General features: G+C 43.0%; 1 protein-coding gene and 1 pseudogene across 2 annotated transcripts; both read right to left on the reverse strand.

The window, feature by feature from the left end:
- Positions 1–12147: 12147 nt before the first annotated feature.
- On the reverse strand, positions 12148–265790 carry LOC124621842 (LIRP). 2 transcript variants are annotated; one of them, XM_047147287.1, is made up of 3 exons: positions 265741–265790; positions 19624–19831; positions 12148–12631 (listed from the first exon to the last, which is right to left on the reverse strand). In XM_047147287.1, exons 2-3 carry the CDS (start codon positions 19829–19831, stop codon positions 12408–12410), a joined length of 432 nt encoding a protein of 143 aa, XP_047003243.1. In that variant the 5' UTR covers positions 265741–265790; the 3' UTR covers positions 12148–12407. The 2 variants fall into 2 exon arrangements, with proteins under 2 accessions (XP_047003243.1, XP_047003242.1); XM_047147286.1 differs by lacking the exon at positions 265741–265790 and adding an exon at positions 71159–71321.
- Positions 265791–285932: 20142 nt separating this feature from the next.
- Positions 285933–286050, reverse strand: LOC124623414 (annotated as a pseudogene).
- Between the last annotated feature and the right edge of the window lie 290666 nt (positions 286051–576716).

The raw sequence follows: 576716 nt of genomic DNA on the forward strand, positions 1-576716 counted from the left end.
GTCGTGGTCCATGAAACTCTTCAGCTCCTAACGTTTCGTCCAGAGCTGTGCTGGACATCTTCAGAGGGGTGTTTCTCCTCCGGCAAGACTCACCGGAGGAGAAACACCCCTCTGAAGATGTCCAGCGCAGCTCTGGACGAAACATTAGGAGCTGAAGAGTTTCATGGACCACGACCTTACATTCCAGAATGTTTACCAGAAGATATGTCATCCGGTCATGAAAGCTTTCATACTATAAACATGCCTTGGTGCACGGCCAGCACATCTTGGCACAGCGCTACACCGTCCGGGTTATCTGGATACTTCCCACGGACACCAACCTATCAGAACTCCGAAGATGGGAAGTTGCCCTTCAATATATCCTCTCTTCCCATTACCCACCAAGTCTCAACCTCCGCTAATTTCAAGTTGCCTCCGCTCGTATCTCACCTGTCATTCAATAACATCTTTGCCTCTGTACTTCCTCCTCGACTGACATCTCTACCCAAACTCTTTGCCTTTACATATGTCTGCTTGTGTCTGTTATGTGCGGATGGATATGTGTGTGTGTGCAAGTGTATACCTGTCCCTTTTTCCCCCAACATAAGTCTTTCCGCTCCCGGGATGGGAATAACCACTTACCTTTCCCTTAAAACCCACATCCTTTCGTCTTTCCCTCTCCTTCCCTCTTTCCTGATGAAGCAACCGTGGGTTGCGAAAGCTTGAAATTTGTGTTTGTTATTGTTATTGTTTATATCAACGTACCAATGCTTTCATTTGGTAAGTTACAGAATCTTCGTTTTTAGATGCAGTTTTCCCACGTGGAATGTTATATATATATATATATAAACAAAGATGATGAGACTTACCAAACAAAAGCGCTGGCAGGTCGATAGGCACACACACACACACACACACACACACACACACACACACACACACATATCAGTTGGTTCTAGTGAGAAAACAGTTTTACATGGATTTGTGAAGTGCTTGTTAAAAGCTTCATAGATCTGCGTAGGTTCCAAAACAGTTTCACCTGCAACTACTAGTTCGAGTTTTGTTTTTCTGCCTTTTTTGATACCTATTTTAATGCCTTAGACTTACTTTTAGCATTTGAAATTTAATTATTATTTGCCAATTTTTTGGCTTGTATGACTGCTTTATCGAAGATTTTGTTTATATTGCTTTACATAATTTAAGAATGCTGGGTCTAGATTGGCTTTTGTCTCCATATGAAATTCTCTTTTCCTCACGCTTGAAATCTGAATACTCTTCATTATCCATAATCCCCTCTTAGATTTTTGTAGTTATAAAAGGAAAGCATTTATTGAACACCATCAAGAAGACCTCCAGAAAGTTAATGAAATCTTTATTTACTGACTGCACACACTTGCTCTGAATGTGAGTTATGCACGTACCATGACCTTCAAGAAGAGAGAAGTATTGTGAAAACATATTTTAAAAAATGCAAATAGAATTATTTTATTAAATTTATCTAATATTATCTTCTAAAAACAACATTACTTAACTTGATTTTGACTGAAAATGTTTCCATCACTTAATTCAGGGAGTGCTTTAGATTTGGGGGCGGGTTTTTTAGTTGCTCAAGAACTGAACTTAATCAAGGTTTCATCTAAAAAACCATAAATTGTTCTTAGGTATACACTATTTTTATTCATTATTGATCATAACACATATTTTCAATATCCACATTGTTAACAACACAATATTCATCTCAAGATAATTCATCATAAATGATGAAAGTCACCTGTTCACCTGTAACTGCTGTGCTGTACATGACATTTCACACAGTTGTCACTGCTTAAATGTATGTCACCCTGTATTATCCATTGTCATAATGTACAAGTTTCATTTTCTTTCAGTTACTATACTTTCATTTTACATGATATGGTTTCTATAGCAAATCAAATGGTTTTGTACTTGTACAGTGTTTAGTAACAGGCTTTAGTGGCTAAAAATTTACTTTAATTGTATAATTTTGTAAAACCATGGTTCTTGTCTTTATACACTGTACCAAGATGACGTAATAAGTTTTATAATAAAATAAGGATATGGGCAATTTGATGTTCAAATGCGCATGAAAACAGCATGTACCCAGAAATAAATATTTATGTTGCCAAATAAAAACGCATACTATAACAGAAGTCTCTGCTTCCATTATAGCTCTCAGCTAGAATATGTAAGTAATTTGATACCATAATGGATATATTCCCAAGAGAATCTATAAGTAAATCATAAACGTTTTCAGACCTGCTGTTTCAATACATGTTTGCAAAATCGTCTGAAATCTCCTGTTTTTGGATGTATGTAAAGAAAGAGTGGTAAGGTGTTTGGTGGTTGGAAAATCCCTATGGGTTTTTACACCACTTAATGGGAAAGACATACTTGCTTCACACACAATGGCTCCTTCACATAGCAGTGTAAGGCACGGTAATTTTGACACATGGGTGTGGTGGTAATTTTATTCAATGTATGATTCTGTAGACAAAATGTAAGCTTATACTGTACAATTATTTTCATCACAGATCTTCATTGCAAAAACCACATCCTCTACACTGCAAATATTTTGTCACATGCACTTTCTCGATCAAAATAAAGCATGAGAACAAAATATACCAGTAGTTGGTTAACTGTATGAAATTAACTAGCAGATCAGGCCATTTATGTCACATTCTTCTCAAAGGAGTCCATGAACTGCTGCAACACTCATTTTGAAACAAATAAAGAAACAAATCAACAGCTAAAATTCACTACATTATGGGTAGAATGTAAGGTTGACAGATATCAATGTCTGGTAGTGGCCAGGCAAATAAAAATAATGTCCTAAAGTCTGCCAATCTACCACTTCAGAGCTATGGGCCTAGAGGTCAAGAAGAATTGTTCAAATTGTACATGGAGATGCACCTTTGAAGTGAGCCACGTCTTTGCCAAACAAGATTAGAATCTGGTAATCCTGAAGCTATTGTGGTCGCCATACGACAGCAGAATCTCCACTAGCATTGTGCATGTCTGACACCTGGCCAGGGGCACCAGCAAGTTTTCTTGTCAGTAGGGCAAAAACATTTCCCCCATAAATGCAAATTAGGAAGTTTGAGAACTGTTGATATCTGCTCAGTATACAGGGTGGTCCATTGATAGTGACCGGGCCAAATATCTCACGAAATAAACATCAAACGAAAGAACTACAAAGAACGAAACTCGTATAGCTTGAAGGGGGAAACCAGATGGCGCTATGGTTGGCCTGCTAGATGGCGCTGCCATACGTCAAACGGATATCAACTGCGTTTATTTAAATAGGAACCCCCATTTTTTATTACATATTCGTGTAGTACGTAAAGAATTATGAAGGTTTTAGTTGGACCACTTTTTTCGCTTTGTGATAGATGGCGCTGTAATAGTCACAAACGTATAAGTACGTGGTATCACATAACACTCCACCATTGCGGACGGTATTTGCTTCGCGATACATTACCCGTATTAAAATGGACCGTTTACCAATTTCGGAGAAGGTCGATATCGTGTTGATGTATGGCTATTGTGATCAAAATGCCCAACGGGCGTGTGCTATGTATGCTGCTTGGTAACCTGGACGACATCATCCAAGTGTCCGAACCGTTCGCCGGATAGTTATGTTATTTAAGAAAACACGAAGTGTTCAGCCACATGTGAAATGTCAACCACGACCTGCAACAAATGATGACGTCCCCGGATTTCTTTCTGTGGGGAAAGTTGAAGGATATTTGCTACCGTGATCCACCGGCAATGCCTGACAACATGCGTCAGCACATTGTCAATGCATGTGCGAACATTACAGAAGGCGAACTACTCACTGTTGAGAGGAATTGCCAAATGCATTGAAATTGACGGACATCATTTTGAGCATTTATTGCATTAATGTGGTATTTACAAGTAATCACGCTGTAACAGCATGCGTTCTCAGAAAAGATAAATTCACAAAGGTACTTGTATTACATTGGAACAACCGAAATAAAATGTTCATACGTACCAACGTTCTGTATTTTAATTTAAAAAACCTATCTGTTACCAACGGTTCGTCTAAAATTGTGAGCCATATTTTTGTGACTGTTACAGCATCATCTATCACAAAGCGAAAAAAGTGGTCCAACTAAAACACCATATTTCTTTACGTACTGCACGAATATGTAATAAAAAATGGGGGTTCCTATTTTTAAAATAACGCAGTTGATATCCGTTTGACGTATGGCAGCGCCATCTAGCATGCCAACCATAGCGCCATTTGGTTTCCCCCTTCGAGCAAGACAAGTTTCGTTCTTTGTAGTTTTTTCGTTTGACGCTTATTTCGTGAGATATTTGGCCCGGTCGCTATCAGTGGACCACCCTGTATACAGGATGTTTCAAAATTACACCGACAAACATCAGCGGCTTATGGAAGGTGTCTTGAGGAATAAAATGACCACAGGAACCCTTGACAAAAAACGTCATCCAATGACGCTACAGAGCATCAAAGGGATAGGCGGTGGATGACGGTTCTGGATGCAGGTTTTTATCCGGAGTTTATTTTTCTCCTGGAACCCTCTACAATCTCCAAGTGTATTTCAGCATGCAGGAGAAAAATAAATTTCGGATGGAAATCCATGTCCGAAAGAGTCACACATCAAGGCAACACAGCATTGCTTTCGTAGGCGGTAAGGGCTGTTTACGCAGCAGCTAGCTCCATCTTTTCGACTAGCGATCGTGACCATCAGTTGCGATACCGGTTCAAAAATGGTTCAAATGGCTCTGAGCACTATGGGACTGAACGTCTATGGTCATCAGTCCCCTAGAACTTAGAACTACTCAAACCTAACAAACCTAAGGTCATCACACACATCCATGCCCGAGGCAGGATTCGAACCTGCGACCGTAGCAGTCGCGCGGCTCCGGACTGAGCGCCTAGAAGCGCTAGACCACCGCGGCCGGCGCGATACCGGTAACTGAATAACAAACAACATTGTGAGACGTTCTACTTAGGGTCGGACAGTGTACAGTCACATTTGCTGCGTGAGGCGTGGCCTAGGTGGCAGGCAGCGACGTCTATAACTACGGCGTTTTGTAGTGTCATTGGACGATTTTTACAGACAAGGGTTCGTATTCTCAACTTCTTCATCAAAATACCCTCTAAAATCCCCCATAGTTTGTCAGTATTGTTACATAACACCCTGTACGTATTGCAAACGATATTTGTTTACAACTTATCACGGCGGTGTAGAGAAACGAGACAAGCAATTTGATATAAGACACTTGTGGTCTATCAAGTGGGGAACTACCACAAACTGGTGGCAGGCATATTGTGCGCATGTTCGTGATGGATCGGTCTGCTACATCACGAACCATATCACAACAAAATCGGTCTTCTGCGCAACGAGGAATGTCCGCAAGTACCATTGGACTCTTTTGCTGCAGAGTTGACTGTCCGCAAGGCATCCGTTTCAGCGTTTGCTACTGGGTCAACGCTACAAGCGTTTGTGCCTGCCGGCCGGGGTAGCCGAGCGGTTCCAGGCGCTACAGTCCGGGACCGCGCGACCGCTACGGTCGCAGGTTCGAATCCTGCCTCGGGCATGGATGTGTGTGATGTCCTTGGGTTAGTTAGGTTTAAGTAGTTCTAAGTCTAGGGGACTGATGATCTCAGATGTTAAGTCCCATAGTGCTTGGAGCCATTCTTTTGTTCTACCTGTTTGACCTATGTATCTGCCTTCACAAGTGTTACACTGTATTTGATATATACCTGCTTTCTGGTATATCCCTCTGTTTTTGTCAGTTTAGGGGTGTATTTTTGTACAGATTTGTCTGTTGTGTATGCTATGTTTATTGGCTGGTTCAAATGGCTCTGAGCACTATGGGACTCAACTGCTGAGGTCATTAGTCCCCTAGAACTTAGAACTAGTTAAACCTAACTAACCTAAGGACATCACACACTTCCATGCCCGAGGCAGGATTCGAACCTGCGACCGTAGCGGTCTCGCGGTTCCAGACTGCAGCGCCAGAACCGCGCGGCCACTTCGGCCGGCTGCTATGTTTATTCCCTGTCTTTTGAAAATGATGGTGATTTTATGGATGAGTTTGTGTTTGACTGTCATTGTGTACCATCTTGTGTTTTCTTTCATCTTTTCTGATTATCCTGTGTAGTCGTTATGGGACTGCGTTTTTGTGTTTGCTTCTGTTGTGTTGTTGTCTGTGGTTTGGTGCTTTCTACTTTTATTTTACTTTTAATTTTGTTGTTTAGCTTTGTGACTGTGCTATTATTGTAACTATTATTTTATTCTAGCTGCTTTATTGTGTCCAGTTCTTTTCGGTAGCTTTCTTTGGTGAGTGGTGCTGTGTTGAGTCTATGGAGCTTGTGTCGAAGTGCTGCTTGCTTTTGTGCGTGTGGGTGGTTCTAGGATTGGGGAATGATAATGTCCGTTGCTGTGGTTTTATGGTAAATTTCAAACATATACTTATTGCTTTGTTTTTTTATTGTTATAGTCGGAAAGTTAATCTGGTTGTTCTGTTCTCTTTCAATTGTGAATTTTATATTTTGTGTATCTTGTTGATGTCAGTACGTAGTTTTCTCAATTTTTGTTTGTGGTTCATCTATTAAGCAAAGGATGTCATCCATATACCTGAACCCATATAATATGTCGTATTCTTTTGCTACTATTTTTGTGAAAATGATCTGTTCAATGTGGTTTACAAAAATATTTGCCTAGGTTCCTGAAACAGGGGACCCAGTTGACATTGTTTTTATCGACGAATCCCGACTGTGCGTGCACCACCACGATGGTCGGATTAGAGTCTGGAGACATCATGGTGAGAGACTGTTGAACTGTTGCGTTACACTTCGTCGTTCTGCTCCTTAGTGGTCCTGCACGCGGTATGACGGTTTGGGGTGGTACGGGATTCCACTCCCGCAGTCCGTAGTACGCATCGCCGGTAGACTAACCAGCCAGCGTTATATGTCTTAAGTGTTGAGCTAGCCGACGGCCATATTGCAACACAATAGTGCGCGACCACACGTAGCAGGCAATGTTTAAGACTTCGTCGCTCATTGGATTGCATTGATGCCTTGGCCTCGTCGTTCTCCCGATCTCTGACCTATCGAAAACGTCTGGTCGATGACCTGCGACGATTGGCCCGGGTTACACTACCTGCTTCTATACCACGTCAACTTTGGCAATACGTGGAAACAACATGGACTGCTATACCCCAACAACATTTCAGATACTCTTTGATTCAATGTCGAGATGTGTAGTAGCAGTTATAGCCAGTAATGGTGACAACACTCAACAGTGGTTTCATCATCTTCTTCACTTCACATGGGGCCGTATTCCCAGTCATGTGGTCTTTGTGCAAAGTGTTATCTCCCAATTCAATTTGTCTGTAATATCTCTGGTCCTTCTTGGGGTTCGTTTTGGTTGGCCAGCAGAATATGTATGATGGGGTATTACTCAGTGGTAGAGTATTTGACAATATAATTACTAGCATAACCATCATAAATGAAGACCCGTCCTTGCAGATACGTATAGAAACATAACGATGGATATCCACGTAGGTAAGCAACGGGCCGATTCTGATACGCGCAGGAACGTCGCATTTTCTCAATGTTTGTGCAGATACTTTTAAAAGCTTCAAATTGTGACAGAGTCCTCCAGCTCTAACATATCAAATGAAATCAAATTGCAGTTTATTTACTTACTAAAGAAATCCTGGGTATTCTTTTTCATAGCTTCTCCAAATTACTCCAGATAAATGCTGAGATGATTGCTACTAAAAGCCCAAGGTAGAAACCTTCCTTTCGTCCTTCCTTTGCCATCTAGTTTCTTTTTCTTCTTCCGTAGCAAATTTTACTGCGGAGATCGCTTGGAAGTTTCCCATTTCATTTAATTTACTTTTAACTTCATTGTTTAATCTTATGAAACATTTATGCCTACTGCTTCATTTCTCTTTCTTGCAATCTTCCGTTTGATGATGCCACGCAGCAAGAATTTCTTCAAGATGTTTTCCTTATTCTTATTATTCCCGGCACATTTTTGACGCAATTGATAGCTTTGCATTCTGTCACTCTGTTTCGATTTTAAAAATTTTCACACCACAATCTCATTTTAAAACTATACAAGAATTGTTAATCTTTCTTACAAACAGTCCGCGATGCACTACCATTAGTAATAAACTCCAGAAAAAACACTAAATACTTTTTACTGTCATTAAACTTGGCATATTCTTTTCGTATAGACATCTTACTTGTTTCCTCGACACAGCTTCCGTTTTCCAGTGCTAAAGTCCCCAAGTGTCGAAAAGATTTTACCTGTTCTATGCTCTTTCCTTCCAGTGACACTTTGGAGGAAACTTATGCTTGCGGATTTTTGTATTTTTCGTTTTTCGTACATTTATCTTCATTATATTTGTTATAATTTGTGAAACGAAGTATATTTTAAAGTTGTGTATCAATTATTAACATAATTGTTATCAGTTTCATCGTTGTGACAAAGTCTTGCAGTGTATGAAGTTCTTATTTTATATGGTTGAAAACATAATACCTCAGCGAATAGGAAAGTAAAATTTCAACAGATGTGTTTCGTTTCGGCTCCAAGGCCACAAATCATTCGCTTTACCGCATGAGATCGTTCGAGCACTAGCTTTCCTGAGAGAAACGTCAGAGGGAACCAGCTACCGTATGGTTAGACTTGTCTTTCGCATTTAATAAAGCAAAATTCTTCAAATATGTTACGAAACTATCATCAAAGAAAATCGTTTTCAGTGGACGATGATTAGAGTCTGAAATCAACCTCAAATTTGTTGGCTGGTTTAGAAAAGGACATACTAGTCTGCAAGCTTACTGCAACATAAAAAAAAAATGTATCATCCAACATGGATCATCAAGTTGTAGCATACCATTCTAGAAGAAAAGCTCATATGAGTTTTCTTAAAATGAAAGAGGACTAGTTTTCGCTAAAAAACATTTTTTGCCTTTACAGGTCCCCAAAAGAAAGAAATGAAAGTTGCTAGTACAAGTAAAATAGAAACCCAACCAACCAGTAAGATAGAAGCAAGAACTGAAATTTCAAGCAAGAACTGAGACAGTTGGTGCTTATATGCCAAAACGTGCTCGACGAATAGTTCACTCATTTCGTATAAGAGTCAATTTTACAAAAGCCGTAGCAATTTGGGCTTTGAATGATGTAAACAGTAAGTTTTCATTGGATTCATGTTCAAATTATGGAAAGACATTGAAACTGATGTTCCCGAACAGTTCAGATGCTTCTCGCTTCAAAATGAGTGCAACATTGAAACTGATGTTCCCGAACAGTTTAGACGCTTCTCCGTTCAAAATGAGTGCAACAAAGTGCAAAATATATTCGCATTATAAATTAAAGTCCCCTGAATCGTTAGTCTCTCTGATGTTCAGGCTAATCTCATGAACTGCTGTAGCGATTCTGGTACTGTTTTCATTAACAGATATAGTGATCCATGAGGAAGGTTTGTGTACGTAATTTATGGCCTGTAGTAATTATGAGTGTGTTCTCTTGGTTATTTGCGTAAATATTATGTTTTATTTTTACATTGGTTACCTGTAAACATTCTTTGTTCCATATTTGGTTGACGTTTGGAGTGACATCTCGTGTTAATGATGGGAGATACGAGCTGCTCAGCTCGAGAGGAGGCTGTATCCGGCGGAAAAGCAGTAAACTAAACAGCTGCCGCAACTCCAGAGAGCGGCGAGGCTTCACCAAACTCTGTACATACTATAAATTAAAGATCCCTGCCGCGTTTTTGTGTCTGTGTGTGAATGCTAATCCCAGGAACTACTGTTGTGATTTTGAAAAGGTTTCACTAATAGGTAGACTGATTCATGAGGAGACTTTTGTGTATATCACTACATATTATTCATATACTCAAGTGTCCAATTGTGGATAGCTTGTGCTACCCATGTGTAGCGGAGGAGGGTCGCTGGTACTTTATAAGCTCTGGCTACATTCCCAATTTTTGTAATGAACAAAAAAATAGGTTGCATCAATGTGATGACTTTGTGCTATGTTTTGATGAGTCATTGTGGAGTTTATTCATGTTAATGGGAATAGAGTTCGCTCAGAGTATTTTAACAGTGTGGTTTCAGGCAGAGCTACTGCACAAGATTTACTTTAATAGTTGCGTTGCAGTATTCAACCGTTAGATCCAAACAACTGTTTTTCTTAGAAAGTGCTTAATACAGAGTGACAATTATTGAAAGATATGAAATAAAATCGTCATTACTTCTGAATGGTTTGCATTAGGACGTTCAAACTGCACGGCTGGCCACGGGGTATGATGGGAATTAGTATGCGCATGCACTTTGGTTCAGCAGTGAAATTACAATGAAATGAACACCCTTAGCTGCTTTCAGGCGTTGACATACGCCAACGGGGACGGATGAAAATGTGTGCCCCGACCGAGACTCGAACCCGGGATCTCCTGCTTGCATAGCAGACGCTCTATCCATCTGAGCCACCGAGGACACAGAGGATAGCGTGATCGCAGGGATTTATCTCTGGCACCCCTCCCGCGAAACCCACATTCTCAACGTATTGTCCCGCAGTACATTCGTAGTGCCCCCGCCCATTAGACTCATTACTCGCGGCGCGTTGCCGATTCCCGTAAGAGTTCGGGCATTGTTTGTGCATTCGCACAGAAGAAGAAGATGGTCAAGTGGCCGGTGCGCCTTAACTATGTATATATACTAAGATGGTATCTGTTCTTTTGGACGTGTCCGAAAGAACAGATACCATCTTAGTATATATTTAGCAGTGAAGCCCACTTTCATTTGGGTGGGTTCGTCAATAAGCAATGGCGCATTTGGGGGACTGAGAATCCGCAGTTCGCGATCCAGAAGTCTCTTCTCCCTCAATGGGTGACGGTGTGGTGTGGAATGTCCTGTGACGGGATAATCGGTGTAATATTCTTTGATGGCAAGGTGACCATCGAACAGCACGTGAAGGTTCATCCCCGTTCATCCCCGTTATCCAAAGTGACGCTGCTTTCGAAAAGATGTGGTTCATGCAAGACGGAGCTCGACCCCATCGATGTAAGCGTTTGATACCCTGGAGGAGCACTCTGCGGACCGCATTCTGACTGTGTGGTATCCATAGGCCACTGGCATGGGCCTCGATTGGCTGCCATATTCTCCGGATCAGAACACATGCGACTCCTTTTTATGGCCCTGAGCACTATGGGACTTAACATCTGAGGTCATCAGTCCCCTAGAACTTAGAACTACTTAAACCTAGCTAACCAAAGGACATCACACGTATCCATGCCCGAGGCAGGATTCGAACCTGCGACCGTAGCAGTCGCACGGTTCCAGACTGAAGCACCTAGAACCGCTCGGCCACACCGGCCGGCTCCTTTTTATGGGGCTATATTAAAGACAAAGTGTAGAGCATTAACCCCAAAACCATTGCTGAGTTGAGAAAAGCCATTCAGCAGGTCAGGATGTCATCTACAGCATCGATGTTCGGACGCTTCAGCGGACCATGCAGAATTTCACTATTCGTCTGCGCCACATCATCGCCAGTGCTGGCAGGCATATCGAACGTGTCACAACCTGAATCCGAATATCTGTAGTGACGTTTACGTGTTGAATAAAGTGTGTGCACCCCAGAGATTGCAACTGATTTACGATTTTTTATATAATTCAATAATTGGCACCCTGTAAGTGCATGTACTGTCCGCAGCTCGTGGTCTCGCGGTAGCGTTCTCGCTTCCCGAGCACGGGTTCCCGACTTCGAATCCCGGCGGGGTCAGGGATTTTTCCTGTCTCGAGATGACTGGGTGTTGCGTCGTCTTCATCATCATCATTAATCCCCATTACGGTCGGAGGAAGGCAATGGCAAACCACCTCCACTAGGACCTTGCCTCGTAAGGCGCGCCGTTCCCCTACGCTCTGTAAAGAAGTATGGGACTTCATCATCATCATCAAGCGCATGTATTAAGAGCGGAGAGGCAGCGAAGATTTATTTATTTATTTATTCGTGGAAAATCAGAGAAATCAATATCAAAACAGAAGTGTAAATCACGCTGTACAAAAGTCAGGGAACAGGAGAGGTAAGAAACATACAGAACATTTTTTTTTTATTGTGCACATGTAAGTTTATTTTCACGAGTTTTGAACGCTTTTTTTTGTACCAACTTTCGTCTTACGAATCACATGAAACGTATACAATTTGCAGTAAAAACAAATGCGAAATAAGAAGAATAATACTGATCGGAAGCGCGGGCGCCACCTCGAGAGGCGAGCGCGGCTTCGGCCGGCCCCCCTGCCGCCGGCAGCTGGCCTCGCGGTCTGGCCCGCCCCGGCGTGCAGGGACAATAAATAAGTGGCGCACGGCACGGCGGTGGAGCGGCGGCGGCGGCGGCGACGGTGGCGGCGACTACCGGCGGCCGCAGTACGTCTGCAGCTCGCTGATGCTGCAGCTCTTGCGGCAGCACTCGTCGAAGACGCCGCGCGTGCGCCGCCGGAAGACGGCGGCCGTCAGCAGGCCCCCCGCGCTCGGCCGCGCCAGCACGGGGTACGGCGGCAGCGCCGGCGCCTCCACCTCCTCGTCGGCCGACTGCCCGCTCCAGTAGTTGTCTTCAGACTCCGCGTCCGACACATCTGCAACACGACCGCGTCACCATCACAACCCGTGTCCACCTAGTGCCTTACCCTACAGTAACTAACAAGGAAATTTCGCGGAAAAGATAACGCGAGATTAGCGGTTTTTACGGAAATAAGGCGAATCTTTACGAGGTATCGTGAAATCTATAATTTTGCCGCGTAAAAATGTTTAAAATCTGAGGACGACAGTTTACTGATATGTCCATTATAATTATCGGGGCTGTTATACCGTGGTCGGTTGATGAATTCTGTGTCAATTCCCAACGTTTGTCCCCGTCTGCAGGAGCCATCTTCAAGGCGTCTTAGCTCGATGGATGGTCCAACACACCCACTGGCTCGCTACTGACTGCTGCTAAATTCCGTGTCCACGCGCTCCCGCGCCGCGGCGTGACGTCACGTGTTTTGAAAACGTCAGTGCAATTGGCCGCTGTCCGTTGCCGTCGATCGCCGTTGCCATCACCCAGTGGTGGACGAGTGGTACACATCTTCTTTAACGCCGGCATCATTATACCGTTTAATTTCACGCCCTCCTCCTTTCGATTGAAATTATTAGGATGTTTAGCGATTTCAGTTGCCTCCCTGTAGAGCCTTTCGTAATATCCGCTTGTGGCCGTTAGTACTCGCGTCTCCTCGAAACGATATTCACAACTGACAGCTGTTGAATGTCACGAGTGGATTTTGTCCGATTTGGTAGCTGCGGGGTCAGCGCAGCTACTTGGCAACCGAAACGGTTCTATTCCTGGCCAGGTCGTAGATTTTCTCCGCTCGAGAACTGGGCCTTGTGTTGTTCTTACGTTCGTATCGTCGTAACTGACAAGAAAATCGTCTCTAGTATGCTATCATATCGTCTTTCGTTACAGAGATAGCTGAATGGCAGCGACCCGAAACCCAATAAAAAAAGAGACTTGCATTTTTAATTATGTTCTTGTATAATCTTAAAATGACTTCAGTTTCCGGTTAATGAACTTCGATGTGACGACGAAAATGGCACCGAAACTGGAAAGAAAACCACATCGAACCTGCCAAATAACAGCGAATACGACAAAAAACAACTGAATATGGCAAACTGCAACAGGGAATTTGGCAAGAGATCGATATCGAATTTGGTGAAAAAACACCAAATCCCGCAAAAAAGCAATGAATTTGGTAAAAAAAACGACATCGAATTACGTAAAAAACAAAAAACTGAATTTAGTAGAAAAAAACGCCGCAAATGGAAAAAAATAACGCCCAATTTGACAAAATAAACACCAGATGGGAGACAGAAAAACAAGGGATACGGGTCAGGTAACTACACCACTGGCCATTAAAATTGCTACACCAAGAAGAAATGCAGATGATAAACGGGTATTCATTGGACAAATATATTAAACTAGAACTGACATGTGATTACACTTTCACGCAATTTGGGTGCATAGATCCTGAGAAATCAGTACCCAGAACAACCACCTTTGGCAATAATAACGGCATTGATAAGCCTGGGCATTGAGTCAAACGGAGTTTGGATGGCGTGTACAGGTACACCTGCTCATGCAGCTTCAACACGATACCACAGTTCATCAAGAGTAGTGACTGGAGTATTGTGACGAGCCAGTTGCTCGGGCACCATTGACCAGACGTTCTCAGTTGGTGAGAGATCTGGAGAATGTGCTGGCCAGGGCAGCAGTCGAACATTTTCTGTATCCAGAAAGGCCCGTACAGGACCTACAACATGAGGTCGTGCATTATCCTGCTGAAGTGTAGGGTTTCGCAGGGATCGAATGAAGAGTAGAACCACGGGTCGTAACACATCTGGAATGTAACGTCCACTGTTCAAAGTGTCGTCAATGCGAACAAGAGGTGACCGAAACGTGTAACCAATGGCACCCCATACCATCATGCAGGGTGATACGCCAGTATGGCGATGACGAATACACGCTTCCAATATGCGTTCACCGCGATGTCGCCAAACACGGATGCGACCATCATGATGCTGTAAACAGAACCTGGATTCATCCGAAAAAATGACGTTTTGCCATTCGTGCACCCAGGTTCGTCGTTGAGTACACCATCGCAGGCACTCCTGTCTGTGATGCAGCGTCAAGGGTAACCGCAGCCATGGTCTCCGAGCTGATAGTCCACGCTACTGCAAACGTCGACGAACTATTCGTGCAGATCGTTGTTGTCTTGCAAACGTCCCCATCTGTTGACTCAGGAATCGAGACGTTGCCTCACGATCCATTACAGCCATGCGGATAAGATGCCTGTCATCTCGACTGCTAGTGATACGAGGCCGTTGGGATCCAGCACGGCGTTCCGTATTACCCTCCTGAAGCTACTGATTCCATATTCTGCTAACAATCATTGGATTTCGACCGACGCGAGAAGCAATGTCGCGATACGATAAAGCGCAATCGCGATAGGCTACAATCCAACCTTTATCAAAATAGAAAACGTGATGGTACGCATTTCTCCTCCTTACACGAGGCATCACAACAATGTTTCACCAGGCAACGCCGGTCAACTGCTGTTTGTGTATGAGAAATCGGTTGGAAACTTTCCTCATGTCAGCAGGTTGTAGGTGTCGCCACCGTCGCCAACCTTGTGTGAATGCTCTGAAAAGCTAATAATTTGCATATCACAGCATCTTCTTCCTGTCGGTTAAATTTCGTGTCTGTAGCACCTCATCTTCGTGGTGTAGCAATTTTAATGGCCAATAGTGTATAATTTTGCCGTGTAAAAATGTTTAAATCTGAGGACGACAGTTTACTGATATTCACAACTCACAGCTGTTGAATGTCACGAGTGGATTTTTTCCGAATCTGCCAAATAACAGCGAATACGATAGTAAAACCATTGAATATGGCAAAATGCAACAGGGATTTGGCAAGAGAACCATATCGAATTTGGTAAAAAAATCACCAAATCTGACAAAAAGCATTGAATTTGGTAAAAACACATCATCGAATCAGGTAAAAAAACAAAATACTGAATTTAGTAAAAAATAACACCGAATTTGGAAAAAAATAATGCCAAATTTGGCAAAATAACCACCAAATAGGAGACAGGAAAAGAAGGGGTAGGGACGAGATTCCAAATAAGGTAACTACTATACTACCAGGACCGTCCAATAAGTAAAGTAACACCTTTTTTTCTCCGTCGATTCCGGTTGAAAAAAAAAAATGCGGAATTTGTTGCGGGACATCGTGCAATATTTCCATTTCATCCCCTATGGTTTCAGGAAGTTCCGTTAGGTGGCGGCGCTACACGCAGCCTTGACGATTGCGTCTCTAATGGAGGTGCGTACCAAATAGAGAGCAGTCACTGAGTTTGTTGTGACGGAAAACCGGAGCATCGCAGATATTCATAGGCGCTTGTAGAATTTCTACGGAGACTTGGCAGCGAACAAAAGCACGGTGTGTCGTTGGGCGAGGCGTCTGTCATCATCACAATAAGGTAGCGCGAACCTGACCGATCTGCCGTGTGCCGGCCGGCGGCACCTAGCTGTGACTCCTGCAATGCTAGAACGTGCGGACACTCTCATTCGACATAGTAAAATGGAACACCTGCAGCCGTCCTTCCGATGTTATTTATTATACAGCTACCAGCTTCGGTGATTCAATACACCATATTCTGGCCTTAATGGACGCTGAGAAGATAAACTCCAATCCTATCAGTGGCCAATATCTATGAACTGGTTTCCATAGACTATCGTAAGAACAGTGTTGTGCCTGCAACTATTAACTACCAGCTCTCGCTGTTATAGTTGTCTGTGGAAACCAGTTCATAGATGTTGGTCATTGATACGACTGTGTATACGATTGTAGTTCACCCGCTCATCGTCAATTAAGGCTTGAAGATGGTGTACTGAATCACCGAAACTGGTAGCTATATAATAAACAACATCGAAAGTGTCTTCATGGGGAAACACAGAACGCAGATGAAAGCCTAAATAGCGCCGCCACCTAACGGAACTTCATGATACCATAGGGGCTGAAACGGAAATATTGCAAGATGTTGCACAACAAATTCCGCATTTTCTTCAACCGAAACCGAGCGAGAAAAAAAAGTGTTACATTATTTATTGGACGCTCCTCGTAATATTGTAGTTACCTTACTTCAAATGTCTAAGGCGCTACAGTCATGGACTGTGCGGCTGATCCCGGTGGAGGTTCGAGTCCTCCCTCGGGCATGGGTGTGTGTGTTTGTCCTTAGGGTAATTTAGCTTAAGTAGTGTGTAAGCATAGGGACTGATGATCTTAGCAGTTAAGTCCCTTAAGATTTCACATACATTTGAACATTTTTTGAACTTCAAATCTCCTCCCTACCCCTTCTTTTTCTGTCTCCCATTTGGTGGTTATTTTGCCAAATTCGGCATTATTTTTTTCCAAATTCGGCGTTATTTTTTTACTAAATTCAGTTTTTTGTTTTTTTACCTGTTTCGATGTTGTATTTTTACCAAATTCAATGCTTTTTTTGCCAGATTTGGTGTTTTTTTACCAAATTCAGTATCGTTCTCTTGCCAAATTCCCTGTTGCATTTTGCCATAGTCAGTGGTTTTTTGTCGTATTCGCTGTTATTTGGCAGATTCGATGTGGTTTTTTTCCATTTTCGGTGCTATTTTCCTCGTCACATCGAAGTTCATTAACCAGGAACTGAACTGTCATTTTAAGATTATACACGAACAGAATTAAAAATGCAATTCTTTTTTTATTGCGTTTCGGGTCGCTCCCATTCAGCGATCTCAGTAACGAAAAGACGATATGATAGCATACTGGAGACGATTTTCTTGTCAGTTACGACGATACGAACATAAGAACAACACAACACCCAGTTCACGAGCGGAGAAAATCTTTAAACTGCATTTTCTGTGTTTTATGTATTTTGCATTTTCAGAAGCCTTTTTTCAAGAGGTAGGCCTATATGAGCTAATGCTATAAAATTTGGAGGAGCTGTTCAAAACATGTCGCTGTCTCATTGGAACAGAGGTATATAATATCCTTTAAATAAATTCTGCAAATGTTTGCAAAGAAATATGTGTTTTTGAGTGTACAAATTTTTTTTTGTGATTTTGAGTGCACAAAAGATGTACGAGACAGGCGAAATTCCCTCAGACTTCAAGAAGAACATAATAATTCGAATCCCAAAGAAAGCAGATGTTGACAGATGTGAAAATTACCGAACTATCAGTTTAATAAGCCACAGCTGCAAAATACTAACGCGAATTCTTTACAGACGAATGGAAAAACTAGTAGAAGCCGACCTCGGGGAAGATCAGTTTGGATTCCGTAGAAATATTGGAACACGTGAGTCAATACTGTCCCTACGACTTATCTTAGAAGCTAGATTAAGGAAAGGCAAACCTACGTTTCTAGCATTTGTAGACTTAGAGAAAGCTTTTGACAGTGTTGACTGGAATACTCTCTTTCAAATTATGAAGGTGGCAGGGGTAAAATACAGGGAGCGAAAGGCTATTTACAATTTGTACAGAAACCAGATGGCAGTTATAAGAGTCGAGGGACATGAAAGGGAAGCAGTAGTTGGGAAAGGAGTGAGACAGGGTTGTAGCCTCTCCCCGATGTTATTCAATCTTTATATTGAGCAAGCAGTAAAGGAAACAAAAGAAAAATTCGGAGTAGGTATTGAAATGAAATGAAAAGATCGTATGGCATTGTTGGCCGGGAGGCTCCATGCGGGGACGTTCGGCCGCCGCATTGCAAGTCCTTTTTAGTTGACGCCACTTCGGCGACTTGCAAGTCAATGATGATGAAATGATGATGAAGAACACACAACACCCAGTCATCACGAAATAAAAACTTTGAGATTCGCCGATAACATTGTAATTCTGTCAGAGATAGCAAAGGACGCGGAAGAGCAGTTGAACGGAATGGATAGTGTCTTGAAGGGAGGATATAAGCTGGACATCAACAAAAGCAAAACGAGGATAATGGAATGTAGTCGAATTAAGTCGGGTGATACTGAGGGAATTATATTAGGAAATGAGACACTTAAAGTAGTAAAGGAGTTTTGCTATTTGGGGAGGAAAATAACTGATAATGGTAAAAGTAGAGAGGATATAAAATGTAGACTGGCAATGGCAAGGAAAGTGTTTCTGAAGAAGAGAAATTTGTTAACATCGAGTATAGATTTAACTGTCTGGAAGTCATTTCTGAAAGTATTTGTATGGAGTGTAGCCATGTATGGAAGTGGAACATGGACGATAAATAGTTTGGACAAGAAGAGAATAGAAGCTTTCGAAATGTGGTGCTACAGAAGAATGCTGAAGTTTAGATGGGTAGATCACATAAGTAATGAGGAGGTATTGAATAGGATTGGGGAGAAGAGACGTTTGTGGCAGAACTTGACTAGAAGAAGGGATTGGTTGGTAGGACATGTTTTGAGGCATCAAGGGATCACCAATTTAGTATTGGAGGGCAGCGTGGAGGGTAAAAATCGTAAAGGCGGACCAAGAGATGAATACACTAAGCAGATTCAAAAGGATGTAGGTTGCAGTAGGTACTGGGAGATGAAGAAGCTTGCACAGGATAGAATAGCAAGGAGAGCTGCATCAAACCAGTCTCAGGACTGAAGACCACACCAACGAGTGCACAAAATTCAAACTTTGTAAATAATGAAACTGTGAACAGAAATCTGTCTGTGCAGTTCAGTGATCTTACGACCCTCATAGAACTCTACAATAATATTTTTAAATTGAGTACATTATTGGAAATTCAGTTATGGCTTTTTATAAAGAGGCATTGAAAAATTTATGGATCAGTATTTGTAGCAAACTACTCCTCCAGGCTCTTTTACTATATTTTTGCATTAAAATACAGTCCTTTGCTTTGCATATGTAAGAGAAATTTCATCATTATAACTGTGGCTAGAAAGGTGTTTTATCGAAATGTTTACATTTTGGGTAGCGTCCCCCCTTTAGACACAACTGCGACACACCTTGAGGAAAGAGACCATTCACCCCGGGCTGTGTAAGAGTGCTGGCAGGTGCTCACCTTGGGAAGCCTTCTTGAACATGGTGTTGTAGTTGCCACGGCAGACGATCTTGAGCGCGTTGGAGAGCTTCTCGCCGCAGTAGCGGGCCACCGGCTGCGGCGCGCCGCTGCGCTTGGGCGACAGGAGGAACAGGTCGGACTGCGCCTGCGTGGCCGTGCACAGGCACACTGCCAGCACGGCGAGCAGTCGGAGGCACAGCTTCCACATCTGCAACACACAGGCGCGCCCGCGCGTTACTCGCCGTCCGCGGTCACAGAGCACTGAGAGGGAGCTACAACCAGATAAGCACCCGCCCAGGTAGCCGCGCACTTTAACGTGACAGCTTCCGGGGCGGGGAGGTACGCGACCCCCGGAGCGAATCAACCCGTCTGATTGAAGGCGAGGGTTCGCTGCGCTGGCCGGCCTGGATGTGGTTTTTAGGCGGTTTTCCACATCCCACAAGGTGAATACCGGGCTGGTTCCCACATTCCGCCTCAGATACATGCTACACAAACATTTAGAACAATTTCTCACACTTGCACGCAGAATTTACTCTATAGGTGGACTGAAAGGGTACTGTGCTTCTATTCTGGAGGGTGAATAAGAGACCTTAGCTGTCTGGTCTCCTCGAACCCTTACTCAGCACCAGTATTAGTAGACACGTGCAGGCAAATCTTGTACGGACATTGGTGAACAAAGAGTGGCAACCAGTGTAGCAGAGTCTTGTATTGGCTATAGCTGAATTGTTGAGTTTCCACAAGAGGTCCACTTCATCTCTGGTAGTAAGGACTATCTGTCATATCTTCACGGTTAATTATCTAAAACTTGCATAAATTTCAGAGAAAACTTAAAGTGGCGCCTCATTTTATTGTCTTATCAGTGGTCTGCAATATAGTATGGAGAGGAGGTATGATATTGAAGTTTCTTCGTGTAGTTCCTCACAAACCAATCGCTCGCCTAATCGAGAGTGTGTTAAATGACCAAGTGTTCCAAGTATATGGTTCAAATGGTTCTGAGCACTATGGGACTTAACTTCTAAGGTCATCAGTTCCCTAGAAATTAGAACTACTTAAAGCTAACTAACCTAAGGACATCACACACATTCACGCCCGAGACAGGATTCGAATCTGCGACCGTAACGGTCTCGCGGTTCCAGACTGTAGCGCCTACAATCGCTCGGCCACACCGGCCGGAGTTCCAAGTACACATAGCATCTGCTTCACAAGAAAACAAAAGTATGGCCTTCCACAAGGATCAGTCCTCTGCCTACTTTTATTCAGCTTGTAGACTGTCTGATCAAAAATATCAGGACACCGCAAACGATGCAGAATTGCCTACTAGACGTCTCGAGAGGAGGATCGGCCACTATGAAGGAAAGCAGGGAGTATTGTGTTGCGAGCAGAGGAGCTGAGACGGTGCGTCAGGAGCGGTCAGGGACTTCGAACGTGGACTTCTCATCGGATGCCGCCTGAGTAACAAATTCATCGAGGATATTTTTGCTCTTCTAATGCTGCCCAAATCGACTGTTGGTGATATGATTGTGAAGTGAAATCGTGAAGGGACATCCAAAACTAAATCACCAGGCAGACGTCGTGTACTGACGGACAGGAAACGTCGAGCATCGCGGTGGGTCACTGCAAAATATCGGGGGGGGGGGGGGGGGGGGGGAGGTCCACCGGGAGCCGAACCGCACAATAAACAATAACCCTGGGTTCGCTGTGGGGCTGCAGAGGAGTGAAGTGGACTACGGCAGTCGTCGTGGGGTTGTGGACCACTGCGGCTGCGGCGGGGACGGAGCCTCTCCATTGTTTCTAGTACCCGGTTAACATACAACATACAAGACAATCTTCTTCCAAACAACAAAATTCAAATACGATTTCTGAATGACAAATCCGCTGCGCAGTTTTTCATTATGTACAGAAAGGAGATGGAACTACTCCCTTTTTTTTTGCGATTGCACTAAAATGGCAATTTGTACCCATCGGATGTTTTTAACATGACGCCTGCACGGTGTTGCTACGTTAATGGTCACTAGTGTAGTTGGCAGGGCACGAAGTAGAAGACCCGTTTGCAGACTGCAGGGGCGACGGCGGGCGCTTCGAGGGGGCTCTGGCGGGTCCCCCGTGCCGCGGCGTCTCCCGAAGTGCCTCCGAAGGTCGCCGTAATTGCCTGCAGGGGGACCACGTGGCGGGGGCCCGGCCAGCTCCGCGCGCCGCCACACGCCTCACCTTGCACCGCTCCTTTCCGACAACTGCGCCAATTGCCCGTTCGCGGAATGCTTCAGCCGCTGGCCCCCCTCTGACGTCAAACTTTCGCCGTTCCTTTGTGTGACCACGCCGGCCTCTCTTTGTCTTCAAAAATTCGGGCTTTTGTAATACCACACCATCAAAGAATGCCCATATCATGTTAATATAAAAGAATACTCACTGAATTATGAAGGGTAATATCAAAAACTAACACGAGTTATTTACTGACGAATGGAAAAACTGGTAGAAGCCGACCTCGGGGAAGATCAGTTTGGATTCCGTGGAAATGTTGGAACACGTGAGGCAGTAATGACCCTACGACTTATCTTAGAAAATAGATTAAGGAAAGGCAAACCTACGTTTCTAGCATTTGTAGACTTGGAGACAACATTTGACAATGTTGGCTGGAATACTCTCTTTCGAATTCTGAAGGTGGCAGCGATAAAATAAAGGGAGCGAAAGGAAATTTACAAAAAAATGGTTCATATGGATCTGAGCACTATGAGACTTAACATCTGAGGTCATCACCCCTAGAACTTAAAACTATTTAAACCTAACTAACCTAAGGACATCACACACATCCATGCCCGAGGCAGGATTCGAACCTGTGACCATAGCGGTCGCGCGGTTCCAGACTGAAGCGCCTAGAACCGCTCGGCCACGCCGGCTGGCGGAAATTTACAAATTGTACAGAAACCAGATGGCAATTATAAGCTTCGAGGGGCATGAAAGGGAAGCAGTGGTTGGGAAGGGAGTGAGACAGGGTTGTAGGCTATCCCCGATGTTATTCAATCTGTATATTGAGCAAGCAGTAAAGGAAACAAAAGAAGAATTCGGAGTAGGAATTAAAATCCATGGAGAAGAAATAAAAACTTTGAGGTTCGCCGATGACATTGTAATTCTGTCAGAGACAGCAAAGGACCTGGAAGAGCAGCTGAACTGAACGGTTAGTGTCTTGAAAGGAGGATATAAGATGATCATCAACAAAAGTAAAACGAGGATAATGGAATGTAGTCGAATTAAATCGAGTGATGCTGCGGGAATGAGATTAGGAAATGAGACACTTAAAGCAGTAAATGAGTTTTGCTATTTGGGGAGAAAAATAACTGATGATGGTCGAAATAGAGAGGATATAAAATGTAGACTGGCAATGGCAAGGAAAGCGTTTCTGAAGAAGAGAAATTTGTTAACATCGAGTATAGATTTAAGTGTCAGGAAGTCGTTTCTTAAAGTATTTATATGGAATGTAGCCATGTAGGGAAGTGAAACATGGACGATAAATAGTTTAGACAAGAAGAGAATAGAAGCTTTCGGAATGTGGTGCTATAGAAGAATGCTGAAGATTAGATGGGTAGATCACATAACTAATGAGGAGGTATTGAATAGAATTTTGGAGAAGAGAAATTTGTGGCGCAACTTGACCAGAAAAAGGGATCGGTTGGTAGGGCATATTCTGAGGCATCAAGGGATCACCAATTTAGTATTGGAGGGTAGCGTGGAGGGTAAAAATAGTAGAGGGGGACTAAGAGATGAATACACTAAACGGATTCACAAGGATGTAGGTTGCAGTAGGTACTGGGAGATGAAGAAGCTTGTACAGGATAGAGTAGCATGGAGAGCTGAATCAAACCAGTCTCTGGACTGAAGACCACCACCACCACAACAACAACAACATATCAAAAAGGAAACAGTTCCCGATCTTCTGCAAAACATTGTTTCTATGATCACGAACCGGCTATTGGATTCTTAGTTCACTGTCAGGCGACAATCAATTTCGCAATCACAAATAAAATGACGCGCGACTATTTAGATATTAAGGTTTGTGGGGGTTAAGCCCCATGTGGGGTAAAAACCCACACAGAGTTTTTAAACTGACTGTCATCGATTAGTAGATGACCACTACGTGACGGGTTTGTCTTGAAGTAACTTATTGTTCCATGAAAGTTCATCTCGGCAGGTTGCTTAAGTTTGTTTTTTACTACTTACACATAACTTTGCTAATATTTTTACTTGAAAATTGTACAGTGTAGGGGTTCGAAAGAAGAATCAGCGAATTGCCCGTTGACACTACTGTATGTAAGCGCGGAAATAATTGTTCTAGTTGGTCCCCAAAATCAACTGTGGCGCATTTCTCAGAAAAATGGCGTAAGGGGGCAGATCCCCACAAGTATTTTGAACTAAATTCCCACGGCTCCAACAATGTGACGGCAGTTCTTCTGTGATAACCCTCTAACGGATGACATTCAACACACACTGTGAGAGGTTATCTCACCTGAATTCCACTGTCTAAAATAAAGATTTATGGGAAACATTTCGTCGAATCATTGAAATCTGTGCTTCTAATGTCGACACCCAATAAAGAACGAATGGGAGAAGCGTGCATAGGAAACGAAAAGCTTGTACTGGGAAGAAAAGACGTGGCAAACAAAGAAAAGTGCGTGCTATAGAAACAAAACGACGCAAGCGAGATTTTATTATATCAGTCTTAAAAAATGAAGAAAGGGGTCAAACAGACAGTTGATTATTCTTCAGAGACAGATTAACGCTGCTTATATCATGACAGTAGGTCAGATTACTTCATGTTTAGCGAAGAAGTACCCGAAGAAGGCGAAGAAGAAGTGCCTGGGTTTTCAAGAAGAGTCAGAGGACCTACAAGTTACACACACTATTTACTACGTACCTACATAGCTTAGCATCATTAATTCAACTTTTACGGGTTACGCTACTTATCCTCCTTTTGTGAAGAAGAAAGTTTTATTTTTGTATAAGTCTTTTTAAGCATTATTTTCAAATTTACGAGACATTTCAGTTCAGTATTGTGTTGGGTAATTTGGCTACAGTTCAACAATTTTTAAAAAGAGTTAGTTCAAATGTTTTTATTATGCAGTCATCAATTTTTATCCACGTTTATCTTATGTTAGGCAAAGTGATACATTGCGAGGCTTTACCCCATTTTGTTGGACAAAAAACACAATTTTTGATTTAACTAAACTGTAAGTTTCTCTGTAATTAATAATCAGCCAGAGATATGACTTCAATATGAAATTTCCCCTCATGGGCTACAGTATTAGAAAAACTAAACATTATGGGGATTTATCTTATACATTACTTGTATGGAGTATAGCCATGTATGGAAGTGAAACATGGACGACAACTAGTTTAGAGAAGAAGAGAATAGAAACTTTCGAAATGTGGTGCTACAGAAGAATGTTGGAGATTGGATGGGTAGATCACGTAACTAATGAGGGTGTACTGAACAAAATTGGGGAGAAGAGGAATTTGTGGCACAACTTTACCAGAAGAAGGAATCGGTTGGTTGGACATGTTCTGAGGCGTCAAGAGATCGCCAATTTAGTATTGGAGGGCAGCGTGGAGGGTAAAAATCATAGAAGGAGACCAAGAGGTGAATGCACTGAGCAGATTCAGAAGGATGTAGGTTGCAATAGTTACTTGGAGATGAAGAAGCTTGTGCAGGATCGAGTAGCATGGAGAGCTGCATCAGACCAGTCTCTAGATTCAGATTCAGATTCAGACTGAAGACCACAACACAAACAGCACATCTTATACATGATTTGTAACCGGACTTCGTTTTCTCTGTTAGCTACGAGAAGTTGACCTTTAACAGTAAATGTTGTTGTTAGGTGATGTAATAGGTTAAAAGCATGGTGGAAACCTATTTCTTTTAGCCATTTTCTCCAAATATCATGAACATAGATATTAAATGTCAAGACCTAGACCTAAGAGAAATTTTAATAAAAGACCAGAAAATAGGAAGAGAGAATGAATTCAGCTTATTGGATACATCGTCTGTTTCACAGATGAAAACGGCGTCCCGAAAAAAAACCTGAAATATTCAGTTACATTACTGGAGCCATATAGAGAACACTGGATAAAGAAGCGAGGAAAGAAACTGTAATAAAGTTCTACAAAGGAGTGACAGTACCAACTGTAGAGTACGGCAGTGACATTTGGACAATGAGAACGGGAAACCAACAAACATTGCAATCTGTCGAATGAGACTTTTGAAAAAAAGTAGCTGTATGCAGAATATCTGATATAATAACGAATACAACAATCACACAAGAACTAGGACGTTAAAGCACAGATGAGTTTAGAAATAAGCGGAGAGACAATGTCACAAGAATGAATGAAAATAGAAAGCCCAATATAATAATGAATTATCGACATTGGTAAGATCGAAGGGTCAAGAGAGATGTGTAGATACCAAGAAGAAACTAACCACATACAATTGGGGCATCGAGCAAGAGCATATAACAAGTAAATACGAACACTTGAAGAAGGAGGAAGCACTACATAAAAAAAAGACTGGGTTGGAGCTACGCTCCTTGTTCAGTTATATGTGTTGTGTGACTTTACCTTCTCTTTCAATAATCTTCTGAGTGTATCAGTAATATCACAGACAAGTGTATCATCAGGAGTGCCCCAGGGAAATGTGAAATGATAGCTATTATTTTCAGTATAGGCTACATAAATCATCTGGCGGACTGAGTGAGCAGCAATCAACGACTGTTTGTTGATGATGCTGTGCTGTACTGGAAGGTGTTCTCGTTGAGTAACTGTAGGAGGATGCAAGATGGTTTAGAAAAAATTTCTAGTTGGTACGATGAATCGCAGCTAGCTCTAAATGTAGAAAAACGTAAGTTAATGCACATGAGTAGGAAAAAGCAACCGGTAATGTTCGAATTCAGCATTAGTAGTGTTCTGGTTGACACAGTCACTTCGATTAAAGATCTAGTCCTAACTTTGCAAAGTGATATGAAATTGAACGAGCATGTAAGGATTTTAATAGGGAAGGCGAATGGTCGACTTGGGTTTATTGGGAGAATTTTAGGAAAGTGTGGTTCATCCGTAAAGAAAACCGCATATAGGGAACTAGTGCGAACCATTATTGAGCACCGCCCGAGTGTTTGGAATCAAAGAAATTCAGAGTCTGGCCGCTAGACTTGTTACCTATAGCGTCGAACAAACGCAAATATTGTGGAGATGCTTCGAGAACTCAAATGAGAATTCCTGGAGGGCGACGTTCTTTTCGAAGAACATTATTGCGAAAATTTAAAGAAACGGTAATTGAAGCTGACTGAAGAACGGATTCTACTATCGCCAACGCAGATTTCGACGAACGAGAACGAAGGTAATAGACTTTAGGAGTAGTACGGAGGCACATAGTCGTTTTTCACTCACTCTATTTGCGAATGGAATACGAAACAATTTCTTTTCAGTTTTTATTGGCTTTCGGGCCGTGCCCACTCAACCATCTCAATATTGGAATATGAATTATGACGGTATGAACGTAAGGACAATACACCACCCAGTCGCAGAGCAGACAAAATCTGCAAGCCGGCCAGGAATCGAACCCGGTCCCCTTCATTTCATTTAGCAATCCGCTTCGCTGACTGCGCAGCTAGGAAAGTAAATAACTAGTAGTGGTATAGGGTAGCCTCTACCATCCACCGAAACGGTGGCTTGCGGACTATGTATGTGGGTGTAGATAAGTAATACATGTCTAGTCGCACGTCGTTGTGCCTTTGGCTGCGACATACGGTTGTCACTTGACGATCCCCTAAGAAGCCCATAGCCGCTTCGTAATCAAATAAATATTTTGCAGAACATCAATAAAGTGTTCCTCCACTTAATATTGTTATCCGGTTCTGTTAAGCACTGACGGAAAATTCAGTTAATGTTCTGCATCCACATCTACATGGATACTCTGCAAATCACGCTTAAGTGCCTGGCAGTAGGTTCATCGCACCACCTTCAAAATAATTATTACTCCAATCTCGAGCAGCACGTGGAAAAAACGCAAACCGACATCTTTCCGTGCGAGCTCCTATTTCCCTTATTTTGTGATCATGATCGTTTCTACCTATGCAGGTCGCTATCAGCAAAATATTTTCGCATCTGGAGGAGAAAGTTGGATATTGAAATTTCGGGAGAAGATTCCGCCGCAACGAAAGACGACTTAGTATCATGTCAGTGACACTCTCTCCCCTATTTCTCGATAATGCGAATCGTACTGCTCTTTTTGAACTTTCTTGATGTAGTCCGTTAATACCGTCTGCTAAGGACCTCCAAAAGAGGATGGAGAAGCGTAGTGTAGCCAGTCTCTTTAGTAGATTTGTTGCATCTTCAAAGTGTTCTGCCAATAAATAGCAGTCTTTGGTTCACCTTCCCCACAACACTCTCTATGTGTTATTTCCAATGAAGTTGTTCGTAATTGTAATTCCTATGTATTTAGTTGAATTTACGGCCGTTAGATTTGACTGATTTATCGTGTAACCGAAGTGTAACGGATTCCTTTTAGTACTGATGTGGATGACTTCACACTTTTCATTATTGTCAATTGTCAATTTTCGCACCATACAGATATCTTTTCTAAATCGTTTTGCAATTTGGTTTTGCTGATGACTTTACTAGACGGTAAACGACAGCATCATCTGCAAACAACTGAAGACGGCTGCTCAGATTGTCTCCTAAATCGTTTATATAGGCATGGAACAGCAGAGGGCCTATAACACTGCCTTGGAGAACGCCAGAAATAACTTTTGTCTTACTCAGTGACTTTCCGTCAGTTACTACGAACTGTGACATCTCTGACAGGAAATCACGAATCTAGCCACATAAATGAGACGATATTCCATAAACACGCAATTTCACTACAAGCCGCTTGTGTGGTACAATGTTAAAAGCCTAAAGGAAATCTAGAAACACGGAATCAGTTTGAATCCCTTACTGATAGAACTCAACACTTCGTATGAGTAAAGAGCTAGTTGTGTTTCACAAGAACAATGTTTTCTAAATCGGTGTTGACTGTTTGTCAATAGACTGTTCTCTTCGAGGTAATTCCTAATATTCGAACACAATACATGTTCCGAAACCCTGCTGCATATCGACGTTAATGTTATGAGCCTGTAATTTTGTGGACTGCTCCTACTGCCGTTCTTGAATATTGGTGTAATCTATGTAACTTTCTAGTCTTTGGGTACGGATGTTTCGTCGAGTGCGCAGTTGTGTATGATTAAGTATGGAGCTATTGCATCAGCATATTCTGAAAGGAACCTAATTAGCGTACAGTCTGGACCGAAAGACCAGCTTTTATTAAGCAGAAGAAGTGCCACAACCCACCACATCTGGGTTTGCACGCTTAAATAATCGAAGACGAATGACAGAATCGTTCCTTTGAAAAGAGCATGACCGATTTCTTTCCCCGTCCTTTGTAATCTGAGCTCTTGGATCCGTAAACTATTCCCTTACTTTCTTTTTTGTGGTTTAGCCTATACGATCTGGTCTCATTCAGTTCTATGCGAAATATCGGCAATGCTGAAGGAAGACCTCTGATGACATCGACACATGGAGCAGCCAGTGTCCATGAATACGCAGCGCTCTACATACTCGCTAGAAGTGAAAGGGAAGACAGTCGCAGTGAAAACTGCAAAGAACACGCGCCAGCCGATCCAGGTTGTGGCAGAGCGCCGAGATTCGAATGGAAGTCACGCAGAGCACGCTCATGTGAAAGTGTTCGTGAGGATGTTCTGCACGGATGGCCACCGCTGACCCGATTACCGGGGACGCCTACTCCGCACAATGGCTATGGGGGCAACAGCATCCTCACGTGACTCTTTTCGATGTCCACTCTTGACACAGAAAGCTCTCCGTTATCAGTTTATGCATCGTTGAAGAAACGTCATAGTTCCATCACCAAGAGCTGTTAATAACGATAAATGATAAGACTCAAAAGTAAGTAATCCCTCCGGGAGTCGATCCCGTGACGTGTCGATTTCCGCGCACCCAAGTATAAAAAAAGTGTCATATATGGTCATACCATTTGATCACATTGACTTACAAGATTAAAATATATACACCGCTATCGGAACTTAGTATTTTGCATAAATTTCAGTTTGATTCCTCTACCCATTCTGCCAAACGCTTTCTTGAGACACCCGCCTGTTATTCGCTCCAAACGTCTCCGAGGAAATCGTGTCAAAATACAGTGTATTAAAAGCCTTTGCGGTCGAATTTACATTTACAATGTGTTTAAAAGAGTGTCACGTAATCCTATAGGGAGTTGTATTGGTCGAAATTTACAGTCCACGGATATACTGACGGTTCGTACTTTTCAATGGGCACAAAACAGTCGGCACAACCATTGACTATTCGATAAACTAATACGCCGGGAGCAAATAAAGATCATAAACACTTAGGTTTAAAGTGACACATGCAAGTTACACCTTATAGCAACAAATCATATTTATAGAGTCGATGCACAGTGACGACAACCACTTTCCGTGCATGCATTATAACGTAATCTGTTGAGAGAACTAATCTTTGTTTTTTTCTTGTCCAGTTACTTGCGCAGTTTATTATTATATGAATATAACTGCAGATCCATCAGCAAACTGCACTCTGTATTCATTAAGGTGTACATTTGATAGTCAATCTTCTTATCCCCTAAAATTCAATTGGGTAAGCAGTTGTTTCTTGAAAACGTTGTCTATCACGCTATGATTTGAATGACCCTGTTTCCATCTATCGACGGCGGCAAATTTCTGCCGATTGGGACGAAAATTATTATTATATCAGTAAATTCATTCGGTTCCGGTTTTCCGGGCATAATATCCTGCTGCACCATACATTATACTGTGGTACAAAAGTCATGGGATACCTCCAAATTTCGTATCGGCCCCCCTTTCGCCCGGTAGCAGCCTGACCTGGCATGGACTCAACATGTCGCTGGAAGCCCCCTGCAGCCGTCCGCTTTGGCCGAGCGGTTCTAGGCGCTTCAGTCCGGAACCGCGCTGCTGCTACGGATGCAGGTTCGAATCCTGCCTCGGGCATGTATGTGTGTGATGTCTTTAGGTTTATGTAGTTCTAAATCTAGGGGACTGTTGACCTCAGATGTTCAGTCCCATAGTGCTCAGAGCCATTTGAACCTTTTTTTTTAAGTCCCCTGCAGAAATACTGAGCCATGCTTCATCTATAACTGCGAAAGCGTTGACGGTGTAAGATTTTTTGCTCGAACTGATCTCTCTAATATGTCCCATAAATGTTTGATGGGATTCACAATGGGCGATACGGGTGACCAAATCATTCGCTCGAATTGTACAGAATGATCTTCAAACCAAACGCGAACAATTGTGTCCCGGTGACATTGCGCATTGTCATCCATAAAAATTCCATGGTTGTTTGGGATCATGAAGTCCTTGGGTGGCTGAAAATGGTCACAATGTAGGAGATCATAATTTATAGTCGGTGATCGGTTCTGTTGGACCAGAGGATCCGGCCCAGTCCATGTCAACACGGCCCACACCGTTATGGAGCCACCACCAGTTTGCGCAGTGCCTTGTTGACAACTTGGGTTCATGAGTTCACGGGGTCTGCGGAACACTCGAACGCTACCAGCATCTCTTACCAACTGAAATCGGGATTCATCTGACCATACCACGTTTTTCCAGTCGTCTAGGATCTAACTGATATGATCATAAGCTCAGGAGAGGCGCTGCAGGCAATGTCGTGCTGTCAGCAAAGGTACTCGCTCCGGTCGTCTGCTGCTATAGCCCATTAACGCCAAATTTCGCCGCTCTGTACGTTCGTCGTGTATCCAGTATTGATTTCTGTAGTTATTTCAAGCAGCGTCGCTTGTGTGTTAGCACAGCCAACTCTACGTAAGCTCCGTTCCTCTTGATCGTTAAGCTGCTGTCGGTCTTTAAGTTAAAGCGTCGGCCACTGCGTTGTCCGTGGTGAGAGGTAATGTCTGAAATTCTCGGCACACTCTTGACACTGTGTATCTCGGAATATTGAATTCTCTAACGATTTCCGAAATGTAATTTCCCATGCGTCAAGCTCCAACTACCATTCCGCATTCAAAGTCTGTTAATTCTCGTCGTTCAGCCATAGTACCTTCGGAAATCTTTTTAAAATGGTGGAAACGTCTCTGAGCACTATGGGACTTAACATCTGAAGTCATCAGTCCCCTAGAACTTAGAACTACTTAAACCTAGCTAACCTAAGGAGATCACAAACACATCCATGCCCGAGGCAGGATTCGAACCTGCGACCGTAGTGGTCACGCGGCTCCAGACTGAAGCGCCTAGAACTGCTCGGCCAAAACTTTTCACATGAGTCACCTGGGTACAAATGAGAGCTCCCGTAATGCACTGCCCGTTTATGTCACGTCTACCCGATACTACCGCCGTGTGCATATCGCTATCCCATGACTTTTGTCACCTCAGTGTAACTGCATGTCTGGTAATTCTAACAAGTAACGCTCCACTTTCGGCACCTATCATCAACAGTAAAACTGTGGTGAGCCCCACCTAGGAAACACCACAGGCTGTTCAGTATTTTTTTCCCAAACTAACTGCACTAACGTAGTGTAATATTTCTGGGTTATTCAGCCATCATATTAGGCTCCAGGAAGCTATTCCCAGGGCAGTGGAGAAGCAAGAAGCATAGAGATGACGCAATGTGGGATGAGGTACTGGTGACAGATGTTAGATTCGGTACCATTCCCGTGAGAAAGACCGCCTGCATGATGCTGCTGCTCTGTGATTGGCTGCTGTGTTCGGCGGTAGGGAGCCAAAACGTTAAACTTTAGTTGCTATTATTAATTAAACCTGTCATGCAAATTACTTCATTTTCTAAATAAACATCTCTCAACAGCCAGCTATCAGTCAGTCATTTCAAAATTATTAAAATCAAAGTAATACTAAAACAAAAGACTGACGATATTACTGCCGATGCACTTCGGGGGCGTTCGGGTCACGCCTTGCTGGCTTGGCGCGCGACGTGTCTCGGGAAGTCCGGCTCTCCAGTTCTGACCGTTCCAGTAGACAGACATGTTGTCTGTGGCAGGATGTAAATAATGTTATTTTAGCCAGTTATAATGACTGTGGAATGATATGTTCAATACGTTGTGATCAAGAATAGTTTCTCGTGTCTATATCAATGAAAACGCGAGTGGCATCCCAAATGAGTTATAGTTTATTCGTAGCAGCAGTTCCTTGCGAAGTTAATTTCAGCCTCAAGAAAAAGAATCCACGACCTGCGTGCTGTTTTCTGCGCTGGGGACATCATCATCATGAAGACAGCAGGTTAGTGAAGTGTACAAGAACTTATGCATTCCACACAGGGCAGTGGAAACAACTAGACACCTCACGTGTACTGCATGCACAGTACAAATGTGCTCAGTGACACGTCATCTGCAGTAATGCAGAGGAGATAAAGAAGGATGAAAGTATTAACACTATATCACTTTTATTCCTTTTTTTCTTGCCCTAGTAGACTCGGCAGGCAGGTGCTTGCTACGAAATTTAGGCAGTTTACAAGCTAGGAAATCGCACACATTGCACATTCCAGACATCGTTCTGCCGGAAATATTCATTTCTGATGACTTCTTCCTTATCTCAAGATATTCTGTTTATAGAACTCTACAGACTGCACGATTTCGGCCCTCGAGATTTAGAACATCCTGTGTGTTCGGATGTAGAATATTTGTGGTGAGCGATGCCGTTTCCAAAACAGTGTGATGTGCGACAGCGTTTGGCGGCAGCACAGGCGGGCGCTGCAGCTGTCATCCCTGCGGTTTTCGGCGGACGCTGGTCCCGCGACCGCCGCCTCCGTGTGGTCGGCCGACGCAGAAATAGGTCGCGGGTTCAAGAGTTCGCGCGGCTCCTCTGCTCCCATTGCTGCAGAGCGGCGTCCCGTCGACAACCGTACGACTGACTGCCTCCGCTCACGAGCAGCCGAGAGAAGCTGCCTCCGCGATTATAAGACAACGGTTCACGTAGGAGTCAAGGCAAAGAAGACAGTTACTCTGTTACAAGCACTTCATTCCTGGAGCTTGTTTCCTGACTCACTGTAATGCACCAACGTCTTCCTTTGTTATCCACATTACGAAGGGGTACGCAAAAAAAAAGAAGTTGACATTGCCGTGGGGGGAGCTTGTGTAGTACACGTTTCTATCGCTAGGTGTGCATAGCGTAACTCATTGCCAGTTCAATGCCGCCTGCGTTGCCGACCTGGCTTATTATGTTCATCTGCAGTGTTTGTTTTTGCTAGCGCTGGTTTGTTCTTGTTTCGTTTTTTATGATGGCAAGTTTAAGTGAACAACGTGAAGTTTCGCAAGATCACTCTATGGATAAAACGCAAGTGGACGAGTGATTTGCTCAATTTAAAAATGGCGAAATGTCGATTGATGATAAACCTCGTTCTGGGCGCCCATCAACTGTCCGAATCGAAGAAAATATTGAAGAAATTCGAGAGCTTGTGCTCACAGACCGTTTTAATAAGTTTTAAGAAGATTGTACACATGTATTTGTCAAAAAAGACCCGATTTGTTTGCAGAAGGAGACTTGCTCTTCCAACACGACAACACACCTGCACAGACAGACAGCTCTGAATGGTGGGCTCCATGTGGTTCCCAACTTGTGCAGCGACCGTAAACCATAAAATTACCAAATAAGCAGCAACCAGTCGCAAAATCATGTTTTCTTTATTTACTTTTGCAAATCGATTTGAACTGATTAACAGCCATCATCGGTGCTTTCAACGAATATATGCCCTGAGAAGTAATACTGTCTTAAGCAGAGGTCAAACATAAAGTTATGTTTGACCTCTGCTTAAGACAGTGTTACTACTCAGTTATGTTTGACCTCTGCTTAAGACAGTGTTACTACTCAATTATGTTTGACCTCTGCTTAAGACAGTGTTACTACTCAGCTATGTTTGACCTCTGCTTAAGACAGTGTTACTACTCAATTATGTTTGACCTCTGCTTAAGACAGTGTTACTACTCAATTATGTTTGACCTCTGCTTAAGACAGTGTTACTACTCAGTTATGTCTGACCTCTGCTTAAGACAGTGTTACTACTCAATTATGTTTGACCTCTGCTTAAGACAGTGTTACTACTCAGTTATGTTTGACCTCTGCTTAAGACAGTGTTACTACTCAATTATGTTTGACCTCTGCTTAAGACAGTGTTACTACTCAGGGAACATGTTCGTTGAAAGCACCGATGATGGCTGTTGATCAGTTCAAACCGATTTGCAAAAGTAAGTAAAGAAAACATGATTTTGCGACTGGTTACTACTTATTTGGTAATTTTACAGCCAACTCTGTTAGACAGTTTGTGGCTACAACTGGCATGGTTCGCTACCCCACGCACCTTACACACCTGACCTGGTCAGTGTGACTTTTTCTTCTTTCTACGCATGAAAAGGGGCATGAAAGGACACCGATTTGATAACATTGAAGAAGTTAAGAAAAAACGAGGGAGGAGCTGTCAGCCATTTCTAAAGATGACTGCAAAAAATGTTTCGAATAGTGGAAGCACCGGTGCGACGAACGTATTAGTTTTAATGGAGAGTATTTTGAAAGGTATTAGGTTGTATTGTAAAAAATTTGAAAATACATAGCTTTTAAAAAACAATTCCCTTTTTTGGGTACCCCTTCCTATAATGTATTTTGAGAACGAAAATCTCTGCTATAAAACTGATCGTGGATTCCGCAAATAAAGATCTTACGAAATGCAGCTCTTTCTGTTCGTCCGTCACATACACAGTGCGGTAGACAAAGGCGCTCAGGTTGTGTAGTGTCCCTCGGCGATTTTTATGGACAGTGCGTGTGCAGTGCATATAGAAAACGTGAATAACATAAAAAAATCAAGACTTCAGAGACATTTATGAAGAAATGTACAATTATTATTTACTAAAAACTGCAACGTAATTACTCTGATGAGAAAAAGACCTTATCGCTGATAATTAATATCGCAGTAAAAAATATATTGAAATAAAATATTTATATCTTTGTGTAACTATATATAAGATGAACAAAACAAATCGATCTTCTTCTGCTTCCTTTGTTATACAGAGATTGTGTGTATCGCTTAACGCTTGCAGATGTTGTTATTGTTTTCTCTTCTAGACGATGTTAAGGTGTGTATGTAAATTATTGCTTAAAATACTTGTATAAAAACAGCTCATGTTATTATTTCAAGATAATGCAAGCACCTCATCTTAATGTTTCACTTGAAGAGAGAGATTAATTAGTATTTTTCAGCTGCTACGACGCCCAAAAGCCGTTATCGCTGACTGGCAACAATTGGCCGCCATTACGCGACAAATTTAAATATTATGTTATTTTGCAATTTTCATTCACAGCAGAGGCTACGAAATCATTTCAAATCCTTATTTAACTTGAGTTTGAGTATTTCAGTAATTCAAATTTGCGAGAGGGCAGATGTTTTCAGCGATACCATTTTGGCTGATATGTGAAATCTGGCCTGGACTTTATTTCGTGAAATGATGAACGTAGGGAGCCTGGCGCTAATCTAAAATAAAATCAAACATTTATTTGGCCTCCTACAAAGTATTCAGCTTATAATGGTCTTACCTACGCAATGAAAATAATTAATGTTAAATTCTCATCGTATGTAGTTTAAAGTAAGGAAACATTATAGTTGATACCGTAATCTTCGACTTCCATAAGGTCCGATACAGTTCCTGTCACTTAGTGAATAAAATCGGAGCTTATCAAATGTCGGGCCAAATTTGTGATGGGATTCAGGACTTTCTTGAAGACAGAACTTATCGTTCTTATCAGAACAAAACCGACAGATGTAAAAGTAATTTCGGGATTGCCCCAAGGGAACGTTATCTTATGACCGTTACTGCTTATAATTTATAAAGGGTGTTTCCTGATGATGAAACAAACTTTCAGAGATGACGGAGGAGGGTAAGTGTATAGGTTTGAGCGGGCCGTGTGGTCGAGCGGTTTTAGGCGCTTCAGTCTGGAACTGCGCTGCTGCTACGGTCGCAGGTTCGAATCCTGCCTCAGGCATGGATGTGTGTGATGTCCTTAGATTAGTTAGGTTTAAGTAGTTCTAAGTTCTAGGGGACTGATCACCTCTGATGTTAAGTCCCTTAGTGCTCAGAGCCATTTGAACTATTAGTATCGGTTAGAAGTAAGAGAATATTGTGCGGGAATATTCGAGTCGAAGGTTATGAACGACAGTCGTTCTGATACTTTTGACAGTGGAATACATGTACTGTACTTCTGTTTCTAAAATTGTACAGTACGCAATCCCGACGAGCAAGTAGGTGTAGAGCAGTTTCCGTCAAACTTTTTGGCTCAAGACCCAATATTGACACATTGTGGTGGCACCTCGGGAACCGTGTCTACCGATCCTATTATTAGCAGGTGACCTACATAAATTAGAATGTTACGAACCCCCAATAGATTAGCTATATTAAGGGCGCGATAAGTTGGCTGCCATTCGGAACACGTCGTGTCGACTATCCTCTGTTTCAGATTGCTGCCAACCTCAGCGATCTGACGGGTATGGCACTATAGTTCTGGTGTGAAGTACTGTTCGCTTTAATATATTTGTGAATGACTTTGAGTAGCAATAATAATTGTACTTGGATCGAAATGCGCGCTTGAACCAGCGAAGTGTCAACGCATGCGAAAAACAGACCAGAGTTAAGAAATCCGTGTCAGGTGTTAGGCGGATTAATGATGTCACACTGGCACCAAATTTCATCACAATTCTGCCCACCGCCATTTTGGACGAGTCACATGACTTATTACCAACATTTCGCTCCTTCAAGTGACGCCTCTGCGATGGAGGTCAGAACCGCGACACCTAACGTTGTCAGTCCGGAACCGCGCGACCGCTACGATCGCAGGTTCGAATCCTGCCTCGGGCATGGATCTGTGTGTTGTCCTTAGGTTACTTAGGTTTAAGTAGTTCTCAGTTCTAGGGGAATGATGACCTCAGAGGTTAAGTCCCATAGTGCTCAGAGCCATTTGAACCATTTTTGAACCTAACGTTGAAATCACGGTGTTTTGTTATACGAGGAAAACATTTCAGATACACCGCCACTTAGAATCGATGCTAAAAGGCTTTAGGGGGTGGCATAAAGGGTGTGAATTAAATAATCCTTTCCTTGAAAAGTTCATTCTCAAACGTTTCGCGGTCGGAAACGAAAGTTTGCTGTGCGATGAGTATCATGAAGACGTTCTTGACAATCTTTGATACTGCTGACATCTATACGTAGAAATTTCCGGGCGGGAAGGAGCGCCGGTCCCCGGCACGAATCCGCCCGGCGGATGTGTGTCGAGGTTCGGTGAACCGGCCAGTCTGTGGATGGTTTTTAGGCGGTTTTCCATCTGCCTCGGCGAATGCGGGCTGGTTCCCTTTATTCCGCCCCAGTTACATATGTCGGCGATTGCTGCGCAAACAAGTTCTCCACGTACGCGTACACCACCAGTACCCTACCACGTAAACATAGGGGTTACACTCGTCTGGTATGAGACGTTCCCTGGGTGGTCCATCGGGGGCCGGACCGCACAATAACCTTGGGTTCGGTGTGGGGCGGTGGAGAGGTGAAGTGGACTGCGGTAGTCGTCGTGGGGTTGTGGACCACTGCGGCTGCGGCGGGGACGGAGCCTCTCCGTCGTTTCTAGGTCCCCAGTTAACATACAATACAATACGCAGCAAAGACTTTTTATCTTTATTTTTGTAGTGTACGTTTCTTTCCTGACGTTTGAGGGAATGGGGTGGACTATTGCAGAGCTTTGCTAACGTCCTTTTATAAGAGAAAGGTTATTCCAGGATATCTTATCGTACCTTTGACTTATTTGTTGACCTTTATTATGGCAGAATGATATCTTATTCTTTCCGGAGGACCGAGCGAGGTGGCGTATTGATTAGCACACTGAACTCGAATTCGGGAGAACGACGGTTCAAATCTGTGTCCCGCCCTCCAGATATAGATTTTTCTTGATTTTTCTAATTCGCTCCAGGCAAATGCCGGGATGATTCCTTTGAAAGGGAACGGCCGATTTCCTACCCCATACCTGATACAATTCGAGCTTGTGCTCCGCCCCTAATGACCTCGGTGTCGACGGGACGCAATCTTCTTTCCGTCTTTCTTTTCTTTTCGTAGGGGTTCGCTTGTCTAGTTAGCTGGACACTGGCGTTTGTTGGAGGCATTCATTTGTGTTGTAGCTATACCACAATGACTGGTGGTGGTTGAAGGGAACTAATATCATAGGCCGTCGTGTAGGTATTAAATACTGCAAATTTTTGACGGTGCTGTACCATTATTGTAAGTGTACTATTGTTTAGTTGTTCTAAGTAAATAAGATGATGTACAGATCATGTGCTTCAGTAAGTATTAAGTAATTAAAGCATTTCTTGTGAGAAGCTGTTTTACTGTTGTAGTTTTAAACTATCTGCTGAATTGTAGGTTAATTATTCCAGTGAGCGTTCAAGAGCTGAGCGGAGTGAAACCTGCATTGCAAATGAAAGTCTCGCTAGCAGGTACAGTAAGAACAGCTGATAGTGTTATTTGTATGTGAGCACGGTCATCAAAATGTATGCTTATTAAATCCAGAGCATTCTGCCTTTGACGTCCTGCTTTTGTACTCAGCAGACAGGCCGTAAAACGTTCAAATCCGTTTTCATATTTAGAAGTCATTCAGTATGTTACTGGAAGCCACTGTATCGGGCAGTTTCAAATATTCGTCTCATGTTGGCGCTTTCAAATATAAAGATTAGTTTGACAAAGCTTCCTGTGATATTTATGTTACAGTTTACTTTCATCTGCGTGAAGCTCTCGTGACTCTTTTTATTATTTAGAGTTATTAAAAGACTGTTCAACTGTCTATTATTCAAGAAAGGAAGTAACATCCAATTTTCAGACGAAGCAGTGTTTAGTAATTTGTAACTACCTCTGTTACTTATTTTCAGCTTTATGCTACATCGTCCCACAGTGATTGTGCAAAACAGCTTTCACCTGTATTAGAAGCAGAGCGCACACGTTCTTGTTCCTTCACCATCCAATTTGTGAGCAACGCAATGTGTGCTTGAAAGAAAATGATTAGGTGCGAAATAATTTGTGTCTAGCATATTCTTAAACATAAAAGGCCACGCGCTCACACACAAACACACACACACACACACACACACACACACATACACACACACACACACACACACGCAGATCCTTCATACTAATACAGGTTTCCCAGGAGGAATGGTCAGTATCCAGGGATATGACAAGAACGATCATTCGAAGCAAAAAATCCTAGTAAACATGAGCTCGAAAATGCAGACCTTAGGAGCTATGAGCAGTTTTTCATTTTCGATACTGTTAAACATCTCTTCTACTGCAAGGTCTTTGCTTTCCATATGTTGGAAGGAGGCAGAGTGGACCAAAACAAGTTTGTTGTTTAGTAAACACGGGCTCTGAAAAGCATAACCTTAAGAGGTAAGAGCACTTGTTCAGTAGGGGAGATGTGTTTCGCAGTATAGAAGATGGAGAAGTGCTCATAGCACTTGAGGTATGCATTTAGAGCCCATGTTTACTACACATTTTTTTTGTTACGAATGAACGTTCCTGTCGTTTCCCTGAATATTGACCGTTCCTCCTGGGACCACCTTCTACACCTGCCATATGCGAAATGTAGTTCCTATTACCCCTAGTAGGCCTGTTCCCCTACGCAAGCCGCCTCCTGTAGAAGCCACTTCTTCCGTCAAGTCTGTGTGTTCACTTGTCGCACCTACTTTCTAGCCACTGACTCAGTGCGGGAGATCAGAGCGTTTGAAGCATGAACATTCAGTAGCGATTCTAACACTGGAATGATGTGTGATTCAATAGTTAGGCCGTATCAGAGGGAGACGCCTTATCGAGTGGAGAGTGGAGCCCTCTTCCTTCGAGGGCCAAGGGGCAAAGGGCAGGCTCGGAAGCGGCCTTTCCCAGCAGCTCGCTGCACTATAAATATACTTCCTATCTGGCGGCGGTAACGTCCTTGTTACGGAAGTCAATGTCCTTTCAGCAAACACTTCCGGGTCAAATAGCGAAGGCTAGGAAAATAGCGAGATTCTATATATTTATAGTATTTGTAAAACCACAACTTACAGCAGTGTGAGGCAGAGGAAAACGCAAAAGCAACGGTAATAATTACAAGATTTGTCTTCCACCTCGCACAGCTCTTGTCCATTACTCATTTGTCTTAAAAATGTATTTCACATGTACACATTAAAGTGAGTGCTACCCTGTAAATAATAAAGATGGTAAAAGCAACATAGATAAACATCTATATCAAACTGGAGGAGACAGCGTAAGTTGTGGGGCGCGTGCTGGCATCAGAACTGTTTGCCTTTTTTTCCCACTCCATTCAGGGATGTTGGGCTTTCAAAACGAAGGTAAAGGTTCTCGGTTGATTTCAGTATGCATGGTACGTTGTCTTCCTTAGACTTGATAACCGACTGACTCAGCAATTTGTATGTGAACTACAGTTTAACGGGTAGGTGAACTTCTCCATATTACCAGAGATGGAAAACAAATTATGCGCTAAAAAATTATGAAATCCTATGTCGGACAGAGTGTCGAACTCCCCATCCACGAGCTGTAGCGTGACACTCGCCCATTGATACAAACCAATCCACACTCGGCCTCTCAGTTTATCGTTGTGATCTTTATCACCAAAAGACGTGCGATCGTGAGGGAAGTAAAGTGTTCAGTCACTTCCTTTTTTCAGTTATATTTCTTTCCGTTCCGCGATTTTTACCGCACGTGGTTGATCCTTAGTTGGATTTGTCATTCACAGATGAGAGGAGATTTTCCATTTGCTATCTGAATGCTTGTGGTTTACAGAAATGCCTCCCACTATACCGTCAAATCCAAAGTTGAAACGGCTCTGAGCACTATGGGACTTAAATTCTGAGGTGATCAGTCCCCTAGAATTTAGAACTACTTAAACCTAACTAATCTAAGGACATCACACAGATCCATGCCCGAGGCAGGATTCGAACCTGCGACCGTAGCGGTCACGCGGTTCCAGACTGTAGCGCCTAGAACCGCTCGGCCACACCTGCCGGCTCACGTTTATCAGAAGTCGCTGGTTCCAGTACCGACTCGGTCGTGTTTCTTTTATTTTGTACGTGCAGTTACTGTGTGTGTGATCTGTACTAGTTTCAGGATCCGAACTGGAGTGTAATGACTGCAAATGGAACTATGAGGCATATGAATTGAAGCAATTAAAATTTATAATAGAAATGTGCGACGTTTATATACAAAGACGGCAGTAAAATGGAAATTAGTGAACTGGCTCTAAGGGCTAACACAACAAGAAAAAATACACTAAGTGAGTAGAATCCGAATTCCATGCGAAGCGAACGAGCGATCGCTAAGGTCACTAGACGACATGAAATTGTTATTATTGGCGTTAAATATCGGACAAAATATTTGATCAGGCGAACATGTGTAGTTGATGAAAATATGTACTGGATAAACAGTCCGCTTCAGTTGCCAGTAATTTCTCAATCCATTCCAGTACATGTTTGCCGGCCGGTGTGGCCGTGCGGTTCTAGGCTCTTCAGTCTGGAACCGCGTGACCGTTACGGTCACAGGTTCGAATCCTGCCTCGGGCATGAATGTCTGTGATGTCCTTAGGTTAGGTTTAAGTAGTTCTAAGTTCTAGGGGACTGATGACCACAGATGTTAAGTCCCACAGTGCTCAGAGCCATTTGAACCAGGACTTGAGGCGCCACCACATAATTGTAGAAACATAAATATGTGGTCGTCGGGCCATTCGGTCATGGAGATCACGCTCACGTTAAACAAACTGATGACAGCGTAGGATCAGCAACAACTGCGTCCGCCTGGACAGCACAACACGGAAGTAACTCGGCTTACGAAACCGGAGCAGCGATGTCTCCTTCAGGTATGTCCTCAGTTGACCTCCCTAGATCGAGTGGACTCTGTTTTAATCTTCTCACGAAGAATAAACTCTGAGCAGTGCTCGACGTGATCTGTGCTCTGCGGACGGACCACCCATTTTGCTGTGCATCTCTGTATTACGAGGAGAGTAGAGTGTACCTGAACTTCTACGACGCACTCCGTCAAACCAATTTAGTAAGGACCGCAAGCATTTGAAATTTCCCTAACAGATGCAGCCGATTTATCCAAAATCCTTCCAATAAACTTCCATTCCCTGCTACTGACTTCCGTGTTCCTCCCGCTCCACATCGCCGACTTAAAATGATTAGTAGGTAAAAAAAAAAGTACCAGCTTCCATCAAGCGCTTGTACCTTCATGGATATGCACGTAGATGCTAATTTGGACTTGGTACCACATTAACCCGATTAATCTTAGCACTCTAAAGGGGGAAAATGTTACATTGTTACTAAACCACCGTAAATCTTACTACTACACATTTTATTCAAAAGAAGACATCATTTATATTTTATGCAGTAGGGAATTACAATTATAAGGTATTCTAGGGTATGTCACAAACAAAACTGGTACAAATTGTTCTGTTCCACACTCTATACTGACAATACCAGATTGGCGGGAACGCCAATGGGTGCCCACATCAATCGTAAATTTTACGAGGCTTTAGTACTCTAACTTTTAATAATTACTGCACCTTTTCACCGTGTGAAGACTGGTCGCGGTGGGAAACGAGTAGAGAAAGTCTACAGTAAGTGCCCAGCGGCTGAGCGGCGAACTGCTTCTTGCTTACATCGCAGTAACAAAGCTGAACTGGCTTCGCGAACTCGCAGACGGAAGAGAGATGAGACGGACAGCCGTGTAATTGCAAGCTGCAGCGTATACTTGACCTTGGGGCCGTTTTAAGCGGCGCCATTAGGTACTTGGCAGCTCGTGCGGCAAGAGTGGAAAGTTCTGCTCACTCACTGTCAGAGAGGTTCGGGGCATTTGCCTACTGGCTGTTTACCCAGCAAAGTCAACTGAATTCCCGTAATACTGGAAACAGTGGAGTGTTTATGCCCGAAATCGAGACAGTGAATGCATACACGGCAGACAACTGTGGCCCACTGAACGTCTAGCAACAACTGCACGTCGATCTCCACTGCCATGTTGCAACACTGCTCCTACACTGCCGTTTTGGCAGCACTTATTTTCGTGAACCCATGTCTACTAAAGAAACTAGAAGCACTAGGCATAAAAGAAATAGCTAATGAGTGGTTCCATTCCTGCCTAAGAACAAGCGGGGAAAGGAAGCCCACAACAGATTTTTATAAATATTTAGTGAAAAAATTTTCAAATCGACAACAAATTAAAGTATGTGTTTCTTAGGGGTTGTATAAGGACAAGTTCTATTCTTAATACCCATTGAGGTGACAAAAGTCGAGGGGCAGCGATATGCACATATATGAATAGCGGTAGCTGCGCCTCCAGAAGGCATAAAACGGCATTGCAATGGAGAAGCTGTCATTTGTACTCAGGTGATTATGGCCGCTCGATGGGAATTAACAGACTCTGAAGGTCAAATGGTAGTTGAAGCTAGACGCATGGGACATTCCATTTCAGAAATCATTAGGGGGTTCAATTTTCCGAGATCCACAGTGTCAAGAGGTTTGCCAAGAATACCAAATTTCAGGCATTACCTCTCACCGCGGACAACGCAGTGGCCATCGGCCTTCACGTAACTACCGTGAGCAGCGGCGTTTATGTAGAGTTGTCAGTGCTAACAGACAAGCAACACTGACTGCAATAACAGCAGAAATCACTGTGGGATGTACGACTAACGTTTCCGTCAGGTTAGCGCGGCGAAATTTGCTGTTAATGGGCTGTGGCAGTAGATGACCGACGCGATTGCCTTTGCTAGCAGCATGACATCGCCTGTAGCGCCTCTGCTGGGCTCGCGACCGTAGAGTTCTAGTGTGGCTCAGATCACAGGAAGCGATGGACTCAAGCTGTGAACGACGCTGTGTGCAAGGTGATGGTGGCTCCATAATGATGTGGGCTCTGTTTACATGGAGTGGACTGGGTCCTCTGCTCCAACTGAGCCGATCGCTGACCGGAAATGGTTATGTTCGGTTACTTCGGAACCATTTGTTCCCAAGCAACGAAGAAATTTCTGTGAATAACAATGCATTAAAATTTGTATCAGTTTAGACAAGACTGTATCATCGAAAGTCTTTTCTACATCGAGAGAGACCACAACACTGGCTTAATAATTCTGAGACCTTTTCACACTGTATTCTTAAGCTGTCCTTGCTTTGTTATGAACTGCATTATCCAAAACACATCTGTAACGGTATATTTAATTATATGCGAGCAATTACTGTCTAGGATTAGACCACTATCGGGTCCAAAAACCATCTCACCTACGCATTTGCGTAACTGGAATAACAGTTATAGATGTACATTGTTCCATCATTGATACTGGCTGTATATACGTAACTTTTTGTCCACTTAAACGGAAAAAGATGAGATGGACATAATTTTACGTATTTACAGCCAATATCAGTAATGGAACAATGTACATCTGATAATTTCGTACCTTGGTATATACTTCTCGAGGATAAATGGACATAATGTTATGTATTTACCGCCAATATCAATTGTGGAACAATGTGCATAAGTAACTGTTATTCCAATTACGCAAGTGAATAGCTGAGGTGGTTTTTGACCTGATGATGGTCTGATCGTAGGCTGAAATCGATCGTCTCTAATGAAATATACCGTCAGAGCTGTGTATTGCATAATGCAGTTCTTTACATTCATTAAAGCTGTACAACATTATATCCATAAAATCTTCCTTTGTTTTTCGATTTTCTCTGCTTTTTTTCTAAAACCAAACTGCTCTTCAGCAAGATTTTTATTAACTATTTTTGATATTCTTTTGCTTATGATATTTATCAATATTGTGGAGGTATGGGTTAGCAAAGTTAGTCTACGATAATCATCACATTTGTCTGAAATTATTTCCTCGGATATTCGTGCAAGGACTGATATTTGAAGATCCTCCGGGATTTGTCCTTTTTCATTGATAAACGCATTGTGAACTGTAAACTTGAACTAGGACACACCAGAGATAGCTGTGTATCGTTTTCCAAGGTAGCACCACCAACGATGTTGTTGCAGGCAGTTGCTTCTTAAGCAGCAGGTTAGAAACCCGTGTCACATACGAATTGCTCATTCAAGACGCCGTACCGTCAGCAACATAGCTATGGGCTCCTTTTCTCTAAATACCCAGTTTAGGATGCTGTGTAATTTTGACCCTAAAGTAAATTTTCCAAAATTCGGACTCAGGTTTGCACTGCGGGGGATAAAGCGAACCACTTTATATTGGAACCTGGCGGTGCCTAGTCTAGTGACCACGACTTTTCCTTTACATCAGCGCCGTCAGTTAACTCGACTAATATCAATAAAGTGTGATAACAGCAACGACAGACGATGTCGACGTCGCGCCAGTCGACAGATCGCTGGCTGCTGTAAAACTCCCGACTCCGTCTGTGGCACACAGCGACAGTCCGTGCAGTCACAAGAACATGGTCATTACGCGATGTCTGCTGCCGACAAGGCAGCGGCGATGCAAAAACCGCGGCACGTGGCCAGGGCGAATGAGCTAGACACACACAGGCAGCTCGGTTCTTATCGCACTCCAGCACACTGCCCCGAGACTTTCCAGAGCGTTCTGCAACGCCGCGATATAGGCATACGGACAGAGGTGCCGCTGTCGTTTCCGGCAGCAAAGAGGTTCCAATCCGCGTCTGCAAAAACCGATTTAGGAACTACTTAGTCTCCGTTAACCTTGCTTCTCAACGAGACCTTAGGATTATGTTTGTCTCGTTGCCCTCCTCAGTAAATTTCTAACGCCGTCGATATCGACAAGACGATAAACTCTTGCATTACTTTGTTTTGTAGAAAGTGACGATGTGCCACGAGAAGCATCGCATCACAAAAAAAGGTCATACGACTCCTGCAACAATCATTGTCAATGTAAATGTAAATGTCATGTGACTAGGGCTTCCCGTCGGGTAGACCGTTCGCCGGATGCAAGTCTTTCGATTTGACGCCACTCCGGCGACTTGCGTGTCGATGGGGATGAAATGATGATGATTAGGACAATACAACACCCAGTCCCTGAACGGAGAAAATTTCCGACCCAGCCGGGAATTGAACCCAGGCCCTTGGGACGGACAGTCTGTCGCTCTGACCACTCAGCTGCCGGGAGGCGGACACTGTCAATGATAAAATACGCTACAGTTGTAAAAATTATTTATTTCTAGAAAAGAAAGGACTACCCTTTCTTCAGGACATATGTCCCATCTTCAACTGCATATTAAAATATCAGTCCACAGAGGATGCATAACTATGATTACAATACGTATTTGTATATCCATCCTTCTGATTGGAGATTTTTACGGACGTCGGCCGTTCACTTATGTAACAAAATGGAACACCAATAGCCGTCCTTACGATGTTATTTATTATATTGCTACCAGTTTCGGTCCTTCATTACACCATCTTTAGGCCTTAACTGACGCTGAGGGGGATAGCTCCAGTCGTATAAACGATTCATCAGTGGCCAACATCCACGAACTGGTTTTCCCAGACTACTTCTAACAACGATGGTGTGTCTCCAACCATTAACTTACAGTTGGTAGCGGATGGTCGGAGATACAAAATCGTTGTTACAAGTAGTTTGCGAAAACCAGTTCGTGGATATTTGCGCTGATGAGTCGTTTATACAATTGGAGTTAACACCCTCAGCGTCAGTTAAGATCTAAGGACGGTGTGCTAAAGCACCGCAACTGAAAGCCATATTTTGTTACATGTTACAATACGTTAAAATATGTTAACATTGTGCATCCCTGTCACATGACAAGCAAGAGAATATTCTCTTCAATCCTACGTCTGCCAGAAAGACACTCGCAGAGGACAACGGGACTGGGAGAGGCTTTGTGGAAGACCTACGATTGAAGAGGATATTCTCTTGCATGTCATGTACCAGGGATGCGCTAACATATTTGAAGCTATTGTAACTGAACTCTTACTGGATGATAGGGAGGTCAGGAGGCTAAGGTCACCTAATGTTGAAGATCTATGGAATAATTTACAAACGTGTTGGACTGAGGTATCTGCAAAAGCACTACAAAATCTTATCTCCATATCGCCAAGAGTTTGTGCAGCTGTTCTGAGGACAAAGGGAACTTCCTTTGAAGAGGCTAAGGATAGAGAGAGAATATGTATTTCGCTACTCTGTTTAGTCTGTATGATGTGTTTGTACACTAAGAAAAGTATTTAGTTTTATCATGGGTGATCGAAAATTTGTCCCTGTAATATATATGTGTGTATACATAAAAGATTGTGAGTGTGTTGCAGGGTAGGTTAATGTTAAGAAAAAAGTTCGGTACGTTGTGCAGTTTCCGAGTTAATTGGGATTGGAGTTAGCCAATCAGGGCGTAGCGCGCACACATTCAAGCGGCACGCCAAAAACGGGGTCGTCAAACGTGTTGTACGTTGGTTTCCTAAAACTGAACAAGAGAGCGATACGAAAATTGGACATAGGACGCTAGTAAGGATCAAATCCGAGCGGTTGAGCAGTCTCGTGCTCTACAATCTACTCTATGAGAACAACTGACATGAAAATCAAAATGATGCGACTGTAGAGAACCCTAAACGTATTATTTTGAAGTAGCGAACCAATGGCTGGAAAATAATGTTTATAGTTCACACGGTAGATGTTTCGAATGAGCAGTGCAAGAGTGACAACTGTACGTAAACTTATGTTTCATAAGAAATAATTGCGTACCGCATAGACGTTGGTGGCGCTATCCCGAAAAACAATGTATAATCGTCTGTAATGTGTCCACGGTGGAAGCTGCCACTGTTTACAGCTAGCGACTCTTCTCAGGATATTAGAGACATGCGTTTAATGTACGATGCAGCAAGATTCAGTGTCCGGAAAGCCGAACGGATGAAGAGCGGGAAATTTTGCAAGAGGAGTTGTCTTAACCGGAAGAAATCGATCTCTTTCTATAATATGGGTCGTTCAAGTCACAGTGAGCTGACAACATAGTCGCTGAAGAATTGTTCACTCACAAAATTGTGATGGGGTCGTGTTCGTTCGTGTGGCCGAGGAGACTCATCAATGGACACCCTTAAATAAGCATTTGGAAGAATACTACGCGATGGATACTGGTGGAGCGTCAACGTGTGCTAGCACTGGGAGGGGGGAAATGACTTTGAACACAGACTTTCATTCTGCCAAAGGATTACGTGGTAACACATGCATGAAGGCTAGCGTGTGTATCTTTGAATAGTTACTACGAGGAAAAGTTATTGCTATTTCAAGTAATTTGTTTATGTCAATAAATAAACAAATATTCGTTTCCAGTCACTACTTCCTTATAACGAAGTAAGTTTTACTTACATTAGGTCATCTGCCACTTTTATAGTTTTAACCCTAAAGGTTTGGGCTGCCTTTGGCAAAATGCTTAAGAAGAAATATGTCCGTCTTCTATCTTTGAACTCATGGTCCAACACATTCTATGCGCGTACATATTCGCAATAGCTTGGACGAATATACTCTTTGTAGCGTTGTTTTCTAATGTTCGTACCTCGATCGTATAGCACAGCTGCAGATCCCATACAAATTGGCCTGTTCCGCCGACACGACAAAGGGGATAACGTTTGAGGACTGAATGCACACAAGGGATTACACTAACTGTTTACAGGACCAGAATCGAACTGCAGCAACATTGGTCCTAATATTCTACTTACGTCCTATAACAGTTGTTCGCATATCTGAAAACGGCATTCATTCCCTGCTTTCTTCTGCCTCTCCACTCACATCCTCTTTAGACCTGTCTATTTGTTCCATTTGTGATTCCATAAAACTGCAGGTGTAGATACTTGAATTTCAAGTACCGGGTGATCAAAAAAGTCAGTATAAATTTGAAAACTTAATAAACCACGGAATAATGTACATAGAGAGGTAAAAATTGACACACATGCTTGGAATGACATGGGGTTTTATTAGAACAAAAAAAAACCACCCCATATTGCTAGACGCATGAAAGATCTCTTGCGCGCGTCGTTTGGTGATGATCGTGTGCTCAGCCGCCACTTTCGTCATGCTTGGCCTCCCAGGTCCCCAGACCTCAGTCCGTGCGATTACCGGCTTTGGAGTTACCTGAAGTCGCAAGTGTGTCGTGATCGACCGACATCTCAAGGGATGGTGAAAGACAACATCCGACGCCAATGCCTCACCATAACTCCGGACATGCTTTACAGTGCTGTTCACAACATTATTCCTCTACTTCAGGAATGATGGTGGACATATTGAGCATTTCCTGTAAAGAACATCATCTTTGCTTTTTCTTACTTTGTTATGCTAATTATTGCTATTCTGATCAGATGAAGCGCCATCTGTCGGACATTTTTTGAACGTTTGTATTTTTTTGGTTCTAATAAAACCCCACGTCATTCCAAGCATGTGTGTCAATTTGTACCTCTCTATCTACATTATTCCGTGATTTATTCAGTTTTCAAATTTATGCTGACTTTTTGATCACTCGGCGTATCTTCGATCTATCAATAAATACTTCTAGATAATAACGAATCCATTATTCCGTAGTTAATGTTCATACAATCAAATAAATCCGCCTGAGAGCAGCCAGTTATACTTTTATTCATCTGTCCCTAATATGGATTGCCGGTTCATACCGAGGTAAAACGGATGACATGGATTATCCCACAAGCTTTCCTGTTGGGTCAGCTCGATTAGCCTCATAATTGCCGCTGATATTCTTCAAAAAGCATGCAAATTTGTCAGTGAGGAGGCTAGGCTCTTTCGTACCAGCACACTAGGAAAAGCAAAATCCACCTTGGATAGTTTTGGAATATGGATCGTATAGCTTATGCTGTCCCAGAACTGAAGCTTATCCCGTAGATGATGATGATGATGATGATGATGATGATGATGATGATGAAGAGAGGAGTCAGTACCACCATAAGTTCACATACTTTCGAAACACATTTCTCACAAGCAAAATTCACAAGAATTTCCAACATCTAATCCCTATAGAGAGAGTGGTCCACATGAAATGCTTAAATAAATGCAAAGGAGCCCTCAGACACTTAGCTCTGAGTCTCACATAACACTTGATACCAGTATCGGTGATAACCCAGGCCGTTGGCTTCTCAGGCTTAGTTATCTCCAGCCAAGGTCAATCAACGGCGGGAACCGCCGCGGGGTATGTATCATCATTACAGAACGTCTGGCAACTCAATGATGCATGACCGTCAGCTGTTACCGTTTCCTGCCGTCTTTTGTTCCCCGCACTGCACTTGGGTTGCACCGGGCAACTCAACTGTCTTCTTCTCTGTTACAAACGGGGTCAAAAATTTCAGATTACGTTTTCCCGTTCAAAAACCGAAAGCATGAATTGTATAAAATGTCACCGCTCGTCTCGTGTCTGAGATAAACCCAAGTTTTCGACAGCTTCCACGACCTTTATCGTTGTTACTGATGATGCCAGCAGTGGAAATCGTTGAAAGTCGAAGTTTGTGCTCAAGTCTGACAAGGAAAATAATTTGAGAATGTATTTTACACGCCATATCTCGTAAAGCTAGTTTCAGAACTGCAATTGTTGCTCTGTTAGTTTCAGAACTGCAGTTGTGATTGCAATACCCGTTTTAAAATACGTAAATAAATAAATGAAATGGAAAAGCTCTTAACATAAAATATATGCTTCCATACATACGAGAATTATGGAAGTGTATGTATGTTCTACATTTCCTCCTAAACCACTGATCGATGTCAACAAAACTTGATACACATACCAGTTACTGTCTGGAGAGAACCACTCTGGGTAGAGACTCACCTACCTCTCAAAGGGGTAGGTGTGAAAAAGAAGTGTCTCCCGACGCGCACTACCCAGACTATATTCATCCAGTGTTTGACAAAGAGAGCACTTAGTGACTTGCAACCAACTTTACACCTCCCAACGCCCCCCCCCCCCCCTCCCCCTTCCAAAACGATGAAAGAAGAACAGGTTATCACTTACCACATTTTCGATGTTCATGCAGTGAGACGGCCGCATCGGGCATGGTCTTTTAATTTATTACTTCTTTATCACTAACTCCATTTGCAACACATTTTGCAGACAGTATTCCCATACTTGCAAAAATACATCGCTGTGTGACACACAGTTCAAGAAATATGACGTCATAAATTTTGAGGTGCATGGAAACGAAACTGCAGGGAAATATTCGCTAGAGACAGAAGTCAAACATGTGTACAAATGTGTTAAACATATGTGAATTATACTTGACATGTAAGTGCGTGGGCAGAGACGCAGGTAAAAAGCTCCTCCTAAACCAGAGAATCGATTTCAACCAAACTTGGTACGAATAATACACACTATCTGGAAAGAAATACTTTGGGATGATAACGTGGTGAGAGAGAGAGGGGGGGGGGGGGGGAGGAAATCGACAACAAGGAGAGGGAAGGAGGAGACAGATGGGTGGGAGGGGGAGATGGACAGAGGCGGAGTGGGAAACTGACAGAAACAGTAGAGGAGGAGTAGAAAGAGAGAGGGGAGAGGAAGAGGGGGACCGAGAGGGGGGAAGAATGAAATGGACAGGGAAAGGGAGGAAGAGCAGAAGGACAGAGATAGGGAAAAGGAGGAGATGGATGAGGCAGGGGGAGGGGAAGGGGATTATTTTAGAGTGGTTGACAGAGGAGGGAGGAGGAGATGGACAGATAGATGAGGAGTAAATGGAAAGAAAAAGGAAAGAGGAGGAGAAGCACAGAGGCACGGTGGAGGTAGGGGTGGATAGAGAGAGAGGTATAGAGGAGATGGATTAATACACACCTGGCAACAGTGTACACTCAGACAGTTGGTGTATCTAATGTTCAGTATGCTCTTATAGGTTTAATCGATGTCTTGTTTCTCAAGGGCTGTCAGAGAAGATCTTACACAAACTGAAGCAAAAGCTTACTCAAAATTTCTGCTTCCCAGACAAAGTGATCGATTCAGCACAATTTGTTGACGACTTGCATCTGATCCTATGTGTTATTTGTACTTGTAACGTCAATCTGTAGCTTCCTCTCGTTAAAAGTTAATCTATTTTACTGAAGCGTAAGACCAGTTTGTAGACCAACAAAGAAAATTTGACAAGCTCTCAGATGTCTAGCGGCTAAATGCCCTCCTCTGTCGGCCTATAGTGTATGTGAGATTCCATGTACGTGTGGTAAGGTCTAAACTGAAATTACAAACAGAAAAGTTAATACACATGTAAAGGAACACGACTAGGGGAAGTAGAAAAACGAGGTGTGGTAGAGCATGCTCTTCAATCCGAAAACCACGACATGAAGTATTCCGAAAGCAGAATTTTTTCCCCAATGACGAACTGTTATCCGTGGCTTTATGAGGAAGCCATCGACAGACGGGGACATAATAGGGCTATGAAATTTAATGATGTGTGGACAGTAGCTCTACAGAGTCGATGGATAATTTTTACAGACTGATTTCAATATCTAGGTTCTATCTGTGACAAGGATTATATCTGCCGATCACATCCTATTCTCACGGCATTTATGTCGCTCTCCGACGTCTGTCTCGTTGGCTATAATCAACGGAACCAGAAACACCTCTAAGGGTGTCCAAAGCGGCTCTGGACGAAACGTTAGGAACAAAAAAGTTTTATGGACTACGACCATACAACCCAAAAGATTCACCGGCGACTAAAACAACCGGTGGTCAAAAACTTCATTGTACCCGTATAGTTACTATGTATTCTACCCGGTACCCATGTAGCTCCTCCGAAATCTTTCTTATTCACTTTTCTCGGTTGACTAATTCTGAGAAGAAACACGCAAATTATGTAGACGCGTTACGTCTGAAATATGATACCATTCGACATTTGGGCAGTAGGTGTACACTAAGGTCATGGGGTACCTCGTAATATCGTGTCGGACCTACTTTTGCCCGATGTAGAGCAGCAACCCGACGTGGCATGGACTCAATTCGTTAGACATCATCTGCAGAAATACGGAGCCATGCTGCCTGTATAATTGCGAAAATGTTTTCGGTGCAAGATATCTTGCACCAACTGACCTCTCGATTACGTTCCGTAGATGTTCGATGGGGTTCAGTACGGGCTATCTGGGTGGCTACATCATTCACTCGAATTGTCCAGAATGTTCTTCAAACCAATCGCGAACAATTGTGGCCCTATGACATGGCACATTGGTATCCATAAAAATGAAGTCCTTGACTGGCTGCAAATGGTCTCAAAGTAGCCGAAAATAACTATTTCCAGTCAATGATCGGTTCAGTTGAATCAGAAAACGCAGTCTATTCCATGTAAACACAGTCCACACCATTATGGAGCCACCTCCAGTTTTAACAGTGCTTTGTTGACAACTGGTGCCCATGGCTTCGTGGGATCTGCGCCACACTCGAACCCTACTATCAGCTCTTACCAACAGAAATCGGGACTCATCTGAACAGGCCACGGTTTTCCTGTTGTGTAGGGTACAGCCGATGTGGTCACGAACCCGGAAGAGGCGCTTCTGGCGACGTCGTGCTGTTAGCAAAGGCACTCGCGTTGGTCGTCTGCTGCCATAGCCCGTTAATGCCAAATATCGCAGCACCGTCCTAACGGTTATTTCACGCAGATTTGCTAGTTTGTCAGCGCTCTCGGTCGTTAACTGAAACCCGTCGGTCACTGAGTAGTCCGTTGTGAGAGGTAATGCCTGATCTTTGGTATTCTCGGCACACTCTGGACACTGTGGGTCTCGGAATGTCGAATTCCCAAACGATTTTCGAAACTGAATGTCCCACGCTTTTAGCACCAACTACCACAATGCCTTCAAAGTCTATTAATTCCCGTCATGTGGCCATAACGACATCGGAAACCTTTTCACGTGAATCACCTGAGCACAAATACGGCTCCGCCAGTACACTGTCCTCTAATACCTTGTGTCCGCGCTACTGCCGCCAACTGTATACAGGGTGTTACAGAAAGGTACGGCCAAACTTTCAGGACAGATTCCTCACACACAAATAGAGAAAAGATGTTATGTGGACATGTGTCCAGAAACGCTTAATTTCCATGTTAGATCTCATTTTAGATTCGTCAGTATGTACTGTACTTCCTCGATTCACCGCCAGTTGGCCCGATTGAAGGAAGGTGATGTTGACTTCGGTGCTTGTGTTGACATGCGACTCTTTGCTCTACAGTACTAGCATCAAGCACATCAGTACATAGCATCAACAGGTTAGTGTTCATCACGAACGTGGTTTTGCAGTCAGTGCAATGTTTACAAATGCGCAGTTGGCAGATGCCTATTTGATGTATGGATTAGCACGGGGCAATAGCCGTGGCGCGGTACGTTTGTATCGAGACAGATTTCCAGAACGAAGGTGTCCCGACAGGAAGACGTTCGAAGCAATTGATCGGCGCCTTAGGGAGCACGGAACATTCCAGCCTATGACTCTCGACTGGGGAAGACCTACAGTAGAACGATGAGGACACCTGCAATGGACGAGGCAATTCTTCGTGCAGTTGACGATAACCCTAATGTCAGCGTCAGAGAAGTTGCTGCTGTACAAGGTAACGTTGACCACGTCACTGTATGGAGAGTGCTACGGGAGAACCAGTTGTTTCCGCACCATGTACAGCGTGTGCAGGCACTATCAGCAGCTGATTGGCCTCCACGGGTACACTTCTGCGAATGGTTCATCCAACAATGTGTCAATCCCCATTTCAGTGCAAATGTTCTCTTTACGGATGAGGCTTCATTCCAACGTGATCAAATTGTAAATTTTCACAATCAACATGTGTGGGCTGACGAGAATCCGCACGTAATTGTGCAATCACGTCATCAACACAGATTTTCTGTGAACGTTTGGGCAGGCATTGTTGGTGATGTCTCGATTGGGCCACATGTTCTTCCACCTACGCTCAGTGGAGCACGTTATCATGATTTCATACGGGATACTATACCTGTGCTGCTAGAACATGTGGCTTTACAAGTACGACACAACATGTGGTTCATGCACGATGGAGCTCCTGCACATTTCAGTCGAAGTGTTCGTACGCTTCTCAACAACAGATTCGGTGACCGATGGATTGGTAGAGGAGGACCAATTCCATGGCCTCCACGCTCTCCTGACCTCAACCCTCTTGACTTTCATTTATGGGGGCATTTGAAAGCTCTTGTCTACGCAATCCCGGTACTCTTCGTGTTCGTATTGTGGACGGCTGTGATATAATTTGCCATTCTCCAGGGCTGCATCGGCGCATCAGGGATTCCATGCGACGGAGGGTGGATGCATGTATCCTCGCTAACGGAGGACATTTTGAACATTTCCTGTAACAAAGTGTTTAAAGTCACGCTGGTACGTTCTGTTGCTGTGTGTTTCCATTGCATGATTAATGTGATCTGAAGAGAAGTAATAAAATGAGCTCTAAGATGGAAAGTAAGCGTTTCCGGACACATGTCCACATAACATATTAGCCCCCCAGAGTGGCCGAGCGGTTCTAGGCGCTACAGTCTGGAGCCGCGCGACCACTACGGTCGCAGGTTCGAATCCTGCCTCGGACATGGATGTGTGTGATGTTCTTAGGTTAGTTAGGTTTAAGTCATTCTAAGTTCTAGGGGACTGATGACCTCAGCAGTTAAGTCCCATAGTGCTCAGAGCCATTTGAACCACATCACATATTTTCTTCCTTTGTGTGTGAGGAATGTTTCCTGAAAGTTTGGCCGTACCTTTTTGTAACACCCTGTATGTGCGTGTCGCAAATCCATGACTTTCGTCACGTCAGTGTATGTTGCAGAGCAGAGAATCGGACAGCACGGTGGCGTTGGAGGCGACTGAACTGGCCAAACCGCTGGTGGACGAGGTCAGTGGTCCCGGCCGAGTGCACAATGAAAGTGGTGCCTTGATGGCTATTAACGGAGGCATCTGGCCGTCCGTAGGCGCCCCGGCCAGCTCATATGCTGCTCCAAATAGCGGGGACCAGCGCCGCATGGAGTGCGGGCAGAATCCAACCCGACCAACAAACACTGCTCCCGCACTACTTGCTCCAAGTATCGGCGTGTACGAAGCGTTCATCCACAATTGTATGAATGCTTGGTGTCTGTTCTCCCGGGCATGTTCGAAAGAACGAAGACCACGTATACATATAACTGATATACTTCGATGGAGCATGAATCTACAACCATCAGCGCGGTTGCACAATGATGTTCGACGTTCTTCGGGAATCAAAGTAGCGAGCACGGAGGACATGGATAGGTGGCGCTAGGTGAGAACGTAGGTCGTCTGAGAGGCGTGTCGGGATAGTCCGCGCAAATGCAATAAACGCTGTGTCCAGGTGGCGCAATGGCTGACGCAACTGCTTGGAAAGCAGGAGATCTCGGGTTCAAATTCTAGTCTGGCACACATTAAAAAAAAAAAAATGGTTCAAATGGCTCTGAGCACTATGGGACTTACGTCTGGGGTCATCAGTCCCCTAGAACATAGAACTACTTAAACCTAACTAACCTAAGGACATCACACACATCCATGCCCGAGGCAGGATTCGAACCAGCGAACGTAGCGGTCGCGTGGTTCCAGACTGAAGCGCCTACAACCGTTCGGCACCACCGGCCGGCACACATTTTCACTCACCGCCGCTGATTCCACATGAAATCTCGATGCAGCTGATGTGGTGTCACCGCCAGACACCACACTTGCTAGGTGGTAGTCTTTAAATCGGCCGCGGTACGTTAGTATACGTCGGACCCGCGTTTCGCCACTATCAGTGATTGCAGACCGAACGCCGTCACATGGCAGGTCTAGTCTAGAGAGACTCCCTAGCACTCGACTTTGCTAGCGATGGTTCACTGTCTACATACGCTCTCATTTGCAGAGACGACAGTTTAGCATAGCCTTCAGCTATGTCATTTGCTCCCCTAGTAAGGCGCCATTTTCAGTAACTATGAATGTATTCTGAACAGATAATATTGTGAATCATGTACCGTCAAGAGCGACGTTCATCATTAATGGACTAAAGTTAAGTATCAAACTAATTACGTCCGGTTTTGAATTCTAATTCCTTGTCATGTTCCAGACCTCACGTCAGTATAGTCCTTCCCTCCTCACGCCAGCCCTCGTGAGCTAAAACGCGTGCATTTCGGCCTCCACTAGTAACTCGGTGTTGGCTCTTCTGCCAACACAATAGTTGACATCAACAGTTTCTTTCCTTTTCTTCCTCCCTCCGTCCCTCCCCCACACCTTCAATTTACATAATATGTTCATCTACAAGCAGCTCCTGCGTGGGTCCTTGTCTGTGCTCACGGCAGACTTTGCTTACTCTGCAGTGGACACATATATTTCGTGTTTTGCGATGTTTTCCTACATTTTCTTCCATCGTGGGATTTATGTACGTGTATGTCTCCCACGGAAGCAGTGGTTCAAATGTTTCAAATGGCACTAAGCAATATGGGACTTAATATCTGAGGTCAACGGTCCCCTAGACTTAAGCCTAACTAACCTAAGGACATCACACACATTTAAGCCTGAGGCAGGATTTGAACCTGCGACCGTAGCAGCCACGTGGTTCCGGACTGATGCGGAACAATGCTAGATCGTTACACACTTACAAAATTCCAGAACTGTGCTTATACCAGGGAGATATATATTTTAATTTGCTGTCGCTCGGCTCTTTCCACGCTAGAAATTTGATACTAAAAAGAAACAAAATTGTGGGTTGCTCATCATCCAAATTGTTTATTTATTTAACATATGTATTGCCACATTATTGATACGACTTAATGTAGACTGATTTGGTAGTCTAACTTTGGTCGCCTTTTATAATTTTTACTTTTGATACACAAAGTGCTTCCAGCTACACTAGCAAGCAAAACTTAATGCCAAAAAAATAGTTCAAATGGCTCTGAGCGCTATGGGACTCAACTGCTGTGGTCATAAGTCCCTTAGAACTTAGAACTACTTAAACTTAACTATCCTAAGGACAGCACACAACACCCAGCCATCACGAGGCAGAGAAAATCCCTGACCCCGCCGGGAATCGAACCCGGGAACCCGGGCGTGGGAAGCGAGAACGCTACCGCACAACCAGGAGATGCGGGCACTTAATGACAGAGGTAACTTCCGTGTGATAGGTCACTGACAAGTAACATACACCGATGAAACTTGCATCATACGTAGAAAGAACTGCCAAAGTATAGAACAGAATTTAATTGAAAGAAATATACGACGAGAGAACAAAAATTTCACTTTTATTCAGTGCCGATAATTGTACTAAAGTCACCGCGAGCATGATATTGGTTCCCATCAAAGAAAATATCTCGTATATCCACGAATTATACAGGGTGAACAATGATAAAACAAACAAACTGCAGGGCCAGATTCCTGACTAGAAACGGACGAAAAAAGGCTCTATGAATACGTGTTCGGAAATGGACGGTGTGCGTGCAACGACATCAGATTGTCCCGGAACACAGTACAGAAATGCATCGCATCCACTTTCCAACAGACCATCTGATCAAAGTGGCCTTCATGGGATTGTAGGTGACAGAGATAGTAGCGGCTGTCATTCAGGATACACATAACCGTACTTTCGCTTACGCCATTTGGTGGGCCACTTGCCTGGAACTTCTACTAGGGTTCGTCTCAACATCCTGTAGAACCCGGCCCTCCAACTGTGGTGTACGAACAGTCCTCCACCTCCCTGCATATTCGTCTGTCTGGAAGGACCCACGCTCACGAAAACGCCCAAAAAGGTCTTGAAATATTGTGATGTGGTTGGTGTCGGTGAGGGTACTTGTTTTGGTATAGCAGTGCTGCATCTCGATCGTTTCCGTCTACTGGCCGTACACATACACCATCTCGGCTTGTTCCCGACATGAATACTGGACCATTCTGCGGCTTCCAGTACGATGCGTCAGTCACACGGCCTGCAGAACAAAAGGAACACGCGGCACGTGGTCAGAGAGACTCATTGGTCAGCGCCATCTACCGTGACAACGATGCATTTCCGGACACATGTTCGTATGACCTTGTTTACTCCATTTCCGGTCAGGAACCCGTCCCTGCAATTTGTCGGTTTTATTAACATACACCCTGCCAAGCACGTGGAGAAGATGAGTGACCCAATTCCGAAAAGGACTGCCTTTCTTGGCTATGTGACACGAATGTGTCCAGGAAGGATATCTATAAGACCCTTAACCTACTTCGAAAATAAGAAAACCAAATAGACATGGTTGACAGAAGTTGAAAAAGATCTGCGAGAATTGGAAATTTCTTCCAAATATATTCAGGCTTCCAGAAAAAGTTGAAGTTGAAGACAGGAAAGGCGTGGGCCGGAGAGGAAAAAGAACAACGCCGGAACGAATGCTGGATCAACGGGCAGTAGTCAAAGCTCAGAAAAAGACACATTCGAAATGACGTGGCCCCTAGTTGGTCGAAACGAAGAAAGAAGAAATATGACTGGACTACTGCATATTAAAAATATGGTATTACACTGTTTCATTACACTGTGAGCCTAACATGATTCGTCGTAATTTTTTCAAGTATAGTTAGTGTTCCACAAACGAAATTAATGCATTAATGAAGCCTTCTGTTGTTAGTAAGATCAAAATTTGGAGATTTATGGTAAGGTCTTGTGGGACCAAACTGCCGAGGTCATCGGTCCCTAAGCTTACACACTACTTAATCTAACATAAAATAGCTTACGCTAAGGACAACACACACACCCATGCCCGAGGGAGGACCCGAACCTCCGAGGGAGGGAGCCGCGCGAACCGTGACAAGGCACCCAACCGCTCGGCTACCCCGCGCGGCTTAGTAAGATCAAATTCATATTTAAGTACAAAACAAAGTGAGGATTTTTAACTGAATTTATTTATCTTGTTAAGCGTTTTACGGCTCACAAGGCCATCATCAGTCAACATGCCATCATCGTTAAGGACGGCAATATGCAGGAATAGCACTCTGAAAAATAATAAATTCAGAAGTCGCTGGAAAATTCGTAAGACACGAAACAATGAATTAACTGTAAGATTGCAGAAATGTTACAGTTAAAGTGAATTTTACAACTAATAATCAAACTTCCTGGCAGATTAAAACTGTGTGCGCGACCGAGACTCGAACTCGGGGCCTTTGCCTTTCGCGGGCAAGTGCTCGCAGGAGAGCTTCTGTAAAGTTTGGAAGGTAGGAGACGAATACTGGCAGAAGTAAAGTTGTGAGGACCGGGCGTGAGTCGTGCTTCGGTAGCTCAGTTGGTAAAAAAAAAAAAAAAAAAAAAAAAAAAAAAAAAAAAAAAAAAAAAAGAGAGAGAGAGAGAGAGAGATAGAGCACTTGCCCGCGAAAGGCAAAGGTCCCGAGTTCGAGTCTCGGTTGGGCACACAGATTTAATCTGCCAGAAAGTTTCATATCAGCGCACACTCCGCTGCAGAGTGAAAATCACATTCTGGAAACTAATAATCAGTTTCGTTTTACTGTACGTAGGAGACATCATGTAATGCACTCTTTTTTTTGTCGGTGAAGTCTTTTGGTGTAAGACTTGCTTTTAGGAATCTTATGTAGCGCACGAAGTCTATTGTTAGAAGTTGGTTGGCTGGTTGGTTGTTTGGGGAAGGAGACCAGACAGCGAGGTCATCGGTCTCATCGGATTAGGGAAGGACGGGGAAGGAAGTCGGCCGTGCCCTTTGAAAGGAACCATCCCGCCATTTGCCTGGAGCGATTTAGGGAAATCACGGAAAACCTAAATCAGGATGGCCGGACGCGGGATTGAACCGTCGTCCTCCCGAATGCGAGTCCAGTGTCTAACCACTGGGCCACCTCGCTCGGTCTATTGTTAGAAGTATTTGACACATGTATGAAACGTAAGTCAGAAGTGAATTTACTGTAATTACCACAAAGAAATAGTATGTTTATCTCGAAAAATACTGCAAATGGACACTACATACTGTATATACACTAACAGTAATTATTAAATACGTTATAAAAATTTTTATAGGCCACTGCTACCTAAAAATATTTGCGATACAATGTTCGCTAGAATCCTCCACGAATGTGTGACACTACCAACAGGATTAACATGAGATATCGAAATTTTACAAAGAAAGGAGAGTACAAATTATTCACAGATCTACGCGACGTACGTGATTTGCGACAAAAATGTTCGCCAATCTCAGTTGCTTTGGCACCAGAAGAAACTCAGCAGAAATAGTGAATGTGTTAAGGACATAAACAATAACCTATTTTTGTTGAATAAATCAGCAACCAGTTGCATAAAAGACATATTATTTCTCGACCTGTTTCAGGCACCTAGTGCCCTTCTTCAGAAGATTAGCATTGTCGTATTATTAGTGAGCGTCAAAAACAAACAAGTGTATGCAGCACAATGCTCTAACCATGCGGATAAAAGTGCATGTACAAATACCATATTTGTCCAATAGTACGCTGCATACTCTTGTTTATTTTTGACGCTCGATAACTTTTCCAATAAATACTCTTACATTTACTGAGGATGGACACAGTACTAAAAATCTGTTTGTCGTGAATATCGGGAATCCCTGCAGACACGCAGATGCCACTTACATGATGGTTACTAATGGCATCACGCACAAACTCACAGTTAGACCACCGGCGTTCCTTCCGTTGATAGAACGGACAATGTTTAATACAAGACAAATTAATGATTTATAATATGGCTTTGGAGAGTCTTTGGTGCTATTCGCTAAGGACGCGAATGTATGTAGAGTGGTCACAGGGCTACAAAAACGAGACGATGTCCAGGCGATCTATTATCTGCAGTTTCAGCGTAAGTAAATTTAACGTAAAGCATGAAAATAAAAGAAAAGATCTGAAACTGCTGGTGCCTTTCATTGCTGATCAACCACAGGGATCTGCTACGGGAGTGAAACACAAAGAGGCTTCCAAGAAAGCCATCTATGCCGTAAAGAAATAGGAACTAACCGACGAAGGCTGTCGCTCACAAAATCATCACTCAGACCAATGCTTGAAAACTTTTCTTCCGCGTAAAAGCCAAAACAAACTTGACTTATCAGGACAAGGTCCAAAGAGTAGCTGCTCGATACCTCACACGATTTTTTAATCAGCGTCACGCAAATGCTGAAAAGCCACCAGTGTAAAAAGTTGCGACAAGCACACTAAACATCACGGGATGGACTTCTCTTAATATCCCGAAGAAAATTCGAGTACAGAAGCGTATTACTTCCTGTATATCTGTACAGAGCACTGTAATCTCCACGGAAGAGGATACTTAAGATTTCTTTAATGTTGTTGTTGTTCTGGTCTTCAGTCCTGAGACTGGTTTGATGCAGCTCTCCATGCTACTCTATCCTGTGCAAGCTTCTTCATCTCCCAGTACCTACTGCAACCTACATCCTTCTGAATCTGCTTAGATTTTTTGTTTGTATTCATCTCTTGGTCTCCCTCTACGATTTTTACCCTCCACGCTGCCCTCCAATACTAAATTGGTGACCCCTTGATGCCTCAGAACATGTCCTACCAACCGATCCTCCTTTCAAGACACTGTCCATTCCATTCAACTGCTCTTCCAAGTCCTTTGCTGTCTCTGACAGAATTACAATGTCATCGGCGAACCTCAAAGTTTTTATTTCTTCTCCATGGATTTTAATACCTACTCCGAATTTTTCTTTTGTTTCCTTTACTGCTTGCTCAATATACAGATTGAACAACATCGGGGAGAGGCTACAACCCTGTCTTACTCCCTTCCCAACCACTACTTCCCTTTCAGGTCCCTCGACTCTTATAACTGCCATCTGGTTTCTGTACAAATTGTAAATAGCCTTTCGCTCCCTGTATTTTACCCCTGCCACCTTCAGAATTTGAAAGAGAGTATTCCTGTCAACATTGTCAAAAGCTTTCTCTAAGTCTACAAATGCTAGCACCGTAGGTTTGTCGTTCCTTAATCGTAAGGTCAGTATTGCCTCACGTTTTCCAACATTTCTACGGAATCCAAACTGATCTTCCCCGAGGTTGGCTTCTACTAGTTTTTCCATTCGTCTGTAAAGAATTCGTGTTAGTATTTTGCAGCTGTGACTTATTAAACTGATAGTTCGGTAATTTTCACATATGTCAACACCTGCTTTCTTTGAGATTGGAATTATTAAATTCTTCTTGAAGTCTGAGGGTATGTCGCCTGTTTCATACATCTTGCTCACCAAATGGTAGACTTTTGTCAGGACTGGCTCTCCCAGGGCCGTCAGTAGTTCCAATGGAATGTTGTCTACTCCCGGGGCCTTGTTTCGATTCAGGTCTTTCAGTGCTCTGTCAAACTCTTCACGCAGTATCGTATCTACCATTTCATCTTCATCTACATCCTCTTCCATTTCCATAATATTGTCCTCAAGTACATCGCCATTGTATAGACCCTCTATATACTCCTTCCACCTTTCTGCTTTCCCTTCTTTGCTTAGAACTGGGTTTCCATCGCCGGCCGCGGTGGCCGTGCGGTTCTAGGCGCTCCAATCCGGAGCCTCGCTGCTGCTACGGTCGCAGGTTCGAATCCTGCCTCGGGCATGGGTGTTTGTGATGTCCTTAGGTTAGTTAGGTTTAAGTAGTTCTAAGTTCTAGGGGACTGATGACCACAGCAGTTGAGTCCCATAGTGCTCAGAGCCATTTGAACCATTTGGGTTTACATCTGAGCTCTTAATATTCATAAAAGTCGTTCTCTTACCTCCAAAGATCTCTTTAATTTTCCTGTAGGCAGTATCTATCTTACCCCTAGTGAGATAAGCCTCTACATCCTTACATTTGTCCTCTAGCCATCCCTGCTTAGCCATTTTGCACTTCCTGTCGATCTCATTTTTGAGACGTTTGTATTCCTTTTTGCCTGCTTCATTTACTGCATTTTTATATTTTCTCCTTTCATCAATTAAATTCAATATTTCTTCTGTTACCCAAGGATTTCTACTAGCCCTCGTCTTTTTACCTACTTGACCCTCTGCTGCCTTCACTACTTCATCCCTCAAAGCTACCCATTCTTCTTCTACTGTATTTCTTTCCCCCATTCCTGTCAATTGTTCCCTTATGCTCTCCATGAAACTCTGTACAACCTCTGGTTCTTTCAGTTTATTCAGGTCCCATCTCCTTAAATTCCCACCTTTTTGCAGTTTCTTCAGTTTTAATCTACAGGTCATAATCAATAGATTGTGGTCAGAGTCCACATCTGCCCCTGGAAATGTCTTACAATTTAAAACCTGGTTCCTAAATCTCTGTCTTACCATTATATAATCTATCTGATACCTTTTAGTATCTCCAGGGTTCTTCCATGTGTGCAACCTTCTTTCATGATTCTTAAACCAAGTGTTAGCTATGATTATGTTGTGCTCTGTGCAAAATTCTACCAGGCGGCTTCCTCTTTCATTTCTTAGCCCCAATCCGTATTCACCTACTGCGTTTCCTTCTCTCCCTTTTCCTACACTCGAATTCCAGTCACCCATGACTGTTAAATTTTCGTCTCCCTTCACTATCTGAATAATTTATTTTATTTCATCATACATTTCTTCAATTTCTTCGTCATCTGCAGAGCTAGTTGGCATATAAACTTGTACTACTGTAGTAGGTGTGGGCTTCGTGTCTATCTTGGCCACAATAATGCGTTCACTATGCTGTTTGTAGTAGCTTACCCGCATTCCTATTTTCCTATTCATTATTAAACCTACTCCTGCTTTACCCCTATTTGATTTTGTGTTTATAACCCTGTAGTCACCTGACCAGAAGTCTTGTTCCTCCTGCCACCGAACTTCACTAATTCCCACTATATCTAACTTTAACCTATCCATTTGCCTTTTTAAATTTTCTAACCTACCTGCCCGATTAAGGGATCTGACATTCCACGCTCCGATCCGTAGAACGCCAGTTTTCTTTTTCCTGATAACGACGTCCTCTTGAGTAGTCCCCGCCCGGAGATCCGAATGGGGGACTATTTTACCTCCGGAATATTTTACCCAAGAGGACGCCATCATCATTTGATCATACAGTAAAGCTGCATGCCCTCGGGAAAAATTACGGCTGTAGTTTCCCCTTGCTTTCAGCCGTTCGCAGTACCAGCACAGCAAGGCCGTTTTGGTTATTGTTACAAGGCCAGATCAGTCAATCATCCAGACTGTTGCCCTTGCAACTACTGAAAAGGCTGCTGCCCCTCTTCAGGAACCACACGTTTGTCTGACCTCTCAACAGATACCCCTCTGTTGTGGTTGCACCTACGGTAAGGCTATCTGTATCGCTGAGGCACGCAAGCCTCCCCACCAACGGCAAGGTCCATGGTTCATGGGGGGGGATTTCTTTAATGCAAGGACGAAAATTTGGGAATTGCTTGTGCGTCACTGCGTGACCTATCTTTTTTTATAAATTTTTGCTACATAATCTACATAAAAGGGACATTTAGCTAGCTGAAGACTAGTTGTAGACAAGTCTGAACACCCTTCCTTGGAAGTCGTTATGAAACACTGTATGTTTTTCATCAGATTTGCTATTTCAAAGTTTTATAGCGAAACATAAATCCTCCCACCAAGTAAGCCTGTGACCATTTTCTCTACCTTTCTTAATAAATGCTTGCTGCTCTCAGTCCAACATTACGAGTCCTGCAAACTTGAACATCTACATGCTGTTCAAAATTTTGTAAGAAGTATCTGGGGAGGAATACGGACTATCCCTGGTTTATGGTAAATGAGCAAGTCTATCATTTGCGTTGTCTGCATGTGAGTCTTGAGGAATTAGTGTAATGGAACCTCGTTTATCCGGTCCTATCTGGTTCATGCGCATCTTTTTTTGTATTTTAGTACAGTGACGGTACAATTGTTGGTACTCAGAGGATAATAGAATCAAGAAACTACTGAGAAAATCGTTAAATTTAAATCCAACTAACTGGCATACACAGAGTCTAGTAAGGTGTCAGTTAACAAGTTGACACTGGATTGTACAGTTTATTACAGGTGTAAAATGACACCAGAAAAGGTGAAGGTGGTAGTTTCCATTGACCAAAAGTTAGATGTACTGCATACCATGGATAAAAGAGAATTGTTGAAATATTTTGCTACTCAATTTGGCGTTGAAGCACTGCTAAGATTTCAGGAAGTCCATGCATAGGTTTTATAAATGACTGGCTGCAAAATGATAATGACATTGGCACGGTATGATTTCTGATGACGAAATTATTGCCGTTCGTTCGACAGTAGACAATGATAGTAGTGATGATGGATTAGTTGACGAAATTGGCGCTCAGTCTGAAGAGGTTATGACAAATAAAAAGGTAACAATGCAGCTGGTTAGTTTGGAATGGTTCAAATGGCTCTGAGCACTATGGGACTTAACATCTATGGTCATCAGTCCCCTAGAACTTAGAACTACTTAAACCTAACTAACCTAAGGACATCACAGAACACCCAGTCATCACGAGGCAGAGAAAATCCCTAATTTGGAATGCCAAGCGGGAAGACTACGGCCGAAGTACTCTCTATTGCTTGTGAAATAGCTGCCTAATTGCACATGAATCTAACTCAAAAGAAACTTTCTGATTAATATATATAATACTCACTGCTTTTTTTAATGTCTAGTCTACATTTTTATGAAAAAATGTGTAATTTTTGTCTTTATTTGAAAATAAAAATAACGTATGTGGTATTTAAGACATATCATTTAATTTGTTTCTGGATTTCAAGATCATGCAGATTTGCATTTGTACAGGAGATCGACGGTCCCAGCCAGTTCGGATAAAAAAGTTCTCCCAAAGATTTACAGAGCGTAGTGCCGCAGGCGATAAGACATAAGATTAGTATCCTAGTGTAACTGAGTTCAAACATCTGCTCTGCCATATTGATTTCGGTACTCGAGGCATACCTGCATCAATTGAAGCAAATTCCTTAAAACAGGCCAATATCATTCGCTTGCCTGCTCCAAATGCTCCAGCACTCATTAAATGTAGCCTCCCTTCTTCCTCGTTTTGCGAGTGATTTATTGAACGGTGGACGGAATCAACGCTTTTAGGTTTAGTCAAAAGCAATAATTTACTCTGAGCTACATCACGAAGTAAGGCTGGGACACTCTCCTGAACAAGTATTACTACAATGTTTGGTGTTTGACGTCTATTTGTACAACAGCGCCAGCTGCAAAAGTGTGCAACTGCTAATAATACTTTCCAATGCGCCATTAGCATACTGCGTCAACTGTTGTGATCTTCTCGCTTTTCCCTGAGGCACTCCCGAAATTCCTTTCGTGTGTTTGAATGAGTCACCGTGCAGTGTAACAGGATAATGAATCGCGCTCTGCGTGTCAACAACTCCCCCGTGTGGTCGCGTACCTGCCTAAGCATCTCATACCACATGCGCCTCGCATAATACGCTCTGCAGGACGATTAGAAACTTTTCGAGCGTATATGGAAGAATGTCGGCTATTGCTCTCCCCGCGTAATATCTGCGAATGGGGTGGCAAAGGGGGAAAATAGTGGCGGTTCTATATTTACCCCTCTGTAAGGTAACTTACTGGGTACACTATAGGTCCGAAAGGGTTTTTTCAGTCTTCATGACATTAAATCTGTGTAACGAACTCGGGGCCGAATCCAAACGCTTTCGTAGGAGCTGCGCGCACCAGATTAGCTACCCAATCACGCCTCACTGTCCAACTTACGGTTCAACTCTAGAAATCCCCAGACAGATTAAAAAATTGTTCCCGACCGGGACTCAAACCCATAACATTGCTTTCTGTGGTCAATGGTCGTACAACTAAGCGCAGATGGAAAGAACATTGTCCATGAAACGTTAAGTTCGTCCGCAACAGGGTACTAATCTTCCAGGGAATTTTTTAAGAAAAATACCCTCCGCTACTCAGTGAAATTGTCATTCCGTTGCTTAAATCTACTTATACATTGACCTACATCTGCGTATGTACTTCGAGAGGCACTGGACAGGGCATGGCGGAGGGCAAATCATACCAATGTTATCGATTTTCTTTTCTATTCCGTTTGCGTTTTGAACGATGGTAAAATTGTCTATATGACTCCCTGCACGTCATAATTATTTTTATTTTGTTGCCATGATCTCTACGCAAGATACACTTACGATGGTCTTCTAGTAACAGAAAACTAAAAAAACTAAATTTTGCGATCAGGCCCAGAGCCGAGAAATGCCGACCGACTGCCCTATCATCTTGTGCCATGTGGCGTCTTTCAGGTGAGTAGCACTGTTCAGTAGGCATAATTAGGTCGAAAGCATCCCGTTCCAGTCTCCAACCACGGTAAAATCCCTGGAAGTGCCAGGAATTGAACCTGTGTCCTCCGCGTGGCAGACAGACTGGCTGACCTCTCATAAGGGGACCGCGCGAACTTCTCCACACCTATTTGATTCGGTCTGATAGGCTGCGTACGTAACGACTAAGACTTCAACATACCTAAACAAGAAGACTCAACGCTAATTCGTTTTCGAGCAAGTCGACTCTGAAAATTTCAGGCGTGCTCATATACTTTGTATGGCCGCTCCAAACCAAGGAGTCCGTAGGTGAGCGTGTAATGGCTCCGTTTCACAAGCGCCAGGTCTGGGGATTGAATTTTTTCCGTTCCCACATAATTCTAACTTCATATTTATTATGATGTGATGAGTGAATGAGTAAATTATCAGTATTTAATGATTCATTCATCATTTTCATAATCTTCGTCGTGAAGAAAGGAGAAAAATATTTTTTCGTAAGAAGATTTGAAATAAAAGATAGATACACAAGAACTTTCGGATAGATCAATATAGTCATTTTACTTATATTATTGAATCTACAAGTGTAATGTGTAATCTACGGAGCACTGCAAAAATCATGTGTATGCTAATCATAAAAATATTGAAAACAATAATTATTGCGATGAACAACACGTGTAATGGGCGCCGAATTTTTGGATGTGCATTGTTTTTTCAATCTATCTATCGCGAAAAAAATTTGATTTATATCCATAAACGGTTCTTCGTAATCACGCAGTCTCCTGGCGTACCATGTATATATGTTGTTAGAAACACGTGGGAATGAAAGAAGCAAGTTTCGATCCAGAAATCTAGCGCTTGTGAAAGTCGACTCCTACACGCTGGCCTACGGGCTCCTTGGCTAGGAGAGACCATATAGAAAGATTTTCTCGAAAACGGTTGAGAGTTGCGTCTTCCTGTTCACGTATTTCGCAGTCCCAGTCGTGCCCTACATACGCTGTCAACACGAATCAGATCGATGAGGGGAAGTTCGTATGCTCCCCATGTCAGCTACGGAGGCAGACGTCCTTATAACCGAGCTGGTTCCCAAAATTTAGCGAACAGAATTTGGCGAGAACTATGTCGTCTTTCTTCCAAAAATCCCATTTAACTTGTAAATAACAGATTTCAGCTATCAGTCGTCCTTTTTCAATTTTATTGGCAGATCTGCCAATAAAATTTAGAAAGGACGACTGATAGCTGAAATCTATTATTTACACGTCAATCAATAACAGACGCTGAGTGCGACAGCCTTCTGAATGGAATGTAACTTGATGAATCCCATTTAAGTTCCCCGAACATTATTGTTACAGTTTCGTATTGGCTACACCAACCTGTTACGATCCTAGCAGCGCCCCTCGAAATTTGTTCGATATCTGTTGTCATTTATATTTAAAAACACTCCAAACACGGGGACAGCATTCTAGAATAGGCCACGGTAGTGACTTGTGCGCGGTTTCCTTTACAGATGCATTACATTTTCCCAGAACCCTTCTAACGAATTTAAGTGTTCCATCCACTGATTTTACACGATCGTGCCATTTCATATACCTTTTCACTATTTACCCATGAGTGTCTATGTGATGTGCTCAAGATTTGTCCGAAAGTTCTTATGTATCCATCTTTTATTTCAAATCTTCTTACGAAAAAAGTTTTTTCTCCTTTCTTCAGGACGAAGATTGTGAAAATATTGAATGAATCATTAAATACTAATAACTTACACACTCACTCATCACTCATACTAAATATAATATTAAAATTATGTGGGAACGGAAAAAATTCTATCCCGAGCTGGCAAACATCACGTGCTATTGGGTTCTTTTCCTCCAAGATACACAGCGAACTTCAAACTACAAATGGTTCAAATGGCTCTGTGCACTATGGGACTTAACATCTGAGGTCATCAGTCCCCTTGAACTTAGAACTACTTAAACCTAACTAACCTAAGGACGACACACACATCCATGCCCGAGGCAGGATTCGAACCTGCGACCGTGGCGGTCGGTCGGTTCCAGTCTGAAGCGCCTCTTCGAACTACAAATGTAAATTTAAATGTGGAAATGAGAAGTACTACCTCATGCTAGTTTACAGCCATTAAAAGCTTTGGACGCTCTCCATCCCCACGACTGTTCGAGCATGCTTATGAGGCTCCGGGCACCCAGCTGCAAGGCGCTGCGAACCGCCAAGCTGCGCCTTGCAGCCGGGTTGTCCCGAGAGCGAGGCCGGTCGCTCACCATGTCTGGCGTCTGCAGAGGCTGCGGGTGAGAGGTGTGGTGAGATGAGGAGCTGTCACAGCTTGCAGGAGTGCCGAGTGCCGCCTGGCCGACCAACCCGCGGACTGGCGGCTCCGCCAGACGGCCGCTAGACATGGTCCTCAGCCCCTCCTACGTCGCCAAATCCTCCCCCCTCCGGCGCACGCACCCCACCATCTCTCCTGGCCACGGGCAGGCAGCAGCTCGCGTGGGGACCACAGCACGCCGCGGGCGCATGCACTGCGCTGCCTCGGGGCCCCTCCACTCACTCTCTCACTGAGTGTCGGCAGGACGAGGCGGTCCAGTAGATGCCAGACTGGACCCGTACTCTTCAGGGGCGGAGTTCTCCGTCCCGTCGTCCTGATTTGTTTCTCTGCATAGCTGAAGGGAATGTTGGGATGTTCTTCTTGAACTGGTCACGGCCGGATTCCCTCCTCCGTTCCTGTCCATTGCGTGCTGGCGCCCGTTCTATTCCAAACTCGTTGAAGGGCCATACGCCAGGACCACTTATATTCACCGTGTTAAACATACTGGGTGATCAAAACGTCAGTATAAATTTGAAAACTTAATAAACCACGGAGTAATGTAGACGTTGTTGTTGTTGTGGTCTTCAATCCTGAGACTGGTTTGATGCAGCTCTCCATGCTACTCTATCCTGTGCAAGCTTCTTCATCTCCCAGTACGTACTGCAGCCTACATCCTGCTGAATCTGCTGAGTATATTCATCTCTTGGTCTCCCTCTACGATTTTTACCCTCCACACTGCCCTCCAACATTAAACTGGTGATCCGTTGATGCCTCAGAACATGTCCTACCAACCGATGCCTTCTTCTAGTAAAGTTGTGCCACAAACTCCTCTTCTCCCCAATCCTATTCAGTACCTCCTCATTAGTTATGTGATCTACCCATCTAATCTTCAGCATTCTTCTGTAGCACCACATTTCGAAAGCTTCTATTCTCTTCTTGTCTAAACTATTTATCGTCCATGTTTCACTTCCATACATGGCTACACTCCATACAGATACTTTCAGAAATGACTTCCTGGCACTTAAATCTATACTCGATGTTAACAAATTTATCTTCTTCAGAAACGCTTTCCTTGTCATTGCCAGTCTACATTTTATATCCTCTCTACTTCGACCATCATCAGTTATTTTCCTCCCCAAATAGCAAAACCCCTTTACTACTTTAAGTGTCTCATTTACTAATCTAATTCCCTCAGCATCACCCGACTTAATTCGATTACATTCCATTGTCCTCGTTTTGCTTTTGTTGATGTTCATCTTACATCCTCCTTTCGAGACACTGTCCATTCCGTTCAACTGCTCTTCCAAGTCCTCTGCTGTCCCTGACAGAATTACAATGTCATCGGCGAACCGTAAAGTTTTTATTTCTTCTCCATGGATTTTAATACCTACTCCGAATTTTTCTTTCGTTTCCTTTACTGCTTGCTCAAAATACAGATTGTAGATAGAGAGGTAAAAATCGACGCACATGCTTGGAATGACATGGGGTTTTATTAGAAAAAAAAATACAAAGTTCACAAAATGTCCGACAAATGGCGCGTGAAAGATCTCTTGCGCGTCGTTTGGCGGTCTAAGGCGCTGCAGTCATGGACAGTGTGGCTGGTCCCGGCGGAGGTTCGAGTCCTCCCTCGGGCATGGTTGTGTGTGTTTGTCCTTAGGATAATTTAGGTTAAGTAGTGTGTAAGCTTAGGGGCTGATGACCTTAGCAGCTAAGTACCATAAGATTTGACATACATTTGAACATTTTGAAGAGCGTCGTTTGGTGATGATCGTGTGCTCAGCCGCCACTTTCGTCTTGCTTGGCCTCCCAGGTCCCCAGACCTCAGTCCGTGCAATTATTGGCTTTGGGGTTACCTGAAGTCGCAAGTGTATCGTGATCGACCGACATCTCAAGGGATGGTGAAAGACAACATCCGACGCCAATGCCTCACCATAACTCCGGACATGCTTTACAGTGCTGTTCACAACATTATTCCTCAACTACAGCTATTGTTGAGGAATGATGTTGGACATATTGAGCATTTCCTGTAAAGAACATCATCGTTGGTTTATCTTACTTTGTTATGCTAATTATTGCTATTCTGATCAGATGAAGCGCCATCTGTCGGACATTTTTTGAACGTTTGTATTTTTTTGGTTCTAATAAAACCCCATGTCATTCCAAGCATGTGTGTCAATTTGTACCTCTCTATCTACATTTTTCCGTGATTTATTCAGTTTTCAAATTTATACTGACTTTTTGATCACCTGGTAGATTAAAAGTTGCGGTGTCCGACTTTGCCGGAGATGTTTAGATTGGCCCAGTGCCTTGTTGACACTCGTAGCGAATGCAGTCCCCGTGTAAACTGCAGTCGCTTTAAATTGAATGGCATATTTGAATAACTGGGTGTCAACGGAATGCTACGAATCAATAAATCTTCATCTGTATCAAAAAATGATTATTTGCGCCAGCTGTTGTTACATTTTGCGACAAATATCTGATTGTGTTTTTGGAGACTTCGCCATCCATTGTTTCAGCTCAGTTTTTGCTGTTTCAAGTATGGCTGTGTTTTAGCGCGGCTCGAATTCACATGTGACACAGCATGTGAAGGTTGCTGTGTGTGGACGGGTTACTCCTGTAACCGAAATTGCAGATATGAAGACGGTTCGAGAGGAACCGAAACCGGTCATGTGAATAAACATTTTTGCAATCAGGACGGATTATAAGTATCATTGTATAACCAGTGATTGCGGTATCCCGTCAGACATTATGTTTGTTTTTGCGACTCGAACTGTTAGAACAGTTTACGTCACAGTTCGGGAAACCTCGGGTTCTGTTCGGTCTTTTGACCGGCCCGCGGTCTAGCAACTGTTTTTGGTACTGTACCCACGACCTGCCAAAGCGTTTGTATGGCATAGTGGATTTGAATAATAAAAATAACTCTGAAACATAGACTGAAATATATTCTGCTGTATATGTCGTGTGTAAAAGCGGTAACTAATCAGAATAAGAGTTTGAAATAATGTTTCTGCCAAATTACGATCTTTCGCTCATCCCGCGATCTTGTGGTACTATTTCCAAGACGGGTAGTCCTGATGTAGTTAATTCTCGCGACAGGAGTAATTACGGTTCGTTTACTACGATATATTTCGTTTGTTGAGCATCTAATTCTTCATTCAGGTTTTTCATTATTTCTTCAGAACGTAGAAATTTGAAGCATGTCGATCAAGAAGTTTGAAGTAAATCGTACAAGCACTTTTCGAGATGTTTGAATATACAGGGTGTTACAAAAAGGTACGGCCAAACTTTCAGGAAACATTCCTCACGCACAAAGAAAGAAAATATGTTATGTGGACATGCGTCCACAAACGCTTACTTTCCAAGTTAGAGCTCATTGTATTACTTCTCTTCAAATCACATTAATCATGCAATGGAAACACACAGCAACAGAACGTACCAGCGTGACTTCAAACACTTTGTTACAGGAAATGTTCAAAATGTCCTCCGTTAGCGAGGATACATGCATCCACCCTCCGTCGCATGGAATCCCTGATGCGGTGATGCAGCCCTGGAGAATGGCGTATTGCATCACAGCCGTCCACAATACGAGCACGAAGAGTCTCTACATTTGGTATCGGGGTTGCGTAGACAAGAGCTTTCAAATGCCCCCATAAATGAAAGTGAAGAGGGTTGAGGTCAGGAGAGCGAGGAGGCCATGGAATTGGTCCGCCTCTGCCAATCCATCGGTCACCGAATCTGTTGTTGAGAAGCGTACGAACACTTCGACTGAAATGTGCAGGAGCTCCATCGTGCATGAACCACATGTTGTGTCGTACTTGTAAAGGCATATGTTCTAGCAGCACAGGTAGTGTATCCCGTATGAAATCATGATAACGTGCTCCATTGAGCGTAGGAGGAAGAACATGGGGCCCAATCGAGACATCATCAACGATGCCTGCCCAAACGTTCACAGAAAATCTGTGTTGATAACGTGATTGCACAATTGAGTGCGGATTCTCGTCAGCCCACACATGTTGATTGTGAAAATTTACTATTTGATCACGTTGGAATGAAGCCTCATCCGTAAAGAGAACATTTGCACTGAAATGGGGACTGACACATTGTTGGATGAACCAATCGCCGAAGTGTAACCGTGGAGGCCAATCAGCTGCTGATAGTGCCTGCACACGCTGTACATGGTACGGAAACAACTGGTTCTCCCGTAGCACTCTCCATATGGTGACGTGGTCAACGTTACCTTGTACAGCAGCAACTTCTCTGACGCTGACATTAGGGTTATCGTCAACTGCACGAAGAATTGCCTCGTCCATTACAGGTGTCCTCATCGTTCTACTGTAGGTCTTCCCCAGTCGAGAGTCATAGGCTGGAATGTTCCGTGCTCCCTAAGGCGCCGATCAATTGCTTCGAACGTCTTCCTGTCGGGACACCTTCGTTCTGGAAATCTGTCTCGATACAAACGTACCGCGCCACGGCTATTGTCTCGTGCTAATCCATACATCAAGTGGGCATCTGTCAACTCCGCATTTGTAAACATTGCACTGACTGCAAAACCACGTTCGTGATGAACACTAACCTGTTGATGCTATGTACTGATGTGCTTGATGCTAGTACTGTAGAGCAATGAGTCGCATGTCAACACAAGCACCGAAGCCAACATTACCTTCCTTCAATTGGGCCAACTGGCGGTGAATCGAGGAAGTACAGTACATACTGACGAAACTAAAATGAGCTCTAACATGGAAATTAAGCGTTTCCGGACACATGTCCACATAACATCTTTTCTTTATTTGTGTGTGAGGAATGTTTCCTGAATGTTTGGCCGTACCTTTTAGTAACACCCTGTACATGCATATACGTATAGCGTGTATTAAAAAAATGAGGAACATATAGCCTACGCCGGACCAAAAGTTTATTAGGTGATCGTAAAGAGACTTTTGGTAACAACCTTTCCCCTTTATATATTACACACACATATGTTTCAAGTCAGATTACGAAATCTTACATATAGGGCAATTTTTTTCCGCAGTGTACAAACTCTAGGAATTGATCTATGAGAGGATACGGAACAAGAAAGTTCTAATGAACTTATGCCCGGAAATGCATGGTTTTCATGCTAGAGACCCTTTATTCAATCATACATTGTTACAGAGACTGCGCTCTAATGCGCGCTGTACCATGCAGCCACAGTTGCATCATGTGTTGAAAATGGTTTCCATGTGCCTCAACGCATGCGTATAGGTGCCATAGCATGTTCTGTCTTACACATCCACATCGCCCAGGCTGGATCCGAACAGTGTCGCAGGTAGCATGAATAAACTGATCCAGTGTCTCCGCTCCTGGAATGGGCTCTGCATTCACGATACTTTTGAATTGGCACTATAACCAGTAATCATATGGGCTGACATCCGGTGAACGAGCAGGCCATCCAACTGGACTCCTTCGTCCGATCCATCGACCAAGGAAGACACGGTTGAGATACGTCGGGACGCTGACGGCGAAGTGGGCTGGAGCACCATCATGCAGCAGCCACATAACCTTTCGAATCATCAACGGCACTTCTTCCAGCAGGGGAGGCAAAGTCATCAGCAAGAAATGCCGATGTTTCCAGCCTGTCAGGCGACGTGGAAGGAAGTGGTCGCGAGTTATCCCGGCTCACACATTCCAGCTGCACCGATGCTGATGATTCGCTGTCACCATACCTTGGGGTTCTGCATACTATCCCACAGAACACTGTTATGAAAGTTGAAGATACCACTCCGCGTATGGGTGGCCTCACCTGTGAGTTAGTAGATCGATGACACAAATCCCGGAATCGTGGTAGCCTGGTGAAGAAAAGAGTGATAAAACTTCTCCCGACGTGGAAAGTCTCCGCTAGTAGGCCCTGCACACGCTGTAAGTGATAAGGGTAGTAACAGTTGCCATGGAGAATGTCCCACACGTTCGTTTGGCTTACCCTACACTGGCGGGCCAACCACCGGGTACGGACAAGGTGATCACCTTCCACAGTGTTAATCACATTTTCCTCCAAGTATGGTGTCCGAGCATTCCGGGTACGTCCTTCATAATTTCCTTCTTCCTGAAACGACCGTCTCTCAGACAATGGCGAAACACTATTGCAAACACTGAATGCTGTGGTTGCTGTCGTCTGGTATATGTCTCCTGATACAACCATGCTGCCCGCCGCCCCTTGTCATTGGCCTTTCCGTAAGTAAACACCATGTCGGCAAGCTCTCCATTCGAATACGGAACCATTGTGTACAAGGTGAGTTAGCAAGAGAAGTGAATCGGACACAACATTAGGTCACTTGCATGGAAATATTAAATTTCCGGACATAAGTTCAATAGACCTTTTTTGTTCCGTATCCTCTCACCGATCAATCCCCAGAGATTTTACACGGTGGAAAAAATTACGCTGTAGACAGTGATCTTCCTCTGGTCTAGAAGGTAAAGTGTGCAAAATTTCATGAAGATCGAGATAAAACTGTAGATTTGTATGAATTACAAACAAACAAACGGACACTTTTCTTTATTTATAGGGGTATATACAGACATCTGAAATTTGTAGACATGATATTTTGAACACGAAAATGTTTAGAAATGTGAAATGTGTGTGAAATCTTATCGGACTTAAGTGCTAAGATCATCATTCCCTAAGCTTACACACTACTTAACCTAAATTATCTTAAGGACAAACACACACACCCATGCCCGAGGAGGACTCGAACCTCTGCTGGGATCAGCCGCACAGTCCGAGACTGCAGCGCCTGAGACCACTTTGCTAATCCCGCGCGGCAAAAGTTTTAGAAGTTATACCGAATGAAGACCTCAAGGTTGAAAGTAGCTGCATATTAATAAAGACAATTTTTGTGGTTTGGTGCAACAAACTTTTTTATGAAAGCTACTAGCTGACAAACATGGCATTGGCCAGGTATTCATTTTGCCAATATTCAGTTAGAAACCAAAACAAAATATGAAACACGTTTGTAGCGTAATATCGAAAAACTTTCATTTCCATGTATTCGTGAAAACATCTTTGAAATTATAAAACAGTTTCTGTACGCTGGGCGCAGCTGCTTCGTCTCTCTACAACGCGGTTTTGTAAACGTTTCTATGACAACACTCCCTCATAGATCTATACACAGCTCCAATTTTCGCCTACAGCCTTTTGTGCTTCGGAGTTGAAAGCTATGAAAAGGGCTGCCATGTGCCACGGATTTGCTTAAGTTGTCTCGACTGTGGGAGTGGCTTAGTAGTAAAAAGTAAAGGCATTAAGACTTCATACGTCGTGCGCACTTTTTCACGCATCTCAGTGTTTATGGCGTCGTATCTCCTGAAATGTGTGTGGTCCGTGACATAAATTTGTAGGTGTATCTGGCGACATATGAGGATACTGTCTGCGAAATTTATTGCGAATACAGCAAGTAGCACAGAAGTAATAAAACTAAACGTCATGCATGATGCAACAGTTCTTCACGCATTTCATTGTTTATGACGTCATATCTCTTGAAGAATGACAGGGAGGTGGTTTTTATCCCCACAGATATTGTTGTCTAACAGTAAGGGATATAGGTACCTGTTTTGGCTGAAATCGGTCCAGTGGTTTAGGAGGAGATGTGGAACATACATGCATCCAATTTTATAATATATATAAATGTAACACGGTTATAAGAAGACACTGTATTCGTTTCGGCAGGACACCAGTTCAAATCGCAATCTCACCATCCTGACTGGGCTCTTCCGTGATTTCCTTGACTCCCTGAAGGCAAGTAACGGGATGGTTCCTTTGAAAGGCACGCTGACTTCTTCCCCAATCCGATAATGTGCTCCGTCTCTTGATGATCTCGTTGTGAACAGAATGTTAAACCCAAATTATCCTTCCTTTCAGCAGGAGTTTCGGAAGACCTGCACAGAGCTGATATTCCGTATGTCGACTGACTTAGGGGGCCGGAGAGGGAGGTGCACACGTAAAATCCGAGAATAATGTATAATCGTCAACAAATGTTTTTACGAATGTGGGTCTGCTAGGTGGCAGCTTCTTACGAACTATAGAAGGGGCACAACCGATGAGAATGACCATGGGCTAGTATGACCGGCTTTGGAAGCGGAGTCTCGTGGTAGGAAGAGCTCTGGTCCAGCGGCGCCTAGACGTGGAGTGTCGTAAGTTCCGTGTTAATATACAGACGTTGTCTTTTTAACGCAGCTGCTCGCGATACAGCGGCGGCTGTTGCTAATACCTGCGATTTCGACTTTCGAATTTGTGTGCACAGTGATTTAGTCCCCGCTATTGTTCGATGGCAGCTTTCTTTTGGAGTGGAGCTTTGTTTAGGAATGGATCTGCTGGAGCAGACGTAGGTTGAAACAATACACAGCGAAGTTAGTTTGGTTGCGTATAAACTGTTTGTTTCCGTAGGAAGTTAAAGAAGAGAGGAGGATTAGGATTTGACGTCTCGTCGACGGCGGTATTATTACTGGCTAAATATACAGAAGTTCTTATTGGGGGACAGTATCAAATGTGGAAAAAATAACAAGTACGAGGGCGGATCAAATATAAACGAGATTTTATTTTTTATTTAAATTCATTTATTGAAAAACTCGAGGCAATTACAATTTATTTTTCCACATAGTCTCCTGCTTTGAAAATGCATTTGTCCCAGCGAAAGGTCAGCTTTTTGATGCCCTTATCATAAAAAGAACTGGATCGTGTCATCAGCCAGTTGCGCACGAAGTCTTCCACACTCTCGCCATCTTCAAATCGTCACCCTCCTAGAGCTTCTTTAAGCGGTCCGAATAAATGGAAATCGCAGGGCGATAAGTCCGGGCTGTAAGGAGGATGGTCAAGTGTAGTCCAGTGCTTTTCCTGTAGCTCGGAGACAGCTAGAGCTGCAGTACGGGGTCGCGCATTGTCGTGGAGGAGGATGACCTGTCAAATCGATTTGTCTCGTCTTTTGCGGCGATATGCAACTCTCGCCTTGTTCAACAGTTCGCAGTAGTAATCATCACTGACTGTGCGTCGCTCATGCAAAAAATCAATCAGCAAAATGCCTCGGTGATCGAAAGAAAGGTTGAAAGAACCTTGCCAGCTGACAGCCGAAACTTGGCTTTCATTGGTGCTGCCTCCCCTTTCCTCCACCACTCCTTACTGGCTTGTTTGAATTCTGGAGTGTAGTGGTGAACCCATGTTTCGTCGCAGGTGACGATCCGACTAAAAAATGCATAACTTTTTTTCCGCAAAGCTCGCTGTAAGCGTCCGACAGACCTCCAAATGTCTCAACTACAGATTTTCGGTCAAACCTTTAGGGACCCATCTGGAACACACTTTTCGGAACTGTAGATCGTTTGTGATGATTGCTTAACAGCTCCCATAACTGATTCCGACTTTTTGTGCAATTTATGATACTATCGCCCGTAGATCGTCGTCAATAATGTCTTTAACGGCACGGATGTTTTTGTCTGTGATGCTGATTTTCCACATGCTCTTGTCCTCCCTTGGACTTTTTCTGCCAGGCAAACACATGCGTCCTTGATAATGTTTTATCACCGAACTGTGCAGTCAATCTTTGACAAATTCCCGCCGCTGTAACTCCTTCACGAGCAAGAAATTTGATAATTATGCGTTGCGCAATAGAGGTGTGCACCTGTTGCTCAGACATCGTGAGCGTTACTGACGAAACGGCGGGAAATATCTAACAGCACGCTCTCCTCACTTCAAACGGTCACGCCTAAGCATAGCTGAAGCTCGTGGCCAATCCTACCAACTGTTGATGTTCAGGAACAAAAATCACGTTTATATTTGATCCCTCGTAGTAAATGCTATATAAAGAATTGGATAATGCATAAAAGTTACGCGAAGTTAACACTGCAGAAACGTAAGTAATCGGTATGTATTGTTGTAACAACTGGCGCGGAAATTCAAAACAAAGTCCCTTTGCTGCTTGGTGTTACTCTTTTGACATTGTCTTGTGAAACAGAAAGATTATGCTTGTTTTCAATCTGAATAAATCTTTTCATATTAGCTGTACAGCATCTCGTCGACTTCTCCGATACTCATATTGAACAAACTGTGTAAGCGACGGTTAATAATAAAATCAAATTTATGCCTTTCTCATTTGTTTGACATTTTCTGCCCACATTCCTTTTCAAATCCATTACATACGGAAACATTTATGTACGGCTTTCTTACATTCGCAGCGCGAGATATGCACCTGGTAGTCAAAATTGGAACTAATTTTTCCAGTGTAAATCGATTCCACATCAACGTATTAGAATATCTACGACGTTCCGCTGCCACACAATAATTACAAACCACGGTGGATATCTCTAAGTAACTGCACAGTAATTATAACCATCCGGTAGATACCACCGCCGATGCAAAAGTATGTTCCACTTTTAATGGTTTTTGCCAGAACGGTAAACAATCATGACTTCACAAACTGCGCAGTAAGTAACATTTCAGGGAAAACTCCCATCTATCTCTGACGCTCAAATGAAACTGAATCAGGAAATTTTCAGACAAAATGACTGGTACGCTTATGTTCGATTTTGAAGGTTTGCAATACGAAACACGTGCATCATCACGGTAATAAAATGGAAATGTCGTGTGGCTAGGGCCTCCCGTCGGGTAGACTGTTCGCCTGGTGCAGGTCTTTCGATTTGACGCCACTTCGGCGACCTGCGCGTCGATGGGGATGAAATGATGATGATTAGGACAACACAACACCCAGTCCGTGAGAGGAGAAAATCTCCGACCCAGCCGGGAATCGAACCCGGGCCCTTAGGATTGACAGTCTGTCACGCTGACCACTCAGCTACCGGGGCGGACATCATCACGGTAAGGAGCGCTCCATTCTACTCTGGGTTACAGCCGGGAATCGAACCCGGGCCCTTAGGATTGACAGTCTGTCACGCTGACCACTCAGCTACCGGGGCGGACATCATCACGGTAAGGAGCGCTCCATTCTACTCTGGGTTACAGTCGCTCTCGTAGGGCAATAGCCTACAGTGTGGTCGTTGCAATCATAGCGCGATGCAGCGGCAGCTGTGAAGGATAAGGCGCCAAAGGCGGCGATATGGCGGCTGTGTAGACACAGGATGTCGTCACGGTTAATATGGAAGACTCACCAGACTGGTGTGTTCCGCGGTCGTGTTTTTGTTGGGGTCGAGACAGACGCCTGCGCCACATCGCTCAATATAAACGCGGGTTTGTGGGACGAGTGTATCAGACGTTACGGGGCAAAGCGCGTGTCCTTCTTACGTCTGCTGAGCTAAAACTGCAGGGTGAGTCGGCGAGGTAGCTAGGAAACTGAACTTCTGTTTAGAATCATCGGAGTTCCAATTCCGCCCCTACCTTCCTAGTCTGGATAAATGAATGTCCAGCCAAATGCTCTCTGTGGGGAGTCTGGCTATGTGTCTGACGGCATGTCAGAATAGGCACAATACTCCATACCGGCCGCTGTAGCAGAGCGGTTCTAGGCGCTTCAGTGGGGAACCGCGCTGCTGCTACGGTCGCAGGTTCGAATCCTGCCTCGTGCATGGATGTGTGTGATGTCCTTAGGTTAGTTAGGTTTATGTAGTTCTAAGTTCTAGGGGACTGATGACCTCAGATGTTAAGTCCCAAAGTTCTCAGAGCCATTTGAACCACTTTTGAACAACACTCCAACGTCGGCGTCAACCATCATCGTCATCGTCATCCTTAAGGGTTACGTCATCTGTCCTGCTCCGGTGTAACGGCCTACCACTTTCTAGAGCGTGTCCTGAGGGGAAGTGACATATGCCAGGCAATTTACATCTATCCTCGTCAACCTATTCATGAGTTTCGGCTGTTACATAATAGAAATATTAAAAAATAAAAATAAAATATCAAAATCATATAAAAAAACTTCTAGTAGCGACATTAGCTGTTAACAGTTCCTTTGATACAGGATTATACACGAGTGGTTTCGCGATGATTTAATCGCGTCCTCCGGTGTATCCAGCTATGAAAAATATAAGGAGAATTAGAAAGTATAATAATGGATAAAAATGAGACAATTAAACCAGAAAGGTAGATCAAAATACTCACTTACATAATTTAACGCTGGGTTATTAAAGATACACTGTCTCCAAACGTTCGTATGCCGCTCTTACAGAATCTTTCTTTTAGGTCCATTCTTGTTCCCAGTGCCCATACACACTGCCAGCCCCTGCTGTCATTTGGAATTTTGGATGTTTCATTTTGTAACTACACTACTGGCCATTAAAATTGCTACACCACGAAAATGACATGCGACAGACGCGAAATTTAACCGACAGGAAGAAACTTTTCAGAGCATTCAGACAAGGTTGGTGCCGGTGGCGACACCTACAACGTGCTGACATGAGGAAAATTTCCAACCGATTGCTCATACACAAACAGCAGTTGACCGGCGTTGCCTCGTGAAATGTTGTTGTGATGCCTCGTGTAAGGAGGAGAAATGCGTACCATCACGTTTCCGACTTTGATACAGGTCGGATTGTAGCCTATCGCGATTGCGGTTTATCGTATCGTGACATTGCTGCTCGCGTTGATCGAGATCCAATGACTGTTAGCAGAATATGGAATCGGTGGGTTCAGGAGGGTAGTGCGGAACGCCGTGCTGGATCCCAACGGCCTCGTATCACTAGCAGTCGATATGACAGGCATCTTATCTGCATGTCTGTAATAGATCGTGCAGCCACGCCTCGATCTCTGAGTCAAGAGATGGGGACGTTTGCAAGACAACAACCATCTGCACGAACAGTTCGACAACGTTTGCAGCAGCATGGACTATCAGCTCGGAGACCGTGGCTGCGATTACCCTTGACGCTGCATCACAGACAGGAGCGCCTTCGATGGTGTACCCAACGACGAACCTGGGTGCTCGAATGGCAAAACGTCATTTTTTCGGATGAATCAAGGTTCTTTTTACAGCATCATGATGGTCGCATCCGTGTTTGGCGACATTGCGGTGAATGCACACTGGAAGCGTGTATTCGTCATCGCCTTACTGGCGTATCGCCCGGCGTGATGATATGGGGTGCCATTGGTTACACGTCTCGGTCACCTCTTGTTCGCATTGAGGCACTTTCAACAGTGGACGTTACATTTCAGATGTGTTACGACCCGTGGCTCTACCCTTCATTCGATCCCTGCGAAACTCTCCATTTCAGCAGGATAATGCACGACCGCATGTTGCAGGTCCTGTACAGGCCTTTATGGATACAGAAAATGTTCGACTGCTGCCCTGGCCAGCACATTCTCCAGATCTCTCACCAAATGAAAACGTCTGGTCAACGGTGGCCGAGCAACTGGCTCGTCGCAATATGCCAGTCACTACTCTTGATTAACTGTGGTATCGTGTTGCATCTGCATGGGCAGCTGTACCTGTACACACCATCCAAGCTCTGTTTGACTCAATGACCAGACGTATCAAGGCCGTTATTACGGCCATAGGTGGTTGTTCTGGGTACTGATTTCTCAGGATCTATGCACCCAAATTGCGTGAAAATGTAATCACATGTCAGTTCTAGTATAATATATTTGTCCAATGAATACCCGTTTATCATCTGCATTTCTTCTTGATGTAGCAATTTTAATGGCCAGTAGCGTATTTAATTTAAGCGGTTTTGACAATTCGAGCGCAATCTGATCGAGTCAGCTTTAAAACTATGGACCAAAAGGTAGCTGAAATGGCTCCCCAGACCGTCGCTCACGGTTGTTGGGCCGTATAGCTATCACACCTCTATCCCACCTGTGTTCGGGCCGCCCTGAGCACGCCTTCACTGGTCCTCGGAGCTCAGTCCGAAGCGGGACTCATCACTGAAGACAATTCTACTCCAGTCAATGAGATTCTAGGTCGAAACGACCCAGACAGCGGTGGGATACCAACCTGGCTGTCGCCCACCATACGGCCCGGCATCAAGGTGTGATAGTCTGGAGTGTCATTTCCTTTCATAGCAGCACCCCTTTGACAGACATGTCGGCTCCCTTGTAGCACAGCGGTAAATGGACAGTTTTCTACGCCCTTTTTTGTTGTCCTTCGTGGCAAGTTATTCTAGGTTTACATTTCAGCAAGATAATGCCTGCTCTCACACGGCGAGATTTTCTACTGTTTGTCTTTGTTCTTGCCACACACTGCCTTGGCCAACAAGGTGACCCTATCTCTCCTCAATTGAGAACGCTTGGAGAATTGTGGGCATTGACAATGTAACACACAAACTGGACAGAATTTGGCACTTTATCCCTCAGGAGGGCACCCAACACCCTATCAGTCGACACCAAGTCGAATAACTGCTTGCATAAACATCAGAAGAGGACAAGGTGTTATTGACTTGCTCAATTTGTGAAGCTTTTTCACTTGAATAAATACATTTTTCTGAAATTGTAATCATTTGTTTGCCTGTACAGATACATCAAATCTACTGATTTTCGTCCCATTCGGATAGATGTTTAGCCTTTATTTTATTTCATTTGTTTAGTGTTATCGTGTAAGAAGTTTCATGAGTTGCAACCCAAGAATATCGCATCTAAACGCAGGAAGACCTGCTGACAATCTGAGTTTGGTCCTAGGCTCATTTGTTAAGTAAAAACCTCCCTACCTTTCTTAACATTCATTTTAATACTGGCGGTCATAGGATGCTATTACACTCTCTACTCCTCTACTGTAGAGGAGTTCAGATATATGTGTTACTAGGAGGCCTGAGACGTTACCTTCAGGAGTTGGTTCTCCAACTATTTGCTCGAAATAATTGTCGAAGAAGAAGAAATTCAGGATAATGTCTCACAAATCTATGACTATGATAGCAGTTTTGATAGTATACTCTCCGAATCTATACCTGGCAACCTGATACCACTCCCCGTCCCTGAGGAAAAGGGTTCACTGTCAGAGACAGCAAAGGACTTGGAAGAGCAGTTGACTGGAATGGACAGTGTCTTGAAAGGAGGATATAAGATGAACATCAACAAAAGCAAAACGAGGATAATGGAATGCAGTCGAATTAAATCGGGTGATGCTGAGGGAATTAGATTAGGAAATGAGACACTTAAAGAAGTAAAGGAGTTTTGCTATTTGGAGAGCAAAATAACTGATGATGGTCGAAGTAGAGAGGAAGTAAAATGTAGAGTGGCAATGGCAAGGAAAGCGTTTCTGAAGAAGAGAAATTTGTTATCATCGAGTATAGATTTAAGTGTCAGGAAGTCGTATGGAGTGTAGCCATGTATGGAAGTGAAACATGGACGGTAAATAGTTTGGAGAAGAAGAGAATAAAAGCTTTCTAAATGTGGTGCTACAGAAGAATGCTGAAGATTAGATGTGTAGATCACATAACTAATGAGGAGGTATTGAATAGAATTGGGGAGAAGAGGAGTTTGTGGCACAACTTGTCTAGAAGAAGGGATCGGTTGGTAGGACATGTTCTGAGGCGTCAATGGATCACCAATTTAGTATTGGAGGGCAGCGTGGAGGGTAAAAATCGTAGAGGGAGACCAAGAGATGAATACACTAAGCAGATTCAGAAGGATGTAGGTTGCAGTAACTACTCAGAGATGAAGAAGCTTGCACAGGATGGAGTAGCATGGAGAGCTGCATCAAACTAGTCTCAAGACTGAAGACCACATCAACAACAACTCACGGATAGCGAATGGCGAAAGAAATATTTTTTATGTGATACAATTACAAATTAACAATTTGCGGAATTTTTTCGTTTTCTTTTACTATGAAACCTTGCTTCTTATCCAGTTTCATGATCCTAGGTCAACGGGAAATGCCGTATAGATTTTGCTGATTGAGTTTGCCAGGGTGATTGTTGTTAACGTTTAAAAAAGCACCCGATACTACTTAGATGACGCTGAGACAAGTAATTTACTGATAGTAACAAAAGTCCGGAAGTCTACCGATTTACGTCCCGTTCAGATAATTGCTTCGTGGTGTACCTTTTTTTTTGTCTTAGAGTGCACATTCAAGTGGTAACAAATGTTCAAAAGTGTGTGAAATCTTATGGGACTTAACTACTAAGATCATCAGTCCTTAAGCTTACACACTACTTAACCTAAATTATCCTAAGGACAAACACACACACGCATGCCCGAGGGAGGACTCAAATCTCCACCGGGACCAGCCGCACAGTCCATGACTGCAGCGCCCAAGACCGCTCGGCTAATCCCGCGCGGCTCAAGTGGTAACAGTTGACGGGCATTAGCTAAGTTGTTAAGGAGTGTGTTGTAAATCCTCTTACGTCCCATCTACGTCCTTAGAAGCTTGAGATCGAGATGGTTCGTGTCATCACTGTGAAAATTTCAGTCTCTTTGAAAGTAAACTAATCTTTCGGAAAAGAAATTTGTGATAGCCGGACAGATTTGATCTAGCGACACTTTTCTCTTGGAGGGTTAGTGGTCCATTTGTGCGGATATTAATTTTATAAATGCCGTATTAAAAATGTCTGTGGTCTTAATGCATCCCGGATATTTACATTGGCGGCATTATCCTACAACCTGAATTAGCGTCACCGATTTACGCAGAGCTTCATTTTGTCATTTTTTATTTCTTATTTTCCGAAGCGCTCGGTTGAAATCTCCGTATATCCAGACTGAGATTGTCCGCGATTACCGAAAGTCACTTAAGTCAATTGCTGGCATGGTTCCTTTTGTAGTGGACCAAACACACGGACGTCGAATTTCTTAGTGGGCGGTGACGACATTGCATTCGTATTCCTAGAGATCTCACTAAGTTATCACGTAGTCGTAAATGCAGATTTTAACCGGTCTGGTTGTTGCGGCGTATCGTACCTTACCTTTTGAACACTCCTTAGATAGGCCTCTGTCAATGGACAATGTGACTCGACATACTGGTTCGAGGAAAAGGTAGCAATTTTGAATGTGGATAATCAGATAATTTCTAGCAAAGCGGCTATCAAGATAAGTTTTTTCTTTTAACTTTTAATGGGTACCAGTATCTTGTTTTATATCTGCTGGCAGATTACTGAATGCTTTCAAGCAAAGAATGAAAGCCCCTTATCAACTCTAAATATTGATCTGTGACTCCATGATATTATTGTATGTCTTTTACTGTAGTTGCGTAAATCGAAGTTCATCGAACACTAATGTTTATTAGTCGTAGGAACTATTAAGCTACAAACGTAATGGGAAATTAGTCTAAAATACCAAAATCTTTGAAAAGGGCTCCACAAGACGTTTGAAGTCCCCTTTACACTATAATCTAGCTGGTTGTTTTTTTATTTTACCTACATCACACCATGATAAAATTTCATCTCCAGCCGGAGTTACAGAACCTAAAAGATGAATTGCGTAACTGCTGTAAATGTTCAGTCCAGCTTAGCTCGTTATCCACCCGAAAGAAATGGAATTTTAAATACAGTGTTTCATTTACTGTGTAATCACTAATGCCGTTAAATTATTTTCATTGTTTTGAAAATCCAAATTATGCATCTTCGAGACATTAACACTCGAACTGTTTGCTATGAACTAATCATAGCCTGTCTGGCTATAATCTGATCTTGGTCAGTCTGCCCCTTCATTAATATATGCCATTACAAAAAATTATAACTTTTCGATAATGTTTTAAAGTCACTGAAAGGTAATTTATGTAGACTCAGGAAATGTGTAGAACCATTACATTTTATGTTTCCATATTACAAATTTGCTTTTACCGCTAAGGTGCATTTTGACAATTTGTTCGTCTACATCTACGTGACGACTTTGCAGTTCACTCTTATGAGCCTTGCAGAGGATCCATCGCACCAACTTCAGACTATTTCTGCACTAGTCCACTCCCGAACAGCGCGCGGGGAAAATGAACACAAATCTTTCCATGTGAGCTCTGATTTCTTGAATTTCTCTTACGATGATCATATATCCCTATTCGCTGCAACAAAAAACACTTTTCTGTTTTAATGACTGCAACCCCAACTTGCATATTACATCCGTGACACTCTCTCGCCTCCATTTTCGCGATTATACAAAACGAGCTGTCCTTCTTTGAACTTTTTCGATGTCATCCGTCAGTCGTATCCGTTACGAATCCCACACCGCGCAACAGTACTCCAGAAGAGGATTGACAAGCATAGTGTAGGCAGTCTCTTTGGTAAAACTGTGTTCTGCGAATAAAACGCGGATTTCAGTTCGCCTTCGCCACAACATTACCTATGTGATCGTCCCAGTTTAAGTTGTTCGTAATTGTGATCCTACGTATTTAGTTGAACAGACAGCCTTCTAATTTGTGTGTGTTATCGTCAACCGAAATTTAACGGACTCCTTTCAGTAGTCATGAAGATGACCTCATACTTTTCACTATTTAAGAGTCACTGACACTTGTCGCACCATACAGATATATTGTTTACCAGTGCTATTGCGTAGTGAATGTATTGATTTTGTCTTGCCGCTGGTGTGCTATACATGTCTGTTATGAAAATGTTTTCATTTCTGATGTGAATTTTTTCATCTCTAAAATCAGTGACCTTTCAGGGTCTCAGAAAACACTAACAAGATAAATTTTGTTGATTCGTCTTTCCATAGCACTATTTTTGACGTTATACATATTCTGCATCTTTTTAGCAGCCTTTATAGCGTCTAGTACGGAGTCCGCTTTCTCAAGATTTGGCAAATTTTAATTGTTTATTTTTGTGGCTCGTCCTGAGGCCACATTCGCCAAAGTAAGCTGAGGATCTCGTATGCGCAATCTGTATGGAAATCATGGAAACTGTTTTCTGTGTTGTGGTATTTTAATACAGTAATATCCCGACTTACCGCTACCCCGTTTTACCAAGGCCAGAATTATACGACTCGTGTGTCTGGACGCTGCGCACCGCTATTCCCCCACTCCGCCCACACAGTGTTGGGATTACGACAGGATCTGATCTGTTTCCTGCGGAATCGTTTCATCAACGGAGCTGGCTTTATTGACAGATAGTAACTACATCATCCAAACAAGAGAAGAAAACTATTATCTTTGCAGGATAAAATCAACATTTTAAGAATTTGACGCAAAAATTAAATTTTGTGAGTCTACCGGAATCAACGATCAGAACAATTATAAAAGATTTAAAAAAATTCTCGAAGCTGTGAAAAACGCTCATCTTTGAAGGCAAGAATCTTTATCAACGTCATGGTATCATCGCTCTGATGGAAACAATCTTACAATTAGGATGTCATAATCCAGTAAGAGTGAAAAATTGTCCTGTCGATCAGAACGGTGTGTGGCCTCAAGCTAAGCTGATTTTAGAGAGAGACTGAAAGAAGAAGCAGTGAAGGCGGCTAAAGGTGAAATGGTTAAAGGCAGTAGCGGTTGGTTTAGCCGATTCAACAGTCGTAATTGGCGAAGCATCGCAGGATCTGCGGAGGCTGCAAGCGCTGATAAAAACTACGTCGCGCTACCCAGTGAAACTCAAGGCAATGTTACGAGTAAAAGGAGGTAGCTGTAACAGCCAAACCATATTCAACGTAAATGAAACTGGTTTGCTCTCGAAGAAGATGCCTAAAAAACTTTTATTGTGCGTGAAGAGGAAATGTTTCCAGGTTGTAAATCCGCCAAAAATCGATTGACATTGATGGTTGGCGCAAATGCAGCTGGCAGGCTGGGTACCCGTGATATGTAAGTCGAATGCTAAAGCTTGGGTGACAGCTTCCGTTTTCGAGGACTTGTTTGCGCCTCACTTCATACCTAAAGTCGAACGTTATTGCCAATTAAAACGAATGCCAGTTAAAGTGATACTATTAATAGAGAACACACCAGACCATCCTCCTCTTCCTCTAATAATTAATTTCGATCTACGTATGAAGGCTGTACTTTTGCCACCGAATACAAGCAGCTTGATTCAACCGGTGGACCAGGAAGTCATGAAAACATTTAGCGCATATTACACGAGACGATTGTATGCCCATCTACACGAAACTATGGTATAAAATAACGAGCTCTGTGTTATAGACTTTTAATAGCAATTCAATGCTTTAGATGTCGACAATCTTGGAATGAAATTTTAGAAAAAAAGCTTTAAATCGCGTCTGGAGAAAACTGTGTCCATTTTTTTTTCACCACCGAAACCCAGTTCCTGATCAAATTGATACTGTTATTAAAGAAGTTGTCAATGTTGCCAGACAAATTTCGATGTTTATGGTAATGTTGTTCAAGAACTGCTGGATTTACAGTCAGTAGCTGACTGACACTTGATGAGCTTTATACACTGAAGCGCCAAAGAAAATGGTATAGGCATGCGTATTCAAATACAGAGACATGTAAACAGCAGAATGCGGGGATGCAGTCAGCAACGCCTGCATAAGACAAGTGTCTGGAGCAGTTATTACATCGGTTACTGCTGCTACAATGGCAGGTTATAAAGATTGAGGTGAGCTTGAACGTTGTGTTATAGAAGGCGCACGAGCGATGGAACACATAATTTCCGAGGTAGCGATAAAGTGGGGACTTTGCCGTACGACATTTTACGAGTGTGCTGTGAATAATAGGAATCCGGTAAAACATCAAATCTCCGACAACGCTGCGGCCGGAAAAAGAGCCTGCAAGAACGGGAGCAACAACAACTGAAGAGAGTCGTTCATCGTGACAGAAGTGCAATCTTTCCGCAGATTGCTGCAGATTTCAATGCTGGGCCATTAACAAGTGTCAGCGTGTGAACCATTCAATGAAACATCACATATGGGCTTTCGGAGCTGAAGGCCTGCTCGTGTACCCTTGATGAGTGCACGACACAAAGCTTTACGGCTCGCCTAGGCCTGTCAACACCGACAGTGGATTGTTGATGACTGGAAACATGTTGCCTTGCCGGACGAGTCCCATTTCAAATTGTATCGAGCGGATGGACGTGTACGGGTATGGAGACAATCTCATGGATCCATGGACCCTGCGTGTCAGCAGGGGACTCTTCATGCTGTTGGAGGTTCTGTAATGGTGTAGGGCTTGTGCAGTTGGAGTGATATGCGACCCCTGATACGTCTAGATACATAAAACAGGTGGCACATTCGTAAGCATCATGTCTGATCACCTGCATCCATTCATGTCCTGGCCGGCCGAAGTGGCCGTGCGGTTCTAGGCGCTGCAGTCTGGAACCGCGAGACTGCTACGGTCGCAGGTTCGAATCCTGCCTCGGGCATGGATGTTTGTGATGTCCTTAGGTTAGTTAGGTTTGACTAGTTCTAAGTTCTAGGGGACTAATGACCTGAGAAGTTGAGTCCCATAGTGCTCAGAGCCATTTGAACCATTCATGTCCATTGTGCATTCCGACGGACTTGGGCAATTCCAGCAGGACAGTGTGACACCCCACACGTCCAGAATTGCTACAGAGTGGCTCCAAGAATACTCTTCTGAGTTTAAACAATTCCGCTGGCCACCAAACTCATTATTGAGCATATCTGGGATGCCTTGCAACGTGGTGTTCAAAAGAGATCTTCACCCCCTCATACTCTTACGAGTTTATGGACAGACCTGCAGGACTCATGGAATCATTTCCCTCCAACACTGCTTCAGATATTAGTCGAGCCCATGCCACGTCGTATTGCGGCACTTTGTGTGCTACGGGGAGGGGAGGGGAGGGGGGAGGGGGGAGGGGTGGGCTACACGATATTAGGCAGGAGTACCAGCTTCTTCGGCTCTTCAGTACAGAAATGCGTTCAATCACAAGGTCAAATGAAACCTTCTGCGTGACAATAATTTCGGTTTACATTGTTGCAATACAAAATACTTTACTGTAATATAAGTAATTCTATTATTGAACATTTTATGAAACATTTTTCTTCTAAATTACGTTGTTTTTTTTTTAGCCTCTGGTCCTATTCGAACATAATTTGTATGTATTTATATACAAACTATACTTACATGGTTATCACTCGGTCCCACCTATAGCGTAAATCCTGGTGTTACTGTAGTTTGTGTGTCGTATTCTCTGGGGCGGAGTTTGAGAACAAACAAAGCAATGACGTAAATGAGCTTGGGAAACCGCCTAAAAACCACACTCAGACTGGCTGGTGTACCAGCCCACGGTCGTTAATTCACCGCTCGTATTCGACACGCATCTGGATCAGCTCCCTGTCTCTCAAGATAGCTCGCTGCGTGTTATGCTGTACCAGCCGGTCTGAGAAAATACATGCCTTTAGGGAAGCCAAATTGAGAGTCAGCGTCGGTGCATGAGGTTTCAAATCATACTATTTCTCATGCATACACTTACACATATAAGATACAGATTTTGCTGTCCACCCCTCACGTACTCTCACTCCAGTGAAGTGTGGCATCGCATATAAACTAACTGGAGCAAAACAGCTACCCCGCGGCGGCGCTGGCGAGTGTAACCCGTGCCACAGAGCCCTGTGATCCATCACAAGCCGTCTGCTGGTCACGTCAACCCTCGTCCTTTCCACAACGATTTTTTGTTACTTGGAGAGTCTCAGATATTCCCATGAGGGTAACTGGAAGATATCACAGACAGACGTTAAATACTGCCGGGTCTCGCGACGATTCATTCTTTCTCTTTCACCCGTTAAGAAGGGGAGAGATGGTTACCGGAAGGGGTTTCTGGTTGAGAGCAAAGCAGAGTATTCGCGTCAGGGGCGCCCTACAAGCTATTCAAGTTCACCTGAGCTGCCTGCTGGTTGTATACCTGCACTATACCTGCTTTCCAACAGACCAGATGTAATTTTATGCAGTCCAGTACAATAGCGCCCTCCTTTAACCGCTGTGGACGAGACGTTCCCCACTTTTACTAAAGCTGTTTTTAATGCGCAATGCTTGACAGAGTAACACCCGTTCTGTAGTACGTAGCTCATTCTTCATAGGATATTAATCATCAACTCTTTTGTGCTGAGGCACTAAAGACCGCTGCGTCGAGCGATCCAAACCCATCGCCATCATCTTCACCTTGCGTAGTAAGTATGTATATAAAACGTATAGAGGTTGGACAAAAGAACTGCACCCTCGAGAAAACACTTTCTTTTGTAGCTTGTTTTCTCTCTTAACTGTCTTAGCTACAATTTCGCTATTGCCTCGCACTGTCACAGAAGAATTATGAAACCCCACTACCATTTTTTTGGTTGTAATATCGTGTTCATCTACCGCCGTGCAGCGTCTTAACGATTTGTAACAAGAGAAAATTGTCGAATGCCCGCTTAACAGATATTTCCGTGTAAGCAACTGAAACCCTACTAGTGGTCTCTACGGCTATTGTATCCAGCGTTATTACATCATTAAGAGGTTGTGGAAAAATATGGTCTACAAAGTGCATTAGTGGAAGAAGAAATTATAGTCAGAGACAGGAGGGTACTGAAAGCATTCTGGCATATAATTAGATGACCGCAACCACAAAATTAACTGCTGAATTCCGTCCATGTAATACAATGCCCACAAAGCCTCTGCGGCAGGATCTGCAAAAGAAACAGTCACAGTATAGTTGTTAGCTCAAAAAGTCTTGTAATCCTGGCGAATGCAAGGAAGAGCCAGAGGGGTATAAACAGCACAAAACAAGTACATACCACTAGACAATGGAATCGACTGACTTTGATTGGAGAGTCTGCTTTTAGATAGTTCCCTGCGCATGAAGTGATTGCGTTTGGAAAGCACCAGCGGGAATGGTCTTCTTCCAGCGGTGAAGCGTAGAGGAGATTCTGTAAAGGTTTAGCAGATAAATTTCGGTGTATTCTGTGATGAAACTGAAATAAAAAGTTAGTGGTGATATCTACGAAACGAATAAAGAATACATACAAGTGCACACGAATTGCTCCTTGCAAGTGATTTTGTTTCCTAGACGATAATGACCCTGCTCACACAGTTGTCTGTTGAGATGATCGTGAAGTAATGCATCTTCCTTGGCGTCGACCTTAGCTCTCTCTAGAACCATGAAAGCTTTTCTTTGGTCTCTATACACATGGTACTTATCAGAGTTCCACAGATGATTATTTCTTGCCATTTCTGCGGAGAACCTCGACATTTTTTTTATCTTATCAGTGCACCTAATTTTCGACATTTCAATACAACACCACATCTCAAACGCTTCGATTCTCTTTTGCTCTGGTTTTCCGACTGTTCACGATTCACTACCATACAATGCTGTGCTACAAATCTACATTCTCAGAAAATTATTCGTCAAATTAAGGCCTACGTTTGATACCAGTAGACTTGTCTTAGCTAGGTATGCTCTCTTTTCCTTTGACGGTCTACTGTTTATGTCCTCCTTGCTTCGTCGATTGTGGGTTATGTCTCTTCCAACGTAGCAGAATTCGTTTACTTCGTGATCACAGGATCGTTTAGCTGGCGAGAGAGCGTAACGGAGATGCTAAACAAACTCCATTGTCAGACGTTAGAAGATAGGCTTCGAGCATCGCTGACAGATTTGCTGTTGAAATATCGGTACAGCACTTTTCAGGAGGAGTCGGACAACATATGGCTTCCCCCCGCATACATCACGCTCATTGACCACGAGGAAAAAATTCGAGAAATTAGACCCAATATAGAGGCTTACCGACAATCATTCTTCCCACGCACTATTCGTGAGTGTAAAATGGTTCAAATGGCTCTGAGCACTATGGGACTTAACTTCTGTGGTCATCAGTCCCCTAGAACTACTTAAACCTAACTAACCTAAGGACATCACACACATCCATGCCTGAGGCAGGATTCGAACCTGCGACCGTAGCGTCGTGAGTGCAACAGAGCTTGAGGGCTCAGATAGTGCTACCGATACTACCCTCCACCACACACATTAAGTGGCTTGCGGAGTATGATGTAGCTGTCACCAATTTTGACGTAAAGTTTATTGTAAATCTCATTTCTGCTGCTCCTGATTACTTTCGTTTTTCCTCGATTTATTCTCAATCTGTATTCTGTACTCCTTAGCCTGTTTATTCCATTCATCAGGTGCTGTAATTCTTCTTCACTATTACCGACAATAACAACGTCGTACGAGAATCTTATTGACATCTTTTATGCCTCAATTTTAATCCCACTCTTGAATTTTTCTTTTATTTTCGCCATTTTATAATTGATGTGCAGATTAAACAGTAGGAACGAAAGAGTAGATCGATGTCTTGTATCCTTTGTAACCCAAGCACTTTTTTCTTGTTCTTCGTTTCTTATTGTTCCGTCTTGGACTTTAGGTCGCAATGATAAGAAATATTTATCTCGATCTGAAGGACAAATTATCGACGCAATTCTTTCTTTAATTGCTTTTACTTTCTGAATAAAATGTAGTTAAATCAAGTAATCGGAAATAGTGTATAGATATATTCAACTTGAGCGTGAGTACGCCAGAGGAAACGGTGCTGTCACGGATTAAGAAGAAGTTACGAATAATCTTTGAATAAGATAGGTATATCGCTGAGCTGAACTCTTCTTGTTGTGGTTGTTGAGCCCAGGCAGACGTCACGGACTGTCAGTCGTGTCAGTTAGCTGGGCAGTATGGAGTATGGAGATAGGAGACAATGTCGTCTCGTATTATGTGTAATTGCACTTGTGTGTCCTGTTCTGAAGTTAATGTTAAAAGTGTGTACTTCTATGAAGTGAAGTGATGGCTTACAGAAGAGAAAAATGAGAATCAGAAATTATTTCAAGTTCGGTCCCAAAAGAGCCTTACAGAAAAAGGATCTTGCAACAAAACAAGGGAATGAAGTCCATATAAGTTCACGGTGGCCGAGCTTCTGCACAGCATGCTACGAACAAGTCATACGTCATCGCCTCTTAGACTAAAATAAGAGAAGTTACTGTCGTAACTGATTAGCAAATCTTATAACGATAGAGAACAGTTCCGTATGTTAAAAAATACTCTGTAGGAAGCCAGTTTAAGTAGCTGCGATTGGGAACTAAATGGTAGTATTGTAGGACTGTATCCACAAGTATCACAATATCCAATTCAACATATTTAAATATAGACGTATATCCTCGTTTATATAACCAAATAACATCTATTCATTACTAATTTTTTATAATTTAATTACATTTTTATTAGGTCCTGGTACATTTGCCTGCAGCGTAATCCTATTTTTCTGAGTTATGAACATCTTCCCCCATTTTACATTGTCGGACCCTTTTTCTATGTCGACAGATCCTACGAATTGATATTTCTTAAGTCGGGCTTTCATTATCAAGGGCAACGACAGACCTTCCTCTCTGGTGTCTTTAACTTTTCTAAAGCCTGTTGAGCACCATTTAAAGGATCCTTACGTTTCTTATCCGTTCTTCTGTATATTATATTTGTTAGCAGTTTGGCTACATGAGGTTTTTAACTGATTCTGCGATAGTTCTCGCACTTACCTGTCTTGCTATCTTAATAATTGTGTGGATGACACTTTTCCGAAAGCCTGGTGGTGTACTTCCTAGATTCCACATACCAACTTGAATAGTCTCTTGATTGCCACTTCCTGTAATGATTTTAGAAATTCATAAGGGATGTTATTTGTCCCCTCTGCCTTATTTGATCTTACCTATGTCTACCATACCGACTCCTATTTCTTCTTCGACTATGTCATCAGACAGCCAATCCACAGTGACGGGTAACCGAAAGGCACGCGCTTAAACTCACGCAGGCTGGCGTGAGGTCTGTAACAGGATACGTAATGAATGCTATAAAGAAAAGTACGTAGCTGCTGGAATACTTAACTTTAATCCACAGTTGGTGAACATTGGTCTTGTTACTGTACATGCTTCATTAGATACATAGCAAAGGCTAATTGGCGCCTTGCTAGGTCGTAGCAATTGACGTAGCTGAAGGCTATGCTAACTATCGTCTCGGCAATTGAGAGCGTAATTCTCAGTGAACCTTTCCTAGCAAAGTCGGCTGTACAACTGGGGCGAGTGCCAGTAAGTCTCTCTAGACCTGCCGTGTGGCGGCGCTCGGTCTGCAATTACTGACAGTGGCGACACGCGGGTCCGTCGTATACTAGCGGACCGCGGCCGATTTAAAAGCTACCACCTAGCAAGTGTGGTGTCTGGCGGTGACACCACAACAGGTGCCCATTCCTCTTCAGGTGAACTCCCTACCGCTGTGTCTGCTGATTTAGGAGAGCTTCAAACGTATCTCATCATTGCCGGTACTGCAGTAACCCCTTTCTTTCCATATTCGTTCTTGCGGACGATTCTCTTCAACTTCAATCTACTGTTCATAATTACTAAGAGTGTGATGGGGATGTATACCTGTTCCTGCGGATGCCAATGACTGATTTCAGAATCTCTACCTGACAATTGATGTAATTCAGTTGAAATATTCCTGTGTTCCTGGGGCAGTGATGTATACAAGTGCCCAAATTTCAAGATTCATAAGCGCCATCCTTCAAGAGAACCCTGTTTTGAACATCAAACGTGGTTTTAAATTGTGCTGAGTGAGTGCCCATTTTATTCCGCAGGCTTCACAATTGCTTTAAATAAAAGGAGACCAGAAAGGTCAAGTATCGTTTCGCATCAGAAAAAAATTAATTAAAAAATCAGTATTTAGCAAACTAAGCCTGTATAAATCTGTTTTGTTCTGTCGATATCTCTCGTGAAAATAATATATTGTTTACGGAATATTTAGGCTCCGCGAAACTCGTCTGTTCATATTAATGAAATTCGATAATTTCTCTGCGACTTAGCTCCCCAAACAGATAGTTCTGTTTTTGTGTTCTTTTTTTATGTCGACTGTATGCGAAAAGTCGGTAATTCGCATTCTTTCCTCAGAAGCAAACGGATAAAAGTTCCTCTTTATGCCTACAGCCTTCAGTCCATCTGTGAGCCTTCGCACTTGCTAGCTTTAGAAAATTATCTTTCGTTGGCATCGGCCGTTGTGATCTTAAACACGGATTATATTCTTCTACTAAGCTGGCAGAGTGGGTTCTTACGACGCACCCCATGCTGCTTAGCATGTTTAAACCCACTATTGCCCTATGATATTTGCTTCATGTGGGGCTACAGTCATATAAAACTTACGGAAAGATATAACCACCATTTGCCTGTACGATATGCGTATCATAGTCAAATGGCGGTTATATGTTTCCGTAAATCTTGCGAGTAGTTTCGTGGCGTACCAAAATTTATTGTCAAGCTGCACTGGAATTACTTTCAGAATGGCAGTAATTATGATATGGAGTAAAAGTGACACAACCAACTTAATGATACACAGTGAACATTACGAAGGCATGCAGTGATTTTGGAAATGTAACTACACGGAGTCCAAGAACAGAAAATCGTAGGACATGGGGATGCATTACATGATATAAAAACAGGGAATTCCGTATTTTGACGAACAAGAACGGAAAACTGAAATTTTTTAAAAGGACACAGCAAAAGTGAAAGCTTTACTCCTATTAAAGTATTTCTGAAGATCCGTGTAACACAAATATGATGAAAAGACTTAATATTTCTAAAGAATAGTGTATTACAGTGCTAACTCTGATTGTAAAATTACCTCAAACATTAAATTTAAGAATCTGTGTGAGGATACTTCTCACTGAGTAGAAGAAATTGTCCAGCAGAAAATTCTTTCATTCCAAATGGTTATTAATGTTCTGTGACAGGTTGTTGAAACATCTGTGCCTATTTGGCTGACTCCTTTCCGTACCAACAGGAATATTAGCAAGTGACTTGTGTTAGTTATATGTTTTATGAACAAACATTTCTTATTTATTTTAAAGAAATTACAATTATTTTCAATCGATAACAGCTTACAGTGTATACCTTTGAAGTGTTGCAATGTATGAATATTAATTCTACAGTTATGGGATTTCTCCACAATCATATAAAGTAGTGTTTGTTGTTGGTCTCCTGTAACTCTAACGGTCTGGTGAACTTTTATGTAGCGATGGTATCAGATTGCGGTCCATTAAGCGTCGCCTTCCTTCCTCCGCGACCCACGATTTTCTGTATTGCCCTCTCCGTCACCGCAAATTAATGGCGTATAATGATTCAGTTGATTGCTTTTTAGACAGCTGTAGACAACAAGTCTAAGTTAAGACTCCAAGTTAAGTTTTTCGTGGAACAAATGTATATCTCTCTTATAAACGCGGAAATGTGTAACCCATATGCCATATATGTAGGTGACGACCTTCTTTGGCTACGAGTATGTAATCAATAGCTGAAAAACTTATAAAGGATTGGCATAAGGTATTATTATGTTGTCGTTTAAAGAAAAACCAACGTCTCTCAGGAAAAAAACAGAAAATCGGTGTTTAAAATTTTACTCATAGACTCCCTGTTAACTGGTTTAAATCTGTCTAAACAGGCTCTATTCCTTAATTGCTGCATAATCCCTTCGTTCTTTTCAATCATCCGTTTTGCTTTGCATTTCTGTTCAGGTTCCTCACAATTTGTTTGGATTCTTCGGCTACAGTAAGCGCTCATGTAAGATCTACGGCGTCCGTGTTTCACACACAGTAGCGGTATGGAACAGACAGGTCATGAGAACAGGGTGCCTGTGGATTTTCGTCACAGTTGTGCTACTAGATTCGGCATTTCTGACAGAGAGACTACAGTTCGGAGTAACTCGCGGGAAGTCATCGAATGAAACAGAGGTGATATCTGGGGTTCCCGAAGAAAGCACTGTAGGTCCTCTACATAAACGATTTAGGAGACAATATGAGGGGCTCTCGCAGATTGTTTGAAAATGTTGACGTCGTTTACCGTCCAATAAAGTCATAAAAATATCAAAATGAATTGTAAAATGATTCACGCAAGACATCTGCATGGTGCGAAAAGTGGCGTTTGACAATAAACAATAAAACTGGAAGGTTCTCCACACGAGTACCAAAAAAATCTGTTAAACTTCTGTAACACGATAAGCCACACAAATTTAGAGGCTTTCGATTCATCTAAATTCCTAAGGATTACGATTATGAACAACTTTAACTACAACCACCACATGAAAAATGTTGTGGAAAGGCGAACCAAAGAGTATGCCTTATTGGCTAAACAGTTAGAAGATGCAACAAGTATGCTAAAGAGGTTACCTACATTATGCTTGTCCGTCCTCTTCGGGAATATTGTTGCGCGGTGACACATAGGAAGACAACGAAAAAAAATAACAGCATGTTTTGTATTATCAGGAAATTGGAGAAGAATGTCACGGATGTGATACGTGAACTGGTGTGGCAGTAATTAAAACAAAGGTGGTTTCCTCACCGCGAGATCCTTTAACGAAATTTCAATCAACTTTCTTTTCCGAATACGATTGTATTTTTAACTCATTCCTACATACGGAGAAATGACAATAGTAATAAAAGAAGAGAAATCTTACCTCACACGGAAATATTTAGATGTTCGTTTCTCTGTTGTGCTGCCCGGTTGCGTAAGCCCCTTCCGCCTGCTGGGGTGGCCAAACGGTTCTAGGCGCTACAGTCTGGAACCGCGAGACCGCTACGGTATCAGGTTCGAATCCTGCCTCGGGCATGGATGTGTGTGATGTCCTTAGGTTAGTTAGGTTTAAGTAGTTCTAAGTTCTAGGGGACTGTAGACCTCAGAAGTTAAGTCCCATAGTGGTCAGAGCCATTTGAACCAAGCCAAGCCCCTTCCAACCACGTAAGTATGAATGGCAGAGTAGTCATGTAGATGCGTGTACTCAGCCGAAGCCAGTTCAGTGGTAGAGTGGTAGCGTGTGTGCAGGACCTATCGGCTGGAAGGCGAGTGTTTCTCGCCAGCGCGCCTGGACGCGCCTCGCAAGCAGATGAAGATGGAAAGCGAATCCGCGCGCGTGCGCGCGCGCGCCGACCGGTACTTATGCAATTTCTGTAATCGTCTTAAATCATCCTCTTCCGGTCTCGCCAATTGTGTACGCCGTATTCCGAGAGACAGAAAAAACACGTTAGGACGGCTCCGGCTGCCACCCGGATAGTATGCCTTTCACCGCCTTAGCCGCGCTCTCCAGTCCTGCACGCTGGTTAGTGCAGACTGTGCTGCTCACACACCTACACACTGGTGGAGAAGAGAAGCCAGCAAACGCGAGGGTGCCGTGCTCAAGCCTTTTAACCCTCTCTCAGCATATGGAGCTTCCAATCTGACAGTACTGATCTTGGTGCACTGCACTTTCCCAGAGTCCTTCACGCTAATGTAAGCATTTCTCCATTAGTAGACCCAGAGGAAGCCCACTGCAGCAGTAGCAGAAACGTCGTTTCAGTCTATACGGTACGTGGTTCTACACACACAACAATGTTCAAGTTAACGCTTCCTGCTAGTTCCACAATAACTACACTACTGGCCATTAAAATTGCTACACCACGAAGATGGCATCCTACAGACGCGAAATTTAACCGACAGGAAGAAAATGCTGTGATATGCAAATAATTAGCTTTTCAGAGCATTCAAACAAGGTTGGCGCCGGTGGCGACACCTACAGCGTGCTGACATGAGGAAAGTTTCCAACCGATTTCTCATACACAAACAGCAGTTGACCGGCGTTGCCTGGTGAAACGTTGTTGTAATGGCTCATGTAAGGAGGAGAAATGCGTACCATCACGTTTCCGACTTTGATTAAGGTCGGATTGTAGCCTATCACGATTGCGGTTTATCCTATCGCGACATTGCTGCTCGCGTTGGTCGAGATCCAATGACTGTTAGCAGAATATGGAATAGGTGGATTCAGGAGGGTAATACGGAACGCCGTGCTGGATCACAATGGCCTCATATCACTAACAGTCGAGATGACAAGCATCTTATCTGCATGCCTGTAACGGATCGTGCAGCCACGTCTCGATCCCTGAGTCAACAGAGGGGCATGTTTGCAAGACAACAACCATCTGCACGAACAGTTCGACGACGTTTGCAGCAGCATGGACTATCAGCTCGGAGACCATGGCTGCGGTTACCCTTGACGCTGCATCACACAGAAGCGCCTGCTATGGTGTACTCAACGACGAACCTGGGTGCACGAATGGTAAAACGTCATTTTTTCGAAGGAATCCAGGTTCTGTTTACAGCATCATGATGATCGCATCCGTGTTTGGCGACATCGCGGTGAACGCACATTGGAAGCGTATATTCGCCATCGCCATACTGGCGTATCACCCGGCGTGATGGTATGGATGCCATTGGTTACACGTCACGGTCACCTCTAGTTCGCACTGACGGCACTTTGAACAGTGGACGTTACATTTCAGTTGTGTTACGACCCTTGGTTCTTCCCTTCATTCAATCCCTGCGAAACCCTACATTTCAGCAGGATAATGCACGACCGCATGTTGCAGGTCCTGTACGGGCCTTTCTGGATACAGAAAATGTTCGACTGCTGCCCTGGCCAGCACATTCTCCAGATCTCTCACCGATTGAAAACGTCTGGTCAATGGTGGCCGAGCAACTGGCTCGTCACAATACGCCAGTCACTAGTCTTGATGAACTGTGGTATCGTGTTGAAGCTGCATGGGCAGCTGTACCTGTACACACCATCCAATCTCTGTTTGACTCAATGCCCAGGCGTATCAAGGCCGTTATTACGGCCAGAGGTGGTTGTTCTGGATACTGATTTCTCAAGATCTATGCACCCAAATTGCGTGAAAATGCAATCACATGTCTAGTATAATATATTTGTCCCATGAATACCCGTTTATCATCTGCATTTCTTCTTGGTGTAGCAATTTTAATGGCCAGTAGTATACTTTGAGAATCCTAAGGCCTGTTCCTTCCCCAGATCCGGCATAAGCTGCTTAAGTATTTCGTCACCAGTGACCTACGTGTTGATAAATCTTGCTCGGTTTCGTTACTCTTCTCACCCTCATACAGTGAAGGATTTCACTGCCGATTGTCTTATTTTCTGCTTTATCTTTGTAGCACATCCTGTTTCGAACGCTCCCAAAAACGCCACGTGCAGTGAAGATCGCTTGGGCGACCGCGTAAGGCCGGACACACAGGACGAGTCGAGAAATCGTTAATGAATATGATATCAGGTGACACATTCGGGACCTTCTGATGAGGAACAAACAGTTGCTCTGTCCAAAATTTCCATATCGATTTCATTTCGAAGTATATAAAGATTCATCTGCGAACTAAAGCACCTAAATAATTACAGAAACGAAAGAAATCTTGTAATAGTATTTCCCAACATACAGATGAATCTATATCTCAGATCAGATTTAGACTGCTGTCATTTTGAGACGAGTTAATAAATTGTTCAGTATGGCGGCGACCGTTGAAAAGATTCAAGTTTAAACAGAGCGTATTCTCGGTCTTGAGGCGCACGAAGCGGCTGCGCCAGATTAGGAAATCTCTGGCGCAAAAAGGAAGCGGCAAGTCCTATGGCCAAGCAGGTGACTGGTAGCCGCTTGGCCAATCAGCAAGTTGGCACCAGAACTAGTTTTTTTAACCATAGACATACTAGTGTGAGGTGCCGACCACCTATGGAAACCCGTGAGCAATGCTGCTCTGGTCCATTCTGCAACGCCTTCCTGGAAGATCTACCATCTGCCGCCACGCCCACGACCACCTCTTGTTCATAGGTACGCTCCGCCATGCTCCTGTTAAGTTCAACTGTCGTCACTTAGTGATGCTCGGATTCGATCGCCGTTTAGGTCGTTTGGCGACCGCGAGTATTTCCGACACTACACGAGACCTGCAGCATCCGCCACGTTCTGCCAGCCCTCTCCCCAACCCCCCTCCCCCCCCCCCTCGTCTTGGTTTAGGATTGTCTCTCTGAAATGTTCTCAGATAAACTCGTTTAGTTATAGGTGAATACTGTTTCTATATCTCTTCGTGCGAATGGTCTACGTCACTGCAAACTCCCTTGGTTGAGTATGTCGTTCTATGTTCATTTTAGAATACAGGGTGTTTATAAATGAATATCGGGGTTTTAACTGTTTATAATATTTATTACATTAAACTTACAGTTATGAATGATATGTCAAATGAAAGAGCAACTCAAACTGTTTTACCAAAAACCTTACAAATGTTCGGGCAATGGCCTTGCCGCAGTGGATACACCGGTTCCCGTGAGATCACATTAGAGTTCAGAGCTGTCGGGTTTGGCCGGTACTTGGATGGGTGACCATCTAGGCCGCCCTGCGCTGTTTCCATTTTTCTGGGTGCACTCAGCCTCGTGATGCCAATTGAGGAGCTACTCGACCGAATAGTAGCGGCTCCGGTCACAGAAAGCCTTCATAACGACCGGAAGAGAGGTGTGCTGACCACACGCCCCTCCTATCCGCATCCTCAACTGAGGATGACACGGCGGTCGGATGGTGTCGATGGGCCACTTGTGGCCTGACGACGGAGTGCTATTAATAAATGTTCAATGTGAGCTCCATGTGTCACACGGCACACATCGAGTCTATAGCCGAGTTCTTCCCAAAAGCGTTAAAACCCCGATATTCATTTAGAAACATCTTGTATATTCCTTTGTGTTAGTTTCTAAATCTTTTATCTTGTTGCGATATCTACCACCTACCCCCCTGTTTCCATTCAAATTCCTGCAAGTAGGATCGTATCCCATGCCTTCTCACGGTCTAATATTGGGTAGAATAATAACATGAGGTCCCGTTGGCCTATTGATGTTTCTCTCGCTGGCTAATTGGGACGCGCTCTTTTCATTCAGACCACCTAGTATACGAAAACTGTGGTACCCAGTTTATGTGTGGAGCGCATCTTCTGGGTCGTATGGTCATTACCGATGGAAGTATTTCGTTCCTGACGTTTCGTCCATAGCTACGTTGGACAGCCTCAGAGCTTACAGCTAATCGGCACAAATAATCCTTGTCAAAGATAATGTGAAACTTCTACGACGTCCCCTTTCCACAGTATTTATGTCGCCTTCCGACATACGACCAGCCAGCCTGGAAGGCTCAGAGCCACCAGGAGGCCGCCTTAAAATGGCCAGCATACCTCTGGACGAAATTCCAAAAAGAAAATGTTTCGTGGACCATACAGTCCGCAAGGTTCACCAGCAGATAATTTCTCACCGAGTAATTAACAAAAAAAAGGCTCAAATGGCTCTGAGCACTATGGGACTTAACATCTATGGTCATCAGTCCCCTAGAACTTAGAACTACTTAAACCTAACTAACCTAAGGACATCACACAACACCCAGCCATCACGAGGCAGAGAAAATCCCTGACCCCGCCGGAATCGAACCCGGGAACCCGGGCGTGGGAAGCGAGAACGCTACCGCACGACCACGAGATGCGGGCATTAACAACATAAAAGAGTCTCGACTAAGTCTGTATCCATTAGTTTTTCTCAGTTATGATGAAGCCATTACCATCTAAATATAAGATGCATCATCTGTATGAGTAAACGACCAACGCGGTCAATTGTCCCAGTTGCAGGCTGCCTATCTCACTGTTTCCATGGGCAACAACAATTTGAGTTTCCAGAATTTTTCTTGATAAATGAAGACACGTTCATAGGACTTGTTACCAGGAAAACCGTTCGACAGTAAAAATTATTGCAAGAAGCTCCAAATTCTGAGAAAAATTGGAGTAAGCATTAGGAAAAGACGGCTAATATACAATATGTATCAAAACCAAGAGGGAGCAATAAGACTGGAAGACCAAGAACGAACTACTGGGATTAAAAAGGGTGTAAGACAGGGATGCGGTCTTTTGGCTCTACTCTTCAGTCTATACATCAAAAAATTCAAGAGTGAGATTAAAAAGATATCAACGAAAATATTCGCTGATGACATTGCTACCCACAGTGAAGGCGAAGAAGAATTACAGGATCTGTATAATGGAATGAACAGTCTAATGAGTGCAGAATATGGATTGAGAGTAAATCGAAGAAAGACCAAGGTAATGAGTTGTAATAGAAATGAGAATAGCGAGAAACTTAACATCGAAATTGGTCATAACGAGACAAACTAAGTTAAGGAATTTGCTACCTTGCAAGCAAAATAAACTATGATGGACGAAGCAAGGAGGACATAAAGAGAGACTAGTGCAGGCAAAAATGCCATTCCCCGAAAAGAGAACTCTATTAACATCGAACATAGGCCTTAATGTGAGGAAAAAATTTCTGAAACATACGTTTGGACAACAGCATTGTATTGTACTGAGACGTGGACAGTGGGAAAATCAGAACAGAAGAGAATCGAAGCATTTGAGATGTGATGCTACAGAAGAATGTTGAAAATTGGGTGGACTGGTAATGTAAGGAATGAGGAAGTGGGATATACTCTCAGACGAAGGTGTAGGCACAGGAGAGGAACTTGCGGCGGGCTGCATAAGATCGGTCAGAAAACTAAAAAAATTAAAAAAATTGAGATTCTTGTACGCGAAAGCCTAGGTTTTGCTTAAAGCGGAGCCCACATTTCGATTCTTTAAAGAAGAGGTGGCAGGGGCTTTCTGACATCTACTGAATTTATTTCTGTATACATTTTTTAGTCAACGTGTAAATCCAAATAGTTTGTCAAGAATGGTATCGTCATATTATCTCAATACTTTCGATAAGATTTTCTACCAATCTCACAGGCGTCTGTGCAAGGATATTTGTTCCACTGCCTTCCTTGGAGCGTTCAGCGACAGACAATTTTGGTTCCACCAGTCGTATGTGTTATTTGACCTCCAGGGATCAGAACACACTCTGTCGTTTGGGAACATAGAATGTTGTAAATTCTCGACTAGGCCAAGCCAAAATTATCGTTAGCCCAGTAGAGATGATGCTTGCTTTTTATTTTGTTTTATTTTTAAAAATAATGACATTTAGCTTTTAGGACATACAGTCAGTTTCATACTCTTTTTTTCAGTCACCGTTGCACATTAGACATTGTTTTATTTTATATCGCCTTATATGCATTTGGAAGGTACACTCCAGAAAACGGCACATTAGAAACCAGCAAATACATCTCCTAGTCGGGGCGCGAACCTGCTACGACCATCGTTTTCCGAAAGAGCGAGTTTAACCCAAATTCCTGTTCGCTTGTCTTATTTGGTGGTCACATCATTTACCTGATGCCACATTTCTTAAGGATTCATCTATTTCTCTCAGAAATCATAACTGATTAAGCGAGGTATGCCTCTGTCTTCAGTTTTCCCAGTCCTTTTTCTTTTGTTTTGTTACATTTTGTGTTTACTGCCTACCTGTACGAAACTTAAGTGCAGAAGAATATTTGCTGTTTCTTCCCTGAAAACTGTTTCTGCAAAATATAAAAGTAGGCTTATGTAGGATTAGTAATCACCTTTCTTCTAGTTCTCTCCACCTGAAGTTTTCAACATTAGTTTTACTCTCTCTCGGCTCGTAAACAGCCATTTGCACATTTGCTATCACTTGTTTGTGTATGTTCGTCATCTGTTAGTGCAAGCTGATATCGATCGCACGTATTTGAACTGTACACTGAGGTGACAGAAGTCATTGGATAGTGTTATGCGCAGATACGTGGTAGTACACGTCATAAAAGGCTAGCGTATTGGCGGAGCTATCAATTGTACTCAGATGATTCAAGTGAAACCGTTTCCGAAGTGCTTATTGCCCCACTACAGGAATTAACAGACTTTGAACACGGAATGGTAGATGGAGCTAGACGCATGGGAAATTCCATTTTGGATATCAGTGTTTCGAGATCCATAGTGTCGACAATGTGACGAGAATACCATATTTCAGGCATTACCTCTCACTACGGATGACGTAATGACCGACGGCCTTCACTTAACGACAGAGAGTAGATGCGATGTTTGCTAACAGGCAAAAACCGCTGTGTGAAATAACCGCAGAAATCAATGTGGCTTGCGGCGAAATTTGGTGTCAGTCGGCTATGGCAAATGGAAGACCGTCGCGAATACCTTTGCTAAGAGCACGACATTGTCTGCAACGCCTCTGCTGGACTCGTGACCGTATGTGTTGGACCATAGACGACTGGGAATCGGTGGCCTGGTCAGATGAGTCCGATTTATGTTGGTAAGATCTGATGGTAGGTTTCGAATGTGGTGCATACCCCATGAAGGCGTGGACCCAAGTTGTCAACAAGGTACTGTGCGGGCTGGTGGTGGCTGCGTAGTGGTGAGGGCTGTGTTTTCATGGGATGGACTGGGTCTTCTAGTCCAAGTGAACCGATCATTGACTGGAAATGGTTACGTTCGGCTACTTGGAGACTATTTGCAGCCATTCATGCACTTCATGGTCCCAAACAGCGATGGAATTTGTATGGATGACAATGTGCTATGTCACTGGGGCACTGTTGTACGTGACTGGTTTGAAGAATATTCTGGGGAATTCGAGCCTAATGATTTGACCACTCAGATCGATCGACATGAATCCCATAGAACATTTGTGGGACATAATCTAGAGGTCAGTTCGTGAAAAAAAGTCTGCATGGGCAACACTTTCGCAATTACGGACGGCTATAGAGGCAGCATGGTTGAATATTTCTGCAGAGGACTTCCACCGGCTTGTTAAGTCCCCGTCAAGATGCTGCACTACACCGGGCAAAAGGAGGTATCCCATTACTTGCGTTATCTCAGTGTATTTCAATATGGATTATACATGTGTTTTGTGAGCAGTCGATTTCTTGATACCGCTGTGGACAGAACGTAAAGCGCTTTCATCCTTCTACCATTCCATCACTGCTGTGTCCGCCATCAGATGTGGTATACAGCTACACTCCTGGAAATTGAAATAAGAACACCGTGAATTCATTGTCCCAGGAAGGGGAAACTTTATTGACACATTCCTGGGGTCAGATACATCACATGATCACACTGACAGAACCACAGGCACATAGACACAGGCAACAGAGCATGCACAATGTCGGCACTAGTACAGTGTATATCCGCCTTTCGCAGCAATGCAGGCTGCTATTCTCCCACGGAGACGATCGTAGAGATGCTGGATGTAGTCCTGTGGAACGGCTTGCCATGCCATTTCCACCTGGCGCCTCAGTTGGACCAGCGTTCGTGCTGGACGTGCAGACCGCGTGAGACGACGCTTCATCCAGTCCCAAACATGCTCAGTGGGGGACAGATCCGGAGATCTTGCTGGCCAGGGTAGTTGACTTACACCTTCTAGAGCACGATGGGTGGCACGGGATACATGCGGACGTGCATTGTCCTGTTGGAACAGCAAGTTCCCTTGCCGGTCTAGGAATGGTAGAACGATGGGTTCGATGACGGTTTGGATGTACCGTGCACTATTCAGTGTCTCCTCGACGATCACCAGTGGTGTACGGCCAGTGTAGGAGATCGCTCCCCACACCATGATGCCGCGTGTTGGCCCTGTGTGCCTCGGTCGTATGCAGTCCTGATTGTGGCGCTCACCTGCACGGCGCCAAACACGCATACGACCATCATTGGCACCAAGGCAGAAGCGACTCTCATCGCTGAAGACGACACGTCTCCATTCGTCCCTCCATTCACGCCTGTCGCGACACCACTGGAGGCGGGCTGCACGATGTTGGGGCGTGAGCGGAAGACGGCCTAACGGTGTGCGGGACCGTAGACCAGCTTCATGGAGACGGTTGCGAATGGTCCTCGCCGATACCCCAGGAGCAACAGTGTCCCTAATTTGCTGGGAAGTGGCGGTGCGGTCCCCTACGGCACTGCGTAGGATCCTACGGTCTTGGCGTGCATCCGTGCGTCGCTGCGGTCCGGTCCCAGGTCGACGGGCACGTGCACCTTTCGCCGACCACTGGCGACAACATCGATGTACTGTGGAGACCTCACGCCCCACGTGTTGAGCAATTCGGCGGTACGTCCACCCGGCCTCCCGCATGCCCACTATACGCCCTCGCTCAAAGTCCGTCAGCTGCACATACGGTTCACGTCCACGCTGTCGCGGCATGCTACCAGTGTTAAAGACTGCGATGGAGCTCCGTATGCCACGGGAAACTGGCTGACACTGACGGCGGCGGTGCGCAAATGCTGCGCAGCTAGCGCCATTCGACGGCCAACACCGCGGTTCCTGGTGTGTCCGCTGTGCCGTGCGTGTGATCATTGCTTGTACAGCCCTCTCGCAGTGTCCGGAGCAAGTATGGTGGGTCTGACACACCGGTGTCAATGTGTTCTTTTTTCCATTTCCAGGAGTGTATATAGACAGAGCGTCGCGCGAGTTGCCAGCTAGCCAGGGATATGGCCTAATTACACAAGAGAGGAATCCCGTACTTCAGATTGTCTAAGTACTTCAAACACTTGCGACTGGAGGCATGACCGTCATGTTTGAACTCCTCCATCAGACGAGGATGAAGCTATCGCCATCATCTGCAGCAGCAGCAACCGGCCAATTCTCGCCGTTGCCAGTTCTCTCAGATGCCGCATTCACAGCACATTTTGCAATAGACGTCGAGTGTCACAATGTATATTAGTAACACAGAAAAAATTACTTTCACCGACTGTAGAGTCAGGCAGCAACTACTATAAAATACACAGGTTTTGAGGTTGCTGAGCAACAGTCAAACGATATTTTAGGAACACACCGTCATTCGACTGTTTTATTGGTTATTTAAGTACAACCCGGGCTTAGGCCTTTTATGCCATTTTCAAGTATTTGATTTTATTGGCATAAAGGGCCGAAACCTGGGTTGAACTTAAATAAACAATAAAACAGTCAAACGGCTGTGTGATCCTCGTAGGAACCTGTTAGATAAGTTAGTCATCGTTCAGTCAGTTAGAACTTCAGTGCCACGTCTTTCCAACACCACTCTAAAGCTGGCATCCTTTAATAAATTATTGATAATTGTTACTCATTGTGTTCTCAATGTGTTGCCGACATTGGTTTTGTTTTAGTGCTAAGTAGCCTTATGATGTGGCAGTTGCTGTGTGCAAGCATGCCATCTTTATACAGCCTTCACATTCTTTGGTAGGGGTTCCCTTCCTTCTACCTTTGTGTTGGACACCAAACTTGTTTGGTGAACACAACAGACAGAAAACTGGTTTCCCACTGTTCTGGCAATGGACCATAGCCTGCCATTCGTTTCATTCATAATGTACATGATGATTTCCTTCATATTTGCACTTATGATTACTCGCAGGTATTTGCTCAACTGTGACTGATCAATCGAACACTGAAATGTCACTCACGTTTTGAGAATTACGCGTCTGTTAATTCCTCTTAATTAAGAACTAGTTAGCAATCTTCATCTCCAGCAGATATGTGGACGACCGTGGGTGCTAATGACCTCACTGCCGTGCTTCGAAATATAAACAAAAACTAAATGTCCTTCCTATGCGCGTATCATATCCGAACACAGCACTGGCTCTTCAGCTCATTCTTCTAAAGACGCTGGAACTGGTGCATGGAACTGTGTTTTCATCAGTGGTGGCCCGTCTCAGCGGTGATGTAATGCTTGACTGCCCCATAATAGAGGAGCGACCTCATAATACTCCGCCACAAAGCGAATGGAGTGGCTTCTATCTAGTATACCCACGTCCGAGTCGCAGCCGCCAACGTGTGGTGATGCGGACTGATGGCCTCGAAAGTAGCCACTTCTAATCCTATTGATCGACAAATTTGTCGTTTTCTGCACCAGTAGGCCACTGGTGCAGGAGACGGGGGAGGAGTGAGGGGGAGGAGAGGGTGGCCGGGGGGGGGGGGGCGGGGGGGGGGGGAGGAGGAGATGGGGGGGGGGGGGGGGGAAGGGAAAGTGAAGGTGGAACACAGAGTATTCACCACTGCACAGCGTAAAACTGTTTGCAGAGTGTAGATATAAATGTAGATGCCACAAACTTCATAAACACTGAACTGCGTTTAAACTTATAACTTATTTTTGCTTCTGGACATGTAACTATAAATATTGTTTATAATCAAGTTCTGAGTTAAATAAACTTTAGACTGAATTTGTACTCGTATACTATGTTTCTTAATATGGATACTGTAGTTGCCCATTTATACATTATCGATATTTCTTTGTACGACTGTTTCATAATTTCGAAGACTTTTCACTAATACATGGAAATGAATTTTTTTCGATATTACACTATAAACACAGCTCACTTTTTGGTCTTCGTTTCTAAGAGAAAACTGGTTAAATTAATGCCACGGCGGTGCCGGGTTCGCCAGCTAGTATTGTTGTAAACAAAGGCCTCGTTGCGATCAGAACTATCGCAGAAGGAATTTCAAACCTAAACAGAAATATCCTTTCATAAATGCATTCACGTATGAGCACTGTATCACCGTTTGATAGCTGTACACACTAGCAAATGGGCGACATTGAAGTCAGCATCCCTGGTGTTAAGGAATCATCAAGACAGCAGCTCTTGAGGAAATTCGTTTTAGATATCACACTGAATACTCTGCAGAATTAACCTCTTCTCTGACCCACAACAATCGCAAAGCCCTCAATGCAGCGTGACAGGAAAAGAGCGTACGTCACTACGGTTCATAGGAAACTAAAAGAACGGAGGCACAGATTTACAGAAAAAAATTCCTAGCGTTTGTCTGTTGAAGGTCCATACTTCGTATTATAACCTCGAATATTATGGAGTTACACAAGGAAGAGCAGTTTCTCAGAAAGAATCAGTATGGGTCAAGGAATTAAATTCATATGAAACTCACTTTACGACTGTCTCACGCTTTGTAGTACGAATAATAAACGTAAGTGAACAGCTAGATTCCGGTTCCTACATTCCTGAAAGTATCAGAGTGTTTGACACTATTAACGTAGATACGATCACACGGACTTTCTTTTCAAATTTATATTAGCTAGAAGAATTGGTGACGCGTACAAGCGAGTACTACGAAATGAAAGTAATATCGGATGTGCCCCAAGGAAGCGTAATAGAACTGATACGTTTTCGGATGCTTTCCCACCTTCTTCAGGTGCTTCGAGTTCTTCTGTTGTGTGTTACCGCTGCCTGGACTACAACTATTTTCGTTGGAATGCAAGCACAAGACCGTACCGAGGCCATAGCGAGATACGCCAGCGCCAATGGCACGGCACAGTGGGGCGCAAAATATTATCAAAAAAAGAAAAAAATCTAAGAGAGACGATTTATGAATTTACCAGGAGATGTACGTAGTTACGTGCGTCGTATTTCTACGAGGGGCGTTCGATAAGAGACACATTTTTTTTTCTGAAAGGAGGTTGGTTTTATTCAGGATTCTAATAGATCGTATTATTCCCCACTCTTTTGTCTACAGAACCCTACTTTTCGACGTAACCTCCGTTCAGTATCACTATCTTATGCCATCTTACGGGGAGGACCTCCATGATACCGCCCTACTGGTTGACGACGGAGCCAACGTCTTACTGCATCAGTGATCCACGTACCGCCTGCCGCGGAATGCATCCTTCATTGGGCCAAACAGACGGGAGTCGGATAGAGCGAGATCAGAGCTGTAGGGTGGATGAGGAAGAACAACCGAATGAAGTTTTGTGACCTCCTCCCGGGTGCACAGGCCTGTGAGAGGCTTTCCGTTGTCATGGTGAAGGAGGAAAAAAGTGGTTCAAATGGCTCTGAGCGCTATGCGACTTAACTTCTGAGGTCATCAGTCCCCTAGAACTTAGAACTACTTAAGCCTAACTAACCTAAGGACATCACACACATCCATGCCCGCGGCAGGATTCGAACCTGCGACCGTAGCGATCGCGCGGTTCCAGACTGTAGCGCCTAGAACCGCTCGGCCACTCCGGCCGGCGCGAAGGAGAAGTTTCTTCGATATCTTGAGGTTAGCATTATTCACTTCAGAGTTGATCGTTGCATCATGAGGAAGGCATCAAATAGCATAGCCTCTTCAGAGTGTCAGGAGACCACCGCCATGATTTTATCGGGTGGGGGTGCCGTTTTAAACCTTTTCTTCGGAGGAGAAGTGGTCTGGTGTCACTCGATGGATTGCCGTTTTGTTACCAGTTCGAAGTGGTGAACCCATGTTGCATCTCCTGTGACGACGTTCGACAAATAATTGTCACGATCAGCTTCGTAACGCGCAAGCAGTTCCGCACGTATGGTCCTTCTTTCTCTTTATGGTCTTCTGTTAGGCCGTGAGGAACCCAGCAGGTACACACATCTGAGTCCCCCAATTGATGGACGAGTGTGTCACTGCTACCAATAGCCCCGATAGCTGAGTGGTGCCGGCACGGTAGCTCAGCGTGTTCGGTCAGAGAGCTGGCTGGCCTCTCTAACAATAAAACTGAGTGAGAAGATCAACATCGAACTTGAACGGATGTCATGTGACGTCCGCTACGACGAAATACAACGAACCATAAGGGAAAAAAAAGGTTGGTCAGCGTGACGTATTGATGTCCTACGGACGCGGGTTCGATTCCCAGCTGGGTCGGGGATTTTCTCCGCTCAGGGACTGGGTGTTGTCTTCATCATCATTTCAGCTCCATCCGGCGCGCAGGTCGCCCAATGTGGCGTCGAATGTAATAAGACCTGCATCAAGGCGGCAGGACCTGCCCCGTAAGGGGCCTCCCGGCCAATGACGCCAAACGCTCATTTCCATTTTTTACCAACACAGATGCTCAGTTATGCAGCGAGGTGTTTGACTGTGATCCGTCGATCACGTCGAATGAGTGTGTCCGCACGTTCCAACACTGCAGGAGTCACAGCTGTGGGCGGCCAGCCGGCACGTTGGAAATCTGGCAGATTTGTGTGTCCTTGTTGCTATGATAACAGACGCCTCGCCCAACGATTCTCCGTGCTTTTTTTCACTTCCAGGTCACCATAGACATTTTACAAACACCTATGAATATCTGGTTTTCCTCCAAAAGAAACTCAATGGCAGCTCTGCTTGAAAAGCTTGTCCGTTGCAGACGCCATTTTGAAGGCTACATATGGCGCCGCTACTTATCGGAACTTCATGAAACTGTAGGGACTGAAGCGGGAATTTTCCACGATGTTCCACAACAAATTCAATGTTTTTTTAAACTCATATTGGTAGAGAAAAAAATTGTGTTGCATTACATATTGAACACCCCTTGTATGAAATCGCACTGGACGAAAAATTAGTCACTTCCTGGAGACGTACCGGTAACGCTGTCCCTTACCTTGATAATGGCCTCAGTTCTCTGAGGAAGAGTGTCCACACGTTTCTTTATCAGGTATATATATTCAGCTAAAAGAGTCCAGGGATAACTGGATCCCGCAGAGCTCCCAAAATGCGAGGATGTTAATTGCTAAGTTCCTCCCGCTGTTCCTAGTAGTCATGGTTCAAAAATAGTTCAAATGGGTCTAAGAACTATGGGACTTAACATCTGAGGTCATCAGTCCCATAGACTTATAACTACTTAAACCTAACTAACCTATGGGAATTACACACGTACATGCCCGAGGCAAGATTCGAACCTGCGACCGTAGCAGCAGCGCGGTGCCGGACTGGATCGCCTAGAACCGCTCGGCCACAGGGGCCGCCCAGTAGTCCAGGACATTTTCTGTGAGATTAAAGTCAGACGGCATAGTGGGCCAGTGGAGGTGCGATAGAATGAGTGTTCGTCAAACAAGAAGGTATCCGTGCAGTTTTGTGAAACGTGACCCTTATCTCGGAAGACAGGAATGTCACAGCATTGTCATCATGAAGAACGTGCAGATGGCGACAAGCAAGAGTTAGCAGACATTCGTGTGTCTGTAGAAAAGATCATTGCTAGAAGCATACAGCAACTTTCACCATCATACCCTAGACAAAAATCTTGTCGAGAACTTGAGAAAACTCTGCTCATACGTAAAATCGGTAAGCGGCTCGAAGGCCTCTATCCAGTCTCGCATTGACCGTCTGTTGTAGTAATAGTAGACAGCGAAAGGAAAGCTAAAGTTTTAAATTTCGCGTCGAAGAAATCATTCACGCAGGAGGTTAGTGAAAACATTCCGTCATTTGACCGTCGCACACATGCCAGTGTGGAGGACGTACTAACAGGCATCACTGACGTAGAGAAACAACTGAATGAGCTGAAAATAGATAAGACGCCAGGTCTGGATGGACTGTCAGTTCGGTGTTACTGAGGGCACTCAACGACAATGACCAATTACTTAGGTTTCATTTATCGCGAATTTCTCACCCAGCCTAAAGTGTCAATCGACTTGAAAAAAGTGCAGATTATTCCTGTATATAGGAAGGGTAAAAGAAGAGACCAGCAAAATTAGAGACCAATATCCTCAATATTGATTTGCTGCGGAATTCGTGGACGCATTCTCAGTTAGAACATAATAAATTTCCTTAAGACTGAAAAGTTTCTGTCCACAAATCGGGACTGATTTGGAAATATCCCTAGCGCGGAACTCGCATGATATCCTGCGAACTGTGGATGAAGGGAAACAGGCGAATTCTATATTCGTAGATTTCCGGAAAGCGTTTGATACGGTAACCCACTTCTTCTTCTTCCGTGTCCGGATGCACCAATTATATCTTCCCTTCCCAGTAATTAGCAACGTAGATTGCTTTGTCATTGACTTTCAAAATATCATCTTTAGTGCATGTTATAGACATATCAGGGCAGATCAGTAGGTGGTCCAAGTCCAGTATTGCTCCGCATTCACACCTATCGATATCACTGTAGCCCCATTTAAATAGGTTTGATTTGCACCCAGTTACTCTAGTGCGCAGCCGGTTTAACGACCTCCAAGTTGTAAAAGGTAGTTGAAATCCTGCAGATCCCTCTCAAGTAGTTCCATTGTGGAGTGTGGCACCATTTCTTCCCAGAGAGATAGCTGCCTTGCGACGGGCTTGGTGGCGAGCTCTTCATTAGTTTCCATGAAACTCCTGCGGGATTTCAGCCGGACACGTTGTTTTCGGTGCATATACATCGGGTGTCGAGGATCATTCTTTTGTTTTGATCTTTCGATCTCGGCGGCTACTTGTCTGCGGATAGTGGGTGGTGCTATGCCTATGATGGGGTAAATGATGTCTGTGGGAGTTGGTTTGAGGCATCCTGTGGCAATACGCACAGTTTCGTTTACGGCGACGTCAACTTGCTTAGCGTGGGCAGAGTTCCTCCAAACTGGCGCCGCATATTCCGCAGCTGAGATACTCAGCACCAGACCTGTGGTGCGCAAAACATGTGGTTGAGCTCCCCACGATGGACCTGTTAGCTTCCGCTGTATGTTGTTCCTGGCACAGACCTTTTTTTTAGTGTTGTGACAGTGCTGCTTAAAAGTAAGTGCTCTGTCCAATGTTACTCCCAGGAATTTTGGGCTGTTTGTATGTTTCAGCTCTTCCCCTTGCCACATGACTCGGAGTTTCCGTTTGGCTTGTTTGCTCCTAAGATGGAAGGCGGATACTTGTGATTTACTGGGGTTTGGTTTGAGATTATTGCCGTCGTAATAGGTAGCAAGTTCTGTTAAGGCTCCTGTGAGATTCTCCTCCACTTGTTCAAATGTTTTATCCTGTGTGGCCACTGCTGCATCATCAGCATATATGAACATTCGTGTCTGGTGGCTGATGGGAAGATCATTGGTATAGATGTTAAGTAATATTGGAGCCAAGACACTGCCCTGTGCAAGTCCATTTTTCTGTGTCCTCCATCGGCTGTTTTTAGATTGTAAGGTTACATAGTAGCGTCTGTTCTGTAGCATACATTGCACGCACATAGAAAGCGTGTAGTCCTTAGTGACATTATACACTTTCTGGGTAAGCAACTTATGGTTAACTATGTCATATGCGGCACTGAGATCCAGGAATGCGACCCCAGTTACTTCTCCTCTCTGATAGCCGTCCTCGATGTACTGTGTGAGATTCTGGATTTGGCCACAGCATGATTTTCCTGGTCGGAATCCAGCTTGTTCGTTAATGAGGGCTTTGTCCACATAATCAGCTATGCGTTTGAGGATCATTCGCTCCAGCACTTTAAATAAATGACAAAGCAGTGAGACAGGCCGGAAATTTTTAGCTTCAGCTGGGTCTTTCCCTGGTTTTAGTAACGCAATAACCCGAGCTTTCCTCCGCAGTTTAGGAATTTGCATTGTTGTAATACAGTTATTCATTAGCTCTAGGATCCATGCTTGTACTCCCGGTCCAAAATGTTTAATTTGCTCAGATCTCAGATCGTCGAGGCCAGCGGCCTTATTGTTTTTCAAATCTTTGATGGCATCTTGTAGCTCCTGAATGGAGAACGGGTGAGCTAGGAAGCTAATCTCCTCGTTCAATTTTCTTTTAATTTTGCCATTCCTGATCTTCCTTTTAGTTTTTCCGTTCATGAGTAGTTGGTGACCCACTGGAAACCATTAACGAAGGTCCGTGCATGCGGACTGGGCTCCCAGATATGTGAGTGGTTCGAAGACTTCTTAAGTGGTAGAAACCAGTACGTTGTGTCGGCGGGTTCATCAGAGACACGAGTATCATCAGGAGTGCCCCAGCCAAGTGTGATAGGGCGCTACATTGTCTGCACACAAAAAAGGTTGGACACAAGAGTATGAGCAGCAATCGTACGGCTTTTTGATGATGACGCTGTGTTGCACTGAATGTGTCGTCCTTGAGTGACTGTAGGGGGTACAATATGATTAGGAAAAAATTTCTAATTGTGTGTGTTGAATGGCAGCTTGCTCTAAACGTAGAAAAATGTAAATTGATGCAGATGAATAGGAAAAACAATATCTTAATGTTCATTGGTTGTGTGCTGCTTAACACAGTCCCATCGATTAAATACGAGTAGCTCGGCGTAACGTTGCAAAGCGATCTGAAATGGAACGAGCACGTAAGAGCGGTAGTAGGGAAGGCGAATGGTCGGTCTCAATATGTTTGGAGAATTTTGCGAAAACTTACCTTATCAAGGATACAGCGTACAGAATACCACTGCGATCCTTACTTGAGTGCCACTAGAGAGTTTGGGGTCCCAGGCCAGTCGTATTAAAGGAACAAATCAAGAGACGAGCCGCTAGATTTATTACCGGTAGGTTTGATTAAAACGCAAGTATTACTCAAATGGTAATCGGTGGAGCGAAGACGACGTCCTTTTCGTGAAACACCAATGCGAAAATTTAGAGGATGGTTTTTGAAGCCGACTACAGAACGATTCTGCTACCGCTAACGTACATTTCGCGTGAAGACCACGAAAGTAATAGAAATTAGGGCTTGTACGGAGGCATATAGACAGTTGTTCCCTCGCTCTGTTTGCGAGTGGGACAGAAACGGAAAATGTTTGTGGTACATGGTGCCCTCTATTATGCATCATATGTTGGTTGGCGGACTATGTGTGTGCAGGGGTTATTCGTTTATTAACTTCCGACAGGTCGCTAAACAAAACCACGGTGAAAATCAAAAATGTTTTATTCGCAACAATTAGCTACACCTTTCAGCTAAACCTCTACATAGTCTCCGCTCCGAGTTAAACATTCGTCATAGCATTGCACCAAATTTCCAATACCCTCGCCATACAATGAAGGGCCAGAGAAACTGGTACACCTGCCTAATATCGTGTAGGGCTCCGCGAACACGCAGAAGTGCTGCAACACGAATTGACATGGACTCGACTAATGTCTCAAGTAGTGTTGCAAGGAATTGACACCACGAATCCTGCAGGCCTGTCCATAAATCCCTAAGAGTGCGAGGGGGTGGAGATCTCTTTTGAACAGCATGTTGCAAGGCATCCCAGATATGATCAATAATGTTCATGTCTGGGGAGTCTGGTGGCCAGCGGAAGCGTTTAAACTCATAAGATTATTCCTGGAGCCACTCTGTAGCTATTATGGACGTGTAGGGTGTCGCATTGTCCTGCTGGAATTGCCCAAGTCTGTCAGAATGCACAATGGACATGAATGGATACAGGTGATCAGACAAGATGCTTACGTATATGTCGTCTGTCAGAGTCATACCTAGACGTTTTGGGGGTCCCATGTCACTCCAACAGCACACGCCCCACACCATTACAGAGCTTCCAATAGCTTGAACAGTCCCCTGCTGACATGCAAGGTCATGGATTCATGAGGTAGTCTCCATACCCGTACACGTCCAGCGGCTCGATACAATTTGAAACGACACTAGTACGACCAGGCAAAATGTTTCCAGTCATCAACAGTCCAATGTCGGCGCTGATGGTCCCACGCGAGGTGTAGCGATTTGTGTCGTGCAGTCATCAAGGGTACACGGGAGGGCCTTCGGCTTCGAAAGCCCGTATCGAAGATTTTCGTTGAATGGTTCGCACGCTGACACTTGTTGATGGCCCAGCGATGAAATCTGCAGCAATTTGCAGAAGCACTGCATTTCTGTCACGTTGAACGATTCTCTTCAGTCGCAGTTGACCCAGTTCTTACAGGATCTTTTCCCGGCCCCAGCGATGTCAGAGTTTTGATGTTTTACCGGATTCCTGATATTCACGGTGCACTAGTGAAATGGTCGAACGGGAAAATCCCTACTTCATCGCTACCTCGGAGATACTGTGTTCCATCGCTCGTGCGCCGACTATAAAACCACGTGAAACTCACTTAAATCTTGACAACCTGCCATTGTAGCAGCAGTAACCGAGCTAACAATTGCGCTAGACACTTGTTGTCTTCTATGGGCGTTGCCTGTTTGCTATTTCGGTATTTGAATATTCATGTCAATGCTGTTTCTTTGGTGTTTTACAGTAGAAGCCAGAGGTCTGTGGTTTCCGCCAATTCTCTAAATTGGTTTTTAGACAACATAGTTATGTGGAGATAACAGCGATTAATTTACTTATAATCAGTTATTCAAAATGGCAGTCACAATCGCATTATTTATTTTACCGCCAACCGGCTTCAACCCGCGATGGGGTCATCTTCAGGGCAATTTACACCATTTGGTCGCTCGCTGCCTGTGCACGGTTGGCCTAGTTACCAACCGTGCAAAGGCAGGGTGACGAATTAGCATTGCCCTTTTATACCTTGCTTACGCGAAATTGCAGCCACGTGTTTGTGGGTATCACTATCCGATAACTTCTGTCACCTTGGTATACGGTTCGCGATGCTATCAACTAGACTACGACTTCGACATGGCAGCAGTGTCTCAGCAATATGATAAACACTCTGTTACGGTTGTATGTGCAAATGTCACTATTTGATATACAGGGGGTTTCACAATTCATTGTTACAAGCTTCTATAGGTTGGAGGGCAGACTTAGAAAGTCTAACAAATTAACCAATGTCCTGAAACGTCATCCAGTGACGCTGCAGAGCGTCACAGTTACAGGCACAGGCGCCTTTAAATATATGTACATACAGGGTGATTCCGCGATGATGTTACAGACTTCCTAGGATGACGTAGAAAAACAAATGTATCCGTTCGAGGTAAAGGTCCCCTGTACAGGAAATGAACGAGTCGACAGTTATACGCGAAAGCCGTTCTCATGCCTCTCACCTCGAAATACATATACTGGTGTTATTGTTGCTAAGACTGTAGGGTAGGCAACTTTCAGAAGTCGTAACACGGGAAAAAAAGCAAGAAAAATGTCTGATAAAGATGAGCTGTAAAATACATTCCTTATGAGCTTTGAGCACTTCTTCAATACAGGAGATGTGTTTCGTAATAACGAAGATGAACAAGTGCTCATAGCTTCTCAGGTATGAATTTTAGAGCCCATGTTTACTGGACATGTTTTCTTTGTTTTGGTCTATACTACCACCTATGAGAGTTACCCACCCTACATTCTTAGCAACGACAGTCCCTTTACGCGTATTCCACAGAGAGCCGCCGCTGTGACCGAGCGGTTCTAGGGGCTTCAGCCCGGAACCGCGCTGCCGCTACGATCGCAGGTTCGAATCCCGCCTCGGGCATGGATATGTGTGATGTCCTTAGGTTAGTTAGGTTTTAGTAGTTCTAAGTCTAGGGGACTGACGACCTCAGATGTTAAGTCCCATAGTGTTTAGAGCCATTTGAACCACATTTAGAGATATGACAACGATTTTCGCTGATGACTGTCTACTCGTTCGTTTCCGGTACAGGGATCTTTACCTCAAATTGATACATTTCTCCTTATCCATCATCCTAGAAAGTTGGTAAAATTATTACGAAATGACCCTGTGTATGCATACATTTACAGGTGCCGGCGCCTGAACTTTGACACACTGTAGCGGCGTTAGATGTCGTTCCCGGACATGAGTTAATATGTAAAACTTGATCTACTAAGTTCCCTCTACAACCTCTAGAAGCATGTAACACGAATTGTGAACCACCCAGTATGTGACATATATGTATGATATGTGAAAAATTGTACCAAAAACGATGTGCTTCTGATAGATCATCGCTGTGCCATAGTACTGAAATGGTATACTTTCATAGCACTTGAGTTTTAACACTAAAAGGATTAAATACAGAAGCCTTTAGTTGCTAAAAAGAAGTATCTTATTATATAGAGAAATGTTCCTAAAACAACTCGTTTTCGGGAGATCCTCAATATGATAGGAATTTTAAAATGAGGGTTTCTTTCAAACTCCGCTTAAAGCAGAACACAATTTATTTCATATGTATGTGGTATCTGATCCTGCAGCCACAGTGAATGAAGGATGGTTCCTTTGAAAGGGCACGGCCGACTTCCTTCCCCATCCTTCCCTAATCCGATTGACTAATGACCTCGCTGTTTGGTCCCCTCCCCGAAATCAGTCAATCAACCAAGCAACCACTATGAATTAAGACACGAAGGAACGAAAGACATCAGTTGCCAGTGGGCATTGATTTATATTAATGGAGTAAATTCAAAATTTGTGCCAACTATGATTCGAACCCATGTCTCCTGCTTAGTAGGCAGATGCGCTGTCACAGCGGTCACAGCAACCGCCCTACGTGTCCAAAAGAATAGTTACGGCGATGTCAACCAACGATCTCTTCAGTGCAGATGCACACCAAGGCCGAAGTCTTACCGTAATCGGCGAAACGTCGCGAGTGATGAGACTACAGAGCACAGGCACTACAACAGTAACGTGGGATATTAGTTGAGAATTTGGCTGCCATGGGAGTTGTGCTTGGGTAGTAAGCCGGCACGGTAGCTCAGCATGTTTGGTCAGAGGGTTTAACTGCCCTCTGTAATAAAAAAAACTGAGTTAATTGATTAACAACGAACTTAAACGGATGTCTTACGACGTCCGCCCCGAGCAGATGCAACGAACAAAAGAGAACAAAATGAGATTATTAAAAAAAAAAAAAAAAAGTAGTCCATGTGCTTGTGGTGGCCACTGTGCCCGGATGAGGTAGTGGGCAGAGCATCTACCAAGTATAAGCAGACCCAGGTTCGAATCCAAGTCAAGCACGAATTTTCAACTTGCCCAATTGATTTTTTAAGTTTTAAACATGGCTGCTTGGTCCAGTGACCGTTTATAAATTAAAATTGAAACAAATGAGCCCTCGTTCACAATTTTTTAGTCTTATTAACCAGTTTTCAACACTTCTAAGAGAGCCTTCATCAGAATTTAGACATTTGAAGTGGTATATAACATAATTGCAAATTTATGGGGGAAAAGTTTTATATAAAAAAGTGTAAATACTGTCTAACAATACAAGACAGAGACAGTATTTACATGTCACTTATAAAATAAATAACAGGCCGGAAGGGCTTCAGTCACAAACTATTTAAAAGGAATGTGTGAAGGCGAGCCTCTAAGGGCTGCTCATATCTGTACAGCCACAGGTTGCAACGGACTGAGGCTCCCGCGTTAACAAGTGCGGCAGGTAAACATGACATTGCAGTCAGATCGCCATTTAGTAGCTGCAGGTACAACTTGGCTACTTAACATTCAACTGTAGACAGGCGAAAATTATAATGAATATTGTACAGTACATAATGTGAAAGGAAATATTTAGTTTAACAGTGACAGTGTAAGACGTCGTGGTCTCCTGACCTTCATTGTTTACATATTCTGCCCTCACAATCATATCCCGCACATCAAGACGCTTCATTCGAACCCAAACTAGATAAGATAAAGTCTATGTTGTAAGAATTCATGTAAACGATATGCAAATAACAAGTGCACAACGGGGTTGAAATACTCGAGTCTGGCGTACACACATACATTCTAGACACAATGGTCACAGGAGCTTTTAGATCGAGAAAGGCAGACCATACACCGGGAGGCCGGTCCCTTCAGAGGACTAGTCAACCTCGGCCGCCTGTGGAGCAGACAGCGTGTGCCCGAGTGAAAGGGGGAACGACCCCGTGTTCGGCTTAAAAACAAATTCCGCTACATTGTGTGGGAGCGTCGAACCTACGCATTCTTTACACATAGCACGCAGTTTCAGAGATTTTCACAGGGAGACAGCAAACGCCAAACGCCGATGCTACAGATTTCCAGATTGGTCGCCTTAAACGAAACGTCATTCTCCCGTGTTAGAAGAGCAATGCTGATTGGCAGACGATATTTCTGACGCCTTGAGCTGAAGGAGTAATGGAAGAGACCGAAAGATATACCCCTTCACGTCTGGTGTGGAGAGGTGCCGTTCTGTTGACGCTCTTGGAGCGAGGAACAAGTCTCTCCTCAGTACTTCACTGGGAGAGCACTTCTGTTGAGAGCGAATCGAAATGCGAGTCTATATTGAGTCCTTGCGATTAAGCGTTGTTCACTGTGTTGGCCGACACACTTATTGTGCGGTGTAAATGGACAGAGTTATAGTTAAACGCCTGCGAGCGAATTTTTGAGTGGCATCGCGGTGGACTGGTTATCTGACTGGTGTACCACGCCAATAGTTAGACTAGGGGCAAATAGGAATACTTGACTTCATCAAGGGATAGGGAGAGTTTGATTGGCGAAGGTCAATGCAGATAGAACGAGAGTTATCTTATCTGTCAGCAGCGAGCGGCGCAGACAGCAGTCATCGCAGCTTACGATATTGTGCGCTACAGCTATTGTGAGCCCCATATTTCCTCCACGACAGTACACTTCACTGCATTTCACACGTGACAGCCGCGACCGTACCTAGCAACATTCTAAAGGATAATTATTCAAGTTGAGCAGGTGCGCGTCTCAGCCATTCTGCCAAGTCAATAACAATCTTAAACTTTGTATAGAAATTTCATTAGCGAATCCTATCCTTGAGAGGTAACTTCACATTCCGAAAAGATCCAGGATATGACTTGTTCAATTCATAACTAAAGGTGCCATTGTGATTTCTCAGAATTTTTGCAAAATAAATAATAACTTTCGTTAGTTTCATGTTTTTCTTACACTAACTAGCACTACTCCAGTACCCAAGTATCCCACTAGTTACGTAAGAAATTTTGTGAATTTTTGTGTCATTTCCTTACAGCTGACGAGTGCAGAAGATATTTATTGCTGAAAGTTTTTCAGGCATTTCTCTTTAGAACGTTAGGAGCGTCTGTCTGACTTCTGTAGTAGTGTGGGGGTGGAAATTGCATCTTGCAGGAGCCACAGGGTAAAGGGTACATCTCATACTAATCCGTTGCGCAGAATAACAGAATAGCAGATCAACCCCACGCTCACAACAGATAAAGTAACATTTTGTCTACATCAGACCTTATAACTACAGTTTGAAGCATAAAAACGTCATTATAGAACATACAGAAAGGTCTGAATGACACTGCTTGTAGCAAACGATATAACATGAAATACAGCCAATAAACCTTTTAAAAATGAAAAATTATGAGATGACTTACATGAAAAAAAAAAAAAAAAAAGCATTTCGGTGTACTGCACGAGGAGACCCGAAATTAAATGTCGAGCAACGGCCTTATACCGTTGATATATCTCAATACCCACTGACAGCTAATGTTTAATTCCCTTGTGTCTTGACAGTTTATTTCTCTTCGTTCACTTAGACATTTTTTGAAACCTAGGTGTCAACTTACAGATAGTTGTCGAAACATGTCTGGGTGAATATAAAGAAATGAATTTTTTTGGTAAGGTGGAGTTCTAAAAAACGCAAATTTAAAGACGGAAAAACGTCAGCTGAACCTTCCAACCTGAACGACATGTTCTGTTGCTTTGAAACGGCTTATATTAATGGAAAGTTCTTACAACTAAAAAAAAAAAAAATACAGAGTTAAACTCCATGCAGTATAGCGTCTCCTAAATTCTGCTTGTGACGTAAAACCGATACAGCACCTCATTGGCGACGTACCTCTCCAGGAGACAAAAGTCTGACATGCCAGAATCTTCATTTCACGCATTGTAACGTAGCTGTGTCGTCACCAGCACCTCGCCCACGTGGGTGTTGACGTCCTGTGAGAGGACGGGTTCAGGCGCCTCTGTCAGTGTCCAGAAGTGACGGTAGGTGGGGGGAGTTGCGGCCTACCGGCTCGGTGGAGGCGGCTGTGGCCGCCGCTTCCTGGTGCTGCCCGCCTCATTGAGCAGCAAGTGGTGGCCACTTGAGGGGGAGCGAACGCAGGGGGCGAGGCCAGGCCTGCGCCTTTTGGGGCAGTGGCCGGCGCGCGGCGTGCCCGCGCCCGCGTAATGTCAAGGCTGGCCGCATTATTGCGCGGCGCGGCGGTCTGCCGGCGGCGCGGGCGCCCGCGGGCGGCGCGGCGAGTCACGTGGCCGCGGTTCATCGAGGTCAGTGCCGCGCTCGGCGGCGCCGCCTCCGGCAGTTCCCACCGCCGTCGCCCCTGTGCTGACCACCTTCTGCCCGCTTCAGGAACTACTGTACCGACGTGGAAACACTGCTAAATGTCTGCAGTTCTGGGCGTCGTCGCTTATGCGCATGATCTCGTAATTCTGGTAGACGCTGATACTCGCAATGTGATTGAGGATCGCTCGCGGCTGGCTATTGGTCTGTTAACAAATTGGTGTCAGAAGAGTGGAATGTCTGTTGCGCCACAGAAATCACTATACAGGGTGTTACAAAAAGGTACGGCCAAACTTTCAGGAAACATTCCTCACGCATAAAGAAAGAAAATATGTTATGTGGACATGCGTCCGCAAACGCTTACTTTCCAAGTTAGAGCTCATTGTATTACTTCTCTTCAAATCACATTAATCATGCAATGGAAACACACAGCAACAGAATGTACCAGCGTGACTTCAAACACTTTGTTACAGGAAATGTTCAAAATGTCCTCCGTTAGCGAGGATACATGCATCCACCCTCCGTCGCATGGAATCCCTGATGCGGTGATGCAGCCCTGGAGAATGGCGTATTGCATCACAGCCGTCCACAATACGACCACGAAGAGTCTCTACATTTGGTATCGGGGTTGCGTAGACAAGAGCTTTCAAATGCCCCTATAAATGAAAGTCATGAGGGTTGAGGTCAGGAGAGCGTGGAGGCCATGGAATTGGTCCGCCTCTGCCAATCCATCGGTCACCGAATCTGTTGTTGAGAAGCGTACGAACACTTCGACTGAAATGTGCAGGAGCTCCATCGTGCATGAACCACATGTTGTGTCGTACTTGTAAAGGCACATGTTCCAGCAGCACAGGTAAAGTATCCCGTATGGAATCGTGATAACGTCCTCCATTGAGCGTAGGTGGAAGAACATGGGGCCCAATCAAGACATCACCAACAATGCCAGCCCAAACGTTCACAGAAAATCTGTGTTGATGACGTGATTGCTCAATTGCGTGCGGATTCTCGTCAGCCCACATATGTTGATTGTGAAAATGTGCAATTTGATCACGTTGGAATGAAGCCTGATCCGTAAAGAGAACATTTGCACTGAAATGAGGATTGACACATTGTTGGATGAACTATTCGCAGAAGTGTACCCGTGGAGGCCAATCAGCTGCTGATAGTTCCTGCACACGCTGTACATGATACGGAATGTTCCGTGCTGCCTAAGACGCCGATCAATTGCTTCGAACGTATTCCTGTCCGGACACCTTCGTTCTGGAAATCTGTCTCGATACAAACGTACCGCGCCACGGCTATTGCCCCGTGCTAATCTATACATCAAATGGGCATCTGCCAACTCCGCATTTGTAAACATTGCATTGATTGCAAAACCACGTTCGTGATGAACACTAACCTGTTGATGCTACGTACTGATGTGCTTGATGCTAGTACTGTAGAGCAATGAGTCGCATGTCAACACAAGCACCGAAGTCAACATTACCTTCCTTCAATTGGGCCAACTGGCGGTGAATCGAGGAAGTACAGTACATACCGACGAAACTAAAATGAGCTCTGACATGGAAATTAAGCGTTTCTGGACACATGACCATATAACATCTTTCCTTCATTTGTGTGTGAGGAATGTTTCCTGAAAGTTTGGCCGTATCTTTTTGTAACACCCTGTATATGCTCTTGAAAGGCAAGTTAAATAGGGACCCAATAGTCAAAATTAATCGCCAGATCGTTTCGCGACAGAGATATGACCATTACTTAGGGGTATATCTAGATGAGACATGTAGTTTCATTCCGCGTATCGAGCAAATGACGACTAAGTCCGTAACCATGTTCAACAAATTAATATCAATCGGACAAAGAAGATTCCATTTGCCGTCAAAGGCAATCAGTATTTATCGTAACAGTATATTGGCTCCAATAGTAGGGCACGCATCCAGTGCGTGGACACTCAGGTTAGCTCTGGTGCGGCCTGCCGCTGCTGTCAGGCGAATACAGAGGAATGTTTTGATGAGATGCATTGAGGCATTCAACACCAATCCCACAGATGCACTATTGGTAATCATGGGTCTATGTCCACCAGACTTGATAATAAGGCAGCAAGCAGCCTCCTGTTGGCTGCATAAACAGAACATTGACAAAGTGCAAAATATTATCGGCACTCCTCTGATAAGTGTTAAAGCTATTAAATAAAAATGGTTGACATTCGGCAGCAAGAACGGGATAGGTCTAACACGGGCCGTAGAGTCCATAGATTTCTACCTATGGCAAGGGAAAGACTAAAGAACAAGGTAATGAAGCCGTCGCAGGGCCTAGTTCACTTCCTTACAGGTCATGGTCCGTATCCCACGTACCTGCATAGAATAGGGAAAAGGCCAACACCAGAGTGTGACTGTGGTGCCCACGAGGGATCGTCTGAACACACAGTGTTTGATTGTCTAATATACGAACAGACTGTCTCAGTTGAGAGGCAGCTTCTACAAACAAGGAATGTTGATGAAATATTGACGAATGGCCAATTGTTCAACAATTTCGCAAAACTGATAAACAAAATCTCAAGGGAGGCTCAGCGAGCCTATCTTCCAAGAGAGGTTAAAAGCGTATGTACACTCACGATCTACTGCGCAAATGTAAATATGTAAATATATTGTTTGTTTAAGTTTCTGACTTGTGGTAGCTTGTAGTTGTAGTTATCTCAATATGGTGGTGGAGGGAATAAAAGAATTTTATAATTGGAGTGGCTTTTTTCTAGTAGTAGCGGCCCGCCTCCCCGTGGCTAGGGACGGGCAACTCTCTGGGAGGATTCCAGAGAGGCTAAGAGGCCGTTCATTGATGCATACTGTAATTTTGTTTATTTGCTTGGAAGTGTGGTCATATTAATAAACCACTTTTGTAAAACTAATAGCAAAGTTTCGTGTTAATACACCCACTCAAAAGTGTTAGAAAGTGGCTATATGTACGTATCAATAAAGTGATAGCGTACCACACTAATGTGACAAAGGTCGTGGGATAGCGATACGCAAATATACAGATGGCGGCCATATCGAGAACGCCCGCCATGAAAGGGCAATTCGGTGGCAGAGCAGTCGTATGCGCTCAAGTGATTCAAGCAAAAAGCTTCCCTAGATTTCGGAAATCGTTAGGGAGTTGAATATTCGAGACCCACAGTGTCAAGAGTGTGCCGAGAATACTAAATTTCAGACATTACCTCTAACCACGGAGAACACAGTGACCAACGGCCTTCACTAGAAGACCGAGAACAGCGGGATTTGGGTAGAGTTGTCAGTGCTAACAGGTAAGCAACACTGCGTGAGATATCCGCAGAAATAAATATGAGATGTACGGCGAACACATCCGTTAGCACAGTGCGGCGAATGGCAGCATACGATGGCCGCGAGCGACTTTGCTAACAGCCCGACATTTCTGTAGCGCCTCTCCTGGGCTCGTGACCCTAAACGACTGGAGGACCGTTGGCCACTGTGTTGTCCATGGTGAGAGGTACTGTCCGATATTTAGTATTCTCGGCACACACACTTGAAACTGTGGATCTCGGAATACTCAATTCCCTAAAGATTTCAGAAATCGAATTTGCTCCATAGTGATGTCGGCTGTGTTTACATTTGGTCCTCTGGTCCCACCGAACCGATCGTTGACTTGGAATGGTTATGTTCAGCTACTTGGAGATCATTTGCAGGCATCCATGGACTTCATATTCCCAAAAAATGATGGAATTTTTACGGACGGCAATGCGTCATATCACCGGGCCACAATTGTTCGTTACTGGTTTGAAGAACGTTCTGGACAATTCGAGTGAATGTTTCGGCCATCCAGATCGTCCGGTATGAAGCTCATCGAACGCTTATGGGACATAGTCGACACAAATTCTGCACCGGCAACAGTTCCACAACTATTCACTGCTGTAGACTCAGCATGACACAATATTTCTGCAAGTACTTCCAAGGATGTTTCGAGTCCATGCCACGTCGAGATGCTGGTCTACGTCGGCAAAGGGAGGTGCGATACAATATTAGAAAGTACCCATCACTTTTGTTACCTCAGTGTACATACCGCATTACACTTCCCTAGTACTGTGTCGAGAGACTTGCCTACGTACTCGGCCTAGCAACTTTAGAAGAGAGAAAGGTTATTACATGCGAAAGGGAAAGCGCGCGGGCAGTGTCCGTTTTTAGGGTTCCGCTAAAAACGATGCCCTTACAGCATCACTTCGTTGTCCATCCGTCTATCCGCCTGCTAAGACCCCTCTTTCTGGGAAATGGCTGCAGGTATGAAGTTGAAATTTATGTCTAACACTAACGTCTATTGTCACTTAGCGGAGTAAAAATTAAAGCTTCTGAGTTAGAAGACAGAAGATACGGCCATTTATGTCAAATACGGGGTGGTACTTATAAATGTTTATAAACCCCGAAACGAGGTAGATGACGGTGAGACAAGTGATTTTATGTAAGACACATGGGGCCGCAAATGTCGTGAAGCAGCCAAAAAGTGGACAACAAATGTTGAAAATGTGACGTCACTAGATGCAGTACGTCGGCGCTCGTGCTGCGGTTGAGCTGCAGTTAGGACGCACTGTCACTCATTGCTCCGCTAAACTACTGTGTTTTCGAACGCCTTTTGTGCGTGTGATCCGCTACTAACGTAAAAATTACAAAATTATTGCTCTCGCTGTAGCCAAGCAAAAGCTTTTCGTATTTTGTGTTTCTCTGTCCCTTCGTTTTTTGTTTAGGCTGTCTTGCCCTGAAGGGTAACAAAATTCGGCGTAAAATAATGTCGACATATCTCTGTGCTTTAAGGGCGCTGCGGATGACAACCAAAGGGGTCCTGCTATGAAATGAAAAGGCACCCCAGACCATCAGTCTTGGCTGTCGGGTCTGATGACGATCGACTGTCAGATTGGTATCCCGGACACTGTGGCTCAGTTCGAAGCGAGACACATCTCTGAAGACAATTCTACTCCATTCAATAAGATTCCTGGGGGAATGTGCCCAAAACCACTGCAACCGGGCTTCTTGGTGTACAGAGTCAACGGTGGTCAGCGCTTGGGGTTCCATCAGCGCAGCCTCCTTTCTGTGAGCCGCTTATTAATGGTCCTTGTGGTAACTGAAGCACCAGTTCCACAGCTGATCGGTGATGAGTTCGGGCCTCTGAGAGCTTCGCTGGCGCTTGATCGGTTTTCACTTTCTGTCGCCTCTCTAGGTCGTCCGCTTCTTTCTTGACGCCGGTTACTCCAACCGGCTTCTTTGGACGCAACTGCTCTCTCAAATGCTAGTGCCTATCCGGAAGTGCACGGAATGAAATTCGCGGAGACTTTATGTCCTACTATCGATATGTGGCATGTTTACTATCATTGCCAGTAGCCCGCTGCAGCGTCTCATATTCATCCGTCGGCTGCCAGATTTTATAATTTTGCATTTTGTGTCGATAACCGTATGAATATCAATCGGTGATTGGTTTCCATATTTCCTTCGTGGTACTTCGTTCTTTTTGTCTTAGTCGACGCAGGAGTTGTTTATCGTGCTTCAATTCGAAGCTATCACCTATCAGCAATCACCTTAATTTCAGCTTCACTGCAGCGTGTTACATATACAACAATCCGCCATAGAAACATTTCTTAACTTGCACTTCTGATTCATGTCTTCCACCAACACTTCACCAAAAGTTTTTACGAATTACGCATCTCCTAACACGTAACGAGTCATTTTATCTGAAAGGTCTCACGTTCGAGTTCCGGTCTGGCATTCAGTTTTCATCTGCCGGAAGTTTCAAAGCAGCCAAACGCCGCTGCAGAGTAAATATTCATTCTAGAATCATTTTATCTCTTCGACGCATTATCTTCCATATTTAGCGTTATTTCTCTTTGAATAATGGCAGGGTGTTTTCATTTCTTGGTCGATGAATCCGTATGATATTCAACTGTCCCCTGTAACACTACATTTCAAACACTTTTGATAGTTTATGCTATGTCTTCCTCATTGTTCATGTCTCGCACCCGCATACCTAGGAGTGTGCAACACTCTCCAGGTACATCTGAGGGAGGGAGCGAGGTGGCGCTGTAGTTAGCACGCTGGACTCGCATTCGGGAGGACGCCGGTTCAAATCCGCGTCCAGCCATATTCAGGTTTCCCGTGATTTCCCTAAATCGCTTCATGAAAATGCTGGGGTGGTTCCTTTTGAAAGGGCACGGCCGATTTCCTTCCCTAATCCGATGGGACTGATGACCTCGCAGTTTGGTCCACTCCCCCAAATCAACCAACCAACATCTGAGGGATCCAGCCAAGTCAAAGTAACAGAGGCGGAATTTATTACGTAGATTGACAAGAATTTTTCACTCAGTTACACACACGACCCCTCTTCAAAGCTAAGTTACACTGTTAATACGAATCACCTAATTATTCCACACTTTCAAGAGGTCACTGTAGTAATACAAGCTGTTAACATATTTGGTATCTAAATTTTCATTTCGTCTTAACGGGAACTCAAGGTTTTCTTTCAATATTTTCCGTTGAGGCAGCATCAACTACTCCAAAAGCTCACATTTCAATTAGAAATTAAAGTTCTCCGTGATGTTATTTTTCTAGCCGTCGATGTAACGGAAATGAAGCCGTTTGTATGAGTCCTGTTATACAGTGAAATATTCCACTGTTCTTAGCTTGCTTCACCCACTTGTTGCGCAAAAAATGATTTTAAAAGAAGTGGTGTATATCTTTCTTTATCGGTTCCGTCTCTGAGACGCTTCAGTGAACGCCCTGTAAACCAGGCCTTGTCTTTCTGCCGGCCACATGACCGTCTGTCGATTATGGTTTCTCAGCTCACAGTCTTGTTGCGTAAGCTGTACATCATTATATGCGCTCAAAACTTCCTCAAGCTACACTTTTTAACAGAAGCGTAAGAGTCCCTTTAACAGAGTACGATAGAAGTACCTGTGGATCGCTGTGTCAGGAGGGGGAGTGTTTGAAATATATCACTTATACAATTATTACTCCGATAAAGTGTAACAACAGCTTTTTCGGACAGCACTTATGCTGAACTGGTACAGAAGACATCCACAACTGTGACTGTGGAGTCAGAGTGCATTATTGTTTTTAGGTGTCGACAAAAGAAAACGGCGGTCGTCCCTTTTTAAGTTAAAGGAGATTTAAAAATTTTCAAGGTAATCGTAAAATTTCACAGATATGTGGGTGTTTCAGTATAAGTCCAGACGGACGAGTGTCGTGAGAAACCCCTGTTGAAGAACAGTTGTACAAGGGGGGGTACAGGATTAATCAGAAGCAATAGCGGTTTCCTGTAGACGAGAACCCGAGAATCTTGTTTATGGAACGTGTAAAATCAGTGGTTCGCTAAATCAAAGAAACTGTTGATGTTATGTTATTTATTTTAAAGTTCGCTCAACCAGCTGCACTTACACAGCGTATGACAAACTTTTCTCTTTTTTTGCCTTTTATCTAACCGAAATTTGTCTGTCCTAAAAGTTATCGATACGCTGCGCATAAAATGGGACTTTTCGGGGTTTGTACTTCGGATTCTATTGGTGATAGGAAGGTGGGGTCAAGTGTTATGGGCAGCTCTTGGGTTAGAGATCACCTGTCATTTGCATACTCAACAGAAGGATCGCCTTACTGGAACTATCTTAGAGTACAGGGTCAAAGTCTGAATATTTCACACTTCCTCCAGCTTAGGCAAATGGAGCAAATCGGTTGGTTCTTTCTACGTTATATTCGATCTACGGTGCACCTTAAGGGGCTTATGGAGGCATCATTTAGTTTTGTATCCCGCCTGGAAGGCGGCGCGTGGATCTGCTCCCAAAAACTGAAAGGTTGGCCGAATGACGGAAGCGAGTAGGAGCAGGAGAGGCAAAACACTTCGGTACTGCGTGTAAAATAAGAGATGTTTACTATAGGCAAAAACCAAGTTAATACACTACTGGCCATTAAAATTGCTACGCCAAGAAGAAATGCAGATGATAAAATGGTATTCATCGGACAAATATATTATACTAGAACTGACACGTGATTACATTTTCACGCAATTTGGGTGAATAGATCCTGAGAAATCAGTACCCAGAACAACCACCTCTGGCCGAAATAACGGCCTTGATACGCCTCGGCATTGAGTTAAACGGAGCGTCGATGGCGTGTACAGGTACAGCTGCCCATGCAGATGCAACACGATACCACAGGTCATCAAGAGTAGTGACTGGCATATTGCGACGAGCCAGTTGCTCGGCCACCGTTGACCAGACGTTTTCATTTGGTGAGAGATCTGGAGAATGTGCTGGCCAGGGCAGCAGTCGAACATTTTCTGTATCCATAAAGGCCTGTACAGGACCTGCAACATGCGGTCGTGCATTATCCTGCTGAAATGGAGAGTTTCGCAGGGATCGAATGAAGGGTAGAGCCACGGGTCGTAACACATCTGAAATGTAACGTCCACTGTTCAAAGTGCCTCAATGCGAACAAGAGGTGACCGAGACGTGTAACCAATGGCACCCCGTATCATCACGCCGGGCGATACGCCAGTAAGGCGATGACGAATACACGCTTCCAGTGTGCGTTCACCGCGATGTCGCCAAACACGGTTGTGAGCATCGAGATGCTGTAAACAGAACTTCGATTCATCAAAAAAAAAAGACGTTCTGCCATTCGTGCACCCAGGTTCGTCGTTGAGTACACAATCTCAGGCGCTCCTGTCTGTGATGCACCGTCAAGGGTAACCGTAGCCACGGTCTCCGAGCTGATAGTCCATGCTGCTGCAAACGTCGTCGAACTGTTCGTGCAGATGGTTGTTGTCTTGCAAACGTCCCCATTTATTGACTCAGAGATCGAAACGTGGCTGCACGATCCGTTACAGCCATGCGGATAAGATTCCTGTCATCTCGACTGCTAGTGATACGAGGCCGTTGGGATTCAGCACGGCGTTCCGTATTACCCTCCTGAACCCACCGATTCCATGTTCTGCTAACGGTCATTGGATCTCGACCAACGCGAGCAGCAATGTAATGATACGATAAACCGTAATCGCGATAGGCTACAATCCAACCTTTATCAAAGTCGTAAACGTGATGATACGCATTTCTCCTCCTTACACGAGGCATCACAACAACGTTTCACTAGGCAACGCCGGTCAACTGCTGTTTGTGAATGAGAAATCGGTTGGAAACTTTCCTCATGTCAGCACGTGTTAGGTGTCGCCACCGGCGCCAACCTTATTTGAATGCTCTGAAAAGCTAATCATTTGCATATCACAGCATCTTCTTCCTGTCGGTTAAATTTCGCGTCTGTAGCACGTCATCTTTGTGGTGTAGCAATTTTAATGGCCAGTAGTGTAAATTGTTACATAACTTTGCAATGATGAGCACTTAGGTGTGAAGCCTTAGACCAGCTGTAAGTAGTGCAAAGTCTCTATATGAAGCGAAGTGTCCCGGCCGTCTGCTCTTGATCAAATGGGCTGAATCTGGAGCGCTTTCGTCGGTGTCTGCCGTGGTGCCAACTTAAGAAGTTGCACCTGCGCCGTGGCATCGTAGCTAACGATACCACATTTAGTTCACGGTGGCTCCTGAGAAAACTCGAAGAACTTGTTTCTTGGGTACAAAAACTGAGCCGCGGATTCCAAGAGCATTATAAGCAGAAAATGGCTGTAACTTTTGCGAAGTATTCCTAAGATCACGATCTCGAACAGCACTGAAAATTCTTGATATGTTTCTCCGTTTCTGAGACACAGAGGTCTAAAGTTACCATACTTGTATATGAAAAATACTCACTTAAAATCCGTTGTGAGGCGAAAATGTAGTTTATAAAGTGACGCAGCACGGAGACATATGCTGCACTGAAGCACATGCAAAATTATTGTGCACGTAAAATTCGATCTGAGGTGTAAAATTAGTTTTGCGCTATTTCAGTGTCACATACGAGGGTTGCCCAGAAAGTAGTGCACCAATTTTTTTTTAACATTTCCTTGTTGAACATAATGGGAATTACACACACGAAAGAATTGTGTTTTATCTACACACCCTATTTTTCCACGTTATCTCCATCCCGATTTATGGCCTTCCTCCAGCACGAAACGAGGGTGTGTGTGCCCTGTCGGTACCAATCCTTGTTGCGGTGGCGGAGGCAGTTCTTCACTGTGTGCATCGCCTCCTCATCGTACTCATAATGTCTTCCACAAGTGGCATCCTTTAATGGCCCCAACAACTGGAAGTCCGAGGGGCTAGCTCAGGGCTGTCATGTGTGGCAGCCGTAGATGGTCTGCCCGACCTTTCCACCGAACCACCTTTTGATGACCTCACCTCCTCCCACCCCTCCCTCCCATGCACAGCGACTAACTGTACTTCTGTCGACAGCAGAAGATCCATAGACTTTGCACAAGCGTTTGTGAATATTCCGCACGGTTTCTTTCTCTGCAGTGGGGAATTCAATGACGGCATACGTTGCTTGTAACGCACATCACCTAAGGACGCCATTTTGAAACTGTCCTCCAGCTACGCTATCTGTCGGAGGCGACGAAAACTTTGCGTGCTCGCTCAGGAGACATCAAATAATATATACGTAACGTTACGCATTCGTAGCATTGTTTTCGGCTGAGAAAAAAAAAGTGGTGCCTTACTCTCTGGACAATCCCCGTAAGTAAATCATCACAATTTTACTGACAGATAATGTTCTTTTCGTATGACTGACATGGCCTGCTGCAGGAAGTAAAAGTAGGGAACCAGCGGAAAAGCTCAGACTAAGTGAAAAGTGTAGTGCCAGCTGTCTCATTCTGCCTTGATCAGCAAATTTAAACAGTAACTTTGGCATATGAACATATTCGCGCTTTTTATGCTGAAAGAGGAGACAATGGCAGTGAGAAAGAGACGGAAAAGTAATAAGTTCTGCAAGATAGTAGACGGTGGTTGTGGCATAGAGACGATGGCAATAGGAGAGAAAGATAGGGACAGAGTGGCAGTGGAACATAGTTGACATTGACAGAACAGTGTCAGGGAAAAGGTGAAGGAAACAGTGCCAGGGGAAGTATAAAGAGAACGAGAAAGTGGAAGGGGGTGAGAGGCAGTGATAACGAGAGACAGATTATATGACTGCGACGACGAGGAAGAGAGAGACAGTGACAGTAAGAAGAGAGAGAAGCGGTGAGAACGAATGAATGAGGCACAAGCAGTAAGACAGAGCAAGAGGGTGACAGTGAGAGGAGACAGAAGTAGGACAGGTCGGAGGAGACTGTGTCTGTGAGACAGCAGACAGTGATAGAAACATCAAGAGATAATGACAATGAGTTGGGCTGAATGAGTGAGTGGGAAAGGGCAAGCGGGACTGTGTGAATATGAGCGATGTTCAGCGATGGACTGGTTGGTGTGAGCGAGTTACAGTTACGGGAGCTTATGGAGTGAGATGTGAGTTGTATGGTAAAAAGAGCGCGAATATGTTGTCAAGCCAAAATTAATGGGAAAATTTTTAAAGGTGCTGATGAAAGTCGACGGAGGCAGTTGATACCCCACTTTTCAGTCATAGTCTTTTAATAAGTGGGAAATTATTCGCCTTTTTTGTGCTATGCTAGGAGCGTTGTTCCGCTGGTACTCTACACGTGAAAATAGCGACACAGCTGAAACGTGCAGCAGTGAAAATATGAAATTGTTGTCGTTAAAAACGTCATAATGATTCTAGTATTTTAAAGAGTAATATAGCTGTCCTCTAAAGTGCTTGAATGTACACAGAAACACTAGCGACCCACCTAGCCTTCTCACGGTTAGCACTAAGTATCTACAGGGTGTTACAAAAAGGTACGGCCAAACTTTCAGGAAACATTCCTCACACACAAAGAAAGAAAATATGTTATCTGGACATGTGTCCGGAAACGCTTACTTTCCATGATAGAGCTCATTTTATTACTTCTCTTCAAATCACATTAATCATGCAATGGAAACACACAGCAACTGAACGTACCAGCGTGACTTCAAACACTGTGTTACAGGAAATGTTCAAAATGTCCTCCGTTAGCGAGGATACATGCATCCACCCTCCGTCGCATGGAATCCCTGTTGCGCTGATGCAGCCCTGGAGAATGGCGTATTGTATCACAGCCGTCCACAATACCAACACGAAGAGTCTCTACATTTGGAAACGGGGTTGCGTAGACAAGAGCTTTCAAATGCCCCCATAAATGAAAGTCAAGAGGGTTGAGGTCAGGAGAGCGTGGAGGCCATGGAATTGGTTCGCCTCTACCAATCCATCGGTCACTGAATCTGTTGTTGAGAAGCGTACGAACACATCGACTGAAATGTGCAGGAGCTCCATCGTGCATGAACCACATGTTGTGTCGTACTTGTAAAGGCACATGTTCTAGCAGTACAGGTAGAGTATTCCGTATGAAATCATGATAACGTGCTCCATTGAGCGTAGGTGGAAGAACAGATTGACGAAACTAAAATGAGCTCTAACATGGAAATTAAGCGTTTCCGGACACATGTCCACATAACATCTTTTCTTTATTTGTGTGTGAGGGATGCTTTCTGAAAGTTTGGCCGTACCTTTTTGTAACACCCTGTATAGTCTTGCGTAGTTGTACTAAATTATATACACAAACCATCCTCGTGCATCAGTGTATCTATTGACGGAAACCGTTTCAAAATTCCTACAGTATTTCCTGAGATTGGACTTCACATATAGGCAGACGAACGAGGCAGGCGTACAAATAAGGTAGGTATAGATTCTGGTCAAACTTCGCTGATCTCTCTGGAGTTGCGGTAGCTGTTAATTTACTGCTTGTCTCACCAGATACCGCCTCCTCTGTAGCTGACCAGCTTGTAGATTTTCACGAGATGTCACTCCTAACGCCAATTAAATGTGGAAAGGTTACAATAGCCTCTCATTATTTTTGTATTTATAAACTATACACACAAACCTTCCATGTGAATCAGTCTGTTAGCGAAAGCCATATGAAAATCTCAATAGTAGTTCCTGAGATTTGCCTTGACAGACAGGAAAACGCGACTGGTTCAAATGGTTCAAATGGCTCTGAGCGCTAAGGGACTTAACATCTTAGGTCATCAGTCCCCTAGACTTAGAAATACTCAAACCTAACTAACCTAAGGACATCACACACATCCACGCCCGAGGCAGGATTCTAACCTGCGGCCATAGCAGCAGCGCGGTTCCGGACTGAAGCGCCTAGAACCGCTCGGCCACGGGAGCCGGCAACGCGGCTGGGGGGATTCCATTTATAACATGTGTCGACATCAAATGTAGGAAATTTTATGACTCTGAAAATATTGCGAATCTGCTCCTTTACCTAGAAAAGGGATGGCTATATAATTTAAAATCGAATGTGCTGTAAATAGAATAAGATCACGAAACAAGTAAGTTTCAAAGACCTTCGCACGTGTCTCCTTTTCTCAGCACCAGAGACCTGTTCAAGACATTTCTGCGAAGAGTAGACGCGTGACACATCCAGCCTAACTACATCATAGGAAATAAACGAGGGTCAAAAAGTCACAAAGCAGCCATCGTGGCGCGACCCTGGCCTTGCCGCCGCTTAAGATTCCCTGCTGGAGCGCTGCCCGGCTGATTAAGCCGCTTGGTTCAGCAGCATCGCTCCAATTCTCCCACGTTGCGCCTTGTCTGGCATACAGCGCAGAACACCATTGTTGAATGTTAACTACTTAGCAACTGCTGGAACTGAACGCAAAGTCGTCCATTAACACTGTTCTGCAGTTGCCATCGTGAAGGACGACTTTCTGGCATGTATAAGGCACAAGGTGTAGGTTTATGGCTCTGAGTACTATGGGACTTAACATATGAGGTCATCAGTACCCTAGAACTTAGAACTACTTAAACCATCACAATTTTACTGACAAATAAAGTTCTTTTCTTAGTGACATGGCCTGATGCAGGAAGTAAACGTAGGTAACCAGCGGAAAAGCTCAGAATGTGTGAAAAGTGTCGTGCCAGGTGTCTCATTCTGCCTTAATCAGCAAATTTAAACAGTAATTTTGGTTAAAATTGCTCTGAGCACTATGGGACTTAACATCTGAGGTCATAAGTCCCGTATAACTTAGAACTGCTTAAACTAACTCACCTAAGGACATCACACACATCCATGCCCGAAGCAGGATTCGAACCTGCGATCCTAGCGGTCGCGCGGTTCCACACTGTAGCGCCTAGAACCGCTCGGACACTCCGGCCGGCGATGTGATGTACATGTACAAACAAACAAATGATTGCAATTTCAGAAAACTGAATGATTTATACATGAGAAAGAGCTTCACTAACTGAGCTTCGGTCCACCTCTCGCCATTATACAACCAGTTATTCGCTTTGGCTTTGATTTATAGACGTGATTTTCTCCTGAGGGATATCGTGCCAAATCCTGCCCAACTGGCGCGTTAGATCGTCGAAGTCTCGAGCTGGCTGGAGGGCCCTACCAATAATGTTCCAAACATTCTCAGCTGGCGACCTTCCTGGCCAAGGTAGAGCTTGGCAAGCGCGTAGACAAACACTAGAAACTCACGATTTGTGCAGGCGGGTATGAGCCGTTCGCGGCTCGCGGTCATGCCATTTATTGATCGTCGTCTTGTTTTTATGGTTGTGTCACATCGTTTTATTTTAATTCGATTTACTGGTGCCACTATATTGCTGGTTTGCTTGCTCGTGAGTGGCAGCAGCAGCGCTTACCGCTGGCCACACACGTCAACTGTCCGACGGAAGGAGATTGGAGCGGGGACGACCGCCGTTTGGTCGTTCGGTTGGTCGTCTCATTGGGCGACGTGTATTTCGTGTGCCGGACGTAGGTCGGTTCCTCCCTCGTGCAGAAATGTCGTCGCCGATGGGCAAGAGTTACATCTGCAAAGCCGGCCGGAGTGAACGAGCGGTTCTAGGCGCTACAGTCTGGAACCGCGCGACCGCTACGATCGCAGGTTCGAATCCTGCCTCGGGCATGGATGTGTGTGATATCCTTAGTTTAGTTATAAGTTCTAGGGGACTGATGACCTGAGCAGTTAAGTCCCATAGTGCTCAGAGCCACTTGAACCATTTTTTACCTCTGCAAGGGTGGGTTCGAGCCAGTGTGCCCGGGTCGCCGTGTCTCCGAGTTCCGAACGGACATGGAGCTGAGTCGGGTTGGAGCTGCACTGAGCTACGGACAACCAAGACTCGCCCGACCGTTGCCGACACTCATAACTTGACTGGGGACGGCCTTGGTTGGTCCTTCGGTCTGTCGTCTCTTCGGACGACGTGTATTTGGTCGCCGTCCGCTTATGGAAACTCTGTGTGTGTGTGACTTATCATTTCTCCTTGTTGTTCCACGGTGATTCGTTTTGCTATTGTCGGAGTTCTTGGTGAAAGTGTTTACGTGGAACGGTGTGAAGCTTCAGTGATTTCCACTGAGCAGACGAATGTTGTCTGCGTACTGGAGTAGCCACTCGGTCGCTTGCGACCGAGCAGCGGGTGTGTGTTTCGTGGCCGTGTTGATCCTGTCCGGCACGGTGTGTAGTTCCAAAGCCTTTGTGCCTGTTCATATTTTTGAGTGGTTACTGTGCCTTGGCTGTACTTAGACGCCAGCAGTTGAAGACATCGTGCTGTTGGTTTCTCTGCCCTCGCTGACATTTTGCGTTGTCGTGCCGTTGGTCGGCGGAAGGGAATTGAGTAGGTTGTTGGTCGGTCCTTCAGCCGTCCATGGATCGGGTTGCCGTCCGATTAGTTAATATTACGCTTGGCTGGCTGTCTCACCTAAACCGTTGTTAGAGTTTCCTCCCTAGGCCGACCATGTGAAGTATTTTAAGATTAGACCTTCAGCCGTGTTTTATTTAAAATTCTTGTTTACTCTGTATATAGGCCTTCAGTCGCGTTTGTTTTAAACTCTGTGGCTTTCAGCCCGAATGTGTAAATTCCTGTCTGTAAGGTTTCTGTTTAATTATCTTGAAATCTTAAAATGGCCTTCAGCCGTACTGTGTAAATGCTTAAGGTTTGTCTTTAATTATTTTGAATAACTGTTTGGGCCTTCAGCCGTCAAGATTCAAGTGACTCTGAGCACTATGGGACTTAACATCTTAGGTCATCAGTCCCTTGAACTTAGAACTACTTAAACCTAACTAACCTAAGGACATCACACACATCCATGCCCGAGGCAGGATTCGAACCTGCTACCGTAGCGGTCGCGCGGTTCCAGACTGAAGCGCCTAGAACCGCTCGGCCACCAGCGGCCGGCCTGGTCAAGATATTTCAAGTTTTCTTAAGATGGTTTTCTGTTGCATTGTGTAAATGCCTGTCTTTAAACGTTCCCATATATTATGTGGAAATATTATTGGACTTTCAGCCGAGGGATTCATTTACGTTTTCCTTAATATGGCTTTTAGTCGAAATTTGTAAATGCTTGCCTTTTAAGAATTTCCTTTGCCGATCTGAAATATTATTTGGACCTTCAGCCGAGAAGATATTTTAATTTTACTTAAGTAAGACCTTCAGCCGTTTCTCTAAATCCTTGTGTTTTAAAAGGAATTATTTAAGCAATATTACTGAGAAGTTACTTGGGCCTCAGCCGTGAATTGATCCTTGTGGTTTTAAAGAGAAAACTGTGCATTGGATTTCGAGGAATAAGGTTGTGTGTTCTTGAGTAACTAACAGTAACTGATATTGGCCCCCTTTCAACAACCTGATCCGCTCTGTACTGAGAAACCATATTTAACTTCATGAAATGTAACCTCAGGATGGCTTGCCATGAAGGACAACTGAAGGGGGCACTGAATGTCGTACATATACCTCTATGCTGTAAGGGTGCCGCTGATGACAACTAAAGAGATCCTGCTATGAGAAGAAATGGGACCCCAGACCATCACTGCTAGTTTTCGGACCATAAGGCAGACGACAGTCAGGCTGGTATCCACTTCTCCAGACATATCTTCGTCCTGGTATCTCACTGACGGGAGTAGAATTGTTCTTAGTGATGAGTCCCGCTTCGAACTGAGCCACAGTGAGCAGCAGGTTTCGCATCTGAGACATTCTTGTACCGATAAAATGTCAGTGCTGATTATGAGCAACGATTAAGCCGTCAAGGAGGAAAGTGAGACGCACTCGTAGAAAAAGATCTCTGCCCTTCTCATGGAGATAGAAAATGTTGATAATTCGAAATTAATACGCTGAATGAGATTACCTTGACGTCAGCTGTATCAACAACCAAACAGTGACACATGTTAATTTGTGCGTGGTTGGGGCTGGAACAGATTTCCCAATTACATGTGCTGTCGCCTTAACCACTTCAGCAATCCGTGCAGACTTCGTGGTCCGACCCAAATCCCCACATGCGCACTAATGTTTTAATCATATGTTAACCTGAAGGGCCGGCCGAAGTGGCCGTGCGGTTAAAGGCGCTGGAGTCTGGAACCACAAGACCGCTACGTCGCAGGTTCGAATCCTGCCTCGGGCATGGATGTTTGTGATGTCCTTAGGTTAGTTAGGTTTAACTAGTTCTAAGTTCTAGGGGACTAATGACCTCAGCAGTTGAGTCCCATAGTGCTCAGAGCCATTTGAACCATTTTAACCTGAATTGCCACGACAGTTCTAGGCTTCTAGTGCCACGACACCGAGTGTGATCCAGTAATAATGGACTAAATACCGCTGAAGCGGTTATTAATACCCAAGATGAATACCCTTAGCTGTGGTTGCCCCACCTACAAGGTTGTCTGCAAATTCGAAATATTTCGCACAACTGTGGAACGTCAACAGAGTCTGTTCTTTCAGACATACATACAAGAAATGGTTGAGATTGTTTTAGAATTTTTCTCCTTTTGTGGAGGTGAGGTGCTGCCATTTGAACTCCTTCTCCAAGCAGGGTGAACGGCCTCTGATGTTGTAAGTAGGCTGTTTAGGCTTTTATGTTGGTAACGCCACGTAGCACTCTGTATGAAAATCACTGACTGTGCTGTGTGCAATCTGTGGCTGGTTGGCATTGTTGGAATATTCGCTATTGTAGTGTTCGGCAGTTGGATGTGAACAGAGCGTAGCGTTGGGCAGTTGGAGGTGAGCCGCCAGCAGTGGTGGATGTGGGGAGAGAGATGGCAGAGCTTTGAGAGCGGACGATCTGGACGTGTGTCCGTCAGAAAAAGGAAATTTGTAAGACTGTATGTCATGAACTGATATTTATATACGTATTATGACTTTTGAACACTATTAAGGTAAACACATTGTTTGTTCTCCATCAAAATCTTTCATTTGCTAACCATGCCTATCAGTAGTTAGTGCCTTCAGTAGTTAGAATCTTTTATTTAGGTGGCAGTATTGGTGCTCGCTGTATTGCAGTAGTTCGAGTAGCGAAGATTTTTGTGAAGTAAGTGATTCATGAAAGGTATAGGTTGTTGTTAGTCAGGGCCATTCTTTTGTAGGGATTATTGAAAGTCAGATTGCATTGCGTTAAAAAAATGTTGTGTGCCAGTTTACTGTTGATCAGAATAAGTAAGAGAGAAATGTCTGAGTACGTTCAGTTCTGCTCAGCTGTTTGAAAATCAAATAACGTAAGGGGTTTACCAGCACTGCCATTCTTAATTTTTCTAAGGGGATGTTTCAATGTCGTAGAAGACTCGGGAAGGAACTCTACTGGAATGGGAGATGGCAGGCCGCTTTCTAAGATTTACGGACACCAGAGAGCCATGGATTGGAAGAAATGAAAATATCTTTGAAAAGGGGGAATTTTCGCTAAACTTTTACGTTCAGGGTCAACTGCCACTTGCTGCACCATCCATCAGTCCTCCGTAGGGCCTTCTGCAAACACGAGCAGCTTCTGGCGCTGCTGTCTTCTTGTAAATGCCGTGTGGCTAGGGCCTCCCGTCGGGTAGACCGTTCACCTGGTGCAAGTCTTTCGAGTTGACGCCACCTCAGCGACTTGCGTGTCGGTGGGGATGAAATGATGATGATAAGGACAACACTACACCCAGTCCCTGAGCGGAGAAACTCTCCGAACCAGCCGGTAATCGAACCCGGGCCGTTAGGTATGACATTCCGTCGCGCTGACCACTCAGCTACCAGGACGGACACTGTCTTCTTATAGAAACCACTTCACCTGTGAACAACGAATCTCCAAAGGAATTCAAAAGTAGTTTTACTCACTCATTTAATTTCCAAACGACACTCCATCTCCTTTCTCCAACAGTTTTATTTACACGTCTGTGAGCTCTTCAGTTAAAATCTGCACAACTAAATTTACGCCTGCACGACTTATTTCAGCTGGCGGCGACTTGAATAAAGTGCTAGTAAAAAACACAGTTTGCGCATGGGGGAGCACTGTATTCCCAGGGCGACAATGGTGAGGATACACGTGCAAGATTTCGCTGCTTGCAGAAACGTGGCTTTGATTGGTCGACGTTGCCCTCCCGTTGGCAGCAACACGCTCCTGCGGGCGGGCGGGGGACCCGGAAACGCCGAGCTCGCGGCCAGCGGGAGACGGTGATGGCGGTGTGGGAACCCGGAGCCCGCTGCGGGCAGCGCCGGGGGGCAAATGGATGTTTGACCCTCCGTGGGGTTAGCGGAGGGCGGAACAGCGCACGTGCGCCCTGCCCTGCCCGCTCGCGTGTCGGTACCTCCGAGCCGAGGCGGAAGCTGAGGGCTCCACTTCCGCACATCTGCAGCTGCTTGTTGCCCAGCAGAAGAAAGCCGTGCTCTTCACCTAAAAAAAAAAAATGGTTCAAATGGCGGTCGCGCGGTTCCAGACTGTAGCGCCTAGAACCGCTCGGCCACTTCGGCTGGCTCTTCACCTCAAATCTGTCCTTGCAGGGACGTGTTTCTCACCTCGAAGCATATCAAACATGGTTTCCGTCGTCGTTAGTGCGCGCTCAGAAACGAGCTACAGCATCACGCGGAACGTGCTCCTCATCGAGATTCCCGACCGTGGCGCCCTCCAGCGCCAGTTCTCTGCTATAAAGTTTGTTTACGAAAACGGACACGCCTAAAATTGTTACGTTAGCTCTATTGAACCCCACATTTTCTCCCTTGTCCCTTGCTGTTCAGTCTGTAGTATACATCTATAAGAACTTTAATAACAAACAAAAATGATATAAGACCAAAAGCAATGTTTCATGTCCAGTCAGTAAGATATCAGATTGCAGAATTTCCATTACAGACAGTGGGACACACATTTAAAATATTTTTTTCGTAAGCGTGTGTGTGCGTGTGTATGTACACACATTCACATACAAATTTATTACCGAATGAAAAATTTTTGGATGAATATATAAGTGCCGGCCGCAGTGGCCGAGCGGTTCTAGGCGCTTCAGTCCGGAACCACGCGACGGCTACTGTCGCAGGTTCGAATGCTGCCTCGGGCATGGATGTGCGTGATGTCCTTAGGTTAGTTAGGTTTAGGTAGTTCTGAGTTCTAGGGGACTGATGACCTCAGATATTAAGTCCCATAGTGCTCAGAGCCATTTGAGCCATTTCAATAAACAGGTAAGAGAATCAGGGGATGACGTAGACAACAATCCTGCAGTTCTTTGGTCCGTTTTCTGACATTTTCGCAATATCGAACAAACTCATTCCTGGACGGAGAGTTCTCTTATACGTACGTGGCACTGATGGCCGCGAGGTCCCATCCAGGGAAGTTCGGCTCCTGAGTTGCACCTACTGCTTCAAGTGATGCCACATTGGGCGACTTACGTGTCAGTGATGATGAAATGATGAGGACAACACAACACCCATTCCACAAGCGGAGAAAATCTCCAACCCGGCCGGAATAGAACCTTGGCCCGCTGCATTTTTTAAGTAGAAAACTAGATGTACACTAAGCAGTTTGCGAACCGGCAAAGTTAACAGACTTCAGTTGTGCCTCTGTCCACTGCATTACGGTTGCCAGTCCGAGTCTATGTTTTTTATCTTATGCTTTCCTGAACGCATCGTTATGTTATTAACTGGCAGTTAATTATAATAAATTCTACGTCGAATTACAATGCGCCGGTGACTTGTCATATTTTCATAGCACGCAAGTTACAATAGGAAAAGTCTTTAAAGCGATATACCGTCCCCTGCCATGTTCTTACAAAAAAGGGAATAAAAAATCTCGCGTTTTCGGAATGGCGCTTTAAAATATCTGACGGTATATTCATAACACTTAAGTTATAAAATAAAGACCACCAAATGCGGGTTACAGCTGAAACAACGTAATACAATATATCTCGAACACGTGAGCCCTCCATCCTCCGAGCGGTGTGCGTGAAGCCTACAACAGTTCCGAAAGTCAGATCCTGGTGAAAACTCTACCAGAAAATTCTAAAAGATATGGTGATATGTACAGACGAGCAACGGATCCAGATCATCCATCCAATGTCTTATGGGTCAAGTGTGTGAACTGAAGGGAAAAAAGCCGAAAGATCAAACTCCACATTGAAAGATTTTTTCATGATGACGCTACAATGATTCGATGTTTGACCACTATACAACGAGATGTTGAAACAAGCAGCTCCCAGTACTGGAAAAGAATTAAATCTACTTTGAAATAAGAGGGCATCATGCTCCGACGGAATTCCCGTCAGATTTTACATTGAATGAGCCACGTATCGCTCAAATTTAACTACAGTACGTCGAGCAGCGAAAGAATAAGCAGAAAATAGGGCATATCACTTCTGTTTACGGATGTATCTATATTGCTGTTGTTAGTCTGTTTCAGAATCCTATATACAGAGTGATTCTGTGATGATGGTACAAACATTCAGGGATGATGGCGAATGGTAAATATATCAACTTGAAGTGAGGGACCTTGTCCGAAAACAACCGAATCGAAAGTTATAGTGAAATTCTTTCGGATACCTCTGACAGTGGACCTGAAGCTCTTTGCTTTCCACATTTTGTGAAGAGGCAGTATGGACAAAATTTTAAAAACAGGAGCTGTAAAATGCGTACCTTAAGAGCTACGAGTATTTGCGCAGTGGAAGAGATGTGTTTCACCGTAGCAAAGACGAAAATGTGCTCATACCTCTTAATGTATGCGCTTTACAGCCTGTGTTTATTCGATATTTTTTCTGGTTTTGGTCCATAAAACTGCCTTCCAAACTACGGAAAGCAAAGAGCTTGCAGAGGTATCATAAAGATTTTCGGTTATAACCTTCGGTTCGGACCAGAGTACCTTACTTCAAACTGATACAATTATCCTACTCCATCAATCTGAAAGTTTGTAACATCATGCACTTGTATATATACGATGAACCCGAAATAGACCGACTAAGTCTGAAGGATTGTTCAGGGATATTTTTTTGAGCATTTTGTTGCAAATGGCCGCAGTCGTTATACAGAATGATCATGTGGGCTATGTTCATATTTTCACATCCATTATGCCTGCCAAAAAATAAAAAAATAAAAAAATAAACACCCAGGAGACATGGTTGAATATCAGTGTAGCTTCGTGCACGCACTCAACATCACAACATCGGTGAGCAGGTAAATGATTAGAGCTCCAATTCGCTGTGACGACCACCAGAGTGCACGTGTGTTGTTAGTGTTTAGTGTCATTAGCAGCCCTGGTAGGGTATACAGGGTGAATCACCTAAAACTCGCGGAAGTGGAAAGTGCTATTGATGTGCGGTTTTCACAGAGTGAGTTGGTAGTCAGGGACTCATACTGTTAGCCAACCAACAGATTGTAATAATACTTAGAAAGGGTATTTCCTGTGCAAATGTATACTTTTTAAATGGAAAAGTGTCTATTGACATTAAAAAAACTAAAAGTAGGGTAAATTAGAATGTCAGTGGTGTTTGTTACAGGCTGCTAGCGCAAGTCGTTTACGAAGAATCGTATTTTGAAAACCCCTACCGACACCAGTACAATACCCGTAGCAGTATATACTAAAGAAAGACACAAGTGCATACACTAGTTATGTGGTTTCTGACAGTGACGAGACAATTCACCATCACAGGCTGAGTTCAAAATGACCGCCGGCAGCGGCAGTACACGCTTCCAGTCGGGAATGGAACGACTGCTGCACACGTACTAACATAGCCGAACAGGCTACTGTAATACGTCGTTGCATATCATCGGATGTAGTTGGTATGTCCTTGTAGACAGCCTCTTTCAGTTTTCTCCCCAGAAAAAAAAGTCTACAGGGGTCAAACACGGGGAACGAGCCGGCCAAGGCAAAGGTCCTCTACGTACAATCGAACAATTTGGAAACAATTCGTGAAGACAGGCTGTAGTGCTTCATGCAGTATAGGTTGGACAGCCATCATGTTGGCACCACAGGTTCTTTCTACGCTGTTGAGGAACGTCTTCTTAGCATCCGTGGGAGATGCGCTACTCGTGCCCGTTTAGTGTTCCGTCAACAAAACACGGGCCTGTGAGCTAGTGGTTCACTATCCCACACCAGACGTTTACACTCCGTGGACGCTGACGTTCCACCTGACGAAGCCAACGGGGATTGTCAGCAGACCAATAGTTCATGATTCGGCGGTTTACCTGCTTGAGCACTAAACAAGATATATGACACACCTCGAGTACCTTACCTTAATGCATATGTGCTGAAGTTAACAAGATTCTCATAATCGTTTCCATGCAGCTCTTGACGGAGAAAGATATGATAGGGATGGAACCTATGTCGATGGAGAATGCCTAGGACATTTACCTGACTCGTGACAGTTTCTCTTGCGATTACGCGGGTGCTAACGTGCGGTTCAACTCAACAGCACCAAGAACTTTAATTTCCTTCTCTTCTGTAATCATTTGTTTCCTTCTGTATGTTGTCTACGTGGTACACTAACACTTTCAAGTAACTGGTTGAAGAGATTAATAAATAACTGCCGGCCGGTGTGGCCATGCGGTTCTAGGCTCTTCAGTATCAAACCGCGTGACCGCTACGGTCGCAGGTTCGAATCCTGCCTCGGGCATGGATGTGTCTAATGTCCATAGGTTAGTTAGGTCTACGTAGTTCTAAGTTCTAGGGGACTGATGACCACAGATGTTAAGTCCCATTGTGCTCAGAGCCATTTAATAAATAACTGCCGAGATGGGTGACATCTATTGGGATATCTTGCCGCACACACTACGCAAGAACGAAGTGCATTCTTCCTATACACTCCAAACATCATGAGCATGTCGGCTTTTTCTCCGTTGATAAATCCCATCGTCTAGGCACGACCTTGCTTGTACTGTCGCACACTAACAGACTAGCAAGTCGCAATGCACCCCGTATGCAAACATAACAACATCGTACCCTAGCAACTACGCAGGTTGAGTGATACAAACAGGGGTCGGTATGGGAACTTTTCAAAACACGATATCTCGTAAACGACTCGCACTAGAATCCTGCAAGAAACACCGCTGACATTGTAATTTGCCCTACTTTAGTCAACAGGCATTGTCCTATTTGACAAATGTATGTTTGCACAAAAATACACTTGTATTGTATGTGAACCGGAGGCCTAGAAACGACGGAGAGGCTCCGTCCCCGCCGCAGCCCCAGTGGTCCACAACCCCTTGACGACTACTCCAGTCCACTTCACCCCTCCGCCGTCCCACACCGAACCACTCTTTCAGGGTTATTGTGCGGTTCGGCCCCCGGTGGACCGCCCCCCAGGGAACGTCTCACTCCAGACGGGTGTAACCCCTATGTTTGCGTGGTAGAGTAATGGTGGTGTACGCGTACGTGGAGAACTTATTTGTGCACCAATCGCCGACATAGTGTAGCTAAGGCGGAATAAGGGGAACCAGCCCGCATTCGCCGAGGCAGATGGAAAACCGCATAAAAACAATACACAGACTGGCCGGCTCACCGAACCTCGACACAAGTCTGCCGGGAGGATTCGTGCCGGGGACCAGGCCCTCCTTCCCAATCCGGAAAGCCGTGCATTAGACCGCACGGCAAACCGGGCGGGCTAAAATACACTTTCTAAGTATTATTACAATCTTTTGACTGGCTAACAATACGGGCCCCTGACTACCATTCATTCTGTGAAAACCCTAATCAATAGCACTTTCCATTTCCGCAACATCTGTGGAGCAAGTTTTAGGTGGTTCACCCAGTATAAAGAGCAACAAGTCGTGAATAATCATTGTGATGTTGCGTATTCGTGAGAGACAGCATTATCATTAATGACAGAGTTGGAAAGGGGCTTCATTGTGGGTCTCCACACGGCCGGCTGGTGGAGTGGTGTAATATCCAGATTTGTGGGGCAATCGGATGTCACAATGGCTCGATGTTGGACTGCTCGGAAACGTGATGGCAGACATATTCATCCTCAAGATTTCAGCTGACCACGTCGACCACCACAGGGGAGAGTCACGGTATTATGCAGCAAGCACATAGTCACCCCTGCGTATCTGTGCCTACCATTTGGGAACAAGTAATGTACTCCTGGCAAGATTGTATGTCATCCTACACCATTGGTTGAAGACCAGCAGTAGCTGGACTAGGAAACTAGGCTGCGTAGGCCGCCGTTAACACCACAACACAAACAATTGAATTTGGAGTTTTGCTGTGACAAGAAGGCGTGGACTGCTGATGGTTGCCGTCGCAAAGTTTTCAACGATAATTCGCGGTTCTGTACTACCGCGGATGACCATCGTCGTCGAATATAGCGGCGTTCTGGAAAGAGGTGCCATTCTTCCAATGTTTTGGAGAGGCACAAATGCATTATTGTCGGTATCATGGTGTAGAGAACCGTTGGGTATGACATCAGGTCACTGCTGGTAATGACCGAGGGAACTCCGACAGCTCAACAATATGTCATGGACATCATCAATTGTCACCTCTCATGCGTTAGCATCGTTGTACTAGTTTTCCACAGATGCCACTTGTCCTGTGAAACTGTGCGCGTGATGTTGAGGTACTCTTGCGGCCAGCTAGGGCCCCAGACCTTCCCCCCATAGGACGTGTGTGGAACCAGCCCTGACGTCAACTCCGTCTTAGTTCCAGGATGAAGGATGTCAACGATCGGTTACAAAAGTTATAGCCAACTTCCATCAGGGCAGGATACCAGAGGTTTATGACACGCTTCCCAAATCAATCAGTGCACGCACCCAGGCAAGAGGGAGGGGAGGGTGTGGTACAATGTCATAGTAATAAGAAGTCTCATACTGCCAAGTTCTTTCTAAATTTGACTCGATATTTTGATCACTGAAATAACCATCTCAACCCGTAAAGTTTCAATTCGTTCCCTCCTCCCCTTCTGGGTACTACACCCAGGCAATGTATATCGCCATCGTTGACATGTTGCAGGATCATGTATGAAAGGGATGAGCTGAACTCCACTGACGAAGTTTCGGAGATCGTTCAGGAATAGTTTTTTGAGCATTTTGTTGCAAATGGTGTCGATCGTTACGTATAACGATCACTTGGACCTGGTCCATATTTTCATACCTATGGCCATTAAACGGATAAATGTTTCTAGGGATGGAAGCTCAAGAACTTGTATTCCATGAGACTCCCTTACCATTTTAGAAGACTGCACTTTGTGTGGAAAGAACTATGCGCGTTTATGTATGTAAATGTGCTATCAATGATGCAATATTATTTTTGAATGAAAAAGAAAGCTCTCCATCTTAACGTGTTTTGTAGATAAAAATATTAATAATAAATATATTTCTGTGTAACAGATACCAAGAATAAAACTATGAGTGTATCATGTTATTAAATTTCTATTTAATTGTGTGATAAAGGCTTGGATGAATAAAATGATCACTCTGGTATCAGAACGAGATTTTCACTCTGCAGCAGAGTATGCACTGATATGTAACTTCCTGACAGATTAAAACTGTGTGCCGGACCTGAATTCGAACTCGGGACCTTTGCCTTTCTCGGGCAAGTGCTCTATCAACTGAGCTAGACAAACACGACGCACGACCCGTCCTCGCAGCTGTAATTCTGCCAATACCTCGTCTCCACTGCAGAATGAAAATCTCATTCTGGAAACATCCCCCAGACTGTGTCTCCGCAATACCCTTTCTTTCAGGAGAGCTTCTGTAAAGTTTGGAAGGTAAGAGACGAGATATTGTGCTCAGGTGGTACAACGTGGGATGTACCTTACTCATTGCGAGAAGTCGAACCTAGATAATAAAGCAGATGGAGAGTTTCGTTGTGACTCCTCGCACGGTGTAGCAGCCTTTTTCCCCTTTCCTCTTTTTGTCCCTAGTGCGAAAGGTTGTTCGCAGTTTTTTTGTTTCCCGTCCGATACAAGATGTAGTACCGGTTAATGGTGTTACGGATTCCGCCCTTAGGTTTTATTTAATGGCTTCCTTAGCCTCACACTTTTCGCTTTCTTTTTGCCCTTTGCTGCAACTACACTCCTGGAAATTGAAATAAGAACACCGTGAATTCATTGTCCCAGGAAGGGGAAGCTTTATTGACACATTCCTGGGGTCAGATACATCACATGATCACACTGACAGAACCACAGGCACATAGACACAGGCAACAGAGCATGCACAATGTCGGCACTAGTACAGTGTATATCCACCTTTCGCAGCAATGCAGGCTGCTATTCTCCCATGGAGACGATCGTAGAGATGCTGGATGTAGTCCTGTGGAACGGCTTGCCATGCCATTTCCACCTGGCGCCTCAGTTGGACCAGCGTTCGTGCTGGACGTGCAGACCGCGTGAGACGACGCTTCATCCAGTCCCAAACATGCTCAATGGGGGACAGATCCGGAGATCTTGCTGGCCAGGGTAGTTGACTTACACCTTCTAGAGCACGTTGGGTGGCACGGGATACATGCGGACGTGCATTGTCCTGTTGGAACAGCAAGTTCCCTTGCCTGTCTAGGAATGGTAGAACGATGGGTTCGATGACGGTTTGGATGTACCGTGCACTATTCAGTGTCCCCTCGACGATCACCAGTGGTGTACGGCCAGTGTAGGAGATCGCTCCCCACACCATGATGCCGGGTGTTGGCCCTGTGTGCCTCGGTCGTATGCAGTCCTGATTGTGGCGCTCACCTGCACGGCGCCAAACACACATACGACCATCATTGGCACCAAGGCAGAAGCGACTCTCATCGTTGAAGACGACACGTCTCCATTCGTCCCTCCATTCACGCCTGTCGCGACACCACTGGAGGCGGGCTGCACGATGTTGGGGCGTGAGCGGAAGACGGCCTAACGGTGTGCGGGACCGTAGCCCAGCTTCATGGAGACGGTTGCGAATGGTCCTCGCCGATACCCCAGGAGCAACAGTGTCCCTAATTTGCTAGGAAGTGACGGTGCGGTCCCCTACGGCACTGCGTAGGATCCTACGGTCTTGGCGTGCATCCGTGCGTCGCTGCGGTCCGGTCCCAGGTCGACGGGCACGTGCACCTTCCGCCGACCACTGGCGACAACATCGATGTACTGTGGAGACCTCACGCCCCACGTGTTGAGCAATTCGGCGGTGCACAAATGCTGCGCAGCTAGCGCCATTCGACGGCCAACACCGCGGTTCCTGGTGTGTCCGCTGTGCCGTGCGTGTGATCATTACTTGTACAGCCCTCTCGCAGTGTCCGGAGCAAGTATGGTGGGTCTGACACACCGGTGTCAATGTGTTCTTTTTTCCATTTCCAGGAGTGTATATGTATGTTTTCAGTTATGTGCGTTCCAATTCGACGCAAGGAGTGTACTTATTAGTTTCAGTTACTTACTGCTTAAAGAAAATTAAATAAATAAAATAACAAAAAAAAAACAAGTAACCAAATAAAAATAAATTGAAATTAACATTCAAAACGATAAAACAGTTGCATCCCTTGTACCACACCCTAGGAATGGGAGGGAGGGGACATAGTGGCCCTGCCCGCCTCTCCTCCACCACCCCACGACCTGATCCATTTTCCATAAATAGAAGTGACCAGAGCATTAAAAAAAAAAAAAGAAAAAAAAAGGTAGCGCACTTCCCCGCGGAAGTCCAAGGTCCCGAGTTCGAGTCTCCGTCCAGCACACAGTTTTAATCTGCCAGAAAGTTTCACTCTACTGTCAGCTCTAGAACCTGCTAGACCTTTTTGTACGAGTTAGCTTTTGAAAGCACGATTTTGTTTCAGAACATGTGAGTAAAAAGTATTTGTCGTTGTAATCTCAGTTCATACCTCTCCCTCCATTTGAATATAATTAGGAGGAAATAATTAATTATACGAGTTTCAGGCTTGCTTATGAGTAAATCTCTGACCGGTAAAAATCTTGCTTTCGCTCCCGTACGTATTATTCATATCATAATTAACATTATAAAAGGTCAGTGTTTAACAAAGAATTTACGCAGCATTGAGAATAATAGCGCAGCTGCGTTGGTGGCTATACCGTTTCTCTCTGTGCAACAATATTTATTTATCGGTCATTAAGTACTACAGTTTTATACAAACCACGCTTATTTTTGAGCTAGCCGTGTGTGTTGACAACATAAGTAAGTTGTTACAACCCAACCTAGAACGTTTCCCGGGAATTATTTTCTTATGTAGCAAAATTGATGATTGTTAGTGTATATTATAGCCGCTACTACGAGTATGCGAAATATACGCGACGTCACGACTTATAAGATTTTGATCCACGATCCCAAACGTAACAAGCCGATACTTCTCAAAAAATTCTCCTATGAGAGGAAGAAAGGAAGATTTTGGTTTAAGGCGGAGCATAGGCTCGCTGTGAGGAAGGGATGGGAAATGAAACCGTGTCCCTTCAAAGGAAGGGAAATTAGGGAAAGCCAGATGGCTGGATGGTAATTTGGACCGCCGTGTCACAAGTACAAGTCAAGTGTCTAAAGGCTACACAACTTCGGTCAGCTCTCGTAGGAGACGGGATGTTTCAAAGCATTTGGTGAAGTTACCACCTCCACGACTCCCTTTCTACGGCTAGGCGGTTCCACCAAGCTCGCATAATGTTCTCCACTGTTAGAGAAAGCGAATCTGGAAACGCTGTTAGACAACGCACCGAGCCGCAACTGAAGCTTCACAGAAACTTCAGCGCTCAATTTGCAGCTAGTATGCGCCATTTATAGGCGATCTATGTCCATCATGTATAGCACAGAAGTGGTTGCCTGGATTTGCTTCCTTCTTAAGGCTGCTGTATGTTGTACCGTCCGTCATGTCATCCAGTATCTGGAATCTCTTCCTTCCTCGCTTCCTTTTCCCTTCTACATAACCTTCTAAAACTGTTTCTGTTTCTATCAGTCCGTCATTCTTTCTTAATATATGCCCAATCCAATTTCTTTTTGTTCTCTTTATTACAGCTAGTAACTCTTTTCTCTCCCACTCTTCTCTCTACCTCTTCATTTTTTTCTCTGTCCATTCAACTTATTCTTTCCATCCTTCGCTATGTCCAGATCTCAAAAGCCTCCATTAATGTCTTTCTTCCTCATAGTCCATGTTTCAGCGCCATATAGAAGAACACTCCATACAAGACATTTTATGAGTCTCTTCCTGAGTTCTCTGTCCAGACCGCTGCAGAAAATTCTCCTTTTCTTATAAAACTCCTCTTTTGCCATTGCTACCCTCAGTTTAATCTTCGTGGTGCACTTCCAGTCGGTGTCTATCCTGCTTCCAAGATACTTAAATTTTTGCACCTCTTCTAGTATATCTCCATTCAGTATAATTTTTATTTCCTTATTTCCTCCTAGTGCCAATACTTTTGTTTTGGCTCTGAGCACTATGGGACTTAACATCTTAGGTCATCAGTCCGCTAGAACTTAGAACTACTTAAAACTAACTAACCTAAGGACATCATACACATCCATGCCCGAGGCAGGATTCGAATCTGCGACCGTAGCAGTCCCGCGGTTCCGGGCTGCAGCGCCTAGAAGCGCACGGCCGCCGCGGCCGGCAATACTTTTGTTTTGTTTGTGTTAATTTTCATTCCATATTTTTTTCCGTTAGTTTCAATGGTGTCCACCAAATCCTGTAATTCTTTTTCCCCTGTGGCTAGAAGGACCATGTCATCAGCAAACCTGAAACACCCTACTCTTCTTCCTCCAATTTCTACTCCTTTGTCATCTAATGAGCATTGGTCAATCATATTTTCCAAGTAGAGGTTGAAAAGAGTAGATGATAGACAGCATCCATGTCTTACTCTTTTTCCTAGTCCGATCAAGTTTGTACTTTCTCCTCTCACTTTAATTGAGGCTTTTTGATTAACTGTAAGATATAATGAGTTTACAAGTCTTCTGGTTTTCCAGTCCACTCTCATTTCCCTCATTATAGTCGCCAGCTTGTCCCAAACCACACTGTCAAATGCCTTTTCTAGTTCGATGAAGCACATATAGAGGTCTCTTCTTTTTCAATAAACTTTCTCCCAAGATTCGTAGGAATCCTATTGCATCTCCGGTGCCCGTATTCCGTCTAAAGCAAAACTGCTCCTCGACAAGATTCTCCTCCATTACTTTTTCAAGTCTTTTATTAATTATTCTTAACATCATTTTGGCTGCATGTGAAATGAGGTTGATTGTCCTGTGCTCGGTGCATTTCTTGGTTCCTTGTTTTTTCGGTAATGGAATCATTACTGTTGTCAGAAAGTTCTCAGGCTATTCACCACTGTCATATACTTTATTACATAACTTCAATATTTCTCTTATTCCATTTTGGTTCAAGCATTTTAATATTTCTCCAGGTATCGTATCTGTACCTACCGCTTTGCCATTTTTCGTTGCAGCTAAGGCAGACATTACTTCTTCCATTATGTTAAAGGAGTACTCGTATAATAATTTGTTGTGCCACGGTCGCTTAGATATGCAAAAATATTCATATTACAGGTTTCGGCCGCTTCAGATACTTTTAATCAAATGAAGAGCTTCGTACAGATACATAAACGAAAACAGTTAGGCACTTTGAGCGTGATGAAGCCATTTAACACATTTCTTAAATAGAAGCTTGGCACTCGTTTTAACTCTTCCTAAGGAAGTTCAAATGGCTCTGAGCACTGTGGGACTTAACATCTGAGGCCATCAGTCCCCTAGAACTTAGAACTACTTAAACCTAACTAACCTTAGGACATCACACACATCCATGCCAAAGGCAGGATTCGAGCCTGCGACCGTAGCGCCTAAGGGAGTGAATGACACCCGTCGCAAAAGGCATTTGTCAACGAAGAACAATGTGATGCATCAAGTTTGCAGAAGACCGTTACAAGGATATCATGTGGTGCTTACTAAAATTTTTCGGCATTTTGGATAGATTTTTTCTAGAGTTATAAAATTGTTATCGCACGTCAATAATTCCAAGCTCTTGTAATGGGTATCCGTTGCTGCTCAGAAAATCAGAGTAACGACGGTTGTTTCGACGCAGATATAAACAATTTTATTACTATTGGACCACTTCTTGTTCGAGCTGGGGACCTTTTTCGACTGACTGCCAGTTGACTAATACCAAGTAGTCTGGTTCCTACTCCCTATAAGCAAAAAGTGGATGACGATGTTGCTGATTCTTCAATTAGGCTAATCCTAAGGTTACATCACAACACAGCGAACAGCGCTTGAGGAAACTGTCTGCAGAATGTACGTAGTGTACAAAACACACACAAACACACAGTTCTGAATGTAAGCACGCGGAAGCTGTGAACTAGCATCTGTCTGCAGTCGCAGTTACTTAATGATTTTGTAGTCCTTGACTGATGGTAACGAACCATGAATACAAGTTTCTAGCCGACACCGTTTGAAGTTCCCGATATTAATCACTGGGATGGAGTGAATGATAACCCCATGTGCAGCTGAACAGAAGTCGTTTCTGCGCAGAAGCATTTGGCGTGCGTCCAACGTTTGTTTATGGGACGTAACGACAGATGAACGCCACTGTGTCTAGACTTCACTATTAACGCTCTTAAGTTATCTGGCGACTTCCAGCCACTTGCTGGAATCGGGGGTGATACGGGAAAATGAACAGTGCGTTCTTTGAAATTTCTCACAATTCTCAGACAATATTTCCCACCATTCGCTTCAAGACGACGTGCTTAACGCTTTGAGTCATTGTTTTGTTGAGTATACTTCCACGCCTTGTCGGTCTTCGTTATTTCTGCTCCTTTACCTGAGAGAGCCTTTTTGGATTATTAACAATTTTATAATTTAATACATCAAACACATCGGACACTTCCTTCGGAGAAAATATTTCGACATACCGAATACATTATTTGTTGTGGATATTGACTTTTGGTTGCAAGAACACAGCAATTAGCGTGTGCTTCGGTTTCGTTTCGCAAACGTACACAAACGACAGTTCCATTTGGAGAGCCTCTGTCTCTGCGTTATTTATTTTGCAAGAAGCGCGCGCTTCTTGTTTACAAACATTGACTATTAGTGCTAGGCAGCATTCAGCAGCCCTCCTTTCTGTTGTCAGAATCTCTATAGGGGTTCGTTTGCAGACAAGTGGCATTGTCTAGCGCTTTTCAACTGGCCCCATTAGCGGCTTCGACTGCTGCAGCTTCACGGCGTAAACTTGTTTTCGTCCCCACATGCACCTGTAAAAGCTCATTCTGTGCGCCCTTATAGCGCCGTCGTTCGTGTTTGTCACATTTTGCACGCTTACCAACTGCGAAAGACTTATCGTTTTGTTGTGAAATTCTGGAGGGTCCCTTACCTCATTTTTCCCCTTTTCTGAATCTCTGTTATCGCTGCCCGTGCCCGCTGCGCATCTGAAGTGTTTAGTTCCAAATATTTATCCTCACATGTATTCGTACTACATCGTTCAAAACTCTTTGGGCTAACTGTTCTTCAGCTTCTCGTGTACCCACATAGGCATGTAGCCATCCACCCTGCATTTACATGATGCTACATAGGGCGTTGTACAGAGCGTAGCGCAATATAATTCCTGTTTACTGCTCTCTTCCGTATTTCAGTAATGAATGAATTCATCCCTAACCTGACTCTTTCGTGTTCTTGTCTTCAGTCCTTGAGATTTAACGTACAAGTAGAAGAATCATTTTACACTCTATCACGAAACCTGGATTCCTTATCCTACAATACTGATAGCACCAAACACACGAGCAGTATTCAAGAATAAATTTCAGAAGAGACTCTTACAAGATATCCTTTGTAGGTCGGATATATAGCATAATCTATATAGCATAATCTATATAAACACAGCTATATAAAGAAGAGTCGCTAAGCTGTTACTAAATATGTAGAAAAGTTCTTGACCGATTTGTTTCAAATTATTACACATTACACACACACACACACACACACACACACACACACACACACACACACACATATATATATATATATATATATATATATATATATATCACTCCGAACGTTCATCAGAGTAATGTGTAATAATTTGAAATATATATATATTTCGAATATTTATATATTTACACGATGCTGTAATAGATGTTTGAACGGACATAAGCTATACATTTTTAATACATGTAGTATACAAATATGAATGTAATATAAAAATTTGTATATAAAGTGAAATGTTAGCAAAAATCTCGAAAAGTTCTTGGCCGACTTACTTCAAATCTATACACGATACTCTAATAGACATTCAGACGAACATGTTGTTGTTGTTGTTGTTGTGGTCTTCAGTCCTGAGACTGGTTTGATGCAGCTCTCCATGCTACTCTATCCTGTGCAAGCTTTTTCATCTCCCAGTACCTACTGCAACCTACATCCTTCTGAATCTGCTTAGTGTATTCATCTCTTGGTCTCCCTCTACGATTTTTACCCTCCACGCTGCCCTCCAATATTAAATTGGTGATCCCTTGATGCCTCAGAACATGTCCTACCAACCGATCCCTTCTTCTGGTCAAGTTGTGCCACAAACTTCTCTTCTCCCCAATCCTATTCAATACTTCCTCATTAGTTATGTGATCTACCCATCTAATCTTCAGCATTCTTCTGTAGCACCACATTTCGAAAGCTTCTATTCTCTTCTTGTCCAAACTATTTATCGTCCATGTTTCACTTCCATACATGGCTACACTCCATACGAATACCTTCAGAAATGACTTCCTGACACTTAAATCAATACTGGATGTTAACAAATTTCTCTTCTTCAGAAACGCTTTCCTTGCCATTGCCAGCCTACATTTTATATCCTCTCTACTTCGACCATCATCAGTTATTTTGCTCCCCAAATAGCAAAACTCCTTTACTACTTTAAGTGCCTCATTTCCTAATCTAATTCCCTCAGCATCACCCGACTTAATTAAACTACATTCCATTATCCTTGTTTTGCTTTTGTTGATGTTCATCTTATATCCTCCTTTCAAGACACTATCCATTCCATTCAACTGCTCTTCCAAGTCCTTTGCTGTCTCTGACAGAATTACAATGTCATCGGCGAACCTCAAAGTTTTTATTTCTTCTCCATGAATTTTAATACCTACTCCGAATTTTTCTTTTGTTTCCTTTACTGCTTGCTCAATATACAGATTGAACAACATCGGGGAGAGGCTACAACCCTGTCTTACTCCCTTCCCAACCACTGCTTCCCTTTCATGTCCCTCGACTCTTATAACTACCATCTGGTTTCTGTACAAATTGTAAATAGCCTTTCGCTCCCTGTATTTTACCCCTGCCACCTTTAGAATTTGAAAGAGAGTATTCCAGTCAACATTGTCAAAAGCTTTCTCTAAGTCTACAAATGCTAGAAACGTAGGTTTGCCTTTCCTTAATCTTTCTTCTAAGATAAGTCGTAAGGTCAGTATTGCCTCACGTGTTCCAGTGTTTCTACGGAATCCAAACTGATCTTCCCCGAGGTTGGCTTCTACTAGTTTTTCCATTCGTCTATAAAGAATTCGTGTTAGTATTTTGCAGCTGTGACTTATTAAGCTGATAGTTCGGTAATTTTCACATCTGTCAACACCTGCTTTCTTTGGGATTGGAATTATTATATTCTTCTTGAAGTCTGAGGGTATTTCGCCTGTTTCATACATCTTGCTCACCAGATGGTAGAGTTTTGTCAGGACTGGCTCTCCCACGGCCGTCAGTAGTTCCAATGGAATATTGTCTACTCCGGGGGCCTTGTTTCGACTCAGGTCTTTCAGTGCTCTGTCAAACTCTTCACGCAGTATCGTATCTCCCATTTCATCTTCATCTACATCCTCTTCCATTTCCATAATATTGTCCTCAAGTACATCGCCCTTGTATAGACCCTCTATATACTCCTTCCACCTTTCTGCTTTCCCTTCTTTGCTTAGAACTGGGTTTCCATCTGAGCTCTTGATATTCATACAAGTGGTTCTCTTATCTCCAAAGGTCTCTTTAATTTTTCTGTAGGCGGTATCTATCTTACCCCTAGTGAGATAGGCCTGTACATCCTTACATTTGTCCTCTAGCCATCCCTGCTTAGCCATTTTGCACTTCCTGTCGATCTCATTTTTGAGACGTTTGTATTCCTTTTTGCCTGTTTCACTTACTGCATTTTTATATTTTCTCCTTTCATCAATTAAATTCAATATTTCTTCTGTTACCCAAGGATTTCTACTAGCCCTCGTCTTTTTACCTACTTGATCCTCTGCTGCCTTCACTACTTCATCCCTCAAAGCTACCCATTCTTCTTCTACTGTATTTCCTGTCAATTGCTCCCTTATGCTCTCCCTGAATCTCTGTACAACCTCTGGTTCTTTTAGTTTATTCAGGTCCCATCTCCTTAAATTCCCACCTTTTTGCAGTTTCTTCAGTTTTAACCTACAGGTCATAACCAATAGATTGTGGTCAGAGTCCACATCTGCCCCTGGAAATGTCTTACAATTTAAAACCTGGTTCCTAAATCTCTGTCTTACCATTATATAATCTATCTGATACCTTTTAGTATCTCCAGGGTTCTTCCATGTATACAACCTTCTTTCATGATTCTTAAACCAAGTGTTAGTTATGATTATGTTGTGCTCTGTGCAAAATTCGACCAGGCGGCTTCCTCTTTCATTTCTGTCCCCCAATCCATATTCACCTACTATGTTTCCTTCTCTCCCTTTTCCTACACTCGAATTCCAGTCACCCATGACTATTAAATTTTCGTCTCCCTTCACAATCTGAATAATTTCTTTTATTTCATCATACATTTCTTCAATTTCTTCGTCATCTGCAGAGCTAGTTGGCATATAAACTTGTACTACTGTAGTAGGTGTGGGCTTCGTATCTATCTTGGCCACAATAATGCGTTCACTATGCTGTTTGTAGTAGCTTACCCGCATTCCTATTTTCCTATTCATTATTAAACCTACTCCTGCATTCCCCCTATTTGATTTTGTGTTTATAACCCTGTAGTCACCTGACCAGAAGTCTTGTTCCTCCTGCCACCGAACTTCACTAATTCCCACTATATCTAACTTCAACCTATCCATTTCCCTTTTTAAATTTTCTAACCTACCTGCCCGATTAAGGGATCTGACATTCCACGCTCCGATCCGTAGAACGCCAGTTTTCTTTCTCCTGATAACGACATCCTCTTGAGTAGTCCCCGCCCGGAGATCCGAATGGGGGACTATTTTACCTCCGGAATATTTTACCCAAGAGGACGCCATCATCATGTAATCATACAGTAAAGCTGCATGCCCTCGGGAAAAATTACGGCTGTAGTTTCCCCTTGCTTTCAGCCGTTCGCAGTACCAGCACAGCAAGGCCGTTTTGGTTATTGTTACAAGGCCAGATCAGTCAATCATCCAGACTGTTGCCCTTGCAACTACTGAAAAGGCTGCTGCCCCTCTTCAGGAACCACACGTTTGTCTGGCCTCTCAACAGATACCCCTCCGTTGTGGTTGCACCTACGGTACGGCTATCTGTATCGCTGAGGCACGCAAGCCTCCCCACCAACGGCAAGGTCCATGGTTCATGGGGGGCAGACGAACATAGGTTACTGTATATTTTTTAAACAACAATGTACAGGTTTTCTTTTAAAACGAGCCGGCCGGAGTGGCCTAGCGGTTCTAGGCACTACAGTCTGGAGCCGCGCGACCGCTACGGTCGCAGGTTCGAACCCTGCCTCGGGCATGGATGTGAGTGATATCCTTAGGTTAGTTAGGTTTAAGTAGTTCTAAGTTATAGGGAACTGATGACCTTAGAAGTTAAGTCCCATAGTGCTCAGAGCCATATGAACCATTTTAAAACGAACTGCGAGAAAGTGCTGTACTGTGAAAACATGCAATTTCGTTTTCTTTCTCGCTGTCAGTTTTAACGACGGTAGTCGGACATTTAAACCGTCAGAAAATGTTTCTCACATATACAGGATGATACACGATGTTATTCTACAACTAAAACTAAAGAAAAAAGTTCACGTAAACATAGGTACACAAATGTTGAGTTACGGAGTTACGGCTAATAAAAGATTTTGCCCGAAATTTAGCAACTTCGCTAATACGAAGCAATTGCAAAACTGTACGAAGTTAAAGTAAAGCACGATTTCCATTTATTTTGTTGTTATTGGTTTGGTGAATCTACTAAAACATGTCCTAGACTTGTATCTGCAGTAGTTTTCCAGAACATCCAGAGATACAAAGATTTAGTATACAAGTAAATTTCCATTAAGAATGTAGAAACGCTTATGTCATTGTTGGGAAACGTTAGTGAGTTGTTTCAGTCGTTTCCTAACCTTCAAACGAGTCAGTTTTCTGTATTGTTCAGCGAAAGAGCTTTGTTTTTTCCGGTTTAACATGAATTCACGTGTGCTGTGTTATTAATAAAAGCAGATTATCTGACACATTCTTGTTGTTTGTTGTTGTGGTCTTCAGTCCTGAGACTGGTTTGATGCAGCTCTCCATGCTACTCTATCCTGTGCAAGCTTTTTCATCTCCCAGTACCTACTGCAACCTACATCCTTCTGAATCTGCTTAGTGTATTCATCTCTTGGTCTCCCCCTACGATTTTTACCCTCCACGCTGCCCTCCAATACTAAATTGGTGATCCCTTGATGCCTCAGAACATGTCCTACCAACCGATCCCTTCTTCTGGTCAAGTTGTGCCACAAACTTCTCTTCTCCCCAATCCTATTCAATACTTCCTCATTAGTTATGTGATCTACCCATCTAATCTTCAGCATTCTTCTGTAGCACCACATTTCGAAAGCTTCTATTCTCTTCTTGTCCAAACTATTTATCGTCCATGTTTCACTTCCATACATGGCAACACTCCATACGAATACTTTCAGAAATGACTTCCTGACACCTAAATCAATACTGGATGTTAACAAATTTCTCTTCTTCAGAAACGCTTTCCTTGCCATTGCCAGTCTACATTTTATATCCTCTCTACTTCGACCATCATCAGTTATTTTGCTCCCCAAATAGCAAAACTCCTTTACTACTTTAAGTGCCTCATTTCCTAATCTAATTCCCTCAGCATCACCCGACTTAATTAAACTACATTCCATTATCCTTGTTTTGCTTTTGTTGATGTTCATCTTATATCCTCCTTTCAAGACACTGTCCATTCCATTCAACTGCTCTTCCAAGTCCTTTGCTGTCTCTGACAGAATTACAATGTCATCGGCGAACCTCAAAGTTTTTATTTCTTCTCCATGAATTTTAATACCTACTCCGAATTTTTCTTTTGTTTCCTTTACTGCTTGCTCAATATACAGATTGAACAACATCGGGGACAGGGTACAACCCTGTCTTACTCCCTTCCCAACCACTGCTTCCCTTTCATGTCCCTCGACTCTTATAACTGCCATCTGGTTTCTGTACAAATTGTAAATAGCCTTTCGCTCCCTGTATTTTACCCCTGCCACCTTTAGAATTTGAAAGAGAGTATTCCAGTCAACATTGTCAAAAGCTTTCTCTAAGTCTACAAATGCTAGAAACGTAGGTTTGCCTTTCCTTAATCTTTCTTCTAAGATAAGTCGTAAGGTCAGTATTGCCTCACGTGTTCCAGTGTTTCTACGGAATCCAAACTGATCTTCCCCGAGGTTGGCGTCTACTAGTTTTTCCATTCGTCTGTAAAGAATTCGCGTTAGTATTTTGCAGCTGTGACTTATTAAGCTGATAGTTCGGTAATTTTCACATTTGTCAACACCTGCTTTCTTTGGGATTGGAATTATTATATTCTTCTTGAAGTCTGAGGGTATTTCGCCTGTTTCATACATCTTGCTCACCAGATGGTAGAGTTTCGTCAGGACTGGCTCTCCCACGGCCGTCAGTAGTTCCAATGGAATATTGTCTACTCCAGGGGCCTTGTTTCGACTCAGGTCTTTCAGTGCTCTGTCAAACTCTTCACGCAGTATCGTATCTCCCATTTCATCTTCATCTACATCCTCTTCCATTTCCATAATATTGTCCTCAAGTACATCGCCCTTGTATAGACCCTCTATATACTCCTTCCACCTTTCTGCTTTCCCTTCTTTGCTTAGAACTGGGTTTCCATCTGAGCTCTTGATATTCATACAAGTGGTTCTCTTATCTCCAAAGGTCTCTTTAATTTTCCTGTAGGCGGTATCTATCTTACCCCTAGTGAGATAGGCCTCTACATGCTTACATTTGTCCTCTAGCCATCCCTGCTTAGCCATTTTGCACTTCCTGTCGATCTCATTTTTGAGACGTTTGTATTCCTTTTTGCCTGTTTCACTTACTGCATTTTTATATTTTCTTCTTTCATCAATTAAATTCAATATTTCTTCTGTTACCCAAAGATTTCTACTAGCCTTCGTCTTTTTACCTACTTGATCCTCTGCTGCCTTCACTACTTCATCCCTCAAAGCTACCCATTCTTCTGCTACTGTATTTATTTCCCCCATTCCTGTCAATTGCTCCCTTATGCTCTCCCTGAATCTCTGTACAACCTCTGGTTCTTTTAGTTTATCCAGGTCCCATCTCCTTAAATTCCCGCCTTTTTGCAGTTTCTTCAGTTTTAATCTATATATCATAACCAATAGATTGTGGTCAGAGTCCACATCTGCCCCTGGAAATGTCTTACAATTTAAAACCTGGTTCCTAAATCTCTGTCTTACCATTATATAATCTATCTGATACCTTTTAGTATCTCCAGGGTTCTTCCATGTATACAGCCTTCTATCATGATTCTTAAACCAAGTGTTAGTTATGATTATGTTGTGCTCTGTGCAAAATTCTACCAGGCGGCTTCCTCTTTCATTTCTGTCCCCCAATCCATATTCACCTACTATGTTTCCTTCTCTCCCTTTTCCTACACTCGAATTCCAGTCACCCATGACTATTAAATTTTCATCTCCCTTCACAATCTGAATAATTTCTTTTATTTCATCATACATTTCTTCAATTTCTTCGTCATCTGCAGAGCTAGTTGGCATATAAACTTGTACTACTGTAGTAGGTGTGGGCTTCGTATCTATCTTGGCCACAATAATGCGTTCACTGTGCTGTTTGTAGTAGCTTACCCGCATTCCTATTTTCCTATTCATTATTAAACCTACTCCTGCATTACCCCTATTTGATTTTGTGTTTATAACCCTGTAGTCACCTGACCAGAAGTCTTGTTCCTCCTGCCACCGAACTTCACTAATTCCCACTAAATCTAACTTCAACCTATCCATTTCCCTTTTTAAATTTTCTAACCTACCTGCCCGATTAAGGGATCTGACATTCCACGCTCCGATCCGTAGAACGCCAGTTTTCTTTCTCCTGATAACGACATCCTCTTGAGTAGTCCCCGCCCGGAGATCCGAATGGGGGACTATTTTACCTCCGGAATATTTTACCCAAGAGGACGCCATCATCATGTAATCATACAGTAAAGCTGCATGCCCTCGGGAAAAATTACACATTCTTACAGTTTCAGTTAACGTTATTCCCATTATTTTTCCAAAATTAAATTCTCTACAACGTCTGATGAAAACTTTGTGCAGTTGTCTGGAATTTAAAAAACAAATTGGACCAAGTAGTTAATAAATTAAAAATTTTACGAAGTTACTTGTTTGATTCTCTGGACGTGCAGATACACGTCTGGGTCATGTTTTATTATATTCACCAGATCAGTAACAAAAAAATTAATGGAATCGTGCTTTACTTTAACCTTGTACTGTTTTGCGATGGCTTCATATTAGCGACGTTGCTAAACTTCAGGCAAATTCTTTTATTAGCCAACTCCGTAACTAAACATCGGCGGACCTATGTTTTTAGGAACTTTTTTCTTTAGTTTTATTGTAGAACAACATATTAAAATATTTGCATACATTCGAGAATCACCCTATGTATTCGTTCCCTTTCTATATAATTATAAGCAAAAGTTGTATGCACCACAATGTGCTGTTTTCTTTTCTTCCTCGCAGTCGGTTTTAACAGAAAACAGGAAGATTTCATTTATGGCTTATTGGCTTGTGATTAGAATAGTACTACGGAGTCTGAATCGTCCTAAACTGTATAATCCTAAACGTGTGCAGATTAAAACTTTGCGGAGTACAGTCAGCTACTATCCTCACAGATCTAAAAGCAGGAACGGTCGCCCATTCCCTGAATACTAATGATTCCAACCGATTTACCCTTCCATGTTAAGCAACTTCAGTTCCCAATCAAGGATTCGTTGGCAACAACAATAATCAAGGTTTCAAGTCAGATAGAGGGCGTACAGGGAACAAGCAGTGAAAAGGGGGGAGGGGGAGGAAATGGACAAGGAGAGGGGAAAGGAGATGATGGACCGAGAGAGAGGCAGGAGGAGAAAATGACGTAAGAGAGGGGGAGAGAGGAGGTGGAAAGAGAGAGATGAGACGAAGAGATTAGACGTATATCCAGTTTCCATACATACTTAGCAGTTGCGAAGCACTACCAGGTTCACGAGCTACTACATACACTCTGTTCTTAGCAATGGGATACTTTTTGATGATCAAAGGCACGAAACATGTACTGCACCAAGTGATTTCATCTACAAATCGGATCTGCATATCAGGGAAATCATTAGTACCTGTTTCGCTAGTAATTTTATACATATTCATCGACCTACAGCAATTTTATTCACCATGGAAAGACAAACAAATAACATTTTCTGTCAGGAAATAAAACTAAACAATAATGTTCTCAAGGAGATGGAAAAGATTGCTAAAATAATTTATTTCAAAAGACAACTCAAACGTACTGCGTAAGTGATACATAACATGCAATTAAAGATTACTTATTGGGCTCGGAACAGGCGTTAGGAACGAAAGGGGCCAAGTACAGTACCCTCTCACATACATCATTACAATACATCACCACAATATAATGCTTATACTAACGAATGTACCAAGATCTATAGTGCATGATTGTAACGTCTTGTCATTCTTCTGAGCTCAATATCTCACTTGTCAGTTTTCCAGATGACTTGAATGGAGCACATGGAGACGTACTTGTTCGTTGTCCTGGGGTGTTCTATTGTCCAGTGCAAAACTAACTATGCCTTATACTGCAACTTATCTGGTGAAAATTGCGTGTGATGTAAAGAACATTGTGCTATACTATAGGAACCAACCGAATAAGGCAACGCAGTTTTAAGAAAATGGCTTCTTAATCAGCAATTATGATTTACTTTTTTCCATGGTTTTCCTAAATAATTTCAGGCAGATGTGGTTTTGTTATTGTAAAACGATCTGCATGCTCTGCCCAACTGTTGTAACTTTCCTTGACGGTAGGAAAACCAAGGGCTAAAATATTTTTGGCCGGAAACACCATTTTGACCTCGAGGGTCAACGCACGGTCAGTAAGCCCACGACACCAGCTGAAATTGGCTGTGGGGATCTACCGATATAAATGATAATTGATTTCTATGTAAAGCGGCAATTTTATTACATTTCCCCGAGACACCCTCGAATGTTTTTAATCCTTGAAAAGAGCGTTATTAACAACCGCCTGCAAATATTAGTTAGTTACCACATTGATGAATGTCGAAATTGTTGACATCAATGGTGACATGGATTCTACGAGTCCTTGATGCACAGCTAGAAAAACGTGACTTCGAATATTCAAGTGCATGTCACTCAGTTAGATTAAAAAACTCAGATATTTTTAGTGTGTGAGGTAAATTTAATATCTAACTTTTTAGTAAGATTTTTCAACAACTATGACACGTTATCCTGCACAGTAAATACGACAATTATATTCCATACTATAGCGCGATAGTTGTGTTCGGGTAGTATACTTAATCACTTAACCAAGACCAGAAAGAAATTATGCAATTATAAGCAAACGACATGGCTAAGCATCGGAACTCACCATGTTTTGGAGCTCAGAATGCAGATGCGCTAGATTGTATTTTCTTGTTTATACAAGGGGCGATAGAAAAGTTTCCGTTCGAAAGCCATACTGACCCATTGCTTTCATCCTGGTGGTCACATACAATCTGAAAAGCTTGGAAGGCTGTTGCTGGCTAGGTTGTGCTGACAAATAATTATTAATAAAAATATTCCGTCCGTTGCGCCGCTTACGAATAAATTAGCATTGAACTTAATCAGTCAGGCAGTTGCGCGAGAAAATTTAAGTGGACCGCCAGAGACGAGGCCACCAAACGTGGTCTGCGTTTGGTTTCCTGAAACCGAACAGGACAGTGATAGGAAAATTGAACGTGGGACGCAGTAATGATCGAATCCGAGCCAAAGACTGAGCAGTCTCGTCAGCTATCAACTACGCTACGAGAACAATTAACACTAAATGTATCTGGTACGCCTCTTGAATTTGCGCTCGCAACTGCCTTGTTGGAAACTTCAATTCGGAAATGGCGCAAATCGAATTTTTTCTTAACAATTATTTCTCAGCGGAACCTACCTTGCAACACCCTTACGATATTTTCAGACTGGTTCTAACCACCCTTATGTCAATGTGAGTTTCCCTGGGTGAACAAGTAAATAATAAGTACTTCGCTGCTAATCTCTGTTACTGCGAAGTTATTACCTGGCATATGATTCCTCTCCCGGAAATTGATTAGTAATTGACTTTATTACTATAATTTCACGGTTTTGAACAACGTATACAACAGAATATCTCTACTGCATTATTTTTCCCTGTAATAACCCGAAACGGAAACGTATAAGCTCCTGGAAAAAAGATAATTACACTTCCTGACAAAGATGTGAAACACCCACAATACATAATCGATTTTCATTATAACATCGACCACGTACATAAAATCGGCGAGTAGGTAAATGATAGGGTATACATGATGGTCACGGAGATGCCGCAGTTTTCATGTGAGGCAGCGTTATCGTATGACAGAGTTTGAAAGGGGTATCATTTTAGATCTCCATTTGGCCGACCGGCCGAATCGTTCAGTTTGCAGATTTGTGGAACATTCTGAGGTGACACTGGCCAAAAGATGTGCCTGGAAACGCAGGGGCAGGTCCGAGTATACTCGTCGTCAAGATTCCGGACGACCACGTCTGATCAGCACAAGGGAGGATGACCGTGTCGTGCACAAAGCGCCTCGTAAACCCTTCACTTCTGCGCCTGCCGCCTGAGACCAAGTAATGAACTCCTCTCAACGTTATGTGTCCCCTGCACCGTGCTTAGAGACTAACAGCAATCAGACTAGCGATCGAGCTAGGTGGCGCAGTGGTTAGCACACTGAACTCGCATTCGGGAGGACGACGGTTCAAACCCGCGTCCTGCCATCGTGAGTTGGATTTTCCGTGGTTTCCCTAAATCTCTTCAGGCAAATGCCGGGAGGGTCCCTTAGAAAGGGCACGGCCGACTTCCTTCTCTATCTTTCCCTATTCTGATGGGACTGATGACCAGCTTATTTGGTCCCCTGCCCAAAACCAACCACCCAGCCAGACTAATGATTTCCAATCCCATGCGTAGGCTGCTATTAGCGGTCCAATGAAAACGATTGCGTTGGGAGGGGCATCGTGACCGGGAAACATGGACTGCTCGGTCTGTAATGTGCTCGCGGACGACGCAAAGTTATACTTAATCTTCCTTTATCTCCTTTAGTGGTCCCTAAATGAGTCTTGATACTTCCGCTCGCCGAACGTTGTGGCCGAGCGGTTCTAGGCCCTTCAGTCCGGAAAAGCGCTGCTGCTACGGTCGCAGGTTCGGATCCTACCTCGGGCATGGATGTGTGTGATGTCCTTAGGTTAGATAGGTTTAAGTAGTTCTAAGTCCAGGGGACTGATGGACTCAGATGTTAAGTCCCATAGTGCTCAGAGGCATTTGAACCATTTTACTTCCTCTCATCTGTCATCCGACAGTGGTCCACTGCACACCAAATCCTTCCTCTGAACTTACACTGAAGAGTGAAAAAAACTGGTACACATGCCTAATATCGTATATAGCCTCTCCGAGCACACAGAAGTGCCGCAACGCGACGTGACATCAACTCCACTAATGTCTGAAGTAGTGCTGGAGGGAATTGACACCAATAGTCCTGCAGGGCTGTGCATAAATCCGTAATAGTACGAGGAGGTGGGGATCTCTTCTGAACAGTACGTTGCAAGGCGTCCCAGAGACCCTCAATAACCTTAATGTCTGAGGAGTCTGGCGGTCAGCTTAGGTGTTTAAGCTCAAGAGAGTATTCCTGGAGCCACTCTGTAGCAATTCTGAACATGTGGGGGTTCGCATTGTCCTGCTGGAATTGCCCAAGCCCGTCTGAATGCACAATGGACATGAATGGATGCAGGTGATCAGACAGGGTGCTTACGTACGTGTCATCTGTCAGTCATATCTAGACGTTTCAGTTGTCCCATATCATTCAAGCTGCACACACCCCATACCATTAGAGCTTCCACCAGCTTGAACAGTCCCTTGCTGACTTGCAGGGTCATGGATTCATGAGGTTGTCCCCATACTCGTACACATCCATCCGCTCAATACAATCTGAAACGAGACTCGTCCGAACAGGCAACATGTTTCCACTCATTAACAGTCTAATTTCGGCGTTGACGGGCTCAAAAATGGCTCTAAGCACTATGGGACTTAATATCTGAGGTCATCAGTCCCCTAAACTGAGAACTACTCAAACCTAACTAGCCTATGGACATCACACACATCCATGCTCGACGCAGGATTCGAACCTGCGACTGTAGCAGCAGCGCGGTTCCGAACTGAAGCGCCAAGAACCTTCAGCTCCGAATGCCCATGTCGATGATGTTTCGTTGAATAAATGTCGTGTGGCTAGGGCCTCCCATCGGGTAGACCGTTCGCCTGGTGCAAGTCTTTCGAGTTGACGCCACTGCGGCGACTTGCGTGTCGATGAGGATGAAATGATGATGATAAGGACAACACAACACCCAGTCCCTGAGCGGAGAAAATCTCCGACCCAGCCGGAAATGGAACCCGGGCCGTTAGGTATGACATCCCGTCGCGATGACCACTCAGCTACCAGGGGCGGACTTTCGTTGAATGGTTCGCACGCTGACACTTGTTGATGGTCCAGCATTGAAATACGCAGCAATTTGCGTAAGGGTTGCACTTCTGTCACGTTAAACGATTCTCTTTCGTCGTTGTTGGTGCCGTTCTTGCAGGGTCTTTTTTTCCAGCCGCAGCCATGTCGGAGATTTGATGTTTTGCCGGATTCCTGATAGTGACGGTGTACTCGTGAAATGATCGTACGGGAAGCTCGCCACTTTATCGCCACCTCGGAGACGCTGCGCCCCATCGCTCGTGCGCTGACTGTAACACCACGTTCAGACTCACTTAGTTCTTGACAACCAGCCATTGTAGCAGGAGTAACCGATCTAACAACTGCGCCAGACAAGTGTTGTCTTATATAGGCGTTGCCGACCGCAGCCCCGTATTCTGACTTTTTACTTATCTCTGTATTTGAATACGCATGCCTATACCAGTTTCTTTGGCGCTCCAATGTAGTCGCAACCAGTATTGCTGGTTCTATAATGAATCGGATTCCCTTGATAAAACAACATCAATATGTCTGATTATTTTACAAATGAGCTAACACACTAAACATTTGCCTTTAAGCAAGTAAGTGAGAAAAAGTTTGGTGAAGATTGGTAATTATGCTAAAAGTTCGTTGGAAGTCACTAAGTGCTCTCGTTATGAGCCACTGGATGAATGCGGCATGGGAATCTGTGCTTCATTTCAAGCAAAAGTTACTTTCTCTCGCATCTCCACGTTTACGACTCATATTTCATGAACTATGTCTCGTATACTGATGTAATTTTGCAGTTACATTCAGTGATATATTTGCAAAGTGCGTATCGAGTACAGTCGATAGTAAACAAATAGTAATTTCAAACATATTCCCTGATGTAGAACTTTTATTACGCATCAGTTTAAGCTAAACCATTTTTTGACGCATGTAAATGATTATGACGTAATTTCTCCTGAGCTATGTGTCGCATAATTGTGCAGGTACATTCTGTGGTATCTGTGGATACAGTCTGAAATTTGCTTTGCGAGTAGAGTTAGTAGTAAAGAAGTAATAAAATTAACTTGTCACACCTGATGCTGAAGTTTGACTGATTAAAAGCGAAAATGTAAGAAGCGATGAACTTTTTTTCTTTCATCATTTTGTGACGGGTGACATAGTGAAAAAGTTTCGTAAAGGTTTGAAATTGTGTTATGTTTGTTGGAAGTTGGCGTGCCGACAGTTTGGCTGCCTACAGTTTCTAACTGTACAGCTTTTCAGTATTAAAATTTTAACATTAGATTATATCTGTTAATGAATAGATTATGAAAGTATTTTAAATTTTTGGATTCGGTCAATGATATTGAGTCGAATTTTTGTTGCCCTACGCTGCAACTGGCACCGAATTTCAGGCAGCGGGATTGCGTTTTAGTAATATAGGTACGTCCCCTGCTTCTTCAGCTTGCTTACGGAGGAAACCAAAGGAAGCCATAATCGGATTTATGTTCATGAATCGTAGTCGATAACGATATATCATATTTAGCTATGTTTTAATTATATTACGCAGCTTTTCCTTCTTCGTTCATTTTGCTGTAGTTATACGCTTACATACATTTGTGATACCTATATCTTCACTAATTTCAGAGAGGGCTACGTAACTGTAGAAAAAGTTTGCGATATTTTTATCTTGTCTGAGAGTCAATAGCCTGCTTTTCCTTTCAATACCACAGACAAGGACGCTTTTCTAGTATACGAGGTTCACAGGAATTTATATTGTCCTGAAGAGCTCCGGGACTGATTTTCTCCCTGGTTTATAAGCGACGTCAACGCAGTTTAACTACGGCGACAGTTTGAACTAACAGCTGTAAACAACAGATGTGCATTCCACCAACCAGTTGTGCGCACGACGGAGTGGACGTGCGCCTGCAGTATGTCAGCGCTGTTGTGACACAAATCGCAATGGAGCAACGTCCTTAAATCAAGTGTTCAAGACATTCTCCTGAGTGCTTTGAAGAAGAGAAAATTATGTGCTGAGTTTACCCCGCACAACTTGACGCCCGACCAAAACCAACGACACTTGGACGCCTGCTGCAACCTGACTGAAATAGAAAACGTGGTGAATTTTTTCCTGAAAAAAAAAATGTCAAGGGTGACGAGAATTGTTGTTATTAATATGAACCTACCACGAAACGACAACTTCCAAAAAATAACGTGAAGGGCAACGTTTTCACGACGTAGTCAACATTCAAGCCAATAAGACGCGCGAGTTGAACAACATCCCAAAGAAGGAATATCACGGATTACGATGAAATTTTATGTAAATATTCGCCCATGTCCACAATGAACATTGGTTAAGTTTAACGTTCGTTGAAGCAATTCTGGCCGAGACATGGTCACTTGTTTGACTCCATGCGCGACTTTGCGCAGAGCGTGCTTGAATTTCTGGCGACTTTGAGCTGTTAACACTTCGGGGAATATTGGGAAGAAGGAAATTAAATTTGGCCACCTTGTACAACTCTTTGCGTTCTCTTAAGAATAATTATCATAAGGATTTTACGAGCCATATCCAGCCAGAAAATGTTAGACAACGACGCTCGAAAAAATCGGCGCCGGAAAAAATTTCAGAATTTGGCTTCTTATATTTCGGGGTCTAAATGCTTGACAAACGTGAAGATTGGCGTGTAGTAACCTAACAACACACAGTTCTCACACACAAAATTTCATTTCCGTACCCCTTCCAATACCGAATAAATTTTGAAAAACGATAAGAAATACGATGTTTTCCACCTGATTTTGCAAAAAAACTGTTCTATAAAACAGTCCAAACAGGAGTCATTAGAAATACCATGATTTCAACCACTAAAAAGTGTACTCGATTATCCAACGCGTACCATCAATGCTAGATAATTTGACTCAAAGTTGAGCGCGAAAATAGCTGCACGAAAAAAAGGTGAACTTCGGTTTTCCAGCACTCTACAGATTTGTTGAAAACATGATTATTTTTGTGAGGAAGTTGGCAGTAGGGTGTATTCGACACTTCTTTTATAAAAGTCGTTGTCTAGTAAAGCTTCAAACAAGTCTCATTCGAAACAACGCGTTTTAACCCCCCCCCCACCCCCCACCCCTTAAAAGTAGGTGTAATTTTCAATATGGGCTATCAGCGCTACATAAATTGAGGCAAAGTAGCCGGAAAATCCCACTGCGAGTAAAGTTTTAACTTTGGCTTCTTCTATCTCGTTCACTAAACGCGTGATAAACATGGAACTTCGGTTCAAATGGTTCAAATGGCTCTGAGCACTATGGGACTTAACTTCCATGGTCATTAGTCCCTTAGAACTTAGAACTACTTAAACCTAACTAACCTAAGGACATCACACACATCCATGCCCGAGGTAGGATTTGAACCTGCGACCGTAGCGGTGGAACTTTGGACTCAGCAACTTAACAACATAAGGATGTCAACATAAAATATAATTCGCGTTCTGCTACCGAAATTTCTACAAAATCAGTTCAAACTTTATTTTTTCGTAAAAATTACAAAAATAGGCGACACTCAGTTTGCTTTTAGAAAATCTGTTTTCAACAACTTGTTTAAAACTAATCGGAAAGAACACTTATTCATGCTTTCATTAAACCCCGTTTGGTTTTCCAGCGTGTACTGACAATACCTTAATATGATGGACAAATTTGAGCGAATGTACCATGGCTACAGACTACATGGCAGCAACCTATCGTCCCTATTTCGATGAATGTGCTTTCTGTTTTTGAACTGACAAATAATATCTCACTATATTGCATTGGTCCAAGGTGACTGACAATCATATTGTATGTCAAACATACAGACATCACCTCTCCTGTGATGTCTGCAAGTTTGACATAAAATACTACTGGCAGTATTCTAAGACAAATTGGCTATATCGTTGTGGATAATTTCGACAGGGTTCAGCTTCAAAATAATATTGGATGTTTTTCACTGATCTGTTGTACCCCACATTCAGGATGATGGTTAATAACCGGTAAATGACTAATGGGACAATAGACAGCTAATGGTTAAAATGCATTTTATAGAAGATGTTTAATATTTTTCCTTTCTTTATTTTAATTTATATTTCAAAATTCGTTCGGTGCCTAGAATAAGTTGTTGGTTTCTATAATTATATCACCATTGCTTTTATGATTGCCAGCATCGGTGGACATGTATGAGGGTCATTCAATAATTAAAGGGACAAATTGATCTAGAAAAAAACGTTTATTTTTACAAAACAATCCTTTTTCTACTTTTCAACATAGCTCCCTTGAACATTTACGCACTTGTTCCAACGGGCTACAAGCTTTTTTATTCCGCCTGCAAAGAACTCTTTATCTTGATGTTTAAACCAAACTCCCACAAACCTTTTCACGTCCTCGTTTTTCTGGAATCTCTTCCCACGTAATGCCTCCTTCAGTGCACGAAACGAATGGAAATCAGTAGGTGCTAAATCAGGACTGAAAGGGGGCGAGGCAGTACTTTCTAGCCTATTTTGTCGATGGTTTCTCGGGTTAGTTGAGCAATATCAGGGCTTGCATTGTCTTGCTGGAGACTCACCTCTCTTTCATGCCTGGATTCACGTCGTTTAAAAGCAAATACGGGTAGTATTGGCTGTTCATTGTGCGCTGCTGTTCGAGATAATCGCAAAAAACCGACCTTCAGCATCCCAAAACAACGTCAACATGATTTTTGCTGCTGATGCTTGGTTTTTGAATTTTTTTCTCGACAGGTGAGTTGGTGTGCTTCCACCCCATGCTTTGTCTTTTTGATTCTGGCTCATAACAGTGAACCCAATGTTCATATCAAGTTAAAATTTTGTTGAGGAAGTGCTCACCTTCTCTGTCATAACGTTCCTTTAGCTCTGTGCACATTCTCAACCCTGTTTCCTTGTGTAGTCTCGTCAACTCCTTTGGGATCCGACTCGCACATGTTCTGCGGTACTTCAGCTTGTTACACGTAATGTTAGGAACTGTACCAGTACTAACTTGAACCTTATCAAATATCGTGTCCACAGTCACACGGTTGTGGGCACGAATAATGTCATCAATTCGACTTTGAATTGAGGGAGTTGGAACTGCAACTGGTCGGCAAGAGCGGTGTTCGTCAGTCAATGAGTAGCTCTACCCACTTGTAAAAATTTGCACGATTCGTACAACCTTCACCATAAACTTTAGACGATCTACAGTATATGTTCACTGGTTTCTCGTCTTCAGCAAGTGAAGAACTAATAACAAAACATTGTTCAACCAATGTGGACGTTTCAAGCAGACTCGCCATCTTGAAGTTCATTTTTGAGGTTATAAAAAAACAACGCTTACACATCAGCTGATCAGGGCTCATCCCAGTGATGCCAATTTAAAGCCATAAAAGTGCCAAACTTGCACAACTAACAGTTTTTCCCCAGACCAGTTTCTCTCTTTAATTATTGAAGGACCCTCGTAGATAGCATCTGGCACCCACGTTCATGGGTTTAAAAAGTTGAGATCGATATTTTTATTCTCTCAACAAACAATCGTCCCCGTATCATTTCGTACATAGATGCAGCATGTAAAAGAACCTGACAAGGGGAACATGCACCCAATGGGTCGCCGATTTTACGTTTCACACGGTTTTAGCACATGCTGTTCTAGTGCGATGCGCTCCTCAGTTGCAATCGAGAAACCTTGGTTCATAATTTTACGAGCCATCGATGATGGCCACTCCGAGTGGCAACCCTGGGAACAGTTGAGTCTGGTATTTCAGCCACAGAGACAGCTGCATGCCGGGAGATGTAGTCTTGACGAATTGGTGGAATACTCGAAGCATGCCAATAAACTGCGTAATAGGGGACGTCTTCGTCAGTCGTTGATGGCTCACCTGACTATGACTGGCAGTTACCCAGACGAAATATCGTGGAATGTAATAACATGGAGCACCTACAGCTGTCCTTACGATGTTATTTATTATATGGCTACCAGTTTCGGTGTTGCAATGCACCATCTTCAGGCGTTAACTGATTCTGAAGGGATTGATATTATTCGTATACGCGATTCGTTAGTGGCCAACATCTACAACTGGTCTTCGCAGGCTATCTGTAACAGTGATGTTGTCTTTCCAACATCCAACTATCAAGTACATGAAATCTGTACACCGTGAGTAATGGAAATAATTACAACGAAAGGGAGGTCGTGTCCTCTGGAGGTTGTTCATCGCTATCGGGTTCACAGAAAATATGCTAAACTCCGTTTGCTCATTTAACACGTAAAAAACTTGATCCACTAGAAAATTAAAAATAATGTTAAACAAAGAAAAATCTTAAAATATGTTGGATAAACAAAAGAAGTTTTAGCAGCAACAGTTTTTTCAATAATTATAAAAATTTACTAGTTCCTGAGTAAACAAATATTTAATAGTGCAACTATTTGATAATATAGAGTCACATTTGATACATTCACAAATATTTGTTTTATAAATGCTATTTATGTGTAATTAACAATATAATAGATTCGTATCTTCTTTGAAATACTAACGTCTGTTTATTTATAGAAATGCAGCATCTTCTCATTTAAAATTCTTTGAGTTGCTTTTACAAATGTGCTGTATAATGGAAGGTGTACATATATATCTTTTCATACTGTACTTCACAACCACGTGTCCACTACTAGAAACGGGAAGTTGTTTTTCGATTTGTCTTGGTTTTATAAACTGATATTGCCACTGTGCCCTTACCAGGACCAGAATTAACCTAAATTTGGAGAAAAATGGATGTATACTGTCAAAGCACTTGAAGATGAGGCACCATGGTTCGAAGTCTATAGTGCACTGAAATAAAATCACAATTGTTCCTGAGGGCTGCTGTTCTTTACTTTGTGCGACATTTGATGTTATGTAAACATAGGTGCACTATCTGTCAGGAGCGAGCTTGTTTAATTTTGTGATGTCGACACTGGCCATACTTGCTGGATACGTAGCTTTCCTTTTTGTCTTCCTTCATGTTCATGAATACTGACGTTTTTATTTATTACTTGCACAGGGACACCGGATGGAATTTTACGTTCTAATAGAACTACCTGTAACACAGTAATTTAATGCGCATCCATTTTCGTAAACAAGTTGTGTCGTGTGCGAGCCAAACAAAACCGACGACTGCCCTTGGAGAGCGCTGAGAGCGCAAGATCAGGCTAACCAGCTCGTTGCATGTGTCTCTCATGACGTTGGATTTCCTGTTCAAGTCTACCCCAATGTTGGCAGCTTCGTCGCGCGTGACAACGGCTCGTTAGGGGACGTCCATTACCTTCGTGAGGAGTTTTCTTCAAAATTTAGTTCCCTCTCCCCCCTTGGTGAGATTTCTTGAGATGTAGTGAATCACTCCTCTCATCTGAAGCTTTGACGTCAACTGCGTAGCCAGTTAAAAATATGCAAAAATGAACTTTTTTATTCATTGTAGACATTGATTAAAGCACTTTAATAAAGATTGTATCCCTATCACCTGCAACGAGAGTAAAGATTATCAGCTCCGGATTCCTCTCTACAGGAATTATTCTGCCGATGGTTTTTGCACCAGACCATTACAATTAAGGTATTTCTGTCATGAGTCCTGCTTACCTTTGAAGCAACCTTTATCAGAACTGGCATCAGCAGTCTGAATAATCGTCATATGTTGGCTACAGGCAATCCTCGGGGAGTGATTCAACATCAGTGTGTGGGCAGGGATTCTTGGTGACCACATACTTGGACCGGTTATTATTCCACAACGCCTCGACGGAGGAACTTATCTGGACATCCTGCGAAATACTTTGCCTGTGTCGCTTGAGAAAGTGCCTTTCGCAAGACGATAGGTTATGTAGTTTGTGCATGACGAAGCACGATTCCACTTCCGCATTAGAGTTCGCCGACACCTGAAAAACATCTTCCCCGGACGTTAAATAGAACGCGGAGGCCCTGTAGCTGACCTGGTAGATCACCCGACTTAACCCCCTGGATTTCTACCTCTGGAGGCATCTGAAAAGCGTTGTGTATGATGAACGAGTTCCTAGCGTGCAGTATCTTCAACAGCATGTTCACGATGCCTGTGATGCTATACGGAGAGATGCCAGAACGTGCGAAAGAGTGCGGCAGTCCATTATGCGATGTGTGAACGCGTGCATTGCACCCCATCGTGGCGTGGATGCGATGCAGCTCCGATCTGTGTTCCAGAACGATTAGTTGTCGTTGCATTCACGCCGTCCGTTTCTCGACACATTGTTCGTAGGACGCCTTTTTCTCCATTTCCAATGAGGAATCCGTCCCTGCGGTTTGTCAGTTTTATTAATGTTCACCGTGTATACATTAAAGCTCATTGTAATTTCACTTATTTTGTAGATCGAAGACAAAATTGCTTGTACCTTCGTTTGAAGCTTATCATTATGTAGCGTTTCAGTCTCTCGATTTAAGTGATCAGTAAGAGAACTCTTGTCGGTGAACTTCAACTTAGCATCCTTCCACGAACGATTAACCTCCTGCTCGCACGTCTGTTTAGACTTGTCGGCATGCTGCTCAACATACGCAGTGTAAAAGTTTTGAATCAAATTCACGTTGAACACAATAACATCGGCTGTATGTGCATTACAGCCTATCACGACTGACTCACTGACTGACAGCGATTTTGAACGGCGCAGCATGGGACTCTGTATGAAATCGAACACTTGTGTGGTACTTGTTTCAAATCGCAAGTCTCGTACATACACACGTGTAAAGCATGCACTTCAGTTTAGAGAGGCAGTAAAGACTGGTGGGTGCTTTAATATCGTCTAATCACGGGATTAACTGCGTAAAACAATATGTTGTCCATTATGATGGTAAGGTTATCATTTGTTTTCTGTCATTGTGAATATTTTACCTTTACTGTACTGGGAAAATGATACATAAGCGCGCTGCACGGATAGTGGATAAGATCGTTAACTGTATGTTTAATGTAATATGTGGAGCGCGTATGTTTAATGTAATATGTGGAGCGCTTGGTCGCAAGTCAGCCGTGCAGTGTAACACTTCTTGTTAGAGGCATATTAGCGATCGGTTGAGCTTTAGAGAAGGAGGAGGAGGGAGGAGGAGATTAGCGTTTAACGTCCCGTCGACACCGAGGTCATTAGAGACGGAGCACAAGCTCGGATTACGGAAGGATGGGGAAGGAAATCGGCCGTGCCCTTTCGAAGGAACCATCCCGGCATTTGCCTGAAGTGATCTAGGGAAATCACGGAAAACCTAAATCAGGATGGCCGGACGCGGGATTGAACCGTCGTCCTCCCGAATGCGAGTCCAGTGTGCTAACCACTGCGCCACCTCGCTCGGTTTTAGAGAAGGAGATTTTATGTTTGTGAATCTGGGAGAAAGTACCTGTAACACTTTAATATGGAGATGAAAACTTATTTCCAAAGAAATTTTCTTGAATATATGAATGGAGAAGATTTTTAGAGGAATATTTCAAGGTAACAAATGAATGAAATATTGGCTTGTCAGAACTATTAACTTACGAAAACCTTAGCTCTTAGATAATTAATAATATTCATGATTAGTGTTAATTTGATCTTTTTGTCTTCATTTTGTCGCCAATAACGTAATTGGTTTAAACGTCTGTAATTTTTGTAATGAGGAAATTTTGTAATTTTTAATCTTCTTATGTCGCACAGTCTTTTTTGACAATAACCAAAGTTTAATTCTTCAAGAACGCTTTTCTTTAAAGTGAAACAGTCCTCGATCATTTTTAGTGAAGTTTTAAATACTTTATAGTGTGTGCATAGCACCTTACACCACACTCAGCTACAAATTGTTTCTGACCAGCACAAAAAAATTAGCACTGAATATTTTTTTTTGTTGCTGCATCTGCTGATTTAAACTTTCTTTCGCGTATGTCAGTATGCAGACACAAAACAGAATTTTAAGTAAGAAAAAATGGCTCTGAGCACTATGGGGCTTAACATCTGAGGTCATCAGTGTCCTAGACTTAGAACTACTTAAACCTAACTAACCTAAGGACAGCACATGCATTCATATCCGAGGCAGGATTCGAACCTGCGACCGTAGCAGCAGCGCGGTTCCGGAATGAAGCGCCTAGAACCGCTCGGCCACAACGGCCGGCTATAAGTAAGAGGTAAGTTCCTTCTCTTTCCGGGCAGATTTCACTTTGCATTCTTGTGGGCAACCAGTTAGTACTAAGAACTGTCAGGCGTTGTGCTAAATAAGCGCATTAATTCACAGTGAACTATGAAAGTTATTTTAAACAGTTATTATCTTCTGAGTTGGGCAGTATTATATTTTGTATATATTTCGAGTCTAATATTGCACTTCATGTTACATAACTTTCATAACGTACTTCAGTATTGAGTTTCAGTTAAATAGTTTTCTCTGAGTACACAATTAGTTTCTTTTGGGATTTAGATAGATTCATTTTCATTATTTCAAATTCAGAATTTCACTAAAATTAAGGTTATGTTTTTGCGACACTGTTCACCAGCGCAATACAGGGCCAACCAACACTAAGTGCTGCTTAGCAGTTTAATGCGATATCTTAAGAACACGTTACACGAGGAGGGTGTTTTTGAAAGAGAGTACTCAGTGCTTCATATATACACTGCTGGCTATCCAAAATGCAACATCAAGAAGGACCGGAAATATCACAGCCAAAATGAGTTGGCAGGTAAGACGTTGTACAAAGATCATGTGATTGAAAATACAGCCGCATGTGCACTGAGAAAGATGATGAAATCAGTATTCAGTATGACCACCGTTCATTGGTGGCTATAACAGCTGCTCCATGCTTCGGCATTGCATCAAAGAGGCTCTGGATGTGTTGTTGAGGTACAGCAGTCCATGCTGCTTCCACATATTGCCATAAGCGCTCTTGTGGTAGCATGGGCCAGTTGTTCTGCAAACATCGACCAGACGTTTTCAATAGGCGAGAGATCGGGAGAACAGGGAGGCGAAGTCAGCAGTGTAATCCGATGGACGACGAAGAAGTCTTGAACATTGCGTGCCACGTGTGGTCGCGCAGTGTCCTGCTGCAACGTGGTCGTCAGCAAGCTCCGAGGATATCGGGAGACAACAGGCTCCAACACTTGAGAGACGTAACGCTGGCTGGTTAGTGTACCGGCAGTGCTTACAAGGGAACCTCCCCATCACACCCCCCTCAGATTGTTATATGTTGGCACAGTGGATAGGCCTTGAAAAACCGAACACAGATCAATCGAGAAAACAAGAAGAAGTTGTGTGGAACTATGAAAAAAATAAGCAAAATATACGAACTGAGTAGTCCATGTGTGGCATAAGCAACATAATGGTGTGTCTCAGATGGAGAGCGTCGTGGTCTTGTGGTTAGCGTGGGCACCTGCGGAACTAGAGGTCCTTGGTTCAAGACTTCCGTCAAGCGAATGTCTTAATTATTTATTTCCAGACAATTATCAAAGATCAGGTACTCACACATAATGAACTTCGCTCTCCAAAATTCCAGGACATGTTCAGATTTGCTTGGACATATGCAGGATTTGACGGTCTACGCACGGAAAAATTTGAAAACGTTAAAAACATATGTTTTGACAGAGCACAGGGAAAAGTGTGCGACTGTGAAACGGTTGCATTCATTTGTTGCGGTTTATGTGACAAATTCTTGTGTTTTCATCAGTTTTTTGGGAGTGATTATCACATCCACAAGAAAACCTAAATCGGGCAAGGTAGAAGAATCTCTTTACCCATTCGCCAAGTGTACAAGTTCGGTGGGTCGACAACATATTCCTGTCATGCCGTCACCAGTGTCGTATAGAATATATCAGACGTGTTTTCCTGTGGAGGAATCGGTTGACCTATGACCCTGCGATCAAATGTTTTCGGTTCCCATTGGAGAGGCACGTCCTTTCGTCTACTAATCGCACGGTTTTGCGGTGCGGTCGCAAAACACAGACACTAAACTTATTACAGTGTACAAAGACGTCAATGAACGAACGGACAGATCATAACTTTGCGAAAATAAAGAAAGAAAAATTATTCATACAAGGGAAGATTTGAACCGAGGACCTCTCGTTCCATAGCTGCTCACGCTAACCACGAGACCACGGCGCGCCCGAGCTCCGTCTCTCCTTGATGTTGCCTATCTTTCACATGGACTACTCAGTTTGTATATTTTGCTTATTTTTTTCATAGTTCCACACAACTTCTTCCTGTTTTCTTGATTTACCTGTGTTCAGTTTTTCAAGGCCTATCCACTGTGCCAACTTATAACTAAATCAGAGGGGGGTGCGATGGGGAGGTTCCCTTGTTAGTAAGGGGGTGCGGGAGTGGAATCCAGTATCTCCCAAAACCATAATACCGCGTGCAGCCAACTGTTCAACAGTCTTTCACCACGGTGTCTCCAGACTCGACTTCGACCATCGTGATGGTACGGGCAGAATCGGGATTCCTTGGTAAAAACGATGTTGTTTCATTCGCTTGTCCATATCCGTTGTGCGCCACCATAGCCGACGCTAACACCTGCAGCTTTGACTCAATGGCAAGCGCAGCAACAGATGCCTTGCGAACAGTCCACTCTGTTGCACACGACATCGAATGGCACGTGCTGACACAGCTTGTTGCGCAACAGACCGAATTTGTTGTGATAAGGTCCGTGATGTGGCAGGGCGATCCATCACTGCCACGCGCACAGCACGCCTGTCATCACGCGTAATGGTGCAACGAGGTGGGTACGATCGGTCCCGTCGGTTCATCGTTCCCTTCTGCATCCAGCTCTCACAGGGATCACAGTTGCTTGGTTCGGTTCGACACTTGGTTCCGTTCGACACGATCACCAGCATTTTTCAAAATTTTTTTGGCCTTTGGCATTAACCATTTAACCAGAGAATTATGTAACTACAGATTTAGACACAATACAATATATACAGCATAGAAATTTCAGGATAACTTAGTGGAACACTTGATACCTTCGAACTGCCAACAGTCCATGTATCACGACTTTTTACGCTGGACTCTTTGTGTTTGACAAATAACTGGATATTTGCTTCTTGCAGGGATCGAGAAATACTGACATAGACCATTGCAGTCAGCTGTCGAAACAGGTTCGTCACAGATGTAGGTTGATTATGGACTTGTGAAACTTGCGCCGTTGTCTCTCGTAGCGTGAACATTCTAATATAACGTGGCTGAGGTCTGCAATCTCATCTGGGTGAACTTCGCAGTATGGAGATGGCTGAGCTTCCATCCTACAAAGCTGGGAAGGATAGCAGCTGTGACCCAGCCGGAGTGGTATGAGGTCTAGGTTCAATTGGTTCTGAGCACTATGGGACTTAGCCGCGAGGGTTTAGCCAAGCGGTCTTAGGCGCTGCAGTCATGGACTGTGCAGCTGGTCCCGGCGGAGGTTCGAGTCCTCCCTCGGGGTTGGCTGTGTGTGTTTGTTCTTAGGATAATTTAGGGACTGATGACCTTAGCAGTTAAGTCCCATAAGATTTCACACACATTTGAACATTTCAACTATGGGACTTAACAGCTGTGGTCATCAGTCCCCTAGAACTAAGAACTACTTAAACCTAACTAACCTAAGGACATCACACACATCCATGCCCGAGGCAGGATTCGAACCTGCGAGCGTAGCGGACGCTCGGTTCCGGGCTGAGCGCCTAGAACCGCTCGGCCACCACGGCTGGCTATGAAGTCTAGGTAGCTTGATTTGAGGGAAACAGGTTTTTCGGACATACGCGGCCGTATTGTGACATAATGTCTTCCTTTGAACTGCTGGGAGATCTCCCTCGTCTGTGACCGTTCTTGATGGACCTTTCTCTTTACGCCAGCAGCAAAATCTGTATGTGCAAGGCAAGAGTAATAAGGTTGGGCATCAATCACACTTTGTTTAAACAGGCGGTCCGCCATCTCATTACATGAGTTACCAGAGTGTCCCTTGATCCATAATAACTGGGCAAGTTTATGTTGAGTTTCACACTGTCAGATTAACTTAATTACATTGAGTACATGGCGGTTAGTGTGGGAGCCCCATTGCTGCTTTTCCAAGTTTTTCAGTGTACTCCGCGAATCAGTGACAATAACGATGTGGTCGAAACGGTTTACTGCATATTGAAGGAATTCCTTAATTGGAAGAACTTGGCAGTGAAGACGCTGGCTTTCGTCGCTAGCTCAAACAGCCCAAGATAGTGTATCTCCGCAGAAGTAAACAAAGCCAGTGCCCTTTCTAGTTTTGGAGCCATCAGTGAATATTTTGACCGATGAGGACCACGCTGATGCAATCAGATAGGAAACGTCAGTAGGCATAGTGAAATTTTTATACGATTCTCTGGGCTGATAGAAGAGTGTGGCTCAATAGTTCAGTTCTTCATATTCTGAGATTACCGGTTGCTCTGAAGGATAGCTCGCAGTCCCTGTAGCCAACTATTCTTCCTCGGCCGAACTCCCAAACGAGCTCGAAAGACAGTCATTGTCCTCTGCGAGGCATACTGAAGCTGCTTACGCGAAACAACCTCACCAAAGAATAATTCCAGTACGTCCAGACGACCGTCTTTTCCTCCTTTATATACGTAGCGCTTGCAGGTGGTATTATTAGCGTCTGTGATGTGCACCTGTGCTGAAATGCTTATCACATGCCTCTCTCGTCGCTGTAAACGTATTGTTGTGTACGTAGTTCCGCGTAGTCAGCGCTTACACAACTTTCCCACTAGAGCGCGCCCCGCTAAGAACAACAGCGCAGGCGCAGCGCTCGTCCGTCTCTGCACTACGAGATGGCGCTGCCTTAGAGACGGACCAAATTCTGCTTCCGCCGATCCGCGTATTAATATGTAACGCAGCCAATGAGATTGCTGCTAACGTAGAACCTTTTCTCCTCGCGGATCACACTCGCGCAGTGATACCTGAACGCGCGAGGTATTATAACGAGTGTACAGACCTCCGATGAGTCAGTCTGCATTAGTCTGCACCAGTCTGTACCAGTCTGCATTAGTCTGTACCAGTCTATAGTCAAGTTTCAGTCTGCGCCTAATAAGATTATCATATTCCTGTACATAGCCATGAAGATAAATGTATAGACACTTTGTCAAGTATCAGAGATATGTGAGAATAAGATTAACGTACCAAGACCAAAGGAACTTCCGATTGTGAAGTGTAAATAGCATCCAGAATCAAGTTAAGTAATGTTTATGCTTGTTACTATTTTAATAAATGTGTGTGAAAATTAATCAAGTTCTGTTTAAAGTTGGTCACCGTCAATCTGCTACTCTAAGCGTGCCAGTGGCATTTCTGTCGTCTGACCTAACGGCAGAAGATAAACACGCCACGATAAGACCACGAGACATATTGCTGACACTCGCCTACTTTGTTAGAGCGACAAGTCAAATAATCTGATGGTGTGTATACCGAAGGTCTTACAGTACGCACACCGCACGTATGCTGGAAATTTTATCTCATTTGGATGCTTCTTTCAGGGTGTGTATTTTGGGTTGCCAGCAGTGTAGATAAATTATATAGAAAGCTTACTTAATAAAGTTTGTTATCTGCATCAAAAACTTGATTTGAGGTTTTTATTGCCCCTTTTAAATGAGATTTGGTGAGATTTTGCCGGACCCCTCCCTCCCCCCCAGCCCCTGGCCCGTTGACTTTGAGCTCGCGCAATTAATGGAAGTTCCCTTAATGAGTCAGTTGGAGCGGCTCTGGAGTGGCCGCGGGCAGACGGTGGCGGAGAAGTGCGGTGCGCGCCGGCCGCGGGGTCACAGGGGCTGACCGTGGACCGGCCCCTGCTGGGGGCGGCTGAGGCGGAGGACGCGGCGGGAGGCCAGAAATAGCGCGGGGGCAGCAGGGGTCGCCGGCCACAGATACGGCGGCGCCGCAGAAGCCGGCGGCTCGTGGCTGGCGCAACAGCGAGGGAAGAGCGCAACGGCGGGCGGCGGGGGCGGGGGCGCTAACCCACATACACCGAGCCGCGCGCGGGCGCCGTGGTTTCCCGTGACTCTGCTGCATACATCTCTCCTCAATTTTCAATCTGAAGAGTGTTAGCATACGACTTTGCCGCAGTGGCAACACCTGTTCCCCTCAGATAAACGAAAATATGCGTCGTTGGGCTTGGTTACGCATTGAATGGATCACCATTAGAGACGGCATTTATTGGTGAAACAAATGGTAATAGGTAACTTTCTGGCAGATTAAAACTGTGTGCCGGACCGAGACTCGAACTCGGGAGCTTTGCCTTTCGCGGGCAAATAGCTCTACCAACTAGAAAGATAGATCCCTTATCATTTAGCTACAAAATAGCAGGTCAGCAACTGGAAGCAGTTAATTCCATAAATTACCTGGGAGAACGCATTAGGAGTGGTTTAAAATGGAATGATCATATAAAGTTGATCGTCGGTAAAGCAGATGCCAGACTGAGATTCATTGGAAGAATCCTAAGGAAATGCAATCCGAAAACAAAGGAAGTAGGTTACAGTACGCTTGTTCGCCCACTGTTTGAATACTGCTCAACAGTGTGGGGTCCCTACCAGATAGAGTTGGTAGAAGAGATAGAGAAGATCCAACGGACGGCAGCACGCCTCGTTACAGGATCATTTAGTAATCGCGAAAGCGTTACGGAGATGATAGATAAACTCCAGTGGTTGACTCTGCAGGAGAAACGCTCAGTAGCTCGGTACGGGCCTTTGTTAAAGTTTCTAGAACATACCTTCACCGAAGAGTCAAGCAGTACATTGGTCCCTCCTACGTATATCTCGCGAAGAGACCATAAGGATAAAATCAGAGAGATTAGAGCCCACACAGAAGCATACCGACAATCCTTCTTTCCACGAACAATACGAGACTGGAATAGAAGGGAGAACCGATAGAGGTACTCAAGGTACCTTCCGCCACACACCGTCATATGGCTTGCGGAGAATGATGTAGATGTAGATGAGCTACCCAAGCACGACTGAGGCCCCGTCCTCACAGCTTTAATTCCGCCAGTACCTCGTCTCCTACCATCCAAACTTCACAGAAGCTCTCCTGCTAGGTTCGCAGGAGAGCTTCTGTGAAGTTTGGAAGGTAGGAGACGAGGTACTGGCGGAATTAAAGCTGTGAGGATGGGGCGTGAGTCGTGCTTGGGTCGCACAGTTGGTAGAGCAGTTGCCCGCGAAAGGCAAAGGTCCCGCGTTCGAGTCTCGGTCCGGCACACAGTTTTAATCTGCCAGGAAGTTTCATATCAGCGCACACTCCGCTGTAGAGTGAAAATTTCATTCTAGAAACATCCCCCAGGCTGTGGCTAAGCCATGTCTCCGCAATATCCTTTCTTTCAGGAGTGCTAGTTCTGCTAGGTTCGCAGGAGAGCTTCTGTGAAGTTTGGAAGGTAGGAGACGAGGTACTGGCGGAATTAAAGCTGTGAGGACGGGGCGTGAGTCGTGCTTGGGTTGGATGGTAGAGCACTTACCCGCGGAAGGCAGAGGTCCCGAATTCGAGTCTCGGTCCGGCACACAGTTTTAATCTGCCAGGAAGTTTCATATGAGCGCACACTCCGCTGTAGAGTGAAAATTTCTTTCTAGGAACTGGTTATAGGTTTTGGCCACACTTGCGTAACCTGACTGTCTCTGAAATAACCGCTTTTCGGTTTTTTATTCCTGTTATTTCCTCTAATAGGCGCAGAAATGCACCAAAAACTGAAAAAAATTGTCTCTCAGCTTGGAGACAGATAGACTCAAAATATTAAATTAAACAGGCATATAAATGAAAACCTTGTCCGTCCACTATTCGGCCGGGAGCTGTGACCGAGCGGTTCTAGGCGCTTCAGTCTGGAACCGCGCGACCGCTACGGTCGCAGGTTCGAATCCTGCCTCGGGAATGGATGTGTGTGATTTCCTTAGGTTAGTTAGGTTTAAGTAGTTCTAAGTTCTAGGGTACTGATGACCTCAGATGTTAAGTCCCGTAGTGCTCAGAGCCATTTGAACCATTTGAACCACCATTCGCTGCTTTTCTCGAAAAGTGATACGCGGCTGAATACTACAAAAAACAACCAGTATTCTCTTATTGAGTCCAATTTTTTGAAACTCTGCTCAAAAATACTATCATAATGAGGGATAATATCATTAATGAGCATTACGAACAGTCAGTGCTAAAGGGTGAAAACTGAGGTTGAAGAACTCTGTTTTTCGGGTTAATTTGCCCTTTTTCAAGGCAAATTATATACAGTCAGGCAGCAGATCACCTACTTTCTGTTTTTATTGTATACTTGGAATGAATTGTTAAGTTTATAGCTTATTACTGTTACCATAATTTCCTTTCTCTTTTATTCAAATGGCTCTGAGCACTATGGGACTTAACTTCTGAGGTCATCAGTCCCCTAGAACTTAGAACTACTTAAACCTAACTAACCTAAGGATATCACACACATCCATGCCCGAGGCAGGATTCGAACCTGCGACCGTAGCGGTCGCGCGGTTCCAGACTGTAGCGCCTAGAACCTCTCGGCCATTTCTCTTTTATTGTTTCATGGAAATGACGGATGAATCTTTAATGTTAAAAAGCAAATGAAGCTTAGCATTTCACTGCTATGTAACTTCGTAAAGATATTTCCCGACTAGGGTTGGTGCCATTCTGCAACACAACGGATGGCCGACAACGACAGCGAGAAACTACTGTATAGACCAGGCGGGGGCAACTTTTGCACGTTGCGCGTACATGCGTACCTTAAGCCACTAGACGCGGCAACAGGATTAACATTGTCTCAGCAATGCAGTACCAGTTCTTGCGGCATGTGTTTGTTGCTTGTTCCTGTCCGCAATGTAATTGAAATAGCACTGATCGCTTTTCCCATTTTATGTAATAGCACAATATTTCAAACTAATACAGATTTTACGAATAAATGCTACTCCTTTTTTTAAAATATTTATTTAAAAACGAAAGATTTTAGCATTCTTACTATGGCTACTTGATATTTCCTTTCTTTTACTCGGTTATTAGTAAAAAAAAAAAACCACGTGTTATAACCGAGAACAAACAAATACCGACAAATACCGCTTTTCAGAACTAAAATACCGGCCAGTTTTTCCGATTCCTAGTCACCATCCCGATATGACGAGCGTTGTTGGCAAGCAGGGTGTACTCAGCTCTTGTGAGGTCAATTGAGGAGCTACTTGATTGAGAAGTAGCGACTCTGGTCACGAAAACTGACAGTGGCCGAGAGACCTGTGTGTTGACTACAAGCCCCTCCACATCCGCATCCAGAGACAACTAGTGGCACAGGATGACACGGCGGCCGATCGGTGCCTGGGGTCTTTCGGAGAAGAGTGCTCAGTAGCAGTCCCTCCCCCCTGTTAGTGTATTCGTTTCCCCGTACGCGTCTGTTTCCAGATCATCTCTGATCTACCTAGAACGGTGTTTCCCAACCTGCGGATAAATAACAGCTGAGAAATGAAATTTATGAGAGATAAAAACGAAAGGGTTTGATTGTGTTTCGGTCACGAAACTAAATTATTTATAAAGGATTGCTATTTCGTAATACTGTAAAACTGATTACACAAGTTACCAACAGTTACTCGTTTTTTTACATCTACGTCACATGAGCACTGCGCAGTTCACGCTTAACTGCCTGCCACAGGGTTCATCGAACTACTTTCGGACTGTTTCTCTACCGTTTCACTCACGAAAAGCGAGCGAGAAGAACGAACACGTATATTTTTCCGTGGAAGTTCTGGTTTCTCTTATTCATTACGGTGATCATTTCTCCTGTGTAGGTGTGCGCCAACAAAATACTTTTGCATTCATATGAGAAAGTTGGTGACTGAAATTTCGTGAACAGATCCTGCCGCAACGAAAAACTCATTTGTTTCAATATTGCCACCCCACTTCGCGCATCATACCCCTGGCAATCTTCACATATCTCGCGATAGTACACACATCAAAAAAAGTTTTGCATCACCTCGGTTCCGGAAGTTCCGCAACCTGTACAGAAAATTGGAACAGAGATCAACATAAACATCATTACGCCCTTTTTATTGCTCATGAAAACGACACATATCATGTTTTACCACTATACAGCGAGACCTTCAGAGGCGGTGGGCTAGGTTGCTGTACACACCAGTAGCTCTAATACCCAGTAGCACGTCCTCTTGCATCGATGCATGCCTGTGTTCGTCATGGTATGCTATCCACAAGTTCATCAAGATCCTGTTGGTCCAGATTGCCCCACTCCTCAACGGCGATTCGGCGTAGATCATTCAGAGTGGTTGGTGGGTCACGTCGTGGATCACATAGTCTATGTGATCGCTCGAATTTAAGTTACTCGTAATTGAAATCTCTCGGTATTAGTTGAGCTGGATTTGCGTCATTATCATTAACCGAAATTTAACGGATTCCTTTTAGTACTTAAGTGAATGACAACACACAAACCTTTCATTATTCAGGATAATTTGCCACTTTTCGCGCTATACAGGTACCTTGTCCAAATCATTTTATAGTTTGTAAACGACAGCATCCTATGACCATCCACTGCTAGTGCTGCCACCTGCCCTGTGTGAGTGGTTATTGCACACTGACGTCGAACATACGTCCTCAAGGAGACAGCGATCAACTGAAGAGACCGGAGACTAATTCTGAACTAATACCTGGGACAAGGAGCAAAGGCGCGACTGAACTATGGAGAAACAAGACAGCTTGGAAACGGGAAGAGGAGTCAGGCAAGGATTCTGTCTGTCGCCGAATTTCTTCAACCTCTATGGGGAATGGCTGGTGAGAGAAGCTTTGAATGGATGCGGAAACTTCAGCATACGTGGACGATTTATCAACACCATCAAGCAGATGATCTGGTAGTGGTCGCCAAAAATCAAAGACAACTGGAACACACGATAAACTGCTTGGTGGAAACTGGAAGGAAACACGGCATGGGAATCAACAGTGAGAAATCAAAAGTGCTGCGGATATTGAAACGGGAGATAACTTTGAGAATAACTGTCGACAATCGAGAAGTATAGAATATGATGCAGTTCAAGTACTTGGGAAGCTTGCTGATAGAAAATGCCTACTGCACAAACGAATTCGAGCAAGAGTCGCCATGACCAAAGCCGCATTCAACAAGAAGAGGACTCTGCTGAGTAGGACGTTGAGCTTGGAATGAAGGAAGAAACTGGTGAAGTGCTACATCTGGAGTATTGCACCACGCGGAGCAGAGACGTGGACTGTGAGGAAAATGGAGAAAAAATACAGTTTTGAAATGTGGTGCTGGAGAAGAATAGAGAAGATCGAGTGCACAGATGGAGTGCCAAACGATGATGTACTGAGAAGAATAGGAGAGAAGAAAACTGTTCTGAATACAATTCCTGCCGGCCACTGTGGTCGAGCGGTTCTAGGCGCTTCAGTCTGGAGCCACGCGGCTGCTACGATCGCAGGTTCGAATCCTGCCTCGGGCGTGGCTATGTGTGATGTCCTTATGTTAGTTAGGTTTAAGTATTTCTAAGTCCAGGGGACTGATGACCTCAGATGTTAAGTCCCACAGTGCTTAGAGCCATTTGAACACAATGCTTCAGAGAAAGAACAACTGGATCGGACACACAGGCACGGAGCGCTCATATACGAAGTCATCGAAGGAAAGATCAAAGGAACTGCAGGTCGAGGAAGAAGAAGAATTCAGCATCTGGATGACGTGAAAGCTGGAAGGAGATACAGAAGACTGAAGGAAGAAACAGACGACAGTGAAAATTGGCGTCAGAAATTCTCAGTACGAAGACACGGACATACCACTACACAGAGCAGTGCACAATAATAGTAATAATAATAATAATAATAATACATGGTGGTCACTTTAATGTGTCTGTGTAGAAATCTACAGGCGGTAGTCGTAACTAAATCACCTAGTAAAAAATCAAACTCTGAGCGTGAAACTTAGTGCCAGACCTGCTCTCCTTATTCACCCCTTAATACAACACATTTTTTATAACTATGAATGACTTTGCTATTCGCCTATCGCGATTGCGGTTTATCGCATCGCGACATTGCTGCTCGCGTTGCTCGAGATCCAATGACTGTTAGCAGAATATGGAATCGGTGGGTTCAGGAGGGTAATACGGAACGTCGTACTGGATCCCAATGGCCTCGTATCACTAGCAGTCGAGATGACAGGCATCTTATCCGCATGGCTGTAACGGATCGTGCAGCCACGTCTCGATCTCTGAGTCAACAGATGGGGATGTTTGCAAGACAACAACCATCTGCACGAACAGTTCGACAACGTTTGCGGCAGCATGGACTATCAGCTCGGAGACCATGGCTGCGGTTACCTTTGACGCTGCATCACAGAAAGGAGCCCCTGCGATGGTGTACTCATGAACCTGGGTGCACGAATGGCAAAACGTAATTTTTTCGGATGAATCCAGGTTCTGTTTACAGCATCATGATGGTCGCATCCGTGTTTGGCGACATCGCGGTGAGCGCACATTGGAAGCGTGTATTCGTCATCGCCATACTGGCGTATCACCCGGAGTGATGGTATGGGGTGCCGTTGGTTACACGTGTCGGTCACCTCTTGTTCGCACTGACGGCACTTTGAACAGTGGACGTTACATTTCAGATGTGTTACGATCGGTGGCTCTACCCTTCATTCGACCCCTGCGAAACCCTACATTTCAGCACGATAATGCACGACCGCATGTTGCAGGTCCTGTACGGGCCTTTCTGGATACAGATAATGTTCGACTGCTGCCCTGGCCAGCACATTCTCCAGATCTCTCACCAATTGAAAACGTGTGGTCGACGGTGGCCGAGCAACTGGCTCGTCACAATACGCCAGTCACTACTTTTGATGAACTGTGGTATCGTGTTGAAGCTGCATGGGCAGCTGTACATGTACACGCCATCCAAGGTCTGTTTGACTCAATGCCCAGGCGTATCAAGGCCGTTATTACGGCCAGAGGTGGTTGTTCTGGGTACTGATTTCTCAGGATCTATGCACCCAAATTGCGTGAAAATGTAATCATATGTCAGTACTATTATAATATATTCGTCCAAAGAATACCCGTTTATGATCTGCATTTCTTCTTGGTGTAGCAATTTTAATGGCCTGTAGTGTAATAATAGATGGTCGTCACTTTAATGTGGCTGTGTAGAGAGCTACGGGAGTTGGTCGTAACGAAATCACTTCGTAAAAAATCAAACTCTAAGCATGAAACTTGGTGCCATACCTGCTCTCCTTATTCACCCCTTAATGCAGCACATTTTTCGTAACGAAGAATTGCTTTGCTATTCAGGGAAATTCCAGTCTCGGTAATTATCTCGCCCTCGTTCTCAAAATGGCTGCTACACGATGGTATCTTCATCTGAGGGAAGAGGAATAAATTAATGGGTGTAACGTTAGAGGAATAATAAGTAAGGCAAAATCTGATAGACCAAAGAAGCTGCATGCCCTGTGCTGAATGGGTTGGAACGTTATGGCGGACAGTTTTTCAAGACGCTTAGCTGTCACAGGCAGTCCTAACTCGCAGGAGATTTGCCCGTTGCCAGCAAAATATGTTATGCTCATACAACGACAGTCCTGACAAACACTCAGAATAACCTTGTCCGATACCTGTTTTGGTTGTGGCAGCTCCACAATATTACACTGCTTGCTCTGCTCTTGTCTGTAGAGCAAAATGATGAGATCCAGGACTCGACTCTGGTGACTGGGCGAGAAAAGAAGTCATCTGGAATGGCCCGCCCCATTTCCATTGCTGCCTCGCTTCGGCACGGTTTTTGAATGGGTGTAGCAGTCAAGGTATCCAGTTTGCGCGACTTTGGTCATATTCAAAATATCGAACAAGGTGCTGCAAACTGATCCACAACTAATAATCACTTCTCCCACAATCGTCTCGATTTACATGTATATTCGAACACCAGGGCTTCAACTTCTCTTGTGACTCCCGGTCCATCACAGAGAGAAGATCTGCCACTTCGGCCTTCGTCTTTCAGAAATGCTGAACAACAGTCGAAGCGGCAGCACCGCCTAACCGTTGTGTCACGTTGTTGCTGTACACTCTTACCAGCTTTTGTCCCCTTAGAATGAAGAATACGAGTTACTGGACCATACCCGGTTATTCCGTGGTGATGTTACAAACTCTTAGGGATGATGAGAAAATGTATCAATTTGAGGTAAGGGAGCCCAATCCTGAAACTACTGAATCGAAAGTTATTAGGAGCGTTCAATATGTAACGCAACACATTTTTTCTCGGCCAGTTTCGGTTGGTGGGACATGAGACCCTGTAATTTCATGAAGTTCAGATACGTATCCTTCAAATTGTTGTCTATAACGGAAATAAGTTCCAGGCAGAGAGCTATCATCGAGTTTCTTTTGTCGAAAACTCAGAGCATCGCAGATATTCATAGGCGCTTGCGGAATGTCTACAGAGACCCAGCAGTGAACAAAATCACGGTGAGTCGTCATTATAGCAACAAGGTCGCGCTAACATGTCCGACCTCCCGTGTGCCGTCCGGCTGCACACAGCTGTGATTCCTGTAATGTTGGAACTTGTGGACACTCTCACTCGAGGTGATCGACGGATCACAATGAACCACCTCGCTGCTCAAATGGACGTCTCTATTGGTAGTGCTGACGCACTCATCCACAAGTTGAGGTGGGTCACTCTGAAGTGTTTTGTGCTACCCTCAGGAAATTGAAGAAACGACTTCAGCGTGTTCGTCACCACAAAAATGCAAACGTACTTCTCCTTTTCCATGACTACGCAAGTGCCGGCCATGGTGACCGAGCGGTTCTAGGCGCTACAGTCTGGAACCGCGCGACCGCTACGGTCGCAGGCTCGAATCCTGCCTCGGGCATGGATGTGTGTGATGTCGTTAGGTTAGTTAGGTTTAAGTAGTTCTACGTTCTAGGGGACTGATGACCTCAGAAGTTATGTACCACAGTGTTCAGAGCCATTTGAACCAATTTTTGACTACGCAAGACCTCACACAGGTCTGCGTATCCGAGAGGAGCTCACAAAACTTCATTGGACTCTACCGTCACATCCGCCCTACGGCGTTGATCTCGCACCTTCCGGATTCCATCTGTTTGGCCCAATGAAGGATGCACTCCGAGGGCAGCAACACTTGGATGAAGGGTAGGTTCTTGATGCAGCAAGACGTTGTCTCTGACGTCGACCAGTGGAATGATATCATGTGGGCATACAGGCCCTCTAGTAAGGTGGTGTAAGGCATCTCACTGAACGGAGATAATGTTGGAAACTAGGGCTTTGTAGTCAAAAGAGAGGGGAATAACATCGTTAAATGGAATTTTAAATAAAATCAATCTGCTCTGAGAAAAAAAGTATTGAGTTATCCTCCCGCATATTAATTTGAGGTAAGTGAGCCTGGTCCGGAAACGACCGAGTCGAAAGTTATAAGCGGAAAATCGTTCTCATACCACTGACAGTGGACTACGTGCTCAAGTATTAATGTTGCTAAGACTGTAGGAAAGACAACTGACAGAGGTGGTAATATGGATCAAAAAAAGGAAAAAAGTCCAGTAGACATGGGCTTTCAAATGCATATACCAAGAGTTACATTTGTTCATCTTAGCTATAGTGAAACACGTACGACCGCCCATAGCTCTTCAGTTACGCATTTTAGCGCCCGTATTTATTGGACTTTTTTTTCTTGTTTTGGTCAATGCTGTTCAAAAGTATGGAAACCAAAGTGCCTGGAGTAGAAGGGACGTATTTAACAATAACGAAGATGAACAAGTGTTCAACTGATAAAGTCAGCCCAAAGCTCGAGGCCGATTTTATATGATATGTGTTAACGGTCTAAGAACTTTTAACACTGTGTTCTATATTGGCCTAAAAACCGAAATCAAGATTGTACAAAAGAAAAATACTGAAATATACAATCAAACGGAGTGGTATCCTTTCAAAAAATAAATGTCAGCAGTGATGGTTGCACCTGTAGTTGTTGTTGTGGTCTTCAGTCCTGAGACTGGTTTCATGCAGCTCTCCATGCTAATCTATCCTGTGCAAGCTTCTTCATCTCCCAGTACTTATTGCAACCTACATCCTTCTGAATCTGCTTAGTGTATTCATCTCTTGGCCTCCCTCTACGATTTTTACTCTCCAAGCTGCTCTCCAATGCTAAATTTGTGATCCCTTGTTGCCTCAGGACATGTCCTACCAACCGATCCCTTCTTCTAGTCAAGTTGTGCCATAAACTTCTCTTCTCCCCAATCCTATTCAATACCTCCTCATTAGTTACGTGATTTACCCACCTAATGTGCAACATTCTTCTGTAGCACCACATTTCGAAAGCTTCTATTCTCTTCTTGTCTAAACTATTTATTGTCCATGTTTCACTTCCATACATGGATACACTCCACACAAATACTTTCAGAAACGACTTCCTGACACTTAAATTTATACTCGATGTTAACAAATTTCTCTTCTTCAGAAACGCTTTCCTTGCCATTGCCAGTCTATATTTTATATCCTCTCTACTTCGACCATCATCAGTTATTTTGCTCCCCAAATAGCAAAACTCATTTACTACTTTAAGTGTCTGATTTCCGAATCTAATTCCCTCAGCATCACCCGACTTAATTCGACTACATTCCATTATCCTCGTTTTGATTTTGTTTATGTTCATCTGATATCCTCCTTTCAAGTCACTGTCCATTCCGTTGAACTGCTCTTCCAAGTCCTTTGCTGTCTCTGACAGAATTACAATGTCATCGGCGAACCTCAAAGTTTTTATTTCTTCTCCATGGATTTTAATGCCTACTCCGAACTTTTTTTTTGTTTCCTTTACTGCTTGCTCAATATACAGATTAAATAACATCGGGGAGAGGCTACAACCCTGTCTCACTCCCTTCCCAACCACTGCTTCCCTTTCATGTCCCTCGATTCTTATAACTTCCATCTGGTTTCTGTACAAATTGTAAATAGCCTTTCGCTCCCTGTATTTTACCCCTGCCACCTTCAGAATTTGAAAGAGAGTATTCCAGTCAACATTGTCAAAAGCTTTCTCTAAGTCTACAAATGCTAGAAACGTAGGTTTGCCTTTCCTTAATCTTTCTTCTAAGATAAGTCGTAAGGTCAGTATTGCCTCACGTTTTCCAACATTTCTACGGAATCCAAACTGATCTTCCCCGAGGTCGGCGTCTACCAGTTTTTCAATTCGTCTGTAAATAATTCGTGTTAGTATTTTGCAGCTGTGACTTATTAAACTGATTGTTCGGTAATTTTCACATCTGTCAATACCTGCTTTCTTTGGGATTGGAATTATTATATTCTTGTTGAAGTCTGAGGGTATTTCGTCTGTCTCGTACATATTGCTCACCAGATGGTAGAGTTTTGTCAGGACTGGCTCTCCCAAGGCCGTCAGTAGTTCTAATGGAATGTTGTCTACTCCCGGGGCCTTGTTTCGACTCAGGTCTTTCAGTGCTCTGTCAAACTCTTCACGCAGTATCGTATCTCCCATTTCATCTTCATCCTCTTCCATTTCCATTATATTGTCCTTAAGTACATCGCCCTTGTATAAACCCTGTATATACTCCTTCCACCTTTCTGCTTTCCCCTCTTTGCTTAGAACTGGGTTTCCATCTGAGCTCTTGATATTCATACAAGTGGCTCTCTTTTCTCCAAAGGTCTCTTTAATTTTCCTGTTGGCAGTATCTATCTTACCCCTAGTGAGATAAGCCTCTACATCCTTACATTTGTCCTCTAACAATGCCTGCTTAGCCATTTTGCACTTCCTGTCGATCTCATTTTTGAGACGTTTGTATTCCTTTTTGCCTGCTTCATTTACTGCATTTTTATATTTTCTCCTTTCATCAATTAAATTCAATATTTCTTCTGTTACCCAAGGATTTCTACTAGCCCTCGTCTTTTTACCTACTTGATCCTCTGCTGCCTTCACTACTTCATCCCTCAGAGCTACCCATTCGTCTTCTACTGTATTTCTTTCCCCCATTCTTGTCAATTGTTCCCTTATGCTGTCCCTGAAACTCTGTACAACCTCTGGTTTACTCAGTTTATCCGGGTCCCATCTACTTAAATTCCCACCTTTTTGCAACTTCTTCAGTTTTAATCTACAGTTCATAACCAATAGATTGTGGTCAGAGTCCACATCTGCCCCTGGAAATGTCCTACAATTTAAAACCTGGTTCCTAAATCTCTGTCTTACCATTATATAATCTATCTGATACCTTTTAGTATCTCCAGGATTCTTCCATGTATACAACCTTCTTTTATGATTCTTGAACCAAGTGTTAGCTATGATTAAGTTATGCTCTGTGCAAAGTTCTAACAGACGGCTTCCTCTTTCATTTCTTAGCCCCAATCCATATTCACCTACTATGTTTCCTTCTCTCCCTTTTCCTACTGTCGAATTCCAGTCATCCATGACTATTAAATTTTCGTCTCCCTTCACTACCTGTATAATTTCTTTTATCTCATCATACATTTCTTCAATTTCTTCGTCATCTGCAGAGCTAGTTAGCATATAAACTTGTACTACTGTAGTAGGCATGGGCTTCGTGTCTATCTTGGCCACTATAATACGTTCACTATGCTGTTTGTAGTAGCTTACCCGCACTCCTATTTTTTTTATTCATTATTAAACCTATTCCTGCATTACCCCAATTTGATTTTGTATTTATAACCCTGTATTCACCTGACCAGAAGTCTTGTTCCTCCTGCCACTGAACTTCACTAATTCCCACTATATCTAACTTTAACCTATCCATTTCCCTTTTTAAATTTTCTAACCTACCTGCCCGATTAAGGGATCTGACATTCCACGCTCCGATCCGTAGAATGCCAGTTTTCTTTCTCCTGATAACGACGTCCTCTTGAGTAGTCCCCGCCCGGAGATCCGAATGGGGGACTATTTTACCTCCGGAATATTTTACCCAAGAGGACGCTATCATCATTTAACCATACAGTAAAGCTGCATGCCCTCGGGAAAAATTACGGCTGTAGTTTGCCCTTGCTTTCAGCCGTTCGCAGTACCACAGCAGCAAGGCCGTTTTGGTTAATGTTACAAGGCCAGATCAGTCAATCATCCAGACTGTTGCCCCCGCAACTACTGAAAAGGCTGCTGCCCCTCTTCAGGAACCACACGTTTGTCTGGCCTCTCAACAGATACCCCTCCGTTGTGGTTGCACCTACGGTACGGCTATCTGTATCGTTGAGGCACGCAAGCCTCCCCACCAACGGCAAGGTCCATGGTTCATGGGGGGAGGGGTTGCACCTAGGGGAAGCACGAAGGGGAAGCAATTCGTAGTACAGCACACCGTCATTCTTCCACCAGTTGCTAGATATTATCTCTTGTAGATGCGCGCAGGACTTTGTATAGCGAGTTGCTGATTTGTTTGGGCTCAGCCATTACTTTCTTTTTGTTTTGTTGAATATCACTCTTCTGACTGGTTTGATGCGGCCCCCCACGAATTCCTCTCCTATGCCAACCTCTTCATCCCGGAGTAACACTTGCAACCTACATTCTCAATTATTATCTGGGTGTATTCCAGCCTCTGCCTGATGTCTTAACAGATGTCCTATCATACTGTCCCTTCTCCTTGTCAGTGTTTTCCACATATTCCTTTCCTCTCCAGTTCTGCGGAGAACCTCCTCATTACTCACATTATCAGTCCACGTCTACAGCACAGCATCTCAAATGGTTCGATTCTCATCTGTTTCGGTTTTCCCACAGTCCATGTTTCACTACCATACAATGCTGTACTCCAGACGTACATTCTCAAAAATTTCTTTCTTAAATGAAGGCCTCTGTTTGATACTAGTAGACTTCTCTTGGCCAGGAATGCCCTTTTTGCCAGTGCTAGTCGGTTTCTGATGTCCCCCTTGCTCCGTCCGTCGTTGGTTATTTTGCAGCCTATGTAGTAGAATTCCTTAATTTCATCTATTTCGTGACAATCAATCCTGATGTTAAGTTTCTCGCTGTTCTCAATTCTGCTCCTTCTCATCATTTTCGTCTTCCTTCGACTTACTCTCAATCCATATTCTGTAATCATTAGACTGTTGATTTCATTTAGCAGATCCTGTAATTCTTCTTCACTTTCACTCAGGATACCAATGTCATCAGCGAATCGTATCATTGATATCCTTTCACACTGAATTTTAATTCCACTCCTGAATGTTCCTTTTATTTCCATCACTGATTCTTTGATGTAAAGAATCAGTAGGGGCGAACGATTACATACCTGTCTTACACCATTTTTAAACCGAGCACTTCGTTCTTGGTCATCCACTCTTATTACTCCCTCTTGACTCTTGTAAATATTGTATATTACCCGTCTGTCCCTATTGCTTACCCCTATTTTTCTCAGAATTTCCAAATTTTACATTGTCGAACTCTTTTTCCAGGTCGACAAATCCTACGAACGTGTTTTGACTTTTATTTAGTCTTGCTTCCATTATCAACCGAAACGTCAGAATTGTCTCTCTTCTCGTGCCTTTACGTTTCCTAAAGCCAAACTGATAATTATCTAACACATCCTCAATTTTCTTTTCCGTTCTGCCGTACATTATTTTTGTTAGCAACTTGGATGCATGAGCTGTTAAGCTGATCGTGCGTAAATCTCGCACTTGTCAGATCTTTCAATCTTCGGGATTGTGTGGATAATATTTTTCCGAAAGTCAGATGGTATGTCGCCAGACTCATACATTCTACACACCGACATGAATAGTCGCATTGTTGCCACTTTCCTCAGTTATTTTAGAAATTCTGGTGGAATGTTATCTGTCCCTTCTGTCTTATTTGATCTTAAGTCCTCTGAAGCTCTCTTAAATTCTGATCTAATACCGGATCCCCTATCTCTTCTACATCGACTCTTGTTTCTTCATCTATCACGTCAGAAAAATCTACCTACTCATAGAGGCCTTCAGCATACTCTTTCCACTGTCCACTCTCTCCTCTGCATTTAATATTGAAATTCCCGTTGCACTCCTAATGTTACCACCCTTGCTACCAATTTCACCGAAGGTTGTTTTGACTTTCCTATACGCTGAGTCAGTCCTTCCGATAATCATTTCTTTTTCGATTTCTTCATTTTTTTTCATGCAGCTATTTCGTCTTAGCTTCCCTGCACTTGCTATTTATTTCATTCGTCAGCGACTTGTTTTTCTGTATTCCTGAATTTCCCTGAGCATTTTTGTACTTTCTTCTTTCATCGATCATCTGAAGCATTTCTTCTCCTACCTATGGCTTCTTCGCAGTTACCGTCTTCGTACCTATGATGTTCTTTCCAAATTCTGTGTCTGCCGTTTCTAGAGATGTCCATTCCTTTCCAACTGTACTGTCTACTGAGCTTTATTGCTGTGTCCACAGCCTTGCAGAACTTCAAGCGTATCTCGTCATTCCTTAGTCCTTCCGTACTTAGTACTTATTTGCGTATTGATTCTTCCTGACTAATCTCTTAAACTTCAGCCTACTCTTCACCACTATTACATTGTGATCTGGGTCTATATCTGCTTTTGGGTACGTCTTGCAATCCCTGTCTGATCATGGTTTAATCCAACTGAAATCTTCCAGTATCACCCGGCGTTTTCCAACTATAGCTCCTCCTCTTGTGATTCTTGAACAGAGGATTCGTTATTACTACCTAAAATTTATTACAGAACTCATTCCTTGTCCCAGTCCCATATTTTCCCATAACCTTTTCTTCTATTCCTTCCCCTACAACCGCATTCCCGTCCCTCGCGATTATAGAATTTTCATCTCCCTGTACGCACTGTATTACCCTTTCAGTATCCTCATCTACTTTCTCTGTCTCTCCCCGAGTGAGGTGGCGCAGTGGATAGACACTGGACTCGCATTCGGAAGGACGACGGTTCAATCCCGCGTCCGGCCATCCTGATTTAGGTTTTCCGTGATTTCTCTAAATCGCTCCAGGCAAATGCCGGGATGGTTCCTTTGAAAGGGCACGGCCGACTTCCTTCACAGTCCTTCCCTAATCCAATGAGACCGATGACCTCGCTGTCTGGTCTCCTTCCCCACAGACGTCAACCTCAACCTGTCTCTCCATCTTCATCTTGCGACGTCGGCATTTATACCTGAACTATTCTTGTCCGTGTTGGTTTGCTGTCGATTCTGATACGGACAACCCTATCACAGAACTGTTCGCAGTAACATACTCTCTGCCTTGCCTTCCTATTCATAATGAGTGCTACGCCCGTTATGCCATATTACTCTATACTCATCTGACCAGAAATTCATGTCTTGTTTCCATTTCATTTCACTGACCCCTCCTATAGCTACACGCATGCTCATAAATTAAGGATAATTGCAGAATGTGGTGCCACACAATGTGGCGCTACACAAAACTGGCGCTTATAGCATAGGCACATAGGGAACACACACGACACGGATATGTAAGTCCACGGTATTGGTGATAAGTTGAGAAGACAATTCCGAAACATACGTGCTGCAAAACGCCACTGTTTCTTGCACATGTACCCCAACATCAGTGTGGAATATGATCACCATGCACACGTACACAGGCCTCACAACGGGTTGGCATACTCTGGATCAGGTGGTCGAGCAGCTGCTGGGATATAACCTTCCATTCTTACTCCAGTGCCTGTCGGAGCTCCTGGGGTGTTGTAGGGATTTGAAGACGTGCAGCGATACGTCGACCGAGAGAATCCCAGACGTGCTTGATGGGGTTTAGGTCTGGAGAACAGGAAGGCCACTCCATTCGCCTAATATCTTCTGTTTTAAGGTACTCCTCCATGATGACAGCTCCGTGGGGCCGTGCGTTGTCATCCATCAGGAGGAATGTGGGACCCACTGCACCCCTGAAAAGGCGGACTTACTGATGAGAAATAACGTCCCGATACACCTGACATGTTACAGTTCCTCTGTCAAATATATGCAGGAGTGTACGTGCACCAATCATAGTTCCACCCCACACCATCAAACCACGACCTTCATAAAGGTCCCTTTCAAGGACATTAAGGGATTGGTATCTGGTTCCTGGTTCACACCAGATGAAAACTCGGCGAGAATCGCTGTTCAGACTATACCTGGACTCGTCCGTGAACGTAACCTGGGACCAATGTTCAAATGTGTGTGAAATCTTATGGGACTTAACTGCTAAGGTCATCAGTCCCTAAGCTTACATACTACTTAACCTAAATTATCCTAAGGACAAACAAACAAACATACACACACACACACACACACACACACACACACACACACACACACACACACACACACACACATCCCCGAAGGAGGACTCGAACCTCCGCCGGGACCAGCCTCACAGTCCATGACTGTAGCGCCTGAGACCGCTCGGCTATTCCCGCGCGGCGCCAGTGTTCCAATGACCATCTACTGTGTTCTTGACACCATGCTTTACGGGGTCTCCTGTGACCAGGTGTCAGTGGAATGCACCTTGCAGGTCTCCGGACGAATAGACCACGTCTGTTCAGTTGTCTGTAGACTGTGTGTCTGGAGAGACCTGTTCCAGTGGCTGAGGTAAAGTCCCGAGCAAGATTACCTACAGTACTCCGTGGCAGTTTGCGGGTACTGATGGTGAGATATCGGTTTTCTTGTGGTGTTGTACACTGTGGACGTCCCGTACTGTAGCGCCTGGACAAGTTTTCTGTCTGCTGGAATCGTTGCCATAATCTTGAGATCACACTTTGTGGCACACGGAGGGCCCGTGCTACGACCTGCTGTGTTTGACCAGCCTCTAGTTGCCCTAGTAGTCTACCCCTCGTTACATCATAAATATGTGTTCTTTGAGCCATTTTCAACACACAGTCCCGTCTGAAAACGTCTGCACACTCGCTGCACCGTACTCGGACATGCACCAACACACCTGTGCGTATGTGGACTGTTGCCAGCGCCACCGTGCGACGACCGCAGGTCAAATGCACCACATAGTCATACCCCGAGGTGATTTAAACCGGCAAACTGCCTATCAGAGCGTTGTTTCACCATGTATCAGCATTTTCCTTAATTTATGAGCACGTGTGTATAATGAGCCTTTGTATTTCCCTTTTCAAATTTTCTAGCTTCCCTACCTCGTTTAAGCTTCTGACATTCCTTGCCCCACTTCGTAGAACGTTATGCTGTCGTTGGTTATTCATGTTTCTTCTCGTTGTCACTTCCCTCTTGGCAGTCACCTCTCAGAGATCCGAATGGGGGACTATTCCGGAGTCTTTTGTCAGTGGACAGATCACCATGACACTTCTTCAATTACAGGCCACATGTTCTTTGGACACACGGTACGTGTCTTTAATGCAGTGGTTTCCATTGCCTTCTGCATCCTCATGCCGTTGATCACTGCTGATTCTTCCGCTTTTAGGGCCAGTTTCCCACCCCAAGGAGAAGAGTGCCCTGAATGTCTGTCCGCTCCTCCGCCCTTTTTGACAAGGCCGATGGCAGAACGAGGCCATTTTTCTTCCGTTAGCACAAAGTCATCATTTCTTGTTACCAGTGACAATAAAGCACAGGAATGGTCAGTGTTGTTCACGAGATTTTGGCGACGAGCGAGGAGAGATGTACGTACGGTCACCATCTTATTTTAGTGATTTTCACTCAGAGCATGCGGTGTCCACACACCCGATTTTTTAACCTTCCCCACTGCATGCAGATGTCTCACGATGGTGGAATGATCGCAGTTCATCGCACCTGCCAGTTCTCTAGTACTCTGACGTGGATCGTTGTGGATTAATGCGTTTAAACGTTTTTCATCAAACCCCGGTCTTCCAGAACGTGGGCTGTAACTAATGTCAAAACAATCCTCCTTAAAACGAGACATCCATTTTCTTGCTGTTCTGTGTCCAATGATATTGTCTCCAAACACGGCGCAAACGTTTCTGGCTGCCTCAGCTTCTGTCGCACCGCTATTGAACTCAAACGTAAGAATACGCCTGAAATGTTTGAATTTCTCCAATTGGCACTCCGTTTTCTAGCGCCACAGCTCCACTCACTATCTCCAAATGACAAAATGACAATATGTGAACTTAAATAGTAACAGCGAACTACAAATAAAAATGACAATCGATAAACAAAGCCATAGCAACTAGGATACCCACATCCAAAACAAGAACGTTACGAGCTTATGCACTAAACCAACAATAATAAAGACAATTTTGCAGCCGAGACTGTTTTAGTTCTGAAATAATCATAACCTGCTGCTCCATCAGCTACCCAAAATGGAGTGGAGCAAGTACATTTTTCTTGTTTTGGTCGATACTATCAGCTCTGTAAGTACGATATTGCATTACCTGTGTTGTTCAGAATTACGATGCAGTGTTCCTTGAGATATGCATGCATCTCCAAACGAACAGGCACTACGGTGACCAGCCGTCATAAATTACCTGAAATGTATGCTCCCGTGCACGGGAATATACATAATGGATCTACGAGTGCAGGTTGTAGATGTATAGTCGACGACATATGAAACTTTGGGTCTGGCCGTGAACCACACTCGGGTAGCCTATCTGCGGGCGACCGATCGCGATGAGCAGGAAACCCGAGTTTGAGTCCCGGTCCGGCAAAGATTTTCATTATCGTCATTCCTTTATACGGCTGATGGTTGTGCCTTACAATGTACTTCTATAAATTGTGTACCCCATAATCTTAGCAACGACAATATCGGTATATGTATTCCAGTGTCAGAGATATCAGAACGATTTTCGCTTGTAACTTGCGACTCGGACGTTTCCGGTGCAGGGACTCTTAATTCCAAACTTTCCCCATCATACCTGGAAGTCCGTACCATCTTTACGGTATCATACTGAATATTTTGTGAGAAGTTCGAACCATTTTGTTTTGACTGATTTAGTGGTGTGTTCCGGTACTGCGGTGCTGGGATTTCACTGTGTACTAGGACTGCAAACCTGTGCCTGAAAATAGTCAAAATATTAATTAAGTAACTTTAACTTCCGAGGCGATAGTTCAAATTTTATACACTACTGGCCATTAAAATTGCTACACCATAGAGATGACGTGCTACAGACGCGAAATTTAACCGACAGGAAGAAGATGCTGTGATATGCAAATGATTAGCTTTTCAGAGCATTCACACAAGGTTGGCGCCGGTGGCAACACCCACAACGTGCTGACATGAGGAAAGTTTCCAACCGGTTTCTCATACACAGACAGCAGTTGACCGGCATTGCCTGGTGAAACGTTGTTGTGATGCCTCGTGTAAGGAGGAAACATGCTTACCATCACGTTTCCGACTTCCATAAAGATCGGATTGTAGCCTATCGCCATTGCGGTTTATCGTATCGCGACATTGCTGCTCGCGTTGGTCGAGATCCAATGACTGTTAGCAGAATATGGAATCGGTGGGTTCAGGAGGGTAATACGTAACGCCGAGCTAGATTCCAACGGTCTCGTATCACTAGCAGTCGAGATGACAGGCATCTTATCCGCATGGCTATAACGGATCGTGCAGCCACGTCTCGATCCCTGAGTCAACAGATGGGGACGTTTGCAAGACAACAATCATCCGCACGAACAGTTCGACGACGTTTGCAGCAGCATGGACTATCAGCTCGGAGACCATGGCTGCGGTTACCCTTGGCGCTGCATCACAGACAGGAGCGCCTGCGATGGTGCACCCAACGACGAACCTGGGTGCACGAATCGCAAAAAGTCATTTTTTCGGATGAATCCAGGTTCTGCTTACAACATCATGATGGTCGCATCCGTGTTTGGCGACATCGCGGTGAACGCACATTGGAAGCGTGTATTCGTCATCGCCATACTGGCGTATCACCCGGCATGATTGCATGGGGTGCCATTGGTTACACCTCTCGGTCACCTCTTGTTCGCATTGACGGCACTTTGAATAGTAGACGTTACATTTCAGATGTGTTACGACCCGTGGCTCTACCCTTCATTCGATCCATGCGAAACTCTACATTTCAGCAGGATAATGCACGACCGCATGTTGCAGTTCCTGTACGGGCTTTTCTGAATACAGATAATGTTCGACTGCGGCCCTAGCCAGCACATTCTCCGGATCTCTCACCAATTGAAAACGTCTGGTTAATGGTGGCCGAGCAACTGGCTCGTCACAATACGCCAGTCACTACTCTTGATGAACTGTGATATCGTGTTGAAGCTGCATGGGCAGCTGTACCTGTACACGCCATCCAAGATCTGTTTGATTCAATGCCCAGGCGTATCAAGGCCATTATTACGACCAGAGGTGGTTGTTCTGGGTACTGATTTCTCAGTATCTATGCACCCAAATTACGTGAAAATGTAATCACGTGTCAGTTCTAGTATAATATATTTGTCCAATGAATACCCGTTTATGATCTGCATTTCTTCTTGGTGTAGCAATTTTAATGGCCAGTAGTGTAATTATACCTCACATTGTGTCGAAAGAGAGGGTCGATTAATGAGTGTAAGGAGAGCAATGAGAGAAGCGTTCAATGAGTTTGAAAGTAAGATGTTGTTAACCAACCTGAGTAAAACCCCTAAGAGATTTTGGTCTTATGTAATATCAGTAAGAGGGTCAAAATCATCTATTCATTTTCTCGGCGAGCACACCGGCACTGAAACGGGAGATAAGTGAGAGAAGGTCGAAATACTGAATTCGGTCTTCCGAAGTCGTTTCACCGCGGAAGATCGTAACACTGTCCCTCCTTTCAATCGCCGTACGAGTATCGAAACGGCAGATGTTGAGATAACCGATCGCGAAACCGAAAAGCAGCTACAATCGCTTAATAGTGGAAAGGCTTCAGGACCAGATGAGATATCTATTTCTATAAAGGTTATGCGAAAGAACTTGCTTCCTTTGTAGCAGTAATTTATCGTAGATCGCGTGAGCAACGAAAACTACGTAACGACTGGAAAAAAGTGCAATTCATTCCCGTTTTTAAGAAAGGCCTTAAGACAGATCCACACAATTGTAGACCTATATTGTTGACGTCAATCTGTTGTAGAATTACGGAACATGTTTTATGCTCAAGAATTATGACGTTCTTGGCAAATGAAGATCTCCTCTACAAAAATCAACATGGCTTCCGCAAACAAAGATCCTGCGAAACTCAACTCGCTCTGTTTCTCCATGAGATCCACAGCGCAGTGGTCAATGGTGTTCAGATTGATGGCGTGTCCCCTGATTTCAGTAAGGCATTAGACACCGTCCCGCATTGCCGTTTAGTGAAAAAAATACGAGCTTACGGAGTATCAGAGCAGAACTGTGATTGAATTCAAGACTTTGTTGCGGATAGAACTCAACACGTCTCTCTTAACGGAATTAAATCGACGGAGGTAAAGGTAATATCCGGAGTACCACAGAGAAGTATGTTAGGACCATTGCTGATTAGTCCGCCCAGATAGCTGAGTTGTCAGCGTGACGGATTGCTGTCTTACGAGCCCGGGTTCGACTCCCGGCTGGGTCGGAGATTTTTCTCCGCTCAGCGACTGGGTGTTGTGTTGTCTTCATCATCATTTCATCCCCATCCGGCGCTCAGGTCGCGCAATGTGGCGTCGAATGTAATAAGACTTGCACCAAGGCGGCCGGACCTGCCACGCAAAAGGCCTCCCGGCCAATGACGCCAAACGCTCATTTCCATTTACACAATATTTATAAATGATCTAGTAGAAAGCGTCGGATGCTCTTTAAGGCTATTCGCAGATGATGCAATTGTCTATACCAAAGTAGCAACGGCAGAAGATAGCAAAATTTTTCAGAACGACCTGCAGAGAATTGATGAATGGTGCAAACTCTGGCAGTTGGCCCTGAACGTAAATAAATTAACATATTGCGCATACATAGGAAAAGAAATCCACTACTGTACAGCTACACTATTGATGACAAACAGGTAGAGAGAGCGTCTGCCGTAAAATATCTAGGCCTAACTATACAGAGCGACCTTAAGTGGCGTGACCATATAAAACAGACAGTGGGAAAAGCAGACACCAGACTCAGATTCATCGGAAGAATCTTAACGAAATGTAACTCATCCACGAAAGAAGTGGCTTATAAGGCGCTTGTTCGCCCGACTCTTGAGTACTATTCATCTATCTGGGATCCCTATCAGGTAGGACTGATAGAGGAGACAGAGAAGATCCAACGAAGAGCGACGCGTTTCGTCACGGGATCATTTATCTGGCGAGTGAGCCTTACGGAGATGCTTAACAAACACCACTGGCAGATGTTACAAGAGAGGCGTTGTGCATCACGGAGAGACATACTATTGAAATTCCGGGACAGCATATTTGAGGAGGAGTCAGACAACATATTACTTCCCCCCCCCCCCCCACAAACATCTCGCGTGTTGACCACGAGAAGAAAATTCGCCGGCCAGTGTGGCCGAGCGGTTCTAGGCGCTTCAGTATGGAACCGCGCGAGCGCTACGATCGCAGTTTCGAATCCTGCCTCGGGCATGGATGTGTGTGATGTCCTTAGGTTAGTTAGGTTTAAGTACGAGTAGTTCTAAGTTCTAGAGGACTGATGACCTCAGAAGTTAAGTGCCATAGTGCTCAGAGCCATTTGAACCATTTGAGAAAATTCGAGAAATTAGAACTAATACAGAGGCTTATCGACAATCATTCTTCCCACGCACTATTCGCGAGTGGAACAGGGTTGGAGGGATGAGATAGTGGTACCGAAAGTACCCTCCGCCACACACTATTAGGTGGCTTGCGGAGTATTATGTAGATGTAGATATCTTCTCTTCCATATTATGGGTCGCAGAAATCTTTTTTCACACATTCTTCTAATAATCTCTTCATTTCTGATGACTGTTAGTCTTCTAGATCTTTCCCAACCTCCTCCAGCACAACATTTCAAGTATCTGCAGACGTCTATTGTCGCATGCACCGATTTCCGAAACACAAAAGGCCACACTCCACGCAAAACTCTTAGTAAACCCGCCTTGGTTTCCAGCACTTAGGTTACTTTACGTAAACAGCACCCTTTTTTTTTTATCTGTAAGAGGATGCTCTTGCCTGCGCATTTCTGCTCATTTTGTCGTCCGTGCCTTTACCATCTTAAATAATTTTACTCGTTCTTCTCGAGCACTTAAAGGTATTTGCTTGTCTAAGTGGCATATAATTAACTCTAATGTATATTGTGATACATTAGTGGTTGCGTACCGTAATTTAAGTCTCCTTTACACTGATTTTCATGTTAAACTTCTGTTATAGATATTGTTTTCCGCAGTTTTCGTCTCTTCAATACCAGCGATGTCGAGAACAAATCTACATACGTTCAGAAAAGAGAAATTCCGATCTCTGCCGCCTTTGGGCGATGAAAGAATTCATGGAGACAAGTGAAAATTTTTACCGGACTCAGACCTCCTGCTTACTAGATAGATGTGTTAACCATGTACACCATCTTGGCACAGTGATTAGACGCAACTGCTCGGAATACCCAAGCACGTCTACCCTATTAATCCAAACTTCCATTTGCTGCACACTAGCAAAGTAGCGTCCCCTGGCCCTTTTTCCTCTCTTTGCTCGTCGCATCACGCAAAGCTCCGCACGAGGTCGGGCCAAGGCGTGCTGCGGCCGAATATAGAATACGTTCAGGAAGGAGAAATTCCGACCTCTGCTGTATTCGTGGATTGAAAGAATGCATTGGTGAGAAAAGGAAATCTGTACCAAGGACGGGATTCGAACCGGGATTTCCTAGTATGTAGGCATATGCGCTAACCACTATACTATCATGATACAGTGGCTTTGCACATTTGTATGGACTACCTTAGCACACCCCTCTCCTCAGTCCAAATTTCCATTCACAGCTCAGGCACCAGTCAATTCTCTCACTGCCTGTAAACGGCAGAGAACGGAATTTCTGCTTTCTGAACATATTTTGCGTCCGGCCGTGCGATCAAACACAGAAATGGGGTCTGTTCTTTCGGATATGCCCAAAAGAATAGACACTACTCATATAAATCTTACAATTCTCATTTTCACTCCATTCTCTTCCGTAACCTCTTTGTATTCCCAATGCTGTCATCAACGTAACAATACTGTTGACAGTTTACATCCCTTTTTGTCGGTAAGCTTCAAAATGGCACTGAGCACTATGGGACTTAACATCTATGGTCATCAGTCCCCTAGAACTTAGAACTACTTAAACCTAACTAACCTAAGGACATCACGCAACACCCAGTCATCACGAAGCAGAGAAAATCCCTGACCCCGCCGGGAATCGAACCCGGGAACCCGGGCGCGTGTCTGTAAGCCTCTTGTACTTCACCTTATGTAGATGACGCCTCTTTGGTTTTTATAAAGTTCGTATACAATTCGTTTGTCTCTGAAACTTTGACCAACATTAGTCCCAATATTCATTAATGTGTTCCAGTTGCACCGATTGTTAAGGAGACGAGTGGTACTACACGTTTGCTTGTCGCACTGGAAATCATTCTAAATAGGTTATTCCAGAACAGCTACTTCACGACTGACTTGGAATATTGGTTCTCTAAACCAAACTAACGACGTCTCTCCAGCACAGTGGCGCCCTTTTCTCACAAATCTCACACAAGTTTCCAGAATGAGAGTTTCACTCTGCAGCGGAGTGTTCGCTGATATGAAACTTCCTGGCAGATTAAAACTGTGTGCCGGACCGAGACTCGAACTCGGGACCTTTGTCTTTCGCGGGCAAGTGCTCTACCAGCTGAGCTACCCAAGCACGACTCAGGCCCTGTCCTCACAGCTTTACTTCCGCCAGTACCTCGTCTCCAGGTTTGCAGGAGAGGTTCTGTGAAGTTTGGAAGGTAGGAGAAGCAGTGCTAGTTCTGCAAGGTTCGCAGGAGAGCTTCTGTTAAAAAAGTCTGGAAGGTAGGAGACGAGGTAATGGCGGAAGTAAAGCTGTGAGGACGGGGCCTGAGTCGTGCTTGGGAAGCTCAGTTGGTAGAGCACTTGCCCGCGAAAGGCAAAGGTCCCGTGTTCGAGTCTCGGTCCGGCACACAATTTTAATCTGCCAGGAAGTCTCACACAAGTTCTTTGTACATCTCGGAGACGTTATCGTACTGGTGACATTGAGCCGTTCCAACCCGAGCAGGATGTCTCTGGAGCTACACTGTCACTGATTCCAGGCCTATTTGATGAGTACGCCACGCACAGGAGCAGTACTCCAACGCTAAAGAAAACAGAAAGAATACATTTATTTTATTTCCGCCAATGATCACAGAACTTTTGGTTCATATACTACCGATTTCGGTCAGATCTATGTCGTATATGTTGCAAAACATATCTGAAGATCTTCATTACTTACAGAAACCGGTAGTCTTAGGACCAAACGTTCAGTGACCATTGACGGAAATAAAATAGATTTACTCTATATTTCCTCGATCACTGTTTTAATCCGCAACTATGTTGCAGCTTGTGAAATAAAGAAAGACTTGCGTAAAATTACCGTGTAATGAATGGCATCTCTGAAACCTCTTGACGGAGTTAAACGTAACTTTACTGTTCACGGCAAACGCTCTTACCGACTACGTTATGTAAATGATGTAAGAACAGCTGCTGTTTCGCCATTGCTTTCAGAACTAGCTGGCATAGCACACCTGGGAGAAAGCATATTCCGGAGAAATGGCTGTCACAGCCTATGTGTTGTTTCTAGAAAGAATATTCCGGTCTTCAGCGGAGTGTAGGGTGTTTTCAGACTTCCTGAAAGATTTGAACCGTGTGTCGGAAAGGCCCTGAAGGAACTGTGATTGATAGCTGATATCCTCTGGCGGAATGAGCTTTGCCACGAAAGGCAACGTTATGGATTCTAATCCCGGAACTGGAAGCAGCTTGAATCTAATAGAAAGGTACAAAAGCAAGCGCACTAAACTGTAGCGTATAAGATTCATTCTGGAATGTCAGATCTATTTAAATGCCCACAAAAAAGAGAAAGAAGGCGATAGTATTCGATAAAGTAGACTCGTGGACACCTAGAGCGCCTCCAATCTTCTTAAATACATTGCTCTGTAATAACTATGGAAGGTTAAGATAAAGTAACATAACGTACACTACTGGCCATTAACATTGCTACACTAAGAAGAAATGTAGATGATAAACGGGTATTCATTGGACAAATATATTATACTAGAACTGACATGTGATTACATTTTCACGCAATTTGGGTGCATAGATCCTAAGAAATCAGTATCCAGAACAACCACCTCAGGCCGTAATAACGGCCTTGATATGCCTGGGCATTGAGTCAAACAGAGCTTCGATGGCGTGTACAGGTACAGCTGCCCATGCAGCTTCAACACGATACCACAGATCATCAAGAGTAGTGACTGGCGTATTGTGACGAGCCAGTTGCTCGGCCACCATTGACCAGACGTTTTCAATAGCTGAGAGATCTGGAGAATGAGCTGGCCAGGGCAGTCGTCGCACATTTTCTGTATCCAGAAAGGAACGTACAGGACCTGCAACATGCGGTCGTGCATTATCCTGCTGAAATGTAGGGTTTCGCAGGGATCGAATGAAGGGTAGAGCCACGGGTCGTAACACATCTGAAATGTAACGTCCACTGTTCAAAGTGCCGTCAATGCGAACAAGAGGTTCCGAGACGTGTAACCAGTGGCACCGCATACCATCACGCAAGGTGATACGCCAATATGGCGATGACGAATACACGCTTCCAATCTGCGTTCACCGCGATGTCGCCAAACACGAATGCGACCATCATGATACTGTAAACAGAACCTGGATTCATCTGAAAAAATGAGGTTTTGCCATTCGTGCACCCAGGTTCGTCGTTGAGTACACCATCGCAGGCGCTCCTGTCTGTGATGCAGCGTCAAGGGTAACTGCAGCCATGGTCTCCGATCTGATAGTCCATGCTGCTGCAAATGTCGTCGAACTGTTCGTGCAGATGGTTGTTGTTTCGCAAACGTCCCCATCTGTTGACTCAGGGATCTAGACGTGGCTGCACGATCCGTTACAGCCATCGGATCAGATGCCTGTCATCTCGACTGCTAGTGATAAGGGGCCGTTGGGATCCAGCACGGCGTTCCGTATTACCCTCCTCAACCCACCGATTTCATATTCTGCTAACAGTCATTGGATCTCGACCAACGAGAGCAGCAATGTCACGGTACGATAAATCGCGATCGTGATAGGCTACAATCCGATCTTTATCAAAGTCGGAAACGTGATGGTATGCATTTCTCCTCCTTACACGAGGCATCACAACAACGTTTCACAAGGCATCGCGGGTTTGTGTATGAGAAATCGGTTGGAAACTTTCCTCATGTCAGCACGTTGTAGGTGTCGCCGCCGGCGCCAACCTTGTGTGAGTGCTCTGGAAAGCTAATAATTTGCATATCACAGCATCTTCTTCCTGTCGGTTAAATTTCGCGTCTGTAGCACGTCATCTTCGCGGTGTAGCAATTTTAATCGCCAGTAGTGTATTAACAACTCGGTGGACATGAACTAAAGTGCGTAAGCATGTTGTGAGAGCTCTCCCACAGAATGGCGGACTCGCAGGGTGTGAGGGTAGCGTTAGTAGAGGGCTCAATGGGGCTGAGTCCGTAACACGAGACAGTCGGAGGAATGAGAAAACGTGTCAATCAGCGAGTAATTTCGGTGTACTGTGGTGGTGGTCTTCATTACAAAACGGCCTAGAGCTAACATTTGGACGACTTCATACGGGGAACAAACATCGGGAAATAGGAAGAAGGATGAAGTGTGACGAGTTGGTTCTATTCACAGCATTGTTTCATTAACATGGAGAGCGTTCCGAAGCACAGGCACTGCGGCCCGAAGGATGGGATGTGATCGACCACGTTCAACTGCTGCAGCAAATCACCGCGACACTGTGTAACATGCAGGAAGGGACCTGCGTCAAACAGAGAGCGCAATTTCAAGCACGTTTTATCAGGACTGCAAGGAAAGAAATCTCGCGCTCCACAGAGGTAAGGCGACTGCATGGAGGCGGTCATTTTGCCCGACGACCAGTAAATTATGTTCTGTTGACATCTGCACATCGACGGTATCGGTAGCGATTATGCCAGGGGCGTGGGTACTGGAACAACGGGGAGTTGGGTCACTTGCTCTTCTCGTATGACAGCAGATTCAGTCTGAGTAGCGATTCTGGACGTACTCTTATATGGTAAGAAGTGGAAACACACGCACACAGGAAAAGTGCCGAACATGATCGTTTGGATGGTCGAGGTATTACAGTGTTAGCGCACCAGCCTCCAAATCTTTGAACACGATACATTCACAGGTCAACGTCATTGTGGCACAGCACTCATTTCCCATGTACCCGGACTTCATTTTTATGTATGCCAATGCACGGCGCCATCGAAAAGCGCAGAAGGTTTAGCACTTGGAAGGAGAGGCTATGAACTGGCCTGCCCGTGTTTTGTGGAGATCGTGCTGCCACAAGCAGGCAAATCACGTACAAGATTCGTAGAATACCGTAAAAATTCAATAAAAAGTCCTAGGATTCTGGAATGAGGTTTATCTGACAATGGGGGAATGATTTCAACGACCGCGTACAGCATTTTAAGCGTGGTGGTTGAAGTTGACTGAAATAGCTTTTAAAATCTGATATAATCACGACATCTTATGACATAAATTGGATAAAAATTTAAACCCAGTACTTGTAGGTTAAGAAACAAGAAAATCTCATATGTGAGGAACTATTTCGAATCCCAGTTCATGAACTGCACATCGCATCAATGGAGATATGAGCTGGCCCATTGTCTCTCTTCCTCTCATACCCCCCTCCCCCCCATCTTACTCTAAACAAACCCACACATATACTCTCTCTGTCTGTCTCTCTCTCTCTCTCTCTCTCTCTCTCTCTCTCTCTCACTCACACACACACACACACACACACACACACACACACACACACACACACACACACACACATAGCCGGCCGGAGGGGCCGAGCGGTTCTAGGCGTACAGTCTGCAGCCGCGCTACCGCTACGGTCGCAGGTTCGAATCCTGCCTCGGGCATGGATATGTGTGATATCCTTAGTTTGTTAGGTTTAAGTACTTCCAAGTTCTAGGGGACTGATGACCTCAGAAGTTAAGTCCCATAGTGCTCAGAGCCATTTTGAACCACACATAGATATACAGGGTGAGTCACCTAACATTACCGCCGGATATATTTCGTAAACCACATCAAATACTGACGAATCGATTCCACAGACCGAACGTGAGGACAGGGGCTAGTGCAACTGGTTAATACAAACCATAAAAAAATGCACGGAAGTATGTTTTTTAAGACAAACCTACGTTTTTTTAAATGGAAGCCCGTTAGTTTTGTTAGCACATCTGAACTTATAAACAAATACGTAATCAGTGCCGTTTGTTGCATTGTAAAATGTTAATTACATCCGGAGATATTCTAACCTAAATTTGACGCTTCAGTACCACTCCTCCGCTATTCTATCGTGTGTATCGGAGAGCACCGAATTACGTAGGGATCCAAAGGGAACGGTGATGGACCTTAGGTACAGAAGAGACTGGAACAGCACATTACGTCCACATGCTAACACCTTTTTATTGGTCTTTTTCACTGACGCACATGTACATTACCATGAGGGGTGAGGTTCACGTATACACTTGGTTTCCGTTTTCAATTACGGAGTGGAATAGAGTGTGTCCCGACATGTCAGGCCAATAGATGTACAATGTGGTGGCCATCATTTGCTGCACACAATTGCAATCTCTGGCGTAATGAATGTCGTACACGCCGCAGTACATCTGGTGTAATGTCGCCGCAGGCTGCCACAATACGTTGTTTCATATCCTCTGGGGTTGTAGGCACATCACGGTACACATTCTCCTTTAACGTACCCCACAGAAAGAAGTCCAGAGGTGTAAAATCAGGAGAATGGGCTGGCCAATTTATGTGTCCTCCACGTCCTATGAAACGCCCGTCGAACATCCTGTCAAGGGTCAGCCTAGTGTTAATTGCGGAATGTGCAGGTGCACCATCATGCTGATACCACATACGTCGACGCGTTTCCAGTGGGACATTTTCGAGCAACGTTGGCAGATCATTCTGTAGAAACGCGATGTGTGTTGCAGCTGTTTGGGGCCCTGCAATGAAGTGAGGACCAATGAGGTGGTCGCCAATGATTCCGCACCATACATTTACAGTCCACGGTCGCTTTTGCTCTACCTGTTTGAGCCAGCGAGGATTGTCCACGGACCAGTAATGCATGTTCCGTAGATTCACTGCCCCGTGGTTTGTGAAACCCGCTTCATCGGTAAACAGGTAGAACTGCAACGCATTCTCTGTTAATGCCCATTGACAGAATTGCACTCGATGATTAATGTCATCACCATGTAATTGCTGATGTAGCGACACATGAAACGGGTGAAAGCGGTGACGATGCAGTATGCGCATGACACTACTTTGACTCAGTCCACCGGCTCTTGCAATGTCCCGTGTACTCACGTGTGGGTTCATGGCAACAGCAGCTAACACACCAACTGTACCCGCTTCTCCTGTGACGGGCCTGTTACGGACCCGTTTGCGTGCTATGATCATACCTGTTGCATACAGTTGGCGGTAGATGTTTTGCAATGTGCGGCACGTTGGATGCTCTCTGTCCGGGTACTGTTCTGCTTACACCCTGCAGGCTTCAGCTGCATTTCGTCGACATTCGCCATAGATGAGTATCATCACCGCCTTTTCAGAGTTCGAATACACCATGGTCACAGTTCCTACAACACTACACTATCACAGACGTCTGATAACACGGTGTACTACAGTTGGTCTGCGTGCGGAGACGAATGCAGAATAACAACAGCAGCAAGCGCTACATGCGGACACTGCGACAGCTAGACCAAACCACAACAGTGCACTACAGCCACACTCGTAAACACGGTCGTCATTGTAAACATGTCCCTGCAGATGCTGCTCGCCGACCGTGGCCCGTGTTTGTTACAACACGCAACTGAACGTCGGAGGTTTCAAGCGTCAACTTTAGGTTACAATATCCCCGGATATAATTAACATTTTACAATGCAACAAACGGCACTGATTACATATTTGTTTATATGTTCAGATGTGCTAACAAAACTAACGGGGTTCCATTTAAAAAAACGTAGGTTTGTGTTAAAAAACATACTTCCGTGCATTTATGTATGGTTTGTATTAAACAATTACACTAGCCCCTCTCCTCACGTTCGGTCTGTGGAATCGGTTCGTCGGTATTTGATGTGGTTTACGAAATATATCCAGCGGTAACGTTAGGTGAATCACCCTGTATATACACACACAATTCCACCATCAAATTTCCTGTCGACAAAATAGTTGTACGATTCATTACCACATTCGTTACAACTTTGTCCCTGGTGTGTATCGGTGGATTCACGCTTCATCTACACTCCCATGTCTCCATAGTTCTTCCGAGCTACGCTTTAATTTTTCTAACCACCATTTTGAAATTTACAACCACCGGCATTTCTCGCATGGGCCAATTGCGGAACTGATCGGGAGGCATTCTTCATTCTATGCAGGAGTTCATTCAGGATGTTATGCACCAATTTATATGAGGTGCTTAACACCTCTAGGGTTACAACATGGTGGCATTCTATACGGGTATTATGAATTTTGTCAGTAACCGTAACATGGAGCGCGACATATCTGCAGTTCTCGTAGAACCACCTACAAATTCATCTGTTCCAGAACACACGGGTTGAGCAGCGGCCGACTGTCCTCTTGAACACCCAATAACTCAATTTGTGTATGAGCCTTAGTCGACTCTTTTAAATAAATATATTTTGTCACTGCACAGCGCACGTCTGCATCAGTTCTTGCGGGGCGTGAGACACCGATGAATTCAAACAGCTGCTAGCAATAAACCACGCTTTTACAGCTATATAGAGGCTTGTGACTAACTGGAATAAGCTTAACAACACTCTTGCAGGCTAATAAACATTTCGTACACGGCTGGAGAAATTTACTAGACTCAACAACCCGTCGTAGAAGAAGAGAATGTGAGTCGCGATAAGCAGAAACGGGGACGGATTTTAGCGCCATAGCTGGGAAGAAAATAGATCATGGGTTCAACAGTTGATGACGTCACGTCTGTACTATGAAGGTCTGCGGTGCTATGAGGCCAGGAGGGTTAGGGCTCTAGCACACTCGATGCAGGTCGGAGATAAGGAAACGGGGACGTAGCCCCAGACACATACACGGTTAAAATCTTCCCTTCACAGCTGGGCAGCTGACACAGAAAATCAGCTACGGATCTACAAATACGTCTGCAGAGAGGACATACGCAATAGAGTGAACGTAACTCTTTACTTTGCAACCAGGCTCAAGGGACAACGAGAAGCTGCCAATCGACACTAGTTTAGTGCATAGTATGTGAATTGAAAACGACAGGAAAAGGAGCCCTTGAGCGGCCACAGTGCAACCAATAGAGATACATATCATGCTTATTAAATGATTTAAATCCATCTGACGGTGCATGTATAATCCACTGAATAACGTAGTGGAAATAAAATAAATTGCCTAACAACAAAACTTCAACACCGAGAAGGGAAGGTCGGATGTTAGCGTAACTTCGTACTCGTAAACAGCATCAGCGGACTTGTGAATGATTAGGTAGTCTCCGATGGAACACTGACGGCACAACGGCATGTCATGGACACCCTACTTGCTCATGTGCTAACTCACGTGACCGTATCCTGGGGCCTAATTCAACAGAACAATGCCCGTCAACAAATGGCACGTGATTATTTTCAGCCATAATGGCTATGTTTGTGAACCATGACTGTGTGGGATAATTATTTATTGCAAGTTTCTGCTACCAGTCACTTTTTATTTTATGCTTAATCTAACATAGTGCAACACGTTTCGAACATGTTTTGTTCATCTTCCGGCGTTTATACGTACATACATACATACATAGAGAAATGTTACTTAAAAATTAACAGTGTTAAACTAGATTAATCTAGAACACTTTGTCCATTGTTTTTTACTGTAGCTGCTGGTGTGGCATTTGGATGGAAGGACTCACAATTGACAGTGCCCAGCAGTCAAATATGTACCACTGCCATATTTTGGAATAGTATCTGACAAATTAGCAAGACTATTCAAAAACACAGAAGTAAAAATCAGCTTCAGCACCAACAACAACCTAAGTAGGAAGCTTATTCACAATATAAAACCACCAGATACAAGTCTTGTTGCATCTGGCATTTACAAAATTACCTGGAGCCAATGTAATAAATATTATATCGGCCAAACAGTCAGAAATTTCAGAACCCGATTCAAAGAACATTTAGACTGCTACAGGCTCGATAAATGTAACAAATCAGCATTAGCAACTCACATTAAAGGCACAGGCCACCCTTTGAAAATCGAAGACAACCTCGAAATTTTACACAAAATAGGAAAAAGCAAAAGAATGGATATCATGGAAGAAATGGAAATTTTCATATTTAACACAAAGCATGGAGATAACATTCTTAATGAAATAACCGAATTCAAAAACTCAAAATTCTTCAACAGTCTTAAGCCAGTTCTAGCACAATAGATTCAAGATATGTCAATGTAAATAATTGACTATAAATCTGTCAGTACCAAGATAATCGATACAAAACCTCGATAATCGATACAGACTCACATGCTACAGTCCGCCATCTTGTATTGTGTGTATAACATCGAAGCAACTTCTGTAGTGAATTACGTTGGCAATCAGTGACATAATTATTAAGTGCAATAGTGTAATGTCAATAAATAGCTCCGCCATTACACCAGTAAGGCTAGTGAAGCAGCAAGATTATGAAATTGTAAGTGATCAACTGTCATATAAAAGCCTTTCACACTATTTTCGTAACACATAACTGATGCAAATGTATCTGCATCCTATACAGGCTGTGATATACATAGTCAACCACAAAGAAGAAAACCAGCAGGAGACATTACCGATTCCGATTTCTAGCCATACACTGCCCCCCTCCTTCCACCCAAATGCCACACCAGCAGCCACAGTAAAAAACAATGGACAAAGTGTTCTAGATTAATCCAGTTTAAGACTGTTTATTTTTAAGTAACATGTCTATGTATGTATGTATGTATAAATGCCTGAAGATGAACAAAACATGTTCGAAACGCGTTGCATTATGTTAGATTAAGCATAAAATAAAAAGTGGCTGGTAGCATAAACTTGAAATAAATAAATGGCACGTGTTTCTATGAAGTGTCTGCTGACTTTGTGGTATTCCCATGGCCAGCAAGACACCCAGGCCTCTCTCCCCTGTAGACAGTCCCGGATCTGCGATATTTCCGAACCGAGGCCCCCCCTCCCCTCTCTTGTGTTTGAGATAAGGACATCAAAAACTTAAAAAATCGATTTTTCAAAAATATGTTCATTTTGTAGCGCACAGCTTTCTCAATACTTTGATGTATAAAACGTATATGTTCGAAGAAATGTTGGTTTAAGTGTGACAAAGTGGAGTGTCACGCCTCTTCGCGCAGCATTCTTTTTATCGCACATCATTGTGTTTCGCTCCTTGGAATTCAAACGTGTATATTTTGTAAAGGAAGCCATCAAATCTATAATCAAGACAGTGGAAAATAAAATGTCCTGTGATGCCTCTACTGCTCGCAGCCGGCCGGTTTTCATGCCACCTCTCTTTTCTTTTTTCTTTAAAAAAAGAAAAAAAAACCACTAATACTGGGTGGGATTATTTGTGCCTGGGAGAATGAGAACTCTTCAGAAAACTTGCACTCTTTATTGACTATTAGCTAATAACTTTCTCTTTTGTGCGACATAACATTAAGTATAGGAAACATAAAACCAGCAAAGACCAGAGACTAGTGAAACAGTACACATTTCTTCATTTCTTAGGTCCTAGCATTTTTTTCTCTCTCTAATCTTGCTACACCTTTATACAGCGTGTTTTCCTTTTTGCGAAAGAATCTATTACCTCATCGCAATTCGTCAAACGTTTTGCTACATGAAAAATGAAAATGTCGTTGCCTAATACTTAAAAAGCTGTTAATACGAATAGTACCCAAGACTGGTGTGGTTTCTCGATTTGATTACATCGATTTTGTCGCTGTCTGCTAGATGAAACGAAACAAGCCTTTCCAATATTGCAGTAGTTGTAACCGAGACTGTTTTGGCACAAATTGTCATTTCTATCTACCTCATTTACAGAAATAAAACGACAGAATGTAATTCACGAAGTACCATTATCAAATGCCTACTACAAGCGAAAAGATTTATGTTAGGATACAGTTTCACGTTTCATTCATATGCTCCAGTTTCTCAAGCGTGAGATCCAAAAGTAGTAGTAGTAGTACGAAATTTTTACACGAATTTGGAATCGTCATATTCTTCCATATGATTTGTGTGATGTCCCCGTTTCTTCTCCTTCCTTGTTCCAACAAACTATCTTGTCATCAGTAATTCTGTAACAGTCCCTGTCATTGTCAAAACTTATTCTTTGGTTAACCTCGCTAACCCTGACAGAATTACCGCTCAGTTATTCCTAGTTTATGTTCCGTTTAGGCGTCTTTATGTGTTCATGTAACGCGTGTTCCACGCTATTCCGAAAACAGACCATAAGCGGTTGCTAATTGGGGAGTATTATTAGAGTAGCGATCTGGCAAAAATTTTCTGTTAAAATTTCATTTTATTGGGTACCCCGAGAAGGTAATATTCCTATGTAATCCTTCTTACCTGTTATTTCCCATTAATCGTTTATTTTCACTCCGGTAGTCTGAATCTATGGATTTCGCTAATAATTATAACAACACTTATCATTCGTACACCGAATCGACATCTTAAACATACAGCGTTTGGCATTCGCCCGTTCGGGTTTATTCTGCTCAGCTCATATAGCTCAATCCCCTTTTGTCTGCGGGAAAGTATTTTATTTCTAGATGCGAAGGGAATTCCCCTGGCAGAGACATCACGTACACTATGTACGCATTCAAAAAGCAACATATGATTATTTCAGGAATCAGCTTAAGATGTGTTCAAAAATATCCAAAAACCGACAGGGATGCGTTTCAAAATCATATGAATGATTGATAGAGCAACCAACGTGCGCTCGATGCTAGGCGCTTTGCGAAACAAGTTTTTTTTCTCTCCAAAAACATGATTTTGGCGCCCCCTGAAATTGCCCACCGGGGTAGATACCCCGGATTGTCCCCCTCTCCCCCCTCCCCGCCCCCACCCCCCTAAATCAGGGCCAGCTTATAGAACGTGTGTGGGACCGGCTCGGATGTCAACTCCATCCCATTGCCAGCATCCAGGACAGCAAGTATCAGTTAGAGCGGTTGAGCGCCGACTTGCCTCAGGAGAGAATACAACGACTTATGACACACTTCGGAGCCGAATCAGTGCAAACATCCAAGCCGGAGAGGGAGTAACGTTATACTGATGAGTGGGCTTGTGTTGCCAAGTTATTTGTGAATATGAGTTGACTGTGTAATCACTGTAATAATATCACACACCTCTTAACCTGTGAAGTTTCATTTCGTTTGCTCCTTCCCTTCGAGTGCTTCACTTTTTTCGTCAGCCAACTGTGGTTTCAATTGATAGTCATAACACTCACGTCCAAGTCTAACCTTAATGTTAGAACTTAATGTTACATCTGTTTTTAAATATGGCACAAAGTTCTGGACATACAACCCTAAAACGATATTTTTTCTGGCAGTTATCAAATAACAAATGAGGATATCAGAGCCAAGGGACAATTTATCCAGCAAAATATTGGTTTGCAGTTATAGTCTTCTGCGGCCATTGTCACAGTCAATAAAATACTTCAGGGCATGCGACCGCATTGTCAGTGTGTAAAATTCTCAGACGTTTCGGCCACTGTCGTAAATGGCCTTCCTCAGGTATTTTTGCTAAACACCCTGAGAAAGGCTATTTGCAACGGTGGTCGAAAAGTTGAAAAATTTTACGTATTGACAATGCGGTCACGTACCCTGAAGAATTTTGTAGGCTGCAATTATTTATTTACTAGCGAGTAACCCAGGGTTGGTCAGATATTTTGCAGGTGCATTCGGCAGCATATGTGGATACTGTCTGCAAAAGGCGGTGCGAATGGAATTAATAGCAACGAAGTAATAAATTTAAACGTCATTCATGATGCCGCAGTTTTTTTACGCTTGTCACTGTCCATGACGTCATATTTCCTGAACTATGTGTCACACAATGATATAATTTTGCACTTACATTCAGTGGTGTATGTGGAGACTGTAAAATGTGTCACGTATACAGTTAGTAGTAAAGAAGGAATCAATTATAAAGTCATACTTGATGTGGTACTTTACTACAGTCTTCTTAGGTACGCTTGTGGCCACCTTCCTTCACTCTTCCGTTACTGGACCAAGCGATAGTAGTGTTATCGGGATTCCTTCTCGTTTCATAGGGTCATATACAGTAAAATATTGAGCGAATATCGACAGGAAGCCGGAATAAAGACTAACAAAACATGCACGATATTGAAGTACTAAACGACAAAAAAAAACGAGACCCCGGAAGATCACGGAGAATTGGATAGACTGAGATCGGATCAGGCTAGAGGCTGATTTCTTGGAGTAAACGAAATGACGAAGATTGACATTACTTTCTCTGTAGTAAACTGACGTAGTAGTTCATATACTTTAAAGCTATTCTTGTCAGCCTCCCTAGTTGAGCGGTCAGGGTGCCTATTTGCATTGTGGAGGACCCAATGGTAGGAGGACAGGAATGGGGTGTGCTCAAGGAGCGGGGTGAGGTCAATGAAGGATATTACTTGAACAAGAAGTAGCGGCTCTCCCGGAAAGCTGACAAAGGGCGCGACAGCTGTGTTATGATCCCATCAGCATAGATACCACGTATGGCAGAGAAATTGTGGCCACTGGGCACCGAGTGTGGTCCTGCAAGCAAGGATCCAGGATCGGGTGCGAGGAGGAAGCACAGCATTGTTATGTGGGTTTTGGCAACTGTTAGTGTCAGTCTGTGGATGTCCTGCCTGACGTCACCACTACAGAATTTGTGAAGCCCAGCTGTATGCGTTTGGAACAAATGTCATATTCAAGTAAGAGCATGTTTTCTAAACGTTAGCTTGTAACTGAGCTATGTGGATACCAGCCCGGTATTCATCTCGTTGGATGAGAGAAACTGCCTAAAATCTAAATCCAGTGTGGCTGACTCGCCAGCGTCTGTCATTAATACAAGGGTCGGAAACAATCTCAGGCAGGCTTGCCTCTGGAGCTCCTGGAAGCGGCGCATTAAAGCGCTCGGCTGCCTGAGCGGGTAAAATGTTTAAATAAAATAATAATAATAAATTGTTTGGTTGCTACAAAACGTATAAAACACTTCACTATAACAATAATAGTTGTTCACGGTTACACAGTGAGTTGCTTCAGCATAACTTCCAACAAAATAAGTCAGAAAAAAATACAGTCTTTGAAAATCGTACGTCCGAAAATTTGAGTAGTCCATCTGTCACGCAGTTAAGGACTTTACAGTAACACGCTCTGATAACTTTAATAACGCCGTAATTTGCACAAAATGTGTACACACGAACGGTGTAGCATACTGGAATGTTGACGGTCCGGCAGCAAACCCATGTACGTGAGCAGGCCCTCACACAAATAACTCAAAAGTAGTACGTGTTAAAACCAACTCGTTAATCATACAGGGTGGGGCGGAGGAATTTACTTATTTAGAAATTCAGTTAAAGAAAGTAATGCAGATATATACAGGGTGGCGCACGAAATGTGTCGCCATTGTTTCGTACATAAGTTATGAGTCGCACAACAAATCTCATTGAGCATCTCAACAGCTGTGGCAGTAGAGCCTGGAGAAACAAACGAGTTACGAAGTGACGCGTAATTCACAATATCATTGCTATGAGATGGTGTTTACCGCAGAGCCGACAATGGACGACTAACAAAGCAGTTTGTACGGGAAGCATCAGTAGTGGAAGCAATTTTCCCGAAATGTCCACATGATTTAATGGAACTCAGACTCCCTATTCTTCAATCTTATAGGCAAATCACGGAAGGAATATCCCGCAGGGCTATTGCTAACATCAGAGTTCGCGTGAAGGAAGTTAGGAATCAAAATGCTGGACATATTGGGTATGTATTGCGTTAGAACGATTCTCCATAGAGAGTTTTCCATGGCAGAGTATGTTCCTTTGAGTTGTCTTCACAGTAAAGGATTTATTAAAAAGCAAAATGGTAGCAGATTTCTTACACCGCCCTATATTTAGCCCTCTGAACTGCATCAACTAAAAAATTTCATTTTTGTGTTTACACAGTTTTAAAGATGATATAATGCAGATGGTGGCCATTATTCTCAATACACTGCCTTATTTGCTCCCGGAGGTTTCATTCAACTTCTTCCAGCACATCGAAGGCCATGTTGGCGACGGCTTGACGAATGTTGCTCTTAAAGTGAGTCATGGTCCTAGGACAGTCGTAAACAATTTATTTTATGTAGCCCCATAACAATTAGTCGCAGTGGTCTAAATCAAGCGGTCGTGCTCCCGGTGCAGATCACCCCTAAAGGAGATGAGTCTTCCTGGGAAGTATTGTCACAAAACAGTCATTGACACACTCTCGCTGTGTGTGCTGTCACACAGTCTTTCTGAAAACATGCGTCTCCCACATCTATGAGGTTGAGTGTGTAAGTAGGCTGTTTAGGTTTTCTTATTGGTAACGCCACGTAGCGCTCTATATGAAAAATCACTGGCTGTGCTGTGTGCAGTCTGTGGCTAGTTTGCATTGTTGTCTGCCATTGTAGTGTTGGGCAGCGGCAGCTGGATGTGAACAGCGCGTAGCGTTGGGCAGTTGGAGGTGAGCCGCCAGCAGTGGTGGATGTGGGGAGAGAGATGGCGGAGTTTTGAAATTTGTCATGAACTGCTATATTTATATATGATGATATCAAGGTAAATACATTGTTTGTTCTCTATTAATATCTTTCATTTGCTAACTATCCCTATCAGTAGTTAGTGCCTTCCATAGTTTGAATCTTTTATTTAGCTGGCAGTAGTGGCGCTCGCTGTATTGCAGTAGCTTGAGCAGCGAAGATTTTTGTGAGGTAAGTGATTTGTGAAAGGTATAGTTTAATGTTAGTCAGGGCCATTCTTTTGTAGGGAATTTTGAAAGTCAGATTGCGTTGCGCTAACAAAATTTTGTGTGTCAGTTTAAGCACAGTCGTGTATAATTGTTCAAAGGGGACGTTACAAGTGTTTGCAGGGAAAACTACTAAATCATTTGGATATAACGGTCAGACACTACCGAACCTGCCCGTTCGTTTTCTTCAAAAAATCACGAACTAATTTTTCTGCAGGCGGCAGAGCACACCAAACAGCTACATGTAGAAAATGTAAGGGACTGATGAAGTTGTTTGCGGTTACCAGGACTCCAATAGCGCATGGTATGCTTATTTACAAATCCCTGAGTGACGGGTGTGAGCCTTTTGGTTGATGAAAACAAATGTGTCGTGAGGCATGCCAAGAAGCACCCCGCATCCATTTCCTCGAGGAAAAAAAAAATGCGTGGCTTAAGTTCCTGCACCAATTGTATGGATGAAATCTTTGTTCTTCATTAAGGATTTTTTCATGAAGGATTCTCCTCAACAGCCGCTGCATTCTTATGGGCAGGTCATTGAGCGCACCGCAAGACAGAAAGCCTTACCTGGTCACTATTTAGGAGCGACGTAACTGTTCTTGGAAGCCCAGGATTATTTTTTCTCCACTACTTCCCCTCATATTGTTTACCCATGCAACAACCGAATGCTGGCCAGCAATACGGTCATGAGGCGCTATATTTAAAATGGTACGGAATGCACGTTGCGTGGCGATGATTGGTTGGGACACCGTTAGAAAATTACGCCATGTCGCGTCGATAGTGAACGTGTGCTCCACCTTCGCCCACTTCATGATCCTAATGAAACCAAACGGAGCTATAACTTTACATACCTCTCGAATGTGCCTACCACTTGCCATTTTCCAGACACTTTAGTCTTCATCCAAGTTTATTCCCCAAAGTTAGCGGTGAAGTCTGGAAACTGATATAAGTAGAAATACAAAAGCTTATAGTACTTTTTTTGAGGTTATCATGACCTCAATGCACGCCGACGCAGTTCCTCCCCCCCCCCCCCCCCTCTCGCCAATTTCACCTCACCATTACATCCGTACTTGCCGTACTTGTCCTCTGAGGCTGATAGTTCAAATGACTCTGAGCACTATGAGACTTAACAGCGGAGGTCATCAGTCCCCTAGAACTTAGAATTACTTAATCCTAACTAACCTAAGGCCATCACACACATCCATGCCCGAGGCAGGATTCGAACCTGCGACCGTAGCGGTCGCACGGTTCCAGACTGAAGCGCCTAGAATCGCTCGGTCACTCCGGCCGGCTGGCTGATAGCTGTGCCACTTTTTTTCTTACAGACAATTTCAACATTGATCGTAAATAAAAGTCTCGGCGGTGGTTTCTTATCGTCAGCGAACAATGCAAATGTCAAATAGCGTAAGTGCCAAATCTTACATTTGCCAATAGAATCAAGAAACAGTGTACCTATTACGGATGTGGAACGCAGCAACTGTAATGAGTAAACGTTTCGAGAAATAACTGCAACCAGTTGCCTTTTGTGATGCTTCAGTTTTTACTGGAATAATGAGTGCATATTACTCTGATAATAATGAGCGTAATATAAATACATATATATTGTCACCAACGTCCAATTTTCGATTGCAATAATGAGTACATATTATTCTTGTAAACATCAATGTAATATTACCACGAGGTGCTTTGTGACGGTACCCACCGGTATGCCATACCGGTATCTCTGACGCGAGAAAATCAAGAGTGCAGATTTTGAGATGTGGTACGATACCACTTTTGCTGCAATTGAAGTGATATGAAGAAAATGTTATATTCACACTTTTAAAAAGTTCAGAAAAGCTTTAAAGTAACATTTCAAGAAATCTAAATTTCAAAAACACCCCTGGAAGATCACAGACACGGAACAACTTTTTTTTTTTTACAAACCAAGCAAAAATGACACATCTATCGACTATGTACATTATCTTCATTAATTTATGTATCACTCCAAACTTGTAAAGCTCTGATTGAAGTGCATCAGTACCCCATTCCGCCCTCAGGACCGCCATTGTAGTGCACAGTTAAAATGGCAAATTTCACTGGTGAGTAGCGTGCCCGCTGTGCGTTTCGGTTTCGTGAAATGAACTCTGCAACAACTGTTGGGCGTAAATTTCATACCTAAAACGCTAAAGAATTTCCAAGCAGACCTAAAATTTACTCTTGGGCACAAGAACTTTGTTGAGAGGAATTTTTCACTGCGACATGTTACATCATCATGTCGTCCTCATGTTGATGATTATGTCGAACAGGTTAGGGAGAGCTTTACCCACAGTCCACAAGAATCAACGAGACGTGCTTCTTGCGAGTACTGCGTGGACGTTTACTCTTGACACCATACAGATTCACAAAGGCCGCAGACAAAGTTGCCCGTGGGAAATACTGTGCGGAAGTGTTGCATCGGATAGAGGACGACGAGACGTTTCTGAACACAATAATCTTCAGCGATGAGTCAACATTTCGCATCAGTGGCGTGGTGAATACCCACAAAAAATGGTTCAAATGGCTCTGAGCACTATAGGACTCAACTGCTGTGGTCATCAGTCCCCTAGAACTTAGAACTACTTAAACCTAACTAACCAAAGGACATCACACACATCCATGCCCGAGGCAGGATTCGAACCTGCGACCGTAGCAGCAGCGCGGCTCCGGACTGGAGCGCCTAGAACCGCACGGCCACCACGGCCGGCGAATACCCACAACTTTAGCATATGGGGCAGTGAAAATCCATATGAAACCCCAGAACACGTTCGTGACAGCCCCAGTATTAACTTGTTTTGTGTACTTAGCAAGTTTTCTTCTTCATAGCGAAAACTGTCGCTGGTGCAAATTTTTTAGTTCCACAGGTCGATGAAGATGACCAAGATGACATGGTTTACTACCAGCAAGACGGTACACAACCTCATTTCCTCACAGAAGGAGCCTCGCGTGGTAGCCGTGCGGTCTGAGGCGCCTTGCCGCGATTCGCGCGGCTACCCCCGTCGGAGGAGGTTCGGGTCCTCCCTCGTGCATGGGTCCTTAGGATAAGTTAGTTTAAGTTATATTAAGCAGTGTGTAAGCCAAGGGACCGATGACCTCCGCAGTTTGGTCCCATAGGAACTCACCACGAATTTCAAATTTCCTCACGGAAGTTCGAAGTTTCCTCGATAAAAGCTTCCCAGATTTGTGGATTGGCCGTAAAGAGCCAGTCGCATAGCCACCTCGCTCGCCATACTTGACACCATTGGATTTCTTACTCTGGGGTTTCGTTAAAGAGCGTGTATATGTTCCTCCCCTATCAGACAATTTAGCCGTCCTGAAAACCGAATCTACGCTGTCTTTACACAAGTTATGCCCGATTTGCTGCAACGAGTGCGAGAAGAAATTGTGATTACCGGTGGAATGTTTGCCGCATCACAGATCATAGTCATACAGAACCAAAATGACGCTTTTATGTGAAACTTGAGATTGTTTGCTACAAAATAAAGCATCTACCGATTCTGTAAGTTATCTCAAAAAATTTCTATATCATTTCAAAGCTGTGGAGTCGTTTTTTACTCGCCACATGTGTTTATATATATCTTAATGTGTAGTTTCGAAAATGCGAGTGTTGATCAAAGAAAAGCTCTGCTCCAGCAATAATTCTTTGAATATTATCTTTAGTCACACTCCAATATTTGTTTACATTCTATGAAGCTCGTAGGAGTACCTGTGGCAAAGTTTAGGTACTGCTATAAGTTAAAGTAACTGAATAACAGTTATATTTCACAGAGAAATGTGTGCACAAAGAATAAACACGTGGAAGCTGACAGCTGCAAGTTTTACCTTTAAGTCAATCTTATGTTGTAAATAAATCTTACCACATTCAGTATTTATTTGTTTCGTTTTTCTGTTTTCCCACAGTTACACGATTCACACAAAGTTCCAAATATTCATTGAAAGTGTGTACCATTTGATGATGAGTCTCTAGGCAATTCGAAATCGATCATACTAATAAAAATTGCCGCGCGGGATTAGCCGAGCGGTCTGAGGCGCTGCAGTCATGGACTGCGCGGCTGATCTACATCTACATCTACATCCATACTCCGCAAGCCACCTGACGGTGTGTGGCGGAGGGTACCTTGAGTACCTCTATCGGTTCTCCCTTCTATTCCAGTCTCGTATTGTTCGTGGAAAGAAGGATTGTCGGTATGCCTCTGTGTGGGCTCTAATCTCTCTGATTTTATCCTCATGGTCTCTTCGAGAGATATACGTAGGAGGGAGCAATATACTGCTTGAGTCTTCGGTGAAGGTATGTTCTCGAAACTTCAACAAAAGCCCGTACCGAGCTACTAAGCGTCTGCCCTGCAGAGTCTTCCACTGGAGATTATCTATCATCTCCGTATCGCTTTCGCGATTACTAAATGATCCTGTAACGAAGCACGCTGCTCTCCGTTGGATCTTCTCTATCTCTTCTATCAACCCTATCTGGTACGGATCCCACACTGCTGAGCAGTATTCAAGCAGTGGGTGAACAAGCGTACTGTAACCTACTTCCTTTGTTTTCGGATTGCATTTCCTTAGGATTCTTCCAATGAATCTCAGTCTGGCATCTGCTTTACCGACGATCAACTTTATATGATCATTCCATTTTAAATCACTCCTAATACGTGCTCCCAGATAATTTATGGAATTAACTGCTTCCAGTTGCTGACCTATTTTGTAGCTAAATGATGAGGGATCTATCTTTCTATGTATTCACAGCACATTACACTTGTCTATATCGAGATTCAATTGCCATTCCCTGCACCATGCGTCAATTCGCTGCAGATCCTCCTGCATTTCAGTACAATTTTCCATTGTTAAAACCTGTCGATACATCACAGCATCATCTGCAAAAAGCCTCAGTGAACTTCCGATGTCATCCACAAGGTCATTTATGTACATTGTGAATAGCAACGGTCCTATGACACTCCCCTGCGGCACACCTGAAATCACTCTTACTTCGGAAGACTTCTCTCCATTGAGAATGACACGCTGCGTTCTGTTATCTAGGAACTCTTCAATCCAATCACACAATTGGTCTGATAGTCCATATGCTCTTACTTTGTTTATTAAACGACTGTGGGGAACTGTATCGAACGCCTTGCGGAAGTCAAGAAACACGGCACCTTCCTCGGAACCCGTGTCTATGGCCCTCTGAGTCTCGTGGACGAATAGCGCGAGCTGGGTTTCACACGACCGTCTTTTTCGAAACCCCTGTAGATCCCGGCGGTTCGAGGTTCGAATCCTCCCTCGGGCATGTGTGTGTGTTTGTCCTTAGGATAATGTAGGTTACGTAGTGTGGAGTCGTTAGGGACCGATGACCTTAGCGGTTAAGTCCCATAATAATAATAAAAAAAATTGAAGCATCCCAACTGGTTGCAGGTGTTTCTGGAAGCAATGCATCTCTTTTTGTATCTAACTTATTTGTATCCAAAAAACTGAAAAGCTATTCAGATACCATAGCGTTTTGCTGCTAACCTCATCAGTGCAAATAATGAGACAATTTGGAAAATAAATTGAGGACAATATTTCTGCAGCGTATTTAAAATCAGATATGTCACTTGCATAGATTGGCATTACATGGACTGGTTTCATACCATCAGCTGACTCAACGATCTTGCGTAAATCTTACTTTTCTTCTACTATGAACCATTTTATAATGAACGTTTGAAACATTTGCTCAGTGATCTACAACTATACTGTGCAGACCACTATGAAATGCAAGGCACATGGTAATGCCTCACTGTATTTGTTATTAGGGCTTTTTGAAGTTTTATTCATCTATGGAGCGCATGAAGAATGAATGTTTAAATGTTTCTTTACATGCTGTAATTAATTTTGTCCTCACTTTCTGCATGCGAACTATGTGTAGGGAGTTGCAGCATAATCCTAGAGTCACCATTTACAGACGCTTCTTGAAATTTTGTTAGCAGACTTTCTTGGGACAGTTTCTATCTATTTGCGAGAGCCTACCAGTTCAGCTGTTTCAGCATCTCTGTGACACTCTCCTGCGGCTCAAGCAAGTCTGTGACATTTCGCGCTGCCCTCTCTGTATATGTCCTGCTAGTCGTATTTAGTACGAGACACGCACGCTGGAGCATTGTTCTAGGATGGGTAGCTCGAGTGATTTGTAACCAGTCTCCTTTGTAGACCGATTGCTTTTCCCTAATATTCTATCAATAAACTGAAGTTTCTCATCTGCTTTACGCACAACTGCGTCTATGTGATCATTCCATTTCACATGTCTACCAAGTGCGACATCTAGATGTTTGTATGAGTTTACCGATCCCAACTGTGACTCACTGATATTGTATTCATAATATGCTACATATTTTCGTTTGCCGACGGGTGTGACCGTGCGGTTCTAGGCGCTTCAGTCTGGAACCGAACGACCGCTACGGTCGCCGGTTAGACTCCTGCCTCGGGCATGGATGTGTGTGCTGTCCTTAGGTTAGTTAGGTTTAAGTAGTTCTAAGTCCTAGGGGACTGATGACCTCAGATGTTAAGTCCCATAGTGCTCAGAGCTATTTGAACCATTTTTCTTTTATTTTCGTTTTGTGAAGTGTACAGTTTTACATTTCTGGACGTTTAAAGGAAGTTGCCAGTCTTTCCACCATTTTGAAATCTTATCAAAGTCTGTCTGAATATTTGTGCAGCTTCGTCCGGATTGTACTTCATTGTAGATAACTGCATCATCTGCGAAAAAGTCTGTGGTCACTACTGATACTGTCCGAACACACGTCCCTGGGTAGACCCGAAGTTACTTGATGACACTCCATCCAAGATAAAATACTGCATCATCCTTATCAAGAAATCCTCAATCCATGTCACAAATTTCACCAGATAGCCAGTACGACCGTATTGTTGACACTAAGCGTAGGTGTGGTACTGAGTCAAATACATTTCGGAAATCGAGAAATATTACATCTACCTAACTGCTTTAGTCCATGGTTTTCAGGATGTCATGTAAGAAAAGTGCGAGTTGGGTTTCACATCATCAAATGTGTGTGAATTCCTAAGGGACAAAACTGCCGAGATCATCGGTCCCTTGACTTTTACACTACTTAAACTAACTTATGGTAAGAACAACATACATACCCTTGTCAGAGGAAGCACTCGAACCTCCGGCGCGGCGGGAGGGGCCGCGCGACCACTCCACGCGGTTCATCTACGTTTTCGAACCCCATGCTGGTTGGCACGGAGGAGGTGGTTCTGTTAGAGATACCTCACTGAGTTCAGAAAATGCTCTAAGATTTTAGGACAAATGGATGTCAAGGATACTGTACGGTAGTTTTGTTGATCACTTCTGCTACCCTTCTCGCAGACAGGTATGACCTGAGCTTTCTACCTGCTGCTGGGCACTGCTTTATGTGCGATGTATCTATGACAGATTGTATTTAATAGTGGGGCTAACTCAGCCGCAAATTGGGTACTGACTGTATGGATTCCATCAGACGCTGGGGTTTTGTTCAGTTTTAACGCCACTGACGCTAATATCTAGTTCATCTTGACAGTAGTACGAGGATTAAATTAGTGCAAGACTCCTTTGTAAAGGAACATTTGAAACCAGAGTTAAGTATTTCTGCTTTTAGTTTGCTACTCTGTTTCAATTCTTGCATTGTCAAATGGTTCAAATGGCTCTGAGTACTATGGGACTTAACTTCTGAGGTCATCAGTCCTCTAGAACTTAGAACTACTTAAACCTAACTAACCTAAGGACATCACAAACATCCATGGGCGAGGCAGGATTCGAACCTGCGACCGTAGCGGTCGCGCGGTTCGAGACTATAGCGTCTAGAATCGCTCGTCCACCCAGGCCGGCTCTTGCATTGTCCATGGACTCTTTTCCCCTCTTCATTTTGTTTGGAACTGTTCGTTGCGTTTGGTCTGGGCAGACGACACTTGACATCCTTTTAAAGTTGATCGTTGATTCCTGTACTCATTTTTTTATTACAGAGGGCAACCAGCTGTCTGACCGAACACGCTGAGCTACCCTGCCGGCAGTTTTGGTGCCACTACCGGTCTTTGTATGCGACCAGAATTTCTTTGAGTTTTGTGAAAGATATTTCGACATAGGCTTCACGCATTGCTCTCTTGACTGCCAACCGCGTTTCATCCATCGTCTATCAATAGCCCTGTGCTTTGCAAAACAGCACTGAAAAAGCGTTTTGAGGAAGAATTGCACTTCGAACGTTTGACATTTCCACTTTTCGTATATCCTATGCAGTGGCTCAGTTTCACCACGTTTGCCTCGTAACTTCCCGAGCTGTCGTTAGCATTGCAATGTCCCCTTGAGTTATGTCGCCAGTGTGTTTATGTCTAGCAGACGGCTGTTAGGAAACGCCCAGGGCGGTGCAGCGGACAGGCGTGCAGCGGCAGTAAAGCCACGTGGCTGGCCGCCGGCCACGCCGAGGCGCGTGACGCATTGCGTGAGCTGGGTGCAGCGCGATGACGCTGTGTTTAGCGTCGCCGCCGCCGCCGCGCCGGACTTAAATTTAGAACGGCGCAGCTCGCCGTAACAAAACATGCCGGCGGCCTCTGTGTGTAGCTGCGAGGCCTGTGAGCACCGCCGGCCGTGCCCGCTCGTCACTCGGCGCAGACGTCAACGTGAAAGCCGCGCCCAAACCTACCGTCTTCACAGACTCCACCGCCGCGACCGATCTTATTTGTGCCACGGGTCAAACGGCCTCGCTCTCAAACGACGCCGTCTCCCGTAAACGGTCCGAGACGCCGTTAAATGTTTCTGTTCCTGTTTTCTGTTTAGTTCTGCGGAGGCACTGATGTTATAAGAGTGTGTGTTATATGATGGCCTGCAATACCCCGGAATACTGCGTTCTAAGCCAACAGCTGCGCGTCAAAAATTTAGAAAAAGACCGGAAAAATACAGGATGTGACAGAAAAACGGGCTGTTTTAATCAGTCTCTGAAAGTGGATCTGACAACTCCGAATACGTGTACTACCGGGTGGCTATATTTAAAGTGCAGTTACTCACATGTTGTCGTAGATATTCTAATGCGTTAGTGCGACAGAGGTCTAGTGTCGGCTGTAATTATCGTAGATATCATAATGCATTAATGCCGAACCGATTTACGCTGATATATTTGTTTCAATTTTGGGCACCAGGTACAGATCTGGAGCCATGAATGAAAGAAAGACATATAGAATTGTTTCCACATGTAATGGATTAGGAGACGAGACGTAGGCAGAGAAGGTAAAACAAGTCGGCCGTAGCTGAACACTGTATTACCACCGGACACGCTATGGATTTTTCTGCCACGAAAATCATGGCCCCAGCGGAAACTTTCTGGGATTCAGTATGGCTCAAATGGCTCTGAGCACTATGGGACTTAACATCTATGGTCATCAGTCCCCTAGAACTTAGAACTACTGAAACCTAACTAACCTAAGGACAGCATACAACACCCAGTCATCACGAGGCAGAGAAAATCCCTGACCCCGCCGGGAATCGAACCCGGGAACCCGGACGTGGGAAGCGAGTGGGATTCAGTAATTAAAGAATCTGTGGAGATACGCCTAGCGCAAAATCTTATAAATCGTGATGGCGGTTTTCAACTGGACAAGGCTTGGGACCTGGTGATCTCTCTAATTCCCTCTGAGAGAAGACATTTTATTCATAATGACACGTCTGGCGACATCTGACGTCTGTTTTCAGCGACGCGGGCGCGCATTCCGACAGAAGGCGGACATGTAGTTTTCATCTTTACGCATGCGTCTGCGCGCCACAGATAGAACAGTAGCTCCAGAGGGCGCAGATTTCGATAGAGGACGCTCCTGTGACGGAGGCCAACGCGCATGCGTTTTCGCGCCAATTTTTTGCTATAAAGTTGACTTCGGGAACTTGCAGTCTCCAGTGACGGACACTCACCTGAAGATGGCTGGACGATTGCCAGCCGAAATATCGTGGCAAGAAGTCAACATGATCCGGCTGCAATCCCGAAATCTCATCGAACAATGTAAAACAAGTGAGAAAGGCATAGAGTTGATTTTATTATAAACCACCGATTACACAGTTCATTCAGCGTAAGCATCGGAGACGTCGACGAGATGCTACATCCGCAGAATGACATGATCAACAGTTGGTCGCAGCGGTGGCGGTGGAATCTGAGCAAGGTGATCCTTGTTTACTAGCTTTCAGACCAGATAGAGCGAAAGTGTCTCTGACAAACGCGTTCTTTTACGTATCACCAGAGCCGAAAGTCATAAGGATTCAGCCCAGGTGATCTTGAAAGCTTTGCGCCTGGAAAACTCTCGTGAAAGGTTACGTTAAGCAGACCTTTCACTGGGCGAGATAAATGAAGTGTTAACCATCTTCCACGAAAATGATGGTTTTCACACAGTTCCGCTCTTCCAAACCAGGAATCACATGTTGTGCAAGGGTGTCTCGTTGACGTGAGTACGTCAGGGTACACCCGACAGGACCTCCGGGCGTATTCTCTTCTAACGAGTACGGGAGGTGGTTCTGAATCCACGCCACACACAGTCACATAAGCGGGTTAACAGTAACCCAAATTTGGCAGTTACGGCTTGTCAGATGATAACGTCATACAAACAGTGTACAGCTCCAGATTCGCACATGGTGGCCAAAATTGGAATTAATTATTTTCCAGCGTAAATCGGTTCCGCATTGACGCATTAGCAAATCTACGCTACTGGCCATTAAAATTGCTACACCACGAAGATGACGTGCTACAGACGCGAAATTTAACCGACAGGAAGAAGATGCTGTGATATGCAAATGATTAGCTTTTCAGAGCATTCACACAAGGTTGGCGCCGGTGGCGACACATGCAACGTGCTGACATGAGGAAAGTTTCCAACCGATTTCTCATACACAAACAACAGCTGACCGGCGTTGCCTGGTAAAACGTTGTTGTGATGCCTCGTGTAAGGAGGAGAAATGTGTACCATCACGTTTTCGACTTTGATAAAGGTCGGATTGTAGCCTATTGCGATTGCGGTTTATCGTATCGCGACATAGCTGCTCGCGTTGGTCGAGATACAATGACTGTTAGCAGAATATGGAATCGGTGGGTTCAGGAGGTTAATACGGAACGTCGTGCTGGATCGCAACGGCCTCGTATCACTAGCAGTCGAGATGACAGGCATCTTATCCGCATGGCTGTAACGGATCGTGCAGCCACGTCTCGATCCCTGAGTCAACAGATGGGGACGTTTGCAAGACAACAACCATCTGCACGAACGGTTCGAGGATGTTTGGAGCATGGACTATCAGCTCGGAGACCATGGCTGCGGTTACCCTTGACGCTGCATCACTGACAGGAGCGCCTGCGATGGTGTACTCAACGACGAACCTGGGTGCACAAATGGCAAAACATTTTTTCGGACGAATCCAGGTTCTGTTTACATCATCATGATGGTCACATCCGTGTTTGGCGACATCGCGGTGAACGCACATTGGAAGCGTGTATTCGTCATCGCCATACTCGTACTGGCGTATCACCTTGCGTGATGGTATGGGGTGCCACTAGTTACAGGTGGTTGTTCTGGGTACTGATTTCTCAGGATCTATGCTCCCCAATTGCGTGAAAATGTCATCACATGTCAGTTCTAGTATAATATATTTGTCCAATGAATACCCGTTTATCATCTGCATTTCTTCTTGGTGTAGCAATTTTAAAGGCCAGTAGTGTACCAACGTTCGCTGTTAGTACGATAATTACACCCCCACTGGAGCTCTGTGAGTAGCTGCACTTTTATTACAACCACTCGCTATATTTCAGGTAGGTTAGCCATTTGCTGAGATGCGGCACTAGAGCGGGGCTGAACGTGCTGTGGCTGTGAAGGCCTTCTGCAAAAAATGGTGGCTGTGTTTCTGGCTGCTAGAAGGAAATACCATCGTCATTTCAACTTGAGACGGAACGTTCATGTACAATCGGCCCATGCAGTCGTGTTATGGATGATAAACTTCGAAACAACAGGAACTTCACTTCAGCTGAAATCGCCAAGAAGGCGCGAAAGCTACGACTCACAGGAACGAACAGAGGAGCCGTAAAATGTAACCAACAGTCACAGACATATTGAGGCTATTCTGGGAACGCACTGTTGTAGTTTGTACAGAATTGTACGAAATGATTTAAAATTGCAATCAAATGGTTCAAATGGCTCTTAGCACTATGAGGTCATCAGTCCCCTAGACTTAGAACTACTTAAACGTAAGTAACCTAAGGACATCACAGACATTCATGCCCGTGGCAGGATTCGAACGTGCGACCGTAGCAGCAGCTCGGTTCCGGACTGAAGCGCCTAGAACCGCTCGGTCACAACGGCCGTTTAAAATTGCAATCATATAAGATACGGGTTGTGCAACAGTTAAAAGAAAAGTGGTCGTGAGAAGCTAATGCCTGTCTGTTGAACTGTTTATTGCAGTTATAAACAATGAAGGCTTCTTAAATTTATTATAGGTCAGTGACGAGGGACATTTTCATCTCATGGGTTACGTCAAGAAACAAAGAAAATCCTCTCGAACTCCAGCAACGCCCCTCACACAGCCGGAAAGTCACAGTGGGATTAATCGACCCTTTATTTTTTAGGATGAACGTGGGCGAGCAACCACAGTCATATTTCAGCGGTAGGCTACCATGGCTGACGCGTTCCTCGTACTTGAACTTGAACAGTTTCCTGCAAATGAGTGTTGATTTCAGCAAGATGGGGCTACGTCTCATTATGCTCAAATTTCAATGACAGCAGTGCACACAGTGTTTGGTAACAACGTCATTTCAAAAAATGGGGACATTTTGTGGCCTCCCAAATTTATCGACTTACCCGTCTGTTATTTCTTCTTTTGGGGGTTCCTGAAACGTGCTAGATGTCTACACATAATTTCGGAAATGAAATACACCATTCGTGCAGAAATATTCTTACACGGATGTGTGAACGTGCCATGTGCTATTTACGTCGCAGAGTATTTGCCACCGTAACAATGGTGGCTACCTATAAGACAAGATGGACAGTACGGGAAATGGCACTACACAGGGATTTCATTGTTGTTATTATAAATCCTTTACAATATAATCCTCGGTCTCTTTTTCTGTATCCAAATCCTCCAATTTTTCTGCGTCGTCATGTAGCTGTCTTTACCTTTACGGCAGGAAGCAATAGTTTAGAAACCATTGCACTTGCGAAACTCTGCTCGTCTTTTCTCACCTGATATCCTGTGAACCAGGGATGAAGGACAACGGACAGAGTGAATATTCTTAGATTTCCGGAACGCGTTTGACAAAGTGCCACGCTGCAGATTGTCAACAAAAGAGTGAGCTCACGGAATAGATTCTCAGATATGTGAGAGGCTCGAAGGCATTTTAAGTAATGGAATACAGTACTTTGTCCTTGACAGCGAGTCTTCATCGGAGACAGAGGTGCCCGCGGAGGATACAACGGCCGGTGCGCATTGACAAATTTTCGTCCAAAGCTCTGGGCGAGTTCACTCGTTAGTTTGGAAGGGGAGGCCAACAGTGATTGTCACCTTTCGGCCGGTCGGCGATGACAGAGTTGAGGCGCACGTTCTGCAGTCTTCCTTACTCGATTTTACAGAAACTATTTGTAAAAAATTTCATTTCTGCTTTATTTGTAGCTTTATATGCCCATCATTTCGTTAGTGGTCATTTTTATTGAGATATTTACCTGGAAGTAACACACTGCGCGAAATTCGAAAAAGTTTGCAATGAAAAATAAGGGTCGCTATAATTTTGCGTTTTGTTTATATTAAATAATATGTTACTGCGTATGACATTTAGTTAACATATAGAATTTTTCTTTAGACTTTGGCGGAGGTCTCCAATTGTCACCATTCTTGGGAAAACTAATCTGATGGAGCACACTCATTTGGATCACGCCACGCCAGTGATAAAGCCAGAGTGAAATACCCACAACATTCCTCATATTTAATTAACGGTTTGAGATATCCAAACGAGATTTTGGCAAATGTTGTTGTTGTTGTTGTGGTCTTCAGTCCTGAGACTGGTTTGATGCAGCTCTCCATGCTACTCTATCCTGTGCAAGCTTCTTCATCTCCCAGTACCTACTGCAACTTACATCCTTCTGAATCTGCTTAATGTATTCATCTCTTGGTCTCCCCCTATGATTTTTACCCTCCACGCTGCCCTCCAATACTAAATTGGTGATCCCTTGATGCCTCAGAACATGTCCTACCAACCGATCCCTTCTTCTGGTCAAGTTGTGCCACAAACTTCTCCCCAATCCTATTCAACAGCTCCTCATTAGTTATGTGATCTACCCATCTAATCTTCAGCATTCTTCTGTAGCACCACATTTCAAAAGCTTCTATTCTCTTCTTGTCCAAACTATTTACCGTCCATGTTTCACTTCCATACATGGCTACACTCCATACAAATACTTTCAGAAATAAGTTCCTGACACTTAAATCTATACTCGAAGTTAACAAATTTCTCTTCTTCAGAAACGCTTTCCTTGCCATTGCCAGTCTACATTTTATATCCTCTCTACTTCGTCCACCATCAGTTATTTTGCTCCCCAAATAGCAAAACTCCTTTACTACTTTAAGTGTCTCATTTCCTAATCTGATACCCTCAGTATCACCCGACTTAACTCGACTACATTCCATTATCCTCGTTTTGCTTTTGTTGATGTTCATCTTATATCCTCCCTTCAAGACACCATCCATTCCGTTCAACTACTCTTCCAAGTCCTTTGCTGTCTCTGACAGAATTACAATGTCATCGGCGAACCTCAAAGTTTTTATTTCTTCTCCATGGATTTTAATACCTACTCCAAATTTTTCTTTTGTTTCCTTTACTGCTTGCTCAATATAGAGATTGAATAACATCGGGGAGAGGCTACAACCCTGTCTTACTCCCTTCCCAACCTCTGCTTCCCTTTCATGTCCCTCAACTCTTATAACTGCCATCTGGTTTCTGTACAAGTTGTAAATAGCCTTTCGCTCCCTGTATTTTACCCCTGCCACCTTTAGAATTTGAAAGAGAGTATTCCAGTCAACATTGTCAAAAGCTTTCTCTAAGTCTACAAATGCTAGAAACGTAGGTTTGCCTTTCCTTAATCTTTCTTCTAAGATAAGTCGTAAGGTCAGTATTGCCTCACGTGTTCCAGTATTTCTGTGGAATCCAAACTGATCTTCCCCTTGGTCGGCTTCTACTAGTTTTTCCATTCGTCTGTAAAGAATTCGTGTTAGTACTTTGCAGCTGTGGCTTATTAAACTGATTGTTCGGTAATTTTCACATCTGTCAACACCTGCTTTCTTTGGGATTGGAATTATTTTATTCTTCTTGAAGTCTGAGGGTATTTCGCCTGTTTCATACATCTTGCTCACCAGATGGTAGAGTTTTGTCAGGACTGGCTCTCCCAAGGCCGTCAGTAGTTCCAATGGAATGTTGTCTACTCCGGGGGCCTTGTTTCGACTCAGGTCCTTCAGTGCTCTGTCAAACTCTTCACGCAGTATCGTATCTCCCATTTCATCTTCATCTACATCCTCTTCCATTTCCATAATATTGTCCTCAAGTGCATCGCCCTTGTATAGACCCTCTATATACTCCTTCCACCTTTCTGCTTTCCCTTCTTTGCTTAGAACTGGGTTTCCATCTGAGCTCTTGATGTTCATACATGTGGTTCTCTTATCTCCAAAGGTCTCTTTAATTTTCCTGTAGGCAGTATCTATCTTACCCCTAGTGAGATAAGCCTCTACATCTTTACATGTGTCCTGTAGCCATCCCTGCTCAGCCATTTTGTACCTCCTGTCGATCTCATTTTTGAGACGTTTGTATTTCTTTTTGCCTGCTTCATTTACTGCATTTTTATATTTTCTCCTTTCATCAATTAAATTCAATATTTCTTCTGTTATCCAAGGATTTCTACTAACCCTCTTCTTTTTACCTACTTGATCCTCTGCTGCCTTCACTACTTCATCCCTCAGAGCTACCCATTCTTCTTCTACTGTATTTCTTCCCCCCATTCCTGTCAACTGTTCCCTTATGCTCTCCCTGAAACTTTGTACAACCTCTGGTTCTTTCAGTTTATCCAGGTCCCATCTCCTTAAATTCCCACCTTTTTGCAGTTTCTTCAGTTTTAATCTACAGGTCATAACCAATAGATTGTGGTCAGAGTCCACATCTGCCCCTGGAAATGTCTTACAATTTAAAACCTGGTTCCTAAATCTCTGTCTTACCATTATATAATCTATCTGATATCTTTTAGTATCTCCAGGGTTCTTCCATGTATACAACCTTCTATCATGATTCTTAAACCAAGTGTTAGCTATGATTAAGTTGTGCTCTGTGCAAAATTCTATCAGGCGGCTTCCTCTTTCATTTCTTAGCCCCAATCCATATTCACCTACTACGTTTCCTTCTCTCCCTTTTCCTACGCTCGAATTCCAGTCACCCATGACTATTAAATTTTCGTCTCCCTTCACTATCTGAATAATTTCTTTTATTTCATCATAGATTTCTTCATTTTCTTCGTCATCTGCAGAGCTAGTTGGCATATAAACTTGTACCACTGTAGTAGGCGTGGGCCTCGTATCCATCTTGGCCACAATAATGCGTTCACTATGCTGTTTGTAGTAGCTTACCCGCATTCCTATTTTCCTATTCATTATTAAACCTACTCCTGCATTACCCCTATTTGACTTTGTGTTTATAACCCTGTAGTCACCTGACCAGAAGTCTTGTTCCTCCTGCCACCGAACTTCACTAATTCCCACTATATCTAACTTTAACCTATCCATTTCCCTTTTTAAATTTTCTAACCTACCTGCCCGATTAAGGGATCTGATATTCCACGCTCCGATCCGTAGAACGCCAGTTTTCTTTCTCCTGATAACGACATTCTCTTGAGTAGTCCCCGCCCGGAGATCCGAATGGGGGACTATTTTACCTCCGGAATATTTTACCCAAGAGGACGCCATCATCATTTAATCATACAGTAAAGCTGCATGCCCTCGGGAAAAATTACGGCCGTAGTTTCCCCTTGCTTTCAGCCGTTCGCAGTACCAGCACAGCAAGGCCGTTTTGGTTATTGTTACAAGGCCAGATCAGTCAATCATCCAGACTGTTGCCCTTGCAACTACTGAAAAGGCTGCTGCCCCTCTTCAGGAACCACACGTTTGTCTGGCCTCTCAACAGATACCCCTCCGTTGTGGTTGTACCTACGGTACGGCTATCTGTATCGCTGAGGCACGCAAGCCTCCCCACCAACGGCAAGGTCCATGGTTCATGGGGGGGGGGGGGGGGGGGGGTTTGGCAAATGATAGCACGCAAAGAGGAGAGTATTTTGCCACATGGCTATTATGCAAAAAATTTTATTATCTGTAGTGTTATTCCACCAACTACAGACTTTTTCGATGACTGAATGTAATTCTTAGGAGCGATTGGTAGCTGGTGAAACGAGAAATGATGTGGGTTTCGGAACTACATGAGTAAAGACATTACATGCTTATTTTGTACCGACTATATGCTTTTTCATAAGCTACTGATCTTACTTTTCCTCAGTTCCTCGCTTAATAAACTGAAGAAACCGCTGTTTCAGAATTCTCACACAACTGCGTCTGCACAACATGTTACTAAGGTGACAGTGTGTAAACTCTGCCGGCGGAGTGGCCACGCGGATTGAGGCGCCATGTCGCGGATTGCAGGGCCCCTTCCGATGGAGGTTCGAGTCCTCCCTCGGGCATGGGTGTGTGTGTTGTCTTCCTTCGGCATGGGTGTGTGTGTTGTTCATAGCTTAAGTTAGTTTAAGTAGCGTGTAAGCCTAGGGGCCGATAACCACAGCAGTTTGGTCCCTTAAGAATTAACACACATTTGACCATTTTTTTGTAATCTCCGCTGCGTTTTGGCAAAAGAAGCGAATTGTAATATGGCACCAAGAGAAATGTGTAGGTTTCACTCCAAATTCCCCATTTGTGACGCTTCTCTGAAAGTTTCAAATAGTTAAGAAGCCAAGAGAAAATAAATCGCTGCAGTTTCAGAGGACTTCTTTTTAGGTACTAACCGAAGCGGGGGTGACAGATCTTCTGGAATTCTCACTACGCAAGTGTGGGTGTGGCGTGGCTCCACTTAATATTTACAAAAACTTGAGCTTAGGCTTCAGTTTAGAACAGCACTTCCCCTCCAGCGCTCGGCATTTCCCGTACAGCGTCTGCCCATAACCCCCACCACAGCCACCCTCCCCGCGTTTCCCCTGCCGACTGTGCATCTACCAGCAACGGTATTCTGCGGGGACTTCTGTCGTCAGGATTGCCTCGGTAAAGTATGTTGGCACCACTCTTCAAAAAGTTGAAAATTTGTGGTAAGGTCTTATGGGACCAAACTACTTAGCCCATCGGCCTCTAAGCCTACACACTACTTAATCTAACATAAACTAACTTACGCTATGGACAACACACACACCCATGCCCGAGGGAGGACTCGAACCTCCGAAGGGAGGAGCCGCACGGACCGTCACAAGATGCCCGAGACCGCGCGGATACCCCGCGCGGCGACCACTCTTGTTCTGATCTTTATAAACATGGTGGGGTAAAGCAACGTGCGTATTTGAATTTAGCGCACTGGAGCAATGGCTGCTTCGAGGAGTGTGGGGGTATGCACATTCGAGAGAGTGGGGCGTAAAGTTATAGGACCGCTTGCTTTAACTAGCATCATGGAGTGCACGAACGTGGAGCCCGGCTTCGCTGTCAAAGCATACCTTTCTAACGGTCTATCAATCATCAACACACAAGGTGCATTTCGCACCCATTTCAGTATTGCGTCAAATGGTCGTGTTGCTGGCCGCCAGACGATTTTTTCATGGGTAAACAACTTCAGGGAAACATGAGATGTGACGAAAAAAAAAAAAATGTGCTGCCAGGAACAGCAAGGTCACACCAAAACATTGACAACGAAGGCTTCCTGCTTTGCGATCTCCTCAACGCTCTGCCCGTAAACACGGTTGTCTGCTCGTCCTGTGAGGTGAATAGTTCATGAAGAACTAAAATTTTACCGCTAGAATTCCTGTAGTTGATGCAGAAACCAAATCCAGGCGATTTTGTTCCTCGAGAAGGCACTTCTTGGCTTATTTCTCGACACACTTATTTCCTTCAGTGAAGAGATTCATTTTCATATTTCTGGTTCTGTAAATAAGCGTAACATGCGATATTGGAACCGTAATAGTCCCAAACAATTTCACCAGCGTCCCCTACATTAAAAACTCGTATCTGTTTGGTGCCGCTGTCACAAGTTGGAATAACTGATCCATGCTTTTTGAAGGAAACAAAGGGGTAGTTTCGTTGACTTCTGACCGTTATGTGCACGTGATTCTGTAGTTTTTCCTGTCAATACGGTTCTGGGGTACGTGTGGTGCCAGCAGGACGATGCCACGGCACACACAGCGCGTGTGTTAGGGACTGTTTTGCGGCAACGGCTCCCTCATCTGAGAGGCGACCTGCATTGACCAGTGCGGTCGCCTGATTTAACCCCCTGCGACTATTTTTTGCAGGGCTGTCTAAAATCACCAGTTTACAGCGATCGTCCTAGGACCCTGGCTCACCTGAAAAACAACATTCGTCAAGCTGTCACCAATATACCCGTCGATAAGCTGTGAAGAGTTCTTGATCATATTCTCAGTTCGAATATAATAACTTTCCTTGAGACAGAAAAGCCGGCCGCGGTGGTCTCGCGGTTCTAGGCGCGCAGTCCGGAACCGCGCTACTACTACGGTCGCAGGTTCGAATCCTGCCTCGGGCATGGATGTGTGTGATGTTCTTAGGTTAGTTAGGTTTAAGTAGTTCTAAGTTCTAGGGGACTGATGACCACAGCTGTGAAGTCCCATAGTGCTCAGAGCCATTTGAACCATTTTTTTCATTCTTTTTGAGACAGAAAAGCTTCTGTCCACGAAACAACTCTGTTTTAGGAAGCATCGCTCGTGCGAAACTCAACTTGCCCTATTCTCACATGATATCCTGCGAATTATGGGTGAAGAACTATAGAGGAATATCTCTCTTGAGCATTGCTAGAAAGGCGTATGCAAGGATAATCCTGAAGAGACTGGAAACCTTGGCTGCTCGGATCTACCCTGAGTCACAGTGTGGATTTCGAACTGGCAGAGCCACTAGTGACGTGATATTCACCTTGCGCCAGCTAAAAGAGAAGTGCCGCGAACACAGAGTGCCATTATATGTGGCTTTTGTTGACCTCAACAAAGCCTTTGACACCGTCAGTAGGGAGGGACTATACAGCATATTGGAAAAAATTGCATGTCCCCCAACTTTGCTGTCTTTAATAAGATCTTTTCACGACAATATGCGTGGCTCTGTAATCTTCGATGGCAGTAGATCTAAACCATTCAGAATGAACTGTAGCGTAAGACAAGGCTGTGTGTTGGCACCTACACTTTTTGGAATTTTCCTCTCGGGTCTGCTCCAAGTGGCTTTCGAGAATTGCAGTGTTGGAGTACATCTGCATACTAGAAAAGATGGAAGGCTTTTCAATGTCAGTCTTCTGAAGAGTAAGACAAAGCGCTACGAGATAGTCTCTCATGAACTCCTGTATGCTGATGATGCTGCAATTGTTGCGAACTCCACAGAAGAGCTGCAAGAGCTAGTATCAAGATTTAGTCACTCATACCACCTATTCTCGATGAGTGTAAACAGCAGTAAGGCCGTAATTATGGTTCAGGCTGCTAACACAAAGCCGAATATCACACTAGATGGCACTACTCTGCAAGTCGTAGATAACTTCTGCTATCTTGGATCTACTATAGAATCAAACATGTCTGTTGACAAGGAAATTGCTGCTCGCATTAGAAGAGCTGTGACAACTTTTGGCAAACTCTCTACACGTGTTTGGAAAAACAACAAACTCTCTTTGGACACCAAAATTCTTGTATATCAAACTTGCGTCCTCAGCATCCTTTTGTATGCATCGGAAACATGGACTACCTATGCCAAACAAGAACGTCGCCTTAATGCTTTCCACATGCGGTGCCTGAGATCCATCCTCGGAGTAACGTGGAAGGACCGAGTGACCAACGAAGCAGTGCTATCTAAAACTAACTGCAACAGTATTTCAGCTATCTTGAAGCAGAGACGACGCCGCTTGCTGGGACACGTTCACCGTATGTATCCTGACAGATTACCACGTGAGGTGATGCTTGGAGAGATCTTTATAGCCAAAAGACATGTAGGACGTCCTGTATTGAGGTTCAAGGACTCCTGTAACCGAGATATGGAGAGCTTTGGAATCGACACAAACAGATGGGAGGCACGGGCTAGCATGAGACCAGAGTGGCGTGATGATATATCATTTGGAATGTAGAAGCATGATGAAGGCTTGTTAGACAGATTAAGGCAGAAAAAGCTTCGCAATGCTACCACTGCTCCTGCCTCAGCAGCCAGATACACTTGTGGCAATTGCGGCAAGAGATGCTGTGCTGCCATTGGCTTGACAAGTCATATGAAAAAATGCAACCCATAAACACACAGACACTGCAACAATCATCTACCAAGATGTCGTGGCCAATATATATGGGTGAAGGGCAACAGCCAGATTCCTAAATTTCCGGAAAGCATCTGGCACGGTGTCCCACTGCAGACTGTTACCGAAGGAAAGTACAGAATAGGTTCCCAGATATTGGGTGGCTCGAAGACTTCTTAGATAGCAGTACTCAGTATCTTGTCCTCGAAGGCAAGTGTTCATGAGAGACAAGGGTATCATCAGGAGTGCCCCAGGGAAGTGTGATAGGACCGCTGTGATTTTCTACATATATAAATAAATGATCTGGTGGACACGATGAATAGCAAGCTGCGGCTGTCTGTTGCTGATGCTCTGACATACGGCAAGTATCCTTGTTGAGTGACTGTTAGAGGATACAAGATAACGTACCTAAAATTTCTGGCTGGCGTGATGAATGGCAGCTAGATCTAAATGTAGGAAAACATAAGTAAATGGAGATGAGTAGGAAAAATAAACAATGTTCGAATACAGGATTAGTAGAGTGCTGCTTGACACAGTCAAGTCGATTAAATATCTAGGCGTAACGTTCGAAAGTTATATAAACTGGAACAAGCATGTAAGGATAATAGTAAGGAAGGTGAAATGTCGGCTTCGGTTTATTGGGAGATTTAATATGTCCAACATTTAGCGGCCCTGTCAGCAACTGTATAAATATTAATTTTAGATTAACAATAGCCTCAGTTGCAATGTTTACTTAGATTTACCTAGGTTTCAGTTGGGATAACCCAACCTTCTTCAGAATAAAAGGAACTACAATTTGTCCATAATAGTTTTTGACGTTGTCCATTATGGACAAATCGTACTTCCTTTTATTCTGAAGAAGGTTGGGTTACCCCAACTGAAACCTAGGTAAATCTAGGTAAACATTGCAACTGAGGCCATTGTTAATTTAAAATTAATAATTTATTGGGAGAATTTTAGGAGAGTGTGGTTCATCTATAAAGGCGACTACACATAGGACACTAGTGCTACCCATTCGCAGAAACTGGTCGAGTGTTTGGGATCTGCACCACGTAAACGAAATTGTTCAGCTTGGCAGCTCCTAGAGATACTTCACTCGCGAGTCCAAAATACGCGACACATGTCATAAGGCATACATTCTAAAAGGCGCGTCTAGGAATGTTCATAATAATGTGACTTTCGAGTGTGTCATAAACTGTATGGATTGGAAAAAGGCACAACCAATTACCTTTGAAATATTTATCATCGTACGAGGTTGCGTGTTTTTAGTTGGACCTTCATCTCTCCAGTGGAACTATAGCTGTACTTGTCTCGGAAGGTTACACCTTCGTTGTTCACGCACGTTCTTATTACGATCTAATATTTTACGATTTTATCCTGCAAGAGGACGACGCTGTACCACTCATGAAAAATCGCAGAGGGCGGAGGGTCAATTCGATCTCCCAACACAACTCCACAGGCCATACCTACAATCCTCTCGGGAGGGGAGCTGTTACAGTACTGCTGTCCATGCCGTCATGGAGCTCTCAGCTTGCCGAAAAGAATGACTTTCGCTTGCTAAGGGGTTCACAAGCGTCACCTAAGGGTGTATATACTTCCTTGGTACTTGGGATAATTCCATACGGTAACGACTTTTTTATGCATTAAACTCACAAAGGCATTTCTAGATTACGAACATATGTTAATTTCCGACATAATAATATCTTTTTTCTGGTGTTCGTTTTATTTGTTATTTTTACTGTGTAATGTGTTCCACACTTTGATTAAATCCCTTCAAATGCTTTGAATTATTCTTATTTTTGTGATTTTAGTGTTTACGGGAGCCAGTGTAGGTGACCTTGTTAACCAATATATTCTATACCATGAGAGATTGCTTACAAGGGAACCTCCCCATCGCACCCCCCTCAGATTTAGTTATAAGTTGGCACAGTGGGTAGGCCTTGAAAAACTGAACACAGATCAATCGAGAAAACAGGAAGAAGTCGTGTGGAACTATGAAAAAATAAGCAAAATATACAAACTGAGTAGTCCATGCGTAAGATAGGCAACACGAAGGCTAACGTTAGCACAGCAGCGCCGTGGTCCCGTGGTTAGCGTGAGCAGCTGCGGAACGAGAAGTCCTTGGTTCAAATCCCGCCTCGAATGAAAAGTTTACATTCTTTATTTTCGCAAAGTTATGATCTGTCAGTTCGAGCATTGACGTCTCTGTTCGCTGTAATAAGTTTAGTGTCTGTATTTTGCGACCGCACTGCAAAACCGTGCTATTAGTAGACGAAAGGACGTGCCTCTCCAATGGGAACCGAAAACATTTGATCGCAAGGTCATAGGTCAACCGATTCCTCCACAGGAAAACACGTCTGATATATTCTATACGACACTGGTGACGGCATGTGCGTCACATGACAGGAATATGTTGTCCACCCACCTAACTTGTACACTTGGCGAATGGATAAAAAGATTCTTATACTTTGCCCGATTTAGGTTTTCTTGTGGATATGATAATCACTCCCAAAAAAGTGATGAAAACATAAGAGTTTGTCACATAAACTGAAAATAAAAAAATTAAAGTTTTCACTCGATGGAAGATTTGAACCAAGGACCTTTACTTCCGCAGCTGCTGGCGTTACCACGAGACCACGGCGCTCCTGCAATCCCAGTGTCCTTAATGTTGCCTATCTTCCCATAAACTACTCAGTTTGTATATTTTGCTTATTTTTTCATAGTTCCACACAACTTCTTCCTGTTTTCTCGATTGATCTGTGTTCAGTTTTTCAAGGCCTGTCCACTGTGCCAACTTATAACTAAATCTGAGGGGGGTGCGATGGGGAGGTTCCCTTGTTAGATACTTTGGAAGTATGAGTATGAGATTAGTAACGTTTTGCGAAGTTTGGTTAAATGATTCTTCGGGACCTGAGGGCAGACAGGCTTTCACAGAACTAGAGGGGATGACAGGAGCAAATGAAGCTGCCTCGCTTGGTTGAGGAAAGTCACCTAACCAAACGATGAGTTGGTGTAGGGGCTGTTGTGCAGTTTATAGCAAGGATCCACTGAGGACGGTCGAGATGAAAGCATTCGTTCTGGAAGATGTATTCGTCGTGGGTTGGTAGGTGCAAGGATCATCTTAAGAGAAATACTTCAGCAAATAAACATCTCTCAGCAATACAAAAAACATGGAAAGACAGCTCTTACTAAAGGTTCAGAAGTTGCAAGAGAGTCAGCTACTAGCCTTGTGGACAGTTTTTTAACAACTCTCAGCACCTGTCATACGAGGCTAGCTGGTGGTTGTGAGAGCACTAATTGGTTTGATAGAGGTGACGTGAGAGGAACAGAACACTTAGCAGGTAGTTTTCTATAGAAACTCTTCGTCTGAATAGCCCTCGGAAGGGCCAACGGTACTGATGACCGCTGTGTCATCCTCAGCCGAAGCCACCACCAGATGCGGATATACAGAGGGCATGTGGTGAGCACACCGCTCTCCCAGTCGTTGTCAGCTTTCGTGACCGAAGTCGCTACTCTTCAGTCAAGTAGCTCCTCAATTGGCCTCACATGGGCTGACTGTACCCCGTTTGCCAAGAGTTCTCAGTATATCCGAATGGTGGCCCATCCAAGTGCTGGCGAAACCCGGCAATGCGTTACTTCAGCGACCTGGCGAGAACTGGTATTTCCACTACTACAAAGCCGTTGGCTTTTTTTAGATAAGAGGGGAGGAAATTCAGTTCATTGGCTTCTTGACGTTTTGCCTCTCTTGGCAGGATATTTTAGTAAAGAAACAATCACGCCGTTGTCGCGCTGTAGTAACTTTCGAGAGAAATGTTGGTCGCGTTTTTGTTGCCAGGAAGATGGGAGAAAGCAGCTTTTTACGGACTTGGAAGGTTTGGAATTCGTCGCGAGGTTTGGAGGTGATCAGATCGACGCTCTGCAGGCTGAACCTTCAGGTGGAAGAGCGGCAGCGAGGCGAGGTGCCTCCTCCATTTTGTCCGTATCATGCTGAAGATTATGGTGAACGGCGAACGAAAGTCTGTAGTGCAGATTCGTGATAGGCTTCACTGCCACATGTTCGTCAGTGCATCCTGACATCTTTGGGATTCTTCTCTTCTTCATTGAGATAAGCAGTCATTGTAATCAGCTAAATTTCGATTACGCGATAAGTCACACGAATCTGAAGGCTGTAAATTCAACTAAATACTTAGGGATTAGAATTACAAATAACCTAAATTGGAACGATCACATAGATAATATTGTGGGTAGAGCAAACCAAAGACTGCGATTCATTGGCATAACACTTAGAAGGTGCAACAGGTCTACTAAAGAGACTGCTTACACCACGCTTGTCTGCCCTATTCTGGAGTATTGTTGTGCGGTGTGGGATCCGCATCAGGTGGGACTGACGGATGACATCGAAAAAGTACAAAGAAGGGCAGCTCGTTTTGCATTATCGCGAAATAGAGGAGATAGTGCCACAGACATGATACATGAACTGGAGTGGCAGTCATTAATACAAAGGCGTTTTTCGTTGCGACGGGATCTTCTCATGAAATTTCAAGCAGCAGTTTTCTCCTCCGATTGCGAAAACATTCTGTTGGCACCCACCTACATAGGGATAAATGATCATCACGATAAAATAAGAGAAATCTGGGCTCGCACAGAAAAATTTCAGTACTCGTTTTTCCCCCGTGCCGTTCGAGAGTGGAACGGTAGAGAGACAGCTTGAAGGTGGTTCATTGACCTCTCTACCAGGCACTTTATTGTGAATAGAAGAGTAATCACGTAGATGTAGATGTTATAGTCAGGCTGCGACACATTTCACAGAGTCAGATGGGAGATTATTAAGCGACTCCACCCCATGGAGTAACTTTGTCAACTGATAATCTTAATTTTGTAATTATCATCAGAAAGTATGCCCTGTAATGTTGATGATTTTAAAACTGTTTTGAATGCCTTATGATTCCAAATGCGTTTTTGTAATAAACCACAGTGTGCATTTAAATCTTGAGGTGAGTTCCCCACCTTAATAATCACTGCTAGGACCTAAATAATTTATAGCGTTAGTACATCCGTTGCGTACATCAAATTCGGCACTGAGACTCAAGGGTGTGCCTGATTCACGATTAATTCTGATTCAGTTAAATTCACTTACACACGCGGTTTTGCTACTACTCCGTTTACTACTAGTGCTAAACGCCATTGCTGCCAAAGTGGGAACGACTCTGGCTGAAGTGAGATACGCAATACGTTCTACAGCAACAACTGTTGGTGTGTGTCTGCCTCAGCAGCAGCATGGTCAGCACAACCGATTGCCAAGCTAGGGGCCCGGGTGCGATTCTGGCCGGGTCGGGGATTTTCTTGACTCGAGGCTGGGTATTGTGTTCTTCTTAGGTTCGCATCGTCATAATTGACATTCAACTATTGAGATGACTCAATGGGTAAATTAAAACAAAGGTGTTCGATGGAAAACTGAAAGGGAATTTTGCATTCTATGTGTGCTGACCTCCAGCTCAAGAAAAATAGGAAATGGAAAGAAGGGTGTTGTAAGGGCGACCAGTCTTAACGAGAAAAGTGTTCTGTGTCGACACAGAGTGTGCAATCAAGATAAGCTCCTGAAGCATAGTGCCTCTGCCATTGTAGTAACTGCATGTGGTGATGGGTCGTCAAATGAATACAGGGTACAGCTAGCGTCATTCTAGCCGTGTCTGAGTTTTATCTGTGTAATAAAATATCTTCTCCGTTTTGAAAAAACTACTCGTATAATAATGCCGGATTTGTACACTCCCCTGGATGTGAAATACTTTTTCTGATGAACCAAAAACGTTTCGCTCAAGTTTTATCTTCGGTTGTAGGTTTTTATTCCCGGAAATATGGAACTTCTACAGCGAGGATACAACAACGTATGGAAAAAACACAATTTTTAATCATTTGTTTAATCAGTTAATTATTTTTGCGTCTTAGGTTTCGAATTATTAGCCCGTTGACTAAAATAACCGACAAAGATGTTGTTGGCATAATAGTATGAATATAAAAGGCAAAGAGCTTAAAACCATCAAAAAAATTAATTGAAGACCGCAGCTGTTAAAATGATAAAGGACAGGCGATGACAGACAGAGGCGTTACATGCAAAACGTGGAAAATGATATGCTTCATTCATATTAATCGATAGTTTCACAATAAATTGAGATATTGCAGCTGTATCACAAATTTAAGAATATCGCTAATGGCAACTTTGTCAGGAAGCGTGCATTTAAACACTGTCATAAGCCAGAAGTAGTAACGCATGCTTTTCAGGGACGAGCTCTACGAATAAGATGATGATGTAGATAACTACAACTCATACAAGATTCTGAGCATGTTCGTGAACGCAAATGAGCTTCGAAAGTTGTTACAAATTTGAATACTTATTTAAGATAGTAAACAATGTTAAATTCTGTCCCTTACCATTTTTAACGTTTAAGTTCCAGTGTTGTGTAAAAATATTAAGGGTCACCCTTCACATTGCTTATTTGAATGCATTGCTTGCTAAAATTAATTTCATATTGTGCTGAATCAGACACTAATTTTTGACGTTGTTATACTGTATTATCGCAGAAATGGTTAATGCAAATCGTAGTATGGAACACGTAAATCATTCGGAGCTCTTAAATATGTTTTTGTGAGAGGTTTCGCAGTAAAGCTTTGTTAAGTTACTCACCGACAGGTTAAGTCAATACTAACCCATATTAGGCGCACCCAATTACAAGTAATCGATGTTAAGTATCCATTGATGAATTGTTAAGAACAAAATTTTGGGCTGAGTTTACTATTTTAAAAATATTTCTTAATTGTAGATATATATGAAAACAACGACTTATCTGAATAAGAAATCACACTGCACATGCTTGAAACACGAACTTCTTGTTTGAGACTTCATCGAAACTTTATTGCTTAATTTCTCAAAACAGTCAACTTCTTGCTAACTATTTTTTTATAACTTAGGTCTTCTATTGATAACTGCATCCTTAGTGTTTATGAGAAAGGATTTGCTTATATTTACCTTTTTATGTTCAAATTTTTTTTACATATTTTGGAGTGAACAATGTTACATAATTTGAGTGTCTTGTAGTGTGACGGGTACAAGTGACGGTATGTGCCACCTCTAGTCCTATTAACCAGTTAACTGCGAACAATAGTTACCTTATCAGAGAGAAACAGAATTCAATGTTTATCGCCACACTGCAATATACCACATTTTCTAACCTCCTTTTGACAACAACTCGTGACAGTTTCGTTCAAGACTGTTTAGCATGATGTTATCATGGTTGCTGCATTTTTAGCAGAAGTCACATAGAAACGAAGTTTTCTTTAATCTATAGTCCAGTTTCTTTTATTTTGCCTACAGCTTGCCAGGTTAGATATCCTATTGTGCAGACGTCAGGTCCCTTCCCAAGTGGCGTATAATATGCTTGTACGAGTTGCGTTGAATAAGTAATGTACCACATTTTTTCCTCGGCTAATTTCGGCTGAGAAAATGCAGAATCTGTTGTGGGACATCGTGGCAATGTTCCCGCTTCAGCCCCTACAGTTTTGTGAAGTTCCGACAGCTGGCGGCGCTGTATGTAGTCTTCAAAGGGACGCCTTTAACGGAGGTGTGCTCCAAGGAGTGAGCTGTCACTGAGTTTCTTTTGGCGGAAAACCACAGCATTGCCGATATTCATAGGGGCTTTTAGAATGACAGCGAGACCTTGTCGTGAACAAAAGCATGGTGAGTCGTTGGCCGAGGCGTCTGTCATCATCGCAACTAGGTCGCGCAAACCTGTCCCATCTCCCGCGTGCCGACATGCCGAATACTCGTACAGCTGTGACTCCCGCAGTGTTGGGATGAGTGGACACTCTCATTCGAGGTGACAATGAAACACCTCGCTGCTCAACTGGACGGATCTGATGGTGGTGCTGACATACGAGTCCACCAGTTGGGGTGCTCAAAGGCGTGTGCCGGCTGGGTTTCTCGGTCCTTAGCAGAAGACCGTAAAGAGCAACGAAGGACCATCTGAGGGCAAATGCTCGCACGTACAAGGCTGATCGTGACAATTTTTGTCAAACAAGGATTCATCACTTCGAACCGGAAGCGAAACGGAAATCCATGGATTAGCGCCACATCACCTTTGTAGTAAACGTTCAAAGCCACACCATCAGCCAGTTAAGTCAGAATTCTGGGACTCTAACCGAGTTATTCTGTTTGATGTCCACCCTCACGGTGCAGCGACCAAGTTTGAAGTGTGTCGTGCGACCCTCGGGATATGGAAGAAACGACTTCGTCGTGAAACTTCCTGGCAGATTAAAACTGTGTGCCTGAACGAGACTCGAACTCGGGACCTTGCCTGTCGCGGGCAAGTGCTCCACCAACTGAGCTACCCAAACATGACTCACGCCCCCTCCTCACAGCTTTACTTCTGCCAGTTCCTCGTTTCCTACCTTCCAAACTTTACATTCTGGAAACATCCCCCAGGCTGTGGCTAAGCCGTCTCCGCAGTATCCTTTCTTCCAGGAGTGCTAGTTCTGCAACGTTCGCAGGAGAGCTTCTGTAAAGGGCAAAGGTCCCGAGTTCGAGTCTCGGTCCGGCACACAGTTTTAATCTGCCAGGAAGTTTCATATCAGCGCACACTCCGCTGCAGAGTGAAAATCTCATTCTAGACTTCGTCGTGTTCGTCGCCACAAAAATACAAACGAACTGTTCCTTCTCCATGACAACGCGAGTCGTCACAAAAGTCTGCGCACCCGAGAAGAGCTCTCAAAACTTCATGAACTGTTCTTCCTCATCGACCCCACAAACTGGATGTCGAGCCTGCCGACTCCCAGACGTTTGGCCCAATGAAGGATGCGACCCGCAGGATGCAGTACGCGGATGGTAGGGAGGTGATTGATGCAGCAAGAGGTTGACTCCAACGTCTATCAATGGAGTGGTATCACCCAGGCCCTCCCAGTAAGGTGGCGTAAGGCCGTCGCGTTTGAGCGAAGATTATACTGAAAAATTCGATCTTGTAGTCAAAAGAGTGGGGAATAATAATGTGTATTGTTCAAAATGTGTGTGAAATCTTATGGGAGTTAACTGCTAAGGTCATCAGTCCCTAAGCTTACACACTACTTAACCTAAATTATCCTAAGGACAAACACACACACCCATGCCCGAGGGAGGACTCGAACCTCCGCCAGGACCAGCCCCACAGTCCAGGACGGCAGCGCCATAGACCGCTCGGCTAATCCCGCGTGGCAGTTCTGTATTGGAATCCTAAATAAAACCGTCCTCCTTAACACCTGTTCGAGAAGCGAGCTGCGCCTGCTCGCATGGGGACGGCCTGATGGTGGTACTCGGTAACGAAATCGGCAGCCAGTAGGCGAAAAAAAAAAAAAAAAAAGAAAAGAAAAAGCTGTAGACAAAAGCAAATAATTTCTTAATTTCTCTGATTGTTTGACGACTGTTACGATGGACAATATGTCCCAATTTTGTAAAAGCTACAAAATGTATAAATAAGTATAGCACTTGTGAGGTAACGGGCGAGTTGCGGCGTCCTGGAATTATTCTAAGTTCAGAGTTGGCGGCCACCTCTCCGGCCACGCGGCAGGGACGAGCCTGTTAGCATCCGCGTGGTGCCCCACAACGGCCGGACCACGTGGTCCATCGAGCACATGGCTGGGAATTCCGTGGTGACACTGTGCACCGGGAGGGCCAAAGATGGCGGATTTGTAAAACCGTAATGGCAGACATTTCACAGTTCGTATAGAAATTAATAGTAGCCGGATGAATCATGATACCTCAGAAAGAAACATGCACATTACTATTATTTGCACGACGATTCTGATGGTGTAATCAGATTTTCAGTATATTTATTAGTTTAAAATTTAATATCTGACAGTAAATTATACAAGTAACGCACAGCAACTAATTTCCAAAATTTAAATGCTTCATCCGATTCCGCCCATCGACGTGTCTTTAGAAAGCTATTAGTGTAAACCTAAATTGAGTTGGGGTTGAGTTGTTAGGGGGAAGAGACCAAACAGCGAGGTCATCGGTCTCATCGGATTAGGGAAGGAAGGGGAAGGAAGTCGGCCGTGGCCTTTCAAAGGAACCATCCCGGCATTTGCGTGGAGCGATTTAGGGATATCACGGAAAACCTAAATCAGGATGGCCGGACGCAGGATTGAACCGTCGTCCTCTCGAATGCAAGTCCAGTGAAACCTAAACTGGTATAAATTACAGGCATTTAACTTGAGTAGTACATGAGTGATTGGAGGTCAAAGTGGCCAATTACTATCGATCGCGTCAGGCGATAAATACTCCACAGGTACACGAAAAAACCGTAGCAGCATGCTTATAAGTATATTTATTCATCTATGTCTTAGTTTAAATCCAATATATACTATTCATGAAGAAATTGGTTAAATATTTACTGTATTATAGAAAGCACAGAGGCATAGGCTACTGACCTACCTTTTGTTCTATTCCTTTGATATATTTTTATTTAATTTGTTTATGTATCTAATAATGTGTGTTAGAGCGTGTTTATGGTCCAGCCGTAGGAATATTTATATCATTTCAAGTTATTTAAATGTAAACCCAGTACTTCGGAAGTGTTTTATGTTTGTGAATGTACGTTAGCTTGGAAACGTGGGGGGAGTGCTCTAGCCAATCACAGCGCTCGTTACTTAGAGAGACGTATGGAGGTTGGGGAGGACACGAGGTAGTCCGGAACGGTGCGGCGTTAGGGACAGTCGCACAGGACACGGAGGTGCTTGACGCGACAGCGCGTCGTACAGTCGCGGAAAGGCTTGGACAGTGGAGCAGTTTGCGCGTGGTCGCAAGAGATAGAAATACTTCGGAGTGCCGACTTGTGTACTTTTGAGATTTCCGTGGCTTCTGCAGTGAAGACGTAGTGTGCGTTTAGAAGTGAATATTTCGCGAGCTATGTTGTTGTTCATAACTAATTACGTGCAGTAGGAATCTATTGTTTCCCTGTTATTCAACTTATACTTTATTTAATTGCTGGACCATCGACACCAATAAGTGTTTTGCAGAAATATACCGCATTCTCAAAACCACTTCAACTATCGTACTCATCATTTAAAGTCGTTAAGTTAATACTTGCAGATTTTATTTAACTGCAATATTTCGTGAGGTGCCAGGACATGGGCACTTACACGTTAGCTTACCAACATTAGTATTAATAATAAAGGGACTGGCAAGGGCATCAGCTCATGACTCTATTGAATTATGATAAATATGGGGTACGTCCGCAGCCCGTGGTCGTGCGGTAGCGTTCTCGCTTCCCACGCCCGGGTTCCCGGGTTCGATTCCCGGCGGGGTCAGGGATTTTCTCTGCCTCGTGATGACTGGGTGTTGTGTGATGTCCTTAGGTTAGTTAGGTTTAAGTAGTTCTAAGTTCTAGGGGACTGATGACCATAGCTGTTAAGTCCCATAGTGCTCAGAGCCTTTTAAATATGGGGTACTCTCGAGCAGTACTCCCTGCATGTCTGCATGATTGAGCCACAAACTTAAAGCGTTGGTGAAAAGCGTCGGAAGTTGAGAATTGTGGAACGTAAAGTCTGCAGATGGACGTAGCTCGCCGGGCCGCCGTGGGCGGCAGATAGCGGTCACCGGAAACGCGGGACGATACGGCGCTTTTGGGGATGACCCGGCATCCGGAGCCACCTTTGCTGGGCAACACGTGGCCAAAACGGGAATTTCGTTTGCCTAGGGGCGGTATGACCTACTCGATCATTGGGTAGATCTCAGAAATGCCGCTGGAGGGATTTTGGCGATGATAGAGCGTTCGACATTAGCCGAAACTGAGTTTTCTTCCGCCGCATTTTCGTACGTGTGGAGGACAGGAAAATTGTGGAGAGAGAGAGAGAGGACTTCGCCTTCAGCCATCGAGCGGTATGGACTTGGAGACGGCGTCTTGGCCGTGGTCTCCGAAGGGAGATATACGGTCTGTATCGCAGCATTGCACCAACGCGTGTTCCGTGCAGAGTTCTGCGGTTAGAGCTCTTTGTGTGCTTAGGAGCGAGATTTTCCCCAACGCTCAATCACTTCCAACAACTTACCTAATATTCTTGATCTGGTAGTTATTCTTGTGAGGTGCCGAGTATTTATCAACGTAGCTGCCGGTAATAGGGGCGCGTAATTACGAATTGTTAATGTGCCATTCTCAGGAGTTTGTAGGTGGACAAAGAGATTAACATTTTTTTGTTGTTGTAAATTTTGTCAGTTGTGGGGATTATCAAATTAAAATGCCAATATTACAATCGAATTATCGACTTCATTGTAGCTAGCATTTACCCTGTCCCAGTAAGCTTTACATGTACTCAAGTCACTGCACAGCTTCCCAGACGGGAAGGAAACAAGGTTTGCAGTCTTCTATGTCAGCGATGGACAAATAGGTTTACACATTCATTTGTAAATTTATATGTTACATTCATAATTCGCAACTGCCGAGTGATAGATACCCTCGACCATTCGATTCATGTGTGTATTATTATCGTATACTGTAGACTCAGCAGTATTTGGACTGTAATGCGGCAACTACGTATCCCAGCCCCTAGACGACGAAACCAGCCAAAACTTTTAATATTGCAACTCTGCGTCAGAGAATGCGTAATTAATGGAAAGCGCGCACACTATAACCTACTTAAGTATGCTGGTAAGCGTTACTTCGGGTTTTTCCAATCGTTGTTCACTGAAACAGCCTTGCCCTAGAGCGTCAGCCCACGCACGAGACAAGTACAGGTGGGTTGGGCAGCCAGCGAAGAGTTTCTCACCTCTGTCTGCGGCGGTGGGCGGTGACTGGCGAGCAGACTTCTGGAGGGGCGCAGCGGCGTCTGAGACGACGGGCGGCGGCGTCGGCCCTTTATACGCGAGGGGACGGCGCCAGCCCAGCGCACCTGTCACAACACCGCACCTTAGCGCCTACAGCATCCCCTCCCACGCTCGCCTGTCCTCCAGGTAAGTGCGCTGCTAGTGGGACCGCAACGGCCCAGCCACGCCCTCATTACAGATCGATTGCCGAAGAAGAACATTGACGGTCGTACATTTGGATACATTTTAGCTGCGATCTCCAAACTTAAAAGTTTCTGCACATACGCCTACACCGAAGAGCCGAACCTGAGAGAGAGAGAGAGAGAGAGAGAGAGAGAGAGGGAGAGAGAGTCAAAGAGAGCGAAAGAGAGAAACGACCCTCAACGAAGAAATTGTCCGCTTTGGACGGAAATCGGTAGATGTGATATACATGTGAAACGCCCCCTAAACCCGCTGGGCAGAACAGGTAACAGGATTGTGGAAAGGAAGGGTTGAAGTCAGTTTCTGCTTCTAACTGTCATTTATTGTAATTTAGCAACTCCTTCAAGGCTGAAGGCCTCCAACAAGAAATCTTAACAAGATAAAAATCCAATAAAGATAGCAATAAAATAATTAAAAAAACAACATACGCAAAGTGCAATACATGTGGCTGAGGGCCACAATTAATCTCCAAAATTTTAGAATATATTACCATAGACCTTTCAAGGCGGAAGGCCAACAATAAATCTAAAAAAAAATCATATATTTCATTAAGATAGCAATAAAATAATTTAAAACCCAGAAGGCAACATGTACAAGGTGCAACACAAATGGCTGAGGGCTACAATTAAACTTCAAAATTTTAAAATATATTACCATAATCTTTAAAGGTAGAATGCCATAGTGTTTCAGCTTGAAAGATAAATTTAAAAATTAATTTGCAAAATTTTAAGAAACAAACAATAACCATAAGCCTAAAATTTAAAATAGCTGACAACGGATAATTAAACACCGGTGGCACTCAGAAGACCTCGAGGAAGGTCGGTCTGCCCTCCTTCACTTAGGTGAGGCAGGTGGTGAGCGCAACTATATTTGATCCGTCGCAACCCAACCAGGGGACAGCCACGGACCGACCGACACAACAACTTGCTTCCCACCAATCAGGTCATGAGAATTCAAACAGAAAACGTTACAAACGTGGTAATCCAAAATGGAGTATGAATTAGCTCTCAAAATTACACACCATGTTGGACAGCAACAATAGGTGAGGAAAGGACGCTGCCTGAAATTACGTTAGTGGCCAGGGCAGGTAACCAGAGCACTAACGGCCACAAGGCAGGAAATTCCGCTGGTCCTCAGCAACCGACCGACTCCTGCGAATATCAACAACATCCAAAATAGAAATCAGTGGAAATAACCCCAACTACACACAGAAGCTGACAAACACTTGCACGAATAACTGAACGATACGCAACAGTAAGGATCGGCGAGCCAAAACGCGTCGTCCGGTAGGACGACCAACCGACGATCCACCAAGACGGCGGCCCGGCTCAAGTGATGCGTGGCGGCAATGGTCGGGCGAGCCATGTCGACGCAGACCTCACTGCCGCTCCAACCCGACTGCACTAGTGCCGCATTGCAACTTCCCGACTGGCAGGTCTGGACTGCGCTCCAGACGCGTTCCAACTGACTGGCCGACCCGAACTCGCTATCCGATCTCCCGGCGCGAACTCCGACCAACTAACTGGCAGACCCGAACTCACGTCTAGAACTCGGGACGAACTGCCCCCCGACAGACAACGAGCGGGAAGTAATAGCAATCGAGCAAAGATACTACGAGAGGGGATATATCGATACACTCTGCTAGCGCCGGTCACGGTCAGGCAAAGCAGCAACTCTGTGACAGTAGTAATACAAATTAACGTAGTGAGGTGGAAGTACGTTAAAACAGGGTGCAAAATAGATGATGACGGGAACACTAGCCACGCACGGCCCACAACGAAGAAATTGTCCTAATGGGACGGAAATCGGTAGATGTGATATATGTGTATAGACAAACATTCAGTACAATTCAAGAAAAATTGGGTAATTTATTCCAGAGATAGAACATCACAAACTGAGAAATTCTATAACGCGTCGGTCGCCCCCTGGTCATTATTCAAGCAGTTATTCACCTCGGCATTGACAGGTATGGTTGTTGGATGTCCTATTAAGGGATATCGTGCCAGATTTATTCCAAATGGCGCATTAGATCTTCAACATCCCGAGATGGTTGGGGGGCCCTGCCCATAATGCTCCAAACTTTCTCAATTCGGGAGAGCTCCGGCGACCCTGCTGGCCATGGTAGGATTTAGACTAAGCAGTAGAAACCCTTTCCGTGCGCAGGCGAAAATTATTTTGCTGAAATGTAGGCCCAGACGGCTTGCCACGAAGGATAGCAAAACGTAGCGTAGAATGTACTCGACGTAACGCTGTGCTGTTAAGTGTGCAGAGGACCACAGCCAAAGGGGAGCTATTATGAAATGAAATTGCATCCCAGACCATCACTCCTGTTTATGGGCCATATGGCGGACGACAAACCAAAGACTGCGATTCATTGGCAGAACACTTAGAAGGTGCTACAGGTCTACTAAAAAGACTGCTTACACCACGCTTGTCCGCACTGTTCTGGAGTGCTGCTGTGCGGTGTGGGATCCGCATCAGGTGGGACTGACGGATGACATCGAAAAAGTACAAAGAAGGGCAGCTCGTTTTGTATTATCGCGAAATAGGGGAGATAGTGTCACAGACATGATACGTGAATTGGAGTGGCAATCTCTAAAACAAAGGCGTTTTTCGTTGCGACGGGATCTTCTCATGAAATTTCAATCACCAGTTTTCTCCTCCGATTGCGGAAACATTCTGTTGGCACCCACCTACATAGGCAGAAATGATCATCACGATAAAATAAGAGAAATCAGGGCTCGCACAGAAAAATTTAAGCGCTCTTTTTTCCCGCGTGCCGTTCGAGAGTGAAACGGTAGAGAGACAGCTTGAAGGTGGTTCATTGAACCCTCTGCCAGGCACTTTATTGTGAATAGCAGAGTAATCACCTAGATGTAGATGTAGACAGTCAGGTTGGTGTCCCACCGCTGTCAGGGGACGTCTCTAGACCTGTCTTCGTTGGTCATCGGGCTTCAGTCACTCATCACTGAAGACAGGTCTACTCGGGTCAATGAGAATATACACTCCTGGAAATGGAAAAAAGAACACATTGACACCGGTGTGTCAGACCCACCATACTTGCTTCGGACACTGCGAGAGGGCTGTACAAGCAATGATCACACGCACGGCACAGCGGACACACCAGGAACCGCGGTGTTGGCCGTCGAATGGCGCTAGCTGCGCAGCATTTGTGCACCGCCGCCGTCAGTGTCAGCCAGTTTGCCGTGGCATACGGAGCTCCATCGCAGTCTTTAACACTGGTAGCATGCCGCGACAGCGTGGACGTGAACCGTATGTGCAGTTGACGGACTTTGAGCGAGGGCGTATAGTGGGCATGCGGGAGGCCGGGTGAACGTGCCGCCGAATTGCTCAACACGTGGGGCGTGAGGTCTCCACAGTACATCGATGTTGTCGCCAGTGGTCGGCGGAAGGTGCACGTGCCCGTCGACCTGGGACCGGACCGCAGCGACGCAGGATGCACGCCAAGACGGTAGGATCCTACGCAGTGCCGTAGGGGACCGCACCGCCACTTCCCAGCAAATTAGGGACACTGTTGCTCCTGGGGTATCGGCGAGGACCATTCGCAACCGTCTCCATGAAGCTGGGCTACGGTCCTGCACACCGTTAGGCCGTCTTCCGCTCACGCCCCAACATCGTGCAGCCCGCCTCCAGTGGTGTCGCGACAGGCGTGAATGGAGGGACGAATGGAGACGTGTCGTCTTCAGCGATGAGAGTCGCTTCTGCCTTGGTGCCAATGATGGTCGTATGCGTGTTTGGCGCCGTGCAGGTGAGCGCCACAATCAGGACTGCATACGACCGAGGCACACAGGGCCAACACCCGGCATCATGGTGTGGGGAGCGATCTCCTACACTGGCCGTACACCATTGGTGATCGTCGAGGGGACACTGAATAGTGCACGGTCCATCCAAACCGTCATCGAACCCATCGTTCTGCCATTCCTAGACCGGCAAGGGAACTTGCTGTTCCAACAGGACAATGCACGACCGCATGTATCCCGTGCCACCCAACGTGCTCTAGAAGGTGTAAGCCAACTACCCTGTTCAGCAAGATCTCCGGATCTGTCCCCCATTGAGCATGTTTGGGACTGGATGAAGCGTCGTCTCACGCGGTCTGCACGACCAGCACGAACGCTGGTCCAACTGAGGCGCCAGGTGGAAATGGCATGGCAAGCCGTTCCACAGGACTACATCCAGCATCTCTACGATCGTCTCCATGGGAGAATAGCAGCCTGCATTGCTGCGAAAGGTGGATATACACTGTACTAGTGCCGACATTGTGCATGCTCTGTTGCCTGTGTCTATGTGCCTGTGGTTCTGTCAGTGTGATGTGATGTATCTGACCCCAGGAATGTGTCAATAAAGTTTCCCCTTCCTGGGACAATGAATTCACGGTGTTCTTATTTCAATTTCCAGGAGTGTAGATCGAAGAGTGCCTGGAGACGCTCAAGACAGCGGTGGTATACCTGTCTGACTTTCGCCCGTCATGCGGCTCGACAACTAGGAGTGGTGTTCCGGGATGCCATTTCTGTTCGTAGCAGGACCCATTTGGTTGCCATCCGCGGCACCTGCAGAGCACAGCTGTACGTCGACGATATTCTACGCCCCGATCTGTTGCCCCTCATGGTAAGCCATTCTGGGCTTACATTTCAGCAAGATAATGCCCGCCCACACACAGGAGAGTTTCTACTGCTTCTCTTCGTGCTTGCCCAATCCTACCTTGGCCATCTCGGTTGTCCGATCTCTCCTCAACTGAGAACATTTGGAGCATTATGGGCAGGGCTTTCCAATCATCTCAGGATTTTGCCGCCAGTTGGACGGAATTTGGCACGATATCCCTCAGGACGACATCCGACAACTGTATCAATTAATGCCGAACCGAATAACTGCTTGCGTAAGGGTCAGAGGTGGACCAACGCATTATTGACTTGCTCGATTTGTGATGCTCTTTCTCTTGAATAAATCATCCAGTTTTTCATTTGTTTGTCCTTACACGGACACGATATCTACCGATTTCCGTTCCATTTGGGTAATTCCTTCGTGGAGAGTCGGCTTTTTTCCTTGTTTTTTGGTTGACTTTTGAACACATAACAGCATCGACTGAGTTGCCTGAACTGTACCATTTATCAGATTTTAGTTATTATAGCCTAAACACTAAGTCATAAAATTGTTTACAAATGCATCCCCGACTGCAGAGTTTTGTTGCAGATATATAACTCAAATGTTGGAATTTCTGTCATAAATGACCACACTACGCTTAGTTTTCTAAACATCTGCAAGAGGTAAAAACTAGATATCTGGTTCCCTAATTTGTAACAGCTGGTGCGTGTGTTGAACCATCCTTATGAACTGTATCCTTGAGCTTAAGGACATGTAAACAGTATAAGTTTAAGCAAAAGTTCAACGTTTTGATTCTTACATTACTATTTGCAGACAACGCAGTATTTAGTTTTTCACTCTTTCCCCTCGCCCCCGAACGCTTTGCATGAATCTACATTTTGCATTCCATGATTTTGTTCATTTTTACGGTTCCGTACCACAGTCAGTGAAAATGGAACCCTTGCCGAGCGGTCTGGGCGCTGCAGTCATGGACTGTGCGGCTGCTCCCGGCGGAGGTTCGAGTCCTCCCTCGGGCATGGGTGTGTGTGTTTGTCTTTAGGATAATTTAGGTTAAGTAGTGTGTAAGCTTAGGGACTGATGACCTTAGCAGTTAAGTCCCATAAAATTTCACACACATTTGAACTTTTTTTTTTTTTTTTGAACCCTTAGTGCCATGGAAGTTATTCCGTGATGTCTTAATTCTACCATCTTGTCCCTTCTTCTTGTCAGTACTTTCCTCGCTGATTCTTCGGAGAATCTCCTCATTCCTTACCTAATTTTCTGCAGCATCATATCTCAAATGCTTCGATTTTCTTCCGTTCCGGTTTTCCCAAAGTCCATGTTTTACTACCATACAATGCTGTGCTCGAAACGTACTTTCTGTGAATTTTCTTCCTCAAGTTAAAGGCCATGTTTGATACTAGTAGACTTCTTTTGGGTAGGAACGCCCTCTTTCACAGTGTTAATCTTCCTCTGATGTCCTCCTTGCTCTGTCCATAATTGGTTATTTTGGTTCGTTAACTTCATCAATCCTGATTTTGAATTTCTCGCTATTTCTGCTACTTCTCATTACTTTCACCTTCCTTCAATTTACTCTCAGTCCATATTCTATACTCATTAGACGGTTCATTTAGTTCACGAGATCCAGTAATTCTCCTTTATTTTCACCGAGAATAGAATGACATCAGTGAAAATTATCATTACGGAGCGAGGTCGTGCAGTGATTAACACACTGGACTAGCATTCGGGCGGATGACGATTCAAACCCGTGTCCGGCCATTCTGATTTATGTTTTCCGTGATTTCCCTAAATCGCTTCAGGCAAATACCGGGATGGTTCCTTTGAAAGGGCACGGCCAGCTTCTCTCTCTAATCCAATGGGACAGCTGACCTCGACTGTTTGGTCCTCTCCCACAAATCAACCAACCAATCACTGATATTCTTTCACCTTGAATTTTAATACCACTCTTGAACATTTCTTGTATTTCCGTCATTGCTTCTTCGATATATACACTCCTGGAAATGGAAAAAAGAGCACATTGACACCGGTGTGTCAGACCCACCATACTTGCTCCGGACACTGCGAGAGGGCTGTACAAGCAATGATCACACGCACGGCACAGCGGACACACCAGGAACCGCGGTGTTGGCCGTCGAATGGCGCTAGCTGCGCAGCATTTGTGCACCGCCGCCGTCAGTGTCAGCCAGTTTGCCGTGGCATACGGAGCTCCATCGCAGTCTTTAACACTGGTAGCATGCCGCGACAGCGTGGACGTGAACCGTATGTGCAGTTGACGGACTTTGAGCGAGGGCATCCCTGTATAGTGGGCATGCGGGAGGCCGGGTGGACGTACCGCCGAATTGCTCAACACGTGGGGCGTGAGGTCTCCACAGTACATCGATGTTGTCGCCATTGGTCGGCGGAAGGTGCACGTGCCCGTCGACCTGGGACCGGACCGCAGCGACGCACGGATGCACGCCAAGACCGTAGGATCCTACGCAGTGCCGTAGGGGACCGCACCGCCACTTCCCAGCAAATTAGGGACACTGTTGCTCCTGGGGTATCGGCGAGGACCATTCACAACCGTCTCCATGAAGCTGGGCTACGGTCCTGCACACTGTTAGGCCGTCTTCCGCTCACGCCCCAACATCGTGCAGCCCGCCTCCAGTGGTGTCGCGACAGGCGTGAATGGAGGGACGAATGGAGACGTGTCGTCTTCAGCGATGAGAGTCGCTTCTGCCTTGGTGCCAATGATGGTCGTATGCGTGTTTGGCGCCGTGCAGGTGAGCGCCACAATCAGGACTGCATACGACCGAGGCACACAGGGCCAACACCCGGCATCATGGTGTGGGGAGCGATCTCCTACACTGGCCGTACACCACTGGTGATCGTCGAGGGGACACTGAATAGTGCACGGTACATCCAAACCGTCATCGAACCCATCGTTCTACCATTCCTAGACCGGCAAGGGAACTTGCTGTTCCAACAGGACAATGCACGTCTGCATGTATCCCGTGCCACCCAACGTGCTCTAGAAGGTGTAAGTCAACTACCCTGGCCAGCAAGATCTCCGGATCTGTCCCCCATTGAGCATGTTTGGGACTGGATGAAGCGTCGTCTCACGCGGTCTGCACGTCCAGCACGAACGCTGGTCCAACTGAGGCGCCAGGTGGAAATGGCATCTCAAGCCGTTCCACAGGACTACATCCAGCATCTCTACGATCGTCTCCATGGGAGAATAGCAGCCTGCATTGCTGCGAAAGGTGGATATACACTGTACTAGTGCCGACATTGTGCATGCTCTGCTGCCTGTGTCTATGTGCCTGTGGTTCTGTCAGTGTGATCATGTGATGTATTTGACCCCAGGAATGTGTCAATAAAGTTTCCCCTTCCTGGGACAATGAATTCACGGTGTTCTTATTTCAATTTCCAGGAGTGTAGATTGAACAGTAGGGGCGAAAAACTACATCCCTGTCTTCCACCGTTTTTAATGCAATCACTTTGCTCTCGGTCTCCCAATCTTATTGCTCTCTCTGTTGGCTCTTGTGCATACTATATCACCCATCTTTCCCTATAGCTTACCCCCTTTTTTCCGGAATTTCGAACATCCTGCTCCATTTTACACTGTCGAATGCTTTTTCCAAGTTGACAAATCCTTTGAATGTATCTTGATTTTTCTTTAGTGTTGCTTCCATGTCAACCGCAATGTCATAACTGCCTCTCTGATGCCTCTACCTTTTCTAAAGCCAAACTGATCATCAAACACATCTTCAATTTTCTTTCCTATTCTTCTGTATATGATTCTTGTCAGCAACTTGGATGCACGAGCTGTTAAGATGATTGTACTATAATTCTCGCACTTGTCGGCTCTTGCAATATTCGGAATTGTGTGGATGATGTTTTTCTGTAAGTGAGATGGTATATCGCCAGACTCATACAGTCTACACTCCAACGCGAATAGTCATTTTGTTGCCACTTCACCGAATGGTTTTAGAAATTCTTATGGAATGATATCCATGCCTTCTGTCTTATTCGATCTTAAGTTGTCCAAAGCTCTTTTAAATTCTAATAGTGGATTCCTCATCTCTTCTATTTCGACTCCTGTTTCTTCTTCTATCACGACATCAGACAAGTCTTCCCCCTCATACAAGCCTTCAACGCACTCTTTCCACCCTTCTGATCCCTCCTCTGCATTTCACAGTGGAATTCCCATGGCACTTTTAATGTCACCGCCCTTGGTTTTAATTTCACCCCAGGTTGTTTAAACCTTTCTATATGCTGGGTCAGTTCTTCCTACAACCATTTCTTTTTCGAATTCTTCATGTTCTTCATGCAGCCATTTTTCCTTAGCTTCCCTGCACTTCCCATTTATTTTATTCCTAAGTGACTTGTACTTCCGTATTCCCGAATTTTCCTGATCATTCTTGTGCTTCGTTCTTTCATAAACCAACTGAAGTATTTCTTCTGTTACCCTTGGTTTCTTCATAGCTACCTTCTTTGTACCTATGTTTTCCTTTCAGCTTCTGTGATCGCCCATTTAAAGATGTCCATTCCTTTTCAACTGAACTGCCTATGAGCTATCCTTTATCGCACTATCTACCCCCAGAGAACTTCACACGTTTCTGTTCATTCCTTAGTACTTCTGTATTCCGTGCACTGATTCTTCGTAACTAGTCTCTTAAGATTCAACCTATTCTTTATCATTACTAAACCGTGATTTGAGTCCGTATATACTCTTGGGTACAATCCGGCTTCGGATTTTCTGCCTGACCATGGTGTAATATAAATGAACTTTTCCTGTGTCTTCCGGCCTTTTCCAAGTATACTTTCCCCTCTCGTGATTCTAGAACTGACTATTCGCTATTACTAGCTGAATTAAATTAGTTTTTTTACTCTCTCATTTCTAATACCAAGCCCATATTTTCCTGTAACCCTTTCTTCTACTCCTTCCGCTACAACCGCATTTTAGTCCCCCATGATTATTAGATTTTCATCTCCCTTTACGTACCGGTATTGTATTACTCGTTCAGTATCCTCTTATACTTCTTCGTCTTGCAACGTCATCATGTATACCTGAAGTGTTGTTGTTGACGTTGGTTTGTTGTCAATTCTGATGATAATCCTGTCGCTGAACTGTTCACAGTAACTTATTCTTTGCCCTACCTTGCTCTTCATAGCGAATACTACTCTCATTACACCATTTCCTGCTGCTGTTGGTATTACCCTATATTCGTCTGATCAGAAATAGTTGTCTTCTTCCCATTTCGCTTCACTGACCCTCTCTATAGATTGAGTCTTACCACTTCCCTTTTCAGACTTCCTAACTTTCTTGCCACTTTCAAACTTCTGACTTGCACGCTACGCCAGGTAGAACGTTATCCTTTTGTTGGTTATTCAGTCTTTTCCTCATGGTCACATCCTCCTTGGCTGCCCTCTCCCGGAGATCCCAATGAGGGATTATTCCGGAATCTTTTGCCAGTGAAGAGATCACCATGACACTTTTTCAGTTACAGGTCACATGTCCTGTGGATATACATTATGTGTATTCAGCTCCGTTGTTTCCGTTGCCTTCTGAATCCTCATGCCGTTGATCACTGGTGATTCTTCCGCTTTTATCGGCTGTTTCCCACTCCAAGGACAAGAGAGTGTCCTGAATCTCTGTACGCTCCTCTTCGCTCTTTGATAAGGCCTTTGGGCGAGTTAGAGTGATTTCTTACGCCGGAAGTCTTCGGCCGCCTTTGCTGAAGCTTTTTATTCCAAATTTAAGCTGTGGCGGGGTTTGAAGCGGGAACCGTGGACGTTTTAATTACCAGTCGAAGACATTATCCCCAGACCTCGGGAATCAAGTTAAAATTTGCGTCACATACTAAGATCTGTAGTTCTTGGAAGTGCCATAAATGTAAGCATTAAAGTCAATGGAATCAAAAGATACAGCCATGTATGCCACATATTTTGATACTCGCAAACTTACTCATTAAAGCCTAGAGGATACTTACCGTTGGCCTAGAAACATTAAATTAGGCAAGAAGCAAGGTTTCACAGTAGATGTAGAGGAAAAATGTCTGAAGATTTTTAATTTGTGGTTATATCGCACGAGCAAGTTTTTGTTATCTGACTGATAAGACGCCTTTTTCTCAGAAACGAATAGACGTTTCAAGTTAAAATTTGTTACATGCTACGTCTATGGTCAAATGATCGTGTGAAAAAGTTAAACTCCTAAGTCGACGCCATCATAAGACACAGCCGTTTGTGTCACATTTTTTGACTCTGGCAAACTCTGTCATTAAAACCTATAGAGTCCTTCCCGTTGAAGTACAACCATGAAATTTGGCAAGAAGCTAGGTTTCACAGCACAGATAAATGGAGAAAATTGTAAACTGTAAATTATATCACACGAAAAAATATTTCTATATCACACGAAAAAATATTTCTATTGTAATTTGTTGTCCGACTTCAAAATTAAAATTAGAATATTCTCGAAATCTTGGAAATGCCGGTACCGATAGCTTGCCAGTATCAGTGTCGAGAACACGCAAAGATCAACGAGATTCTCGATTCCCGGGATGGATGATCTCTCTGTATACATAATTAAGTTTGAATGAAACCCTCAGAGAGCGCGTTAACTACTCGCACCCAGCCATTTTTTTCATTCGATCTTCCTCACGCAAATAGCAGTACCACTTCTCCGTTTTACGAGTGAGGTTTGATGGTTCCCTGCAGACTCTCGAAAACACTTCCTTTACTTCGGTTCGCTTTTGTTTTTAGCATGCACTACTTCTCAGCTCACTGGCTCCTTAACTACGCTTTGGATATTGTGTTTGGAGCTTTCATCGTTTCCCTCGGATTCAGCGATATATCTTGGATGGACACCTTTAGCCCACATTTTGCCTATCATAACTTCTGCATTGAAATTATGAAGCAATCCGTATCCTTCTGCGATGTCGAACGCAAGTTCTCTTATTTCCTACACGCTTAAACTGAAAACCATCTTTTCAAATGTAGGACTATGTTCCTCCTAATCATTTCCAGTTTCATTGGAAATCAATTTGCTGTGGTCGAATACCTTTACATCAGTTTCTTGGTTGTTTGGTTGATTTAGGGGGTGGGGACCAAACAGCGAGGTCATCAGTCCCATCGGATTAGGGAAGGATGGGGGAAGGAAGTCGTCCGTGCCCTTCAAAGGAACCATCCCGGCATTTGCCTGAAGCGATTTAGGGAAACCCAGTTTGTATTTTCCATTTTATTTTCAGCATCTCTTTTAATTGTTAGCTGAGGCACGTTTTATATGCACGCCCCTTCATTTAATCCATGATCCCCATTTAACTATACTGCTACATCTAAATATAACTCTCTGTGCTCCATTTCCGTACTGCAGTTTTGTTGTTATACTATAATATAACACAATTGTTTAATTCATAACTCAGCATAAAGAACACATTAGAAAGTTCACCACATCATTTCTAAGCATTATGTTGCCCTTATAGCGCTAAAACGCAATGTTAAAAGCTCACTATACAAGCAAGTTTCTTAAATTGTACCGGTGAAACATCGGCAATTTAGAGCTGTACATTATAGGCAACATCGCCATTCTCTTTTTGTCAGTTTCCTACAAACGAACCACAACGAAAAAAAATTCATGACTGTCTGAAAACTAACATTTTTTTCATGTAGAGGGTGATTATAATTGAACTTCATTAATAACTACCCTGTATACCCATAAACAAAACGTTATGTTGGCACTTACCCTATAACAATGATTTTATTCGCCACGTACACAAAAACTGTGCTGTCTTCAGACGATCTGTTCCTCAACACACAGGGGTCGTAGCTGACAATATGTCTCTAGCACGTTGTTCACGCTGATCTCACTAAATGTTAGAAGTAGTTTATCTTGTCGCGAAATTGAAGTAGATAGTTCCTGTGAGCTAGTATTGACAGAGGTCATTCTTAGCAACCGGAATAAAGCAATTATTGGATCTTTTTACCGACCTCCCAATTCAGATGATACGGTTGCTGAATGGTTCAAAGAAAACTTTGATTCCAAACACGTATCGGACTCACACAATTATAGTTGGTGGTCAGTAGTTTACCGTCGATAAGTTAGCGAAAATACATGTTTAATTCCGGGGTACGCGTAAAACATCGTCCGAAATCGTCCTAAAAGCATTCTCTGAAAATTATTTCGCGCAGTTAGTTCATGAGCCCACGCGAATAGTAAATGGTTGTGAAAACAACAAATAATCTTGAGTTAATAACGAGCATCGAAACGGGTACAGGGATTAGTGAACATGGGGTTGTCGTAACGAGTGTGAACATTGTAACCCCCAAATCCTCCAAAAATAAGCGAAAAATATGCCTTTTAAAAATACAGATAGAAATTCACTTGACGCCTTCCTGAGAGACAATCTCCACTCCTTCCAAATTAACAATGTAAGTGTAGACCGCATGTGGCTTGAATTCTAAGAAATAGTACCGGCAGCAACTGAGAGATCTGTGCCAAATAAATTAACAAACTGACGGAGCTGATCCCCCATGGTACACAAAACGGGTCAGAACACTGTTGCAGAAACGACGAAAAAAACATGCCAAGTTTAAAAAGACGCAAAATCTCCAAGATTGGCGACCTTTTACAGAAGCTCGAAATTTAGCGTCGACTTCAGCGCGAGATGCTTATAATAGTTTGCACAACGAAACTTTGTCTCGGCACCTGGCAGAAAATGCAAAGAGACTTTGGTCATACGTGAAGTATACGAGCGGCAAGATACAGCAACGCCTTCTATGCACGATTGCAATGGCGATACTATCGAAGATAGTGCTGCCAAAGCAGAGTTACTGAACACAGCCTTCCGAAATGCCTTCACCAAAGAAGACGAAGTAAATATAAACTCGAATCAAGAACAGCTGCCAACATAAGTGACATAGAGGCAGATAACCTCGGAGTACTGAAGCAACTTAAATCACTTAATAAAAGCAAGGATCAACAGTGTCCCTAATTTGCTGGGAAGTGGCGGTGCGGTCCCCTACGGCACTGCGTAGGATCCTACGGTCTTGGCGTGCATCCGTGCGTCGCTGCGGTCCGGTCCCAGGTCGACGGGCACGTGCACCTTCCGCCGACCACTGGCGACAACATCGATGTACTGTGGAGACCTCACGCCCCACGTGTTGAGCAATTCGGCGGTACGTCCACCCGGCCTCCCGCATGCCCACTATACGCCCTCGCTCAAAGTCGCGGCATGCTACCAGTGTTAAAGACTGCGATGGAGCTCCGTATGCCACGGCAAACTGGCTGACACTGACGGCGGCGGTGCACAAATGCTGCGCAGCTAGCGCCATTTGACGGCCAACACCGCGGTTCCTGGTGTGTCCGCTGTGCCGTGCGTGTGATCATTGCTTGTACAGCCCTCTCGCAGTGTCCGGAGCAAGTATGGTGGGTCTGACACACCGGTGTCAATGTGTTCTTTTTTCCATTTCCAGGAGTGTATTATGGAGCCACCAGCAGCTTGCACAGTGTCTTGTTGACAATTTGGGCCCGTGGATTCGTGTGGTAAGCACCATACTCGAGCCGTACCATCACCTCTTACCAAATGAAACCGGGACTCATCTGACCAGGCCGCAGTTTTCCAGTCGTCTAGGGTCGCACCCATATAGTCACGAGCCCAGGAGACGCGTAGCATGTGACGATGTGCTGTTAGCACTCGCGTCGGCCGTCTGCTGCCGTAGCTCATTAACGCCAAATTTCGCCGCACTGTCCTAACTGATAAGTTCGTTATACGTCCCACACTGATTTCTGTATTTTTTCTCGCAGTGTCGGTTGTTTGTTAGCACTGACAACTCTACGCAAATGTCACTGCTCTTGGTCCTTAAGTGAAGGCCGTCGGCCGTCGATGGTGAAAGAAGATGCCTGAAATGTGGTACTCTCGGCACACTCTTGACACTGTGGATCTCGGAATACTGAATTCCTTTACGGTTTCCGAAATGGAATGTGCTTCGCGTCTAGCTCCAACTACCAGCCTGCGTTCAGAGTCTAATTCCCTTGGTGCTGCCATAGTCACGTCTGAAACCTTTTCACATGAATCACCTGAATACAAATGACAGCTCCGACAATGCACTGCTCCTTTATACATTCTGTACGTGATACTGTGTATGTCGTATCGCTATCCAATCACTTTTCTACCTCATGTGTAGTCAAGTCTCCGCAGTCCCTGCGACAATGATATATTTGAGGATCTGATACTGGCTGGCATACTGAAGAGAATTACATTCGAGATACCTCATTATGTTTGAGATTCGATTAATTTTTTATGTTTCAAGGCCCGATGATTGTCAAATATATTGGAGATAATTTTGTGGATTGAAACTTCCAGGCAGATTAAAACTGTGTGTCGGACCGAGACTCGAACTCGGGTATTTTGCCTTTCGCAGGGTGAAAATTTCATTCGGGAAACATACCCCGGGCTGTGGCTAAGCCATGTCTCCGCAATATGCTTTATTCCAGGAGCGCTAGTTCTGATAGGTTCGCTGGAGAGCTTCTCTGAAGTCTGGAAGGTAGGAGACGAGGTACTGGCGGAATTAAAGATGTGAGGACGGTTCGTGAGTCGTGCTTGGGTAGCTCAGATGGTAGAGCACTTGCCCGCGAAAAGGCAAATGTCCCAAGTTCGAGTCTCGGTCAGGTACACACTTTCACTCTGCCAAGAAGTTTCATACCAGCCCACACTACGCTGCCGAGTGAAAATTTCGGTATGGAATTTTGTGGGTTATTTCTTGTTGTTGGGTATGATGTGCGGGTAATTTTTTTTTCAAATATTCTTCAATTTTTTTCTAGAGGGATCAATAACTATATTACGCTTGAAAGAGGAGCTAACTCAGTCACAAAATCTGTATAAAATATGACAGGAGTTCCATCGAGTCTTGAAGCTATATTCAAATTAAGCGATTCCAGCTGTTTCTCAACGCCCCTGATTCATGTTTGGAATAGTACGAGAATTAAACTGGGACAGTGCTTCTGACTTTTCCTTTGCAAAGAAACAGTTGAGAACGGAATTTAGCACTGGCATTTGCTTTGGTATTATCACTTGAAATTACTGAGACATACATGGATGACTGGAAACTAATTTTAGTTTCTTCTTATTCTGTTTCTGCAGTTCACACAGTGCCCGCCTGTCTGTTCTTCTTTAACTTTAGATCTACGATCCTTCTTCTACATAATTGGTTCTCAAACAGTTTGGATCTATGTTATTCTTAGACCTTATTTTTAATCGGTATTAACTTCAGTTCCTGTTATCGGATTAAAATGATATATCATGTGAAACTGATGAGAAACTTGCAGACAACATAAATCTTAGACTCCTGCTCCAAAATGTCGCGAAGGAACTCCCACGTTAACCGACAATCGGTATGCATGCATTACGTAATATGTTCCAAAACGCCGCTCATTAAAATAGAATTCTTGCTGGTCTCATTCCTCGGATTCTATTGGTGTTAGAAAGGTAGCATCAAGAGTTCAGAACAGCTCTTAGGCTAGGGACATTTTTACACCCAACAGAAGGATCGTCTTAATGTCACAGGATCAAAGTATCAATACTACACACTCCTCCTGATTAGGCAAATGGAGCAAATATATATATATTTTTTAATGTTATCTACAGTGGGCCTTACGTGCCTTATGGAGGCATTATTAGCTGATGGGCAGTTACATAGCAAATGGCTGAAATTTTTACGATATTTTCATAAGATCCTGATCTCGAACATTTAGCCGGCCGAAGTGGCCGAGCGGTTCTAGGCGCTACAGTTTGGAACCGCGCGACCTCTACGTCGCAGGTTCGAATCCTGCCTCGGGCATGGATGTGTGTGATGTCCTTAGGTTAGTTAGGTTTAAGTAGTTCTAAGTTCTATGGGTCTCATGACCACAGCAGTTAAGTCCCATAGTGCTAAGAGCCATTTGAACCAATTTGATCTCGAGCAACCTTGAAAATTTTGTTGATATTCATATTCGTTTCCGAGGTACAGAGGTTCAAAGTTAGAGTACCTGCACACAAAAAATATGCAGGTAAAGTCTAGTTTGAGGAGAAGGTGTAGTTTACAAAGTGAAGTAGCACTGAGAAGTATGCTGTAAGAAAGAGATTGTATCAGTGAGAAGAGACTGCAGCAAATGGAAGGAATCAATGAATGAGATAAGAGCAGTAAGAAAGAGCAAGATACAGGTACAGTAAGATGAGACAGTAAGAGAGAACGAAAGAGACCGTGACAGTGAAAGTTAAAAAGACACAAAGGGATAATGACAATGAATTGGGCTGAATGAGTGAGTGAAAACAGGAAGTAGGAGTGGACGGGTATAAGCAGCATTCAGCGATTGGCTAGTGGGTGTGAGCGAGTTATAGTTAGGGGAGCTTGTGGGAGTGAGAGGTCACCTGCATGTCAAAACGAGCGCGAATATATTCGCATGCCAAAATTTTTGGAAAAATTTTACAGGTGCTCAGGTAGATAGAGTGAGGCAGCTGGTACCCCACTTTGCAGTCAGAATCTTTTAGTGAACAGGAGCATGTGCTCCGAGAAGAGCATTTCTCCACTCGTCGATGTGTTAGTGTTTTCAGAACCGCACATCAGTAGTTTCTGAACATTCAATTTGAAAGTTGGGTTTTATAAAAAGCTAGTTGCACTCAAAGACATAAAAAATAATTAAAAAAATAAAAAGACGCACCAATAAGGGTATCCGAGTGGGACGGAAATCGGTAGATGTGATGTACATTTACAGACAAACAAAAGGTTACAGTTTCAGAAAAACTGAATGATTTATTCAAGAGAAAGAACTTCACAAACCGTAACGCGTTGATTCAGCTCTGGCAATTATGAAAGCAGTTATTCAGTTTTACATAGACCAACAGAGTTGTTGGCTGTCTTTCTGAAGGATATCGTGCCAAATTATGTCCAGTTGACACTTTAGATTGTAAAATCCCGAGATGGTTGGAGGACCTCACCCATAATGCTCCAAATGACACATTTGGGGAGAGTTCCGACGACCTCGCTGGCCAAGGAAGGGTTTGGCAAGCACGAAGACAAGCTATATAAACTCTTCCCGTATGCGGGTGGACATAGTATTTGCCAAAATATAAGACCAGGAAGGCGTGCCATGAAGGGCAACGAAACGGGGCGTAGAATACCGCCGATGTAGGGCTGTGTTGTAAGGGTGCCGCGGGTGACAACCACAGAGGTCCTGTTGTGAAACGAGGTGGTATCCCAGCCCATCACTCCTGCTTGTTGGGCCGTATCACGTGCGACAGTCAAATTGGTATCCCACCACTGTTCGTGGTGTTCCCAGGCGCGCTTTCGCTGGTCAACGGGGCTCAGTTCGAAGCGGGACTTATTACTGAAGATATCTCCAGTCAATGAGAATCCTGGTCGAAGAAGTGTATAGAGATGCCCCATAGAGCAGTGGGATACCAACCTGACCGCCCCAGCCTTACGGTCCCACAAACATGAGTGATGGTCTGGGGTGTCATTTCTTCTTATAGCAAAAGCTTTTTGGTTGTCATCCGCGACACTCACACCACAGCGGTAAGTCGGCGATATTCTACGCCCTGGTTTGTTCCCCTTCATGGCACGCCATCCTGGTCTTATATTATAGCAACACAATGTCCACCCGCACATGACGAGAGTTTCTACCGCTTGTCTTCGTGCTTGCAAAGCCCTGGAAAGAGGTCGAATCTTTGACATGAGGGACATGGAAGCACCTTACCGACAGATTTCACAGACAACTGGCTGAAGAGCAATGGCTCCAGAAGTCAAGAGTGGTGACAAGATGGGCTCAGGACAACAGAGTAGTGAGGAGAGTAGGTACAGGTCCTTCCGAAAGTACTACGTCACGGGAAGATAGTACGATTATTCAACTACCTATGACGAATAGGCGTGTGACAATAGTTGAAATTCAGACAAAGACTACAGGCAGTGCCACCACGAAACGCCAGAAAAATATTACTGGTGGCTATGCTGAGACCATGAGTTGCCATCCGTAATTTATCGCTGATACCATAGCACAGTCAACAGACACTTACTCTGATAAGTCAAAAGATTATGAGCACTGCCCACCACGACACCGGATGCGGCAGGTGGCTCTGCGGGCACGTGACACGGTAACATAAGTATGTAAACGGAGGAAACACAGACGGGGGATCACGTTAGCAAACATATAGGCTGCAAATGGAATAATCCTATGAGACAATCGACTATGACAAAGGGGAAATTATTATTGCGGAGAGCCTGTGAACGAGTACCTCAAAAACCGCGAAGCTGGTTGCATGTTCAGGTGGTACTGTCGTGAGCATCTACGGGAAGAGGTACAAGGACAGTGAAACTACCACTAGGCACTACATGGTTGGACGTCCACGACTCTTCACAGAAAGTGGGGTTCGGAGTGATCTGTGGCATCTCTGCCGGAAGAGCTCAACGACGGCGCACGCACTAGTGTTTCAAAAAAATGGTTCAAATGGCTCTGAGCACTATGGGACTTAACTTCTGTGGTCATCAGTCCCCTAGAACTTAGAACTACTTAAACCTAACTAACCTAAGGACATCACACACATCCATGCCCGAGGCAGGATTCGAACCTGCGACCGTAGCAGTCGCGCGGTTCCAGACTGAGCGCCTTAACCGCGAGACCACCGCGGCCGGCACACATGTTTTTCGGAGCACACCGTTCATCGTACATTGTTGAACATAGAGCTTTGCTCACTTGTGGACTCAACGAAATCGTCAATTACGACTGCATCGGGCACGAGGCTATCGGGATGCGAACGTCTATCAGTGGAAAACTACCGGCTCTTCGGGTGAATCACATTTTTGCTACATGTGGTCGGAGGTCGTCTCCATAAAAGCCGTCATCGAGGTGAACGGCAGATCGAAACGTGCAGCGCACACGAACGCAAGCTGGTGGGAGCAGTATTATGCTATGGGAGACATTCTCCTGCTCTTGGTTTGGATCTGTGGCAGTAATCGAAGACTTGTTGACTGCTGCGAACCACATGCTTGATCTCTTCCCCGATTGCGATGTCATTTTTCAGCAGTATAACTGTCCGTGTCTCGGAGCCAGAACTGTGCTACAGAGGTTTGAGGAACATGATAGTGAAGCCACGTTGATGTCTAAACTAAAACTAAACTCCGCCCTAACACGCCATGAAGGCCCAACAGTACCGTCCATTCGCCGTGTCATCCTCAGCCACAAGCGTCGCTAGATGCGGATATGGAGGGGCATGTGGTCAGCACACCCCTCTCGCAGCCGTATTTCAGTTTACGAGACCGGAGCCGGTACTTCTCATTCAAGTAGTTCGTCAGTTTGCCTCACAAGGACTGAGTGCACCCCACTTGCCAACAGCGCTCGGCAGCCAGGATGGTCACCCGTCCAAGTGCTAACCCAGACCTACAGCTCTTAACTTTGGTGATCTGACTGGAACCGGTGTTACCACTGCGGTAAGGCCGTTGGCCACGTTGATGTTTAGGCGACGAAATTCACCTAATGTAGATCCTATGGAGCCCATTATTTACGCGGATTACATGCCCAGTGCGTAGACATCTAATGCCACATACCCAGATCACCGAAAGCGCTGTTGGGATGGGGTAGCACTTGGACGAGTGAGCATCCGGTCTGCCAAGCGCTGTTGGCAAGCGGAGTGCACTCAGCCCTTGTGAGGCAAATTAACGAGATACTTGAATGAGAAGTAGCGGCTCCGGTCTCGTAAACTGAAATACCCAACAAACTGCTGGATCCCTGATAAGCAGAATCAGTGATGTATTTTCTTCCAAAGATGGACAAACGACGTATTAAGCAGGTGGTCATACGGTTTTGGCCCATCAGTGTACATGGTGTAGAGCACTAGTCAATTGGGACATTGAGTGGCGTTCTGCCGTGTTCGGCGATGAGTCTCGCTTCTGTTTGTCAGATCTGCGCCAAAGTGTCCATAAGACGGTCTAGGGAAAGGTCTCAGAAAGCTGCGATTCTCTAGACTACTCTACACTACATACATACTCCAAAAGTCAAAACGCGGTGCGTTGTGGGGGGCACCTTGTTCCACTGCTAGTCATTAGCTTTCCTGTTCCACTCATAAATAGAGTGAGAGAATAACGAGTATCTCCGCATGAGACCTAATTTTTCGTATCTTATCTTCGTGGTTCTTATGCGAAATGTAAGTTGCTGGCATAAAAACGCTCTGCAGTCAACTTCAAATACCAGTTCACAAATTTTTCTCAATAGTGTTCCTAGAACATACTTGCGTACTGTTCGAACATATTGGTAACAAATCTAACAGCCCGTCTCTGAATTGCTTCGACGTCTTCCTTTAATAGAACCTGGTGCGGATCCCAAACACTCGAGCAGTTCTCAAGAATAGGTCGCACTAGCGTCCTATATGCGATCTCCTGTACAGATGAACCATACATTCCTATAATACGCCCAATAAACCGAAGTCGACCATTCACTTCCCCTACCGCAGTCCTCACAGGCTCAAATGCAGTGTTCGAACATCACTGTACTGCATTTCGTACTCATCAGCATTAACTTACAGTTTCCTACATTTAGAGCTACATCATCTTGTATCCTCCTACAGTCACTCAGCTGGACGCCTTCCGGTACACCACAGCATCATCAGCAAACAACTGCAGATTGCATCCGACCCTGTCCATCAAGTCCTTAATGTATATAGAAAATACTAGTGATTCTATCACACTTCCCTTGGGCTCCCGGCGAAACCCTTGTCTCCGATGAACACTCGCCGTCGAGCACAACATAGTGGGTCCTAAATGCATAGTCTGTGGAGCTATTTGATGTGACAACAGAAATGATTGTAATTGTTAGATAGAGTCTGAACGCTCGCCAAAATGAGGGAAGAATAACAAATATTGTTGTCATATCGCTTAAGGCCAGGGTACCAATTGGAATATTCTAACAGGATAATGCAAGACCTTACACTACAGTACACCCCGTGACGCCTCGAGGGAAGCACAAATACGTGACCGGCCTGCCCAGTCGCCAGAACACATCTGGGATGCGATGGAAAAACGTTCATATGCGTACCAGCTTCAAGCCAGAAATCTTCACGGACTGACACAACATGTGTTTCCTGTATGGCAAAAAAAAAAAAAAAAAAAAAAAAAAAAAAAAAAAAAAAAAAAAACATCAGGACGTCGTTCGGAGATTGTTCGGCTCCATGCAAGAATAAATACAAGAATGTATTCGGGTTGTGGGGGTCACACATCATACTCTCGCTGGTTATGGACATCAGTTCCGAATGGAATGTAAGTTTAATCAGTTAATATCCTCTGCATGACGAACATCCGAAAAAAGGTTGATAAATATCGAACTGGTGATACATGGTATACTTTTTAAAAGTATACTCTTTTTTAGGGTCGCATTCCTCAGTCGGTAAAAATGGAGCTCTTATAGGATTGTTTTGTTCTGCGTCTGCCTGTCTGCCTGTATATCCGTCTGTTAAGACCCCTTTGTCTCAGGAACGCCTATACGATGGAACCCATAAAACATTGCCTTGTTGTGCGGCTGTCTGTCTTCCTCACTGCCTGTGTATCCGTTTGTTCTTTCTCTCAGGAAGGCTAGCAGCATCAATATCACATACTTAGGTTTACGGTCCCTTGGCTGTGTAAAAAATATACTCGATAGCTCACTCATTAAAACCTATAACTAATAAATTTTGGAAGAAGCAATGTTTACAGCGCAACTAAAGGAAAAAATCCAAAAATTGTTAATCTGTACTTATACCACACGAAAAAAAACTTTCTCTCATTTATTGTTAGCCTGTCTGTCTGTCCGTCTGTTAAGAAACATTTTTATCAGGACCATGTGAACATATCAATTTGAAATTTTTATCACATGTGTGGTGTAAAAAATTTAAACTTCTAAATGAATGCAATCAAAAGAAACGTTCATTTACGTCACATATCTTGATACTCGCAAGCTAACTTATCTAAATCTTGTACTTTCCGTTGACCTAGAGTCATGAAATGTGGCCAGAAGCTGTGTTTAGCAGTACAAGTAAAGGAGAAAATCCGAAAATTGTTCATTTGTAATTAATTATATCACAGAACAAATATTTTTTGTCATTTGTTATTGGACTGTCAGTCTCTCCGCTTGTTAAGATCCCTTCTTGTCAGGAATGACAATAGCAAATACGAGATTACACGAAAAATTTAAACTTAAAACATTCTCGAAGGCTTTAGAATTACTAGGATCGACATCTTGCCAGTATCGATGTCAATAGAAGTCATTCTCGATTATATACATAATTAAGTTGGTACGGAACCTCAGAGCGCGAATCCTATCCGCATTTGGTCAATTTTTTATTTACAAAAAATATTCTGGAAGTTCAATGGAAATGAAGAAAGGATCGTGATTATGAAGTGCAATAAGTAAGTAGTTTGAACTAATTTAGCTAGTAACTATTTAAAGCACAGGAAGACAAAAATGAATCTTTATGTTAACACAGATAGATGTATAAAAAATAGCTACATGATTGACGTAAAACCGGATGTCTACATTAATATGACGATGATATGCTTAGGTGTACACTCAGAAGCTCTGCCTGTGAGTGGACATGTGTCTGCTCCTTCAGCAAGGTCCGAGCAGGCACACGGGGGGAGGGGTTCATTAGTTATTGGGAGCTCCAACGTTAGGCGGGTGATGGAGCCCCTTAGGGAAATAGCGGAAAGGTCGGGGAAGAAGGCCAGTGTTCACTCTGTCTGCTTGCCGGGGGGTCTCATCCGAGATGTGGAGGAGGCCCTACCGGCGGCGATAGAGAGCACTGGGTGCACCCGACTGCAAATTGTTGCTCATGTTGGCACCAATGACTCCTGCCGTCTGGGTTCAGAGGTCATCCTCAGTTCGTACAGGCGGTTGGCGGAGTTGGTGAAGGCGGAAAGCCTCGCTCGCGGGGTGGAATCAGAGCTAACTATTTGTAGTATCGTTCCCAGAACCGATCGCGGTCCTCTGGTTTGGAGCCGAGTGGAAGGCTTAAACCAGAGGCTCAGACGATTCTGCGGAGATCTGGGGTGCAAATTTCTCGACCTCCGCTATCGGGTGGAGAAATGTAGGGTCCCCCTGAATAGGTCAGGCGTGCACTACACGCCGGAAGCGGCTACAAGGGTAGCGGAGTACGTGTGGAGTGCACATGAGGGTTTTTTAGGTTAGAGAATTCCCTCCCTAGGCCCGACAAGACGCCTCCTGAGACGCGGCAAGGTAGGAGTAGGCAAAATGCAACAGGGAATAGCAATATTAATGTGCTAATAGTAAACTTCAGGAGCGTCTATAGAAAGGTCCCAGAACTGCTCTCATTAATAAGCGGTCACAACGCCCATACAGTACTAGGGACAGAAAGTTGGCTGAAACCAGACGTAAACAGTAATGAAATCCTAAACTCAGATTGGAATGTATACCGCAGAGACAGACTGGACAGTGAAGGGGGAGGCGTGTTTATAGCGATAAGAAGTGCAATAGTATCGAAGTAAATTGACGGAGATCCGAAATGTGAAATGATTTGGGTGAAGGTCACGGTTAAAGCAGGCTCAGACATGGTAATTGGATGTCTCTATAGGCCCCCTGGCTCAGCAGCTGTTGTGGCTGAGCACCTGAAGGATAATTTGGAAAATATGTCGAGTAGATTTCCCCACCATGTTATAGTTCTGGGTGGAGATTTTAATTTGCCGGATATAGACTGGGAGGCTCAAACGTTCATAACGGGTGGCAGGGACAAAGAATCCAGTGAAATCTTTTTAAGTGCTTTATCTGAAAGCTACCTTGAGCAGTTAAACAGAGAACCGACTCGTGGCGATAACATATTAGACTTTCCGGTGACAATCAGACCCGAACCATTTGAAACAGTTAACGCAGAACAGGGAATCAGCGATCATAAAGCGGTTACGGCATCGATGATTTCAGCCATAAATAGAAATATTAAAAAAGGTAGGAAGATTTTTCAGTTTAGCAAAAGTGACAAAAAGCAGATTTCAGAGTACCTGACAGCTCGACACAAAAGTTTTGTATCAAATACAGATAGTGTTGAGGATCAGTGGACAAAGTTCAAAACGATCGTACAATATGCGTTAGATGAGTATGTGCCAAGCAAGATCGTAATAGGTGGAAAAGAGCCACCGTGGTACAACAACCGAGTTAGAAAACTGCTGCGGAAGCAAAGGGAACTTCGCAGCAAACATAAACATAGCCAAAGCCTTGCAGACAAACAAAAATTACGCGAAGCGAAATGTAGTGTGAGGAGGGCTATGCGAGAGGCGTTCAATGAATTCGAAAGTAAAGTTCTATGTACTGACTTGGCAGAAAATCCTAAGAAATTTTGGTCTTACGTCAAAGCGGTAGGTGGATCAAAACAAAATGTCCAGACACTCTGTGACCAAAATGGTACTGAAACAGAGGATGACAGACTAAAGGCCGAAATACTAAATGTCTTTTTCCAAAGCTGTTTCACAGAGGAAGACGGCACTGCAGTTCCTTCTCTAGATTGTTGCACAGATGACAAAATGGTAGATACCGAAATAGACGACAGAGAGATAGAGAAACAATTAAAATCGCTCAAAAAAGGAAAGGCCGTTGGACCTGATGGGATACCAGTTCGATTTTACACAGAGTACGCGAAGGAGCTTGCCCCCCTTCTTGCAGCGGTGTACCGTAGGTCTCTAGAAGAGCGTAGCGTTCCAAAGGATTGTAAAAGGGCACAGGTCATCCCCGTTTTCAGGAAGGGAAGTCGAACAGATGTGCAAAACTATAGACCTATATCTCTAACGTCGATCAGTTGTAGAATTTTGGAACACGTGTTATGTTCGAGTATAATGACTTTTCTGGAGACTAGGAATCTACTCTGTAGGAATCAGCATAGGTTTCGAAAAAGACGGTCATGTGAAACCCAGCTCGCGCTATTCGTCCACGAGACTCAGAGGGCCATAGACACGGGTTCACAGGTAGATGCCGTGTTTCTTGACTTCCGCAAGGCGTTCGATACAGTTCCCCACAGTCGTTTAATGAACAAAGTAAGAGCATATGGACTATCAGACCAATTGTGTGATTGGATTGAGGAGTTCCTAGATAACAGAACGCAGCATGTCATTCTCAATGGAGAGAAGTCTTCCGAAGTAAGGGTGATTTCAGGTGTGCCGCAGGGGAGTGTCATAGGACCGTTGCTATTCACAATATACATAAATGACCTGGTGGATGACATCGGAAGTTCACTGAGGCTTTTTGAAGATGATGCTGCGGTGTGTCGAGAGGTTGTAACAACGGAAAATTGTACTGAAATGCAGGAGGATCTGCAGCGAATTGACGCATGGTGCAGGGAATGGCATTTGAATCTCAATGTAGACAAGTGTAATGTGCTGCGAATACATAGAAAGATAGATCCCTTATCATTTAGCTACAAAATAGCAGGTTAGCAACTGGAAGCAGTTAATTCCATAAATTATCTGGGAGTACGCATTAGGAGTGATTTAAAATGGAATGATCATATAAAGTTGATCGTCGGTAAAGCAGATGCCAGACTGAGATTCATTGGAAGAATCCTAAGGAAATGCAATCCGAAAACAAAGGAAGTAGGGTACAGTACGCTTGTTCGCCCACTGCTTGAATACTGCTCAGCAGTGTGGGATCCGTACCAGATACGGTTGATAGAAGAGATAGAGAAGATCCAACGGAGAGCAGCGCGCTTCGTTACAGGATCATTTAGCAATCGCGAAAGCGTTACGGAGATGATGATAGATAAACTCCAGTGGAAGACTCTGCAGGAGAGACGCTCAGTAGCTCGGTACGGGCTTTTGTTAAAGTTTCGAGAACATACCTTCACCGAAGAGTCAAGCAGTGTATTGCTCCCTCCTACGTATATCTCGCGAAGAGACCATGAGGATAAAATCAGAGAGATCAGAGCCCACACAGAAGCATACCGACAATCCTTCTTTCCACGAACAGTACGAGACTGGAATAGAAGGGAGAAGCGATAGAGGTACTCAGGGTACCCTCCGCCGCACACCGTCAGGTGGCTTGCGGAGTATGAATGTAGATGTAGATGTAGATCAGCCGCGCAGTCCATAAAACAAAAAGAGGTTTTAACAATAGAAAAGGCTTTTGCAAATGATTGGGAACTGACGTAAAAATACTACTTACCAAAATTTTGCATGGAAGATAGCAAGAGCGCAATTGATCAAAATTTCTTCCTTCGCAGGCGTTATTTCGTATCAGTGTGTCTGTAAGCGTTGTGTTTTTGTATTTGTTCTCGAGCAGATGATTTGAGGCGTGCCGGTTAGTAGCGTTACGTATGTCTCTGACGGCGAAGGAAGAGGATGAAACCCAGTGCTGAGAAGATTTGTACTGAAAATCCAGTGCCGTCACCTCGTCCACTGACAGCTCAGTCACTGGAAATATTTTGTAACCAGCCTATTAGAATTAATTTCAAATTATCTGACAGAATACATTGAATGTATTGTAATTTCTTCGTGGTCATTTTGATCTTTGTGATGAGAGAGAAATTTACTAGTGTCAGTAAAATCGAATCAGGCGAATGCGAGGGTGTTGCGAGCGCTTTTTCTCAGATTCTCCTTAATGATGTGTTTGCTACACGCTTCTTCTCTCCTGCGAACTGTTGCAGACCGATAGAGTGAAGTGGCGCAAAAATGGCTCTGAGCACTATGGGACTTAACATCTATGGTCATCAGTCCCCTAGAACTTAGAACTACTTAAACCTAACTAACCTAAGGACAGCACACAACACCCAGCCATCACGAGGCAGAGAAAATCCCTGACCCCGCCGGGAATCGAACCCGGGAACCCGGGCGTGGGAAGCGAGAACGCTACCGCACGACCACGAGATGCGGGCGAAGTGGCGCAGTTAAGGCATCAGCTCGCAGGATGACTGACAGCAAACACTAATGTTATTTTTCGTATTCGCAGGAGAGTGGTTCACATACTTCTCTGCTTTATTTTGAGTTTCCACGACGCAGAAGTTTTTGAGGAAAATGGCTGGGTGATTGCTTCGACAATGCCGCGACCGTCTCATATTCCCCTTCGCGTTATTCTCCAAAACAGCATGCAGTGAGTTTCTAATGATTTTCATCCCGTCAAGGAATTAAACTCCGTACCTCCTATTTTTCCCTCCATAGTTGCAAAGTGAACTACGGAAGGCCTAACTCATCTTCTCGTTTGACCGATTGAGGATGCCCTGCTCTTCTGATGTCTTCGATAACGAAAGCAGATTAGCATTTAACCTCCAGCTGACTTCTAGTTCATTAGAGGCGGATTACACGCTCGGTTTGGACAAGCGTAAGATAGATGTTGTTGGTGCGATGTTGTCTTTGAATGAATGGCGGCAACTTTGTAAACTTCCGTACTGAACACACACATTTTATCGAAATTTCGTTTTCTTCGTATGTGTTTCACTGATGTAGAAAGAACCTTCTTTCGCAGGGAATGCAGTCACTGACATAGGTCATTCCTGTGTGTGTAGTATCGCGACAAACCACAACAAAACGCTTTTCATTGCTTATTATCCATGTAATAACAAGAGAACCAGTGATCACAACGCAGTAAGATATTAATGGAATCAATAAAAGATAAATCTTCGCTTATGAAAACACATCTAGAAGAAATAAGTAATAATGTCGCAATCTGATTATGATACCAATATACACAAGCGTCCAGATGCTAGGCACAGTCACTAAATGAAGAAAATCTGTTGAATAGCCTGTCACATGGGTTCGACAACAGTGTCTCAAATGGTAATTAGAAAAAATTCTGAAACCAAACATTACATTTAAAAGAAAATTATAAGATCTTAGCTTCAACAATAAAATATTTAATATTGCCGCAATGAGTGCTGAATGGAGGTGCCGTAGCGGGCAGTGCCGGTGGCTAGTGTACGGCGGGTAATCAGTTAAAACTCGACTACAAGTAATTTTTGTTATTTAATGTTTATCATACGTGGAAAGTTTTAATGTTTGCATATTCTGGAATATTCGATGTTTTTTGCCTCTAAGGATCAGTCAAAACGAAACCCGTGGAAAAAAGTAAGTAAACTGTTTAAAATTTCAAAACTAATCACCGTAACTGACAATACACTTATCCCACTGTGAGACAAGACGGTCAATGCCTTCACGGAAGAATGTTTTGCGGTTGCCTACGGAAACATGAATGTATCCAGGCGTGCATCTCTTCTTCCGAAGCAAATCGGCCGGCCGTAGTGGCCGAGCGGTTCTAGGCGCTACAGTCTGGAGCCGCGCGACCGCTACGGTCGCAGGTTCGAATCCTGCGTCGGACATGGATGTGTGTGATGTTCTTAGGTTAGTTAGGTTTAAGTAGTTCTAAGTTCTAGGGGACTGATGACCTCAGAAGTTAAGTCCCATAGTGCTCAGAGCCATTTTTTTGAAGCAAATCGATCCCACGAATGTCTTTCATATGGGTTCCAAAAGTACGGAAATCGTATGGGGAGAGATCGGGAGAGTATGGAGGACGTATAAGGACTTCGTAACGAAACCTCGGCAGCGTAGTTGAAACAACATTTGTAACATGTGGACCCGCCGACAACCTTTCTCCTGCAGCCTTCTACAGGAGAGGTTGTGCTCTGTCTTTGATACTCTAGGCATCAACTGTATATTAATTTCTACTGTTCCTTCTTTTGGATAGTTTCTATTTCTGAATCTATGCTCAAACTCCTGCAACTATAGAGTTAACGAAGAAGAATACTTCGTGCTATTACCTGTCTTCTCTATTTTTCCTGTTTCTCCCTGGATGAGTGGAAAAATTACTCTGTACCTGTCTTAATTCTTCCAAAGATTTTTATGGAAAATACCTGAGCATCTCTCTCGCAACGACTGCAATAACGAGCTGATACGCTACCAAGCCTTTAAATTCTTAATCCAACTTCTTATTCATATAAAAGATTCGATTGTTGCCGACTGTATTGTGCTCCAACGTTTCTGAATTTACGTAGACGTTTTGCATACTTCTCCAAATAAACTGATTAATTTTCCCTTCCTACATTTAATTTACGTTTCCTTATCACTTAATATAGATCCAAGCATCACGCTCGGACGCACGTCCTCATACAGAAAAAGGTATTAAAATTATTGCCGATATATTAAATTCTGGTTTCATGGAACACTTAGGAGGATTTGAATTTGATTCACAAAAGTTTCGCACAAAATTTGCTTCTGACTTAGTGCATGATATGATCTCTCCTCTCCTTGTTACCCAAATTCTGAGGATAAAATTTTTCTACATCTACATGGATACTCTGCAAATCACATTAAAGTGCCTGGCAGAGGGTTCATCGAACCATCTTCACAATCCTCTATTATTCCAATCTCGTATAGCGCGCGAAAAGATTGAGCACCTATATCTTTCCATACGAGCTCTGATTTGCCTTATTTTATCGTGGTGATCGTTCCTCCCTATGTAGGTCGGTGTCAACAAAATATTTTCGCATTCGGAGGAGAAAGTTGGTGATTGGAATTTCGTGAGAAGATTCTGTCGCAACGAAAAACGCCTTTCTTTTAATGATTTCCAGCCCAAATCCTGTATCATTTCTGTGACACTCTCTCCCATATTTCGCGATAATACAAAACGTGCTACCTTTCTTTTGCGATGTACTCTGTCAGTCCTATCTGGTAAGGATCCCACACCGCGCAGCTCTATTCTAAAAGCTTTCAAATTAGCTACCTACAAGCCGCGGTCCACCAGATTGCTGAGATTTAACGACCTCTGGCACCGAGGCGTATTTTAAATTATGGCCAATTTAAAATACATCCAACTTCGTCACGTGGGCACCTTGGCCATGACATCCGTGCTCTGGGAGAAGAATGATGGAGGCTGGATCTGCGCCAAGAAATATCAGCAGTATTCTAATAGCGGGACAGCAAAGAATGCGAAGGGCAATTCGACGGCATAATGTTTAAAACTGGAGGAATATTTTTAAAGAATTTAAAATTAGGTTAATGTCTTTACGATTGTGTACAGAGGATGACACATAAGAGTTTTTTATCTGAAATATTTCTGACAGGCTGTAAATGATGTTACGTTCTTCTCTGCGAAGACTGTTTTGATGCAGCTCCACGATAGTCTATCCCCTGCAAGCCTCTGCATCTCTATGTAGCTACTGCAGCCTACAACATTTCAACCTGCACTCTTACCCATATTTTTAAATTGACTGCTCCTTTTGTACTTTATGATATTTTCTGTTAGCCAAGTTGTACCATATATTTCTATCGATTCAGAACCTCTTTATTAGTTATTAGATCTACTGATCCAATCAAAAACTTATTTTCTCTTCTTGTCTGTACTGTTTATCGTCCTCGTTTCACTTTCGTACGAGGCTAAAGGATAATAGCTTCATAAAAACTTCCTAACGTTTAGTCTAAATTTGATTTTAACTACTTTCTCTCTTTTAGAAACAATTTTATTGTAATCACCAGTCTGAATTTTATATCCTCTCTACTTTGGCCATCGCCATTTACTTTAGTACCTAAATGGCAAAACTCAACTACTATTTTTAGTTTCTCATTTCATAATATAGATCCTTCAGCATCGCCTGATTTAATTTGACTGCATTCCTTTAAGATTGTTTTACTTTTGCTGATGTACATCTTGCAACCTCTTTTCAAGACACTTGAAAGAGGTACATGTTATGAGAAATGGTTATGAAAGATGTATACCTCATGAGAAATGACAGTATGTTTGGTGTATTGGACTGTTATATAAATTATATAACATGTAATAGTCAGCCAACCAGTTGCACACAATTTTTTTTATAATCACATTAACCAGGTTTCGATAGTTCTAAGACTTCATAAGAATGGTAAAAGTTACCTAGAAAAATATATAAGATGTAAATAATAAGTCGCCGCCTGTGTGACAAGTCCAACGGTTCGGTAGAGTTTCATTCAGATATTCACGGACTTGGCGACTCCAGTGAGTGGGTGTACCGTCTTGTTGAAAAAATGTTTTCCTTGTTAACCCTCGGAAACAATCAGTTTTGTAACATAGGAAGAGACTGTTGGCCGATAAACACATTTTCAGCAAAGAAGAATTGGCCGTAAACAGATGTGTAGGACATCACACAAAACACATTTACTTTCAATGAATCCTGTACATGTTAAGCGTGTGCGTGTGGATTCTGTAGGCCCCAATTTTGAAGACTGTCTTTGTTTACTTTCCTACTAAGTTGGAAAGTCGCTTCATCGCTGAACACGATGCGTTGTGCGGAAGTGTTATCATTACAACATTCTGAAGCTCGTCAGAACATGACATACATTTGCGTTTGTCGTCATGAGGTACAACCCGTCACAGCTGTAACTTGTACCGCTTCATAACCAACAGACGTCTCAATAGACGCCAGATTGTTGCTGTAGGCAGTTGCAACTCCCGACTCATTTTGAAGGACTCTACTGGCAAGCAGTTTGAATTTCTGCAACATTTCCGCCTGAAACACACGGGCGGACAAGACTCTCCTCTATATACACATCCTGTGTCTACAAACTGTCGACACCGTCTGCGAATGTTCCAGCCATTCGAAGGATCAGTTTGGTACCTCAGACTGAAACGTCTTTACACTGTAACCACGGAATTGCTCTTCGCAAATTCGAGAACACGAAATGATTTCTGCTATGGAGTAGCCATTTTGCAACACGTGATTGTAGCCAAGCAAACAAATGCAATGAATATAGACCACTGAGGCGTGGTGCAGTAATCTGTTATTTTGACGACATAATACTTTGTATAAGTATCTTATTTTGGAAACACCCTGTAATATTGAGCAGAGCTCGGGTGAGCGAGGGAAGCAGTTGTCGACCAGAGAGAAAGAAATTGTGTTGTGTGATGGCAGAGTGAGGGGATTTGAAATTTTGTTTGAGATGCTCCTTGATGTGTAGATGAGGATAGATGATTTTTAAGAGGATTGGATACAGAGACAGCTCATTTGGAAAAAAGGTAGTTTGCACTGAAACGCTAGTCAAGTTATTATTGTAGCATAAAGATTTCATTGTGTTTAATAATATCTATGTGATGGTATCCAGGGTGAACCATCAGTCATGTGTTCAATATACTAAATAGTTTCCTCTCACCATTGTTACTTAAAAGTACAGGGTGGTCCAAAAGTCTGGGAACACCCTCACAAAATTCAAATGGAGTAGCAATCAAGGAAACAAAGTCCCTACACACGAGGAACGGGAAGGGGGGAAACTTTATTGGCTATGCCACCAACATGGTGGCCATCTTGAAATCCGCCGTCTTGGATTCAACTCCAAACTTTCAAACGGGAATGTGGTCATGTGACATATCAAACAGATAGAGAATTTCACCAGAAAAACGATGCCGTTGTTATTTTAAACATAGCTTTATTCATTCTCGGGTTATACCCAGTTACATGTGGCAGCGGTGAGACGCTCGGCAGCATGTGTGTTATGTGCCGAAGAGACATTACGCCGATGTTACACAGTGAGACCACCAACAGTCATAGTAATGGCTCGATATGTTGTCCATTATGTTGAATTGTTAATGCCATCCTCCGAACCCAGTCCTGATGAACTTTGACCAACACATCTGGCTGAATTTGACCACACGCGTCAACAATGCGCTACTTTAGATTATGCAAATCCCGTATTTTCACAGAATAAACCAGTGCTTTGACATGACCCCAAAGATAAAAATCCAAAGGAGTCAAATCTGGTGAACGTGGTGGCCACTCCACAGCACCCCTACGACCAATCCACTTTTGGGGGAACTGCACATCCAGGTATGCTCGCACATTGTGCTCATAATGTGGTGGGGCTCCATCATGCTGGAAGAATTCCGGAAATGTCGCGTCCTCCGTTATCAACGAGGGAACCACTTCTTCATTCAATAATCTCAGATAACAGTTGGCTGTTAACGTACCATCAATAAAAAATGGTCCAACGACTTTGGTACCCCACAAACCACACCAGACCATCACTTTTTGTGAGTCGACCGTTTTGGAAGAATCAATCCAGTGCGGATTAGTGTCGGACCAGTATCTGTGATTCTGCTTGTTCACTTCACCATTGATAAAGAAACTGGCTTCATCACTGAACAGCACCTGATAGGGGAAACGTGGGTTTATCTGCAGCTACTGTGTCACCCATTCTGCGAACTGTACCCGGCGGTCTGGGTCATCCTCGTTCAGGTGTCGGAGCAGCTGAATTTTGTATGGGTGCCATTTGTGCTGCGATAAAATTCGCAGTATGGAGGTACGGCTAACCCCACATTCTTGTGATAGGCGACGAGTACTCCGTTGCGGACTCTTCCTAAATGATGCCAACACACTCACTGTTGTTGCTTCATCGGTGGCAGATTTTGGTCTTCCAGCCTTAGGTTTATCTGCGACAGAACCTGTTGCTCGGAATTTGGCCAAAAGCTTGGCAACTGCGCTGTGAGTGATGGGCTGTCTGGTTGGGTGACGACTGTTGAAATCCTCAGCAACGGCCCGTGTTCTTCTTTCTCCTGATATCAAGATGATTTCAATGCTTTATTCATATGTTAAGGACATTTTGTAACCTGTAAATAAAGAAACATTGATTAAAACGTTAGCATGATTAAATGATAAGTAACAGTTAAACACATGAAACATATCAGGCATGGGATAGTCACTTTGCACCGTTTCAGACTCCATTTTCTGACTTCTCAGTACGTGATACTCACACTGCCGAGCGTCCCACTGCTGCCGCAAGTAATTGGCTATAACCCGAGAATGAATAAAGCTATGTTTAAAATAACAACGGCATTGTTTTTCTGGTGAAATTCTCTATCTGTTTGATATGTCACATGACCACATTCCCATTTGAAATTGTGGAGTTGAATCCAAGATGGCGGCTTTCAAGATGGCCGGCATGTTGGTGGCATAGCCTATAAAGTTTCCCCCTTCCCGTTCCTCGTGTGTAGGGACTCTGTTTCCTTGTTAGCTACTCCATTTCGATTTTATCAGGGTGTTTCCGGACTTTTGGACCACCCTGTATTTCATTTAAAAGGGCAAAGAGTGATTTTACATAATTTAAAGGTTGTGTGTTATTTCTATTGTTTTATTCATGGCTGTAATTTTCAGCAACTGTAGTATTCCTTTTTCAAGAAAAAATTCTGTCATCAGCTGCAAATAAAGTTATTGTCTTTACTAATTTTGACAAAATCATTTGTAATCTTCAGAAGCCTACAAAATTAGGGATACCATAAATATTTAGAGCTTGGCTGTATTATTATGTGAAGAATAAAAGGTATATTATAGAAACTTACTTAGTTTAGCAGACAGTCAATATCTTCTTCATAGAAGGATAATGCTGTGGTATGTTCAGAAATTTACATAGCATATGTGTCATTATTTTTATTATTATTATTATTATAAAAATGGACCTTTTAGAAGAATTTGAAATACCGATATATACCGGTATATAAACATTCCCGCCTGAATTCAAAAGATTTGTTGAATGATTAAGCTGCATTAATTTTGGCTGCATATCATATATTAGAATTATGTGTCATGGTTTTTCCAAATTTGTTGTATATAACTTCTTTATAGGCCTTGGTTATATTTTTGTATATGCTTTAATATAAGTTTCTTGTTGCTAGCACAACAGATACATAGATGTGACTCAGTTAGTGTAAATTGTCAAACAGTGTCTAAAATAATCACATACAATTTGTGAATTTCTGAACACACCATAGAATTATTCTTCTATGAAGGAAATATTGACTGCCTGCTAAACAAAATAAGTTTCTGTAATATATGACGTATTAATACTTCGCGTAAATGTACAGTCAATGTCTAAAGATTTATAATATCCCTAATTTTGAAGACTTCTGAAAGTGAGAGATTACTTTGGCAAAACAGGTAAAGATAATAAAACTTATTTGCAACTGATAACTGAAATTTATCATTTTTTTTTTTTTGTGTGTGACGAAGATAAGAGAAAGTTATTGTTCAAGCTTGTTAAAATTTCCTTTATGTTTCATTAAAAGGATTCGATATAACTGCAGAATACTTTCCTTTCGTCATTTATAAACATTTAATGAAGCTTATCCTCAAGCAATAAGTGAAAGACAGATTGGGTTAAACCTGCACAGTTACGCCATGCACTTTTGCATGGACAATGAACCTTATTTTCAGAAAGAGAACAGAAGTTTTATTTACGAAAATAAAATAAAATATTTGAAAAATATGTTACCACCTTCATGTATACACAACCAGTTCCAGTCGTCTGACCATTATCAGGTTCATATATACCAAATGAAATAGAACATTAGTAACATTACAGGCTTAAACTGTCACGAAACTATTAACTTATGTAAATGTTAACATCAACACACACGTAATGGAATGTCACATACTCACATAAAAGTATTCATGCTACTTGTTAAGTGAAATGTAAAATCCTTATCGTCAGGTGATAAAACCGTGAATTATACACTGTGAAAATAAAAGTGAGCTTTGGCTGGCTCATGGTGGTGACGTCCACTCGCGGTCGGAGTGTGTGGTGCTGTTCCCATCGCTACGAGGTCCGTGGGTCACCGATCCTGGGCACGAAAGTTGAGTTTTGACTTAATGTACCAGCAAGTCACGACTGTTCACATTGAGTCGTTTGGATTTTGTTGTCAGCTGTCGGGACATTCCCGCGAGTAACAACGTGTGTTTTCAAGCTGGCAAATTTTAGCCTACTTGGTTATTTTGAATTGAAGTGCATCAGCGGAATCTTCTACCTTGAGGCCGTTAACGTTCCAGTTACCTGCCCTGGCCGTTGACGTAAATTCAAGCAGTGTATTTTCCTCATCGTGTTATCATTGTCCAGCACTAAGTGTAGTTTGACAGCTCAATGCATAATTGGTAGAGGGCGCCAATACCTTCTACGTTGTTCCATTAAACTCCCTGTTGTGTGCTGGTCGGGTGGAGCAGAAGTTATCTTGTCGGTGGGTCCTTTGACTGTCTGTCGGTTGGCGGTTGGGTTGTCGTCGGATCGAGAATGGTTGGGCCGACTGCCTGTCTCACCTAAGCGAGCGTTAGTGTTTGAATTCCAGGCCGACGCTCGGAAACTACTGAGCGCTGTTGGGTGTAATGTCTTTTCTTATTTGTTCTTTGTATTTGTATGGCTTCTAGCCGACTTTTAACTTAAGGTTGTTTTGCCCCTAAGGTGTAAGACTGTTTGGGCCTTCGGCCTAATTAAAGAACTGTTTTAAGATAAGGCCTTTGCCTTTTAAAATTTTAATTTTGGTTTGAATCTTAAGAGATGGGCCTTCAGCCATTTTTTTTAAATTTAAGTTGTTTTGCTCTTAAGGTGTGAAATTGTTTAGGCCTTCAGCCTAATTGAAAGAACTGATTTATGATAAGCCTTTTACCTTTTAAATTTCTGATTTCGATTTGAGTCTTAAGTTATTGGCTTTCAGCCGATCTTAAATTAAAGTGTTCTTGCCCTTAAGGCATGAGATTGTATGGGGTATTCAGCCGGTTATTAAGTTCCAAAAAATAATGCTGTGTGTTTTTTTTTAATTTTGCTTGGCTCTTGTAATGTTTGGTGAAATAAATAAAGTTGTATGTTCGAGTGTAACTGACAGCCGCTTATTTTGGCCCCTTTCCACAATTTAAACTACCTGTCCTGTCCTGCGAGTTTGGCAGGGCGTCTCAGAAAGCATACCATAACACAGTGATGTGACTCTTTACCATAACCACATACCTGAAAACGTAAATGGTCCACACAGGTACAGAGTTACCTGTCATCATATCGTAATCAATTACGTCGTCAGTCTATTAAAACTGTGCTAGGGAGTGTAAACCTTCATGTTAACACTCTAATCGGCGTTAACACCGTGAACAAATTCATAACACGTATAGGCGACTGAAAAGTTGATCAATCTTTACAGGTAGAGTCAAAGATGGTCAAAGAGGTCCACATACGACGATAGTGACTAGAATCTTACGATTACTATCTGTGCGTCGTCTGCTGCGATAAGCACATGTAACAGTCATAATAGGTGTTTTATATGTTGGATGCAATAGCAATTTGGGTGTATTACAACCACAGTTGTGGTGACAGAAAACAAAACGCCAGGAAGTATTGGATTACATGTGTATTCATAGGTATTAGTGTGAAACGAGTACATTAATATGTATACTGTTTCCATCGTAGATTAACTACTATGGGACAGGTCGTACAAATACACACAATGTAGGCCTATGCCTAACCGAATTGTCTAAATATATACACAAAGTGAACATTAACAAAACCGACACACTGCAGGGACGGATTCCTGACTGGAAATGGAGGAAAAATAGTATGAACATGTGTCTGGAAATGCATCTTTGCCACGATGGATGTTGTTATTGTTGTGGTCTTCAGTCCTGAGACTGGTTTGATGCAGCGCTCCATGCTACTCTATCCTGTGCAAGCTTCTTCATCTCCCAGTACCTACTATAGCCTACATCCTTCTGAATCTGCTTAGTGTATTCATCTCACGGTCTCCCTCTACGATTTTTACCCTCCACACTGCCCTCCAATACTAAATTGGTGATCCCTCGATGTCTCAGAACATGTCCTACCAAACGATCCCTTCTCCTAGTCAAGTTGTGCCACAAGCTCCTCTTCTCCCCAATTCTATTCGATACTTCCTCATTAGTTATGTGATCAACCCATCTAATCTTCAGCATTCTTCTGTAGCACTACATTTCGAAAGCTTCTATTCTCTTCTTATCTAAACTATTTATCGTCCACGTTTCACTTCCATACATGGCTACACTCCATACAAATACTTTCAGAAACGACTTCCTGACACCTAAATCTACACTCGATGTTAACAAATTTTTCTTCTTCAGAAACGCTTTCCTTGCCATTACCAGTCTACTTTTTATATCCTCTCTACTTCGACCATCATCAGTTATTTTGCTACCCAAATAGCAAAACTCCTTTACTACTTTGAGTGTCTCATTTCCTAATCTAATTCCCTCGGCATCAACCGACTTAATTCGACTACATTCCATTATACTCGTTTTGCTTTTGTTGATGTTCATCTTATCCCTCCTTTCAAGACACTGTCCATTCCGTTCAGCTGCTCTTCTAAGTCCTTTGCTGTCTCTGACAGAATTACAATGTTATCGGCGAACCTCAAAGTTTTTATTTCTTCTCCATGGTTTTAATACCTACTCCGAACTTTTCTTTTGTTTCCTTTATTGCTTGCTCAATATACAGGTTGAATAACATCGGGGATAGGCTACAACCCTGTCTCACTCCATTTCCAACCACTGCTTCCCTTTCATACCCCTCGACTCTTATAACTGCCATCTGATTTCTGTACAAATTGTAAATAGCCTTTCGCTCTCTGTATTTTACCCCTGCCACCTTCAGAATTTGAAAGAGAGTATTCCAATCAATATTGTCAAAAGCTTTCACTAAGTCTACAAATGCTAGAAACGTAGGTTTGCCTTTCCTAAATCTATATTCTAAGATAAGTCGTAGGGTCAGTATTGACTCACGTGTTCCAACATTTCTATGGAATCCTAACTGATCTTCCCCGACGTCGGCTTCTATCAGTTTTTCCATTCGTCTGTAAAGAATTCCCGTTAGAATTTTGCAGCCGTGACTTATTAAACTGATAGTTCAGTGGATAGCGTTGACGAATGACAGTTCCTCTGACCACATCCTGTGTGTTCTTTGTGTGTTGCAGATTACAAGGATAGTAGCAGTTATCATGCAGGATACACGTAATCGTACTTTGGCGTACACCATATTGACGGGCCACTTGCCTGCAGCTTATACTAGGATTCGTCTCAGTTTCCTGTAGAACCCTGTCGTCCAGATCTGGTGTATGCACAGTCCGCTGCCTCCTTGCACATTCACCTGTCTGAAAGGAGCCATGGGCCCAAAAATGGCTTGAAATGTTGTGTGATGTGGTTGGTGTATGTTAGGGCACTTGTTTTTGTCTATTCGTGCTGCCTCTCGACCATTTGCGTCTGCTTGGCCATATATAAACAGCATCTCGGCTTGTAACGACATGAATACTGGACCATTCTGCTGCTTACAGTATTCTGCGACAGTGACGCAGCCACAAGGGACACACGGCAAGTGGACAGAGGAACTGCCAATCGTCAACGTCAGCTACTGTGGAAATGATGCGCTTCCGGACCCATGTTCATAGCACATTTTTCTTCCATTTCCAGTCAAGAATTTTTTCCTCCATTTCCAATCAGGAATCCGTTCCTGCAGTTTTTTGGTGATATTAATGCTCACCATATATATGTAGCACCCTCAGTTTGATGGACAAATAATTATATATCTTACATATGTTGTACTGTATATACACTCCTGGAAATGGAAAAAAGAACACATTGACACCGGTGTGTCAGACCCACCATACTTGCTCCGGACACTGCGAGAGGGCTGTACAAGCAATGATCACACGCACGGCACAGCGGACACACCAGGAACCGCGGTGTTGGCTGTCGAATGGCGCTGGCTGCGCAGCATTTGTGCACCGCCGCCGTCAGTGTCAGCCAGTTTGCCGTGGCATACGGAGCTCCATCGCAGTCTTTAACACTGGTAGCATGCCGCGACAGCGTGGACGTGAACCGTATGTGCAGCTGACGGACTTTGAGCGAGGGCGTATAGTGGGCATGCGGGAGGCCGGGTGGACGTACCGCCGAATTGCTCAACACGTGGGGCGTGAGGTCTCCACAATACATCGATGTTGTCGCCAGTGGTCGGCGGAAGGTGCACGTGCCCGTCGACCTGGGACCGGACCGCAGCGACGCACGGATGCACGCCAAGACCGTAGGATCCTACGCAGTGCCGTAGGGGACCGCACCGCCACTTCCCAGCAAATTAGGGACACTGTTGCTCCTGGGGTATCGGCGAGGACCATTCGCAACCGTCTCCATGAAGCTGGGCTACGGTCCCGCACACCGTTAGGCCGTCTTCCGCTCACGCCCCAACATCGTGCAGCCCGCCTCCAGTGGTGTCGCGACAGGCGTGAATGGAGGGACGAATGGAGACGTGTCGTCTTCAGCGATGAGAGTCGCTTGTGCCTTGGTACCAATGATGGTCGTATGCGTGTTTGGCGCCGTGCAGGTGAGCGCCACAATCAGGACTGCATACGACCGAGGCACACAGGGCCAACACCCGGCATCATGGTGTGGGGAGCGATCTCCTACACTGGCCGTACACCACTGGTGATCGTCGAGGGGACACTGAATAGTGCACGGTACATCCAAACCGTCATCGAACCCATCGTTCTACCATTCCTAGACCGGCAAGGGAACTTGCTGTTCCAACAGGACAATGCACGTCCGCATGTATCCCGTGCCACCCAACGTGCTCTAGAAGGTGTAAGTCAACTACCCTGGCCAGCAAGATCTCCGGATCTGTCCCCCATTGAGCATGTTTGGGACTGGATGAAGCGTCGTCTCACGCGGTCTGCACGTCCAGCACGAACGCTGGTCCAACTGAGGCGCCAGGTGGAAATGGCATGGCAAGCCGTTCCACAGGACTACATCCAGCATCTCTACGATCGTCTCCATGGGAGAATAGCAGTTTGCATTGCTGCGAAAGGTGGATATACACTGTACTAGTGCCGACATTGTGCATGCTCTGTTGCCTGTGTCTATGTGCCTGTGGTTCTGTCAGTGTGATCATGTGATGTATCTGACCCCAGGAATGTGTCAATAAAGTTTCCCCTTCCTGGGACAATGAATTCACGGTGTTCTTATTTCAATTTCCAGGAGTGTATTTAGACAATTAGTCTACGTGAACATTAGATACATTTGAATATGACTATAGCTCTTTTCACATTAGTGCCTATGAGTACATGTAACCCATTTGACAACAACCCTAGTGTCAGCGTAAGAGCCGGCCGCTGTGACCGAGCGGTTCTAGGCGCTTCGGTCCGGAACCGTGCTGCTGCTACGGTCGCAGGTTCGAATCCTGCCTCGGGCATGGATGTGTGTGATGTCCTTAGGTTAAGTCCCATAGTGCTTAGAGCCATTTGAACCATTTTCCTCCATGCAGTTTGTTTTCTGTGACCGTAACGGCGATTGTAACATGCGCAAATTGCTGTTGGATGTAACACCTATTATGACTATCACATGCATTTATGAGCATCTTTGATTCGACCAGTAAACACTGATCAGCTGTTCAGTCGCATTTGCATTGTATGAATCCATTCACAGCGTAAACGCCGACTACAGTTTTATGAATATCTACACTCCCTAGCACAGTTTTAATAGACTGACGATGCGATATGATGACAGGTAACTCTGTACATATATTATCCATTTACGTCTATCTGGTCGCATCACTGTGTTGTAGACTGAAGAGCCAAAGAAACTGGTACACCTACCTAATATCGTGTAGGGCCCTCACGAACATGCAGAAGTGCCGCAACACAACGTGGTATGGACTAGACTAATGTCTGAAGTACTGCTCGATGGAACTGACACCATGAATCTTGCAGGGCTGTCGATACATCCACAAGAGTACGAGGAGATCGAGATGTCTTCTGAACAGCACGTTGCAAGGCATCCCAGATATGCTCAATAATGTTCATATCTGAGGAGTATGGGGCCCAGCGGAAGTGTTTAAATTCAGAAGAATGTTCCTGGAGCCACTCTGTAGCAATTCTGGACGTGTAGAGTGTCGAATTGTCCTGCTGAAATTGCCCGTCAGAATGCACAGTGGACATGAATGGATGCAAGTGATCAGACAGGATGCTTACGTACGTGTCACCTATGAGAGTCGTATCTAGACGTATAACTGCACACGCCCCACACCATTACAGAGCCTCCACCAGCATGAACAGCCCCTGATAATATGCAGGGTCCATGGATTCATGAGGTTGTCTCCATACCAGTAAACATCCATCCGATCGATACAATTTGAAACGAGACTCGTCAGATCAGGCAACATGTTTCCAGTCATCAAGAGTCCAATGTTGATGTTGACAGGCCCAAGCGCGGCGTCATCAAGAGTACACAAGTAGACTTTCGGCTCCGAAAGCTCATTTCAATGATGTTTCGTTGAATGGTTCACACGCTGACACTTGTTGATGGCCTAGCATTGAAATCTGCCGCAATTTATGGAACGGTTGCACTACTGTCAGACTGAACGAGTCTTTTCAGTTGTCTTTGATCCCATTCTTGAAGGATTTCCTTCTGGCTGCAGCGATGTCAGAGATTTGATGTTTTATGGGATTCATGATATTCACAGTACACTCGTGAAAGGGTCATATGGGAAGATCCCCATTTCATAGCTGCCTCGCACATTCTGTGCCCTATCTCTCGTGCGCCGACTGTAACACCACGTCCAAACTCACTTAAATCTTGATAACCTGCCTTTGTAGTGGCAGTAACCGATATCACAACTGCGCCATTTCTTTCCCTTTATTGCCATTTTATTCCCCTGCCCCACAGGGGCAGGAGTGGGCAGGCAGCGGCAGAACTCGCCGCTCTTCAGCAAAGAGATTACATAAAACTCTACAGGAGAACATTACATATTCGAAGTACGGGGACAAAAGATGTTGAAAAATGTTCAAATGTGTGTGAAATCTTATGGGACTTAACTGCTAAGGTCATCAGTCCCTAAGCTTACACACTACTTAACCTAAGTCATCCTAAGGACAAACACACACACCCATGCCTGAGGGAGGACTCGAACCTCCGCCATTACCAGCTGCACAGTTAATGACTGCAGCGCCTTAGACCGCTCGGCTAATCCTGTGTGGCAAACAAAAGATGAAATGTAATCATGAGAAGGGGGATGCAATTGGAGTAAAATGATACAAAAAAGAAACAGTTTGACGAGGCACATTTTCATAAATTCACATACCGTTAAAATGGCACTCGAAGTAGATGTAGCATGTTAACACTGACGGCACGAACAGCACAATTAAAAACGGCGATCACAGTATGGGACAATGACATAGTACACACACTGCACTGATGTTACATACTCGGCGAACACCAAAACACACCACAGTCACTGCAGTGACATTTGAAGGGTCTGCTATGAGAGGGGAGGTCGGTGAGGAGGGAGAGAGGAAAGAGAGATAGGGGTTGACAGAAAAGGGGGCAGGAAGGGGGGCGGCAAGTGGTGGAGTCGGTAGCACACAGAGGGGCAGGAGTGGGGAGGGAGTGCAAGGACTGGGAAAGGAGATGTGAGAAGGACACAGAGGGGGGAGGGGAAGGAGAGGGAGCCCAGGGGAGGATGGAGGGGAAGAGGAGAGTCAGAATTGGAAGGAAGGATAAATATCGGGGAGAAGCGCTTCATCCGGGACAGGGAGACAGTGGAAGTTCCTTTGTGCAAGGAGGTGGGGGGGGGGTGGAAATGGAGAGAGGATGAACACATCGGTAAAGGCGCGGCAGCAGACGGGGAGTGGAGAGGAATGGATACACCAGGGGGTGAGGGGCACTGAGGTGACCGTTTGTGCAGAGGATACGGATGAGTTCAAGGAGAAGGAGGAATGTGGGAAGGGGATGAGGTCATTGCAGATCCTTGTAGGAGATGGGATACAGAAAGCGAGGCAGAGTGCATGCCGTTCAAGAATTTGGAGGGCTTTATTGAACTACACCACACACTTGTTGTCTTATACAGGCGTTGCCGACCGCAGAGACTTATTCTGCCTGTTTACATATCTCTGTATTTGAATATGCATGTCTATACCAGTTTCTTTGGCGCGCCAGTGTATGAGCTGTGGGGCACAAGCTCCTAAAAATAAAATAAAGAAGGCAATTGGCTGTGCAACGATTTATTGTATAGGTCCTTCACATCCTTGCCTGTGTGCAGACAGAGTAGAGACGAGTTATCCATTGCAAGTTAAGAAATTATTGTAGTGTCTAAGCGAATATTGTGAGATGAAAGGAGGAACAGTTTCCATTTGAAAAATTTACATATAAATTCAGTAGATGCGTTTGTCTAACAGGGCGCATTTTTTTAATACCTAACAGTTATCCATTCTGTGTGATTGTTTCATGAGACAGACGTTCAGTGCTTTATGGATAATCATCATCTATATTCCATCACATATACAGATAGTCAAATGCAGTTTAGATATACTGATATCACGAACATCAAAAGTTATTTGCATAAATATCTTCGTGTTTAAAAGTGGGACAGTGAAAGGTATTCTAGAGCAGACTCTGTAACAGGAATTTAAAAGTTATACAGTTTCCAACTAAAACATAATAGTTGCATCACATCCATTCAATTACAATATTAGAATCGTATTTGGGAAGTTTCACGCTGAACTTTCTGTTCAACTGTTCTTGCAAGTCATTTGCAGTCTCTGATGTAATTTCACTTGATAGCCAAGCGTGTAAGTTTCTTTTTTCTTTTCCCTGAAGTTTTAGTTCCTTATCAAATTTCTCTTTTGTTTCCTTCAGGGCTTTCTCAGTGCACAAATTCAGTAACATCGAGGATAGGCTAGAGCTGTGTCTCACGCCCTTACTCTGCAGAATCGCTAGACGGTTTTATCATTAACTAGCTGACCCGACAGACTTCGTCCTGTCAAAAAGATTTGTAATATGGCAGTTTTTTTGCCTACGTATTTAAAAAAATTCTCCTGAACAGAACCGTCACCCTGGTGATAGGGCGTTGTGAATAAAAAATAATTAAATAAAACATATATAAGGATTTAAAAGTAAGTAATCGCTTTATTGTTAATCATGTGAATCATAATTATTATTATTATCATTGTAGTGCTTTGTGGTATACGATGTTTTTTGTTTGATTACCTGGCGCATAGATAAACAAATCTGATGGTTTTCCAACACGGGAACAGGCAACATACAATTGACCATGTGAGAAACATGGGTTTTCTAGATTAATACCACAAACACTTAATGATTGCCCCTGGGACTTGTTTATAGTCATAGCAAAAGCAAGCCGCACTGGAAACTGTAGTCGTTTAAACTCAAATGGCACATCAGTCGGAATCATTGGGATGCGCGGTATGAGAACATCTTCTCCTTTATACTTTCCTTTGAGTATAGTTGCTTCTATCACATTGTTTAGTAATTTTTTTATCGCTAACCGTGTACCGTTGCAAAGACGCGGTTGGTTGATATTTCGCAACATTATAACCACCGATCCAACCTTTAATTGAAGATTGTGAGGTGGCAATCCTGGCAAATCCAGCGAGTTTAAAAATTCCGGTGGATAGTTGACTACATCATCTTGATTAGTAGCCGAATCAACTGATTTATATATCCTCAATTCGCCTGTAATTTGTTCTTGAATTTTGAAATTTAATTCATTTACATCTATGTTTTTTGCAGCCAGTATAGCTCGTTCGCTCAACCAATCATGGTTTCTGTAATTTTGAGAAACATCTGGAAACACCTTCTGAATAAGTTCATCTTTTGATCGAGTTAACTGACAAAAACTTTGAGGAAAGTTAATGCAGCCAGTCAACATGTCTATAGGAAATTTGCCATTACCAATGTCAATGAGTTGTTTAGAGAATATGTTTCCAGATTGGTCATTTCGCAACTCGACACGCATATTCTTGCTTAAATGAAGTACTTTGACATGTTTCCACAAATTGGAGGACTTTAGACATGCATTGAGTTCATCAGCTGGCGTTGATCGTGGAATCACTGGCAATGTTTGACGAAAATCTCCTGCTAATAAAATCATTGCACCACCAAATCGGTTATTATTGCTCCGTAGATCTTTTAAGGTTCTGTCTAAAGCCTCCAAAGATTTTTTATGTGCCATCGTGCATTCATCCCAAACAATCAATTTACATTGCTGCAAAACCTTTGCCATTGCAGAGTTCTTCGAAACGTTGCAGGTTGGAGTTTCATTGCTTTGCATATTTAATGGCAATTTTAGTGCTGAATGGGCTGTTCGACCACCTTCAAGCAAAGTTGCTGCGATTCCCGACGAAGCGAGTGCAAGTGCAATTTTATTTTGTGAGCGAATTGTTGCTAATATTAGTGAAATCAAAAAAGTTTTTCCTGTACCACCAGGTGCATCTAAGAAGTAAATCCCTCCAGTTTCATCATTTGTTACTTTCATAAGAGTTTCAAATACATACTTCTGTTGTTCAGTTAACAGTGGAAGATTTGTTTGAATTAATTCTTTCAAAGCGTTGAGATCATACAGTTTTTCTCGATGCAACTCTTGGTTAAAAGCGTCATGCATTGGACGATTGGGCGCGGTCAGGCCTAATTGAATTAATAGTTTGTTTGACATTATCAAGCACATGTCCTCAATTGAAATCAATGCTTCATTGTAAATTTCTTCACTGATTTGTATATTTGGATTTCCCATTCTATTCCGTATTTGATACAAAATATCATCACACATATAATCTTTGTACTTGATCCACAAATCAATTGGGTTTGATGGGAAGCATGTAGATATGATTATAGAAAACAATGTTCGTATTTGATGAGCGTGTGATGATATTACAGCATCATTGAGAGTTTGCTCCCAATGAGCATCATTTTCAAGCAATTGCAAACGTTGACAGGCTTCTCTGTAGGATCCACACAATTCACCATGAACAGTTCGTAACTGTTGGAATGATATTGGGCCACATACATTGACTAATAGCAGTCGTAAATAAAAACATTCATCATTGCTTGGATGTACTGAATAAATCCGGCCAATCGCATCGGTGGAATATACATCTGTATATCCTGGAACTGGTTTTCCTTGTTTCCGTCATATAAATCTCCTTGAGGATTGATTCCAGGTATAATATTTTGGCATTTCAGAATATAGCAATGTTTGTGCGAAATGATCATTTTGGCATGTCTCAAAAAAACTGGTTAATGTAGTAGATGGTGGCTGAGCAGCTCTTTGTACTGCGTTCTGTGCTGTAAAATACACTCTTTGTCCATTTTCTAAATGCACAGCTAAGTGAACAACAGAAGGGTGTCTCTCATGAATAGGAAAAGAAAATATTCGCCAAACTGCTTCATTACTACTGACATAGCGGCCCATTTGGTATTGGGTAACTTCATCATTGGAATTCTCTGCACCAATTCCAATCACAGCCATATCACTCCCTTTGGTTACATATTTGCAAATGTATTTAATAGATTTCACTGAATGGCAAGATTCAACGTTGATGTGTGCTTTGAATGTCTTTGATAAAATGGGTGAATATGGAACAATCCAACGATTATCTATTTCAATATCTTGTTGATTTAATTTGACAATTGTTGATTTTCCATTGTCTGCTGTCGATCTGCGACGATACAATGGATAACCGTCATTACCAGTAATTGTTTCCGATATTAATGTCCGTGGATATCGTTTTGAACATTTACCATCCATCATACACGGTGAATTTTGATTAAGAGTTCCACAGGGACCATGTATCATGTTTTTGATAACTACCTCATGCAATCCAGGATCTACTTGTACATTAGGGATTTCAGCTGATATCACTGCATCAACTTCATTTGGCCTTATCTTTTCAACCAACCAAATCAAAATGTGTGCATGTGGCAATCCTCGTTTCTGCCACTCCACAGAATACATCCAGCAGCGTGTCTCACCAAACACATTATGTTTTACGATGAAATCCATTAAAGATTTCAACTTTTGTCTAAAGACTCTGGCTGTAATATCATGACGATCAATGGGTGATTGCCCAGGGAATAACTCCTGCTTGATTTCTATCCATTGCGGATTGCATGTAAATGTGATGAACAAATCTGCTGTACCATAATGACGAACATACGACATGGCATCTTGAGCATATTCGTGCATATGCCGAGGGCTTCCGATGTATGTTGCTGGAAGAATAGTCATCCGACCGACATTCTGTGCATTTCCATCAGTATTAATCGCATCTCGAAGGTGAATATACCCTTCAGATCGGAGTTTGGTTTGATTCAACCTGATGAATGTTAATCTCTCCGTTTCAATTTTTACATACATGTCAACAACATATTTGTGATTTAATCGCCGACATTTCAATATGTGATTTTCTTCATTTTCCCGAATCATTAGGCGGTACGAATAATAGTTCATTGAACTGACTTTTTTGTTGGTTTCAGAACCTGTAAATAGATTTTCTTTTAATAACATTCAAATATAAAATTAAAATACATAATATAATGACTGAGATATTATCACCATAGCTAAATTAATATTTTAGTTACCTGTAATGGGATTTATCATTTTTATTGAGAAATCGTAGCCATCTTCACCTTGCCAAAATATAATGGGATATTGCAGTGCATCATATGAGCGGTGTGTTTCCTTTATACGTTGTAATTGATCATTCCGACGATGTAAAACAATATCACGGGATTCCAAGTTTTCTCCAACTACAATGATAGCAACTTCATCAATAGTTGGTGCATTAAAACGTCTTGTATGTTGACCTGCAGGTGTTTTATCAGCTCTGATTACAATTTTGTGATTATCGGATGGCATCAGATCCAGGGCAGTTTTAAACAATATAATCAATTGATTGTGTTGATGAAATAAAGTTTGTAATTGTTCTACAATAGACCTCTTTACTAAATTGTTATGTGCACAACGCAGATCAATTTCTTGTGGTGAATTGCCCATAAAATAAATTTGCAGGAATTTGTTGTCGCTATCTGACACTGGTAACAGTGAACCTGCTCTGTGATATATTTGCCCTTGTATCTGTAAATAAAATAAAATATTATGGTGTGGTATAAATTAATGGATTGTCAGTGATCAAACTTAAATAATATTTGATCTTAAAAAGTGTATATTTAGTTTGAACTAATATCTATCAAATATAAAATATAATAAAAGTGTCACTGAAACTGAATCACCATATAATATGATGACTAAGTGATATATAAGTGATTAAGAAATTGAAGATTAGTGACACATCTTAACTTTTGTGACAGAAAATTTTGTTCGCTAAAATAATTATGAGTAACTGCTATAATACATACCTTGAAAGTTGGCATAAAATTTTCCCGAACTACATTTGTTGCCCCAAATGAAGTCATTTGAAAGCAATTGTTATATTGTTGGATATGTGTCAAAAAGTGTATAGAATCTGTTCCTATTCCTGAAACCAATGAGTACAATGGTTCTGGTGGTGGGTCCAATGGTATCAATTTCACTTTACCATTTGCGCAACACAATCCATTGGCTTCGTTTTTGTATTTTAATGCCTTACAGTGTGAGCAAACCGAGTTCATAGAACCAATAACAACACATTGGTAGTTACTGTAGTCAATTGACACATCGTAACTGAAAGCAGCTCGATTCAAACTTGCGCAATTATTAGTTGAATGTCGAGCTCGCGCTTCACGCGTTTGTGATATCCGAATTCTTTCACGTTCATTTCCGTCGTCACGTTCTTGTGCCGTACGATTAGATCGGTAATTAGCTTGGTTTGTAGCATTTCTGGTTCTTCTACCTAAATTGCTTCGTCTTATAGCAGGCATATCAAATATAAATTAGTTTTTCACTAATCACGAACTAAACAAACACTAACTAAGTAAACACTCTGCACAAAACACGAATTTGTTTCGTGTATCAGTTGACAAAAGCAAACTCAGTAGATTAGGTCACATACAACTTTTTTTTTTTTTAAATTTTATATGACTTGAAGTCAAATCCTTTTAAGCCGTACGAATTGTAACGCGATTTTTGTTTGACTGATGTAATGACGTGGAAACTGATGCATTTTATCTCGCGTGCCGAAACTAATACAAAAGAAACGCGAGTTTCGGAACGCGACATTAAACTTCTCCAACTATGTATTCCGTGCTCCAACGCACACACGCACGTTGTTTTGATAGATATGATCTTTGACGTTAGGAACACACCTACATTGCTTAGACAACAGTGAGTGCTTGTAATTTAATATGAACTTTATACCATAGCAATAAAGCTCAAATTGACTACGTTTTAGTTACAAATCATTTGTATAGGAAAAAGAAAAGGGCTATTTTTAGGGTTTTTCCAGCAATAATTCTAATTTTTCTCGCCGTAAAAACCATCCTTGAACTTCAACGAACATTTAAAAAAAAGATTTGGCCAAATTGGTCGAGGCGTTGTTGAGTTATGCGCTTACCAACACATTTTGCGATTCATTTTTATATTATAGACAAGACGACAATCGATAGTTAAGTTTTATCTCTGACAAGGTTTATTTATCTCTGCTCATCACGTGTTACTTTAATCACGCCTCCTTTCCTACAGCATTTATGTCGCTCTCGGACGTCCGACCGGTCAGTCGGCAAGCCTCAACAGAGGAGTGCCTCTGAGGATATCCAGCGCAGTCCTGGAGGAAACGTCAGGAACAGAAGAGTTTCTTGGACCACGACCTCATATCCCGAAAGGTTTTCTAGCAGCTATGTCATCCGGTCGTGAAAGCCTTCATTTATGATATTTACCCAGCCATTAGGAAGTACTAATGAAAATAATGTGTATAATTTTATAATTTTTAACATTTTTATGCAGCGACAGCAACTGATATTGTTTGTGTAAGAGTATACAGCTTACAGTTGCAGGTTAACTTTATAGTTTACCTAGGTTTCAACGTTAGTAATAACGTCTTCTTCAGAACATAAAATATTATTTAAATGTTTGCCTAAAACAAGCCATGTCCTACAACTCAACTTTATAAAACTTGATGCATAACAATAAGGTTTTGTCACTTCTATCAAACAAGCTGTAGCAAATTCACTTTAAGCCCGTCGTATGGGCCTCATTGTGTGACTAGAGAATAGTGACTAGTGACTAGTCACACGACGAGGCCCTAACAACGGGCTTAAAGTGAATTTGTTACAGCTTGTTTAATAGAAGTGACAAAACCTTATGCATCAAATTTTATAAAGTTGACTTTGGACATGGCTTCTTTTAGGCAAACATTTAAATAATATTTTATGTTCTGAAGAAGACGTTATTACTAACGTTGAAACCTAGTAAATGATAAAGTTAACCTGCAACTGTAAGCTGTATATTCTTATATAGAAAATAATGTGACAATAACATTTGAAACGCAAGAGAAGCTATGTGCAGCCTGGACCACTTCGTGTGTCGTCACGAATGATGCCTCACGAGGGTGATCCAGCTGGCAGTGAGGGGAGTTTTACCGGCAGCCAGTGAAGTTGTGTATTCGCGGACTAAGTGGTAGCCAGTAAAGGTGTATTTCGTGTCATAAGACTCTAAGCAATTCACACTAGACGTATTTTGGGAAAGGTTTATAGGTTGTTCATTTTTGTATGAAAAGTGTATTTATTGCAGCGTGGATTATTTTGTGCGTAGGTTTGTAGATCGCCTATCTATGTGAACAATCGACTTTGTGACAACTGTGGTTTTCTTATTAGTGATGTAGTGAATGGAGCTGTCACCCTTTTTGAAATTTCGACTTCGTCACTTAATAGTCTGCCTGAGCTTGAATATCGGAGTCACCATTATTAGAAAGTAGTGATTGGAGTATGTGACCAAGAAACGCTGCACGTATCGATCTGCACATGGTACAATAGTTCGGTAGGTTCCTTCATCCAACAATACATACGAATAAAATGTTCTCGGGTTTCCAACCGCGTCAATTGGTTAAAACTATACGAGCTTTCGACCAAGCACTCCTTGGCCATTGTCATGTGTTATGACTGCCAGTGGGCTGTTGGTGTGCCCTTATATACGCTAGCTGCCGGCTGTGACGTCACTGGTGCCCGTGACATTGCCATATATGGGCATGTTTTGAGTCGGCGTTCGATTTGCCCTCTTCAACCGCGCAATCGCTGGATCCCACGCAGCGCTCAGCTGTAAGCCACCGTCTCTATTCAGGGTGTTTGTGGTAATTTTTATTTCAATAGCTTCCTTTATTAAACTGTCCCAGAAGCCGTTAGTGCGAGCCACGACAGAGGTATCGCCAAATTTTCTGTGGTGACCGTTTTCTAACGCATGCTCAGCTAGCGCAGACTCCTCTGGATAGCGTAGGCGATAATACCTCTCATGTTCTTTCCTGCGTTGTTCCACAGTGCGCACTGTTTGTCCGATGTACTTCTGGCCGCACTCGCAAGGTATTTCGTAGACTCCAGGTGTTCTGAGACCTACAGCGTCTTTAACTGGTCTCAGTAATTGACGGACTTTCGTTGGAGGCCTGACGATTGATTTGATCTTGTGTCTTTTCAACAGGTGGCTGATCTTGCCCGACACAGAGGCACAGAATGGCAGCAAACCAAGTTTCTTTTCCTGCTCTTCGTCGTTGGTCTTATTCTGATATTTCCCAGAAATCACTCCTTTCACTTGATGGGTGCTGTAGCCGTTATTTCTGTAAACCTTGCGTAGGTGGCACAGTTCGTGGGGCAGGTTGTCGTCGTCTGATATTACTCTTGCACGATGCACCAATGTTTGTAATACTGTGCGCTTCTGTGCTGGATGATGATTGCTGGTGGCGTGCAGGTAAAGGTCTGTGTGGGTGGGTTTTCTGTAGACGCTGTGGCCAAGACACCCATTTCGTTTACGGTGGACAAGGACGACGAGGAAGTTCAATGCATTATCTTTTTCCACCTCCATGGTGAACTGGATATTACTGTTGATACCATTGAAGTGTTCCAAAAACTCGTCTAATTTCTCGCGTCCGTGTGGCCAAATGACGAACGTGTTGTCAACGTATCGAAAGAAACACTTCGGCTTCAGTGGCGCAGTATCTATGGCAATGTCCTCAAAATTCTCCATGAAGAGGTTTGCAACAGCTGGAGCCAACGGGATACCCATTGCTACGCCGTCTGATCGTAATACTGGCCGTTGTACACGGAGTAGGAGGACGTAAGAGTGTGCCTTCTTCTGGGACAGTTTAATAAAGGAAGCTATTGAAATAAAAATTACCACAAACACCCTGAATAGGGGCGGTGGTTTACAGCTCAGCGCTGCGTGGGATCCAGCGATCGCGCGGTTGAAGAGGGCACATCGAACGCTGACTCAAAACATGCCCATAATGGCAATGACACGGGCACCAGTGACGTCACAGCCGGCAGCTAGCGTATATATGGGCGCACCAACAGCCCACTGGCAGTCATACCACTTGACAATGGCCAAGGAATGTTTGGCCGAAAGCTCGTGTAGTTTTAACCAATTGACGCTGTTGGAAAACCGAGAGCATTTTATTCAATGTTATCGCCGCGAGACTCTGCATTCGTACAATACATACCTTTCACTGGGCTGGGACGACTACCAGGAGTGAAGGGATAAGCTCAGTACTGTTTCCAGAACTGTGATATCTCTTCAGAGGCGTTAAGATCCAATTGCAATCGCCACTCTGGTTGCATTTTCAGTACGGATGAGACCAGTACAATGGACACTCTGGGAACGTTTGTAGGGGAAAATTATTATGCCCAAATGTCGATAAAACCGATGTACTACGAATGACGCCACAGATGTTTGTATCTTTTGAAGGCTACCACACGCGCAGCTGGGACTACGGCACGCTGCAGCGGCAGCTGCTGTGATGACGGCGGGTCACGTTTGGTCGCGTCCCGAGGTCGGGACCCGGCGCGGCCCGTCTGCGCAGCTGGCGGCTCTCTTATCGTGGCGTCGCGTCGCCGTTCTGCGCCGCTGCGTCTCCCGTCCGTCCGCGGTGACCTGCGAGCCAGGAGCCCAGCTGGCCATTACGTGAGCAGCGGCACACGCCGGTGACCGAACGTAAATATCGGCTCCCACATCACCACCAGCTGCTCTAATGATTATGTACTCCCAGACGACTACTTCCGGTTAAGCAACAACATGTATCTTCAGACAATTATTTCCGGTGAAGCAACACCTTCAAATTACAGATTAAAACATTCTTTTTCATTGTTACTGATTTTGTGTGGCGCGCTACAACTTTCACTCCTGTGCAAACCTCTGCATTTCAGAATAGTACCTACAGACTTGCACCCAACTCCTCGAAATTTGCTGGATGTATTCCATTTTCTCCCACAGCTTATTCCCTCTGCAAGTCCTTCCAGAACCATGGCAGTTATTCCCTGATGTCCCATCATCCTGCACTTCATCTTGTGAATGTTTTCTACGCGTTCCTCTCATCGCCGGTTGTGCAGAGAACCTCCTCATTTCTTATCTTATCAGTCAAACTAATTTTCAACATTCTTCTACAGCACTTCGAATGTGTTCTTTTCCACATTTCCCAGATTTCATGACAGAAAACTCAGGAGGATCAGACAGCAGAGGAATGGCCAGTGATGTCCGACTTGCTAGCTGCTGGATGAACTCGGTTGAAAGTCAACCGAAGAGACTCTGGTTCGATTCCCGGCCGGGTTGGAGATTTTCTCCGCTTGGAGCTGTGTGTTGTACGATGCACATCATCAGTGTCTAAATGGCGTCACATGATAAGACTTGCCCCCAGAGGCCAACCGCCACACGACAAATGGTTCAAATGGCTCTGAGCACTATGGGACTTAACATCTGATGTCATCAGTCCCCTAGAACTTAGAACTACTTAAACCTAACTAACCTAAGAACATCACACACATCCATGCCCGAGGCAGGATTCGAACCTGCGACCTTAGCGGTCGCGCGGTTCCAGACTGAAGCGCCTAGAACCGCTCGGCCACATCGGCCGGCCGCCACACGACAGAGAGGAGAGTGAGAGAGTGAGAGAGAGAGAGAGATAGAGATAGAGAGAGAGAGGGGGGGGGAGGGAGAGGGAGAGAGAGCAGTGATGAGAGATCAGTCACTTTTTTTGCATTCTGCTGTGGGGCGACCTCATTACCATTCCTCGATCAATTAAGCACACAATGGACCTAAACAAAATATTCCCTTACTAATTTTGATAAAGTTTGGCAAAACCTACATGTGCTGACAATAGAAATTTTCCCACACAAAGAAGACAATAATAGTGACGCAGTTTCAATCACGCTAGTTACACAGCAACGCAAGTAGCATTTCGACAGCTGAAACTTGATTGAAATGCATAATCTACCCCAACCATGACGACAACTCATGATCTTGTGGTTAGCGTGCTGATTCTCGATCCCGGGGACCCGGGTTCGATTCTCGTCCGGGTCAGGAGTTTTCTCCTCTCAGGACTGGGTATGTGTGTTGTCCTCATCATCGTTTCATCATCATCGACGTGAAAGTCACCTAAGTGATTTCAAATGAAAAGACTTGCAGCAGTCGGCCGAATTCCCCAGAAGGGCATGCCACAAATCCCACATACTCATTTCATTTAATTTCTCCCAACCATGTCAACACAATCATTTACGCATTGTTACTACCCATTCACTCAAAAGAAGTACAGAGTGTAACAAGGAGGTATGGGCAAACTATCAGGGAACATTTCTGACTCATACATCAATAAAATGTGTTTTATTAACATGGGTCCAGAAAAGTACCAGCATTGCATAAAGCGTTTTCTTACCGGTAATGTTCAAAATACTCTCTTGGTTACGTTTGGTTGGAATGTAAAGTAGGTTGTAGTTCTTAGAGTGACCACTAGTGTCTGTTGTTCTAATTGATCGAAGGAAATGTTGACGTGTGAGTGACTTCGTTGCTTTTGTGGACATATGACTAACTTCATTGCTCATAGCATCAAGCACATTAGCATTAGCTGTTTAGTGTTCATCAAGCACTTGCTTGCAGGATAGGGCACTCAAATGCGAAGTTGGCAGATGCTCATTTGCTGTACGAATTAGCAGATACTAATGGCCGAGGTGCTCAACGTTTGTATCTGGAGAGATTTCCAGGACGTCAGTCTTCCTGCAGTTGACAACAACCCTGGGTGTCAGCGTAAGACAGTTACCTGCAACAAGTAATACTGATCACATGACTGAGGAGTGATACACGAGAACCTTCTGTATCCGTGCCATGTACAGCGTGTGCTGGCGTTATCAACAGATGGTTTTCTACCGCTGGTACACTTCTGCGAATGATTCATTCAACTATGTGTCAATACTTATTTTCGTGCAGAAGTATTGTTCGCGGAGGAGGGTCCATTTCAAAAGAGATGATTAATGTGTTGAAGAGGCGTATAAATTGAGCTCTAACGCGGAAATTTCGGGACTCACGTCCATTTCACGTATTTTCTTCCTCTACGTGCGAGGAATGTTACCTGGAAGTTTGGTCATAACTTTTGAATTTGTGTGGGTTATCCATACCAGGAGAATAATTTTTTTTGTTCATTGACGGAGCAGTCAGTCCCAACTAGAGACAACACTATTAAAATGTCACGCCAACTCCAATGGACTTATTATTTACTTTGTGCATACCCGAGGACAGCCAGTTGACTCGTCAGTTTCGTGAGTAAAAATTAGTACCACGAACCTACTTTACTTCCAGGCTTTCAGCCAATCACACGCGGGAGAAGAACGCAAGCAGTATCTCTGGCTTTTCCCGCAACCATTAATGGCACTCCTCTGCAATGTGCTGCTTCCTGCCACAATTTTTCAAAAGTTATTTCCAGCAGGTGCCATGAAGCCCCGGCCATGATGGGAAAGTCACTCGCTTTCATGCCAACGTAGACCCCACCCATAAGCCAATAAGTATTACAAGAAGTCCAACCCACCATCTCTAGACTAGACACAGCCTCCATCCTCTAGACAGTGCAAACCGGCTCTGCTGTTTACAACAGCCAAGAGAATGAGCTCACAAGCATACAATTAATGATGTGCTGAAGTGTTCCAGAAAGTTTCCTTCGTTGCTCTGGCGGTAGTTTGCAGACGCAGGGGAAGCCAGTAATACGGCGGTACAAGAGTGTCCAAGAGTAACCATTCCAAAATAGGATACATACTGGGTCGTAACCGCACGTTGAAATCCGGTACGTACACCAGCTTTTCAAAAGATTGTATCAGAGTGAGAGCCCCAGTTGAAACACCAGCGCTTCAGGCAGTGCACCGTGTAATCATCAGAGCCCGACCTTGTTTCTTTTGACAAGAGCGATCGTACAACGCTTTCCATAAAAGAGAACATCGATTGTAAATATTATTGTGTGAGACAACAATTTGCCTCTTAAGGTCTGCGTTAGCTGTATCGCTTAATGGGAGAAGCTCTCAGACGTTGCTCAGAAAAACGCGACAAGAAAATGCTGGTCGTCCTATATCCTTAAGATCAAACTATTCAGACGGTAGAGGATCTTACCTGAATATTTTGAGACAAAGAACAAATGTGATCTCTCAGACTGAACGTGGAGTTTTTGTTTGTTACTGTGCGTTCACTGCCACACATGCACAAACCGCAGACACCAATATAAATTCTCCATTTAAGGAGACCTAGTAGAGGACGGACGTTCGAAGCTGCGAGACATGGTTGTATTAATTTGGCAGAAATATTTTTTAAGGGTCACTGTGACCCTGGAGTACAAAAATGGTTCAAATGGCTTTGAGCACTATGGGACTTAACATCTGATGTCATCAGTGCCCTAGAACTTAGAACTACTTCAAACTAACTAACCTAAGGACATCACACACATCCATGCCCGAGGCAGGATTCGAACTGCGACCGTAGAGGTCGCGCGGTTCCAGACTGAAGCGCCTAGAACCGCACGGCCACCCGGCCGGCCCTGGAGTACACATTGTGTAACCGTTCAGAGTGCGTAATACATTTATGTGAAAACGGCACATTGAATTGACATTTTACTAATGGAAGATGCTATACGGGAAGCATAGCTAAGAATTCAATCGTGAAAGTGACGTAAGTGACTTTCCTGATGAAAGTGACTCTTAAGTGGAGACACCTATAGCAATTATGGGCAGTGGCGAAACTGATCAGTCTGCCGAATCTTCAGGCAGCGATGAACAAAATACGGTCGTCCACAATAAGTATGGTCATTGTTGGAAAACAGCTGTCCCTATTAAAAGAGGTGGACCAGTTGCGGATAACAGTTAGTCCTTATTTCAAGAGTGTGGAAAAATGAAGGAATGGATTTGTGACCAACTGAGAACATCTCAAAACTTTTGTATAATAAGTGCATTACATTAAATGTACAGCATCTTCATGTAATGAAACTGCAAGTTAAGTCTTTAGATCCGATCACTTTTAAGTTTCGTGGTTGAAAAGCTTCCATGACAGTTTTTACCTAATCTCAAATTTAGGATGCTTCAGAACTAATTTTGATTTAAAAAGTAAATTGTACAGATGAAATAAAACGCCTTTAGCATATCAGAGCCCAATTTCTCTATAAAATATTCTATATTCAGACAGCTTATCTAGCAAATAATTGAGGGTCATTGTGACCGATGTATACAGTTCGTGTGACAATTTCGTAAGTGTACACTACTAGGGTTAATGGTGTGATTTCGGAAGTTCAGCTCAGTTGTTGATTCCATTTTTCTGCATTTTTTACAAAATATCGTGCAGCGAAACGGAACTACAAACTAGGCTGAACATCTTAAAGCCCATCATTAAAGACAATTGGTGAGTAATGAACATCTCAGGTTGTACGAGATCTGTCATGTGGATGTAAGACGTGTTTGTAAGCTACTTATATTTCATTACAAGCAACTACATTAAGATTTTTCATGCATGGGTCCACAGCTTTGGCTCAATTTCTGAATGCTAAAACCATTTTAAATGTCCTCCATAGGCCGTCAATCTTTTACAAAGATAAACTTTATTGCATCGTGTATTGTATTACCAGCCAGTTCCGACCTTTGACCATTTGCTAATGTAGTTGCGTTAATGCAATTCGTGTCATATTTAAAAACTACTTACAAGGAAAACTCCGCATCGCATCCGCCTCATGTTTAGTGGTAAAATGGCCCCATCAGAGACACATCAGACATGAAAACGGGAAGAGGGTTTACTCAACTATGAAAAAGAAAGCAAAATAGAAACACTGAACGGTCCAAGTTTAACAAGTGCAATATTGAGGGACGATGAACATCTGCGGTGTCTGGTTAATCCGGCATGGCACCTCAGCGCGTACGGTCGAAGGGTTACCTATCCTCTGCAATAAAAAACTAAGTAAATGGATCAACCATGAACTTGATCAAGCGTCGTAGGACGTCCCACTCGGAGAAATACAACGACCAATAACGAACGAAATGAGATCAACAATAAAAAAGTGTTGGGGGGGGGGGGGGGGCACCTTGTTGGACTCTAAAGCCGCTGAGCCGCGTTCAAATCTCCCTCGTGCTGTTTTTTTCTTTTTCACATCATGAACTGTCCGTCCCGTCACTGAAATGTTTGCTCTCTTTGTGTAGTCTTGGCAGGTGTCACACTATACTTTGGTTATAGAATATGAGCCATGTCGTAAGAAGAAATTACCGTCGCAAGTAAACGGCATGAGTAGTGAGTTCAGGCGAGGGTCACACAGAAATGAAAATAACAAATAAATAGGTGTGAATTATGCTACAACAAAGGAATTCAAGAGACAAAAGTTCCAAACTGGAAAGCAGTTTCGAAAGCTTTAAATACGTCAGTTTTAACAGAGCACATAGAAACCGTGTGACTGTGAGACTGTTGCGTTCATTTGTTGCAGCTTATGTGACAAACTATTATGTTTTCATCATTTCCTTGGGAGTAATCACATTCCAATTCATCCGGACAGCTACTAGTGGATGTTAATATGATGTGTGCCTACCTTCGCATTTATGAAGGTATTCCATTGGCTTCAGGCCAATCAATTTGGGGAATATTGATGTCCACAAACCATTGCCTCACATGTGCTGTTTTGTGTTAGAGCCGGCCGCGGTGGTCTCGCGGTTACAGGCGCGCAGTCCGGAACCGCGCGACTGCTACGGTCGCAGGTTCGAATCCTGCCTCGGGCATGGATGTGTGTGATGTCCTTAGGTTAGTTAGGTTTAAGTAGTTCTAACTTCTAGGGGACTTATGACCTAAGATGTTGAGTCCCATAGTGCTCAGAGCCATTTGAACCATTTTTTTTGTGTTAGAGTACGCTGCCACACAGAAACAAATAGTTACTGTCTTCGAACTGTTCCTCTATTTTAGACACCACACACTACTGTAAAATAGTTACATATCTTACGCATGTATACTTTTCTTAAGCGCTGTGAGGGACCACATCCTAACCACGAAAAACACCTCCATACCGTCTTTCACTGTAGCCACTACACATTACGGCAGGTAACTTCCTCAAGGCATTCGCCAAAGCCAAGTACTTCCATCACTTTCCACAGGGCATAGCGACTCATCACTCCAGATCGGAAAAGGAGGCATATCTCACATTCACTTTACCAGGCGTAGAAATTAGGTGCGTCGGCAAGAGATTCCTGTCATGTGACTCACATAATGTCAATAGTGTCGTGTATGATACACAACTCATATTTTTGGTGGAGGATTCGGTTGACTTGCCGTCTTGTCAGCAAACGTTTGCGGTTCCCATTCGAAAGCCACTTGCTTTCGCCTCTTAATAGAGTAGTTGTGCAGCATCAACTGTCAGGTCCGTTCCTTACACGTCGCCGTTGAAATGGACGTTATACTACGACACACACACAAATCTGAATATAGGGAAAAAAAGAAAAAAAACTGTATTGAATCGAGGGAGGTTCGAACACAGCTCATCCGCGTGGCAGTCCACTTAACCACGACGCCGTTGCTTTTGAAGCTGCTCTGTATTGTACTTCTTTTCCTTGGACCATTCACTGTTTCTGTTTTGCTTTTTTTTCGTAGTTCAGTACACCTTCTTCCTGTTGTAATGTTTCATTTGTATTCAGTTTTTGTCGAGCTATCCACTGGGGCGTCTTACCCCTAAATCTGAGGGGGGCTGCGATGGGTAGTTTCTCTTGTTAGGACTACGTATGAACAGTTCTCTCTCACACACATCGAAAATCTGCATATATCTTATTGGCATCACGTACTGCTTGTACTAGCTCATCAAAAGTAAACGGTCATCCCTATGATTTGCGGAATTGACCACCAGATGTCACGAGAGGCGAGCCACCCACTATAAAAGGAGGTAGGGAGTATTGTATTGTCAGTAGAGAAGCGGCAACAGCATAATCTGTCGGTCAACAGAACAGTGACTTCGAACGTGGACTAGTCATTGCATGTCACCGGAACAACAAATTCATCAAGGACATTTCAAGTCTTATAAATGTGTCCAAATCGACTGTTGTTAATGTGACCGTGAACTGTACACGTGAAGGAACAGCCACAGCTAACCCAACATGAGGGATGTGCTGACAGACAGCGTTGCGGAGGATGATTATACACTCATGCTCATAAATTAAGGATAACTGCAGAATGTGGTGCCACACAACGTGGCACTACACAAAACTGGAGCTAATAGCATAGGCACATAGGTAATACACACGACACAGATATGTAAGTCCACGGCATTGGTGATAAGTTGAGAAAACCGTCCCGGAACACATGAGCTACAAAACGCCACTGTTTCATGCGCATGTACCCCGACATCAATATAGGATATGATCACCATGCACGCGTACGCAGGCCGCACAACGGGTTGGCATACTCTGGATCAGGTGGTCGAGCAGCTGCTGGGGTATAGCCTCCCATTCCTGCACCTGTGACTGTCTGAGCTCCTGAAGTGTCGTAGGTGTCTGAAGACGTGTAGCGATACGTCGACCGAGAGCATCCCAGACGTGCTCGATGGGGTTTACGTCTGGAGAACAGGCAGGTCGCTCCATTCGCCTGATATCTTCGATGGAAGCTCGATGGTGTCGTGCGTTATCGTTCTCCAGGAGGAAGGTGGGACCCACTGTTCACCTGAAAAGACGGACATACTGGTGCAAAATGACGTCCCGACACACCTCACATGTTACAGTTCCTCTATCAAAGACATGCAGGGGTGTATGTGCACCAATCATAATCCCACCCCATTCCATCAAACCACAACCTCCATACAGGCCCCTTTCAAGGACATTAAGGGGTTGGTATCTGCTTCCTGGTTCACACCAGATGAAAACCCGGCGAGAATCAATGTTCAGACTATACCTGGACTCGTCCATGAACATAACCTGGGACCACTGTTCCAATGACCATGTACTGTGTTCTTGACACCAGGCTTTACGCGCTCTCCTGTGACCAGGGGTCACTGAAATGCACCTTGCAGGTCTCCGGGCGAATAAACCGTGTCTGTTCAGTCGCCTGTAGACTGTGTGTGTGGAGAGAACTGTTCCAGTGACTGCGGTAAGGTCCCGAGCAAGGCTACCTGCAGTACTCCGTGGCCGTCTGCGGGCACTGATGGTGAGATATCGGTCTTCTTGTGGTGTTGTACACTGTAGACGTCCCGTACTGTAGCGTCTGGACACGTTTCCTGTCTGCTGGAATTGTTGCCATAATCTTGAGATCACACTTTGTTGCACACGGAGGGCCTGTGCTACGACCTGCTGTGTTTGACAAGCCTCCAGCGTCGTGGTATTGTACCCCTCATAACGTCATCAGTATGTGTTCTCTGAGCCATTTTCAACACACAGTCACCATTAGCACGTCTGAAAAGGTCTGCACACTTACTCGCTGCACCGTACTCTGACATGCACCAACACACCTCTGCGTATGTGGACTGCTGCCAGCGCCACCGTGCGACGACCGCAGGTCAAATTCACCGCATGGTCATACCCCGAGGTGATTTAAACCCACAAAACGACCACCAGAGCGTTGTTTCACCATGTATCAGCATTATCCTTAATTTATGAGCATGGGTGTAAAAAACAGCATGAAATCAGCGCAAGGAATCACTCGTGAGTTCAAAAATGCTACCAGCGGTGCAGCTAGCACAGAACTGTGCTTGTTGTTGTTGTTGTTGTGCTCTTCAGTCCTGAGACTGGTTTGATGCAGCTGTCCATGCTACTCTATCCTGTGCAAGCTTCTTCATCTCCCAGTACTTACTGCAACCTACATCCTTCTGAATCTGCTTAGTGTGGTCACCTCTTGGTCTCTCTCTATGATTTTTACCTTCCACACTGCCCTCCAATGCTAAATGTTTGATCCCTTGATGCCTCAGAACATGTCCTACCAACCGGTACCTTCTTCTAGTCAAGTTGTGCCACAAACTGTGCTTAGGGAGTAAAAAAGAATCTTCGAACATCTCCTCAAAAGCCACAGTACTAAACAAACCTTGAGGTGATGTGAACAGCGGCGCCGCTGAACATTTAATAATTGAAAACGAGTGATCTGGAGTGATGAGTCGCTATGCCCTGTGGAAAGCGATGGAAGTACTTGGCTTTGGCGAATGCCTTGAGGAAGTTACCTGCCGTAATGTGTAGTGGCTACAGTGAAAGTCGGTATGGAGGTGTTTTTCGTGGTTAGGATGTGGTCCGTCGCAGCGCTTAAGAAAAGTATACATGCGTAAGATATATAAATATTTTTCAGCAGTGTGTGGTGTCTACAATAGAGGAACAGTTCGAAGACAGTGACTATTTGTGTCTGTGTGGCATCGTACTCTGACACAAAACAGCACATGTGAGGCAATGGTTTGAGGACAACAATGTTCCCCAAATTGATTGGCCTGAAGCCAATGGAATACCTTCATAAATGCGAAGGTAGGCACACATCATATTAACATCCACTAGTAGCTGTCCGGATTATTTTAATCATAAATGCGAAGGTAGGTACACATCATATTAACATCCACTAGTAGCTGTCCGGATTATTTTAATCATAAATGCGAAGGTAGGTACACATCATATTAACATCCACTAGTAGCTGTCCGGATTATTTTAATCAGAGAGTGTACAGGAACGCATTGTGTGACACGTCATGCAAGTGAACTGCTGTTAACACACTGCTCCCAAGCCTTTACTTGGAGTATTTAACTAAGATAACTATTGACATTAGTGACGCTAACTGAAATAAATTACACTCATGCTCAGAAGAAACAGAACACCTTGAACGACTACAGATAGGACATTCATATTCACAGGACATGTACATTAGGATGTTATTCAGAAGTGATTAGCGTTTGAAACATGGCGGCTCTTCGGTTCGATGTGAACATCGATATCATGGCGCAACACCACCTATCGGTAAAATGTGTCTGTGGCTTTCGTTGTCGCTATAAATGGCTGGCTCTGAGCGCTATGGGACTTAACATCTATGGTCATCAGTCCCCTAGAACTTAGAACTACTTAAACGTAACTAACCTAAGGACATCACACAACACCCAGTCATCACGAGGCAGAGAAAATCCCTAACCCCGCGGGGAATCGAACCCGGGAACCCGGGCGTGGGAAGCGAGAACGCTACCGCAAGACCACGAGCTGCGGACGTTGTCGCTATAACCCGAAGGCAATGGATCAGCGTGACTTGAGTAAATGCGCAGGATGCTTCGCAGGCATATACGCGAATCGTACCGCCACATCAGTGAGATTGGAAGAGGGCGTATTATTGGCATGAGAGAACGTGATGCATTCATCCGGAAAACTGCTGCTCGTATGGGACGAAGTGTTTCGGCAGTGCAACGGGCGAGTGCAGAGTGGTTCACTGAAGTCGTAGAACACGGCGAGATGGGTCATGTCGAACCACCCAGACAAACCCTCCGAAAAGACCAACACCTCATCCGAATGGTATTGCACGTCAGGTCTGCGTCATCCTCTGCTACGGGGAACAGTGTAACACATCGTCCACTGTCAGGGGTGACAGTCCGTCGCCGTTTATTACGGCATGGGTAGCATGCGCACCGTCCACTTCTCAGCCTACCTTTGACGAATGGGCAGAAACATGCTAGACGGCAGTTGCGTACAGACGACGTCACTAGGGACAGGAATGACAACAAATAGTGTTTTCAGACGAATCCAGGTTCCGTTTGTTCGAAAGAGGGCTGCATTTTGGTTCGCTGCAGACAGAGGAAGCGGCTTCACAATGACTGCTTTCGCAGTAGAAAATGGCTCTGAGCACGATGGGACTCAACTGCTGAGGTCATTAGTCCCCTAGAACTTAGAACTAGTTAAACCTAACTAACCTAACGACATCACAAACATCCAAGCCCGAGGCAGGATTCGAACCTGCGACCGTAGTTTCGCAGTAGACATTCAGTGCCAACTCAAGGCCTTTTGGTGTGCGATACTATTGGGTACAACCACAAATCACAGCTGGTGCATGTCCAGGGCACTGTGACCAGTGTCTCCTGCGTGAATGACATCCTGCAATCCGTAGCTAAATCCTTCCTGCACAACACCCCAGACGCCATTTTTCAGCAAGACAATGCACGACGTGTTGATGCACGAACGCGGGCCTTCTTGGTGTCACTGGATGTCAGCCTTTTCTCCTACCCTGCCAGATCACCAGACTTGTCACCAATCGAGAATGTGTGGGCTATGGAAAAACGACGGGTGCAGCGCTGTGTCACAGTGCCAATCGCTACACACGCACTTGGGAACCAGCTGATTGCAGCATCGACGGCTATACCACTAGACGCAATCAGCTCTTTATACACGTCTACGTCATCTCGCATGGAATAAGTTATCAGGGCCCAGGGTGGACCAAAATGCTTCAAATGGCTCCGTGCACTATGGGACTTAACATCTGAGGTCATCAGTCCCCTAGAACTTAGAACTACTTAAACCTAACTAACCTAAAGACATCACACACATCCATGCCCGAGGCAGGATTCGAACCTGCGACCGTAGCGGTCGTGCGGTTCCGGACTTAAGCTACTAGAACCGCTCGGCCACACCCGCCAGCCAGGGTGGACCCTGTGCTTGCTATGCAACAGGAGACATGCTGAACTGAGGTGACTGAAATAGTAACCATTTATGTAAACATATGTGCATGCCCTGTGAATATGAACGTCATACTCTACTCGTTCAAGGTGTTCTGTTTTTTCTGAACATGAGTGCATATCTGCGATGTGTCCACAGTGGTGTTTACCACATTTTATAGTTCATCTAGTGGTTATCAACTTTGGCGCATTACTTGGTACAGCATTTATCAGAGATGCATTTAATGTGTGGTGCAGCAAGATATAGCCGAACCAATGTGCAGAGAAACGTTTCGCAATAGACGACGTTCAAATTGAAAGAAATTTATCGCCTAGACAGAAGCATGGGAAAGTGGGTCGCTCAAACCACAGAGAGCTGACCAAAACGTTCGACAGCGAATTCGTATAGTAAAATCTGAAGGAAATAGTGTTGGATCAAATGAGCACCCGTCCACATGCACGTGCAATTCACGCTTCTAAGAATGCAACGTGGAAAGTACTGTTGAGCAACAACTACACCGTTATCACAAACAACTTGTATAAGCCGTGGCGACAAATGAATTTGAACCCAGAGCTAAATTTTGGTAATAGATTCACCAAAGCATTACCGCAGTGCCGAACAGGCAACAGTTCAAAGATGAAGCCTTTTTAAATAGTGATTATGTTTTCAATTCCCCAATAGCGATTGTCTGCACTGACCTAGATCACCAGCTACAGTTATCTATGAACGTGTGTGCTAGCACCGAACGAGTTCATTGTTCAGACGATGGACTCATATTCAGAGTAAGGCCTTTCAAAACCCTGTCCAACCATTCTGGTTTAGGTTTTCCATCGTTAACTGATTAAGGGAAATGTCAAAACGGTGCCTGGGAACCGGAAAGGACGACGGTTTATATCCCATCATTTACTAAGACGAGCTTGTGCTCCAACGCCAATCACCTCATCATAGACAGAACGATGAATCCTAATTACTCTTAATTCTTTGTGGGTAGAAGATTGATTAGTAGAACGATATTTGCTGTCACCGAGTTTGAATTGTGCCTATTGCCTGGTGATCATTCCAGGTGTGCTTTTGTAGGCTGCACCTCTTGTTTTTTCTAACCAAATCAGGTTAAGAGTCATGAAGATTATTGGCACATGCACTCACGAAAATAATTAAGCTTGTTAATTTGGACACACAGTCTACAAAGACTCACAACCTGTCTTATCAGTCACTCTCGTCACCAGAGCATATGAAATTGCGGATTGAAACAATCGAATCACCAAAACATCTCAGTACTAATTACTGACATCAGAGGTTTGTGAATGAGGCTAAAAAAGATACAGACAGTGAGAAGGCGCATACAAATTATTGCTGTTAAAGAGTGAAAAACTGAAGCTAATGTTGCGTGATATCTGGAGTAAGCCATACAATTTTCTGAGCGGAAGGATAAGAAAAAGAAAAGAAGCTGAAATCACAGTGCGTAACGCGTGCGCAGAACTGATGGTAATTTCGTCCAGAAGACACTGCGGAGTTTCTTCTGTAAAACGTTCAGCCTGATAATTACAATTCACAGATAATGAGAAAGAAGTGCGCCTTAAATCAGCCGTGAAACTAAAGAACACCGCCGCTTATCCATTTGCGCAAGAGGATGCAACATCGTCAGGGCTAAATTTGACTGAATACGAGTAGAAGCCCACTGGCCAGAAGTTTTCTGTCTCGAGGTATTACATCTCTGTGTGCACTAGCGTTTATTCTACCGTACAGGTTTACTGGTCTCAAGATTTGGCCAAAAATGATATGAAGTGAAACATTGTGCTCACCTGACTAACAGCTAGTTTGTTCACTTTTGGAATACAATACGGTTGCGACTCCTCATGGTATGGATTCGACACGTCCTTCTTGGGTTTCTGGAGGTACACGGCACCAGATGTCTAGGCGTAGGTCAGGCACTTCGAGTAATTTATGGGCGGATGGTTTGTGGACACGCAGTTTAGGCTTGATAGCGTCGCAGTTGTGTTCCACTGGGTTCAGATGAGAAGAATGTGCTGGCGAAGACATATATGTGATTTCCCCATCATGGTTCTTAAACCACTGCAGAACGAATTTTTGAAAACATTTTGAGAAAACAGCGATTAGTTTCACAACAGTTGCAGTTGACAGTATCTGGAAACTGCTTCAGTTTCTGCTCCATTGTATGGTGGCGGTCCATTTTTACCACCTTCCATGGGCACCTCATCAACGAGACGATTCGAGGGGAGGAGGAGGAGATTAATGTTTAATGTCCCGTCGACAACGAGGTCATTAGAGATGGAACACTATCTCGGATCAGGGAAGGATGGGGAAGGACACCGGCCGCGTCCTTTCAAAGGAACCATCCCGGCATACGCCTGAAGCGATTCAGGGAAATCACAGAAACCTAAATCAGGATGGCTGGAGACGATTTGAACCGTCGTCCTCCCGAATGCGAGTTGAATGTGCTACCAATGCGCCACCTCGCTCTGTGAGACGATTCGAATGATATGTCACATGCCATACTTTGGGCGTAACAAACTTAATTTGCATATCAAATGATAAAGAACGTGTACTTGACTGATGAGAATACGGCACTAAGTGGTCCCTTTTCCTATTTTCATGTACATACGCTTTGGTAGCAACGCAGACCTGGAACGGAGAGGAGGGAAGTTTGAAAATTTCCAGGGAAGAGAGATAGCACCCTTTGCGTCATTTCTTTACGGAGGTGAAATTAGCTGATAGGACGACTGAAAGTATTATTTTTAAGAGTGGGAGAAATAATTCCTGCACACAGCAGTTTGGTTGGCAGACTCCAGTATTGGAGGGAGGCAATGTTCTTCACAGAGAGGGGAGAGGTAATTCGATGTATGCAATATGCAGACAAGAAAGAGCTCTTCCTCACCGAATTGCTGTGTTGACAAAGGGAGTGCTTAACGCTCCGTGGAGCATGGAGAGAGATTTGTTCTGTGGTCACCTTGATCACAACGGACTCTAAATAAAGGAGCGTTAAATAACCTGAGTCATGTACATTCTCCTAGTGGAGGGATCGAGAAGAGTCGTTTTAGTTAATACGTTCTTGTGAGAACTGTGAGGACACCACTGTAAATGTCATCCCACCAACCAGGCGAGTATACACAGTCGTCATAGATAGACTAGAGGCAAACACTTTTCTGCCTCACAGAAGAAGTCGGTAAGAGTGGTTAAAAAAAATTGCTCTGAGCACTATGGGACTTAACATCTATGGTCATCAGTCCCCTAGAACTTGGAACTACTTGAACCTAACTAACCTAAGGACATCACACAACACCCAGTCATCACGAGGTACAGAAAATCCCTGACCCCGCCGGGAATCGAACCTGGGAACCCGGGCGTGGGAAGCGAGAACGCTACCGCACGACCACGAACTGCGGAGTCGGCAAGAGTGTATGACTGACACATCAGTCAAGAATAAGCAGTTGTATAGGTTGACAGGCAGCGCGTAGAAGATGCAGTTGTCTGGCGTCATGCACATCCAATGACACACGATGCACTGAAGGTAAATGACACATTGCAATCACGCAGGGAGTATGTTGCGTATGAAATTGTCACAAGCGCGCCTCTTCGTCCAGCTCAGAGTATAGTTTGGAGTAATAAGAATAGTGTACTAAACTCCCCTTCATGTTGTGTTAGGCCAAAGAAAGATCGCAATGTTGAATGTCAGTTAGGAATGGTTGTTCAACTACGTTTATTAACTTCGTTTAAGTATAGTATATTGTTGAATCCATTTCTGCAGAGTTTACACCTGTTCTTGCTTTTTTTTTAACTTACCGAGTAGCAAACCATTGTCATCTGTAAGTATCTGATACTTGTACCAAGATTCATGCGCCCTTTTTTAAAAAGTTATCAGTGAACCATTTCGATTTTGAATCGTTTTGCAAACAACATGATAGTAAAAACAATATGACAGTACAGGGAACGAGTTGTTTCTCCTAAAAATAGCTTACCTACTCTTATCAAATTAAACTGCTTGGTAGAGAAGCTCTTCCAGAAATCCACAAATAACCGTTCTTCTGATGTCTAACCAATTCTGCCATTCATGCTCCCTACCTGGCAGGGCCAGAGCATAAAACACTTCTACACACACTCAGCGCAATCCTTGCGTGCCACGTTGTGGAGAGCGGAGTGTAAGAATCGCCTGTACGCTAGACCGTGGATCGCACACATCAACTTTGGAGTACGATCTGAAGGTGGTCCGCCTTTGGACTGAAACCGATCACTAATAAATCAGATTTGTCCAGTCTAGGCCCTTTTTATAAGTTCGGTGTAGGACGATTTTGGTGGTGTGATATGGACAATTATCCTCCTGGAAGATTGTCAACAAAGAAGGCATGCAGGTAGTCTACAATGATATTCACATGCGCACAGTTGTAATTTTGCCTTTGATTACTATCCCAGGTCTCGTGGAAACCAAGGTGAATGCCGCACACCCTCCACAAAACTCTCTCCACCAACCTGTGCCTGTTAGGCGGTATATGTTTTGAGCAGTTGTTCGTCTGTATGACGGTGTATCGGGACACGACTAACCCTGGTGTAACAAGCAATGCGGTTCATCAGACCAGGTGCCTATCCCATCTATATAAGATCCAGTCTCGATTGTCCCATGCCCACTGCAATTGTAATTGACGGCGTCATTGCGTTTACATTAGAACACGTAGTGGTCGTCTACTGCAAGGTCCCTTGTTCAACAGTGTGCACTGAACCGTATGGTCCGAAACACTTGTGCCTGTATCGACACTAAACTCTGTCAAGTCTGCTATAGATTGCCATCTACCTTGTTTTACAGCGTGTGCAAGCCTCCCACCTCCCCGTTATGTGATGAGGCATCACGCCCAACACCTTGCCCCCTGCTAACGGGTTCATCGTCCTTCCACCACTTTCCAAAGATGGTCATGACTGTGGCACATGAACAGCTGACCGGCTTTGCCAATTCCGAGATGCTCGCTCTCAGACGCTGGGCCATAGCAGTCTGGCCCTTGTCAAAATTCCTTGTCAGTGAATTATTCCTTTTGCGACCCGTGTCGTCAGTAGAATTATTGCCCATTCGTCTCTTGTCTGCATGCCTGCACTCTTGCACTGATTCAATATAGCTGTGGGTGTGATCTCAATGTTTCGCCTCATCCGTACTTTTATATATTTGTTTGACATAGAGTCAGCTATTGGGGGACCAAAGCCACATAGTGACATTATGTCATTTCACAGTAAAAGATAAGAAGGAACATCACCATGAGTGCCCTAGGACACCAGCAGACCATGATTTGTGTTTTATATTTGTGCCATCCAGATGTTCTTTGCCACCTTTTTTGTAAAATGACGCAACATCACTAAGTGCCTTGCAAGCTTGTGAAGATCATGAACATATGTTAATATGTTACAAGATCCGATAATGACAGCACAGATCTCTCGAAACCGGTAATTAATAAAAAGATTTGCAAGTGATCTTGACGAACCTGATTTTTAAGAATATACTTTCATGTTCACTTCTGGCTTGGATGGTCCTGCCTCCGCCACAGTCTATTCTAAACCTAGGGGAGGGAAGTCGTGTACGCCACCTGTCTGTGGGTTATATAATCTTTACTCTGTGTTAACCGTATTTTGATTGCTTGAGTATTGTATTTTCTGTGGCGGAAATTTGAGATTAGCCTAGCATTTACGAAACTGCGCGTAGAAAACCATCTAAAACCCACGCTCTGAGTGGCTGTTGTACTAAACCAACCACCGTTAATTCGTCGTAGAGACTCGATCCGAGATTGCCTTACCTCCTATTATGCAAGCTGGAAGCTGCACATTAAGTTATACGAGTAGGTTCCCTACCTATTATCAGGGGGATCAGAAGCTAATGTCGTATCCACGTATGTCGATATTCGTTTGTCATTAATCTACTCATTGTGTAGCTTACTTCAAAGTCGCAGAAAAGGAATTTCAAGGGTAGAGTGACTTGTTTACTCGTAAAAATAATTAAATGATAATTTTTTTACAGTTTATGATGAAATGGCTAGCCAAATACCAGAAGAGTTACATATCTGGCATCGTATGCTTTTTCAGTTCGCAAGGGTGTGAGTGTGGGGTTGCTATTATGTCATTCTGCGCAACGGATTAATCTGAGATGAACCCATTACCCTGTGGCTGCTGCAAAATGCAATTTCCACCCCCACACTGCTACAGAAGTCAGACAGACGCTCCTAGCGTTCTAAAGAGAAATGTCTGAAAAACTTTCAGCAATAAATATCTTCTGGAGTCGTCCGCTGTAAGGAAATGACACAAAAATTCACAAAATTTCTTACGCAACTAGTGGGATATTTGGGTACTGGAGTTGTGCTAGTTAGTGTAAGAAAAACATGAAACTATCGAAAATTATTATTTATTTTGCAAAAATTCTGAGAAATCACAATGGCACTTTTAGTTATGAACTGAATGCGTTATTTCCTGGTTCTTTTCGGAATGTGAAGTTACCTCGCAAGGATAGGATTCGCTAATGAAATTTCTATACAAAGTTTAAGATTGTTATTGACTTGGCAGAATGCCTGAGAGCCGCGCCTACTCAACTTGAATAATTATCCGCTAGAATGTTGCTAGGTACGGTCGACGCTGTCGCGTGTGAAATACAGTGAAGTGTACTGTTGTGGAGGAAATATGGGGCTCGCAATAGCTGTAGCGCACAATACCGTAAGCTGCGATGACTGCTGTCTGCGCCGCTCGCTGCTGACAAATAAGATAACTCTCGTTCTATCTGGATTGACCTTCGCCAATCAAACTCTCCCTACGCCTTGATGAAGTCAAGGACTCCTGTTCGCCCCTAGTCTAATTATTGGCGTGGTACATAAGTCAGATAACCAGTCCACCGCGATGCCACTCAAAAATTCGCTCGCAGGCGTTTAACTATAACTCTTTCCGTTCACACCGCACAATAAGCGTGGCGGCCAACACAATGAACAATGCTTAATCACAAGGACTCAATATAGAGTCGCACTCTGATTCGCTCTCGACAGAGGTGCTCTCGCAGTGAAGTACTGAGGAGAGACTTGTTCCTCGCTCTTTGAGTACACGTACAAGTGCGCACGCTCTCGTTTCGTGTTCTCGCTCCAAGAGCGACAACGGAGCGGTCCCTCTTCACGTCAGACGTGAAGGAGTATATCTTTCGGTCTCTTCCAATACTCCTTCAGCTCAAGGCGTCAGGAATATCGTCTGCCAATCAGCATTGCTCTTCTAAAACGGGAGAATGACTTTTCGTTTCAGGTGACCAATCCGTAAATCTGTAGCATCGGCGTTTGGCGTTTGCTGTCTCCTTGTGAAAATCCCTGAAACTGCGTGCTATATTTGTAAAGAATGCGTAGGCTGGACGCTCCCATACAATGTAGCGGAATTTGCTTTTAAACCGAACACGGGGCCGTCCTTTCACTCGGGCAAACACTGTCTGCTCTACGGGTGGTCACCGGCCAATGTAGATAGGTTGGGACCGGCCTCCTGGCGTGCGGTTGCTCTCCCGATCTAAAACCTTCGTGTCTTGAATGTGTGTGTGTACGCCAGCCTCGAGTATTTCAACCTCGGTGCGCAATTTACTTATTATTTGCATATCGTTTACATGAATTCATACAACATTGACTTTTATCTTTTCGAGTTTGGGTTCGAATGAAGCGTCTTGATGTGCGGAATATGATCGTGAGGGCGGAAAATGTAAGCTATGAAGGTCAGGAGACCACAACGTCTTACAAAGGTAGTAAAGCAACAGCCGCTACTACACACAATTGCGATATTTATCCAACCGAATTAGACGTTCGTTGACGCCAAAGATCATTTTCTACGTTCAAATCCGGTAATTCTGTTCTTTGCGACTCATTTCGGTCAAGGAGACCAACAACTTTAGACAGTGACATGTTAAGGCCAGATGTGGAGGCAAACCCTTGTCAGACACTCGAGGAATTGTCAAACATTCTTAACCAACCGTGATCGGCCATCCAAGAACATTTGCAGCAGGTTGGTAAAGACTAAGCTGAGCGATCCACCAATGCAACTTATTACTCCAGTGGCACGATACACAAGCGTATTTTGATGTCTTGATCAGTGAAGATGAAAAGTGGGCCCTCTACGATAACCCAATACACAAAAAGCAGAGGCTCTCTGCGAATGAAACAAGCCAGGCTTACACCCTGGAGAGACGCTTTTCTGTGTTTAGTAGAGTAATCGCGGGTTCGTCCATTTTGAAGTGCTGAAATCTGGACAAAGTGTTAAGGCAGGCCTTTACAATGAACAATTGGATCGTGTAAGTCAATCTTTAATTGAAAAGTTCTCAGTCACCGTGAGCAGAAAAGATGTTTTTCTCCGACATGATAATGCAAGACCGCATTATGCAAGACGATCACTGAAGAAAATTACCGAATTGAGGTGAATTTCCTCACCTATTATATTCGCACGATATTGCTCATCGGATATCCATTTACTCCGATCCCTACAACATTTTGTAAGTGCCAAAAATGTGAAAATGTGTGTGATGTCAAATACGCCATTCCAGAATTTAGCACAAAAATCAACTGATTTTTATCGACCCAGTAGAAAATTTGCACACTCGATGGCAAAAGGTTGTCGATAACGAGGGTGATTACACATTAATTAAAATATTGTCAACACTTTATCTGTTTGAATGTAATGTATCAAAACGACATTACTTTCCAGTCCCATAATACATATTACGGCGTATTACTAAGTGGATCATTCGCTGATTAAGTGAATCAAACATGCACTAGGATTTGGATGTAAATGTCGAACTGCCGGAGCAATTATACTAAAAATTGAGAATTAAGCCACTGCAGAATGTAAGAAATGTAAGCTAACTTGTCTCAATAGCCTGCCGCTGTGGCCGAGCGGTTCTAGGCGCTTTAGTCCGGAACCGCGCGACCGCTACGGTCTCAGGTTCGAATCCTACCTCGAGCATGGATGTGTGTGATGTCCTTAGGTTAGTTAGATTTAAATAGTTCTAAGTCTAGCGGACTGATGACCACAGATGTTAAGCCCCATAGTGCTCAGAGCCATTTGAACCATTTGTCTCAATTATTTTTGTTTGCCGATTGTCCCAGCTGTACAACTTTAGTACCATAAAAATATGTAAAGTAAAACACAAAAATGGTAAATTCTTCAGAGTCGTCGAAGACGAGGACTTAGGGAAAAGTAGAGTAATGCCATTCACATTAATGAATATATTGCGCAGAAAGTTTAAAAGTAATAATTTAGAGTATTTTCTTTGAAATGGATACACTTCTGAAGCCATTTATTTGTTTTGGAAGTTTTATCGCCAATGAATCTTTTTGCAGTTGCTCGATGTTTATGAGGAATCAGTTCTTTTATTTTCGAAAGTGAAAAAGGGTTTCATAGGATTCAAGCATGAATTTAGTAAATTGGCCCAAGAATTTTTTGGTAGGGTTTATGCATGAATTCCGTTCCTTGGTCCAAATAAGTCCCAAAACTCAACAGCGATAATGTGAGAAATATGACTGTAGGCGATTGGCAAAAAAGCTATATACAACAGCAATCGTCATAGGCATAAGATATAAATGAGTACCTAACATTTTGTTTGAATAATTAAGAACGGGAAAGCATTTATTGAATTGTGACAACAAGCAGTGAATATTAGAAGCATTTAAAAGGATCCTAACTTTTCCTTTTATTGTTCCGATTAGTTAGCATCATCATTCGTGGATCCAATATTTTATACCAGAAACGCAAAAGCAAGCAATGTCATTCATGTAGGGAAATAGCCGCGTATTAAAAATAGGGAAGTCAGTGTCATTTAAGGGGAGGGTTACTGAGAGAGTCCTCTTTTTGAAATAACGATTCTTTTTATTGATTGCCGTGTCTAGTGCGTCTGCACAAGGCAGGTAGAGGAAGTATATTACTGGATAAAACCAAAGCAACTCACAAATAACGGACAGCTGACTGGCACGAGGGGAAGAGGATTTATTGCCAAACAAGTAGAGTTTGCAGATTCATGGGTGATATCAGAAACTGAGAATGATTTAGGAATATAATAATGAATTAAAGAGGTACACTTTTTGAAAGAAGACGACTTTTGTTTTGTTCAGCTTTCAAATATGTTTCTTTCGTTGCTTCTGAAATATGTATGGGCAAATTTGATGTAGGTTAGGGATGTGTTGACAGTACATTTTGTTTCTGTTTTGATTACATTTCGTGAGCCCTGTGGCTACCAAAATAAATCGACCACCCACCAAGACTAAAGGAAGAACGTAGTTTTCGCACGTTGAGTCACTGCCAAGTAACATAACTCGCAGTTCAAAATGGTTCAAATGGCTCTGATCACTATGGGACATAACATCTGAGGTCATCAGTCCCCTACAACTTAGAACTACTTAAATCGAACTAACCTAAGGACATCACACACATCCATGCCCGAGGCAGGATTCGAACCTGCGACCGTAGCGGTCGTGCAGTTCCAGACTGAAGCGCCTAGAACCGCTCGGCCACACCGGCCCGCTAACTGAAGTGACTGTGACCATACGTAGGAGCTTCTGAAATATACATGTGCAAATTTTATGTAGGTTAGAGATGTGTTGACAGCAGATTTTGTTTTTGTTTTGATTACATTACGTGAGCCCTGTGGCTACCAAAATTAATCGACTGCACACCAAGACTAAAGGAGGAACGAGGAACGTAGTTTTCGCACGTTGAGTCACTGCCAAGTAACATAGCTCGAAGTGACTGAGACCATACGTAGGAGCAACTGTTACATTACGTCACAGAATGTAACTGAAAGAAATTCGCAATGAGAGGAACAGAAATGACACTTTCATTTAAAAACAATTATTGCACTTCAGTTATCGTGAGTTGTTACGGACACCTAGATATTACAAATAGAGGGACATCGTTCTTCGTAGGCTATATAATCATCACAGAGGCAATGCATGCTCTCCAACGTGCTCCCATGCTGGCCAGAAGGTTGGTAATGGGTTCTTGCGGCGGGGCGTTCCATTCTTCCACTAGTGCTGTTGACAACTGCTAAATGCCGGCCGATGTGGCCGAGCGGTTCTAGGCGCTTCAGTCTGGAACCGCGCGACCGCTACGGTCGCAGATTCGAATCCTGCCTCGGGCATGGATGTGTGTGTCGTCCTTAGGTTAGTTAGGTTTAAGTGGTTCTAAGTTCTAGGGGACTGATGACCTCAGATGTTGAGTCCCATAGTGCTCAGAGCCATTTGAACCATTTTGAACAACTGCTAAATGGTCGTTGACGTATGTAGAAGTGCCGTAACAAGTCTCCTAACAACATCCCTTACGTGCTCGATGCGATGTAACTCAGGGGAACGGACAGGCCAGTCCATTCGCCTAATATGCTCTCGTTCCGAGAGCTTCTCCACCTGCGCATTTCTATACCGTAACAGATTGACAGACATCCATATAAATTAGGTAAGGGCCGAAAGCACCCTTGCAATGACCCAATCGTTAGGAACGAGTACAGTGTCACAATAAAGTTGAGAGTATCGAGTTTAAAGCTTTGGAGATCAGTGTGCCCATACATTAAGCCTCCCCATACGATAACACCTGGACCAGCAAGAAAAAGATCATGTAAGACAATATTCCCCGGTGCATTACTTACAATCATATGGCGACGGGTGGGAAGAAGCGCTCTTGGAACGAGAGAAATACACTCCTGGAAATTGAAATAAGAACACCGTGAATTCATTGTCCCAGGAAGGGGAAACTTTTTTGACACATTCCTGGGGTCAGATACATCACATGATCACACTGACAGAACCACAGGCACATAGACACAGGCAACAGAGCATGCACAATGTCGGCACTAGTACAGTGTATATCCACCTTTCGCAGCAATGCAGGCTGCTATTCTCCCATGGAGACGATCGTAGAGATGCTGGATGTAGTCCTGTGGAACGGCTTGCCATGCCATTTCCACCTGGCGCCTCAGTTGGACCAGCGTTCGTGCTGGACGTGCAGACCGCGTGAGACGACGCTTCGTCCAGTCCCAAACATGCTCAATGGGGGACAGATCCGGAGATCTTGCTGGCCAGGGTAGTTGACTTACACCTTCTAGAGCACGTTGGGTGGCACGGGATACATGCGGACGTGCATTGTCCTGTTGGAACAGCAAGTTCCCTTGCCGGTCTAGGAATGGTAGAACGATGGGTTCAATGACGGTTTGGATGTACCGTGCACTATTCAGTGTCCCCTCGACGATCACCAGTGGTGTATGGCCAGTGTAGGAGATCGCTCCCCACACCATGATGCCGGGTGTTGGCCCTGTGTGCCTCGGTCGTATGCAGTCCTGATTGTGGCGCTCACCTGCACGGCGCCAAACACGCATACGACCATCATTGGCACCAAGGCAGAAGCGACTCTCATCGCTGAAGACGACACGTCTCCATTCGTCCCTCCATTCACGCGTGTCGCGACACCACTGGAGGCGGGCTGCACGATATTGGGGCGTGAGCGGAAGACGGCCTAACGATGTGCGGGACCGTAGCCCAGCTTCATGGAGACGGTTGCGAATGGTCCTCGCCGATACCCCAGGAGCAACAGTGTCCCTAATTTGCTGGGAAGTGGCAGTGCGGTCCCCTACGGCACTGCGTAGGATCCTACGGTCTTGGCGTGCATCCGTGCGTCGCTGCGGTCCGGTCCCAGGTCGACGGGCACGTGCACCTTCCGCCGACCACTGGCGACAACATCGATGTACTGTGGAGACCTCACGCCCCACGTGTTGAGCAATTCGGCGGTACGTCCACCCGGCCTCCCGCATGCCCACTATACGCCCTCGCTCAAAGTCCGTCAACTGCACATACGGTTCACGTCCACGCTATCGCGGCATGCTACCAGTGTTAAAGACTGCGGTGGAGCTCCGTATGCCACGGCAAACTGGCTGACACTGACGGCGGCGGTGCACAAATGCTGCGCAGCTAGCACCATTCGACGGCCAACACCGCGGTTCCTGGTGTGTCCGCTGTGCCGGGCGTGTGATCATTGCTTGTACAGCCCTCTCGCAGTGTCCGGAGCAAGTATGGTGGGTCTGACACACCGGTGTCAATGTGTTCTTTTTTCCATTTCCAGGAGTGTATATATAGAGGGTGTTACAAAAAGGTGCGGCCAAACTTTCAGGAAACATTCCTCACATACAAATAAAGAAAAGATGTTATGTGGACATATGTCCGGAAACGGTTAATTCCTTTGTTAGAGCTCATTTTAGTCTCGTCAGTATGTACTGTACTTCCTCGATTCACCGCCAGTTGGCCCAATTGAAGGAAGGTAATGTTGACTTCGGTGCTTGTGTTGACATGCGACTCATTGCTCTACAGTACTATCATCAAGCACATCAGTACGTAGCATCAACAGGTTAGTGTTCATCACGAACGCGGTTTTGCAGTCAGTGCAATGTTTACAAATGCGGAGTTGGCAGACGCCCATTTGATGTATGGATTAGCACGGAGCAATAGCCGTGGCGCGGTACATTTGTATCGAGACAGATTTCCCGAACGAAGGTGCCCCGACAGGAAGACGTTCGAAGCAACTGATCGGCGTCTTAGCGAGCACGGAACATTCCAGCCTATGACTCGCGACTGGGGAAGACCTAGAACGACGAGGACACCTGCAATGGACGAGGCAATTCTTCGTGCAGTTGACGACAACCCTAATGTCAGCATCAGAGAAGTTGCTGCTGTACAAGGTAACGTTGACCACGTCACTGTATGGAGAGTGCTACGGGAGAACCAGTTGTTTCCGTACCGTGTACAGCGTGTGCAGGCACTATCAGCAGCTGATTGGCTTCCACGGGTACACTTCTGCGAATGGTTCATCCAACAATGTGTCAATCCTCATTTCAGTGCAAATGTTCTCTTTACGGATGAGGCTTCATTCCAACGTGATCAAATTGTAAATTTTCACAATCAACATGTGTGGGCTGACGAGAATCCGCTCGCAATGGTGCAATCACGTCATCAACACAGATTTTCTGTGAACGTTTGGGCAGGCATTGTTGATGATGTCTTGATTGGGCCCCATGTTCTTCCAGCTACGCCCAATGGAGCATGTTATCATGATTTCATACGGGATACTCTACCTGTGCTGCTAGAACATGTGCCTTTACAAGTACGACACAACATGTGGTTCATGCACGATGGAGCTCCTGCACATTTCAGTCGAAGTGTTCGTACGCTTCTCAACAACAGATTCGGTGACCGATGGATTGGCAGAGGCGGACCAATTCCATGGCCTCCTCGCTCTCCTGACCTCAACCCTCTTGACTTTCATTTATGGGGGCATTTGAAAGCTCTTGTCTACGCAACCCCGATACCAAATGTAGAGACTCTTCGTGCTCGTATTGTGGACGGCTGTGATACAATACGCCATTCTCCAGGGCTCCATCAGCGCATCAGGGATTCCATGCGACGGAGGGTGGATGCATGTATCCTCGCTAACGGAGGACATTTTGAACATTTCCTGTAACAAAGTGTTTGAAGTCACGCTGGTACGTTCTGTTGCTGTGTAGTTCCATTCCATGATTGATGTGATTTGAAGAGAAGTAATAAAATGAGCTCTAACATGGAAAGTAAGCGTTTCCGGACACATGTCCACATAACATATTTTCTTTCTTTGTGTGTGAGGAATGTTTCCTGAAAGTTTGGCCGTACCTTTATATATATACATATATATATATATATGTGTGTGTGTGTGTGTACGTCTGTGTAGGTGTGTCTGTGTTTGTGTGCTGGTGTGCTGTCTCTCCTAAGAGTCGTCTTTGTCTGGTGTTTCGGTAGATATTTGCAATTTCGTTTTTGCAGTGTAGAGCTCGAGTCAGCCCAGACATATGACACTCAGCACGTCTCTCATGTGACGCCCGTTGTCAACGGAAAGCGTCGGTTTGTTTCCCGTTACAAACAAAGTGATTTTTAACGTGGAATTTTAAATTCCAACTCGTCATAACGGTACCAAATCAGTCCAGCTAGATATTCGTGTAATAGATATGTTTTAAAAGAAATAATAATACACGAAAAATAACGAGTGTTCCAGGAGTTACTAATACGTAAGCAGCGCTGCTGTACGGTGGTGCCGGTGTGGCCGAGCGGTTCTAGGCGCTACAGTCTGCAACCGCGCGACCGCTACGGTCACCGGTTCGAAGCCTGCCTCGGGCATGTATGTGTGTGATGTCCTTGGGCTAGTTAGGTTTAAGTAGTTCTAAGTTCTAGGGGACTGATGACCTTAAAAGTTAAGTCTCATAGTGCTCAGATCCATTTGATTCTTTTCTACGGCGGTAGCAGTCAATGCGGTGCTGTCACTGTTGGAGTACTGGTTATTCTTCGAGTTTCACTGTTCCTGTTAACAAATATGAAAAAAGCAGTATTGTGGTAGATTAACTTACAACCAATCTATGAAATTTGCACGCAAAATTCGGCTTTAAAAGTAACTTTGTTTGTAACGGGCTGTCGCATGAAAGACGCGATGAACAGTATTTGTTTAGGCTGATTGCAGCTACACAGTGTAAAAATAAATTTGCAAACACCGGCCGAAATACCAGAGAAAATGGACCTCAAGACTCTTAGAAGAGACACCTTATATGTATAAAAGGTTGCCAGAAACAGTCTCAAAAGGTTGTAAGGGTGTTGCAGGGGTGGTTGTGCTGAGAAATGATTATGAAGTAGGAGATTCGATACGCTGCACCGTTTCCGAACTATTTAGCATTGAAGTTAGCCAGCCACGTCGTCACCTTTCCTCGAATCAAACAAATATAGATTTTGATAACCTATCTCAAATTTATCACTTCTGATAGATGTGCATTTCAACTGGAATGAGCATTTCAACACGTGGTACCTCATGGACCCACACACGTTTGTGCATTAGCTCCTTTTTCTCGCTTGCAAGTGCTTGAAATTGCGCGCGGAATGACCTGACTGGCTAACTACAATGCTAAATAACTCGGAAGTGGGGCAACCTTTCGAATCTTTTTCTGAACAATTATTTCTCAGCACGACCTCTTCTGCAACATTCTTACAAGCTTTTCAGACTTTTTCTGACAACCCTATTATATACACACAGAAGCGCCAAAGGAACTGGTATAGGCATGAGTACGCAAATACAGAGATTTGTAAACAGGGTGAATACGGTGCTGCAGTCGGCAGCGCCTATACAAGACAAGTGTCTGGCGCAGTTGTTAGAATGGTTACTGCTGCTACAACGGCAGGCTACCAAGATTTAAGTGAGTTTGAATGTGGTGTTATAGTCGGTGCACGAGCGATGGGACACAGCACCTCTGAGGTAGCGATGAAGTGAGGATTTTTCCGTACGAGCATTTCACGAGCGTACCGTGCACCGGTAAAATATCAAATCTCCCACATCGGTGCGACCGGAAAAATATCCTGCAAGAACGGGACCAACGACGACTGAAAAGAACCATTCAACGTGACAGAAGTGCAACCCTTACCCAAATTGCTGCAGATTTCAGTGCTGGATTATCAACAAGTGTCAGCGTGCGAACCATTCAACGAAACATCATCGATATGGGCTTTCGGAGCCGAAGGCCCGCTCGTGCACCCTTGTTGACTGCACGACACAAAGCCTTACACCTCGTCCAGCCCGTCAACACCGTCACTGGATTGTTGATGACTGGAAAAATGTTGCCTGATCAGACGAGTGTCGTTTCAAATTGTATCGATCGGATGGGCATATACTGTTATGGAGACAACCTCATGTATCCATGGATCTTGCGTGTCATCAGGGGACTGTTCGTGTTCATGGAGGCTCTGTAATGGTGTGGGGCGTGTGCAGTTGGAGTGATATCGGACCCTTGATACTTCTAGATACGACTCTGGCAGGGGACACGTACGTAAGCATCCATTCATGTCCGTTGTGCATTCCGACGGACTTGGGCAGTTACAGCAGCATAATGTGACACCCCACACACGTCCAGAATTGCTACAGAGTGGCTCCAGGAACACTCTTCTCAGCTTAAACACTTCATCCGGCCATTAAACTCGCCAGACATGAACATTGTTGAGCATATCTGGGATGCCTTGCAACGTACTCTTCAGAAGAGATCTCTGCCTAATCGTACTCTTAACGGATTTATGGACAGTTTTGTAGGATTCATGGTGTCAGTTCCCTCCAGCATTACTTCATACATTAGTCGAGTCCATGCCATGTCGTGTTGTGGTACTTGTGTGTGCTGGCGGGGGCCCTTCACGATATTAGGCAGGTGTACCAGTTTCTTTGGTTCTTCAAAGAGAGAGAGAGAGAGAGAGAGAGAGAGAGAGAGAGAGAGAAGAGAGAAGAATATACGTCGGAGAGGTGTGTGTTGGTAAGCTACAAGTTCTCGATTCCATTTTTAATTCGCCGCTTGCTGTCGTTCTGCGCAATTTACGAGACGACGCAGTAACACGCATCTTCCCGGGTCAGCTACGCTCCGTTCAATTGCAGCTGATGCCACTAGGCTAGAAAGAGAAAAAAGGAGGGCACGTGGTTAAAGACGAGCATCCGAGTCTGGCGGGAATGAAGCGGAATGCGCGCGCGTTAGCGATCCGTATCGGCGTTACGGGTCACCCTCACTGGCGTCTGTGTGGGACCGACGCCGCGGCGCCCACAGATGGGAAGGGACTCCCAGTGGCGTCGCGTGAGCGCATTCTTCACTGCCAGCCTGCCGCAATTCGACACGAGTAGGCACTCATGCGTCACCGGAAGCCCACACATCCATATCTATATCTACAACTGCATCATCACTCTGAAAACCGCTGTGAGGTCCGTAGCAGAAGGTACTTCCCATTGTATCAGTTACCATGGCCTTTTCACGTTGCATTAACGTTCGGAGCGCGGGAAGAACTATTACTTAATCGCCTCCGTGCGCATGCTGTAGTTACTTTAATCTTGTCTTCATGATCCCAGTGGGAGTGCAGTACGAGCGATTATAGTACAGGGTGGTTATAATGAAAGTACAGGTACTCTCAATGGCCCGGTGAGATCTGTAATTATCGTATGGCAGCGAAACTTGGCAGATAGGCTAGTGCATTACTGCGGAACCCATTTCCCCTGGAAAACACATTATTTCCAGTGGTAGTGTAATGGGACGCGAAATTAAAGCGTCACCCATCCACAAGGATCAGCTCAGTTCGCAGGTAAATATCAGTTTAATTTAGTGTTTTGTTTATGTATTTGTAATATTTTGTTATGTTTGTAGAATATTTAAAGTTTTGTATTTTTGTTTTGTATGTTTCACGTCTGGAGAGAGCAGCGCAACTCGCGGAAACAGCATCTTCACTGCCGGAACCAGAAAGAATATTGCTGGCCACTAGACGTCGCGAGTCAACGGCAAAGAGCGGCAGAAGATCCTGTGACCGGATTGTTGCGTCGAACCTCCAACATTCAAATAAATAAAAATTCGTAATTTTCCATTTTAATGACGTCACGGAATGTTTAGTTCATGTTGTATTTTGTTCAGTTCGGTTTTGCCGAGTCTTATGTTCACATCTGTGACAAGACAATAAAACAGTGTATGCTCTAAAGCTTAAATACGTGTACGAGAATTATTTATGAAGAGTTATATTGAGGAAGAATTATTACTGATTTTTTCCAAGATATTAATTTTCAGAAGAGTTTCATTTCGATTTTTGAATCTTAAAGGTTTTACAGTCTGATTTTAACACGAGAAAAATAAGATAACTTGCAAGAATATAATTTCCAAGAAGAAACAAACGACATCTAAATTTCAAAAGTTTGCGCAAACCAGTTGGACTGAGTGACGTAATTTTGCACAAACGACTCAACTGAAGGTGTTTTAATTACAGTTTCGTGCAAGAATCTTTTATAGAGAACTTTAGAAGAATTTAAATAATTTTTTGAAGTGTTTTGTAACCGACGTAGGTGACGAAGTCTGCACATGGTCATATTTCAAACGAAAATCAATGAGTCATACGCGTCGTTACACTACAGTAGCCACCAGGTGCAAATCTGCCACTGTACGCTGTTTGTATGATGGTATGGCATCCACGCTGTCATTTTACAAGTCATAGCGTGACTGAACAGTATGGCTATCGAGAAGAGAGACAATTCGCTTTTAGTGAAACTGTTTTATGTGAACGATAGCAATTATATTGCTGCATCGAGAGAGTATAGCCTACTGAAAGGTATGAAGAGAGGCACGATGTCATTAAATAGTTTAAGGAAGATTGTAACGAAATTCGAAAACACAGATGAGACTGGCGTGGCATCTGAAAGGGGAAGAGTCCTATCCAGGTGGAAGTCATTGATGAGGCTGTTGTTGCTGTAACTGGCCATGCAGAGAGTGATCTGGGTTGTGCTAGAGCTCGTGCAGTGGTACGAGAATTCTCCACCCTGTGGACAACAGTACGGAAAATCTTGCGCTCTATTTTACACTGGTTACCCGTACAAGATACAGACGGTCAAGCAACTGAATGATCCGCACCAACGTTCTGAAGTTACTCTTTCGTTTATGACACGGTTCGAAGTTGACGAGATTTGGCCGGGCAATATTCCAGGGAGTTATCATGGATGTTTTACACCACAGGATGCAGTGGATACACAGAACCGTCAAATTATGGTTCAAATGGCTCTGAGCACTATGGGACTTAACTTCTGAGGTCATCAGTCCCCTAGAACAACATAAACCTAACTAACCTAAGGACATCACACACATCCATGCCCGAGCCAGGATTCGAACCTGCGACCGTAGCGGTCGCCCGGTTCCAGACTGAAGCGCCTAGAACCGCTCGGTCACTCCGGCCGGCGTCAAATTATGGGTACTGTTAAACCACGTATTGTGCGCGAAAACCATTGCACTAGCCGTATCTGACTATATGGTGTGGATTCACAGGTATCCTTATTCTCGGTCCGTTCTTCTTTGAAGACACTACTCCCAGAGGGCCTGTCGGTTGTGCTGTGTCGTCTGCAAGTTTTCGAGACCTTCTTGTACTCCAACTGATTCCTGCTTTGGAAGAGCGCAACTGTGTGGAGACCACTGTTTTCATGCAAGGTGGGGCAACACTTCATGTCGCTCGCCCAGTGAGATCTGCTTAATGCAACCTTCCACGGACAACGCCTCAGAGGTTTCCCAGATACATGGCCCGCAAAATCACCTGATCTGTATCCATGTGACTTTTGGCTCGGGGGGATATCAAAAAGAACGCGTTTACCAGGGACGTTTTCGTCTCTACCTTACCTGAAGACCAGCTTACAGAAACACGTCGCTCTGATTCCACCGGAACTGCTGCGAGCAACTGTTAACCACGTCGTTTTACGGATGAAGCATCTAGTCGACGTCTCCGTCGCCGATATTGAACAAATTGTGTAAGTGGCGGTTAATTATAAAATCAACGTTATTCCCTTCTCACTTGTTTGACGTTTCCTGCTCACGTCCCGTTACTAATCTACTATGTAAGGGAACCTTTCTATGCACATGTCTTTCTTGCTTTCACAGCGTCAGATTTGCACCTGCTGGCCAAAATTGTTCGTGACCATCAGTCCTGATATTAAGTTTCTCGCTGTTCTCATTTCTACTACTTCTCATTACCTTCGTCTTTCTTCGATTTACTTAATTACCCCTGCTTACAACAACGTGGGCTATAATTACAAAACAGCTAAGCCATATTTAAACGCTCACTTTCCCATCCCGCTTCTACTGCATATTTTATAAGATCGCATATATGTGGTGGTAGATGAAAAGTGTCAGTCTGCTCTCAATTTAACCATTTGTTTTGCTACACATGCTCGTGTTATACTAGTAACCCAAAATAAAGTGCTATAGGACAGAAAAATGTTTGTGTTTCAATTGTTTAATTTTTGAACGAATTAACGGTTAACAGAGACTTTTATTACACAACTAGCTGCCCTCGTATCTGTATCGGGGTAAAGTATTTCCCTTACGACCAATCAAACTATCCACTAATGAGCTAAAACATTATGACGACCTGCTTCATAGCTTGTTTGTCCGTCTTTGGAACGAAATTCATCACTGAATCTGCATATCAAGGATCCGGCAGCTTGTCGGTAGGTTTGTGGAGGTATGTGGCATTAGATCCCTACGCGCAGGTCGTGTGATTTGCGTAAATAAGGGGCTGCTGATTTACGCAAACGGTGCTGGCGCCCGATAGCGACCCAGGTCGGTTCCATTGGAGTTATATCGGGCGGATTTGATCGCAGAGACATCAACATGAGTTCACTATATTGCTCCTCAAACCAATGTAGCACTGTTCAGGCTGCGATATAAGACCAATTACACTGCTCAAAGATGACATCGCCGTCGGGGAAGACAGCAAGCATGAAGGGATGCACGTGATTCGTAGCTGTCTGCGTGTATTCGCTTACTATCACAGGTCCAATACAAGCGCATGAGAATGTTCCCCACAGCATAGCACTGCTCCCACCAGTCTGCGTCTGTGGCGAGCTGCAAATTTGAAGCCACCGTTCACCTAGATGACGGCGTTTGTGGAGAAGACCATCGACCTAGAGTAACAGAAATGCGTTTCATCCAAAGAGGAGTCACGTTTACATTGATTGACGGTCGAGTCCGGATGGTCCTGTGGCCACTGCAGTCGTAATTGTCGATGTCACATGGATCAACATGTGAGCACGAAGAAATGGTTTCTTCCGGAGCGCATTGTTCATCAATGTATGATGAACGGTGTGCTCCGAAACACTTATGCGTGCACCAGCATTGTGCTCTTTCAACAGAGATGCCGCAGAACACCTCTCTCCTACTTCACAGGGCAGACAAGCTCCGAACCCGACGTTCTGTGAAGATTCGTGGACGTCCGACCATTTAGCACTGGTAGTAGCTTCACTGTCCTACCTCTTTCCGTAGATGCTCACGAGAGTAGCACGTAAACATTCAATGAGCTTCGCCATTTTCGAGATACCCGTTCACAGGCTCTACGCAGTAATTATCTGGCGTTTGTCAGACTCGCTTATCTCAATGGATTTCCCCATTTGCACCCTATATCTTCGCTAGAGTGATAGCGCGTCCGTGCCCTCTCCGCTTATATGTATACTTTTGTTACTGGGTCACGTGCTTGCAACGCCATCAGGCGGCATGCAACATAGCGGTGGGCAGTGGTCATAATGTTCTGGCTAATCAGTGTACGTAAGCAATACTGCAAGAGACCTAATAAAGAGAATGAGTTATGTTTTCGAGCCACGAAAGGGTAGTAAATAGATACACTACACTTTTTGTCAACATTCAGTCACACGCAGCTAATCTGTGGGATTATTATTATTACTGTCATTATTATTATGTAAGGCATTGCGCATATATCTGTGTGTGTGTGTGTGTGTTATTTTCCGAGAAAGAGGAACATCATCTAGTAGCCTCAGCGTTGACTATTCTTCAATTTACAAAAATTTTCCCGCCATCTCTTTTTCACAAATGGTACTTACAATCGTTTGCATACATATGTTTCAGCCTTTAGATGTATGTATGGACATTATTTTTTTATAAAATATATATGAGACGAATTGAATTCCTGAAGATAAAATCTGTGAGATGATTTGCACCCAATAATGACCCTGAGTAAAATATTTTTCATATTACAGGTATGCCCTGCTACTGATCTTCAAAAGCTTTCCTTTTCTTTCGAAAGAGCATCTATCCAACACCTGTCATCACGATAACACTTGGTTCAGTCATATCGGATTGGATGCATGCCCATATTTATGGGCTGATAACGAATTCAAATTTCGGGAATTCTGGGTTACATTTTCGACTACGAACTTCAATATATCAGTTTGGCACGAATATTGGACAGGTACTGGCAAAAACTATAGTTCTTCTTATTTAAAATGGGACCAAGATGGCTACATTATATTAAAAATAAGGTGACTTACTGGCGAGTAAAATTTCTTCGTTGTGGCCGTGACTTATCGGGGCGTAAATGTCGTATCCCAATTAGGATCGAATTTACAGATATTATCACTGCGAGAAGATATTTAGAAAATATATTTTAACATTTCTCGAGTGATGAGTTAAGTCAAAGAAGGTTTCTCTTAAGCTTAAGCCAAAGGTAATTGTTAATCTCACACGTGAGATGAACACGAACGTGTTGGAATATGTATTATGCTCGGCTGAGGGTTAATGTACAGAAGAATACTGGATTACGTAGGTAATGATAACAACAGGTTAAGTGTTAAAACAGGAACTAATGAATATTATCAGTTAACAGAATTAAAAAAAGAAAACTCTACTTACCACATTTATGCTTCATTCTCCATCTGTATTTTATAAGACAATCACTGGCAGTATGTTTATGACGTTAATTAAGTAGCTGGAAAAGAATTAAGTACCGGCCATGAAAAACAAGTTTCATCAGAGTTGATTGAATAGCTCGTATCAATAAACAATTAGGTCAATATGCGATGTGTGCAGCGTGCGAATAACTCAAAACAATTGCGTGGAGAACGAAATCTTATCAGTAAAATGCACAGGACGAGAAGCTACGGGGACTCCCCTGAACGGGAAACAGATACCTGGGTGCCGGCTCTCCTTTCCACATAGGAACACGGGTAAGTACCCTCGCAAGTACCTACGGTTGTTAAAGTGGTTCGAGCCTACAGACGTTTTGTATTTTAATTGCAATAGTTAGAAAATGGTGCAAGCTGTTCGAGATTCTGAAAAAAGTAGGGGTAAGCTATAGGGAGAGACGGGTCAAATACAATATGTACAACAACCAAGAGGGAATAATAAGAGTGGACGATCAAGAACGAAGTGCTCGTATTAAGAAGGGTGTAAGACAAGGCTGTAGCCTTTCGCCCCTACTCTTCAATCTGTACATCGAGAAATCAATTATGGAAATAAAAGAAAGCTTCAGGAGTGGAATTAAAATACAAGGTGAAAGGATATCAATGATACGATTCGCTGATGACATTGCTATCCTGAGTGAAAGTGAAGAAGAATTAAATGATCTGCTGAACGGAATGAACAGTCTAATGAGTACACAGTATGGTTTGAGAGTAAATCGGAGAAAGACGAAGGTAATGAGAAGTAGTAGAAATGAGAACAGCGAGAAACTTAACATCAGGATTGATGGTCATGAAGTCAATGAAGTTAAGGAATTCTGCTACCTAGGCAGTAAAATAACCAATGACGCAGCAATAAGGACATCAAAAGCAGACTCGCTATGGCAAAAAAGGCATTTCTGGCCAAGAGAAGTCTACTAATATCAAATACCGGCCTTAATTTGAGGAAGAAATTTCTGAGGATGTACGTCTGGAGTACAGCATTGTACAGTAGTGAAACATGGACTGTGGGAAAACCGGAACAGAAGAGAATCGAAGCCTTTGAGATGTGGTGCTATAGACGAATGTATAAAATTAGGTGGACTGATAAGGTAAGGAATGAGGAGGTTCTACGCAAAATCGGAGAGGAAAGGAATATGTGGAAAACACTGATAAGGAGAAGGGACAGGATGATAGGACATCTGCAAAGACATGAGGGAAAGACTTCCATGGTACTAGAGGGAGCTGTAGAGGGCAAAAACTGTAGAGGAAGACAGAGATTGGAATACGTCAAGCAAATAATTGAGGACGTAGGTTGCAAGTGCTACTCTGAGATGAAGAGGTTAGCACAGGAAAGGAATTCGTGGCGGGCCGCATCAAACCAGTCAGTAGACTGATGGAAAAAAAAAAGAAGTGATGTACGTTACAAGCAATGTGTCGTCATTGAATTTCTCTGGGGAAATACTCACAAACGCTTGTGCAAGGTCTATGGAGCATCTGCTGTCGACAGAGGTACGGTTAGTCGCTGGGCACGGAGGGTGAGGTCATCAGAAGGCGGAGCTCCACGATTTGCAGCGGTAAGGGAGACCATCCACGGCTGTCACACCTGACATGTTGCACGGAGCTGGTGGTGTTGTCATTCGCGAGGACAGACGCATTCGTTGAAGACATTTTGAGGACGATGAGCAGGTGATTCACACCGTGAAGCACTGGCTCCGCCACCAGGACAAGGATTGGTACCGACAGGGCATACACGCCCTTGTTTCGCGCTGGAGGAAGGCCATAGAACGGGATGGAGGTTACGTGAAAAAATAGGGTGTGTACATAAACCACCATTCTTTCGCGTGTGTAAATCTCATTATGTTTAATAAAGAATTGTTGAAGAAAAAAAATGCGATGCATTACTTTATGGGAAACCCTCGTACTTGCACAATGTTGCTTTAATGGCCTAGAAAGGAGTACAAAGTTTGAAGTACATCTGGGATCCCAACGTCGTGGCCTGCCCTTGTCAATTTGTAGTCAGTGTCAAAAAGGTTACACTTGTGTTGGTATTATTGACGACTATTCACGTAAAAATGGATGAGGGAATTTATGCTGCCAGAAAAAAATTGCAACACCCTCAAGGGCAAAGGTCACTTTATCGACAAACATGTGACAGGTATAAGTATATGATAGCATACTCAGACCAAATGAAACATTATGTCACAGTAAATAGCGCCCAAACAGTTGCATAAATACACAGTTCAACTCTCTATGGTCGGAAAGCAGGCGTGTATCTCGGGTGCAAACGATCATAAAGGTACCCAACGGCACCCTGGATAGATTGTCCCAAGCACTTTGCGCCTTTTGTTGCAATCGGCAGTGGTTCTTGCGGAGCCTGGAGAACGGGTTAGCTCCCGCTTCATCACGTCCATACGTGTTCAGAAGGCAAGAGATCTGATGATCTTGCTGGCCAGGAGAGTTGTTGTAGCTGCGAGGAGCACGTTGAGTCTCAGCAGCCGTATGTGGGCGTGCACTAGTCTGCTGAAGAAGCACATCACGTTCCTATCGAAAAAATGACAGAAGCACCGGTATAACAGACTCTGCAATGTAGCGCGCACTGGTCACTTCACACAGCAGAAACGCCAAATGTGACCCCGAGTGAGCCGTGGCTGGCTCATGCTATGCGCTGGATTAAACCTTAATTGCAATTATGTCTTTCTCGCGGTTATCGCGATTATGCTGTTATCCTTTCCTTCCACGGGTGGCAGCAGCAGTGTGTATCGATATTCGCACCTTTGACTATCTTCGACCTGGCGCTTATAGATTTCGGCTGGGCAGTATGCGAGGGGTCTGTCGGTTGGCGTGGAGCAGTGAGGAATTCTCGGCGGCTCGTAGTTTGGCCGGGGCCCGCTGGCGGTCTCTACGCGGTGTCGGGTAGTGTGTGGCTGTTCCCATTGCTACGAAGTCCGTGGCTCACCGACCCTAGACACGAAAGTTGAGTTTTGATTTAACCTACCAGCCAGTCAAGACTGTTCACATTGTGTCGTTATGAGTTCGTTGTCGGCTGTTTGGATATTCCCGCGAGCAACAACGTGGTTTTCAAGTTGGAAAATTCTAGCCACCCTCCAGTGGTTATTTGAATTGAAGTGCACCAGCGGAATCTTCTGCCTTGTGGTCGTTAACGTTCCTGTTACCTGCCCTGGACATTGATGTAAATTTCAGCCAGTGTAGTTTCCTCATCGTGTTGTTGCTGTCAAGCACGGTATGTAGTTTGACAGATCCGTATATGATTGGTTGTGGGCGCCAATATCTTCTACGTTGTTCCGTTGAACTCCCCGTCGTGCTCTGGTCGGGTGAAGTGGAAGTTATCTTGTCGGTGGGTCCGCTGACTGTCGGTCGGTTGGGTTGTCGACGGATCGTGAATGGTTTGGCTGACTGCCTGTCTCACCTAAGCGAGCGTCAATGTTGGAATTACAGGCCGACCCTCGAACATCTGGGCACCCTTGTGTGTACTGCCTTATTTTTTAAAAAATTGTTCTTGTTGTTGGTACTTGTATGGCTTCTAAGCGGTTTTGTGTTTTAAATTAGAGTTGTTTTGCTCTTAAGGCCTTCAGTCTGGTTTGAAGTACTGTTTCACGTAAGCGCTTTGGCTTTTTAATTTTTTTTTGAATTTTTAAGTCTTCGGCCTTCAGCCGATTTGAATTTAACTTGTTTACTTCAGCCTAACTAAAGAGCTGTTTTAAGATAAGGCTTGCCTCTTAAATTTCTGATTATGCTTGCGTTTTAAGTTATTGGCCTTCACCCGTTTTTAAATTAAAGTGGCTTTCAGCCGGTAATTGAGTCCCAAAGATTAAAGCTGTGTGTTTAAAAAAAATTTTTTTTTGGCTCTTGTAATGTTTGATCAGATAATAAAGTTGTATGTCCGAGTGTAACTGACAGCCCCTTATTTTGGCCCCTTTCCACAATTTATTCTATCTGTCCTATCCTGCGGGTTTAGCAGGGAGTTTCAGTGAGTGTAACTGATGGCCCCCTCCCTGCCCACACCATGAAGTCTGGGGATAGAACCTGTGCGTCGTAGGCGAATGTACACTGGGATAATAAACAGTTCACCAGGTTTGCGCCGTACGCGTGTACCTCCATCACTCACGGACTTTCGTCCATCATTTCACGACACCAAAGTGGCTCTGTAGTGGTATCAGTGGTAGCCTGCCCGGAGTCATATATTCGTAATTCTGCTGCAAGCAGACGGTTCCCAATGGTCCCTGATGACACAGCACGTGCAACATCTGCCCAGATTTGGTCCCTGGACGAAGCTTGGTTGGCTACCGCTGCTCACACAATGCGTCGATCATGACGTACGCCTGTACTAAGTGGACTCCAGAACCTGGTCTACAGGTGTGAGAGGGTTCTACTGAACACCGTTGAAAGCAGCGACACACCACGGATACACTATGACCAACATGTTCCACAATCCGTCGACACATCCATCCAGCTTCCATCAGGCGCACAGTGCGACCCCGTCCAAATGGCTGAAGCCGTTCAGCAGGAGAGTGTATTAATCGCTGAGACATTGTTGTACCCTAGAATGAATGTTACAAACATTGTTCATCTCTAAACTCAACCTAGTCACTCTCTGCAGAGTCAAAGCAGACGGTGCACAGGCATGTCTCCTGAGAGCCATCTCATTGCCATGACAGTGACAAATGAATCACTAACACAACAACCCCTTACTATGCTCATATTGTTCCCTCGTGCTACTGAACAGTCCTTGAGGGAGTTGCATTGTCTCAGCAGTGTGTATTAAATTTTCTGCAAAAAAGGAATAAAGTTCAGCATTGTCTCAGAAACGTTAAATATTCTGAAATGTGAAAACACGGCCTCTTAATTTGGCCAGGAGGGAAAACGAGGAAGGGGTAGACCAACGGGGATTTGGCACAGTTCATTCATCGGTACAACATACAGATGTATTTGGAAGAGACTGAATTACATTAAACCCAATTAAGCATTTTATTAAACAACAATTAATTTAAATATTAAACAATAATCAATGATGGCAGAAAATGTGAATTATAACTCGCTCGTAAACACTGCTTGCCAGACCATAAGATGAAAGACTAATGACACAAACTTCATGAGCAGAAGACACCAATAAAAAAATTTAATAAAACTGAACGGGCTTCCTAATAGGCCATTCCAAAAAAGTTCCTATACTAAAATACAAAGTGACCACAGAAGCAGAAAAACAGATTTAAAATCTCATAAAACAGTCATGTTAGCAAAGCTTACAAGGTTCCACAATAATATTCAGGTAATTAAGATTGATATGAAATAAGAATGACCTTGAGACCTCAACCATTAGCAATAACTTTATAAAAAGGGGGCCTCTTTTAATTAACAACTAGATTGTCTCAGAATTATACTAAAATTTGAACTTAGCTTTAAACGGAAGCACTGAAGGCCACGGCTGGGCTTGGGAGAAATAACAGTGCAGATGACGGACAGCGCGAGCCTTCGCTGCCCAAGGCTTGTGCACAAAATCACATAAACAGGCAGCTGTGTGAGCCGACTGCACTCAGAGTGAGTGGGCCTGACAAGGATCGGTAAACAGCAGCGACGTCAGAGCACAAGCTGTCTTAACAAAACTCCCTGCAGCACAAATAAATTCCAATAAGTGCAAGCTCAAGTCAAGGCCAAGATTATAATAAATAATGATTACGCTTCCAATAGTTAATGCAATTTCTTGTGCAGCAATACTCGAAATTTAACAGTCTTCTAAGATAGTCGCAGAAAATTTAAGACACCACTTACAGTTGGCTTAAGCAAATTTCAGAATTAAATGTTTACACCAAATCCTGCTGGAACGAATGCCTGAGCCAGTCCCAGTAGCCTTAAATTCTACGGCTCCTGGGCACGTACACAGTCCAGGCCAAGCTCAGAACGGACAATGTGTCCTAAAACAAACTAAAATTTCCACATAAACCACTTAAATAAAGTAAACATACGATATACATCACTTGAAGCGGAATAAGGAGTACCATAGCGTCAATGAATAAGACACAGTGGAGCCAAGTCCAGAAAAACGGCAATGTTCCGCCAGAGGACAACTACAAATTGAGCACAGCATTTATCCAAAATTTTCAAATTAAATATAAGTCACACGTTTCTTAACACTGACCCTAATAACTTTTGCGCAACTCGGAAGTCGACTTTCACACCAGGAATAGACAACCAGTGATAATATTAAACATCGGCCAATACCTGGTGCCAAATCTGATTGCACCTGAAAATTATTTGCCTCAAGAAGTCGAGAATTAATAACGGGCAGGTAGAAACACTTAACCACGCATAAACACTACAATGCTAACGAACTTCTCAACAAGCTTCCTCGTGGAGGCGGACACTAACCCAAATTAAAGGCGCCCCGGACACTTAAAATTCAAAGATCAATATTTGAATAAGATGCAATATACAAAGGTCTAATTAAAGTATTTAACACACCTTTTTAACACAAATTCTTGCTCATACAATTCAGCCTTCGAGTTCCTTGAGGGCGCGGACTTCAGTGCCAGTAAATAGAACTGAAGAATCAAGAAATTCCGGTAAACATGCCTCTGACAGCTCGACGGGTTTTCGAAATTTACTCCTGAGGTTCCCTGGCACTCGAAGCCGAACACAGACAAACGTGACTCCTGCATATCCTGCATATCCTTCCCAGAGACAGGCAGGTGGCGACAAAAGGCCTCCTTTCCGCTTGGTTGCTGCACTGATACTCCCATCATCATACTAACTGTCATACTGCCCTTGCAGGCCCGGTAAGCCGTCCCTCCAGGCCAAGCCAGAGGGAGTTGCGCTCGCTAAGCAACATCTTGGAGCCAAATATAAGAGCGTATCGATATCGATACAGCACGGCAAGCCGCCGGGGCTGAAATTTCGTTATGTGAATCTGCTAGAACAAAACAAGGGTTTACGAGTTTTCATCCCATCGCGAATGTTCTTAAATATTAATGAATAAAACGAAAGAAAATCAACCAACAGGAATAGAAGTTTCGAAGACGTTAAAGATTACGGACGCTCTGAACGTACCAGGACATCATCAGTCAAATGAAACGTGGAAAAGGTGAAATAAATGATTATGAACGATCGCTGAATTCAAATCAGAGAAGCCACTGATGATGTTCGCATAGCAACTGCCACATGTCATGAAATTTTTCCGGCGTTTTGGATCCTTCGTTGAAACTGGAATTACTATGTTTTCTTGAAGTATGGGAGTATTTCCCCTGTCTCATATATCTTTCACACCAGGTTGTGCAATTTTGTCATGGCTGGCACGTCCAAAGACCTCAGTTATTTTTTGGGACAGTCGCACAATCCAGTGGCTTTTTTTTCTACTGTGGTGCTTCAGTGATGTCAAATTCTTCCCTCGTCACCACATATCCCATCTCATCTTCATCTACTCCGTTTTCCGTTTGTATAATATTGTCTTTAGGTTCATTTCTCTTGTGATGCCCTTTTACATATTCCTTCCACCTCTCAGTTTTCCCACGTTTGTTTAGTACTGATTCTATGTAAAATCGCTAAGCGGGTATAAGGCTCCATCCAGCCTCTCGTTAACCAGTCTGGTGCGGCAGATGAAGGCAACAAAACGAAAGCCGAAGTTTCAAATTTCACTTTTAAGAAATCGTTCACGCAGAAGAACCATAGAAACACACTGTCCCTTGACCATGGAACAGACTCTCTGTATGGAGGGCAGAGTAATAAGCATCCCTGGCGAAACAAATAAGTCGCCAGGCCGGATGGAATCCCAATTTGGTTTTACAAAGAGCACTCTACAGCACTGGCTCCGTAGCTAGTGCGAAGTCCCAAGCGACTGGAAAAAAGCGCAAGTGACTCCTGTATGTAAGAAGAGTAAAAGAACAAACGACCAAAATTACAGACCAATATCCCCAACATCGTTTTGCTATAGAATCCCTGAACATATTCAGAGTTCGAATATAATAAATTTCCTGTAGACCGAGAAGCTTATGTCTACGGCTAGAAAGTATCGCTCATACGAAACTCAGCTTACCCTCTTTTTGCGTGATATACTGCGAACTGTGGATTAAGGGCAACAGTCAGGTTTCATGTTTGTAGATTTCCGGAAAGCTTTTGAGACGATGCCCCACTGCACACTATTAACGAAGGTGGATCATGTGGAATAGGTTTCCAGTTATGTGAGTCAAAAAATGGCTCTGAGGTCATCAGTCTCCTAGAACTTAGAACTTCTTAAACCTAACTAACCTAAGGACATCACACACATCCATGCCCGAGGCAGGATTCGAACCTGCAACCGTAGCGGTCGGGCGGTTCCAGACTGAAGCGCCTAGAACCACTCGACCACACCGGCCGGCAGTTATGTAAGTCGACGAAAATTTATTAAGTAACAGAAGCAAGTATGCTGCCCTCGACAGCGACTGTTCATCAGAGACAAGGGTATCGTCAATACTTCTCCAAGGAAGTGAGACAGGACAACTACTGTTTTCTATGTACATAAATGATCTAGTCGAGTGTGTAGATACCAATCTGCGATTTTTTGCTGATAATGCTGTGGATTACGGGAAGGTGTTGAAGTTGGATGACTGTAGGAGGATACGAGATGACTTAAATAAAATTTCTAGTTCGTTCGATGAATGGCAGCTAGCTCTAAATGTAGAAATATGTAAGTTAACGCGGATGAGTTGGAAAAATAAACCAGTAATGTTCGTATGAGCAATAATAGTATCCTTCTTGACACAGCTATGTCGCATAAATACCTGGGCGGAACGTTGCAAAGCGATATAAAATGGTACGAGTATGTACCACATATAGCACGCAGGTGTGACCTATTCTTGAGCACTGATCGAGTGTTTGGGATCGGTACCATGCCAGATTAAAGGCAGACATCGAGGCAATTCAGATGTGAGCTGCTAGACTTGTTAGCGGTAGGCTCGAAAAACACGCAAACATTACGGAGATGCTTCGGAGATTCAAATGGGAATCCCTGGAGGGAAGGCGACGTTCTTACGAGGAACACTATTGAGAGAACCGATATTTGAAGTTTATTGCAGAAAGATTGCCAACATACATTTCGCGTAAAGACAAAAATGGTTCAAATGGCTCTAAGCACTATGGGACTTAACATCTGAGGTCATCAGTCCCCTAGACTTAGAACTACTTAAACCTAACTAACCTAAGGACATCACACACATCCGTTCCCGAGGCAGGATTCAAACCTGAGACCGTAGCAGCAGCGCGGTTCCGGACTGGAGCGTCTAGAAGCGCTCGGCCTCGCGTAAAGACCACGAAGATAATATGAGAGAAATTATTGCTCATACGGAGGCAAACAGACAGTAGTTTTGCCCTTGGTCTGTTTGCAAGTGCAACAGGAAAGGAAATGACCAGCGGTGGCATAGGATCTCCCCTGGCATGCACGCGCTTACGGAATATATATGTAGATGTAGATGGTTTTCCGTCTGAGCTTTTGATATTCATACAGGAGCTTCTGTTTTCTGTATAGGTCTTTTTAATTTTTCTGTAGTTGTCATCTATCTTTTCCCTATTTGTACATGATTCTACAATCTTGCATGTGCCCTCTAGCCATTACTGCTCCACAATTTTCCAATTTCTGTTTATCTCATGTTTTATATGTCTCTATTCCCTTTCGACTGTCTCATTTACTGCATTTTTACATTTTCTTCTTTCGTCGGATAAATCCAGTATCTCTCGTTTTATCCATGGATTTCCACTGGGTCTTGAGTTTTTACCTACTTGATCCGGTACTGACTTCACTGTCTCAGTGTCTCATTTCTCTTGTGTTTCCTTTCCCTGGTAAGTCGATCGCTGCCTAACTCTCCCCCAGAAACTCTGAATAAACTCTGGATTTTTTCTATTTTGCAAGTCTCATCTCCTTAATTTCCTCCCTTTTTGCAGTTTCTTCAGCTTTAATCTGCAGTTCATAGTTATAAAAATTATGGCCGGAGTTCACATATGTCTCTGGAAATGTCTTGAAGGTTAAGATCTGGCCTCGAAATCATTACATAATCAATTTAAAACCCAGCTCTCTTCCGTTTATAGAACATTCTTATTCTTAAATTATGTGACATGCTCTGCGCAAAATTCTACCACGCGTCGATCTCTTTCATTCCTTTCTCCTTGTCCATTTTCACACTTTTCCTCTCCTTGCTTTTCCTGCTGTCGAATTCCAGCCTCCTATCACAATTAAATATTCAACTCCCTTAACTATCTGTATAATTTCATTTACTTCTTAATACAATGTTTTAATCTCTTCATCGTCTGCAGCAAATAAACTTGAACTAATTTAGTAGGTGCTGACTTTGTGTCTATCTCGGATATAATAACGTGTTCACTGTTCGTATCAGATTACCAGCGTTCCTGTTTTCTTATTCATTATTAGAGACACTCCCGCTTTACTCCTATATTATTTAGTGTTTGTAGCCTGATCTTCCTACCACCACGCTTAGTAGACTCTAGCTATATCTAACTTCAGCCTGTCCCTTTCCCTTTGCAAATTCCGTAACAAACTTACCCGATTAAGGGACCTAAAATTCCAAGCTCGACCCGTAGAATGTCAGTTTTTCTTTTCCTAATAGTGATATACCACAGAATCAAATGAAACTGTGTGGCTGCAGAGAGCTTTTAAAGTCTCAGACATCTATTATGTATAATTACAGGCCAGTATTCGAGCCCACGTCTCCTGTTCACTAGTGGATGTGGTAACCACTACGCCACCCTACCACAGTGGCTCTGAATTACCTGCACCGACTACCCTAGCATGCCTCCCTCCTCAACCCAATTTCAGTCTCCTGCGAAGGAGAGCTTCTGTAAAGTTTGGAAGGTAGGAGAAGAGATACTGGCAGAAGTAAAGCTGTGAGTACCGGGCGTGAGTCGTGCTCGGTAGCTCAGATGGTAGAGCACTTGCCCGCGAAAGGTAAAGGTCCCGAGTTCGAGTCTCGGTCGGGCACACAGTTTTAATCTGCCAGGAAGTTTCATATCAGCGCACACTCCGCTGCAGAGTGAAAATCTCATTCTGGATACATCGTAGATGTTTGAGACTTTAAATCGTCTCTGGACCCATAGAGTTAATTTTATTAAAGTACCTATGTCTGAATTTCAGACTGGAACCCCCGTTTCGTTCGATGCTGAGGTGCTATTCCAATACAGCTGGAGGGCCTCTGCAATGCTGTTTGAGTTTATGGGGAATTCCAGAAGGGCTAAGGAGTGAATGGGAATTTGGATTGAGGAGGTAGGCGTGCTAGGGTAGTTAAGGGTAGTTGTGCAAAGCCACTGTGCCAGGATGGCGTAGTGGTTAGCGCATCTGCCTAGTAAGCAGGAGACCTGGGTTTGAATCCTGGCCATGGTAAAAATTGTCATTCGTCGCTTCAGTCTGTATATACGCATTCTACTGAGTAGTCCTCTCCTGAAGATTAGTTGAGGGCACAGTTTTACCCCCGGAATTTTTTACCCTCGAGAATATCTTTATCATTTAACCAGAAATTACAGCTGTATGCTTTTAATGAAAATAATGGCTGTAGTTTCCCTTTGCTTTCAGCCGTTCCAAGTGTGAGAGCAGTGATACCATGTTAGCTAATGACCAGATCAGTCAGTCAACCGACTGTTGCCCCTGCTACTACTGAAAAGGTTGCTGCTCCTCTTTAGGAACCATGGGTAGTCTGGCCTCTCCACAGATAGCACACCACTGTGTTTTCCTCTGACATCTGTGTCGCTAAGGCACGCAGTGCACCCCACCACGGCAAGGTCCAAAAATTCATGAGGCCTCATGGGAAATAAGGGCGTTATTAACGTGTTGTTAGGTATGTATGACCATGATAAATTGATTTTGTGCAAGTGATGAAAACTGAAGAAATTACGATCTTTCTTCCTACCTTGCTGTGAGCATACCCATATTTGTCGATGGAATGAATACTTTCCCCAAACCGGCAGATAACAGGAATAATCAAACACTGCGCCAGGGCAGCGCCAGTGAATAGAAACTGCGGAGTTATATTGGTTCAAATAGCTCTAAGCACTATTGGACTTAACATCTGAGGTCATCAGTCCCCTAGACTTAGAACTACTTAAACCTAACTAATTTAAGGACATCACACACAGCCACGCCCGAGGCAGGATTCGAATCTGCGACCGTAGCAGCCGCCTAGCTCCCGACTGCAGCGCCTAGAACCGCTGGGCCACAGGGGCTTGCAGCGGAGTTCTAGCAACGCTCCAGCCATCAGCAGAATTGGGGGCAAGTTATGCAAAATTCCCATCAACAAATGATAAAGTGATTTGTAGATCTCCTTGATTTGTAGATCTCTTTGGAATTAGTGAAGTTCGGTGGAAGGAGGAGCAAGACTTCTGGCCTGGTGAATACAGGGTTATAAATACAAAATCAAATAGGGGTAATGCAGGAGTAGGTTTAATAATGAACAAAAAGATAGGAATGCGGGTAAGCTACTACAAACAGCATAGTGAACGCATAATTGTGGCCAAGATAGATACGAAGCCCACGCCTACCACAGTAGTACAAGTTAATATGGAGACAAGCTCCGCAGATGGTGAAGAGATTGATGAAATGTATGATGAGATAAAAGAAATTATTCAGATAGTTAAGGGAGACGAACATTTAATAGTCATGGGTGACTGGAATTCGATAGTAGGAAAAGGGAGAGAAGGAAACGTAGTAGGTGAATATGGAATGGGGGTGAGGAATGAAAGAGGAAGCCACCTAGTAGAATTCTGCACAGAGCGTAACTTAATCATAGCTAGCACTTGGTTCAAGAATCATAAAAGTAAGTTGTATGCATAGAAGAAGCCTGGAGATACTGACAGGTTTCAGATAGATTATATAATGATCAGACAGAGATTTAGGAACCAGGTTTTAAATTGTAAGACACTTCCAGGAGGAGATGTGGACTCTGACCACAATCTATTGGCTATGAACTGTAGATTAAAACTAAAGAAACTGCAAAAAGGTGGGAATTTAAGGGGATGGGACCTGGATAAACTGACAGAACCAGAGGTTGTAGAGAGTTTCAGGGAGAGCATTAGGGAACGATTGACAAGAATGGGTGAAAGAAATACAGTAGAAGAAGAAGAATGGGTAGCTTTGAGGGATGAAGTAGTGAAGGCAGCAGAGGATCAAGTAGGAAAAAAGACGCGGGCTGATAGAAATCCTTGGGTAACAGAAGAAATATTGAATTTAATTGATGAAAGGAGAAAATATAAAAATGCAGTAAATGAAACAGGCAAAAAGGAATACAAACGTCTCAAAAATGAGATCGACAGAAAGTGCAAAATGGCTAAGCAGAGATGGCTAGAGGACAAATGTAAGGATGTAGAGGCTTATCTCACTAGGGGTAAGATAGATAGTGCCTACAGGAAAATTAAAGAGACCTTTGGAGAAAAGAGAGCCACTTGCATGAATATCAAGAGCTCACCCGATGGAAACGCAATTCTAAGCAAAGAAGGGAAAGCAGAAATGTGGAAGGAGTATATACAGGATCTATACAAGGGCGATGTACTTGAGGGCAATGTTATGGAAATGGAAGAGGATGTAGTTGAAGATGAAATGGGAGATATGATACTGCGTGAAGAGTTTGACAGAGTACTGAAAGACCTAAGTCGAAACAAGGCCCCGGGAGTAGACAGCATTCCATGAGAACTACTGTTAGCCTTGGGAGAGCCAGCCCTGACAAAACTCTACCATCTGGTGAGCAAGATGTATAAGACAGGCGAAATGCCCTCAGACTTAAAAAGAATATAATAATTTCAATCCCAAAGAAAGCAGGAGTTGACAGATGTGAAAATTACCGAACTATCAGCTTAATTAGCCACGGCTGCAAAATGCTAACACGAATTCTTTACAGACGAATCGAAAAACTGGTAGAGGCCTACCTCGGGGAAGATCAGTTTGGATTCCGTAGAAATGTTGGAACACGTGAGGCAATACTCACACTACGACTTACCTTAGAAGATAGATTAAGGAAAGGCAAACCTACGTTTCTGGCATTTTTAGACTTAGAGAAAGCTTTTGACAATCTTGACTGGAATACTCTCTTTCAAATTCTGAAGGTGGCAGGTGTAAAATACAGGGAGCGAAAGGCTATTTACAATTTGTACAGAAACCAGATGGCAGGTATAAGAGTGGAGGGGCATGAAAGGGAAGCAGTGGTTGGGAAGGGAGTGAGACAAGGTTGTACCCTATCCCCGATGTTATTCAATCTGTATATTGAGCAAGCAGTAAAGGAAACAAAAGAAAAATTCGGAGGAGGAATAAAAATCCATTGAGAAGAAATTAAAACTCTGAGGTTCGCCGATGACTTTGTAATTCTGTCAGAGACAGCAAAGGACCTGGAAGAGCAGCTGACGGAGGATATAAGGAGGATATAAGATGAACATCAACAAAAGCAAAACGAGGATAATGGAATGTAGTCGAATTAAGTAGGGTGATGCTGAGGGAATTAGATTAGGAAATGAGACACTTAAAGTAGTAAAGGAGTTTTGCTATTTGTGGACCAAAATAACTGATGATGCTCGAAGTAGAGAGGATACAAAATGTAGACTGGCAATGGCAACGAAAGCGTTTCTGAAGAAGAAAAATTAGTTAACATCGAGTATAGATTTAAGTGTCAGGAAGTCGTTTCTGAAAGTATTTGTATGGAGTATAGCCACGTATGGAAGTGAAACGTGGACGATAAGTAGTTTAGACAAGAAGAGAATAAAAGGTTTTGAAATTAGTTGCAACAGAAGAATGCTGAAGATTAGGTGGATGGACCACATAACTAATGAGGAGGTATTGAATAGAATTGGGGAGAAGATGAGTTTGTGGCACAACTTTGACCAGAAGAAGGGAGCGCATGGTAGGACATGTTCTGAGGCATCAAGGGATCATCAATTTAGTATTGGAGGGCAGCGTGGAGGGTAAAAATCGTAGAGGGAGACCAAGAGGTGAATACACTAAGCAGATTTAGAAGGATGTAGGTTGCAGAAGGTACTGGGATACGAAGAAGCTTGCACGGGATAGAGTAGCATGGAGAGCTGCATCAAACCAGTCTCAGGACTGACGACCACAACAACAACATATAGCGCATTTTTTAGTAGTAAGTTTGATGCGGTTGTCATGTCATAAATTGTTAACTGTCTCTGCACGCACACACACACACACACACACACACACACACAAACGCATGCAATGAACGCCTTCTTTTCTCATGTGGTTATCCCACAGAGGCAAGATCTGCCAATAACATGCATTTACAATTACACAGTTATGTTATTTCTGTCTGCGTATCCTCTTCGCGCCGGCCGATGTGGCCGAGTGCTTCTAGGCTCTTCAGTCCGGAACCGCGCTGCTGCTACGGTCGCAGGTTCGAATCCTGCCTCGGGCATGGATGTGTGTGATGTCCATAGGTTAGTTAGGTTTAAGTAGTTCTAAGTCTTAGGGGACTGATGACCTCAGATGTTAAGTTCAATAGTGCTTAGAGCCGCGCTGCAGTCATGGACTGTGCGGTTGGTCCCAGCGGATGTTCGAATCCTCCCTCGGGCATGGGTGTGTGTGTCTGTCCTTAGGATAGTTTAGGTCAAGTAGTGTGTAAGCTTAGGGACTGATGACCTTAGCAGTTAAGTCCCATAAAGTGTCACACGCATTTGAACATTTTCTTAGAGCCATTTGAACATCCGTATGATCTTTACGAATGCAGAGATCATCAGTTACCTGACGGTAGGAGCTCTATGAATCGTGAAAACGTCTTTCTGCGTCTCATCGCGTTGCATCTGCTTGTAAAGCGAAATTCGAGAAAGGAACTGAACATGCTTTCACGAGTGTGAAATCGGACAGAACTCACACATAGGCTGGCCGGCGTACATCAAGGTTCCTTCGCGTATACGCAACTTCCGGGTTTAGCTCACCTTCCAGTCTCTCAAACTAGAGCGTCACAAATTAACACTTTTAAGTTCGACATCCACAGAGAAAAGTAACTGTAGTCCGAGGTGAGAGATTTATTATTTAATCAAGACGTCCGCTGCTAAGAACGAAATTTAAAGTTCCTCACCTACTTAATGCCTGTAAGATAACGCCTTCACGGTGGTGACATGCTTAGGCCGTTACTGTGTCTAAAAAAGTGAGGTCACATCACGCCTCCTGAAGCAGATGTGTCCTCGTTTGCTGTCAGGAGAATAATTCATCATCCTATGTTTAGTTTGGACACATAATAGTCGCTCAGCAAAAAGCCTTGTGTCATTCTGGACTTCCGCACAGCTGTCGTGCGGCGCGATTTTTTTGCGTGTTCCACATTTCTGTTTCGTAGCATGACATGAAGGATTAGCAAACAGCACGAATAGCTCCATCGTCAACGAAATTAAAGTGCTAAATTTAATGCATTATGAGACACAGAAAAGTTACTCCACGTACAGTCACAAGAAAATGAAAAAGAACGCAGCGAATTTAGCGGAAACTCATTCAGAGAATATTTTTTATTAGACCCAGAGAGCTCTAGAAATCAGTATTTGAATTATAGAAAAGCATGTTACACCACCGTCGGATGCTATGAAATTTTGTTAGCATCACTGCTAGTTTCTATTGATACTAATCGACACCAAGCACCTGGATACATACATTAACAGACATTAGTAAAATTATCAGGGACAAAAACTGTACATTATTATAAAACCAAATAATATATTAAAAAGAAGTTTACAGTTACTGGAATTTGTCTATGCATATATGGCATTCCATCTCGCCTATATGAGGCAAGAAACAAGAGATGGACAACAAAACTCAGTACGTGGAATTTAAATATTGTTTACTAGATAAAATATGTCAATAATTTTCAATGCGACAGGATCTGCAGCTGACATTTCTTGAATTATTTCATGATACCTTCAGCTGCCACTCTCTTTATTTCGTGTACGATTGTATCATTTCCGTCTTAGGCCATTTTCAAGTATTTTATGAATGATTATTTAGTAGTATATTATGCCATGTATTTCCTTGCTCCTATTAATGAATTTAATGCTGTTAAAATAAATTAGAGAGGGTTTCCGCTATGTAAAAATCACAAGTGTCACTAATGTATTCATTGTACAATGCTTCCGTTTTAGATACCTGGAAATGGCCTAAGGCCGAAATTATACAAACATACATGAAATAAAGAGAATCGAAGCGGAAGGCATCACGAAATAATTCAAAAAATGTCAATAACATTGTAGCACACTTCATCCAAACCCAGGAGTCTTATAAACTGTTAGAACAACATCACTGTTACACGTCCGAAACACACTGGACAGCCGGCCGCGGTGGCCGAGCGGTTCTAGGCGCTACAGTCCGGAACCGCGAGACTGCTACGGTCGCGGGTTCGTACCCTGCCTTGGGCATGGATGTGTGTGGTGCCTTAGGTTGATTAGGTTTAAGTAGTTCTAAGTTCTAGGGGACTGATGACCTCAGATGTTAAGTCCCATAGTGCTTAGAGCCATTTGAACCACACTGGACAGGACATCAATACCTGTACCCCGTATGTGTTGTAAATGTGAAAGTTTGTGTGTGAGTATGTTTGTTACTCATTCACGCTGAAATAGCTGGACAGATTTGGAAGGAATATGGAATGGAATTAGCTTATACTCTGAATTAATATCTAGGCTAACTTTAAAAATATGTAGTACAAGATATTAATTGATTCGCAGAATATAACGCGAAACGTTATTTGCTTAATACACTGAAGCGCCAAAGAAATTGGTATAGGCATGCACATTCAAATACAGTGATATGTAAACAGGCAGAATACAGCGCAGAGGTCGGCTACGCCTATATGAAACAAGTGTCTGGCACAGTTGTTAGATCGGCTACTGCTGCTACAGTAAAGAAATGAGTTTAAACGTGATGTTGAAGTCGGCACACAAGCGATGGGACAAATCATCTCCGAAGTAGCGGTGACGTACTGGATTTTCCTGTACCACCGTTTCACGAATGTACCGTGAATTTCAGAAAATCGGTAAAACATCAAGTCTCCGACATAGTTGCGGTAGGAAAAAGATCCCGCAAGTACGGGACGAATGTCGGCTGGAGTGGCCGTGCGGTTCTAGGCGCTACAGTCTGGAGCCGAACGAACTCTACGGTCGCAGGTTCGAATCCTGCCTCGGGCATGGATGTGCGTGATGTCCTTAGGTTACTTAGGTTTAATTAGTTCTAAGTTCTAGGCGACTGATGACCTCAGAAGTTAAGTCGCATAGTGCTCAGAGCCATTTGAACCACTTTTTGAACGGGAAGAATGACGACTGAAGAGAATCGTTCAACGTGACAAAAGTGCAACCCTTCCGCAGATTGCGTTGCTGGACCATCAACAAGTGGCAGCGTGTGAATCATTCAACGAAACATCGTCGATATGGGCTTTCGGATCCGAAGGCCCACTCGTGTACCCCTGATGACTGGAAGACACAAAGCCTTACGCCTCGTCTGCGCCCGTCAACGCTGACATTGGACTGTTGACGACTGGAAACATGTTGCCTGGTCGGACGAGTCTCGTTTCAAATTGTATAGAGCGGATGGACATGTACGGGTATGGAGACAACCTCATGAATCTATGGGCCCTACATGTCAAAATGGTTCAAATGGCTCTGAGCACTATGGGACTCAACATCTTAGGTCATAAGTCCCCTAGAACTTAGAACTACTTAAACCTAACTAACCTAAGGACATCACACACACCCATGCCCGAGGCAGGATTCGAACCTGCGACCGTAGCACCTACATGTCAGCAGGGGACTATTCATGTTGGTGGAGGTACTGTAATGAGGTGGGGCGTATGCAGTTGGAGTGACCTCTGATACGTCTAGATACCACTCTGATAGGTGACACGTACGTAAGTACCCTGTCTGATCACCTGCATCCATTCATGTCCATTGTGCTTTCCGAAGGACTTGCGCAATTCCAGCAGGACAATGCGACAGCCCACACGTCCAGAATTGCTACAGAGTGGCTCCAGGAACACTCTTTTGAGTTTAAACACTTCCGCTGGCCACCAGGCTCCCCAGATATGAACATTATTGAGCATTTGGGATGTACTGCAACGTGCTGTTCGGAAGAGATCTCCACCCCCTCGTATTCTTACGGTTTTATGGACAGCCCTGCAGGATCCATGGCGTCACTTTCCTCCAACACTACTTTAGACATTAATCGAGTTCATGCTACGTCATTTTGTGGCATTTCTGCGTGCTCGCGGGACCCTAAACTATCTTACGCAAGCGTACCAGTTTCTATGCCTCTTCCGTGTACGTCCTACATAATACTATTCATCGTAATGAATACAATCCTCAAAGTGTTTAATCCATACTTCTATACAAGCCTATTGCATTTTAGCTACTGAACGTCAGGCGTATCTTACAGCTTCCAAGATGCTTAAAGACTCACGACGGCGGTGTGATTTATGTACTGTACGACAGAGAGACGTCGTGCCTTTACATATAAAACTTGATAGGCTTTTAGTGAGGCTGGATTAGATTATGATATGCGAACGCATCAGCTGGTAACAGGCACTCACGAGAGGACAGATGACGTTGTTGCACGTACAAATATTGTAAAATTTACGCTGCACCGAGCTGGAAATTGCTCATTTTCTTTCTTCCTCGAGTTAGTATATTTGTTACTCCTTCACGCCGAATCGGCTGGTCGATTTGGATGAATTTTGGAGATAGCCCATATCCAACATTAACGCAGAGGCTACCTTTTATTCAGGAAAAAATCACCCTCCATATAGATGGTCAACGTGACTCCTGTTCCCTTGGGATGTGTAATGCGTCTTCCATTGAAGTTAACTATCAAATGGATGAATTAAGTTTAACGTAGAGATTAGTTTTTAGCTGTTTTGCAGATAAAATAAGTATGTAAATAAAACTAGGACAGCAGAATTACTCCTATAGGAGAAAATCGTCACTCAACTGCGTAAAAATGTAGCGTATGCGCACGAAAATATATCGGAGCACGTAGAATGTTTTGGAAATGTATTGATTTCTGTTATTATCGGGATTCTTAGACACTGACTTGGCTTTTCTGTTTTTATATGAATGCTTTATAATTTCTTTGACGATTTGGTTTGCTTCTAGTTTAGAATAATTGATACTGAGAACTTGGATTGTGGAAGCTGAGTTGTGAGCGACCTGTATTCTGTCAGCTTCTCCTACCATCTCAAATTTATTTTTCTTTATTTTCAAGTCGCGCAGTTTGTTGGGCCATAAATGGCTCGCTCCTCAATACATCCAAGAAATATGATAGCGCATACGCTTCGATACTGAGTTTCGGCATTGACATTTCTTTATAAATAATTGTTAACCGACGGTAACACCGCCGGGATCAGCTAGTTAGCTCATAATTACAAGGCAGATGCCTTTTATGCAAATATCGATACCAGCGTAAAAATGCTGCTACCAGAAAACAAAAAATAGCTAATACGCATCTCTTTATTAAAAGACTCGGACTGAAAAGTGGGGTACCAGCTGCCTCATTCCACGTTCCTTAACTTCCCAAGCACCTTTAAAAATTTTCGCAAAAATATTGGTATGCAAACATATTCGCGCTCTTTTCAACATGCAGTTCGTCCCCCACTGCCACAAGCTGCCCTAACTGTAACTCGCTGACACCCACTAGTCCATCGCTTTAAGTCTCTCGTGCCCATCCACTCCCAGTTGCCCATTCTCACTCACTCATTCGGCCCAACTCATTGCCATTATCTCTTCGTGGCACTCCAACTGACACTGTCTCCTGTCTCACAACTGCAGTCACCTTCCTTCTGTCCTACTACTATTCTCACCTCTCACTGCCAATGTTTCCCCCTTGGTCTTACTGCTACTATCTCATTTATTCCTTACAATTGCTGCAATTCTTCCCACTGTCATTATCTCTCTCTTCCTCGTTGTCTTTGTCATAGATTCTCATTATCACCGACTCTCACCCACTTACACTTTCTCCTTCTCTTTGTTCCTCTGTTATTGGAACCGCCTCCTTCACCCTTTTCCTAGCACTGCTCTCTCACTGTATACTATGTTCCACTGCCACTGCGTCCCTCTCTTTCTCCCACACTGCTAATCTCTCCTTCGCTCTTTCTACATCACAACCACTGTCTACTACCTTCCACTAATTATTACTTCCCCGTCTCTTTCCTTCTGCCACTGTCTCTATTCTCTGCATACAAAAGCGCGAATATGTTCGCATGCGAATATTTTTGCGAAAATTTTTTAAGGGGGTCAGAAAGGTGTAATGATGCAGCTGGTACTACAGTCCGAATATTTTACACTACTGGCCATTAAAATTGCTACACCAAGAAGAGACGCAGATCATAAACCGGTATTCATTGGACAAATATATTATACTATAACTGGCATGTGATTACATTTTCACGCAATTGGGGTGCATAGATCCTGAGAAATCAGTACCCAGAACAACCACCTCCGGCCGTAATAACGGCCTTGATACGCCTGGGCATTGAGTCAAACAGAGCTTGGATGGCGAGTATAGGTACAGCTGTCCATGCAGCTTCAACACAATACCACAGTTCATCAAGAGTAGTGACTGGCGTATTGTGACGAGCCAGTTGCTCGGCCACCATTGACCAGACGTTTTCAGTTGGTGAGAGATCTGGAGAATGTGCTGGCCAGGGCAGCAGTCGAACATTTGCTGTATCCAGAAAGGAACGTACAGGACCTGCAACATGCGGTCGTGCATTATCCTGCTGAAATGTAGGGTTTCGCAGGGATCGAATGAAGGGTAGAGCCACGGGTCGTAACACATCTGAAATGTAACGTCCACTGTTCAAATTGCCGTCAATGCGAACAAGAGGTGACGGAGACGTGTAAGCAATGGCACCCCATACCATCACGCCTGGTGATACGCCAGTACGGCGATGACGAATACACGCTTCCAATGTGTGTTCACCGCGATGTCGCCTCGATGCGACCATCATGATGCTATAAACAGGACCGATTCATCCGGAAAAATGACGTTTTGCCATTCCTGCACCCAGGTTCGTCGATGAGTACACCATCGCAGGCGCTCCTGTCTGTGACACAGCGTCAAGGGTAACCGCAGCCATGGCCTCCAAGCTGATAGTCCATGCTACTGCAAACGTCGTCGAACTGTTCCTGCAGATGGTTGTTGTCTTGCAAACGTTCCCACCTGTTGACTCAGGAATCGAGACGTGGCTGCACGATCCGTTACAGCCATGCGGATAAGATGCCTGACATCTCGACTGCTAGTGATACGAGGCCGTTGGGATCCAGCACGACGTTCCGTATTACTCTCCTGAACCCACCGATTCCATATTCTGCTAACAGTCATTGGATCTCGACCAACGCGAGCAGCAATGTCGTGATACGATAAACCGCAATCGCGACAGGATACAATCCGACATTTATCAAAGTCGGAAACGTGATGGTACGCATTTCTCTTCCTTACACGAGGCATCACAACAACGTTTCACCAGGCAACGCCGGTCAGCTGCTGTTTGTGTATGAGAAATCGGTTGGAAACTTTCCTCATGTCAGCACGTTATAGGTGTCGCCACCGGCGCCAACGTTGTGTGAATGCTCTGAAAAGCTAATCATTTGCATATGACAGCATTTTCTTCCTGTCGGTTAAATTTCGCGTCTGTAGCACGTCATCTGCGTGGTGTAGCAATTTTAATGGCCAGTAGTGCAATAAAGAGGAGCATATGTGCCTTTTTTGTGGTCCGATAGGAGAATTTTCCCGTTGGTTCCCTTCTTTTCCCTGACATAGCAGGGCATGTCACTCACGTGAGAAGAACTTGATGCATTAGTAAAATTTTGATAGTTTATTTTTGTGAAAGTGAAATAACGCAAAACTAATTTTATACCTCAGACCGGATTTTACGCCCTCAAAAACTTTGCATGTACTTCAGTACCACAACGTGCAGTACCCAGAACCCTTCTGAAGATAACAGAGACACTTAACACATTGCTCCCTGCTACGTCACTTTATAAATTACGTTTCCGCCTTTCACCGCATCTTAATTGCTTATTTTACTTGCACCAGTAGGGTAACTTTGAACCTCCGTATCTCTGAAACAGGTAAAAATATCTAGAAAATCTGCTGTGCATAGTCGTCATGGAATCCGCGGCTGAGATTTGGTACCAAAAAATCAGGCTTCCAACAATTTTTAAGCCTACAGGTAATACAATTTTGACAAACACCGAATTTACGCAAATGTATTATCCATTCGTTCTTCACGGGTATACCCCTCAATTTAAATGAGGGGATATCATGGATATATCCGTCATCATCAACCATCAATCAATTTATTTAATAATTTTTACGTGCTGTTTTACTTATACAAGTAGTGTAACTTTGAACTTCTATGTTTTGGAAACGGATAAAGAAGTCAAGAAAATTTTCAAGACTGTTAGATATCGAGATCTTAGATATAAATCGTAAAAATTACAGCCATTTGCTGTGTGTAACCGTCTTGGAATCTGCGGCCGGGGATTGGTCCGCTGCTGACTGCGAAAATATGGTGAAAAACGCTTTTTGGGGGGTTTTCTCAGTAGCTGCTCATGAATTTACGCAAATGCATTCATTCATTGACAGTTATATCCGTCAGTTTAATTAAATCACAGGTTTATCACTGGTATATCCGTGATCAGTCAATCAAATTAATTTTTACGTTTACGAGAAGGATAAAAATATCAAGAAGGATAAAAATATCAAGAAATTTCGCAAGGTTGTTCAAGATCAGGATCTTAGGAATGTATCGTCAGAATTTCAGCCATTTGCTGTGTATAGCCATCTTGGAATCCTCGACTGGGTTTTGGTCCGCTGACGACGGCGAAAATACAGTAAAAAACCTTTTTTAAATTTTTTCCGTGAATGGCCCATGGACTAATGGTGCCCCCATAAGTCCTATCAAGCCCACCGTAGGCAACATCAGATGCAAAAAGAACCAACAGATTTGCACCATTTTCCTAAGCTGGAGGAAGTCTGTAATATTCAATTTGACCATGTACTGTAGGCTAGTGACACTAAGACGATCCTTCTATTGGCTATACAAATGGTCCCTAGACCAAGGACTATCCCAAACATTTGATCCTACCTTTTTATCTCCAACAGAACCTGTGATATGAGCACAGGAAAATCTCGTATTTATGTGCGGCGTTTTGGAACATATTGGTAAATATACAGTCTCCTGCCTACCGATTAGTAAAAGATAGAACTTAATCAACAAAGATGCTATACTAACATCGGAATAGGCTGCACACATATTGACCCGCATTTTTTTTTATCTTTACTATTCCAATTTCGTATCTGTCTATTTGAAAACACGTCTTTCACTTAGTTCTCATGCAACTTTTGAGATACATTCATGAGGCAAGAAATAGATTCATTTCACAAAATCTACAAGAAAGACGTTGTATTTGCAATACTATTCCCAAGGGATTTGAAAAATGCGTCTAAAAACTAAAAGAAGGATGCCTTTATTAAATCAAAAATAATGATGAGATCGTAGAAAACTTCATGAAGACCATTTCTATGGTTAAAATTATTTGTCGAGAGGCAAATCAAGACAGAATAAGCTTTGTAGGGGCGTTCTAGGCACATAAGACAAATTGTCTGTCTCATTTGAGCCCATTCTTGTCTCTGATACTACCTGTTAATATAGCTTCATCCCCTTATCTTTTATTCTAGGCATAAACCCTTTTCGATGCATATTTTAAACGGAACTGAAACTAAATTATATAGTTATTGTAACTTTGGTCCCTTTACATCGTGGGCTTATGTTTATATTACCAAAGGGACTCATAGTACTATAACCGCCACAATTGTAAACAAAAATTTTATCATTGTCTAACGTTAAGCATGAAGAACAATAGTAATACTGGAACATATGCTTTAACTCGTGCGGAACGCAACAAACCATATAGTCTTGTAGCCATAGTTGCAGTAAAAATGAAATGAAATGAGGGTTTGGCGTCATTGGCCGGGAAGCCCCTTGCGGGGCAGGTCCGGCCGCCTTGGTGCAGGTCTTATTACATTCGACTCCACACTGGACCTGCGCGCCGAATGGGGATGAAATGATGATGAAGACGACACACCACCTCCCTGAGCGGATAAAATCCCCTACCCAGCCGGGAATCGAACCCGGGCCTGTAAGACGGCAATCCGTTAAGCTGACCACTCAGCTGTCGGGGTGGACACAGTTGCAGTAATATTGCCACAATTTCTTTAGGGACCGATTGGAATATCAACTCAATGTCCACTGTCAAAAGCAGTTATTGTGTAGGGGTGTTCTACAGGCGTAACTAATTACCAATACCTGTAACTGACACACTTGAAAAGGGGGGGAGTGTTTAAAAAGTTTTGCTTGTTCTTTCGATTAAACATCTTCGTTTGGAGTTAGACAGTAAATACCAGTTATCTGGAGACTGTATCTTGACCTGGATCACCTAGGATTTTGTATGTGAGCTTCTAAGTCAGATTCATATCCCAGCGTGTCCATCAAAATTAATATAGTTTCGAGCAATTGAACTCGCCAATTAATTGAAGGATGAAAAGCATTTATTTCACTACAGGTATGTGAGGGAAGAAAGGCAGATGTACTGACAGCATCTGATTTATGCATATACTAAATTACTTCATTACCATTTACTCTCTCTTTCAGTTTCAGGAATCCATTAAGCGTTGTGTACATCAATGCTTCTGAGCATCTTATGAAATGGATTATCGACTGAGGAGGCGCAGTTTTGGAGTACTATTGAATAGCTTGAGGTTCAAAAATCAAAATATTAATTTAGAAAGACGATCCATCTCTCTAACATTGTCCTTATACATTCACGGGGTTCACAGGATACATCATTCGGTAAACATACGTACTCTAGAGTTAAACTTTCGTAACTGGTTCTGTAAATGAACACTTGAACCAAATAAATTGGCAAAACAAATGAGTACACACAAGCTACCACAGTCCGTCTTTTGGAAATGGGAAGCTATGTTAGGGAAAAAACAGGAAGTACTCAATTTATTTATGTACATCCACATGCAGAAAACCAACGATAGTGGCCTTGCACTTATTCCAAAGACCAGACAGCATTCGATAATGTCAGTAATGTGCATCGGGCCTGGGGAGGTATTTTCACAATCAAGACCCAAATGAGAATAGAAACAATTAAATCAACGACTGAAAGAAATTTTCAATATGAATAGGTGATCATTTCGCTCAGTATAGTGTGCCTTACGAAACGATGATCGGATGTACAGATACGAAATGGCGAATTTCGGGAATCATGGTGATGTGGGGTGTGAAAAATCATACTATCTCAAATAAATGCAGAAAATGGAAAATACGTAAAATCATACACATGCGGGTATTCATGGCTCTGAGCACTATGGGACTTAACTTCTGAGGTCATCAGTCCCCTAGAACTTAGAACTGCTTAAACCTAAGGACACCACACACATCCATGCCGGAGGCAGGATTCGAACCTGCGACCGTAGCGCCTAGAACCACTCGGCCACTACGGCCGGCGGTATTCAGTCAATTCAGCACCTCGTTATCTATAGATTGAGCAATATTATTTGGCACTAATAGTGCAATGGAGGGCACAAGATGGACAGAGGGCCACAGCCTGTTCACTTTATCTCCATGAAAATTTAGAAACGGAATACTAGCAGAGATTCCTTTCGTGTACAGGTATTCAGCTGCTGCGAAGAAATCAGAAAATAAATAATGGTGGGGAGGAATGACTCAGCATACAGAAAGGTCAGAACAGTCTTCAGTGAAATTAAAAGCAAGGACGGTAACATTAAGAGTACGGTACAATAGGAATTCCACTGTTAAATGCAGAGGTGAGAGCAGGTAGGTGGAAAAGTACAATGAAGGCCTCTGTGAGGCGGAGGACTTTCCTGATGATATGATAGAAAATTGGAATCGATACAGAAGATACAGTGGAGCCAGTATCAGACTCAGAAGGGACTCTGGAAATAAGTCAGAGGCGGTAGGCAACATTCCCCATCGGAATTTCTAACATCATTGGGGCAAGAGGCGACCAAACGACTATTCAAGTTGGTGTGTAGAATCTATGAGAATGGCGATTTGACAGAAAAATACCATCCACATATTTCTGATGATGCAAGAGCAGGTAAGTGCGAGAAGCATCTCAAAATCAGCTTAATAGCCCATGCACCCAATACACAGAAGAGTGGAAAAGAATATCGAGGATCTGTCTCAAAACTATCAGTTTTGCTTTACGAAAGGTAAAGGCATCGGAAATACAGTTCTGACGTTGCACTTCGTAATACACTCCTGGAAATTGAAATAAGAACACCCTGAATTCATTGTCCCAGGAAGGGGAAACTTTATTGACACATTCCTGGGGTCAGATACATCACATGATCACACTGACAGAACCACAGGCACATAGACACAGGCAACAGAGCATGCACAATGTCGGCACTAGTACAGTGTATATCCACCTTTCGCAGCAATGCAGGCTGCTATTCTCCCATGGAGACGATCGTAGAGATGCTGGATGTAGTCCTGTGGAACGGCTTGCCATGCCATTTCCACCTGGCGCCTCAGTTGGACCAGCGTTCGTGCTGGACGTGCAGACCGCGTGAGACGACGCTTCATCCAGTCCCAAACATGCTCAATGGGGGACAGATCCGGAGATCTTGCTGGCCAGGGTAGTTGACTTACACCTTCTAGAGCACGTTGGGTGGCACGGGATACATGCGGACGTGCATTGTCCTGTTGGAACAGCAAGTTCCCTTGCCGGTCTAGGAATGGTAGAACGATGGGTTCGATGACGGTTTGGATGTACCGTGCACTATTCAGTGTCCCCTCGACGATCACCTGTGGTGTACGGCCAGTGTAGAAGATCGCTCCCCACACCATGATGCCGGGTGTTGGCCCTGTGTGCCTCGGTCGTATGCAGTCCTGATTGTGGCGCTCACCTGCACGGCGCCAAACACGCATACGACCACCATTGGCACCAAGGCAGAAGCGACTCTCATCGCTGAAGACCACACGTCTCCATTCGTCCCTCCATTCACGCCTGTCGCGACACCACTGGAGGCGGGCTGCACGATGTTGGGGCGTGAGCGGAAGACGGCCTAACGGTGTGCGGAACCGTAGCCCAGCTTCATGGAGACGGTTGCGAATGGTCCTCGCCGATACCCCAGGAGCAACAGTGTCCCTAATTTGCTGGGAAGTGGCGGTGCGGTCCCCTACGGCACTGCGTAGGATCCTACGGTCTTGGCGTGCATCCGTGCGTCGCTGCGGTCCGGTCCCAGGTCGACGGGCACGTGCACCTTCCGCCGACCACTGGCGACAACATCGATGTACTGTGAAGACCTCACGCCCCACGTGTTGAGCAATTCGGCGGTACGTCCACCCGGCCTCCCGCATGCCCACTATACGCCCTCGCTCAAAGTCCGTCAACTGCGCATACGGTTCACGTCCACGCTGTCGCGGCATGCTACCAGTGTTAAAGACTGCGATGGAGCTCCGTATGCCAAGGCAAACTGGCTGACACTGACGGCGGCGGTGCACAAATGCTGCGCAGCTAGCGCCATTCGACGGCCTACACCGCGGTTCCTGGTGTGTCCGCTGTGCCGTGCGTGTGATCATTGCTTGTACAGCCCTCTCGCAGTGTCCGGAGCAAGTATGGTGGGTCTGACACACCGGTGTCAATGTGTTCTTTTTTCCATTTCCAGGAGTGTAGAAGCAAGACTGAAGAAAAATGAAGACGCATTCATTTCATATCTCTGAAGCGATACAAGCGCTGTATCGTGTGTGAGATACAAAGGCGAGAGAGTGTGCCGGGAATAAAGAAGATTCTAGATTAATTCATAACTTGGTTAGTAAGGAGTATGTGTCCGAGAAGGCGGTCGTTCAGAGGCTGCTGACGTATACAGGGTAGTCCATTGATCGTGACCGGAGCAAATATCTCGCGAAATGAGCGTCAAAAGGAAAAACTACAAAGACGAAACTTGTCTAGCTTGAAGGGGGAAACCAGATGGCGTTATGGTTGGTCCGCTAAATGGCGCTGCCATAGGTCAAACGGATATCAGCTGCGTTTTTTTAAATAGGAACCCCCGTTTTTTATTACATATTCGTGTAGTACGTAAAGAAATATGAATGTTTTTGTTGGACCACTTTTTCGCTTTGTGATAGATGACGCTGTAATAGTCACAAGCATATGGCTCAAATTTTTAGACGAAAAGTTGGTAACAGATACGTTTTTTTAATTAAAATACAGAACGTACGTACGTTTGAACATTTTATTTCGGTTGTTCCAATGTGATACAAGTACCTTTGTGAACTTATCATTTCTGAGAACGTATCCTGTTACTGCTTGATTATCTGTAAATTCCACATGAATGCAATAAATGCTCAAAATGATGTCCGTCAACCTCAATGCATTTGGTAATACGTGTAACGACATTCCTCTTAACAGCGAATAGTTCGCCTTCCGTAATGTTCGCACATGCATTGAAATGCGCTGACCCATGTTGTCAGGTGTTGTCGGTGGATCACGACAGCAAACATCAAATGGTTCAAATGGCTCTGAGCACTATGGGACTTAACATCTATGGTCATCAGTCCCCTAGAGCTTAGAACTACTTAAACCTAACTAACCTAAGGACATCACACAACACCCATAGCAAACATCCTTCATTTTTCCCCACAGAAAGAAATCCGGGGACGTCAGATCCGGTGAATGTGCGGGGTATCGTATGGTGCTTTGACGAACAATTCACCTGTCATGAAATATGCTATTCAATACCGCTTCAACCGCACGCAAGCTATGTGCCGGACATCCATCACTTTGGGAGTACATCGCCATTCTGTCATGCATTTAAACATCTTGTAGTAACAGCGGTAGAACATTTCGTAGGAAATCAGCATACGTTGCACCATTTAGATTGCCATCGATAAAATGGGGGTCAATTATCCTTCCTCCCATAATGCCGCACCATACATTAACCCGCCAGGGTCGCTGATGTTCCACTTGTCGCAGCCATCGTGGATTTTCCATTGCCCAATAGTGTATATTATGCTGGTTTGCGTTACCGCTGTTGGTGAATGACGCTTCGTCGCTACATAGAACGCGTGCAAAAAATCTGTCGTCGTCCCGTAATTTCTCTTGTGCCCAATGGCAGAGCTGTACACAACGTTTAAAGTCGTCGCCATGCAATTCCTGGTGCATAGATATATGGTACGGGTTCAATCGATGTTGATGTAGCATTCTCAACACCGACGTGTTTGAGATTCCCAATTCTCGCGCAATTTGTCTGGTACTGATGTGCGGATTAGCCGCGACAGCAGCTAAAACACCTACTTGGGCATCATCATTTGTTGACGTTTCACATGTGGCTGAACACTTCCTGTTTCCTTAAGTAACGTAACTATCCGGCGAACGGTCCGGACACTTGGATGATGTCGTCCGGGATACCGAGCAGCGCACATGGCACACGCCCGTTGGGCATTTTGATCACAATACCCATACATCAACACGATACCGACCTTTTCCGCAATTGGTAAACGGTCCATTTTAACACAGGTAATGTATCATGAAGCAAATTCCGTCCGCACTGGCGGAATGTGATGTGATAACACGTAACTACATGTTTGTGACTATTACAGCGCGATCTATCACAAAGCGAAAAAAGTGGTCCAACTAAAACATTCATATTTCTTTACGTGCTACACGAATATGTAATAAAAATGGGGGTTCCTATTTAAAACAACGCAGTTGACATCCGTTTGACCTATGGCAGCGCCATTGTAAGAGTTCCATGATTAAGGAATTTGTTGCTAGCGCACTCGAGCAGATGTAATTTCGATGGATTGCTCGCGCTGCCTGCGATATGTAAGCTATAAGAAAATCTCAGGCCAGAGAGCAGTGTTGTCAGCAGTAAGAACTGTGTAGCAGTAGGAGTAAGTAGCAGGTTGCAGTCTGGTGTATCATGTTGGCTGGGCTGGTCGTGTGGAGCGATGGCGGTGCCTGAGCGTTGTAGTATAAGGTAAAAGCAGCCTCGCGCATATGTAGTGTTGTTATATCAAGTCCCATGTAAATGTTTTAAAAAATCTCTTAATAATAATCTTTCTCATATAAAGTAACTTTTGACAATCATTCATTTCAATTTAAAGAATTTACTAATTTCTCCAATCCATGGTCATCCTGATCACTGTAAAGAAAAATCAGTTATTTCTTTTTATACATGACAAATCTATCGGCCAGCATTGCACTGGGCTGTGCCAGAAAAGTTTAGTTTCATATAGGAGCAGATATATATGCATTATCCGGTGACTTGGCTGAGGTAAGAATTTTCAATTTTATTCAGTATGATCTTTCAGGGCCATGACGCAGCACTGCTGACGTCGAAAATTTACCAGTTTAAATTCACAGTCAATTATTGAAAGGTTGTAAGTGAGTCACATTTTTATTATTACTAGGTTGCGGAATAATAAACTGTTGCTAGGTTACACTAAATGTCAATGCTATCCATATTTTCACTGTTGGGTGGTTACGCTAAATGTGAATATTATTCATATTATTTTATTGTGCGGAGGTTACACTTGTCCACAACCGGCCAGGATCGAATTTTTGTGAGTTTCTAAGAAGTAGTCAGTTAAATATCTGCTCTTATTTACTTAATGTTAAATGGAGTTTGCATCTGGCGCAACGCATTTGCTAACTAGTCACTCCTTCTTTCACAGATCATCGGCAATTTATTGCTCTTTGTTGTAATTGTATTTGTTCCATTTTTGCTTTGTCTTTGTTTGATTTTGTGCTTAACTTTGATTTGTGAAAATGCCGCGAAAAACTGTTAACAGTACATCGCGATGTGCAATGAGTGAAAAAGCCGACTCGAATAATTTGACCGATAATACTACTGACACTCAGTGTAATAGTGATAATCCTTTAATTACAGATAATCAGTGCGTACCGACCACTAGTAATGATTTTAATCCTAATGATGGACAAACTAATTCAATTATGTTCACACTAAATTTAACGACAATTGATGACGCGGCACGTTCCGTTACAATGAACGCTGCCCAGTTTGGCACAACTGATTTGCAAAATTTACGTAGCGAACAGGTAATTGTTTCTAACGAAGGTGAACAATGTACTCAAAATATGTCAGATTTATCTGATTCCGATGTAGTGACCAACAGTGCACATCCGATTGGCAAACCTTGTGAATCAATGACCAAATCGTTACACAAAACGTGACACATGCAGACACACCATCACACAGCACAGAGAATACAGCAGCTAATTTTGACGTGGATCAAGTTATGGCATTATTGCTACAACTTAATGAAAATCTCAAACAACAAATTAATGAAAATCTCAAACAGCAGAATGAAATACTAGACAACCATTTCAATCAACGTAATGAAAATCTCAAACAGTGGAATGAAAAACTAAACAACAATTTCAAACAAATTAATGAAAAACAAGACAAAAATTATAAATAACTTAATGAAAATTTCAAACAGTTGAATGAAGAACACGACAACCTTAATGAATCGAACAAACAACTTAACGGAAGTTTCAACCAGTCGAATGAAAAACACGACAGTTCGTTTAAACAAACTAATGAAAACTTGACAACCCTATTGAACAGCTTAATGAACAGATTACAGCCATTTCCGTGCAATGTAATGATACTCAAGAGCAATTACATGAGAAAATTAAGGCTTGTGCTTGGAATAGTAGTGAAGAGTTACGTAGTACACATGCAGCCACAACAAAATCACTTAGAGGTGAAATTAGTGCGGTTGGTAAACAATGTTCAGAAAACGCAACACAGTTATGCGACGAGTTTAAATTAATGTCAGCAGAACTTTCACACACTCTGGATGCGAAAGTCGATAAGAGATTTGAACAAAAGAACAGCCAAATTGACGAACGTTTTAAAGTGACAGAAATAAAAAATGTTTCAGTCTCTAACACGTCACAGCATATGCCACATCTTGAACATTTGTCACACTCACACAGCCAGTGTAACTTAGGTAATTTAGAGAGAGTACGTGTCTTAGATTCCGAACAGTCACAGACAAACAGATTGTTACACAAACCTGAACCTATTCACTCATGTAGAGACCATAACTTTGATTCCAAGCACTTTCTATTTGTTACGAAATTTATGAATGACAGAAAACAGATTCATGCTGGGGACTGGATACAACAATTTACTTTTGAATTTTCACCGGCATTGCCTGTAATGCAGAAACTAAATTTTATTTGCAGCGCGTAAGTGACCTCAGGGGATTCATTACACTTCGATGAATATGTGCCGTAGCGAGCACAGGGCTCCGAGCTGTAGTAGTGCTATTTCATCTTTAGTTTTCTGCACTGCTGCATTCTCTTTTACTGTCCTTTACATCTGTCAAAACAACTCTTCAACTATCAATCTATCTAGGATTAAGAATGAGTAAAGAAAACCTGATATGACAAGTTTTACCGAAAGTGACAGTTTTCATTAGACACTTGCGAAATGACAAGAAATACCAGCATAACTTTAATAACAGACAAAAGTTTAATTATGAATACCCTCATAATTATCAGCAACAGCAAAGACAGTTTGGCAATAATAGAGGCTTTTCCCCACAACAGCATTAAAACCAGCCGGTTAACATACCTAACCAACAATGTAGTCTGCAAGGTCAACCAATCTTTAATGTTTCGCCGCCTACACGTATAGCGTCAGTTCCACCAAATAGTAACGCACAGCAACAAGGAAATCTCTATGTTCAGAAGACACATCATTTCAATTCCTATCGCAACGCGCCGTATAGTAAAGACTATCATGACAGACGTAAAAGTAATGAGCATACTTTTCAGCGTAACAGTCGGTCTTACCAGCAGCAAAATCATCCGCAACAACAGATTATCATGAATGAACCAGACAGTCGGTATCATCCCGAAACTAATACGTCAGGAAGGAATAACAGAGCAGTACAAATAGTCGAAAAGCCACAGCATCCTCCTGCAAATAAGAGCACGTCAGATAGAATTCGATTATATACAGTACAGGTTGCATCTTCCAGCAACGTAAGCAATACTTTTGACACACAGAACCTTGTTCACGAAAATGTTATTATTTTTGGCGACATCCGAAACACACTTTTGCATGAAAAACCAGTTATACAAAAACCCATTTGCCATCCTGTTATTGAAGTAAATCTTGGATCATCCACATTTTCAGCAGTAATCTATTCACCTATGTCAGTTATAAATGAAGAAACTGTCAACGAATGTAACAAAGATAATACTTATCCTACGTTACCACTAGGCAAATCTAAAGTAAAAGGAGCAGTATCTGGTAAAGGAGTAGATGTAAAACTACAGACACACTTATCATTTTCAATTGCAGGTCATACGTTCCACTCAAATTTTTGGATTGTTCCCTTATTGACAACAGACGTTATTTTAGGTACGAATTTTTTGGTACAACATGACGCAATTATTGACTTTCAGAATTCCTATTTACCGTTAAAGGATGAAAATGTACAACTCGATTCAGAATTTCAGCACGCTTTATCTGCAGAAGAACAAGCAAATAATCGAACAGAGGTCATTTCTACATCGCGTAACATAGACTGTCATTCCACATTGTTCACAGATACGTACGTACACAACTACAATACACCAGACGATGCTGACTATGACGTTAAGCAAAAGATTTCTGATAAAGTAAAACAGAGCAATGCAAATACAGATGACGAACGTACTCAACTACGCAAAATTCTTTTACAGCAAGCTCCAGTTTTTGACAACATTCCTGGTACTATGTCCGGTTTTATGTATGAATTTCAAGTTAAACAGCATGATACATTTAAAGCTAAACACCATCGTGTTCCGAATATCCGTACACAAAATGTTGTAGGAGACACACTATCCCGTTCTCTCAGCAACAATCAGCAAGACATCGCAACCAACTTCTGCCAAGCAAATTTTAGTCTCATGTATATTCAACAAGTTGCATTTCAAATTTTCCTTTCGTCGTCATTACGAGACATAGCACAAGAGCAGAGCAAAGACAATGTGTGGAAAGAAATTAAACACCTTTGAAAGATAGGAGTAATGTTACCATCAGAAACCATTACACCGTATGCAATAACATTCTGTTTCGCCGCTCTCACCCTAACAGCAGCAACTGCTTATTATGCGTTCCTGACGAACTTGTTAATAAATTAATTTGGTATACTCATTTAAGTTACGCACATTACGGAGACAGAAAATGTTTTCTTATACTGAGACAGAACTGTTATTTTGCCAACATGGAAAAACGTATTCGACGAGTTTTAGCTTCATGTAAAATCTGCCAGAAAGGTAAATCAGACACTTCTTCACATATTCCTCCGTTACATCCCATTGTACCGATTAAATTGAGACATATGGCCGCTGTAGATATTTTTGAACCGATTCCCAGATCTAACAGAGGTTTTAGTTACATCTTTGTCGCTGTTGAACTTACTTCGAAATTTGTTACCTTCACTCCGTTACGCAAAGCTACTGCTAAATCTATTTCGAATGCATTTGTAAAACATTTTTTATTTCATGTAGGTCATGTATTGAAAGTAATTTCCGACAATGGATCACAATTTCGATCTGCGGTATGGACACGTATGTTACGAGCTAGAAACATTTCTCCAATCTATATATCCAGGTATCACGCTTCTTTGAACCCTTCTGAACGACTGATGAAAGAAATTGGTAAACTATGTAGAATATACTGCCATAAAAAACATATTGATTGGGATACACACATACTCTCATTCTAGGATGTACTTAACTCCATACCAAATGAATCTAATATGTTATCTCCGACTGTTATATTGAAAAATGTTGAACCACCCAACAAAATTAACGAATTAGTATTTTTTCCTACATCTCGTCGACTACGCCACCATGAAATAATTGACAATGCACTCAACAGCATCAAACGTGCCGCAGAGTGCCGGAGAAGACAGCAAAAACAGGTTTGTACACACCGTGACTTTCACATAGGACAGAAGATATTAGTGCGTACACACTACTTATCCAACAGAGGAAAGAGTAGATGCAATAAATTTGAGCTTCTATACGCAGGTCCATATAGAATTCGCAGCATTCCTCACCCCAATGTAGTACATGTCGGAACTTTGAGAACCAGAAAAAGCAAGGGCAATCACCATATTTCCAATATTAAACCCTTTATTGAATGAACATACTTTATGATTCATCAGACTGTAATGCCATTTCCAGATATTTATATGACCACTTACAATCATCAGTACTAAACATTTATGCGCAATGTATGGAGTATTACAAAACATTATTCGTATGTCATCTTATTACAGTAATCATTGGCATAACATTTAAGCGTAAGTCATCTTGTTACAGTAATCAGTGGCACAGCATTTATAGAGTATAACAAAACGTCATTCATAACTCACCTCATTACAGTAATTATTGGCATCAAGTCATCTAATTACAGTAATTATTAGCATAGCATTTATGCATAAGTCATCTCATTACAGTAATCATTGGCATCATAAGTCATCTCATTACAGTAATTATTGGCACTCATTGGCCAGTTACAAAGCATTTTTATGCATTATTCAGAAGTCATCATTCAAAACAAGAGTTAATTAATGTATAGCATTTATGCATAAGTCATCATATTACAGTAATCATTGGCATCATAAGTCATCTCATTACAGTAATTATTGGCACTCATTGGCCAGTTACAAAGCATTTTTATGCATTATTCAGAACTCATCATTCAAAACAGGAGTTATTGTGTGTACCATCAAGCTGCTAGTGTTTATATATGATATCATGAAAGTGACATAACACATATTTAAATGTAAGACATTGTAACTATTACTCAAGGTCTGTAGTCTGTTATAATACATAGACATAATGGAATCAATTCATCAGAAAAATTTGCATTATATTTAGGACTAGAAATATATCTTAAACTGGTAGCATTATTTAGTTGTATATTGGTAATAGTAGGGACTGGTAATTATCATTTTTTCTTGGCAAGTGTCCGGCAAGGTAAGGTTAGCAGGTCACTTTTCTTGTCGTTATATATCAGACTGTGCACATTTTCCATTTTTGTGCATGTATGATTGTTTTCTAATCGAAAGTAGAATTTCTCTCTGTATGCACCATGAAAGCTTTAAGATACAACAAACACCAGTTGACTTTGACATTTTGCATTACGATCTCAATATCTTGACTATTCTATATTTTTTGCTACTACGTTATGATACTGTGTCTACATTTTTTTGCACTTGAAAACTGTCTTTGTTTTTGACCTCATGCATTTTCTGTCATGCTATGCTGTATGCTTAGTCATATCACTAGAAACAAGTTTTTATTTAATGGGTATACGATTTAAATGCAAGATATTAATCCATATTCATCATTTTCAGAAAGCAATAACGTGTAAAGGAAATAAATTAAACAAACCACCGTGGTTTACTATGAAATGGAAATTTCACCATCAGAATAAACGAAAGAAAGTGCAATACCTTGTCATGAAGAGTAAATGGATCACAATTAACAAGCATTATCAAGAATATACTATACACACTGTATAATAGCAGTCTTAACTAATTATTTGTCTTTCAGAATACGAGGTGATTGATGCAGGCTGTCAGACAGAACTAGACATGTTAATTTCAGTGATGAAATATGCTAGAAGTAAGAATCTCTATACTATAGGACATAATGAATGATAATGAATAGTTGTATGAAGTAAATGGTAATATGAATATTAATAATAAAATGTCTATTTTTTACAGATGATAATAAATGATGATGAATAGTTATATGAAGTATATAGTAATATGAATAATGAAGTTTTTCTGTGCAGATGATGATAATGATGAAGTTATAGTAATATGAATAATGAAGTTTTTCTTTGCAGATGATGATAATGATGAGGTTTATATATTTTGTATTAGTTAGGAGAAGCTATGTAGTTATTTAAGTATTTGTTGCAGTTCCTTTTGACAGTATGTCTTATGTCGCATAGTATAATGGCTGAATGTTTTGGGAAAGACAGCTAGAGTAGATACATATTGAGTACACATTTCATTACCTGTTAATTCGAGGTTTACTACTTTTCAGCATAATATACATTTTCATTTCAGGTCAATAATCCATTTTGTATTTTTTTTCAGGAGAAGCTTTTCATGATATTAATATGCTATAAGCAGTTAGTTATTAAACCTGTTATAGTACTTGCATTTTTTTACCCAGTTGTGTCTATCATTTATGAATGTGATCACATATACTGTACTTGTTTCATAACCTTGCTACAGCTGACTCATGACGAATGACATTATTAATCCTTATTTCCAGCAATAAGTCAAAAGCAAATATTTTCATGCTCCAGCAATTGACTATCGACCCCAATGCACTGCATTGCTAGCACAAAAAAAATTATTACCAGTCCCAACTATTACCAATATAAAACTAAATAATGCTACCAGTTTAAGATATATTTCTAGTCCTAAATATAATGCAAATTTTTCTGATGTATTGATTCCATTATGTCTATGTATTATAACGGACTACAGACTTTGAGTAATAGTTACAATGTCTTACATTTAAATATGTGTTATGTCACTTGCATGATATCATATATAAACACTAGCAGCTTGATGGTACACACAATAACTCCTGTTTTGAATGATGAGTTCTGAATAATGCATAAAAATGCTTTGTAACTGACCAATGAGTGCCAATAATTATTGTAATGAGATGACTTATGATGCCAATGATTACTGTAATGAGATGACTTATGCATAAATGCTGTGCCAATAATTACTGTAATGAGATGACATGATGCCAATAATTACTATAATGAGATGAGTTATGAATAATGTTTTGTTATACTCTATAAATGCTGTGCCACTGATTACTGTAACGAGATGACTTACACATAAATGTTATGCCAATGATTACTGTAAGAAGATGACATATGAATAATGTTTTGTAATACTCCATACATAGCACATAAATGTTTAGTAACCAGCAAAAGAATACCAATAATTATTCAGATCAGTTGATACACTAGTGTAATTCTGAATGATGACTAGCATAAGACTTAATGTATCCTTCACCTTCTGACCTAATTACCAGCAATTACTGCAATATCCCTATGTCCTGTCAATCCTCATGATCATGGAGCACTGTATTTGGTATGTGCACTAATTCCACGTTGATGTAAGTGTATGGATTCTACAAGAATGTGGTGTTGACATATCAAGCTGTCCACCACCTTGAACGATGGAGATGTTATTATGGTCCTACTGTTTGGTGTACCTAATGTACTACCAAAATGATAACATTGAATATTAATACAACATTTCAGTGTCTTGGCTACACTGATAAATACTTCAGGGAAGTGAACTTCAGATTGTCTCACTTGGTGTTGGGTTTCTGTAGAAAGATATGGACTTTCAGTGCAGCTACATGCAACCCACTGTGCTACAACCATGATGGTATCCCTCCCATTCCTTTCCTAGTTCTTGTAAAATGGTAAAGACTTATACAGTGCGTTTAAATTCTTGTAAAATGGTAAAGACTTATACAGTGCATGTGAATTTTATTTCATTTGTTAATGTTTTCAGTTCTTGTAAAAAAATGCTAAACACTTATACAGTGCGTGTGCACTTCATTTCATTTGTTAACATGATCAGTTGTCCTAAATATGCTAAAGATTTATACAGTGCGTGTGCACTTTATGTCATTTGCTAATATATTTTGTACTCATTGCGTATACATTTTGTCATTTCTTAATATGTTCTGAACTCAGTGCATGTGCACTCTATTTCATTTTTAAATACATTCTGCACATTACCAATAATGTATATACTCTGTGACTGTAGACTTAGCAACTAAATGGATTATAGAAAAATTTGTTGCTCATGGCAAGTCCAATTGACTCACCATCGCTGCCAAATTTTTGACCCCCCCCTCCCCCAGTGGAGGGTTATGTAAGAGGTCCATGATTAACGAATTTGTTGCTAGCGCACTCGAGCAGATGTAATTTCGATGGATTGCTCGCGCTGCCTGCGATATGTAAGCTATAAGAGACTCTCAGACCAGACAGCAGTGTTGTCAGCAGTAAGAACTGTGTAGCAGTAGGAGTAAGTAGTAGCTTGCAGTCTGGTGTATCGTGTTGGTCGTGTGGAGCGATGGGGGTGCCTGAGCGTTGTAGTATAAGGTAAAAGCAGCCTCGCGTATATGTAGTATTGTTATATCAAGTCCCATGTAAATGTTTTAAAAAATCTCTTAATAATAATCATTCTCATATAAAGTAACTTTTGACAATCATTCATTTCAATTTAAAGAATTTACTAATTCCTCCAATCCATGGTCATCCTGATCATTGTAAAGAAAACTCAGTTATTTCTTTTTATACATGACAAATCTATCGGCCAGCATTGCACAGGGCTGTGCCAGAAAAGTTTAGTTTCATATAGGAGCAGATGCATCCGCGTTATCTGGCGACTTGGCTGAGGTAAGAATTTTCAATTTTATTCAGTATGATCTTTCAGGGCCATGACGCAGCACTGCTGACGTCGAAAATTTACCAGTTTAGATTCACAGTAAATTATTGAAAGGTTATAAGTGAGTCACATTTTTATTATTACTAGGTTGCGGAATAATAAACTGTTGCTAGGTTACACTAAATGTCAATGCTATCCATATTTTCACTGTTGGGTAGTTACGCTAAATGTGAATATTATTCATATTATTTTATTGTGCGGAGGTTAACCATCTAGTGGGCCAACCATAGCGCCATCTGGTTTCCCCCTTCAAGCTAGACGAGTTTCATTCTTTGTAGTTTATCCGTTTGACGCTTATTTCGTGAGATATTTGGCCCTGTCACTATCAATGGACCACCCTGTATATAAGGCAGATGACAACAGATGTTTCCTCAGCCGTCCTATGCCGCACATATATAAATACAGCCCGAGAGGCAGGAAAAAGGTTCACTTCGCACTCAGCCATTGTAAGATCCGCGTCTGTTAAACGTCGGATTGCGCTCTGCCACGGATTACGTCAGAGACGGGCTGTGGCAAAACTCGTATTTTCTGTAAATTCAGATAGTGACATCGCGAGGACTGTACACCGTCCTGGATCGCTTAGATTTCGCTAAAGTAGCTGTTAGTGTGCCGTCCGTGATAATTAAAAGGCCCGCATCTCGTGGTCGTGCGGTAGCGTTCTCGCTTCCCACGCCCGGGTTCCCAGGTTCGATTCCCGGCGGGGTCAGGGATTTTCTCTGCCTCGTGATGGCTGGGTGTTGTGTGCTGTCCTTAGGTTAGTTAGGTTTAAGTAGTTCTAAGTTCTAGGGGACTGATGACCATAGATGTTAAGTCCCATAGTGCTCAGAGCCATTTTGATAATTAAAAATGCACGCGGCAAGTGGTGAATATTATTTCCACCTTTGTGGCGAGGATTTATTTTGAACATATATTTGAGTATTAGTAGTCAGGGCGAAGGACTCTTTGTAGGAACATACGGTAGAGGTCGCCTCTGAACTGATAATAGCGCTGTTTAAGATAGAAGGATTCACTGACAATTGAACCTAGTGACTTTCGTAGTGCTGCACGTGTGATACTTTTCTGAATATATGTTTGAACTGGAACTTTATACCTTCATTTAAAATCATAGTCCTGATCCCGCTAAATAGAAAGGGAACAGAAACATTTCTTTCAGTGGGCTGGACCAAAATGTGGCCGTGCAGACTGGAGACTAAGATTAGTATGTCCTCCATCGCTTTCTGGCTGACCGCAAAATTAGTTGCCACGCTTGTGTGACAAAGACGGTGAAATTCGACGGCGTACATACTATACGACCATTTATCATAAATAAACCCGCCGCGCCACATGTCGACATAGAAAAATCGTTCTGTAGTGTGAAATTCTGAGGAAAATGTAAGGGATAATATACAATATGTACAAGAATTAGGAGGGAACAACAAGACTGGAAGACCAAGAAAGTAGTGTGCGAACTAAAAGCAGTGTAAAACAGAGGTGCAGTCTTTCTCACCTACTTTTCAATCTATACATTGAAAAACCTATGACGGAAAAAAAAGCGTCAACTATATCCGACATACAAACAAATTTACCTGTAGTAACGTCCGCCTGCTTAGCTGAGCCGCCGGCGCGGTAAGTTAGCGTGTTCGGTCAGAGGGTTAATTGCCCTCTGTAAAAAAAGAAAAAAAAAACGACGAACTTTAACAGCTGTCATGAGACGTCCGCACCGAACAACTGCAACGAACGATGACGAACAACATGAGGTGAAAAAAAAGGCATAATGTGTTTGCTTAGCATGGCTCGGAACCTGGTTCGATTCCCCGGCGGTTGGAAGTTTTGTGCGTTCGTCAAGTGGATGTTGTGCTGTCCTTACCATCACTTCGTGATCAGCGACGCGCAAGTCGCCCAATGTGGCGTCACCTGCAATAAGACTTGCACCTGACCGTCAATGCCACACGAACATTTCATTTTTTTTACCTGTAGTGACATTTGCATCAGCTTCAAAAAATCCATCTGACTGACAAGATATCATTCTCACAAAAACCTCTCGCAAAACATTCCCACGAATGATTCACCTGCACCCAAAAAATTTAAGCACAAACTAAATGGTTCAAATGGCTCTGAGCACTATGGGACTTAACATCTGTGGTCATCAGTCCCCTAGAACTTAGAGCTACTTAAACCTAACTAACCTAAGGACATCACATACATCCATGCCCGAGGCAGGATTCGAACCTGCGACCCGAGCGGTCACGCGGTTCCAGACTGAAGCGCCTTTAACCGCACGGCCACACCGGCCGGCCACAAACTAAACATCACTCATCAGTTTGCACAACACTTCGACATATTCAGTTACCCCCCCCATACTGGTAACATCCACGCCTCAGGTAGCAGTCTGTGAAGATCTTGCCTCGGCTCATAGAGAAAGTAAAAATAAGAAGCCTCTGGGATTTAAGCTAACTTCCTGCACAGTCCCAACCGTGGGAGTCATTGACTTCGTTCCTGCTTAGAGAGAGTCCCTGATTAATTAGGAGACTGAGGAAGATTAATGTGGGATCCAATTCTAATTTAGAGAAAGTAAACAGATTAGTGATCCACAGCGAGATACACTACTGGCCATTAAAATTGGTACACCAAGAGAAATGCAGATGATAAACGGGTATTCATTGGTCAAATATGTATTATACTAGAACTGACAGCCGGCCGCGGTGGTCTAGCGGTTCTAGGCGCTCAGTCCGGAACCGCGCGACTGCTACTGTCGCAGGTTCGAATCCTGCCTCGGGCATGGATGTGTGTGATGTCCTTAGGTTAGTTAGGTTTAAGTAGTTCTAAGTTCTAGGGGACTGATGACCATAGATGTTAAGTCCCATAGTGCTCAGAGCCATTTGAACCATTTAGAACTGACATGTGATTACATTTTCACGCAATTTGGGTGCATAGGTCCTGAGACGTTACTACCCAGAACAACCACCTCTGGCCGTAATAACAGCCTTCATACGCCTGGGCATTGAGTCAAACAGAGCTTGGATGGCGTGTACAGGTACAGCTGCCCATGCAGCTTCAACACGATACCACAGTTCATCAAGAGTAGTGACTGGCGTATTGTGACGAGCCAGTTGCTCGGCCACCATTGAACAGACGTTTTCAATTGGTGAGAGGTCTGGCGAATGTGCTGGCCAGGGCAGCAGTCGAACACTTTCTGTATCCAGAAAGGCCCGTACAGGACCTGCAACATGCGGTCGTGCATTATCCTGCTGAAATGTAGGGTTTCGCAGGGATCGAATGAAGGGTAGAGCCACGGGTCGTAACACATCTGAAATGTAACGTCCACTGTTCAAAGTGCCGTCAACGCGAACAAGAGGTGACCGAGACGTGTAACCAATGGCATCCCATACCATTACGCCGGGAGCTACGCCAGTACGGCAATGACGAATACACGCTTCCAATGTGCGTTCACCGCGATGTCGCCAAACACGGCTGCGACCATCATGATGCTGTAAACAGAACCTGGGTTCATTCGAAAAAGTGGCGTTTTGCCATTCGTGCACCCAGGTTCGTCGTTGAGTACACCATCGCAGGCGCTCCTGTCTATGATGCAGCGTCAAGGGTAACCGCAGCCATGGTCTCCGAGCTGATAGTCCATGCTGCTGCAAACGTCGTCGAACTGTTCCTGCAGATGGTTGTTGTCTTGCAAACGTCCCCATCTGTTGACTCAGGGATCGAGACGTGGCTGCACGATCCGTTACAGCCATGCGGATAAGATGCCTTTCATGTCTACTGCTAGTGATACGAGGCCGTTGGGATCCAGCACGACGTTCCGTATTACCCTCCTGAACCCATCGATTCCATATTCCGCTAACAGTCATTGGATCTCGACCAGCGCGGGCAGCAATGTCGCGATACGATAAACTGCAATGGCGATAGGCTACAATCCGACATTTATCAAAGTCGGAAACGTGATGGTACGTATTTCTCCTCCGTACACGAGGCATCACAACAACGTTTCACCAGACAACGCCGGTCAACTGCTGTTTGTGTATGAGAAATCGGTTGGAAACTTTCCTCATGTCAGCACGTTGTAGGTGTCGCCACCGGCGCCAACGATGTGTGAATGCTCTGAAAAGCTAATCATTTGCATATGACAGCATCTTCTTCCTGTCGGTTAAATTTCGCGTCTGTAGCACGTCATCTTCGTGGTGTAGCGATTTTAATGGCCAGTAGTGTATATTCTGATGAAAATAGATCGCAATCATAAGTTGGAGGAGCATTCACAGTACAGAAAAACACAAACTTCATTGATAAAGACATTAACTGATGGCTAATATTATGTCCAGTCACATTAACGTCACCACCTGTCAAAAACCTCGCTAACCACCTTTTGCACTGCGAGACGTTTAGGATGAGAGGCACTGAGGTTCTGAGAAATATCGACAGAGATGTGGGGCCATGCCGACTTCAGTGCTGTGGCCAGCTGCGCTATGTCTCTCGGTTGAGGATCCATGGAACGAATAGCCCCTTCGGGGTGGTCCCATAGATTATTGATTGGGTTTAAGTTTGAAGAGTTTGGTGGCCAGGGAAGTACAGCATACTCATCCTGTGCTCTTGGAACGAGGCATGTACACTGAGAACTGAGTGACACGTTGCAATGTCCTTTTGGAAGACGCCATTGTGCTGAGGAAAAGGAACCGCATATAGGGACGACATGATCGCGAAGGATTGATGCATTCTTGTGTTGATCCATTGTGCCTTCCGGAATGACGAGATCATACTGGGAATGCCACGAAAATATTCCCCGTACCACAACGCTCCGACGATTGTTGAAGAGTGTTTGCTTTCAGACTTTTCACGCCGTACACGCTAACGGCCATCTGTCTGATGGAGCATGAAACGTTATTCATCTGAAACAGCCACCTCTCGCCAGTCAATGGACATCCAGGTGCAGTACTGGCGTGTGAATTCCCAACTTAACAGCAGTCAGGATATGTGTATGAAGCAGGCGCCTGCTGGGGAGGCCCATACGCAGCAACGTTTGGTAGCCCCTTGGTTCATCTGGACGCTCAGTTACTCAACAGTTGTACGTCTATTCACCCATACACATCTCTGCATCTATTACCCGTGATGGACCGCAGGCCTCAGTGTCAGTTCTGGATAGCGTCCGTTTTCAATGTGCGGTAAAGTTTAACCATGGCGCCATGCGAACATTTTACACAGTTAGCCATTTCGGAAATTCTTTCCCCTTGTTCTGAAAGCCAATGACCATATCCTTTTTGGCTGTCAGATAATTAGCTGTGTCTCCAAATTACAACAACGAGTGCACTGTATTCCGTGACAACCAGACACGCTTTACACTGAGGTGACAAAAGTCATGGGATACTTCCTTACATCGTGTCGGACCTTCTTTAGCAGCCCGTAGTGCAGCACCTCGACATAGCATGGACTCAACAAGCCGTTGTCAGTCCCTTGCACAAATATTGAGCCATACTGCCTCTATATCCATCATATTTGTGAAGGTGTTGCCGGTGCGGAATTTTGTGCACGAGCTGACCTCCCTATTACGTCCCATAAATTTTTTATGGCATTCATGTTTGGTGATCTGGGTGGGCAAATCATTCGCTCGAACTGTCCATAACGTTCTTTAAACCAACCGCGAACAATAGCAGCCCAGTGACACAGCGCATTGCCATCCATAAAAATTCCATCTTTGTTTGGGAGCATGAAGTCCACGAATAGTTGCTAACGGCCCCAAATAGCCGAACATAACCAGGTCCCAATCCATTTCATTTAAACGCAGCCCACATCATTACAGAGCCACTACCGGCTTGCACAGTACCTTGTTGTTAAAATTGGGTCGATGGTTTCGTGGGGTCTGCGCCAATCGCGAACCCTACAGTCAGGTCTTGTCAACTGAAATTGGCACTCAGCTCACCAGACCACGGTTTTCCAGTCGTATACGGTCCAACTTATATGGTCACGTGCCCAGGAGAGACGATGCAAGCGATGACGTGCTGCTAGCGAAGGGACTCGCAACTGTCTTCTGTTTCTATACTCCATTAACTCCAAACTTCGCCACACTACCCTAACGAATAGGTTATTTCACGCAGCCTTGCTTCTCTGTTAGCACTGACAACTCTAGGCACTTACCACTGTTCTCGGTAGTTATGTGGAGGATGACGTCCACTGCTTTGTCCGTGGTGAGAGGTAATGCCTGGAGGTTGGTACTCTAGGCACGCTCTTGACGCTGTGAATTCTCTAACGATTTCCGAAATGTAATGTCCCCTCGCGCGTCTAGGTCTTAGCTACCGTCCCGTGTTCAAAGTCTGTTAATTCCCGTCGTTCGGCCGTAATCACATCAGAAACCTCTTCACATGACCCACCTGAGTTCAAATGACAGCTCCGCCTATGCGTTGCCCTTTCATACCTTGTGTATGCGATACTACCGCCATCCTTATTGTGCATATCGCTATCCCATGACTTTTGTTACTGCAGTGTACATACACTCCACTTCTAGTGCTGCCACCTGCCATCTGTGAGTGGTCACTGCATGTTGACGTCGAACATAGGCGGTGGTCACATTAATGTGACCGGACCGTGTATAATCGACGTAATAGAACACAATAATCTTTACACAAGACCAACCCTACCGCTGACCAATGTACATTACTGGCCATTAAAATTGCTACACCACGAAGATGACGTGCTACAGAGCGAAATTTAGCCGACAGGGAGAAGATGCTGTTATATGCAAATGATTAGCTGCCCTGGCCAGCACATTCTCCAGATCTCTCACCAATAGAAAACGTCTGGTCAATGGTGGCCGAGCAACTGGCTCGTCACAATACGCCAGTCACTACTCTTGATGAACTGTGGTATCGTGTTGAAGCTGCATGGGCAGCTGTCACTGTACACGCCATCCAAGCTCTGTTTGACTCAATGCCCAGGGGTATCAAGGCCGTTATTACGGCCAGAGGTGGTTGTTCTGAGTACTGATTTCTCAGGATATATGCACTCAAATTGCGTGAAAATGTAGTCACATGTCAGTTCTAGTATAATATATTTGTCCAATGAATACCCGTTTATCAACTGCATTTCTTCTTGGTGTAGCAATTTTAATGGCCAGTAGTGTATACTAGCGATCATGCCGCACCAAACACAGATCGAAAATCGGACTTGGAAATTGATTTCCACTGTAGCGTGTGGATCTTCCAGCGACCATGTGTGTTTTTGATTCAATCCCGAGTAAAGATGGCTTCATCGGTGAGTAGCTTAAGGAGATCTTGTCATATAACAGAGAGAATACTAAAGCGATGATATAACGGCTGAGGTGACAAAGGAGGTAGCTGCGGCTACTTGTTACGGCGTCAGTCGCGATTACGGTTTCGACAGAAGTGTGAGGTACTTACGCACCCCGAGTAAAAATGGTGAGGACCTGCTCAAAGCAATGAATAGACCCACTGTGACTATCATACGGGTGACGAGTGTTAAGAGTAAAGAGAGTTCGTGTTAATGTCGGCAGTCGTCTGTCCGGATGGAAGGAAAACAGGATAGTCTGAGACGGCTGTTCTCTGGGCTTTTTGTAGCCTCGGAGTGAGTGCATTCCACTAAGCTACGACCTCTAAAACAGGGCAGTGGCCAAGTATGGAAGTGACCAAGGACATAAGGAACTAACCACGTCGTTTGTGGGTAACGTCTCACGAGACTTGAGACACACGGGACGTCTTTTCAAGTCACATGATACAGCGAAGTGGGAAAGAGCTGTCTGTCGGCCTTAGTGATCGTTCGGTTCACAACCCACGAAGCGAGCATGACGTTCAAAACAATAACATTCGCCTCAATTAGAGAAAATTGGAGCTTACGCTTTTACTTTATGCAGGCTACGTTACGTTGTTTATAAATGTGTGAAGCTCTGTATTCATGTGGACCGGGCTGTGGTTATGGGAGAGATTGAATGTTTGCAAGAATTAATTCCTAAAGTTACTGAAAAAGAGTAACTGTTTTTTTCTTAATACGCCATCAACCCCGAAAACGAGAGCAGAGCAAAGACAATGTGTGGAAAGAAATTAAACACCTTTGAAAGATAGGAGTAATGTTACCATCAGAAACCATTACACCGTATGCAATAACATTCTGTTTCGCCGCTCTCACCCTAACAGCAGCAACTGCTTATTATGCGTTCCTGACGAACTTGTTAATAAATTAATTTGGTATACTCATTTAAGTTACGCACATTACGGAGACAGAAAATGTTTTCTTATACTGAGACAGAACTGTTATTTTGCCAACATGGAAAAACGTATTCGACGAGTTTTAGCTTCATGTAAAATCTGCCAGAAAGGTAAATCAGACACTTCTTCACATATTCCTCCGTTACATCCCATTGTACCGATTAAATTGAGACATATGGCCGCTGTAGATATTTTTGAACCGATTCCCAGATCTAACAGAGGTTTTAGTTACATCTTTGTCGCTGTTGAACTTACTTCGAAATTTGTTACCTTCACTCCGTTACGCAAAGCTACTGCTAAATCTATTTCGAATGCATTTGTAAAACATTTTTTATTTCATGTAGGTCATGTATTGAAAGTAATTTCCGACAATGGATCACAATTTCGATCTGCGGTATGGACACGTATGTTACGAGCTAGAAACATTTCTCCAATCTATATATCCAGGTATCACGCTTCTTTGAACCCTTCTGAACGACTGATGAAAGAAATTGGTAAACTATGTAGAATATACTGCCATAAAAAACATATTGATTGGGATACACACATACTCTCATTCTAGGATGTACTTAACTCCATACCAAATGAATCTAATATGTTATCTCCGACTGTTATATTGAAAAATGTTGAACCACCCAACAAAATTAACGAATTAGTATTTTTTCCTACATCTCGTCGACTACGCCACCATGAAATAATTGACAATGCACTCAACAGCATCAAACGTGCCGCAGAGTGCCGGAGAAGACAGCAAAAACAGGTTTGTACACACCGTGACTTTCACATAGGACAGAAGATATTAGTGCGTACACACTACTTATCCAACAGAGGAAAGAGTAGATGCAATAAATTTGAGCTTCTATACGCAGGTCCATATAGAATTCGCAGCATTCCTCACCCCAATGTAGTACATGTCGGAACTTTGAGAACCAGAAAAAGCAAGGGCAATCACCATATTTCCAATATTAAACCCTTTATTGAATGAACATACTTTATGATTCATCAGACTGTAATGCCATTTCCAGATATTTATATGACCACTTACAATCATCAGTACTAAACATTTATGCGCAATGTATGGAGTATTACAAAACATTATTCGTATGTCATCTTATTACAGTAATCATTGGCATAACATTTAAGCGTAAGTCATCTTGTTACAGTAATCAGTGGCACAGCATTTATAGAGTATAACGAAACGTCATTCATAACTCACCTCATTACAGTAATTATTGGCATCATGTCATCTAATTACAGTAATTATTGGCATAGCATTTATGCATAAGTCATCTCATTACAGTAATCATTGGCATCATAAGTCATCTCATTACAGTAATTATTGGCACTCATTGGCCAGTTACAAAGCATTTTTATGCATTATTCAGAAGTCATCATTCAAAACAAGAGTTAATTAATGGTATAGCATTTATGCATAAGTCATCATATTACAGTAATCATTGGCATCATAAGTCATCTCATTACAGTAATTATTGGCACTCATTGGCCAGTTACAAAGCATTTTTATGCATTATTCAGAACTCATCATTCAAAACAGGAGTTATTGTGTGTACCATCAAGCTGCTAGTGTTTATATATGATATCATGAAAGTGACATAACACATATTTAAATGTAAGACATTGTAACTATTACTCAAGGTCTGTAGTCTGTTATAATACATAGACATAATGGAATCAATACATCAGAAAAATTTGCATTATATTTAGGACTAGAAATATATCTTAAACTGGTAGCATTATTTAGTTGTATATTGGTAATAGTTGGGACTGGTAATTATCATTTTTTCTTGGCAAGTGTCCGGCAAGGTAAGGTTAGCAGGTCACTTTTCTTGTCGTTATATATCAGACTGTGCACATTTTCCATTTTTGTGCATGTATGATTGTTTTCTAATCGAAAGTAGAATTTCTCTCTGTATGCACCATGAAAGCTTTAAGATATAACAAACACCAGTTGACTTTGACATTTTGCATTACGATCTCAATATCTTGACTATTCTATATTTTTTGCTACTACGTTATGATACTGTGTCTACATTTTTTTGCACTTGAAAACTGTCTTTGTTTTTGACCTCATGCATTTTCTGTCATGCTATGCTGTATGCTTAGTCATATCACTAGAAACAAGTTTTTATTTAATGGGTATACGATTTAAATGCAAGATATTAATCCATATTCATCATTTTCAGAAAGCAATAACGTGTAAAGGAAATAAATTAAACAAACCACCGTGGTTTACTATGAAATGGAAATTTCACCATCAGAATAAACGAAAGAAAGTGCAATACCTTGTCATGAAGAGTAAATGGATCACAATTAACAAGCATTATCAAGAATATACTATACACACTGTATAATAGCAGTCTTAACTAATTATTTGTCTTTCAGAATACGAGGTGATTGATGCAGGCTGTCAGACAGAACTAGACATGTTAATTTCAGTGATGAAATATGCTAGAAGTAAGAATCTCTATACTATAGGACATAATGAATGATAATGAATAGTTGTATGAAGTAAATGGTAATATGAATATTAATAATAAAATGTCTATTTTTTACAGATGATAATAAATGATGATGAATAGTTATATGAAGTATATAGTAATATGAATAATGAAGTTTTTCTGTGCAGATGATGATAATGATGAAGTTATAGTAATATGAATAATGAAGTTTTTCTTTGCAGATGATGATAATGATGAGGTTTATATATTTTGTATTAGTTAGGAGAAGCTATGTAGTTATTTAAGTATTTGTTGCAGTTCCTTTTGACAGTATGTCTTATGTCGCATAGTATAATGGCTGAATGTTTTGGGAAAGACAGCTAGAGTAGATACATATTGAGTACACATTTCATTACCTGTTAATTCGAGGTTTACTACTTTTCAGCATAATATACATTTTCATTTCAGGTCAATAATCCATTTTGTATTTTTTTTCAGGAGAAGCTTTTCATGATATTAATATGCTATAAGCAGTTAGTTATTAAACCTGTTATAGTACTTGCATTTTTTTACCCAGTTGTGTCTATCATTTATGAATGTGATCACATATACTGTACTTGTTTCATAACCTTGCTACAGCTGACTCATGACGAATGACATTATTAATCCTTATTTCCAGCAATAAGTCAAAAGCAAATATTTTCATGCTCCAGCAATTGACTATCGACCCCAATGCACTGCATTGCTAGCACAAAAAAAATTATTACCAGTCCCAACTATTACCAATATAAAACTAAATAATGCTACCAGTTTAAGATATATTTCTAGTCCTAAATATAATGCAAATTTTTCTGATGTATTGATTCCATTATGTCTATGTATTATAACGGACTACAGACTTTGAGTAATAGTTACAATGTCTTACATTTAAATATGTGTTATGTCACTTGCATGATATCATATATAAACACTAGCAGCTTGATGGTACACACAATAACTCCTGTTTTGAATGATGAGTTCTGAATAATGCATAAAAATGCTTTGTAACTGACCAATGAGTGCCAATAATTATTGTAATGAGATGACTTATGATGCCAATGATTACTGTAATGAGATGACTTATGCATAAATGCTGTGCCAATAATTACTGTAATGAGATGACATGATGCCAATAATTACTATAATGAGATGAGTTATGAATAATGTTTTGTTATACTCTATAAATGCTGTGCCACTGATTACTGTAACGAGATGACTTACACATAAATGTTATGCCAATGATTACTGTAAGAAGATGACATATGAATAATGTTTTGTAATACTCCATACATAGCACATAAATGTTTAGTAACCAGCAAAAGAATACCAATAATTATTCAGATCAGTTGATACACTAGTGTAATTCTGAATGATGACTAGCATAAGACTTAATGTATCCTTCACCTTCTGACCTAATTACCAGCAATTACTGCAATATCCCTATGTCCTGTCAATCCTCATGATCATGGAGCACTGTATTTGGTATGTGCACTAATTCCACGTTGATGTAAGTGTATGGATTCTACAAGAATGTGGTGTTGACATATCAAGCTGTCCACCACCTTGAACGATGGAGATGTTATTATGGTCCTACTGTTTGGTGTACCTAATGTACTACCAAAATGATAACATTGAATATTAATACAACATTTCAGTGTCTTGGCTACACTGATAAATACTTCAGGGAAGTGAACTTCAGATTGTCTCACTTGGTGTTGGGTTTCTGTAGAAAGATATGGACTTTCAGTGCAGCTACATGCAACCCACTGTGCTACAACCATGATGGTATCCCTCCCATTCCTTTCCTAGTTCTTGTAAAATGGTAAAGACTTATACAGTGCGTTTAAATTCTTGTAAAATGGTAAAGACTTATACAGTGCATGTGAATTTTATTTCATTTGTTAATGTTTTCAGTTCTTGTAAAAAAATGCTAAACACTTATACAGTGCGTGTGCACTTCATTTCATTTGTTAACATGATCAGTTGTCCTAAATATGCTAAAGATTTATACAGTGCGTGTGCACTTTATGTCATTTGCTAATATATTTTGTACTCATTGCGTATACATTTTGTCATTTCTTAATATGTTCTGAACTCAGTGCATGTGCACTCTATTTCATTTTTAAATACATTCTGCACATTACCAATAATGTATATACTCTGTGACTGTAGACTTAGCAACTAAATGGATTATAGAAAAATTTGTTGCTCATGGCAAGTCCAATTGACTCACCATCGCTGCCAAATTTTTGACCCCCCCCTCCCCCAGTGGAGGGTTATGTAAGAGGTCCATGATTAACGAATTTGTTGCTAGCGCACTCGAGCAGATGTAATTTCGATGGATTGCTCGCGCTGCCTGCGATATGTAAGCTATAAGAGACTCTCAGACCAGACAGCAGTGTTGTCAGCAGTAAGAACTGTGTAGCAGTAGGAGTAAGTAGTAGCTTGCAGTCTGGTGTATCGTGTTGGTCGTGTGGAGCGATGGGGGTGCCTGAGCGTTGTAGTATAAGGTAAAAGCAGCCTCGCGTATATGTAGTATTGTTATATCAAGTCCCATGTAAATGTTTTAAAAAATCTCTTAATAATAATCATTCTCATATAAAGTAACTTTTGACAATCATTCATTTCAATTTAAAGAATTTACTAATTCCTCCAATCCATGGTCATCCTGATCATTGTAAAGAAAACTCAGTTATTTCTTTTTATACATGACAAATCTATCGGCCAGCATTGCACAGGGCTGTGCCAGAAAAGTTTAGTTTCATATAGGAGCAGATGCATCCGCGTTATCTGGCGACTTGGCTGAGGTAAGAATTTTCAATTTTATTCAGTATGATCTTTCAGGGCCATGACGCAGCACTGCTGACGTCGAAAATTTACCAGTTTAGATTCACAGTAAATTATTGAAAGGTTATAAGTGAGTCACATTTTTATTATTACTAGGTTGCGGAATAATAAACTGTTGCTAGGTTACACTAAATGTCAATGCTATCCATATTTTCACTGTTGGGTAGTTACGCTAAATGTGAATATTATTCATATTATTTTATTGTGCGGAGGTTAACCATCTAGTGGGCCAACCATAGCGCCATCTGGTTTCCCCCTTCAAGCTAGACGAGTTTCATTCTTTGTAGTTTATCCGTTTGACGCTTATTTCGTGAGATATTTGGCCCTGTCACTATCAATGGACCACCCCGTATATAAGGCAGATGACAACAGATGTTTCCTCAGCCGTCCTATGCCGCACATATATAAATACAGCCCGAGAGGCAGGAAAAAGGTTCACTTCGCACTCAGCCATTGTAAGATCCGCGTCTGTTAAACGTCGGATTGCGCTCTGCCACGGATTACGTCAGAGACGGGCTGTGGCAAAACTCGTATTTTCTGTAAATTCAGATAGTGACATCGCGAGGACTGTACACCGTCCTGGATCGCTTAGATTTCGCTAAAGTAGCTGTTAGTGTGCCGTCCGTGATAATTAAAAGGCCCGCATCTCGTGGTCGTGCGGTAGCGTTCTCGCTTCCCACGCCCGGGTTCCCAGGTTCGATTCCCGGCGGGGTCAGGGATTTTCTCTGCCTCGTGATGGCTGGGTGTTGTGTGCTGTCCTTAGGTTAGTTAGGTTTAAGTAGTTCTAAGTTCTAGGGGACTGATGACCATAGATGTTAAGTCCCATAGTGCTCAGAGCCATTTTGATAATTAAAAATGCACGCGGCAAGTGGTGAATATTATTTCCACCTTTGTGGCGAGGATTTATTTTGAACATATATTTGAGTATTAGTAGTCAGGGCGAAGGACTCTTTGTAGGAACATACGGTAGAGGTCGCCTCTGAACTGATAATAGCGCTGTTTAAGATAGAAGGATTCACTGACAATTGAACCTAGTGACTTTCGTAGTGCTGCACGTGTGATACTTTTCTGAATATATGTTTGAACTGGAACTTTATACCTTCATTTAAAATCATAGTCCTGATCCCGCTAAATAGAAAGGGAACAGAAACATTTCTTTCAGTGGGCTGGACCAAAATGTGGCCGTGCAGACTGGAGACTAAGATTAGTATGTCCTCCATCGCTTTCTGGCTGACCGCAAAATTAGTTGCCACGCTTGTGTGACAAAGACGGTGAAATTCGACGGCGTACATACTATACGACCATTTATCATAAATAAACCCGCCGCGCCACATGTCGACATAGAAAAATCGTTCTGTAGTGTGAAATTCTGAGGAAAATGTAAGGGATAATATACAATATGTACAAGAATTAGGAGGGAACAACAAGACTGGAAGACCAAGAAAGTAGTGTGCGAACTAAAAGCAGTGTAAAACAGAGGTGCAGTCTTTCTCACCTACTTTTCAATCTACACATTGAAAAACCTATGACGGAAAAAAAAGCGTCAACTATATCCGACATACAAACAAATTTACCTGTAGTAACGTCCGCCTGCTTAGCTGAGCCGCCGGCGCGGTAAGTTAGCGTGTTCGGTCAGAGGGTTAACTGCCCTCTGTAAAAAAAGAAAAAAAAAACGACGAACTTTAACAGCTGTCATGAGACGTCCGCACCGAACAACTGCAACGAACGATGACGAACAAAATGAGGTGAAAAAAAAGGCATAATGTGTTTGCTTAGCATGGCTCGGAACCTGGTTCGATTCCCCGGCGGTTGGAAGTTTTGTGCGTTCGTCAAGTGGATGTTGTGCTGTCCTTACCATCACTTCGTGATCAGCGACGCGCAAGTCGCCCAATGTGGCGTCACCTGCAATAAGACTTGCACCTGACCGTCAATGCCACACGAACATTTCATTTTTTTTACCTGTAGTGACATTTGCATCAGCTTCAAAAAATCCATCTGACTGACAAGATATCATTCTCACAAAAACCTCTCGCAAAACATTCCCACGAATGATTCACCTGCACCCAAAAAATTTAAGCACAAACTAAATGGTTCAAATGGCTCTGAGCACTATGGGACTTAACATCTGTGGTCATCAGTCCCCTAGAACTTAGAGCTACTTAAACCTAACTAACCTAAGGACATCACATACATCCATGCCCGAGGCAGGATTCGAACCTGCGACCCGAGCGGTCACGCGGTTCCAGACTGAAGCGCCTTTAACCGCACGGCCACACCGGCCGGCCACAAACTAAACATCACTCATCAGTTTGCACAACACTTCGACATATTCAGTTACCCCCCCCATACTGGTAACATCCACGCCTCAGGTAGCAGTCTGTGAAGATCTTGCCTCGGCTCATAGAGAAAGTAAAAATAAGAAGCCTCTGGGATTTAAGCTAACTTCCTGCACAGTCCCAACCGTGGGAGTCATTGACTTCGTTCCTGCTTAGAGAGAGTCCCTGATTAATTAGGAGACTGAGGAAGATTAATGTGGGATCCAATTCTAATTTAGAGAAAGTAAACAGATTAGTGATCCACAGCGAGATACACTACTGGCCATTAAAATTGGTACACCAAGAGAAATGCAGATGATAAACGGGTATTCATTGGTCAAATATGTATTATACTAGAACTGACAGCCGGCCGCGGTGGTCTAGCGGTTCTAGGCGCTCAGTCCGGAACCGCGCGACTGCTACTGTCGCAGGTTCGAATCCTGCCTCGGGCATGGATGTGTGTGATGTCCTTAGGTTAGTTAGGTTTAAGTAGTTCTAAGTTCTAGGGGACTGATGACCATAGATGTTAAGTCCCATAGTGCTCAGAGCCATTTGAACCATTTAGAACTGACATGTGATTACATTTTCACGCAATTTGGGTGCATAGGTCCTGAGACGTTACTACCCAGAACAACCACCTCTGGCCGTAATAACAGCCTTCATACGCCTGGGCATTGAGTCAAACAGAGCTTGGATGGCGTGTACAGGTACAGCTGCCCATGCAGCTTCAACACGATACCACAGTTCATCAAGAGTAGTGACTGGGGTATTGTGACGAGCCAGTTGCTCGGCCACCATTGAACAGACGTTTTCAATTGGTGAGAGGTCTGGCGAATGTGCTGGCCAGGGCAGCAGTCGAACACTTTCTGTATCCAGAAAGGCCCGTACAGGACCTGCAACATGCGGTCGTGCATTATCCTGCTGAAATGTAGGGTTTCGCAGGGATCGAATGAAGGGTAGAGCCACGGGTCGTAACACATCTGAAATGTAACGTCCACTGTTCAAAGTGCCGTCAACGCGAACAAGAGGTGACCGAGACGTGTAACCAATGGCATCCCATACCATTACGCCGGGAGCTACGCCAGTACGGCAATGACGAATACACGCTTCCAATGTGCGTTCACCGCGATGTCGCCAAACACGGCTGCGACCATCATGATGCTGTAAACAGAACCTGGGTTCATCCGAAAAAGTGGCGTTTTGCCATTCGTGCACCCAGGTTCGTCGTTGAGTACACCATCGCAGGCGCTCCTGTCTATGATGCAGCGTCAAGGGTAACCGCAGCCATGGTCTCCGAGCTGATAGTCCATGCTGCTGCAAACGTCGTCGAACTGTTCCTGCAGATGGTTGTTGTCTTGCAAACGTCCCCATCTGTTGACTCAGGGATCGAGACGTGGCTGCACGATCCGTTACAGCCATGCGGATAAGATGCCTTTCATGTCTACTGCTAGTGATACGAGGCCGTTGGGATCCAGCACGACGTTCCGTATTACCCTCCTGAACCCATCGATTCCATATTCCGCTAACAGTCATTGGATCTCGACCAGCGCGGGCAGCAATGTCGCGATACGATAAACTGCAATGGCGATAGGCTACAATCCGACATTTATCAAAGTCGGAAACGTGATGGTACGTATTTCTCCTCCGTACACGAGGCATCACAACAACGTTTCACCAGACAACGCCGGTCAACTGCTGTTTGTGTATGAGAAATCGGTTGGAAACTTTCCTCATGTCAGCACGTTGTAGGTGTCGCCACCGGCGCCAACGATGTGTGAATGCTCTGAAAAGCTAATCATTTGCATATGACAGCATCTTCTTCCTGTCGGTTAAATTTCGCGTCTGTAGCACGTCATCTTCGTGGTGTAGCGATTTTAATGGCCAGTAGTGTATATTCTGATGAAAATAGATCGCAATCATAAGTTGGAGGAGCATTCACAGTACAGAAAAACACAAACTTCATTGATAAAGACATTAACTGATGGCTAATATTATGTCCAGTCACATTAACGTCACCACCTGTCAAAAACCTCGCTAACCACCTTTTGCACTGCGAGACGTTTAGGATGAGAGGCACTGAGGTTCTGAGAAATATCGACAGAGATGTGGGGCCATGCCGACTTCAGTGCTGTGGCCAGCTGCGCTATGTCTCTCGGTTGAGGATCCATGGAACGAATAGCCCCTTCGGGGTGGTCCCATAGATTATTGATTGGGTTTAAGTTTGAAGAGTTTGGTGGCCAGGGAAGTACAGCATACTCATCCTGTGCTCTTGGAACGAGGCATGTACACTGAGAACTGAGTGACACGTTGCAATGTCCTTTTGGAAGACGCCATTGTGCTGAGGAAAAGGAACCGCATATAGGGACGACATGATCGCGAAGGATTGATGCATTCTTGTGTTGATCCATTGTGCCTTCCGGAATGACGAGATCATACTGGGAATGCCACGAAAATATTCCCCGTACCACAACGCTCCGACGATTGTTGAAGAGTGTTTGCTTTCAGACTTTTCACGCCGTACACGCTAACGGCCATCTGTCTGATGGAGCATGAAACGTTATTCATCTGAAACAGCCACCTCTCGCCAGTCAATGGACATCCAGGTGCAGTACTGGCGTGTGAATTCCCAACTTAACAGCAGTCAGGATATGTGTATGAAGCAGGCGCCTGCTGGGGAGGCCCATACGCAGCAACGTTTGGTAGCCCCTTGGTTCATCTGGACGCTCAGTTACTCAACAGTTGTACGTCTATTCACCCATACACATCTCTGCATCTATTACCCGTGATGGACCGCAGGCCTCAGTGTCAGTTCTGGATAGCGTCCGTTTTCAATGTGCGGTAAAGTTTAACCATGGCGCCATGCGAACATTTTACACAGTTAGCCATTTCGGAAATTCTTTCCCCTTGTTCTGAAAGCCAATGACCATATCCTTTTTGGCTGTCAGATAATTAGCTGTGTCTCCAAATTACAACAACGAGTGCACTGTATTCCGTGACAACCAGACACGCTTTACACTGAGGTGACAAAAGTCATGGGATACTTCCTTACATCGTGTCGGACCTTCTTTAGCAGCCCGTAGTGCAGCACCTCGACATAGCATGGACTCAACAAGCCGTTGTCAGTCCCTTGCACAAATATTGAGCCATACTGCCTCTATATCCATCATATTTGTGAAGGTGTTGCCGGTGCGGAATTTTGTGCACGAGCTGACCTCCCTATTACGTCCCATAAATTTTTTATGGCATTCATGTTTGGTGATCTGGGTGGGCAAATCATTCGCTCGAACTGTCCATAACGTTCTTTAAACCAACCGCGAACAATAGCAGCCCAGTGACACAGCGCATTGCCATCCATAAAAATTCCATCTTTGTTTGGGAGCATGAAGTCCACGAATAGTTGCTAACGGCCCCAAATAGCCGAACATAACCAGGTCCCAATCCATTTCATTTAAACGCAGCCCACATCATTACAGAGCCACTACCGGCTTGCACAGTACCTTGTTGTTAAAATTGGGTCGATGGTTTCGTGGGGTCTGCGCCAATCGCGAACCCTACAGTCAGGTCTTGTCAACTGAAATTGGCACTCAGCTCACCAGACCACGGTTTTCCAGTCGTATACGGTCCAACTTATATGGTCACGTGCCCAGGAGAGACGATGCAAGCGATGACGTGCTGCTAGCGAAGGGACTCGCAACTGTCTTCTGTTTCTATACTCCATTAACTCCAAACTTCGCCACACTACCCTAACGAATAGGTTATTTCACGCAGCCTTGCTTCTCTGTTAGCACTGACAACTCTAGGCACTTACCACTGTTCTCGGTAGTTATGTGGAGGATGACGTCCACTGCTTTGTCCGTGGTGAGAGGTAATGCCTGGAGGTTGGTACTCTAGGCACGCTCTTGACGCTGTGAATTCTCTAACGATTTCCGAAATGTAATGTCCCCTCGCGCGTCTAGGTCTTAGCTACCGTCCCGTGTTCAAAGTCTGTTAATTCCCGTCGTTCGGCCGTAATCACATCAGAAACCTCTTCACATGACCCACCTGAGTTCAAATGACAGCTCCGCCTATGCGTTGCCCTTTCATACCTTGTGTATGCGATACTACCGCCATCCTTATTGTGCATATCGCTATCCCATGACTTTTGTTACTGCAGTGTACATACACTCCACTTCTAGTGCTGCCACCTGCCATCTGTGAGTGGTCACTGCATGTTGACGTCGAACATAGGCGGTGGTCACATTAATGTGACCGGACCGTGTATAATCGACGTAATAGAACACAATAATCTTTACACAAGACCAACCCTACCGCTGACCAATGTACATTACTGGCCATTAAAATTGCTACACCACGAAGATGACGTGCTACAGAGCGAAATTTAGCCGACAGGGAGAAGATGCTGTTATATGCAAATGATTAGCTGCCCTGGCCAGCACATTCTCCAGATCTCTCACCAATAGAAAACGTCTGGTCAATGGTGGCCGAGCAACTGGCTCGTCACAATACGCCAGTCACTACTCTTGATGAACTGTGGTATCGTGTTGAAGCTGCATGGGCAGCTGTCACTGTACACGCCATCCAAGCTCTGTTTGACTCAATGCCCAGGGGTATCAAGGCCGTTATTACGGCCAGAGGTGGTTGTTCTGAGTACTGATTTCTCAGGATATATGCACTCAAATTGCGTGAAAATGTAGTCACATGTCAGTTCTAGTATAATATATTTGTCCAATGAATACCCGTTTATCAACTGCATTTCTTCTTGGTGTAGCAATTTTAATGGCCAGTAGTGTATACTAGCGATCATGCCGCACCAAACACAGATCGAAAATCGGACTTGGAAATTGATTTCCACTGTAGCGTGTGGATCTTCCAGCGACCATGTGTGTTTTTGATTCAATCCCGAGTAAAGATGGCTTCATCGGTGAGTAGCTTAAGGAGATCTTGTCATATAACAGAGAGAATACTAAAGCGATGATATAACGGCTGAGGTGACAAAGGAGGTAGCTGCGGCTACTTGTTACGGCGTCAGTCGCGATTACGGTTTCGACAGAAGTGTGAGGTACTTACGCACCCCGAGTAAAAATGGTGAGGACCTGCTCAAAGCAATGAATAGACCCACTATGACTATCATACGGGTGACGAGTGTTAAGAGTAAAGAGAGTTCGTGTTAATGTCGGCAGTCGTCTGTCCGGATGGAAGGAAAACAGGATAGTCTGAGACGGCTGTTCTCTGGGCTTTTTGTAGCCTCGGAGTGAGTGCATTCCACTAAGCTACGACCTCTAAAACAGGGCAGTGGCCAAGTATGGAAGTGACCAAGGACATAAGGAACTAACCACGTCGTTTGTGGGTAACGTCTCACGAGACTTGAGACACACGGGACGTCTTTTCAAGTCACATGATATAGCGAAGTGGGAAAGAGCTGTCTGTCGGCCTTAGTGATCGTTCGGTTCACAACCCACGAAGCGAGCATGACGTTCAAAACAATAACATTCGCCTCAATTAGAGAAAATTGGAGCTTACGCTTTTACTTTATGCAGGCTACGTTACGTTGTTTATAAATGTGTGAAGCTCTGTATTCATGTGGACCGGGCTGTGGTTATGGGAGAGATTGAATGTTTGCAAGAATTAATTCCTAAAGTTACTGAAAAAGAGTAACTGTTTTTTTCTTAATACGCCATCAACCCCGAAAACGAGACGATCTGCTGTTTTTCAAGGAAAAAAACAAGCCGAAGTCAGCCTGCATTCAATCTAAAAACGTAGATAATTATCAGTGTTCACTACGCAGTCTCAACAATATAAGTTTACTTTTAGACACTATTAAATTTGTTACCCTAGCTGGTATACAATTAGAAAGGGTGGGTAGCCATTCTAGAAGACGAATTAAAGCAGCAGCTTATTTGACTTATGCTCTATGAATAAATACTGTTTCAAGACACCAGCACATTGAGGATCTCTCGAAAACGCCTCGGTATTGGTAGAGTTTGTTGTAAAAATGACGGAAAAACATCATATTGGTGACTAAAGATATGCTTTAACCGAAGTTCTCATCTGGAAAATAAATGTCCCAGAATGAACTAGTTTGTAAATTTTCTTTTGTACCTTATAGATGGCTGAGACCAAGTTATCTTTTTATGTTTTTTTTTTTTTTTTTTTTTTTTTTTTTTTTTTTTTTTTTTTTGGAAACGTGTCAGTCATTTCCGTATTGTGACTCACAAAATTTCACTGGTACTTGTTGATGCATGTCATACGTCATACACTGAAGAGCCAAAGGAACCAGAACTGGCATACCTGCCTTATGTAGTGTAGCCCCTCCCCGCGAGCACACAGAAGTGCCGCAACATGACGTGGCATGGACTCGACTAATGTCTGAAGTAGTACTGGAGGTAACTGACACGATGACTCCTGCAGGGATGTCCACAAATCGGTGGAGGTCTCTTCTGAACAACATTTGGCAAGGTATCCCAGATATGCTCAGTAATGTTCAAGTCTGGAGAGTTTGGTGGGCGCCCACCAATGTGGCCGAGTGGTTCTAGGCGCTTCAGTCCCGAACCGCGCGACCGCTATGGTCGCAGGTTCCAGTCCTGCCTCGGGCATGGATGTGTACGATGTCCTTAGGTTAGTGAGGTTTAAGTAGATCTAAGTTCTAGGAGCCCTTAGTGCTCAGAGCCGTTTGAACCATTTTTATTTATTTTGGTGGACAGCGAAAGCTTTTACATTCTGAAGAGTGTTCCTGGGGCCACCCTGGAGCAATTCTGGACGTGGGGAGGGGGGCCCGTCAGAATGCACGATGGACACGAATGGATGCAGGTGCTCAGACAGGATGCTTACGTACGTGTCACTTGTCCGAGTCCTATCTAGACTTACCAGGGTACCCATATCATTGAAACTGCACACCCCCCACACCATTACAGAGCCTCCACCAGCTTGAATAGCCCCTGCTGACATGCAGGGTCTATAAATTCATGAGGTTGTTTCCATATCCATATACGTCCATCAGCTCTATACAACTTGAAACGAGACTCGTCCGACCAGGCAACAAGTTTCCTGTCATCAACAGTCCAATGTAAGTGTTGGCGGACCTAGGCGAGGCGTTAAGCTTTGTGTCGTGCAGTCATCAGGGGTACACGAGTGGGCCTTCAGCTCCGAAAGCCCATATCTGTGACGTTGCGTTGAATGGTTCGCACGCTGACACTTTTTGATGGTCCAGCACTGAAAGCTGCAGCAGTTTGCGGAAGGATCGCACTTCTGTCACGTTGAACGATTCTCTTCAGTCGTCATAGGTCCCGTGCTTCCAGGATCTTTTTCTGGCCGTGCCGATGTCGAAGATTTGATGTTTTACTATATTTTTGATATTCACGGTACACTCGTGAAATGGTCGTACTTGAAAATTCCCATTTATTGCTACCTCGGAAATGCTGTGTCCCATCGCTCGTGCGCCGACTAAAACAGCACGTTCAAACTTACTTAAATCTTGATAACCTGTCATTGTAGCAGCACTAACCTATCAAACAACTGCGCCAGACACTTGTCTTATACAGGCGTTGCCGACCGCAGAGCCGTATTCTGGCTGTTTATGTATCTCTGTTTTTGAATACGTTCGCCTAAACCAGTTACTTTGGCGCTTCAGTGTAACATGCCCTGCAATGTGGTATTAGTCTGAAGCATGCCATATGAAATGTTAAAGTCGTATTGTTTTTGCGTTTCCCTTGGACGAAATCGGTCGCAATAAATATATAAAATTGAACACAGCAAAGTTAACATGCATTGTTTAAAAAATAATAAGTATGTCCCAGAATCTATTGGAAATGCGAAGGCGAAAAAAAGAAGCGGAAATGGCAGGAAGCGAACCAATTACTTTACATTTACAACTCCACTCCAACAACGATTACACCACGATGCAGAACTGCAGACTTTGTGTTAAAATTTAAATTTTATAAAGGCTCTAGCCACTGATACGCCGTTATGTGATGTTCTATTGTAACAAATAGTACCAAGAACGACGTGTTCTTTATAAACTGTCAACGTGCCGTTGGCTTCAAATGGCATATTTTCATGAAATGCAAGCCACCACATCGAACGCTAACTACAGTCGATAGCACTTCCTGCGGTCTTCGATGCAGCGTGTGACGCCAAAACGACGTTACGTGTGCCTGCGAACTGAGTGAACAGAATGGTACAGACCTTAGTGCCCTCATCTCGAACAATCTAAAAACGGCCATCGTTGTATCCCCGCACCTCCACGAGGAAGAAGAAGGAGCAGTTTGACTCTTTGACTGGTTTGAACGGTTGCTGCCATCTTGAACAAGTTATTAACTCTTCTCAAAATGACTGCAACCGAAATTCAATTTTGGATTTGTGTTCCTCATTACTTCAAGAAATTGTTTTCTACGGTCAGCTCATAGCATAGGGCTTACTTTGCAATTTTTGGTTGAGGAAGCTCGGAATAAATATGACAGCTGTAAAACGAATTCATTCGGAAAGAGTCCAGTATTTGCATTTATATGGACGGATTATTAATTAGTGTCTCTCTCTTCGTTAGAGACTATGCGCGGATAGACTTGAACATGTTACGACATATGGAGAGTCTCGAGAGCGTCACTGTTACAGTTCCACCATAATCCTAAATTTTCAAATCTCAAAACCATATCATTCGAAATGAAAAATTATATCCCTAGCATAAACTCATCCCAGAACATACCCAGAAAATATTCGTCACATTCAGATTTCTAATCTTTCCCAATGCGTAAATTTATTGTCTAATCTTTGGTCCCCAGTCATCCTTGTTACCTTTACACATATAAACATACTCTGTAAAATACAATGAATTGCATTCCTTATTACTCTGTAGCACGTATTAGTTAAAAAACATTCAACAGACTCGATCGCATAAAATATTTCATTGTTTAAGGCAACCGATTTCGACGGACTTTCCTGGCATCTTCAGGACTTAAAAATATTTTTATTGTAAAAGGGTTCATTTTACGTTGAAACCTCACGCAGAGCTGTCAAGTGGATAAAAATCAGCACATTATGAAAGGTTTGTCCCAACTAAAATATTTGAAAACATAAATGACTTTATGCAAATGGACATGTCCATATATATATATATATATATATATATATATATATATATATATATATATATATATATATATATATATATCCCATAGATGCTTGTTACATCACAAAACACATATGGGCGTATGGAAACGGCCCTTTTGCACAACATGCTTTATGTTTTCAAACATTCTACTTATGACAAACATTTTATAAATGTGCTGATTTTTATCCACTTGACAACGTCTCATGAGATTTCAACGTAAAATGAAGACGTTTTAGAGAAATTTTAAGACCAGAAAATGACAGCAGACCCTATTGATACTGCTTGTCTTAAATAAAAGAAATATTTTGTGCGATCTAGGTGGTTGAATGTTTTTTTAGCAAGTAAAAGAGGTTTCGCTTTCAGTACTCTCAAAATGAGTTATTCAATAACACATATTGCGGTTTCTTCCCATTCCCTCAGGAGATGAAGCGCAGGAAGTAGAACCGCATAGATGCGCTGTGACCACTATAATTAGTCCAACCTTACCTCCGAGTTCCCAACTGGAGTGGTATGTTGAGGCTGTAGTATAGGATAATTAAAAAAGGTTCATCCTATTTCACAATATATTTTCGAAGCGAGTGAAGAAAGAAAATCAGAGTGAATTGCTTATGCACACCACTTCAAAATTTTTATTTTCAAAAGAAGAATCCAACTTTACAGCCCAACGATTCTGTGGACAACCATCTAGAACGTAAATGCTGACTTTCTTTATCAGAATTGGTGCAGAACATAGATCTGAAAAATTAACCTTCCAAGGAGCAAGCAATCTTCGTTGTTCACAAAAGACTTATTATTCCTGAGTTCAGAGAATCTCTTCCACCCTTAATTCGAAACAACAGAGAAATACTTATTTCTTCCTCTGCAAAGAATGTGAGGATAATTCTGGATCATCAGTTAGACTGGACTGAACACACAGCGGCAGTCTGAATTAAAGTGTCGCCATCACTTCATTTACTATAGAAATATAAAAAAGTATTTCTTCTCGAGTTTAAAAAGATACTCGTGGAGTCACTAATACTGCCCATCCTTGAACATGCTGATCTTGTTCGTATGAAAGCTCACGAATGCTTATGTGCGATACATTTGTGATTTACGCTATTTCTACCACATCATTCCAACGTATGAACAATTGTCATGGCTTCATGCCGATGGTATCATACTATGTGTCTGCTGTCTCGTCTTCTCAATCACTGCTCCCCTTTCTATTTACCGTCAACACTTACACTACCGTCAGAGCAATATAGGGGAAATACTCGTCCTCAATAAAGTAAAATCTCTCTGTACCACTACACAACACTGCCATTTTCTCTAAATCATTTTCCGTATCAGGAACTGTTCTTTGGAACAATCTTTCTCATAATATTAGGGAAATTAAAATCATTTCAAACTTCAAAAGAAAGCTAATGGACCACCTTCCTACCACAGTAGCTCTCACTTCTGCGGCTCATTCTAATCATCCCTTCACCATCACCACTCCCCCCCCCCCCTCTCCCCTAACTTGACTACAATGTTCTCTATCGAAATTCTCTCTCTTCCTAGCAGCCATTATCTCTTTCGGTTCAGTCTTCTTCTAATACCAAAGAAAGATTCAAAAGTGCTAAACTAATCAGTAATGTTCTTAATGTCTCCATTATTATGTTATTGTTATTAGTCACAATTATTGCTGTTTTTCCATTTATTATTTTTATGAATAATGCAAATTATTATTATCGTGACTGTTTTCAATATTTTTTGTATGTGTTGTTCCTGGTCGAATATAAGAAAGGTCTTTAAGGCTCTAAACTGGTCAGAGAAAACAAGCAATAAATAAATGAATGTCTCCTTTACATTCATACACATACAATCTTGGGCTACGTTTGACAATTACTTTTAGGATCGAAGTTTTCATTTACCTTTCCCAAATGTTCGCTGTCTCTTCCACGTACGCACACATGCACAGCAAACATCCAGGCGAAAACTCGTCCTACCCTTCTGCGAGCACGTCTGGAATTACATCTGATGCTGTGGCTATGCAGAGTCACAGCAGTTGTTGGAATGGGAGGCACGTAATGGTAGTCTTTCACAAACCTCATCGCCCCCCCCCCCCCCCCGCTCACCACTCACCACAAACAAGTCACATACCATGCATGACATCAGGCGATTTAGAGGCCAATGATGCAGTGCGAGATCTATACACATCTTATGCACCCCACACAGATGTAACTGAAATGCACCATTTGAACTGCAAAACCGAAACGCCGTTTTTGCTGTATTGTTGACACCTTGATTCGACACGCATTGGGTAATGAACAAGAGAACACAGTAGCTGCACCTCTCAGATACCTACCAACAACCGTATGAAGCGGCCCTCCACCGTCGCTGACTCAAACTACTGTAATAGGAGGTTGACAGAGGTCACCATCGACGTGATGGAGTCGTAATTCAACTCCAACTCTGGCATCCAAATACGAGAAAGTCCTTCGCATTTTCAGTAACTTTGTCCTCATAGTCCTTGTCCAAATCTTCTTTGAATCACCATGATCAACCATGGAATTCCCACTCATCATTGTAGAAACCGCACCGAACATTCCTGCTCCCAATCCCAGATACACAATCCCTAGATGTGTCTTATCTACAACACTGTTAGGACTCTCACACAGGCCTCCACTGCTAAGCTAATTGTCCCTAAAGCGACACCTCAACCTACAATCTTCACCACTATTGTACTATCTGCAACTGTTCGTGAAGCCTTAGAAATTGCCTTCATTATGTCCATACCAACACCAGCATCAACATCGTCGGCGAAAACTAATCATCGCCATTAACACCACCAGAGAAGTCAACCTCATCCAAGGTAGACCACCTGGTTCAAGCATCTGTAATTTTTAAATATTTCAACTAGCTTTTTGCCTGTGACTATCCACGTGAACGCATGCCACATACATTTCACACACGTACACATTTCGTAAATATTTTACACACTTCACACATACTTCTACACATTTTTCATCTGTATTTGTTGTGTCGCCTGTATACTGAAGAAACCGTTAGATTCTCCGCTATTTTACACCATGGCACCCCAGAGAGGACGTTAAATGCATCTGTAGTATTCAGCCGTGTGGCATGATCTTTGGCCTCGAAACACTGTAAAAATTACTGGTTTACTGCTTTCTTCGCCGGCCGGGGTGACCGAGCGGTTCTAGGCGCTACAGTCCGGAACCGCGCGACCGCTACGGTCGCAGGTTCGAATCCTGCCTCTGGCATGGATGTGTGTGATGTCCTTAGGTTAGTTAGGTTGAAGTAGCTCTAAGTTCTAGGGGACTGATGGCCTCAGAAGTTAAGTCCCATAGTGCTCAGAGCCATTTGAACCATTTTTTTTACTGCTTTCATCATTCTCGTGATGTGGTTGTCGTACAGGGAAAGAAAGACTATTTAGAATCTCTTGAAGATTTGATTACATTGTGTTCGATCGTTAATAAGGATAGATACGATTAAACAGGTCGTTTCTAACTTCTGTTTTTTTTCTGTAAGGCACTACTATCCCAAGAATCTATCACCACAAGGGGCAATAAAGAGCCATAACTTATGTAAACGTCAAAAAATGTCTATATTAACGTGAAGAGCCGCCTGAGGATGAACTTGTCGGTTCGAAACCGGTTACGGCGCTATTTCTGTATTTTATGCCATTATCAGTAGGTGCTGGTTGCTGTCTTCTTCTCTGAAGGAATCAACCTATATAAAAATAAGAGGCAGAGTGCATTTCCTACTATTAAAGTATTCCAAGCCAATCAGTAATAACTGAAATCGTAATTAACAAATAATTGTGCTGCTTCGACATTTTGGCGACTTGCTAAACAATTACGCAATTGTGTGCCGGACCGAGACTCGAACTCGGGACCTTTGCCTTTCGCGGGCAAGTGCTCTACCGACTGAGCTACTCAAGCATGACTCACGTCCCGTCCTCACAGCTTTACTTCTGCCAGTACCTCGTCTCCTACCTTCCAAACTTTGCAGAATCTCTCCTGCGAAGGTTCGCAGGTCAGTCCGCTTTCGGCCGGTGAGCGGCGAGGACGTGTTGTTTACGTCCCGTCCGCAGAGTCGCGAGCGCGCGTGGTTTGTTTACTTCCTCGCCGCAGCTAATACTCGCGTCCGTTAACATTGAGTCGCCATGGCTCATTCGTACAGAAAAGCTACCATCAAGATCAGCTTCCAGCCCGACTACGCACGACCACGAGCCTTTGAAGTCGAACGATTCATCCGTGACGAAGTTCAAATACCAACACAGCACATCATCGGTATCCACCGATCCATCACAGGTAGCGTCGTTTACGTCAAGATGGTCGATGACGAGTTATGTCACGCAGTTGTGAACAGATGCGCGAACACTCTCAAGTTCAAACACTCCGATGGTCACATCGGAGAGGTTACTGTTGACCATGCTGGACTAGGATTACGCACACTAAGAGTCTTCGAACTCCCTTTCGAAGTACCACCGGACGTCGTCACCTCAGCTTTCCGCCCTTATGGGACGGTAATTAGCCACGTGGCCGAAAAATGGAACACCTTCGAGACGTACCAAGTCCTCAACGGCGTCCGACAAGTGAAAATTGAATTAAAGAAACATGTGCCGTCCTACTTAGTCATAGGTGGCTGTCGAGCAATAATAATGTACGACGGCCAACCTCGTACTTGTTCTGGTTGCGGCCAGGAGGGTCATGTCCGCTCGGCGTGTATTCAACGTCGGATTACACAACTTCCATTGCATGACACGACACCACCTCCTACGCTCACGGCCCTCCCCCTCAATTACGCAGAGGTGACACGATCGACCGTCATGACAGACGACAAACCCCTTGGAAGACAGGAAGCGTTAGAATGCACACCTGTCGCCAGTCCTGGATTGACGAACACCATTACAGTGTCTGCACAGATTGAAGAACGCCGCCCATCGACTCCACATGAAAATTCGGACGAGAGAATGGAACTAGACGCTAGGGTTGTACCGACCTCTGCCTTTCTACCTGAGGGGGATGCGATACGGGAACCACAAACTCTTTCGGACACAGAAACCCACGTCCGCAAACAAAGGTCACCGAGAAAACATAAAAAGCGACGTCGCACACCCTCAGACGATTGCCTGCAGCGGACGTCTTCTCCAGTTGACGACCGGACGGCTGAGGAAAATGGATGACACGAGATCGCCCTCACCTTTCACTGTGTCTGATTTTGACAAACCCGATTCTGCTCTCTCGGGCAAACAGATGGCCAGCACAGTGCCTGCCGTTGGTACACAACCGGAAACAACTGCGGTTTCACCCTTAGTCACTCAGCCCACAAGTGTTCTACCGCAGCCACCGTTGACTTACGGACCTTGGGCGGATGACATTGAAGACGATTCTACGGCCGCTGTCGTGTATGAGGAGAGGCGTCTCTCCTTCCACACCTCGGCCCCTCCCGAGTAGCAACAGATGACGGCGCGGACGCGGCCAGCAGATCACAGGCCCCACCTTTTACGGCGACACTGACGGCGGCCCCCACCGCAGGAGACGATCTACAGACCTATCGCTTAACGACCATCAACATTAACACCATTCGGACACGTACGAAGTTGTCGCTGCTCCAAGAAATGCTCAATGCAGCAGACGTTGACATTGTCTTTCTTCAAGAAGTCTTCGTCGCCGATTTCCCAGGTATGTATGGTTATACGGCTCATGTGTCCCACGCCTCGCCAATTGACAGTGGAGTCGCAGTTCTCCTCAGAGAGGGCCTCGAGGCGGACGAAGTCCGATATCTCCCCGATGCTAGAGGAATGGCCGTAATGGGGCAAGGCGTCCGGTTGATCAATGTGTACGCCCCTTCCGGAACGAATCGCCGTCGTGCCCGATCGCTCTTCTTCGCAGAAGGAATAGCACCGCTTTTTCAGGGCAGGCACGATGACTTGGTATTAGGGGGCGATTTCAATTGCACCCAAGCACCTAAAGATCAGCTGCCACGCCATTCACCGTGCCCCGAACTTGGGACATTCATCGGCGATCTCCAGCTAGTAGATACATGGGAACATGTCCGAGGAAATAGACCGGGATACACCCATTTGACGAGACACTCGTCTAGTCACATCGATAGGATTTACGTCTCCCGTTCTCTCGCGGCAACGGTGAGTGACGCGGAGGTGTGGCCAGTAGCCTTTTCTGATCACGAGGCCTATATATGTGCCGTCACCCTTCGTCGCCAACGCGTGTGGCGCAGCCGACATCCCTGGAAATTAAACCTTGCTCATCTCGCTTCTCCGGATTGTCGACGCGCCATCAAAGACACGTGGAGTTCGTGCGTCCGCCGCCTCCCACCGTATCCTACGTCGATTAGTTGGAGGTTAACCTTCGCCAAGCCGGCCCTACGGAGAACCTTTATTACGTATGGTCGTGAGACTGCTGCTTGGAGGCGGCAGACCCTCGATTTTTATTTCACCGTCCTTCGCGAATGCGCCTCCTTGCCACCCACACCGGAACGACAGTTGACAGTTCAGCGTGCGAAAGCACAGATCGTAGCCCATATGAGCCAACACCTCGAAGGGTCGATCGTCTGAGCGCGAACACAAGACAGACTGGCAACGGAACTGGTGGTGGTGGTTAGTGTTTAACGTCCCGTCGACAACGAGGTCATTAGAGACGGAGCGCAAGCTCGGGTTAGGGAAGGATTGGGAAGGAAATCGGCAGTGCCCTTTCAAAGGAACCATCCTGGCATTTGCCTGAAACGATCTAGGGAAATCACGGAAAACCTAAATCAGGATGGCCGGAGACGGGATTGAACCGTCGTTCTCCCGAATGCGAGTCCAGTGTGCTAACCACTGCGCCACCTCGCTCGGTGACCCACCATGTACCACGTCATCCGAGAACGTACACTGCGAAGACGGGCGCTGATACATGCCATCACCACCGAGGACGGCCGTCATCACACCACACAACGCGATATTGCTGCAGCCTTCTTCGACCATTACGCACGACTTTATTCTGCTCAATGTTCCGACCCGACGGCGGTGACAGCAGTCTCACAACTGGTTTACGGCATTGTCCCACATGATTTATCAACTGAATTATTGAACGACATTTCGGAAGACGAAGTTATCGACGCCATCGGTAAAGGAGCGGCGAATAAGTCTCCTGGCCCCGACGGGCTTCCTGTGGAGTTTCCTAGAACTTTCCAGTATTTACTGGCTCCCAAGTTAACAGATATCTGTCGGGAGCTTATGTCCCCCGCGGTGCCGCTCCCTGCGACCTTCGTAGAAAGAATAATTATACCGGTTCACAAACCTAAAGGTGGGGCTCGAATACAAGATTACCGCCCGCTAACACTCGTCAACTGCGACATGAAGATATTCACCAGACTATTAGCAAACCGTCTACGACCGACCCTACCTTACATCATCTCACCAGATCAGACTTCCCTAGGGGGTATCAACAACATCTACACAGCACTGTGTCGATACCGTGACTTAATAGCCTTAGCCAGGGCACGCCGCATCCCGGGAGCGCTGGCATCACTAGATTTTAGCCAAGCTTTTAATCGAGTGGATCACGCGTACCTAACGTTCGTTCTCCAGCACATGCAGTACCCACAGCAATTCACAGACATCGTGATGCGCCTCCTCCGAGGGGCGACTTCCAAAGTGCTCGTTAACGGGCATCTCTCGCAGTCCCTCCCGATTTTCCGCTCCGTGCGACAAGGCTGCCCCTTGTCGACGTTACTATATGCTCTGGCACTGGAACCGGTCCTCTGTGACCTCCGTCAACGCCTCACCGGTCTTACCCTACGTGACGTCACATTTCGCTGTACAGCATATGCAGACGACCTGGTTCTCGTGTTCCGCAATCGCGATGATGTCATCAGAGCACTAGAATGGATTACCACGTACGTTGTGGCTTCCGGCAGCTGTCTCAACGTCGCCAAATCAGTCGCCGTGGCCATAGGAGACGGGTTGACCCCAGCGTGTGTCGAACCCCCTACAGCTTCGTGGCACTATCAAATGTCTCGGAATAGAGTTTCACGACGACATACGGCGCACTGCGGCTCTTAACTACCGACGCTTAGTCTTGGTCTAGTCCATGTCCACGACAGAGCTGTGGCTCTGTATGTTAGCTCACACATCAAGCTGTGGCGCCACCACCCGGAAAGTTTGACAGGCTTGCTGTTCAAGTCCTTAGCTCCACCCTCCCTTATGCCCCCACTACAACTTCGGAAACTTTTACATTGAACACAGCTATGTCCGTATCGCGGTACCACCGACGAAACAGGCGTCGGCGCGGGATATATATCATATCCTACAGCAGACGCGCCCACCAAACATCGTGGAGACCAAAAGTCCTCAGGTTAATTGGAAGGTGGTGTGGAAGACGATTCACGCGGTTACACTGGACACAGCCGTCCTATCACAGTCAATGGTAAACAGATCACCCGATCACGCCTCCACAAGATAAACATGGCGGAATCGCCTCTATGCGTAGACTGCGGGATGCCAGACACGGACGAACACCGTCTCATATGTGGCGCAGCAGAAGACGTATGGCGCTTGCTGCGACAAATTTTGTCGTATTTTCTTCGAGTGACTCTGGAACACATTACACCTCGGCTTCTACTATTTCTGGATAAGCAGTATTTCCCGTGCGCCAAGACCAACGCTGTCACGTGGATCCGTGCGCATGCGGTACACTACTTATTTAACGATGGACCTAAAGATGTATTCGACTTTTGGAACTACCTACAAGAACGTCATTGCAAGATCGTACGGAACCCAAAATACAGAAAGTATTTTTCTAATTACTTAGGGAGTGCCCTACGCGACCCTCCACGCAGCTGGATCATCAACAGGTAGGAGAAGACATACGTGAAGACGTACCTGGATGATGAAGCGTAAGGAGAGTAGCGACACACCCTTCTGCATCATGTATGCAGCACTTTTTTTTTCGTTTCCCCATATACATTCCCTCGGTGTAGGAACGTGCCGAGATATTGTTTTCTGTACTCAGAGCACGATGAGGTGATGAGGTGCTACATACATTTATTTTTGGTGTGGTATAAAGTAAAACCAAATTAAGAATGTATTAAAAACAGTAAATAAAATAAATAAATAAATAATAATTCCCACAAAAGATTTCCCCTTCCCATCCCTGAGTCCTTGATTCCTTGACGGACGAGGGGGACACTGACCAGGTCTCGGGTTACGACCCCTGATCGGTCTGCCTTCCCCGCCCTCCCCCACCCCCTTGAAAAAAAAATTCCCGGCTGGGTCCGTCAAAAAACAGGTCGGTAGAGCACTTGCCCGCGAAAGGCAAAGGTCCCGAGTTCGAGTCTCGGTCCGGCACACAGATTTAATCTGCCAGGAAGTTTCATATCAGCGCACACTCCGCTGCAGAGTGAAAATCTCATTCTGGAATTACGCAATTTATTGTTATTACAAAATTTTGGGAGTTGAACAAGTGACGGAAGTGTGGGCTATTTTCCCACTCAACACAGGCAAAACTGGACGATGTATCGAAGTAGCCGCAAAGTGATGGAAGTTATATAATAATTTTTTCTTTCGTTTTTATTTCATTACTCACTTTTTATTTTCTTCCACTCACTTATGTTTCCTTTACATATATACTTCCTGTCGAGCTTTATTCTATACAGTAGTATATCTACACTCCTGGAAACTGAAGTAAGAGCACCGTGAATTCATTGTCCCAGGAAGGGGAAACTTTATTGACACATTCCTGGGGTCAGATACATCACATGATCACACTGACAGAACCACAGGCACATAGACACAGGCAACAGAGCATGCACAATGTCGGCACTAGTACAGTGTATATCCACCTTTCGCAGCAATGCAGGCTGCTATTCTCCCATGGAGACGATCGTAGAGATGCTGGATGTAGTCCTGTGGAACGGCTTGCCATGCCATTTCCACCTGGCGCCTCAGTTGCACCAGCGTTCGTGCTGGACGTGCAGACCGCGTGAGACGACGCTTCAACCAGTCCCAAACATGCTCAATGGGGTACAGATCCGGAGATCTTGCTGGCCAGGGTAGTTGACTTACACCTTCTAGAGCACGTTGGGTGGCACGGGATACATGCTGACGTGCATTGTCCTGTTGGAACAGCAAGTTCCCTTGCCGGTCTAGGAATGGTAGAACGATGGGTTCGATGACGGTTTGGATGTACCGTGCACTATTCAGTGTCCCCTCGACGATCACCAGTGGTGTACGGCCAGTGTAGGAGATCGCTCCCCACACCATGATGCCGGGTGTTGGCCCTGTGTGCCTCGGTCGTATGCAGTCCTGATTGTGGCGCTCACCTGCACGGCGCCAAACACGCATACGACCATCATTGGCACCAAGGCAGAAGCGACTCTCATCGCTGAAGACGACACGTCTCCATTCGTCCCTCCATTCACGCCTGTCGCGACACCACTGGAGGCGGGCTGCACGATGTTGGGGCGTGAGCGGAAGACGGCCTAACGGTGTGCGGAACCGTAGCCCAGCTTCATGGAGACGGTTGCGAATGGTCCTCGCCGATACCCCAGGAGCAACAGTGTCCCTGATTTGCTGGGAAGTGGTGGTGCGGTCCCCTACGGCACTGCGTAGGATCCTACAGTCTTGGTGTGCATCCGTGCGTCGCTGCGGTCCGGTCCCAGGTCGACGGGCACGTGCACCTTGAAACACGTATGTAACATAGCAGCGATGGCGAGGCATTGTAGCATCTGTGACCAGAGAGTATGCGCTTGACCGCGCGAGTGTTGCGAGCAGTACTCTAGTCAGTAGCAGTCAGTAGTCGTTGCGAGTCTGTAGCTCTGTCTAGTTGAGAGCAGTACTCAGTCTGTAGTCGTCATGCAGAGCGGTCGGTCAGTAGTAGCAGCCCAGTGCGGTTGTGTGATGTAGGCGGTCGGCAACACTGGTCAAGATGAGGAATAAGGTATACTGTTAATTAATATAATCATTAGATAATGAAAAATTTTTTTTTATTGTAATTATTCTCCAACAAGTCTCCCAATAATAATTTTTTTATTTCAAAAGCATTTTTTCAAAAATTTAATTTTTTATTGAACTAAAGATCTCGTTGCACTTCCCATTTCATTCCACTTCTTTTGAAGAAAAAATTTCACTAGAATCACAAAAAAAAAAGAGAATACTATTATTTGCAATGCAGTTCCTCCGAGCGGTGCGCAACAACAAGAGCAGATATGTGACATCTATTTATTCTGAGGTAAGACTGTAATTCTGATTGTTTTACACAGGGCCAAAGACCGATATTTCGGTTTAATTGAAATTTCTTGTCACTGAATGGACTTTAATTTTGAAGGATTTATATTTGAGTCAGATTGCGAATTTCACGTTTTTGTTGCCATTGTCAGTACATTTCATTGTGGGCAGGTTACGCATAGAGCAATGTCCATTAGCATCCCTAAATAATATTGTCAATTATTATAAATTTTGCGGGGAGGTTACACTCGGCTCCCATTTCTATTAAGTATTGTCATGCTTTATTTTTCTTTAAAATTACGGTGGGGAGGTTACACTTGGCGACAATCAGTCCAGGATCGTATTTCGTTGAGAGTCTTTTGAACAACAGTCAGATATCTGCTCTTGTTTGCTTAGATATAGTTAGGATTTAGCGCAACGCTTTTAATAATATTGTGACTTTCTCTCTACAGGTCAACGGCAATTTGTTGCTTTGTTGTATTTGTGTGTTGCTTTTGCATTGTGCTTATTTATTTTTCTGAAAAATTGTGACTATTGTTAAAATGCCGCGAAAGACTGTGAATAGTATATCGCGAGGTATTTTGAATGAAATTACCGACTCGAACAGCGTGACCGATAGTAATTGTGATACGCAACGTAATGATGACAATCCTGCGTTCACTAACAATCAGTGCATTCCAACCACTAATGATGACTTCCACCTTAATGATGAACAAACGAACTCAATTGTCTCGTCTGTTAACTTGACGACAATTGATGACGCAGAATGCTCTATTGTAATGAGCGCTGCAGAGCTTAACACACCCGATTTGGAAAACCCAAGTAACGAACAGACAAATTTGTCTAATGAATATGAACAGATCACACAAAGTAGGGCGGATTTATTTAATTCCGAAACAATGACTGATAGTGTACATTTGACTGGCAAACCTTTTTCTAAAATACAGAATGACCAAATGGTCACACAAAGCGCGACAACTGCAGGTACACCATTAAACAGTACTGAGAATGCAAATGCTACGTATGATTTGAATCAATTTATGGCAATAATGCTACAGTTTAAGAACGACCTTACTGCAAATTCCAAACAACAGAACGAAAAATTAGACAAACAAAGTGAAGATTTTAAACAACTCAGTGAACAGGTCAAACAACAGAACGAGAAACTTGACAATAATGACGAAAATCTCAAACAACTTAGTGAACAGGTCAGACAACAGAATGAAAAATTAGACGACAATTCCAGACAGCTTAGTGAACAAATAAGAGCCGTTGCCGCGCAGTGCCATGACACTAAGGAACAGTTGCGCGTGGAAATTGAGGCTTGTTCACGAAAAAATAGCGAAGAAATAAAGTCTGTTGCGCAAGAATTAAGGGAAATGCAGACAGCCGCAACAGAAACACTCAGAGACGAAATTAGCGAAGTCGCTAAACAATGCTCTGAAAAAGCTACACATTTACGGGACGAGTTTAAAGCAATAACGGTAGAACTTTCGCGCACAATGGACGCAAAGATAGACGCGAAATTCGAACAGCAGAGCACTCAGATTAACGAGCGCTTTAATCAGCACATACAGAACAGTGATACGCGTTTCCGCAAATTTATTCAAGATCAAAACAAAGCAAAACGACAAGTCATGGAAACAATCACTGCACAAAGACAAGAAGACAAACGTAAAATGTTCGCGAAAGCGAAGACGTATGTAGACAATAATATTACTACAGTGTCCGACAAAATTAATACCATAGAACAATTGAACGCGGAATTACGGGATGAAATTTCTGACCTTAAATCAAAAACAGATACACACACAGTAACTATTCAAACAGTGACAGATAGATTCGAACAATTAGATCTAACACAGGATTGTGATGTTATCAAAGGTGATGTTAAAAAACTGAGCGAAACTACGCGCAAGTTGCAAAAACAGATTAATGCGTCTGATTCTAAAACCGATGATCAGGTTAAAATACTGACTGAAAAATGTGATGAATTGGCCAGTCGTATTGATGCTATCGAAAATACTAATGATAATAAATCAGACGATACTGCACCGGTTTCATTTATCCAAACACCTGAATTTCAAAATTTACAGCAGACAATTAATGAGATCGATTCATCTCACAATACGTTACGTAGGAAGTTGTCAAATTTACAACAAGAAGTAACAGAGATCAAAAACATTTCAGTTAATAACATGCCACAACAGACGCCACTTTTTGAACATGAGTCTGACACACGCAGCGTGTATAATGTGAATAATTTACAGAGACTACGCGAAGTAAAATCCGAAAAGCCACGCGACTTAAAATATGAAAAGCTACGCAACTTGAAATCCGAAATGACACAGACGAACAGATTTACACACAAACCTGAACGTGTTATCAAACCGAGTGACGAGAACGTAGATTTCGAGCAATTTGCATTTGTAAGAAAATGTAAAGAACTTAATAATGACAGCGTACAGGTACACGCTTTGCACTGTATACGACAATTTATCTTTGTACATTCACCGCTATTACCTGTAATGCAAAAGCTAGCTTTGAACCAGATGCGACAATTTATTTTTGTATTTTCATCAGCATTACGTATTATGCAGAAACTGGAATTAGCAAGAATACAGCGATCTACTTTTGGAATTTTACCGCTATTGCTTGCAACGCAAAAGCTAAAATTTATTTGCAGTGCGTAAATGACCTCAGGGGATTCATTACGCTTTAATGAATATGTGCCGTAGCGAGCATAGGGCCCCGAGCTGTAGTAGTGCTGTTTCATCTTTAGTTTTCTGCACTGCTGCCTTCTCTTCTACTATCCTTTATATCTATCCAAACTGCTCTTTAACTATTGCTCTACCTAGTATTAAGAATATGTAATGAAAACCGGATATGACAAATCTTTTACCGAATGTGACAATTTTCAGTAGGCACTCCCGTAATGACAATTACCGCCGTAATTTTAATAACAGATAAAATCGTAATCATCAGTATGTGTAAAATTAACAGCAAACGCATTTTTTTTTGTAACAATAGACGTTTTCCACCACAATAGCATGAAAGTCAGCCGCTTAACATATGTAACCAACAATGCAGTCTGCAAGGTTAACCAAACTTTAATGTTTCGCCGCGTGCACGTATAGTCCCAGCTCCAACAAATAGTAACGCACGGCAGCAAAGAAATAACTACGTACAGATAACACACTATTTCAACTCGTATCGCAATGCGCCGTATAGAAATTACTATCATGACAGACGTAAAAAAAATGATGAGCACAATTTTCAGCGTACATTTAATAACAGTCGATCTTATGAGCAGCAACAACATCAGCAACAACAAATAGTCATGAATGAAACAGACAATAGGTGTCATCGATAGCGTAATACGTCAGTAAGAAATAACAGAGCAGTTCAAATAGTCGAAATGCCACAGCATCCTCCCGTAAATAACAGGACGTACGATAGATTTTAACCAGATACAGCACAGATTGCATATTACAGTAACGCAAACATTACTTTTGACACGCAGAATTTTGTTCACGAGAATGTTATTTGAAACATGCTTTGTTGAATGCTCCACTTTTATCGCACCCAGATCTTACCAGAAATTTTTCCATTGCCACCGACAGTTCTAACACCGCTTTAGGCGTACATATTTTTCAGGAAATTGAAGAAGATGGTTCTACAGTAATTAAAAACATCGCATTTGCAAGTCGCATTTTGTCACCTGCTGAACGAAATTACTCCGTTACAGAACTTGAAACATTATGTGTTGTATGGGCTTTTATGAGATTTAGGCACTTTCTTTATGGCAGACATACCACAGTTTACACAGACCATAGAGCCATACAATTTTTGCTTTCAGCCAAATTCACTCACGATAGATTAAGTAGATGGAAACTTTATTTGCAAGAATTTAATTTTACAATAGTTCACATTCCCGGCACACAAAATGTTATAGCAGACGCACTATCGCGTTCTCTCAGCAACAATCAGCAAGACGTAGCAACCCACTTCTGCAAAGCAGATTTCAGTGTCATGTACATTCAGCAAGTCGCATTTGAAAATTTTATTTCATCGTCATTACAGGACATAGCACAAGAGCAAAATAAAGACAATGTGTGGAAAGAAATTAAACACCTTTGGCAAAATAAGAATAATGTTACGATTAGAAACCACTACACTGTACGCAATGACATTCTGTTTCGCCGCTCTCATCCTGACAGCAACATTTGGTTATTATGCATTCCTGACGAACTGGTTAACAAACTAATTTGGTACACTCATTTAAGCTACGCACATTACGGAGCACGAAAATGTTTTCTTATACTGAGACAGAACTGTTATTTTGCCAACATGGAGAAACGTATACGACGAGTTTTAGCGTCTTGTAAAATTTGCCAGAAAGCTAAATCAGACACCACTTCACATATTCCTCCATTATATCCCATTATACCTGTTAAATTAAGACACATGGCCGCAGTAGATATTTTTGGTCCGATTCCCAGAACCAACAGAGGTTTTTGCTACATATTTGTCGCTGTTGAGCTCACTTCAAAATTTGTTACTTTCACTCCATTACGCAAAGCTACTGCTAAAACTGTTTCAAATGCATTTATAAAACATTTTCTATTTCATGTAGGGCATGTAATGAAAGTAATTTCTGACAATGGATCTCAATTTCGTAGTACCATATGGACACGCATGTTACGAGCTAGAAACATTTCTCCGATTTATATATCCAAGTACCACGCTTCTTCGAACCCCTGTGAAAGATTAATGAAAGAAATTGGTAAGCTGTGCCGAATATACTGCCACAAAAGACATATTGATTGGGATACACACATACTCTCATTCCAAGATGTAATTAATTCCATTCCAAATGAATCCACTATGCTATCTCCGACTGTTATACTGAAAAACGTTGAACCACCGAACAAAATTAAAGAATTAATAGAATTCCCCAAAAATCGTCGCCTACGACACCACGAAATAATTGACATTGCGCTGAACAACATCAAACGTGCCGCAGAGCGCCGGAGAAGACAGCAAAAACAGGTTTGTACACGCCGCGACTTTCACGTTGGACAGAAGATACTAGTACGTACACACTATTTATCCAGCAAATTAAAAGGTAAGTGCAGTAAATTTGAACTTCTATACGCAGGTCCATATCGGATTCGCAGCATCCCTCACCCCAATGTTGTACACGTCGAAACTTTGAGAACCAGAAAATCGAAAGGCAATCACCATATCTCAAACATTAAACCGTTTATTGAGTGAAACCACTGTATGATTCAACACACTATGATGCCATTTACTAATGCAATTAATTCACCTGACTAATTACTGATGATTATCGTATTTTTTCTTGGCAAGTGCCCGGCAAGGTAAGGTTAGCAGGTCGCTCTTCTTGTCGTTACACATCAGACCGTGCATATTTTTCCAGATGAATTTACACATTTACGACTATTTCTGCAATTATATTTATGTGACTACTTATTGATGATTATCGTATTTTTTCTTGGCAAGTGCCCGGCAAGGTAAGGTTAGCAGGTCGCTTTTCTTGTCGTTACACATCAGACCGTGCACATTTTCCATTTTTTGTATGTATGACTGTACTCCAGTTTTGTTTGTATGCACTATGAAATAGTTAAGATATAACACACACCAGTCGACTTTGACATTTTTTGTTGCCGTATGACACCTCAAGATCGTGACTGTTTAACATTTTTTTTTTGCTACTGCATTGTATTATTCTGTGTACATTTTTGCATCTGAACACTGTCAACGTCTTTAACATATTACGTTTTCTGTCATGTTATGCTGTATGGCTAATTGTGTCACCATAAACCAGTCATTATTTAGTGGGTATATGATTTAAATGCAAGACATTAATCTCTGTTCATCAATTTCAGAAAGAAATGGTGCGTGTAAGAAATAAATTCAACAGAAATGGGAATTTCACCTACGGAATAAACGAAAGAAGATGCAATAACTTTATGAGGAAGTGTAAATGGAACAGGATTAACAAGCATTAACAAGAATATACTATACTCATCGTAGAATAGCAGTCTTAACTAATTTTTTCTTTCAGAATACAAGGTGATTGATGCAGGCTGTCAGAGAGAACTACACATCTTAGTTTTAGTGATGAAATATGCTAGAGATAAGGAATAGTTATGTAATGAGTAATGAGGTGATTTTTTGCAGATGATAGTGAATACTGATGAATAATGATGAAGGAAATGGTATTATGAATAATGAAGTTTTTCTTTACAGGTGATGATAATGGTGAAGTTATGATGATATGGATAATGAAGTTTTTTTTTCTTTACAGATGAGGATAATGTTGAAGTAATGTATTTATGTTACGTAGTTATTTAAGTATTTGTTGCAGTTTGCTTTGACAGCAGGTGTTATATTGCATAGTAGGATGACGGAAAGTTTTGGAAAGGACAGCTATGGAACACATTTTTATACACATTTCACTACCTGTTAATTCGAAGTTCACTACTTTTCAGCATAGTGTGCGTTTCTTCTTTCAGGTCAATAATCCGTTTTTGTATTTTTTTCCAGGAGAAGTTTTTCATGACACTTACTAAACCTGTTACTTATTATACCTGTTCTAGTACTTGCATTTTTATATTTTTTACCCATTTGTGTTTATCATTTATAAATGTGATCACATGTACTGCCTTGTTACATAATCTTGCTACAGCTGACTCATGACGAATGACGTTACCTATCCTCATTTGCAGCAATAGGTCAAAAGCAAATAGTGTTATGTTTCAGCAATTAATTATCGATCCCAACGCAATGCATTGCTAACAAAAAAAAAAAAAAAAAAAAAAAAAAAAAAAATATAAAATGTATTAACAGTCCCAAATAGTGATACCAGTTTGAGAAAATTCTGAGTAATACTGATCAACTCTGAATAGCATGTCACTTGAGTAATGACCTCTTAATGAGACTATATTCAAAATGATGCTTTGTCACTAGCTAATAACTGCCACTGTTTGTTGTAATGATACTACTTATAATGCTTGTGATTACTAATGATTTGACTGTAATTAACTGATTTTAATAATGCCTTTGTAATGATCTGAATACTACTGAATGAGGAACACTGTTTATTGTAATGAGTACTTGTAATGCCCATGATTATTAATGCTATGACTGTAATTAACTGATTTTTAATAATGACTTCGTAATAATCTGAATAATACTGAATGATGATTTTATTCAATACTTGCTGGCCACTGAGTGCCAATAATTAATGTCACTCCACGAATTGTTATTAATTATGCCATTGATTAGCTCTTGTTTCCAATGTTGATACTTTGTAATTTGAAATGAATGTGACTGTTTAATAATGCTTTATAATTAGGAGAAGGCTAATAATTCTTAATATATTGGAATTTCAAATGATTAATTAACGATGCCATACTTTGTTGTTGGAAATGAATGTGACTGTTTCATAATGCTTTGTAATTAGGAAAAGACTAATGATTCTTAATAGATTGGAATGACACATAATTAATTAACTATGGTACTGTTTAATAATGCTTTGTAATTAATTAAGGCTAATAATTCTTACTATATTGAAATGACAAATGATTAATTAATTAACTGTAATTAGACAAATGATTAATTAACGACAAATGATTAATTAACTGTAATTAGACAAATGATTAATTAACGACAAATGATTAATTAACTGTAATTATACAAATGATTAATTAACTGTAATTAGACAAATGATTAATTAATGACAAATGATTAATTAACTGTAATTGGGAAAAGGCTAATGATTCTTAATTATACTCTGTAACTGGAAAAGAATGCGATTATTTAATAATGCTTTGTAACTAGGAAAAGAAGATTACTGATTCTATGTAAAACAATTAATGAACATTTTTCTGTAATACTACATACATGGTACAGAAATGTTCAATAACTGGGCTATGAATGCCGCACACTACTACTGTAATTGACAATATTATGTGACTTAATGTCCTTCACCTTATGAGCTAACTACCCTGAATTACTGCAATGTCCATTTGTCCTGTTTATCCTAGTGATCATGGAGCACTATCTTTGGTTTTGCACTAATTCTACGTTGGTGTGCCTTGTAAGAGTGTGGTGTTGACACGACATGCTGTCCACCACCGTGAGCAATGAAGACGTTATTATGGTCCCACTCTTTGGTGTACCTAATGTACTGCCAAAATGAAAACATGGAACATTACTACGACAGTTCAGTGTCTTGGCTACACTGATAAATTCTGATGGGAAAAGAACTTCAAGTTGTGTCACTTGGTGTTGTACTTCTGTGGAAAGATATGGACTTTCAGAGCAGCTGTGTGCAATCTAAAGTGCTACAACCATGATGCAATCCTTCCCTTCCCTATCCTGATTCTTGTCACATAAAGAAAAAATTTTTTGGTAACATCATTTATGTTCATAGGTTATACATTTTTCGATTCGCTAAACTCCAGTGTGAGTACACTTATGTCACTGGTCATGATTATTTTTTTTTTGCCATTATGTTTATTTGTTGTGAGAATGCTAAAGACATTTTTCAGTGCATGTCACTTGTCAACATAATATTTTTTGCCAGTCTGTTCATTTGTTCTGAATATGCTAAAGAATTTTCAGTGCCTGTGCACTTTATCTGTCAAATAATTTGTATATACTTTTCTGATTTGCTACTATGTTTTGTACTCACATTTTGTCTTTGTCTGATATATTTTGTACTTAGTGCGTGTGCACAACATATACTTTATGTACTACATCTAATTATTCTTGCCAGTCTGTTTATTTGTTCTGAATATGCTAAAGAATTTTTTTCAGTGCCTGTGCACTTTATCTGTCAAATAATTTGTATATACTTTTCTGATTTGCTACTATGTTTTGTACTCACATTTTGTCTTTGTCTGATATATTTTGTACTTAGTGCGTGTGCACAACATTTACTTTATGTACTACATCTAATTATTCTTGCCAGTCTGTTTATTTGTTCTGCATATGCTAAAGAATTTTTTCAGTGCCTGTGCACTTTATCTGTCAAAAAGTTTGTATATACTTTTTTCTGATTTGCTACTATGTTTAGTATTCACATTTTGTCTTTGTCTGATATATTTTGTACTTAGTGCGTGTGCACAACATTTAAATATTCTGTAAGTTGTAGGATTTCGTTAATTAGAGAAAAATTTTGCCGCGCTTGGCAAGTCCAAATGACTCACCATCGCTGCCAAATTTTTGCCCCCCCAGTGGAGGGTTATGAAACACGTATGTAACATAGCAGCGATGGCGAGGCATTGTAGCATCTGTGACCAGAGAGTATGCGCTTGACCGCGCGAGTGTTGCGAGCAGTACTCTAGTCAGTAGCAGTCAGTAGTCGTTGCGAGTCTGTAGCTCTGTCTAGTTGAGAGCAGTACTCAGTCTGTAGTCGTCATGCAGAGCGGTCGGTCAGTAGTAGCAGCCCAGTGCGGTTGTGTGATGTAGGCGGTCGGCAACACTGGTCAAGATGAGGAATAAGGTATACTGTTAATTAATATAATCATTAGATAATGAAAAATTTTTTTTTATTGTAATTATTCTCCAACAAGTCTCCCAATAATAATTTTTTTATTTCAAAAGCATTTTTTCAAAAATTTAATTTTTTATTGAACTAAAGATCTCGTTGCACTTCCCATTTCATTCCACTTCTTTTGAAGAAAAAATTTCACTAGAATCACAAAAAAAAAAGAGAATACTATTATTTGCAATGCAGTTCCTCCGAGCGGTGCGCAACAACAAGAGCAGATATGTGACATCTATTTATTCTGAGGTAAGACTGTAATTCTGATTGTTTTACACAGGGCCAAAGACCGATATTTCGGTTTAATTGAAATTTCTTGTCACTGAATGGACTTTAATTTTGAAGGATTTATATTTGAGTCAGATTGCGAATTTCACGTTTTTGTTGCCATTGTCAGTACATTTCATTGTGGGCAGGTTACGCATAGAGCAATGTCCATTAGCATCCCTAAATAATATTGTCAATTATTATAAATTTTGCGGGGAGGTTACACTCGGCTCCCATTTCTATTAAGTATTGTCTTTCTTTTTTCTTTAAAATTACGGTGGGGAGGTTACAACCTTCTGCCGACCACTGGCGACAACATCGATGTACTGTGGAGACCTCACGCCCCACGTGTTGAGCAATTCGGCGGTACGTCCACCCGGCCTCCCGCATGCCCACTATACGCCCTCGCTCAAAGTCCGTCAACTGCACATACGGTTCACGTCCACGCTGTCGCGGCATGCTACCAGTGTTAAAGACTGCGATGGAGCTCCGTATGCCACGGCAAACTGGCTGACACTGACGGCGGCGGTGCACAAATGCTGCGCAGCTAGCGCCATTCGACGGCCAACACCGCGGTTCCTGGTGTGTCCGCTGTGCCGTGCGTGTGATCATTGCTTGTACAGCCCTCTCGCAGTGTCCGGAGCAAGTATGGTGGGTCTGACACACCGGTGTCAATGTGTTCTTTTTTCCATTTCCAGGAATGTATATTGCATTATTAGATTAAGAAGAAACGCATACTATTACGTAGAGAATTTTCAGTGTACTGACGTAATGTACGATCTGCTTTAGACACGCAGAGGGTAGGTTTTATGACTGTAATAAATAAACTCCAAGTCAACTAGATAGAGGACCCATACAGGAAGATCGTCTTCCGTCATTTTTAAATGTCACACCTTCTCATTCCCAACCCCACACTTAGTGACAGTAAAGTTATCTTACTCCCATATTCTTTTTATACGAACAATTATACAAATAATACAAATAACGTCATATACACACCACTTTTAGTTGGAATTTATTCAGAAGTTCCTTAGTTTTACTTTTACGTCACCCCTTTCATTTTCACCTCCATCCATAGTGATTGAGATACGCTGATATAGTCTTTGTACCCCTCCCTACCTCTAGGATGAAAGCTCATAGGAACTGTCACCAACGATACTAGCTACGCCGAAAATTATGGAATCGATGCCAATATCGGTCATTATCGAATATTTCTTCATATCTGGACTTCACACCCTCACCCCCATCCCCAGAGGGGTAGGGATATGTTACCCCCACAGTATTTTTAAATAAATAGTGAGTCCTGTATATACAAAATTTGCTTGAAATTGCTCCAGGCACTCGTCAGTTATATTTTATTTCACCCCTTTTAACCCCCCCTCCCTCTCCCACTATCACTCCTATGGGAGCTAGGTAGTTCCTTCAGAGTTTATTTGCTGGTAGTAGTAACGGATATCTGTACCAATTTTGCCTGAAACCGTTCCAGCGTTTTAAGAAAAAATATGGAGCATACATGCAGATATACATATAGAAATACAGTGATTTCTACACTGAAGAGCCAAAGAACTCTTCCGCCAAGGCAACACGTTACCAGTCATCAAAAGTCCAATGTCAGTGTTGACGGGCCCAGGGGAGGCGTAAAGCCCATATCGATGATGTTTCGTTGAATGGTCCCGCGCGAACACGTAGAAGTGCCAAAAAACGACGTGGCATGGACTCGACGAATGTCTGAAGTAGTGCTGGAGAGAACTGACTTCATGAATACTGCAGAGCTGTCCGTAAATACTTAAGAGTACGAGGGGGTTTTCTGAACAGCACCTTGCAAGGTATCCCAGACATGCTCGGCCGGCCAAGGTGACCGAGCGGTTCTAGGCGCTACAGTCTGGAACCGCGTGACCGCTACGGTCGCAGGTTCGAACCTGCCTCGGGCATGGATGTGTGTGATGTCCTTAGGTTAGTTAGGTTTATTTAGTTCTAAGATCCAGGGGACATGACCTCTGAAGTTAAGTCCCATAGTGCTCAGAGCCATTTGAACCAACCAGACATGCTCAATGATGTTCATGTCTGGGGAGTTGGGTGGCCAGCGGAAGTGTTTAAACTCAGAAGAGTGTACCTGGAGCCATTCTGTAGCAATTCTAGACATAGGGGGTGTCGCATTGTCCTGCTGGAATTGCCCAAGTCCGTCGAAATGCACAATGGACATGAATGGATTCAGGTGGTCAGATATGATGCTTGCGTGTGTGTCGCCTATCAGAGGCATATTTAGACGTATCAGGTATCCTATATCACTCCAATTGCAAATGTCTCACACCATTACAGAGCCTCCACCAGCTTGAGCAGTCCCCTACTGACATTCATGAGGTTGTCTCCATACCCGTACACGTTCATCCGGTCGATACAATTTGAAACGAGACTCTTCCGCCAAGGCAACACGTTACCAGTCATCAACAGTCCAATGTCAGTGTTGACGGGCCCAGGGGAGGCGTAAAGCCCATATCGATGATGTTTCGTTGAATGGTTCGCACGATGACACTTGTTGATGGCCCAACATTGAAATCTGCAGCAATTTTCCGAAGGGTTGCGCTTCAGCCATCGTTAGTCCCGTTCTTATCAGTTAAATCTTGATAACCTGCCATTGTAGGAGCAGTAACCGATCTAACAACTGCGCCAGACACCTGATGTCTTATATAGGCGTGTCGATCTTACATATCTCTGTATTTGAATACGCGCGCCAATATCAGTTTCTTTGGTGCTTCAGTTCAAATGGTTCAAATGGCTCTGAGCACTATGGGACTTAACATCTATGGTCATCAGTCCCCTAGAACTTAGAACTACTTAAACCTAACTAACCTAAGGACAGCACACAACACCCAGTCATCACGAGGCAGAGAAAATCCCTGACCCCGCCGGGAATCGAACCCGGGAACCTGGGCGCGGGAAGCGAGAACGCTACCGCACGACCACGAGCTGCGGACAGGGTGCTTCAGTGTATGAATGTTTAGACAGATGATGTTTTGTAATATCTTGCACTAAATCTATGTGGCTGAAGAACATCCACTTTATTACAGGCGACCTGCCCCCAGTAGGAGGAAAGCGATGGCAAAACGAATAAAAAGCAGTAATTTCCTGAGTCGTTACTGTAATAAGATAATGTGGTGTGCACTATATTAAATCGTCATTCACAGGTGATGACGGATCAAATGATGTACATTCCCGTCCATGCTCAAGAGATAATAGTTGCTGCGGACGTATTCTCGAATTAGTCCTATGCTACGGACTGGTTTACGGACGCTTTCGCGTCAGAAGGTACCCTGTTTGCGCACTAGCGGTGTTCTGCACTTGGTGCGAGCAGACACCTTTGCATAATTAAAAACGAGACACAGAGGCGCAGGAGCGGCAGGGCGTTAATAACGCGAGCCAGCATCCGTCTACCTGGCCCTTAATTATGCTTCAGCTCCGATTTGTGTCGCTGCGCGCTGGCGCCCTCTGCCCACGCAGTTGACCTCGCAGCCTCATGCATAACAGCGCCGGGTAATACCTGGTCGTCACTCACGTACAGCCGCTTTCGCCTTTGAAACTGCTAACAATAATAGCTCGATGCAAATGCGTTTCACCACTGCTTTCCATGAATTAGGAGAAAATATCAAAAGCAGTTATAAATCTGGATGTTTAAAGCGACGGAGGCTAAATGTTGTCACTAGCTTCCGAGTTTTCAAGCTACTCAACTTTTCCTCTTCTGGTCGAACGGTGCATCACGATGCCGTGTGTTTAAATCTGGAAACTGCAAAAGACAGATTCAACCTTCGCCGTATGTTCTCTAATAAAAACCATCCATTTGATGTACATTATGAATTTTTCATGCAGCGAAGAACAGCAGAAGTATGAAACTTCTGAAAACTTTAGAAACAAATAAGGATTTAAGAAAGAAATGAACAATGACAGGAAGGACGTAGACAGGATGACAGGATTGAGTCATTGGTAGGGGGGTGGGGGGTGGGGGGTGGGGGGAGGGATCCGATTTGTTAAAGAGCGTTTTAAAAAGGCTCATATTTTTATTATTTCATTCTGGAAACAAATTTATTTGATTTTAATTTTATGTACATAATTTGCTTTTGGGAAGCCTTCATACAAATAGTATGTGGTCCATGAAATTAAGCAAGATTAACTTTTCTTATAAATATTTTTTTGTTCGGCAATACGATAACTTCACTTTATTATCAAGCAAATTAAAATTCTAATGTGATGTATTGCGTCTACGTTAGCAGTACACAGCTCAGTCTTCTAATTAAGGCAGAGAGGAAGAATCTTTGGTTGAATAGCTTATAATGTTAAGCCGTTCAGACCTCTTTGGAAAATATCTGTCTTTCTCCTACTACAGTGTTGTATTTAAATTTCCGTCTTATCTGAAACCAAGACACAATTCCTTCAGCACATTAAAACATTTCAGATACCTCAATTTAGTCTCAAATTTTATTAAAGTATCTTACACTTTATTAAAGTTCTTCAATTTCCGTAAGTGATCATGAACTTATTTTTAAATTATTATTTCAACATTCAATTTCAAACGATAGCAACCAAATTTTATTATAAAACAAAACGGAATACACATATATGAGCTTCAGTTTTAGTATCTTGACACTGATTCACCCATTGATTTCAACTAGGCTTGTAATGTATGTGACCACACAAATGAGTTTGCATTTATCCAAGATAATATGGCTATACAGTATTTGATGCTAATAAACTCCTCTGTGATGTACAACATCCATTGTGGCTCATCTGAAGTTCTTTTACAAACACGTGAGAATTGTGACGGCTAGATTTACTTTCGCAAGAATATTACGAATGAGATATTTCACAGTAGATCATCTTTCTTGCAGCTGAATCTGAATATATGATATATCGCCGTCCCACAAGCGAGCCATCTTTTTGTACAGATACGTAGTACAAAATAACGATCGCTAGCTGCCTTCAGATGCAAATATCGCGGAACTACGAATATTGTCTTACGCAAACCGACTTTAGAGTTAAATACTGTCTGCCCGAGAAATGAACAGCTGTTCCCCACGTCAAAATAAGTACTGTTACAAAGGTAACGAAAAACTTATTTGTTATATAATTGTTTCTACAACTTAAAAACATTACAGTTTGAAGATAATCACAGAACATCTGATAATGCCTCAGTTATTATAGTCTTAAAAGAGCGCGAACAGATTATAGACGGAAGGGGAGGGGAGAATGAGGGCGGAGATGCAGAGCGCAGTCGGCTCGGCCGAATTCAAGCGTCTCGCTGAAAAAATCGTTTAGAAACGGACGAACTACAAAATGCGCTGTCAGCACATGGTCGATCCGCTCTCCACAAACCCCGTGTCGTCATTCCGTATCGGCACTGGTTTACATCACTGATTACTGCCCGGGTGACCGGATTGGGCGATATTTTCTCATTTGGGCCACTAACGGCATAATTTAAGCAAATATTTTAAAGAAATGCAACCATCGGCGTTTCGGCAATTTCTTTGTTGATCAACGCGATTTTTGGGAGACACAGGCAAATCCAATGTATTTTTATGCACTGGTTTTAGTTTAATGTTATTTGTAGTTATGTTTAGCGATCATCTGCCTTGTCAAATACTGGAATAGTGCGACTCCAAAGTTCCACCAGTCTCCAAACAATGACTTCAGTGCTAACATTAAACTGCTACAAATAGGTAATTAGGCTATTACAGTAGTGCGAACGCATTTTTAACTCACCCTATCGCTAGTGGACGAATCAAAATATGTTTTCCTGTTATTTCATGTTACAAACTTACCTATAATGAGAAAACATCACATCACACAGAATAAAATCAATAAACGACAGCACTTACATTAAATTCAACTGCGAATAAGAACTGAACTTATTAATAAAACAACAACTGAGCCCTAGTAGAGCCAACACTGTGCACTAGTTGATCTTGGCTGAAGTATGGATTGACAATAGCTGATAGATCGGTAATTTATTTATTTATGCATTTATTTTACCTGGCAAGATTAGGGCCTTCAGGCCCTCTCTTACACCTAACCAGGCATACTCAGATTGAACGAGTTACAGTTTCTACATAACATTAAGGACATATAACGTATTATACAGTACTGATGTTAAAGAAAAAAAATAGAGATTATAACAGCAGTACAATGATAATTATAACAATAAAAAAGTAATTACAACAATCAAGAATAATAATGATAATAATAATAATAATAATAGTAGTAATGACTATGTATATGAAAGTAAACATACTTTTCTTTTGTGAATGTCAATCCTATTGTTAGATGGGAATTTTCTCGTTATGTTCTTGTAGCTTGTGAGTTATTCTCATCGAGCAGAGACATAAGACGATAGAATGGGGTCAAAGAGATTAGAAGAGGTAGATAGGTTAGAGGAAGAGAAATTGAATGGTAAAATTCGAAGCTGTGATGGAGAGGAGAAGGAAAGAGATGAGAGGGGCACAACAATCGTGGCTATACCGTCCCTAATATGTAAATTTTGAGTTCCCTCTTGAATGTTGAGTGGTTCTGGATAAGACGCAGATCACAGGGGAGCGCGTTCCATAGGCGTATGGCTGAGATGGAGAATGACACGGAGAAAGATTTTGTGTTATGTAAAGGTACAGCCAAGATGCTAGAGGTATCCGATCTGGTATTGCAGTTGTGGAATGATGATAGGTGTTTAATGTGAGAAGATAAGTATTGGGGGCACCAGTGGCTAAGAAATCGATGAAGTAAGCACATCGTGTGGAGATCGCGTGCCTTATGTGGGCGTATCCACCCTAGCTGGGAGTATGAAGGACTGATATGATCATACAACCGAATATTGCACACGTATCTAACGCAAGCATTCATCACCAGCTCGAGGCATCTAGAATTTTATTTGTGCCATGTTGAACTACATCACAGTAGTAAAGATTAGGCAAGACTAGTGTTTGGACTAATTTTTGTTTAACATGGGTTGGAAATATTTTTCTAAATTTTTGAATTGCATGTAGGGAGGAGAGCGATTTCCGGCAAGCTGTGACTGTTTGTTCTTCCCAGTTTAGGTGTTCATCCAAGATTATTCCAAGGTCTTTTACTGTTTTTTGGTATGGTAGTTGGGTACCATTGAGGAGTATTTGAGGGACTGTTTCGCGAAAGTACCGGCTGATTAACTTTGGATGAGATATAAGTATGACCTGGGATTTCTTGGGGTTTAGTTTCAGACCTAGGTTCTGTGCCCATCGAGAAACAGAGCAAAGATCTGCGTTCATACTCGCTACTGCGTCAGCAATGTTCTTGGGGCTTGAACTAATGTACAGTTGGATGTCGTCGGCATATAGATGGTAGTGGCAGGAGTGAATCACTGAAGAAATATCATTAATGTACAGTGAGAAGAGTAATTGACCAAGGACGGAGCCGTGAATCTATCGATGACCTAGTTGACGTTGTATGATTGAAATCAAAATATATATTTGAATTTCATTACAAGACAACTACGTCGTGTTAACTTCGTTTAGGTGATAAGGGGTCCGGACCCTCTGGAACCATCCCCCCACCCCCCTTCCTTTGGCTACGTCCTTGAAGACAGTCCACCAACCCCCGTTAAACTGAGTTCAGTTCATAGCATACAGAAGACACAAATAAAACAAACAGGCCTTGAAGAGCCAAGGTTACCGACTGGCCGCCGTGTCATCCTCAGGACTTAGGCATCACCGGATGCAGATAAGGAGAGGCGTGTGGTCAGCCCACTGCTTTCACGGCAGTCGTCAGTTTTCGTGACCGGTCCACTACTTCTAGATAAACTATCTTCTCAATTGGCCTCATTAGGGCTGAGTGCACCCCGTTTGTCAACAGCGTTCGGTAGACCCAGATGGAGACCCAGCAAAGTCCTAGCCAAGCCCGATAGCGCTTAACTTCGGTGATCTGACGGGAACAGATGTTAAAACTGCGGCGAGTCCGCTCAGGAAAAATTAGTTAAAATTTTATAGTTTCTTTCGGAAGAAGAGTATATTTAACATCATAATATGAAATGTAGAAGCTTCTGTATCAGCTGATATCGCTTTCATGTATGCCGATGGTATCTGCATACACTACCGTATAAAAAATTTCTGGACACACATTGTTGTTGTTGTTGTTGTGGTCTTCAGTCCTGAGACTGGTTTGATGCAGCTCTCCATGCTACTCTATCCTGTGCAAGCTTCTTCATCTCCCAGTACCTACTGCAACCTACATCCTTCAGAATCTGCTTAGTGTATTGATCTCTTGGTCTCCCTCTACGATTTTTACCCTCCACGCTGCCCTCCAATGCTAAATTTGTGATCCCTTGATGCCTCAAAACATGTCCTACCAACCGATCCCTTCTTCTAGTCAAGTTGTGCCACAAACTTCTCTTCTCCCCAATCCTGTTCAATACCTCCTCATTAGTTACGTGATCTACCCACCTTATCTTCAGCATTCTTCTGTAGCACCACATTTCGAAAGCTTCTATTCTCTTCTTGTCCAAACTGGTTATCGTCCATGTTTCACTTCCATACATGGCTACACTCCATACAAATACTTTCAGAAACGACTTCCTGACAATTAAATCTATACTCGATGTTAACAAATTTCTCTTCTTCAGAAACGATTTCCTTGCCATTGCCAGTCTACATTTTATATCCTCTCTACATCGACCATCATCAGTTATTTTACTCCCTAAATAGCAAAACTCCTTTACTACTTTAAGTGTCTCATTACCTAATCTAATCCCCTCAGCATCACCCGATTTAATTTGACTACATTCCATTATCCTCGTTTTGCTTTTGTTGATGTTCATCTTATATCCTCCTTTCAAGACACTGTCCATTCCGTTCAACTGCTCTTCCAAGTCCTTTGCTGTCTCTGACAGAATTACAATGTCATCGGCGAACCTCAAAGTTTTTACTTCTTCTCCATGAATTTTAATACCTACTCCGAATTTTTCTTTTGTTTCCTTTACTGCTTGCTCAATATACAGATTGAATAACATCGGGGAGAGGCTACAACCCTGTCTCACTCCTTTCCCAACCACTGCTTCCCTTTCATGCCCCTCGACTCTTATAACTGCCATCTGGTTTCTGTACAAATTGTAAATAGCCTTTCGCTCCCTGTATTTTACCCCTGCCACCTTCAGAATTTGAAAGACATTAGTGGACATTAATGTGGGGGGGTGTACACCTTTCGCCTTCATGACTGCATAAACTCTGCTGGGGATACTTTCAATAGCGTGTCTGAATGTCTGAGTGTAAGTGGGCGGCTTCTGTGTTAGCAGCGCTATGTACCTCTTTGCATTGGATCTCTGACTGCGCTTTCTTGTAAGAGACTCTGTAACTGGCCGGACTCGTTGTTGGAAGTTAATCGCCAATAGTGTTGGGCAGTTGGAAATAAGTCGCCAGCAGTGATAGAAGTACTGTTGGGCAGTTGGAGATGAACGGCCAGCAGTGATGGATGTTATATACGAGAAGTTAGCATTGATGGAGGGTAGAGGTCTGAAGAGTTAGCGCAGACCAGCGATCTGTACATGTTCGACTTTGAGATTGAATATTATTCATGATTATATACCTTCGTACTAGATGTCAATGACGTTTTATGTTTGTGTCTGAACTGGATGTCACATTATTAAGGTAAAAAATACATTATTTTGTTTGCAACAAACTCTTTCCTTTGCTAACCACATGCCTATTAGTAGTTAGTGGCTTTAGTAATTTGAATCTTTTATTTAGCTGGCAGTATTGACACTCACTGTATTGCAGTAGTTCGCGTAATGAAGATTTTTGTGAGGTAAGTGCTTAATGGAATGTATAGGTCATTGTTAAGATTCCTTTTTAGTTAGGGCCATTCTTTTGAATTATTTTAAGTCAGGCTATCCTTTTTTGAGCAGTCAGTTTTGCGTTGCGCTATAATATTGTGGGTCAGTGTTGACACGATAAGAATAAGTAAAGAGAAAGTAGGTTCACTTGCATTCAATTTCACTCAGCAGTTTAAGTAAAAATATTTAATAAATAAGTATTTTACAGTTTCTTTCGGAAGAAGAGTATACTTATCATCATAATATGAAATGTAGAAGCTTCTGTATCAGCTGATATCGCTTTCATGTATACCGATGGTATGTGCGTACACTACCGTATAAAAAATATCTGGACACACATTAGTGGACATTAATGCGGGGAGTGTTCACCTTTCACCTTCATGAAGGCACGAACTCTGCTGGGGATACTTTCAATGGCGTGTCTGAATGTCTGAGGAGGAACAGCAGCTCATTCTCCCTCAAGAGCCGCAACCAAATTAGGTACTGATTTTGGTCGCTGGGGACTGAGGTCTGGAGCGAAGCAGACGTTCAAACTCATCCTGTAGGTGTTCCACTGACGTAAGGTCGTGACGTTCTAGGCGTATCAGTCCATTTCAGGAATGTTATTGTCTCACAGACAACTAGTTCTGTACTGTTCACAGTAGACAGTGCTATGAAATGTGTTCATATCCGTTCGCATTTACCGTTTTCCTATTCGTAATCAGGAAACCGCACCCTAACTACGGAAAACACACCTGCCCCATACTTCAGTATAGGCACTACACGTGATGCAAAGTAACGTTCCTCAAACATTCTCCGAATCTAAATCCTTTCCTCGGATTGGCTCGGGGTATAGCGAGATTCATCACTCCAAATCGTTCGTTTCCAGTCACTCATCGTCCAATGGCATCATGCTTCACAGTTCCTCAAGGGTCACTAACCACTGACTACAGAAATGCGTCTCTTATGAGGAGCTGCTGGACCACTGTACTTCCTACGCAGAGGCAGCGTGCTTGCTAGACTACTGGTAGCGTTTAAAAACTCAACTCACAAGTGAATCCTGTCGCTGATTTCATGCGATTTTTTACAGTCACTTGCCACTATGCTTTGCGGTTCCTGTCCGTCAGTACAATAGATTTGCCAGCTCTTGGTTTACGTAAGGTTGTTCCTCCGTGTTTCTACTGCACAGTTACTTACCAAAGTCGACTTGGCTAGCCTTAGGAAGGTTGAAATGTCTCTGAGACATGTGTTACACTGGTGACATCCAACGATTAGTACACGTTCGAAATCACTGAGCTCTTCTGACGGGCCCATTCCGCTGTTACTGAATTTCTACTGACAAAAAAATACTCCCCACCTCCATTTAAACTGGCCGGTCCGCCACTCGGGACATATAATGATAAATTGCGCGTTACGTAGGAATGTCCGGCAACTTTTGATCAACTGCTGGTTCTTAAAAAGGGCGTTCAAAGAGTTTTGCACATTTGTCTCCAAATTTTTTATTTTTTTGCAGACGAGAATGATTTTTTGTGAACATACTTGGAACATTTAGCTATAAGTTGATGTATAAAAGTATTTTCTTTTATTTGCAGGTGAGCCGTAAGGGACCGTGAAGTAGAGGTCAGGTTGCGACAACGGCCGTTGATGGAGTTCCTCTTTAAGACCGGCGATGATTCTGCCACATCGATTCACAGGAAGTTGCTCCCTGTTTATGGGCAGGACACAGTGGATCGCAGCAGTATCCAGCGGTGGTTGCAGAGGTTTAAAGAAGGTGATTTCTCTCTACTGGGCATCCACGATGCGGTAGACCATCGACAGCAGTGAGTGATGTGAATAAGGCGACCATTGATCAAATCATCCAAAATGACACATTTGTGACGACACGACAGCTTGCTGAAATGACTCCTTTGTCATTGGGCAGTGTGGTATCACTGGTACAGTCTCTAGGCTACAGATAAATCAGTGCACGTTGGGTTCCTAGATTATTGACAAGAGAAATGGAAACGATGAGGAAGAACGTGTGGGAGGGTCTCATGAAGACTTTTACTAAAGAGTGGAAACAGTGTTTTGATGGCGTCATCACCGAGGATGACACATGATTGTTTTTATCCAACCCTGAGAGCAAAACCCAATCCATGGAGTGGGGTCGTCCGGATTACCCTCGGAAGAAGAAACAAAGACTTTCACGAACAGCAAGCCGAAAGGTGATGGCCTCGTTCTTCTGGGATCAGTGTGGTGTCATTTTCATTGACGTTTTGGAACCTGGCTCCACAATTCATCGGGACCGTTACTGTTTGTCTTTGGACAAGCTACGACGTGCCATCAAGACCTACAGACCACAGCTTCAGGGTCAGCTCGTCAGACTACACTATGACAATTCCAAATCCCATAAAGCCCTTATGGCGCAGGAGAAAATCAGGAAAATGGGTTAGAAAATTGTTCCTCGCCCTCCCTACAGTCCGGACTTGGCTCCGTCTGATTTTTACCTCTTTGGTCGTCTGAAGGCCCACCTGTGCGATAAAACATTTGATAGTGAGAAACACCTTATTTCTTTAATTAAGAGGAGGGTCAGCTTTGGCCGCAATATTGATGGTTTATTGATAGCAAAATCGATTTTTAATCACATAGTGATCATCTTCAGTGCTGTGGTGTACAAATTAAACTCATAGGCACTGGTATCAAGTTATTATCAGTAACCAAAGCTGAGAAACGATCACAATAACTACACCATGACAATGCCAAACCCCATAAAGCCCTTATGAAGCAGGAGAAAATCAGAAAAATGTGTTAGAAAATTGTTTCAATTATTGTGATAGTTTCTCAGCTTTGGTCACTGATAACTTGATACCAGTGCCTATGAGTTTAATTTGTACACCACAACACTGAAGATTATCAGTATGTGCTTAAAAATCGACTTTGCTATCAATAAACTATCAATATTACGGCCAACGCTGACCTTCCTTTTAATTTCACATATAGGGTCGTTGTGCACACAACACTCTATGGAGTCACCAATCAATAACCTTATTTCCTGTGTCAAGTGATGGTGTGAAAGTCAATCCCCAGAATTTTACCAAAGTGCATTTACATTATGGAAAGAACGCTGGGCTAGATGCGTCACAGCTGATGGAAGCTACATTGAGTAGGATCAATGTATAACTAAATGTTCCAAGTATGTTCATAAAAAATTTCATTCTCCTCCCGCAAAAAATAAAAAAAATCGAGACGACTCTGCAAAACTTTTTGAGTGCTCTTCATAAAATTTCAAAGCCAGAAAGGATAGCAAACAACGTAGTTTTACCAACTGCGCATACACAGTACAGCAGAAACAATTAAATTTGTAGGTGATTTGTGGATGTACAGTATGCGGTACTCAGCTCGCGGGGTTATCATTCTGCAGCAAGAATGGCGCTAACCCGGCTGGCCATCGAATCGAACTGAGTAGAGATGATAAATACAGGCAGCCACACCACACTATAACTCTATACCAGATTTTTTTTTAGGCGTAGTGGTTGTAGAGTGGTGAGATGCCTTCCTCTCGAGGACCCATGATCAAATGTTTCCATTGGTGAGCGACCTGCAGAACGTGATAGCCAGGGCAACAGTCGAATATCTTCGATATCGAGATACTCACGATAGCACAGGCAACTTGCACTCTTGCACCACTTGCTTGAAAGAAAGAGTCGCGGAGACTTCGAAAACATGGCACAGCGATCTGGCTTAACACGTCAGAATTGTAAAGGCTACTGTCCAGATCATCTGCGAAGAGGTGATCGAGTGGTGCTGTGTCCCTGTGTTCGCGACGAAGGCAATCTTGCAACATTGGTTCTCCTCGGAGACTCCACGTAAAAAGCGTCCATCGTCGAATATGGCCCTCCTAAATCTTTCCATTTGAAACGTCCCCTTTGAAGAATTATACATGACTGTCCTTAAACTGACACACAATATTTTTTTAGCGCAACGCAATCTGACTTTCAGAAATCCCTACAAAAGAATGGCCCTGACTAACATTAACCTATGCATTTCACAAATCGCTTACCTCACAAAAATCTTCGTTACTCGAACTACTGCAGTACAGCGAGCGCCACTACTACCAGCTAAATAAAAGATTCAAACTACGGAAGGCACTAACTACTGATAGGGATAGTTAGCAAATGAAAGATATTAATAGAGAACAAACAATGTATTTACCTTAATATATATATATATATATATATATATATATATATATATATATATATATATATATATATATATAGCAGTTCACGACAAATTTCTAAACTCCGCCATCTCTCTCCCCACATCCACCACTACTGGCGGCTCACCTCCAACTGCGCAACGCTACGCGCTGTTCACATCCAGCTGCCTAACACTACAATGGCGAGTATTACAACAATGCAAAGCAGCCACAGACTGCACACAGCACAGCCAGTGATTTTCATACAGAGGTGGTGTTACCAATAAGAAAACCTAAACAGCCTATTTACACACTATTTCTTCGGTCATCAGTATACTCTTTGGTTTCATGCGATCCGCAGCCCGCATCTCGTGGTCGTGCGGTAGCGTTCTCGCTTCCCACGCCCGGGTTCCCGGGTTCGATTCCCGGCGGGATCAGCGATTTTCGCTGCCTCGTGATGGCTGGGTGTTGTGTGCTGTCCTTAGGTTAGTTAGGTTTAAGTAGTTCTAAGTTCTAGGGGACTGATGACCATAGACGTTAAGTCCAATAGTGCTCAGAGTCATTTGAACCATTTTGAACCATGCGATCCGCCACGAATTGCTGTCCTGTGCCAGTCTTTTCGTCTCAGAGTAGTGCTTGCACCCTATATCTCCAATTTCGAGAGTGAAGTTTCAGTCTGCAGCGGAAAGTGCGCTGATTTGAAACTTCGTGACAGATAAAAACTGTCCGCCCGACCTGAACTGCAACCTGGGACCTTCGCCCTTCGCGGACAAGTGCTCTGCCGACTGAGCTATCCGAGTACGACTCACCATCCGCACTCACAGCTCTACTTCTGTCATTACCTCACCTCCTGTGGCCATACAGCCTGTATGTACCACACAGGGGTACAGAGGTTGGCACTAGACGTTCCGCTCTTGTCCGACAGCAGCAGCAAAAGGGACCGATGGAGACCAAAGATCGGTCGAACGAGTGCCAGGAACACTGAGCTGAGACAACACGGGCGCCATGGATCTCGTGTTGAAGTCGCCGCCCGACTTCAGCTCTGCCCAGTTCAGAATCTTTAGTCTAGCAGCAGTCACGCATCGTCGTAGATGCAGTAGCCATTGTCCCTAAGAGCGTAGTGCAAGAGTTGACTTACGTTTAAATTCTGTGGAGTGCAAACTGGACGTGAACTGTGACCTGTTCGTGTGTTCATCTATTCCAGGCATTGCACAAGGAGTATAATAAGGATTTCGATGAACACTCTTTGTTCTAAATTGAGTATATTACGAGGGGCGTTCAGTACGTAGTGCAACGCATTTTCTTCCTGAAATCAGGTTGGTTTTATTCAGTATTCCAATACACCATATTATTCCCAACTCTTCTGGCTACAATACCCTATTTTTCAACATAATCTAATTTCAATACGACGGCCGTGCGCCACGTTACAAGGAGGGCTTGTATGCCACTCTACTGGTCCACGTCAGAGCCAACGTCTTGCTACATGAATAACCTCCACATTACCCACGTACTGCCTCCTGCGGAGTGCATCCTTCAGTGGGCAAAACAGGTGGTAGTGGGAAGGTGCGAGATTCCGGCTGTAGGGTCAATTACGATGAACAGTCCAGTTCTGTGAGCTCCTCTCGGGTATGCAGACTTGTGTGAGGTCACACGTTGTCATGCAGAAGGAGAACTTCGTTTGCATTTTTGTGGTGAGGAACACGCTGGAGTTGTTTCTTTAATGTCCTGAGAGTTGAAGAATATACTTCAGAGTTGGTACACTAAAGAGCCAAAGAAACTGGTACACCTGTCTAATATCGTGTATGGCCCCGCAAGCACGCAGACGTGCCGCAACACGCCATGGCGTGGACTCTACTAATGTCTGAAGTAGTGCTGGAGGGAATTGACACCATGAATCCTGCAGGTCTGTTTGTAAATCCATTACGAGGGGGGTGTAGATCTCTTCTGAATAGCGTGTTGCAAGGCATACCAGATATGGTCAATAATGCTCGTGTCTGATGAGTCTGGTGGCCAGCGGAAATGTTGGGACTCAGTAGGGTGTTCCTGCAGCTACTCTCTAGCAATTCTGGACGTGTGGTGTGACGCATTGTCCAGCTGGAATTGCCCAAGTACGTCGGAATGCATAATGGACGTGAATGAATGCATGTGATCAGGCAGGATGTTTACGTACGCGTCACCCTCCAAAGTCATATCTATACGTATCAGGGGTTCCATCTCAATCCAACTGCACACGCCCCACACCGTTACAGAGCCTCCAGAAGCTTGAACATCCCCTCCTGACATGCAGGGTCCATGCATTCATAAGGTTGTCTCCATACCCGTAAAAGTCCTTCCGCTCGATAAAATTTGAAACGAGACCCATCCGACCAGGAAATATGTTTCCAGTCATCAATAGTCCCTTGTCGGTGTTGACGGGCCCAGGCGGGGCGTAAAAAATGGTTCAAATGGCTCTGAGAACTATGGGACTTAACTTCTGAGGTCATCAGTCTCCTAGAACTTAGAACTACTCGAACCTAACTAACCTAAGGACGTCACACATATTCATGCCCGAGGCAGGATTCTAAGCTGCGAACGTAGCGGTCGCGCCGTTCCAGACTGTAGCGCCTACAACCGCTCGGCCACTCCGTCCGGGCGGGGCGTAAAACTTTGTGTTGTGCTGACATCAAAGGTACACGATTGGGCCTTCGGCTCCGAAAGCCCATATCGATGATGTTTCGTCGAATAGTTCGCAAGCTTCCCGATATTCACAGTACATTCGTGAAATCGTTGTACGGAAAATCCCCACTTCATCACTACGTCGGAGATGCTGTGTCCCGTCACCTGTGCGCCGACCATAACACACGTTCAGATTCACTTACGTCTTGATAACCTGGCTATTGTAGCAGCATTAACTGATCTTACAGCTGCGCCAGACATTTGTCTTATACAAGCTTTGCCGACCGCAGTGCCTTATTCGGCCCGTTTGCATCTCTCTGTATTTGAATACTCGTGCTGTGGCGCAACTGCACGGATTTCCGTTTTGTTTCTGATTGGAAGCGACAGATTCGTGTTTCATCGCCAGTTACCACATTCTACAAAAATTGTCACGATCGGCCTGGTAAGCCGCAAGCAATTCCTCATAGATGGCCCTTCGTTGTTCTTTACGGTCTCCTGTTGGCAGGCGCGGAACCCAGGGTGCACACACCTTTGAGCACCCAACTGGTGGACGAGAGTGTCAGCACTACTGTGACGTCTAGTTGAGCGGTGAGGTGTGAGATTGTGATCCACCGGTCGCCTCGAATGAGTGTGTCCGCAAGTTCCAACACTGCAGCAGTCACAGCAGTGTGAGGCCGGCCGGCACGTGGGAGGTCGGAAAGATCTGCTCAACCTTGTGTGGATAATGACAGGTCCTCGCCCGGCGATTCACCGTGGTTTTCCTTAAGGTCATGTCTTCGCAGATATTCTGCAAGCTCCTCCGAATATCTGCTTTTCGCCAAAAGAAACTCATTACCAACAAGTTAAATTGGAAGGAACACATTGAAAATGTTGTGGGGATGGCTGACCAAAGAACGCGTTTTGTTGGCATGAAGATGAACCTGTGGAATCCTTACCAGATGGGACTGACGGAGAACATCGAAAAAGTTCGAAGAAAGGCAGCACGTTTTGTACTATCGTGAAATATGGGAGAGAGTGTCACAGAAATGATACAGGATTTAGGCTGGACATCATTAAATGAAAGGCGTTTTTCGTTACGACGGAATCTTCTCACGAAATTCCAATCACCAATTTTCTTCTCCGAATGTGAAAATATTTTTTTGACAGCGACCTACATAGGGAGGAACGATCACCACGATAAAATGAAATCAGAGCTCGTACGGAAAGATATACAGGATGTTACAAAAAGGTACGGCCAAACTTTCAGGAAACATTCCTCACACACAAATAAAGAAAAGATGTTATGTGGACATGTGTCCGGAAACGCTTAATTTCCATGTTAGAGCTCATTTTAGTTTCGTCACTATGTACTGTACTTCCTCGATTCACCGCCAGTTGGCCCAATTGAAGGAAGGTAATGTTGACTTCGGTGCTTGTGTCGACATGCGACTCATTGCTCTACAGTACTAGCATCAAGCACGTCAGTACGTAGCATCAACAGGTTAGTGTTCATCACGAACGTGGTTTTGCAGTCAGTGCAATGTTTACAAATGCGGAGCTGGCAGATGCCCATTTGATGTATGGATTAGCACGGGGCAATAGCCGTGGCGCGGTACGTTTGTATCGAGACAGATTTCCAGAACGAAGGTGTCCCGGCAGGAAGACGTTCGAAGCAATTGATCGGCGTCTTAGGGAGCACGGAACATTCCAGCCTATGACTAGCGACTGGGGAAGACCTAGATCGACGAGGACACCTGCAATGGACGGTGCAATTCTTCGTGCAGTTGACGATAACCCTAATGTCAGCGTCAGGGAAGTTGCTGCTGTACAAGGTAACGTTGACCACGTCACTGTATGGAGAGTGCTACGGGAGAACCAGTTGTTTCCGTACCATGTACAGCGTGTGCAGGCACTATCAGCAGCTGATTGGCCTCCACGGGTACACTTCTGCGAGTAGTTCATCCAACAATGTGTCAATCCTCATTTCAGTACAAATGTTCTCCTTACGGGTGAGGCTGCATTCCAACGTGATCAAATTGTAATTTTCATAGTCAACATGTGTGGGCTGACGAGAATCCGGACGCAATTGTGCAATCACGTCATCAACACAGATTTTCTGTGATCGTTTGGGCAGGCATTATTGGTAATGTCTTGATTGGTCCCCATGTTCTTCCATCTACGCTCAATGGAGCACGTTATTATGATTTCATACGGGATACTCTACCTGTGCTGCTAGAACATGTGCCTTTACAAGTACGACACAACATGTGGTTCATGTACGATGGAGCTCCTGCACATTTCAGTCTAAGTGTCTGTACGCTTCTCAACAACAGATTCGGTGACCGATGGATTGGTAGAGGCGGACCAATTCCATGGCCTCCACGCTCTCCTGACCTCAATCCTCTTGACTTTCATTTATGAGGGCATTTGAAAGCTCTTGTCTACGCAACCCCAGTACCAAATGTAAAGACTCTTCGTGCTCGTATTGTGGACGGCTGTGATACAATACGCCATTCTCCAGGGCTGCATCAGCGCATCAGGGATTCCATGCGACGGAGGGTGGATGCATGTATTTTGAACATTTCCTGTAACGCTGGTACGTTCTGTTGCTGTGTGTTTCCATTCCATGATTAATGTGGTTTGAAGAGAAGTAATAAAATGAGCTCTAACATATTTTCCGGGACTAGAATTGCTGGAAGAAAGGATATTGCGGAGACATGGCTTATCCATAGTGTCGGGGATTGTTTCCAGAAAAGAATTTTTCCTAAGGTGAACGTAATGCCATTGGGCGGGTCACGAGTCGTGTTTGGATAGTTCATTCAGTAGAGTACTTGCACGCGAAAGGGGAAGTTCCCAGGTTCGCGTCCCGGTCCAGCGCGCAGCATTGATTTTACGTTCTCAGTTGATTTTTGTGTGTATTCTGATCTCTGTCTGCCCCTACAGATTTTCTCTACAAGTCCTGAACTCAATATGTGGCGGGAATTTCATGTTTTACATACTATTGAAGTAGCTATACATGATCGACAATGGATTATAGAAGTATATTCTATAGTAGTGCCCCAGCCTATACGCTGTATCGTGCCCTAAGGCCTCGATTTGGGCCTTGTTACCGTCTCTTTGTCTTCGCTAAGATTTCATTGGTAGGGACCAATGAAATCTTAGCGAAGACAAAGAGACGCTACTCATTCTCAGGAGGAACCTATGGTGTTAAGAGGTTCATACTTAACAGAGATTTCATCAATTCTCTTTTAAATTCTCTTTTTTTTATTTTCTGTTACAAATGACTGCGAAAAACAAAACCGTTCAGTTTCACACCACAACTTAGAATGTTGCAGCCAGTTTTACAGAAAATATTTATTGTATAATTCTTACTCGACCTGCATGCAAACGCTGTTTACGCTCTATGCTCTACGCTCTACGCCTGTCACGTTGACTAGAACAGTGGTTCCCAAGCTGGGGGTAATTACCCCTTGAGAGGTAAAATGTAATTTTGTGAGAGGTAAAATGAAAAGGGTCCATTGTGTTCTATGACGGAACTACATAATTTTTAAAAGATTTCGCAAGACTGTAATACTGATTACGTATGATACCACTAGTTACTTTTTTCTAAAATTTCAATTCGTAGTATTAGAGGGTGAGACCTGTGGTGCAGATTACAGCTTGTGAAACGAATGTATGAACATCTTACCAAAACATAGTCCACCCATTACACACTTCCTTTGAACTTTCGACCATGCATCTATGACAGCAAAATTGAGACATTGTATTGTATTGTTTGTTAACCGGGGACCTAGAAACGACGGAGAGGCTCCGTCCTCGCGGCAGCCGCAGTGATCCACAACCCCACCACGACTACCACAGTCCACTTCACCCCTCCGGCGCCCCACACCGAACCCAGGGTTATTGTGCGCTTCGGCCCCCGGTGAACCCCCAGGGAAAGTCTCACACCAGACGGTGTAGCCCCTATGTTTGCGTGGTAGAGTAATGGTTGTGTACGCGTACGTGGAGAACTTGTTTGCGCAGCAATCGCCGACATAGTGTAACTGAGGCGGAATAAGGGGAACCAGCCCGCATTCACCGAGGCAGATGGAAAACCGCCTAAAAATCATCCACAGACTGGCCGGTTCACCGGACCTCGACACAAATCCGCCGGGCGGATTCGTGCCGGGGACCAGGCGCTCCTTCCCGCCCGGAAAGCCGTGCGCAAGACCGCACGGCCATCCGGGCGGGCCTAAATTGAGACATACTTATCACATATGTTTAAATATCTCAGGAAAATGTCCTCTCCGAGTTGTAGGTATACAGACCGTAAATGATTTCATTACTCGCTTCGCAGTAATAAACGAACTAATTGACAGCACAACGAAAATAATGATTCAGTGGCTACTACCTACTATAACGTCCACACAGGACTATTACTATTATTGTTATTATCGGTTGTGGTAAGATACAAAGCATTGATAGCCTGAAGTCTTCCAAGCTCTAGCATCTCAGAATTAAGGATTCCAGCAGTCAAGTGATTACAAACAGTAAGCGTAGTCCACATATTTTAGCTTGGTTTCATTTAAGTGGTGGTGCAGGGTGCGAGTGAAACAAGTATCGCTAGGTAGAGAAGTGCAGAGAAAGAATGTTTCGTAACACATATCTACCCTTAATATGGATAGTTAGCTTTCTTTTCTGATTAGGGGATATAGGTAGCACTTGTGATGCACAGAGAATTGCTTTATCATTCTGTATAAAAAGGTTGTTAGAAATAAGCAATACCAACTAACTCATTCACACGTTAGTTCGTGATTTAATGTAACACTCGCAAAAACTAAATACTAGTAACATTTATCTTGCATCATTTCAGAATTAAAAGTGTTCAAAGAAAATTATTTTTAATTCTAAAGTTTAGTTAGACTCTAATGTAGATGATGGTGGGTGTGGGGGAGGGCAACTAGCCAATATTTGATGGCACTAAGGGGTAATACTCTCAGAAAGGTTGGGAACCACTGGACTAGACAATCATGTAGTTGGTCTGCGTTACGAGTGCGCCGACCGATTTTTTTTTATGTCTCACTAGGGGAAATTTTTCCGAAGAAATTAACCACGAACTGAAATTAATTGAATGTTTGCAACACAACAAATTACCACGAATTGACATCAATCCAATATTCGCAACATGCCAAAGATATGATCACCGATAACGTACTGAAATATCGCTTGCAATTGTATTCTTTTTAGCAATATATCAGGATTCAATGACGAATTTGTTTTTATTGTGAAAACATGTAACAGAAGAATTGTCAAGTCCACTGTCGTATTCCTTTCATTTAGATTTTCACACAAAAATACCATTAAAATCTCCTACTTTCCCGGTGGATGCTGCAGAAATTTTCTTTTATATTAACCTGGTCCTTACAATTGCGAACACACACACACACACACACACACACACACACACACACACACAAAATATGCCAAATTGGACTAGCCGTTCTCAAATTATGATCTTTCATTCAGTTGATTTGCATTTATATAGATTCGACACAGACGACTGCTAAGGTCATAATATCCCTCTCATAACATAATTCCGATTAAATGTGAACTGGGTCTGCTTATAACACTAGGATGGTAAATTAGACGTCTCGGCAAGCCAATGCGCCAATGGACGTCCTGTGAACTAGAAGGTGAAAGCTCTAGGGACAATCTTTCTCGAGTTCTCGGAGCCGTGCCGAGTGCCACAAGACAGCTTCCCCCGCCGAGATTCAGACGTAGGCTGCACTTGTGTCCAGGGGCAGTCAAATGAGGAGTAGCTTCGACCGTCCTCGGGTTCTCTCGGGAGCGCTCGGCTGAGCGGTACATTGCGATGCACTCAAATCATCGGCAGAGCAGACGCACTCTGCCCACAAGCGCTCCACTCCGGCTTCCATCGAGTTTTCGGTTGTAAACCTGGTACACTTGAATGATTTTATGTAACACACGTCTGTTAACGATCTTAAACTCTGAGTGACTATTTCAAGTGATAAGTTCCCAGAGAGAAAAAAGAAAGATCGTTTTGTAGTAGACGTTGAAATGCAATGATACAGAGCGCATCGTCTAGTTGTCAATGTTTACAAATGACACAAGTTTCGAATCCATCATTTCGTAATCTCTATACATAAAAAGCAGAGTCCCGACTCTCTGACTCAAATGTCGTTTAAGAAGACATTTTTCAAAATTCCACCGCTAAGGGGATGAAACAGGGAATGAAATGTTTTTCGAAAATATGTCCCTATTACGGTAATTTTGAAGCCAGACCTACGAAAATTGGTATTTGGTTTCTCCGTCAGAAATAAAGAAGTATGCGATTCAGCATTTTTTGAACTTTAGCCCCTGTGACGCTGAAACACTGGGTGAAATTTTTTTTCAAATAAATCATTATTAAAGAACTACTAAAATATTTTTAAAACTACATCTATGAAAACTGGTCATTGACTTCTCGGCTACAAATAAAAAGAATAGGGCTTGTTTCAGTGTTTTTGGGAATTCAATCCCTAAGGGGGTGAAATAATTCCAGACTGATTCACGAACTCATCATTGCCCAGCCGAAACTGCTAAGGATACAAACTTGAAATTTGGAGAGTGCGTGTATTTTATACTGTAGGCATCGTTTGAAAACGAATTGTTCGGAATTCCTCTCATTAGGGGGTGAAATAGGGTATGAAATATTTTCTGAAAATATATCGCTATTAAGTCAATTTTAAGGATAAAACTACGAAAACTGGTGTTGGGTTTCTGTCAGAAACAGAAGATACACGTTTCAGCTTTTTTCGAAATTCAACCATTAAGCGAGTAAAATAACAGGTGAAAGTTTTTTTTGGAAATAAATCGTCATTGAAGAAATACTAAAGCATTTCAAAGTCACGTCAACGAAAAGCCGTATTTGACTTCTTGTTTAGAAATGAAAAAATATATACGTTTTAGTGTTCCCTGAGGCAGTGAAATACCGAATGAAAAGTTTTATGGAATTATTTCATTATGAAAACATTTTCAAAGCTAAATCTATGAAAATTTGTATTTGACTTGTCTATTAGAAATTAAAAAAGTATGTGTTTCACTGTTTTTGTTCAACCTCTTTGAGGATGAAATCGGGGACGAAAATTTTTGAGAAAATATTTAGTTACACTCCTGGAAATGGAAAAAAGAACACATTGACACCGGTGTGTCAGACCCACCATACTTGCTCCGGACACTGCGAGAGGGCTGTACAAGCAATGATCACACGCACGGCACAGCGGACACACCAGGAACCGCGGTGTTGGCCGTCGAATGGCGCTAGCTGCGCAGCATTTGTGCACCGCCGCCGTCAGTGTCAGCCAGTTTGCCGTGGCATACGGAGCTCCATCGCAGTCTTTAACACTGGTAGCATGCCGCGACAGCGTGGACGTGAACCGCATGTGCAGTTGACGGACTTTGAGCGAGGGCGTATAGTGGGCATGCGGGAGGCCGGGTGGACGTACCGCCGAATTGCTCAACACGTGGGGCGTGAGGTCTCCACAGTACATCGATGTTGTCGCCAGTGGTCAGCGGAAGGTGCACGTGCCCGTCGACCTGGGACCGGACCGCAGCGACGCACGGATGCACGCCAAGACCGTAGGATCCTACGCAGTGCCGTAGGGGACCGCACCGCCACTTCCCAGCAAATTAGGGACACTGTTGCTCCTGGGGTATCGGCGAGGACCATTCGCAACCGTCTCCATGAAGCTGGGCTACGGTCCCGCACACCGTTAGGCCGTCTTCCGCTCACGCCCCAACATCGTGCAGCCCGCCTCCAGTGGTGTCGCGACAGGCGTGAATGGAGGGACGAATGGTGACGTGTCGTCTTCAGCGATGAGAGTCGCTTCTGCCTTGGTGCCAATGATGGTCGTATGCGTGTTCGGCGCCGTGCAGGTGAGCGCCACAATCAGGACTGCATACGACCGAGGCACACAGGGCCAACACCCGGCATCATGGTGTGGGGAGCGATCTCCTACACTGGCCGTACACCACTGGTGATCGTCGAGGGGACACTGAATAGTGCACGGTACATCCAAACCGTCATCGAACCCATCGTTCTACCATTCCTAGACCGGCAAGGGAACTTGCTGTTCCAACAGGACAATGCACGTCCGCATGTATCCCGTGCCACCCAACGTGCTCTAGAAGGTGTAAGTCAACTACCCTGGCCAGCAAGATCTCCGGATCTGTCCCCCATTGAGCATGTTTGGGACTGGATGAAGCGTCGTCTCACGCGGTCTGCACGTCCAGCACGAACGCTGGTCCAACTGAGGCGCCAGGTGGAAATGGCATGGCAAGCCGTTCCACAGGACTACATCCAGCATCTCTACGATCGTCTCCATGGGAGAATAGCAGCCTGCATTGCTGCGAAAGGTGGATATACACTGTACTAGTGCCGACATTGTGCATGCTCTGTTGCCTGTGTCTATGTGCCTGTGGTTCTGTCAGTGTGATCATGTGATGTATCTGACCCCAGGAAGGTGTCAATAAAGTTTCCCCTTCCTGGGACAATGAATTCACGGTGTTCTTATTTCAATTTCCAGGAGTGTATATTAAAATTTTTTAAATCTAAATCTATAAAAATTGGTGTTTAACTCCTCGGTCAAACGAAAGATATGTGTTAGGCGATGAACGTTTCTTTGGGAATATCACCACAAGAACGCAGAATGCATCATTAACAAAAACATTGGGTTCCAGTTAACAGAACCACTTTTTGGTAGAAATACATTCGGAAAAGACCATGCTTCTATGGCTTTAAATAGCGTGAAACGTTTAGAAATTGTTACAATTTGCGTACAACATAAAATTTTCATTAAAGGAAAAAAATCTGTGCAGACCACACAGACTACGCGAGCGAAGCAGCGGGCGCTAGGCTAGGCATGTTATAACTCTGATTCCTTGCGTAGTTATCTGAGTGGGATTAAATAAGTGAAGTCGCCAAGAATGAAAATTGTAAATTGTCTCTTTAGCAACTTCGATGATGCTAAAAGAGTTTAATCATGTATTTCTGATAGATACAGAGAAGGAATTCGGAAAGTTATTGGATGGTACCATGAGACAGTACACAGTGAAGAAATCACAGGTTTTCGTGTCCAAGCATCTTCTTTTGTATCAGTAAAACAAATTTGCAATAATGTCTGAACAAGGAGAAGCCACTCAAACGAACGTCTTCACGGTCGATTCTGCTGTGGTGAAGTGTATCAAATCACAGATAATTCGTAAAAGTTCTTTGTATTACCAATAAACTTATTGTAGCACGCTCAACAGAAACGAACTGTGTGAATCTCTTATATTCCAGACCATATCACAATGGACTACATACTGTTGAAAACAAGTTGTTCACAAATAACATTAGCACACATAAGCCGTCTATTCTTCCGAGCTACGTGTCTATGAAAATGATGAATGTTAATAGCAACATTGTCAGTATAGAGTATAATTCTGTGTACCACCACTTCCTTTTCAAGTTAAATAAGATATTCCTGAAATTTATTTCATACAGTCTGGTCAGCTAACAGAACATTCTAGCAACAAATACATTCCACCACCTCTTCCCAGAGAAACGACACGATGATTGGTTGATTGATTTGGTTGGTTGATTTGGGGAAAGGGACCAAACAGCGAGGTCAGCGGTCCCTTCTGATTAAGGAAGGATGGGGAAGGGACTCGCCTGTGCCCTTTCAAAGGAACCATCCCGGCATTTTCCTCCCGAATGCGAGTCCAATGTGCTAACCACTGCGCCACCTCGCTTGGTGATGGCAGCGCCCCGATGAAAATTAAGTAATTTACAGGAGCAATGGAACGTAATCAGACCGCAAAAAATCGCGACAAAACGCACGTGACATTGAATAATTACTTTATTTGGACTAGATCGGTATGTGCCATCAGCAGCGAACACAGCACTGAGCTATATCGTACAGCGTCATTTATCTGTGCTATAAACTTAGGTACAATAGTGAAGTTTACGAAAACCGTATGTACTTGCTGCAGGACCAACAGCTTTTCGCTTACCGCCGTCTCGAAAGTCTGTAGCCTGCTTCGGTAAGGGAACACTAAGAAACATACACATCTGTCCCTTCGTCATCGTGTTTCTTAATCAACAGTTTGGTTATAATCCTTTCTGTTCAGAGGCAGTGGGCTTCGCAGTCGGCACAGATGTTCTGTGTTTTTTTCGTTGACACAAAACTTCTTTGAGGTTCAGACTTAATTTTTTTGTTAAAACAGTAGAGGATTTTCGGGCTCAATCACTGGTGCCAGGGGTCGTACTGTTTTGTTAATAATTTCAAAGTCCTCACCAGATTCCGCTTTATTCACAATTTGAAGCAAATACCGAAACAATTCTTTCTGTTTAGCTTTCTTGCTTTTAGTTATTTTCGCCGTTCCTCTATTTTGTAGCTGTTTAATTATTACTGTTTGGTGTCCTGAACTGCCTGATTCATCAACAACTAATCTAGTTAGATTTCTAAATAAAAACCGCCTTTTTTCTTGCTGTAGTGTATTTTATTTGTGCTACAAGCGTTTCACCGTCTACTTTAAGACATATTCTGTGTAAATTAGAGTGGTACAGTTTTGTTTCGATATGCGGTATTTGTGGATTATAAAACAGATCAGGTCTTGTTTTTTTAGGTAAATAAGTGATTACGTGCAGTTATTCGAGTTTCTGGCGGGCGTCTACATTTCCTCTCACCTTTTCACATGCTGAAGGTGGAACTATAACTCCACTTACCAAACATAAACACATTTTCAAGCTACGAACTTTGTTCTTGGCAATTTTCATATTCTTCGCGCTAATTGCTGTCACTAGTTCTAGATATTTTACGGAAAACTGTGATTTAAAGTTGTAACTACTGTGTGTTAATGTTATGTCTCTTCCTCTCTGGTTTGTTTGCGTATATGTCGCCAACCTTAAGAAGTTTATGCTGAAAACTAATGTCTGTTCATTTATCTTCTCTTTATTCCCTCCTCCACCCCCCCCCCCCCCGCCCTCCCACCCCCACCCCCCTCGTGATGGTCGCATCAGAGACAATTTTGGCGCAAATGGCTCTGAGCACTATGGGACTCAACTGCTGTGGTCATAAGTCCCCTAGAACTTAGAACTACTTAAACCTAACTAACCTAAGGACAGCACACAACACCCAGCCATCACGAGGCAGAGAAAATCCCTGACCCCGCCGGGAATCGAACCCGGGAACCCGGGCGTGGGAAGCGAGAACGCTACCGCACGACCACGAGATGCGGGCAGACAATTTTGGTCGTGGGTTTGCCCTTCCTATGTATGATAATAAGGAGACTGGAGTCAAAAGAATAGTTAAAACTATGTGAATACTAGGAAAAATAGGGGAGGTTAATTTTGTACTGGTCAATAGTACGTGTAGGTTTTTGAGTACGAAGAAAAACATATTAAGGAAGGAGAAATAATTCAAGTGGCTAGTGTATTTTTATTTAATTTATATGTTTTTCTTTTCATCTTTCTTTAAATTCTGTGAGACTTGTGTGTCTGGTACATGTGTGTTCTAATCAGCGTTGTTCCAGTGTCATTTTTTAATAAGTTTCTTTTAGGTGTTGTTTCTGGAGTAGTTGGAATTTATGTCGTGCATCAAAATAGAATAGCTGTGACGAGAATTTTGTACATTCGTAGCTAACCAGTGTCGGATGTGAACTAAGTGTTAGGCCATGTCAGAAGGATCTCTAGAAGAAAATAATCGGATAGGAAATATTGTGGCAGAACACGATAGGGACGAAATGGAAGACACGATAGGAAGAAAATGGCAGTAACCGCAGAGAGGGCGATGTTCACACAGAGTAGGTGGATCAAAGGGATAAAGAAACTGACATGGACCCAACACATAATTTACAAGGAGTGAGAGGGAATGTTAATGAACAAGCGGACTTGACAGTATCACATCCTGTAGGCGCAATCACGACGACTCACAGCTGCAAGTAGAAGATAATGTAGAAATGCATAGTACCTTTCCAGGAAACGCTCAACTGAGATCGCCTATACCATCCTCACCGGCACTCTCTGAAACACAGGATTGGGATGCTTTAATTGCTAAAAAAAGTGGGTCAGGACGCATAAGAGCTGGACCTACTAACCGAAGAGAAAGAAGATTAAGAAAAGAAAGAAACGAGGCAGGAGATGACTGAAGTACGGGAAAAAAAACATAGGCGGAGATGAAGAAAACACTGAGGACCTGGTGTAATTAGCAATGTCGATTAATGAAATGGCGGAGATGTTGTAGCAAATTCTGATACTAAAACAACAGGATAAGAATGTCGAGTATCGGCAAGATGAACAGGAATACCACATCGGAAAGGTTGAAATATGTGTTAACATAATCAAAGAGAGGGTTAACTAAACATCTGAAGAAATCAAACAACATCTCTGTCAACCCACAGTTCGGCTTACAATTACCAATCGCAGTATTGTTCGGGAAGAAATAAAGAACACACAGGTAGAAGAAGCACTGGAAGTGTAAGCACTTCTTGCGTTCAATGAGCAAGCTTGGACGAACAGCAACAGAGATAGTTTGAGCACTTAGAAAGGGATTATGATGGGTTTGAGACGAAAGTAGCGAAAGTGTTAGTCTAGATTGGAGTCAGTGTCAGAACAAATAATTGCACACCACTCAGCAGAGTCAGTGCGTGTGGGATCAGATACGGTGTCCAGAAATTAAGAAATGAGAGGTCAGTATCTTCAACTTCACTGACAAGCGATATAGGCTAATAAATGGGTACCAACAGGCAAACGATATCAGCTGATATGGAACAATTTGGCTACATTACCTATCAGTACACAAGTTCAAATGTTCAAGGATGCCGGAAACACTACATCCTAAGGCTTGGTTGGAGAAAATGGACCGTTGTTTCCCGCTTTTTTGTTCACTGATGCACCGTTTGAAGTTTATCTGGGCGTTCTTCAAGCAGGAACAGCTGTAAGGATGCGTCTGATTGCATTGCAGTGTACGTCCTATAAGGAGTTCAGATATTTCCTAGGAAACTGTTGGTCAAAGGCCACACAGGAGAGAGAAAAAGATGGAAATAGCATAGTGGTCGTGATCTGGAGGGATCTAGAGTATGGAGCCTAGTGAAATTCCTAGGGGACATGTTAAAGAAAAATCAGTTCTTGAACATTCCGCACAGTCCTTCCAGACTCATTTGGGTTTGCTATCAGAAATTGCCTGATATCAGCAGATTCTTGCCAGACTTTGTGGCAAACACATTGAAGCCTAAAAAGGGCTTGCTAGAAGAAATGGAATTTGTGAAAAGGGGCGAATGATCCTGCTCACTTGCAGGTAAAACAATAATGTCATCACAAGAGGTCCAGATAGTTGAGGATCGATCCCCTGATCCTCTATCGAATCCAGTTGGTGGCCCATCATCACAGCAACGACGAGGATCTTGACAGAGGACCCCATTTAAGACCTCGGATCAAGTGGAATAAACATTATAGAATACAAAGACGTAAGAGAAGTTTTATTAGAAGAAAAAGGATGACACCACACCAAAATCTGCACCCAGTCGTTACTGTATTGATAGGTGTGGGGCTGGAAGCTGTATTAGATAGCGAAAGTCAACAGACAGCAATTTCAAAATATATTTTTCAGAGATGAGTGGCAGATAACTGTGGTGTCACCGCCAGACACCACACTTGCTAGGTGGTAGCCTTTAAATCGGCCGCGGTCCGTTAGTATACGTCGGATCCGCGTGTCGCCACTATCAGTGATTGCAGACAGAGCGCCGCCACACGGCAGGTCAAGAGAGACTTCCTAGCACTCGCCCCAGTTGTACAGCCGACTTTGCTAGCGATGGTTCACTGACAAATTACGCTCTCATTTGCCGAGACGATAGTTAGCATAGCCTTCAGCTACGTCATTTGCTACGACCTAGCAAGGCGCCATTATCATTTGCTAGTTATCTTGTGATGCATGTACCGTCAGACCGATGTTCACCAATTATGGATTAAAGTTAAGTATTCCAGCAGCTACGTACTTTATTTGCTAGACTCAAATCCTTTAACTGTTCCAGACCTCAAGCCAGCCTGCGTGAGCTTAAACGCGTGCCTTTCGGCTACCCGTCATTGTGGATTGGCTGTCTTGCCAGTCCACAACAATAACAAATGGCCAGCCTAAGCCCACAAAAAAGTACGTTCAGGGAGCACTAGCAGCGAAGAGCAGGGAAATGGGCCAGATAGTTCGGCTTGAGTTTTGGTGCCAAGAAAACAAGATGGATTGGAACTTTTTGGTTGCGTCAAAATTTAGCAATGTTGCTGGTCTTTTTAGGAGAGAATCAGGCAGTTGTTGTCTGAGGGGATGGAGAATTCATCTTACAGAAAGACAACCCGATAAATACACGATCTTACGAACAGGTACCCCACGAACAAATCTGGCAAACTGCTTCAAAGTATGTAAGAATCAGAAGAGTTGAAGATTGAATGAGGAAGACATAACGAAAACAGAGTTGAGCACTCTTTAATTAGTCAGACCACAATGGGAGACGAAAACAAACGGAAAATCCAGAAGAAGGCAGAAATTATTAGAGATGCCGGGAGAAACGAAAAGAGAATTGTGCGAAATTTTGAGCTCCAATGTGTCTGTTTTTTTCGCCAAAGTTAGGCGGTATAATAAAGAATCGAATTCACTTTTTTTAGGGTTTAACGTGTCCTCCGCCGCATTTACTCGTGGGCTAGACAGTGTATTACACAAGTCGTTGGGCCAGCAGGTGTCACGGTACGTGGATGACATCTTAATTGCTGAAAACCCTTGGGCGGGCATAATCAAGTACTGAGAATTTTGCCCACCATCCTTCGAACCCATGATGTCACTGCGAATATCGAGAAGTCATGCTTCTGTGTAACTGGCGAAAAGTTACGTCACTTTATTGAAGGCCATAAATTGGGAACTAAGGATTTACAGACACATGTAATGAATTTTCTGTTCTCGGTATATGGGCAATACAAAAAAAAAAAAAAAAAAAAATTGTTCAAATGGCTCTGAGCACTATGGGACTTAAACATCTGTGGTCATCAGTCCCCTAAAACTTAGAACTACTTAAACCTAACTAACCTAAGGACATCACACACAACCATGCCCGAGGCAGGAGTCGAACCTGCGACCGTAGCGGTCACGCGGTTCCAGACTGAAGCGCCTAGAACAGCACGGCCAGGGGAATACAAAGGAACTACGAGAAATTATGACTTACATTTTTGAAATACTATCTAGAAAAGAATGTAGCATTTTATGTAATAATCGCTTTCGAAGCTGTGTCGTTCGCGCACATAATTTCCATCTTGCGTTCACAAGACGTGACATTTGAACTGTCAAATCGTGATCGCTGTTAATAAATACATTTAATAACTTGACGGGGGTAAATGTCCTTTCTAAAATATCCGAAATGAGTAGTTTCTGCAGCTGATACCGGCTTCTGCCCTCTCTTTCTTTCATTGGCGCGGTCATCCATACCGAGCGAGGAGGCGACGGTAGTTCGAATCCCCGTCCAGTCATCCAGATTTTGGCTTTCCCTGATTTCCAGAAATTGCTTCACACGAACGTTGGATGGTTCCTCTGAAAGGCAACAACAGGTGCCCTACATCATTCCTAGCTTGTGCTAACGCTTAAGACCTTGTCGACAAGTCGTTACTACCTATTCCTCCTTCCTTTTTCCTTTGCATTCATCCGTAACAAACATTAACCTACCTTATACAAGCAAGCATTATTTACATCCACACGTCAGAGATACTGGTTTGTGGTGTGCAGTATATCAACTACATGTCTGACGAAGACAATGGAAGAACCCCTGCACCAACCGAACAAAATGGGACTTTCTCAATTAGAAAGACGTTTCATCGCTATAGATAGAATGCCCTGTTTCATTTGTTTACCACTGACAAGTCACTAACGTGCTGTAGAGATCTGGAATGTAATCGCGCCCGTCCTCACAGAGGCTGCAAAAATAACTCGCGCGTTTGCCAATGTGATGTGTCCCTGTTTGTCAACAGATTCAAGGCTCGAGAGGTAAGGTTAAATGGGTCAGGGTGGAATGTTCATAAGTCTGGCGATAAGCCTACAGGCTCACGGATTTCCTCATGTGAGAATTACTTTCGCAATGTACGTAATTAATTCGGACACTGCGAAATTTAAACAATTTCCGTCGGGTTACTGCAAAATACCTTACGAAATAAACTGTCATATAATGTGGAGCAAATAAAAAATGGCTCAGAGCACTATGGGGCTTAACTTCTAAGGTCATCAGTCCCCTAGAACTTAGAACTAATTAAACCTAACTAACCTAAGAACATCACACACATCCATGCCCGAGGCAGGATTCGAACCTGCGACCGTTGTGGTCCCGCAGTTCCAGACTGTAGCGCCTAGAACCGCTCGGCCACCCGGCCGGCGAGGAGCAAAATACGCGAGCAAAATCATGCAGTGATTTGAGACAATGGACCAGTATCCCGAAGGAACTGGATTCAGATTCTCGCCGCGTCATTATGATTAAAGCTTTTCCGTGGATTTCCTAACCCATTGATTCTTTCAAAAAACCGGCCACGCATCTCTTCAGAGTAGCATATAAAAACTTACGAACCCTTGGCTGGACATACGTAAAAAGTGCTGAGCCTTAAGTATGAGATCCAGTCATTCCTTTTATGAAGAGTTTCTATTGAAATTTAATGTTTCAGGTGATTCAGTTAGAATCGGATCAGATTGCTTGTGCAATTATCGTAGTTACTTTTCATACCAATGACATCACCATGGTACTACCTCCAAGAACATGTCTACAGAAAATGACTGCCTCGACTCGTATATTGTTTCTAAGATCTCTCTCTCTCTCGCTTAGTCTTTCAGAGTCTTCGGTGATAAAATGCACTCTACAAAACGATTCTCAGTGAACACATGATCAGTTACAGCGGAATGAAAAAAAATTGAGGCGTTGAGAGCAAGAGAAATACGGCAAAGAATTCTGACTTACGTTACTATACAAATAAATGAAGTCTTTGAATGAAAGCGTATAGGCTTGTGCAGAAACTATTTTGTGTTGGAAAGTAAGCTACACTAAACTACGTTTGTATATCTGTTTATGTACTTGTAAGAAATAAAAAGAACATGAGTTAAGACTAGCATCACTAGGTACTCACGATCTCACCGTCTGAAGAGCGCCTGTAGCTTTCAGGTGGAAGCGCCTGGTCAGCCTTGCAGGTCAGGAGGTGGATTCACGTTATGGAAGACTAGAGTTCCGTCCACGTTTAGAATTTTGTTTTTGTTTTTTAATCGCTTAGGCGAACCGTTGAAAAGGACACGATCTATTTCCTTCTTAGTCATTGTCGAATTGCCTCTTGTAGTTCATCTCAAATGCTATCATCGTGAACAGGGCGTTTCTTCGTTCCCTCTAAGAATATTGTAATTGCTGCCATAGAAGGGGCTTATAGATCAATGTAACTTTGACTGTCTATGAAATAACGCCATTTCTTTATCATTTTATTATAGTACATTTTTATTATAGTACGGCTATATCCGAACATTACGAGTATTACGGGTTTCTTTTTCCTACTCATCCGAATTAACTTACATTTCTCTACATTTAGAGCCAGCTGCCATTCCCCATACCAAATTAGAAACTTTGTTTAATAAGAGGAGGCCACGACGTTGGGATTACAGATTTCCTTCGAACTTTCTACACCTTTATTAGGCTATTAAAATAACAATGTGCAAGAAGTTAAGTGCACTACTTTGGCATTTCCGAGAAAATCGCAAGAGAAGTTTCACACGCGTGTTACGTGCCTTATGTATCCGCGCATAGCTGCCAGGCGTTAGTGATCATGGTGGTCAAGTGATTAGCGTTCGAGTTGCGGAAGCCTAACATTTATGAGGCGATGGTTCGACTCCCACTCGAACTAAATTATAATTTTTTTTCATCGCTGGTCATGTTATTTAATTCATATGTCATTTGAGAGGTAGTATAATGAAAAAAACCACGTGTATTTGCACGAAATTTCAATTTATGTTTTCCATGTCCGCATGACAAATACCCATCCTGCAACGTGTGATGTCGAGAGCACATCCGACGAATAATTGTATATTACTCTTGTGGTCTCCCACACTGTGACGTACTATATTATGATTGTGAATAACGTCATTCGCATCACTGTTTAACGAGGTTTGACTTGGGCTTTCCAAGCCTGTTTCTCGTCCTAGAAAATTTAATAACAAGTAGTAAATAATCAAATAACATATGGAATTCACTACAACTTCATGAAAATGCACGTGGTTTTTTTCCATTACATTACCTCTCAAATATATAAATTAAATAATGTCGCCAGTGATAGAAAAATATAGATTAAAAAAATTAATTGGTAGCAGGATTCTAGCCGTCGCTTCATTCACGACTGTGTTGCAAAGCGCGAACACTAGCCCACAATGGCTTCCTACAATCAGTATCTTCGCACAGATACATTAGCTATGTAACAGTCGCGTCAAACTTCTCTTGCGATTTTCTCGGAACTGTCAGAATAGTGCACCTCATTATTTGCACATCATGTTTTCATCGCCTGCTAAAGGTGTACAAAGTTTGAAGTAAATCCGTGACCGCAACGTCGTGTCCTCTCCTTGTAAGTCATCTTGTATCATTCTACGGTCACTCATCTTCGACACGTTTCGTACACCACAACATCATCAGCAAACAACCGCAGATTGCTACCCATCCTGTCCGACAGATAATTTATGTATATTGGAAATGGTAACGGGCCATCACACTTCCCTGGGGCACTCCTGACGATTCCCTTATCTCTGATGGACATACACCGTCGAGAATAACATTGTGGGTTCTATTACTTAAGAAGTCTTCGAGCCACTCACATATCTGGGAACCTAAACCGTACGCTCGTACCTTCGTTAATGTTCTGCAATGGGACACCGTGTCAAATGCTTTTCGGAAATCTAGAAATATGGGATGTGCCTGTTGCCCTTCATCCATAGTTCGCAGTGTATCGTGCGAAAAAAGGGCAAGCTAAGTTTTACACCAGCGATACTTACTAAAACAGTGGTGATTCGTAGACAGAAGCTTCAGCCTCTAGGAAATTTGTTACATTCGAATATGTTCAACGATACTGCAGCAAACCGATGTTAGGGATATTGGTCTGTAATTTTGCGGCCCGTTCTTTTACCGTTCTTACATTCAGGAGTCACCTGCTCTTTTTTACAGTCACTTCACAGTCAGCGCTGGGCGAGAGATTCGCCATAAATACAAGATGTGGCGCTGACCGCCGCTGGAAGAGAACAATGGCATCACCTCCACTTACATTTGGAGGTCTTGCCGGGTGTGGCAGGGTCCTACTAAGAGGCATGTCAACAGGGTTACTGAGGCAACTGGCAGCAACCCACAAGAAAATTGGAGAAGACTACCCTTTTTTTCCTTTCAGGCTGGTGCTGTAGGAAACCTCCATGTTTGTAAATGCATAGATTAAAATTCAGCTGATGAAGTTCCAGGTTATCGGAGCTAGATATTGTGCCTCTTGTTTTTTGGTGGATGGCCTGCCTGCTTAGTTAAATTGAATTATTAATTTGTAAATTATAGATCGCAGCAATCAGTCGTCCTTGCTTAAATTTTATTATTTGTTCTCCATACAGCCTGCCTTCCGCAAACAGTAGTATTCAGTGAGTTGTGGGTGAAGCCCGATCAACAGGGACTTACATGCTTTGATCAAAAATAATAGTGGTATGTAATATACATATATATGAGTTAAGCCATTACTTGTAACTTTTTATGACATCATATGACTATGTACTTCTTGTAATCTTAGCATTGAGAATGGTTAGCTTCTAGACGACTGATTGCTGTGCTCTATAATTTACAAGTCAATGTAACTGTCGCTAAGTGCAACCACTTTCCAAATGAAAGGGAACCTGATGACAATTATTAACTGTTTTGCTAAAGTGGCCGTCGCTCGTAATCTCTGAATTCAAATGGTTGTTCTTGTTACAGTGCCTGTTGTACCTCAATCACTTCAAGCATTTGGTAAGGTGGCCATTGGGACTAACCATTAAACTCATTATTTAATATTTTTTGCTAAACGTCCGGCTAGGTGTGACTATTGAGTCCAGACTGCTTCTTGTTAAATTCAATACTAATATTTTTGTGTACAGTGACCGTTGCGCATAATCACTAAATTCAAATTATTGTTGTTGTTCCAGTACCTGTTCAAATATTAGAATATTCGGTGAAATGGCCATTGAGCGTAATAATTAAATTCGAAGTTTAACATTATTTTTGGTCAGATGGCCGCTGGTCCTAAACATTACATTCTAATTGCTTCTTATTAATTTCAATTTTAAAACTTATGGTAAAGTGACCGCTGTGCCTAATTCCTTCAGACGTGGCTCTTAATTGTGCGCAACGGAAGTCATTAAGTTTTGCCTTAATTTTTGGTTTTAATAAAAGTTGTTATGAATAATCCACTTAATCAACCACCCTTCCAATCTCTTAAAATTCTGTTACAAGAACGTCCCAGACCAAATCACAAAAACTGTCCGATATTCGGTAACCTCGGATTTAGGTCATTAAACTACAGAGCGAACTATATCGAATGCGTTTCTAAATTAATAGACACAGCATCAACCTGAGTGCTGTAATCCACGGGCCTCTGGACCTCATGGAGAAATGAAGTGACTGAGTTTTCCGTCATGTAGCATCCTCTTCACTTCAGAGTGAAGCTTCAAAAATATTAATTGTTTCTTATTTTTTAAAAGTTGAGTGAAAAATGTTACTACAAAAAATTAATACCAGAACTTACGGCCTGCATCACTTGTGTAGATAGTTAGTTTGTAGCCTTACGCATAGCCAAGAAACACCTAAAAAGTCTGAGAAGACATTTTCTCTGTAGTCGTTAAAATTTTGTCTTATAAAATGTTTCTCGTTTACGAGATTGATCAGTGCCCCATCGTACTAGTAGGCAGCTTCCTCGTATAAAATATTCGTGCGAAAGTTAATGTGACGAGCCAAAAATGGGTCCTTAACTTTAAGGATCTCTTAGGTCATTCTTTATGATACGCTGTTGTGTCTTCTAATTCACGATAACCATTACTAGCCGGTTTCATGGTAATATCTTTGTTACGTTATGTAACTAACTCTGCTATGGGTATTGTTTCTACACGATAACCTGTCGTGACCATTTAACCTGTGACTTAACCAATATTGTTGTGTTTGTGTGAGGCGGATATTAATTATTACTGACTGTAAGATAAGAACTTGAACTGCGTTGTCTGCTGGGCTGTCAAATTTTGTTTGATGCCAGAATTTTATTTTTTCAGTTGTCTAGGTAGTTGTGATCAGTGAAAATAATTATAATGAAATGTTTAAATTGCTGGTGAGTTGCACGTTTTATTTAGTGCGCTTTTAATACGAGTGTTGTCAGCCAGTTGTGTTGTTGGTCTGCGTGAAAAGGGAGTAAAAACGTTTGATAGGTTGCATTACTTATTCAGATCTCTGTTTCAAATCAAAATCGCTTTGCCTTCCACTTGTCTTCCACCCTCAGCAGTTCCGAGGTTCACGCCGTCACTGATTATCGATGCTGTGCTGGTCGACCTGTATCAACTATTGTCTGTCGCGGTGTTCACTGTGAAGGTGCTACATGGTCGTATTTTCTCGTCAGATTCCGAAAACCACAAGTTGAGCTGTTTGCGAGATTTGAAAGTGAATAAAGAAGACTCTTTTAGCACGATGAACTCCCAGCGACAAAAACCCAACGCTCTACTCATCAGTCATTTTGGGTGGTCCAAACGCAAAAACGTTTTTTGGTAAAAATTCGAATTTATTTACTTCCGTAGTCTTCAATGAGTTCAAAAATTTGTTCTACTGATATTTTTTTTCCTCTCAGAAAATAAACGTGTTCCAAACTCTGCGTTCTATTCTCTTACAGTGCAGGTAATTCATCCGATGAATAGTTCATCTTCCCAAATCACATTTCTACTGTTATGACACGAAAATAGTAAGCAGACTAGTTAGTGAATGATTTCAAGCTCGGTTTTAGCACTTTTCACATGACAAAGTTTGTCCTGGTACGAGGGCCTTAATTTCGTGTAACATCCGGTCTCTTTCTAGTGAGGTCCAGTCACTAACTTATGCCACAGACACACAACGATGTTTCCTAGTACGATTTTTAAAAGTTCATTGCTGTGCGTTTCCGTCCACCACAGTGGTGGTAAGTACGTATGGGTCATCGGTCCCTCGGCTTACACACTACTTAATCTAACTTAAACTAGTTTATGCTAAGAACAACATACACACCAGCGCACGATGGAGGACTCGAACCTCCGACGGGGGCAGCCCCGCGAACCGTGGCAAGGCGCCCTAGACCGAGGACTTAAGCCACGTGGACGAGAGTTTCCGAACTGATGTACACTATCTGATCAAAAGTATAAGGAAACCCTTAGGTAATTCGGAATTGACCACTAGGTGTCGCGTGAGGCAGAGCAGAGATTCTGATAAGAACGACTCTGAACTGTTCACAGAAACAAACTCTCTGCCCTACCTTCCAATTCATAACGAACCCTACTCCTGTTATACCATTTTCTGCTGGTGTTGACAATACCCTGTATTCATGTGACCAGAAATCCTTGTCTTCGTTAATGTTAAAAAATATATCGGCTCAACCACTTGTTTATAGTGTAAAACACTAAGATTGACGCGTTTCGGAAGTCAAGCTTCCATCATCAGAATAATAAAAAGTAAAAGAACCTGTTAAAACTCGTCAAAATGGTACATGCACCAGGCACAATAAAATTGACAATAAAATTAAAACAACGTGGCTACTTCCCTTGTTGCAGCCGTGTCTTCCAACGTGCATCTCCATATAGTCGTCAAAATATAAAAAACTCTAAAATGGTGCCGCCTATGGTGTCCAACATCTAACTACATGGCCCTCTCCTCTATCGTCGTAAACCGCCCGTGCGTCTTCGTTGATACCACACACTACGTAGCAAACACGACACTGAAACGTGAGCCGGCCGAAATGGCCGTGCGGTTAAAGGCGCTGCAGTCTGGAACCGCAAGACCGCTACGGTCGCAGGTTCGAATCCTGCCTCGGGCATGGATGTTTGTGATGTCCTTAGGTTAGTTAGGTTTAACTAGTTCTAAGTTCTAGGGGACTAATGACCTCAGCAGTTGAGTCCCATAGTGCTCAGAGCCATTTGAACCATTTGAACTGAAACGTGAGTGAGCTCACGCGCAAGTAAACAAGGAAGTCACAGAGATGTCTATACAAACAGATAAGGTATACATGTTCCAAGGACCTCATGAAATGATGGTATCCTGCCAATTGCTAAAAATGTAGTTACTAAAAGAAATCAGTGAAATGTTTGAAAAAGTTAATTGTATCACCAGTTCGCTGTTCATTCAGTGTGTTCTGATTATTCACGCTATGGATCGTATTTTCCAGCTGTTCTAGTAGATCCATCTTTTTGCCTTTGTCCTGTCTATGTAAAATAACGAGATCCTGATCTGTTCCCAACATGGGGTTTCCCTTTTTCCTAATATGCGTGGCTACAGCTGACTTTTCGAAATTATTAAGCCGGAAAGCATCGCTATGTTCTTTGTAACGTACTTTAAAGGACCTACCAGTTTGGCCTACATAGCTTGCCTTGCACGTGTTACACTGAATTTTATAGACCCCAGCTCTTTCATATTTATCGCTTTCCTGCTGTAAATTATTTCTTAGTTTAAATCGCAGCGTATTATTGGTCTGAAAAGCGGTATCAACTTTAAAAGGTTTGAAAATGTTAGCCACTTTTTGCGAAATATCACCGAAGTATGGTATTGTGACTCTCGTAATATTATTTGCGGTATTCTTCCTTGCATTCGCGCGCTGTTTCTGTCGTATTAATTTATTGGCAACGTTTTGGTGATATCCGTTAGCTCTGGCTAGTTGTTTCACGATGTTAAGCTCAGTCATTCTGTCTTCTTCATTCATAGGGACTCTAAAGGCGCTATCTATCAAAGATCTAAAAGCAGCAAGTTTCTGGCTATTAGGATGGTAGGAATTATTTTTTATCAACACATCAGATGTGGTTGGTTTCCTAAATATTTTAAAAACATGCCTGCCATTTTGTTTCCTAATACTTAGGTATAGAAATTGCAGTTCACCATTTTTCTCTTCTTCCACAGTGAATTCAATTTTACCGTGTAACTCGTTACATTTACTTACTGTTACTGCAATTTCTTTTTCTTGTCCACCAATAAGAAGCAGCGTATCATCTACATAGCGTTTGTAATATACAACTTTATCAACGGGAGTCTTTTTTCTAAATGATTTATAAAGATGTCTGCTATGGTTCCAGATATACTGGAACCCACAGCCAGTCCATCTTTTTGCATATAAAATTTATTGTTAAAAGAAAAATAATTGTATTTCAGAACGAATTCAACAGTTCGATGAATTCGACTATTTCTTGCTGAGACAGTGTTCTGTGCTTAAGCAAATTTTCTTTGATGACCTTAACGGCCTCATTTACCGGCACATTCGCATAAAGGTTTTTAATATTAGTGATTGAAAACTTATCCTCGAACACGAAAGAGTCTTTTAAAATCTTATCGAGCATTTTAGTAATGTTGCATAAAGGACTGTTTCTAGAATTCACAATTACTCTAGCAGGACAATTTTCCTTATGTACCTTAAACTGGGATCTAAGTCGTGGAGCTTTCGGATTCATGACGGAGCAGCGTATTTTTTCTTTTTCTGTGAAGAGGAAGAAAGTCCTCCTCAATAGCTTTTTTAACTCGGCATGTACCTTTTTTGTTAATTCCATGCCGATTTGTGTAATATCGTTTTCCGAAAAGAACTGCAATGTTTTATTAATGTACTGCTCTTCACTAACGATAAAAATAGAATTTGATTTATTCGCTTTGGTAACGATGGCATTATTTGAATCAAGCTTTCCGTTAATAGAAGTAACAGTTTTGTAATCTTTACTATGACTTAAAACTTTTTTCGAATTTAGTATCTTGACTGCTTTTTATTTTTACGAATTCGTTCTGTAGCCCCTCGTCTATTTCGGCTTTAACATTGTCCCATGTCGCACTGGATACTGCATTCGCCGCTTCTAAGTGGGCCCTAAGTATTCGTAAAAATAAAAATCAGCCAAGATACTAAATTAGAGAGATTACGACAACAGTACAGTAATGGTAGAATAGAGAGAACGCAACAAGTAGATAGGTTCCAGTTTTACCCCAGGGTTGTAACGAAAGTGATCTCGTTTTCAACGATGACGAGCTAAATTTACTTAGTAATGGGCTAAAATTTAATGTACAACCGGCTTTAAATAAAAAAAGTAATAAAAGATTTGGTTGTGGCAACAAAAATCGCAGCAGATGTTGCCAAACTAAATACAAATGAAAAAGGGCATGTGGGGCATAAATTAGCAAAAGCAATTAAAACTGAACAAAATAAAATTTCGAATAAAGCTAAAGAAAAAATACGCTGCTCCGTCATGAATCCGAAAGCTCCACGACTTAGATCCCAGTTTAAGGTACATAAGGAAAATTGTCCTGCTAGAGTAATTGTGAATTCTAGAAACAGTCCTTTATGCAACATTACTAAAATGCTCGATAAGATTTTAAAAGACTCTTTCGTGTTCGAGGATAAGTTTTCAATCACTAATAATTCAGCTTTGATAAATGAAATTGGGGATAAGCCTATCGCTGACTCGGCCCGTCTAGTATTTCTAAACATTAAAAACCTTTATGCGAATGTGCCGGTAAATGAGGCCGTTAAGGTCATCAAAGAAAATTTGCTTAAGCACAGAACACTGTCTCAGCAAGAAATAGTCGAATTCATCGAACTGTTAGAATTCGTTCTGAAATACAATTATTTTTCTTTTAACAATAAATTTTATATGCAAAAAGATGGACTGGCTGTGGGTTCCAGTATATCTGGAACCATAGCAGACATCTTTATAAATCATTTGGAAAAAAGACTCCCGTTGATAAAGTTGTATATTACAAACGCTATGTAGATGATACGCTGCTTCTTATTGGTGGACAAGAAAAAGAAATTGCAGAAACAGTAAGTAAATGTAACGAGTTACACGGTAAAATTGAATTCACTGTGGAAGAAGAGAAAAATGGTGAACTGCAATTTCTATACCTAAGTATTAGGAAACAAAATGGCAGGCATGTTTTTAAAATATTTAGGAAACCAACCACAACTGATGTGTTGATAAAAAATAATTCCTACCATCCTAATAGCCAGAAACTTGCTGCTTTTAGATCTTTGATAGATAGCGCCTTTAGAGTCCCTATGAATGAAGAAGACAGAATGACTGAGCTTAACATCGTGAAACAACTAGCCAGAGCTAACGGATATCACCAAAACGTTGCCAATAAATTAATACGACAGAAACAGCGCGCGAATGCAAGGAAGAATACCGCAAATAATATTACGAGAGTCACAATACCATACTTCGGTGATATTTCGCAAAAAGTGGCTAACATTTTCAAACCTTTTAAAGTTGATACCGCTTTTCAGACCAATAATACGCTGCGATTTAAACTAAGAAATAATTTACAGCAGGAAAGCGATAAATATGAAAGAGCTGGGGTCTATAAAATTCAGTGTAACACGTGCAAGGCAAGCTACGTAGGCCAAACTGGTAGGTCCTTTAAAGTACGTTACAAAGAACATAGCGATGCTTTCCGGCTTAATAATTTCGAAAAGTCAGCTGTAGCCACGCATATTAGGAAAAAGGGAAACCCCATGTTGGGAATAGATCAGGATCTCGTTATTTTACATAGACAGGACAAAGGCAAAAAGCTGGATCTACTAGAACAGCTGGAAAATACGATTCATAGCGTGAATAATGAGAACACACTGAATGAACAGCGAACTGGTGATACAAGTAACTTTTTCAAACATTTCACTGATTTCTTTTAGTAACTACAGTTTTAGCAATTGGCAGGATACCATCATTTCATGAGGTCCTTGGAACATGTATACCTTATTTGTTTGTATAGACATCTCTGTGACTTCCTTGTTTACTTGCGCGTGAGCTCACTCACGTCTCAGTGTCGTGTTTGCTACGTAGTGTGTGGTATCAACGAAGACGCACGGGCGGTTTACGACGATAGAGGAGAGGGCCATGTGGTTAGATGTTGGACACCGTAGGCGGCACCATTTTAGAGTTTTTTATATTTTGACGACTATATGGAGATGCACGTTGGAAGACACGGCTGCAACAAGGGAAGTAGCCACGTTGTTTTAATTTTATTGTCAATTTTATTGTGCCTGGTGCATGTACCATTTTAGCGAGTTTTAACAGGTTCTTTTACTTTTTATTATTCTGATGATGGGAGCTTGACTTCCGAAACGCGTCAATCTTAGTGTTTTACACTATAAACAAGTGGTTGAGCTGATATATTTTTTAACATTGACATTCACAACCACGACCTCTCATCCAGTATGGATAAAATCAAAATCCTTGTCTTCTTTCCACTTCACTAACCCCGCCTACATCTAGATTTAGCCTCTGCATTTCCCTTTTCAGATTTTCTAGTTTCCCGACCACGTTCAAGCTTCTGACATTACTCGCCCCGACTCGTAGAACGTTATCCTTCGGCTGATTAATCAGTCTTTTTCTCATGGGAACCTCTCCCTCGGCAGTCCTCCCTCGCAGATCCGAATGGGGGACTATTCTGAATCCTTTTGTCAATGGGGAGGTAGTCATTACACTTCTTCAATGACAGGCCACATGTCGTGTGGATATACGTTACGTGTCTTTAATGCTGTGGTTTACATTTCCTTCTGCATCCTCATGCCTTGATCATTGCTGATTCTTCCACCTTTAGGGGCAGTTTCCCACCCCGAGGACAAGAGAGTGCCCTGAACCTCTGTCCGGTCCTCTGCCCTCTTTGACAAGGCCGTTGGCAGAATGAGGGTGACTTCTTATGCCGCATGTCTTCGGCCACCAATGCTGATTATTACTCTAAATTTAAGCAGCGGTGGGATTCGAACCCGGCACCGAAGAAGTTTTGATTATGAATCAAAGAGTACGGGTCGTTTCTGCACCCACAGTACACTAGTAAAATGGTTGCACGGGAAAATCCCCACTTCATCGCTACCTCGAAGATGCTGTGTCCTATTCCTCGTGCGCCGACTACAACACCTCGTTCAAACTCACTTAAATCTCGATAAATTGCCATTGTAGCAGCAGTAAGCGATCTAACAACTGCGGGAGACGCGCTGTCTTATATAGGCGTTGTGGACCGCATCGCCGTATTCTGCCTGTTTAAATATCTCTGTATTTTAATACGCCTGCCTGAAACCTATTTCTTTGGTGCTTCAGTGTAAATGTACACTGAGCAGTACTGCAGGGAGTAGTGTTGTCTGCAAGAAGCAGAATGGCTCGGTCAGGAGATCTCAGTGACTACGGACGTCTAGTCATTGGATGTCACCTGGGTAACAAATCCATCAGGAACATTTAAGCATCCTAAAGCTGCCCAAGTCGACTCTTGGTGATATGACAGTAAAGTGGAAACGTGAAGGAACAACCGTATTTAAACGAAGAGCAGGCACACTTCGTGTAATGATGGGCAAGAACCATCGAGCATTGCGCAGGTTGGTTGTAAAAGATCATATGAAACCAGTAGAAACAAACACTCGTGAATTCCAAAGTGGCTCCAGAAGTCCAGTTAGCACTATGACTGAGCGTAGGAAGCTAAGAAGAAAGGGGCATTATGGTCCAGCAGCTCCTCATAACCCACACATTTCTGTACTCAGTGATAAGAGACTCTCGAGGTGATGAAAGAGCGACACCACTGGACAGTGAATGTAAAAGAGTTATTTGTAGTGCATTGTGTCGTCCAATGTAGGGATTGAGTTAGGTGGATGCCGGAGAACGGCAACTGTTATCACCTGCAGCGCTGACACTTAAATACGGCGCAGGTGGCGTTAGGGTACGGGCGATGTCTTTCGAGGTTAGCGTGTGGTCCCTTTATTGCGCTTAAGAAAACGGCAAATGCGGGAGGATATGAACACATTTTAGAGCATTGTTTACTGCGCAAATTAAAGGAACAGTTGGATGATATTTGGTTTCTGGGCGCTCAACTGCACGGTCATCAGCACCCGTACAAAGTCCCAATTTTTACACAATCCAAATTTTTACTCCCCTGTCACGAATGGTGATGATGAAATGATGAGAACAACACAAATACCCAGTTCTCAGGCAGAGAAAATACTCAACCCGGTCAGGAATCGGACCAGGAACCTCGTGATCCAGAGAAAGCAACGCTAGCCACTAGACCACCAGGTACGGACGGAACAGTTGGAGAGCATGACTGTTTGTTTCAGTATGACATAAATAGCATCTGTGAAGCAGTGAGTTTTGGACAATAATATTCCTGGAATGCACTGGCCTGCTGAAAGTCGAAAACAGAATCAAGTGAATGAGTCAGAACGTCGACCTCACTCCAGGCCCCAATGTCCAACGTCACTACCAACTCTTAATTTCAACTCCTGAGGAAGAACAGGCTGCCATTTCTCAACAGAGTTCAAGCAGTGCTAAAGACGAAGTGTGGACCCACCCCAAATTTATGTCTACTCATAGATGTCCGAATACTTTTCATCAAATACTGTATATTGCAGCCGGCCGCTGTGGCCGAGCGGTTCTAGGTGCTTCAGTCCGGAACCGCGCTACTGCTACGGTCGCAGGTTCGAATACTGCCTCGGGCATGGATGGGTGTGATATCCTTAGGTTAGTTAGGTTTAAGTAGTTCTAAGTCTAGGGGACTGATGACCTCCGAGGTTAAGTCCCATAGTGCTTAGAGCCATTTGTATATTGTATCTTCTTACGCAAACATTCAGGATATACACTCCTTCATACGAAATAACTATCTTTCAACACCATTAACGCTACTATTTTCATTTACAAAACTACGAAGTTTGTCAGTGATTTCGTGATATGAAACATCATTCGGGGTTCCGAAAAGTGCAAAAGTTTCAGTGCTCAAACAATCTTGTTTATTTATTACACCGGTAATAAACGGTCTTCAATGCTTACGCGAAGCCCCCTCCCCCAACCGCATTAACTTCCAACACTTAAGTATGTATCTATGTCAGAGGCCACTTTTCAAATAAAATTCTTTCGCAGGATGTCTTGAAGAATTTATTTATTTAAACCATTGTAGGTCTAGAGCACTTCCTGCTCATATTCGGAAGGTTATATAGTGATCTAAGCATATGGTGCACACTTCCTGATCCAAGTTGTCCTAATGAGATCAATCGACAAAGTATGGCTCAAATGGGTCAAATGGCTCTGAGCACTATGGGACTCAACAGCTGTGGTCATAAGTCCCCTAGAACTTAGAACTACTTAAACCTAACTAACCTAAGGACACGACAAACATCCATGCCCGAGGCAGGATTCGAACCTGCGACCGTAGCAGTCGCGCGGTTCCGGACTGAGCGCCTAGAACCGCTAGACCACCGCGGCCGGCGACAAAGTATGCACCACCTGAAAAGAAAATTATGTTAACACCATAAACCATCTGAATATCAGCAGAAAATGCTCAATGTTGATAATGGTTTAAATAAAAATATTCGTCATAACAAACTTGCTCGGTTGCTGCCTTTTCAATACGACCTTTATCCCATTGCAATTTACGAATTTCATAGGAGACACTATTATTAAAATTTTTTAGCTTAGTATGAGAGACAAACTATTATTAAATCTTTTTAGCTTAGTATGAGACCGGTATTCATGCATTTCGATGAAAATATAATGTCGATCGATTAAGAAAGGCTGCAGTCATGGACTGTGCGGCTGGTCCCGGCGGAGGTTCGAGTCCTCCCTCGGGCATGGGTGTGTGTGTTTGTCCTTAGGATAATTTAGGTTAAGTAGTGTGTAAGCTTAGGAACTGATGACCTCATAAGATTTCACACACATTTGAACATTTTTTTTAAATTAAGAAAGGCACTAATAAAATACTACACTGATCAGCCGGAACTTTATAACCACCAACCTGCTACCTGCTATCGATATTAACCCGTCCAGGCGATAGCATCGTCACCTGGCGAGGAATGACTACTAGTGAGACACATGCATGGTGCATGTAGTATCAGTGAGCGTGCTGTCCGTGCCTAAAATGGAGTGGGCGCGTGCTCTATCTGAGTTTGACAGATGGCCGGAGGCTCGGCTCTAGTTTTTCGGAAACAGTGCGACTTGTCGAGTGTTCGATGTCTTCAACAAGTGGAGAAAGCATGGTGAAACCACGTCCAGACGTCGGGGGTTGGGCGACCACTCCTCATTACAAATAAGCTGGGCAGTAAAACAGGACAGGTGGCGAACTGTCGCGGAACTAACATCAGACTTTAGTGATGAGCAGAGGACACGTATGTCTGATCGCACAGTGCACCGAACACTCCTAACGATGGGCCTCCGTACCGGACGACTCACGCATATGCCAATGTTAACACCACCACATCGGCAACTACGCCTGCAGTATACATGTTACCATTGGCACTGGCGTTGGCGGAGTGGCAGAACGTTGCAAGGTCTGATGAATCCCGATACCTTCTTCATCATGCCGATGTGGTGCGAATCCGTCATCTTCCAGGGGAACAGCTCCTTGACGCCTGTACTGCGCGGCAGAGACAAGCTGGCGGCGGCTCAGATATGCTCTGGAGAACATTCACGGGGGCATCCATGGGTCCATTGTAGATCGTCAAGGCACTATGACGGCCAAGGAGTATGGTACACTGGTTGCATACCTCCTGCACCCCTTTACCACGATCATGTTTCCCAATGACAGTGGCGTTTTTCAGCAAGACAATGCGTCATATCACAAGGCCAGAAATGTGATGGAGTGGCGAGTTCCACTTATTGTGCTGGCCCCTTACTCGCCAGATCTGGATCCGCTGGAACACATCTGGGATGTAATTGAACGTGGCGTCAGAGATCATCGCCACCCCTTCGCACAGTTTACGGGAATTAGGTGACTTGTGTGTGCAGATGTGGTGCTAACTCCCTCCAACGACCTATCAAGGGCTCATTGCTATCATGCCTCGACGCGTCAACGCTGTTATCCGTGCTAACGGTGGACATACCGGCTATTACGTAGTTGGTCATAATTTTCTGGCTGATCACTGTATGCACTGCATCTTGAAGTTGGGACGAAACTGTTACAAGAATCACACTGGTGTAAGGGAGTACCAAAATATACTCTGTTATTTCGTAGAAATTTATCACATTTACTAATCCACTTTCTTAAGAAAGCTGTGATGTTCTTGCCTATTAAAGCACTCCAGCTTCTGCTTGGGCGAATAGAAATCGTAATTAAGGATAATTGTAAAAGCATTTGAACTACAATCCACATGAGTACATTTATGTACACATCCCACAAGCCATCGAGCAGTGGATCGAAGAGGACACTTCATACTTGTGTTAGCGACTTAAAAATGGCTGCATTCGTAGACGCCTCGGCGCGCAACAATAATTATACAAAAATAATATGGATTTAGCAGAAGGGCCGGCCTGAGTGGCCGAGCGGTTCTAGGCGCTACAGACTGGAACAGCGCGACCGCCACGGTCGCAGGTTCGAATCCTGCCTCGGGCATTGATGTGTGTGATGTTCTTAGGTCAGTTAGGTTTAAGTAGTTCTAAGTTCTAGGGGATTGACGACCTCAGAAGTTAAGTCCCATAGTGCTCAGAGCCATTTGAACTTAGCAGAATTATTCCACATTCATCACAAAGTATCATGTCTTCGAATTTACTCTAGAAGGCTAACAGAGAACGACGTCGCCCTCTTTGCAAAACTCCTTTTACGTCATCTATGCTACTCTGTCAAACTTTTGCTTGAGCTGCGCCGACCTGTTACGGTACCAGTACGCTTACTCGGAATCATACGACGCGTGCCGTTATAACTACTCAATAACGGCTTCAAAACCCGGACCAGTACTGTAGAATTTGTCACACTGGCGCCCCTATGCTGTTTTCTTTGCAGGTGCTCGAAACTCTCCCAGAACCCTTCCAACAAATCTGAGCCATCCTTTGGTCTTTTGTACTACTGATTTTACGCGTTCGTCTCATTTAATGTAATGAGAATGAAAAATTCGCAAACAATCTTGTAATCGGATACTGGAGTTCATCTGTCTTGGCTGTCCTGGCATATAGCTTTCTAGCTGTTTGTGTGATCATTGTAGAGTTGAAAAAGTAACACTTAGCTGATCTTCCAGGTCTAGGGATTTAGAATAAGATTCATTTGATATTTTCGTATTGTTACCACAATCATTAATAAGTGTACGAATATTTGGGACTTCTTAAATTACATAATTTGTACATCTCTCCCTCCCTTACAGAGCAATGAAAGGTTGTTATTACGAGCTCCAGGAATGTAACATTCCATACTGATTACTTCCAAAGCAACAGGCTTTCAGTTCAACAATATGTCGGCGTCCCAAAAATATTTTGTCTGAAACAAAATTAGATACTCAGTCGCTGCAGGGCGTCCGACTCGGAGTTGGCCTTGACGTAACAGATTTGTAACAGTTCGTTGTGTCACTCTGGTGCCGTCTGCTCCTCAAATTGCTGCTGCAGTTGCAGTAGGATGCGCCACAGCCATACGCCGAACACGATGGTCTTCCCTCTCGGTAGTGCCACGTGGCCGTCCAGAGATCGGTCTTCTTGCGACTGTCCATTCTCGAGACCATCATTGCCATCAGTCACGTACAGTGGAAACATTCCTGCCAAGTCTTTTTGTCGCATCGCACGACCTCGTTCAGATTCACTGAGCGCCAGTATTATGCGACTGGCGAGAAATTTGAGTAGACATTGTAAGATGTCAGGCAAATCCAACACCTTCCATGCAAACCCTGACATGATAAGCAAATCCAGTAGTATGTCACATAGCTCCGAATAAATCGTGACATTAAATTAACCAAAGTAATACGAGTAACGAGTGAGCAAATGGAATACCACAGACTAACACAAGAATGCCTAAATGCATATCATAACTTCCCACCGTGAGACAGACGCAGTTCCGAGGGGAGAAACGAGAACAGAAGCCGAGAGCAGAACCGTGTTAACCGAGAAGGCCCTACGATAAGGGACGGACGGACCCCACGTCGCCAGCTAACTGCTAGGACCACACCACCCACAAGTTTTTTAGCGTGAGACTTTTTCGCGTCTCTGTTACGTCAAGACCAACCCATGTTAAAAGCTAGAGCCCTCCAGAAGAACAGTATAGATCTTACGATAACACAAAAGGGCTACACCACCCGCAAGTTTTAACGTGAGACTTTTTCGCGTCTCTGTTACGTTAGGACCACCCCCCAGCCCATCTTAAAAGATAGAGCCCTCCAGAAGAACAGTATAGATTTTACGATAACGCTAAAAGGACCACACCAGCTGCAAGTTTTAGCGTGAGACTTTTTCGCTTCTCTGTTACGTTGCAAACTTTAAAAAACATTGCCCCACCACGAAAAGTATAACGTTTCTCATTGGATAGACAGAATTTTTGTAGGCGGGGCTTAATGTTAACAGTGAGACCCTGATTGGTCAGATGAAAACACAGCCAGATAGTTTTTTTAAACCAACTTCGGTAAATTGTTGTTAGGAGAAGTTAGGACAGAGTTGCTTCCGAGAGGGCGAGCTGGACGGAGCTGCGCCGGCCGCCGCCCCCTGACGAACACCGACAAGGTAATGAACGCATGCGGTGCCACATTTTTGAGCGCACAAGGCTTCACTCAGAACTGCAGAAGTCTCATCTGTTACATCCCCTTTTTACGTAATACTAGTGTCGATCGTCAATTAAAGCTCATGGTGTTCACATTTGCCACTTGAAGTAGAAATCTGAAACGCGATGATTTTTCTGTTATATACCTATTGAGAAGCCACTTCAGCCACTGTAATTTACGACAATTTAGTTAAGTAATTAAAGATAATTGAGGGTCACTGTAGGCCATTTTGATAGTTTTCTCTCTTGTGAAACTTAATTTAAACCTAGATTATAGATGTGATATGACATAGGTCATACTTCGATCCATTGTAGAACTCGGAAACACATTCAGGGAATATTCGTTCACATTTTTGTTGAACGCAGTTGGTTTTTACCATCCTGTATTAAAACATTTCCTTTTATCAATAGTGCAATTTATAAACGATGTTTTGTGAGTAGAATAAAATTTCCAATGGTAAACTTAACTGCTTTTTCGACATTATTTTACCAGCTAACTAAAAATAGGAAAGCCTTGAACCCCTTCCACTAAAGTTAGTTAATATTAAGATTCCTTTACAGGGAGTGCAGTGGAGCTGACGCTGAAATCATTAAATATTTGGTTATATCATCGCTAGTCTCGCTGAACTCTTCTGAATTCTACATGTCATGTGTGGTCTGACGTCTCCTTACCAGCAATAGGTCCCAGCTTCAAACTAGTCAATTCCCTAAAAAACACGCTCAGAGCATCGTTGCGCGAAAGTGGTAGGGAGACACGATATAGAACAAACAGACACCACGCAGCATGTTTAGAACATCATCTTTGAGATGTAGAAACACGCCTACCAACTTTCGTTTATGTCGCACAACTTCTCCTTCGTGTTGCGATTTTTTTCCTTCAGTGTATTACAAGATGATAAATCTATTTATTTGTACATAAGACATAGTTCTTACTGCTATTTCACTTGCGCTGCAGTCACCGAAGTATTTACCCAAACAGAAAATGACCAGCCAACCATAATTTTCCAGTTTGATGGAACACATCTGCATAGATGCTGCACAATATAAGCATCCAATATTACGAAGATGAATATTCCTTAGAGGGGCAGCAATCATTGTGTGTCCCTAACAACTACCTAGATTGGATCTAGCTACACGTTGGTGGAAGATAAATTAAGTACCCACTATTCAAGAATGTTAGTGCTCAGTCAGTGAAATACAGGGTGAGTCACCTAACATTACCGCTGGATATATTTCGTAAATCACATCAAATACTGACGAATCGGTTCCACAGACCGAACGTGAGGAGAGGGGCTAGTGCAATTGGTTAATACAAACCATAAAAAAATGCACGGAAGTATGTTTTTTTAACACAAACCTATGTTTTTTAAATGGAACCCCGTTAGTTTTGTTAGCACATCGGAACATATAAATAAATACGTAATCAGTGCCGTTTGTTGCATTGTAAAATGTTAATTACATCCGGAGATATTGTAACCTAAAGTTGACGCTTGGGTACCACTCCTGCGCTGTTCGATCATGTTTATCGGAGAGCACCGAATTACGTAGGGATCCAAAGGGAACGGTGATGGACCTTAGGTACAGAAGAGACTGGAACAGCACATCACGTCCACATGCTAACACCTTTTTATTGGTCTTTTTCACTGACACACATGTACATTACCATGAGGGGTGAGGCACACGTACACACGTGGTTTCCGTTTTCAGTTACGGAGTGGAATAGAGTGTGTCCCGACATGTCAGGCCAATAGATGTTCAATGTGGTGGCCATCATTTGCTGCACACAATTGCAATCTCTGGCGTAATGAATGTCGTACACGCCGCAGTACATCTGGTGTAATGTCGCCGCAGGCTGCCACAATACGTTGTTTCATATCCTCTGGGGTTGTAGGCACATCACGGTACACATTCTCCTTTAACGTACCCCACAGAAAGAAGTCCAGAGGTGTAAGATCAGGTGAACGGGCTGGCCAATTTATGCGTCCTCCACGTCCTATGAAACGCCCGTCGAACATCCTGTCAAGGGTCAGCCTAGTGTTAATTGCGGAATGTGCAGGTGCACCATCATGCTGATACCACATACGTCGACGCGTTTCCAGTGGGACATTTTCGAGCAACGTTGGCAGAGCATTCTGTAGAAACGCGATGTATGTTGCAGCTGTTTGGGGCCCTGCAATAAAGTGAGGACCAATGAGGTGGTCGCCAGTGATTCCGCACCACACATTTACAGTCCACGGTCGCTGTCGCTCTACCTGTCTGAGCCAGCGAGGATTGTCCACGGACCAGTAATGCATGTTCCGTAGATTCACTGCCCCGTGGTTTGTGAAACCCGCTTCATCGGTAAACAGGTAGAACTGCAACGCATTCTCTGTTAATGCCCACTGACAGAATTGCACTCGATGATTAAAGTCATCACCATGTAATTGCTGATGTAGCGACACATGAAACGGGTGAAGGCGGTGACGATGCAGTATGCGCATGACACTACTTTGACTCAGTCCACCGGCTCTCGCAATGTCCCATGTACTCATGTGTGGGTTCATGGCAACAGCAGCTAACACACCAACTGCACCCGCTTCTCCTGTGACGGGCCTGTTACGGACCCGTTTGCGTGCTACGACCATACCTGTTGCATACAGTTGGCGGTAGATGTTTTGCAATGTGCGGCACGTTGGATGCTCTCTGTCCGGGTACCGTTCTGCATACACCTTGCAGGCTTCAGCTGCATTTCGTCGACACTCGCCATAGATATCATCTCCGCCTTTTCAGAGTTCGAATACGTCATGGTCACAGTTCCTACAACACTACACTATTACAGACGTCTGGTAACACGGTGTACTACAGTTGGTCTGCGTGCGGAGACGAATGCAGAATAACAATAGCAGCAAGCGCTACATGCGGACACTGCGACAGCTAGACCAAACCACAACAGTGCACTACAGCCACACTCGTAAACACGGTCGTCATCGTGCAGATGCTGCTCGCCGACCGTGGTCCGTGTTTGTTACAAACACGCAAATGGACGTCGGAGGTTTCAAGCGTCAACTTTAGGTTACAATATCTCCGGATGTAATTAACATTTTACAATGCAACAAACGGCACTGATTACGTATTTGTTTATATGTTCAGATGTGCTAACAAAACTAACGTGGTTCCATTTAAAAAAACGTAGGTTTGTGTTAAAAAACATACTTCCGTGCATTTTTGTATGGTTTGTATTAAACAATTACACTAGCCCCTCTCCTCACGTTCGGTCTGTGGAATCGGTTCGTCAGTATATGATGTGGTTTACGAAATATATCCAGCGGTAACGTTAGGCGACTCACCCTGTATACGGGTAAATGTATGATACTACGACAAAATCTGTTTTGAAATTACGTCTAGATCACACTCCGCAAGACACCTTATGGCGTGTGGTGTTAGACACTTCTGGTACCACCAACTGATCTCCCCTTCCATGTTCAACTTAAAAGAGGGTTGTCATATTTGCCACGACGATTTTCAAGAACTTTTGCCCATAAATGTAAATGAAGTTGCGAATTTGATAAATGTACTCAACCTCTTTGTAAGACTGTGTTCGAGACCAGAGATGTTGGGCGGAGTACGTCAGAGAGTAACGGTGTCAGTGCAATGGCTTCGTTTCTAAAGCATAGAAGCTGGCCAGGCGTGTTGTGGAGGCAGCGTTATTTAAGAAGTATTTTGTAATAACATGTTTCGAGGAAAGATACACAGGCCAACGATGGAAAAACTTTTTTGCAGAAAATACCTTAGTCTTACGTTTTTTAGGGTGGGAAATCCAAATATGATACTTAAAAAACTATATCACCCACCATTTCTTCACATTTTACAGTTAAATTTATTAAATTAAGCGATTTTTTAAAGAATTTAATGGTTTTATATAGTTAAAATAATTTTAAAAGGAGGTGTAAGGAATATAGATGACATTAGTAGCACTACTGAAAAACATTTGCTCGCAAAAAGAGCTCGATTCTATTTTTGTGTTAACAGATGGTGTTTTGTTTACTGTCAACCTAACCTCACTTTCCCATTTCCTGTACATGTGCTCAGTAAAATGTCTAATCGTGGTTGTAAAAACTCTGGTGACAGTTTTTGTTATATTTGTGGTGAATTTGTGATTAAAAAACACCAAAGAAACATTACAGACTTTGTGAAAAAGGTTTACCTAGCATACTTTGGATCTAAACTTGGTGATCAAGATAAATCTTGGGCACCGCATAAGGTATGTTATGTGTGTGTTGAAGATCTGAGAAAATGGTCCAAAAAGGAGAAAAAAGCCAATAAATTATTCCGATGATTGTTACTTTTGCAGGGTTGATATTACTGGTCATAATTCGAAAAACAAGAAGGTAATAAGCTACTCTAACCTTCCGTCCGCCATCTGACCAGTAGGGCATGGTGTAGATTTGCCGGTTCCTGAACCACCAGATGATTTAAATCTGTACCATCAGATAATTTAAATTTTCTGATTACAATGTGATTTAGGTGAACCAAATGGTGATGAATTCCTCTGTAACACAGAAAGTCTAGAGCCCAAATTGTTTACTCAGACCGAGCTTAACTATTTGGTTAGAGATCTGGGATTAACGAAAAAAGAAGCTGAATTGCTTGGCCCTAGATAAAAAAAAACTTATTGGCAGTTGGAATCAGCATATAGAAAGAGAGAGCAGCAATTTTCCAAGTTTTTTCAACAAGAAGGTGATTTAGTGTACTGCTCAAACATTGCCGGTCTGATGAATGAGTTTGGTATTGAATACAAAAAGGAAGACTGGAAGCTGTTTATTGATTCATCTAAAACTAGTTTAAAGGCTCTTTTATTAACAGAATGGTAACGTGTATGCATCTATATCTGTTGGATATTCTGTACATGTGAAAGAAAGCTATGAAAACCTAGAAATAGTGCTAAATAAAATAGGCTACTCTGCTCTTGGTACGATGATATGTGGCGACTAAAAGTAACATGCATGCTCCTTGGTGAGCAAGGTGGCTTTACCAAATTTCCATGTTTCTTGTGTGGATGGGACAGTAGGGCTAGGGATCAACACTGGTGCAGAAAGAAATGAGGATGTCTTTAAAACCTGGTGAGAAGAACATTCTACGCAAAAACCTTGTAGATACAAAAAACGTGCTCCTGCCACTTCTGCATATAAAGTTAGGCCTAATGAAACAGTTTGTAAAGGCATTGCCTAAAGGTGGGCCATGTTTTAAGTATCTCTGCCAAAAGTTTCCACACCTTTCAGAAGCTAAACTAAAAGAAGGCGTATTTGTCGCACCTGACATTAGAAAATTGATGTTTGATGTTAACTTTGAATCCACAATGACCTTAAATGAGAAAGTGGTATGGGTATCATTCAAGCAAGTCGTTACAAAGTTCTTAGGACATGAAAAAGACCCAGAATATGTTTCTATTATAGCTACAATGTTAAAGAAGTTTAAAACTTTAGGATGTTTAATGAGCCTGAAAGTTCACTTTTTGAACAGTCACCTTGATTACTTCCCAGATAATATGGGAGATATCAGTGAAGAGCAAGGAGAGCGTTTCCATCAGAACATTAAAGTGATAGGAAAACGCTACCAAGGCCGCTGGACCACCAACAAGATGGTGGACTACTGTTGGTCACTTCACCGTGAAGTTCAGCAGGTGACTCCTCGTAGAAAAGCTACACAAGAAGCTTCAAAGAAAAAAGAGAAAGAAAATAAAAACCAATTCCAGCTGGCAAGTGAAACCTCTATTAATACATATCATTGTTTTAACTAGCTTACTGTAAGTACAAACCATGCTTATGTTGTAACAAAGCGTTTCAATAACTTCCCCATTTACCGTATAGCATAGGATTTTTATACTATATAATGAAAAGCATATTGCTCAAAAACTATGGGTGATACAAAAAACTAAGGCGAGATTTGGATTCAGCTCATAAAAATCTATAACATCAGCTACAAAAGCAAAAAAAGTTTTTTTTAAGTTCTTCGTTGGCCTGTGATATAGATGAGATTGTATTAATGGAAGAATGATAAAAGTCAGCTTTTAAGGTAATCCAGTTTTTGTTAATATTTGTAACTGTGTAGTTTCTTATTGTTAGAACGTTGTGTACGATTAAAGTTTACTGTAGAAATTTTAAACTGAAGCATATGGACTTGTCTGACGGGTGAAACAAGTGTCAAGGAAGGCAACTGTACACAAGAGAGTAAGAAATATTTTTGCTAATTTGTCTAGGTGTGAGAACTTTATGAGAAGGTTTATTGTTGCCATAGCTTAATGAATCGTAGTTATGCTTAGAGTCTTTTTTTCTCATTTATCAGTCGTTAAGTTTGCTTCCTCATTTTTCATTTTTGTTTTCGTAATTCTTTTTGCATGCTCGCATTGCACATCACGAGTTGTAAACTGAGAAGCATTTTATGAAAACTGGTAAGATACGTCTTGAATTCCACATCGCAAGTACGACAAATGAAATTCGATTTTTTCATTATCCTAATAGTACAGGTTGCTGAGCAGGTGCGCGCAGGTAGGCCAATAAATTTAATTACTATCAAAGTTTACGGTCAGCGTAAGACACAGTGGTTGTCAGAGTGTATTTGTGAAAATAATACCATGTCAGTTCAGAGGCTTAACATCAGTAGATCTCAGTAAAGTGCCGTCTTGTGAATTTTCAAGTAGTTTTATCAGAAAGTCAAATGCGTTAATTTATATGTTCATTTGCTGTGTAATTACAACAACAGTTCTGGTTCAAATGGCTCTGAGCACTATGGGACTTTACAAATGGTTCAACTGGCTCTGAGCACTATGCGACTGAACTTCTGAGGTCATCAGTCGCCTAGAACTTAGAACTAATTAAACATAACTAACCTATGGACATCACACACATCCATGCCCGAGGCAGGATTCGAACCTGCGACCGTAGCGGTCGCTCGGCTCCAGACTGTAGCGCCCAGAACCGCACGGCCACTCCGGCCGGCGCTGGGACTTTACATCTGAGGTCATGAGTCACCTAGCCTTAGAAATCCTTAAACCTAACTAACCGCCGGCCGCAGTGGCCGAGCGGTTCTAGGCCCTTCAGTCTAGAACCGCGCGACCGCTACGGTCGCAGGTTCGAATCCTACCTCGGGCATGGATGTGTGTGATGTTCTTAGGTTTAAGTAGTTCTAAGTTCTAGGGGACTGATGACCTCAGATGTTAAGTCCCATAGAGCTCAGAGCCATTTGAGCCTCACTAACCTAAAGACATCACACACTTCCATGCCCGAGGCAGCGTTCGAACCTGCGACTATAGTAGCGGCACGGTTCCGGACTGAAGCTCCTAGAACCTCTCGGCCACAGCGGCCGGCAACAGTTCTGGTACAGTGACTGCCTGCAATACTACAGATAAAGATTAGCTATATTCAAAGCTAACATTGTAATCTGAGTCATTTGTTTTGCAGTCAGATGAATATGTAAATTTCTTTCGAAACCGGTTGCTTTCTCGCAGACGAATTCAACTGTTCAACTGTGTGTGAAATCTTATGGGACTTAAATGCTAAGGTCATCAGTCCCTAACCTTACACCTACTTAACCTAAATTATCCTAAAGACAAACACACATACCCATGCCCGAGGGAGGACTCGAACCTCCGCCGGGACCAACCGCAGAGACCGCCTGAGACCGCTCGGCTAATCCCGCGCGGCGCAGACGAATTGTGTGATGCAGCGGCTGGTCTGGATTTCGCATAGCGTAGCGTGTGGTCACATACTACCGTTCAAAATTATATTTTCGCACATTTCTGTTGCCCTACACTGAGATTTACACATTTCGATATGAAAATATGTTTTACACGTTTCTCGGAGACCAACTTGGAACTTACGAACAGAAGTTTAAGTACAACATTAAACTTCCACATTCGCGAAAGGCATATGGAAGAATGATTGTCCGTAAGCCTCTGTATTTGCCCTAATTGCTCGAATTCTCTCGTCGTGGTCATTCCGTGAGATGTATGTGGGAGGAAGAAATAGTTTATCAGACTCTTTCCGGAAAGTGTTCTCTCAATAGTGGTGCTCAACGCCTCTCTTGTAACGTCTGCTACTGGATTTTGTTGAGCAGCTCTGTAACGCTCTCGGGCAGACTAAAAGATCCCGTGACGAAACGCGCCGCTCTTCGATGAATATTCTCTATGTCTTCTATCAGCCCGACGTGGTAAGCACCCTACATTGATGAGCAGTGCTGAAGAATCAGTCGAACAAGCGCCTTATAAGCCACTTCGTGGATGAGTTACATTGCCTTAAGATTCTTCCTATGAATCTGAGTCTGGCATCAGCTTTTCTGCTATTTCTTTTACGTAATCGTTCCACTTTTAAGGTAGCTCTGGATTGTTAAACCCAGATATTTTACTGTAGATACTGTTTCCAGCATTTAATAACAATGGTGTAATTGTGCAGTAGCGATATTCTTTTCCTATGTATGCGCAGTACGGGGGATAGACAAGATAATGTGAACAGTGGTAGCAATGGGATGGTTGTGTTTGACGGTCAACAGTGCAGGTAAGGCAAGTGTCGCGCTGGACTGTGCGCGTTCAGTACGGACTAGGCATCAGTGCAGGTTGTTTACGAGTAGCGCACACTTCGTATTTTCATTCAGAGGCCGAGGTCGACGTGCAGTGAAAGACCTAACAGAGTTCTGAAGAGGGCGGATTGTGTAGACCCGATTAGCTGGAGCCTCAGTAACCAAGACACCCAACTCATTGTATGCTTCGAGAGGAACTGTTTCAACAGTCATGACAGTCTACACAAAACATGGGAAGACATCATCGTGTAAACGTAATAGTGGGCGCAAATCAAAATTAAATGACAGAGATCGTCAACCGCTAACACGAATTGTGTCAAAGTAACACAAAACTACGGCGGCTAAAGTGACTATCTATCGACACTTGTCCACCGGAAACTCCATAAAGCGAATACTCATGGACGAGCTGCTAGACCGAAACCATTAGTGACGACAACCAACGCAAAGAAGCGTGAAACATGGTGTCAGGAGCATAAATCCTGGACGGCTGATCAGTGGAAACATGTCATATATTACGAAGAGTCAACGTTTTCGTTATTTCCACATCGGGCCGGGTTTACGTTTGGAGAACGCCAAAACAAGCCTACAATCCTAATTGCCTGATCCAACGGTTAAGCATGGAGGTGGAAGTGTGATGATGTGGGCAGCCATGTCATGGTATTCTACTGGTCCCATCATTACTCTCAACAGCCGTGTTGCAGCCAACGATTATGTGAACACTTTAGGTGATCAGGTGCATCCCACGATTCAAATATTGTTCCCCAACAATGATGCCATATTTCAGGACGGTAATGCACTCATTCACACGGCCAGGACAGCACAAAGGTGGCATGAGGAGTATGCAACCGAACGGCGGCGTCTTCCCTGCAGAATCGCAGCTGTATTACGGGCAAATGAGGGTCCAATCCCTTATTAATAAAGCGTTCCCAAATAAGTACCTGTGTTCACGTTATTTTGCCTATCGCTTGTTTGTTGAATTAATTCGCATTGAGAGTCAAGTGCCAGAGTCTGCACAGTTCATCAATTCTCTGGAGGTCATTCTGCAAATCGATGCCGTCCTCCGGCGTTTCTACTTTCCTATAGACAACCGCATCATGTGCGAACAATCTTAAAGGGGTCGTGAAACTTTGTACTAGTTATTTATATACAACGTAAATAGTAACAGTCCTGTCACACTTACTTGGGATACTATCCATATTACCTTTACATCACTCGATCTTGATGTGTTTATGGCCCCATGTTGAAACCTTCTCGTCTCCTCTATACCTCTTCTGTTTATTGATAACCATCCATTTTACAACAAACTATGTAACCTTTTCTTAGGATTTTTATCTCTTGCTTAATAATACCAAATGAAATCTTCCCTGTGAAATTTATTCTCTTTCTCTATCTTCGCATTAAAATTTAATTGCTGCTTATTAAAAGTGATTTTCTGATTATTTCGACGAAACATAGGATGTGTCGTCGTCGTGGCCCTCAGTCGTTATCTGCAATAACCCAAAACTGTTCCGTACCTTTTTTACTGTTACTGGATCGCCATCTGACTGCTACATCGAACTGCGATATCAATATACTTACTCTGTTTTACTGTACTCTATTAGCTGCTGGTGGGCTTTCATAATAAGTGGCTGGATTTATTACCAAAGCTGACGTTATTCTTTAATACCAAGCTGACGTTATTCTATAATTAATTTGACTGAAATTACGTAATTCGTAGTTAAACTTTTTCTTGACAACAATAAAATTTTGTAAAGTTTTACGTTGATGGTTTTTGGGATGGATTATAATTAGAAATGCAATATTGCTGGCAAAAGTTAATTATATTTTGAATGAAATGATTTTACAAACGTTCAAATGAGACTCACTTTTTACAATAATCTTACAACTAGCAATGCGCAAACATACCTTCAGTCGTCTTGAGTTTCTCCAAAAAATTAATTCAATAATATTAGTTCCTCTTATTATAATAGTCAGCTGATGTCTCTGTACATCCGTTTATAATCTCTTGTAAGTCATAGCTAGTGGCTGGCAGGCACACCGCTCCTCTCAACCTCTTGCTTCAGACCTGCTACCGACTCGCTTCACATCTCGCTTACTGCTGACTTCATACGAAGGCTAAAGAGCGGTCTCTCCTGCCAACAATGCTTTCTGGTGCAGAAAATCCCTGCTACCATTAAAAATGTATCAGTGCGCGGTCTTTGCCGCTCTTTTCTTAAAATGTATCTGTACGCGATGTCTCCCGCCCTTTTTTTAAAATTATATGACTTTGCGGTCTCTCTTGTCAACAATACTTTGGTGCAGACATTCCCTGCTACCATAATTATTTCCAACATGGCAAATATTAATTATTCCTACTTAATCCTATTAATAAAATATAAACATCTTTCATAAATTGTGATTTGACAATAAACAATACAAATACACACGTCTTACATAACCCTCCACGGGGTTTCCGTAAAATTTTCCTACGTCGTTAAGTCATTTGACATAAGAAGAAAATTTGATTATAGAAATATGTGTAGTAATAAGTAAGTTAATGACAGAATATTTCTTTCAATAAAGCACATGCATATATTGTCATAAGAATTTGTTTTCCTAAGTCTAACAAAGAGTATATTCAAATGAGTATACATCAAAATATACAAATAATATGAGTCAGTAAGTTGGAAGTGTACATCAGGTGGTAAAAGTTATTTATATTTCTAATAGTAATGGATGGCAAAATTTAGAACATAATTTATGTTTCATTATAAATTGTCATCTATTAGTACCATATTCAAGGAAGGGAAAAAAGGAAATGGATAGCATGGTCAAAGCACTGGCAACTATCTGTGAATGCACTCAGAAGCCCGTTTCTTTCCCTCACATAGCACAACACCAGGTTTCGCCATGTGATTCCGTTGTCTCTTTGATCCATAGTTTTAGGGTAACCAAACACTAAGTTAACCGTCGAATTGCCTGAGTTGCCGCAGCTACATTAGGTTCAAGTTCCAACTCCAATTGTCCATTAGTAGTGATGGTGTGCATCTTGGTATGCAAGCACCTGTTGACGTACATCATGACTGTGGTGTGCATCTTGGAATGGCGACACCTCATAGAAAACATCGTAAATTGAAGTAAGATGGGTCACTATTCACTTTGTTTGTGCTCCATAACCATGGGGATGCACAGGAATTAAGGTACGGGTGTAAGCATTTTGTCAAAAGTTCACGGATATGGTTGATACCGTTATTACCAAATTTTACATCATCTCTTTCCTCTGTGCTCATAAAAATTATCTTTACCGTATTCTTATTTTACGTTTAAAAGGACAAAATATGTCTCCCTGTGTGACTGTAGAAAAAGTTTATAGTTTTAAACAATTACATAAAAAACACATTTTCCATCTGTAGTGAATTCAGCCTACAATACATATTACATTACGTGACAGTCAGTAACAAACAAATATTTCTGTAAGTGGAATTTAGTAGTACATTTAGGCATCAGCATTTTAAATAAAATAGACAAGTACCTTTATACAAGCTATATCACTTTCTGTGACTCTAAATAAATCATTATCTGGTGTTCATGTAAATAATTACGTAATGACACTGTTATATTACTTCACGGGTTGTGAATTCAGAGTTTTTGAAATATGAATGTACATTTTGACAAACTATGTCACTTTCTGTGACTTAAGTATGTTCGGTAATGTGTTCGTCAGTTACGAGTCATATTGTCAGTCAACTATATATAATGTTTGAGTTGTGTAGCACACATTGTCATTGTTATTTAAGAGAAAACATTTGTATTTTACGTAGAGTGCGAATCGGTATGCTGACATTTGGTGTGATCTGCTTTTCCTATGTATGTATCTGATGTAAAAGATATCATGTTCAATGCTGAAAAAATTTTTCGAATAGCAAAGTACATATAGTAAGCAATTTAATGTGATTTCTCCATCCGTAGTGCTGCGCGGCGCTGTGTCACCTGTTATCAAAATAAACCATTACTAAATCATATTCCTTACATACTAACATCTTCATTCTCCTCTCTCCTTTGTACCTCGTGTCATCTCTCTGCATAGCCAATAATAAAATATTCATTGTTAATAATCATCAGCGCACGGCATGACACCAATATCTCTCTGTATTACCTATAACAAAATATTCATGGTTAATAATCGTCAGCGCACGGCATGACTTCAACATCTCTCTGCATCTGGAAAAAAGCGTCAGCTCTCGGCATGACCTGTAAAGCATTTATCCACATTTCTCCATATTCAATACTTATATTATAATTAAAACTACGTTTATTTTGGTGAACTATGACAACAGTGCTGCATGCACGGGTTAAAGAATACATCTAATTGCTACTACTGTATGAAAATTATTTGTACATGTTGTACATTTACATTTAAAGTAGTCCTGTTAATTGCTTCACTTACCTTACATAATGTGAAATAAATGTCCTGCGAGAACGCTTCTAAGACTGCTATTAATGTTCAGTGTATTTATCTGCGGTCGAATCGAGATAACCTGTTGTGCACGTAAATAACCCATTAGTAGCTCACTGTATTCGGGCTTGCTGGAATGTGTCAAAAAGCTCATTATTATACTCTGTCTATATGTATCCCTGTATGAAGGTTTTTTATTTTATTTTAAGAATTTCTTTATGTTTGACATATGATAGTTTCCTTCGGATTTTTTTGTTTTGAGTGTCTCAATGTGTACTACATTAGCGTGCGGAATATTTCGAATTCTGTGCGGTTCTGCGTATAGAAGTTCAAATTTTTTGCATCGGTTCTTCCCTTTAAGTGACAGATAATGGGTGTGGACTAGTACCTTATCGCCAATCTCGTACTTGCGTAATCTACTTACCTGCTTCTGCTGTCTCTTCCGACGATCTGCAGCTCGTTTAATGTTCGCTAATGCCATGTGTATTATCTCACAATGATGAAGTCTACGCTTCTTTGCAAAAGTAATCATTTCTGTAAGTTTATTCGATGGGTCTTTATTCGTCAGTATTACAGTTGGTGAGAGCATCGTTGACTCATTAGGTATTGCATTTATTACTTCCTGAAACTGTGAAATGTATTCGTCCCATATTGTATGCTTTCTGTGGCAATAAATTCTGCAAAGTTTCCCGATCTCTTTCATTATTCTTTCTGTCGGGTTAGAAGAACTGTGATATCTTGATATGTAAATTGGTGTTATGTTCTTACTCTCTAACATTTGTTTCCATATGTCTGACCTAAGCTGTGGTCCGTTATCTGAAATAACCTTCTGTACATGTCCTACTATTGATAGAAAATCTCTTACAAATGCTCTTGATACTGACCTAGCTGTTGCTTTCCTTAGTGGAGAAAATATTACAAATTTGGATGTCAGTTCTACGGCTACTAGAATATAACTATAACCTTTACTTGTTTTGGGGATTTGACCGAAAAGATCTACTGCTGCCATGTGTCAGCTTACCCGGTATGATGGGATACAGTGGTGGAATATGTGATACTGTAGATGATTTAGCTTTCTGACATATCTTGCAGGATGCTGTAACTTTGCGAATGTGTTTTTCCATATTGTTGAAGTGACAATTTTGTCGAAGAATTAGAAATCATTTCCTAGCTCCGTAATGTGCATAGCTTAGGTGCGTATACCATATCAATTTGCTTCTGATCCCTTCTGGAATGCATAAAAGTCAATTGTTGCCGTCTGGGTACGAGCGAATAAACAGAATATTTTGATGTATAGTGTAATTATGTTTGGTTTTTGTTTTGCTCTTGTCTCGCCAAAGCGTTAAAATCTCTTTTAGTGTTTCATCTTTCTGCTGTTCTCTCTCTATGTCCTGTAATGCTGATGATATAAAGTTTTCGAAAGCTACTTGTTTGATATACATAATACTATGGTTGTTGTAGCATTAGGTATTTTCTTTCTCTAGTCGTTTATGCTGAATAGATCTCGATAGTGCGTCGTCAACAATATTCTGCGTGCCTGGAATGTTTACAATAGTAAAGTCGAACTCTTGTAGATATAATTTCCAACGGCTTAATCTATCATGCATAAGTTTTGCTGATACTAAAAACTGGATTACTCGGTGAAATGAAATGAAATGTCGTGTAGCTAGGGCCTCCCGTCAGGTAGACCGTTCGCCTGGTGCAGGTCTTTCGAGTTGACGCCACTTTGGCGACCTGAGCGACGAGATTACTCGGTGATCAGTATATACTGTGGTGTGTCTTCCATATAGATAATGACGGAATCTCTTAAATGCCCATATTACACATGGCGTCTCTAATTCTGTTGCAGAGTAATTGCGCTCTGCTGGAGAAAGTATCCAGCCTGCAAACGCAATATGTTTAACGATTGTCTTACAGTCCTCCTCTACTTCCTGGAAAACATGTACTCCTAGTGCTGTAGTTGAACTATCTGTTGCAATGGAAAAGTTTTGTGTTGGGTCAGGATGCGATTACAAAGGTGCCCTTAGTAAAGCTTCTTTCAAATTCTCGAATTCAGCTTCAGCGTCTTCATTCCATGACCAAATTATGTTTTTACTTGTGAGCTGGTACGGCAAGGGTGTGCCTAATGCTTTATAATGGACGAATTTTCTAAAATAATTAATAAGGCCTAAAAAGCTCCAAAGGTCCTTCTTATTTGTTGTCACGTTGATATCTTTCAATGCTTGCAATTTGTCGGAGTCTGGTGCAATACCTGTTTGTGAAACGATATGACCTAGAAATTTTATTGAGAGTTTTCCAAATTCAGATTTACGGAGGTTTATAGTTACACAGTTTTGCTCGAATGTATTCAGCAATTGTTGAAGGGTGTGGTTGTGCTGTTCCCAGTTTTCTGCTGCGATTAGAATGTCATCTATATATGTAGTAATTTTGTTTTTAAGATCCTGTGGGAGAATTATATTCATGCCTCGTATAATGGCTGCAGACGAAATAGTTAGTCCAAACGGAAGTTTACAAAATTGGTAACATTCACCAAAGCAAAGAAATGCCGTATACTTTCAGCAATTTGGATGCACTTGGATTTGCCAAAATCCTGATTTGAGATCGATGGTGGTATATATAGAGGTGCCATGAAACTTTTGCAGTAACTCTCCTAACGTCTGTGGTCGATCAGTTTCTGTAATGATTATTTTATTAACCTCACGTGAATCTAAAACTAAACTGAGTGATCCATCCTTCTTTTCAACGATGTGTAATGGATTTATATATTGGCTTGCTGCTGGTTCAATTATACCCTGATCAGTCATTGCTCGTAACTCTTTCTTAACTGCTTCTGTGTATATATGCAGGATTGGATTGTGTTTTGCTTTGAAATTCTCGTGTGGTTTCACCTGAAATTCGAACATAAATCCTGTCATCGTTCCTGGAACATTGTTAAAAACTGTTTCATGTTGCACAAGAATATTTTCTAATTCTGTGTGCTCTGTGTCGTCTTTGCGTGTAATTGTCTCTAATACATTATACTCCTGTTCCTCTGTCATGTCGTTATTATGTGTATTCGTGCATAGTGTGAGATAACAATCGTTATCTTTAGAATCTGCAATAATCTCGATCCTGTGCATATTTTGACCTTCTGAGGATACTGTGTTTTGAAATCTCACTACCACTTCACAGTCTTCCTTCTGTAATGTTAGGTATGACGATTTAATGTCAATCTTTAAGTCGTACTGTACGAGAAAATTCATTCCTAATATTATATCAGTTGTTAAATGTGGAACTATCCAACAATTGCTGTGGAAAGTTTGCCCTGCAAAACCAAACGTTAATTGTGTCTGTCTTTTGCCTTCAATGATTTTTCCTGGAAATGCTCCCTTAACTTCAGTTTTGTGTAACGGGAATACTGGATAATCATTATCGCTATTGCATCTGTTAAATGTGTCTTCGTTAATTACGCACATTGGTGAGCCTGAATCAATTATTGCTAAAATTTATCTGGATTATTGGGTGGCATATAGTTTTTTACATGATCGGTTTTTCTTGTAACAATATGTCTCGCACGTCGTCGAATGTAATGGCTTTCTCTACCGTTATCTTTGTCCTTATCCATAGTGTCGTCATTTAGAGATTCATCACAGGCTACCTCTAGTCATAAATGTTCTGACATTTCATTTTCTGTTGGGGAGTGTTGTGTGTTTTCTATGAGCTGCACTGTTCTACCGTTTTATTATGAGCGGTAGGTGGCGGATGAAATCCTGTGTCCGGTTCACTCATACGATAACTTGGTTGTTGTGCACTGTTTGAATTTCTATGAAAATTCTCATTGTAGAATGTCCTTTGCGGTCGGTGTTCGCTTTCTCTCCTTCTGTCGGCATAACTGTGGTTATGCGGCGAGGCACGCGTGTTTCTCTGAAAAGGCTGTCTTTGTTCGTTTTGTGTATTTTGCGGCTGACCCATGTAATTGTTTGCACCTGTCGCCTTTTCTTGACGATAAGTCATGTGAAACTTTGACCGGTTCGGCATTTCCTGTCATATATGTGTCGTGTTATTTGGAAGGCTTTGTTGTTGTCTTGAATTGTAATGTACATTGTTATTATACTGCTGTTCATTGAATCCCTGTGTGTATTCTCGACTAAAGTTTTCATTTTCGCTGCGAAAGCGTTTATTGTGATTGTTATTGCCAAATTGTGTTTGCTCAAAATTATTATTGTTTGTCTGGTTTGCGTTATGTCGTGAAAAGTTCTTATTAACAAACGCATAATCTGCCTGGTGTCCCTCTAGCAATTGCAGGATGTCTCTAAATGCGTACACGCTGTCCTTTTGCTGGCCTGTTAATAATGACACTTTCAATGCTCTGGGGAGTTTTGAAATACACAACTGTATTAATGCGGATTGACTGTATGGCTCATTGAGGTATTGGTTTTGTTCAACCACATACTCGAAAAATTGTGTGATTGTTGGGAAAGTAGAATTCTCGAAATTTGGTAGACTAATTAGCAGATCTTTAATGCTACTCTGTGTGGTATCTGACCAATATGCTGCTAGAAATGCTTCCTGGAATGCTTCTACTGAAAAACACTGTCTAGCAATTGGTCGCATTCTTCTCGCTGGTTCCCCTTCAAGAAAACTAATAATAAATTCTAGCTTATGTTGAATTGGCCATGATGGTGGGAGTGCCGCATTGAATTGTTGGATCCAGTCCAGTGGATGTATTTGCATCCTGTCGTTTTTAAATGTTTTAAACTTTCTCACTGAAAGGAAATGCTTGTGGTCGAAACCATCATGTCTTTGTGTGTAATTATTTTCGTAATGTTGTGAATATGAATTTGTGTGCCTTTCTGCCTGGTTAAGATCTCTTACTCTCTGAAGTCTACCGACATTATATGTATTGTGCATCTGAGGCATGCCATAAAGGTGTGTGTTCTGTTGGAATTGATTGTTTGCAGTTGTTTCTTGTGTGGCAGCTATCCTTTGCTGTAAAGAATTGATTTTCAGATGTAACAAATTATTACGTGATTCTAGGTCTGCGATTGTTTGTTGTACATTTGTAATTTGCGTATCTTTACTATTAGAAATCTGTTGAACTGAGACTGGTGTAGTGTCATCTGATTTACTGTCATTGGTAGTATCTTACAGGCCTGTTCTTGTAGTGAGTTCGTTGATCTTTTCTGTCGATTCGTTTCGTAATTTACGATTACTTTTCGTTACTTTCTTAAAATCTGCTTTCAAATTTTTTGAGTTTTGATTGATTTCTATGTGTTCCATTCTGTCAGTTAGTGTCAGAACTTCTTCTGTTAATTTATCCCTAATATTCTGGATTTCAGTGTCTGTAGAAATTTTCGCCTCAGTTGTGTGTGATTGGATTTCCGTGAGCCTCTCTTGTATTTGAATATTTGTCTCCTTAACCGTTTCGATTTCTTCCGAAATCGAGTGTATGTAATTGTCCACGTAAGTTTTTCCCTGAGCAAACACTTTCTTTTAGTCGTCCTGTCGCTGTTTATTAATTGTTTGTAATAGTTCTTTTCGTTCTTTATCCTGCGATCGCACCAGTTTGCGGTGGCATATCAAACAGTTTTCTGTGTGATTGTTAAAACCTTCATCAATGTGAGCGTTTTGTTTACAACAGTTCTCTGTCATTGTTTCTCGTATGCTAACCGCGAATGCTTCTTGTTTATCTGTTATTTCTTGAATCGTGGCGTGTAATTCTTGGTTTGATTTTTCAGCGACTATCTTGATTTCGTTTTTTAGGTCTTCTGATTCTTGTGCCCTTCTGTAAAAGTTTTGATTCATGTCTTGTCTCATTTGTAGCAAAAATGCCATCATTGGATCCGTTTCGGATTGACTTCTGTGTGTATTTGTATTCGTTGTTAAAGGTTGTACATCTGTGTTCATTTGAACATCCTCAGACCATTGTAATCGTGTCACCTCTTCCGTGGTTTTGGAATTTTTGTCAATAAAACTGTGATATCTGCTACGCAGATTGTGTATCTGTGTACCGTTTGAATCTGTTTCGGCACGTAATGGAGTCACACTGTTTGACTGCATTATAGTGGTTTCGTTACTGAAACTAAAATGTCTGCCAAGCGCAATTTGTGGCTGTGGAGCGTCTGTTGCATTTAAAAACAAATTATTTTGCACTAATGTCTCATTATCAGCTGGCATTTCTGAAGTTGATTGTTCGTCAAAAGATTCCATATTATTACTGCTCTCGAATGTCTGTTCATCTAATGTTTCACCACCTCGTTTTTCATACGTATTTTTTCTGTCTATTCCTGAAAAGAATTTCTCGTCACTATTTTCTACACTTTTATCGCTTTGAGAACGAGTAATTATTCTGCGGGACATTGTCTATAATTAACACACGCAACAAAATATATCACTGTTCAAAGCGGATTTAACACTGAACAAACACTTTTCAACGCAGAATCAATAGAGCAAACAGAATTGCCGATGGGCTGTGAATTAAAGGTAAACAGTTTAGTACAGGCTTTGCGCCACTTAACACTAGCTTATTCATACAATTGTCAGAGTCAGTATATTCATTTTCACAGTAGATTCACTAAAGAGTCTTACCGATTGGATGTCGCCATGTGAAACCTTCCCGTCTCCTCTATACCTCTTGTGTTATTGATAACCATCCCTTTTACAACAAACTATGTAACCTTTTCTTAGGATTTCTATCTCTTGCTTAATAATAACAAATGAACTCTTCCTTTTGAAAATTATTCTCTTTCTCTATCTTCGCATTAGAATTTAATTGCTGCTTATTAAAAGTGATTTTCTGATTATTTCGACGAAACATAGGATGTGTCGACGTCGTGGCCCTCAGTCGTTATCTGCAATAACCCAAAACTGTTCCGTACCTTTTTTACTGTTACTGGATCGCCATCTAACTGCTACATCGAACTGCGATATCAATATACTTACTCTGTTTTACTATACTCTATTAGCTGCTGGTGGGCTTTCATAATAAGTGGCTGGATTTATTACCAAAGCTGACGTTATTCTTTAATACCAAGCTGACGTTATTCTATAATTAATTTGACTGAAATTACGTAATTCATAGTTAAACTTTTTCTTGACAACAATAAAATTTTGCAAAGTTTTACGTTGATGGTTTTTGGGATGGATTGTAATTAGAAATGCAATATTGCTGGCAAAAGTTAATTATATTCTGAATGAAATGATTTTACAAACGTTCAAATGAGACTCACTTTTTACAATAATCTTACAACTAGCAATGCGCAAACATACCTTCAGTAGTCTTGAGTTTCTCCAAAAAATTAATTCAATAATATTAGTTCCTCTTATTATAATAGTTAGCTGATGTCTCTGTACATCCGTTTATAATCTCTTGTAAATCATAGCTAGTGGCTGGCAGGCACACCGCTCCTCTCAACCTCTCGCTTCAGACCTGCTACCGACTTGCTTCACTTCTCGCTTACTGCTGACTTCCTACGAAGGCTAAAGAGCGGTCTCTCCTGCCAACAATGCTTTCTGGTGCAGACAATCCCTGCTACTATTACAAAATGTATCAATGCGCGGTCTTTCCCGCTCTTTTCTTAAAATGTATCTGTACGCGATGTCTCCCGCCCTTTTATTTAAAATTATATGACTTTGCGGTCTCTCTTGTCAACAATACTTTGGTGCAGACATTCCCTGCTACCACAATTATTTCCATCATGACAAATATCAGTTATTCCTACTTAATCCTATTAATAAAATATAAACATCTTTCATAAATTGTGATTTGACAAAAAACAACAGAAATATAGAAGTCTTACAATGTTGAGTTCCATCCGCAAGGAAGTCTTGGATCGATACTCGATAAGCTGGTACTTTTTCAGTAAGCTCGTTCTTTTCTCAGCAACCGGTAGTGTGGGATGATGCCAAATGCCTTCCTGAAGTCAACGGACACGGCATCAACCTGGACGCCGTTGTCTGCAGCGTCGTGGACCTCATGGAGGGTCACAACGAGCTGAGTTTCACAAAGTCTCTGTTTGCGGAATCCATGAAGGAAATTTTCGTTCTCCGAAAACGTCATAATTCTTCTGCATAAAACGTGTTCATAATTAATCGCAAAACTACACATTGTTTCACGTGAATAAGTAAGTCTTCAAGTGGTATAACTTAGAATACCACAAAGCGTTTATATCTAGTAGTTTCAGAATCATACTTAGTTCAGATGCTGATGGAAGTTTGGAACACCTGGTATTAACCATATGCTCCTTTAAAAACTGTTGAATCTTATCAGAAATAAAGAAAATAGTATTTCTTCGTACGTTTAATATCAATAAAATATCAACTTTTTGGGAGGCGTTACTATTGAAAAAAAGATTTACTTTATGGCAACAACTATTTGACATTCTTTTCGTCTGGAGCCACTTGGAACCAAAAATCTTGTGCTAGTGTCTGTTACGTAAATCAGCTGTTTACCAGTTTCCTGTTTACGATCGGAGTCTGCGTGTGACAGACGTGTGTTCTTCGTGCTTCTGACCCAGTCGACCTAACATCCCGCCTTGGGATTTACAGCTTTTGGTCAACGGGTCGACCAGCATGAAAACAGTCGGAGATATGATACAGACGCTGAAAATAGAATTGTATGGAAATATAATTTCCTGGAAATCACTATTTATCCCAATAACAGTTTGACATTAGTAAGATTACTACGTACCAGCAGAATGTCTTATATCAGAACAAAACACCGCCCGCCTACATAAAATTCGAAGGCCACGGCGGGAAAAATGACGAAACAGATGTGAAATATAGTTCTAGGGCTGTAAAATAACTATTAAGGACAGCATCGCATTACACAGCCCCAAATTAAATTCCTTCTGTGAGTGATCAGCGCTCCATAATTTTGCAGTTGATGCAACAGAAAACACAAGAAGGAGCATATTAACAGCTTCGGGTTTTGCAGTCTGTGAATAGTTTCCGAAACATTTAGTGGCTCGTAGGTAGATTAGCAAAATGTTTACCAGGTATGTACGAAAACATGGAAACAAAGCACGATGAGGGAGGTCTGGAAGAGGTCTTAATTCAGAAGTCCTGATACAGTTTTCATGGAGTCACTGTTGTCAGTATTCGAGTGTCGTCAGCAAGTACTTTATCGATACCTGACCGATAACTTCTGAGCAATATCTCTTCGACTCTCTAACATAATTTTTCATGTATTTAAAGTTGGTACTGTTGTAGCGTGGGCTGAACTTTCGATTACAATACGAGATTGTTTGAAATTTTCTGTTTCTTTACATATCAAATAATCTACTCGAACGGTTGACATCATATGACTCGAGTTTTCTTTTTGGTTTCCTGTTTAAAGTTTACGTCTAAGGTTGATCAAATTTACTGACTTTAAGAACTACCTTTTCAATAAAATTTTTCTGGGTTTGTGACCGCATTGTCAATGTATATAAAACTACCCACGTTTCGGTCCCGGTTCTCTAAACAAAAACACGCTGAAGAAGGTATCTTGCAACAGGGACCGAAAAGTCGGTAGTTTCACAAACCCAGGAAAGATTTTATTGAATGTGACAATGGCTGCGGAAGCCTACGTTTAGAACTACCTCTTATTTGCAACTTCTCACGGAATTATCTACCACGAGGAGCTGCTGTTGCCCGGATTGTAAAAAGTTTACCATGTGCTTCTTTCAGCAAACCTATGTAATTAGGGTTTATGCCTAACGCTGACAAACTGTTTATTCACAGCTTTTGAGGGATTCAGCTACCATGAGCTAATTGCACCAAATCTATGTGAGCAGACAGACAAACTTTTAGAAATAGCCTTTCGAAATAATTGAGCTGTCTTAATCTAAGTAGGGGACAATATACTTGGACTCGAACACCTTGTGTCCCACACAACATGTTTTACACTTTACCAAACACTTAAATTGGTCTTCGGTCTAATTCAACAGTATACAGTGCGTCCCAGGAAGAACGGTCAGTATTGAGGAATACAACAGGAACGCTCATTTGAAGCATTTCATACCTCTATATTACCGTTTCCGAAAGGTGTCGGATATAGAACACAACCGCACGGGGTAGCAGCACGGTGTGAGGCGCCTTGCCACGGTTCGCGTGGCTTCCCCCGTCGGAGGTTCGAATCCTTCCCCGGGCACGGGTGAGTGTGTTGTCCTTAACCTAAGTTTGTTTAAGTTAGGTTAAATAGTGTGTAAGCCTAGGGACCGATGACCTCAGCAATTTGGTCCCATAGCAACTTAACACCACCAGAAATTTTTATAGAATGCAGTAGACAAAGTCTCTAGTTAGTGTGATGAATGGCAGCAGGCTCTAAATGTAGAGAAATACAAATTACTGCAGTTGGGTAAGGAAAGCAAGTCCATAATGTTCGAGTACAGATTAGTAGTATGCTGCCTGACACAATCACATCGATTAAATAGCTAGGCATGACGTTTCAAAGCAATATGAAATAAAAAGGGCATGTAAGGTTTGTAGTAAAGAAGGCGAATGGTCGACTTTCGCCTATTGGGAGAGTTTTTGGGGAAGTATGGCTCATATGTAAAGGAGACCGCGTATAGGACACTAGTGTGATCCATTGTGGAGTACTGTTCGAGTGTTTGGGTTTCGTACCAGCTCGGATTAAAGGAAGACATCGAATCAATTCAGAGGTGGGCTGTTAGATTTGTTATCGGTAAGTTCGAACAACAAACAAGTATTACGGAGATGCTTTGGGAACTCAAATGCGAATAACTGCAGGAAAGGAACACTATTGAGAAAATTGAGAAAACTGACATATGACGCTGAGTGCAGAACGATTCTACTGCCACCAACGCACGTTTCGCGTAAGGACCATGAAGATAAGATTAGAGAGATTAGGGCTTCTACAGAGGCATATAGACTGTCGTTTTTCCCCTACCCTATGTGGGTAGGGGAAAATGACTAGTAGTGGAACATGATACCCTGTGCCAAGCACCATACGGCGGTTTGCGGACTATGTATGTAGATGTAGTATATATTAAAACATAGACCGAAAAGCATTTCATATAAATTGCTTAGATAAAATGTATTTCCAGTGTTCTCTGGGTCAAATGCATTCCATTCAACTTTTATTCCGATAATGTGTTCAATGTTTTTTGCAGAGTTACTCATCAGGTCACCTCACTTCTGTCAACATATTGTAAAGTTGATGTACATACGAGTAGAATCGCCATTCTGTGAGGTACAGTGTGCTTTTGTTATGAATCACGGTACCAAAGATTTAAATTAGTCTACGGTCTAACTGAACAAAATACGAGGTCGACCACGAGGAATGGTCAATATTCAGGTATACGACAGGAACGTTTATTCGAAGCACAAAATTTCACATGGACATATTCCCTTTTTCGAAAGGTGTCGGATGTGACGTGTGGTATAGTTGTGCGTGTGCTTTGTTGTACACGTTCAGCAAGAGTACAATAAAATTAGTTACTTATTATTAATATAACATGAGGTTTTATTTATTCATTGATTTTCCCGGCTAATGAACGTTATTTTGTTAAAGAAGTCTCCACCTGGGAACGTGTAGCAATGTTGTCTGTCAAGCAGTGTAAATGTCACTCAGTTCATTCGCAAAAGTAATCATTTATAACCAACAAACAAGCTAAACGTATGATACGTAATCTGAAATAAATAAGATTAATGATTTTTAGTAATTTCGGTGCTTTTATTTAAAAGACTCGTTGCTTGTTGCAGATCGTTTGTCAAAATTGACGCTACTGTTATCTCGAGGTGGCAATATTTCTCTTTAAGCAAAATGATCAGTTTCGTCACACAGTACCACACGTACACAACACTAATGTATTTTCCTGTGAAAATATTTAATAAAAGTTGTTACGAAATTACCAGGCTTCATATGCAGATAAGAATTTATAGCACGTAAGATGCTGTTTGCATTCATAGAAGTTCGATGTGTTCACAGTCTAACTGGAATTTATTACCTCAGAGTGGGTCCTCCGGAATTATAACCAACAACATTTAAGTCTGTATAGAAAATCAATTTAAAACCCTCTCCGCAATATTTCACTAAGACGGCGGGTAACACAATTACTTATCCATTCTGCTTCATGCTGTGTTTTACTCGTATTAAATAATACGTATTAAATCTTTTCTCACCTTCGCTATATGCATTAACATTTGAAAATATTTCTCAGTGTTACAAGACACACTAATATTCACCATTTACCAATAAACTGCGCTGTAAATCAATAGTGCTAATGGCTGCGCTCTTTGGTAGCTGAGCAGAAAGCTTAACTCCAAACGAAGAAGGTTCATTTCAATAACACACAAACTCTAATTTCAAATGTGTTTAACAACACAACAATAGTTTAATATAGTTTTTTACAGACCTGTGCTACGATACATCAGTCACATCATATGAATACAATAGTTCCAACAAGAAGGAGCAGGGTTTTTCTGCAAAATCATAGATAACAAAACAATAAAATTTTCATTATCTTTTTACATGGGTATTGACTGAGATACAATTTTTTGCAAAATATTAAAGTATGTCGTTGACAATAATTATTTATTATTTTATTAATGATGAAGTCCTTTTTATTAGTATTACGGGGACAGGATCAAAGTTCAGTCACATTCCACCTACAATGTTGTCGTGAATGTTATTTCGAATAACATATAGGAGATAGAACATAGCTCATGTACATTTGTTTTTGGACTGGGTGCGCACTTATGTGTCTTACCCACCCAACCTCTTTAACAGTTTGTTCTAGTTCAGTGAGCCTCGCTGCTTTCAACCTCTTCCGACGGGACGTCTTTCTAACATTGAATTAGGCCCCCGAACATGCAGTTGTCCATGATAAGTTGTGAGTGAAGTAGTGCAAGGGCTTGAGAGTGTATCAGAGAGAGCCGGCCGTTGTGACCGAGGGGTTCTAGGCGCTTCAGTCCTACTACGGTCGCAGGTTCGAATCCTGCCTCGGGCATGGGTGTGTTGATGTCCTTAGATTAGTTAGGTTTAAGCAGTTCTAAGTTCTAGGGGACTGATGACCTCAGATGTTAAGTTCCATAGTGCTTAGAGCCATTTTTTGTATCAGAGAGAAGGTTCGGTTAGCTGTGTTTGTACACGCTCTAGCAAAAATGCCACACATCTACATTCATGAAGTATGCTCAGGCATAGTGTATGCGGCTTCTGCGATGGTAGTGATCCTTCTGTTGTCAAAGAATATCGTCGGCCCTTTCCCATAAGTCGAATTCCTTATCGTAGAGTGTTCACCAGACTGTTCGGCACGTTGCGTGAAACAGGTATTCTTCCAAGTTCCCATTTTTCCTCTGATCGTGTAGTACAACAACCCTTGCAGGAACAGCAACACTTTGTTGTGAAATGGTGTAGCATAGTCCTACTATCAATACACGGCCACTTTCTGCACTCGTCAGAGTCCCACGAACACATGTAAGGCGAACGTTATATGCGGGAAACCTTTACCCACCTACCACACAGCGTGTCCACAATCATTAAGAATTTTGTCACTGGTTAAGTGAAATTAACTTCCGTTAATACTACTCACCGATGAAGCCACACACATGGTCGCATGGAATTCCACACGCTACAGTGGAAATCAATTTCCAAGTCCGATTTTCGATCTATGTTTGGCGCGGCATGATTGGCAATATATTACTAAATCCAGTCATGTTAATTATGTGAATGATACAACAGAATTACTTGCATTTTTGTAATGCCTTGAGGAGGTTCCTTTGGCCACTCGAACTACATTCTACCAGACGTGTGAGTGAACATATCAACCACAGGTACCCTAATCGCTGGGTTGGTCGTGGTAGCACAGTTAGCTAGATACCACGATCGCCAAACTTTACACCATTAGATCTTTGTTTATAGGGTTGGATAAAGTCTAGGTTTCCAAACGAACAGTTTCATCGTATCATGGACGCTGATACCCTAAGCAGAAAACTTGCATTGGCACTCAGACAAGCAACACAACGTGTTCTACGAAGACTGCACAAATGCGCCGAAGTTGATGGTGGCATATTCAAAAATTTTTTGTGAATGGTAAAACAGCTGTAATGTGAGGTGTACTACAATGCTTAGAGATGAATGTGTAAAAATTTGTTGTACATGTCTAAATGTGTAAACCTAACTGTATTGAATAATACAGAAAATAACAACATTACATGTGGTTTGTCTCGGAAACCACCCGGAAAAGGGCGTTTGGCCATAAGAATTATTTTGCTTCAAATGATCATTCCTGCCGTGTGCCTGAATACTGACCGATCCTCCAGGGACACCGTATACACAGGGTGAGGCATCTAAGACCGGCCATCAAAAATATATCCAGAATGAATAAATATATCGAGCTGCGGTTTTCATTATGTTATAGCGGCCAACATGGTGGATTTCCTGACGTTGACAAGCAATTTTTATCGTTTATAGTCGCCGAATTACGACACCGACTTGCATTTTTCTAGTGGAGCGATATACTTTTTACTGTGAAATTTTTAAAGAAGTTTCTAAGAGAACTTCAGCGACATAATATGTGTGGGATTTGATCAAATAGTATCAAGATAATAGTGCAGTGCCGCAAATCATTGTTCTGCCATCAGGAGAAGAGGTTCCATAAAAGTCTACCCTACTGTACTAAATGTGAACAGACACGTAACTTACGTACGGTTCGTGCGTTTGTCACGGCTGATGTACCCAAGTGTTCGAAATGTTGACCTTGAGGATTGTTGCTACACGTTATAAAGTGATTCTGGAGGGGAAAAAAACTGCACGCTGAATTTCTTATAGAGTTAACGGCAGCACAAGCCCGTTTTGTAAGGCATTTCATGCCTTCGGGAGTCGTCGATGTTTCCTAACAGACCTCTTGTTTTAATTTACGCCACAAATAAAAATAGTGTGCTTGGCACGATCTGGACACTCTTCAGTATACAGCCACACCGTTGCCCCAATAGTATGGCGACATTCGCCATAAACGATATCCACTTTTTCGTCTGTTGTATACATTGTTAATGTCTCAAAACTCTTACGAGGACGTTATCTCATTGCTATAATAGCAGAACGCAGACTGATGAGCTTCGAGGTTAACACGACAACCATACCTGAGTAACCATTTGCTTGACTTTGCTATAATAGGGCAGACGTTTGTTGACCTGACTAAGGGAAAATGGTTTGCGGTGCTGTTATTTTGTCACTATTTGATCAAGCCTTATGTCGCTGAAGTTCTCTTGCAAGCTTTTTTCGATAGTCTACAGGAAAAACTACATAGTTTTATTATAAAATATTCGGTGTCGTAATTCTGTGACTGCAAATGATAAAAAATTACTTCAATGCCAAAGAAAAAGTATAAAAATCTTCATGAACACGTTCTTGGGCGTCAGACTGAGTATCACTACGAATATCGAAGATAACGTCATCAAAAACTTTTGGTGCTTTCGGAACGCGAAGATCTGTACCCCGGCCCCGAATGTCAGACAGAAGGTGAGTGTACCTCATTACATCTGCATCTACATCTACATGGTTACTCTGCAAGTCACACTTAAGTGCATAGCAGAGGAATGGTAGTATTGTCAATAAAAGAATAACTGTCGTACTGTTAAATCAGTCAATCGATTCCACCGTCTGATTTTTCCCATGGGCTCTCCTGCACGCCTCATGTTTTTTCATCGGTGCCTTGTGTTATGGAAGATAGGATATTTTCAGTATATGCGCTGCCGATAGCATATTTGCCCCAAAATGTACCACCATAATCAACCACAGACGTAAAATAGTCGCTGCAGCGACGTCACGTTTACCAGATGGAGGCCCTCAAGAAATACGGGCGCACGAGAAACATCAGTCCTGCCCCACAAAGAATCTGTGACGTCACACTGCTCGGTTTCGGGTCGGCTTGTCCTCCACACATCACGAACGCTCGGCTCCATGCCGGGCCTCCTGGAAATCGATATGCAATTGAAAAGGTACCCACTAAAGATCTTAACTGTGTCATGTGCTATAGACAGCTTGCATGCGTTTAAACGCACAGTCAGATATTAAACACGCCTGAAACAGTTACTTGGTCCGCGCCGTTGTCGGCTGCTGACACTCGTTAAAACCTGTAGTGTCACGTGATGTGACATATGCGCAACGACCTGCCTTTCTCGTGGGCCTCGTGCCAGCTGCAGGAAAACAATGTAGCAGTAGCTTTACGTCGTGTGTATGAAAAGCCTTTTCATAATCATGATGATGATGATGATGATCATCATCATCATCATCCTTTTGGTGTCCACTGTGCGACCTACTTAATTTTTATTGTAATGTTTGTAGGGACCCTATGAATGTAAAAAGTCTTAAGCAGGTGGAAAAATTCGCCAGTCCGTGGGTATAATACGAGAGCATGCTGGAAAGTAGTGCCTCCGAATGTTTTACTCTGTTCTGATATCAGTTTAAGATTACATGTCATGCATGTTATTCGGTCCAATTTCCCGCTTCGCTGACGCAAGTTGCAACTTCGACCGCTACAGCTTCAAATGGTTCAAATGGCTCTGAGCACTATGGGACTCAACTGCTGAGGTCATTAGTCCCCTAGAACTTAGAACTAGTTAAACCTAACTAACCTAAGGACATCACAAACATCCATGCCCGAGGCAGGATTCGAACCTGCGACCGTAGCGGTCTTGCGGTTCCAGACTGCAGCGCCTTTAACCGCACGGCCACTTCGGCCGGCTCGACCGCTACAGGGCTCCGAATTGTAGCGTGTAACATGGCGCGATTTGAGGTAACTATATTTTTGTGTGAGAAACAGCGTGCTGTAATCGAGTTTCTAACAGCAGAAAACGTGCCTCCGATTGAAATCCATGGAAGAATGAAAGTGTTTTGAGCGTGAGGGTGATGGGGACATTAACAACATTGTGACAGGTGATGAAAACTGCGTTCACCATTTTCACCCCACAACAACAGCGCATCAATGGAGTTCCGCCACGAAGGACCACCGATGCTAAAAGAAGCTCAAGACCTTACCATGAGGAGGCAGACTCATGCTCAGAGTGTTCTGGAATGTTGAAAGTGTGTTGCATTTGGAGTTTATGCCTAAAGACAAAACCATAAACTCTATGAAGTATTGCGTGAGCGTAAGAAAATTGAAAGCGCGAATTCGGTGGACTCGTCCACACATGGAGCACCCTTGGCTTCAGAATGACTGTGCCAGACCATACTTGAGTGCTGAATCTGCAAACAATCCGACGCCTTCGTTCCATTGTCATCAATCGTACCCCACACAGTTCCGGCTTGGCCCAATCCGATTTTCATCTGTTTCCAAAACTTACAGAACACCTCTTAGGACTTCTCTTTGGAAGTGATGAAACGGTGCAAGCACAGATAAGGCTCCAGCTCCATCAACAAAGTCAAATACTCTACAGTGACGATATCAATAAACTGATCTCTCGTTGGGAGAAATGAGTTCTTCAAGTTGACTTTGTTAAGAAATAAATATGTAGATGTGAGGAATAAAGATGCAGAATGTTAATAATGTTTGTTCTATTTAATTCAGAGGCATTACTTTTCTCGGGAGGACGACGGGGCCGGCCGAAGTGACCGAGCGGTTCTAGGTGCTACAGTCTGGAACCGCGCGACCGCTACGGTCGCAGGTACGAATCCTGCCTCGGGCATGGATGTGTGTGATGTCCTTAGGTTAGTTAGATTTAAGTAGTTCTAAGTTCTAGGGGACTGATGATCTCAGAAGTTAAGTCCCATAGTGCTCACAGCCATTTGATTTTTGAGGACGACGGTTCAATCCCGCGTCCGGCCATCCTGATTTAGGTTTTCCGTGATTTCCCTAAATCGCACCAGGCAAATACCGAGATGGTTCCTTTGAAAGGGCACGGCCGACTTCCTTCCCCATCCTTCCCTAATCCGATGAGACCGCTGACCTCGCTGTTTGGCTCTTCTCCCAAACAACCCAACCCATTAGTTTTCAGCACGCCATCGTACTTATGAAAGGGAAGCAGTGGTTGGGAAAGGAGTGAGACAGGGTTGTAGCCTCTCCCCGATGTTATTCAATCTTTATATTGAGCAAGCAGTAAAGGAAACAAAGGAAAAATTCGGAGTAGGTATTAAAATTCATGGAGATGAAGTAAAAACTTTGAGGTTCGCCGATGACATTGTAATTCTGTCAGAGACAGCAAAGGACTTGGAAGAGCAGTTGAACGGAATGGACAGTGTCTTGAAAGGAGGATATAAGATGAACATCAACAAAAGCAAAACGAGGATAATGGAATGTATTCAAATTAAATCGGGTGATGCTGAGGGGATTAGATTAGGAAATGAGACACTTAAAGTAGTAAAGGAGTTTTGCTATTTAGGGAGTAAAATAACTGATGATGGTCGAAGTAGAGAGGATATAAAATGTAGACTGGCAATGGCAAGGAAATCGTTTCTGAAGAAGAGAAATTTGTTAACATCGAGTATAGATTTAAGTGTCAGGAAGTCGTTTCTGAAAGTATTTGTATGGAGTGTAGCCATGTATGGAAGTGAAACATGGACGATAACCAGTTTGGACAAGAAGAGAATAGAAGCTTTCGAAATGTGGTGCTACAGAAGAGTGCTGAAGATAAGGTGGGTAGATCACGTAACTAATGAGGAGGTATTGAATAGGATTGGGGAGAAGAGAAGTTTGTGGCACAACTTGACCAGAAGAAGGGATCGGTTGGTAGGACATGTTTTGAGGCATCAAGGGATCACAAATTTAGCATTGGAGGGCAGCGTGGAGGGTAAAAATCGTAGAGGGAGACCAAGAGATCAATACACTAAGCAGATTCAGAAGGATGTAGGTTGCAGTAGGTACTGGGAGATGAAGAGGCTTGCACAGGATAGAGTAGCATGGAGAGCTGCATCAAACCAGTCTCAGGACTGAAGACCGCAACAACAACAACAATCGTACTTATTTTTTAAATGTTTCTCATCATCATCTCCTTTAGACGAGCAAACCCGTGGTTTCTCTTCAAGTTTCGAATTTAGTTTGTTTCTCGTAGTATGGCCAATGAATATGATAGGTTGTAAACTATCGATACTACTTGTATTTTTAAATTTAGCAACAAAATCTAAAACAGACCATCGCACTGCCATTTACCACAATTTCGGCATAGCTCAAATCAGTGTTGCTAAACGAAAACAGTGTCACGAACGGACTGAATGCCACACAAATAACACGTGTGGCTCTTCCCAAAACCACAGAAAAAAATCACAGTGCTCCATTAAGAAACGTATTCGGTGTCATAATTCGGTAGCTATAAATGTTAAGGCTTACTTGTGTACCAGAAGATTCGTCTCGTTGTCCGCTGTAACTTAGCAAAGACCGCATCTCTATCAGTTTTCCACGCTCGAACCCCTGAACTCCGCTTCCGCTTCCCGCAGCTGAGAGCCGATACCACAGAGCTCTGTATGCCATTCGTACGCCAGCGTGTGACCTGTCACCACTGTGCAGAGGCGGAACCGTTTATTGCAGAATCAAACACGGGAAGATGACCCCACAAATATCTTTGGTTGTGCTCTTTGCATGTGAATTCTTTCCCAGTTAACACGATTATTCTTATCTGGAAGGGACATTGTAATCGAAACGTCACTAAAATATTGCGCAGAGGAACAGTTATGGTGTAGTGTGAAGTGATGACTGGAATGGTTGGAAAGGCGGATTTTGGAATCTACAAATACTGGTGGTCGAAACGATCCTGATAATTGCTGGGCTTGTGGCACTGCAAGTACACGTGTGAATTTCCAGAGGTGCGGGTGACCCAGATTCCGCTTCGTGACAACGCCTGCCCCAATCAGCTTTTTGGTGTGTGAATTTCTCGCAGATGACGATATCGTCCATATAGACAACACAACGAGATCTACGGATGTGACTCGTATAGAGTGTATCTGGGACGGAAATAATATCTCCCTGCTAACAGTTCTTCTCTAATGTTGGCTTTTCCTATACGTGTTATTCTCGACTAGTTGTGTAACGCCATCTGATACTTACGAAATACTTTTCCTGGTTTAATATCAGTCTGTCCGTACAGGAGTGAGTGGACCAAGTTGACTATGTTAGCGGTTAATCGCATTTACTAAATTCCTTTTTGGAGACGGTCCGTTATTTTCTGCATGTATTAACACAAAGGCTTTTTACTGTATTGTACCCAACTGAAAAAAGTTTTTATTTTAATTCACTAAAAACATTTCCCATCTTTAAAAGTAAATGAAAAGGTGTTATCTTGCCTCAGTACTGGGGCAACATGGTTTTGACCAGGGGGCAAAATGAAAATTAAAAGTCAACCAGAGACGCGACTAAAATACACGTTTATTTAGAAGTGACCGTTTTCGGGCTACGCCCATTCTCAAACCAACCAATATTTGCCAAATAAAATGTCCGTCAAAATAGCAGAAAACGAAGCGTGTATGTATGCTATAATCCCAACTAAAGTTCGTCAACTGTTTTTAAAGCAGTCCAAAGGTGGTATGTGATTGGCCTATCGTTTGCTTCTAGTAACATTCGGCAGCTAATGAACGGAGCATGACTTGATGTCGATAGATGCAAACAACATTGCAAGGCTAATTGGGTACCATTACGGGGAGCGCTATGTAGATAACGTAAAGTAGGTGTATAAGCTGGGAAGTCAATCCCTCAATTCATTCAGAACTATACATTAAGGCCATTTTCTTGCTGCCATTGCATTGTAAATACATCATAGGACGTGACAAAAGTAGATATGACACATTTTGTAAAATTTAAAAATAATTTAATGTTTATTTTTAAATCGAATTTAACGTTACGTTTTATGGGAAGGATAGTCGTATAATCTATATCACGCATATGGGCAAGAAATTGTTTAACATTGTTACCAAAAGTCTTGAAAAGTTCTTGACCGATTTACTTCAAATTTTTGCGCCGGTATTACACCATCTTATTTCTTTGACAAAGAAATAAGATCAAACATTCGTCAAATTTATTTGACAAAGATCTTTGATGTGGCACTACACTGTTGTCACACACTTCGTCAAATTTCCAGATGGCGGATAACAACTTGTTATTATGCTCTGCAGTTGCTAGTATCCCAACTACATTGCATGTGTATTTGGAAGAAAAGCGGCGGTAAATAAGGAAATATACTTGGATGAAGCCATGGGTTTTACGTCGAGATAATAAAAGCATTCAACAAAATTTGTTACAAGAGCTGCAAGTGGAGTACGTCAAGTCTTATATGCAAATTACTTACGAATGGATGAGTGTGTATTTCAGTATTTGTTCAATGAAGTGGCTTTTAATATTACAAAACATAATACTCTCTTGAGAAATGCTACACACGCAGAAAACAAGCAAGATGTGACACTGGGATATCTTGATAAAGGAGAGAGCTACTCTAGTTTACAACACACAGCACTCGAATATCACATTGCACATTAACAAAAATAATTCCAGAAACGTGTGAAGCGATTTATACGGTTGTGAAGGGTAAATATGTAAAGGTAAATAAATGTTTAGTACACTATGTGGGCAATAACAACTATTTTATTTTTGAATAATTTAATTAACGTAATTAGTGTTCCAACAACTACAGAAGTAATAAAAAGTACGAAACAAATGAAGCGCTTTTTAAGTTCTGGCATCCAGAGTTCAAAAATAGACAAAGTAGAATGTAAAAGCTAAGAAAGAGTTTTTCTTTATTTTAGAATGTGACTACATCCTATATTCTGGCTTGCTGAAAAGCTACCTGGATGTTTCCAGATGTAGAGGTGGATGGCTGTAGCTGTGATTGTGGACATATGGCACCTGCAGCATATCCCACCTGCCCATCAACACACAATTAATATCATGCAATGTGCTCCTTGCTCATATTTGATCTTATATATTTGACGACAATCGAGATTTGACAAAGTTCAGGGACCGATGACCTCAGCAGTTTGGTCTCACCATAGAACCTTAACACACATTATTTTTCGGCAAATTTGTTCATAAATTTCGTGTGATAATACTTCCTGTAGACTACAGCATCATCGGCAGAAAGTCTAATGCCACTGTCAATACTATCAACCAGATCCAGAATGAAGTTTTCACTCTGCGGCGGAGTGTGCGCTGATTTTGAAACTTCCTGGCAAATTAAAACTGTGTGCCGGACCGAGACTGGAACTCGGGAACGTTGCCTTTCGCGGGCAAGTGCTCTAGCAAGTGAGCTACCCAAGCACGACTCACGACCAGTCCTCACAAAAACTTCCGCCAGTACCTCGTCTCCTACCTTCCAAACTTCACAGAACTTCTCCTGCAAAGGTCTCGAGTTCGAGTCTGCGTCGGGCACACAGTTTTAATCTGCCAGGAAGTTTCATCAACCAGATCGTTTGTGTAAATCGTAAAAAGCAGCGGACCTATTACGCTGCCCTGAAGTTACGTTTGTTTCTGTTGAAGTCACCCCGTTCAGGACGACGTACTGCTCCCTGTGTGTTAAGAAATTTTCTGTCCAATCGCATATTCATCGGATAGACCGCAAGTGCGCCCTTTTTGGAGCAAGCGACAGTGCAGAACTGAGTCGAACCCCTGTCGAAAGTCGAGAAATATGGCATCAACCTGGGAGCCGCTATCTAGAGCCTGTTCTATATCATGCACAAAGCTGTCTCTCGCATGCCCGCTGTTTCCTAAAACTGTGCTGGTTTCTGCAGATGAGCTACGATAAACTTAGCATTGAAATTGGGGACCACGAAGTAGACGGCGTGACAGAATTTTGCTAATTTGTAAAATAACATATAACGATCGAAGCAAACACGTAAAAGTTAGAGTTGCACAGGCAACGAGAGGATTCCATAACAAAAAGTTAAAAAAAAACTGGTCTGATGTGGCCTGCTACGAATTCGTCTAATGCAACAACATTTTCATCCTGCATCCTCAATCATTTTTGTACATATCCGATCTCCGACAGTTTTTACCTTCCACAGTACCACAGAAGTTATTCCCTGAAGCTTCAACAAATGTCCCGTCCATTCTCCTTGACGTGTTTTCTATATTTTCCTTTGTTCTCCGATTCTCTTGAAAACCGCCTCATCGGAAGAAAATCGGAGCCATAGAGCCACGGTGCCAAAAGTCCTCATATTTTCCAACATTCGTCTGCGTTACTATAGCTCTACGGCTCCGATTCACTTCCGATTTTTCTCACAGTTCGTGATTCACTACCATGACAGAAGTCTGTTAGTATCAAACATCGGCTTTTGTTTGAGGAAGAAATTTCTGACACTTAACGTTGTACGGAGATGAAGCGTTGTCGCCGGCCGGAGTGGCCGTGCGGTTCTAGGCGCTACAGTCTGGAGCCGAGCGACCGCTACCGTCGCAGATTCGAATCCTGCCTCGGATGTGTGTGATGTCCTTCGGCTAGTTAGGTTTAATTAGTTCTAAGTTCTAGGCGACTGATGACCTCAGAAGTTAAGTCGCATAGTGCTCAGACCTATTTGAACCATTTTGAAGCATTGTCCATGTGAAATTCGAAAAAAAAGACAGTCGAAGCATCTGAGACGTGCTACTGTAAAAGAAGGTTGAAGATTAGGTGGACTGATAAAATAACAGGTTTGAAGGTTCGTCACAGAATCGGTAAGGACAGGAACGTATGTGAGGATACTGATCGGGTAATTCAGTACGTGAAGGGAGACAAAAATTTTGTAGTCATGGTGAACTCGAATACGGTTGCTAGGGAGGGAGTAGAATAAAGGGTTATGGCAGAATATGGGCTTGGTAGTCGGAACGAGAGAGGAGACAGACTAATTGACGAACAAAAGCACGACAGCGACGAGAACTACCAAAGATCATATTGATGCGCTCTTGGTTGGTGTGTCGGGGGGGGGGGGGGGGGGTAAATGGGCGGGGCTTGTGCAAATGTCTGGGGCTGTCGCTAACGTTTCCTTACTTGAAGGAGCTGTGGAGGGTAAAAGGTTTAGGGAAAGACAGAGACTGGAAAGCATCCAGCAAATAATTGAGGACGCTGAGCGCAAGTGCTACTTTGAGATGGAGACGGTGGCACAAGAGAAGCATTCGTGGCTGGCTGCATCAACCAAGTCGGAAGGACGATCATAAAAAAATGTGGAAGGTCATTAGGACGGAGTGTTACCACAATTAGGACGGAAATCCTCAGTGGACTTTCTACCACTGTTGTGTACTTCTCGCGCGCTTAGAGCGCAGCTTGAAGTCGAGAGAAGCCTTTGTCCGTAACTGGCGACCCTTACCCTTTCCCAGATTTCGACACACAGGCGCCGTGCAGATGGCAGTGAACTCAAGGCAGGCAGCCTTGTGTATCAGTTTCACGAAAGAGGATAATTGACGGGTGCGATGCGGGTCACAGTGAGACGGGGGACTATAAAATGTGCTGACTGACACCGGGCGCCGCGCGCGCGCTACAAATAGCATCGCTAATTAGACACGGAGAATCGCGGGAAAATTTTGATCTCCAAGCGGATCTAAAATTATCGCTTCAGCTAACCGTTCGCTGCGTAGTTTGAAAGGGCATACGTTCTGGATGTGGTACAACAAAAGATAACTTTTCTAATGTTTTACTGAAGTCACGTGACATTTACACTGTTGTGGCAAAGAGGTTACACATTGCTAAATATTATGCATGATAAATATCAAGTACAAAAAACTTGCAGAAGGCGTTCATGACGAGAGAAACAACAAAAATCTTCAAACAAATTTATGTTTGGTAGTACGTGGTGAGTCCGCAATAGAGCGTTCCTCGTATAGCATTATACTGCGTGTGATCGTAGCGTTAGGATCCTCAGCTACGCAAGAGATGCGCAAAGCGGCCTCGAAGCAAAACAACGATAAAGGTTTCGCAATACTTGAGGTAAGGGAATCGCATTAGAGACTACTGAGTGTAAGGGCAGTTCAGAATAATGATTGCTTCTGTTCAGTAAACTACGACTAAAAATTCACTAACTAGAGGACAATATTCCCATTAAATCTCAACTTATCATGGAAAAAAAATTCGGATAAGTGGGTTCCATACAAACTTAATTTTGTACATAGATGATTAATCCATCAGACGAATCCAGAATCATGACGAATTTTGACTGTTATCGATATCGATACATACAAGATATACGTCTAGGCATTCCTAAGAAAAAGGGGGCTTAACAGAGACGGTCGTATAACAAATGCCAAAAAATTGTTTTCGCATGGTTGTTGTTGTTGTGGTCTTCAGTCCCGGACTGGTTTGATGCAGCTCTCCATCTATCATGTGCAAGCTTCTTCATCTCCCAGTACCTACTGCAACCCGCATCCTTCTGAATCTGTTTAATGTATTCATCTCTTCGTCTCCCTCTACGATTTTTACCCTCTGCGCGGCCTTCGAGTACTAAATTGGTGATCCCTTGATGCCTCAGAATGTGTCCTACCAACCGACTCCTTCTTCTAGTCAAATTGGCTTGGTTCAAATGGCTCTGAGCACTATGGCACTTAACATCTGAGGTCATCAGTCCCCTAGAACTTAGAACTACTTAAACCTAACTAACCTAAAGACATCACACACATCCATGCCCGACGCAGGATTCGAACCTGCGACCGTAGCGGTCGCGCCATTCTAGACTGAAGCGCCTAGAACTTCTCGGCCACACTGGCCGGCTTCTTCTAGTCAAAGTGTGCCACAAATTTCTCTTCTCCCCAATTCTACTCAATACTTCCTCATTAGTTATGTGGTCTACGCATCTAATCTTCAGCATTCTTCTGTAGCACCACATTTCGAAAGCTTCTGTGCTCTTTTTGTCTAAACTATTTATCGTCCACGTTTCACTTCCATACAGGGCTACACTCCATACAAATACGAGACTTTCAGAAACGACTTCCTGACACTTAAATCTATACTCGATCTTAACAAATTTCTCTTCTTCAGAAACGCTTTCCTTGCTATTGACAGCCTACATTTTATATTCTCTTTACTTCGATCATCATCAGTTATTTTGCTCCCCAAATTGCAAAACTCCTTTACTACTTTAAGTGTCTCATTTCCTAATCCAATGCCCTCAGCATCACCCGATTCAATTCGATTTCATTACATTAGCCTCGTTTTGCTTTTGTTGATGTTCGTCTTCTATCCTTTTTTCAAGACACTGTCCATTCCGTTCAGCTGCTCTTCCAGATCCTTTGCATGGCATAATAACAAATTGACGATTTTTGTAATTTTTTCCTTCAGTTGTACTGTAAAACCTTTCTTCTTCCCAACTTCCATGATTGTAGGTCGACGGATAGTACCCAAATGTTTTGATGAGTGAGTTTTCAAGTATCAAAATGTGTGATAAAATGGCTGTATCTTTTTATTGCCATCGACTTAGAAGATTAAATTTCTTACACCGCCAAGGAGCTGTAGACCTTAGTACGCGACAGAAATGTGAATTTGATGCGTCCAACAGTTCCTGAGCAAAATTGGTCTTAACAGGACAGACAGTCTGGTAACAAATGACAAAAAAATTTATTTTTCATGTGTTATAATTACAAATTAACAATTTTCGGAATGTTTCCGTTGCTTGTACTGTGCAACCTTACTTCTAGCCAAATTTCATGATTTTAAGTCAGCGAGAAGTACGCTACACGTACTGATGCGTGAGACTGCTAGTGTTAATATATGTGACGTAAATGGCTGTATCTTCTGACTGCAGTGAGTTAGAAGCTTACATTTAATACACCGCCAAATAACTGTAGACCTTAGTTTGCGACTTGGATTCCAACTACATACCCCTATCCTTTTTCTGACAAAAAGGGTTTGTAAAAGTCGTACAGGCGAACAGACAGACCGACCTCGATATCCTACTTCATTCCACTACATTGTTAAAAATGATCTGGTGAACTAGTTTCCATAAAAGGTGTGTAGTGGAATGACCATTATGAAGGATTCTGTAAATGTATGCTATCCGGACTCACTCATTTATCTGTAATACTTCATTTCAACCGAAAACACACATTTGTTTTATCGCACTGAGTCTGCAAGTACATGCGCCTGTATTATCCAGAGCATGTCCAGTAGTATTATTCATTATCTCATTTTGAAGCCAGCAACAGCCCAGGTTGAAGACTTTATTGTATTTCGGGTCCATCTGTTGTGCAAATAACAATTACTTTTTCTTATGAACCCAAAGATGTTTCAGCACCTGCATGACATTCTCACTAGGTTCTTTATTCACTTCTTAATTTTTCTACGTTGTTGAGTTTTGTTGGACTCTCTTCACATTGCTGTATATAGATATGTGTCGTAGGTAGTTTCGAAATATCCTTTCTCATAAGCGTTCTCACCTCTTGCATAGGTACACACAGAAGCATAATACACACTTTTGCTGAACAGGACGATGTGAAAAACTATAACTTGCGATAAATACCTCAAAATATGCATTATGGTTGTGTGTGAATCTTCACAACAGATGAGAATGCAGATGAGAACGGATATTTTCAAACTAGAAGCTACCAGTATATAGAAATATATTTAGAGTCCCAACAGAACTCGACATTGTGTCTGTGGGTTGTTTAATTGCTCTGGGAGATGACTCATCGGAACAGCAAGAAATATTTGTTGACTATATTACATGAGTGATAAAAAATTGCTTAACTTGATACAATACTTGGCACAGGTGTCTTTGATAATTTACAACTGGCACTGACTATTAAAGCAACACATGATGCACTAAATAACAAACTGTTCTCATGAAGTACAATGGTCTAGGTTTACAAAAGTACATGTCCATTTGAGACTGTGAATAATACGTATCCTGCTCGATGATGTTAACTACTTCAGCTGAGGTCACGAAGGGGGGCAGAGCACTTCCAGGCTCACCTCTATACTGACGCTGCTGGACTGAGAGAGGGAAGAGACTAAGGAAGACATACCCTCTATTCGTCGTTGAGGATTGCAGCGAGACATCACTAATGTCTGTGGTATCGATGTATGTTGCCAACTATGGTGTGGTACCATCTTTAGACGATACCACTGGTTCAATATCAAATTCCACAACAATGAACCATTTATAGAGCCTTAGGAACCGACCTTTGCAATCTTTTTGATTATCTTGCCCTGCGGCACAAGCCATTGAACATTACGTCCAGTAAGGCAATCGACAAAAGTATATACATATTTGATGGCCATGAGATATTGCACACGTGCGAACATCACAGGCCGCCAGAGTCAGATGCGCCTGCGCTGTCAGTCACGAGTAAAATTGTCTATTTTGTAGTCGAGTTACCTAAAGTTAGATGATCTCCATGAAACGCACATCTACGAACGTCCCTTTTCTGTATTCCTTTCGGCACTGTTTCAGACTCAGGAGCTCCAGTACACCTGCAACCGCTCACAAAACAGACGCTCCTGAACATGAGGCAATACATTTAATAAACAAATAGGTGTGTCGTTTTTCGGTGATAGCGGGTCTTTATCCTTTCCCTTTTTATTACTAATGCTCTAGATGTTTTCCAAATCACCTGAATCCTACCTATTTGCAGAGCCTCGTTTATTAATTCTGTCTAATGAGGCATTATTAGTTGACCCATTATCCACTCGACCTCAGGGTATACGCCATCCGGACGAGGTGTCTTCCCAGTTTTAAGCTAGAAAATTGCTGTAGCATCCTGTTCCTGGGCACAAGGTAACACCAACATCTGAATGGCATATTCGTTACCCAATTCGCTTGGTAGTTGTGCATGTATTTCACTATCTGTGTTTGTGTTATCGCCAGGAAGTAGGGCGGGTAACAGTAATTCTGCTGACTCCCTCCAACGAGCCATCATTGCGCCATCCTCCCTACGAATCGTGGATACGACAGTAGGTCCCTTACACTTTTCAGTCAATACCTCATACAGTCTTCCCCAAACTGTACATCAAATTTCGGCTGATTTCGAAGACACTTCTCCCTGTCTACTCTTTTGGTTTTGTGAGGTAAAATTCTTATAGCACATCTCCATTGTGCTGTATTCATGGAGCCTAACGCACTGACAAACTCTTCTTCTTGATCGTACCCTTCGCCTCAACATGGGAAGTTCTGGGCTCCACGGGATCGCAACCATAGTACTTATCTTTTTCTTAGGGATACAAATGGCCTCTGCTATTTGCAAGAGTTAAGTTAGTAACTGCTCATACAAGTCAAACTCTGCATGCAACGGAAATGATACACTGGAAATGCTGCAGTATAGAAAATTAAGCCATCCCAATCATCACCATGCTTTCCTCTGTGTGTCTCGCTCTATTGTTGTCACTTTCCCATTCGATGACAGTTCCATTTTATCAGTGGTATTAGAGCAGTTGCCAGCTACTTATATTAGCTGATGCCATCCGGTTTGCTAATGTGAAATTTGTATTAGTGGCAATAGCACTTCGCCCCAAGAAAGTATTCAGATGGCCCTCTAGATTTAAAAAAATGTCCGGTTCCTGTCTTACATCCTCTAGCATCTCACCTCGTTCGTCAGTTTGCCCACTCTGCCACAGAGAGCATTTTGCGTTCACATCTGTTGTCACAAGCAGACACGCAAGGCACACACTCCTCCGTAGAGAGCTACTACAAAAGGTCCGACAGGATGAGAATACTACATGTATATCCTTAATATAACCCATTTTGTCTGCGCGTCCTTCACTTTTATTGTGAACATGTGCTTGTCACGTAAACCGTGTGACCTTCGTCACATCGTATCTCCTACTTGTAGTGACAATGCCAGTTATCGCATCGTCGTGGTCAATAATAGTTAATGTATCCGTAGCGAAATGCATGCGAAGGCATGCCTCGCTGGAAAAAACATTAATGCTGGGGAAGATTGAAGGAACTAGAAGAAGAGGACGTCAGAGGATGAGATGGATCGATGGCATCACAGAAGCAATGTGTTCCAACCTGGAAGGTCTACGGGAGAAAGTGCAAGACAGGAAAAAGTGGCGTGATTTGGTTCATGGGGTCACGAAGAGTCGGAACCGACTAAACGAATAGAGAGAGAGAGAGAGAGAGCGAAATGAAGGGACGTATTGTTTCTACAGTATGGTCCTTACAAATAGACTCTACAAACGAAGGGCTTATTTCAATAGTGGTACAAGTCCATTTTTGTTCATTCTGAGATACAGAGTCCTAAAGTTAAATGAGCACTAAAAAGTCTACAGCCGAGACACCAGAAATATCCAAGCATATGGCTTCTTGTTAGAGATGAACCTTGCTTTCTGTTTCTTTGGACCATTAATTTCAGAAGCATTATAGACAGAAAAGTGGAGGTAATGGACTTGTACCACTGTTGAAATAAGCCCTTCAAATACCAACACCCAATTAATCAATTAAGTTTCGTACTTAAGTCATAACCAATTTACTTCCGCAGCATTAATCTGTAGTAGCGTTATCCTTCTATATTTATCGAACGTGAACAAAGCACTTCGGAGGGTTTTACAGAATTTCTGTATACTTGCTCGATGTCGAATGGTTCATTTCCTCTCTTGGGCACCTGTTAAAGGAAGTCTGGTTTAACCTATGCTGGTAATCCTGTCTGATGTTGTAGCTGTGGGCTACGTAAAAGATCTTGCTTTTGATGCCCATCTCTGATAACATGTCTAAGAGCAACCACCAACATTAGCTGGAGACTAACTTCTAAATAATTGTGAAGTTTGTCTGCCTTTAATTGATTATCGTTTATGGTAGGACTCGACATGCTAGAAATATTTTTCGTATTAGATAAGGAGTCTTGATTATCATTGCACTTCCCTGTTTTGCTATATTTATACCCACCAGAATTAGAACGGACAGCGAAATGTTCCGAAACAGGAGTCATTCTAAAAGTAAGAAATTTCACGCCATGGACAGAAAATTATGAGCAACTGTGTGTTGCAAGCCACAGAGGATTGCGACAAAGACTTGTTTGCACGGGACAGCTTGAGAATATGGTGTGGATCACGTATGAAAAGATTCCTCATGTCCGTCAAGCTGTTCAAAATGTGATAAAGTTCTGATTCAACGAAATGGTTGACTCTCATCTAATACCTACCCCCAAGGCTACAATGTGTCCCAAATAACCATCTGATTTCACAGGATTAAGTTTTGAAAGTTCATGCGCGGATGCTAGCGAGGTGAGATATATCAACTGCCGATCATTTCTCCCAGAAAAGAAGAATAATTAGAGCCAATACAGTACAATTTATAACTAAGACAAGAGCATTATTATTCGTAAGTTGCTGGAACACTCATATATTTAGGAAGAAATACTGACACTACAAAAACACAGCAACAAATTAGTTTTGTAGGAAGCAAAGAAACCAAGCATTTTGTGAACATTATTTGCTACCTGATTTAAAAAAGGATCAGAACTGTTCTCTATATGAACACAATGATACTGTGGCACAAAATGCATATCATATCCAAATACGCAAAATGCACATCAATCCAAACACTGATAGTTATACTATAAATTCTAAAAATCCTAGAATGTATCTGTAACGGTATCTTAGAAAGACGGATCCACGCGAACAAATAGGTAAAAAAATATGATCAGATGTATTGTATGAACCATAATAGCGCTATGCAAGATTTTTTTGAGAAAGTAATCGAATGGGTTCCACCATTTTTTGCAAAAAAAAAAAAAAAGGACACTTTCCAGTGTCATTGCAGAAACAGGTCTGAGCACATTGTTTTAAAGGTCCATTCTTGTTGTTGTTAGTGTTGTGTCTTTACTTAGATTTTAAGAAAGAAATTTGTAGCAGATGACAAATGAATGTAGGTCAAATAAACCACTAAGGTGGTAAATAAATATCACAGTAGCAATAACAAAAAACGTTGTCTACCTTTCAATCATCACTTTACTGTTCAAAATCGTGCTAAAATTATGGAGCCACAGATGCCAGAATACTGCAATCACTTTGGTTCAAGATATAGAGAAGAATGTTTTGTTTTAAAGAAAAGCAGAATCCGTTTCTGTAATGAAAGCAGACATCTAGTTCTAGTGAAAGTAAGTTGAATGATTTCCTTATTCATACACCAGTGTAATTACTACTTCAATGACATTCTTAAAATGCCCGAACACTACTTTTATGCAGCATTGCACGCTAATCCGTATTGTGCTACACTCTTCTTTCAATGACTACAGTAACTTAGATTCATTTGAACCAGGTTATTGCATTCATGCCGAAGTGTTCCTGATAATTTATTCCCGTCCATTTACTCTCTCTCTCTCTCTCTCTCTCTCTCTCTCTCTCTCACACACACACACACACACACACACACACACACACATATTCCTTTAGTCAAGTTGTGCCACAAATTTCCTTTTTCCCTAATTCGATTCAATATCTTCTCAACTGTTATTCGATCTGCCCGTCTAATCTTCAGCATTCTTCTGTGACGTCAAATTTCTCTTCGTGTCTGAACTTTTCATTTACGGACAAGGCTATACTCCAGACAAATGCCTTCAGAAACGACTATCCGACGCTTAAATTCATGTTAGAAATGCTTTACTTGATATTTCCTGTTTGCAGTTAATATCCTCTCTACTTCAGTGATCGTCATTTAATTTGCTGCGCATCTAGTAAAAACAATCGACTACGTTTAATGTTTCATTTCCTAATCTATCAGAATCATCTGATTTTTTTCGACTACATTCCATTTCCTTTCTGTTGCTTTTAGTGATTTTCATCTTATCTTCTTTACAAGACACTGCCAATTTCGCTCAACTGCTCTTTCACTTCTTTGCCGTCGCTGAGAGAATTACAATATGATATGCAAATCTCGAAGTTAATTTTCTTCTCCCTGAACTTTAATTCCCTTTCCAAATTTCTCCTTGGTTTCCTTTACTCCCTGTTCAACGAACAGATTGAATGATACTGAGGATAGGCTACAATTTTCTACCACGTTCTTCTCAACCACTACTTCCCTTTCATGTCGTTTGACACTTGGAACTGCAGTCTAGTTTCTGAACACAACGTACATAACCTTTCACTCCCTGTACTTTATACCTGCTACCTACAGAATTTCAAATAGTTACACCCAGTTTTTTAACTCCCCGTTAAAATATTAATGTCAAGAGGAAAACTATTAATTCAAAATTGTTGCTGTATAATGGGAGAAATGTGGCAAATTCAAAATTGTTGCTGTATAATGGGAGAAATGTGGCAAGTAGGGAATATTTCTTTATTAACATTTTTGGAAAAAATATATTTCATGAAAATAATTTCAGCGCCGGCAACCAGCGTTGTGTTCCTTGGAACGCAGTACCCTGATGCATGCGAAAGCCGGGTAGGCGGGGAACAGTCACCTAAGACCTACCACAGTCACAATAAAAGGAAAATTTATTTGGATTCTGTATTGGTCAGTGATACTTTTGTGCCAATTCTGTACTGATATATTTATGATTTTGCCACGTAAGGGCTACTGCTGGTATAATTAATTGATTTAAATTTTTAGAACGGATAAAGAATATAGCATTTGTTGTTCTCACCAACCCGTCACTTCCTTTAAAAACTAAATGATGTGAAAGGCAGCTTATTTTATTTTCAGTGAGTTTTCAGGGTGTACAGTTCTCTTATTAACTGCTGTGTGTAATTAAGGCATTCCATATTTTACCGTTTAGTATTGTTTGGAGCTTAACCAAAGCTTATAGCGGCGAAACGTTATTGTGATGGTCAGATGAGTATTCTAGGGCTCCAAACATCATTTTTGTGCTGATACATTAGTGTTTCTGGAGTATCTTTAATTTATGCCCCTAATAGTGTAATCCGTAGTCTAGAGGTAGCGTCGTTTACTGTTAATCAAAAAAATACGCGAAGTATATGAAATGTATTGGCAGTTGCGAATATGGACAACCATCAGTTGTATAATGGAACGACGACGTCGAAAATTTGTGCCGGAAAGGGATTCGAACCCGGGCTTCCCGCTTACCGCGAGCGGTCACCTTACTATTTTTTTAAAAGTTTGTGTAGTCTTAACAATTTTTTTTTTGTTCCCTTAAGGCTGCGCCTAGCCTTTTTTATTATTTTTTAAATTTGCATTTAAGTTTTAAAAGAAAGGTTTTCCAGCATTACAAAATACAATATTTCAGTTACGAATGCTGATAAATAACAGATTTATAAATATGAACATAATAATCATAGTTCTTACATCAAACAGCTCTTACTCTAAAATTAACTTTTAGCCATTGACTAGAAACTGCAGAATATAGGACGTTAAGGAAATAATTTTGTTTGCATCTTTTTCAGTTATACAGTGTAAAAAGGATAACAGAAAACTCCTTTATTTAACATAGGAAACAGGAAAAGGAACCCAAAGATGCTTCTGTTGTCCGAAAGACGCCGGTTGAGGACATGCCTTCGGAAAGCGAACGCCGAGCCCTCGATGGTCACGAGAATATAAGTTCACCTGTCAACGCCGCTCATCAGGGAGTTCCGACTGCTGGCGGGTTGGAAAAAATGCTCCCTAGATATTTAGCAATAGTGGACTGATATTTAACGTGTCGTCTCATTATGTGATGCCGTGTTAGCAAAAACGCCCAAAAATCGATCACATTCTCGGGTCCATTTATGAAAATATAAAGGACGGCCATATCCTTTATCTAGGCGACTACATGCATCTTTGATGGTGGAAAGTTCGTCTTGTCCGGAGAGAGAAGCATACTGGGGAGAATCATATGCGCTGGCGTCCGGAGATAAAGGACCAGTATCTGCTGGAGAACTCCTCAGGCAGAGGGGGCTGCCCGCCAGCGCGATGGAATGGAGTTTGTGTCGCGTAAGGTGTTTACCGGTGACGACGGTGTAGCAGGTGAGGTGTGGTTGATGAACTGCGCGCCACACTGCCGCCTACCTAACGTCTGGGTGACGCTCTTTGACAGTATTGCTGGAGTGAGCCCGCGTTAGGAGGTGATAAATATCTGGTGTAGGGGGAACCCTAGTGACAGGAAAGTATTCATGGACATAAGTGTATTCCAGAAGGAAAAGTCTGGTATGTGATAGCGCTGGTTTAATGCGGCCCAGGGCGACTGGCGGTTGACATGGCCTAGATGCGAGTTGGTCGACCGAAATCCAGTGATACTGTTGGCGCCGTATTCCACAACTTCAGGACTACTTACGTAAAGAGCTGCAGCTCGCACAAGGACATCGAACAGGGCGAGATCGGAAGACTGTTGCAGGGAAAGGAATAGAAGAAAGGGTTACGGAAGAATATGGTCTAGACAAGAGGGTTGAGAGAGGAGAAAGGCTAATTGATTTCCGCCATAAATTTCAAATGGTAATAGCGGATGCTCTGTTCAAGAATCGTAAGAGGAGGAGGTATACTTGGAAAAGACCCAGAGACGCGGGATGCTTTTTGGTGGACTGCGCCGTGATCAGTCATAAATTTCGAATATAAGTATTGTAATACGTACAAAGGTGCAGATATAGACTCACACCACAATTTAGTAATGATGAATATGAAGTATAAGAGAATCGCAGCTCGTGGTCTCGCGGTAGCGTTCTCGCTTCCCGAGCACGGGGTTCCGGGTTCGATTCCCGGCGGGGTTAGGGATTTTCACCTGCCTCGAGATGACTGGGTGTTGTTGTCTTCATCATCATCGTTCATCTCCATTACGGTCGGAGGAAGGCAATGGCAGTTTGTCTAGTGGGGCGGGTCTCCCGCATCGTTCCCCTGCGCTCTGCCTCGGAGTATGGGACTTCATCATCATCATCATCATCATCAAGAGAATCGTCCGGAACAATCAGTGTGGAAGGAAGTGAGAAACTGAAGTACTGAAGAATAATGAGAAGGGCCTGAAGTTCGCTAAAGATTTGGGTACTGCCACATGAAAACCGTAGTAGGCAGGTCAGAGTAAGAGGAGTGAATGTTGAATGAATGAGAGCTATCACAGGTGTTGGAGAGACGATATAAAAATGACTTTTTTTAAAAATAATGCCAATATTTATATATGTGTTTGGAGAGAGAGAGAGAGAGAGATTGATTTTTGATTGAGATTTTTACTATAAGTCGTAACTGGTACCTGAATTTTGGTTGCTGCCTCTTTGAATGATCAGCTTCTGCACCAGTTGTTGACGTATTGCAATTGGAGGAAGTTATTGTTCTTTAAGGTTTAAAATACGACTCTGTTAGTTGTTTGGCCGTATTGCGGATGGCTTTGAGCCCAAGTTTTCGTAACTTTTCATACCTAAGGGACCACTGTTGTAAGTAAGTAAGATCAAACAGCAATCTGCTTTTCGTGAGAAAAGGATATTACTTGGCACGCAAACTTCCTTCAAACTACACGTCCTGCTACATCAACATTGGTCAGTGGAGTTCAGCACCATACTATTGTACAAGAACATTATCCAATTATTGTAATTAAGAAATTATGAGAGGTTGTTACTTATTGAATGAGAACTATAGAGAATGCATTTCTTTTCCTGTATTTTAGTGAACTTTGTACACTTACAATTCTGTCGATTGATAGACGGCAACGACAATGAAGTTCACCTCCTGTTCCAAAAACAAGATATTTCTATTCTTCACTTCCAGAAAATTTGTACGTATAAATGTTTGGCAACTCTTACACATACTTCACTCGATTTTATCACTAGAATATCAATTTTCATTAAATGTAACAATATGTTCTGAGCGACGGCATAGCAACACGTCCTCTTTCCACAAGATACAGATTAACAGGCTTTTTTTTAATAAAATCAACTATTTTTTTTTTTTTTTTTTTTTTTTTTTTTTTTTTTTTTTTTTTAGAGTCATTACTCAAAGATTTTCTAATACTATCGTTGTGGGGATTGCGCGCTAAAGAGTTTCTCGCTGTCCAGCTGTGCTTCACTTCACTTCAAGTACTTTTTGAATCAAATTTACATTTACGGTATTAACATACATTACTGAGTTTCTTAGAATAAAATCAGGCACAAATTAGTGAAAGAAAAAAAAGCAGTGAGGTGCACATAACATTACAACGATCATAGGTACAAAGAAGGTAACTGCGAGGATACCTTGGGTAACAGAAGGTATACTTGAACTAAACGACGAAAGAAGGAAGTACAAAAATGTTCGAGGAATGGCAGGAATACAGTAATATAAGTCATTTAGGAATTAAATAAATAGAAGGTGAAGGGCAACCAAGGCGAAAGGGCAGTATGAAAAATATGAGGAAATTCAAAAATATTTGATCGTCTGGAGAATTGACTCAGCATACAGAAAAGTCAAAACAACAATCGGCGAAATGAAAAGGAAGGGTGGTAATATTAAGGATGCAATGGGAATTCAACTCGTAAGTGCAGAGGAAAGAGCAGACGTGTATGAAGGGTACATTAAAGGCCTTTATGAGAGGAGGACTTGTCCGATACGCGGTGGAATAAGAAATTGAAGTCCATATGGAAGACATAGGGAATCCAGTACCAGTCATAATATAAAAGAGCTCAGGAAGACTTGAGATCGAATAAAGGAGAAGGGAATTTCTAAAATCATAAGGGGAAGTGGAAATGAATCAACTTCTCAAGTCAGTGAGTAAAATCTATGAGACTGGCAACATAGCGTCAGACTTCCGAAAAAAAAGTCATCCACACAATTTCGAAGACAGCAACGACAGATAGGTGTGAGACTATCGCACAAACAGCGTAACATGTCATCGATCCAAGTAGTTCACAAGACTAACATACAGAGAATGGAAAAGAAAGCAGGATCTGTTAGATGACCGTGTTTGGCTTTAGGAGAGATACAGGCACCAGAGATGCAGTTCTAACTTTGCGATTGATAATGGAAGCAAGATTGGAGGGAAAACAAGATACGATCATAGGATCTGAGAAAAAGACTAGGAGAAAAAGTGTTCGGCAATGTGCACTCGTGCACGACGTTCGAAATTCTGAGAAAAATAGGAGTTAGCTACAGGGAAGGACGGGTGATATGCAATGTGTACAAGAACCAAGAGGGGACAATAAGAGAACGAAGTGCTCTGATTAAAAACGGAGTAAGACATGGAAGCAGCATTTCGCCACTGTTGTCACTGTTGATCAGTCTATACATTGAAGAAGCAATGACGGAAGTAAAAGAAAGGTTCAGTAATAGGATTGAGATTCAGGGTGAAGGTAGTTCAGTGATAAGATTTGCTGATAACATTGCTATTCTCAGTGAAAGTGAAGAAGAGTTACAGGATATGTTGAACGTAATGAACAGTCATATGCGTACAGAGTACGGATTGAGAGTAAACCGGGAAAAGACAGTTGAGCTGTAACAGAAATGGCATCAGCGTGCAACGTAACATCAAAATTGGTGGGCACGAAGAAGACGAAATTAAGGAATTCTTCCACCTCGGAAGGGAAATAATCCGTGATGGACGAATCAAGGAAGGCTTAAAAAGCAGACTAGCGCAGGCGAAGGAGGTGTTCCCATCCAGGCGAATTCTACAGGTATGAAACATGAGACTTAGTTTGAGGAGGAAATTTCTGAGAACGTTCGTTTGGAACTCAGCATTGTATGGCAGTAAATCATGATCAGGGGGAAATCCAGAAAACAGGAGTATCGAAGCGTTTCAGATGTGGTGCTACAGAAGAATGCTGAAAATCAGGTGCATTGATACGATAGGGAATGAGTAGGGTCTCCGCAGAATCGACGAAGAAAGGAACCTACGGAAAACAGCGACGAAAAGAAGGGTCAGAACGATAGGACATGTGTTACGGCATCAGGGGAGAACATCCATGGTACTAGAGGGAACTGCAGAGGTTAAAAATTGCAGGGGATGACTGAGATTGGAGTGTATTCTGCAAATAATTGAAGACGTAGGGTATGAGCGCTTCTCTGAAATGGAGTATCAATCAGAAACGGTTTAAAAAAAAGGATGAAACGAGAAGATAAACTAAGATCTCATGTTGCAATGGTTATTTCAATTATTTAGAAAAAGGAGTCGCCAAAGTGTAGTCAGCCAACAATGTCAAATGCTTTTTCCAAATTTATAAATAACATAAACGAAGATTTGCCTTTCTTCAACATAATTACTAAGATAAACCGTAGGATCAGTATAGCCCCGCGTGTTCCTGCAAGTCTCCGGAATCCAAACTGATCCCCACCGAGGTCGGTCTCTACCAGTCTTTCCATTCTGCAGTAAATAATTCGTGCCACTATTTTGAAACCATGATTTATTAAACTGATAGTGCGGTAATATTCACACCTGTCAACGCCAGTTTTCTTTGGAACTGGAATTATTCCATTCTTCTTGAAGTCTATCCATCATTTGGATTTGCAGCGCCTTATGTTGACCGTGTTTGCAGTTAAAATTGTAGGATGTAAGGTCCGCCAGATGTTTTGCATGTCTGGCGGACCTCACATCCTACAATTTGAAATCTATCGGTATTTCGCCTGTCTTTTTTTACTGGGTGGTTATAATTAAAGTGCAATATTCTTGGAGGTCCAGTGTGGGCTGTAATTATCGTATGCCAACGAAACTTGGTAGATGTGTTAAGGCGTTAATGCGGAAGCTATTAATGCTGAAAAAAATTGGTTCCAATTCTGGCCACCAGGTGCAAACCTGGCGCTGTACGGCATGTCGTCGACGTCTCCTGCACTCATATTGAACGACTTGTGTAAGTGGCGGTTGACAATAAAATCAACATTATTCCTTCCTCCATTATTTGACCTTCTCTGTCCACGTCCCGTTCCTAACGAATTACCTATGGAAATATTTCTGTAGTGTTTCTCACAATCAGAGGGCGACATTTGTACTTGGTGACCAAAATTGGAACTTTTTTTTTTCAGTGTAAATCGGTTTCGGATTAACACATTTGAATATCTTCCATTTTTCGCTGCCATGCGATAATTACAGCCCATACTTAATCTCTGTGAGTAGCCGCACTTTAAGTGTAATGCCTGGTACACTATGTGATCAAAAGGATCCGGACACCCCCAAAAACATACGTTTTTCTTATTAGGTTCATTGTGCTGCCACCTACTACCAGGTACTCCATATCAGCGACCTCAGTAATCATTAGACATCGTGAGAGAGCAGAGTGGGGCGTTCCGCAGAACTCACGGATTTCGCACGTGGTCAGGTGATTGGGTGTCACTTGTGTCATACATCTGTACGCGAGGTTTCCACACTCCTATACCTCCCTAGATCCACTGCTTCCGATGTGATAGTGAAGTGGAAACGTAAACGGACACGCACAGCACAAAGAAGCATACAGGCCGACCTCGCCTGTTGACTGACAGAGACCGCCGACAGTTGAAGAGTGTCGTAATGTGTAATAGGCAGACATCAATCCAGGCCATCACACAGGAATTCAAAGTTGCATCAGGATCAACTGCAAGTACAATAACAGTTAGGCGGGAGGTGAGAAAAGTTGGATTTCTTGGTCGAGCGGCTGCTCGTAAGCCATACATCATGCCGGTAAATGTCAAACGACTGCTCGCTAGGTGTAAGGAGCGTAAGCATTAGATGACTGAACAGTGGAAAAACGTTGTGTGGAATAACGAATCACGGAACACAATGTGGCGATCCGATGGCAGGGTGTGGATATGGCGAATGCCCGGTGGACGTCATTAGCCAGCGTGTGTAGTGTCAATAGTAAAATTCGGAGGCGGTGGTGTTATGGTGTGGTCGTATTTTTTAAGGAGGGTGCGATCGAGTACTTCTTCATAATGCAGGGCCTATGGCGGAGTAATTACACGACAATAACATCCCTGTAATGTACTGGCCTGTCCAGAGTCCTGATCTGAATTCTATAGCACACCTTTGGGATGTTTTAGGTCGCCGACTTCGTACCAGGCCTCACCGACCGACGTCGTTACCTCTCCTCAGTGCAGCACTTCGTGAAGAATGGGCTGCCATTACCCAAGAAACCTTCCAGCACCTGATTGAACGTATCCCTGCGAGAGTGGAAGCTATCGTCAAGGCTAAGGGTGGGCGAACACCACACAGAATTCCAGCATTATCGATGGAGGGCGCCACGAACTTGTAAGTCATTTTCAGCGAGTCCGGGTACTTTTGAGCACATAGTGTATCTTAGACACTGGGCGGAATAGTTTTGTCATGTGTTGCTCTCCCACGGCTCTTTGTTCCTAATAAATCTGTATTTCATTTGTAGAGAGGCGAGTAATGGCGACCTCGGAACGTTCTAGATGCAGCTCCATTTTCCGCTTGCGCAGAGTTCTCTGTTTCTCTCACACTGCGTGACGTGGCGCAGTGGTTATTAAACTGAACTGGTATTCTGAGGCCAAATACCCACTCCTTCCTCGTCGTTCCTTGTGCTCCTAGGACCTCTTCGTCGGCGGAACATTAAACCCTTATCTCCCTTTTCTACTTCAGATGTCAGCGCAGTATAAATATGCTGACGTAACGAGGCTGAGAGTTTTGTGATACATGTGGATCTAATCGCATCTCTCTGCTGTTAGAATCTCCAAGGTTGTCCCTGAGTTCTCTTCCTCGTGGGGAAAAATAAGGACTACCGCTAGTACGCCATCTTGGTCCCTGAACTAGTCAATGGCCCTTCGTAATCCTCTCCATGTTTACTCTCATCATCTATCGCTGTTGACGATCCGCCTCTGGTCTTCGTCTCAATGACATCCTCGCTATTGTCTGCGCGCTTGACATCCCAAGGTCACTCTGAACGGTGAGATCGCTGATATGGTGCACACGAACTAAATGATACGATTTCGCTGATGTTTCTTCCTTCTGAAGTGTGATCAAACGTCGGTAATTTCGTTGCCATTCATTTTCATGGGTGGAACCTGAAAAGCTATAGACTAAGTCAGTCCTGGCGAAGATGATTTAACTTTTACTTTCGCTTTGGATCGTGTTGTCCGCTCCCACTTCAACTAATTATGAAACACATCAGTGCATTAGTTTCAGTTAATTCCAAGGATAATAGAAAGTCAAGTATGTGCAATAAATATAGACCACTAGATTGCACAATCAAAATTCCGGCTGTGGTCAACATGGAAAAAACAATCGATAAAACATAGAAATTAAGATGAAAACAACGTAAACAGATTTGAAGTACATCTGTTGCAAGAAGAGGGCTTAAGAAGTCTATATCGGAAAAGACTCAAACGTCTGCTCAGTGAAATACCAACTAGTGAAGACATTAACGAAGAATGGCATAATATTAAAAACGGTGTACACAGACAGCAGGTGAAGTGCTAAGTAAAAGACATAGGACAAATCACAGAATCGGCTTCAAAATTTGGGCCGTAGAGATACAAAAAGCCACAAACTATAAACAGAAAGTATGTTATGAATACTTAGAGAACAGGTTATTGGAAGCTAAAGAGCAATACCATCGGAAAAGTAATGAAGCAAAAGCAATAGTAATATCAGCACATACTACATCGTGGGATTCGTTTATAACTAAGGTTGAACGTGATTCCCACGAGAGATAAGAGATAGCATACAAGTTAATGAAACTCCTCAACAAAGGAGAAAAAATACCGTAAATCTTAATGCAATACAAACAAGTCTGGATTACATATTATAAAGAGCTGTGGTACAACCCAGACATCAAAGAATCAGAGAGTAAAGAACATATGCAAGAAACAGATTATATAGAACTGACGAACTAGAAGACAGTTTAAAATAAAATTGGCGAAATGCGTGTAGGACTCGCCTTCTGAGGGTTGCGTATAAACTTCTTATGTATATAGACAATTCCTTCATTCCAGGAATAAAGAACCTCGATGATTTTTACCTTTTATCGATAGTGATACTGGCAAAATAAAGGTCCTGGGAATTCCAAGAATTTCGAGAATGTTTTAATTTTAAGTCAGATAAAAGACAAAAAAATTCAGTGTCATATAGTAGCAAATTAGCAATTTTTCGGATATGTTTCCCTTTTTCTGACTGTGAAGCGTGGCTTCTTGCCAAATTTCATGATTTTAGGTCAATGTTATACGTTTTGATGAATTTGCGAGTGTACAAACACATGACATTGTAAGTAGGCTGTTTATGTTTTCTCTATGTAAGTAGGCTGTTTATGCTTTCTTATTGGCAACGTTACGTAGCGCTCAATATGAAAATCACTGGCTGTGCTGTGTGCAGTCTGTGGCTCCTTTGCATTGTTGTAATACTCGCCATTGTAGTGTTAGGCAGCTGGCTGTGAACAGCGCGTAGCGTTGCGCAGTTGGAGGTGAGCCGCCAGCAGTGGTGGATGTGGGGAGAGAGATGATATCAAGGTAAATACATTGTTTGTTCTCTATTAATACCTTTCATTTGCTAACTATCCCTATCAGTAGTTAGTGCCTTCCATAGTTTGAATCTTTTATTTAGCTGGCAGTTGTGGCGCTCGCTGTATTGCAGTAGCTTGAGCAGCGAAGATTTTTGTGAGGTAAGTGATTTGTGAAAGGTATAGTTTAATGTTAGTCAGGGCTATTCTTTTGTAGGGAATTTTGAAAGTCAGATTGCGTTGCGCTAACAAAATATTGTGTGTCAGTTTAAGCACAGTCATGTATAATTGTTCAAAGGGGACGTTTCATATGTCGACCCTTAGCCGAGGATACCTCACTGGAATCTTCTGATTTTTTCTTGTAGTTTGTGTAATTAGTGTAGCCTTTGTTTATTGCTAGGGCGTAATTATAGAGAAAATCTCCTTTGTAGTTGCAGTCCTTCATTGTTGTACAGTAAAACAGTTGTGGCATGCATGTAGATTTGCACCAAGTATTTCGCAGCTGCAATTAACTAGATATTATTTTCAGTGCTATGTTAATGTGTTCTCTTATTTTTGATCTTCAAATTGTGTTTTTCTGTGTTGTCGTGTGAAATACTGTGACAATAATGGCGTGTGAAAAACGTAATACTAGGCTCCAAAGTAAACTGAGAAATGACAGTGAAAATGAAAGCAGTGTGTTAGCGCCACCGAGTAATGAATTAACTGATGTTCAAAGTAGTAATTTGGTAATTGTGCATAGGGAAATGGAGCAGGCTGCAAACAATGGTGTAGACATTGAAACAGGTAGTGAACAGGGAAGCATTATCGATCGATCGGTCGGCAACAGCTCGCCTCAGGGATCCGAAATGACAGGACACAATTTCGCAAATACTGTAGATTCAGGTTTTGGGTCATCACCGTTTTCTCAAATAAGTCAAGACACATTTTCTGCTTGTCAAAATGTGAATGTTGCCGGTGCAAATGCACTGCCGAAAAGCGTAGAGAAACAGATTCCAGACACTAATACATTATTATTGCAATTAATGCAACAAATGGAACAAAATCAGAGACAAATGGGACAAAATCTTAAAAAATTAGACACAATGGAACAAAATCTTCGAAAGTTAGATACAGTGGAACAAAATCTTCGAAAGTTAGATACAGTGGAACAAAATCTTCAAAAGTTAGACACAATGGAACAACACCAGAGACAAACACAGCAACAGTTAGACGCAATGGGACAAAATCTTCAAAAGTTAGACACTACACTTGAATAAACACGTGAAGATTTAACTACTGAGTTACATAACATTGAATCGAAATGTCAAAAAGTCTGTAATGACGTAAAAACACAAATTTGTGAGCATTTTCAACCTATTTTTTCGCGGCATGAAATTGCATTACAGAATCACGAAGCAGCCATAAAAGAACTGCAAACCATTGTTCATGAAAATCATGAGACCTTGTGGGCTAAAATTGACTCAGTTGCATCTACCGATTCGGTTACGCAACTTGCAAAAACTCAGGAAAACTTAAAGGACACAGTAGATACTCTGAAACTTGGTTCAGAAAAACATACAGAGGAAATAATTTCACTATCGGAGAAAGTAGCCGAACTTTCGGATCAGGTCACTAACTTAGCTACAAAGGTAGATGATGATCTGAATGACACAAGACCTGTAGCCTTCACTGACACAGAAGAGTATGAACAAATTAGAAAATTCAAACAGAATCAAAATCAAATCAATACACAGTACAAAAAAGAAATCCGGGAAGTACAAGATCAGCTGACACAGGTAATACAAGAATTACGTATTTCAGAGGATACTCGCGCCCCAATATGGGAAGAGGGACACAGAAATACGGAACAGCCACAAAATAATAACACAGGGCATTTCGGAAGTTATGAAAGAAATTGGCAATGTGCACCGAATTTTGAGATGGAACGGCCGACACGACCTAACAATGACCAATATGCGACTCGCCGACATGATGATTTTGACTATAAGCTGTTCATGACTACACGTAAATTCAAAACATTTAAAAATTCTGGCAACGACATTCATCCACAAGCATGGCTTCATCAATTCTCGCATTGTTTTCCTCCCAACTGGTCGTTAGAACACAGATTAGAATTTATGTGTGGCTACTTGGAGAATGAACCAGCTGTAAGAATGCGATCGGTAATTCACGATTGCCACAGTGAAGGAGAGTTTTACAATGCCTTCCTCTCAGCATATTGGTCTCAAGCCACACAAGACCGAGTAAAACATAGCATCATAATGATGAAACGTTTCGAACAATCTGAATTTTCCAGTCTTATGAAATATTTTGAAGACATGTTGCATAAGAATCAGTATCTTTCAAACCCATACAGCCCCTCAGAACTCATCCGCATTTGCTTAATCAAACTGCCTGAACATTTACGACATATTATTTTGGCAGGACGTTGCAAAGACGACATTGAAGCTTTTCAGGGACTGTTACAAGAACTGGAAAGTGACACTGACAATCGCGGAACGCAGGAGCACAACAATTACAGATCACGTCAGTCGCAATTCCGCGATGAAAGAAATAATAACTGGACGCGACAAGGCTATTCTCACAACACAAATCGTGACCGAAACAGACACCAGCCGTATTACAACCGTTGGCAGAGTAGTAATAATTACAGGGAAAGATCACCTCTCCGCGGTAGTGACTATCACAGAGACAATCAGAGAAACAGACAATATGGGAACCAAAACAATTATTACCAGGGGAGACAGAATAACTTCAGTCGCAACAGTTCAGCGTGGAGTTGCGATTCAGGGAGAAATTCTCCACCACGTGACCGACAAGGAAGAAACTACGGAATCTACCGACATGACGACAGACGATATAATCATAACGACAGACGTCAATTTCATCAGAACTGGCGGGATTCTAACACGGCTGGGCCCTCTCGGCAAGGCGAATTTGTAGAAGTTAGGTCTCCTAATCCCAATAACGACGCGCGCCAACAAAGAGACAGACAATGACTCGCACAGCAGGCAGCCGCGTGCGCCAGGTGGCTCAGAGAAAAATAACATAAGACGCTAGCCTTGAGAAAAATTTTAGCATTCTTTACCGATATATACAACATGATAATTGCTTTGAAGTTGAAACGCTGCGCACTAGAAAGGGTAAAGGATTGCAATACATTTCACATATAAAACCGTTTATTGAAAGATAATCTGCTTTTTAACTTTGTCTTTGCCATATAACTTTTCACTTCACATTTCTAGTATGCTTTGTCAGACTTAAGAAACTGTTAACATGCAACAATGTTTGAAGTTAAATATGCAGTCTAGAACCTAGGGAACATTTTTAAACAGAATTTACGATTGCATTGTTACAGTGAACAGACGACACAGTGTTGTATTTGTACATTCTTGCTTGTTAGTTGCATGATTACGTAACAACTATCAGGCTCACATACTTAGAACATATACCGGCACTGTTAGTGAGATTTTCATGTAACATTTTGGTTTACTTGAAAAGACATTCTTTATTTGAAGTACTTTCTGTGGGATTAAACATGACTTAGCACTTGGTTTCTTTGACAGCTACACAATTATATCATGACGCTACTAATGTGTGACACAATTTACATTGTTGCTTTTGTGCTGTATCTGCTTTATATCTGCACAGTTTTTTTGAATTCTTCTGCAAAGTAAAATATGTTTTAGTAGTAACTTTTGTGGTATAGCTACATGAGACTGCCTTTTCTGTAGCACAACAATACGTTACAGCACAGTACTTTCTTCATCATGGCAATAAGCGTAATAACTAAGATATCTATACGCAAAGCATTTCACTTTTTTTTATCATGAGGTAAGTACATTGACTTCTGCAGAACTTAGCTTTCGGAGGACAATAACTACGGCACTTCCACAGAGATTATCTTACAGCAAAAGGCACTTTTAGCGCTACAGTACACGTATTTGAGACATTAATTTTGTACTTAAAACATTTATTTTTTAAGATTTTTGAATTACAAAGAAAGTTTTCCGTGATACATTTCATTCCATTGCTGTAATCTGTAACACCTGAGGGTATAATTACATTAATCCTCAGGGGGGTACACGCTTACTTTGTGTACCATGTGTGTGACAACCACAAGGAACCCTAGCTAATATGGTATTTGCTTATACAACTTTACACATCGGTACCATATTTCTCTAACACACAAATTACACAGCTATCTGATCATTTAACTGAGAGATAAACATTTTTTTTACTACATCAGTGACACATGTTTACGCAATCCACAGTTGGGTAACTTCACACTTATGAAACTGTATTTTGTCTGTACTTTGTAAACTGTTCATATTTTGTCGGAATCATTGTGATACTATGAGAGCTTTGAATGATGTATTTGGTAAGGGAGCATGATTTTAAAGTACGTTTGAGGTAGATAACATTATTGAAATGAGCAGAGAATATTTTTTAGGTTTTGAAATTATTGCAGAAAGCTACGACGTTTTTGAGATTTGACTGAGGTGTTATGATATTATTACGACGACGATGTGTACTATGCTGTTGAGATATGTTTATGATCAATAAGCTGATGCTATATGAGGAATTTGGTTATGCTATGTATTTATTATGATGAAATATTGAAGTGTCGTCGCAAGATTGACGTGTCGACGAATATATATATGTGTAATAAGGTAAGGAATAATGAGTAGTGATTAGGGACTCTGATTTGTGAAAAAGGTTGTTGGAAACCAAGAATCGTACTTTAAGAGTTATGAAATGTGTGTATATGAGTGAATGTATCACAATGCTGGCGAAAATTTTTTGGACACTGTTATATTTATAGGGTTTTGTTTCTACAGGTTTGCAACGCTAATTCTTGACCTGTGAAATATTTTTATGTGAGACTGTCACTGTAGCGGAAACTGCTGTCGTAAATATTTCCGTAAGAAAGTTAAGTGACCACCTGCACGTAATGCGTCGCGGGCACCCACCTGGGCGACAGCCGCCCGAAAAAAAGCCATTAGCCTTTCAGCGGCACAGGTAGAAAAAAAAAACAAAGGGGAGGCCATTATAATGACAAGTGTCTTTCTACGAGAGTTGAGAGCTACTGACTTATGAAATGTCACATGACTATTGAATGATATTTTTATGCTTTGCTTTTCGTAGTTGCTTATTTCACTTGATATCTGGTTTCCAGCTGTGTTGCAGCATTGCTTTTATAAAATAAAATGCATTTGCTAATGTGAACACTTTCTGTCAACAGATCTATTAAATAATAATTTTGTAATCCACATTCTTTAAAAAAAAAGGAGCACTTGGAAAGGAAAGAACAATAAGAAGGGACTAGTAACAGTAACTGCATACATAATATTCTTTTCATGTACATGGTAATATTTCTTTTACAATAAGTTGTTGTGGTGCACCACTTTAATTACTTAGACATTAAGATGTGATTATACATTTCCCTTATCTGCCTTGTTATCTTTAGTGTACTATTTTTTCTGCTTGAGCTATGTCATGTTTAGACATAAGCTGCTGTTTGCCAGGCATAGTGCTACTGAACTTTAATTTGTGTTACTCTGCTAAGCCAGATTTATTTATTTGTTTGCTGCGCATTGCCTCATATTAGTTGTAATGTTGAATTGCTTGGTAATTTAGATTTACTGTAGCTTGCTTTGCAAATTTCCATTTTTTTTCATTACTGTTTGTGTTAATTGTTTTGTGCTGCTGCATTGCCTCGTCCCTTAGTTTAGCATCTGAGCTCAGTAGATTTAAGTTAGCTTAAGAGGGGGTAGACTATATGAGAAACTGACTATGGAGAATAGGTAAAGAATGCATTACGAAGTTATATAAAAAAGATTTGGGCCCAAATGAGTATTGTACAATCAGAAATAATTATTTTGAAAGAAATATGAACAGAATACAGAAAGCAGGCTTAGATAGGACTTTTGGGAATAATGATGAATAAAGGGAGATCTCCACGCAAAATACTGCAGTAAAACAAACCCTGTCCTTTCCCTTTTGTGTTATCCCACTATATGTTTGTGTACCCTTGTGTATTTGTTTTCTTCCTGTCTCTGTGTACTGTTTCATAGAACTTTTTTCTCTTGTAATACTAAGTTACATTCACTATGATGAGGAATACTGTTATCCTCAAATACAATTGGCATTAATAATGTGTTATTTACTTTGTAAAGATGTTTAGACATTATTTATTCTGTTTTGTGTTAATGCTCATGTGTGAAGTTGATATTTCGAAAGTTACTCTGATCTTTCATGTATGTACTTATGTCATAATTCCTGTAACACTGATGTATATGTTATTTCGATTCTTTTGTAAAGCCCATATTACTACAAATGTTATCTGTATTATTATGTTTTTAATGATGTATTTTGTACCTTTGTAATTGTATTCTTATGTTATAAAATTGTAATTGTCACCAGTTCATGATATTATTAACTTGTTAGTTACATTACACTGCACACGTTTCTGTTGGTCATAGTATATGGACAATATGTGAGAAGTAGGGACTGTTAGTGTTTGCACGTGTGTTAATAATTCAGCAAGGGACTGGATAACAGCATTGTTGGTTCTAAGGACAATTTCAAAAACTTTGTGAGTGCAGAAGTGGTGGTTTATGGACTTGCTATATTCTCCGCAAGACTCTTCGATGGTGAATGTGCACCTGCACAATCGCAACAGATGGCTGCTGGCCATCTCTACAAGGACTACAGTGGGTCTGCACCTCTGGTGGCCCACCAATACCATTATCTCTACAAGGATTACAGTGGGTCTGCGCCTTTGCTGACTCACCAGTACCATTATCTCTACCAGGACTACAGTGGGTCTGCACCTCAGATGGCCCACCAATACCGTAATCTCTACCAGGACTACAGTGGGTCTGCTCTGTGATGACCTACCTACCAATATTCTTCCAAACTACGACTGACTCTGCTGTGGGTTTGCTCTGTTGTGACCCATTATCTGTCAGCATGTCAAGAGTCAGCACTGTCTTTCCGTTGGAAGGACAACACTACTTCTTCAAGACAGCATGGAAATCCACTACTTCTGTGTGCATTTTCTTTTACTGCTCAGACTTTGAGAAAAACACTGCACTTTTACTGTGACGAATGATGAGGACTGTCTTTATGGACTGTGAGAAAAGGTTAGCTTTTGACCAACATTGTATCAATAAGTGTGTGCATTTGATTTCTTTGTTATTGTAATTATGAAAAATTTTATCAAATCATTATTGGCCACTGCCCAAAAAAAAATTTGCAAAATTTTTTGTGGGGAGCATGGGGGCTATGTACGTAGGCTGTTTATGTTTTCTCTATGTAAGTAGGCTGTTTATGTTTTCTTATTGGCAACGTTACGTAGCGCTCAATATGAAAATCACTGGCTGTGCTGTGTGCAGTCTGTGGCTCCTTTGCATTGTTGTAATACTCGCCATTGTAGTGTTAGGCAGCTGGCTGTGAACAGCGCGTAGCGTTGCGCAGTTGGAGGTGAGCCGCCAGCAGTGGTGGACGTGGGGAGAGAGATGGCGGAGTTTTGAAATTTGTCATGAACTGCTATATTTATATATGATGATATCAAGGTAAATACATTGTTTGTTCTCTATTAATATCTTTCATTTGCTAACTATCCCTATCAGTAGTTAGTGCCTTCCATAGTTTGAATCTTTTATTTAGCTGGCAGTAGTGGCGCTCGCTGTATTGCAGTAGCTTGAGCAGCAAAGATTTTTGTGAGGTAAGTGATTTGTGAAAGGTATAGTTTAATGTTAGTCAGGGCCATTCTTTTGTAGGGAATTTTGAAAGTCAGATTGCGTTGCGCTAACAAAATATTGTGTGTCAGTTTAAGCACAGACATGTATAATTGTTGAAAGGGGACGTTTCAACATAAATGGCCGTATCTTTTTATTGTATTGACGTATACGGTGTATTTGTTTGCACCGCCAAGAAACTGTGAACCTATGTATGTGGCATAAATTTTAACTTGGTACACCTACCCGTTCCCGAGACAAAGTGTTCTTAATAGCCAGACAGACAAACAAGGGGGTGATCCTATAAGCGCTCCTTTTTTTTAATAAGTGAGGCACGTAACCTAAAAAAAATGAAAAACCGAAAATCACCAGAACTAGTTCGAATAAATACAGAACTGATTATATACACAGGAATTCTCTTAGAATTAAGAATGCTACATACCTTTTACATGTGCTGCGCAAAATATGAACTCGTGGAGGAATGGAAAGTAGTGAAGATCATTTCAATAAGAAAGGCGAAAGAAGTAATACATCCAACTACAGACGTATAATTATTCTGAATATTTCTTTAAAAATGTACAACAAAAATAATAAATGAAAGGCTGCGAAATATCACAGATGCAATTTTAATGGAAAACCAAGCAGGTTTTCAAAACGCAAGGTCATGCACTGAAACAGTTCAAAAGAAACGAGAACTTAATCCAGAACTCACCTCGCATTAGTGGATTATGAAAAAAACATTTGACAGAATTCACTGCGAGAAGCTACGGGCAATAATGGAAAAAAGAGGAATCCGTAAATGTCTGATCCAAGGCTAAAAAAGAACACCAGGACTAGAATTGACACAGCTAAAGAGATAACATCTGAAATACAAACAAATCGAGGAGTAAAACAAACGTGGAGCTTGTCCCCAGCATTATTCTGTATCTATATCAGCGCCATGATCAGAGAATGGGAAAGAGACAGAACATCATCGGGCAGGATAAGCATATTAACACGATGTTATTCGTAAATGCTCATGTTATCATACAAGAGAGCGAAGATAAATTACAAATGGCTTTATATACACTACATAAGATAAGTGCAAGCTATGACATGACTGTTTCTACACTCCTGGAAATTGAAATAAGAACACCGTGAATTCATTGTCCCAGGAAGGGGAAACTTTATTGACACATTCCTGGGGTCAGATACATCACATGATCACACTGACAGAACCACAGGCACATAGACACAGGCAACAGAGCATGCACAATGTCGGCACTAGTACAGTGTATATCCACCTTTCGCAGCAATGCAGGCTGCTATTCTCCCATGGAGACGATCGTAGACATGCTGGATGTAGTCCTGTGGAACGGCTTGCCATGCCATTTCCACCTGGCGCCTCAGTTGGACCAGCGTTCGTGCTGGACGTGCAGACCGCGTGAGACGACGCTTCATCCAGTCCCAAACATGCTCAATGGGGGACAGATCCGGAGATCTTGCTGGCCAGGGTAGTTGACTTACACCTTCTAGAGCACGTTGGGTGGCACGGGATACATGCGGACGTGCGTTGTCCTGTTGGAACAGCAAGTTCCCTTGCCGGTCTAGGAATGGTAGAACGATGGGTTCGATGACGGTTTGGATGTACCGTGCACTATTCAGTGTCCCCTCGACGATCACCAGTGGTGTACGGCCAGTGTAGGAGATCGCTCCCCACACCATGATGCCGGGTGTTGGCCCTGTGTGCCTCGGTCGTATGCAGTCCTGATTGTGGCGCTCACCTGCACGGCGCCAAACACGCATACGACCATCATTGGCACCAAGGCAGAAGCGACTCTCATCGCTGAAGACGACACGTCTCCATTCGTCCTTCCATTCACGCCTGTCGCGACACCACTGGAGGCGGGCTGCACGATGTTGGGGCGTGAGCGGAAGACGGCCTAACGGTGTGCGGGACCGCAGCCCAGCTTCATGGAGACGGTTGCGAATGGTCCTCGCCGATACCCCAGGAGCAACAGTGTCCCTAATTTGCTGGGAAGTGGCGGTGCGGTCCCCTACGGCACTGCGTAGGATCCTACGGTCTTGGCGTGCATCCGTGCGTCGCTGCGGTCCGGTCCCAGGTCGACGGGCACGTGCACCTTCCGCCGACCACTGGCGACAACATCGATGTACTGTGGAGACCTCACGCCCCACGTGTTGAGCAATTCGGCGGTACGTCCACCCGGCCTCCCGCAAGCCCACTATACTCCCTCGCTCAAAGTCCGTCAACTGCACATACGGTTCACGTCCACGCTGTCGCGACATGCTACCAGTGTTAAAGACTGCGATGGAGCTCCGTATGCCACGGCAAACTGGCTGACACTGACGGCGGCAGAGCACAAATGCTGCGCAGCTAGCGCCATTCGACGGCCAACACCGCGGTTCCTGGTGTGTCCGCTGTGCCGTGCGTGTGATCATTGCTTGTACAGCCCTCTCGCAGTGTCCGGAGCAAGTATGGTGGGTCTGACACACCGGTGTCAATGTGTTCTTTTTTCCATTTCCAGGAGTGTATAAATAAAACTAAAACCTACCTATTCTCCCAGTACGAACAGAAAAAGTCCTCAATAATAAATCGATAGAATATGTAGCAAATTTTGAGTAAATATTTGGGCAGTAACGTAGCACAGAAAAAAACTAAAACTTACCAGCTTATATGTGGAATAATAGGGAGAACACTTAAGAGTAAATCAGGGAAAGAGACACAGCTAAAATTTTAGAAAGTCATGGCTGTTTCCACCTTATTATGTGGGGCGGAAAGCTGGATGCTGATAAATAAAGAATTACGATAACTAGAAGTGTTAGAAATGGAATTTCTGAGAGCTGTGAAATGTTGAGTGCACTAAGGGAGACAAAATTAGAAACTAAGTAACACAGCAAGAATTAGGGATGCAACCAATAACCCAGAAGCCATCCAATACAAAGAGAAATCGAGAGAACATGTACGTCGTAAGTCACTACAAAGACTTTCTAAAATAGCAATGGGCTATAACGGTGGCAATAGAGGTGTGGGAGGACCGAGGACGAGATGGTGAGACCGGAACGGATCCTACGTCTAGCCATAGAGTGGCAGAAGAAGAGAGAATGCATTAGTTTAAGCTATTCCTTTCATTTTATGTTAAGGGATTTGGTAATCATTTGATGTAGGACTTCTTAATCGTTGAACCAACAGCTTGTCTTATTTTCGTATTATTCGCTGTACGGGATTAATTTAATTATGTTACAGGTTCACTCACATTTGAGAAAAATAAGTGTCCCAAGGAGGATGTATTCAGAAGAAATTCTAAGTTAACTTAAATTATAATTATTGTTCACGTTCATTGCAAAGACAGCAAAAGTTAACGTTTATCAGTGACGTTTAGCGGCGTTATCATCTGTTCAGCAGCGAAACTTGTAGACTAATGTTTCGCAAATCTGAAATGATAAAGAACAGTGATTTGTGCACTAGGAGTGATCCTATGGAATCAGATAACTGTAAGTAATTCCATCACGTCGTCTAATTCAAGGCTTCGCAAGCAAGAGACGCAATACGAGCACACGAGGGAGGACTCCATTATGTTTAAACCATACACACGCATCAAGGTGAAGTGGGCTACCGTACAAGCTATTCCGTGAGCCACTCATTATATTCCCCCCCCCCCCCCCCCCAAATCCTTCTGCTGTAGGAAACATGAAGAAACCAGAGAGGTAGTCCTGACGTTGCACTCGGTAATGGAAACTAGACTTAAGAAAAATCAAGATACCATTCCGCCTTTCAAGCTACAATTTCGAAACAAAGAAAACTGGCCAACATAGGGTGCGAATCGAGATGTGAGTGAACCGTTGCGATTCCGATATGCAACCCTTCCGTAGGAACAAAGAAACTATTCGGAATGGTGAGAAAACTCTATCCATGTTGTAAGTAGGCTGTTTAAGTTTTTTTATTGGTAACGCCACCTCTGTATGACTGTGCTGTGCTGTGTGTAGTCTGTGGCTAGTTTTGCATTGTTGTCTGCCATTGTAGTGTTGGGCAGCGGCAGCTGGATGTGAACAGCGCGTAGCGTTGTGCAGTTTGAGGTGAGCCGCCAGCAGTAGTGGATGTGGGGAGAGAGATGGCGGAGTTTTGTAATTTGTCATGAACTGCTATATATATTATGACTATTAAGGTAAATACATTGTTTGTTCTCTATTAATATCTTTCATTTGCTAACTATCCCTATCAGTAGTTAGTGCCTTCCGTAGTTTGAATCTTTTATTTAGCTGGCAGTAGTGGCGCTCGCTGTATTGCAGTAGTTCGAGTAATGAAGATTTTTGTGAGGTAAGTGATTTCTGAAAGGTATAGTTTAATGTTAGTCAGGGCCATTCTTTTGTAGGGAATTTTGAAAGTCAGATTGCGTTGCGCTAACAAAATATTGTGTGTCAGTTTAAGCACAGTCCTGTATAATTGTTCAAAGGGGAAGTTTCATAATGTCACTGGCACTGATATTAGTTATCATAACATATAACATCAAATAGCCCACCTTGCAGCACTTGAGCTTAATCCCTCTACGTCTTATGAACATTATTCACGGGAATTGCCTTCTCCGACCTTGGGCGCATTGACTACAGTCAGTTTTGGCATCTCTCAAATGGCTATCTTTTCAAATGCAGCACAACATTTCTCTTCCGTCTCAAATTATGGATGTGTCTCTTTGTCTCCTAGTTTTTAGTTCTTCCTATCTTGACATAAAATTTTCCCTAGTACAGTTCATGCAATAATGAAAAAAAAGGAACCGTGCTGGAGAACCCAAAGTTTCGTCGACCGTTACGTGGTCTCTTCTTTTGGGTCTCCTCGTTCTTGAATTTATGCACAAATTTCTGAAGAGCAGGACGACTTCTGGCAGTAAGTTTTTGGACAGCACTATTTCCGATAAAATTACGTTCTGCAATAGTGACCTGCCTCCTACCAGTGGCGTTGAATCAGATGCGTCGCAGTAATATCTCAAGACAGCCAAAGTCGTACCGGTACTGAACTAGCGTCGTTACATATTCGCCGGGTCAATGAGACTGTTATTCATGCAATTATTACGAGATTACCAAGAGGCTTGTAGCGACTACTATATACTGACGCCGCAGTCGGCGAGTGCGATAGTCACTCGCGTGAAGTTCGCGCACGATTGTGAAATGAAGACCGTAGTTTGCCGTCCTTAAGCCGAACGTTTTCGCCGCTAGGGGCGCGGTGATTCGCCTGCAGCGACGCGCCACATTTGCTCTTAGAATAGCAGAGCAACTACCGAGTTTTACTCTTTGTTTTGTTGTAGAGGTTCTGTGACTCTTGTTGATACAGTAACGATTGTAAGCAGTTGCGAATGTGGAGAGATAATAAATCTGTTTGAAGTTCCATCTCGTATTTGATTGTACGGAATTTTAAGTGCGGGATTTTCACACATAGTTATACCTCCCGTCTGTGGTGACCCCGATGTGATTTTGCCGTACGGAATCGATGAAACCGTCTACGGCATCACGCTTGGCAGTGTGCCTCTCGCCCTTTTGGCCCCCAAAATCCCATATTGCGGTTTTCTCAAGTGGAGGTAAGCTTTTCTTACGCCGGAATAACCACCGAAAACACAAAATTTTCTTTGGTCGTAAGCCAGCTCGACCAGCGATATGCTACGGACGTCGAGGACATAATAACAGCTCCTCCGACGGAAAACGCCTACGACAGATTAAAAGCAGAGCTCATACGTCGTATAGTGGCTTCACAGGAAGGTCGCATTCGCCAGGTATTGACTCAAGAAGAAATGGGCGACAGGAAACACTCACAATACCTTCGCCATCTTCGCAACAAGGTCGACATCAGTAACGTTCCTGACAACCTCCTGCGCACGATTTGGACCAACCGATGGCCGGTCCAGGTAAAAGCCATCATTGCTAAGCAGTCGAACATGTCACTGGAATTTTAGAACATGTTTTTTGCTCGCATATCATGTCATTTCTGGAAACCCAGAATCTACTGTGTAGGAATCAACATGGATTCCGGAAACAGCGATCGTGTGAGATCCAACTCGCTTTATTTGTTCATGAGACGCAGAAAATGTTAGATACAGGCTCCCAGGTAGATGCCATTTTCCTTGACTTCCGGAAGGCGTTCGATACAGTTCTGCACTGTCGCCTGATAAACAAAGTAAGAGCCTACGGAATATCAGACCAACTGTGTAGCTGGATTGAAGAGCTTTTAGCAAACAGAACACAGCATGTTGTTCTGAATGCAGAGACGTCTACAGACGTTAAAGTAACCTCTGGCGTGCCACAGGGGAGTGTTATGGGACCATTGCTTCTCACAATATATATAAATGACCTAGTACATAGTGTCGGAAGTTCCATGCGGCATTTCGCGGATGATGCTGTAGTATACAGAGAAGTTTCAGCATTAGAAAATTGCTGCGAAATGCAGGAAGATCTGCAGCAGATAGGCACTTGGTGCAGGGAGTGGCAACTGACCCTTAACATAGACAAATGTGATGTATTGCGAATACATAGAAAGAAGGATCCTTTATTGTATGATTATATGATAGCGGAACAAACACTGGTAGCAGTTACTTCTGCAAAATATCTGGAAGTATGCGTACGGAACGATTTGAAGCGGAATGATCATATAAAATTAACTGTAGGTAAGGCGGGTGCCAGGTTGAGATTCATTGGGAGAGTCCTTAGAAAATGTAGTCCATCAACAAAGGAGATGGCTTACAAAACACTCGTTCGACGTATACTTGAGTATGGCTCATCCTTGTGGGATCCGTACCAGGTCGGGTTGCAGAGGAGATAGAGAAGATCCAAAGAAGAGCGGCGCGTTCCGTCACAGGGTTATTTTGTAAGCGTGATAGCGTTACGGAGATATTTAGCAAACTCAAGTGGCAGACTCTGCAAGAGAGGCGCTGTGCATCGCGGTGTAGCTTGCTGTCCAGTTTTCGAGAGGGTGCGTTTCTGGATGAGGTATCGAATATGTTGCTTCTCCCTACTTATACCTCCCGTGAGATTCGAGCGCGCACGGAAGCTTTCCGGCAGTCGTTCTTCCCGCGAACCATACGCGACTGGAACAGGAAAGGGAGGTAATGACAGTGGCACGTAAAGTGCCCTCCGCCACACACCGTTGGGTGGAGATGTAGATGTACATGTAGATGTAGATGAGAAAAATCTTGCTGACCGCATTCAAGATGCCATCACACCGTGTTGTAAGGTGAGTACAGTAACTGTTCCTTCCAGTGTTACGCACATAACCCCTACGGTGTCGTGTGCCGATTACGATGCCCTGGCCGCCAAGGTGGATCTCTTAAGTGCACAGATGAAAGATTTGCTTTCACGCCGTAATACGAGCCGCCGTAGCAGGCGTAGCCGACGGCGTTCAAGGAGTCGATCGACTTCGCATCCCGCATCAGAGTTTAGCTCCACAGTTTGCTGGTACCACCACAGATACGGCGAGCAGGCGGAAAAGTGTAAAAACCCATGCACATTCCGAAATGGGAACGGCGATCTTCAGTAGGCGCCACCGACTACCACAACACCTGTCGGCGCCTATTTATAATGGATCGGACCTCAGGAAGATTGATACTGGATCTGATCTGAGTATTTTACCGACGAAGTTACTCCGCTGCTGCAGGCCACGCACGGCAGTCAACTTACGGTACACGGCATGAGGATGTGAATCTAGGCCTGTGTAGACAATTTACATGGAATTTCACAGTAGCGGATGTGGCTGAGGCGGTAATAGGTGCTGACTTCTTCGCATATTTCAAAATTTTGTCTGATGTGTCTAACGTCTGCCTTGCTGGCAGCCTTACTGATCTGACAACCGCCGGATATCACCGCGATACTAGTACAGTCACTGTTCCTTCCAGTGTTCATGCAAGTAGCAGATGAAGAGCACCGTGCAATTCTGCAAGATTTTCCGACCTTAACTAGACCACCGGGACCGCCACAACAGGAGTTGGACCACCTGTGTCATGTCGCCCACGAAGATTAGCCCCCGGACGCCTCGCAATAGCAAAGGCAGAGTTTGATCTTATGTTGAAGGAGAGAATTATTCGCCCATTATCCAGTCCGTGGACGTCAGCATTACACCTAGTACCTAAAACAGGTGGAGCCTGGCGTCCATGCGGGGATTATCGAGCGTTGGATGCCAGGACTATTCCCGACCGCTACCCAGTACCATTATCACGTGACTGCAATCGCGCTCTTCATAGTTCAACAACATTTAGCGTCATTGAGTGTGCGAAGGCCTACATGAAGATCCAGGTCGCGCTGGAGGACATTCCCAAGACGGCTATAATTACATAATTCGACACACTCGTGCTCTAGTTCTTCACCACTACCACCCTACTCGCTCACCCAAAACTTGATGCTCCGCTCGCCTTTGTGGTTGACACTAGTCAGTTTTACCATTGGCTCGGCTTTACAACAATGGGTAGACGGTGGATGGCAGCCGCTGGCATATTTTTCACATAAACTGACGCCTTCACAGCAGTGCTGGAGCACGTATGATAGGGAGCTGTTGGCCATCTACCAATAGATCAAGGACTTCAGACCACAAGTCAGGGCGCGGGATTTCACAGTTTATACCTATCGCAAACCGTTGGTATACGAATTCAGTAGGAACAGTGACAAGTGCTCACCACGTCAGTACCCTCAACTCGAGTTAATAAGCCAATGCACTACGGACTTGCGACACATTTCCGGATTGACCAACGTGGTGGCCGACTGCTTATCCAGAACATCTGGTGTCTGATAACTATTGAACATGACATAGCCAGAAGTTGCGCAGCAAGAAGACTCTGAACTACAAGAAATATTACTCGACGACAAAACATCGCTAAAATTGCAACTGGTCGACATTCCGGGTGAACCTGGCAAGGTCTACTGCGACATACTGCACGGCAGATCACGACCATAGGTACCGACCGCATTCCGCCGGACAATGTACGATAACATCCACAACCTGTGTCACCCCGCGGTCCTCGCAGGAAATAGGGGACGGTAGCGAGTTTTATTTGTTGGGGCGTAGGAAGTGGTACATCAAATTTGCGCGTGGTAAACCTGCAATGAAAATGTCCTGTGTATTGGAAAAAAGTCCGAAGGAGGTGTAAGTGTCAATCTTATCCTCCCCCCCCCTCCCCTTCTTCCTAACAGAGAGCCCGATGAAAAAACATTTTTTGAAACTCATTATAAATCACGAACAAACTATGATCCACAGCCCAGCCGTCGAGAATCGAACCCTGATTCCGTTGGTCCATACGTTAGGCACCTAAACGAATTCTATAATTTTTCTCTTCACGAGGATACCAAATGGAATTTGTAATTGGACTCTTATTGTAATAAACAGTTTATCTCTTCCTAACCTATTGGCCACATTTGGTTCCACAAGACCTTTTCTCCTATCTCTCGATCGCGAAAGATAATTAGGCAAAACTATATCGTTATACGTTAGAATATTATTATACAAAGCTGTAGAAAAGAATTATTTTTTGGCAAAAAAAAGGGAATGTTACTATTCAAATGCTCTGAGATCAGTGAAGGTCATGTTTAGAAATGAACTTAAGATTCTGCAAAAACATGCTATTTACTGCGTTGTTTTATTTAACTTCCCTATGATCCTCGTACGATCGCCGTCACTAGTTCGGCTGGACAAGGAAGAAAACTGTCGCTGCCTTCTTATCCAATGGTATTGTAACACGCCCGGGAAACCACGTAAAATCGAAAACGTGAGCACTAGTCGAGGATTTGCAACCCGCATACAATTTCAGCGTCTTATCTTCGGTCGTAAGGGCACAGATGTGATGACTACTAGTTAGATATATCCACATATATATTTTGGAGTCCACCACGAAGTGCATGGCAGAGAGAGCTTCCTAACGTACCATGTACTAGTTTCTTCCCGTTCCATCTGCATATGAAGCGCGGAAAGAATCATTGCTTACATGCTTCCACGTACGCAGTAATTGGTCTGATCTCGTCTTCACAATCCCTACACGAGGGATATTTAGAGAGTTGTAGTATATTAGTAGACTAGCTTAGCGCCTACTGCTTCGCTCGCGTAGACTGTATGGTCTACACAGATATTTTTTGTTTTTCTTCAATCGCGCTTGCATGTTGTTACGCCCATTACTCATGAGTAAATCTACTGTCAAACAGTGTACCTATTCTACGCTAACTAAGCTGCAGACAGGGTATTAAAATTTAATAGTTATTAACACCAATCCTACACCCGGTACACAATTCTCTCATTTCAAACAGATATTCCTCTACATGGAATCGCAGTTAAACGTGGTATACAATTTGTCGTTAGTAATGATTAGTTTGCATATTAATTACAACAACAAAAATTTATAAACATATATTATGCCTGCTACAAAATTAATATATTAAAGATCATCGCTATGTCGTGGTGAATGTCAAATAGATTTATTTGATTTAGTACACAAATTGCAACATCTATACTTTTCACGCTAACTTAGTCCACAGAAGCATGGTCTTTTTTAATATACTTCCGAGTGATTCTGGTAGCTCGAATCGGAGGTTTTGGTTAATCCTACCTTTTGAGTCCTTGTGGTGAAACTTCTGTAGAAACTTCCAACCCCTAACATATGTTTGTTTATTTCTAACCTAGAAACAAAAAAAAAATGTTCAAATGTGTGTGAAATCTTATGGGACTTAATTGCTAAGGCCATCAGTCCCTAAGCTTACACACAACTTAACCTAAATTATCCTAAGGACAAACACACACACCCATGCCCGAGGGAGGACTCGAACCTCCGCCGGGACCAGCAGCACAATCCATGACTGAAGCGCTTAAGACAGCTCGGCCAATCCCGCGCGGCAACCTAGAAACTAAATATAAATTTTCACAGATTTAGCTTTAAAATTGCTCCCATAATGAAATATTTTCATAAAACTTTTCATCCTCCACTTAGGGGCCCCCTTAGGGGCTTAATTTAAAAAAAGATCGGAACACGTATTTTTATTTCTAACCGAGAAGTCAAAAACCAATTTTCATAATGTAGTTTTAAAAATACCATAATAGCTTTTTAATAATAATTTATTTTAAAAAAAATCTTTCTTCCACAATTTCACACCATTAGAAGATGAATCCCCAAAAACTCTGAAACACTCATCTTTTTTAAATTTCTGACCGAGAAACCAAATACAATTTTATGTAGTTCTACCTTCAAAGTTGTCTTAAGGGGCTCCGGAACGCCCTATACTTGCAATGTTAAAATAACGCTTATAAATTACATCTTTCCTCACAAAGTATTTGAGGTAAGAAGTTGAACTTTTTACAGATTATTTATTGGAATATGGGCTACAACTTAACACATGGATTTTACAAAATTTTAGTTCAGTTATTAAAGATGATTTTTTTTCAATTGTAATGAAAATTCACAACATTTTTTTGCAATTTTTTATTTATATATTCAAAAATATACAGTTTTTTGGAAAAAGACTGTGTTAAATTATGCAGAAGGTACTGTGTAACATTTACTGAAAGTTTGAAACAAATATGTTTGGAAGATCCTTAGAAAACATGTAATTAGTATGAGAAAATAAAAGTTTTGGGAATCGAGCGACAAAGATTGGATTAACTTTTTAGTGCATTCCAGGTCCATAGGATGGATTATCTTCATTCTCTGCAAACTCCTCCTCCAGCTTCCTCTTGTTCCTCCTCCTGTTTACTCTTGCTTGTATTTCTAGACTCTTTACAGCCCTGTCTGCAGCCCGAAGGCGTTCCTTGTCTAAAGCAAGCATCGCTCGTTGTTGTGTTCGTAGATTTTGCTACCATTTTCTTCAGTTGCAGTTACTGCAACACTGTTCCAAAAGGTGGTCATGTATGAACACTTATCACATTTCAGTTGTATTTCACTAGCAAGTCCTACGTGGTTTAGTATGGAGAGTTCCAGACCAACTTCACTACAATGAATACATCTTACACAGTTTGAAAAAAATCCTTTGAGAACCGACATATCAAATATTTCATTCACATCCGATTCGGCCATAAAACATTCATAGTTTTCACTCATTGAACCAAGTTTCTTCTGTGAAGTATTTTCTTTCCCACTTTGACTGCTATGGGCAGGTGTACTTGAGAGGTTAGGTTCACTCACTTGGTTATCGTCTTTATTGTTTACAGTAATAACACATACCTTTGGCTTTCCAACATTTCTCCTTTTCTTAAAAGCCTTCAGAGGATTTCTAATAACTTTACTTTTACTCATTATTATACTTCAACAAAACAGATACTCAAGAAACAGAATTAATTACGAATATTTTCGAGATAACGACAGAGTAAATAAACATGAAACAATCGACAATCACACCAGCGATATATATTGAACCATCACAGGTTAGCCACAACACATACTTTACCTCACATCACTAGAATGTACCTGATGAACACGGACGTTAATAATAACAGCATTTGACAGCAGTTTAACAGCGCCACAGTGGGTCACGCCCATGTAGAACACATTTCAAAAAAAAATTTAAAAATAGTTGTAGTCTTCGGAATTGAATAAATTATATATTTATTAAAAGGTAATAGTCTGCAGGTTCAGAAAACGCAAAAAAGTAAAAATTGAACTTTTCATGATTTTGAGCCTTTCCGGAGCCCCTTAAGGGGTCACAGTCGCGAACAGGCTAAAAAAAACGATTTTTTTTTTTAGTCTTAATCTATGCTCCAATTATTTGGCTACAAAATGCCGTTTGTTTCATACAAATCTGATTACCAGATTCGGAGTTATTAATTTGTTCGTGAAGTATGGTAACTAGCGCCACGTCCGTTTTTGCTGTGTCTTGCGCAGTAGTCAGCATTGACTATAGTACAACAATCATTTATGTTCCACGGATATAAATACTCTTTATTTGGGTTGCAAGAGAGAATTGTTATTCTGATGTTTGCCAGCCTGTCCGCATAGTCGACTATCGTTTGTCAGTTTCTTCATCCTAGTTGTTTACGTTTTGGTGATACAAATGTAATGGTTTTGTGAAACGTTATAACACAATGGGTAGAATAAGGAAGTTTGGATATAGGCCTAAGTTTCGTGGAAATAAATATGTAAAAATAAACCGCGAAACTGCTAGTTTTGAACAGAGGGCAGAAAATAATATTGAAAGTGAAATAAGTGCGAATGTCAGTTCTTCAAGCAAGAAGCTTCTAGATGCTGCCGGTTTTCCAAGTGCCTCTCAAATGCGTGACAATGCAATACGTGGTGTGAACAGTGTTTCTGTTGTTACTGACACAACCATTCTGATCTCCATGAGGTTATTACGTGAACTTATCGAAAAACACACAAATTGTAAAAACTGTGGTGGAAACGTTACTTTGCACGAAGATGTGGTTAAAACCAAGGGAATTGTTTGTAATTTAGTTATGACATGTTTGGAATGTAGCTATACTGCCAATACAATGTCTTCCCACGTAACAAGAAGCAGATTGTATGAAAACAATATAAGATTAGTGTATGCACATAGATCTATTGGAAAAGGGCGAAGTGCAGGTGCTGTTCTTTGTGCAGTGATGAACATTCCTCCACCTCCAAGAAAGTTTGTTGTTTACAACAAGACTATTGGTGCAGTTGTAGCTGAGGTAAGTGAATCTACTATGTTGAAAGCAGCCAAAGAAGCAGTTCAGTTGAATGATACGAAATCTGACCCAAGGCAAATTTCTGCTGGTTTTGATGGCAGTTGGCAGAAACGTGGGCATACAAACCTAAATGGCATTGTGCCGGAACTGCTTTTGATACTGGGAAGGTTCTGGATATTGAAATTATTACTAAGTTCTGTGACATCTGTAGCAAAAATCCCACTATACAACATGTGTGCAAAAAGGACAATGATGGTTCTAGTGGAGGCATGGAAGTGGCTGGTGTTGCTAACGTTTTCAAAAGGTCTGTGCAGTCAAGAGTTATCCTCTATACAGACTATCTTGGGGACGGAGACAGTAAGGCTTATCAGAAAGTGGTAGAAGATAAACCTTATGGGCCTAGAGTCAAAATTAATAAACTGGAATGTATAGGACATGTACTGAAAAGAATGGGATCACGACTTCTAAAGATATGTAAGGAAATAAAGGTACGTGGTAAAGGGGGCCTGACAAAGGCTGAAATAGACAGGATCCAGACTTATTATGGTATAGCCATTAGAAATACCTGCAACAATGTAGAAGCAATGAGGAGAGCCATCTGGGCTATATTCTTTCATAAAATTTCAACAGATGAGGAACCACAACATTACCTTTGCCCACGGGGACCTGACGGCTGGTGCAAATTCAACAACCCAACTACATCTTCCAGCTATAAGCACAAACATTCAATTCCAGAAAAAATCCTGCTAGCTGTGAAACCCATTTTCAGAGACTTTAGCCAACAAGAGCTTTTGAAAAAGTGTCTCCATGGAAAAACTCAAAACCCAAATGAAAGTTTGAATTCTGTCATTTGGATAAGGCTACCAAAAACTGTTTTCGTTAGAAAAGAAACACTAAAATTTGGTGTTCATGATGCAGTGATGTGCTTCAATGCTGGTGTGTCAAAGAAGACGTATTAAGACTCTTGGGAACAAAGGATGGTATCAATACTGAAAGGGGACTGAAGAAGACTGGCATGGACCGTATCCGTTATGCTGATATTTCTGCAGGAAATACTACCAAGGAGGCCAGGATAGCCAGAAGATCAAAGAAAAGAAGAAAAGAAGATAAAGATCAAGAAGCTGAGCCACAGTATAGCCCTGGAATGTTTTAAAAGTGTGTCTGTATGACATTGTACATTACTTTCTTGGATGTAAAACTTTAATAGCATTTTTCTCAAAACCACATTTTTTGACCTTCTGGTACACTTTTATCAAAACCTATGACTGCTACAGACATCAGACTTACAGTATCTCTTGTTAATACAACGATGATTAATTAGATAAAAAAATAGACCAGTAGTGATAAAAAGAACAGATTAACAAGCTCCAAAGTGTTTAGAGAAGTTTTAATTTTTTGTCTTATAGAACAAAAAAATGATTACTCTTGAAATATACAAAATACATTAACCATTTTTATGTGATTTGAGAATGATTTTTCAGCTGTACACTGTAAAAGTTTCAGGTCTTTATCTCCATTAGTTACTTCAGAAAGTGTACCTGCCGTTTGCTCGTTTTAGCATTGATTCCTTATGGGAGTTCCCTCGCGACTGTGTCCCCTTAATAGAGGCATACTTTCAAAAAATGTTTCGTCTCCTATTTCATTGCCTTTGGGGTGGAATTTTGAAAAATTCCTTCTTAGACGATGCCAACAGTGTAAGATAAACACATTCTTCAAATTTCCAGATTCTATCCTTAGCGGTTTCGACTGGGCGATGATGAGTCACTCAGTCAATCAGGACATTGTCTTTCTTATATACAGGGGATATGCAAAATAATGTGAACAGCTGCACTTACTTAGGAATGGTTTATTAATAAGGGGTTGGACCCCCATTTGCCCGTAATACAGCTACGATTCTTCTTGGAATACTGGCATATAATGATTGTAGAGCCTCCAGTGGAATGTTATGCCACTCTTCGATCAGAACCTCATCCAACCCCTGTAGTGACGAGGCAGGCGGAAATCTACTCTGGAGTCTGCTCTCCAATACCGCCCACAAGGGTTCGATAACGTTCAAGTCCGGGGACTGTGCTGGCTCCTCATACCACGATTGTACTGTCCTGGCTATTTTTATGGGTGCATTATCGTCCTGCATTATGGCATCATTTTTAGGGAACAACATTTGAATCATGGGGTGCACCTGATCACCTAAAATGTTCACAAAGTCGTTGGCTGTAACACGGCCTTTGAGAGTAAAGATGGGACAAGCAGACCACCATGATATGGCTGCCCACACCATCCACCTTCATGCTTAACCGTTGGAATCAGGCAATCAGGATTGTAGGCTTCTTTTGGCGTTCTCTAGACGTAAACCAAGCCCGATGTTGGAAATAAGGAAAACATAGACTCGTCGGACCATGTGACGTGCTTCCACTGATCAGCCGTTCAGGATTTATACTCCTGACACCATATTTTACGCGTTTTTGAGTTGGTTATCTTCGCCAATGGTGTCGGTATAGCAGCTCGTCCATGAATATTCTGTTTATCGAGTTCTCGGCGGATAGTGTCGATAGGTACGTGGTCTTGAAGATGGTTACTGAGCTCTGCAGTCACTGTAGCCGTCGTAGTTTTGTGTTGTTTTTGACACAATTCGTGTTAGCGTACGACGATCTCTGTCATTTTGTTTTGATTTGCGCCCAGTATTACGTTTACACGATGATTTCTTTCCGTGTTTTGTGTAGGCTGTCATGACTGTTTGAAGCAGTTGCTCTTGAAACATTCAATAAGCTGGCTGTCTTAATTTCTGGTGCTCCAGCTATTCGGTTCCCTACAACCTGCTATCTTTGGAACTCTGTTAGGTCTTCCATTGCACGTCGTCCTCTGCCTCCGAATGCAAATACTGCACTACTCTTAACAACCTGCACTGATGCCTAGTCCGTATTGAACATGCACAGTCCAGCGCGACACGTGTTTTAACTGCGTTGTTGACCGTCAAACATAGCCATCCCGTTACTGCCACTGTTCACATTATTTTACCTATCCCCTGCAGAGATTACTCACTTCATACTGTCTCATGAAACTCTGTAACCAGTTTATCGCGGAATAGCTGGCGTCTATCTTCAAGCCAGTTTAGGATTTTCAGCGTCGTATGTTACTCTTCCATGAATGAAACAAACCTGCGACCATTTCTGCTGGCATTCTTGTAGACTTTCAATATCGCCTGTTAGTCCTGTTTGGAACGGTTACCATGTTCTTCAGCAATATTGTAGGACATTTGGCATAAGTGTTTTACAAGCAGTAGACTACAGAGTGCACCAAAAAGAATCAACAGATTTTAAAAATCATAACTATTATGTTATTTGAGATAAGTGCGTGAACAACGTACTGTTGTAAAGAGCAAACCCTCGAGTTCTACATGGTTCCCGCTAGGTAGCAGCAGTGTGCGCCAACTTCAGTTCTAGTAAAAATGGTTTCGGCACAACAGAAAGCATTTTGTGTCCTACGTTTTGTGCAGTGCAGGTCAGTAATAACCGTTCAGCGTGATTTTCGTACTAGTTATGGTGTGGATCCTTCTACAGCACAGAGCATTAGACGATGGTGTGGTGTCACCGCCAGACACCACACTTGCTAGGTGGTAGCCTTTAAATTGGCCGCGGTCCGTTACTATACGGCGGACCCACGTGTCGCCACTGTCAGTGATAGCAGACCGAGCGCCACCACACGGCAGGTCTAGAGAGACGTCCTGGCACTCGCCCCAGTTGTACAGCCGACTTTGCTAGCGAAGCTACACTGACCGATACGCTGTCATTTGCCGAGACGATAGTTAGCATAGCCTTCAGCTACGTCATTTGCTACGACCTAGCAAGGCGCCATAGCAGTTGATAATTAATATTATGAAGCATGTACCGTAACGAGAGATGTTCTACAATTGTGGATTAAAGTTAAGTATTACATCATCTACGTTCTTTATTTGCAATTCTCAAGATATTGTCCTGTTCCAGACCTCACGCCAGTCAGCGTGTAATTAAACGCGTGCATTTCGGCCTCCTCTAGAAAAACAGTGTTGGCTCTTCTGCCAACACTACAGATGACATGTACAATTCCGAGAAACAGGTTGTTTGTCGTGTAGCTCGACAGCTCAACATGCCCCCTATGTCCGTCTGGCGTGTGTTGCGTGGACGTTTACACATGAAACCATACTGCAAGCTCGTCGTGAAAACAACAACGTCTGGAGTTCTGTAATTTTGTTCTTGGCAAGATGGAGGATGCTTAGTGTTCAGTGTTTAGTGACGAGGCAACATTCCTTTTAAATGGAAAGATGAACTGTCATAATGTCTGAATATGGGGTACGGAACAACCACATGAAGTTGTACAACATGAGAGGGACTCTCCAAAATTTAATGTGTTTTGCGCAGTTTCACAGGAAAAGGTGTATGGTCCATTGTTCTTTGCCGAGAACACTGTTACAGGAAGCACATATCTCGATATGCTTGAGAACTTTCTGTTCCCACAGTTGGAGACTAATTCGATCGACTTCATTTACCAACAGGAGGGGGCACCGCCACACTGTCATCTGGGAGTGCAGGAATATTTAAATCCAAGCACTACTGAACGATGGACGGAGGCACTCGATCCAATGATTCAACCTTACATTACTGGCCTCCAAGATCACCGGATTTGACTGTATATGATTATTTCTTGTGGGGGTTTATGAAAGACTCTGTTTATGTGCCTCCGTTACCAACAACAATGAAGGAACTGAGCAGCTATGGAAGCTGTAACTCAAGACATGCTCGCTGCAGTATGGGAATAATTTCAATACCTCACTGACATATTCCGTGTATCTCAAGGGGGGCATATTGAAAACCAATGAAAAGGCATAAAAAAAACTTTTTGAGCTTTCCGTTCACCAAAAAACAAAATTCATTGTATATGTTTATTACTTTCAGAAATATAGACGTGCCAAATCGGATGACTCTTTTTTGATACCCACTATATATCTTGCAGACTGATTGCATTTTCGTCCGCAGCTCGTGGTCGTGCGGTAGCGTTCTCGCTTCCTGCGCCCGGGTTCCCAGGTTCGATTTCCGGCACGGTCAGGGATTTTCTCTGCCTCGTGATGACTGGGTGTTGTGTGCTGTCCTTAGGTTAGCTAGGTTTAAGTACTTCTAAGTTCTAGGGGACTGATGACCATAGATGTTAAGTCACATAGTCCTCAGAGCCATTTGAACCATTTTTTTAATTGCATTTTCCCACTATCATACCAACGAACCAAAGTTTACCAGCTACTTTACCTACGACTGAGCCTATGTGATAATTCAATTTCATATCAGTACAAATTATTACGATCAGGTATTTGCATGAGTTGCTTGATACCAGTTGTTACTCATTGATATTGTAGTCACAGGATCGTACTTCTTTGCCTTTCAGAAAGTCTACAATTTTGTATTTCTGAATGTTTAAGCAAGTTGCCAGTCTTCTCAATGAATATTTATGCAGACATTTTGAGACAGCACTTCGTTACATGATCTCCAAAATGTCGAGGCTACGTTCTGTTTAGTTATGTGCACATAAAAAGCAATGAAACATGAGTTACGGATTCAAGTGAGATGTACACAGTCTCTCTATTCTTTTTTTTTCGTTCATTGCACGACCCGTCAAATAGAGTACTAATGAAGAAATCTTGGAGTAATGTTTTGACTGTTGTGTTCAGTTTCTTTTTATTCTAAACTGTCTGCGTCTATTTATACAATACAAGTAATTAGCTTACCCATGCATCATACAGGAAAAACATGTCAAAAATGCTTTGAAAAAGAAACAGTATGAGGCTATCATATCGAGAGGCCACCTTGAACTGAGGTCCTTGATCACGAGGGTCGCTGCTGACAATGTGTGGTTGTAGTAAACAGAAGATCTGCTACGTGGCCTCCATGAGCGCCTTATAAATAGTCGTATTAGCAAATTGTACTATGCCGTTTGTTTGTGGTGAAATTACTGAGCAGCTATTTTAGGTTTTGCAGTCAT

This window comes from Schistocerca americana, chromosome 7, assembly GCF_021461395.2.
Source record: "Schistocerca americana isolate TAMUIC-IGC-003095 chromosome 7, iqSchAmer2.1, whole genome shotgun sequence".
Classification (NCBI taxonomy): Eukaryota; Metazoa; Arthropoda; class Insecta; order Orthoptera; family Acrididae; genus Schistocerca; species Schistocerca americana.

Excerpts from the sequence above, each read along its gene's own strand:
- LOC124621842 (XM_047147286.1), bottom strand. The coding sequence starts at position 71,293 with ATGTCTAGCGGCCGTCTGGCGGAGCCGCCAGTCCGCGGGTTGGTCGGC. Across the intron at positions 19,832-71,158 it reads CTCTGCAGACGCCAGACATG|ATGTGGAAGCTGTGCCTCCG; the intron begins GTGAGCGACCGG and ends TGTGTGTTGCAG. Across the intron at positions 12,632-19,623 it reads GTTCAAGAAGGCTTCCCAAG|ATGTGTCGGACGCGGAGTCT; the intron begins GTGAGCACCTGC and ends GTCGTGTTGCAG.